The sequence below is a fragment of the Macrosteles quadrilineatus genome, unplaced genomic scaffold (genome assembly GCF_028750875.1).
Source record: "Macrosteles quadrilineatus isolate MER2022 unplaced genomic scaffold, UCM_ALF_1.0 Scaffold_2__2_contigs__length_208266976, whole genome shotgun sequence".
Lineage (NCBI taxonomy): Eukaryota > Metazoa > Arthropoda > Insecta > Hemiptera > Cicadellidae > Macrosteles > Macrosteles quadrilineatus.
The window spans coordinates 64,889,815-65,372,392 of NW_026542595.1; the positions used below are offsets into that span (position 1 = coordinate 64,889,815).

Here is a 482,578-nt window from a genome sequence, read left to right on the forward strand (position 1 = left end):
ACGCCATAGACAAGAGAGACAATCCCATCAAAAAAGTAAAAGGAATCAAAAAATCTGTTGTGAAAAATAAAATAAAATTTGAAGACTACGTCCAGTGTTTGTATTCTTGTGAGTCTACCTACACCATGAACAACATCATCTCATCGAAGAAGCATGTCGTTTCAACTGTTGCCATTAACAAGGTGACTTTGAGTGCTGACGATGACAAAAGATACATTCTACCAGATAAAATCAACACACTTCCATACGGCCATTATCGACTTCAGGAGGAACCACCATTGAAAAGAAGAAAACTAACTGTTTAGGTGTAAAACACATAATGTACAATATGTTTTTATGTATCGATGATTGTAAAGTAACAGCAGTGGATATAAACCACATTAAAAAAGTCGTGGCTAGGGCTGAAAGGCGATCCACGTAATACAGGGTGTTTTTTTTTCATTCAAGTAAGACACTTTGATCAACTGTTTATGTTTTCTTAACTTCAGCTTGTTTAATTGAGAATTGTGAATAATCATTAAAAAAACACCCTGTATAAGCTAACGCCCATATCGGATCTACCTCTTGGGTATGGGGAGGAAACGATCCCTAGGGCCGCTGTTACTTTTTTTAGTTGTGTGTTAAACTAAAACGCAGGTTAAACATCAAACCCAAACTCTCGACAACACATAAGAAATTAGAACTAAAATAGTTTACTCAACAAACACATAAGGATAGTTTTGACAACTTGTTTGAGCCTTAAAAATTTTTGTCAGACTAATTACGCCTACAATACCTTTTCTTAAAAATCACTACTCATAACTTCCAAAAGAGATTATTTTTTATCTCATAGCCACAAATTGTGATGCAACACTCATTGTCAATTGGTCAGAAGTTGACATTTGATGTATTCTCTAAATAAAGTAAAACAACAATACTGTTATGTAAGTAAACAATGCCGTGAAGTCAATAGAACTGAAATGGATAGATAAAGTCACCCATAGTTCTATAATTACAGGATCACAAGGATAAAAAAACAAACATCAACCAAAGCCATCAGGATAGTATCTTAACAAATGCATGTAGAATGCTCTTATTTACCATGGATAAAACATACTAAATTAGTAGATTCCTCGAACAACTGAAGCCATTTTTATGTTAGTTATGTCGCTCGCCAAGCAGATGTCATAGTTTTTACAATTCCTTCATTGTTATTTCAAACATTTTCAATCTTCAAACGATCTAATAAAAAAAAATTACTCATACCTGATTTATATAAGCAAACGGTAAAACATATAGTTAACCCTGATAGAAAAAATTGTCATCAATACTAGCAATCACCGGACATGGACTAAACACAAAAAACGAGCTTCAAAATTGACAATGAAGTCTACTTGTGTTGGTTAATATAAGGTGTTTTAAACCAAAAGTTCACAATTATCACATTTACTTGTTTATAATCTGAAATGAATTGTCTGAAGCAACAAAACTCCTTTATCAATAAGTTTGTTAGTCTGTTTGTTGTTATTATTAAGTTTATATGTATTTTATATTTAATTATTTTTATCTATGCAATAGCAAGTAAGGCGTCTGTTTCACTGGAAGTTATGTTATAATTTATATTCTGCATTATTTTTGGAAATAAAGAATGTTTTGATTTGAATAACACCAATTACATTGTTGTATGATCGAGTATTGGAAATATATTTCAAAAGCAAAACATTGTTGATATGATAGACTTTTTGCAAGTACTGGATACATATTAAATGCAAATGTTTTACACTCTGTTTTCATGTGATCACAAGTCTAGCCCAGCAACATCTCATCTCATAGTCACGACTGAGGGACCATAGTCTAAAACTGCGACAGTGACGAGATCGACTTTCGTTTGAGAGAGGGATTCTCAGGCATCTTAATTGATTGTTTAACTTTTGATCATTTTCCCTTAAATGATACAATGTCTATTTGTTATAAAGAAACTGTTGTTTAAAACTTGTTACGATTCAATAAATTGTTTTTTTTTCGAATAGCTGTTATTCTATTCCAAAATCTCAAACCCCCAGCTTTAACCTAGGATTTCCCATTACGCTAGGACAATGCTTGTTTAAACATTACCTTTAAAGTTACATGCGTTGATCATGTAAAGGAAAGGATACTTGATGGTGCTGTTTCAATTTTCCACCTCAAAGTCAATGTAACAATCTAAGAACTCATCTAGGCTTTAAACTTCGTCTATACAACTCCCTTTTGGGTTTATACACATCATACCTATCAGAACTGGTATTACAAGGAGTTCTTTCAATGAGACCAAAGGGCGTTTTACAACATATTGGATACGCACGAATCTGACATTAAAGAAACTTGGGCATTTGATACAATTAAGGTTGTGTACCACTGTAGAAACATTGGCTGTTTATTGACACTGCTATTCCAACACAATAAAAGTAGGTAAAAATGTAAGCTTGATTACATTGGGAACTAAAGATGTTCAGGTATACCAAATTGAACTCAGTTTGCATAAATATCCATAAACGTACATCAAAACACTAAGGTCTGGGTTGTCTTATTAGCATTGTCGTTGAAAAAGTAACTCACACCATTTGTTAAAATATTTTGAATGACATACAATTCTGCCTGGTTCTCCTTTTGACTCTGGCATGGCTACACATTATAACTCTACACTTGTTGGTTTCCTAGGTGGGTTATCAGAACTGGTAGTTCATTCAACACAGATGACTATTTCGATCATTCGCAATAGCTGATGTTGGTAATTTGAACACATCATTACAGCAGAACATCACCTCCACAAATCCGTTATGAATTTGATCACTTTTGAACACCATAGGAATAATGATGTAATTGATGTAAATAGGTTGTATCAAGAAGAACTTTGTATCACACATAGGAATATGATGAAAGCTTGATTATTTTTAGTCAATTAGAGTTGTGATGAAGATAAGGGCATCAGTGTTTGCTGAACCAGTTTGCTGCTCACCTCTTCTCCCCTGATACAGGCAGAGATGCAGTTTGAACCAGCAATAATGAAAATACTACCAACACAAGAAGATGGCCTTAAATTCAAATTTCGAAAAAACTCTGTATAAAACCTTTGATTGACATATGGTCTGTTAAGAACGTAACTACATCCGTTGACAAAATAACTCTTAACGTGGTGTTTTTTCACATATTCTAATAGAACTCCAGTTTATTATTTTAAGCAATTTGGAGCTCCTTGTTTGGATAACACGTTGAAATACGTGTGTAAACTCTCACGCTGGTACAAAAATTACTATAAGAGACTCGAGTGTTTGCCGTAAAACCAGTTTGCTGACCACTTCTGATCGCCTGATACAGGTAAAACATTCACAGACTCCGGAATCACTTAATATATCATAAGCATTAAAAACCTTAATGTTTAACTCAGAAATTTTGAAGAAAACCAGCTACAATAGCATTTATTTGATTATGTTCACTGAATATGAGCAACCTTTCAGCAATTAGGCTGTAACAAAAAAATCTACAGAAATATACACAAAGAGCTAGTTGGTCTTCACTTCAAGTAGTAAATGAACAACAGGTGTGTTTAAATCCAACACACATCAAAATTAATTTCCAAAGCAGTTGTCTAACCCTACACTCCTGATACTACGTTTACTTAAAACTTATAAAATAAATTTATAAAGTGTTTTTTAAAGTATTTACTAACAAATGTCCATTCATTATCAATGTATGAATTAGTTAAACAATTTTAATTATAAGACATCGTCAAAACTTCTATTTTTGTCCCTTTATATATTTTTAAATCCATGATAATTGATACCTTAATCGTTAATTATTTTTAAGCGATAGGGGGGGGGGGGAGGGAATGCAAACTCTCGAATAAACATCAGTATCCTAGCTTATGATCGTTAATACCTTGATCATTAATTACTAATTTTCGAGCGATGGGAGGGGGTTTAGGGATGCCCAAACTCCCGAATAAACATCAGTATCCTAGCTTATGATCGTTAATACCTTAATCGTTAATTATTTTTAAGCGATGGGGGGGGGGAATGCAAACCCCCGAATAAACATAAGTATCATATCCTCGCGATCTTTGATGATGGTGGGGGGATCTCAGATGGTAGAGTGGTGGGGGAGACGGATCCGGATTTTGACAGGGATATTCCCATAAGAAGCCTTATTGGATCCGGAAGTAGGACGCACATATATATACTACTAATAATGTTTAACACTTTTTACAAATGTTATTTTCATAAGGTATTTCATAGGGTATGGCATTCAGTCATGCTTGAATAAATTCCATTTTGCCGACTGCAGGAGGGGACTCTTTAAGCTGCCATCTGTTCATACAGCAGACAGTGATGAAGAGGCCGTCATGAGGAACAAGGAGTACCGGCATGACACACTCAGTCTAATATACCCTACAGACGAAACAACAGAGGTAGTGAAAATAGTGCTAAGCGTTTTGAACAACATTTTCAAGACCAAAATACACGTGGTTGGTTTTCAGAAAAATGTCCTTTTGAAAGCCAAACAACGTATTTTCAAGACCCACTCAGACTGGATAAGAGGTGGTACCGATTGTTACAAGCACAGGAAGTTCATAATGAATAAGATTGTCTCCGCCAAAATTAAAAGAACTCTGCAAGCCATGTCTTAAGAACTTCGCCAGCCCGGTGGGAAATATGGTGGCCATTGGGAAAAAGTTATGAAACTGCAAAATAAGTAGGCTATTTTTTTTCAATGCTATGATCATTGGTTTATGGTTAAAAAAAAAATATAAAATTAGGGCAAAGCTAGTTATTGTATAGTATTATTAACAAAGTACAAGTCCCTTTAAAAATCAGATACGATATCAATAAAATTCAATTATTTTAATTGTAAAGTAAATTAAGTTTCATTATAGTTGATGGTATCCCTTAAATTCAAACCTGTCAAATTTCTTAATGTTTCTAGTTTTTTTTGTCACAATTAACTTTAATTTTATTCCTACTCAATAAAGAGACTTTAAATAAAACGATTTTCCCATATACTATATACTCCTCCATTTTAACTCCTTTTACTCCATAGATCTTGGCCGGCACCCTGCAAGTGATCCAATTGCCAAAGGTGTCGAGTCGACGGCCAGGCCCGGAGTTTAAGGTTTACAAGCATTCTTACTCATGTTCGTGTCCTCACTTCTTTTTGGATTTCAACTCGATTTCCAAGCACATTCATTTCATTGCAAGGCAAACTCAAAGTTACCGACTTGAAGAATCTAAACAGAAGATAGGTGAACAGAAAGAAACAGTGAAAATAGATGTGACTCAAGACCACGTAAAACAACATGTGTCAACAAATGGAAGTGATAGTAATTTCAAGATGCAAGATGAATTGATCAAATTGACAAGTGAGCTTTGTGAAATCAGCGATAATTTCAGCTCTTTGCTAACATCTAACCAGAAAGAAATACTAAAATTTCTTCGAAAAACAAGTCTCCTTTCGATATAAGAAGAAAGTAAAGAAGACTTAAAAGAAAACCAGCAAGCACCCAAGACAATTAACGATAGAACAAAAATCAAAATAGGATGATTGTTTACAAAAGTTAACAATATCAGAGCTTCCAAAAAGAGAAAGGAGAAAAATAAACAAGAAAGAAGCTTCAGATGCAGTTTTGAAACAGAAAAAAACTCCATGAATATGGATTGACGGTCCAGTATATCATAAAGAAATAGTTGGCACCTCATTTTAAATTGTAAATTTTCTGTATATGGCCTTCTTCATTCAGAATGCAGCCTATATATTTTATATTATTCTTTTTATTGATAATATATTTAAAATTTAAAATATTGTAACTTAAGAAATTTTGTAAATTTTGTGTAAATGTCAAGCAAGTCAATATATCAATTCACAATCAAGATATCTATATACTATTATACTACTATTACTACGATTATACTACTAATACTTATATTGATTATGAGTTTTTATTATTTTATATTAATATGTTTATTGATGGTATAATTTACAATTCCTGCTACTGTGACTTTATTCAATTTGTAAATTTGGTGTAAATAGCCTTATATTGATTATATTTTTAAATTGTATACTATAATAATGTTTAATTGAGAAAATAATTTAAAGTTTCCAATATTATGCATTGCAAAATCTTGTGTTCTTTTTATCCTTATAACCTTCAGTGCCATTTATTCCTGTATATTTGATAAATTATTAAATAAGTAAATAGTTATAATTTTGAAAAGTATTTTTGACTGATAACATTTTCAAATGCTAATTTATATGTTTGTTTAGGTAGGTTAAAGGTGATACTTATGAATTAATGGATGTGATTTTTTTATAGGCTATTTGTTGTATACGACATTTACTCTCAATATAAGCTGCTGGTTTTAAAGAAAGCGATTAATTCTTTTCTTCCTAGAAAAGTGGGCAATCCTAGCTTACTCATGTGCCATCTATTGAAAACTGAAGAGTAATTGCACAGCTGAAATTCAATTGATAATTATTTTTCCATAGTAAAGAATTCCAAAAAGTAACAAAAATTAGCTTATCCTATATCTCTATTGCACGTATTAGATAACAAGCAACCATCTCTATTCATTCATCTACTGCATACCTAAACTTTACTTAACTAAATATCCTCCTAAAATAGTTCTAAGCAAATATCGCAAGACTATTTCTCATTAATCTTACTTCCTAGCCCAGATGAATCGTTAATCTAAATTTTAATTGCAGTGTGATATTGACAATTTTAGAGTAATTGACAATATTAGGAGATACATATTGCAGTACTTATAGGCCTACAATTCCTTATGTCATGCATTTTAGTCGTGAAAGAAGATAGTAGTGAGCGGTGGAAAATCGTTCCTTGATGATTTTCTTCTAGTCTACAGGACTACTAGGCTACGACAACTAGATCGGCTATCTTCGTCATCCCTTGCATATTCGAGAGTCAGCCATCTACCAACGGCGACTATGGTAGGCCTAGATCAGAAAGTTCCTAGCTTCAACAAACTAAGATAAGTGGTCACTAATTAGATATTTAGATATTGTTCAGCAAGATAAAAGACCTTAACATTAAATTTGTAAATATTTTCAGTTGCCTCTTTATTAAATAAAACAAATTTCTTTTGTTTGAATTATAGCTAACTTACTTGAGAACAACCACCATGCTTTAGATTAACTTAACTTATTAAGATGAATTAAATTCAAAAGGTGTTTTTGTATAAATTTTTAATTAGTTAAGGGCTATTGAGGACATAGTAGGCCTAGGCCTTGAGATAGCCATAGCTAGGCTACTTACTTATGTTCTGAATAGTAGGAAGGAATAGGATTAACCCTTTACTTCCCGGAATTATAACATTAAAAAACAAACAATTTCATTGTGAATTTTCTTTTAATTTTTTTTATTTTAAGGCAAAAAATTTGTTTTTTTTTCAAATTTCCCTCATAGAATTAAAAGTTAGAGATATGTATCCATATGGATTCCATGGAAACATAAAGTACATAAGTTAATAATTTAAATTTTACATTGACACTCCCATAGTATCCATGGATACAAGTTTCTTAAAAGTTGTATCAAATTGAAAAATAAGTTACTTGTTCATCAACTAAAACAAATTCATTTAGAATTAGTACAAATAGACATATTATGTAAAAAAACTTAATTACAATATCACTAGTCTCAGACCAGCTTGTCTTTTGCTGAGTGCGTGAAACTGTGCAAATTTGTCTAGTAGAATAGCAATTCATAATATAAGTTTAAATATTTAATATCTTTACGTATTTTGTTTGCTTTTTCACTGTTAGCAGGGTAGTCTTTATTATTTATTACAATTTCATAATAGTAGGGGAGTATTAAAAAAAATGGGTAACAGGAGAAATCGACCGAAGAAAAAAAACCCAGGACCGGATATATTTTGACCGAATAGCGAGTTTTAAAAAGATTCGGTCTTCACATACCTTTAGATTCGACAGTGAAGAACATCGTGTGCGACACGCATTGACGTAATTCAGGGTGAAGTGGGCAGTGTGCAAAGAACAATTGATGTTCTTCAGTGCGAAGTAGGGAACATTGCAGAGACCACGAATACTAGAAGCAGAGACGGCACCTTCATCTTTAACCCCAGAACTAGATGTTAGAACAATGCGGTAGGTGTAGAAACTAATACCACGGATTCGTTTTCCCAGCATATTATTCAAGAAAAGCTTTTGGTTGGTAGGCGAATCGTCGATATTAAGCAGTTTTTAGATGAAATCAAGAAAATGAGTGACCACGGCATAGAGTTCGGATGTTCGTTCACTAATATGTGTTATCAAAGCGAAATTTGCCGTGGGCTGTGAAGCGGGTTTATCTTTAGGTGTAATATGTGCAATTTTCGCTATACACTGTGGAGTGAACCGGGAGCTAAAGAGAGCAGCATGGACTTGAATACAGCGGCAGTGGCGGCTGTGATGGGTGCCGGTGGTGGATTCACTAGTCTACAGCAACTGACGGCGGCCATGAACATCAGGTATATGAGCGAAAAGACGTACGCGGCCCACCACGCCGCGGTCTCTGAGTGATAGGAGAGCGTACTCCCAAAACTAATAGATCCTAGTAAAAAGAGAAATATGCCACTTAGGGAGCCGGCCTACATTGTGGAGGTTCAAACGCGGAAAGAGGATATGGTTCTGGCAAACTAAATCTTTAAATCTTTAGTCAGGTTATAACACTCAATCCGTTATTAGCTTTGTACGTTTATAGTTATATTTTTATGTTTTATAATTTCGTTAAATATATCATCAGTTTCCAAGAATGTCATTGACATTATTTATTTTTACTATGAATTAATAGCTTTAGATTAATGTTACGTTTTTTTAATTATTTAAAATTCTAATTTTTTTTTAACTACTTAACATTAATTAATTATACTTATTAATTAGGTATGTAACAATAAATTCATATATCATACTCTATTGCACCTTTTTTACAAGTCAGCTCTTATATCGACGTATTTCATTGTTTGTTGTTGTGTGTTGATTAATTGTAGTTTTGGTACTTGTTAGTATGTAGTAATGAAAGTACATTTTAAAATAACGATTTTTGTTTTGATTTACATTCTATATTGTTATAAAATACTTTGAATTTACACAGTTAGATAAAAAATACTCTATTCCATCTTCTTTATAATTACCATACTTATATCACATTAATAATATTATTCTTCTTGATATTAAACACATCTTTTAACATGCATTAATTAAATATCAACTATTTGTACCTGTGGTGATTTTTATTAGCAATTTATAGAAGTAAATAAATAGTCAGACCAGTATTTTTTTTATATATCCAAACAATACCTATTTGATTGGCTGGGTTTTCTGTACTCAAATATATATTTTTAGTTCCTGGTTTCGAAACATAATATGTGGCAAAACACGTATTTATTATACATCTTGATTGGAAAATGATTTGTACACATTGGAGGACAATTTTTATCATAATTAAATAACAAAACTCCCCTGGGCCGTCCTGCCACGGCTACCCCCACCACTAGACCCTGACACTGCTACTGAATATCCCGCCACCACCTCAGTCTAGCGTTGTATCGCGCATTGCATCGCATCTTTTTTCTTGTATAAGGTCAATAGGAAGACACAATGAGAATCCTAATGTAAGACAATTCCAATGGGCATTAAGAAAATTAATTTTCAGGAACAGTGTACAAGCCAGCAGAAGCGCAAACCGCCTAAATTTCGATCCATGTACTCAAGACTCAGCCATTAGCTTTATTCAAACAACAAACTTATTTGTAGGAAAACATTACCCATAAATTAATGATGAAGCGGGTGAGGAAGATTTTACTAATCTACGTTATTTATGTTTAGACTGTAACCGGGCTAAATGTGTAGGGGGTAATATATTCGTAATTTTTATTACCACGAGAATTAAACAGTCGAAAATTGGCTGTTAGAGAAGTCTAGCCGCCATACTTAACTGACATCATACTTAACCTCTGAATCCAGGACCGCAGACGACGTTGGTGTCAGTTTGGTTGTTTGTTTGTTCGATTACGTTTGGACAGGCTACGGGAGAAAAAAGGTGGCTGAACCACCTTCTGAGTGGTTAAGGCTCGTCCAAACCGAAGCGGGAAAGTGGCGGGAGCGGTGCGGGAGCGGGAAGGGGGTGAGTGACCGGCGGGAACCGGCGGCAGCGATACGTGGCGGGAAAGAGGTAGCCCACACCGAAGCTGCAGACAGCGGGAAGCGGGACGACTCCTCAGTTCATTTTCATCTTAGCTACAGATTGATTGTGTTAAGTGAATGTTTGTGTTTTATGCGTTAATTTCATGAATCGTAATGTAAAAAGAAGAAGAAGCTTTGCTCTTGCTAGCAACAGCTGAGGATGAAGATGAAGCTGCAAGACGGCGATCTTATTGGGTTCATGACATTAATCTAAATAGACATTTATTTGGCGAAATACCACCATACCCTTATGCCGAATCTAAGGAAAGATGAAAGGCGGTTTCAAAGGGGGTTATCTACTATCCAAAACTACTTTAAATTTTAATAATTTTATACTGAGAGGGCTAAAAATAACAACTCTTAACATCCTGAGCCATGTACCCATGTGTTCCCGCAGCGGTACGAGCGGGAAAATCCAACATGTTTCAAACCGGCGGGACGATCGAACAACGCTGCGGGACGGCGGGAGCGGTACCGCTCTAGTGTGGGTGCTCACATTTAACACCATGTGTTTTAAAATCCCGCGCGGGAATTCGTCCCGCCACCTTCCCGCTCCCGCCGCTTTCCCGCTTCGGTTTGGACGGGCCTTTACACGGCAATAAAGCTTTTTGAAGCTGTCATGCGCCTGCCTTCGCCGGCACGGGTCTCAGCTTACTTAGAATAACCTACATGAATATTCACAAATTTGACTAATTGAAATATATATAGTTCATAATCTTGAATCGATTAATTGATATGTAGTAACGTTATTGTTAACTCAATATTTGTCATTTATTGTTAGTACAGAGTGTTGTACACACATGATTTATGCATGATTTATACATGACAATACACATGATTTATGTATAGTGTATTATGTAAGTTTCAGAGCATAATTTATTGCAATGAACAGATATAAACTTTAATTTGATTAGTTATAACAAAATACAATGACAAGAAAGTAAGACTCAGTTGTCTGCTAGGTGGTTGGTGAGATGCGCTGAGTTTCAACCTAGCCGAGCCACAACATGACAGCTGTGACGAGGTGTGTGTTACTCATTGACGCTATTAAAGTGGGAACGCTCTCAAAAGTGTGAACGCTCTTCGAAGTGCGGATGCTGTCAGAAGTGTTGTGGTAACTTGAGTGAATTCTTTAGTGATATTTAATGATTATTACAAGACAGACATTTAACAATGTGTTTTATCAAACAAACTTTTATATTCATACTTAAATATTAATTTCAAATAGATATCTATTGAATTTTCAATTAGTTGAATTGTATAATTTAGTTATAATAAGTCTATTTATTGACAATAGTAATTGATTTTTAGACATGATGTTAGCTATGTTGATTGTAGTGTTATATTGAATTTGTTTATTATTTAGGTTAGAGAATAAGAGCTGGTTTTTTTGTGTACAAATTGAAGCTAGGAACTGGGGCTAGACTTTTTTTCTTGAATTAAAAAAAATTAAGAAAAAAAGCCGAGGGGTCATCTGTAGTGGGGTCAAATGAATTTAAAGGGAATAATTAATTAAATAACGGCAAAAAAAATAATAAGAAATATTTCAGAATCATTTAAAGCAATGATTTACGCGGGAACTGAATATCGATTAGTGGAACAGTCTAAATTTCAAGTTCAAGGGGAGTCGCCTTAGAGAACGAAAGAAGAACTAGGCTATTCTATTACAGCCGGTGTCAGTCTCCAATCAGATACGAGAATCGCGTCACGTGACTTGTATCTGGCTCGGTATTGGTGGAGGTTTCGTGCACTGCATGTCGGGATTGATACAAACCTAGAAGGACGGCTTCCTCCTTCTTCCTTCTTCTTCGTCTACTTCGTTCGCCATTGTCCACGCCAGCGAAGATCTATGTAATCCCTTGATCCCTTATCTGATGATCGTCATCCCTTATCTGTGCGAGAGTCAGCCAACTACCAACTCAAGATTCTGTTCATGTAAACTTAGGTATTCAAAATTACTTATTGTTCAGCAAGTTAAAAGACGATCTTAACAGTAAATTATAAATATTTTCCGTTGCATCTTATAATAAATCAAGTTTCTTTTGTTGAATTATAGTAAACTTACTTGAGAACCACCATGCTTTAGATTAACATAATTTATCAAGATAAATTAGCCTAAATTTAAAAAGTTTTTTTTTATAAATAAATTTTTTATTAGTTATGAGCTAACTTATTTAGGACAGAGTTGGCCTAGGCCTTAAGGTGGTCATAGCTAGGCTTAGTATAGCAGGAAGGAATAGGATAAATAAAAAAGAAATTTAGCTTTATATGTGCCACAATTCCTTCTGTAGTGTGTGTTAACGCACGTTAAATTGCAATAAAAGATGGAATCAAATAATTTAATTTTGTTTAAAAAACAAAATTTTAAAACACACATTACAAACGTTGTCACGAATAAGATCAACTATCAAGGAATTGCTAACAGGCCCCTTTTTCGCTGTTGGTGAGTTGCGGCCCAAACCTCATTTTGCGTATGAGTTGCGGCCCATACTGAAAAAAGTTTTGTACGAGTTGCGGCCCGAGTATAAACAGGTTAATTGCGGCCAAGGATATGGTTGGTTTTTACATAAAATAATCGTACATAATTAAAGAAATCAGTTTATTGTGTTAGTTTGTTTTGCACTCCATTGTACTAAAGTTTACAAAAAATCAGGTTTTTGAGTTGTAATCAGAGGTTAGCCCTAATTTCTGATTTATTCTCCACCAACTCTGACCCAGATGGAAACGGCTACCTTTTAATGAATAACACTGATGGAAATTTTGAGAATGCTCTATCGCATGAATAGCCACAGGTTGTTGAATATCGGAATGGTTTACATAATATCTGTGGCCGTTCATACGAACTCTTAGAGCATTTGTAAGTCTTAAGGACAGTTTTTTGCAGGAAATTCGCTAAATGACATTTTGTGGCATGGATTACGGCCCGAAGGTTTTGCTGATGGGAAGTGGGAGGAAGATTTGGGTAAAAAAAAAAGTATTTCTAGTTGGAAGCTTTTTTGTATATTAGTATTGGGGGTTGGCAAAACCAATTTTGGGTTATAGGTGAATTTGAAAGAATATTATGTGCCACTTTTGATTAGATTATTTAGATGATTAGATTTGTAAAGACCAGAAAAGTATTGGGTAATGATTTTTTAATTTTTTAAAAATTATCTGTGTTAGGATTTTTGAACTTTTTATTGGACTGTCTATTCAATATTTACGGTCACCGCTATTAATACTTAAATAGTTAGGACTTTTTCTTTTGACTTCCACCTGATAGCGATGTAGGCTGAGTGAACGGATGAGTGTTAGGGTTGTACAATTATTTTGCCGGTTGATTAGTAATGTGGTTTTATTGTTGTTTAGCGGTACGCAACTACTGTAGTCTCGAAATAAGTGCAAGTGAAGATTAAGTGCTGAAAACTAACAGAATCGGTGTTGGTAGTAACATTAGTGCTGATGATTATTATGTGACCTAGCTTGTAGTACCTAGCTTGCATTGTCCCGCTTAGTGCTTGTTCTGTTGGGTAGGTGTGATGTCGTCCGACCCCCGCTCTTCGACGCCGAACCGAGACATCCACGACCCCGAGGACATGAAGCTGGACCGGGAGATCGGGGAGTTCCTGGTAGCCAACTGGGCTTGGCCTTTCCGGGTGGACCCTGGGGACGTCCTCGAGCTGGACTGCTCCGACCTCGAGGAGGGGGAGATCCCGTCCTGACCATCGCCACGGGCAGCAGAGCCGTTTCCCCGGGCCGAACAACCGCCATCTCCGTCGGTGGATCCCCAGCCGGCCGTCGTCTATCCACCAGCCACGTCACCTCGCCACCGACAAGTTTTACAATGTCTCTTATGGAGTCGAAAACCAGCATGTGTTTTGCCGGCACGAAAATATCGTACATTACCGTAACTTACCAGTGTCATGACAATTATTGTTGCAACAGGCGACCAGCCTGTGTCTTACCAGCACGAAAATAACGTGCAAATAATGCTAATAGCCGTAACCTGAATTTCATGTAGGTTAACCAAGTTATAAAACTCATACAACAAATCGGTTCCAGACACTTGATTTTTTCTAAAAATATATAAGAGCGAAAACTTACAATCAGTGCATTAGTTTTATGTAACTGTTAGATTAAATTTTTATTTTTACGATCAACATAACTTAACCTAATTACTTTTCACGCCTATGTTTGTGGTAGAAAACCAGGACCGTAAGATACAAGTTTATTTAGGCGTGATTCTTCGTTTTATCGAAGAAAAAGTGGCCATGAAAATATATCAATTGATTCAAACGTATTGAAAGTTGGAACGGATATAAAAACATTAACATATTTTTTTTCTCTATACGTTCAGTCTCAGTGTTGTAATATTTGCCCACTACCGCCATTTCGCTGGCCAGTGCGCAGCTGCGCGGTGCTGCCATTTACGTTTGCATTGGGATTTTTATCCCTAAAACAGGACTTTTTAGACCATGTGCGGGATGCGGAATAAAACGAGACTATCTGCTCTTACGATTAGGTAGTTTTTCTTTTCTTTTTATACTGCTTTACGGATAAACTAACACCATCTGAATGTTATAGTTGTTCTACCTACGTTTTGTGCTAGGCAAGTGCAGTTATTTTTTTGAAAAGTTAGAAGACATTGAAAGTTTGCGTTTGTTGAATGCCAAAAATTCCTTCAGAGCTTCAGAATAATGATTATATAATTCCAAAATGAATAGGCCTAGCACTTCATTTTTTTTTAGTTTTTAGGGATTGCCCGTTTTAACCAACCTTTTCAGTTATCCCTAGGTCCAGTCGGTTGAGAGGGAGTCTCCAATCCAAACACTTAAGTCATCCAATTACAGGAAATAAATTGATCTTATGTCTTATGTCTACCGGTAGACCTACTGTATTACTTAACCAAGATATTTTATTTTTCAAAATTTTCAATGATTAAGGCTAGGCGTTGTACAGTAGTTGAAGCGATATTCTGAAACGGCCCAAGTACAGCACTACAGTATTATTATCTTACTACATATTCCTTGAACGTGGCACGTGAAAAAAGTAAGGGGTATGAAATCACTTCTGACTTGAACAGTGATCATGAAAATTTCAAAAGAAATATAATACCTAACCCAAAATATATCTCAAGTTCCGAGGAAGAAGATGGTGCTGGCAGACCAAAAAACCAAAGACAGATTTATTTTAAACCGAGTGATAAATCAGATGACGAAGATTTTGGTGTAAATATCCTCCCTGACATTGATACATTTGAATCCCCAATAGAACCAGGCAATAACTCTAATTTCAATAACAGGACTCCCACCGCTCAAAAATCTCTACCGGTACATAGCCCTGTTACACCACAACCCCTTCAAAGGCCTACATCTCAGATCTTGGATGATCAAGGTAAGAACTAAGATTGTCATAGTAGGCCTAGTCAAATCGTTTTACATGCTCAAATCTAACTTATGCTTTCTGGGATTTTCTCTTGATATAAGTAATAGGCCTAGGCCAATAACTTGGTATTTTTAAACACCTGATATAGTGTTGCCGTACCTAAATTGTAAGTGGTTTTTAAGTCCACTAACATTCTTATGTATGTTAGTGAAGTAATGAAAATGTCAAATAACTCGTCACAAAACTCCTATTTCGGAGCTCGAGATGGTTCAGATGTAGTAGTCTGCACTCTACTTCACCTCTGTCGTAACCCATTTTGCACTGGAATGTGACACTTTTTGGACTTAAAAAAGTAGTGAAGAAATGTGTAGGCCTACAGTCAACATTGCAAGTCAACTTGCAAATATAAACAATTTTAGTTTGATTTTTTTTGCTGTCATTGGAGGGCAGTTATCATAAGCTTAAATTCATTTTTGGTTACCTTTATGGTTTTGAGTGACTAAACTAATAGACACGTAATAATTTTCAGCATGGAAGAAGTCGGTAACTAAAACGCTTGCTGTGTTGAAAGTCAACTAAAACATAATTAAAGAACTGATAGAGAGCCTGATAACCAAACAAAGTAGTAACCAAACAGTAACAGAAAATGATGAAGACATGGATTTATCAGTCATTTTGGGAAATTTTCCACTTGAAACTGCACAAGATCTAGAGGATGTTGAAGAGAAACTTAAGGAAAAAGTCATTTTTGACCTTATGGTATGTATTTAAAAATGCAGGATATTCCCTATATTAAAAGACACTTGTTTGTGATCCTCGATATTTTTCAGCTAATTTCATCCATCTGTTACTCTTATAGTTGTTGTTCTTATAGGTTGGATGTTAACTTTATTCTTTTAATTTGTGTTTTATTTTTGTGAATGCTTATTAGAAAGTAGGTACTAAAAATTTATAAAATATCGACTATTTACTCATGTAGGCGTTAGATTCGCTTCGCCGCCTCGGGGGCGGATCCAGTTTTCTCCGCCCCGACCTCGCATTCGCCCTGCCTCTCCATCCCGTCCACGTCTTCACACCTTTCCTCTATGCCCCGACCGCGTCCTCGCCCCACCTCTCCAACCCGTCAACGTCGCCGTCCCGCCTCGCGGCCCAATCGCCATCCTGGCCCCTCTGCACCGCCTCGTCGCCTGCCCGAGCGTCAGCGTCGAGACTCCCCTCCTCGCCGCCCACGACTGGGAGAAGCGCCGGCGGGAGTCGAAGCAGGCCGAGCACGCCGCAGACTGTCCCCCATCATCTGGGAACCGGCTCGACCAAGTGGCCTTGCCAGAGTCCCCGTTCGCCGGACGGGGACCGAAGAGACTGTCACTAGGAACGACCTCCCGCTGTCCCGGGCCGTCCTACTACGGCTGGTAGCCGCCTACAACCGGCCTACACCGGAGCAGAGACGGAATAAGCGCTGGAGGATCATGCTGGGGGGGCGACAGATATGTGCGGCTCCGACCGAGCCAGGTGCTACGAGTCGTCCAAGGCCGACTGCCGGAGCTGAGGCGACGCTTCCAGCAGCAAGGAGTCAACTTGTCAAGTAAGCGGGCAGCTGATTTTGCGGCCCTAGGGATGTTAAAACCTGCTCGGTCCCCAAATACTGATGACAGCTGGCATGGCCAGCAAAACGTAACTTTCAGCCACCAATTAACGTATGTAAAACAGCTAAAACATCATAGGCTAGTGTGGTGAAAAATAATTTATTGATCTAGGAAAATAACGTTGTTGAGGAGCAGAACACCTGATTCTTACTTTTTTACTAAGGGCCCGAGGTAAGGTTATATTTTTCTTTTCCCTACTTTTTTAGACTGTGGTATTATTAATTTAAGTCTGAAGAAACACGTTTGCCTGAAAAATATAAGTTTAAGAGAAGTATCCCAAGTAAGTTACCAAGTTCTGCTTGGCATAGCCTATCATATAAGTTAGGCTACTTGTGTTTTACAAGGAATAGTCAAACTTAGTTATTAATTTTAACATGTTTTTCAGGTACTTTTTTGTTTGTGTCGAATGAGCCGAAACCCCTCAACTGCAACCCGGTACTGTTTTACAGGTACTTCTCGAGAGCTACGGCAAAACATATGAACATATGGTGTGCAAAGCTGATGAGTTTTTAAATTATAACAATGAGGTTGAGCTCGCCACTTTGGAGACAGAAACAATCCGTCTTTGGATGAATATTTTCCATTGAATTACAACTTCAATGATAGTGAAGTAGAAAAACAAAAGAAACAAACGAAGTGAATGAAACAAGTGAAGTGGACTTGTCAAATAAAGTGAATGAACTTAAACAACCGGTTAAACGAAAAATACGTGAATAAAAGAAGGTTGATGGAGATGGGACAAGAAAAAATCCATACATGAGGGGAAAGCGTACAAAGAAATGCAGAGGTAAAACTGCTGAAGCAAAAAGTTGTAAACCCGCTTGAACATGTAGGCTCAAGTGCTTTGAGATGTTTTGTAAAGTCGAAAAACAGAGCATCTTTGCAGTTTGTTATATGATACCTAAATAAAAAAGCAAATAACCTGTTTATAGCAGGGTTGGTCAGCGTACAAATTAAAGCAGGACATAGAGAGAACGGTAAGAGATGGAAGCGTGGTGGAGAGTAGGCGAAGCGTTACTTGAATTGTCAAATGAAGTGAATGAACTTAAACAACTAACTGGTTAAACGAAAAAAAACGTGAATAAAAGAAGGTTGATGGAGATAGGACAATGAAAAAAGAGGAACCGACAACATGGGAAAAGACAAAAAAGAAAAAAAGCAATACTTGAGTGGAAAGCGTAGAAAGAATTGCAGAGGTAAAACTGTTGAAGCAAAAAGTTGTAAACCCGCTTGAACATGTAGGCTCAAGTGCTTTGAGATGTTTTGTAAAGTGGAAAGGCAGAGCATCTTTAAACATTGTTATATGATACCTAAATAAAAAAAAAACAAAAAAACCAAATTATAGCAGGGTTGATCAGCGTACAAATCAAAGCCTGGGCCTGGGTTCTGACATAGAGTAAGAGATGGAAGCGTGGTGTAGAGTAGGCGAAGCTTTACTTGTTTTTATTCTCAGAGCATATAAGAGTGTGTCAAAAATATTTTTAAATACAAAATTGATATATGTTTAACGTATAGGTTGATATAGGTCTACTATTGAAAAAGTTAGAGTTGTAGTTGAAAAAAAAGAAACTTCTGAATCGGGTGTTTGCCCAGATGATCAAAGAGAAAAGCATGGCAACCAACCAAAAATCCCTGCAGAGGCTAGAAAGATAATAATGGACCATAGAGGGTAAGGCAAAAGTCTGGAACCCTCCAGTTAAATTTTTAACGCGTTGCAGTAGGAAAACCAAACTCGGCTCATATCATAGACAAAAAGAATTTACAACATAAGAAATTGCACTTTTTCATCAAAGTTACAACTTTGTCCCCAGCCCCAAAAATTGAATTTTTTGGGGGCAGCCCCAAATTTTCGAATGTAAACACCTATCATGTGACCCCTCATTTTAAAGGGTTTCTCAAGACAAATTAAATGATGCAAACTAGAGGTCAATATCGCATTCCTACCCAAAATGGCAGTCATTTTAAAATATCCCCTATTTTCTTTTTAACAGGTTATAGCAAGAAAACAAAACTCAGCATACCTATAGAAAAAAAGAGAATTCACTTTTCGGTCAGTATTTGGTCAGTAAAATGGGGTATTTTGGGGGCAGCTTCCAAATTTTAATAGTAAAGCCCCATCGAAATACATATCATTTTAAAGGCCTTTATAAAATAAGAAGATTGGCTAAAAGTAGACCTCTCTATCTCAATCCAGGACAAAATGGTGGTAATATGAAATTGTCATAAGCACGAGAGAACGCTCTTTTATTGCAGACATCAGTAGCTCTGTTATAAAATTTAGAAAGTAGTAAGTAAAATTAAGTATGGCATATGGTGTGTAACGGGCCAAATCGGTAGGGGGGTAAAATAACGATTTAAACCACAAAGTTTAAACAGCTAAACATAAGCTGTTGAGTAGGCCTAGTCGTGGCACTAACATAACCGTTACAACCTAACCTCAACGTCTTTACCTAACCTCGAAACGGAACCGATGTGACCGATGCATCGGCAGACGACTGGGAGAGAGGAAGTACAAACTGATGCACTGTTTTTCGGAGAGCGTCGTCTGCTCCCGTTTTACTTCTCCATCCTACTTCTTCTTGTTTTAGTACTTCTTGCGCCTTCTCTCAAGCATCAAGCTTCGTTTTTTTGGGTTTTTTTTGTAACCTCCGATCAATCAGAGGTGAGCATGACGGGAGTGAGGGGATTTTCGAGGGGTTTCCGATCGGCTTCCCTTCGAGTTAAGGATTTAGTTTTCCATTTTTCGTGCAATAGTAACTTGTGCGCGAGTTTCCGCTTAAATTGATCAGTTCGCATCGTTTGGTTAGTGTTACAATAATACGCAACTGGCGTTATTGAGGTTAGTCCTCAAATTGGGATTAATTCGATATCCCTAGCCAACTTTTACAGGCTAGGCCTGACCATTCCGCCATAGTCATACGTCTTAACCAACTCTTTTAAAGTAAGTATCGGGAGCTGGTGAGTGCCTTCCGAGTTAACGTTCATCGCCCATATTGGGACTTCCTTTGCTAAGACATTTTTACCGTTTTCCTTAATGTTAAAGTTCCCTAACGTCCCGAAGTTTGTTCCAGCAGACAGGTTTCTGCTGAACAATTTTTTGTCGAAGTTGGTTCAAGTTGAACACGTGAGACAGTTTAAGTTTCAGTTTTTTTTTTATTCTCAAGGAGCAGTTTTACTTTTAGTTTCAGTTTATCCCGTTTCGTATCTCACCTGGACAACTTAAGCCAACTTGTGTTTTTTTTTTTTATATAAATTCGGACTCTGTGGGAATTAGGCTAGGCTAGGCCTATCTTAAAATAACCTTGTCTGTTGCAGGTTCACCCCTTAACTCCGTAGGTCAGCGGGGCAACTACTTAGCTTACTAGTTGTCTCGTCAAGTTAGCTAGTAGAGTGTTACATAGATATTTGCCCACAGAGTCAAATCAAAATTCCCAATTTCCCCACAAGCAGCTGACTAGAGTTGGTGATTTCAAGGGTGGTGTTTGGTAACCCGCAACGTTCGTCTCGAGCTCTGATAACCAGGGCTATCAAATTTAGGCTATCCAAATCACTATCGACTCCTGGGAAAATCCCCGCACCCGACATGTGTGATTCCTGGGATCTCGTTTATCATTTAGATAGCGTAATTTCCCACGTTTCGCCGTCAGGAAAATTACGTCACAGGTGGTTCATAATTTTTGAGGTCTTTATAAGAGAAGACAAATTGTGCAAATAAGACTTTGTCATCTACTCAGAGACATTTTATTAGTTCACTTACAATTATTGTACATTAAGGAAAACCAGCCACGTTACTGGGAAAACCCGCATTGGCAAACAATAACTCTTGAAGTAAACTTTCAAAGGCTTTGACATTCTAGGGCGACAACCTTATCAGTAACTATCAGACTGGCATTTGAGTGAGACTAGCCACTAGCCAATGTAGTGTGTTTTATAATTTTTAATGAACATGGAGCTAAGTGAACAAGAGCGGATTACTATACTAATTATGCGAGGATATGGTGACAGAATCAGAAGTTATGGACAGGTAAATCTGATCGTAACCCTATTTCAAAATCAGTAGTAATAAAAACTGTTCAACGTTTTGAAGGGACAGGCAGTGTCAAGGACCGTCCCAGATCAGGAAGACCGAAAACTGCTACAGACGAAGAAAAGTCATTGGATGTGTTGCAATATTTAATAGAAAATAACCATGTCTTAACAAATTTTGTTGCCCAACGTGTACAGATCTACCAAAGATCAGTAGGTAGAGTTTTAGACAACAGCGGGTTTAAAGCATACAAACTTCATTTAGTTCATGAAATGTCTGAGGATGACTTCGATCGTCGAGTAGAATTTGGCAAGATAATGATGGCAAATATTGATAACAATACTATAAGATTAAATAACATAGTTTTCTCGGATAAAGCAACTTTTATGATAAACGGAAATGTCAACAGGCATAATTGTCGCTACTGTTCTGACGTATACCCTCACTGGATGAGAGAACAACATACACAACATCCGAAAAAATTAAATGTATGGCTTGGTATCGTAGGAGATAGATTTATCGGACCGTTCTTCATTGAAGGAAAGCTTAACTCTGCAGTGTACCTGACAATGCTCCAAAAGCAGATTATTCCCGCTGTCCAGTTAGAAACTAATAACTACTTTGATCAGATTTGGTTCCAGCAAGATGGAGCACCTCCACACTATGGCCGGGATGTCCGCACGAATTTGAACAACACGTTTCAAAATCGCTGGATAGAGAGACGAGGTTCTGTCGAGTGGCCTGCAAGGTCAACTGATTTGTCACCACTCGATTACTTTGCGTGGAGCCACATAGAAGATAATGTGTATAAAACCAAACCACAGTGTATCAATGATCTGAGAAACAGAATAGTTGAGGAAATTCGAAATGTTCCACGAGAATCCATTCTACGTGCTGTTTCACATTTTTACAACAGGCTAGCACAAGTCCAGACAGTACAAGGGGAGCAATTCAAGCATCTTTTATAAGGAAATTAGGCAAGGAATACTGGCAAAAAAGAATTCTCTTTTTTTATGAAGGTATGTTAAGTCTAGTTTTCCTGTTTTAACATGCTAAAAAGTAAATAGGGGATATTTCAAAATGACTGCCATGTTGATTAGGGGTGCGATATTGACCTCTGGTTTGCACCATTCAATTTCTCTTGATAAACCCTTTAAAATGAGGGGTCACATGATGAGTGTTTACTTTTGAAAATTTGGGGCAAAGTTGTAACTTTGATGAAAAAGTGCAATTTCTTATGTTGTAAATATGTGCAGAGTTTTGTTTTCCTACTGCAACGCGTTAAAAAGTTAACTGGGGGGTTCCAGACTTTGGCCTAACCCTGTATATTAATATTTCCAGTTTTTGAATCATACTATTCTCGGTCACATACCAAGAAAAAGTATCTTTCCCCTGACCTGTCGATTTCAAAGATGTACAGATTTTATGTGGACATGGAAATATGGAAACCTGTAAAAAGAAACATTAAACCCCAGAATAATTTTTTTATAGGCAGATGTTTGTAGAAAATTTAAATTATCACTTCTAAACCCCTAAAAATGACATACGAGCCAAAATTGATCAATTTGAAATGATCATCAAATCCACAGGCAACAAGGAAGAGCGAGTAAGAACTATTTATATTAATCGGATAAAGAATATGTTGATGACGTTGCTCCTCTTGATTCCTCGTCCTCCTGAGCCTGAATCAAGTGACTGAGATGAGGTCAATTATGAAAACGAGCCAGGGCACCAGCATTCTTTCTCATTTCATGAATTCCCTGGTCTTAGACATTGCCGTCAAAAGAAACTCAAAGCCAATTGATTAGTTTTTTATATTTTTCACTCATAACTTGCTGACACTTTATGTAGTGGAAACCAATAGATATGCTGCAGGATGAATACTCTAAATTGGATGAATTTATCCATTGAAGAATTAAAAGGCCCCAATTGCATTTATATTAACATGGGAATAACCCGTAAGCCTTCAATTAGATGTTATTGGAGCCAATAATCTTCACTATCTACTCCTTGGTTTTAAAAAAATGCTTATCCGAACCAGATTTGAATTAATTTTTAAATTTTCCAATTAGTGGATGCAAGTTAACTCGCAAAACGTGGGGAACCAGGATATGACCCATGCGGGGGGGGGGGGGGGGTTCAACCCCTGATTTATGCAATATATTTTTGGCCACTCAATTCACATTGGGCGTATCTCAAGTTACGCCTGTTTGTCCTGCAATGAGAGAAAATAACACGCAGGTTTTTGAGGTATGCTTACAATGTAATTTTGTCAACTTTTTTTATTTTATTTTTGTTTTAGACTGATTGGAGATTGAATTTAAACCCAAAAAATAAAATGGACGTTCTGGTAGAGTGGGAAGATTATGAACGGAATGTGATCGCTACTTATGACCTTGAGTGCATATACAAAGACAGAAAACATAAAAAGGGAAGAAAAGTGTAAATTTTATTTGGTAAAAAATATTATTAAGGAAAAATGATAGCTATAGAAGATGACTCCTCGGGAGACAGCTTACCTTTATGTGATGGTGATGATCTTCCATTGATACAACTAGTGAAAAAATAGACAAAGAAAAGAATAATCATGCTGAAAATGTTGGAGTATACAATGCGGATGAACCTAAAGCTGAAGTTGAATGTGGCAAAAATATAAATATGATTTAAAACACAAATTATGAAGATGATTTACCTCTAATTGAAATTTTGATATTAAATTAAAATAGAGAGGAACTCGACCTATATGAAAGTGACAGTAACTTCGAAGACACTGACGACCAAGATGCCGGACCTACTTATAAGCCCCCATCTTGTGAAGCTAGACATTGCAAGGACGAAATATTTGCAGCTTGTTCCCATTGTGAAGGACTGTTGTGATATGAGCATTTCTTGAATACCGGGCCTTTTGCAAATAAACATATAAAAAAAACTAAAGGATCTAGTGGGAATTAAAGAGGATCTAGTGGGAATGAAAAAGGATCTAGTAGGAATGAAAAGGGTTGTAGTGGAAATGAAAAAAGAAACAAAAGACCAGAAGATTTTATAGTTGAAGGAAGTAATAGAGAGGAACCACAGATTAACCAAGATTAATCTTGTAGGCCTAGCTGAAGAAGATCAAGTGGATCCGCGGAACATAGCAACTGCATTTGACGGGACCTGGCAACGCAGAGGTCACCAATCATTGAATGGTGTTTTCACTTGCACCAGTATCGACAGCCGTAAGGTAATGGATGTAGAAGTGCTCTCAACATATTGTTTATATTTAGATAAAACTAAACATGAAGACCACTGTACAGCTAATCATGCGGGATCAAGCGGAAGTATGGAAGGAGCAGGTATACGCACCATTAGGTCAGTAGAAAAGTATAATGTAAAGTATGTAAAGTATTTAGGTGATGGGGATAGCAACAGATATGATAGTATTGTTGCCAGCAATCCCTATGGAAACGCAAAAATTGAGAAGTTAGAATGTGAGAATCACGTGATGAAGCGAATGGGAGCTAGGCTACGCAATCTAAAGGCCGGTTCCAAAAAGCAAAAACTTGCCGATGGTAAGACCCTAGGAGGGAAAACCGTCTGACTGATAAGAAAATAGATCAGATACAATCATATTGTGGTAAAGCCATGAAGGAAAACAGAAGCAATCTAGAAGGAATGCGGCGGGCTGTATGGGCTATTTACCGTCATGTATGGTCCTCGGACGAAAAACCCGTGGTGCAAGTATAATCGTGCTGTATCTGAAAAGAAACCATTAGTAGGCCTACATCAGAACACCATACCAGAAGCTATAATGGCAGCAATACAACCAACTTTCAAAGCATTTGCTGATAGAGAGCTATTGAAAAAATGTTTGCACGGAACTACTCAAAATGTAAATGAGAGTTTCAATAGTGTTATTTGGACCAAAGTACCAAAAAACAACTTTGTTAATATAAGAACTCTTGAACTTGGTGTCTTTGAGGCTGTTGCAACCTACAATGATGGACAGGTTACAAAATGCCAAGTATTGAGTCCTTTAGGGATGGAACCAGGTTAATTAGTGCGATTAAATCGATCGATCATGAACGTATTCGGAGGGCTGAAAAGTCCATCTCAGATTTTGTGCGTCAAGCAAAAAGGAAGGAGAGGCTCCAGAAGAGAAGACTTGGGGAGTGTGGGGAAGAAATACCCAGCATATGAGAGTGGAATGTACTGAAGTAAAGTAACTTGAGTTGCTCTCTTTAAGTTTTTTCTCGTTTTCCGCGAATTTTATTTTTTGTCACAAAAGGTACATTTACTCAAAAAGTATTAGAGATATTTGCCTTTTCACACAATTTGCAGGTCATATGTTCACACAACCTGAGTTTTTGTTTAAGCTCTAAGTATTGTTACAATTTAAAAAAATAATTTAAAAACTTAAAATTCTTTAGTGTTTTGGAAAAAAAATTTACCTATACTTATTTTATATGACTACAATAAAAACTCAGCATATTATGTAACTAGTAGTAATGGATATGTAGTAAAAATTTGAACACTTTATGGCTAAGTTTAGTAGTTTTTCAGAAAATGTACCATACGTCAACATTACGGAGATAGGCCTACCGCCTCCCCTTTACAGCTAAAATTATAATAAATTAATTTCGAAATATAGCCTAAGGTAAGAGTAAGGAAAGTAATGAACGTTTTATGTAATTTTGAAGCTTACTTAAGAACTTTTAAAGTGCATTTTTAATCGTAAAACTAAATTTATTTTAGCTGCGTTCCAATTATGGCCGTCATGTAGGCCTATGCCTTCTGTGGCAGGACATGTTCAGAGCTCTTTGTGGTTAGCTTGTTCATTTTATTCCGTTTAAGGTAACATTTGTTCTTCGGGACAGCTCATTGGGTCGTTCAGTAAACGCAAGTGACTGTTATTGTTCTTTGGAGTGGTCGATAAATGGGATTATGAAACAGAATTTAATTACTGTTGTCTTTGAATGATTAGCAGTGTTGTCCATGGAAATTATTAATTACAAAATTATTATTTTAAATTGTGTCAGCATTACTGGCCTACTTACGGGCTTGAAGGTTGGGAAATGCCTTGTCTGTTTTGACATAATTTTGTTCTCTAAAGACTTGCCTTTTCACCTCAAAGACTTCCGGGATGTTGCTTGCCTCTGTATTGATGCCTTTCCATTTCACTCGGGTATTGGAAATAAAGTAGGCCTAAGTAGGGAAATCTTTTTTCCGCGATGACTGTACACATTTATAAATAAATTACTTTTAAAATAAGGATATCTAGTAGATGGTTAATTGTGATATTTTAGGTAGCTAAATAATTTCAAACTTTTCTTTTACCAGACTTAACAAGTTTTGTGGAACGCAGCGAGAAATAAATGGAATTTCTATGATTTGTAACGTGGTTTGGCCACTAAAATTTATGTATATTATGAAAAGTGAACAACCAGTGAGTAACAAGTAGCCTAAAATAAAAGTAAAAACGAAAAAGAACAAAACAATTGGAAGCAACCCTTTGGGGCTTTGCTGGCAACTTGGGTTAGCGTGTAAAGGCCGCGGCGTGGGCCAACGAACCTAGCCGCGATTTGTTAGGATATTATCAGGTCGATAATGTGATGCGTGATTTAGCAGGTGCTCTGTTGGAACTGTTAGGGGTTCGCAGACCCTCTGATGAGACGTAGGTGTGTACAACCGCCAGGTGGAAAGACTAAAAACAGGAGTTTAAATTTTTTTGTGTATCTAGGAGAGGGATTAATTTTGTAGTTTTTTTTTAAGCATTGTAGGATGTTTTTAGGATCATTCGTTAAACGCTTGGTCCAGGTTTGAGTGAGTATACTAAGTAATTGGAGATGTTTGCGCTTAGTTGCCATTCCTTTTTGCATACTGAAATAATATATTAACCTTTTTTATTTACATTGGATTAATTGGAAATTAATTATCGGATTCATAAATAAAGACCAAAATTTGAAGAACTGTTGTTTATCTGCTATCATCAGCTAGCACTATTGAATGATTGAAGTCAGTTGAAAACCCTGAGTAGGACTAATGTCTTATGTGATGTTACAGGTAAATTATCAATTTGATAGTTTTACTCCTAAGTTTAAAATATAAATTTATAATTCATACCAAATTTATAAAAAAATAAATAAATTGTTTTCTTGAGATAGTTGCATTTATCCATTGAATAAATGTTAGTTTCCTATATGTTGAGTTTATAATGAGCCGAGCGAAATATGTCATTATTTTCTCACAATGCGTGTTCGGTATGGGGGATGATTTGGAGTGTATCTTCTTTTGCTCCTGCTTTGGACAGGACCTTAACCTAAATAAATACGGTAACATTTGTGATTAAGCCGTGGCTAGCCCCTCGCCAGAGGATTCTGTTTGGGGCGCATGGAGTCTCCTTGCTGTGGACCTGCTGCTGGAGTAGTAGCTCAACACTGCCCCTGCTGGTGGAACTGCCAATTTAATTTGATAGTTTTGACTCCTAAGTTTAAAATATAAATTTATAATTCATACCATATTTATAAATACCCCCCGCCGCAGCAAACCTGCAGACTAAGCGAATTTCCATTTCCCTGAATGGATTTACACTCAAATGTCTCCTTAAAAATATCACATTTATTCCCTATTTAAATAGAATCAGTTTAAAACATACTTAGGTTTGCTGCAACAGGGAGGGTAAAAGTGTTTTTTATGTAAAATGTTAATAGTTAGTAAGAAATAAAAACATTTTCCAAATTTGGGCAAAATATGTTTACAAACAATCAAACTACAACAGTTTACTTATTCTCCATAAGAATAACATGGGAATTTTAAATTTACAATTTTTTGGAATTTTCTCCGTAACCATTAGGCGCATTATAACGCTTCAATATACTAAATTATTTGTTTTTTAAAGCTCTACAAAATAGTTTCGAAAGAAATTGCAAAATTTTATGTTTTTTGGGTAAAAAATGGGAAAACCCATTTTTACCCCATAAAAGCCCCCATAAACCACCGTTCCCATGGTCCGATCATGCTGGTTCGCGAACTCGTTCGAATAAACGTAGGTTTACACGTTTGTACCAAATTTCATCAAAATCGGATCATTTTTGCTCGAGTTATCGCGCTAACGGACATATATATATATATATATATATATATATATATATATATATATATATTAGGAAAACTGTAGTGATTAGGGCTACTATTTTGATATGTAAATGCATTATTAAAACTAAGTACCCTTTTTTTTTAATTCATTTTATTTAACAACGACTAGTTTCGACGATTATGTCATAGTCATGTTGTTTTTATATCTAACAAATACAATAAACATTTTATCTAAATAATAAATACAATCATATGATTTCATAGGTTTTGATGACTGACTTTAGATTTCTTCTGTTTTAAATGGTCTTTATACTATATATAATAATTTTCTCTCTTAATTTAACTGCAGGATTTTTTCAAATATTGGATTGCATTTGTTGATGTTCATTGTGTTTAGTAAATTTTCTGGGTGTTGTTTATAGTTTTTGTAAATGTAAAAATCTTCTTTAACATGTAATTTTGATTTGTCTTTTTCATATTCAAGGATTTTTAAATTTTCGTGGATGCTTTTGTATTCATGGTCTGTTTGTATTAAATGTTCTGCAAAATTAGATTTCATTGTTGTGCGGTTTCCTGATCTTAATGCTTGAATATGTTCTTTGAACCGTTTTTCAAAAGTTCGACTTGTTTGCCCAATGTAGGATTCATGTAGGATCGAACCTATCATGAACAAAAAGAAGACCACACAAAAAAATAAACTTAATAAGCTACGCAAAAACCAGGTAAGCTACACATTAGAAATAGAAAATGAAATACAACATGAATTCAGTCCAAAATTTAAAAACCTGACAGATATTGTGTTCACAGAAAATGAAGAAGAATTTTTAGGTAATTCAATCAAATATAATTTAAACCTAGACCACCACAAACATAATCTGAAAGAAGATCTTCTTAACTTAGAAATGTCCATAAGAAAACAAAAAGATGACGTACAGGATCCAATAAGACACAACATTATACATGAAATGAACAAATTAAAGTTACCAAATACACATCCAAATACCACTAGAAAATCAAGAGAAGAACTATCCTTAATTGATAATATAACTGGAAAATTAAATGAATGTGACGCAATAATAACCAAAGCGGATAAAGGAAATTCAGTCGTTATCATGAAAAAGAATGATTATGAAGAAAAAGTCAATACATTTCTTGAAAAAGGAAAGTTTAAACTGTTAACAAAAGATCCAACGGAAGAATTTACAAAAATAGTCAACTCCACTATTACAAATTGCAAAAGTATTACACAAAAAGAAAAATCTTCATTGAAAGTACCAAATCCAAAGTCACCTACATTACGAGCACAACCGAAAACACACAAACAAGATATTCCGATTAGACCAATTGTAAATTTCCGTCAAGCACCTACATACAATCTATGTAAGTATTTACATAACAAAATAAAACAGAACATAAACATGAATAATGATATAAATGTAGCCAATACATATGAACTAATTGACAAAATCAAAGATATTCACATACCACAAAATTCTTTATTTCTTTCATTTGATGTAAATGACATGTACACGAACATACCGATAGATGACACAATGAAAATAATGAAACAACAATTAATAGAACATGGAACACTCACAACAACTCAAATTAATGATTTAGTTAGACTAACCAAAATTACATTAAACCAAAACTATTTTCAATATAATCAGTCATTTTACATTCAAGAAGACGGTTTACCTATGGGTTCTCCTCTATCTGGACTTCTAGCTGACATTTACATGAATAATTTAGAGAAAACCAAAGTTTTAATTGAAAGCAACCCTTACAAATCCAAAATTATATACTGGCACCGATATGTTGACGATATCCTTTGCCTTTTTGAAGGAACACAAACAGAAGCAAACAATTTACACGAACACATAAATTCAATCTCAACACAAATTAAATTCTCAAAAGAAATACAACATTCACACATTAACTTTCTAGATATAACCATTTCAAAAGAAAAACACATTCACAGATTTAAAATTTACCGAAAACCAACTACAACAAACAGTATCATACCTTCACATTCTAATCATCCATGGCAACATAAATTGGCAACATTTCATTCGTTAACACACAGACTTGTAAATATTCCTATGTCCACTGAAAACTTTAACAAAGAAAAAAATACTATTATATATTTGGCAGTGAAAAATGGATACAATCCATCTATAATTGAAAAAATGATTAAGAAGAAATTTAAGAGAAAACTTCAAACACAAGGAACTACTTCAGGAACAGAAAACAAAAAGAGAAAAGAATTTATTTGTATACCGTACAATACCAAAATTAATAAAGCCCTAAGAAAAACTTTCAACCGTTCAAATGTAATAATCAGTTATTAAACACAAATAATGCTTTTCAAATGATCAATAACAAAATTTCAAAAGAAAATATAGCTAACCAAAATCAAGACGATATAAGAAAATCAGGTATTTATGAAATCAAATGTTCTAATTGTGATAAATCCTACATTGGGCAAACAAGTCGAACTTTTGAAAAACGGTTCAAAGAACATATTCAAGCATTAAGATCAGGAAACCGCACAACAATGAAATCTAATTTTGCAGAACATTTAATACAAACAGACCATGAATACAAACGCATCCACGAAAATTTAAAAATCCTTGAATATGAAAAAGACAAATCAAAATTACATGTTAAAGAAGATTTTTACATTTACAAAAACTATAAACAACACCCAGAAAATTTACTAAACACAATGAACATCAACAAATGCAATCCAATATTTGAAAAAATCCTGCAGTTAAATTAAGAGAGAAAATTATTATATATAGTATAAAGACCATTTAAAACAGAAGAAATCTAAAGTCAGTCATCAAAACCTATGAAATCATATGATTGTATTTATTATTTAGATAAAATGTTTATTGTATTTGTTAGATATAAAAACAACATGACTATGACATAATCGTCGAAACTAGTCGTTGTTAAATAAAATGAATTAAAAAAAGGGTACTTAGTTTTAATAATGCATTTACATATATATAAATTTGAACGGATGGTGTTTTTGACCTCTAGGGACCTCAAAACGAAAAAAAATCGGTCCCGGGCCCAGGTCTTACCGTGAGTACTACGGTAATAGCTTATTCCCTATATGGGAAATTCGCTAAAAAAATAAATAAATTGTTTTCTTGAGATAGTTGCATTTATCCATAGAATAAATGTTCGTTTCCGATATGTTGAGTTTCTAATGAGCCGAGCGAAATATGTCATTATTTTCTCACAATGCGTGTTCGGTATGGGGGATGATTTGGAGTGTATCTTCTTTTGCTCCTGCTTTGGACAGGACCTTAACCTAAATAAATCCGGTAACATTTGTGATTAAGCCGTGGCTAGCCCCTCGCCAGAGGATTCTGTTTGGGGCGCATGGAGTCTCCTTGCTGTGGACCTGCTGCTGAAGTAGTAGCTCAACACTGCCCCTGCTGGTGGAACTGCCAATTGAGAAAATCTGTTTGTAACATATAGAACTGTTTCATAGACGTACAATCCATATACCGTCATTATTTTTAATGATCTAAAATGCTCTTTTGAAGTCAAGGTACAAAATAATTCTTATGGCTCTTTTTGGTAATTTTAGGATTGTTTCTAAGTTATTGATAGAGGTAGCGCCATACAGAGATATTCCAAAAGAAATAACATAATGTATGTACGAAAATTATATTGATTTTAATGTTACTTGATCAAGAAGATTTGTTAATCTAGTTAATGCAAATAGACCAGTACAGTTTTTTTTTAATAACTTTGTTCGCGTGAGAATCCCAAGTTAAATTGTTGTCAAATTCAAGTCCTAAGAATCTAATGTTTTAGAACAACGACTAGTTTCGACGATTATGTCATAGTCATGTTGTTTTTATATCTAACAAATACAATAAACATTTTATCTAAATAATAAATACAATCATATGATTTCATAGGTTTTGATGACTGACTTTAGATTTCTTCTGTTTTAAATGGTCTTTATACTATATATAATAATTTTCTCTCTTAATTTAACTGCAGGATTTTTTCAAATATTGGATTGCATTTGTTGATGTTCATTGTGTTTAGTAAATTTTCTGGGTGTTGTTTATAGTTTTTGTAAATGTAAAAATCTTCTTTAACATGTAATTTTGATTTGTCTTTTTCATATTCAAGGATTTTTAAATTTTCGTGGATGCTTTTGTATTCATGGTCTGTTTGTATTAAATGTTCTGCAAAATTAGATTTCATTGTTGTGCGGTTTCCTGATCTTAATGCTTGAATATGTTCTTTGAACCGTTTTTCAAAAGTTCGACTTGTTTGCCCAATGTAGGATTCATGTAGGATCGAACCTATCATGAACAAAAAGAAGACCACACAAAAAAATAAACTTAATAAGCTACGCAAAAACCAGGTAAGCTACACATTAGAAATAGAAAATGAAATACAACATGAATTCAGTCCAAAATTTAAAAACCTGACAGATATTGTGTTCACAGAAAATGAAGAAGAATTTTTAGGTAATTCAATCAAATATAATTTAAACCTAGACCACCACAAACATAATCTGAAAGAAGATCTTCTTAACTTAGAAATGTCCATAAGAAAACAAAAAGATGACGTACAGGATCCAATAAGACACAACATTATACATGAAATGAACAAATTAAAGTTACCAAATACACATCCAAATACCACTAGAAAATCAAGAGAAGAACTATCCTTAATTGATAATATAACTGGAAAATTAAATGAATGTGACGCAATAATAACCAAAGCGGATAAAGGAAATTCAGTCGTTATCATGAAAAAGAATGATTATGAAGAAAAAGTCAATACATTTCTTGAAAAAGGAAAGTTTAAACTGTTAACAAAAGATCCAACGGAAGAATTTACAAAAATAGTCAACTCCACTATTACAAATTGCAAAAGTATTACACAAAAAGAAAAATCTTCATTGAAAGTACCAAATCCAAAGTCACCTACATTACGAGCACAACCGAAAACACACAAACAAGATATTCCGATTAGACCAATTGTAAATTTCCGTCAAGCACCTACATACAATCTATGTAAGTATTTACATAACAAAATAAAACAGAACATAAACATGAATAATGATATAAATGTAGCCAATACATATGAACTAATTGACAAAATCAAAGATATTCACATACCACAAAATTCTTTATTTCTTTCATTTGATGTAAATGACATGTACACGAACATACCGATAGATGACACAATGAAAATAATGAAACAACAATTAATAGAACATGGAACACTCACAACAACTCAAATTAATGATTTAGTTAGACTAACCAAAATTACATTAAACCAAAACTATTTTCAATATAATCAGTCATTTTACATTCAAGAAGACGGTTTACCTATGGGTTCTCCTCTATCTGGACTTCTAGCTGACATTTACATGAATAATTTAGAGAAAACCAAAGTTTTAATTGAAAGCAACCCTTACAAATCCAAAATTATATACTGGCACCGATATGTTGACGATATCCTTTGCCTTTTTGAAGGAACACAAACAGAAGCAAACAATTTACACGAACACATAAATTCAATCTCAACACAAATTAAATTCTCAAAAGAAATACAACATTCACACATTAACTTTCTAGATATAACCATTTCAAAAGAAAAACACATTCACAGATTTAAAATTTACCGAAAACCAACTACAACAAACAGTATCATACCTTCACATTCTAATCATCCATGGCAACATAAATTGGCAACATTTCATTCGTTAACACACAGACTTGTAAATATTCCTATGTCCACTGAAAACTTTAACAAAGAAAAAAATACTATTATATATTTGGCAGTGAAAAATGGATACAATCCATCTATAATTGAAAAAATGATTAAGAAGAAATTTAAGAGAAAACTTCAAACACAAGGAACTACTTCAGGAACAGAAAACAAAAAGAGAAAAGAATTTATTTGTATACCGTACAATACCAAAATTAATAAAGCCCTAAGAAAAACTTTCAACCGTTCAAATGTAATAATCAGTTATTAAACACAAATAATGCTTTTCAAATGATCAATAACAAAATTTCAAAAGAAAATATAGCTAACCAAAATCAAGACGATATAAGAAAATCAGGTATTTATGAAATCAAATGTTCTAATTGTGATAAATCCTACATTGGGCAAACAAGTCGAACTTTTGAAAAACGGTTCAAAGAACATATTCAAGCATTAAGATCAGGAAACCGCACAACAATGAAATCTAATTTTGCAGAACATTTAATACAAACAGACCATGAATACAAACGCATCCACGAAAATTTAAAAATCCTTGAATATGAAAAAGACAAATCAAAATTACATGTTAAAGAAGATTTTTACATTTACAAAAACTATAAACAACACCCAGAAAATTTACTAAACACAATGAACATCAACAAATGCAATCCAATATTTGAAAAAATCCTGCAGTTAAATTAAGAGAGAAAATTATTATATATAGTATAAAGACCATTTAAAACAGAAGAAATCTAAAGTCAGTCATCAAAACCTATGAAATCATATGATTGTATTTATTATTTAGATAAAATGTTTATTGTATTTGTTAGATATAAAAACAACATGACTATGACATAATCGTCGAAACTAGTCGTTGTTAAATAAAATGAATTAAAAAAAGGGTACTTAGTTTTAATAATGCATTTACATATATATAAATTTGAACGGATGGTGTTTTTGACCTCTAGGGACCTCAAAACGAAAAAAAATCGGTCCCGGGCCCAGGTCTTACCGTGAGTACTACGGTAATAGCTTATTCCCTATATGGGAAATTCGCTAAAAAAATAAATAAATTGTTTTCTTGAGATAGTTGCATTTATCCATAGAATAAATGTTCGTTTCCGATATGTTGAGTTTCTAATGAGCCGAGCGAAATATGTCATTATTTTCTCACAATGCGTGTTCGGTATGGGGGATGATTTGGAGTGTATCTTCTTTTGCTCCTGCTTTGGACAGGACCTTAACCTAAATAAATCCGGTAACATTTGTGATTAAGCCGTGGCTAGCCCCTCGCCAGAGGATTCTGTTTGGGGCGCATGGAGTCTCCTTGCTGTGGACCTGCTGCTGAAGTAGTAGCTCAACACTGCCCCTGCTGGTGGAACTGCCAATTGAGAAAATCTGTTTGTAACATATAGAACTGTTTCATAGACGTACAATCCATATACCGTCATTATTTTTAATGATCTAAAATGCTCTTTTGAAGTCAAGGTACAAAATAATTCTTATGGCTCTTTTTGGTAATTTTAGGATTGTTTCTAAGTTATTGATAGAGGTAGCGCCATACAGAGATATTCCAAAAGAAATAACATAATGTATGTACGAAAATTATATTGATTTTAATGTTACTTGATCAAGAAGATTTGTTAATCTAGTTAATGCAAATAGACCAGTACAGTTTTTTTTTAATAACTTTGTTCGCGTGAGAATCCCAAGTTAAATTGTTGTCAAATTCAAGTCCTAAGAATCTAATGTTTTAGAATTCTTTAATAGGTTTCTGATTAATTTCTAGTGAAGGATTAATTGAAAGTCTTGTCTGACGGGTCTCAAAATTTATGAACTTTGTTTTATCTGGATTCAAAAGTAACTGATTGTTTTGGAAAAAAATGAAAGTATATCTAGATTAGCATTAGCTGTCTTTACAATTTCCTCTTCAGAATTAATGGTAACTGTAAGATTTACATCGTCTGCATAATGGTTAAGTTTGCTAGATTTAGTCAGCCCTGGTAGAATTGTAACATAGCAAATGAATAGATGGGAACCCAATATGGATCCCTGTGTTACACCATTTTTAATAGTCCTAATTTTTACTTATGAGTAATTTTCATTTGATTATTTAATTGGATAGTTTCTACAAATTGTTTTCTATTATTGGTTTGAGTAGTTGTATAAGTAGAATAATAAAAATTGATTACAAATCATTGGCCCTGAGCTAAGTTGGGTTTGTCAAAGTATACTCGCTTTAGACTTGTTTTTAATTTTTTTTTTATTAAATGGAAATTGATACTCCTCTGAAAAAACAAGTAAAAAATAATGAAAAGAATTAGGAAAATATAGTTAATTTATGCATTGGAGGCACACCCCATTTAGTTATGAGCTTCCTTTATTTGTACATGGTCAGCATGGTTGTGGTGTGGTCTGAGCCCTTAGGTGGCTGGCCCTTGATTGAGATTGCTTTGCTTGTCCGCACTGTATTACATTACACACGGTAACATGGCGAATCTCCTTCGAACTAGGTCCACATTTTGTCGAAGCGCTGTTTTTTTCTTCTCTTTTTGTAGTTAGAGATCTCTGATCAGAACCATTAGCGATTTGGTTGATGATAGTTACAGAATGCCTGCCTGATTAATCTGCAGCCTTCTGTTGTAAGCGCTAGCCGTGTTGTTTTTTTTCTTTTCGGTGGGGGACTGTTCGTGAAGTTGAAGTCAAATGATATGCCTGAGCTCCAGAAAGGACTCTGCATTATGTGAACTGAAGAGTTTTAGCCTGCCGTTCATTCGGCAGCAATAAGCTCGTGAAGGACCCTAATAGTCCTGGTAAATTTGTTTGTTGTTTTAAGAAATTTTTCTGCCATTAGTCCCTCCCGATTACATGTGAGAGATAGAGTGAATATTTTTGATCGTGCCTGCGTACGTCTGCCCGACGAAACCCGTTGGCAACTTCCAGCTGCACTTGAGCCGGGAAGGGGAGAGGGAAGGAAAGCCTCCCCTGGTGTCAATTTCAACTATCCTGCCTGAAATAACCTGTTAGTCGCTACTAGCTGCGCTTGAACTGTAGAGGGGGTGGAGCGAAGAGCCTCCCTTGTCATGGCCATGACATGTGTATTTGTGATGAAATGTTTAAAGGACGTCCTTGAGAAGTAACCAAAACAATTACCGCTTGGCACTTGAAGTTTTATACTTACAGCCCAACTGGTAGTGTAAAGAGAAGTGTCATAGTAATGTTGCTAATGATCGTCTCTCTTGTGTAAGGTTGGAAGGTGTTGAAGCTGCCGGGACCCAGAGTTAGAGGGGGATTACCTGTCCTGGATTTGGCGTCTGCGGTAGTGCCAACACCGTGGGAGGAGCTCAGCTTCAGCCAACTTTGCACAATGTGACTGAGATTGATAACAAGTGGCAACTGGACTCGAATGTATTAGCCCAGTCAATAAATGTTTTTATCGCAACTAAATGGTGGAAAGCTGGATTTTTTATATGTGATAGAACCACATGAGAGGTGTATTTTCCCAAAAGTCCCCACTTCTACCCCTTGAGCTTTCCCCCCCACCCCCCTCCAAACATAGAAATTGCAGTGTTTTACTTAATTGATCATAATTCGAATGCTATGTTAGCTATCGAGCTGCAATTTGTTTTGTTTTATTTCTGATTAGTTTCCCTACAACTTTTGTATTTATAATATTTTTCTAAAACCAATACTTATGGAGATATAAAATTTAAACTTTGTTAAAAACTTTGTTTCAGAGTGCAACATTTTGTTTTTCTCTATGTATACTTTTAAATTGAAATAATACGCAAATATGGTTCAAACAAAAGTTTTAGTACGTTTATCAAGGTTTACAAATATATACAGTAATTGGTTAGTCATCTAGGTGACCGGGTGAAGAGCTGGGCGTCGGCAAAGAGAGCGCGTGCGGGCTAGTTCAACACCTCTGCGATGCGTCATTGCATCTAGCCCAGCCAATAAACGCAATAACTGCCTTTTTTCGTAGCTAAATAGTGGAAAGCTGTGTTTGTTATATGTAATGGAACCACTTGAGATGTGTATTTTCAAAAAGTTTCCGATTCTCCCCCCTGAGCTTTCCCCCCCAACCCCTTCCAAACCTGGAAATTACAGTCGTTCACTTTACTGGATATAATTCAAATTCTATGCATGCCATCGTAGTAAAATTTGATTTGTATTATTTATAATAAGTTTATCTACAACTTTTGTACTAAAGATTTTCTTATACTATATTCAAAGAAATATAACATTTTAACTTTTTTATAATGTTTATGTTTTAGAGTAGACAATTTTGTTTTTCCCTCTCTATATTTGTCCCAAATAAAATACGCAAAATGTTATCAAACAAAAATGTAAGTATGTTTCTTAAGGTTTATAAATATTTGGTTAGTCATCTGAAAGAAACCAATGTAGTGTGGGCGTCGGCAAATGCAAAGACAGCGCGTACAGGCTTCTTAAAAAGCATCCGCGCAGCGCAGCCCGTCGATGCATAATAAGGACCGGCACCGCTAAGTTCTCAACTGTTTCATACAAATCCTAAGTCTTCCTAATTTGAAGCCTACTTTACTACCAAAACATTCTGTTTACAAGCTAAACCGTGACTAAATGAAGCACCTCGCGGTCAGTAAACAGTTTTCGTCGACCCACTAATCCTTGATACAAACTGCGTCCTATCATTGATATGTCCCTCTCTTCACGCTTCCCGCTAGCAAGGTTTAGCTTTCTGCTCTGCCATGAGTTGTAAGCCTGTGTTAAAATAATATCACGAACAACGTAGAAAACTGTCGGTAATATTTATAAGCCATTTTTAATCATTGTAAGGAATATAAATTAAAACCAATGAACGTCAACTATTTTTTTTTTATTAAGTCTATGTAGAGGAGATTTTAAAACACTTAATAAGCGCCTTCATCTTTGTTAGCGATGTTAAACGTTTGCATAATGTCTACCACAAACCAATAAAGAACTACAGCTGACTCATTTTTAAGATAACATGAAAACAATCAAATATTAGAGAACAGATAGTCACCAAGATTCACAGGATAGAGTCTCTAAAAATGATTGATCTCGACCTCGTAATTCATTGCTGCCAATTTTTACGAAAAAAAACATAATTTGATTGACACATCTAAACAATATGTTAAGAAAGGAAATTTAAATAATCTGCCTGTATGTATCCCGTAAATAGTCTTGACTGCATGTATAGAGACACAAATATAGTTTTTTACTTACTTATTTATACGTTTTAGATATATGCCTTATTACATTAATTAATTGGAAAGTAAATAAAAGAAAATACGTCTAATAGCCTAACACTTAAAACATAAATGCACACTTAAAATGTTACTCACAATACTGTAAACATACATAAAAGATGGTAAGTGGTGGTAGATTTTGATTCGACACTTCAATCATCCTCAGATCCATAGGCGAATTGGGTCATCTCATCATTGGGTTCAGTATGTTTCTAAAACAGCTTTGAGTAATTTAATATATGTATCCATGTATATTATTGTCAATAGGTGTAGCCGTTGACAGAAATAATTTAATAAGTTATTAAGGGGATACGCCACTATCTGTAGGCCATATTTTATATTTTTTTTACATTTTCCAAAAGTTGCATTTTTAGATAGGTCATTTAAATGTGAACATTTAGCTAAAATTGTTTGCCAATCTGACAACTCCTTCTAGTATAAAAAAAATAAAATATAAAACGCCGCAACCAGCAATTTAACAAAATTTTGAACTATTTTTTTTTGTTCCTGATATGTACACTTTTAATTGTGTATCATAATTATGTATTATGGAGTTATAAAGTAGGGTACATTTATTTAAAACAAAATAAGTACTTTGCTATTTTTATATATAATATAAAATAATAAGTTAGTGTAGTTATGGGAATTTTTCTCCTGTCAACCACCTGTTACATCACCTGCGATTATCTCAATACCGTGTTTTTTAGGTTATTATTGTACAAAAGTTTGAATAACTCCGTTAGTACTATACTTATAGTATTCAAATTTTCACCAGACCTTCTTTATATAGTAATAAAGGATTGTGTGTATAGTAAGCCCTATAGCATTACATTTACTAAAAATATTTATGTTTACGCAAAAATTTTAAATATTTTTTTCAGCTTTTTTATATTTTGAATAAAAGGTGTCCTAAAAATTTTGTTTTTTTAGTTACCATAACGATTATACACAGAAATACTCATTATTTCATCCTGAATCAGGAAATAAATAGAATATGTCATTCCGATCAGTAGTTGAAAAGTTATTCTCAATAACGACTTCTTAAAAATGTTGGTGAAAAAAACTAAAAACTCATATAAATTTAGTAAATAAGTTATAAATTCAATATTTTTGTACCTAAATCTTCTAACTAAGTCTAGTATAAACAAAATATACTAACTAGGTTGACAAAAATAAAATAATAAAAAAAAAGTTGGAGATAGTGGCGTATCCCCTTAATTCAAATGAGAAACGAGTTAAAACTGACAATAAATTTAGGAAATGTACAAATGATTAGGATTCATCTAATTAGTATTTTTTCAGTTTACTGTTTAGATCTTTACTGACCGTGAGGCGCAGTTAGTATAAATCTTGTGGAACAAAGCGAGTCCCATTGGTGGTAGATAATGGAAACCACATTGTAACGTAAGGAAGAGTAAAGAGTTTATAGTGATTTTTAATGTGTCTATTAGGCCTAGTGTTCTATTCCTCAATCTATCAATCTCCCGTTGGTCAAAGATGAAGAAATCAAGTATTACAAGTATTGCAAGTATTACGAAGTATTATGAAGTATTATGAAGGAAATGTTTGGGTCACGAGGTATCATCTTTCTAGAGATGGTAGACATCTGAACAGTAAAGGTAACTATCACTTGGGAAATCTGTTTTCTTCTGTCCTTTCTGCTATTTTGAGCACACAACAAGTCTGTAACCCTACGACCGTGAATCCTAACAGCGAAGGCAGCACTATTGGGGAAAACATTGTCTGAGTCTCCTAAAATTATTGCAGAACCACAGATGCATTTTTTAGATTGAACCAACTTCGTGGTGACACATTCAATATTCCACTTGTTCCTAGTCTCAAGATTGTTCACCACAACGTCCAGGGCCTTTCTAATAAGCTCGATAGTCTTCAAATATTCCTTGACTCGGAGGAACCTGACATCGTTTGTCTGTCTGAACATCATTTGAAGGATTCAGAATTTGAGGTCACCGCTTTGTATGGGTTTAAAGGTGTCACGGCTTATTGTAGATCGTCTTTCCAACGAGGAGGAGTGTGTATATTTTCAAAATATTCCTTAAACTGTGAGGCCATAGATGTCTCACGCTTTTGTGTTGAGGGTAGGTGTGAGATTGCTGCAGTTAAGCTAGACGTAAATAAAGAATCGTTTATAATAGTTGTCGTATACAAGCCACAACCATTTTCCTCTTCATTGCAAGAACATGAATATTTTAACAATTGCTTATCTAATTGTCTAGGAATGTTAGAACTGTTGTTGTAGGCGATTTCAATGTAGATCTGTCCGTTTCAGATATCAAAGCTGATAGGCTGGTAAACATGATGTCATCTCATGATTTGTGGAATAGAATCACAGCATACACAAGAGAATTCAAAAACTCTAAAACTCTTATAGATCATGTGTACACTGACCTTCCAGTCGATCGCTTGAGTTGTTATGTAATGGTCACTGCTTTGTCTTATCACCATGCCCAAGTAGCATGGTGATCAGACCATGCTAAGTTGTTAAGTCACGAGATGGTCGTGAGAAAAACCACCCTAGTTGCACTTTTAAACGCTCATTTTCTGAGGATAACATCAGAGTCTTCAAATACTTTCTCAGCAACGAGACCTGGCTTGATGTTTTTGAAGCAGATTCTGTTGATAAAAAGATGGACCTATTCCTATCTTCCATATCTTTTTATATTGAACGATCCTTTCCAGAAAAAAAGACAAAGATGCACAAGCTTCCTTCACACAGCAAAGTGCCCTTGAATGAACAAATACTAAAACTCCGTGATACTGTTGCTCATTGGTATTGCTTAACAAAGGATATGGATTCTTCTCACGTCATGAGACAACACTTTCTCTCGTTGAAAAGACAGTATAGGAATAGTATCAAAGCTGCCAAGTCATCTAAAGTGCTTGATATTATAAATAAGTCTGCTAATAAAACCAAGACTGTCTGGGAGATTGTAAAGAAAAATAGAGGCTTGAGGAAACCATCTTCTCATATTTTCAACATCAAGGATGAGAGTGGTACAAGTATTAGTGATCCAAAATTGATCTCTAATATGTTCAATAGATTTTTTGTGGAAGTGGGTAGTGGAAATGTAAATGCTTGCCGAAATTCTTCCTCTAATTTGGAGTCTGTTTCTTCTGAAACCTAGTTTTTCTTAACACCTGTAAGCAGGGAGGAGGTATTAGAATTAATCAAGTCCTTGAAAACAAAGCCATCATCAGGCTGTGATAGTGTGTCATCAAAGCTACTGAAGTCCTGTTGTGAATTTTTAGTAGATCCTTTAGTTCATATCATCAACCACTCCTTCCAAACGGGAAGTTTTCCAGACGCAATAAAATTATCCATTGTAAAGCCAGTCCACAAGAAAGGCAGTGTTCATGATCTAGATAATTTTAGACCTATTTCAATAACTTCAACATTTTCCAAAGTGATTGAAAAGGCATTTTTAAATAGGTTGTTGACTTTCCTGAATCACAACAAACTTTTGTGTCCAAATCAGTTTGGATTCGTCAAAGGTGGGTCTACTGTCAATGCAATGTTTTCAGTAATCGATAGGGTTGTGAATGCATTAGACAAAGGAGCATCGGCCTCTGGAGTCTTCTTTGATCTGCGGAAGGCTTTTGATATGGTATCTCATGATTTATTGCTAGAAAAGCTGTACAACATTGGAGTACGAGGAGTAACGAATTCATGGTTGTCTTCTTATCTCAGGGGACGAAGGCAAGTCGTTCAATTACCATACACAGAAAATAACATCCTGAAAAAGTGCAATTCTGATGTCTTGTTTGTCAAAGCTGGTGTGCCTCAAGGTTCCATTTTAGGGCCTGTTTTATTTATCCTGTACATAAATGACATCGGTAATTGCATTGCAGATGCCCATCTATGTCTATTTGCGGATGACACATCAATTGTTTTGGAGAAACCTACCCACAATGCTATGGAAGTAACTACTTTTTTGGAGTCCAATAAAATCGTCCAATGGTTTCAGGATAATGGTCTCGTCATAAACAATGACAAAACTGCCTTAATTGACTTCAGCATATCATCAAAGAGTAAATCTAATCTCTGTGTTTGGATTGACGATGTTGCGGTGTCATCTGTGAACAATTTGAAGTTTTTAGGGCTTAACATTGATAAGAATCTGAAGTACAAATGTCATATTGACATTGTTGCACAAAGGGTGAATTCCGGAATTTTTGTTTTACGTCGGCTGGCTCCATTTGCAGAAAAAACTATTCTTCTCTCAGCATACTATGCAGTGGTTTTCCCCTATCTCTCATATGCAGTCACGGTATGGGGATCTGAAACATGTGCAACAAAACATATTTTTACGCTCCAGAAAGAGGCAGTTCGGATCATTGCTGGCATTGGTCGAAGAGATTCATGTAAATCGGCTTTCATTCAATTAAGAATACTCACTTTTCCTTGCATCTATATCTACAACACTTTGATATTTTTAAAGCAAAACCATAGTTTTTTTGAACCTTTATTCCCTCACTCCAATTACAATACCAGGAAAAGAACCGATTTAAATATCCCACAACACAAAACTTCCTTTTTTAAACGCCATATGTTTTATAATGCTATAATGTTGTTCAACTCGCTGCCCAACAAGCTTAAGTCAATAAGTGACATCAGCTTATTCAAACGAAAAATTAAAATATTTCTAATCGAAAAAGTTTTTACTCTGTAGAAAATTATGTTAAAAATAGGTGGTAAAGAGGTTTGTTACTTATGTGAATGTTGTATTTATTTCTTGTATTGTATTTGAATAATGTGACTCAAGCCATGCATGTTACTGTGTTTTATACGGCAATAAAGAACTTTTGAGTTTGATTTTGATTTTACAAGTATGGCAAGTATAACAAGTAAGTAGGTAGAGATTAATTTACCTGAACCAAAACTGGATATAAAAAATGATATGATTGGGTTCCATCTAAATAATAATTGTTTTTGCAGTTAATGGTTAAGCTTGATACAGATTGTTTTGGAAGTAAAGTACAATGTACAAAGTCTTAGCATGTGTAAACAACCTTTGAGAACTTAGCGATGTCAGTTCCTACGACGCGACGCATCGACGAGCTGAGCTGCGCGGATGCTTTGAAGAAGCCTGCATGCGCTCTCTTTGCCAACGCCCCACACTACATCAGTTCGTTCAGTCGACTAACCAAATAATTTATAAACCTTAAGAAACATACTAAAAGTTTTGTTTGAAACATTTTGCGTATTTTATTTGGGAAAAATATATAGAGGGTAAAACAAAATTGTGTACTCTAAAAACATAAACATTATGGTATAAAAAAAGTTAAAATGTTATATTTCTTAGGATATAGTTTTATAAGAAAATCTTTAGTACAAAAGTTGTAGATAAACTTATTATAAATAATACAAATCAAATTTCACTACGATGGCATGCATAGAATTTGAATTATATCCAGTAAAGTGAACGACTGTAATTTCCAGGTTTGGAAGTGATTGGGGGGGGGGAAGCTCAGGGGGGAGAATCGAGAACTTTTTGAAAATACACGTCTCAAGTGGTTCCATTACATATAACAAACACAGCTTTCCACTATTTAGCTACGAAAAAAGGCAGTTATTGCGTTTATTGGCTGGGCTAGATGCAATGACTCATCGCAGAGGTGTTGAACTAGCCCGCACGCGCTCTCTTTGCCGACGCCCAGCTCTTCACCCGGTCACCTAGATGACTAACCAATTATATATTTGTAAACCTTGATAAACGTACTAAAACTTTTGTTTGAACCATATTTGCGTATTATTTCAATTTAAAAGTATACATAGAGAAAAACAAAATTTTAAACTCTGAAACAAAGTTTAAATTTTATATCTCCATAAGTATTGGTTTTAGAAAAATATTATAAATACAAAAGTTGTAGGGAAACTAATCAGAAATAAAACAAAACAAGTTGCAGCTCGATAGCTAACATAGCATTCGAATTATGATCAATTAAGTAAAACACTGCAATTTCTATGTTTGGAGGGGGGTGGGGGGGAAAGCTCAAGGGGTAGAAGTGGGGACTTTTGGGAAAATACACCTCTCATGTTGTTCTATCACATATAAAAAATCCAGCTTTCCACCATTTAGTTGCGAAAAAGGGTGTTTTATTGCATTCATTGACTGGGCTATATGAGTAGAAGAGGGGGGCCGCAGCCCCAGAGACATAAGCCGGTATAGAATATAATGAAGCGTTGGACGTAGGCTAGCCTATATATATTTTTGGACTCACAAGTGTAGGAGATGTTTTTATTGTAGGCAGTGAATCTGACGCCTCGTAACTCTGGCGTGAGTTGACTAGTGCAGTGCGCGCAGTGAGCAAGTGGTAGGACACTTTTAACTGGAGCTCCAGACACTGATAGACGTTTTCCCCCTTATTATATATAATTAATGTTCTTTCTGTATATCTTATAAGTATTTTATTAATGTACTGTTAAAAAGGACTATCGGTTTCCAAGTAGGCGCCATAGGACAATGCACACTCGTATATGATGTTTGGTAGTAGTCCGATGCCTGTGGTGCTACTATAAATTAATTAATTTCCCATTTTTATGGAAACCATTAAACACTGGTGTGTCGTGTTTCCTTTATTTGTTAGTAGATTGGGTTGGCTGTGCTTGTTAAAGTTTGATCCAATAATTTGCTTTACAGCTATTTATAGAAGAAATCTAAAATCTAAATTAGGAACATGTATTCCTCAGTGAGTATGTATGGCCCAAGAATCAAGGCAACACGGAAAAGTAAGCAGCTGCAATCCTACTAACTACCTAATTACCCTTATTCCTCCCTACTATCTAATAATGCTGGGCCGTACCCTTGGCCTTGGACTATAATATTTTTTTATTTGATAAAAATTATAATCAAATTCTATTTTAATTCAAGTATTTCTATTTTGGACATTGTCAAGCCCAATGTACCTTGTTTGAAGGTAGGCCGGCACCTTCAACCTCGGTAGCTAGACCCATGACACAATAAATGATCGTTCAGTGGATTTTACTATTCATTTATTATTATTATTTACCTATTATATTTATTTATTTCATTATTTATTTAGATAAGTGTCATATCTTTGTTTGGTTTGTTGATTTTAACATGGGACTCTTGGTTTTAAAATTAAGGACTCTTGAACCTGACCCCGCACTGACACCAAATGTGACAGGTTGCCGAATAAAACAATGAAAATGAGCTACGAATAAATAGACAACTTCCGACTTGCTGTATAATTTACAAACACAAATAATTTATAATCACAAAATACCAGCTGATGAGAAAGAGAAAATACAACTCCGAATTAAGTAAGTTGTTATAAATTTACAATGCTAACATACAGATTTTCATGATTAAATGCATTTTAGAAAAAGGGGAAACACCCTGGATAGTGCTGCTGCTTAACGATCACCAGGGCGTTAGGCAAACTGTAGTTGCGCATTTACTGATTTCATCGAGCGACTTGCTGAGCTGGCTCAACAAATTCCAGCCACGCGCGTTACACTTCTGAGAACGAGTAATGGTTAGCTGGTCCCGTAATCCGAGGGTCGAAAAAGGTTGGGGCAATGAAACGACTCCACTGGTCCCGAGAGGTCCAGGTAGTTTTGGGGCGGCTAATCCAGTGGGGCAATGAGGCATGAAGCGTGATGTAAACAAACAATAAATACTTGCAGTCCTGCCCTCGGCAATGAATGGTGCGAATTTTGGAATTCCCTCGCCAGGTCATCATCCCATCACGAAGCTCTAAACAATGCATCACTTCACTCTACACGTCAACAACAGCAAATACTTGCAGCGCTCTCGGTATCAAAGAATGTTGCGAATTTGGGGTTTTGTAGCACTCACCTACCATAAGGGGAAGTTGATAAATACATCTATGAGAGAAGTAAACAAAATTGAGTACAAGAGGTAGTACTGTAATAAGCAAAGTTAGTAGGGATATTTATGTTCAAAATCAAATGTTAAGGGGAGAGAAGGAACGTGGAGGAAAAAGAAGACTGTAGCAATGAAATACTTCATCGACAAAAAGCTAGAATCTCTTTCAACAGGGGAGATCAACCTGGTAACTTTTAACGAATTTCCCCTATGGGGAATAAGCTATTACCGTAGTACTCATGGTGAGACCTGGATCCGGGACCGATTTATTTTTTTCGTTTTGAGGTCCCTAGAGGCAAAAAACACCATCCGTTCAAATTCATATATAACACCACACCGTCCGTTAGCGCGATAACTCGAGCAAAAATGTTCCGATTTTGATGAAATTTGGTACAAACGTGTAAACTTATGTGTGTTCGAATGAGTTCGCGAACCAGCATGATCGGACTATGGGAACAGGGGTTTATGGGGGGTTTTATGGTGTTTTCCCATTTTTGACCATAAAAACTTAAAATTTAGCAATTTCTTTTCAAACCATTTTGTAGAGCTTAAAAAACAAATTATTTAGTATATTAAAGCGTTATTATGCGCCTAATTGTTACGGAGAAAATTCCAAAAATCTGTTATTTTAAAATTCCCATGTTATTCTTATGGAGAATAAGTTAACTGTTGTAGTATGCTTGTTTATGAACATATTTTGATCAAATTTGGAAAATGCATTAATCTTCTTCTTTATTCTAATTCCGTAAGGAATTTCTTGTGCACAGCAAAACTCTTTTATTTATTAACCGATTTTGATGATTGATGTGTCAAATTAAAGGGAATTATCTGCAGAAGTCATGGAATAATTTTTGTCACGCTCAGTTCAATGTGCTTCGCCCCACTGGACTTTAAAGTTTCCATGTATTTTTAAATATAAGTGAAAATTTAGTTAAGTTTATCAAACATATGATTCATTTACTTTTAAAAACACCTGTCCGCTTCATAAAAATAACCTCTTTCCCTTATGTCATTTTAATATTTACTTTTTCTGTTTATTTATCATTTTACTTTCAAATACAATGATGACTGATGAAATGGATAGATCACCCTTATGGCCAATGTTTAAAAAAATTTCACTTGCTAAAAACATAAGAGATAATCCAATCGAATCAATATTATTGCTAAATGAATAGGGAATGGTCATGAGAGCTATCATAATGATCTTGGTGATTCATTGATACGTCTTCCACCACAATGTATTGTGAATGAAAATATCATTGACAAAATCTTCTGTGAAGGATTCTCTGAAGATGCTTGAAAAAAGACCAAAAATCATGCAATACTTTCAACAAAAAATAAACATTGTGACAAAATAAATAATAAAATAGTTGAGCAACGAAATAATGACAGTCGAGTTTACTACTCAGTGGACACTTTGATTCAAGAAGAGGGGGACCAATTACATGCACCTGGTGAATTTCTTCACACTTTAGCACCAAGAGCTTAACCTCCTCACAAATCATGCCTTTAAAAATGTGTAATTGTAATTTTACTAAGAAATTTAAATCCACAAAAAGGACTGGTTAATGGAACCAGATTTCTGGTAAAGAGATGAATAACAAAGTCCTAAATCTTGAAATTATTACTGAAAGTTCGGCTATGGGAAGAGTTTCTCATTTAACATTTTAAATGTAAGATGACAATTTTAACTGGTCTATCAGTCAGTATTCTGTAAGCCTACTCTGTTAGAACCTTTATTAAAACAGTATCAAGCTTAACATTTTTATTTATTGTAATTAAAAGTTTAGCTCTTAAAAGTTTTTTTATTTTTTTCGTAGTGATAAGTTTAGAGTTAAAAGGTTATTTAAATTTGTTTAATATATTAAAATAAGTTAAGATTATTAACTGGAAACAACTAGTTTCATACTAAACTATTAACATAAAAAAAACACATTGTTACCCTCCCTGTTGCAGCAAACCTAAGTAGGCATACTCGTTAAACTAATGTTATTTAAATCCTATACTCTAATACGAGCAATGTTTGCTTGCTTGCTTGCTTGCTTGCACAAAGATCTCGAAAACGGCTCCGACGATTTTCTTCAAATGTTGTAAATAGTTCATTTCTGGCCTAAAAACGAGTTTCATGCCGTTAGAACTGCCAACAAAAATCTAATTACGTAGAAAAATGAAACTGAAAATCACATTTTTTTAACATTAGTCTTATGGGTTGCTAGGTATCCATGTTGGCTGAATTAAATAACAAGGAAAAAGTAAACAAAATACTTGAAGTTGTAGCATGTGTTCATAATAAGCCAACTACCCACAGTATACTAGCAAATTACAAATACAGTACAAAAGGAAAAACATCACTTGTTAATATTGAGCAAAGATTATACTTAAGATTACTCGATACATTGTAGTCAAGGGTAGCAGTGCGAAGTCTAGTATCTGTTTATGACAAATACATTAAGGTATCTGCAATCCTAAAATGCTATGGGAAGGGAAGGAAACAGGTCCGTGACATAGGAAGTAGTGAAGGAAGTAGTAAAGGCAATCATAAAATGCTATAGGGAATAAATGTGAAATTTTTAAGGATACATTTTAGTGTAAAACCAATCAGGCAAATGGAAAATCGATTAGTCTGCAGGTTTGCTGCGGCGGGGGTGTTAAAAATGTGTATCAAACGTTTCCTTACCCAGAGAGGTTTAGTCGAGGGGAATAGAGTCTGTAAATATAATTTTTAGTCATTTGTAATATGGTAGTTTGTTTGTAAAATCTTTGTAAGCATTCAGTTTGTCGTATTTTTCGTTTTTTCGTATATTTTATGAGTTTTTTGTTTTGTTATCAATTGTAAATATATCTTTTCCGCAATTTAATTTCATATATCATTGTATTTGATCTGGTTTTTGATCAATGTTAATGTCAATTTTTGTGAAATATGTTTTTAAATGTACTTAGTTATTATTAAATCGTAAATATTCATCTTTTAGCTGTGTGCCCGATCTACTCACGGGGATCTTATGGTAGTCAGTTGAAACCTTCCTATATAAAGAACAGCAGTTGGTTTGCATATTTTCAAATATGCTGGCCAAACTATTATATATAAACAAATACAGTATCCGACAGTTTCAAGTAAAAAAAAAAAATGCGTAATAGAACTATAAGGGGTACACTTCCATATCTGTTGGCACAAACAACCAAATGAGTAATATTGATTATTCGATTGTTTAATTCGATATATCGTTTGGTTAGTTAGGTTAGGTTAACCTTACCTAACTAACCAAACGATATTTAGTTAAAATACTATACCTCAACCTCGCTATTAAACATTCAGGTTGGAAATTTCACTATCAACGGTGTTCTTGTCCTGTCCGTAACTTACGGAATAATATTCCGTAAGTTACGGACAGGACAAGAACACCGTTGATAGTAGAATATGCGCTACCAACTTATGAATAATTGTTTAGGCCTACGATCCCAAGAGATAGGCAATTGGTCTATTGGCTGTATGGTCCAGCGAGCAGCACATAGCGTTGAGAAGACACATTGGAAAAGCGATTTGAGCATAATCCGTAAACCTCTGTTACAATCACCCACTGCAGTTGTCACTTTACACTTTACACAACCACCATTGAAGTGCCGTCAATGAGTTTAAACCTTTTATGTAAGCTATTGGTAATGCTTATGTAAAAAATGTAAGTTTCCCAGCCATATAAAACACTGATTCAAGGTCTTTTTCCCGGTTATCAAAACTCAAGAAAACTTTTATACACAAAGAATCTCTATTTTCATTTACGGTTACCCCACAAATTATTGAACTTAATTAAATCCGTTATGTAAGGAAAAACTGTTTTAATCCAACTTGGTTTGGATTTGCTTTTGAAACGTGATCGGAAATGATTGCGGTATTTGTAAATAACATTAAATGTAAACATATCAGTGACATCTAGAGAAAAATAATCTTGATCCGAACAGCTGTTCGCTATTTCATAGATGATTATGTGATAAAAATTGGGAGATAACTTGACAAAAATCGCACAAAATTGGGTTTTTAAACGTCCGTAAGTTTATTTGAAAAGTAGTGAGGCCATATTTTAATAGCTAAAGACACTCTCGCCAATCCAGTGAATACATTAAAATGATTCGGATCTTGATAGGTACTCTCGTTTTTCAGGAGAAGGCCGCGTAAATGGCTCTTGGGCCGTGACAGACGGAAGACAGGCAGACAGAAATTGAGATGAGACTTGTTTCGGCTTCTTTAATGTATAAAACGTAAAAATAACCTAAAAATTTATGATTCTGAGCAATGTACATACAAAACTCTAGTTTTATTTATATAGATTGTTTTAAACACATGTATTTGTATACGGTATTTTTTCAGTTCTTTTCTTAACGCATTTGTATTTCATAATAAATATTTTCAGCATGAAATAATAGAAAATTATTCACAACACTGTGTATTAGTATCCTTAGGAATTAAAACCCAATGAATTCTATAACATGCCATATTACTGATACTCATTCGCTGAATCACCTTTAAAACACTTGAAAGTATATAAACATTAATGCTGTACTTTTTAATGTTACTGGTAACACTATCTAAATCTATCAAACACTCTCCAAACATGTGTTTTTAGAGACAACGAAGCACCTCAGGCCCCTTCCTCCTACTGATGAATGGAGTTAGTATAGTTTATTATTTGCATAATAACTGTATAGCTATACAGACACTAGCCGTAATCCTGTTAGACAAATTACAAAGGGGCTGCCGACGGGACCAGTGGAAGTGCGGATTAAGAGACCTTACTTGAGACTGGGACCAGTAGAAGTAGGGTAGAAGTAGGGTCCTGGCTTACGGGACCAGTTGAGTCTGCCCCCTGAGAACATTGGTCTGGCCTAGGTACATCTTTGTTACATCTTTGAAATTCAAGATGGGACTTCCCTGATTATAAGAGAAACTCAAGCAACTACCCTAAAACTTTCATTTAAGATACAATTTGAGTATTATATAAAATTTAAAATAAATAAAAAGGCTTAACCTAAATTCACAGTTACATACTATTACTACCTTAGGCAGCTACTGTGAACCTCGCCAGAGATCAAATCTTACACGTAGAGTTACAAAATTATTGTACATGGGGGTACCAATGTCAAACCCCCCCCCCCCCCCCCCCCGCTCACGTGCGATTATGGGTTAAAAGCCTTTAAGTCCGCATAGGTGTGAAACACACAAAATTTCTAACGCTCTACAAAATTTAAGCACTTCCACTCTTATCAACGGTAAATTCCTTACCATTTCCTGCAATGGGTTGTTATGCGGAGGTTCGGTGTTGTGCAGTTTCACCACGTGCTCGTACTGCACAATGCTCGTACTGCACAATGCTCGTACTGCGCAATGCTCGTACTGCGCAATGCTCGTACTGCGGAGCTCTCTTGAGATCCCTGTTTCCAGGAAGAACCCAGCACTTGCTCGTCCAAATGCAACCCCTAGCCTGCGGTATTAACCTTCGGTAATTTGGAATTGCTTATTTGGAATCTCTTACAGTAGGCTACATATTTTGGATTTAGAATATCTCGACCCCGAATACCTGCAGAAGGGTGGCCATGGGGTCAGTGCACCTACAGTCATTTGGAATTACCAGCTTCTTCAAAAGGACGAAAGTCCAATTTATGGATTGCCAGTACAAAAAATCCGTTGTTCAGTTGTGTTTTGTGAATTAATAAGGGTCATTTACATAATATTCAAGCGGTCTCTACAACCCCAGCATACTTGGCAAATTTGACAACAAGACCCCTTAAAAGTGAGTTTTAATGCCACCAAATTTAAAAATGCAGAAGAATGTTGAACAATGCAACAAGTATTACTGGCTCTCACAACTGGATCCTTAAAACTACGATTTTGGAGCTGGGGTTATTTGGACTCATACGGCCATTCATTAAATAAGAGAAAGCCAAAGCCCAAAGCCCGTACTACTAGTTTATTGAAATACAGAGCAGGTAATTTGACAGACAGACGGACGGGCATTCTAAGTAGACTGCGCTGTACGAGCACGATATTCCGACATTTTCTGCTGCGCTAAACGAGCACGCGCTCTACGAGCACGTAATCGGAGGTTCGGGGATGGTATGCGAAGTACCGGGTAGTTAAAGAATGTTGTTTGGAATACTCACTTCCCTTAGTCATAGTGCATGAACGAGTCTTGTGCCTAGTTTCGTGAAGGCAACATCATGGAAAGGACAATAGGTCAAAGAGGGAATCCGCTGGTTGTGTATGGGGGTTTTTAATTTAGGTTGCTTCGGGAAACGTTAAATGTTGGGATTAAGTGGAGGTGTATTTATATAAAGTGTACGGCGACATTGAATAGCGACGACAGTGAGAGTGTGGTTTCAGGCACTACAGGTAACCAATCGCATCCACCGCCAGTCAACTTACGACGAGAAGTTATTCGGAACAGTGTTAAACAAAAAGCCATTCTGGGTCTTACAGAGTGGCCGACTAAAATAATACACCAAGAAATCGCGAGTTCCAGTGATTGTTACTCTAGTGCTGTGACAAAGAATGATATTCAGTATTTTAACAAAGCAATCGCGAATGCAAGACGGTCAAAACTTTCACCTCCTTCCAAAATCACGACAGGATGTACACGACGGACGCACTGAATTCAATCATGATCAAGTAAGTACCCACTTTAGATATATCAATTTATTTTGACTAATCATTTAGCCAGCCCTGAAACATGTGTAAAGTTGTGAGTATATAGGGTTGCCTGATTTTTCCCTGGCGAATTAAAGTGTCTGTGGTGTCGCGAATGAGTATACGAGTGTGGGCAGGGGACGATTTGCCCTCGAGCGAGCGACGACGACTTGTGCAGGTTAAACCTGTAGGTTAGTTTGAATAGACTGTAGACACTAAGCACTTTATATATAAGAAGTATATACGTATTAGTTAGCAGACAAGTAGAGGTTAAACCAGAGCTGTAATTACCAGCCCACTGTTGCGAGTATAAATGCGAGGTCAATGTCAGGGCTGGCTGTGCAAGTGATTGCAGTAGAAAGTGAATTCACTTTCAAATTGGCGCACTCTGTCTGACCTAGAGACTGTCACTAAGTTAAGTAACGCTTGCCTAAAATACACATGTTTACATCTACATATAGTATTTAAAACGAAAAAAAGGTCGAATAAACTAATACGTATTCAGTGAGCAAACATAAAGCATTTATTGTTTCCAAATTTTGATATTTTGAGAGTTTCCACTCATTCCCATATATTGTACACGGTAACACTTGTTCTCGGCAATTTTCTTGAGTACATCCGAGCTCAACACCTCGCTTAATCTCTTGGGTAAAAAAATGCAGAATTCGGCACTCCATTCCGGCACGTGGATATCCAGGACGATGGATGCTCCATACTTTGTGTTCACCGTCCTCCCTGCTACAATGGAGTAGCCCTCTGCGTTAGTGAGTGCTGAAATGCCTATCCTAGGGAGGTATAGTCCTCTCTCCAGGGTGTTCAACTTTGCTGCTAATGCCATTATGGTCTATATAAAAAAAAAATCTTGTTGTAAACTCGATTGTACTAATAGTTCGCTACATCATAGCTCGAGTACTGATACAATGAAAATTATTCGAATTTACTACATATATTATATAATAGCCTAGCATTAATAGCCAATGCATAGGCAACTGGAGCACTATAGCATACATGTTAAAAAAGTTGGCAGACTACCAAACTGCTACACCACCATTGAAAAAAAGATGCCGGCCATGAGTAATCCATGATGATAGATTCGACAATGAAGGACATTATCCGTCAAAGGATAAACCAGGACGGTGCCGTGTGAAGACATGTACAAGCCGCATTCGGTACAAATGTTGCAAGGACAATGTTCCAGTTTGTCCAGAATGTATGATGAACTATTTAATAATTTAAGAATTGTTTCTTAACTGTTTTAATAGGCCTACTTAAAACTTGTTTCTTAACTGTGATTTACTACTAATTTCTTTTCATAACAGTTTTATTACTTTAATTTGTTTCTCATGTACAATTCTGTATTTTTTACTTTTGTAAAATAAAATATTGTCTCCTATTTAATTTTTTTGTAATCCCTTTTTTAATTGTTTTAATATTTTGTGATATTACATACACATACTGCATAACTATGCATGCGACCTTAGGTCCGCCAATTGAGCGGGGTAAGCAAGCATCGATATAAACAAACAACCTTCTTTGAAAATACAATTTGTTATTTCCAAAATATATTATGGATTACAACATAAAAAACAAAAGTGAATTTTATTGATCAATACAAACCTCAATTATTCAAGCCTAAAGTTATAAGCAATTTTTTTGAGTCTTTTAATCTCTTTTTCTTTGCTTGCCATTTGCTGCTCTTATTTATGCTTTCGACTCTCTCTATAGAAAATGAATCGATCAACAAGCCCTCAATGGTTATAACTCCTAATGCTACATAAGTCAAGCCGAGGGAAAATTCTGACTTTCCTAGATCCACCACAGCCTTATATACAGTACCAATATGCAGCTTGGCTGCGATGTACCGAAAGCGCACAGGCAAGATTTAGTGGAAATTGCCTTCGAGAACATTTGACACCATTCCGTTTAAAAGAGGTAGTTGAGTTTTTGTGTTTATGTAAAACCTGTTGTGTTTATGTAAAACCTGTTGTGTTTATGTAAAACCTGTTGGGTTGTAGTAAATATCTAACCTGACATCAAAATGCCAACATGCTAGTTCTGTTGGCTGCAATGATTAATCTTGTTACGGGAAAAAGAAGGAATATCGATTATCATATGACGCTTATCTGTACTCCCGTACAGGCCAAGCAGTCTAGGCTAGTTAATTAATGGCCTACTTTTCTGATCGTAACTGTATTTCTTTGCAGACGACTATTTATTCAACAACTATTATTAACAAATCACATAATTTTTAGTATCTGTGGTATTTGAAATTGTTTTAAGTTGTAACTTGGTAGGGTGGTTTGTTACCATGACCACTTGAGCATAGTATACCTCTTAAAAGTGAACTACACTCTGAACCACCCCTAACATGAAAATTGTCATTTTCAACAGAAAATGTCTGAAACTTGAGATCTATGCGTTCTTAACATTAAATTACCAGCAAATAGACAAATTTTCACTCGGGGATGAAACTACCCTAGAAGTGTTTTTTTCTTGTTGCTCAGCTACTTTTGTAAGTTGAGCACTGAAACTTTGTACACAATTCAATACTAGTGTACTCAACATTATTTCAAAACCAATATATGAAATCATCCCTTAGATTTTCTTTTATCAACCCTTATACTTAAATCACGAATATCATTATTGCCAGAGGGTGAAAAATTATTATATTTACTACAACACATCCCAACACTGTCTAATATTTTTTACAATTGAAAATTTCAAAATTAACCCTACAGGTACCCCATAAACACTATTCATCCACCAAACTTAAGGAATTTTTTATTGAGCTTATTTGTTATCGTATCGATCTGAGATTTGGTGTAATGGTGCACTCTTATACTAGCTAAGCATAGTATACCTTTTAAGGGTGAACTACCCTCTGAACCACCCCTAACATGAAAATTGTTATTTTCAATAGAAAATGTCTTCGTTTTTCTGGGCTGTTAGGTACTTGTGTTTTCTGTCTGAATGGACCTAGAAAATTGCAATTGGGGTGATTTGGCTTTACTCCGTTTCGCCTGGGGCGTGTTTTGACGACCTCAGTTGTACCTCCTAGAGCTGTATTTCTAGGCCTCCTTGCCAATTTTTATGTCATTATAGAAAAAATAAACAAACAAAACTTAAAAGAGGAAACAACATATCAACATATTAAATTAATTTTATGCTAATATATTGTTTATTTTTTTTTTATTCAAACAAATGACCTTGAACTTTTTACTATAAATAACAGGTCTTACACACAGTTGCTCTCAGTCTTGTTTCAACAATTCATCGAGCATCATGTCACAGCGTAAATACAATTTACCTTTTGTTTACAAATCCAAATACGATTTGGATAACTGTTGTTGTAATTTAAAACGTTTTAGAAAGCCTGAAAATAAAGTAGATGGAAAAGCTTGTAAAAATGTGAGTCTGTTGGCTATTGCATATGTAGGTGTAAAACATAAGCATCAAAATTACATACACGATCTAACACAAATGGTTAACCTTTTCTGAAAAAATGTGGACTAAGATGTGGCAGATGCACGACAGCTGCAGGCTTTTACACTATAAATAGCAGCTCACAACACATTGCTTTTCATTCTTGTTTCAAAATTCAGTCGAGCAACATGTCACAGTGTAATTCCAATTCATCTTTTGATCACAAATCTGAATACGATTTAAAATACTATTGTTGTAATCTTAAGTGTTTCAAAACACCTGAATTTCAAGTAGATGGAATGGCTTGTAAAAAATGTGAATCGTTCTCCTATTGTCAATGTAATTTGTAAAACGTATAAAGAAAAACGGAAACATCCCTCACAAGACAAAGGACGTAGAATCAAACTACTTTTAAAACGTATGAAATGATGCCCTCATAATGCTCTCCCCCACCTCTACTTCTTTCCCCACCCCTACTGCTTTAGCTCCGCCCACTTCGTCAGGGACCTGCACTTATTTACACTTCGCATCCAGCTCTTCACCAATCAACTCAACCTTTCTCGTTTACTTTGCACAAGATGGCTTACCTACAACAACAACAACAACAACAACAACAACAGTGTACAAGCAATATTGAAGACTCTGACCTACACCAAGCATGGATCGAGGCAGAAGAGCAGGAGCGAAAACGTAAGGAAAAACTACTTCAACTGCTAGAGGAGGAGAAAGAGCTCCAACACAAATTTGATTGGTGTTCTCAGCCAGAGGAGTTGAAGAAGTAAACATATTTTTTTAATAATAAGAGTTATTATCATTACTTACACCTCTACTCGCTTTTCTTAAGTTTTCAACCCAATGTCAACTCTGTAATGTTTTCCATTATCTTACCACACACACTGTTATTCACCTTTCAATTATTAATTGTAATAGTATGTAAGTTATTGTCATTCCTCATGTTTATAGAAATAAACAATAAACAAAACAAGGAAGCTATCCTACACTACAACTGTAGGCTAGCTTCTTTTTTTTAAAACACAAACAAATGACCTTGAACATCATATGATCATCCTCATTATGACGTCAGCTCAAATCCGCTATAAAACACGTCATTTCCGCCCCTATCATCCCTAATGGTCAAATCAGCTGATGGCGCGTAATTCCTCCATGGCCACTTCTCACTGTCATGGCTATGATGTTCAATCGTGTAAGTATTAATTATAGTACAATGAAATGTTACAATTTTCATGTATATTTATAATGTAATTCAACTAAAAATATTCACGCTTACGTGAATTTAATTGCAATAAGCGTGGTATTATCCCAGACTTAATGGTAATAGGCCTAGCCCAAAATAAGTTCAAATTTATGTATTTCATTTAAGATTTTTGTTGGTTTAATAATAACTTGCATATTAAATTTCCTACGATAGGAAATAATAGATTCAATCTTATCCTAAATTATGCCGATATACAACACAAATACTATCAGGCTGGATTGTTTAACATCGACTCCTACCATGTAGGAATGTCTCTGGCCAAAAGTCCCCACCCCTACCCCTCTTACGTTTTCTTTACATCCCTTCAAAATTTTTGGGGTGAATAAATGCAGTACTTTGCAAAACCGCTTATATTTAAGTAATTAGTTGTGATAGTCTTTACATCTTGCTGTTTAACTTGTTTATCTTACTGTTTAAAACGGCAAATTCCCAATTTTTACATTGGCTGTAATCACACACCGGGAAAATGTACATGTTTGTACAAAAGTTGTTAAATTTATGTAAATATTAGGCCTACCGTAAAAAGTCGAACGCAGCGATGAAAATACGTTTATCAGCATGTTTGCAGCAAAATTACATCACTTACATTATGAACATATGTGTGTTTCATTTAACAGGCATATCCCGTGTTTTTTGTGCTGATGGAACTGAAAACCAAAGGAGCATACGACCAACTTTTACAGAAGCTGGTTGAATTGGCGCCGGAATTACACCCACAAGTTATTATTTCTGACTTCGAAACAGCATTGCAGACGGCCTTGAGAGAAAGGTTTCCCGATTTCTATATCCTCAGCTGTTTTTCCACTCGTCAACAGTAGTATGTAACACGTGGAAGTGCAAAATAAGAATAGTGGAGGGTACGTTGGGATATAAATGTACTTATTACGAAATGTATATCAATACAAATTAAGCAATAATTTAAATAAATTATAAATGACATGTTAAAGAGTCAAGGAAATTGTGTGCTGATATTGAATTATGTTTTGGTAATCAGTTTTCGTTTATGTATATTGTATAATTCCTTGCTTACAATAACCTGTAATTAAGGCTCGGTTCGGATCCACAATCAATGTTGGTCGCGCTACATATTTTCAATCCAGTACATAAGCAACCTGGTTATTCTCCAGTGCATGACCATACACAAAAACTATATGGATACAATGGTTTTATTCAGGCAATGTGGAGGAAGGCTCAATCTTTAGGCTTGACAAGAGCCTTGAACACCAATCCTGCTGTGAAACGTGCCGTAAAAATGACAATGCCATTGGCATTATTACCGGGAACCCAGATCGAAATAGGATTTCAGTACATAGTCAAGTATGTACAGGCCATCGGAATTGAACCGATCCTCAACCAGTACATGGCGTACGTGCGCCGAACATGGATTCAAGGTGACGTTGACTACTCAATAACAGTAAAATTATTATTATGATCACAAGCAGTATACTTTATACATCTGGTGGGTATAGTACTAACATAAACATATTTTAAATTTTGTACTTATAATTAAGAGACTAGCAAATCTATGTATACCAATTTATTTCTTTAAGCTTTAACAATTTACATTCTAAATAATGGTGTGTAAATGAACTCTATGCATTCCAATAAAACGACACACTTTCACCAGTCTTAGCTGATACCACAATAAATTTTCATTATTTGGCTCAACTATGCCAAAACATATCACCCTTTGGTGAATAAATTTCATTAAACAACAGTTGTAGAATAATTCTTGCCGACTTTTTTTAATGGTAGGCTATCTACCTTTGTTATTGGACTCTATTAATAGTGTAATTTTTTTTAGGTTTTGGTGGACAACCAACCAGGGAGGACCAATAACGACCAAGAAAGCTTTCACAATCAATTGCTTCAAAGGTTCAGCCATGCTCACCAGAACGTGTGGAGATTTCTTGGTATGAAATTCTAGCATGTTTGAGGATAATAGAGTTCCTATTTCACTAATAGTTTTATATGTTTTTTAATATATCGACAGATTATCTCTAATTACAGTTTAAGACAAGTAAGCGGCTTTGAAAGAAAAATGTATCATAATATTCTATATACCTAATCAAACATATTTAGTAAAATGGCGATTGCCATATGTACGAATAAATAAATAAATAAATAAAGACAGTATTGATAACACGTACTACTACAAAAATGTATTTTAAAACTTGTAATGTTTAACGACCAGTAAATATCAGTAAATAATCAGTATATATGTACAATCTTTAATGAGGTATGATCTGTCTCGCGCCCGTGAGTGTGTGGGTGCGTACGTTCGACGGTACTTGACCTAGCCTCTATCGACACTCCGGCTTTGCTATACTCTACCTTACATGCACCATGGTTCTAAAAATTGTTTAACGCTATCACAATGTATATTAATTAAATCTTACTCACTGCTTAGGTCAGTGTCTATAGAGTGTTAAGTAGTAGGCTAGCTAGACACCACCTCATACCTTTGAACTATATTTTCCAGGATGATCCCGTTGGCCGACAACTAGAATTGTTAGGCAGAATCCATATTGATATGGACGACACAGTGGCAGGAGACGGTGAACGGCCATGCATCGCCTGCAGCGTAAATGCAAGCACGTTTTCGATAGAGCCATGTTTCCACTTGGCTCTTTGCGGAACATGTGTCACCGTTCACAGGGTAACGGCGCCCGTGGTGGATGGTTATCGGCTGCCGGTACAATGCCCGTTATTCCGGACCTCCTTAGAATACTACCGGCGGATTTTTCAAAACTAATCAGTAATAGCCCAATACCAATTACCAATTTCATTTAAATTTGAAATAGGTTCACTTGTACAGTATTATGTAAATAGTTGTATGTAATAAATTTTATTTCTGTATTTACAGAATTTTTTTTTAATAAAATTTGTTTAATAATGAACATTTACCATAACTACTCCTAAATGTATAACACTTTTTAAGAAAACTAGTTGTTGACCTGTCCTACGTACGGAACCTAAGTTGTCGATCAAAACAGAAAATAATTCAGAACAGCTAGTTTACACGCATATAGACATTCTGGCAATTTCAATAGGGGAAATCGTCTCATAAACAAATCCTACACGACTACCTATTTTTTCACGTGAATTGGAACTATGGAAACCTCATTGGACGCCACAGCAAGAAAACTCGGAATTAGCGTAAATGTGTACGGTTTTGACAGTAAGAAGAAGAAGAAGACCCATGGTAGGATAGAAGATGAAAGATTTTTATATCCGCTCCGTGTTGTCGACCAAGACTTGGCTAATCACTTTGACTTACTATTCCTGACAGATCAAAGCACAACGAAATTTGGATTAATTAAGGATTTTGAGTGGTTGGGAAATAGTCAGTCGACTGGTCGTAAACATCGGCTCTTTATATGTATACGATGATTTGCATATTTTTACGACCGATAAGGGGCGGAGCGATTAGAAGAACATAAAGGCTACTGCTCAAAACACGCTTGCAGAAGACAAGGAAATTAAATTTAAAAATCATGAACGCACACAGTGTGTAGTCATTTTACGAGATACGCGAATTTTGAGCGCTCACTAGTACCACACGAAGCTGACCAACCTCCGATTCAAGGATCAAGAACAAGTGAAAAATGTATCTGCACAACTTATCCAACTATGATGCATACTTTATTGTCAGAGAGCTTGCAGTGGAAAAAGGAGATAATGATGTGGTCGCCAATACCGAGGGAAAAAATCAAACTGCAGATTATCGATTCATACCGACTGATGCCTACATTTTTAGCAATATATGCATCAATTCTTCCGGCTGATAAAATGAACATAACAGGAGCTCGCTACCCGGATCAAGAAGAGTTTGACATGCTACGTAGGAAAGGTATGTTTCATTATGAGCACATTACATCACAGGAGGTGCTAAACAAAGAGGTTCTACCACCAAAGCAGGTTTTTGGGAATAATGTGACAAACAGTGATTATTCACACGCTCAGCGTGTCTGGGACAAGTTCAACTGCACAACCGTCGGACAAAATTCTGACATCTACCAACAAACAGACGTACTACTGTTGGCAGATGTGTTTGAGGGGTTCAGGGAGATTTGTCTTACACACTACGGCTTGGACCCAGCACATTATTTAACAATATCTTCATACGCGTAGGACGTAATTTTGTTAAAAACCGGCGTGATACTTAATACCCTTCAGGATGTAGATAAGTTATTATTTTTTGAAAATGTTGTTCGAAGTGGGCTAACCCAATGCATCACTAGACACGTCACCGTAAACAATAAGTTTACCAGGATGGAAAATAAAATTGGTAATCGAATCGGTCAGCACGCATCAACAAGTGAAGTTGCTAATGAGGAGAATGATGATGATACATTTTTTATGTATTAAGATGCCAATAACTTGTATGTACAACCAATATCTGTGCCATTACATTACGCACAGTTTGAATGGTTATCAACTGCGGAATGTGACGACTTGAAAATTTGCAGAAATTCCATAGGACGGTGAGTATGGTCATGTGCTGGAAGTGGATCTGGAGTTCCCGAGGGATAATGCCATTCATAATAAACACCGTGACTTACCATCCTGTCCTAAGGTGCGAAAGTCACCTATTTACCAGCTACCATATTCATCGTATGACATCATCAAACTCCATTTTACATTCGCTCTTTAACTTTAAATAAATAAATTTAAATAAATCTGAAAGAACACAATAATGTTAAACATTACATGCTACTGTCAATGTTTAACAAAATACTTACTCCCGAGTATGACAATTTATTCGAACAACTATCCAAATGTACATGATGTGTGGGTGTAAATATTATAAATATTATTTTCATTTCATTGGTTTCAGGATGACAAGGTGTCAGAAGGTGGGAATGGCCTTCCTACAGTTGCCGGGACAAGTACCCTTCCATCGGCCACCGCAGTAAATGCAGCGGTGAAACGTCAAAGGGAGACAACTAGTACTCCCATACCTCCAGCGGGGAAAAAATCAAAAATTCTGAATTGAACATTGTACAAAACGTAGTTAAACAGCTGAAAGATATATCTGATGCTGTCAAACCAACAACAAACTCCAGCAGCATGCATCAAAACGATGCAGTAACAATATTTGGACAATATGTTACTGCCCAGTTGCGCAATTTAACACCAATTAGGTCGCAGATGGCGCAAGCTGCCATACTAAAGATTTTGTCTGAGGAAAACATTAGAGAATTGAGAGGGTTTCTGTACCCTCAAATATTATAAGCTAGGTATTGGAGAAACGGACACTTTTCACACGGACATTATGATGTACGAACGTTGGGAAGACAGGAGGGAAGTGCGGTACATTACAACGATGCACTCAAGTGAAATGGTGGAAACAGGAAAAACTAACTGGGAAACAAATCAACTGGTAACAAAACCTGCTGCTATTGTTGATTACAATGAGAATATGGGAGCAGTGGATGTGAGTGACAAGCAGCTATCGTTCAACGCAAGTGCCCGCAGATCAATAAAATGGTATAAGAAATTGTTTTTCCATTTTTTTGACACAACAGTAAGGAACGCATACATCATAAAGAACACACTTCAGGGCACAAAGACTCAACTTTCAGGTTTTAGAAGGGAACTGGTAAGGAAGCTATCCTACACTACAACTGTAGGCTAGCTTCTTTTTTTTAAAACACAAACAAATGACCTTGAACATCATATGATCATCCTCATTATGACGTCAGCTCAAATCCGCTATAAAACACGTCATTTCCGCCCCTATCATCCCTAATGGTCAAATCAGCTGATGGCGCGTAATCCCTCCATGGCCACTACTCACTGTCATGGCTATGATGTTCAATCAGGTAAGTATTAATTATAGTACAATGAAATGTAACAATTTGTATGTATATTTATAATGTAATTCAACTAGAAATATTCACGCTTACGTGAATGTAATTGCAATAAGCGTGGTATTATCCCAGACTTGATGGTAATAGGCCTAGCCTAAAATAAATTACAATTTATGTATTTCATTTAAGATTTTTGTTGGTTTTATAATAACTTACATATTAAATTTCCTACGATAGGAAATAGTAGATTCAATCTTATCCTAAATTATGCCGATATACAACCCAAATACTATCAGGCTGGATTGTTTATCATCGACTCCTACCATGTAGGCATGTCTCTAGCCAAAAGTCCCCACCCCTACCCCTCTTGCGTTTTCTCTACATCCCTTCAAAATCTTTTGGGGTGAATAAATGCAGTACTTTGCAAAACCGCTTATATTTAAGTAATTAGTTGTGATAGTCTTTACATCTTGCTGTTTAACTTGTTTATCTTACTGTTTAAAACGGCAAATTCCCAATTTTTTTATTGACTGTAATCACACACCGGGAAAATTTACATGTTTGTACATGTTACATGTTTAAATTTATGTAAATATTAGACCTACCGTAAAAATTCGAAAGCAGCGATGAAATTACGTTAATCAGCATGTTTGCAGCAAAATTACATCACTTACGTTATGAACATATGTGTATTTCATTTAACAGGCATATCCCGTATTTTTTGTGCTGATAGAACTGAAAACCAAAGGAGCATACGACCAACTTTTACAGAAGCTGGTTGAATTGGCGCCGGAATTACACCCACAAGTTATTATTTCATACTTTGAAACAGCATTGCAGACGGCCCTGAGAGAAAGGTTCACCGACGCCCATATCCTCGGCTGTTTTTTCCACTCGTCAACAGTAGTATGTAACACGTGGAAGTGCAAAATAAGAATAGTGGAGGGTACGTTGGGATATAAATGTACTTATTACGAAATGTATATCAATACAAATTAAGCAATAATATAAATAGTTATAAATGTCACGTTAAAGAGTCAAGGAAATTGTGTGCTGATATTGAATTATATCTTGGTAATCAGTTTTCATTTATGTATATTGTATAATTCCTTGCTTACAATAACCTGCTATTAGCTCGGTTCGGATCCACAATGTTGGTCATGCTACATATTTTCAATCCAGTACATAAGCAACCTGGTTATTCTCCAGTGCATGACCATACACAAAAACTATATGGTTACAATGGTTTTATTCAGGCAATGTGGAGGAAGGCTCAATCTTTAGGCTTGACAAGAGCCTTGAACACCAATCCTGCTGTGAAACGTGCAATAAAAATGAAAATGTCATTGGCATTATTACCGGAAACCCAGATCGAAGAAGGATTTCAGTACACTAGTGGCTTGTAGGGGCAATAGCCCATATATATATATATATATATATATATATATATATATATATATATATATATATATATATTCTAGTAATTATTTTGTACAAATTATAATTATTAGTCTCATGGGTTACCCTACCTTGAGTTATCATTTAACATTTTTGTATTTTACGATATGTAAAATAGTTATTACATACCTGCATAATGCATTTTGATGTCTGCTCTGTTTAAAATAAAAATTCCAAAGGACATGCGGTGTGTTTATAATATAAACTTTCTAATTATAATACAACTAAGGAACATTTTCCAATATCAATCTTCATGACTATTAATTAAATCTATCTAGATTTCTTTAAATATAGACAAATTAAAACACATAGGGATAATGTCATCATCCAAATTGTAAAATGCTAATTCTATAACAAAATCTCTCTGAAAACAACATTTTTGTTGTATAGTATCCATTTTGGTCGATTCCTTGGTCTTTATTTGGTTCCACACTGGGTTTTTAAATAAATGCCAACTTTTGTGAAGGTTCGACCTTGCGCCAAAATTTCACCAAATCAAATTGCGCAATGCAACACAATGAAAGTACCCAAACCCATCGTTCATTGGTCCTATGCTGTGCAATGGAATTTCATTTAAAAGTGGTAATCTATACAAAGGAATACATTTATGTTCATCCGATGCTCATTTATTCTTCTTCCATTAATATCGTGCCAAATCTGGCGCCTGTTGTTCTCATTTCGAGGAACAATACCTCTGCGTGGTGGTCTTCCGACATTATACATTATTACTGTGCAAATAAGAACAATCAATTGTAAAGTATTAAGTTTAAAAAGTTTATAATTGTTTGTTCAAAAGATTTTATCTAATTTTCACTTTTTGTTGCTTACTACTTCACTATCAATTTTACAATAACAAAATAATCCACATTCAGGTGTGGTTATATTTTTTTCAATTTATATAATCACAGCTGTGTTTACACTAAATAGAAAGACATAAAATTAGATTCCCATGTTATTTAAATGTGAATTATTTTATTCCGTAACAACCTTTTGGTGCATAATTAAGAAAAATGAATAATTTTCCCCAAAACTTCATAACCAGACCTTTAAAATGAGACCTCTCCCAGCTTTCTCCGCCCTCCCGTTCGCTCACAATTTCATTGTAAAATTTTGGGCTTACGGAATTAGATATATAGATAGTCACGTATGTACAGGCCATCGGAATTGAACCGATCCTCAACCAGTACATGGCGTACGTGCGCCGAACGTGGATTCAAGGTGACGTTGAATACTCAATAACAGTAAAATTATTATTATGATCACAAGCAGTATACTTTATACATCTGGTGGGTATAGTACTAACATAAACATATTTTAAATTTTGTACTTATAATTAAGATGACTAGCAAATCTATGTATACCAATTTGTTTCTTTAAGCTTTAACAATTTACATTCTAAATAATGGTGTGTAAATGAACTCTATGCATTCCAATAAAACGACACACTTTCACCAGTCTTAGCTGATACCACAATAAATTTTCATTATTTGGCTCAACTATGCCAAAACATATCACCCTTTGGTGAATAAATTTCATTAAACAACAGTTGTAGAATAATTCTTGCCGACTTTTTTTAATGGTAGGCTATCTACCTACGTTATTGGACTCTATTAATAGTGTATTTTTTTAGGTTTTAATGGACAACATCTATCTGTGTTTGGTCAACCACGGAGGACCAATAACGACCAAGAAAGCTTTCATAATCAATTGCTTCAAAGGTTCAGCCATGCTGACCAGAACGTGTGGAGATTTCTTGGCATGAAATTCTAGTATGTTTGAGGATAATAGAGTTCCTAATTCACTACTAGTTTTATATGTTTTTTAATGTATCGACAGATTATCTCTAATCACAGTTTAAGTCAGTATTGATAACACGTACTACTACACAAATGTATTTTAAAACTTGTAATGTTTAACGATCAGTAAATATCAGTAAATAATCAGTGTATATACAATCTGTAATGAGGTATGATCTGTTTTGCACCCGTGAGTGTGTGGGTGCTTATGTTCGACGGTACTTGACCAAGCCTCTATCGGCACCCGGCTTTGCTATACTCTACCGTACATGCACCATGGTTCTAAGAATAGTTTAACGCTATCACAATGTATATTAATTTAATCTTACTCACTGCTTAGGTCAGTGTCTATGGAGTATCAAGTAGTAGGCTATCTAGACACCACCTCATACCTTTGAACTATATTTTCCAGGATGATCCCGTTGGCCGACAACTAGAATTGTTGGGCAGAATCCAAATTGATATGGACGACACAGTGGCAGGAGATGGTGAACGGCCATGCATCGCCTGCAGCGTAAATGCACGCACGTATTCGATAGAGCCATGTTTCCACTTGGCTCTTTGCGGAACATGTGTCACCGTTCACAGGGTAACGGCGCCCGTGGTGGATGGTGATCGGCTGCCGGTACAATGCCCGTTTGCCGGACCACCGTAGAATACTACCGTCGGATTTTTCAAAACTAATCAGTAATAGCCCAATACCAATTACCAATTTAATTTAAATTTGAAATAGGTTCACTTGTACAGTATTGTGTAAATAGTTGTATGTAATAAATTTTATTTCTGTATTTACAGAATTTTTTTAATAAAATTTGTTTAATAATGAACATTTACCATAACTACTCCTAAACGTATAAAACTTTTTAAGAAAACTAGTTGTTGACCCGTCCTACGTACGGAACCTAAGTTGTCGATCAAAACAGAATATAATTCAGAACAGCTAGTTTACACGCATATAGACATTCTGGCAATTTCAATAGGGGAAATCGTCTCATAAACAAATCCTACACGACTACCTATTTTTTCATGTGAATTGGAACTATGGAAACTTCATTGGACGCCACAGCAAGAAAACTCGGAATTAGCGTAAATGTGTACGGTTTTGACAGTAAGAAGAAGAAGAAGACCCATGGTAGGATAGAAGATGAAAGATTTTTATATCCGCTCCGTGTTGTCGACCAAGACTTGGCTAATCACTTTGACTTACTATTCCTGACAGATCAAAGCACAACGAAATTTGGATTAATTAAGGATTTTGAGTGGTTGGGAAATAGTCAGTCGACTGGTCGTAAACATCGGCTCTTTATATGTATACGATGATTTGCATATTTTTACGACCGATAAGGGGCGGAGCGATTAGAAGAACATAAAGGCTACTGCTCAAAACACGCTTGCAGAAGACAAGGAAATTAAATTTAAAAATCATGAACGCACACAGTGTGTAGTCATTTTACGAGATACGCGAATTTTGAGCGCTCACTAGTACCACACGAAGCTGACCAACCTCCGATTCAAGGATCAAGAACAAGTGAAAGATGTATCTGCACAACTTATCCAACTATGATGCATACTTTATTGTCAGAGAGCTTGCAGTGGAAAAAGGAGATAATGATGTGGTCGCCAATACCGAGGGAAAAAATCAAACTGCAGATTATCGATTCATACCGACTGATGCCTACATTTTTAGCAATATATGCATCAATTCTTCCGGCTGATAAAATGAACATAACAAGAGCTCGCTACCCGGATCAAGAAGAGTTTGACATGCTACGTAGGAAAGGTATGTTTCATTTTTGAGCACATTACATCACAGGAGGTGCTAAACAAAGAGGTTCTACCACCAAAGCAGGTTTTTGGGAATAATGTGACAAACAGTGATTATTCACACGCTCAGCGTGTCTGGGACAAGTTCAACTGCACAACCGTCGGACATAATTCTGACATCTACCAACAAACAGACGTACTACTGTTGGCAGATGTGTTTGAGGGGTTCAGGGAGATTTGTCTTACACACTACGGCTTGGACCCAGCACATTATTTAACAATATCTTCATACGCGTAGGACGTAATTTTGTTAAAAACCGGCGTGATACTTAATACCCTTCAGGATGTAGATAAGTTATTATTTTTTGAAAATGTTGTTCGAAGTGGGCTAACCCAATGCATCACTAGACACGTCACCGCAAACAATAAGTTTACCAGGATGGAAAATAAAATTGGTAATCGAATCGGTCAGCACGCATCAACAAGTGAAGTTGCTAATGAGGAGAATTATGATGATACATTTTTTATGTATTAAGATGCCAATAACTTGTATGTACAACCAATGTCTGTGCCATTACATTACGCACAGTTTGAATGGTTATCAACTGCGGAATGTGACGACTTGAAAATTTGCAGAAATTCCATAGGACGGTGAGTATGGTCATGTGCTGGAAGTGGATCTGGAGTTCCCGAGGGATAATGCCATTCATAATAAACAAAGTGACTTACCATCCTGTCCTAAGGTGCGAAAGTCACCAATTTACCAGCTACCATATTCATCGTATGACATCATCAAACTCCATTTTACATTCGCTCTTTAACTTTAAATAAATAAATCTGAAAGAACACAGTAATGTTAAACATTACATGCTACTGTCAATGTTTAACAAAATACTTACTCCCGAGTATGACAATTTAGCCGAACAACTATCCAAATGTACATGATGTGTGGGTGTAAATATTATAAATATTATTTTCATTTCATTGGTTTCAGGATGACAAGGTGTCAGAAGGTGGGAATGGCCTTCCTACAGTTGCCGGGACAAGTACCCTTCCATCGGCCACCGCAGTAAATGCAGCGGTGAAACGTCAAAGGGAGACAACTAGTACTCCCATACCTCCAGCGGGGAAAAAATCAAAAATTCTGAATTGAACATTGTACAAAACGTAGTTAAACAGCTGAAAGATATATCTGATGCTGTCAAACCAACAACAAACTCCAGCAGCATGCATCAAAACGATGCAGTAACAATATTTGGACAATATGTTACTGCCCAGTTGCGCAATTTAACACCAATTAGGTCGCAGATGGCGCAAGCTGCCATACTAAAGATTTTGTCGGAGGAAAACATTAGACAATTGAGAGGGTTTCTGTACCCTCAAATATTATAAGCTAGGTATTGGAGAAACGGACACTTTTCACACGGACATTATGATGCACGAACGTTGGGAAGACAGGAGGGAAGTGCGGTACATTACAACGATGCACTCAAGTGAAATGGTGGAAACAGGAAAAACTAACTGGGAAACAAATTAACTGGTAACAAAACCTGCTCCTATTGTTGATTACAATAAGAATATGGGAGCAGTGGATGTGAGTGACAAGCAGCTATCGTTCAACGTAAGTGCCCGCAGATCAATAAAATGGTATAAGAAATTGTTTTTCCATTTTTTTGACACAGCAGTAAGGAACGCATACATCATAAAGAACACACTTCAGGGCACAAAGACTCAACTTTCAGGTTTTAGAAGGGAACTGGTAAGGGAGATCATAGAAAATCACTTTGCAGAAAGGCTAAAGCCTCAGGGAGGTCAACCTTCACCCCGAGCTCCGCTACTCAGACTCTCTCATCGGCACTTCCTAGAGCCCCTCCGATAGAAAAGAACGCCAAGCCTCGCAGGAAATGTGTTGTGTGTTCTCAAACAAAACTTAGGGAAAAAAAGAGACAGGACACTTACTACTGGTGCAGAGAGTGTGGTGTTGCCCTTTGTGCCCATCCGTGCATGAGAGACTATCATACACTTCGTCAGTTTTAGACTACATCCATCACTTGTAAGTAAATTCAAGACTTTTTGATATTTATTTGTAACAGTTTGTTGAAAATACAGTTTGGCAACATAACCTTTTTTATTCAGTATACTTACATTTTTCAGAAAATTGTTTTATTGTTGTTCGTTCATTGGTCTAGGCTATGTATACATACATATGTATACAACATATTTTACCAGCCTAAAACCAATCATTACTTTACAAACATCTTTCATCAGGATAATGCTAAATAAAACCAAAACTGAACCTTCATTCTCACTTTTCAAAATTATTGAAATATTACCTATCAGGAATCTATATGTTTACAAAGTTCTGAAAATATATTTCAATAGATGTGGTACTGATAGAACAAATCCAAGACATACTAGACTAAGAAGTAAAAACAACGTCTATGTACCCAAACCTAGACTAACAATATTTAAAAACTTCTTCTTATATTTGGCTCCCACATTTTGTAACCTTCTTCTCGAGCCCATCAAAGCAAGTGAAAACGTCAATGTATTCAGCAAATTAACACGAAACTACTTGCTCGAAATAGATAGTATAAACACATTTTTTTCCTCATTGGTCTAACAATACATCATAGTTATTTTTAATAATCTTGCACTTATTAAGTCAGGATACTCGATATGTTCAAATAAGCTGTAAGTTCAGGACACTCCAAAATAGTACTGTAATCACGAAGATTGACAGTAAAGGGTTAGTTTTCAAATAGATAGGTAGATAAGGTTTTGTTGTGATAGGTTGCTGTGTTAAAGCTATTGTTTGAAGCCTAGTTTTATATATTGTTTTAATTTTGTAATAAAAATACTGTGGTAATGGTGACGGGCTGGACTTTCCAACCACGAGTTGCTCCAACTACCAAAAATGTTTGTTTCCCGCACAGGTTCTGTAACCTCAGGGCTTTATTGTTCGTTATTTAATAAAATAATTAGTTAGATTTATGTTGTGAAGAGTATTGTGTTTTTAGTTTATATTCGAATAAATACAATAACATGTAATACTAATGTAATACTTATGTACAACCTTAGTGTATAAATATGTATTGTATTGTACCTGTTGTATTTGAAAAGAACAATAAAGAATTTTTCAATTTAATTCAAATATATATATATATATATATGTGTGTGTGTGTGTGTGTGTGTGTGTGTGTGTTTTACATACTTTGTGAGTTGAATTATAACATTAGATAGTATGCTGTATCTTTCTAACAGTATTTATTAATTTTTTGAATTAGTTACGGTATTCAAAATACAATAAATGGTGTGGAAAGTAACATTTTTGCGATTTACGCTTTTCTATATATATGAACATAGCTAATGTAAAATATAGTGTTCATTATATGTTATAAACATTTCTATGTAGGGAATTAAATTCTCTAAAATATGTATATAATGGATTTTTAATATAAAATAATTTGCACTTTTACAGAACCATTACTTTTGAAATTTAATTTCACAATTTTAGATGTTTCTGTTTTAATTTATACAAAAATACATATAAATTTGCAAAATTGTCTTTATTTAGCTATTTCTGAATTCCTTTCTTCATTACAAACAAAATGAATGTATATATTGATATACTTAGGTACTCAATTTACTGATTTTATACAATAATAAAAAAAAAAAACGGTCTACATTTTCACTAAAAATACCCGGATTGCAGTAAATACCTGACAATGCAAAAACCGGACTTCAAGAGGTTGGTATACATTGCAAGACATTTTCGTTTGTCACAAAGGTTTCATAGCCTTGCACGGTATCACAAACCGCCATGTGCAATCTGTTAAGAAACATTTGTCCGAATTTGGAAATTTTAAGACGATGGTCGAGGCAAACACCAAAATTGACCAAATCAATTAAGTGAGGGAACTAGATTTTTTGTCAGATTTAGTCATATCTCTGAAAGTAAGAAAATCTCTTTATTCATTAAAAGACACTTCTAAGGAGTATTTACCTGCATAACTAGATAAAGCAAACTACAGAGAATGTACAACGATTCTAATAAAGAGCACACTATTGGATTTATGTTAAAAAACGCCCTATACTTAAAAGACCAATACGAATTTTGAAAATTGAACAAAGTCAGAAAAGATTTGTACTTCACAAGGAAAACTACTTCGGGAGCTATCTAAAGGCGGCTTTCGTTCAAAATCGAGGTACAACATAAAAAAATCAAGAAAGTCTGCGAGTCAAAGTGAACAAAGGTACTGGGGAACCTTTACAACGGTAAACTACCAATCAAACTAGCAAAATTGTAGGATCTTCTTCATTTGAAACAATTTTTGACAAATGCTGCATCACAAGCATTCGACGAGTCACTGATTCCTGACCCTGAACCGGTTCAAGATGATGAAATAGACCTAGTTTTTATAACTATGGATAATGCTATACAATCACGAGAAGCTTATCAACGATTCAGCAAACAAGATCTTCCAAAAGACACTATTTGCTGCCGAGAATGGATACCTTTCAGGTAGTGTTATTCCTGACGCGCCTAACAGTATACAACGAGACATTTGCCCCTGAAGGAAAAAGCTATAAGTTAAAGCAGTTCCCCATTATATGGCACGAAGCTGTCACTGGTCGGAACAAAGAGGAATTGACTAGTTATTTTTATAAACTAAAAAGAACAGGGACTTTAAGAACATCAATCTGTGGCTTGATAACTGTTGCAGCCAAAACAAGAACTGGTGCTTGTATTTATTTTTAGTAAATGTTGTTAACAGCGATGAAATATCCGCTCAAAAGATAAAAAATTTGTGGTACTTCGAGAGTGGCCACAGATTTATGGCTGCAGATTCAACCCATCATCAAATTGAGATGGCCTTAAAAAAAAAAAAAAAAAAAAAAAAAAAAAACAAGGTAAAACCTAGGATTTCACTGACTCTGTCAGCACCTGTAAAACAGCACATAAAGGAAATGTTTGTGTAGATGAAATTTCACCAAATGTTTTTGTTGAAATACAACTCTTCAGCGAATAAATTGGAAGATCCTGACCGACCAAAACTTGCTCACATTGCACATGGGAAAGCTGAGGAAGTTTGGTTTTGAAGTACAAAAATACTTTTGAGCCTGGTGAAGAGTACGAAAAATTGGGCTTTTTACAACAGAAACTGATGAACACTGCTAGCAGTGTTATTCCTCAAGCAATAGGTGTTCCGTCATATGAAGAGGGATACACGTTTGAAAGAACTAGAGCATATTTTACCTGAAAATCGTAAAGTATTTTGGATAATAAACTTGCCAGTACCTCAGTGGTGGGCCTACCCTTAACTAAACTGGATGTGAAATGAATTTATTTAAGTATACAGTTAGTATTTTACTTATATTGGGGGATTGGGTCGGTCTGACCACCGTCCGCGCAGTCCTTACTTAGTGACGATCAAAAATAAGTAATTACTGAATTGAATAATCCAATTATTTGATATATTTATTAAAGCGATTTGAAGGTAAAATGTGCTCTAGTTCTTTCAAAAGTTGTGTTATGTATACAGAGTCTGTTCCCGCTCGTGTACCGGCAATGTTGTATTCTCGTGATAGGCATATCAAACTAAAAGTATTGATTTTTATGTCGTACGTGTCGTATGTAAATGTTTGCCGTGTAATGTGTTATGAGAACTAAGGTGTTCGAGCGATTTTATTTTATTTATTTATACATTCCTGTAATGAAGTGTTTGACAATGGCAGCTCGCCTAAACATGTAACACCTTGACGAAGGTTACTTTTGGAACTGATAAAAGGTAATGTTAAACCAAATATTTTATAGATTATTATTATTCTCAAATCACTCAGCAGATACTGCTGTTTTTCATAGTAACTATCACTAGATATATATTTGTGGTAAAGCAATATGCACATACTGCTCTCTTGATATGTCATACAACTAGTGATGTTTGCTAGGCAAAAGAGCAGTATGTACATACTACAACTTTATATCTAGCAATAGTTACTAAGTAAAATATAGTATCTGCTTTTTTGAATGGATTATTCAACTTGTATTTTTATGGGAAAAAATAATATAAACTACCTTCTCATCCTAAAAAACACAGTGGAACAGCTCCATTCATTCGGAAATCCGTATTACACTTTACATAATGTCAATTGTGGTCTACCACCTTGTCATTGCATACATAACTAGTTTATCTTTAATCCTTAGGTTCTTAAGCACGAAATTCATCAAACTATAAGCATCCGTCAAGTAGTACAGACAATACCTTTGTCAATTAATTCCTGCAATCAAAACAAATGACAGGGCCACAAACAGAACTCTATCCCATTTCTCCCAAGTCCTCTACCAAGACTACCATGACTACCGCAACAAGCGACTCTGGAAGCTTATCAGAGTTCGTACAGTTTGATAACGAGATTCTAGTGTATTAGTTTTAGAAGTATTGTACAGCATTTTGTAAGTTATGTATTTGCTTTTTTAATTTGGTTATAATATTAAGGAAGCAATTGTTGATGTTATCACTGGAATAATGCCAGATATGCTGCGTAGAGTTTTTGAAAACTTCATTGAACGGCTGAATATGTGCATCGCTCGTCAAGGTCTTGACCTGGACGATATCATTTTTAAAACTTAATGAAAAATAAATGGCATTGTATTTAAATTTCAGAAATAAAAAGCTTTTGTAATAATCCTGTATTATTTCTATACAGTTAACCGATCAAATCAGGGAGTCCACTCTGCCCCACCCTGTAGTAATAGTTTGGCATCTATCTATCTATATATATAATACGCTAAGCCGATTTTTGTAAACAGAACTCCTCCCTCATTTTTCGACCGATTTTGACGATTAAAGTGTCAAAAGAATGGCCCTGATCTGTAGTTTTGCAAAGTGTTTTTAGTTTTTTGAAATCTTTATTAGTTTGGGCAGGATCTTCCATCAAAGTTAGGTTTCCTCCCATAAGAATAACATGGGGGAATCTAAAAATTTAATTGGAAACTTTGTCTCCACTTATTTGAGAGAACGGCTGGACGTAGAAACTTGGTAGAGGTCTCCAAAGAAAGGCCTTGGTCTGTAGATGAGTTATCAAAAGAAACATGAAGTAAAGTCCCTTAGGGCTCTGTCCTAGAAGCCTTTAAAGATCCCTCTACACATTTGTTTACATTTTTGGCCATGTGGATAATACTTTTTAAAGAAACAGCTGTTAATTTTTAAATTGTGCTTTAAACAACACACATTTATTGGGAGTTTCTGAGTTCTCCAAAAGATATATTTGCAATGTTATTTTCTGATTTTAAAATTGATATAACGTTCTATTATGAAATCAGTGGAAATTCCTTTTATCACAGAACTGTTACAATAATTTCTTATTGAACTATCTAATATCAGTTGTACGGGTTGTTGTCTGCCTTTTTCACCACTTTTGCCTATATTTTATCATATTATTCTACAGATCATCATGAGATAATTGTCATATTATTATTATCATACATGTTTTCAATCATTGGAAAAATCTTCGATTGTGTAATACAATACAAATCAATACAAGTGCAGAAGGGCACGTTGCCAATTTGAGCCGTGTCCATATTTTGTTAAATTGATATTAGTTTACAGCAACTGGATAAAACATTTTACAATATTTATGTAGAAATATGTGCATGATTTAGAAAGTCATTAAGCTGTATAACTGCAATTTACTACAGACTTTTCAGAGAGGTTACTTCAATGTATTCATTCAGCATAGTTAACACATAATATAGATATGTATACAAATAAGAATTTGAAGAGAGCCTTTGAATGTGTCTAGAATAACAAAATGGGTTGTGCATTTTTACTAGCGCTACTCAGCAACAAAAACCATTTAATTTATCACTAAAAAATATATTCTTAAAGTGCACTGAGCAGCAGCCTATAAAATACTATATAACTTACCCATATAGTTACAAAATGCTCGAACTCGCATTGTAACATTTATAATTCGGCTTATATTTCTCCAGCAGATTATTTATTTGCAGAAGAAGTTTATTGTGCTCTTATAGTTTCTAATAACATCCAAAGACAGAAAGACAGAAACCTTGCCTAAAATGGTACCTATCTTGACAAATTATTTGCAGTGGCCTATATTACGGACCGTGGCCCACTGGGTTGTTAACATGATTGAAAATAACACGACAGTTTGGCTATAAAAGAGGCACAAAGAGTAAATACTATTTAACCAGCTACTGTCATGACAGAAATGTCATATTCCTTTTAAACTAGATCACATCATCCTTTATAAGATACGTTGTATAACAATGCATTTAAACGTCAATATTTATGTAACTGCCAGTTTACAGTATTTTTGCTTTTTGGAAATGCCGCATTGCTATGTCATTTGCATTATTTGTTGCCAACGAAGGCGCACTACCATATAAACGAGGAGGTCCCTAACAGTCCAAGAATAAAAGCCAACTTCACTTCAAGTATATTCCACTACACCTAACTTTCCGTAAATGAATTAGCTTAAGCATTGAAAGTAACCGTCGATTTCGACGGGTTTCACCTAGTTTCTTTTATCACTTGATGGCAGTTATGTTGGCTAACCTGATTTTTGCTGTTGTACTGGCTATATTACATCAGCTGCCATCTGCATATTCGTCTGTTCGTTGTTTGCATTGAACAATAATATTGTTTATTAGGTTATTAGTAAAAGTTATTCGAATTTACATGGTATTGTGCCACAAGTTGTTTTTCTTAGTTGTGTATAGTGAAGTTTAAAGATGCCTAGAAGTATACGTCTTGTAAAGAAGAGAAAGTTTTTAGGGAATAAGTACAAGAAAATTGAAACTACAGAAAATGTAAGTAGGGTTAGGCCTAGGCCAACACCAGATATTGGACAGGCTATTACAAATGACAGTGTTGAATCTAATGGTAGGCCTAGTTCCTCCTCATCTAAAACTAAAGTGACTCCGTCTCTGTCTGTTTATGGAGAGAATGAAGATTTTGAGTACAATATTGTAGACTTGAAAATGTTAGAATCAACCTTACAAAGTGTAGCAGTGTGCAATGTGTGTCACTGCAAGCTAAAAATCAACGTAAACAACATATTTCAGGACTAGCATGTAAGATCTCTATTCAATGTGAAAGTTGTGACAATAGTGAAACTATGAACAATTGTGAATCTGTAGAATCCACACAAGTTTTAGAAGGTAAAAATACAAGACTATTTGATCTAAATTTGAGATTAGTTTACGGCATGCGTGCCATAGGCAAAGGAAGAGCGGCAGCAGAAAAAGTTTGCGGAATCATGAATCTCAACCCTCCTGTCAACCTATATCATACTCATGAGAAGTTTTTAGGATCTATTTCAGAGAGTGTGTGTAAAAGATCAATGAGTGAGGCTATAAAAGAAGCTGTAGCTGCAAATGATGGCTGTAGTGATTTAGCGATTGCATTAGATGGGTCGTGGCAGAAGCGTGGGCACACTTCCCTCAACGGAATACTCTCTGCCACATCCTTGGACACTGGTAAAGTAGTAGACATTGAGATTTTTTCCAAATATTGTAATTGTAGTTGTAGGTTTTTGAGTGTAAGCCCACATGAGGAAAAGTGCTGGTCCAACTATCATGGAACGAGTGGTGCAATGGAGGTGTCCGGAGCAGTCCAAATTTTTCATCGCTCTCTCAGTACTCACAACGTAAGATATTTACAGTACCTTGGAGATGGAGACACAAAAGCCTTTATGGATGTAAGTGCAATGAAACCATATGGGGAAGACGTTGAAATTACAAAAATCGAATGTGTTGGACACGTCCAAAAGCGGATGGGGACCAGGCTTAGGACTCTGAAATCGAAAAACAAAAAACTTCCAGATGGAACTCGTCTTGGGGGTAAAAATCGCTTGACTGATGCTGCGATTCTGAAACTGCAGTCTTACTATGTACTTTCAATTAGAAGAAATTGCAAGAAGACAGTAAAAGATTTTATAAGGGCCGTTTGGTCTACATTTTATCATGTGACTGCGTCAAACGAACGACCGTACCGCCACTCGCTATGCCCCAAAGATATCAATACGTGGTGCAAGTTCAACCTCGCAAAACTACAGAAAAAGCCCTATGATCACAATAAACACTTCCACCTGCCAGAAAATATAATGAACCTTATAAAGCCAATTTTCATTGATCTCTCAAAACAAGAACTTTTGGAAAAGTGTGTCGCAGGAAAACCCCAAAATGTGAATGAATCACTGAACAATGTGATTTGGTCATATGTCCCAAAAAAGGTTTTTGTTCAGTTGAACACTCTAAAATTTGGTGTATATGAGGCTGTCAGTACTTTTAATGATGGCCACATTGGTAAGTGGAAGCTGTTCAAAGAAATAGGACTCCAGCCAGGCAAACACTTTGTAAACACCATGATGTCGATTGACCGAAGGCGGGTTGCGCAAGCCGAAAAAGATTTTCAAGAAATTGAAAAAAAAGATCAGAAAACATCAACACTTACTTAAAAGAAGATTAGAAGATCAGTTTGAAGAAGCAGAAGTAGATGATCCTTCGTATGGTGCTGGATTGTATTAAAAAGTAAGTTTTGACACTATTTTGTCTTTTATTGTTCGTTTTCCGAAAATCGATATTTTCAAACTTTATGTACCTTTTTCTCAAAAACCACTTATGCCATTTCCTTGAAATTTTTCCCCAGGTACATCTATATGAAATGTATAAATGTGAGTAAAATTAATGTCATAAGTCATATAATAATAAATTTAAAAATTAAAGAAATATAAAAAATGATTCTTTTTTTGGACGTTTCTATGGATACAAAAAAAATTACTTCTAATATTTAATGGGTAACTAGTTTACTTCTATTTGTGTAACAAAGTATAAGGTTTAAAGAGAAAAAAAAATCATAATGATATCTCATATAGTTTTTGAGAAAAAGGTACTTTTGTTAACATAATACGTCTCAGTAGTTAAGTAATTGTTTGATGGCTGTTGTTGGTGTCCCAAAAAAGGTTTTTGTTCAGTTGAACACTCTAAAATTTGGTGTATATGAGGCTGTCAGTACTTTTAATGATGGCCACATTGGTAAGTGGAAGCTGTTCAAAGAAATAGGACTCCAGCCAGGCAAACACTTTGTAAACACCATGATGTCGATTGACCGAAGGCGGGTTGCGCAAGCCGAAAAAGATTTTCAAGAAATTGAAAAAAAAGATCAGAAAACATCAACACTTACTTAAAAGAAGATTAGAAGATCAGTTTGAAGAAGCAGAAGTAGATGATCCTTCGTATGGTGCTGGATTGTATTAAAAAGTAAGTTTTGACACTATTTTGTCTTTTATTGTTCGTTTTCCGAAAATCGATATTTTCAAACTTTATGTACCTTTTTCTCAAAAACCACTTATGCCATTTCCTTGAAATTTTTCCCCAGGTACATCTATATGAAATGTATAAATGTGAGTAAAATTAATGTCATAAGTCATATAATAATAAATTTAAAAATTAAAGAAATATAAAAAATGATTCTTTTTTTGGACGTTTCTATGGATACAAAAAAAATTACTTCTAATATTTAATGGGTAACTAGTTTACTTCTATTTGTGTAACAAAGTATAAGGTTTAAAGAGAAAAAAAAATCATAATGATATCTCATATAGTTTTTGAGAAAAAGGTACTTTTGTTAACATAATACGTCTCAGTAGTTAAGTAATTGTTTGATGGCTGTTGTTGGTATTTTACATAAATGCTGAACACAACGTAACGCCTATAAGGGATGGTTAAAGAATTTGCAAGAACACTTTTTATGGTTATATTTTGTAGTGTTGGGTGTGGAGAGTGACACACTACAAGTTGGCTCAAGCCGGTCCACGTGAAATCCCTAGAATTACGATTAAAAATGGCAGATTTTCCCAATATTGGACAAATTTTGAAAAAAAAAAAAAAATACCACATCCATATTCTATGCACATCTTTCAAGAAAATTACCTAAGACCAACAGCGATAATTTTTGGTTGGTTAGTACTGCATTTTGATAGGCGTCTCAGTCTCTGCTCGACAGCCGACCAATATCGTTTCGAGTGAACCCTCTTGTTTTTTTTTATTTTTATAAATAGCCTGTGAGCTGTGGTCCACACATTGACGCTAGAAGGATAAGGAGAATAAAGGCCCTCTCTCCAGTCAGTATCGAAAGTGTCTCAAAGGACTGCGTCTATACTGATAATTAATAAGAACACGGTAGTGAAAATATGTGCCGAGAAGAAGAAAATCATCGCAAAAGGGGGGAATAGAAAGATTTGCAAGAAGAAATAAGAAGACTCCTCGTTAGAAAACTACTATCGGCCTGGACAACTTCTGAAAGAATACCATCCGATAACATTGTTACGGATACTACAGGAGGAGGGAACACCCAACACTTAAGAAACTGACTCGATCCTTCAGGGATGCTGATTAATTCTCAGGTAGCACTTATTCTCCAGCTTAAATTTTAAAAAATCGCCGGATTTAAATACAAGTCGATCGGAAAGAGTACAGGATCTAATGGAAAGAACAGACATTGTAGCGTGGAGTGCAGGTTTCTACGCCAGATGAAAAAAAAAACAAATATAGATGTTGTTGGCTGGACGGAACATGGGCGAATACCAAAACTTCTATCTTCTTCCAATAAACCACCATGAAGAAATGAACCATGACTCGTTTCTAAATTGGTTTAGAAAAGCCTTTTACCAAATTTGAAGGAAAGTTCCACCATTGTGATGGATAATGCAAAATATCACTCAAAGATTTTGGACAAACCCCCAACTATGGCTTCAAAAAACTTGAGACATGTTAAATGGTTAAGAAAATCCAACACACCCTTAGAGCCCGATTTAAAAAAGGCCCAACTTGATTTTTTTATAAATTTTATAAGGATTTTAATATAAACTAGTTGCTACTCACGGGCTTTACCCCATTTAACTTCATAATTATTAATAAACCTATTGATTGGTTAGTTTAAGCTAAAATAAACAAAACATAATATAATAATATTAACAAAATATAATCTCACCTGATTTTAATAAGGTAATAAATTGAAAGAAAAACATACAGGTGAATACAGCTGACGTATTTTTAATATTAGGTACATGGAAAGTTACCTTTAGAAAGCAATTGCGACCTTATGGTGTAGCGAGTTTAAACGATAAAATGCGGAGAACTGCTCGGTGGCTAACACGTCATCACGGTATCCGTTGGGATGATGGTTGTATACCATATAACGAAAGTTTGATTACCGCACTCTGTATCCCGTTTAAAGTTATTTATACCAAAGGGAGAGAAAAGGCAGAGTTTTTACGAGGATTCCATCCTAATGTACGTGAGATAGTAGGACCGTCTATTTCTGATTTGTATATAACCAGTGTAGATTGCATAATGGGTTACCATAAAAAGTGTGCTTTGCGTGCAGCCTGCACTCTACAGGGCTACTTAGACTCATCACTGCATGAAAATGGTCAGTATGAGTTGGAAGATGGAGAACGCTTGGTCGTTGTTGTCTGAGGAGAGCAAGGAGCCTGAAGGCGTTCTAACAGACAAGTTTGTCACAAAATTAAGTAAATTTTTTGACTGGAATATTTTATCATCACATTATGACTTTTCAATTGATATGCTCAGAATTTACTTTCACAGAGTGAATTGGGCTCCGATTTTAAAGCGTCAAAAATTCCCCGAATATTTTCTTCGGGAAATGGCTGATAGCTTTGAAGGATGTTGGGGTATCGTATGTAAATATCAAAAGTTGTCCGAATCCTTCATCCACGACTATGCAGGAAAGGTGGATTGGGACAATGTAATATTATATCAAGATGTAAGTAGTGATTTTGAAGATAGACATGTAATGTATTTGGACCATAATGTCCCTTATTAAAAAAAAACAGATTACGGCCTCGAGGTAGGATGTATATGTGTGTGTTTGTTGGGGTAAGTATGTGCTCGCCCAACAGGCTGGTTTAAAACCCATAAGTCCAGGGGTTGGCACGGAGGTTGACCTAAAAATCTTAAAACACTGCGTAATCCTCCCTGTGTGTGTGTGTACTTGAGGTGAAATGCTGCTCTCTGATTGGTGGGCTGAAGTACAGCTTTTCATACTCTTAGCAGGAGGTTGGCCTAAAAATCGTAAAACATTCCGTTGTCCTCCCAACTCCACCTCAGGGTCTTAATTTGACAAAAAAAATAAATAAATAAAATGTCGATCTTAGTAAATAAAATGTCGATCTTAGTAAATAAAATGTCGTAGGCTAAAATGAACGGTACACCTAGTAAATGGCCTGATGACTTTTACAATGAACAGATCGACACAAAAACAAAAAAAATGGGAGATAGCATATTTGTTATGGAATGGCTATCACCAAAGGCAGCGATGGTTTGGGGCTGTTTTTTCCAGAGACTATGACTCTTGGTGACACTCTGGGTTAACAAAAAAAACGCGCCGTGATCCTACGTCCTAGCCTAACGGCTTAACGTGGTGTGGAAACTGGATCAAATCAAAGGAGGCTAAAATAGCCTGAGGGTCGGACAAAGAGTACAGTACTGCAAAACACATGTGGACCACCGTCAAGATCCGTATTTAAGACGCGTACTGCGTGTGGGGTTCAACATAGTATCACAATCATCAGTTTGCCATGGCTTCAATCAGAGTGTGCAGTTTTGTGATTTTGCTCCTCGCACCCACCTTCGAGTGTACCCCACCTGAACAACCCCAGGTAAGTGTCAGTAGAATAATGACCTCCATCAAGAAGGTTTGCTTCACAAACCTACTACAAACTACATTTTACTTTTCAGATTTTGAAGATAGACTATCGCTGACATATATTGACTCATTACACTTCCGTAGGAGAATCATAAAAACAGAAGAAACCGTTAACTTAACAGTGCTTTACTTAACAAACAAAACCATATGCACAATTGTTCATCTTTGGATCACTCTCAATGTAATTATTTAAAAAAAAGTAACGTCAGCTCAATCCTTGTCGTCATTTATAGGTTGATCCAGAAATAAATGATGCCAGGTCAACTCCATCACCAAGTCTGCTTTGCGAGGAGGTTGTAAATTTCGAAGAAGTAGTCAATTTAACAACATTGACAACTGCAGATCCAGAGGTGTATGGGGTGCCGGACTATTCGGGGGTAACGCCTCTACCACCCTCCAGCGAATGGCTTTCGGCTCACCCCCAACCCTCAACATCATCTGGAGTAACGGTGAGAATTTCACTTCACAAGGGCAATTTTTCATGTATTCTGATCAGTAAAAAAGAAAAGGTTGATTCTTAAAAAAATTGAAAACGTTTGTATTTAAATAATTATATTCTTTTGTGTAAGAAAAACAATTCTCTGAAATCGTGTACAGGAGTGTTTTACAGAATCAAACATCTGCATCAAGATGTGCGGCTTGTCAGCTGGAGCAAAAAACACTCATTGGGAACGGTTGGAATTTGTTTTTTTGCAACTGTGTGTAACTTATTGAGTATGGGAGAAGATTTTAAATGATTGCATTTGTGAATTTTTAACATATATGGCGAAAATATTGTTTTTTCTGTTATTCGGGGTTCTAATACAGGGGTATTTTACAGAGGCAAACGTCTATATCACGGTGTGTCAATTGTCAGCTGGAGACTAATCGACAATGCATTCGTGAAGTAAGACTAGACGAGTTTTTACAGGTAATAATCGATTTTGATCTTATATTGTTAACCACTGTAGACTAGATTGTTTTAACACTCCTCAATATAGAGATTTCTACCAAACACTGTAGCTTCTATACCTAACAAAGTTTATAATTAACACAACCTTATTAATTTTTTCTGTCGATTTTCTTAATATTTTCAGGACAAAATATTTGTACAATTTCTGCCTCGTTAAAGTATTTATTTTTTTTTGCTAGCATTTGAGGGGTAACCAGGCCGGGTACGATCTGGTGGACACCTTAACAGTTGTCCAACAGGCAAGGACTGAGTTGCGGGACGTCTTGTGGTTGTCCAATTATTTATTGGAAGACGTCAGCGTGACCTCCAGTTCTGTTGACCTCGTACCTGCTGTCTAGGAAGATATAAGAGGGACTTTAGAGGCGATTTTGGTTGCAGCAGGGGAACGGATGGGCGTCCCACTGAATGGGGGTGGTGATGCCGAGCTGTCACCAGGAAGAATGGTTAACTGTCGCGTATGTTTGGAAAATTTGCCGACCGTATTATTATGCTGCGGTCATATTTTATGTGGCCATTGTTCGCAAAGAGTGGTTAGATGTCCTTTTTGCAGGAAAGTAATTTTAGAAAGAAAAAATATTTATTATTAAAATTTGCGTGTCAATGTATATATATATATATATATATATATATATATATATATATATGTGTGTGTGTGTGTGTGTGTGTGTGTTTGCGCGCGAAAACCGTCCCTTCCCCTCAGCTCCTCTGGCACGAGCCTCGACCCACAGCTGCGCCGCTACTTTTGGCGCGTGCTGGAGTGGGGAGAGCACCTTTGGAGCCGATCTACCCATCTACCTCACTCTTGTATCTAACCTCCACCAAGCAACACCACTTCTTCCTTCAAACCAAGGTACAGTCTGGCAGTTATTATACAGTAGTAAATTATCTTTACATTTGAGAAATTTTGCAAACACACACTTGCACACACACACACAGTGTTTATCTTATTGATGGTCAGCTTTAATAATCGTTTTTCACCTAGTATTTACCGATTTATTTAATTTATTTTTTATTCTTAACTAGACTTCTGCTTTTTAATCTAGTTTAAACTCAAGAAATACTGTTGGAATAGCATAACCTGTACCACAAAGTCAATAGTTTTTGCATTTTGTTTTTATCCGGTTAATGCTCAGATGATGTTCTACACTTAGTGTTTAGTGAAATTAATTTATTTTTCCCTTCACCCTGATTAAACAAGCATTTTTTTTTAACTACACCTACACTATCTTGTTAATCTAGTTTTAATCTCGTTATATAAACCCTGTTAGAATAGTGCCCATTCACAAACCTAATATTTTTCACACATGTGATCATGAGAATAAATGTTTAGTGGATATGCGGGGAATTGAACCCGTCTCTCGCGCACGAAAGTTGAAGACACTAACCACTAGGCTAACATGATTCCCAACACACATTGAAAAAAAAACTACATACCAATTACACACAAACGTTAACACCTAATGTCATTACATATATTACACAATACCCACAAACCCTATCCATGAATTATAGTTTCGCTGTATCTTACAGATGGATCTTCAAACCAAGCTTAACGCATGTGAGGTGGCAGTACAGATACCAAAAATTCCAAATGCCATTACATATATTACACAACACCCACAAACCCTCTCCATGAATTATAGTTTCGCTGTATCTTACAGATGGATCTTCAAACCAAGTTTAACGCCTGTGAGGTGGCAGTACAGATCCCAAAAATTGCCGTCAGAGAAATCCAAGATCCAGCTAAAATCACCGCTGCACGTAAAGTCCAAACAAAATTCAACCGGCCGGCTATTCTCCTAGAGATCACCACTGCGCAGGGAGAGAAGCGGGTGACATTTTTACCCTCACGATTCGTTGAAATTTTAAATACAAAAGACATAAGTGAGCTAAATACGTCTAAACTGTACAGCCTAAAATGTACGGGGTCTATAGGGTCATCCCCTAATGTGTTGATTTTCAAGCACTAATGATTGTAAATAGTTTTTATCGAAGCAAAAGTGTGTGTGTGTCATATTTTTGTGTTTTTATTTCAGCCTATATCAGAGATATTGATGTGGTCGCCAATACCGAGGGAAAAAACAAACTGCAGTTTGTCGATTCATACCGACTGATACCCACATATTTAGCGATATAGGCATCAATTCTTCCGGCTGATAAAATGAACATAACAAGAGCTCGCTACCCGGATCAAGAAGAGTTTGACATGCTACGTAGGAAAGGTATATTTCCTTATGAGCACATTACATCACAGGAGGTGCTAAACAAAGAGGTTCTACCACCAAAGCAGGTTTTTGGGAATAATGTGACAAACAATGATTATTCACACGCTCAATGTGTCTGGGACAAGTTCAACTGCACAACCGTCGGACAAAACAAACAGACGTACTACTGTTGGCAGATGTGTTTGAGGGGTTCAGGGAGATTTGTCTAACAAACTACGGCTTGGACCCAGCACATTATTTAACAATATCTTCATACGCGTAGGACGTAATTTTGTTCAAAACCGGCGTGATACTTAATACCTTTCAGGATGTAGATCAGTTTTTATTTTTTGGAAAGTTTGTTCGAAGTGGGCTCACCCAATGTATCACTAGACACGTCACCGCAAACAATAAGTTTACCAGGATGGAAAATAAAATTTGTAATCGAATCGGTCAGCACGCATCAAAAAGTGAAGTTGTCAATGAGGAGAATGATGATGATACATTTTTTATGTATTAATATGCCAATAACTTGTATGTACGGCCAATGTCTGAGCCATTACATTACGGACAGTTTGAATGGTTATCAACTGCGGAATGTGACGACTTGAACATTTGCAGAAATTCCATAGGACGGTGAGTATGGTCATGTGCTGGAAGTGGATCTGGAGTTCCCGAGGGATAATGCCATTCATAATAAACAAAGTGACTTACCATCCTGTCCTAAGGTGCGAAAGTCACCAATTTACCAGCTACCATATTCATCGGATGACGTCATCAAACTCCATTTTACATTTGCTCTTAAACTTGAAATTAATTTTCACAAGTTCCTCTGAAATGTAACACGAAGTAACGTTTGTGGAAATAATCCGTCATAAGTACAGCTAAATCCATGTTGTTGGAATTTCTTACATCTCCAAAGGAGACATAAAACAACTTTTGTACGCTGCAACATAATACTCTGACTATCTTAAAAATGGACCTTCCCTTTGCTTCAAAAGTAAATTCTAAAAGATTCTTAGAGCATGTTAAATAATATTGTTAAAAATATATATATATTTTTAACATTAAAAAATATATATTTATTATTGGATATGTTGGTTACAAAATAACAACATTATGTATACAATGCATAAGAATTATATAACTACGGCTTAAAAATAGCCAACAAAAATACTAATGAATATAATAACAGATTGAAGATAGATTAAAAAGAAAATTTGGAGTAATGGCATTAAGCAAAGACCCACGTTATAGTTCACAGAAGTCGGGACTGCATTCCGCGGGCGGTTCAAGATATACCGTCTGATCAACCTGTGGATAAAGCCATCACACTTCAGGAGTTCCTTCCCTATGAGCGCGATCAGGTAATCACACACATGCGCTATATGCTAGCCATCATTCATGCCTTTAAGGTAAATCTCTGGGTTGAAAATTAATTTGTAAATATTCACGGCCAAACCTGTAGGCGGGAATTCAAAACTTGCAACGTAGTCCTGTTACAAACATCAGATGTTGAAGAAATATGTAGGGAGTTGATTCTTAATCTTCTGATGGAAAAGGAGACATGCAAGATACGAGGATTGGGATGGAGCTCTGTTAGGGTTATGACTATGGAGTGAGAGTTAATGTTTAAAATCCTCTCAAAGATCGTTCCTACATCCCACTGCCACATGAAATAGCCACAAAACATGCCGTAGTTAATGCGCTGAACAATGCGCGGACGAAAGGTGTTTTGAATATACCATTTTATAAAGATTTATTGACAATCCTTCCCACGAACAATTCCGTACAAATAACCGTACAAATAAGTTCACTGCGAAGGTTCGTGGAATAGCAATAGCGTAAATGTGTACGGTTTTTGCATTAAGAAGAAGAAGATGACCCATGGTAGGATAGTAGATGAAACATTTGTATATCCGCTCCGTGTCGTCAACCAAGACTTAGCTAATCACTTTGACTTACTAATCCTGACACATCAAAGCACAACGATCTTTGGATTAAGATGGTAAATACAACATAAATAAAAAAAAATTTTGAAAGATAACAAACAATTGGAGGTAGGGGGCATTTGACTGAGGCCAATACCAATACTGTACAGATGATTGTATTATGGTCTATTATGGTATTCCGAAATGAGACATTGAAAATTTTAAGTAACCAAAACCATGTTTACATTTTCGGAAGTAGATTGAACAAAAAGAACTGTCAAGTGAATCAGCACTTATTTAGTACAGTAATCTCAAAACTGCAATGTTATTGAAGTAATTTTCTATACATTATTGTACATAAATTCTTAATTTTAACTTAAATGTTAATTTTGTTTCCAGAAAAAAGATCAGCTTTCGAGGGCTGAAACTACAAATATTTCGAAGACGGCTAGAAGTATTGTGAAGAGGATCATTTCCGAGGAGCTGTGCTCCAAATTTAGTTTAAAGGGGCAAAGTAGGGAGGACCAAGAGAATAAGAAGCTAGCATTTGTAAATACCAACACCGCTGTTTTGCTCAACAGTAAGTAGGCCCACTAGAAATGAAATTGGTTTAATTTTTCACTATCTATTATTGTGATTGCTTATCTGACTAATATTTTAACCCCCTCATCAATGCTGTTATAAGCCCCCTCAACTACTTGTTATAAAGTTCCAGCAGTTAATTAAGTCCTGCAGTCTTCCCACTGACCAAGCGACTATTAATAGTCACAGACGGTGGCTCATAAAATGTCAGTGACTATCTATATAATTAACTGTCTATAATTTTCTAAACTGTCATTGCCTCAAGGCATACACGAAACATCAAACATTTTTATTTAGAGACAGTATCAGTTGGCTGGTACACCATCCTGTTTGTTCGTACTCGGCTACTCTTTGTTCAAAGTAAATTCTGGCGTGTTAACAATTTAAGACATTCTGTGTGTGGTTTTTAATAGTGTTTTGAAAGAATTTCAGTTGTTGTGTGTTGTATCATTATTCCAAAAACATTTCTTTGGATGATTTTCACCATTTTATTACACATTTCCTTCAATGGTTCAATCTATGACCATTAAAAAATATATAAATGCTTGCAAAATATCACAGTAACTGACCTTACCACATATTATACAGTATATATATATATATATATATATATAGTCTAAGTTGTTTATATTTTGTTTGTTTATTTTCAGAATGTGTGGAAATGCTGTGCCCAAATGACACATTTATAAAAAAAAAAAGAATCGATTTCACAGTTTCTTCATGGTTAGCTCAAAAGGGCTCCTCTCTTTATGTTTAAAAGTAAGGTGTATTAGTTTTAGAAGCATTGTACAGCATTTTGTAAGTTATGTATTTGCTTTTTTAATTTGGTTATAATATTAATTCTTCTGTTTTGAAACATTTGCAGGTATTGAAGCAGAGGTTTTGAGAAAATTTATTAGAAAAGGTAAAAGTAGTAAAAAGGGTTGAATGCAAAATAGAAGACCGTAAGGCAAATCCTCAAGAAGATTATGGACTGTACCCATTAGAAAATACAGAATGAATACCGAGTGGGGAGCTCATTAATGTAATTAAGCAATTTGCTAAAGCAAATTTACGTATACCAATAATTAATCTATAAAAACCAATTAGTTTGTGATTAAAATAGACACAACGCAATGTCTTAAAAATCAGTAAGTTGATTAATGCAAACGTCTCAGTAGTTAAGTAATTGTTTGATGACTGTTGTTGGTATTTTACATAAATGCTGAACACAACGTAACGCCTATAAGGGATGGTTAAAGAATTTGCAAGAACACTATTTTATGGTTATATTTTGTAGTGTTGGGTGTGGAGAGTGACACACTACAAGTTGGCTCAAGTCGGTCCACGTGAAATCCCTAGAATTACGATTAAAATTACAGATTTTCCCGATATTGGACAGATTTTGAAAAAAAGATACCACATCCATATTCTATGCACATCTTTCAGCCTGTGAGCTGTGGTCCACGCATTGACGCTAGAAGGATAAGGAGAATAAACCATCCGATAACATTGTTACGGATACTACAGGAGGAGGGAACACCCAACACTTAAGAAACTGACTCGATCCTTCAGGGATGCTGATTAATTCTCAGGTAGCACTTATTCTCTAGCTTAAATTTTAAAAAATCGCCGGATTTAAATACAAGTCGATCGGAAAGAGTACAGGTTCTATTGGAAAGAACATACATTGTAGCGTGGAGTGCAGGTTTCTACTCCAGATGAAAAAAACAAACATAGATGTTGTTGACTAGACGGAACATGGGCGAATACCAAAACTTCTATCTTCTTCCAATAAACCACCATGAAGAAATGAACCATGACTCGTTTCTAAATTGGTTTAGAAAAGTCTTTTACCGAATTTGAAGGAAAGTTCCACCATTGTGATGAATAATGCAAAATATCACTCAAAGATTTTTGACAAACCCCCAACTATGGCTTCAAAAAACTTGAGACATGGTTAAATGGTTAAGAAAATCCAACACACCCTTAGAGCCCGATTTTAAAAAGGCCGAACTTGATTTTTTTCTCATTGTTGTACAGATAAAGCTCTTTGTTAATGCCCAAAAATATTAAAGTTTAATTTAAATATCTTGATATAGATGTAACTTAATTAGGTTAAATTTGTTTTATCTTGTTGTATATTTATAATTTCCTTATTTTGGTAAAATATTTTATCCGTGTAAAAAAAGTAAAATGAGATAAATATTTTTTGCTATACAACGTTCATGTTTTTAATTTGTTTGAGTTGTTTTTACAACTAAAAGCTATTGACCGAAAACACCGTCTCAGCTTGAGTTCCTGAATGACAATAGTGATAAGGTAATTACACTCATGCGGACTATTTTAATCACGCTCATGGAATTAAGTTTAACTTATTTGTAAGTTGTGAATTTGCACATGTTCATGGTTGATACGTGCTGGAAAGCTTTTAAAACTAAAAGTAGCTTCTTTCAATCGTATAACATTGACGAATTAGTTCAAGAGTTTATTCAAAACGTATTACAAGAAATGGAAACATGTAAAATGAAAGAATCTGGCTGGAGCTTTATCAGAGTCCTGGGAGATTTAGATCCTTGTAAATGGGTATAACCCACTCAAAGGCAGTTCGTTCATTCAACTGCCGCATGATGTAAGCGAATATACTGCTTAGAAAGCAAAGGAACCCCTTGCAGAAAAGGATATAATGGCCCTGCCTGAATCTCGAAGAGAACACCCAGTTGATAACCTGGACGGATGGGGAAAACGCCCAAAGTGGGTCATATTGCTATATTGCCCCTACTACTCTGTATTATTTTCATGCATGGTAAAACAATATAGTTGGGCACTAGGGTTTGAGTTTTATTTTTAATTTACGTACGGCCTTGACCTAGTCTTATTTCTTAATGAATCAAAACTCAATTTCAAACTGAATTACTTACTTTATTATTTGTTATGTTTAATAGTGGAAGGAGTTGGGACAGAACAGTTTTTGTTATATTTATTTTTAGTCTTTGAGGTTTAGTTTAATTAATTTAAAGATTATCTGTGTAATAGTTTTTACTTGCTTTATTAATACTTAATTTTGTATCCATAACCCTAGATTTTTTCCTATTCCCCACTATTTCCTCTGATTAATCCTTCCACTTCACCGTGGTATATAACCAGGAGGAGATTGGTAGTATACGCACATTAACTCTTTGTGTTTTTCGGCGCACAGTTCGAAGACAAGTGGTGATGATGAATGAATATCCGTGTATACGAACCGGTTTTTGCACCATCAAAAAGAAAAATTGAAACAAATAACATAATGGTGGAAAAAGCTATCAGTAGTAAAATAAACAAACCAATTAAAGAAAAAGCTATATGTGGAGGACAAAAAAACCTGAGGAAGAATCATCGAGGAGATTTCTTAGTAAGGAATACGTCTTATCGTCTGATGATGAAGATTTGGTGAAAACGATATCCAAGGTATCGGCAAAACAGAAATCAACGTCAACTAAATTAGAGAACAAAACAATCCTAATACAAGCACAAAATAGAAATCAATGTAAGTATATATTTGTAAAGAAGCCGAGAAGAGGTGAAAGATGCTCAAATTTGACAAATAGTGTGTACTGCATTTCTCTTTCGAAATATCGTGAAAAGAAGGAAAACCCAACCTCAAGTGGGAGTAATGAAAACGTTCGCCATCTACAGATAGCAAAAAATTGAAAAATTGAAACAAATAAAACTAGTGAAATGAAGAAGCTCAAAACCCTTTTGGAACAAGACTTCGAATTAAGTGACTCTGAAGCGAATAAAACACCTGTAAAGGAGACTGAACAATCTAAAATGGACTCTGAAAATAAAGTTGAAATATCTTTTAAAAACTTACTAAACATAATAGTGGAAGAAGCTATTAGTAGTGAAATAAACAAACCAATAAAAGAAGAAGCTATATGTGGAGGACAAAAAAACCTGAGGAAGCATCATCGAGGAAATTTCTTAGTAAGGAATACGTCTTATCGTCTGATGATGAAGATTTGGTAAAAACGATATCCAAACGGTATCGGCAAAACAGAAATAGACGTCAACTAAATTAGAGAACAAAACAATCCTAATAGAAGCACAAAAATAAATAAATAAATAAATATATATTTGTAAAGCACCGAGAAGAGGTGAAAGATGCACAAATTTGACAAATAGTGTTTACTGCATTTCTCTTTCGAAAAATCGTGAAAAGAAGGAAAACCCAACCTCAAGTGCCATCTACAGATAGCAACGCAGGAGTTGCACAGTAAAATCGACCATCTCTTATCTAACAAGAAAGATGAAAAACGCCCTTATGACAGTTTAAGAAAGAAGATTGCGGAAACAAAATTGTGTCTTTTGAAAAAGTGAAAAAATCTCAACCGAGAAAACCAAAGAAACTGCACAAGCTCAACAAAAATGTATTGTACAAGTTTCTTGGATAATACGAAGACAAAAATCTAAAATTGCAGTCAGGAGTCAATAACTCTTCAAATTTTTTTACAGGATCATTAAGTCAACGTTGCCGCCATTAGCAGTACAGCAGACCGGAGTGGTGCAACAAATCAACCCCGGAGGTTACAGATCCAACTGATGCTACAGAACCAAGAAACTTCTGGGGGTTTTGTGGGCACTACTGTGGAATGCTCCAATATTCTGGATCCCTAGATTTAAAATCCCTAATGGTGTTCATCCCTTCAGACGCAAAAGCGTTCTACAGAGGGTTTTCTTCTTCTAGTAATGTAGAAGATGACATTGAAGGTTTTAATGCCGAATTAGATTTCGAAGTGGAGTTTGAGTAGGATACCAGTTTGAACTTTTAACAATTAATTTTATTTTATGTTTCTATGGTAACTGTTATAATGTGTTATTCATCAGTTCTCAAAAATGTTGTCAAATAAAACCGTTTTAAGAGTGCTAGCATTTAATTTTTTTTTTAATCGTATAAATTATTATATGAGGTATAAAACACTAATTTTAGACCTAATATAAGTAAAATACATTAATAACGGTTCGAGGTTCTATTATGCATAGTATGAAAAGTTACCAAAGCAAAATAGCATAAAAGAACCAAGCGCCATTTTGGCCAATAAACAAAGTAAAGGGATCCATAACTCATAATATACACATTATTTAACCTCAAAAGTTATATGTCAATATAGTTTAGTCAAATTTTTACAGTTATACAGTGCTCAGAATTTGGTAGGCAAATAGGACTCTAAAATCTCAACTCAACAAACACGGCGCTTGGTTCCTTTATGAATAAAGTGGTCCAATTGCAAATTTGGTTGGATTGACACGTATTCGCAGTTGGAGTGATTTTTAGCAAGTTTATAAGTAAGTATTACATATTTTCAATTAATATATGGCTATGGAAAAATTGTTTTCATGTTGCTTACATACCCAAGAAAGAAAATATTTAGCTGCCATGGTTATATTTAATTTGTATTCATAGGAAACCAGCTGAATAAAACCTGCTCCATTTGGATACTATAGGCTGAAAATCATCATGTCGTGCAGTGTGCAATGGGACTATTTTATGCCTGTAGATGCCAAATGGATACACGTTTTCTTGTGTGAATTTTGGAAGTCTAACCTATGCCTGTAGATGCCAAATGGATTCAAGTAACTGAATGAATGTTACTGATTGCATTGTTGGTGGTTGTTATGATTGTTGTTGATTGTTTGATTTAATTGATAGCCTATTACATTAGTAATGAGATTCTTTAATTTAATCAGTTAATTGTGTAAATGATTTTAAATTTTTGTCAGTGCTATTGTATGTATAGTCTTATGGCAATAAAAGTTTTGATTTTAGCTCTATTTTTATATTATACTAGCTGTACCCGCGGGCTTCGCCCCGTTTAACTTCATAAGTATTCACATGGCTCATTCACGTCCTGGTTAAAGTTCGTTCGCTACGCTCACTCACCTTTAGGTTGGAGCTCGTTCGCTTCGCTCACTTGCCTTCAGGTTAGCTCGTTCGCTACGCTAACTCGCCTCCAGGTTGAAGTTCGTTCGCTACGCTCACTCACCTTTTGGTTGGAAATTAGCTGTTGTCATAAATTAAAAAAAAATAATAGTGCTGCACCCTGTTGGTAATCCTTGTAACTATTATGCTATTGCACATCATAGAACAGAACCAACTTGTTTAATTGAAACAGCTGTTAAGATTCATTAATTCCTTTTAAATATGAAAAATCATAAGATTAACATGGGGAACTACAGAGCCACTGGGGCGGAGCCCGAAAGGGTTTTTGAGATAAGAATATGCTTTGATGTTAATCGGGAATGTGAGCTATCATCATGCCAAATTTCAGCTTAATCCGTCCAGTAGTTTATGCGTGATTGAGCAACAAACACACACACAAACACACACACAAACATACACACAAACATACACACAAACTCACAAACTTTCAGATTTATAATATTAGTAAGATATTATTACATTTGCAGATGGATGATCAAGAGGGGGAAATTTCTGAGTGGCTTATGTTGCCATCCAGTGATATTTCAGAAGATGATTTAGATATGGAGGGAGATGATGAAGCTGAGTACCTCAACTTTGATCGAGTATTCGATATTTTGTATTGGGTTGTTTGCTAACTTATACTTTTCAGGTTGGATCGCAGATAAAGCATAATTAATTGTCTTGTTCCATTGTTTTTTTGTGTATATAAATATTTGTGATATTTTGATACTAGGATAGGTTTGTGTTTAGAGTTGTAAAGGTGTTAGTAAACGGCAAAATGATGAGTGAGAGGAAGCTGGTCTCAGCAGGGAGGGGAAACAGAGGGGACCGTCATCGCGGCATTGTTAGAACTGCAGAGGAATCCTGGGCGCACCGGGGGAAGAGGAAGAGGGGCCATCATCGGCAAGTTACTGCAGGCCATGCAGGAGACCCCAGAGCGGACCTTCCAGCCTTTACGCAAAGAACACTCAGACCCGACCAATCTTCGCATAGAAATCACCGAGAGGGAGATCAGGGTGCAGGAAGGACCACCGAGTCCAGGCACCGAGGCCCAGACGGCCTACACAGGAGCGACTCAAGAGGAAAAGGTGAGGCCGGCTGCAATGGGGGCGGCTACTATGTTGGTGGTGTTGGCAGCGATGGCAGCCGCAGTACTGACCTACTTTTGGCTCAATTAAGAGGACACTCAAGAATTGTATACCGCCGTGTCAGCGGCAGTTAATGTTACATATGTGTTGCTCGTAACAATAAATGTTTTTAGGAATCCACATTTGCTAGGATTAGGAATGATACATTTTGTTAGGGCAGAGACTGATTTATTATATGATTACGATGATAATGTGTTTTTATTTTACTTTCTCTATTGTTTTGTAATCATTGTTATTTTTGTTTTGGGTTGGCATTTGCTCGGTAAGATTAGAGCTCGGCGTGGCAAGGAGCGAATGGAAGGAGTGGAGCTCACGGGGAGACATATCGATGATAACTGTGGACTACCCCGGGACTTACCAGTTGCCTCAGTGGAGGGCAGAGAACTCCGCATCACTCTTGAGTGGTGGGATAAGGACGATAAAGGTGCCAAGTGAGGTGCATATTGAAATTATAAGTAGGACGGTATAGTATTACAGAGTTATTTAGGTTAAATATTGTATGGGGTACAAGTAACATATTGCGACGAGTTAGGAGGCAGATGATGACGGCGGGCTCATCAAGATAGGGGTTTATTAGCGCCTTGAGTTGTTGTGTTATGATTACATGTGTTAATGATAATTTGGTTGTTTATCGTTGTTTACAGTTGTCATTTCAATATTATGCCACTTGTAATAATTTCAAGTATTGTGTAGCATGTATAATTGTGATCTGATAAATAAATGCTAGGTAGCCCAGTGTATTTCAGCTATGGCCGGAGATGCACGGATATAACATTTGATCAGCCTGGTTTGGCTGAAATGTAAACCTCTGCGTATTTAACTGTCATCTGTTGTGTAAATTAATAGACAATGTCACACTGGAGCTGTTAGTGGCATAGAGCAGGAGCCTCGAGTTGACACAGATAGGACGATCAGCTGTTCCAGCTGTGGGTCAGGGTCACAGTGCCCAGCTGCCACACACCACTACGCCTGTGTTGTTTAACGATTACAGGAACTCGTCAGCGATGCTTGGAGGGGAGAATGATGAATGAAAGAGTGTAAATGTGGTGGCCACCAAGTGAATGAGAATGAATGAGCATGATTATTTGATTTATTTGTCTTGTTAACATAATTAATATAGGGCTGGAGGTACATAAATATAATGTAGTTGTTGTGAATAACTGAACCTTTTTAGAAAATAAGGCTTTAATAAACTTAAATTGTTACATAGTTGTCAAGGTAAACAAATCTCTAATACAAACAACAAGTAAATAAATACTTCAGCTGATTACTAAAAACAGTAATTCATAACATTCTCCCCCTCAAAATTTAAACGATGTAATCAGCTAGGTAACTTGGTGGTTTTCTTGATCTTTTTCGGCCTTTCTAGAGGTTGGTTTTCTTCAGAGTCTTGTTCAGGAATGAAGTTCGGTTGATAATCATTATTTGGTTGATACTCATGGTCTTGGATATCAAATGGAGTGACATTCTGTTCTGGATTGACATTTGGATCTGGATTAATGCTCGGCTCTGGAATGACATGTGGTTGTGATTCATCTGTCACCAGTTGAGGATTTTCTTTTAGCGTTGGAAGGACTTGGTCTTCTAGTAGACTTACATCCCCCCTTGGAGAAAGGTGCTTGAGGGATACAGTTGACTTTCTTCCATCATTGTGTTTAACCAAGGCATAATGAGGGTTAGCATCCATCAGCTCTACTTCCTCAAGTAAAGGATCAAATTTTGATGGCCGAACATTTCTTTTTAAGAATATCGGTCCTGACTATAATAATGGTACAATACCTCGTCAAGTAGTCCAAATGATGATTGAGGTTAGAAACCTACATGTTTCGCCGTAAATACGGCATCGTCAGGGTTACAAAAACGAAGACATCGATGTCACACGCACCCTGACGATGCCGTATTTACGGCGAAACATGTAGGTTTCTAACCTCAATCATCATTTGGACTACTTGACGAGGTATTGTACCATTATTATAGTCATATAAAGTAATCCAGGGGGCCATCAACATGGAATTTAATATCGGTCCTGGTTTCATGAGCCAAGCTGGCAGTGAGGTGCCATTGAGGGATCGCCGAGGATGAATGAAAAACCTTTCATGTGGCGTACTGTTAGTCGAAGTGCACAAAAGAGATCTTATGGAGTGCAATGCATCATTGAGCACAACTTCCCATTGTTCTACCTTTAGTGACCAGGACTTCAGAGCTAACAAGATTGCTTTCCACAATGTTCCATTGAACTTTTCAACTTGGCCATTCCCTGCCGGATTATATGGAGTCGTTTGACTGGTGGCTATCCCTCTTTCATGAAGGTAGTCTCTGAGTTATTTTGAAAGAAAAGACGTCCCTCTGTCTAAATGAATGTAGTTTGGCATTCCAAATATTGAAAATAGATTTTCTAAACAGCGAACTACTGTGCTTGAGGACATATCACTGCAGGGATATGCGAAAGGGAAGCGTGAATATTCATCGATTATAGTCAATAGATATCGATTACGTGTGGAAGATGGCAAAGGACCCTTAAAATCTACATTTAGTCGCTCAAAAGGTTTTTTGGCCTTGATAAGGTGAGCATTTGTAGTTTTGTAGAAATGAGGTTTAATCTCTGCACACATTGGGCATTTGTTTGTCATTGTTTTAACATCCTCAACTGAGTAAGGGAGGTTTTTACTTTTTACCCAGTGGTACATCCTAGTGATACCAGGGTGGCAGAGTGACTGGTGAAGTGCAAAAAGCTTGTCATCACAATTTATGTTTGTGACAGCTCCACAAACGCGTGAAAATGCATCTGCGTAGACGTTTTCTTTGCCTCGTCTGTACTGTATGTCAAAAGAATAAGGTGACAGCCCAAGACGCCATTTAGTGATTTTCTCATTCTTTATTTTACTAGTATGCCGACTGTTGAACACAAGTGACAAAGCCTGTTGATCGGTGATTAATAGAAAATGTCGCCCAATGAGGAAATGTCTCCACTTCTTTAGAGATTCGACTATGGCTAGGGCTTCCTTCTCAATAGAGGAATTACGTTTTTCACAATCGGTCAATGTTTTTGAAAAGAAAGCGACAGGTCTACCCTTTTGACTTAAGGTGGCAGCGATAGCAAAGTCAGATGCATCTGTTTCCACAACTAACTAATGGAGAAAGATCATCAATCACGGTAAGTATTGATTTTCATATGTCTTGTTTAATTTCCTGAAAAGCCAAAGCTGGCAAAGATGAGGGCAATATAGGAAAAGATTTGCAATCAATCAGAGGCCGAATCTTGTTTGAGAACTTGGGAACCCACTTTGAGTAGTGAGAAAATATTCCTAATGCACGTTTTAATTGGGATGCATTAACTGGCAATGGCAAATCTAACAAGGGTTTCAGACGCTCTGGATCTGCTTGCATAGACTGGTAGCGAATTTGATACCCTAGGATTGATATTATGTCTTGAGAAAATTTGCTCTTCTCATTGTTTAGAGTAATATTATATTTCTTAGCTAACTTTAAGAATTTATTCAGCCTTTCATCATGTTCTGACTCAGTTTTTCCGGCTACGGTTATGTCATCAATGAAAGCCCACACCCCTTCTAGTTCTTCAGTGGAAATAATCTTATCAAATTGTTTGAAATTCTGTTGTTTGAATTAAGTTGTTTGAAATTCAATTTCGGCTCTACTCGATTTAGCAGACTTCGGAGGGGGACTAATATTGAGGGATCCAGGATTTGTCCAGGATTTCTCGCTTTTTTCCATTGAAATAATTTCACCAACCCAAGTTTCGTCTACAGATGCAATACGCCAATCTCCAAGAAGTGGTAAAAAAAGGCAGAAACCAAGCCATACAATAGATATAAGTTAACTCCATAAGAAACAATTTAAATATTATCAGCTGTTTCATTAAAAATTAGTGTAGAATTATGCATATGGTAAACAAATTTGAAGAGGCAACTTTAAAGGCTTCTGGGGCAGAGCCCCAAGGGAATTTACCTCGTTTCTCTTTTGATGGCTGATCTATAGACCAAGACCTTTCTTAAAGACCCCTACCAAGTTTCTACGCCCAGCCGTTCTCTCAAATTAGCTGGGACAAAAATCCAGTTTTTTCTCCATAAGAATAACATGGGATGGGAATTCAAAGGCCACTGGGGCAGAGCCCCAAGGGAATTTACCACGTTTCTCTTTTGATGGCTCATCTACAGACCAAGACCTTTCTTTAGACACCTCTACCGAGTTTCTACGCCCAGCCGTTCTCTCAATTTAGCTATGACAAAGAAAAACAGTTTCAAATTAATATATAGACTAGTGGAACCCCGTCGAAATCGACGGTTAATCTTGAGGTTTTATGTAAATTCAGCTAACTGCGTTGGATAGAGTGAAGTCATTAAAATCTTAGTTATATGAAGGGAGGATAAGCAATTATAAGTATGACGATTGTGTTCCCTAAAAACCGTGATTGATGAATTCGTTTAACACAATATTTCCTACCTTTCTTTTTATCGGCTTTAGGTTGCCCAAAAGGTTTTTTAGGAGTCTTATAATTGTTTGTTCATGAGTTTGTTTCATACCAAGGCCACTTTCACTATATGGGAGAATAAATTCATATAATTAGTCTATCATGTTACGGAAAAAAATCAATATTTATTACTAACCACTAATTCCATCTGCTTTAGGAAAATCATTCAGATTGTATCCGGATTTATAAGTAAATCTTCATCTTTTTTTTATAAAAATATCTGATTCTCCAGAAAGCAGTAACATTCTTACTTCGATCTCAGCAATTTTAAATCCTTCTCTTCCTACATCGACCCATGTATTTAATCATCCTGTTCTTACTTGATAATTCATTAACTTATGGGAGAGTTTTGCCTTGGCCATATAGATCACATAAAACTGTGCATGTATTTCGTGGATTGGAATGAACCATAATTGTAGGAAATTTTATCACAAATCTTGAACATTTGCGGAACCAAATCCATAACCTAGTCCAGCATTGGTAACAAATTATGCAAATGCGATGAGATGTGATGACACTGTTGTGTTTCCGAATGTTTTGTATGTAGTGAGGTTTAAAAGCGTTGTTCAACCTAGCTACATGTGTACATCAAAGTAAAAACTGTCTATAAATTTTTTTTAAATACCTGAATTGACATTAGTTCACCTACTTTACCAAAACCATAGACTCCGTAGTTAGTCTATTCCAAAACTTGAACACAGCTCTCATCCTCAACGTACTCATCTATGACACAATTTTCAACCCAATTATCAAAAACTGTTATACAAATAAATGAATCTCAGGTGTTCTTTCTTGAATTTAAAAAGAAATGGCGATTGAAAGTAGGAAAAAAAGGCAAGTGCCAACCTTACAATATGTATAAGCTAACCCGATAAGGAATAGTTATATGTTCCTTTGAAATTGATAAGTCACACTAATTTCATAATTTAACATTTTCTAAGAGCAATAAAGCATATATTTTTGATCAAAACATTTCAAACTTATCATAAATTCATCATTTTGTTGAAACTATAAAAAACTTGCCATGCAGTGGAGAATCAATTTAAAATCATAAATAATAATGTAAACAATTAATTTTGAGAGTTTCAGTAGACCTTTGAATACAATTTTAATACTAACAGCTGGTTCATTAAAAGTAGTGTAAAATTATCCATGTGGTCAAAATGTAAACAACATTTCTGAGTGAACTTTAAAGGCCTTTGGGGCAGAGTCCCAAGGAAATTTACCTCGTTTCTCTTTTGAGGGCTCACCTACAGACCAATACCTTTCTTTAGACACCCCTACCAAGTTTCTACACCCAGCCGTTCTCTCAAATTAGCTGTGACAAAAACCCTGTTTTCCTCCATATGAATAACATGGGATGGGACTTTAAAGGCCACTGGGGCAGAGCCCCTAGGGAATTTACCACGTTTCTCTTTTGATGGCTCATCTACAGACCAAGACCTTTCTTTAGACACCCCTACCGAGTTTCTACGCCCAGCCGTTCTCTCAAAATAGCTATGACAAAGAAAAACAGTTTCAAATTAATATATAGATTCCTCAGTTATAAGGTATACTGTATAACGTTGAAGTGAATATTTTGTGTAATTTGACATATGTTTTATTTTGTTAATCCCACCTTCTACAATGTTCTGTTTTTTTGAATAATTAATGAGGTTTAGTTTTATCTTCCTTTTTTCAGAACAGAGTATATCAGTATGATGACCTGTAGCAGGTGACCCGTTTATCGTTGGCTGAGGAAACCAAAGAAGTTCTAATTTGGTTCTACTGTATATGTAAATATTTACTGTACTGTATTGTGATCTATTATTTTTAACATGCAAATTAACTTGGAAATCAATTTGTTAATGGATTTTGTTATATTTCGGTATTGTACAAATCTATGTATAAAATAAAGTTTTGCCTGAACGTTGCTTGGAATAATTTGAGACTTTTTCGTTTATTAATCAGTGTTAAACCATAACAAAAGCGACTGAAATACAATTTCTAACTGTATGTCACATTTCAGAACCGTTTAATTTGGATTTGAATTTTATATGTTTTTTTTTATGATATAGTATATAACAAATTACTCTATTTAATAAATAGAAAAGGTTAAAATGTATCACAAAAAAATTGTTTTATCTATTAAATCTAAATTAAAAGGTTTCACAAAGAGACAGCTCCATGATTTTGTAGCTCTAAATGGACATACCTACAATTAATTATATTCGAATACAGTAATTACTGTGAAAAATATTGTATTGACATTTACATTTATAGGTGCCTTAAAATAAGAAAATAAACAGCAAAACCTAGAAATAATTAGAACACAGATGAAACCATTGTTGTTCGATAGTGAAAAGTATTGTGAATAACATATCAAAAGTCTCCAAAAATATCTTTGGTGGAACACCACCATTTTTCCAAAATGGCGGCCAAATCCAGTAGTTTTTTGCTTTTTATTGAAATTCTGACTTTCCAGTCAATATTGGTGAAAAGTCTTCAATACATTTAATGTTCCTCCTGAAATTACCTTTAAAATGATACCAAATACATGTACCTACATTAAAAAATAAACCCCGTAGAAATAATAAAATATTTCAAATAAAAATATTTGTTATAAATTAATGTAATAGTCCATAAGCAAACTAAAAATAACGTACACAGGGATCGTATAAAAATTTGCAAGTAAACATTTTATGGTTTTATTTTTATTGTTGTGGTGTGCAGAGTGACATACCAAAAGTTGCAAAAAATCAGTCCACCGGAAACCCCTAAATTAAGGAAAAAATGGCGGCTTATCCCAATATTGGACAAATTTTGCAAAAAAAAGATATCACATGTTTTTTGCACATTTTTCGAGATATTGACTTGGAACCACGACCGATATTTTTTTGGATGGTCCGTTTCAATAGGGGACGCTTTTAGGGCCGCCATCTTAGATCAGCCATATTGGATCTGCCATATTAGATATAAATATTTTTAAATGTAATTATAGTGTGACACATCATTATGAACTAGATTTCCACGCTGATTTCAATGCTGAAATCAGTTTTTAAATGGCATTTTACGATTTTAAGATATATAAAAACAAAAACTCTCCCCCATACATTTCTTATGGACGTTTCGTACTTTGACAATTTAAAAACACATTGAAAACTACCACAGCCTAAGATTGTACCATCAGGTTCAAGTATGGCGTGGAAATAGTTCACCAGCAGATCCAACAGATTGGGAGTGGTGTTGACTGATGGTACCTATGACTAACTTACTTATAAATAACTGTACTTATAAATAACTGTAACTGTGTACCTTGGAAATTATATTTAGATAAACATAGGATATGGCCTTTAAAAAATTTCAACAAACGTTTTATGGTTTTATTTTGTAGTGTTGTGTGTTTGTGTTGAGTGAAAAGGGGAAAAACTCGCCATAGCTATTCGTTCAAGTATTGACTTTTATTTTAGCTATGGATTCCTTATTGGGAGTTATTTAGAATTGGGGATAAATGTCTTTAACTAAAGACAAATTTCAAAATAACAATAATTCATTCAAATAGTTCATTGAAGGTAGGCCTACATGATTCGTTTTAAATTTGTCATGTGTCATTTAATAATCAATAAAATTAAAGCCAAACATTTACTGAGTATACTTTGATACCAGAACGAACTTGTTAACATATTAACAACCCAAGATATAAATCTTTTAACAGAAACTGATAAAAAAAGTTAAATTTAATTTTGTTTTGGGGTTTGTGCCTCGTCTACAACTAGTCTGTTTTAACTATAAATAAAACAAAATGAAAGCTAACTAAAATGACAGCTCTTTTATCACTGAATATTTTAAGGCTAGAACTAACTGCAAGCATTAATAATACCTGGAGAAGAATAATCCAAACACATTTTCAAAGTACGATACGTCCATAAGTGATGTATAGGGGAGAGTTTTCGTTTTAATATATCTTAAGCAACGAAAAAACCTATTTAAAAACTGATTTCAGCATTGAAATCAGCGTGGAAATCTAGTTCATAATGTTGTGTCACAACACTATAATTACATTTAAAAATATTTATATCCAATATGGCAGATCCAATATGGCTGCTCCAAGATGGTGGCCCAAAAAGCGTCCCCTATTGAAATTAAGTACGGACCATCCAAAAAAATTTCGGTCGTGGTTCCAAGTCAATATCTCGAAAAATGTGGTATCTTTTGTTGCAAAATTTGTCCAATATTGGGAAAAGCCGCCATTTTTTCCCTTAATTTAGGGGTTTCACCTGGACTGATTTGTTGCAACTTTTGGTATGTCACTCTGCACACCACAACAATAAAAATAAAACCATAAAATGTTTACTTGCAAATTTTTATACGATCCCTGTGTCTGTTTTTTTTAGTTTGCTTACGGACCATAACATTAATTTATAACAAATATTTTTATTTGAAATATTTTATTATTTCTAAGGGGTTTATTTTTTGTTGTAGGTACGTGTATTTGGTATCATTTTAAAGGTAATTTCAGGAGGAACATTAAATGTATTGACGACTTTTCACCAATATTGACTGGAAAGTCAGAATTTCAATAAAAAGCAAAAAACTACTGGATTTGGCCGCCATTTTGGAAAAATGGTGGTGTACCACCAAAGATATTTTTGGAGACTTTCGATATGTTATTCACAATACTTTTCACTATCGAACAACAATGGTTTCATCTGTGTTCTCATTATTTCTAGGTCAAACCATATATTCAGGGGCCTATTATATTAACATGTGATATGTTGACAGTGCTGGTGAGTGACTTCAACAGAGCCATGTGATGCTTAATTGACAGTTTTGCAACGTAGCGTGTCCAACAGATGATGTGCGAAGTGGCGTGTGTTAGTGACGTCATGGTGACGTATTACGGTAGGGATGGGTCGATATTTTAAAGTTGTTGTTTGGGTCACTGCCAAAGTTCCTGTTAAAGGAACACTTGGTGAACTGACTAAAGAATTCCATAATGAAATGGCCATTTTCACAAAAATGCATTTAACATAAAAAAAGTAGAATATGGCCTACACAGATCTGAAAAAGAATTTAAATAGTTCCGAGGCTATCATACATGCCGTTTTCTCGCAGAATTATGCTTGTAAGCTTGCAGCAGAAGTCCAAAGTTTTCATTTTGGTGGCAGCAGAAACCAAGTTACTCTCCATACTGGTATCATGTACATCTCAGAAGAAAACCCACTTCCATTCGCTACGGTCTCTTCAAATAGAGAACATGGGCCACCAGCTATTTGGGCTCACCTCAAACCTATTCTTGAACGGTTGAAAAAAAGTACCCAGATGTGAAAACAGTACATTTTTTTTCTGATGACCCTTCTAGCCAATACAAGCAGAAGAAAAACTTCCACCTATTCTCAACTGTAATATACAAAATGGGGGTTAAAAATGCTACGTGGTCATTTTTTGAGTCGTCACATGGGAAAGGGGCACCAGATGGTGTTGGTGGGGTTTTGAAACGTTTGGCCAACCACTTTGTTGCGCACGGCCATGACATTACTGACGACGCTACAGTCTTCTTCAGATTGATGGAAGAAAAAAGCAACATAACACTTAAGGCATTACTTGTAACTGCTTCTTTCCAGCACAATCAGTAACATTTACCTGTAGTCCTAATGTGGCTAAAAAAGCTATGCAACAAAAGAAGAGTAAATACAGTGAAATATACTCTTCATAAGAGTCGGAACCAGGCTATACACTACCCAGTACCCCTGTATAGGCCAATCACCGGAGAGTAGGTAGGCAAGATTTGAATTAGAATTATTATTCTTCAACACCAAGCTAACAGCTAAGATGGTGTTTGCTGTGATAACCTATCATTTGGTGATTTCCCTCAGATGGTAGGATCCTGGACAAATTACTCCAATGCATGGTAATAACAAATTATAATTTTATTCTTCTAAATAAAGGAAATCCGTTATAATCTTCCTTATAAATGATAATATTACTATATCAGTAATTAAATAAGGCAACAGTCTTACTTGGTAAAATTCATGATCTGACTGGCTTAAATAGGCTGTGATTCCCAGTTCCTACGGACTATGATTGTTTTAAGTACAGTAGGCCTAACGCTTGAACTCGTCTGTAACAATTTCAAAAGAAATAATAACAGGTAAACTAAAGTAATACTAAATTTCACATTGTTGAGGCAAACAGAATTAATTTAAGGTGATTTTACAATTTACAAAATATTCTCAGAACATGTGCTTTTTCATTCAAATGTAACATGAAAATTGAATATTTAATATTTGACAATTATAAAGTTATTAACTAACAGACAATCAAAAGACTATACATAATCGTAAGTAAAAACATGGCAATCAAGATTATTTACAATACAAACAACATAAATCAATTTTCTTATTTTTAAAATGTTTTCTACTTACATTTTCACGAGTTTGTACAATTTTAAAGGGAATCAGCCAACTATGGAAGATTTGAAGAAACAGCTCATTACAAAAATGACTAGTTAATTAACAAAAATTAAAAAGAATCATTTCATGGACCCGGACAAACACATTGTCTACCCTCTTCGTGTCGCAGATCGTGAATTGGCCAATCACTTTGACCTACTCCTTCTAACAAACAACGTCACCACCCACTACGTTTGGTTCAAGAACTTTACAAGATTGGTTTCTTCCCAGCTGAGTCTAAGAGGACTTCGCCTTTACATATGTAAGCGCTGTTTTGCACACTTCGATAATCAGCCGACGAAGTTAGGTCTTAGAGGAGCGGAGCGTCTTTTGGAGCATCAGCGATATTGTTTTAACAATGCTCCGTTAAGAACTGATCTTGCGGAAGACAAAACAATACATTTTAAAAATTTCGATCGCACTCAACGCAGTAGATTCACCATCTACGCTGACTTTGAATGTGCACTCATACATCTTGAGACTGAGCAATCAATCAATCCTCCGCCAACTGTTCCACCGCCAGCATGGGATCCCGCAGTAGCAAGAGGAGCACGCCGAGACCGACCTGGTGAAATGCAAAATGCTAGAAATGTCCATGTGCCATATGCATACGCCTATTACATTCGCGATGATAATAGAAATGCAAGTGATGGTGACACTGATGACAATGACCACACAGCTTTGACTTTCTCCAAATTGCGTCTGTACAGAGGTGAAGATGCCGCCCAGCACTTTATCAAATCGATACGGGATGACGTACAGAAGATTGGCGGTATAGTGTATGGGCAACGTCTGCCGAATGACCCTCCACGGTTAACACAGGTGGAAGAGGAGTCTTCCCGCGAGTAAACAGTATGCTACATATGCAAGCGAGAATTCACAATACTCGACCCCAGTGTGAGAGATCACCAACACTCACCTCCCTATACATACAGAGGAGCAGCTCACCGTTCCTGTAATATCCGCCACAAGTAGCAGGACACTATCAACATTTATCTCCACAATTTGTCCAATTACGATGCTCACTTTATCATCAGAGAGCTATCCGTTGATAAAGGAAATATAAATGTACTCGCAAATACGGAGGAAAAGTATATCACCTTCTCCAAACGATTTAAATATCCGGGAGCAGGTCGGCAAGGTGGTCTCAAACTACAATTTGTTGATTCCTATGGATTAATGTCAAAAGCATTAGGGACATTAGCATCAATCCTACCGACCGATAAATTAAAAATTACAAAATCACGCTACCCCCATCAAGAACAGTTTGATCTGCTTAGGAGGAAAGGTGTATTTCCGTACGAGTACATTTCATCGATGGAGGTACTCGATAAGATGTCCTTCCACCAAAGTGTGTATTTGGAGAAGGAGTGAGTGATGCGGATTACGAGCATGCGCAGCGAGTATGGGATAAATTTGACTGTACGACCCTCGGACAGTATGCTGATATCTATTTGGCGACTGACGTATTGCTATTAGCGGATGTGTTCGAGGGATTCCGAGAGATGTGTCTAACACATCACGGATTGGACCCAGCGCGTTACTTGACACTACCATCATATGCTTGGGACGAAATGATGTTCAAGACCGACGTGATCCTTGATACCCTACAAGATGTTGATATGTATCTGTTTTTTGAGAAGGGTATTCGAGGTGGACTGACCCAATGCGTTACTAGACACGTTGTTGCCAACAATAAGTTTACAATTGGCAATGACCGAGACGGTCAGAACGCAGCAGCAGCAAGTGAATATTGCGATGAAATAGATTACGATACATTTATAATGTATTATGATGCAAACAACCTTTATGGTTGGGCAATGTCCGAACTGCTCCCTCACTCAGAGTTTGAGTGGTTATCACGTCAGGAATGCGACGACTTGGACATTGGAAGAATTCCAACAGATGGTGAATATGGATATGTGCTGGAAGTAGATCTAGAATACCCCAGAGATCCAGCACTGCACGATCGACACAGGGATTTACCATTCTGTCCCGAGAAATGCAAGCACCGATTAATCAACTCCCATGCTCGTTGGAGGAAATTACCAATAGTGGAGCAGGAAAATCGAAGAAACTAATGGCCACACTGATGGATAAGAGGGAATATGTAATTTACTATCGCTACCTACAACAAGCTATAGAGAATGGATTACGTGTAACTCGAATCCACAGAGTGATTCGTTTTAAACAGTCGGCATGGTTGAAACCGTACGTGACTATGAATACCGAACTTAGATAGCGTGCTGTAAATAAATTTGAGGTAGAAATCTTTAAACTTATGGTAAACGCTGTCTACGGTATGAGTCTTCAGAATGTGCGCAAACATCAAGATTTAAAGATTGCATCATCCCGCAAAACGTATACGAAGTATGTAGCAAAAGCTAATTTCAATGGCCGTATTTGGCTAAATGAGAACCTTGCCATACTGAATACCGTCAAAAGTGAGGGTAGTACTGAGCAAACCCGTCTACGCGGGGATGTGCATTCTGGACCACAGTAAGAGGTGGATGTACGGTTTCCACTATGACATGGTAGATAGGTACGGAATCGATAGAATATCGATGATTTACATGGACACAGATGGCTGTCATTATTCAATACGTACTAAGAACGTCTACCGTGACATGTTAGAACATTTGGACGACTTTGACACCAGTAACTATCCCCGGAACCACATTTGTTACGACAGAGGAAACGCTAGAGTTCTGGGGAAGTTTAAGGACGAAGCTGCCGGCGTGATCATTAAAATGTTCATCGGTCTGATGTCGAAGCTGTATTGTTTCACGTAAAGCATCTTAACGTGTGCACCTGAAGGAGACAACGGAGATGGTGCCAACTGTATACCACCGCCTGTGAAGAGAGCAAAAGGAGTGAATAGAGCAGTAGTGAAGCGTGATCTCACCATAGAAGATTATTTGAATTGTCTGTACGATAAAACTACTAAAAGTACAGACAATCAACGTTTTCAAAGCCGTCACCACATTTTATACACAGTTGTGGTGAAGAAACGCTCACTGGCACCGTTTGACGACAAACGATACGTAATGCCAGAAGATGGTATCAACACGCTACCTTGGGGACATTACGCAATACCACCATTAAGGGCACCACAGATACTTGAGGGACCTTAACTACTGCCACTGACCCTTTAGTGGATACGATACTCTCCAATTGCGCAACCACTGTTGCCACAATAATTCTTCAACACAACCTCTGTCCCCGTCATAACTGATATATTATTGATTAGTAGACCAAGGTCCGCATGAGTGTGATATTAGGTAGGGTTATTTATTGAACAGACTTCATTAGTATTAGTTTTTGAATACAATTCAAAGATGTTTTGATAAATAAATTCTTTAAATTTGTTTTCACTTCAAAGTCATGTGTAAGTATTTCTAGTCACTGACTCCTCAAAGGTATGCATATATTTGTAAATAGTATTTTAGTTAATAAACAAATATATTTATTTCACAAATTCTGATTGTAATTATTTTCCTATCATTCATAGTACAATATTAGACTTTGAACGGCATTCATAGACTCTGAACAGAAATATTTTAATAATAAAGGGAAAAAATCATTTTGTTTTCACATTTAAATAATCAGAGTCTATGCGCTTAAAACTAAAAATATGATAACAATAATGATGATGAACACAGGTAATAAAGTATAACAACTGAAAATATTGTTTGACAAAAGAAAAAAGTTTATTGGCAATTCAAAAATATATATAATTTACTACAGTACAGTGATTAGTTTGTCTTGTGATACATTTGAGTAAAGAGTCTACTGCGATCAGTAGTGTGTTCATCAAAGAGTTGAACAAAATCTATCATCTTCATACTGAAGTGTGTGCTGCAGTACAGGAATACCAAACAGTAGTGGGCGCAGACTGAAGACCTATCACCTTGAATTCGGTATGGGTTGTACAGGTAATGATGAGCGTTGTGTCGCAGGAATCCTTGATATAGCGGTAAGTATGGCGGTTGGCCGTAACTATCAAAATATTCAAGCATCCCTTCTCGATTCAAATAGAAAGCCACCCAGTGAGTCCCGTCTTCATTGTGTGGATCAGTGTTTACAATAATTGCAGTGTGTGGTGAGATGCGTCATGGGATTCTATCAGCAGCGTAGACTCCAACATTGCGCACAGGCAGTGTGGCTAGATATTTTTCAATCTGTAGCGTGTTCATTCTACAGTATCATAACCAATAGTAGCAGTAGGTGCTGTTTTTGTTGTACTAGTAGAGGTGCTAAAACAAGAACAGTAGTAGGATCTCGCATCTCCGCTGGTATCCAGACATTCGTCCAAATTTGTTGTCAAATGCAACCACCCACGTATTGCGACACAGTTGGTGAGAGCACATCGACTGTTTGTAGACTTGTGATTTCGACATCGTAAAACGTTTGTTGACATTAAATTATTGATTGAAGTGATTGATTCGCAACCAATTGCACCGATATCGATTAAATTGGTAGTAACAAAGTCCATCACATGATGACGCTTTAAATATTCTTTCTTTTAAAATCCCTTGACGTAAACCGTCGGTCTTTTTGATATACAATTAGTCAATTTGTTAAAAAGTTCATAGTACGCAATATCACCGAACTCCTATCGTAGTCCGTGGCAGTGTTTTGTGAGCCAGTAGCTTTCCCTCAGTTTTTCATCTGATAACTCTGATCGATCGTAAGGTGGTTTAGCAATATGATGCATAAGTAGTACGCCGGTGTCAGCTTCCAAGACGCAAACTTCCTTCAGTGTATATTCATTTTGATTGTTCTTGAAACATTGAATGTCCACAATGATGGGTGATGATATGTTCAATTTCTTGAATGCTCTGCGTAAACGGTCCATCTCAAACGAATGTTTATTGAAGACTGATCGATTAACCGCCAAAGTCCACAATTACATTACGCTGTCGATCAATCTCGATAACATTGTCAAACTCGGCATAAACCAAACAGTTGACAGTTTCGGTAAGCGCATCGTCGAATCCGAGTTCCATTCGAACACTACCGTTACGCACCAGATTCCAATGTGTAGTGTCACTTGCAGATAAATCTGGTGTTAGGTCGAATGCCATCAGACAGTATCCTTGACCAAAGTCTTCCCTACTGATAACAGTGCCATTATCGCTAAAATGTACACCAGAACCGGAGAACATCGAATGATATGCCATAACATATTTATCCTTTGATTTTTCAAAGTGGGGCTGTAACGGTTTTGATGGAACTTGTTCTCCGTCAACATATAGACAAAAGAAGTTTGTTTTAAAATGTTCGAAGTTGTAGGGATTCTTTTTAAAATCTCCATTGTATGCGGCATTCGTAACCATTCCCACTATGACGCGTTTCGGCTCTTGGCCAAAGTCTTGTTACGTATTCCACAGGGCAGTGTGAATGTTTTCAGCTCCACTCGTGTGATTGGATATTTTGCCGTACCAGTCTGGAGTGTTTTACTGTGCGCCAACAGTGCGGTGGGACTTATTTTGCATCTTCGAATCCAGAGACTAATATCGACAATATGTACCTTGAATTCACCAGCACTGGCCATAATGGAGAACGCATCTTTTGATCGAATAAATTTAAATCTCAACTCTACGCCATTTAGCATGAACTTATTCTGATTGCAAATATCCACATGCAAATGTCCGAGCATATCAATCTCACGGCTTTTATTAGTTAGTTCCCGTCTCGCTTTGAGTCCTTCATTTTCTTCCGCGCAATCGTTCATGTCAATAGCATCGTCAGTGTACCAAAGACTGCATGTTAGATGTGATTTTCTAGCATCGTATCCGTAGTTCATTAACGTTTCAACATACGCTCGATATGCATATGTGTTGTTTTGGGGAGTAACAAGTCTTGATGTTTTCTTGCTTTGCAATATTTACACAAATTCCAACGGAGTGAATGATGTGCCGGGCCTGGGTGAGTGTTTCACCAAGCGAAGGCGATCTCCGAAGCCATTGTTGTAGCGATCGATGTCGGTATTGCTCACCACATCATTGAAGCGTCTCGGCAGATAAACTCTCAGGTAGTAGTCATCTCCCGTCTGGCCCTCAAGGATGACGATGATTGTCTCGCCGAATGGTGTAACCGCTCTCTCCATCATCGTTATTAGGTATGGGACCTCATCAATCAAGTCGGTCAGTCTGGTGTACGTTGGTGAGTTGTTCTTGCAGCTGTTTAATGCAGTCTTCAGGTCCATCGGTGTAGCCGCCTCAGTGGTCATCACGTTATCCATCTCAGCAATGTTGCTCATAGTGTGTGTTTTACCCCGGAAAACATATGTTTAAATACTTTAGTTTACTAACTTGATTTAACAAACTAATATAGCCTAGATCGGAACAGATTATAACTCGTCTTGTCATACCTGGATCTCAGCTCGAACTGAAGCATCGTCTTGCTCTCGTAGGGGAGGGGGCTTATCTCCAAACCCAGGTTCCAAAGGTCACTAATTGTCCTTCTACTCTACATTGTTCAAATAATAACTTAGGCTAATTCTTCTTAATTACAACATCTCCTCCCAACCAAATAAAAAACTTAACTTACTTTTAAAACTTATGTACACAACATTTGGGGGAGATATATCTTCTTGCGTCTTCTTACATCTCCAATCTCCGAGGCGCTCTAATGGCCCTGTTAGAGCGACGGAGTGTGGCTGGGCTTCCTTGATTTGTGCCGTTGGGTGATACTATTGGTTTTGCCATAGGTGATGTGCGGGTTCCTTGATTTGGTGATTTTGGTTTCGCTGGTGACCCTTGCTGTTTGGCTGGCGATATTCGATGTTCCGCCGGGCTCTGGTAAAGTTCTCTCGGAGATTGTACCAAGATATCACTATCACTGTCACCATCTTCCCCCTCCGAAAGATTTACCCTCAGGTGGTCTGCATGAACAAATCTACTTCGGTTGTCGACTTTGACCAAATATGTTACTGGACTTATTACTTTGGTGATAACGCCAGGCTGCCAATTGATCTTCTCGTTACGTACTGTTTTTACATAAACCTTGTCTTGAAGTGTGAATGTTCGTTGCTTTCCACGATGAGCATTGGCACTCTTGACAATACTTTCTTGCTTGTTAAGCATTTGGTCTGCTAAATGAGGTTTCAGCAAGCTAAGTTGAGTTCTAGGCTTGAATTTAAACACAGCCTCTGAAGGGGTCACATTGGTTATGGTGTGTGGGGTATTCCTGTATGAGAACAAAAATGAGTCTATTCGATGCTGAAGCGACCGGGATTGGTTGTATTCCGCATCATGCAGCAATTGCCTGTGAAGAGCATGTTTCACTGTCTGGACTGCTCTCTCGGCGAGTCCATTTGAGGCTGGGTGATAAGGCGGAGACAAGACATGATGGATTCCATTATAACTTAAAAATTCATTAAATTCTTGGGATGTAAATTGGGGACCACCATCAGTTACAATAATAGTTGGTAAGCCAAACGTTGCAAAACAATGCCTCAGTTTTTCTATGGTTTGCCTAGCTGTTGTAGTTGGCATGTAAAAGACTTCAATCCATTTGGAGTGACCATCAACCAAGATTAGGAACTCCTTTCCTTCAAATGAGGCAAAGTCGAGATGTAGTCTCTGCGATTCTGAAGATTGTATCGAACTTAATATAATGGAAACTGGTAGACATGGTTTGACAGTAAACAATGAGATGAAGTGTAACCTTTGTTTACAATCTACTAAATTCTACAACTCGCCTTTCAATACACAAACTAACAAGTATGGCTTAAATTTAATGTTTGTTTATGCCATGAGATCCATTGGGCGTGGGCTTGGAGCGGCTAAAACATTTTGCCCGCTAATGAACTTACCTGCACCGCCACAAAAATTTGAATCTTACACAAAGATACTAAATGATGCAGTAGAAAGCTGAATTCAGTATTGATGATTCTGTCCCATTGAACTCCAATCCAGTTTAAGCTTTTCTAGCCAATTACGTCCCAGTAGCGATGGCTGGCGCGCTCCGGCGCTCTCGATGACGACAATCGGCAGATGCTGGCTGTCTCCTGTGTTGGTGCTAATATTAGCCTGAAACTTTCCAAGAACATTTATATCCTCTCCAGTGTAGGTTTTCAACTTTATATGACACTCTTCCAGTTTGGTTTCCTTTTTATAAAAATTTTCAAAATAAATATTATGAGGCATAACTGTAACTACAGCCCCAGTATCCACAACCATCTCAATCGGGACCTTATTAATCATAACAGTTGTCACAAAACTATTTACTTTAGATTGTGACTGGTTAGCGTAGGCTATTGTATGAAGGCCTAATTCATAATCCAAGTCTGGCTGGCCAGCGGGTGATTCATCTTCCTCGCTGCCAGATTCACATATATTTACACAGTAGTGGTTCCGAAAAATAATGGAGGAGTGTGCCTATGTGGCGACTTTAAATCTACTGTCAACCCCTGGTTAAGAACCGGCCACTACCCTCTTCCTAACCCTGAAGACATTTTTGCAAAAATATCAGGATCCAAGTGTTTCTCTAAGTTAGATCTGACGGCTGCTTATAGTCAACTAAAAGTTAGCCAAAGCTCACAGGAACTTCTAACTATTAATACTCATAAAATTCTTTATCGATATGCTCGACTTCCATATGGTATTACTAGCGCTGGGGCGCTATTCCAAGCTACAATGGACAAAATTTTGTTTGGGTTAGAGGGTACAGTATGTTACCTGGATGATATTTTGATTTACAGTATAAATACACAAGACATGTGTACTAAAGTAGATGCGGTGTTGAAACGCTTGAGTCAATATGACGTTCAAATTAACACGTCAAAGAGTGAATTCTTTCAGAAAAGTCTGAAATTTCTTGGGTATCGAATTGATGAAAAGGGAATTCATCAATCGGATGACCTTACGAAGGCTATTGCAAACGCTCCGAAGCCTGAAAATGTTACGCAGCTGCGATCTTTCCTAGGCTTAGTCAATTTCTATGGCAAATTTCTGCCAAACCTGTCAACTTTGCTCCATCATCAACTTGGACATTATTGTAACCTCTGACAGTTCCAGCTACGGAATTGGATGTGTGATTGCTCATAACCTACCTGACGGGGCAGAACGACCAATCGCATTCGCGTCAAGAGCCTTATCCAAGTGTGAGGTTAAGTATAGCCAAATTGAGAAGGAAGCACTGGCTATCATCTTTGCAGTGAAGAAAATCCACAACTTCTTGTATGGTAGAAAATTCACCCTTGTGACTGACCATAGGCCACTCACTTTCCTCTTAGGTCCAACAAAAGGGATACCGACTCTGGCTGCAGCACGGTTACAACGATGGGCTCTAACACTTGCGGCTTACGACTACAATATTCGCTACAAAAGAGGGGAAGAAATTTCGAATGCCGATGCACTGACGCGGCTACCATGTGAGACATCTGAGGAAGAAGGTGAAATTTCATTCTTTTCAGCTTCATACCGACTACCAATCACTTCCAAGGAAATTGCAACAGCAACTAAATTTGACCCAGTTTTGTCGAAAGTATTGGATTTTACTTCTAACGGTTGGCCTAATTTTGTAAATGATGAAACTGTAAAACCATATGCCAATAAAAGTTCTCAGCTGTCTGTGGAAAAAGGTTGCTTATTGTGGGGAAGCAGAGTGGTGATACCACCCACCCATCGTAAAGAAATCTTGATTTTACTTCACTCTGAGCACCCGGGAGAGTCTAGGATGAAATCTTTAGCCCGTAGCTTTGTTTTCTGGCCTGGAATGGACTCGGAGATCGAGAACATGGTCAAGAGTTGTTCAGTTTGTCAAAGCTTGCACTTTACAAATGTTCTTATGCTTTGATTTAGTAGGTCTATGTCAAATATGACATTGCCTTCACCTACTGCCTTATATTCGTCATAGCCATCGAGAGACAGTTTCTTTGAGGAAGAACTCTTAGAAGAAGTGTTTTCTGGGGTAGGCCTAGGACTAATTTGCAGATATAACAGAACAACGGCTGTCTGCTCAGAATCTGTAAGCTGTACTGCCAACATGACAGAATAATATATCATTGATGTTGTATTACAAGGGTACTATATGAATTGTATGTGAGTTGGAGGTTTCCGAGAGCCAAAATCTTGGTGTCTACGTTTCTTTATTATGCATTTTAACTCATGTAAATATTTTGTCGGCAAAACGACTTATATTTTCTTAAAGAGAACTTAACAAGAAACCAAAATATGCAAAAAAAAAAATAAAAAAAATGTTGCCATCCTGTCCCTCTTGGAAAAAAAAGGTTTGAATCATATTGGTCGACTGCATCCATTCTAGCTTTAAATCAGTCCCGGGCCTAGGTCTTACCATGAGACCTTCAGTAATAACCACTTCCCTATAGGGAAATTCGATAAAAAATGTTTTTGGCCCTAAATACTGTAAAATTATGCAATACATAAATTATCTAAACTATAGAATGTATTGGAGTAACAATGCGGCACTTCGAATGGATTTAATTGTTAATGCCATGCCTGTAAAGAAATTTCAAAAAGATCAAACGTTTTATACACTTTGAAGATAATACTATCCCTGCTGACAACAGATATATTTCTGTTAAGATTAGGCCCATCCTTGAACCGCTAATTATTGTTTTCAGTCATGCGCTACACCATTGTAACAGTTGACCTGAAATCAAAACCCTAAGAGTGGGGTTTCAAAACCTTGGTACTCGCTGGACATGATGGATACATCCACAAATTTAAACTTTACCAAGGAAAATTAAGCGAAACTGCTATAAATCTAGGTGTCATTGCAGACACAGTCTTGAGGTTCTGTGAAACTATTGAAGGGTTGAACCATAAGTTATTTTTAGATAATTTATTTCTAAGTATTCCTCTTCTACTTGCAAAACGTAGCATCCACGTAGTAGGGACTCTAAGAACAAACAGGCTTAGTGGAGTAGATAAAATACTTTAGAGTAATTAAGAACTAATGGAGAAGGAAAGGGGCTCAATTAGTGTACCATATCAGAGGAAAATATTAGTGTGGTAAGGTGTAGTTGCCCTCGTGTCAAATTATGCAGAGGTTGAACCGATTGACACATGTCAACGATGGGACAACAAAGAAAAAAAGTATGTGGAAGTCATGAGGCAATTTTTGTTTCCATCTACAATAAGTTTGTGGGAGGTGTTGACCTCGCCGACCGTATGGTAGCTCATTATCCACACAGTCTGTAAAACAAGAGATATTACCCGAGAATCTTCTTTCATTTCCTAAATGTTGCGCTATCCAAAAACCAACTTGTAGGGCATGTATCAGTTTATGAATAAAACTGGAAGTAAACTCTCCTTTGTTGAGTTTAAAGCCAATATTGCTGAGGGAATGATTACAATAGCTAGCAGACGGAAGAAAGCGGGACGTCAATTTTCAACTTGAGCCAGACCAGGAGTGGAGCAAGATATTAGGTTTCACGATGAAGGAAACTATCCTGAGAAGACTGAAACTCCTAATCGTTTCCAAGATAAGGGCTGTTCCAGGCGATCCAGATGGTGTAACACATGTAGTGTACAGTTACGTCCAGAATTTATGGAATACTTTCTACAGTAATGTAGAATAATACTATGTAAATGTAGATTTGTTTATTATTTTCATATTTGTAAGTCTTACACATTTGTTAATAAACGTAAACATTTATGTAAACACCCATGGTCCGATAATACTGGTTGGCGAACTCGTTCCAGTTTATCCCACCTTACACCTTCAAACCAAATTTTATAAAAATCGGACAAAAATGACTCAAGTTATCGTCTGGACGGACATACATATAAAATTGGAACGAATGGAGTTTTTGGCCTCTGGGGACATCAAAATGAAAAAGTAAATCGGTCCCAGCCAACCTAAAGGTGAGTGAGCGTAGCGAACAAACTTATACCAGGACGTGATTGAGCCATGCGAACGAGCTCACTTATGAAGTAAAACGGGGCAAAGCCCGCGGGTACAGCTAGTCAGATATATAATTTGTATGATAAGTAAAAGTGTACAATTTTATGTTTTTAAGCTGTTGCCTACCCCTTGCCTGACGTGACCCAATACGGTCGAAACAGTTTTTACCAATACATTTAACAATTTCAGTTGACTAATAATTATATTCTTATTTTTGTTCTATGTAGCGGTTCGCAAACTATGGATCGTGACTGAAATAAAATCAAGAACTAACTTAAACTCATTTAATCACAGAACAAAACATAACATTATTTGTTTACATTTTCATAATAAACATAAAACCAAATTATCAGGTGGTTCCAATATATTTTTCCCTCCCCATTGTCTACCGCACCTTCTCTTCTTCGCAGTTGATCTGAATGTTTTCTTTTTATCACTCCACCACACATGACTTCATAAGAGTATAAGCCATTGCGTTTGACTATTGTTCCTGCTATCCAACCAGGGTTATTCTCTTTTTTCATCCATACTTCTTCCCCTTCACTGAATGCTCTTAAGGTTTTCTTTTGAGTTGGGTTTTGTTGTTCCTTCCAAATTTTCAGATCTAATTGTTGTCTAAGGTTTGGTTTCATGTTGTCCAACATAGTTGGAATTCTTCGACCAAGAAACAACTCTGCAGGGGCTCGTCCTGTTGTTTTTTGTAGGGCATTTCTGTAACTGAACAACACATTTTGCAATGCCAATGAAGAATCATTAATTTCTTGTTTTGTTGTTCTGTAACGCCTTTTCAAAGTCCCTATTAGACGTTCAACTAAGCCATTACTTCTAGGATGATAAGGAGTAGTTTTTATATGACGAATTGAATGTCTCTTGAAAAATGCTTCCATTTCAGTAGAGACAAACTGTGGCCCGTTGTCAGTTACTACTTGTGATGGTATCCCATACCTGCTCATCCACGATCTTAATCTTTGAATTATGGCAGTTGAAGTCGTTGTTCTTAAACATTCAACTTCTTCCCACTTAGATAGCGCGTCAATCCCTACTAACCACATTACTCCATCAACTGGTCCAGCTAAATCCAAATGAACTCTTTCCCACACTTTTTCAGGAATGTTCCATGGATAGACCGGGACTTCTTCAATGTTTCCTCTGTTTTCTTGACATGCTTCACAAGTCTTTACATGCATTTCAACGTCTTTATCAATGTCAGGCCACCATACATAGTATCTGGTAATTGATCTCATAGCTGAAATTCCAGGGTGGCCACAGTGCAAAATTCTCAAGATATTTTTCTCATATTTGTTGGCACAACAACTCTACCAAACTACCATCTTCAACTGATAATTCTTCTTTCTTTTGTTTAAATGTTTTAATGTTATCTGGTACCTTCTCTGGCCATGCATTTAGCACATAACTTTGTACTAATTTGATCTCCTTGTCCAAACTGCTGTTATGTTTGAGTTCCTTATAGGACATCAATGTCTCAACTTTATCCATGTTTAAAAACTTTATGTCTCTTACATCGGTAGCTTCTTCTCTGATTCTGATGGGAAGACGGGATAGTGCATCAGCACAAACGTTTTCATCTCCTTTCCTGTACTTGATTTGAAAATTGTACTGATTCAGTTCTAGGGCCCATCTCACCAACCTATTGTTCATTACCTTTGGAAGATTCCGGTTTTCTCCAAATATTCTTTGAAGGGGTTTATGATCGGTGACAATGATCGGTGACAAGTGTGAAGCTTCGTCCATATACATATTGGTGAAACTTTCTTACAGCAAATAAAATTGCAAGTTGTGCCGTGTGTATGTGCTCAATGCTCAACGGCACTGTTTAATTTGTTGCGTGGTTGGTACTACTGGCCGCGTCTGCTGGACGTTCGTCGGATGACATTTTGTGGCTCCCGTTTCTCAGATTTTGGGTTTGAGATTTGTCCCTAATACGGGGCCCTCATCTGGAAAAGTTTTCTTTTTGTGAACCCTGTAGTTTGGACTTCATAGATCCGTTTAATTTCTCGTCAGCATGACGTACTTTGGCTAAGAGTTTTCATACCACGGGTAAGTTGAATTCGCCAGGCCTAGTCCTCGCTTATTTCATTTTGTTTCATTTTTCACTGTTTCACTATTGTTCAGAAATGTTTTATAGAGTCATTTTGATGTTTATTGTACTGTTTTCTGAGAGTTTCGAGTCCACTAGATAACACATGTGCATGCCTCGTTGAGTTAACTTTGTCAGTACAAGTGATATTAAAAGTTGAGCCAATTTTCATGTTTAAGGTTAAAAGACCAAGTTAAAGTGTTAACGTCATTTTTGTGTAATTTTTGAGTCATTTTGTGTAATTTCTGTGTTTAACTGTGAGCTGGTCTGGACCCAATCATGTCAAAAGTTTCTAGGCTAGTTCTAATTTTGTTTGTGCTAGTAACTTTTGCTAGCCTAAATTGTTGCTCTGGTCAATTACAGTAGCCTAGCCAAGATAATAACTTAAATATCCATTTTGTTTGTCCTAAACTTGTGAATAGTAAGCAAGCACATTCATGCACTTTTATTCATGTGAGATCATGTTACCTTTCTCTAGAGAACCATGTTGATTAGGCTAGACTACAGAACAACTTTGTAAAAATGTGGTCGCTGACTGCAGGTAAAGAGAATGTTTTACGCCCTTTGAATTATTCAGGCCTAGTGCAACCTAAATATATGGACTCCGAGACATGTTAGCTTAATTAGGCCAGGTCAGTGATCTATACTTTGTATCAGGGTCGGCGACTCCACTTGAAACCTGCCACCATTAGAATGCTAACAACTGCACCACGATGAGCCTTCTCCCGGGCGGATGGGACTGCGTCACACCACTGACTGTGCACCACCACCCACTGATGGTGACACCTACGCAGCTACTGTCGGGGAAATAAATATGTGCACTCGAGTTTGAGCCTAAATATCTCTGAGATGAATTATCAGATTTTGTTGAAACAAAAATTAAATGTAAGTTTGTTTAAATACATTTTACGTGGTAACAATTTAAAAATTTTCCGTTTACCAGAAAAATTTATATAGTTGAAAGATCCTAAAAAGTACCGGTTTTTAAGGAACTCTGCACTAACACTGAACTTTAAAAATTAATTGTAAACAAACCACTGAGCCAATCTTTCTGAAATTTTTATGGCTTATTGGTAGGTTTATTGTTAACATTTCCATGCATTTTAAAATTTTTACTCACAATAGTTTTTATGCTGCTGTTAATTTTTAAAACCTATGCTAACATCGTTAATAAGACGCTAAAAATTTCGTTCAAAATACCATCGTGTTTGTCGTGACACAAGAAATAACACCAATATGATAGATTTATAATGCGAACAAAGGTGTTTTTTAAACAGATTTATATTTGTAAACAAAAATTTCTCCCGCGACTGGCAGCGGGCCGCCTGGTGTGCGTACGATATTTCCCAGCCGGGCGGGAGCGCGGCGAATCTGCGACGTTGCCGATGTGTACCTGGCCACCACACTGACATTGCATGGGCAGCCTATTCACTCACGGCAAACAACTTTGAAAATCAATATTTAGCTTCTGCCTTAATTTTTCGATCGTTGGAAACATTTTTTGAACGTAAAAATCATATAAGTACCTTCGTATCGCTCCCACGGTAAATTGGTCCACATTTATCCTTGTTCCGATGTTAAAACAATTGGCCACATGATCATACACGGGATAACGTTTGTCACAGCACTTTTCTTTTTCCGCATGAAAGAAACAAATCGCACTAACTATCATCTGTATTTCACCATCGAAAAAATTCCGGCGAGGAGCCATTTTCGAATAGATGTTACCGACCGGTGTAAAAATCTAAGACGAACTGGTTAGCTTGGTTAGTCATCTCTCATAGCGACCATAGTTCAAGAAAGGTGGGAGCTAATGTTTACATTCCATTACTCATCGGATATTCCAGCTGAACGCAACACTTCCCGGAAAGGGTGATGACCGCTCCGATTTCTACTCTCAGTTGTATATTTAAAAGTGGCAAATTAAAGAAACCATAAAATAAATACTGGTGGAAAATATTTACTTGGCGTTTAGCTGTTATAATTTTTTAACTAGCTCAATCAACACAAAACAGTTGGCTTGTTGCTTGTAATACAAAATTAATTTTTCATACCACCATAGTTAACTTATTATAATGTATTTGTTTCATGACTAGTTAATTAGAATATATTGTTAGTAAATTTATGTAAATTTCAAACTAAATATTGATATACACAGTTGTTTGCCGTGAGTTAATACCGATGCAATGTCAGTGTGGTGGCCACTGGCCAGGTACACATCGGCAACGTCGCAGATTCGCCGCGCCCCCGCCCGGCTGGGAAATATCGTACGCACACCAGGCGGCCCGCTGCCAGTCGCGGGAGAAATTTTTGTTTACAAATATAAATCTGTTTAAAAAACGCCTTTGTTCGCATTATAAATCTATCATATTGGTGTTATTTCTTGTGTCACGACAAACACGATGGTATTTTGAACGAAATTTTTAGCGTCTTATTAACGATGTTAGCATAGGTTTTAAAAATTAACAGCAGCATAAAAACTTTTGTGAGTAAAAATTTTAAAATGCATGGAAATGTTAACAATAAACCTACCAATAAGCCATAAAAATTTCAGAAAGATTGGCTCAGTGGTTTGTTTACAATTAATTTTTAAACTTCAGTGTTAGTGCAGAGTTCCTTAAAAACCGGTACTTTTTAGGATCTTTCAACTATATAAATTTTTCTGGTAAACGGAAAATTTTTAAATTGTTACCACGTAAAATATATTTAAACAAGCTTACATTTAATTTTTGTTTCAACAAAATCGGATAATTAATCTCAGAGATATTTAGGCTCAAACTCGAGTGCACATATTTATTTCCCCGACAGTAGGCCTATGTCTACTCCGGCCTAATACCGTGCTGCAGTGTCTGGGAAGCGGCCACCATGTTCTCGGCCTACTTCTACTTCCTGCTAACTCACCTGGATGCCAGCAAGGTTTTACGGTCAGGTCAGTCCAGTCCATTTGGAGAGTCTCATCCATCATGAAGAAATCTCACTCAACATAGGCTTTTATTTAACTTATATAACAAAATCTGTAATCTTTTTACCTGCAATTTAACTAATTAGTCTTTCCTCTCTAAATTTACTTACTTAATATTTTTTTTCCTATTTTAAATTCTATTCCTTAATTCTGTTTCACACCCCTTGATTGAGGGTAAAACCCTTTTTTTTGCCCTTGACGGTTAATTTTAACCGCTTGGAATATATTTTTGCGAGGTGACCACATTTGTTGATATGTGTAAATGTTTTTTATGTTCGTTTAAATGTAAAAATTATTTATTTTAATGTAGGCCTAGGACTAAAGGCATTAAATTAATTGTTTTAAATGATTTTTATAAGGTGGCCACCTAAGCTAATTTGTTTTAACCCTTAATTTGGCAAACAAATCATTTTTTGAAAACTGATTTTTCCTTGCAATATTTCAATTAAAAGGGTCCAAAGGAACGTCAAAAAAATAATTTTAAAATTCTTATAAGTATTTTTCACAATTTTTTCATGTGTGCCATTTTTGGCGCTTTGCCAAAGATGCGGAGATTTCTCTAGGAGTCTTATGTTGAATTAAATACAACAAGTTTATCTGTATAGCACTTAAAAATAAACTTTAGGGTTTGAATAAGTCGACATTATCATATATTGGATATCAAAATTGTATAACTATAATTATATGTAAGATATAAAAAAATCAATTTCTCCACAATCCAATATAAAATGGTATAAACGTCATTATAAAAAATGAACTAAAATGTATACACATGTAAAACCTCCACAAAACTATGTGATTATAATAGAAAATACATTATTATATAATTTATTGATATTTCATTAGTCATGCCCATCAGGAAAATAGTTTGAAATTTCATTAGAGTATGTTCATCAAGAAACGTAATCTACTTTTGGTGAAACCCCACAAAACAATTGCTATTTTCTTTTAGTTACAGCCTCGCATTGCACTTTGAACACTCTATCGACGATTTATTTTTATTTTTGCAAAATCTGCATCGACCTCTTGATGTATACAAAGAAAAAGAAAGAGTAGTGTCCAACACCATCAAAGCGTACATCTTCAACATACACCAGAGCAGCTGTTGTGAGAATAAGTAAATCCTTGTCTTTTAGAACTTGTCTTTTACTCCTTTCTTTGGTTAGCGATTCAAAAATCCCATAACTAAAATTTTTTAGTGACATATTTTCTTGCAATGCGTTATTCCACGGTATGTCGATATGGTGAGCAAATATTTGTAAGTACCAAAGTCTTTATCGGAATGCACAATCAACTTTCATATAAGGAGATTCACTTTCAGCAGGAAATAAAACTCTTTTTGGTAGATATTTGTTGCCATGAATGGTCGGAATTTTTTGTAAAGCCAAAGTCTTTTCTAAAAAGCCTAGTGAAAAATCTTCCCTCACAAAAACATTTTTATTTTACAATTTGTGGAAATAAGAGACATAACTTACGTTTACAAATATAAATAAATACCTTTCACTGTTTTATAAACAGTGTGCTACTTTAGGCGCGCCCAATGAACTAAAAAAAAAATAACTGCATCTTCGGTAATGTGCCATTTTTGGCACGCCCAAAAATTTTCATTGTTCCCTGGTTCTTTGGCAATGTGCCATTTTTGTCACACTCAAATTGTTTAGTTTATAAAAAAATCAATATTCGTATTTAAGCTAATTACTGACCTGGGTTATGTTTTCTCATCTTTAATCCGTGCAAATCACTTAGATATATAAGTAAACAGCCTAAAATATTGAAATAAGAAGTAATTTACTAACCTTCTACACTAAGCCTCCATACTTCCTTTTCTATATTTTGGTCTAAAGTGATAGTAATTTCCAAAACATCCACTATAGTGCACTAAATCATAATAGCAATAGGCAAAGAACCTTTGGACGCCGTTTGTTGGAATTAAAAAGTTAACAGGCGATCGTGACATTTTTTTGAATCCTCATGTGCCAATAATGGCACGCTGTCAAATTAAGGGTTAAATTTGTTTGAGTTAGTATACTAAATGCTTTTGCAAAATGTCACTTACGCCTAGTGTCACTTAACTCGATTTTCATTTTTAAATTAAATTGTATTTTTATTAAAGAAATTTTTAAATGTTTTAAAAGCTTTAACTTAATTATTATCTTGGCTAGGGCAATGTGTTATTTATTATTGTTATTTAAGAATCATTGTTGCATTTATATATATATATTAGAATGAATAAATTTATATTTGTGTCCAGCCAGCTCTTGTGTTGTTATTGTTGGTCCTCCACCTCAGCAATATTGTGCCGGAATCCCACCATTGATTTTGCGCTTCCAAGGGCTTCACCCTTTTGATCAATGGAGTTGGGAATTCGGTTACAAATGGTAGCAGAGCGTGGTTGGTCCAATTTACTGTGCAGTAGGTTGATAAAAGTAGTAGGAAAAAAAAAAATCTTTTTTTGCACAGTAAATAAAGTTGGTAATTTTTTCAAATGAAATTTGTTGAGGTTAGGAGGACATGGCATTTGTGTTTAGTCATAGTGGTTCAATTGTTCTTTGTCTGTTAGTTATTTATTTGTTTTTGTGGTCGTCTCATGATTCTGATTTTGGCCTGTTGGTGGCGGGCTGATGTTGATTGTTGGCCCCGTGGTTGTGTTCTCATCTGTGAATTAGAGGTCTTAGGTAGGTAATTGTTATGTGTAAATTTGTTGTATTTGTGTTCATTGTCCTTTCAAATGTGTAGTCAACATGACTGGTCCACACCGAACTTCGAAATTTTCCCCGCAGACCCACATCTCCCAATTGAAGGCTTTTCAGGGACAACCAGATCTTAGGTTAGGTTGGGTTAGGTTCCTGCCCTGTAGGCCTGATCACCCTGCAGTGTAGGAATGTGAACTACTCTGTTGTGTCGAATTTGTTTCTTTGCCATTGCTGGGCCCAGCAAAATTTTCCCCTGGAAGTGAGTTTTCCTTCCAGAAGACAGAGTCGTTGACCTGGTTTTCTGTTGTTGCCCCGGGAGGTTGGGTTTTCGTGGGGGAGGTTGTGCCGTGTGTATGTGCTCAATGCTCAACGGCACTGTTTAATTTGTTGCGTGGTTGGTACTACTGGCCGCGTCTGCTGGACGTTCGTCGGATGACATTTTGTGGCTCCCGTTTCTCAGATTTTGGGTTTGAGATTTGTCCCTAATACGGGGCCCTCATCTGGAAAAGTTTTCTTTTTGTGAACCCTGTAGTTTGGACTTCATAGATCCGTTTAATTTCTCGTCAGCATGACGTACTTTGGCTAAGAGTTTTCATACCACGGGTAAGTTGAATTCGCCAGGCCTAGTCCTCGCTTATTTCATTTTGTTTCATTTTTCACTGTTTCACTATTGTTCAGAAATGTTTTATAGAGTCATTTTGATGTTTATTGTACTGTTTTCTGAGAGTTTCGAGTCCACTAGATAACACATGTGCATGCCTCGTTGAGTTAACTTTGTCAGTACAAGTGATATTAAAAGTTGAGCCAATTTTCATGTTTAAGGTTAAAAGACCAAGTTAAAGTGTTAACGTCATTTTTGTGTAATTTTTGAGTCATTTTGTGTAATTTCTGTGTTTAACTGTGAGCTGGTCTGGACCCAATCATGTCAAAAGTTTCTAGGCTAGTTCTAATTTTGTTTGTGCTAGTAACTTTTGCTAGCCTAAATTGTTGCTCTGGTCAATTACAGTAGCCTAGCCAAGATAATAACTTAAATATCCATTTTGTTTGTCCTAAACTTGTGAATAGTAAGCAAGCACATTCATGCACTTTTATTCATGTGAGATCATGTTACCTTTCTCTAGAGAACCATGTTGATTAGGCTAGACTACAGAACAACTTTGTAAAAATGTGGTCGCTGACTGCAGGTAAAGAGAATGTTTTACGCCCTTTGAATTATTCAGGCCTAGTGCAACCTAAATATATGGACTCCGAGACATGTTAGCTTAATTAGGCCAGGTCAGTGATCTATACTTTGTATCAGGGTCGGCGACTCCACTTGAAACCTGCCACCATTAGAATGCTAACAACTGCACCACGATGAGCCTTCTCCCGGGCGGATGGGACTGCGTCACACCACTGACTGTGCACCACCACCCACTGATGGTGACACCTACGCAGCTAGGCCTATGTCTACTCCGGCCTAATACCGTGCTGCAGTGTCTGGGAAGCGGCCACCATGTTCTCGGCCTACTTCTACTTCCTGCTAACTCACCTGGATGCCAGCAAGGTTTTACGGTCAGGTCAGTCCAGTCCATTTGGAGAGTCTCATCCATCATGAAGAAATCTCACTCAACATAGGCTTTTATTTAACTTATATAACAAAATCTGTAATCTTTTTACCTGCAATTTAACTAATTAGTCTTTCCTCTCTAAATTTACTTACTTAATATTTTTTTTCCTATTTTAAATTCTATTCCTTAATTCTGTTTCACACCCCTTGATTGAGGGTAAAACCCTTTTTTTTGCCCTTGACGGTTAATTTTAACCGCTTGGAATATATTTTTGCGAGGCGACCACATTTGTTGATATGTGTAAATGTTTTTTATGTTCGTTTAAATGTAAAAATTATTTATTTTAATGTAGGCCTAGGACTAAAGGCATTAAATTAATTGTTTTAAATGATTTTTATAAGGTGGCCACCTAAGCTAATTTGTTTTAAATTTGTTTGAGTTAGTATACTAAATGCTTTTGCAAAATGTCACTTACGCCTAGTGTCACTTAACTCGATTTTCATTTTTAAATTAAATTGTATTTTTATTAAAGAAATTTTTAAATGTTTTAAAAGCTTTAACTTAATTATTATCTTGGCTAGGGCAATGTGTTATTTATTATTGTTATTTAAGAATCATTGTTGCATTTATATATATATATTAGAATGAATAAATTTATATTTGTGTCCAGCCAGCTCTTGTGTTGTTATTGTTGGTCCTCCACCTCAGCAATATTGTGCCGGAATCCCACCATTGGTTTTGCGCTTCCAAGGGCTTCACCCTTTTGATCAATGGAGTTGGGAATTCGGTTACAAATGGTAGCAGAGCGTGGTTGGTCCAATTTACTGTGCAGTAGGTTGATAAAAAAGGTAGGGGGAAAAAAATAACCTTTTGACCTTTGTAAATACTTCATCTTCTTTCTCTGTCCAGATCCATTTCGATCTGTTGCTAGTAAGTCGATGTAACCTTAAGCACAGCGCATGCAACCTAGGGATAACCCTTTCATAATAGTTTATGGATCCTAAAAAAGACCTAAGCTGTTTGACATTTGTAGGTTTAGGTGCCTTTTGTGGCCATTCCATGTCAAATCAACCTGAAAAACAAAATTTTCAACCTGACCCTCTCAGATTTTGATGAAATTTGGTATGCTGCTAGTCCTAGTAATTATAAGCATAAAACGATTTTTTATAAATTTTTATCTCTGGCGGTTTTTTATTTATTCAATTTTCAAAATGGCCGAAAACGGCGGTTTTTGACTTGCGGACAAACTTTCAAATCACCATAACTTGAGTTATGTTGCACCTAGAGAAGTCAGAGTAGGCTCATTTTGTAGGTAGTTAAAAGGGCTTTAATTTGATATGCATAATGACCATATTTAAGGATTTTAAATTTTCCAAAAACTTTTTCAAAAAATTCAAAATGGCGGTTTTCAAAAAACTGTATTTTTAAAAATAGAAAAAATATATATTTAACCTCAGGTTATCTACACATGGTGCAAGTTTGAACATGGGATGGCAATGGGATCATAATTTAATTTAATTTTATCTAGTTAAGTGTCTTATAGAAAGCCCTTGTTTATATTGGGCAAGTGCATTAATTTAAACTAACTACTGTAGCCATAGAACTTTTCATTATTAAGCCATAAGTAATGCAAGTTAATAGACATTACTATTAGAAACAACCAGTGTCCTAGGTAAATAAAATTATACTACATATTATATCCAATACTTTTTTTAAATTTTCTTTTCTTCTTCTTCACTAATTTCCCTCCAATTTGTGGTAACATAACCTCAAACTGTTGTTGATCTGTGGAATCAGAGTGAAAAGTCTTATATTTCATTAGCTTTTCAAATACCTATTCCTTTTCATTAAATTTTAGTTTTAAAGTCAGTATCAGTTATTTAGTGTACGTGTTAAGTGTTAAGTATGTAAATAAATGTGTTAACGTTATGAATCAAAGAATCTTATTTAAAAACAATCAATATGCCAAACATATCAGCTGTATGCTGTAACCCCTTCAATGTAAATGGACATAATAACCATAAAAAGAACTTGCCAATGTTAGCCAATGCATGATACAAAAACTACCTTCTTTAATATTAGGCCAAAAGGTGTGTGACAGTTGTAGGAAGAAAATTGCTGAAAATGTAAACAAGCCTCATGTACCGGAAACCCTTGATTCAGACGAGACAGATTCACAGAGCTCCCACACCTCTCAAGAATCAATTGGGCCTAGTGTGTCATCTGATATTGCAGTTGAAACATTAAATAACTCATTACAAGCGTTGGGCGAAACACCTATTAAGAAAAAGCGCTTAGTTGAAAAAAACTATCCGAAAACCAAATTAAGAAAGGTAAATTCAACAATAAAAAGAACACTAAACCTTGAAATGTCGGATGAAGAACCGGCAAAAACTGATTCAACTTAAAATGAAATGATATCACAACTAAAAGAAAAATTCTTAAACGCAAAATCAAGAAGTGAGAAGATGACAATATTGACGGTACTTCCTAAAAGTTGGCCACCAAATAAAATCAAAGAAGAGTTTTCTTGCTCTAACTATATGGCTAGGAAAGTAAAAGAATTGGTTAAAGAAAAGGGGATTTTGTCAACCCCTAACCCAAAACCAGGCAAAGTTCTTTACAACACAACTGTTGACTTAGTAAAAAGCTTTTACTGTTCTGATTACATAAGCCGTCCAATGCCAGGGAAAAAGGACTTTGTTGTTACAAAAAATCGATGGTAAAAAGACCGAAATGCAAAAACGATTGGTGCTGTGTAATCTTAAAGAAATATATGCTAAGTTTAAAGACCAGCACCCTGAGATAAAGATAGGTTTCTCTAAATTTGCAGACCTCAGGCCTAAGAACTGTTTGTTGGCAGGTGGAAGTGGTACTCACAGTGTATGTGTCTGCACTACCCACCAAAACTTTAAATTGATGTTAGATGGCTGTAGGATTTCCAAACTATCTTCAGAAGATGTGACCTATAAGCATTGCATTGCCCAAGTTATGTGCAATCCACCTTTACCTCAGTGCTATTTTAATGAATGTGAACATTGCCCTGGACAAAAAACATTGAGAGATCATTTTGAAAACGTTCTGGATTCTAATAACATTGACCAAGTAACGTATAAAAAGTGGGTTACAGTCGATCGCACATCTCTAGAGACTTTAGTACAATCGACAGAAGAATTTCTTGACTCCTTGTTTGAAAAGTTGGACTCCCTAAAACGACACTCATTCATAGCATCACAGCAAGCAAATTTTCAGAGATCAAAAAAAAGTGAACTTAAAGAAGGCGAGTTCCTCGTGGTTTGCGACTTCTCAGAAAACTATACGTTCGTTATCCAAGATGAGGTCCAGGGCTACCACTGGACAAACTCTCAAGCGACTGTTCACCCCTTTGTAGCGTACTATAAAGAAGATGAGAAAGTCCAGCACATCAGCTATGTGATTATATCTGAGCATTTAACCCACAACACAGTCGCAGTCCACCTTTTCCAATCCTATTTGATTGAATTTTTGACAAGAACATTCAGAGAGAAACCTTCCAAAATTTACTACTTTTCTGATGGCTCAGCAGCACAATACAAAAATAGAAAAAACTTTATCAATTTATGCCATCATGAGGAGGACTTTGGGGTTAGTGCAGAATGGCATTTTTCTGCCACTTCCCATGGAAAAGGAACCAGTGATGGTATAGGTGGTACGGTGAAAAGATTGACAGCAAAAGCCAGCCTACAAAGACCTCTCTCTGAGCAAATTCTTAATCCGGTAGAATTTTATAATTTTGCAAAAGATAACATCCATGGAATACATTTTACATATCTCACAACAGAAGATCACATCAAACAAGAAATCAAACTAAAAAACAGATTTGACAAAAGCCGCACCATTGATGGAACACAAAAATTGCATGGTGTCATACCACTGACCAAAAACAAAATTAAGACTTTTTTGTACTCTACCTCAAACGACAGTCAAGTGGAGCTTGTTACGCAAAAGTTAAATACAAAAATGTATCAACTAAATCGCTCATGACGTCAAACCAGAAAAGGCCTTCACCTCTTTTTGAGAGCCTTAAAGGAAAATGTTACAGATGTGGTTCTCAAAACCATAGGGCAAATAACTGCGAGTTTGCTTCAAAGATATGTAACAAATGCAAGAAACAGGGGCACTTAGCCAGAGTATGTTTAGGATCTACAAGAACGAAAATTCACCAAGCCGAAGAAGAAGACTGTCAAGATGAACAACACGAGATTTTCAAAATAGATAGAAGAAATGGAGATAAAATTATGCTTGATTTATCAGTTGAAGGTAAACCAGTTCAAATGGAACTGGATACAGGTTCTGCTATAAGTACTCTGTCTTACTCTACATTCAAGAAACTTGAGATTAATAGGAAAATTTTTCATACACAAGTGCAGCTACGAACATACACTCGAGAAGTTTTCAAACCAAAAAGAGTTGTTTTTGTGCATTGCACATACAAAGATCAGGAATTTACAGGCAAACTTTACATCGTGGATGACAACCTTGATGCAATATTTGGTCGCGATTGGTTGCGAGAAGTACAGTTAGACTGGGCTGAACTAAAGGCAGTACAACATTACCCAAAAGTAGGTGGTCTCGACAACCTTTTAGAGAAGTTCAAGGATGTGTTTGAGCCAGGTATCGGTAAGATTCCAGATCAACTTGGACACTTACAACTTGTCGATGAGGCTCGTCCAGTATTTATGAAGGCTAGGCCTGTGCCGTACGCAATAAAACTGAAAGTCGAACAAGAACTTGACCGCTTGGAAGAGGCAGGAATAATTTCGAAAACTCAAGAATCTGAGTGGGGAACACCAATCGTTCCAGTAGTCAAGCCTAACGGAGATGTGAGAATATGCGCGGATTACAAAGTGACAGTAAACAAGCAGATCCAAGATGAACATCACCCTATTCCCAAAATTGAAGACATATTTGTCAACATGAATGGTGGAAAATTATTTTGTACACTAGATTTAAGAAACGCTTACCTTCATTTGGAAATGGACAGTGATAGTGCAAATATTCAAACCTTAAGCACACATAAGGGACAGTACAGGGTACATAGATTAATGTTTGGTATTAAAGTTGCTCCTGGCATTTGGCAGAAAACAATGGACAAGACATTGGCAGGCCTAGAGGGAATACAGTGCTTCTTTGACGATATAGTCATTCAGGGAAATTCAGAAGAGGAACTACTTCTACGTTTGGAAAGTGTCTTAGGAAAACTAAGAGAAAAAGGTTTAAGACTCAATCGTGACAAATGCAAGTTTCTCCAGAGAAGAATACATTATTTGGGCCACGTCATTGATGAAAAGGGTATACATAAATGTATGGACAAAGTGGCTGCCATAGCAAAGGCAAGAAAACCTGAGAATGTAAGCGAACTCCGGATATTTTTAGGTTTGGTAAACTATTACAACCGATTCATAAAAGACCTAGCAACTCTACTGAAACCATTACATAAACTTTTACAGAAAGGGAACAAATACGTTTGGAATGAACAATGTGAACAGAGTTTTCAACAAATCAAGAAAGTTATCTCCAGTGATACTGTTCTTTGCCACTACAGTCCAGAATTACCGCTAGTATTAGCGACAGACGCATCTCCTGTTGGGTTAGGCGCTGTTATATCACACCGTTTTCCTGATGGGACTGAGAAACCAATTGCTTTTGCCTCTCGAACGTTGACGAAGCCTGAAGAAAAATATAGTCAGATAGACAAGGAAGCAACTGGCATTATTTGGGGCCTTAAAAAGTTCTTTACTTATTGTTACGGTCGCAAATTCACCCTCGTAACCGACCACAAACCACTAGTCACAATCTTCAACCTAGAAAAAAATCTTCCATCCATGTCTGCAACTCGCTTGTTCAATTATTCTCATTATTTATCAGGCTTTGATTACAGCATTGAGTTCAGAAGATCAAATGAACATAGAAACGCTGATTTTCTCTCTAGATTTCCTACTGAGACACAAAATAGTACCTGCATTGACCAAATTGATGTTTTCCTAACAAGTCAGATCAATCAAATGAGTTTGGATCATAAGTTGGCAGCAAAAGAAACTTCCCATGACACGGAAATGAATAAGATAGTACACGCTTTACAAAATGGCCAGTCTGTTGAAAAACTTGGATTTCACGATGGTGAACTGAGTCTTCATGAAGGTTGTATCCTCAAGGGATGGAGGGTTGTGATTCCGAAGTCTCTTACTAAAATCGTTTTGAATGAATTACACTTTGGACACATGGGTGTATTGAAAACGAAAGCATTAGCCAGAAGTTTTTGTTATTGGAAAGGACAAGACAAAGATATCGAGGAGATGATTGCATCATGCAGAGCGTGTCGAGAAAAACAAAATGCACCACACAAAGAAGTGAACCATCCTTGGATACCAGCTACTAGACCTTGGGAAAGGATTCACATTGATTTTGCTGGCCCTACAAATGGACTTTACTTCCTGTTAGTCATTGACGCATTTACCAAATGGATAGAAGTATTGCCTACGAAATGTACTACAGCTACTTGGACAGTAAAGGAGTTGCGAAAAATGTTTTCTACTTTTGGATTACCAGATCTTGTGTCAGACAATGGACGACAGTTTACTTCCTTAGAGTTTACTAGCTTCCTTGAACAGTGTGGCATTACACATAAAACAACTGCACCATATCACCCTTCATCTAATGGGCAGGCTGAACGTTTTGTTCAAACTGTAAAGAAATCACTTAAATGTATGGAAAAGGAACCTGGGACCATCGATGAAAAAATACATAGATTTCTAATGCAGATCCGCCAAGCTCCTAATTCAACGGGAACCTCTTCATATTTCCTCATGTTTAATAGAAAGATTCGCACTTATCTAAGTCTACTAAAGCCTCGAGGAAAACATGAACCTACCAGTCCAAAAGGTATAATGCGAAGATTCAATCCTGGGGACCGCGTACAAGTAAGAAATTATTCAGGAAGAGACAAGTGGGCCTTGGGAACAGTTGAAATTAAAGATGGTAATCTTCATTATTACGTTAAAATGGATGATGGTCAAACTTGGAGACGACACGTGGACCAGATGCTACGCACAAAACTTTAAGGGGGGGACCACTGTTACATATGTTATTAAGATACACAGATGTTCAGAATTAAGTATTATTATGTTTGTTTAATTTAATGTTGTTGTTCCCCTAGTTCAATGCTAACATTATGAAATGATTAAATTGAGTTTCATACAGTTCTAGTTAATAATTGTATTTAATAAAACGATTTACTGAAAAAGTACAAAAGTACTTCAAGAGTCTGGTGCCGTACTCCCGGAAGAGGGAAACAAACAATAACTCCATGTCTTATGCTTATGAAAGAAAAGAAAAGAAGTCTCCAAGGCAGCAGTTTTCTGAGACCATATTTAGATTTTTTTGAAGACGACAGGGTCAGTCTTATGTGTCCCGGCAAAAAAGATGTCATCAGAAAGGGGGCAGTAAAGAAGCAGAGACGAGTGCTGCAGGACACGGTGTCAAATCTTCACAAGATGTTTCAAAATGAAACTAAAATCAAAATTTCACGCTTGACATTTTTTTAGATCTTGTCCGTTTTGGGTAACGTTCCCTAAGCTATCAGACAGGGAGACGGTTTTAAAGGACTACTCGATTCCCGTACGTAGGACGGGTCAACAGCTCGTATATATTAAAACGTGACAGGAATTTTTTTATTTCACGATTCTGAATCAACCACTGGACGGATTTTCATGATTTTTGTGTTGAAAGAAAGATAATTTTGATAACTAGGGAATGTCGAAGCCATAATTTCCGTATCTAGACAAGACCAGTCCAAACAAAGTGGACCCCTTTTTGACCCCTCTAAACCGTCAACTATAAATGGACCTATTTTTGATCCCTCTAAGCCGTCAACGTCAAGAGGACCTATTTTTTACTCCTCTTAGCAGTCAACGTCGCCAAATTTGTTTTTAGAATTTGCTCCGATTCCCAAAAAAAACCCAGACTTCCAAATGTCAGGAAGGTAGTTCCAAGAGAAAAGCAGGACTCAGAATTGCTTATGTTTAAAGTTATTTTGCTAATTTACTGTTTCTAACAGCTGTTCTCGTAATAACTATGCTATATCTTGTTAACTTTTGTTCAGTTGAAGAAATACAGTCCACAAAGAAACATATCTAGTTTTTCTCTCTTTATTTATCTATCTACATCTACAGTTTAATCTAATTTTATCCATATATCTGAATTCTTTAATCATTTACTTCAACACCAATGAAAATAAAGTTGGAAGTAGTTGCGAAAAAAATACGGAATAACTTGACAAAGAAAAAGACCAGAGAACTTAAGAAGGCTGCCAGAATGTTGAACTTGGAGGAAGTGAAAACTGAAAAAGGTTCAGACGACAACAGAATGAAGCCTAAAAACCGAAAGAAGAAGGCGAAGGACACATTGGATGAGTCAGACATGGAAGAAGCACCTCTCTGCCAAGATCAAGATGAGGACAGCATTGATCGTAGACCCCAACATTGTTGACAAAACAACATTGGAACATTGTCGACAAAACAGCATTGGACATACGTTCTGTGTGTGGGGATATAGGACAAGACAATGAGCTATGTAGGTACAGATGTGTAATGTGCTCGTCTTGGGAGCCATTCTGAATGTACGGGTTGGGATTCAGCCAAAGACTACATTTGTGACTTCTGCAAAGTCAAATTTTAGGAAAGACTTTTCTTATTATATTATATAATATATAAATTAATTCAAACAGATTGTGGTTTTGGGCTCTAGGGACCTCAAAACAAAAAAGTAAATCGGTCCCGGGTCCAGGTCTTACCATGAGTACTACAGTAATAGCTTATTCCCTATATGGGAAATTCGCTAAAAGCTGTATGAATTACCATGTAAACACGTCAACTTGGTTTGCATTAACGTGGTTCTGTTATTTTTGAAAAACCCACAAGATTCATATATACTAATTTACAAACCAATTCATCCCTAAAATATCTACTAAAAATATTTAAAAGAGCCTAAGCGTTTTCCGTAAGCCTAGAACATTTCAAGCACAACTTCAACTAATTAATTTAGTAGGATGGACCGAAAGCAAACTTGTTTGTTTTGTTATTCAAAATAGAACTGTCAATAAACGTCCAAACAAGATGATAAGGCTATTGGTACAAGATTCAAGCTAGTGTCGTCATTTGATTATACTAGTTGAACCCGTGCGAATTCGCACGAATAATAAATTAGGATATTATAGCAACAACGTTAGAAGTTGCGTCGTTGTATCGATGTTGGTCTTGAGCTTGATCGTTGTCTATACGCACGTAGGAATATTTTGCAGGACGGAGTTCATCATGCTGAAAACTTGCGCATATGGATTAATATCAACTAAATGTTGAGTCAAAATGTGTATAATTTCAGTGCTGCAAGAGCCATTAGCTTTATTTAGCATTCTTTCTTGAACAGCGGTTTCGACGTCATATAAATTTGGGCATATGTGGGATCCTCCCCTTCTGACGGTTTAAAGGTGCCAATTGAGTGCTAAACTGTGTCGTACACCTTATACATGAAAGGCCCTCCACCATTATGTTCTTCATTTTTAGCTCGAGTGCTGACCATTGCGAGCGCAGAGTTGTACCATTAACTCCAGATGGACTCTTAATGGAGTTTGCTCCATTAAGTAGGATCTGGATATAATAGCTTTCTTGGTATGGTGGTAGATTCACTTTTCCTTTATAGCAGCAGAATGAAAATCCTTCGTCTCGTCCTCTTTGTTTTTTTTGTTTTTTTTTTTTTTTTAATGTAGCGCATTTAAAAAGCCTTATTGTTCACAAAGTTTCATGTCGCGTATTAAATATATAGATTTATGATCCATACAGTTTCTGTTCTAGTATCTGTGGAATAATGCTATCAGGTTATTCTTGATCTACTGCATTCAAAAGCCAACAGCTGATCTAATGCCTTTGTTTATGTGTCAAATACTGCTTTTATAAAGGATTACATTGAAACTTTGAGACCCCGTGGAGCGGATTTCTGAGAGATTTTTTTAACACCATATACTGTAGATGTTGGCACTCACCGATATCATCTAAATCACCATGCAAAGTTTGAAAACGATTGCTTCAGCCGTCTAGGAGGAGTTTGATATTACGAAATGCACAAGAGTCTACGTATAAGAGCTTCGCTCGCTCCGCTCAACAACAGCTGTTTGGATTAAGATTCTCACTACTAGCCGTCACTGATATGTTTACATTAAATATTGTTTACAAATACTGCAACATTTCCAATCACATTTTGCGAGAAAATAAAAAACCATTCATTTTTACCAATTATATACCTTAAGAGACCTTTAGACATAAATAGCAGCTTTAATTGATTACAGGTACAATAATATGTGACTGTAAATTAAAATAATCATCATGCAGGTCAGGAACCTGGAGATTCTATGTCTATAAAATTCTACTTGAGTTTAGATAACCGGTAAAAATACCGTAAATCAGTATTGTAAAAGACTGGAAAACTTACATTTTTAAATCGTCACCAATAGCGTATATCAAGTTCCACTCATTAACGGCATTTCGATGGTTGTTGTATCAAGTAAATAATCACAAACAACGGCAGTGGGTTACTGCGATCTCAGAAGACCTTAACGATTTTGTTGTGATCGTTACAGTGTTTTTCTGTTAACTCTCTTATCCAATATGTCACTTTCGGCTTCGACTCACTGCTATTGCGCTGCCATCATTAGACCATACCACCAATAGGCCTATGAGCCATCTCCTATTGGTGCATAGGACCACATTTTAACGATGATTCTCGGTACTGGTACTTTTCCCAAAAACCAGTGTTAGCGGGGTCACTTTTACAATACAACACACTACTTTAAATCTTAGTTATCGCTGGTATAGCATCTTTTTTACAACCATTAAAATTGATTTCCTTTTAGGTAGACATGTTTTGATTTATCCCAGCTGTAGCTAAAATATTACAATCCAAACCAATCTAGGGTAATATATACCAATATTAAAGCAGAAATAGTATGGATCATAAACAAACACATTATGTCACTGGCCTGAAGGTAAAGATTTTTAAACTTCAAACAATCTATCTCTGTAAATAAATATACAGTTTTTTCTGTACATTGCGTAGAAACATGAAGTTTTTGGTTATTTCCATGTTTCATAGCCTAAGAAAGCCTAAACGAGTCTTTTCTCAATTTCTGTCCGTCTGTCTGTAATGCCAATTTACGCTGCCTACTCCGAGAAAACTAGAGTACCGATCAAGATTCAAATCAAATAGTAAACCTTCAAAAACCCAATTTTGTGCGATTTTTGTCAAGTTTTTTCCCAATGTTTACCACATACGTCATCTATAAAATAACAAACAGATGTTTAAATAAAGATTATTATTAATTCTAGCTGTCACTGATATGTTTACATTAAATAATGTTGTTCACAAATACAGCAACCATTTCCGATCACATTTTATAAGCAAATCCAAACATTGTACCTTACATAAAAGATTTAATTAATTGTTCAATTATGTGTTATAGTAAATGAAATTAAATAACTAGGCATCATTCAGGTCGGGAACCGGAGATTGGCAGGGGTCAGTGGAGCCCTGGGCAAACCCAAGAGCAGCGCCCCCCTTTTTTCCTAGTGCTGGCAGGCGGTGGTTTAGGGGCACTCAGCGGGCGCCCCCAAACCACCATACGCCCAGTCTGCCCGTTTATAAAACCGGGCCTGGAGATTGGGTGTTTTGATAACAGTGATCCGTATTCTATAGGGCTGGGAAACTTACACTTTTTAAATAATCGTCTTCAATAGCTTACAAACAAGGATTCCACTCATTGACGGCACTTCAATGACGGTTATTGTGCAAAGTAATGATCTCAAATGCAGTGGGAGATCATGGGTGTTGCTGCGATATCAGGAGATTTTTTTTGATTTTGTTGTGATCATAATAAAGGTTTTCGAATGCTGCTAAACTCGCTTTTCCATTGTATCACTTTCGGTTTCTACTCACTGCTACTGTGCTGCAATCGCTGGACCGTATTGCCAATAGGCCCATAGCAATAGGGTACGTAGGCCTACCTAATTATCCATATCCACATTTAGACGACAATTCTTTATACTGGTACTTTTCCCTAGACTACATGACCGACCTACTATAGAAATAAGATTACAAACGTCCAAAACTTCAATTTTATGCGATTTTGTCACATGTCCTCCAAATGTGATATACCAATCATTGTTTAGAGAATCCATCATCCATTAAATAACAAACCGTTGTTTGGATAAAGCTTGTTTCTTTAAATTGTCGCCGATATGTTTTACATTAAAAGTTGTTTGCAAATAATGCAATAATGGGAAATTGATTTATTTACGATAACGATTTGAGTGAAAGTCCAAAACCAAGGAAGGGAGGGATACCTTGTGACTTGATTAACATATTTAATTAGTCGGAAGTAGGTACTATCGTTCTTAACTGTAAATCGTCGTTAAAGAAACAATACCGCCTATCTGACAAATTTTACGAAATTGAGTTTTTGGTATCGTTGGTCACTTTATTCAGAATTTTATGAGGATTCCAAAAATATAACAATATAAGGAAGTAGGTTTGCAAATAAATAAGTTATGGGCAAAAAAACAGATTTCGGTACATAGCGTTTAGCTAAGAAAGCATAGCCTAACCATAGCTAGGAATCTGGCTGATAATTTACATCAATATCACTACCTACTTCTTCAGGATCATCAACCAGCCCTTCAAAATCACTTACATCTTCTTATGATGCACCACGTATATCACTACTTTTGATTTTTAACACTAAAACAATGATAAACGTAATAAAACACATCAGTCATCGGTGCGAGGTTAACCAAGCTGTTTACAAATACGCACGTCAGCTGTCTGCTACAATATTTTCGGAGCTAAAATGAAAAGCGTCTAGAAACAGACATCAGGAGAAAGCTCTGAATCTGCTGAAAAAACTATTCTTAACTCAATCCAGTTCAATCCGATTCAGTCAGTTCCAGAGCCGTTGCTGTAAACAGTGTTTGTGAGTCGCAAAAGCAACGCATAACACTACTGCAGGTGTGTTATGAGTCGCTTTTACGACGCTTAACATTCGGAGGGTTAATACTATTTACTCTGATTTTTAGGCCATAAAAATGGAGTCAGACTCTTCAGAATCAGATGCGGAGGGAAAAACCTTTTCAGAAATCGAAATATTTCAAGCAATCAAACGAAGCTCAAACAACGATGTAACATTCTCAGAAAAACGAGGGTTGTCAAAACGCAAGAAGATAGACGAGTCTGATAAGGAGAAAACCAGCAATAAAGAAGAAAACACTGATTCATCTGATTTGTGTCAATTAAATGCAGCATCAATTCAACATGATCATGATTATCTTGCATGTAAGAACCCATTTTTTCACGAGAATATTTATTTAGTTATAATTATTATTTACTCAATAACCTTTCAATAAATACTCATCTTCCCAACTTTCACAGTTTAAAAATCAAAGACGTTTATATTTACATTCAAACACGACAATAATTAACTTTTATTTGCAAAAAACTATTAGTCACATTTAAATGATTAGTTAACTTAGATAAAAAACTGAACAGGTTTAATGTTTTAATCAGCCTAAGTGGGAGTATTTAAATAGTGATTAATGTTGTTTTAAACCATCATTTAAGTGTCACTAATTTTTAATAATGTATTAAAGAGGGTAAAAATGCAATGTGCCTCAAATACAGGTGAATACAGTTGTTTTTTTTTTTTTTTAGGTGGGAGCCCTTTACTCCTTGATGAAAGCATGGAAATACCTGACGAGCTTATAGATATAATGAAATTGGATTTTGTTTTTGAAAATAATATGGAAGACTTCATGATAACACCAGGCATATCAACAATGCTTCAGAAAGACCTGACCACAATGAATGTAATATACAGGCAGATTTTCAAATTTATGAAGAAGAGATCGTCAACAATGACCCGGCTATCAACAATTCTTCAGAAAGACCTGACCACAATGAAGGTAATATACAGGCAGATTTTAATATTTATGAAGAAGAAATCGTGAACAATAACGACTCGGCTACCAACGATGCTTCAGAAAGACCTGACCACAGTGAAGATGAAGATAATATCCAGATAGACTTGCACAAAGAAACTGTTCAGATGCCGCGTCGTAAAAGGAAAAAGAACAATCAGCAAAATTGGAAAAAAAACAAAAATAAAGAACTTAGAATGTTTGGTAAGGAATATCTGGGGTACAGTAAATCGCATGACGGAAGGGTGTTTCATGACACCCCAAGAGATAGCAGAAAAATGGGACCATCTTGTAATTCGAATATTTGCATGAAGTCAAAAGTACGATTTTGTCACACAATTAGTGAAGAAAATAGAAACAAGATTTTCGTGAATTACTGGGGCAAGATGAATTGGGACCAGAGGAAAGTTTATATAATAAATATGGTTAACAAATGTCCAGTTAAGAGGCGGACCACTGTGCAGGAAGACGATGATATTTCTAAAAGGAGAACCACGTTGAAATGCCATTTAATGGTTAATGACGAAAAAAAACAGGTTTGCCAAAAAATGTTTTTGGAAACACTCGGTATAAAAAAAATGGACAGTGAGATATTGGGTCCGTGGGGAATCGGTTAGCAAGGATATTTGTTTAGAAGACACTACATCTACTGGAATGGTACCTCAAGAAACTAAATCAAGGCCCTCTACGAAATCACTGTCAAAAAATCCAAAGGCTTTAGAATTCGCTGAAAATTTTTTGATTTCTCTGCCAAAATTACCAAGTCATTACTGCAGGAAATCATCTAGTCGTCTGTACCTTGAGCAGATGTTCAAGAGTCAGCATCAGCTTTATAAATTCTACAAAAAAAAATGCACAGAAAATGAAAAGGACGAAGATGGAAAACCAAGACAATATGTCAGTAGACATACATTTAACAAAATGTTTTGATAAACTGCAGTTATCACTGTATCAACCTGATAAATGTGACCTATGTTGCAGTTTCGAGGTTGATAACCTATCGAAGGAAAATTATGAAGAACACATTATGTTGAAGGACTTGGCACACACTGAAAAACAGACTGACAAAGAACATGCAAAAGAGGACATGTGTCATGTATTCACATCAGATTTAGAATCTGTCAAGCTATGCCCCTATCTAAACGCAAGTGCGCTATATTATAAGACTAAGTTAAATGTACATAACTTTACTATGTATAACTTGAACACTAAAGAAGTCATGTGCTACTGGTTTGATGAAACCGCTGCAGACCTAGAGGCTTCAGTGTTTGCGTCTTGTTATCCACAAACTGAGAGAAGTCCTTCAGAAATCCCAGTAATACTATGGTCTGATGGCTGCAAATACCAAAACCGCAATGCAGTGTTTTCAAATGCTCTACTTCACCTTGCCAATGAACAAAATGTAACAATAGAACAAAAGTTTTTAACAAAAGGACACTCGCAAATGGAATGTGACTCCATCCACAGCAATATCGAGACTCAACTTCAATCTACGGAGATACACTTGCCAAGCCAGTATTGCACTATCACAAGAAGTGCAAGGAAAGTACAGTGGAACCTTGATAAGAAGACCCTCGATAACAAGTCGCCCTTGATAACAAGTGTCATTTTCAAATCCCCTTAAAATTATTTTAGCCCTAATCACATGTTATTACAAACCTCGATAAGAAGTCAACCTTGATAACAAGTCTTATTTTACAATTCCCATGAGAGTCTTGTTATGAAGGTTCTACTGTACCTTTCCCGTACAAGTCTTTGTAGGCCTACTTGGCACATTCATTTTTTAAAGACTTTTCAAAGGCTATGGTAGCCTATATGATTCCATTAGGCCAGGCCATAAAGTAGGTGATCTTACTGTATATGATTTGAAAGCCATACGGTACAACCCAAACGGCACAATACATACGAAGACTGATTTTAGTTCAAGTTATGAGGATCTACCTCGAAGGCCCAATAATTCTGTCAAGTTTGATTTTCAGTTTCCTACACTCTACCTACCAAGCGAAACGATCCATCACAAAGAAAAAATGGCAAGATCTTCAAGAGTTGAAATTTGTGACTCCATCCGACTGTCACGATTTTTACGACAATCTTTAAAGATCCTTTTAAAGACTGATTTAGAAAAGAATGTGTGATCTCATCTAAATAACTCAAAATTTTATCGGTACACAGAGTTGAGTTATTGTTGATTTTGTTGTGAAAGTGTTACGCCTTAACAGTAAGCAAAATTTTGAACGACATAGTCTAGTTTAGACAATCTGATTAATATTTATTTTAATGAAAATCTAGTTAAGACAATCTAAGACTAAATGAAAAGACTGATTAGTATTTAATTTCAATAAAAATAGGTTAGACATTCGATAAGTGGTGTAAAATAACGAGAACATTTCACCAGTTTTTTCCTTTCACCAATCATAATGAAAGCACATTTTTGTATACTTTATACCTTACACGTTTTATTTTACAATTATTTATACTTTTACGTTTAATAAAATAATTTTTGTTTCCTTTTTAGACAATAATTATTGTTCTTGCTATACCGCCTATCTACAGCAGTGTTCATTTGGTTAAAATACAAAATCGCTTATCTGCAAAAATCTATACCACCTATCTACGTCAATGACATTTTAAGAGATTAATACCGCCTATCTGAAGTAAAATAATTTTCAAACAATAATAATGTTATTAACAATGTTTTAGTACATTATAAACCTTTTATATATCAAATGAAAGTAAAAATATAGCGTTACTAAATAATCAGTTTTTAGTTTGCCCTGTAAACTTTATGAAATGTCAGATAGGCGGTATTGTTTCTTCAATGACGAAATGTTGGTTTTTGGTTCTGGTACTTTTCCTTGGAACAGGTGGTAGCAAGAATTATCTTTAGGTACCAACACAACACTATTTACAACTTAGTTACCGTTGGCATTGCACCTTATTCCTTACAGTTATAATAAATTTAATTGATGTATTACTGTATAAGCTTTGGGTTTTCTGCCTGGATTCCAAAATGTTAATATATACTATGAACATGTTTAACACATTTGAGTGAAACATTTATTTAGAAAACATCATGTTTACGCTTTACGTTGTTCACGGATCAACAGTTCGTGGCCTGTTTATTGTAAATTACCGATCTAAATTGTCTTTAGTACTTAATTTCATATATTATGCAGTAATTTTGACACCAATTCGGGTAATCTTCGGGCTAAGCATATTGTTATTACAGTCGGCATTATTACTGCACAATAAGTAAATACGATATTATAAAATTTTATGACACTAACATAGATTTCTAATACAAATTTTACATATACTTTGCTTTAGTTAGAGTGTAACAAGTGTCCTAATCCAATTCAGTACGGTATTTTTGTGTGTATCTGTTGGTAATGAATCACTGTCCTTATTTTTCAGTGTTTCACGGAAAAGACAAGACCACCTTTGTTAATGAAAAATGTCAACCGGAATTAAGTGTCCAATGGTGAGGTTGAGGTAGTATTTTAACTACTTTTAACCAGTGTGGAAAGTAGCTTTCAATTAATTATAGGCCTACCTTAAGGTCTCATAGATCTATAAAGCTGTTTTTAGTTCAATCATTGGATAGAAAATATAGACTAAACGATTTGTATCCAGCATTTGTTTTGGTTTGAAACTGTCAGATATTATTTGTGAATGTTTATGTGTAGGCTATTCCTATAATAGTTTTGCCTGCATAGGCCTATCTGGAAAAATGCACACTAAATATGCTTAAACCAACTGCTGTTCTGAATATAAGATTTAAATGCCTTATTAAATGGTATGATTTTACGTCGTAAGCTTCTTTCACATTACACGGTATCTGACCATAACTAACTACGAGCGATTTTCAGTCGAACAAATAAGTGACTGACATTATTATTAACTTATGTTATTGTTAAAACACATGAGTTAAACAAATTAATAAAACACTGTTCCATAAATATTTAGGCCTACTACGTTATTTGACACTGAAAACCCTAAGGTCATTAAGTTAGGCCTAATTTTGATTAAGTTAGGTAAGTTTACCAGTACACTCAAAGTTGAAACTCATACCGTAAGTTAACACTGGTTTGGTTCCAATAAAGTCACTACCTAATACTTAGGTATCTTTATATGTACAGTGCTCGATTTGCAAAAAATGAGGTGCCAGAACTGTAACCTATTTAACCCTCCGAGCGTCGATTTTTCGACACACGAACATCGTTTACGGCGAAGGCTCTATGACTGACTGAATCGGATTGAACTGGATCGAGTTAGGTATCGTTCTTTTTGTTAGATTCAGAGCTTTCTCCGGAGGTCTGTCTCTAAGCGCTATTCATTTTAGTTCCGAAAATATTGTAGCAGACAGCTGACGTGCGTATTTGTAAACAGCTTTGTTAACCTCGGACCGATGACTGATGTGTTTTATTACGTTTATCATTGTTTTACTTAGTGTTAAAAATCAAAAGTAGTGATATACGTGGTGCATTATAAGAAGATTTAAGTGATTTTGAAGGGCTGGTTGATGATCCTGAAGAAGTAGGTAGTGATATTGATGTAAATTATCAGCCAGATTCCTAGCTATGGTTAGGCTATGAATTCTTAGCTAAACGCTATGTACTGAAATCTGTTTTTTGCCCATAACTTATTTATTTGCAAAACTACTTCCTTATAACTTATTATTAACTTATATATTTGTAATCCTCATAAAATTTAGAACAAAGTGGCTATTTTCAAATATTTATAGGCCTATAATTTATACAATTTCATTGAGCGCGAACTTATTATTTTTTTTTTTTTAATTTTCCAAAATATTTTGTTTACCTAAAAAAATTTTTTGAAACAAATGTTCCTTATGTTTTATGTATAATATTGAAGCCCATGATTTTCCAAACAAAATGGTATATAGAACAGTAGAATTAACATTGTTTTAAGCTTCTCAGATCCGTTTTAATAAAACCTTGCAAATGCACCAAAAATAGGCGGACATTAAGGCCTAAACTATAGACACTCAGAGGGTTAATGTGATTTGTACCTATTTATGCCAATATTTTTATCTTTCCGAAAGAGAGGTAGGCCTACTAGAACGTTGTTTTGCTGCAAATCAAGAACTGTATGTACCTTATACATAAGGCATAAGTTATATATAAATAAAAATATATAAAAGTTAGGATAGGTACTTGGGCTTTTTTTCAGGGAGAGGCAGGTTCAAATCATTTACACTTATAGGTGGCTAGCCTATAGTGTGGGACTCCAACAAGTGTCCAATTGACAATCTGGGTTGGCAAGCACCCGTCAGACTGAAAGCATGCATGTCAACAACCATCTGGTTCGGTGGCAGTAAAAGCCATGCCAGAATCGTGTAATGTGAAAGCTCTCAAACTCTTATAAGTAAACTCTAGGCTAAATTACTAGGAAACCGATCGGCAAGAAGTTTTCACCAAAACAATATTAAACTTAAGTCTAAATAGCTTAAGTTATAGCTTTTAAAACACCAACCAAAACTCTGGGTCTGTTGGACCGTATTTGAAAATAATGGACCCGCTTAAAAAGTGTCAACTACACTGTTAGGATAAACAAAACTACATAGGCCTACTAAGTACTCATGTGTGTTAGCCTAGTTAGGGCCTAGTCTATGGCAACTTATGCCTATAAGACTTTAGACCAAACCAGTGCCTAGTAGAATTAGGCCTAAGCTAGGCAATATGATTACATATAAGGAATATGCCTAATTAATTAGTCCTATAATGACCAGAACCATTGAGTAACATAACTTAGAGAGTAAACGAGTAAAGCCGTGGAATCCTATGCACGGATGGAGACGAGACAATAGATTTAAGTACAAAACAAATTAAATGTCTTAATCTTAAAGTTTAAGTTTAAACTTGGGAACACATGCATTCCGATCGTCAAGTAGGCCTACCGGTGATTTAAAAAATAAAACAGATAATATTATACAGTGAAAACCATGCAAAAGTACGCTTTAAAGCAAATCACAATTACACGCTCTCTATCCATATCCACGCGAGGGACGCGACGAGAGGGGACGAGGACCGGAACGGAACACCGGACCGGAGGACGAGACACGACACGAGACGAGAGACGACGAAGAGACATTCCTGTTTTAGCGAATTTCCCATAAGAGCCTTATTATGCGCGGCCACTCGAGTGGCACGCGACCGCGACTGCTAAAAGGCCACTTTTAGCGGGCCATGTTATCATATGGAGCTTATTAAGCGACGCGACTGTGGTGGCGAGGAACGCGACAGTCGCCGCGACTGGCCACTCCAGTCACGCACCCTCACTACTAGTCGCGAGCCCACGCGACTGTCGCACCACCAGCGGGCCATGTTATCATATGCTGTTTATTACGCGAAGCCACAGTCGCGGGCTCCGATTTTTATAATTTTGGTCTAAAATTAAAGGTATTCACGAACAGATTTGCCACCAAGCATCGGAAGTACGTGAAGCACGCTACTGAATCACGAACCAACAATAATAATTATTATTTTAACACTTATCTGCAATTAATGATACGTAACTCCATTTTTAGTTATTCTACATGTCTTAGACTTAAAATGGGACTACCCCTCAAAATAAAGGCTTTCATTTGAGATGCCAACACCATTTGTTCAAGATACTGTCTGTATTACTCAATTATTACCACTATTGTGAATACTATGTTGACCCGGGCAACGCCGAGTTTTACTGCTATAATATTGTATTAGTATTATGATTAAATCAAGTCAAAACCATTATAATATTTAATTTAAGGTAAGTGCTTGCCTCTCCTTAGCTGAAATAAAATTATTCATTTTCTTATGCGATACGGATAAGTTGCCTTACGGAAAAGAACGTCTCCCGGAAACAACCAAAACACATCTTGTCGTCATATCTGAAATCATCATATAAACACTGAAAAATGCCCCTGATGTCTTACTTTTAGTAACGGATTGACTCCCAATACTTTAGTTTCGTCTTCGTTTACGACGCTTAAGTAAAAGTAAAATAAATAGTTCAGCTTATTTACTTATTCACTCTGAGAAACTACATGTATGTCTGTAAAAAATTCAGTCAGTCGCGTGGCCTCGCCACACCTGTGGCTACCCCAAGCCACACCTGTGGCTACCCCAAGCGACTGGCAGTCGCGGTCGCGCGCGACTCGAGTGGCCGCGCATAATAAGGCTCTAAGGAAAGGGGGTTTTTTTTTCTTAAATAGGGCTAAGCTATACCGCTATAAGCTATTACCATAGTACTCATGGTAAGACCTGGACGCGGTACCGATTTTTTTTCGTTTTGTGGTCCCTAGAGGCCAAAAACACCATCCGTTCTAATTAATATATATATATATATATATATATGTGTCCGTTAGCAGAATAACTCGAGCAAATATGATCCGATTTTGATGAAATTTGGTACAAACGTGTAAACCCACGTTTATTCGAACGAGTTCGCGATCGAGCGTGATCGGACCATGGGAACGGGGGTTTACGGGGGGTTTTATGGGGTAAAAATAGATTTTCCCATTTTTGACCCAAAAACATAAAATTTAGCAATTTCTTTCCAAACCATTTTGTAGAGCTTAAAAAAAACAAATAATTTAGTATATTGAAGCGCTATTCTGCGCCTAATGGTTATGGAGAAAATTCCAAAAAATTGTAAATTTAAAATTCCCATGTTATTCTTATGGAGAATAAGTAAACTGTTGTAGTTTGCTTGTTTATGAACATATTTTGATCAAATTTGGAAAATGTTTTTATTTCTTAGTAACTATTAACATTTTACAAAAAAAACAAACTGTTTTACCCTCCCTGATGCAGCAAACCTAAGTACTTGTTAAAACTAATTCTATTTAAATCGGGAATAAATGTTATATTTTTAAGTAGACATTTCAGTGTAAATCCAATCAGTCAAATGGAAATTCGCTTAGTCTGCAGGTTTGCTGCGGCGGGGGTATTTACTTTCTCCCCCTATACCATAGTATATGGAGAAAGTACTGTATTGTTTTCGTAAAAATATTCAAGTTTAAGTTTTGAGTGGATATATTCGTTTTGGGTCCCCTGGACCCAAAAAAGTGGTTTTTCGAAGTGATGTCTGTGTGTGTGTGTGTGTGTGTGTGTGTGTGTGTGTGTGTGTGTGTGTGTGTGTCTGGGTGTGTCTGGATGTGTACAGAGCTAGAGACTACACCTACACCTGTGGTCCGATTTCGATTAAATTTGGTATGTAGGTTCTAATCCATGGTATCTCCAGGAATTTTTTTCGTTTTTTCGAAATTTTTATTTTTAATGGGGATTTTCCCATAAAAAAAACGGAAAAATAGGATTTTCTCAAAAATGGCCCAAACGATTTTGATAAAAATTTAGTATGTTGTAGCCCTTTAAATTCTGAATAAAATGGTACAAATCCCATTTCTGTAAAAATTACGGTTCAAAAGTTATGGTGAAATATGTTATTTTCCCATAAAAAAAACCCCATAAAATAACGAAAAATAGGATTTTAGATAAAAATCCGGTTTTGATTTAACATAGTATGTTATGGTCCTTACAATTTTGACAGTTTTTTTTTATTTTTTTTTAATTTTTTTTAATGGGGATTTTCCCATAAAACCCCATAAAATAACGGAAAAATGGGATTTTCCCAAAAATGGCCAGAACGATTTTTATAAAAATGTAGTATGTTATATTCCTTTATATTCTGAACAACATGGTACAAATCCCATTTCTGTATAAATTACGGTTCAAAAGTTATTGTAAATTTTGTCATTTTTCCATAAAATAACAGAAAAATTGGATTTTCTCAAAAATGGCCCGAACGATTTTGATAAAAATTTAGTATGTTGTAGCCCTTTAAGTTCTGAATAAAATTGTACAAATCCCATTTCCGTACATTTACTCTCACTGCTTACACATGATAAAGGTTGTTGACAAACTTATGGGAGAAAGTATGTGTCAGAATGCTGATACCGTTTATTTATATACTAGCTGTACCCGCGGGCTTCGCCCCGTTTAACTTCATAAGTATTCGCATGGCTCATTCACGTCCTGGTTGAAGTTCGTTCGCTACGCTCACTCACCTTTAGGTTGGAGCTCGTTCGCTACGCTAACTCGCCTCCAGGTTGAAGTTCGTTCGCTACGCTCACTCACCTTTTGGTTGGAAATTAGCTGTTGTCATAAATAAAAAAAAAAATAGTGCTGCACCCTGTTGGTAATCCTTGTAACTTTTATGCTATTGAACATCATAGAACAGAACCAACAACTTGTTTAATTGAAACAGCTGTTAAGATTCATTAATTACTTTTAAATATGAAAAATCATAAGATTAATATGGGGAACTACAGAGCCACTGGGGCGGAGCCCGAAAGGGTTTTTGAGATAAGAATATGCTTTAATGTTAATCGGGAATGTGAGCTATCATCATGCCAAATTTCAGCCCAATCCGTCCAGTAGTGTGCGTGATTGAGCAACACACACACACACAAACATACACACAAACATACACACAAACTCACAAACTTTCAGAGATTTATAATATTAGTAAGATCTTATTTGCTCGAAAGCAGACTTATTTTATATGCAGCCTCGTCGTGCACTAATTTATTTTACGACTAGCTGTGTGTCCGTTCTACGTACGGGAATCTTGGAGCAAGTTGAAACCTTCTTATAATATAAGAATTCAGAACAGGAGTTGGTTTATAAAACTTAGTACCGTACCTATGAATTTCTCCAGATATGCTGGCAAAACTATTACTGTATAGAAATACAAGACCTTCGCAAATACAATATATCTGACAGTTTCAAGCAAAAACGAATGCTTCGCAATTAAATGTCACCCGATCGTGTTAGTCCATATTTTAAATCTAATGATAAAAGGATTTGCTTTATAGATCTATGAGGCATAGCCCTGAGGTAGGCCTGTTTTAATTGAGTTACGTTTCACACTGGTTAAAAGTAGTTAAAATACTACCTCCTCTACCTCACTACCGCACACTTTATTCGGGTTGAAAATTTCATTAACAAAGGTGCTCTGGTCTTTTCCACGAAACACTGAGAAATAAGGACATTAATGCGTTACCAACGGACATAACACACGAATACATAATTGAATTAGGGGATTTGCTACGCTTTGGCCAAAGCAAATTACAAAAAAATAATTATTTGAAAGTTTTGATAGTGTCATCAAATTTTATGATAACCGTATTTAGGCCTAATCAATCTGTAAACTTGGTGTCAATCCGTTGGCAAATGTATAAATATTGGCCTCTAGCTAATAAACTGAAAGGACTACCATACGACCATATGCAAATAGCATGGCAACAATATTCCACCAGTTCAAATTAATTAAGGTTAACAGACATTAAAAACAAAACAATAAGATGGAAATTAGAATCTCTTTTAAAGGGGTCGCTTTTAATGGGTTTCCCGTTGGAATAAATAAATAAAGCTGTGTTAATGTCCATAGTAGGTCTATCTAAATTATTAAAGTGAAATTTGCAATGAAAAAAGCTCATACGAGTATACAGTTAACTATATTGATAGTCATAGCCGTTGTGGTTATATTACAGTATTCATATTTTACCAAATTGAGGAATAATTTAGTTACATATTTATAGTATTTATTATTTATAACCTTTTTAACAGCGACGTGCGCTCAAGGTCAGGTAGCTTCAGTGCTGTCGACAGCATGGTTTCGCGCTAGATCCCACATGCCACCTTCAATTCGCCCATGCGGCAACCCCGATACACAGCTGTATTGGCTCGGAAAGCTCTACATCAATGAGATAATTAATATTTTAACTGGAGTCACTCTCTGGTTAAACTAAACATATAAGAAAAACGTGCCATATTTTCTAAAAAAAGGCCGACATATTCCTTAGACACAGCTGTTAATTAATAGCCCATACAGCTAATGGCAACTGAGGGACCGACAGTTTATAGTGGAATCCGAACCATATTTTTGCTTTGGTACATACGAATCGGTCTAATTTTCAGGATAGTACTGCGGATATAGTCGTAGTACTCACTCGTGCGGACATGAATCCACACCAGGGAGTATGGCATCAACAGTGTATGCCTATAAATATCCACAATTCGTAACCTCCTAGTAGCGTTAGTAATGTCAATGTACTGTGGGATTATACACTGAGACAGTTTCACCATAGATAAAACATACTCGGTTTCACAACCAACACAAGTAGACTTCTCATCCCATTGTAAATTTTGAAGCACGTTTTTCGTATCTAGTTCATGTACGTGACACAAAGGCGCTAGTGTCGATGAAACTTTGTTTCCATTATTTTAGGGTTAATTTCTTGATTTGTGCTTTACTGTTTGGTTAAATAACTAGGGGACAAGTTATTGTTTATGATTAGATCGTATTATTTGGTTAAACGAGGTTTTAAATGGCTGTAATAACGGGAAACAAATTGTAAACAAAACACGACCTCTACATAAACCGTACATGAACTAACAATAAAATTGTCTTCAGCTGTTCCATAAGGATGAGAAATCTACCATAGACTAACCAACACAACCAACACAACCAACACAAGTAGACTTCTTATCCCATTGTAAATTTTGAAGCACGTTTTTCGTGTCTAGTTCATGTACTTGACACAAAGGCGCTAGTGTCGATGAAACTTTGTTTCCATTATTTTAGGGTTAATTTCTTGATTTGTGCTTTACTGTTTGGTTATATAACTAGGGGACAAGTTATTGTTTATGATTAGATCGTATTATTTGGTTAAACGAGGTTTTAAATGGCTTTAATAACGGGAAACAAATTGTAAACAAATTACGACCTCTACATAAACCGTACATGAACTAACAATAAAATTGTCTTCAGCTGTTCCATAAGGATGAGAAATCTACTAAGGGAGTATGTTTTATCTTGAATCTACTAAGGGAGTATGTTTTATGGTTTCACTGTGACATTCCACCGAGTAATATTGCTTCTTGTACATAGTACCGCTTCATCTACCATCGTAAAATTAGTCTATGGTAAAATCTAAAGGCTGTGGCTTGTAAGAAAATTTTGACGTTTTGGTTTTGGGTTTCATAGAGGATACGCGTCCGGTAACCGGACGTGGATAAGGCGTACGGCAATGACGTCATGGGGTTGCGGGAGCCTGGAACGCCTTTACCACAACAATACAATGACCAGCCATCGGTGTTCGTGGTGTAGTGGATAAGATGCTCGGCTGATATGCAAGAGGTCCAGGGTTCGAATCCCATTGATGACTTTAACTTTTTGTCGAAGAGTTTGCATTGAATACCATTTATTCTTAACTGTACATCTTTTATTAGAATTTTTGGCATTTATAATTTTTTTTATAGAGAAAGAATTTCACCTTAATTTGATTTTTTCACTATCAGCAAGTTTGGTTGGTTAGGTTAGGTTATGACAGTAATTGCCGGACGTCTAATCCACGTCCGGTTACCGGACGCGTATCCTCTGCCTTTGGGTTTACTCTCTCTATGTAGCAGACGATGTTTTGGTCAGTTCAATTCACTTCAGTTTCAGTTAAAAAGTGAGGTTATGGTTATCAGGTGAGTTTTGCAGATAAAATTTAGTTACTTAATTAAAAAGTTTAAATTTGTTGATCAAATTGAAAAGTAACAATAACTCACTATATTACACCACAGAAAAAATGTTTAGATTGTCTAAGTAACTTAAGAAAAACACATTATTATTTCACAACATCGTCTCATTATTTGGCGGGAATCCGTTTTGACCGTTTTTTTTACCACACAGTCGGAGTCGCCACTCAATAACAAAACGGAATAAATTGTGATGATTTGATGAAGTTCTTATTAATGGACAAACCTCAGAGAACACACAGTACATGGAATGGATAATTCTCAGACCACCTTTTAGGCAATGAGGAAAAACAATGTTTTAGTGTTTGTTAAACCTTTATTATTTGTTTATAATATTAAAATTAAATGCTTATGTTTAACCTAGTTTGGTCAAGTCAAGATTGAATAAGATTATTGACCTATTATCGCTAAACTGTGAGTTTAGTTGCTTTTAGTAATGTTTTTACTGTTCCTTTTTTATTAACAGGCCTATTGATACATTTAATGAAGTCATGTATTAACTAACAACCGTTAAGTTTTTAGTCTTATTCCCTGGGCTTTGAGAGTTCCTGTCTACATTAAAGAATATAATATTAAAACCAAAAGATTATTTTTTATAGTTATGGCAGAAAGCAATCAAGTGGAAGACTATAATATTGACCCGAGAATTCCTTGTAAATATGGAAGTAGTTGTTATAGAAGAAATAAATCACATTTAGACAAGTTTAAGCATCCCCCTGGAATTTGTGAGGTAAGTTTTGCTTTTTGTGAAATTGGTAGGTGTATGGCTCTGGCTGGGGAGTGGGATTTTTTGGACACAGTACATGTAAAGGGCCAACCCCCAATAATCGGGGGTAGGCCTATACATGGGTTTGTACTGCCTTGCCGACAAAATAGGAGAAAATCTTTGTCAAAAAATCCCACTCCCCAAAGCCGTTCACAAAACTTGATGGGTTTGGACCGCTTTCTCTTAGGCCCCATCCTAGCTGGACGGCAAGAGCGACACGACCTACGGTTGCTGCTGTCGGCGACAACAGCGACATTGACTGAGGCAGCTGTGGTAGATGCTTTACAAGCGCGGCCCCGCTCTCGCTGCTCAGCTAGGACACTCCCATTACTTACCAAGTGTTTGTGTTTGTATCTGTCGGCCGCGTTGCTCTTACCGCCCAGCTAGGACGGGGCCTTAAAGACATTTAAATTGACTTAGTATAATTTCCACTGGTATAGACACACCCCCACTGCAGCAAACCTGCAGAGTACAGACCAAGCAAATTTATATTTGATTATATTTTCACTACAATATCTCCTTAAAAATGTCAGATTTATTCCCTATTTAAATCAATCAAATCAAATCATTTACTGTCCATATACAATGCAGCGGCAAAAGTCATCAGTGTCAAAATAAAAGTCATCAAAAGTCAGTTTTGAATGGCCTAGTAAAATAAAAAAGAATATAATTTCATATATATATATTTTTTGGCTGCACTTTACTTGACGTCCTACACTCATTCGAATGAAAATATCGATCGATAAATCGATTAATCGATTGCTTCATTCGATATATTGTTTGGTTAGTTAGGTAAGGTTAACCTAACCTAACTAACCAAACGATATATCGAATTAAACAATCGAATGAAAATATCGAATCGAAAAAAACAATCGAATGAGTGTAGGACGTCAAGTAAAGTGCAGCCTTTTTTTTATATAAAAAACAATAAGAATTACCTCTTAGTGCACATACCTGGGATCAACTTAGATCATTTAAAATGTAAATTTTTCCAAATTGTTATGCTGAATCGGGATTTAAATCTGAAATTTTTGAGGAATACAGTCTTTTTTTAACTAGCCAATTCTTCAAAGCAATTTTGAATTTACAGTAGAACCCCTCATATCCGGCCACCACGGGACCAAGCCCCTGGCCGGATAGCGATTTGGCCGGATAAACCAACCAACTATGAAAATGAAAATAATTCATACCTAATAATATTTAATCAATACATGCTGTCAAAAGTATCATTTAAGTCTATTCTAGGATTATTTTTAGAAGAATTAACATGTTTGTACAAATAAAAAAAAATATTTATTTGAAGGTTAAAGTTGTAAAGGAATGAACATACGAGTATTAAGATTTCAGGTAACAAAAACTATCAAATAATGGAAGTAAAAATTACAATAAATTGGCAATGAAGATTTTTAGGACCTAAATAGTAAATACATTTCTACTCAACTTTCTTATCTATTTTGTGAAATAAATACAAAAGATTAATTTCCCAATCCCCATTTGTAATTAATCAACCAACTGTTTAGAGGTTAGGCTTAGCTCAACTGAGTTTAGTGGCACAGTAAAATGTAGGCCTATCTAAACAAACAGATAAATAGTTCAGATAAATAGTTTAGCTCAGACAAGTCGCAAAGACTAGTGCTTGCATCTAAACGTCTGTAAGCTTTCAGAAAAACATTTTGATATTGGCTTCCTGGAAGTGGCCGGATAAACAGAGGACCGGTAAAACCAAGGGCGGATATCAGGGGTTCTACTGTAGTGCCTTCTAATTCCTTTATATTGTTTGGTAGGTGGTTGAAATAAATTGACCCCATCACAAAAGGACTTCGGCCAGTTCTGTTGAAATTCCTCCTCACACGGTGAAAATCATCCTTACGTCTTGTGTCGTACCTGTGGATTCGACAATTTTTACTTGTGTGCTTTACATCATTTTTCACAAGCATAATTAGTTGATAAATGTATAGTCCATACAAAGTGAGGAGATTTAAGTTAACAAAAATATCTTTACAAGACCTTTTGTACTATACTTTGGCTCAGTCTGATTGCTCTTTTCTGGAGAACAGTGGCGTTACAGATTTTTTCGGGCCCCCCTGCAAACTTATTTTTTGGGCCCCCTCTCATGAGTTATTTTTAGACCACCGATACAACATAATTAAACGCCCTACCCCCTTCCCCCAAGAGTTATTTTTTGATCAACAATACAATGGCCAAACAGATTCATCATAAATACGCTGTAGTAAATATATTATGGGTTATGTTCCATAAAAAGGCGTGTTAAGTATTTCAGTCATGGTTTGATGATAAAGTTACATCATTATCAATATCAGTATTTGTGAAAAGTTTTGAAATAAAATAAAAATTTACCCTATTTTTCATCTGTATCCGAATGTTTCGTATCAAGGAGGTGTTATATTTAATTTACATAGAGGATACGCGTCCGGTAACCGGGCGTGGATAAGGCGTACGGCAATGACGTCATGGGGTTGCGGGAGCCTGGAACGCCTTTACCACAACAATACAATGATCAGCCATCAGTGGTCGTGGTGTAGTGGATAAGGTGTTCGGCTGATATGCAAGAGGTCCAGGGTTCGAATCCCATTGGTTAACTTTATCTTTTTGTTGAAGATTTTGCACTGAATACCATTTATTCTTAACTGTACATCTTTTATTAGAATTTTTGGCATTTATAATTTTTTTATAGAGAAAGAATTTTATCCTAATTCGATTTTTTCATTATCAGCAAGTTTGGTTGGTTAGGTTAGGTTATGACAGTAATTGCCAGACGTCTAATCCACGTCTGGTTACCGGACGTGTATCCTCTGCCTTTAATTTATTACACATGTTATCAATTATTAGTTCGGGTAGTTTTTATCGGTGGTTATAATTAGGCTAACTCATACACTCAAAGTTGGTTAATTTAGAAGATTGACGTACTTTTATCAAAGGCTAAAACTTTGTCTTGTGTATGGATTTCTTGCGTTGACCTTGCAAACATAGGCTATGTCTTTAGTATTGATTAATTTTGAGGTAAAATAAGATATAGTCTAACAAACAAATCCAATAGAGTAGCAATAATTGTATTTTTCATCATACTATGATGTTTTTAGCTGTTTTACATACGTTAATAAATTGGTGGCTGAAAGTTACGTTTTGCTGGCCATGCCAGCTGCACCGTCATTTGGGGACCGAGCAGGTTTTTACATCCCTAGGGCTGCAAAATCAGCTGCCCTCCTACTTTCTTAAAACATGAATTCATATTAAATACACAATCAGTATCCATAGCATTGCAATAGAAATGTTTTATTGTCACCGATGCCTAGCAACTATTTATTATTATTTTTGCTGATTCCTCTAATTATTACTAATTACAAATTATATACTCAAATTATTACTACTCAAATTATGATATAGTGTGGTGAAAAAAAAACCGTACCACGGACCGAAATGGTTTTGCAGCTCTCGATCGTTTTAAGTTCTCGACTTCGTCTCGAACTTAAAAACTATCTTGCGCCCGCAAGACCTCATTTTTTTGGCCCTAGGTATGAAATATACTATTACCTAAATACAAATAATATTAGGGTAAAACTAAAATTGTTGGCAGACATAAGCAGTGTACAAAAGTAAAATCAAAGACCCATGTTATAAAACGTTAAAAATGTTTGTGATGAAACGAAGCAGTTTGTGATGATTCAGGCGGTGGATGACTTAGGATATCTGAATACCTACCGCTCACCCCATTGCGAGTCTGCTCGTGGCGTGCCTCAGGGGTCAGTCCTCGGTCCGGTGTTGTTCCTTGTCTTTGTGAATGATCTTCCATCAATTTTAAATTCTGGAAACATTTGTCTGTTTGCTGATGACACGTCGCTCTCGGTTTCTGATCAAAATTTCGATGAACTCGAAATAAAGGCCGTTTTGCAAGCGAGCACCATGATGCAGTGGTTTGAGGACAACTCATTGAGTCTAAATGCCAGAAAAACTGAATTTGTAGGCAGCTGGGAAAAACAAAAACAATTTCCTTTTGAATGATGTTGAGCTCGAGGCAACTGATCAGGTTAAGTTCTTGGGATTGGTGCTCGATAGAAACCTGCGCTTTCATTCCCATATTGACACTGTGTGTAGGAGGATTTCTTCGGGAATCTTTCTTCTCCGCCAACTTTCTAAGTTTGCAAAATGTGATGTTCTAATTACAGCATATTATGGAGTGATTTTCCCGCACCTGATATACGCAGTGCCGGTGTGAGTGTGGGAAAACGTCTTTCCTTTTCCGACTCCAGAAGAGGGCAGTTAGGGCAGTCTTTGGATTGAAAAGAAGAACATCTTGCAGGCAATACTTTATTTCATCACAAATTTTAACATTTCCCTCAATATACATTTTGGAAACTTTGATTCTCATTAAAAAAAAACTTACACCAATACCAATCTTCACTTACACATTCCTATTCACTACGTAACAATTCTCATCTTAAATTTCCATTTCATTCAACTACATTTTTCAAAAGACACTTTAATTACAATGGCATTAAACTTTTTAATCTCCTCCCTCCCTCCCTTCAGCTGGAGTCGAACTTGAACAGCTTTAAAAAGCAAATAAAAAAAATACTCTTGGTCAAGGGTTACTACAGTGTTCGAGATTGTGTCGCTGATGGGTTTAGTTAGTTAGTTTTTTGTTGTTGTAAGAAGTAATTGGTATTGTTTTATTGAAGCAACATTGTCTATTGTTTATTTTAATTTTAGTTCTATTAATTGACATGACAAATGCAAATTTTGTATTTGTTATTTTGGTTCAATAAATGAGTTATGAGTTATGTTACCTAAGTTCCTTTTCACTGAATAGGCCTAACAAAATTAAACGACGACAACATAATATTCATAACATTAATGTCATTACTGGTTTAATACAATTATTAAATGATTGATAATACATTTCAATAAGAATGAACTCCAATTTTTCGGCCCCACTCGTCTCACGGGCCTCTCTTCTCGCGGGTATCCGCTAGCCGTTTCGCGGGCCACTCGGTCCCTGGGCCTCCCCGCATTGCGGGCCCTGCGGGGCCGTTCAATTACGCCACTGCTGGAGAACAAAAATTGTATGCAAATTACAGTTGGGAGAACTTCCCCAGAAAATAAGGCCATAAGACAAGACAGGAAATATGACACCAAAATAAATGCTTTTTAACGTATCTGTATCTAAATAAAAAGTATTCTTTTGAGGAGGCTGATTCCACCCTAAAGTCTTGACCTTACATGAGATAGGCCTATATGATTCTTAAAAGTTAAGGTCTGATCTATATATATACTTACAGCACTCTTTACTTTCAAAGATCACATCATCCCTAACGAAATCTATCAGAGGAATGCCTGTACTACTCAATCCGAAAACTACAATTTCTGTCTTATCACGGTTGACTTTGAAATTAATATTTTCAAAATATGAGCTAGCTTTATGTACAAAATCGGCCATGCCCTGCTTGAGTTCATCAAAAGACTGAGCCCAGCATACACCTGACATTTTGTTAGCATACATACTAATTTCAACATTATTGATAGCAGGAAAACTACTAACTTAAATATTATACAGATGAGGGCCCAAAATGGACCCTTGTGGGACTCCTGAAACAATATGTTTGTGTTCTGACATGACATTGTCCATTTAGATAAACATACGTTTAACGAGTACTTTGGAAAGCTTATCATGAACATAACCTATATAAAAATCAAACTAGCCTACATTCAACGGTTGTGAGGTATTGAAGTTGTCACTATACTTGATTCAATTACTTTGATATCACGGAGGATTACTTAATATCAAACATTAGAAATGACAAAATAAATGTTAACAAAACCATCTTCTTTATTTCATTCATCAAAACAACACACTCAAACTATTATTTGTTTTCAACCAAAAACAATTGAAGAACATATGACTGTTTATTTATGTATATCAGGAAACAGTCTTTTGGCAAACAAATAAGAAAAATATATTGAGGCGTTTTCTTTATAAATGATTATTCATCGTACGTCAATCATCCCCCCCAAAACCCTCAATATATATTTCAAATCTTCCTCTTTCACAACCAAAACCCCCCTTAAACCCCCCTTTTTGGAATCTTCCTCTTAAGTTATACCCAGGTGAGGCATCGGTCTTCTGCTTCTTGCACATCATCTTCGGCTTGAGTTGCTTCACGGAGAGTTTGCGGGAGTATTTTTAACTCCGACATGTGTACCTTAATTGGTGGATCAGGCCTCAATAGTTACACTCCCTTCCCTAGCTTGTGTTCCACCTCAAAGTATTCACACGACGTAACATTGAACGCAGGTAGTATCTCGGTGTCCGTTGCGGTTGACGTGACCATAGGAGAATCGGTCTGATGCAGGATCCCATCCTCGTCTCCTGAGATGGCTGATGAGTCCTCGACCATCTCTGTCCCTCGTAGGATCTCTTCTGCACCTCCTGTGATGGCCAATGAGTCCTCGACCATCACTGTTAACCGCAGGATCTCTTGTCCATCTCCCGAGATGGCTGATGAGTCCTCAACCATCACTGTTCGTCGCAAGATCTCTTCTGCACCTCCTGGGATGACCGTTGAGTCCTCGACCCTCTCTGTTGGCCGCAGGATCTCTTGTCTATCTCCCGAGATGGCTGATGAGTCCTCGACTATCACTGTCCGTCGCAAGGTCTCTTCTGCACCTCCTGTGATGACCGTTGGGTCCTCGACCCTCTCTGTTGGCCGCAGGATCTCTTGTCTATCTCCCGAGATGGCTGATGAGTCCTCGACCATTTCTGTCCGTCGCAGGGTCTCTTCTGCACCTCCTGTGATGACCGTTGAGTCCTCGACCATCTCTGTTGGCCGCAGGATCTCTTGTCTAACTCCCGAGATGGCTGATGAGTCCTGGACCATCACTGTCCTATTCAGGATCTCTTTTGCATCTCCCGAGAAGGCCGACGAGTCCTCAAAAGTCTCTGTCTGACATAGGATCTCTATACCTCCCAGGATGGCTGATGAGTCCTCGGCTGACTCCAAGATATTTTCCCGGATGTTGAATTTTATATAATTGTAATTAATTTCGATGTCCGATTTGTCTGTTTCATAGGTGTTAGTAATAAGTTTAGTTTCTAATTTTGATTGGTTTTCCGAAATATTTTTGATTGAGGATGAAATTGCATTTTTCATGTCTGCAAAATGAATATCCAATTGTTTTGATCGAGTTTCTAACTGCACCGAAATCTTTGCTAGTAACATCCTCACCGGGTCCGCTGGTGGTCTTAGCTCTACCGACTGGGAATTTCGTCCTACCCGTGGACGACAGTCGTAGGCTCCGCCTCCCGTCCACATCTGCTCACCTTCATTCAGACGTTCCCCAGCATTACTATGGTCAAATTTCCAAACCCTAATTTTGTCATTTCTTCTTCAAGATTCAAAGAGTCTTTATTCACACAGTACAAATTTTCGTACATGAATAGTGTCTATTGTTACTTTCAAACAATAGACTACCTAAATTAGCAATCTTAAAGTCCTGTCACGGTCGCCAATTGAAGTCGTCACTATACACTATATATTTAATTACTTTGATATCACGGACGATTACTTAATATCAAACATTAGAAATGACAAAATAAATGTTAACAAAAACCATCTTCTTTATTTCATTCATCAAAACAACACACTCAAACTATTATTTGTTTTCAACCAAAAACAATTGAAGAACATATGACTGTTTATTTATGTATATCAGGAAACAGTCTTTTGGCAAACAAATAAGAAAAACATATTGGGGTGTTTTCTTTATAAATGATTATTCATCGTACGTCAAAAGCTTATCATGAACATAACCTATATGAAAATCAAACTAGCCTACATTCAACGGTTGTGAGGTGTGGTCTGTAATATAGTACTATGTAGTTAAATGAATGCACACTAGACCCAAAATGCAATGTAGACCCCCTCTGGGCCCCTGTAAGCTGCCACACCCCAACAAGTCACACAATCTATTTTTACTTTCTCCACCTAGAGGTACATAGTGTACGGAGCAGTATTGTTTTCATAAAAAATTTTGAGTTTGAGTTTTGTGTGGATATATTTGTTTTGGGTCCCCCTGAACCCAAAAAGTGATTTTAAAAGTGAGATCTATCCGTGTGTGTTGTTTTTTGTAACTTTGATTTTCAATGGTGATTTTTACATAAAAACCCATGAAATCCCCATGAAAAACCCACAGAGAAATCATATTTTCTCAAAAATGGCTTAAGCAATTTTGATAACAATTTAGTATGTTGTAGACCTTTTAATTCTGAAAAAACTCCCATTCCTGTAAAAATTACGGTTCAAAAGTTATTGTAACTTATGTAATTTTCCCATAAATATCCATAAATAAAAAAAATCTTATAAAACAACTTGTTTTGATGTAAATAATTCTAAACAAAATAGTGCAACCCCCCCCCCCCCCGCCCCGTTCCTGTAAACTTCACGGTTAAAAAGTCAATACGACTTTTTTGATTTTACCTATCTTACCCATGATAAAGGTTGTTGACAAGCTAATGGGAGAAAGTATGTGTCAGATTACTGATGCCGTTTAGGCCTATTTGTTTTAAATTTGCTCCTTACACATAAGTGTGCATGTGTGAGAACTCCTTTTCTTTAAATATGTAGTAAAATAATGCCTTTGAAAACTATTTTTATACTTTTACTTATTGTGTTGTTGATATTGTGCAGGATGATGCAAACAATTATGCTACACCTAGCAAGAAACCAAAGATGGATAGTGTCCCTTCTAGTAGTGACTCCTTTGAAAGCTTAGCAGGAGAAAGTAAAGGACAGCCAACATCCTCAATCAAAATAAATTCAGTTGAATTTCAACCACAAACCTCACCGAAAAATGAAAAGAAGGAATCTTGTAAGAGAATTGGAGAGGAAATTATTGATAATGTTGTTGCCACAACTACAGACAAAATCAGATGCCCCCAATCCAAAAAAATAGATCTTGGATGTAATGCCCAGGAAGTAATTAAAAAGCTGTTTCTCGTAGACATGCCTGAGGATTTTTTTAGCTTTTGGAATATGTGTGTGAAACTGAAAAGCACCGATCCTGCAAGTAAGTTTTTTTTTATTAACTCTGTTTTATTCTATTTGTTCATTACCTACTTTCTAGTTTAGTGCGATCATATTTCATGATTTTTTAGTAAGAAATTAAAACAACCCATTTTTAACCCTTCCTGCGTGGTGGCTGCAGGGTGTAGCCCTACTTACTAGGCGATCAATAATTTGTTTGGGGTTTAAAAATTTGATTTTTAAATTTTCAGTGTTGGGGAAGCTACTTTTAAAATTTACAACTACTGCTACATTTCCAAAAAAGTACCTTAGCTACAGCTACAGCTACAGTTCCGAAAAAGTAGTTAGCTACCACTACAGCTACACTGAAATGTAGCTATAGATACAATTTTAGCTACTTTTCCAAAGACGTTACTTTTATTCCATGCACATTAGGTACGTAAATGTAAAATTAATTGCAACAACATTGTTATTGGACAAACACTAAAACAACAAAATGTCGGTATTGTATCTAACATTACTTGTTGAACAACTTATTCCTAGATTGAATTTAATTTATTGGCATCATAAACCTAACATTACAACAACGAAACCAAAATAGCTGTGTCATATCATATTTAGTACTTTTTTTTTTTAATATTGCATAATTTTTAAGCATCTTATATTTAAATTTCATTAAGTTCAAAGGACATACAACCAAACTATATTTTAAAAGCTCATTTTATTTCTTTAATGCAAATTCATTTATAGATGTCTTATATCAACTATTAAAAAAAATAAAACTGTAAAACGATTATTTAAAAATACTCTTTTTTGTTACAGAGCCTAGCCTACTGAAATTGGAGTTAATTGCTTTTCTTTATTTTAATGTTGAAATCGACATTACTATAACTTTTAACCGTAGTGATAAGTTACTTGTTCTATGAAGAACACTATTCTTAGAGCTTTAAGAAATTCGGCTTTGAGTCTCACTGCTTCTGGGTCCATAGAGAATTTTAGTTTATGTTTTCTTTGTGTTTTTATCTTCTTTTGGGGGCAGGCTGTATCCATACCTACTCTCACTATGTTACTAAAAGTTTTAAAAGCTTCTTCGGCATTGTTTATTGAGGTAACACTAAGCCAGTTTTCTTGACTGAGAAGATACTTGAGGTCTTGCAGGTTTTTATTTTTTAGGCAGCGTCCAATTTGGGCTGGATAACTTGAGTTGATGTGTGAGTTGAAGTTTACAGTACAGAGTTGAGCAGTATGATCCGAAAGTCCTGCATTGATGACTTCTGGAGTGAGTTGGTTTGTATCCATATTTGTACATATCCAGTCAATGGAGGTTTGTGTTCGATTTGTTATTCTCGTAGGTGGAAGCTGTAGTCTCTGGATGTTGTGCATAGCAAGAGTTTCATTTAAGATAATGTGTTTCCTGTTTGGGTTACACAAATCAACGTTAATATCTCCCATGATGATAAGAGGGGAATTTTCAATTTTTGTTTCCTCAAATAGTTCTGTAAAGGTGTTTAATGGTTCCTCAAGGTCTCCGTTTGGCGGTCTGTAGGTTCTCAGTACAAAGAGATTTGGGTTCTTGAATTTTATTTTTATAAGAGCTGCTTCAAATAACAGTTCTTTACAGTACTTGGAAACATCTATGGCTACTATGCTGCTCTCAAGGCTTTCTTTGACAAGAATGCACACATCTCCCTTTCTGTGTTCTATTCTACTATAGTGAGCCTTGAGGCAGAATCCAGTAGCTATGACGGTGCTACTTATTGTGTCAGGTTTCAGTCCATGTTCTGTCAGAACTACTATGTCAGGTTTGGTTTCTTCTAAAAGGTGCTGTAGTCTATTTTTTTTATTTGAGACTACCTGTGTATTTTGGTGCAGCAGGATGAGTTTGGAGTTTACATCCTGAATCGATTGTCTAAAAAACAGTCAGGTTGCGTTTCTCTTGTCTCTGATGAAACATAAACAAACTCAGAATCAAATTATCTATGTGTCAAAGTCAAAGTCAAAACATTCTTTATTCATTGTTTTGTAGCGTAAGTACATTGAACATGCGTCATTTCTTAAAATTAATCCTTATAATACAATTTCTGTCAATAAATACAATAATGTTAAAAACACCATCATTTCCGTTGGCAAATATTAAATTTAAGGCCGCTAGTTATTTTAAAACTCATCTAGTGAGTATAATGCTCTCTCAACTAGGTGTTCTTTTAATTTTCTCTTAAATTTTGAAAACTCTTGATTTGTGTCTATTATGGTAGAAATTTTGTTTAAAAATTTAGATCCTATATAATTTGGCTTTTTCTCAAACATTTTTAATCGGTGACTTTGCAACCTTATTTTTTTATTGTTTCTTGTATTATAATGGTGGATCAACTGACCAGTCTCAAATTGTTCTTGATTTTGTTTTGAGTAAACAATAGTTTCATATACATAAAGACTAAATACCGTCATAATTCTTAATTCTTTAAAATTTTCTTTAACATGGTCAGTTTGTTCCATATTTAGCATTATTCTGATTGATTTCTTTTGTAGTTTTAATATCTCATTCAGATTATTAATATTGGTTGCTCCATAAACATGTATATTGTAGGCTAAATGAGAATGAATCATACCGTAATAGACCATTTTGAGAGTTGTCATATTCCCAAATATTTGCTAATGTCCTGAGAGCAGACACACCATTTCATTTTCATTTTTGCCAGTACTTTTTCAACGTGGGAGTTCCAACTGAGACTGCTGTCTATATTTAGGCCTAAAAAGGTTGTTTGTCGAACAGGTTCTAAAGATGTATTGTCAATTTTTGTGTTGGGGAAAGCAATTGTTTTGTTTTTGGTGGAAAAGTTAATATAATTAGTTTTAGAAATATTCAAAAATAAACTAAGCTCAATTAAAAACCTTTGGATATTAATGAGTTCTGAGTTTGCCACAGATTCTATATCCTCTAATTTTTTTCCTGATATCTTTAAGTTTGAATCATCTGCATAAAGAATTATTTTGCTCCCCCTTTGATTTACTAGTGTTTGGTTCAAACCGTTGATGTAGATTATGAACAATAAGGGACCCAAAATTGACCCTAGAGGTACACCTGTTTTTATTTTTCCAAGTTTTGATATTATTTTTGTTGTACTGTTTTTGTGAGAGTATGTTACTTCTACATATTGAGCTCTGTTTTCTATATATGACTGAAACCAATTATAAGAAATTTTGGTAATTCCCACATTCTTTAGAATTTCCAACAACTTACTGTGGCAAACACTATCAAATGCTTTTTTAAGGGCCATAAAGATGCCAATACATGTTTCACCTTTATCTATTGAATTTAGAATGGTTTCCACAAATTCTGCTGTTGCAGTCCCAGTTGATCTCCCTTAGCGGAAACCATGCTGAGATTCATCTAACAAACCCTCTGTCTCTAAATATTCCAATAGCCTTTAGTGCATGGCTCTCTCATAGATTTTTGAGAAAGTTGGGAGCAACAATAAGGTCCTATAATTTGAAATTTGTTTAGGATCACCTTTTTTTAGAGCTGGTATTACTTTGGCTATTTTTAGTTTGTGTGTAAAAATTCCAGGATAGAATTCAGGATAATTATATGAAGGATTCAGGAAATTCAGGATAGATATCCCAGTACAACATATCTTTTGTGTAAAAAACAGTTAGTTATTTGTGTATGTTTGCTTTTGTTGAAGTAATTTTCAATAAATAATTTAAATTATTCCTATAAAAAAAGTCTAATCAATTTTGCGATTGGTTAGGGTTCCATTACCCAGTTATCGAAACCAATCACAAAAATACTTTTCACAGCATATTCAACATGCATATTTTTGGATACTTTTATGAAACGGAAACTACCTCTAGGTTTTACTGTTAAATATGGATGCTCCCTTTACTCCATATTTACCTTGGTACATATCGGTACATGCAAGGCTATTTTATTTGAACCTTTTTTTGCTTGGAGCAGAAGGCAGTACTTGGTTAAAATCTCCTCCAAACAATATTGGTTTTTCGCCCATTGGAACTTGTCATAGTACTTAATTGATGAACAAATATATTGCCTGTACAAACCTATTTCATCTTTATTCCCAGGTTGATTTTTAAGAGTGGCAGTTGAGGTTATTCCATTTCATACAAAATTTTGATTGTATGATTAAATCTTATCCATCTTCACACCCAACCCAGCTACCATGTTCGGTACAACTACAGTATCAATAGGCCTACCTTTTAAGACCTATAAAGAGTTTTTGAAAGTGAAGGTATATCCTAAAAAAAATATTCCTTTTTTTTAGTACAGTAGTTAATGTAATGACAAATGTGTTACTTTCGCACCCTTCAACAGAGATCATGTTCTGTAGTTAAGCTGTAGTTTTGATGTTTCTTCAAATAGCAATAGCAACAATTTAATGTTTTTCTTATTCTGATATAGGCTACTGTAGGAATTTACCCCTATACAGTCAACAAATGTTCCTCCACCTCAGCCTATCTTGCTTAATCTTTTTCATTCCTTCCCACCTGGTTGTAGAAAATCTTGGATCGTAAACCAAAAATAGCACTTTAAGACCTATTAAATTTTGCAGATGCGTTGACAGATATTAAATTAAAACTTGTTGGACCCTTTGATGTAATGGCAGGAAAAGTAAAAGATGTTTTTGAAGAAGATTTACCAGGCTTTCTGAGACATTGGCGATTTTATTATGATCCTCCGGAATGTCAGGTAAGATGAATAGCTGTACTATTATGTTTTACACTTCAAAACAGTAGTAATGGAATACTAACATTTCCTTATTCAAAAGTACAATTTTAGAGGACTAAGTTAACTTAAAATCTTGCTTTCAAATCATTGCTTGGTAATAGGTTGTCCTACTAGTAGGCGAGTACTCAAATGTTGAGTTGTTGATTAGGAGCACACAAGTCTTATTAGATGTTTGTTTACACTTTCTTCAATCCCTATCATGTCTCTTTCTCACTTTCTCAACATTTTATCATGCCAATATTATTCATATGATGGCTATTAAATTGATATATGTTTAGGTTTCCACTTCTTACTCAAACAGCATTTTTGCCAATGGGAACTGGTATGTGAAGTGATTGGCTGACCCAAAACAGCCTACCCACAATTTCTCAATATAATCGTTAGTTCTTGATAGTTTTATAAAAAATATTGTTGGTTACAAAATAGTAATCAAAAGAATTACACATTTATTTGGGTAGTATAACTTCATGCTAGCCTATTCATATTTCAAACATAGTTAAAATGAGTGTAAATCGTGAGTTCTGTTAAAATTGTCGTTAATTAGACTAACTTTTCCAACAATGGATATGACAATGTTTTAGAAGTAAAACACAGCACTCGACTTAGAAATGAACACACAACCACGAACAACTACAAAAGGCTAACTGCAAAACCTAGACAAAATTTTGCCTAACTTTTGGATTGACTCTGTAGGACCGACGAGTGTTCTATCTTAACCAATTTGATAAAACTACTCGTATCAAACCTTAAACTGTTTGGCTAAAACGTTTGTAAATAATATAATATCGAATATATATAAGGTAAAAACACAATTCCTACAGAGTCACCGGGGCCTAATTAATATAACTGGACGGATAATTTTACAAGATACGTTAAAAATAGATTTAATGTTAATATTCGTAGCTGATTGATTGTCAAATTGGCCTACTACCAGACTTGGTTCTTTCACCCGCCAAAGATGGGGTTTAGAACTCAGAAGATAAATCTCGGGTTATCAAAACGTCGAATTAACTAGAATAATTTAAGTAACAACTAATCGTTAAACGAACAGGATAAACGTAATTTCGTAGCTAATGGATTTAAACGAGCCGAAAGATATCCACGGCTAGTCACTAACCGGCAGGAACTGGCGGGTCAAGACTTAAGTCTGCGAAAACTAAGTTATTAGAAATTTAGACAATTAAAATCAAACCTGAACGGGTAAAATAAGTGGCAGACGAGTATGCGTAGGTTATTATAACGAAAAGAAAATTAACGTTAGAAAGTCTAACAATGAACTTAGCTAACCTGAATGGATAATGTAGTGGTATGGCATGATCGTAATTCGTGTTAGAAGGGGCTTCTCGTGAGCGAGTCGACGGTCGAACAGCGAATGAAAATCTGTCCGGCTCAAATCACTATTTCCTCGCCAAGGCTTAAGCGCTCTGGTGGTGAGTTCAAGAACTAGCCAACAGCTGATCGGAAATTCACCTGTTGAGCCGGTCTAGTTGTCGTCTGTCATCAGTCAGCAAACATCATTTCGAGGTTATGTCATGTTGTCATCGGCGTTAAATATTCGTAAAATCGGCCAGTTTAACTTTATTTTGTGACATGGAGTGCTATTACTGATAAATATATTGTGTGAGTGTGTGTATGTACTTCACTGTTATTAAAAGTAGGCCTACGTTCTTTGGCCCATAGCCCAAGCTATGGCCAACACATAGGCCTAGGAATAGGCTATTGTGGATGAAAACTGGTAAGTTATGGTGTTTGTTGACTAGCAGTACGTTTTTACCCCCCTTAAAATTTGGTACCTTACACATAGAAACCTATAGCATGTTAAAAATGTAAAATTTTGGTTAGTTTTAAATTCTGTAGGCATTATCAAATTAGAATTTGTCTAAAAAAAAAAATTCTCACTGTTCGTCAAAATAATGTTGGTAAGTTTGGCTAAGATATGTTCAGCGGTTATTGCGTGATGCGATTACAACAGTTGGATAAGGCCCGATCTGAATGAGCTCCACTCAATTAATACAAAATGAATTTTTTCTTTGAGCATAAAAGTTAACATTAACACATATCAATTATCAGTTTATCATAGGCTCATCAGTAAATTTTCACTTTATATTTTGTACTTCATTGTGGATAGTAGCCTCCGGATTGCCAAATAATATTAATAGACTAGTAAAAATAGCTTAAAATTTACCTGTACCTAGAATTAATTGTAATATAATTTCTTTAAATGGATTCTTATGTAAAAATGGCTGAAAAAAACGATGGTGAAAAGTCTACCACTCTACGGAGGTGCGTTGGCCTTGTATGAAAGGTTTTTCAAAATGGCTACCGTAAATATTTATGTTTTTAGCCAATAAGTCCTAAACTATTACAGGTAGCTTAAATAAGTAAATGAGTAAATTTTAAAGAATTAAATTGCGCAACTTTTGGTATATAATAAGTTACAAGTCCTTACATTCTTAAAGAAAATAATGTAGTCAGTAAATTTTAATAGTTTATTGTTATTCAGAGAAATGTTGAGTTATGGATTTTAAGTTGGCAACAATGATTGTTTTGTACCAGCTTAGAGTTCTTATTGTTGTTGTTAATATTTCTACATGTTTCTAGTTTACTTTCATGTTCAGTAGTGATGTTTTTAATTCAATTTCAGTGCATTTTATGAAAAAAGCTAATTTGAACTAAGCAGCAAAAAAACCTGTGATACAAATGAGAACTGTAAAAGTAGCATTGTTTGCAGTTATGATTATGTTTTTAATTTCATGAATAATTTGTGATATTTTGCGAATTCTTAATAACTATTTTTCTCTATTGTGCTTGTGTAGGTGAAGTGGTAGAGCATTGTGACTATGGTAGATGTGTAATACTATTGCATACCGTAAATTTGAGGGAGCAAATTTTCTCAAACCGCGTCTTCTCACATTGCAAACGCAAAGATTGAGTATAACTGCAATAAGCATTTTATGTACTTATTTGCCAAACCACACGAAGGACGGGTACTCTGCTAGTAGTATAATACTTATACTATATATATCACAAACGAGATTTTGTGGCAATGATATATTTTTAGTAAGAACGCAAAACTCGAGAACCATTAAATTTGGGCTGAAACTTTTCATAAGAGTAGGTAGTAATTTGGACAACACAAAAATGACTAATCACGTTTCGAAAATCCGATGTCTTGGGGCTCCACCCCATTGGCCATAAAAGTTTAGTGTTAATTCTTATTCCAATTTATTTATTTTCATGATTACCATGGAAACTATTTATTTTTCATGACCAAGCACATATTTAGATACAAATACAAATACAAATATATTTATTTGTGATCATACAAAATCTTGGCCTCGCCAAGTTTGCAAAACTTGTCGGCGAGGTCCAATTGATTCACAAAAATTTAACAAACAAAATTTACATTTTTTTTCTTTTTTTCTTTTTAACAAATATAAATATTTCTAGCGCTACTAATTCCATGGCGGTTTGTGGCAGGCACCTATCTAAGTTGTACATAATAATGGCAGCAGAAATGTAAAATTCTAATACAGTATGGCTTGAAAAAAAAAATTGCTGATTTATAATCAATGCTTCATTCCGAAGTCTTTGTTCTCCTGGTTCATAGACCAGGGGTTTCAAAATATTGAAGAGGCAGTGTCTACCTGGAGAAAAAACGTATTCGTTTGTTTTGTTTCTTGTTTCCTGAAAATTTGATTATTGAGACATAACCTCTCCCTAAGAAAAGTTATGCCCATGCAGGCATTTATTTACACAAAGCGGAGAAAAAATAAAAAACTAATATGTTTGAGAAGCTTTCTTTGATATTTTCTTCCCTAATAGATGTATTTTGTACTGTGTTTCTGATGTGGTGGGTTTTGTGTGTGTTTGTAAAAATTGTATTTAACAGTGGCTGTAATTGTGTGCCCTAGCAAAGTTTTAACCTAATTTTGTGAAGTGTCTTTATTTATTTATGTGATGTGTGTGTTTTGTGTTCTATCCGATGTAGTTAGATACCAGTTTGGCCTAGTCGTTTTTATTTTGCCTGGAACATGGAACCATGGAACATGAGGAAGATCAATTACCTCATAGGCACATTAAACGATATGTATACTTTAACTTCAGAAACCGCATTCTACTAGCCTGAGAAGAATACACTGTAGCCTAATGGAAATCTTCCACGTCCTTAAGCTCTCTTCATAGGAAACATTACGTTTCTTGATAACCTCAGAAAATGCCCCTGCTGGAACTACGCTAGCTACCCATGCCATGGAAAGTTCCATTACCATCTAGTCTAATTATATTGTGGCCAATGTTGTCAGCAGAATATTGAATAAAACGCTCAGGAGATGTGGATTGTGATTAGGCATACTTGTACCTCTATGTGCAGCAGCAGAATGGGCGACCTGGCAGAGCTTATGTCACTAATTGTTGTGGTATAGATTTTCCATTTCGAAATTTTACTAAACATTGTTTGTGATAACATGCTTTCATAGCAGGAAAATCATACACATTTAGAAGCCGTATTTTGACTTTGACAGCCCATTCATCTTTACATTCGTTGCACTTTTCTAGCACTGATGTTCTTAAGTTTAGCGTCCGAGCTTCAAACCGTTCGTTTTATCCCTCTGTTTATATGTTAGGCTTAATTCAGCTGTGCACAACAAACAATTACTCTTGAAATCAAAATAGGTTTCACTAAAACGTGTCAAACGGGAACAATTGGTTTCATCCTCCCGCTTTCTGAATGAAGACTTTAAGTCAATAAACTGCGCTCTACATTTTTTATGAATTTTTTACCAAAAATTACATGGAATTCAGTTATTTTCCTTGCCTTACTGGTTCGGTGTATTGCTTCGATTGATTTTTGAGTGAGAGATAACACCTCACAACTGTCGTGTATAATTTGTTCACAAATAAAACATGTTTCGATATCTATTCTATTTTTCATTTTTCTATTTTCAGTTGTCATACTAAGGGGGATTAACATCCCCATCGCAACACTAATTTCACTAAAATTTAATTAAAAACATCACTAGGTCTACTGAACATGAAAGTAAACTAGAAACATGTAGAAATATTAACAACAACAATAAGAACTCTCAGCTGGTACAAAACAATCATTGTTGCCAACTTAAAATCCATAACTCAACATTTCTCTGAATAACAATAAACTATTAAAATTGTTTGATTACATTTTTTTTTTCTTATGTAAAAAAGTAAGAAAAGTCTTTATTCTTATGTAAAGACTTGTAACTTATTATATACCAAAAGTTGCGCAATTTAATTCTTTAAAATTTACTCATTTACTTATTTAAGCTACCTGTAATAGTTTAGGACTTATTGGCTAAAAACATAAATATTTACGGTAGCCATTTTGAAAAACCTTTCATACAAGGCCAACGCACCTCCGTAGAGTGGTAGACTTTTCACCATCGTTTTTTTCAGCCATTTTTACATAAGAATCCATTTATAGAAATTATATTACAATTACTTCTAGGTTAACCAACAATTTTACTAGTCTATAAAGAGGTTTAAATACCCGCTATCAAGCAATCCATTTAATTGCAGTTGCAACTAGTTTTGACTCCTATGTGGAGTCATCATCAAGGATCGTACAAGGACTTCTTTCTTCACATGAAGAGTGTCATATTTAACACGTAAAAATAAATAAACATTTACACACGATGCCAAACACGTTACGGACACGAAACATTTACTGATCAGTTATGACAACAGACGACGCTAACCCGGCGTAGTTTAAGTCCGGACTAAATTAAGAAATCTAAATTAGTGCCATTTTGTCACCAATACCACAGAAAACGTACTACTATAACCCAGAATGCCAACCGCATGGTAAAAAGCATTAAGTGTTTTGAGAGAGCTTTGCCTGTCAATCCGTAGGTTTCTGTGCCAATACTAAGTAAGTTTAACACATAAACATTTTTAACGCTAACCTCATTCCACCCTGTATACTATACAGTACTTAGTTGCCTATAGAATCGGAACCCCTTAACTGAATTTAAATATATTTGTATCTTGGAGGAGTTTGGCAAATCATGCATCGTAAGGTGAGACTCTTGCACATAATACCAACTACTTGATTTATAATTATTATTCTCAAATAAAAATAACTACAAATAATAACGAATGGGTTCTTTCGTATACTTGGACTCGTCAGGCAGACGTTCACATGTTTTGGACGTATTTTAATTCATCCAGAGATTGTCCTTACTATATAAATTTTTCAGGGGGGTGCAAGATTATTGTTTGCTTTTGCTAGAAAAATATCTAGAACCGGCCATGTGAGTACTTCCCCTGTGGTGAAGCACGGCTATAGCAACTCGTAACAATATATGAATAAAAAAAAAATACATTTCTAGGTTCTTGGTTAGATTTATGTTAAAGAACATTTTCAGACAGTTTTGGCGAGCACACTCCCATCCTGCTACCACATTGGATACTACAGAGATGATCCAAAAGAATTGCCAGTATTTGTTGTCAACAACTCACTTAACAGTAAAAACCCTGAGAAGAATGGTGAACTAAAAGTTATGGGACCAAACTTATTTGCAGCTTTCAAGTAAGTACTAGAGTAAAGATCAATAACTAACTGATCTATTAGAATTTTGTTATAAAAATAATAATGATAAAAAGCAAATCAGCCTAGGTCTTAACATGATACCTACAATAATTGTTTATTCCCTATAATATGCAAATTCGCTAAAATTGAAAAATGAAGTATCAGACTAAAGTTTTCTATTTCCGACAAAATAGGGTAGGTACCAATGTCAATGTGCAGCATTTTCAAGGTAACCCTTCTTTTCTCACGTAAACGTTGAGAGACTGTTGGAAAACTTTAGTCTGTTTTATTTATTTTTTTATTTTTATTTTTTATGTGCGTGAAATGGACTGTCGTGACAAGGATTGCGTTCTCCTTATTTCAAAAAGTTGTGTGATGCTCAAAAATATGTAGGCTACCTATCTAACTGAATAGAGAGTTGGTTGCAACAGGTTGGGCAGACAACAGTAGTTAGGGGAGCAAGTTGATCTAGTGGTAGAGTGTGGGCATTAGGTCATGGGTTTGAATCCTGTCAATCACTAATGGATTTTATCTATGTTTTGATGCCGCAACCCTCTAGGCTTAGACTGGAGGAATGTGTAAAATGGTTTAGGGTGGAGCTTACATCATAGAATATGAATGTGGGAATAAATGTACACAACTATATTTATATAATAATTTAAAAATGGTTTATTAATTTACAGTAGAGTCCTGCTTATCCGAGGTAATTGGGACCAAAGGCAACTCGGCTAAAAAAACTTGGTTAACAGGGAAAGTTTAACAGACATTGGTTTTGACAGTTTTTAGTTCGTCAATAGAGGAACGTTTTTCTGTTTTTCCCCAAAAAGCTTCCTATATGATTCCCTGACTGTTATCTGTCCAATTGTCCCATGCCTCGGTGACCCATGAAGAAACATTTTTGATAGTTATTGCTCTCTGAGTTACCGGAACAATGTTTCCTTTGTCCAACTGTTCAATCAAGAAGGTCAACAGTATTTTTCGATAGTTTCTCTTGAACGTTTCAAGAGCACCTTGATCATGCGGCTGAATTAGCGAAGTAACATTAGGTGGCAAGAATATTGCCTTAATGTCTCCACTTACCAGATTGTCAGAGTGAGGGTGTGAGCGGGCGTTGCCTAGAAGCAATACCGCCTTGTGTGGGAGATTCTTTTTCTTTAAAAATCCTTCTACAATAGGTATTCTTGATTCTTGGTATCAAATGGTTGAAAACCCACTGCTTAAAAATTTGACTATCAGTCCAAGCATTTTTTTGACTTTCGTACAACACTGGTATGCATTTAATGTTAAGGTTTTTGAAAGCTCCAGGGTTTTTTCTTTACCAATAACCATCGGTTTCAATTTCAAACTTCCGGATGCATTGTAACATCCCAGAATAGTAACCCTATCCATTATATATCCAGGTGCTGAGTGCTCATCTCTAGCTGCTAACAATTTAGATAGTAACATTCGGTAATTTAGGCCTGTTTCATCGCAATTAAATATATGTTCTGAGGTAAGACCATGTTTCAATATCAGGGTTTCCATTTTTTTTCTCAGCTAATATCTAACAGTCTTATCCCAAACCTCTTCTTCCATCGGTCTAGCCACCCTATACTAGCAGTAAAAAAGTTTCATCGCCATCTTTGAACTGTTTTTGAAATGCTGCTGCTTTGGCTGGGATGATTGGTCCATTTTATGGACGACCCAGTGACCTCATTTGAGAGAACATATAAACAAAGCCTCAGATATCTTTTCATATTCACATTTTTTCATAGTTTTCCTACTTGAAATGTTGTCAAAACTACTGCTATGAGAAACCCACCCTTCAATTTTAGATCTTTTACACCGCCAGTCTCCCACGGTTACTTACCGAACTCCTAGATGCTTAGGCCCCCTTTCTTAATAGACTTTACATTGTCAAGATGTTTAATTGCATTCAATTTAGTTTCAATTTAAACAACAGCACACCATTCCATTTATCACTCATCATGTGCTTAGAAATAGAAGGGACATCTCACAACGTACCAGTACCTTTCTTCAACGTCACTCACTACGGTGTTGACAACTAAGCAAAACCAACTATGGTGTGGCAGTAAAACTAACTACAAAATGGTGGGAAGCAAATCAAACTGTTCAAATCACGAACACTCTTGACTTTGGCCGAATACTCGATGTTTGATGCTCGCTTCCGACGGCTGCTGGTTGCTCCCGACTTCTTCCAACTGCTGCCGACTTTTACCAATATCTGTTAACCTCAGATTGGACCTAATTTTTAAATTTTTAAGAGGTGCCTCGGTTAACCCGGACTCTACTGTATTTATTTAATTTATTTACCAAGGGCAATACACCAATATAGTACAAAATATTACAAAACTGAAAGCAGCAGAAACAATGAAAAAATGAAAATGAAAAAATTCTTTATTTTACCAGGCAAAGTTAGGGCCACATGGCCCTCTCTTACACTTAACCTGACAAACTTAAATATAAATATGTTGAGGATTTTATATAGTATTGCTTTGCTTAATGCTATGTAATCAAATATCTTTTTAATGTGTCTTTTAATATCAGCTGCTTGATTATATTATTATGTTGTTCTAATATGTTCACAGTTTGAAGTGTTAATGTTTTAATATCTTTCCTTTTTACATCAATTATTAATAAAGTATTTTATGTATATTATTCCCTCATTTCATCAGGTTACGGGCCCAGAAGACGTTTTTGATATAATTCATTTTGAATATGTATAAAATTACATTAAAATGAAGAATTCTGGACTGATTGTGTTTGGTAAGATTTCTAGGCTTATGAACAATATTTTGTTACCTAATTTCTTGAACTGAATTTTTATGTTGTTTGACCTAAAATGGAAACTACACAAGAAAACACTAATACAACTCCTACTATTACACCTACCTCAAGTAATACAGGATTGTCTAGTATGACAAATATTATAATGGGAGGAAATAGTAATGTTGAACGTCTAGAGGGTGTTTCAAATTATAACAATTGGAAGTTTTCAATGAAAATGGCCTTAATAATTGATGGACTTTGGGATTGTGTATCTGATGATACTGAAATTAAAGATAAAAACAGAGATCAAAAGGCTCTTGCAAAAATTTGTTTAAATGTTTTGCCTACTTGTTATCCTTATGTTAGGAATGCTAACACTGCTAAAGAAGCTTGGGATAATCTCCAGAATGCTTTTGAAAACAAAAGTTTGGTTAGAAGACTAAGTCTTTTAAGACGTTTACTTAGAACTAAATTGGAAGATTTTAGCACAATGGCAGACTATGTAAATGGAACTTTGTCCTTAGTTCAACAGTTAGCTGACATAAATCACATTGTTGGTGATGAAGAAGTTGCAATGCTACTTCTTGGTGGTTTACCTTCAGAATATGAACCACTTATTATGGGTATTGAAGTTACTCAAACAACTGTCTCAAGTGACTTTGTTAAAACTCGTCTCTTACAAGAGGATTTTAGGAGGTCTGAAAATACTTCAACTGGCAGTGAATCAGCTTTGGCAATTAACCCTTTGAGTGCCAACGTCCGGGGAACCGGACGTTTTTAAAACGAGCCAAAAGTGCCGACGTCCGACCGACCGGACGTTTTTAGAACGAGCCAAAAGTGCCAATGTCCGGCTGACCGGACGTTTCGTAATGATCGAACAGTTGTCATAACAACTGAATGGATACTGGGATTCTTTTAACCCATATATTAACATTGAGTCGAAAGTTACTAGATGCGATACATCGATTTTCGTTGGTCGAAATATCGAAAATTCGATTTTTACGAAATTTTAACCTAAAAATCGCCAGATCGCGCTCGGCATTTTTAGCGCGACCTTCGGGAAGAATCATCCGCATTTTTTGAGCGTTACTTTTATTTCTCACCTGGCACTCTAAGGGTTAAACATTCTTATGCCAAGAAAATTGAGAAGTTGAAAGATTCAAAAGGTAAGTTTACACCAAAGAAAAAGAAAATTATTTGTCATCTTTGTAACCAACCTGGTCATATTAAGCATAACTGTCCTAATCTTGGCAATAATTCTCAGCACAGATCTAAGGCAAATTATGTTGGGAAACACAAAGAAAATGACAATGTGTTGCTTACAACTGTTTTCCATGCTGAAAATATAAAATCTTATGAATCCAAAGTTGATTATAATGATTGGGTAATTGATTCAGGTTGTACAACTCATATGAGTAATCAAATGGTGAAAAATGGTAAGTTTGAAAAGAAGGAAGTTTTGGTGGCCAATAATGCAAAACTTACAAGTAATTGTGTTGGTGATATTGAACTTTATATAGAAAATTCTAATAAAGTTACTGTTAAGGATGTTTTATACATACCAGAACTTGCTACTAATTTGTTGTCTGTAAATAAAATTACAGAAAAAGGTAAAATAGTAGTTTTTGATCAAGATTCGTGCAGAATTTATTCAGAAAATGACTGTCGAATAGAGGGAAATAGTGATATTTCTGCTGTGAATGACGGTGGTGTATATAAACTAAACTTAATTGAGCCAACAGAGTTGAATGGTCACTCTGAATTTGATTCATCAGCTGCTCTTACAGTTGCTACCAAAGGTACGTGGCACCGTAGATTAGGCCATCTAAGTCATAAAGGAATGGATTTACTAAGAAATGGTTTAGTTAATGGAGTAAATTATTCAAAATCAGAAAAGGAGAATACTTGTACCGCATGTATTGAAGGTAAGATAACGAGAAAATCTTTTCCTAAAGGTCAAAGTATCAGAGCTACTTCATTACTTGAGCTAATTCATTCAGACTTATGTGGACCTATGTCAGTTAAAAGTTGGGGTGGATCTCTTTATCTTTTAACATTCACCGATGATCTCTCAAGAAAAACTTTTGGTTATTTACTTAAACACAAAAATGAGGTTTTAAGTAAGTTCAAAGACTTCAAAATGGAAGTAGAAAATCAAACTGGCTTTAAAATTAAGCGCTTGAGAACTGATAATGGCAAGGGTGAGTATGTTAACAAACAATTTGCAGATTTTCTACGTTTAAATGGCATTGTTCATGAGACCACTATACCTCACACTCCAGAGCAAAATGGTGTAAGTGAACGTGTTAACCGAACACTAGTGGAAAAGACAAGATGTTTACTTCAAGATTCAGGTTTAGTAAAACGATATTGGGGAGAAGCTATAAACACAGCTATCTATTTGAAGAATCGTAGTCCTACAGCAGCTTTAAAGGATGCAACACCAGAGGAAGTTTGGACTGGTTCAAAGGTTGATCTAAGTCACTTACGGGTTTTTGGCTGTAAAGCTTATGTTTATATTCCCAAATGTTACAGAAAGAAACTTGACACAAAAGCAAAGCCTTGTATTATGGTTGGATATTGTGAACATTCCAAAGGCTACAGACTAATTGATCCTAAGAAACCTTATTCTATTATAAAAGCACGTGATGTTGTTTTTGTAGAAGACCAATGTCATACCTCTGATGTGAATGATGACCTGAAAAATGAAAGTCAACAAGTTGAGTACACTGTTATAAACAGTAGCACAACTGAACTTGTGGAAGAACCAAACAATGATATAACATGTGTTGACAACGAAGAAAATCTTGTTCATTCTAACAGTGAAAGTGAACAGGAAGTTTCAGTAAATGAAAATTCTTATCTAGAACAGCAAGTTTTGGAAGAAGGAAATTCTTTGATTGAAGATAAAAGACCTGAACGTGATCGCAGAAAACCATTATGGATGAACGACTTCGTTTCATATCAAGCTGTTGATGTTTTCGCAGAACCACAAACTTTCAATGAGGCAATTGAAAACAATTTCAAAGAAGAATGGATGAATGCCATGGATGAAGAGTATAATTCTCTGATTAAGAACAATGTTTGGGAGTTGGTTGATCGTCCTAAGACTGAAAATGTGGTTAAATGCAAGTGGGTTTATAAAGTTAAGAAAAATGCTGATGGTGATCTTGATAAGTTCAAAGCACGTCTTGTTGCCAAAGGTTTTAGCCAAGAATATGGTGTTGATTTTACAGAGACTTTCTCACCTGTTGTGCGGTATTCAACGATTAGATTATTGTTTTCTATTGGAAATGAACTTGACATGGATATTGATCATATTGATATAACTACAGCATTTTTGAATGGTTCTTTAGAAGAAACTATCTACATGGAACAACCTACTGGTTTTGAAAAGGGAGAAAATAAAGTTTGTCTCTTAAAAAAGAGTATTTATGGACTGAAACAGGCAAGTAGATCTTGGAATAAAACTGTTCATGAATTTTTGACGAAGTTAAACTACAAACAATCTAAATGTGAACAGTGTGTTTACATGAAGAAACAGAAAAGTGGGTTAACAATTCTAGCTTTGTATGTGGATGATTTTTTTATTTTCACTAATGATAAAGTTGAAAAACGAAATCTAATAACAGCTCTTCAAAAAACTTTTGAAACTAAAGTTCTAGGACCTGTTACCAACTGTCTAGGTATGAAAGTGACTCGAAACCGTAAAGAGAGAACCATATCACTCTCACAAAGTAGCTATGTGACAAATCTTTTGCAGCGTTTTAACATGACAGAAGCAAAACCTGCATCTACACCAATGGCAGTTAACTTAAAGCTTGAAAATGTTTCTAATGAAGAGAAATCCAATTATCCTTATCAACAGCTGATTGGTGGACTTCTATATCTTTCAGTGTGTACAAGGCCTGATAAATCGTATGCTACAAACTATTTAAGTCAGTTCAACACATGTCATGATAAAAGTCATTGGATTGCAGCAAAGCGTGTACTGAGATATCTAGTTGGGACTAGAAAATATGCACTTACATTCAAATCTACCAATAACTTCAATTTGGAAGCATATGTTGACGCAGATTGGGCTGGAAACACAATTGATAGAAGATCGACAACTGGTTTTGTCTTGAAAGCTGGAGGATGTGCAGTTTCTTGGGAATCAAGGAAACAACGTACTGTTGCTTTATCCAGTACGGAAGCGGAATATTTAGCAATGAGTGATGTAACTAAAGAGGTGTGTTTTATGAAAAACTTCTTAAGTGAGATAAGTGACAAGCTCTACACTGTTGTACTGTATAATGACAATCAAAGTGCTCAGAAGTTTATTCAAAACACTCAAGCTCATAATCGCACGAAGCATATTGATGTTAGACATCACTTCATAAGAGAAGCTGTACAAAAGAAGTTAATTGAAATTAAGTATTTGCCAACTGAAAATATGACGGCTGATGTTTTAACCAAATCATTGTCACGTGAAAAATTTAATAACTTTGTGACGGACTTGGGACTTAAAGACTCAGATTAAATAAGATGTTTGATTAAGGGGGAATGTTGAGGATTTTATATAGTATAGCTTTGCTTAATGCTATGTAATCAAATATCTTTTTAATGTGTCTTTTAATATCAGCTGCTTGATTATATTATTATGTTGTTCTAATATGTTCACAGTTTGAAGTGTTAATGTTTTAATATCTTTCCTTTTTACATCAATTATTAATAAAGTATTTTATGTATATTATTCCCTCATTTCATCAAAATAAATAAAAATACAATGACATATCTTAATCTAATATAAAAATACATATTTAACACATCAAGTACAAGTTAACATAAATTCAATTTATTTAACTAATTAACTAATTAAACAAAAAATAGTAATTATTATAAATTAATAGAATATACAAAAGAAAAAACTTTCACACTCTCACACGCATACGCACCAGTAATTGCGCAAAGACGCAGAAGCCCTAAGACACGCCAGCCGAGACCATTTGCTCAAAGTAGAGATTTTTTAGTGCCGCCACAAACTGGGAACGTTTATCAAGGGATCTAATGTGTAGGGGTAGGCTGTTCCAAAGACGGCAAGCGGTAAAAACAAAAGCCCTGTCATAAGCGGTGGTCACATGATGAGGTATACGCAATGTGATCGAAGAAGAACGAGAAATTCGTGAACTACCTTGAGACACAAATTTAAAATCTGATGTAAAATATTTCGGGGAGCCTGATTTCAAAATTAAAAAGACTAATGACAAAATTTTGATGGATCTTTGATAATTTAGTTTCAAGATGTTTGACTCAATGTAGTATGGCGTGATATGCTCCATACGTCGCAGACCATAGACAAATCTCAAAGCGTAATTCTGAGACCGCTGGAGCATATCCGCCTGAATCACAGTCATGTCATTGATCAATGAGTTGCAGTAACTGAAGTGGGGCAGTACAAGTGATTTGATCAAATGAAGTTTTGTGTGTTGTGGCAAAAAGTTCTGCAATCTTTTCAGTGAATGTATGGAGGCAAAAACCTTTTTTCGTGTGTCCGTAACTGCTGTGTCCCAAGTAAGTGAAGAGTTGAAAGATATACCAAGATTCTTTACATTGTCATAGTAGGGCAGTGCTTTGCCACTGACTGTGATTGGGTTTATTGAGTCTAAGTCAATTGAAGGGCGAAGTCGAGGGTGGCAGATTACAATCGGTTTTGTCTTTTCGTGATTTAGTCTCAGTCCATGATTCTCAGTCCAAGTAACTATTCGGTTGACGTCTTCATTGATCCTTCTGACACAGTCATTTTCGTTGTTTGCAGTAAAATAGTCATAGATTTGTAAGTCGTCAGCGTACATGTGGTGTTTACAGTTGGTCAAGGTCGAGTTTATGTCGTTGACGTACAGTACAAAGAGCAGTGGTCCAAGGATTGATCCTTGGGGCACACCGCATGTAACAGTCATCCAGTCTGATCTTGTGTCACCAACCTCCACACATTGCTGCCTATCTGACAGATAAGATCTCAGCCATTTAAGAGAATTCTGGGAAAACCCTATTGCCCTTAATTTCTGCACCAGCAAGTCATGATTAACACAGTCAAATGCTTTGGAAAAATCAAACAGAGTTAGAATCGTTCCCTGTCGACGCTCCATAGCAAGTCTAATGTCTTCAGTCACTCGAAGGAGTGCTGTTTCTGTACTGTGCGCTGATCTGAAACCAGATTGATAGTCAGATAGAATGTTATTTTCAGTGATGAATTCAGTGATTTGACAGTGAACGATCCTTTCTAGGCCTTTAGATAGAGCGGGCAAAATACTTATCGGCCTGAAATCCCCAACCAGAGTTGGTGCTGAGATCTTTTTTAGGGGACGGACAATGGCAGACTTCCAAAATGAAGGGAAAGAACAGTGCCTCAAAGATGCATTAAAAATGAACGTGATAGTAGGAAGGATTGCGTAGAGGATGTCTTTGATAAAGCGGATAGGTATCCCATCAGAACCGACAGCATTGCTTCGGATTCTGCGAATGGCCATCAAAACATCAGACTGAATAACTGGTTTGAAATTAAACTCGGGATATCCCAGGTGCGGGGTTGGAGAGTTGACTAATTCATTCAAGTAACTATTGACTTTGTGCTGATTGGTATTTTGACTGCTAGAAGAAAAGTAAACATTTAACTCATTTAGAGGGATGTGTACCGGTTGAGAATCAAATTGTTTCCCAAGCCCAAGACTTTTCACTTTACGCCATAAAACTCTCGATGGCTGTTTTTGATTTTCAAAAAGTGAATGAATGTATCTGAGTTTGGAATTTTGCAAAAGCTGTTTAACTCGATTACGAAGATTACAATATTGTTGTTTTATTTCGATATTGTTGGAGTGCCTAGCTCTTCTACCTAAGCTATCACGTTTAGCCATCAAACCTTTGATTTCAGGGGTCATCCATGGAACAGGCCTTCTTTTTGTCACGCGCTTTGTTAGGATGGGAGCATGTTTGTCAAAGAGATTTAATATGGAAGAATTTAGCTCATGAATCATTTCATCGACGGAATTTAAATTTTGAATGAAGTGCCACGGAGTTTGTTGAACGTCTAACATGAATTGTGCAACATTCATATTTTTAAGATCCCGATATTTAATTGAGCGGAGCGAGCGAAGCGAGCGAAGCTCTTATACGTCGACTTTTATGCATTTCGTAATACGCAAACTCCTCCTAGACGGCTGAATCAATCGTTTTCAAATTTTGCATGGTGATAAAGACCATATCGGTGAGTGCCAACATCTATATGGCGTTAAAAAAGTCTCTCAGGAATCCGTAGAAAAATGAAACTGAAAATCACATTTTCTTAACATTAGTCTTATGGGTTGCTAGGTAACCATGTTGGCTGAATTAAATAACAAGTAAAAAGTAAACAAAAGATTTGAAGTTTTAGCATGTGTTCATAATAAGCCAACTACCCACAGTATACTAGGAAATTACAAATACAGTACAAAAGGAAAAACATCACTTGTTAATATTGAGCAAAGATTATACTTAAGATTACTCGATACATTGTAGTCAAGGGTAGCAGTGCGAAGTCTAGGATCTGTTTATGACGAATACATTAAGGTATCTGCAATCCTAAAATGCTATGGGAAGGGAAGGAAACAGGTCCGTGACGTAGGAAGTAGTGAAGGAAGTAGTAAAGGCAATCATAAAATGCTATGGGAATAGAGGGAAACAGGTCCGTGACGTAGGAAGTGATATGAAGGAAGTAGTAAATGCGAGCAGTCCGGAGTGTGGGGACTGTTTATGACGATAAGATTAGGGTATCTGCAATCCTAAAATGCTATGGGAAGGGAGGAAAACAGGTCCGCGACGTAGGAAGTGGTGAAGGAAGTAGTCAAGGCGAGTAGTCCGGAGTGCGGGAACTGTTTATGACGATTAGATTAAGGTATCTGCAATCTTTAAGTGCAATGGGAAGGGAGGGAAACAGGTCCGCGACGTAGGAAGTGGTGAAGGAAGTAGTCAAGGCGAGCTGTCCGGAGTGTTGGAACTATTATGACGATTAGATAAGGGTATGGGCAATCAAAAATGCTACGGGAAAGGGAGGGAAACAGGCCCGTGACGTAGGAAGTGGTGAAGGAAGTAGTCAAAGCGAGCTGTCCGGAGTGTGGGAACTGTTTATGACGATAAGATAAGGGTATGGGCAATCCTAAAATGCTATGGGAAGGGAGGGAAAGAGGTCCGCGACGTAAGAAGTGGTGAAGGAAGTAGTCAAGGCGAGCTGTCAGGAGTGAGGGAACTGTTTATGGCGATTAGATAAGGGTATGGGCAATCCTAAAATGCTATGGGAAGGGAGGGAAACAGGTCCGTGACGTAAGAAGTGGTGAAGGAAGTAGTCAAGGCGAGCTGTCTGGAGCGTGGGAACTGTTTATGATGATTAGATTAAGGTATTTGCAATCCTAAAATGCTATGGAAAGGGAGGAAAATAGGTCCGCGACATAGGAAGGGGTGAAGGAAGTAGTCTAGGCGAGTTGTCCGGAGTGTTGGAAATGTTTATGACAATTAGATTAAGGTATCAGCAAACCTAAAATGCTACGGGAAGGGAGGAAAACAGGTCCGCGACGTAGGAGGTGATGAAGGAAGTAGTCAAGGTGAGCTGTCCGGAGTGTGGGAACTGTTTATGACGATTAGATTAAGGTATTTGCAATCCTAAAATGCTATGGGAAGGGAGGAAAACAGGTCCTCGACGTAGGAAGTGGTGAAGGAAGTAGTCAAGGCGAGTAGTCCGGAGTGCGGGAACTGTTTATGACGATTAGATTAAGGTATCTGCAATCTTTAAGTGCAATGGGAAGGGAGGGAAACAGGTCCGCGACGTAGGAAGTGGTGAAGGAAGTAGTCAAGGCGAGCTGTCCGGAGTGTTGGAACTATTATGACGATTAGATAAGGGTATGGGCAATCAAAAATGCTATGGGAAAGGGAGGGAAACAGGCCCGTGACGTAGGAAGTGGTGAAGGAAGTAGTCAAAGCGAGCTGTCCGGAGTGTGGGAACTGTTTATGACGATAAGATAAGGGTATCTGCAATCCTAAAATGCTATGGGAAGGGAGGAAAACAGGTCCGCGATGTGGGAAGTGGCGAAGGAAGTAGTAAAGGCGAGCTGTTCGGAGTGTGGGATCTGTTTATGACGATTAGATTCAGGTATCTGCAATCTTAAAATGCTATGGGAAGAGAGGGAAACAGGTCCGCGACGTAGGAAGAGGTGAAGGAAGTAGTAAGGTGAGCAGTGTGGAGTGTGGGAACTGGAAACCGTTTGTAGCAGTTTTAATGTATTTGCAATGCTGAAATGCTATGAGAAGGGATGGAAGCATGCCCAAGACATAGGAAATTGTGAAAGAAGTAGTAAAGTCTAGCAGTACGGACAGTGGGGATGTTTGTTGCAATTAGATTAACGTATCTAAAATACTAAAATGCTATGGAAAGCGATGAATACAGGTCCACGACGTAAGTGGTGAAGGAAGTAGTAAAGGCTGGCAGTGCAGAGTGGGGGAACCGTTTGAGCAGATGGATAAGTGAATTTGTAATACTTAAATGCTATGAGAAAGGAAGGAAACAGGCCAATGACGTAGTAAATGGTGAAGGAAGTAGTAAGGCTAACAGCGCAGAGTGTGGGAACTGTCTTTGGCAATTACATTAATGTATCTGCAATCCTAAAATGCTATGGGAAGAGAGGGAAACAGGTCCACGACGTAGGGTGTGGTGAAGGAAGTAGTAAATGTGAGCAGTGTTGAGTTTGGGAATGGATTAATGTATCTGCAATGCTAAAATGCTACGGGAAGAGACTGTAGACTGTAATATGTTAAAAATGATTACGAAGCACAAATCGATACATATTTTCGATACATGCAATCGTTTACAATCGAAATTTACAACAGAGTTGACAACAGCTGATTTTTACTCCATATAGGCTAAAAACGATTTTTACTCCCTAAATATTAAAAATGCTACTTTAGACCCGCAGCGCATGCATGAAAAAATACTGTTTTTACTGCAGTAAGACAAAAACAATATAATATGAACCCTTGATGACTCCGCTCAATTTTGTGGATGCCTCTGCGAACGCCACCTAGTAAGCTTTGCTTTGGGCTTAGGAGATTTGATTGAGTACACACAGAAAATAAGGTCATGTTTGGATATTGAAGGGACTGGAAGCTGCCCATGGTGAATGATATCTTGATGATTGGACACTACGATTAGATCCAAGAGGGTATCAGAATTGGCAACATGATGTGTGGGATCGAGTGGAAGTACAGTTAGGTTATATGATTCAAACAAAGTAGTCAGCTGTCTGTGTTCAAAGTTATGAGTCGACGATAGTAAGTCAGTGTTGAAATCACCCATGATCAAAACATGACTGTATCTGAACATTTCATTAAGCAAGGCATTTTCAAAATTGAGCAGATGCCCTGAATGGAATGGAAGCAGATGCCAATTGAACAATGTCCAATTACACTGTATGATTGATTCATACAAATTTGCCTAAATATTTGTACGCACCGCGATTTGTGCTGACGCACTGAATGTAATGAAATATGTAATAAATGTTATGTAATGAACTTGGTTTTATGGAGCTGAAATATAAGACTGCACATGGAGTAAAACACTGTTTATTGAAAAGTGATGATAATGCTACTGTATAAATGAAAATGAATAAATGACAACTTGAAACGTGTAATGTAAACTTGATTGTGATATGATAAATGAATGAAATTGAAATACTTGAAAATGACATCCAACACGACCGAATGTTGGTGCCTTATTGACCTGTGTCACTCACACCTCCGAAGCCTAGGGGCGGGGAAGACACTTGCCGTTTTGGCGCGAACAATATTAATTCAATAGGTAACGTAAAAATTACTATATCTAACAACACAATTGCCTTAACAATGGGACAGTTTGATTGAATCCTAATATCATTCTAAGTGACACGCAATAAAAGGAAAGGTCATTATTTCCATTTCGACAACTATCAATGACAGGTGAACAACAATAGACTTCAACAAAAATAAATAACAATAGGGTTTTATCTTTTCAACTATGTTTCAGTGCTTATTTAGAAGAGCTAAAAGCTGATCCATTTTCAAGAATGAAAATTCCAAAATACCAGAAGATTTTAAAGGAATGGACAAACAAGGAAGGGTTTTGTCTAGATAAAACTAATAAGCAGATGGAGGCAAGGGCTCGCAAGGTTGTTGCAAAAACATTTCATAATGCAGGAATTGTTGTCCCTGTTGACAAGAAAAATGATGTCGGTTACAGGGAACTGGCTGCTTCAAACGGTAGGCCATATTTCTTAAGTTTAATTTACAGCTTATCTAAGTATTCATAAAATTTTCAATGATACATGCTAATGACATTCATTATATTAATTAATTTTAGTCAGATATTTTCCCACTAGTACAGACATAGGTTAATAGTTTAGTAATTTGCTTTCTTTGAGTGTATGATAAAGAATACCATAAGCCTATCTAAATAATTTCTCAGAAAATTAATAAAAAATCACCTACTAACCACCCCCTCATAAAAAAACCATTATCACACTAAATAATAGCCTAAAAATACTTAGCAGCAAACCTATAGTAAATTAGTCCTTAGTTGCAATAACACATAAAAAATAACGATGTAGTATTAACATTATTTAAAAAGCCATCTTTATTCCAACAACTTTCTATATTGAAGCATTATGGTACAATTAAAGGTTACAGAGAAAATTACAAAAGAAACTATATATATTTAAAAATTTACATGTTATTCTTATGGAGAACAATAAAACTGTTGTAGTTTGCTTGTCTATAGATAGTATTTTACACTCAACGTCGCAATTGTACCTCAGGGATCCATTCTTGGCCCTTGTCTTTTTATGTGAATGATCTTTGCAAGGCCACAAACTCACCCATCTATCAATATGCTGAGGATATTACCATAATTTTAAAAGGAACCAAGAACGATAATAAGGCTTCTGCTGCCAAAGAGCTACAAAGCGTAAAGCAGCCCACACACTACGCGTGCATGGCTCTGACACGTTGTGTGTTGTTGTCCACACACTGAATCTCAGTGTAGTCTGCAACGTGTCAAATAACATAACAATTAGAATGAGAATATTTATTTTCTCCCAGTAATACAAATATTAGCGGTTTTGACCAATAACTAAGCTTATCTCAACACACCTGTTTTTGCTTTCTCATATTTGACGAAGATATGTTGTACTGGGATCCATCCTGACACATGGATAATTTGATTCTGAGTTTGTTTAAAGATCACAATAATTTGTTTTACATTTGAGCTTTTTAGGGACTTATGTCATTAGTATTACTAAAATTACAAGATAATGCACAATACAATACATGATAAAGAAATTGATATAATATTCTTTTAAACTAAATGTGCCACATGTCAGACTGACCAAGAGGAAAAAACACTGGCTTAGTCACAACAATATTAACATAATAAAGAAACCTAAAAATTATACCTAGATGATTTAAATTTTTTTTGTGCAAGTTATTGGGAGAAAAAGCCTGTTTGGGGATTCCTTCATTATAAAATAACCAAAAAAATAAAAGAAAGACAGCGATCAGACAAAATAACCAGGATTGTAAATTTAAAAATTGAGATCTCTATAGCGCATAGCATGCAATGCTTAGTCCCTGAGTGGCAGAGCTTGCACATATTGCACATCTGCTGTTTGTACAAATTGAATGCAGAACACACACATATGGCATATGTTCTAAGTACTTACTTCATTAATAATGAAAAAAAAAATAGACAGCAGTGAACCTTCTTAGGTTAGTCCAAACCTTGCACCTCTGCCGTACAGACTACAGATATATGCCAGCAGGGCACTTGGTTCACAGAATTGTTGTAAATTACGATAAATAATTAAAAATATACCAAGAACAATAATAGAATATTTTATTTTACTTTAATGCCAGTAGATACACAATGTTTTTGTTGGTTTTTTCATTAGGTGTATAAACATATAAGTTTTAGGTGTACCATAATGTGAGCACGCAATGTACAGCTGTCCGTGTGAAAAGCATGCACTTTCTAAATTTAAACCAGCGATAGTCAGGGATGCCCTTAACCCCCTCCTTTGTGTAGTGGATGCCTTTCCTCAGGGATGCCTTTGTGTAGTGTTTTGTGTCGCTGCAGTGACTCACAAACACTGTTTACGGCGACGGCTCTATGACTGACAAAATCGGATTGAACTGGATCGAGTTAGGTATCGTTCTTTTCGTTAGATTCTAAGCTTTCTCCAGAGGTCTGTCTCTAAGCGCTTTATGTTCTCCGAGCCGATCGTAATTGTAGCAGACAGCTGACGTGCGTATTTGTAAACAGCTAGGTTACCCTCGGACCGATGACTGATGTGTTTTATTACGTTTATCATTGTTTTAGTGTTAAAAATCAAAAGTAGTGATATACGTGGTGCATTATAAGAAGATTTAAGTGATTTTGAAGGGCTGGTTGATGATCCTGAAGAAGTAGATAGTGACATTGATGTAAATTATCAGCCAGATTCCTAGCTATGGTTAGGCTATGCATTCTTAGCTAAACGCTATGTACTGAAATCTGTTTTTTGCCCATAACTTATTTATTTGCAAATCTACTTCCTTATATTATTATATATTTGTAATCCTCATAAAATTTAGAACAAAGTGGCTATTTTCAAATATTTATAGGTCTACAATTTATACAATTTCATTGAGCGGGAACTTTTTACCTAAAAATTTGTTTTAAACAAATGTTCCTTATGTTCTATGTATAATATTGAAGCCCATGATTTTCCAAACAAAATGGTATATAGAACAGTATAATTAACATTGTTTTCAAGCTTCTCAGATCCGTTTTAATAAAACCTTGCAAATGAGCAAAAAATAGGCAGACATTAAGGCCAAAAACAAGGACACTCGGAGGGTTAAGCCTTATTAATGATGATTGTGAAAGCAAGACACAAAGGAAGTTGTAGTAGCTTGAATTCAAAGGGTAATTTGGAATTAGTATTCTGGTGATGAAGACTATTTTTCCTTTGAACTTACCACTGATGCTTCGATCAAGTTTTGTGTAATTTTTTTAATCGTCAGTCTGGTTCCGTTGCACAGCTTGTGTGTATTATTCAAAACTACAAAACAGATGGTGAAAGTAAACATCTGCTTTTTAAATTATATTTATTTGCAAACATTTTAGATCCAAATGTCTAACATCGGACCCCTCAAAAACCTCTGGGGCGGAGTCATTTTGACGGATCTGCACCAAACTTTACACAAACCATCCTTGAATAATGCTTAATAATACCTGAAATTTCATTACGATCTGTCGAGCGGTTTCAGAGTCTATAGGCAACATACATATATACATACATACATACTTCCTCTTTTATAGATTTAGATTTCAAAACAATGTTTCTTTATGATTGGCTATTCATTATTTGAAATAACTCCTATAATACTTTGCAATTGCTTGAACTTAATCCAAGACATTTAGATTTAAGTACATTTGACTATTCACCTTTCAAATTAATGTAATTTGATGTTATAAGTTAATAAATAATTAAACTGGCTATATAGTCACTAGTTGTTCTGCCTGTGTCTCGCCACGGGGAAAGAAAGAATAGAAGATTTGTTGATTCTTCACTGCCTCGTCCAGTGCAAACTGCTGAATGATTTAGCACTTGTTCTTGATGTGAATTACTTTGATCAATGTCCATGTCATAAGAAAAAATATTCTACAAATGTGTTTTTTTCCCAGTCAGAACACATAAGGCTCCCCCTAAACTCTATGGTTCTTGTACCACTTAATTAGATACATAACATTTGTCTGCAACATCAGTTGCTGTGTTTTTAAATGATATAAAACTGAAATAATAAGTGAACAATTGAAACAGAATTCAAAGGTTTGAACACTATCGCACATTCACATTGTAAGAAAAGCATACTGTAACTTCTCTTGATGCAATATAGTAATCTATGGTATAATCAAAAGGTTAACTCCAGAAAAAGTAAACAAACAAACTTAAACAAAAACAAATCTAATGGCTGATGCATCTTATTATTTTAAATGTTCATAAATAAGTTTTCCCCTTTAATTGAGGTTGCTGCCCTTAGGAGAGGGTTTATAGAAAAACCGATATTTTTCTAGGAAGTTTCACATCAAGACCTTTCATTTAAGCATGCGGTTGATTGATGTGGGGCAAGCTTACGGTTTTCTCAAAATTTCAAATATTTGATAGCTTTTATAGATTATTTAAATCTTCACATTAATTTTCTTAGCTAGGCTAAGAATTAACTCTTAATAATAGAATATATAACTATTGAACATTTTTGTGCATTTTCATAGTCACAATTAAGAAGATCTTGAAAGGTATTGTGGAGAGCAAAAGTGAAGAGGAGAGGACAAAATATTGGGAACAGCTCCAACCAGTAATGACTTTTGCCAACATTGCTAATGACGAGTGTGACTTCGGTACTTGCTTAGAACTGGGACTGGACCTCTTCAGCTACGGCAATGAACTGCTTCACCGCAGCATTCTGCAGCTGCTGCCCACTACGTACAACCTGCTGCAGAGGCCACAGTTTGCTGCTATCATACAGGTATGTTTCATATCTTTACAGTGCATGTAAGTTACTATAGAAATATGTCTGTAATCAGAAATGTAATTAAATAATCAATTTCAAACAAGATTGTGTTTATTCTAAAAAAATCATAACATAACATGATCAACAACTAGAGATCGGCTGGTTATAGCAATACCAACTTCTCCCTCTTTAACTTTTTAATGAACGAATAAATCTTCTATTGTAAAAGTACAGACTTGTAAAACTTGGGTATGCACCGATAGTGTAACGCATTTTGACTATTGATTATTGTTGGAGGCATCTTGGAGATGACAAAAACCCATGTTGTCACCCTCACATCAGGGGCACAACTTGAGGGGAGGGGGGAAAGTAGCGCGGAGGCGGGTTCTAAAACGTTGCTCATATCTCGTGAACTAGACACGATAGAAACGGGCTTTCAACAGCATTGTATTAACCTTCTAGAGGTCGCATCATGGAAGAAGAGGCTGGAAGTAGCTTCCGTGTGCTCTCTGTTTAAGTACATGTTACCTTTGCCTCATTTATACCTCCCGTAAGTCAGATAATAAAAAATATAACCCTCAGATTTATTTATAGGTTTTTTCTTTTTACACTTTTTCAAATATTGTAGTTGTTTGAAAGTTTTTCGTAAGACTGCAATAAAAATGGCTGTCTTCATCCTGCAATGGTGTACTTGAGTACTTGTGTTGCGCGGCTAAAGAAGTTTTTTCTCCCTTAGTAATAAATGAATCAGCTGAAGTAGGGGATATCAGCTGTACATTTTCTATAGCTATAAAGCCTGGTTTACACGGGTCGAGTACGGCGGGCGAGTCAGTGTGCGAGTTGCCACTCGCTCATTAACTCGCTTGGTGTAGACATGCAGCCGAGTCGAGTAACGGGCGAGTTGATAAAAAGAGGTCAGTTGAGAGCGAGTCGAGTGATTTAGTTGAAAACCGAGTTGCTCGGCCCAGTAGCTACCCCCACCACCACGATTTGCCCGCAAAACATCTGTTTACTGCTATCAAGTGAGTCCAGCGACCACAGAATAAAAATATTTTTTTAATTTTGTGGTCGCTGACAATGAATCGATCGCAACGATCAGTATTTTTGGGGTTAGTTCATTAGTGTATGCCTAATCACCCTCAATACTCAATGGTTCAGTTGAACAGTTGGCCCTGTGTTGCATTGTCTTGCTGTTCGTAATTCTACTCTCTCTTATAAAATTCAGTTTTCAAAATTGTTGAACAACTTAAGATCTACAGTTCTACTGGAACGATTTTATTAATCAGTGGGTTGTAAGAAAGCTTACTCCCTAAAAATGTTTTCTATCAGAAATACGTTGATAACGGTGTTTTCACATTTTTTTATTTGGAGGCAACTTTCGGTTGCCATTATATTTTATTTTAAAGAAATGCAGAACCGGTATAGTAATTTGTAACAAATCTTATTCTTTTAGAATATCACCTTCCACTTTGGTCTATCGTATTTGCAAAAACAAAACTTTTAATCAACCCCTGAATTTAATGGATGATTCAGTTTTAATTCTAATAATCTAATTCAGTGATTTAATTAATTTATAAATTCAGCATTAAACTCTTGAAACTCAAACAACATTTAACATGAAAGCTATGGTATACGGAATACCCTACACCACAGAGAAATTATAAAAATTACTTCTCTGTGCCTACACTGTCGCTGTTCGAAATAGGAATGCGTGTAGACAGTCTAGTCAAGTACTGGGCGAGTTGAACAAATCAACAACTGGGCCTAGTAACTGGGCCGAATAACTCGTCTGACATACTCGATCCGTGTAAACCAGGCTTAAGAGCCTTCCGCTGGTTTTGCTGAAAAAAAAGAAAAACCTCATTAACAAATATATCTTTTTATTATTATTATCTCCTTCTCCGTCTTGTTATATTTTGCTACACAATAAAATACAAATTACGTAATAATGCGATTATATACATTTTGGCATTCAATTTTCAGGCTGTTATCTCAGTTCCTTTAGAGTCGGTCAATATTTCCCCTCAAAATAATTTGACGAGATTATGTCATTTTGTCTGTCTGGATTTTAGTAAAGAATCGAGTAAGTAAATAGGTATCATGTACCGGTATGTAATTTGCTTCTTTATGTTATAGGCTCACCTTGAAGACAGGAGGAAAGGAAACAAATTGAGCATTCTCTAGTATCAGCAGTTTAAAATATTCTTATTTAAAGTGTTCCACAAATATGAATAATTTATCAGTATTTTCTTCTGCACAAGTAAATGTACGGATTATAATTTGGTCGTGTATTATTTAACTTATTTAAAAAAAAATTAGATCTAAGTTCTGTTTTCAATTTTGTAATAAAGAAATAAAAACTTGCACATTTTATGATCTACTACTACCTGAACCATATTCCACATCTGAGTAACAATTTGAATAAAGGCAGTAGATCTCAATATGTAATCCAAAAATTTACACAATGCTCTAAATTTTGCAAATTGAGTTTTTTTACATTTCCTTGTAAAAATGAACTAGGCCTATTACATTATAAAACGCTTACAACTTGGAAGTTATTTGGCAATTTAAAAAATTCTGATTTTAGAAATGGGAATGTTGCACAACGTCCAACATAAAATATATGACTGTTGCTCGAGCTTTGGACGTCATGGGATTGGTCATCGTGCAACAGTGCACTTTATACTTTTTTAAAACTTAGTAGTATCACGACCAAAGCCACTGTTAAGCCAGTTGTACAACGTCCAATTGCTCAGTGATGTTTACGACGTCTATAGCTGGTGCATACGGAGCAAGGTTCGATTATGTTAGTCTGCAATAAAGACAGTAAGAGATTTGTATGTCAAGCAACAGTCATTTATTTAATATGGGATATTGTGACACTGACTTAAAATTTGACGTAGTGCAATCCGTCCTTAAAAATTATGAATAGTTTATCCTCTTCTACATTATTTTATTTATGTGTTTGAGAAGTCTTGGAGATTAAGAGACCACTTAACTTTGTTCAAGGAATTTTAGGATCAAGTGTGAGTTTAGGTCGAGTTAAAAATTTTTAAATTCCAATACCATCAGGACACTCAAATATAACCACACATGAAACAGTTATTGGAAAACGATTTAGATTTTACAATAGGGCGAAGTGTAGACTACTCCCTATTAGTTCATAGTTGCAGTATTCAATGTAAGTTATAGATGAAAAGATAAGTAGCAGCTATCTCTGGGTAAACCAACAGGATGTGTGGTAGTATTCTAAAAGTGTGAAAAAAATGATAATAAAGCGAATGGGATGAACATAAATTATATTAAATATGTAAACATGTCCATTAAATTCTTTGTTTGAAAGAATAAAAATAAAGATTTTAATGCCTAATCCAAACATATATTACATAAGTAGTTTGAACTGCAAATAAAAAGCTATCAAAAGTAATTTTAATCATCTTGTAAGCATTCTAACTTTTGCACTGTTTAACCCTTTCAGTGCTATGAAACGATATATCGTTGTTTTAAAAAATCTCTAAGGGATATAGAGAGGAAGGTTATTTAAAAAAAAAATAGCAAAACGGCCATTGGTGACCTGCATGTTCACAGGATACACTAACAACCACTTAGCTAAAAGATTCGCCCAATCCGATGATTTCGAGGTGTATGTCTAAACCAAGGATTATGAACAACTCACTATGCCCCAGTGGTTGTAGTATATCGCTACAAACACACAGGTCACCAATTATTTGCCACACAGGACGGGATTCGAACCCGAGCAGACGAATGCCACTGGCCAAGTGACACACGCCCTAGCCTTCTCGGCTATCTGTGCTTGAAGACTGAGGAGTCAAAAACCGGTATTTAAGCTGTCGCCACCGATTGCGAACAGATAGCGCTACAGATGGTTGTTCAATGCGTTACTAGGTAGCAACACCAGTTAGTCACGGACTATTTAGATGAAATGTTTTAGTTTAAACACAACAGTGATCATAAATGTGTTCCTGAGACTTTGCTGCAAAACATTAGTTTCCCTAAAATGGCTATATTACGATAACCTCGTCCAACTAAATCAAGGTTAAATTCAATATTACATTGTAAACTATATGTCTTTTGATTTTATGAGATTTTGGTTTCAAATAATGCTATCAGTACATAAAAATTTCAGGGCTGTGCGAATCCAGAAATTTTGGTTCGAATCCGAATCATAGCTGTACAGATTTTATCGAATCCGGATCGAATCCGAATATTTTAATTAATCCCGAGTCGAATCTGGGTCGAATCCGAATCTCAAATTTACAGCCATTATCGAACCTGGATCGAATCCGAATCTGAAATTTAAAGCTGTTATCGAATCCGAATATTTAAACCTGTTCAGAGTCGAATCCAAATCCGAGCAAAGTCAGCAGTACCAATTTTCACATTTTTAGACCACATTTTCTGGAGCTGAAATAACTTAGGGAATTGCTTAAAAAAATTCTTGAAATGGGCCAAATAAAAAAGTTATAAAATTTAGGCCTACCTATTTGAAGTTTTGAAACTAAAAAATTGGGCATAAGTTAGGCATAGGCCTAAGTTACTCGCTATAAGTGATGGACTACCAATTTGTGTAGTCTAAAACATAGGCCCAGCCTTTTATACATCTCGGTGTTAATCCTCCACACAAGCCTATGTCTGCATTACTATTACAAGTAACAACTAACACTGTGAGGTTAAGTTTACTGATAGCCAAGATAGGGTTCAAATGCGACCTACACTAATGTGCCTAAAACCTAACACCAAGTTGGTCAGGTTCCTAACATGAACCAGTCAACAGCAAATCGGAGTGCACAAGTAGTTTTTTAGTGTCTAAAAAATTATATTGAAAATTATATTCAATCAGAATCTAGTAAATTTGAATATCGAATCCCAACTCGGATCTATTTCCAAGAAATTCGAATATCGAATCCGAACCCGGATCTCTTACCAGTAAATTCGAATATCGATTCCGAATCCGAATCCAGTTAGAAACAGTAGATTCGTTCTCGAATCCGAATCGAATCTCTAAAAAGATTCGGATTCGATTCGTTTTTCGAACTATTCGCACAGCCCTGAAAAATTTATAGAAAACCCAGGAAAATTACAACAAAAACTAAGTTTTATTTAATATTTAATACAAATACCGGGATTTATCTATCTTATATATTTTCTTATTTTGTTATTATTCAAAATTAGCCTAATTAATAAAATAGTGACAACATGACAGTTAAAATTCAACAACAGGTAATGGAATCAAAAGGCAAACAAAAAAGTCTTACAAAATATGAATTATTGGCCTAGCACTGAAAGGGTTAAATAATAAAATAGTTTACATAGGTTTAGTTTTTAAATGTTGGAGACATGTTGTAAATGTTGGCCTAGATTGATACAGGTACAGGTGGGGGGAGACCACTGAACGCCAGCTCGTGCCAGGGCGTGATCAGACTAACTACATCGATGTATGCGACAGAGCTTGGTGAGAGAGAGGTTCTTGTAAAATAAACGGTAAACAACTCAGGCGAAGTTTGGCAAGGTGGCTGAATTCTTTATGGGTCGAGCTTCAAATTTGGCATTTCACTACTTTTTGCTTATCCTAAAGTGTTTTTAATTGCCTAATACCACTGACCCTTATCAAGGTCACAAAAATATGAAAAACTGTAAATAAACCATCATGAATTTCACTTCAAATTTCTAACACTGTGGTACCAGTTAAAAGGTTGTAACTAGATAAGTTTGGTAATCAAGGTCTTGATAATAGAAAACACACTCTCAAAAGCTTAACCAGATAAGTATGTATTCTCAGTAAGTATAAAGGTTTATAACTATTTAACTATTATAACTCTGTCACAAAACTGAAAAAAATCACAACAGCACTCACACAACTAATAGAGTTTCACTGTGATTAATCAACTGAAGGACAGTACTTCACAAAAAAGGTTAGCAGCAGCTTAAGAGCGGACCAGAAGACAGTAGATGAGTAGGTAGTGATAACCGTCCAATAGGAAACAGTGTCGCTGACGTCAAGGGTAGTGAGGGTGTAGTAGGAGAGGGGAAGGTGATGAATGACCTTGCCTAAGTTGTGTGGCATGCAGTATAGTCCACTGTTGGTAATTCAAACACTCAATAACTTGAAACTTTCGATAATTCAAAAGAAAAACTCAGTCCGTAGAGAACCACTAAATATTTAAAAGTTTTACCATGCACTTAGATAAACTCGGTACGGTATTTCAAAGTCCAAGTAGAGGGCAGGCAGTAATTTGAAGTTTTGTTGGCAAAACACTTTATAATTCGAAATAAAGGAGCCCTATCCTGTTTTAACAGGAAACTATACATCCTGTTTCCAAAGTAGTTTTGGAGGTTTTGTTGTTTAGTTAGATCAGTAGTCATCGTCTGGTGATGTGTTTTGACTGATCTGGCAGTAAAGTGGCTCTCTGAAATAGAATCATTTAATGCTGAACAATCCTTTGACTATTTCTTTGATAAGTTTAGAAAAGTGTTTGACTATTAATTGTTTCCCTTAAGAAATAAAACCTGCAGGACTGTGCCTTCAGCCAAGGCAAATGCTGGCTGCAGTGTAAACAACTGGTACAATGTGTACCAGTTGTATTTTAGGAATTTAGCTGCTGGTTAAGTACAGGTGTGTACCGTACACGCCTGAACTCTGCCTTTAAGAATTTTATCCTAGGTATCAGTGACTTATGCAAGAATAACCTACAATTGTTGCCCTACCTCCGTGATCTCAGGAAGTATTATCGTTTGAAGGTAAGGGAGGCGAAGCAATTTGCTACTGCTACTGCCATTGCTACATCTTCAAATGCATGCAAGGCTGCCTGGAACTACATCAATAGGCATAACTTAAAACCCCTACTACTGTTCCTGCTAAAGACTTTTGCACTGCTGATGAGTTTAATTCATTTTTTCTTGATTCTGTTGATGAATTAATCCTCTCTAGTAAACCTGGTCCATCTGTTCCTTATGATTGCCTTAATTTTGTTCCATTTGTTCCCACTAATTTTTTATGGACACCTGTTACTGTTGATATGCTGCTTAGAGTAGCCAGTAGCTTTAAATCCACTTCTGTTGAGCTTTTAAAAATACTAGATAACCCGTTGCTCGAAATCGAGCAAAACTGAAACTTGTATTAAAAGAATAAACAAAAAACATAAACAGCAAAACCTTGATCAAAGAGTCACTCTAAAATAATTTATATGACAGATAATAGAATTTAAAAAATATTATGATGTAAAAAATATAAAAGTAATCTACAATACTGTATTTAAATTCACATTCATTCTCATGCTGCTTTGGTTATCTCTTATGTATAGTAGGCGGGTGCACTCTATGAGCACGTAGATTTAATGCAAACCCTAACGTAATTTTAATAGCAATAGCGGTTGTACACTTTTGTTTAGATTTAAAAGGACTATGACAAAAGTTGTACCATAGAGCTTTTTTCAATCAATGTTTATTTTATTTTATGGAAAAATCACAAAATTTGCAATAACTTTTCAACCGTAATTTGTATAGCAAGGGGAGTAGTACCATTTGCCTAAGATTGGAATTGAATGACTAATTATACATCTTAATGGCAGCTGTTTTTTTTCTTTTTTTTTTTTCTTATGTTGAGTTCATTTGTAAGCAGAAACTCGTTGAAAAGTAGGACAACGTAAAAACAACCATTTCCCACTTTGTTAGACCATATTCAAACTTGTTCATGGTTGCTTCTACTTTGTCTTGTAAATAGAATTTGTGGACATCTTTCCTTGCAGACTTAAAGATTGTTGAAGCTATACTAAATAAATACATAACTTAAATAAGCAAGCTGTTTTAGCCAGTTTTCATTGCATAACATTTCAGAAAATACGATAACCTTTGTACCGGGTTCTTTTTCCAGCAAAAACAATCCTACTTCATACCAAAGCTCAAATAGTTGTGTTAACACATTTCCTCTTGAATGCCAGCTTGCTTTACAATGAAGCAGAAGTGCTTTGTGTCCGCAAAAACAATTTCTGCCAAATCACAAGCTATATGTCCAACGTAGATCAAAAGTAATAAAACTAAATCATTTTGTTGACGTTGTAGATAAATTAGGACAAGTATTGTTGGCAAGAGTTATTCTAATTTTATTCACATTGCAGCTGAGAAAACACTACTAAATGTTCAGTGTTGGGGACCTGCTCTTGCAACCCTCCTGGATGGCACCTGCGACCCATAGTTTGGGAACCGCTGGTCTAAAGGAATGGCCCTTGGAAGGAAACATGTTTGTTGCGGTTTGAAAAAAAATCAAATTTAAAATAAATATTTATTTAAACTCACAACCAATATAAAAAACCCAAACTCTGCACCAACATATAATTAACAAATTGGAATGATGAATCAGTCGTCTTTTGTAACATTAGGCTCCAGAATGATTTACTTCTTCTGAATAAGGTCTTGCAGCAACTTCTCCAGTTTGCGAGAATCTTCAGCAAACTTTCGGATGCCGTCGGAGAGTTTGTCAGTTGCCATTTGGTCTTCATTCAGTTGCCAGCGGAATGCAGCCTCATTGAGCGTGATTTTTTCCTGGTCAGACTTCTTAGCTGAAAAAAATTAAGTGAATTATAATAAAAGATAGGTTGAAATAAACACCAATCTCATCTCTATAAACACATTTACTACCAACTACCCAAACTCACTTGTGTATAAGAGGGTGATGGCTCATAAGACATGTGTTCAACACATTCACTACATACTATCCACAGCATACATACAGAGGAGGGTGGTGGCTGGTAGGAAATGTGTTAATACATTCACTACATAGCCTACTATCCACAGCGTTTATATACAGAGGAGGGTGGTGACTGGTCGGAAATGTGTTAATACATTCACTACATAGCCTACTATCCACAGCGTTTATATACAGAGGAGGGTGGTGGCTGGTAGAAAATGTGTTAATACATTCACTACATAGCCTACTATCCACAGCGTTTATATACAGAGGAGGGTGGTGGCTGGTCGGAAATGTGTTAATACATTCACTACTTAGCCTACTATCCACAGCGTGTATATACAGAGGAGGGTGGTGGCTGGTAGGAAATGTGTTAATATATTCACTACATAGCCTACTATCCACAGCGTGTATATACAGAGGAGGGTGGTGGCTGGTCGGGAATGTGTTAATACATGCACTACATAGCCTACTATCCACAGCGTGTACAGAGGAGGGTGATGGCTAGTAGGAAATGTGTTAGTACATTCACTACATAGCCTACTATCCACAGCATGTATATACAGAGGAGGGTGGTGGCTGGTAGGAAATGTGTTAATATATTCACTACATAGCCTACTATCCACAGCGTGTATATACAGAGGAGGGTGGTGGCTGGTAGGAAATGTGTTAATACATGCACTACATAGCCTACTATCCACAGCGTGTACAGAGGAGGGTGATGGCTAGTAGGAAATGTGTTAGTACATTCACTACATAGCCTACTATCCACAGCATGTATATACAGAGGAGGGTGGTGGCTGGTAGGAAATGTGTTAATATATTCACTACATAGCCTACTATCCACAGCGTGTATATACAGAGGAGGGTGGTGGCTGGTCGGGAATGTGTTTATACATTCACTACATACCCTACTATCCACAGCGTTTATATACAGAGGAGGGTGGTGGCTGGTCGGAAATGTGTTAATACATTCACTACATACCCTACTATCCACAGCATGTATATACAGAGGAGGGTGGTGGCTGGTCGGAAATGTGTTAATACATTCACTACATAGCCTACTATCCACAGCGTGTACAGAGGAGGGTGGTGGCTAGTAGGAAATGTGTTAGTACATTCACTACATAGCCTACTATCCACAGCATGTATATACAGAGGAGGGTGGTGGCTGGTAGGAAATGTGTTAATATATTCACTACATAGCCTACTATCCACAGCGTGTATATACAGAGGAGGGTGGTGGCTGGTCGGAAATGTGTTTATACATTCACTACATACCCTACTATCCACAGCGTTTATATACAGAGGAGGGTGGTGGCTGGTCGGAAATGTGTTAATACATTCACTACATACCCTACTATCCACAGCATGTATATACAGAGGAGGGTGGTGGCTGGTAGGAAATGTGCTAATACATTCACTTCATAGCCTACTATCCACAGCGTGTATATACAGAGGAGGGTGGTGGCTGGTCGGAAATGTGTTTATACATTCACTACATAGCCTACTATCCACAGCGTGTATATACAGAGGAGGGTGGTGGCTGGTAGGAAATGTGTTAATACATTCACTACATAGCCTACTATCCACAGCGTTTATATACAGAGGAGGGTGGTGGCTGGTCGGAAATGTGTTAATACATTCACTACATAGCCTACTATCCACAGCGTGTATATACAGAGGAGGGTGGTGGCTGGTAGGAAATGTGTTAATACATTCACTACATAGCCTACTATCCACAGCGTGTATATACAGAGGAGGGTGGTGGCTGGTAGGAAATATGTTAATACATTCACTACATAGCCTACTATCCACCGCGCTTATATACAGAGGAGGGTGGTGGCTGGTCAGAAATGTGTTAATACATTCACTACATAGCCTACTGTCCACAGCATGTATATACAGAGGAGGGTGGTGGCTGGTAGGAAATGTGTTAAATACATTCACGTCATAGCCTACTATCCACAGCGTGTATATACAGAGGAGGGTGGTGGCTGGTAGGAAATGTGTTAATACATTCACTACATAGCCTACTATCCACAGCGTTTATATACAGAGGAGGGTGGTGGCTGGTAGGAAATGTGTTAATACATTCACTACATAGCCTACTATCCTCAGCGTTAATATACAGAGGAGGGTGGTGGCTGGTAGGAAACGTGTTAATACATGCACTACATAGCCTACTATCCACAGCGTGTACAGAGGAGGGTGGTGGCTGGTAGGAAATGTGTTAGTACATTCACTATATAGCCTACTATCCACAGCATGTATATACAGAGGAGGGTGGTGGCTGGTAGTAAAAGTGTTAATACATTCAATACATAGCCTACTATCCACAGCGTGTATATACAGAGGAGGGTGGTGGCTGTTAGTAAATGTGTTAATACATTCACTACATAGCCTACTATCCACAGCATACATACAGAGGAGGGTGGTAGCTGGTAGGAAATGTGTTAATACATTCACTACATAGCCTACTATCCACAGCGTTTATATACAGAGGAGGGTGGTGGCTGGTCGGAAATGTGTTAATACATTCACTACTTAGCCTACTATCCACAGCGTGTATATACAGAGGAGGGTGGTGGCTGGTAGGAAATGTGTTAGTACATTCACTACATAGCCTACTATCCACAGCGTGTACAGAGGAGGGTGGTGGCTGGTAGGAAATGTGTTAATACATTCACTACATAGCCTACTATCCACAGCATACATACAGAGGAGGGTGGTGGCTGGTAGGAAATGTGTTAATACATTCACTACATAGCCTACTATCCACAGCGTTTATATACAGAGGAGGGTGGTGGCTGGTCGGAAATGTGTTAATACATTCACTACTTAGCCTACTATCCACAGCGTGTATATACAGAGGAGGGTGGTGGCTGGTAGGAAATGTGTTAATACATTCACTACATAGCCTACTATCCACAGCGTGTATATACAGAGGAGGGTGGTGGCTGGTAGGAAATGTGTTAATACATTCACTAAATAGCCTACTATCCACAGCATTTATATACAGAGGAGGGTGGTGGCTGGTCGGAAATGTGTTAATACATTCACTACATAGCCTACTATCCACAGCATGTATATACAGAGGAGGGTGGTGGCTGGTAGGAAATGTGTTAATATATTCACTGCATACTATCCACAGTACACACATGCAGGGTGGAAAAAAGTCCCGGGATGAATGAATAATAAAAAGGTAATAAAGATGAAGAAACGAAACCTAAAATTAAGCTACTGGTCATAAAAACCTATTTAAAAAATTACTCTATGATGCTCTAGGCGTCAGGGGTACTTCAATGAGCCCGCCAGGAGTCAGAGGAAAATCTTTATGTGTCAAAATGTACATCAAATTTAAGATCTTAATCAGTAAAATAGAATGCCGCAAACCCGAACTCAAATGGACAACCGAGTAAAAAATTATGTGCATATCAACCAGAAGTGTACCTTACAGATTTTCTTCCTACTCCTAGCAGGCCGACCCTCATTGCAAATTCCGGAAATCTTTAAATGGCTGCCGTTTTTGTCTCGGTATTCTGGTTTTTTTTTTGCATTTAATCTCATTAATTTGATATAAATATCAACACATGCTTGCATTTAAGATTTTACTATGACTCTGACATTTTAGTGTAAATCCAATCAGGCAAACGAAAATTCGCTTAGTCTGCAGGTTTGCTGCGGCGGGGGTATTATTTTTTCCTCCGTGTACAGTAGAACTCCTATTATCCAAAAGAATAGAGACCGAGATACAATCGGATTTACAAAAATTCAGATGTTTGATTTTTACTGAACCACAGGGGTATTTTATAGAAAATGGGCCGAGTGAAGCTGAGCTTTTACTATCGCGATCGCAGAACACATATAAAGAGGGTATTTAATTGCAAAATTTGCATGCTTTTGCCGAGATTGCGAAGGCGATGATAATATTCTGTGGCTGCGAGTGACAACGATGATAACTACAAGTCTGCGAAGATGTTCTAAATTTTGCTGCGGTTGCGGAAAACTATGATGATGTTACCGTGACCGCGGGAGACAACGATAATGTCTACAAGGTTGCAGGATGTTTTCAGAATGTTTATATGATCATGGGTTATACCTTCTTTAAAGGAATCTGATTAATTAAAGATTATCTCCCGTGGCCATTAAAACATCATCATTGTCTCCAGTAGTCGAGGAAACATGATCGTCCTCTTACACGATCGTGGCAAAATCATGAACATTTCCCGCGGACGTACAAACAGTATCATCAGTTACGAAAATGTGGTTGTCATCTTCTGGGATTACAGCAAAATGATAAATATTTGATTGGATTTTACATGTTCCATAAAATTCCCGACTGTGACGACAAAATAAAAGACTAAATCCTTACTTTTCAAGACCATTTTGATATTCAATACTAATTCGCGACCACTAGCCACCCTGGACTAAAAACTTACCAGTCTTTTCAGAAAGTACAGAAATATCAATGTTGTCTTACTAGTTTTCTCAGCTTACCAATTTTCTCAGAGAGCATCTCTTTAACAGGTTCGTTGGAGTTGTCTAACTCCTCCAGCAGCTTTGGACTGATGGTGAGTAAGTCACAACCCGCCAATGCCTTGATCTCTCCTGCAACCGTCAATCTCAGCTGTAGGATTCAAAATATTGGATAAATGAACAAAGATTTTTTGGAATATCCTTGTACATTCAAAATCAAGGATGTGGACATTTCAGACATCTTTATTTCTGTTTTTTTTTTGCAATTTTAATAGTTTTGTACTTTAGACAGATTGGTATACATTAATAATTTTACTTGAATCTCGGGAGAATAAATTATTACATAAGCTTCCTGTAAAATTTACAAGGTCCAAAACTCACGATGGCCGTGTCAATACATCATGTCACATCAACTGTGGTATATGATCACAGTTTCACCACGAATCTAAAAGGCAAACATCAACTGCAATTGCACCACCATCTCCAAGCAGAAGACAGAAGCCAAGCTTAATAAGGCGATCAAATAAATGGTTTATTTAGGCTTTATTTAACTAACTTAAAATCATAATTTCCTTACCTTAGGTCGATTATTAATAACAGTCATAATAGTTGCAATAAGCTACAAGATTATTTAACTCCTACAGTTTTTTATTTGATTTAGTTTTGTAAGAACTATGGGAATAGCAACATAAATGGCGTGGAAAGTAAAACTTGGACTCTTTTTTCTTCTTTTTTTTTAAAGAGGTTGGCGGCCTCTTTTAACCTTGCATTTGCCCGTCCACATAGACTAAGCGCCCGTGCGTGGATCGTTTGCAGCAAAGCAAGGAGTGAGCCGGTACAGTACAAAGGTGAACCGTACTGATAAAATGTTATCGGCAGTGACCAGGATCCGAACCCACAACATCGCTGTCTTGGGCCCGAAGTCCGCGACGCTACCGACTGAGCCACCGACTCACTAAACTTTAGTCTAACTGACTCGGTCCAGTCAGTTTCCGGAGTTCATATTTTTTGTCCAATGGTAAAATGTTGTTGGAGTATTCATGATTTCCATCTTATGATATGGACATGTTGTATACACTACAAATTGTATTGTACATTTGAACTGTAACCATAGTGACAAATGGCAACACTGTGTAAGACTAGGATTTCATATTTCGACAGATGACATTTATTTATTGATGAGGCTACATGAGAAACAGTCAAGCCTGCATTCAGCAAACTAAAAAAGGGCTTTTATTTGTTTGCATGCTTTATTTGGGGGTTCGATTATGTTTTTCTTTCTCCTTGTCAATTTCTCGAGTAAAAGTTACAGTTTAGCGTTGTCTTTGTTATACAAATTGAAGAATGGACCTCTTTGCTTTATTTCAGAATGTCCTTACCATGAATACTTTTTTTACACCTACTTAATACTGAAACCTAAAATTAATTAAATGCACATCCTAGATACAAAATGACTACAAATAATTTCCTACTAAATATTAAGCTATAACTTATCGAGCAGTAGTTTTAAAAATTTATTGAGGCACTTTTCTTTCTAAGGTTAGCATGTAAAATTTATTATAATAGCAGTAAATTGATTCAACAAGGAATAAATATACTAATTTTTACTTATTTCTAAGCACAGTATATAAAATCGTTCTCAATTTAACTTTGTACATACCATACATGTAAATATTCTGTCATATTTTACACTTCTGGTACTATATATTTTGATGTGAATGTGTTTGGTTAAGAACAGATTCATCGAAAAGTAAGAGTGTTTTTCTTCAACAAATTCAAATTAGTTTTATTTTCTTTATCCCTAAGTGTGACCAACCGACACTAATGCAAAATAATCAGTTTAAAAGTTAATATACAGCAATTTTATTTTGAAAAATAAAGTAATTTCAAATGAGGTACTGATAATACCAGAACCGAGAATTGATTTTGGTTAGAACTTGGTCCCGGTACAGACTTTGGAAAAAGTTGTACTGAACCATCACTAGTGTTTATCTATCTAATGCTAGGATATTTAACTTTTTTATTGTAAAATGTCAACAAATTATAATAAATTTAACATAAATCTAAATGTAGACAAATGATTGATAAGAACTGTATTTAGTTTTATTAATGATGCTGAAGTTTACTAATCATAGACCAACTTCTGAGAACAATAAGGTAATCTAACAAAAAACCACTAAGTGGTAACACTTCCCCCGCCAAGTCAGCAACCCAAAAAAGACAATAAATCACCACTTTTCCGCCAAATAAAACAATGTAATGTATGTAAGTTTGGCAACTTGGCGGCAGACTTTTGCTTGTTTTTTTTTCATTAAAGTTACGTTGGTGGATAATTTCACAAATCAACTTCTCTAATTAATTAGTCCAACTAAGTATAATAATTTCGAGGTAATCAGTAAATATAAAACCATCACTATTATGATTTTATGAAATGTGACACAAATAAGGTCAAATTTTGTAAAATAAGCTCTCATCTAGCTATGTACTATTGGGAGAGATACTTGCTCAATGAAACTAATTTTATGGTATTTTTTAAAGTGATCAAGCAAAAGTCTGCCGCCAAGTGGCCAAACTTACATACATTACATTGTTTTACTTGGCGGAAAAGTGGTGATTTATTGTCTTTTTTGGGTTGCTGACTTGGCGGGGGAAGTGTTACCACTTAGTGGTTTTTTGTTAGATTGTATTTATTTTTGTAGAAAATTAACAGTTAAAATAAAAATCCTCTTTTCTCTTATATATAGACCAGGGCACAACTACACATAAAATGCATTGGTGTTACATAAGTGTTCCGATAATTAAACCCGTATATCTAAAGACTAGTGTAAATTGAGCCCTTATTAGAGAAGTAAAAATGTAATCAAACAGATTAGGTTTGTTAGAAATAGCATAAGGCAAAACAAATATTGAAAAACTCATTTTTATCCTAAATTTACATATCACTTTTTACATTCACTTTTTTGCTTGTTTAACATACGTAGACGGATTTTCCCGATTGTTTTATTTGTTTTAGTGTATCAAAACATAAAACTAACCTTATTTAGTTAAATACATTTTGGCAATATTATGAAGAAACAATGTTAAAACTAACCTTAGTACTAGTACTAAGTTTCAAGTTCCTAGGTTTCATATGTTTTGATAAGTAGTATTAAACTGTTAAAAATGACGAGCTGCTGTACCAGTCCACCACATGATGTGCTGTACCATCGGTACACTGCATTTTTCAATGGAAAGTATCGAGGAATATCACTGCTCTAAGTAATTTTATATAGTAAGTAGCTCAAATCATTCGGTATACCTGAAAAAAATACTTTATAAAAGTTTAAAATAATTTTTCAGCTGATCCTATGAATTTCTCTAACATTTTAAATTAATTGAGATTTAATCGCAGCTGATCCTTCTTTTGTTTTGATTTTAATCCCATGTTATTTAAATGGGCCAAAATCGTACTTTGAGGGCTTGCCAAGGGTTTATGGGTCAACGCACCGACTTGTGACCCTCAAAAGGCACATCTACACGCTAAGGGCTTTCAAACAACATAAAAAACATTAAAATTGAGCCAGTGGTTTGGGCTGTAGGTCCGTCAACATTTAAGGAGAAGAAGGAGAACACGGAAAATTTGTGAATTTTCAAACTAGTTTTTCTTGGCTCAAACACAACCTTTTTTTAAATTCTTTTTTTTATTTTGCCAAGAATGATTGCCCCTATCCAGTGGATGAACAATTATTTTAATAGCTTTTGTTTCTTTAGAGCTATAGACGAGTTAAAAAGGCACTTTGTCACGTCATGTATATATACACTGTAGCAGCTGTGTACCGCTGGGGGACTTGGCGGGGCGGAACGCTGCCGCGTTCCTTAATATATTTGGCATTCTACTGACCAATGTTACGGAAGGATGCACCCATTACAACAGTTTTGTAGTCGTACTTCTTGTAGTAGTTGTAGATCTTAGAGACTGACTGGACACCTGGGTCTTCCTGGGCAGCAAATACCTTCTTGTCTGTATTGGCCACATACCTGAAAATCACCCATGACATAGAGTGAGTAATCAATTGTTAGTAGGATCATGATTCAATAATCACAATTCCCACAGTGGGCAATGAGTGATAAATCATTTTGTTTTACTTATTGATAAATAATAGCATTGTAATTGCTTTATGTTCAACAATAGCCTCGGTTATCCTACTGAAACTGGACACAAAAATTGGGATAGGCAGACAGGGGCCAGCCATAAAAAATGTCAAATAAAACAATTGCAAAGATAATAAACACTTGTAAGTTTCTCCATTATGAACCTTTTCAAGGCTTAAAGTTTGTTTTCCATTGGAACAACTAACTTTTTCTGTTTGAAGCTAACATCCCAAGTAACATTTATTTAAAAATACAACACTACTGTACCGATGGTTGTAAAATATTAGCCACATTTAAAATTTAGAGGCAGAGGGCACAGTGAGCAATTCTCATGCCCTGAAAGTACTTCTACATGAGTCTCATAGGCGCAACTTGCAATTATTAAGTGGTTTGGTTACTTAAAAAAATGTTAGAGCCCATTGCATTATGTATTTGGGTTAGTCAACACGCCCACAATTTTTTCCCGGGAAGCAGATAAAACCCCTTACATACCTCTTAAGTCTTAACACATCTTTAGGATTTAGGCAGATGTGTTATTTATTGAACTAATGAACAATGAGAGTTAACATTGTATTTATTTTTACTTTCTTAGCAATTGAACAATTGCCTGCACTGTTAGGCCATATTACACTTTAATCTTATCTTTAAATCTTTATTGCCTGGGTCTTAAAAGTGGGAACAATGTACTCTTGATTATATTTAAGACTAAATGACGATCAAACTTGCAATGCAGTATTGTTCTGAACCATAAAATTGTTTTGAATCAATCAAACACATATATGACAACTTTTATATTACACATTATGGAATTGTTTTTACCCTGGTTCAGTTTCAAATTACAACTTCCTAAAAATACATACAGTAGAACCCCCTCTAACCAACCCTAACAGGAGCAGACCTAGATCGGATAAATCAAAATGTTGGCTTACAACGGTCATCCCTAAAAACTTTAAGTGTTTTATTTTGAATTATATAATCATCATTCTGAAGTCGAGCATGCAATAATTTACAAAATAAACTACACAGCCTATATTTATTTGTAAACATTGTTCAAAAAGTCTGACATTGGCCTACTTAAAACCCTCTGGGGCGGAGCCCTTTTAGCGGATCTGCACCAAACTTCACACAAACCATCCTTGAATAATGCTTAATAATGCCAGTTAAGTTTCATTGCAATCTGTCGAGCGGTTTTGGAGTCCACAAGGTACATGAATATATATATATATATTAGGGATGGTCAAGTCTCGAAATTTCGGGAAATTTTCGGGAAATTTTAAATCTCGTTACACGAGACGAGATTTCTTTTTGGCCGAGATTTTTATCGAGACGAGAATAAAAAAAATAAAAAAAATTAAAAACGCCTGCAGAAAGTCAATGCAATACCCGCAATACAGGAGCGTGTTGTAGTTGCGTTTCCTTTGCGAAGGCGTTCTTATTTAATTAATTCTTTAATTATTTTAATAATATTACTTTAATAACATTTGAGAAGTTTTGTTAAGTGTAAGCAGTGTGAGGAATGTTTTATTACTGTACTTTAAAAAGTCAAAACAAGTAACTATTTTATAAAAATTAATATTGCTTTTATTTTATGATTTATTTTATTTTAGGATAAGTTGAACTCTATCCTAACTGATATCACTATGTTTTCTAATCGTAGGCATTTTTAAAAAGTTAGGCGTGATTAATAAAAAAATGTTATGCTGATGTTTTTTAATAAAAGATTGTAAATATTCTTGCCTATTATCATTATTTTTGTATTTAAACAGTCATCTAACAATGTTACAAAATCAGGTAAAAATTTTGAACGTGCATTTCCCGTTGTGTATGAGAAGGGAAATCCCGTCTCGAAATTTTATGAGAAATAAAAAATCTCGTCTCGTCTCGTCTCGAACTAAAAATCCAATCTCGTCCATCCCTAATATATATATATATATATATATACATACATGATACATAGGTACATAGTTCCTCTTTTATAGAGAAGATTTAATCAAAATCGGTTCATTTTTGTTCAAGTTATCGTGCTAACAGATAGATATATATACAGATATGAAATTGAACGGATGGTGTTTGAGGCCTCCAGAGACATGAAAACAAAAAAGTAAATCGGTCCTGGGTCCAGTTCTTACCATGAGTACTATGGTAATAGCGTATTCCCTATATGGGGAATTTGCTAAAATGATCTTAAGCTGGCAAAACCTCATTTTCGCACCTAGGCACGAAATATACTAAGTCAATGCAATTCTTACAATGAAGCTCTAACTGTCCTCAGAAATATATTTGTTAAACCTGTAAACGAGGTTTTTGCTAGGCATAAACTTTTCACTCGCCGACAAGAACCAAATGAGACTGTTGACTGGTATTTACTCAGTCCCGACTGTCAATTTAAAGCAGTTACAGCAGAGAAAAATCATATTCATTCAACTGTATTCATGACTCATTTATTAGAGGTCTACTAAGTCCTGCAATACGACAACGCATACTTGAAAATGAAAAGTTGACTTTAGCGGATGCTCATGCTCAAGCTCATGCTTTGGAGTTGGCCCAACTACATTCCATCCAGTATGACACTCCTTGTGCAACAATAAATGCTGTTTCAAATTACTCATTGACTAAGGACCCTGTTACTGATAAAACCATGAATGTTAGTCACGACCCTACTGTAGGAGCTGTACGTTCAAAATGCTATTTTTGTGGTGGATTCAGACACCCTCGTGTAAACTGTCCAGCAAAAGATAAAATAATAATAAAGCAAAAATCATTAAATTAACCCCAGAATAAAATAAACAAAATTTCAAAAAACACTAGCGATAAGTGTCACCAGACATGAACTAGAGACCTAGCTAGAGTCACTGAGCTTTAACATTTACAATGGGATGATAAGTCTAATTGTGTTGGTTAGTTTATGTTATTATTTATTATTTTACCAAGTACAATTTGGAATTAGCAATTACAGTTGTCTAAAATCATCTAAAATTAAGTTTAGTGAAAGTGTAGTTTTTAAGAGTTCAAATAGGTAATTTTCAGCAAGAAACAAAATAGGCACAGAGCTTTGAAGAGTAAAAAGAGTTTTGTCATGCATTAGAAATTAGGGATGGACGAGATTGAATTTTTAGTTCGAGACGAGACGAGACGAGATTTTTTATTTCTCATAAAATTTCAAGACGAGATCGAGACGGGATTGTCCTTCTCATACACAACGGGAAATGCACGTTCAAAATTTTTACCTGATTTTGTAACATTGTTAGATGACTGTTTAAATACAAAAATAATGATAATATGCAAGAATATTTACAATCTTTTATTAAAAAACATCAGCATAACATTTTTTTATTAATCACGCCTAACTTATTAAAAATGCCTACGATTAGGAAACATAGTGATATCAGTTAGGATAGAGTTCAACTTATCCTAAAATAAAATAAATCATAAAATAAAAGCAATATTAATTTTTATAAAAAATAGTTACTTGTTTTGACTTTTTATAGTAATAAAACATTCCTCACACTGCTTACACTTAACAAAACTTCTCAAATGTTATTAAAGTAATATTATTAAAATAATTAGAGTAATATTTACATTTATAGAATTAATTAAATAAGAACGCCTTCGCAAAGGAAACGCAACTACAACACGCTCCTGTATTGCGGGTATTGCATTGACTTTCTGCAGGCGTTTTTAATTTTTTTTTTTTTTTTTTTTTTTTTTTTTTAAATTTTCGTCTCGATAAAAATCTCGGCCAAAAAGAAATCTCGTCTCGTGTAACGAGATTTAAAATTTCCCGAAATTTCGAGACTTGACCATCCCTATTAGAAATATTTTATCTATATATTACTTTTTAACAGAGCAACATGGCAACTACTGAGCCAGCACTCCATTAGTTGGTTTATATTGTTGGTTTTGATGGCTCTTTTAAATGCTCTTTTAGTCACTAAGACATTAAATATACTTATAACTAATAATATTGTAAGGTACCCATTAAGTTTACAAGTATTAAGTTAGAGATAAAGGGATAGCTACCAGTCTAAAATGCGCCCAACGAATGGAGAGATGAGGGTTACGCCAGCCTCAGCACAAGCCACAGCCTGTGCGAACGAGAACAGCAAAGTCAGGTTGCAGTGGATGCCACTGTCCTTCTCCAACGACCTGCAAAATTGGCACTACAGTCTGTTGGCTTAACAACAGCAGAGTCAGGTTGTAAATAAAAAAAAAAAGAATTTTACCTCACTAGGTGGTAATATTAAGTTGTTATTCTAATAATGAATAATAGATGTGCAAATATTTAATGCAGGAGATTTCAATAGCATCATTACTCTCTTCTGCGCTCTCTTCCCGTTGCGAAGCATGGGTAGCGTAGGGAGTGTTGCATGACGTCCAAGTGCCACAACATCCAATGATATTATTCAGTGCCACAACTTCCAAAACATAATTTTTGAGTTGTTGCACGATGTCCAGGAACTTTGGACGTTGTGCAAAAACGCTGAGCTATTGGACGTCGTGCAAAAGGCATAGCAGGGGCTTTGGACGTCATGCAACTGCTACTTTTTTTCAAAGAATATAAAGTGTGCTGTTACACGACGACCAATCCCATGACGTCCAATGCTTGTAGAAGGACTATATTTTTTGCAGTTACTGTACGTTTGGACGTTGTGGCACTTGGACATCGTGCAACAGTCAAATATTTTATATTGGACGTCGTGCAACAGCTCAAAAATTATATTTTGGACGTTGTGACACTGAATAATATTATTAGACGTCGTGGCACTTGGACGTCGTTCAATGCATCCGTAGGGTATAGAAGCTCGTTTATTTACACTTCAACAAGTTGTGGACACAACTTCAAACTGCCCATCCACAGATGTATTTAATTTGAAAATCTGCTGAATTATATAAGTGGGAAAATATAAGACACACTACCAAAAATTCACTTTTTTGTCCCAAACTCACCCAACTCTATGTTGTAAATGGTTTTTGTAAATAACTTAAGGTGGCTTCAGCTCAAGATCTTCACAATTCACCAGTTGGTAGTGATGATGAGGTTTATATTTATAGTGAAGAACAACAAACGCGATAGCACCATCCTTTCTAGTTTAGAGTTGATAGTTTTAGGCAATTAAATGTAAAACTAATTTCATTATTCATATATAGTAAATTATTTATAACTCAAGTATAACTTATTGATTTTACAATCAAATGACTTGTAGTAAGGTTAGTGGTATTCAAAGCTGCATTTATTCAGAATATTTTTAATTTGGATGAGGCTTAGGGCAGGGTTGGGCAGCTCAACAGGAAGAGAGCATTCACTTAAGATGATTTACTAGGACAATTTACTGGTAATCATGGAACAGTGAGGCTAATCTTCTCACACAGTAAACATCGCTCTGAGGTATGTGTATTCTTCACTTGTACCACTACTACCTGTACTTGCACCACCATAGCATTCTCTTTGGTTTTTTACTTCTATGAACCATGATTTTTATTTTATTTAAATTTACATTCAAATTCTACATATCTACAGTTCTACACAGTAGTAATTTAAGCCAGACACCCCAGCAGGAATTCTTCATGGGGAATTAAAAAATAGCTTGTTTGGGGAAAAAGCCATCTCCTTCAAAAAATATGATACAAATAATAACTGAATACTAGTCATTTATTAATTGTTGCTTTTTACATGTTAATTTAATATTAATGTTGTGTGAGTGTGTTTCTATCTACTGACAACAGGCACCAGCTGCTTTTTTACACCTTGTAACAGAATTTTTTTAACAGAACAAGTTTATTGTTATTACTAACAAATATTAGTCTTTTTTTATATAGCCTATTACGTTACATACAATAACGTATACACTATAAATAACATATATAGAACTATTTTTAAAGCATTGATCAGTTTCAAACCAGCTTAGCAAACCAGTCAGAGCATAGGTAGTTATTTTATAATTTATATTTTGTCAAGGGAGTTGCCTGGAGGCACTCATGTTTTAATTTTTTTTATTATACTACTTGAGTAGAGGAGAATAATTTAATCTGCATAGAGAAGTACGAAGTATCCAATACCTCGCCTTACCCCCACCTTTGATGGCAAGTTATGAGAGAATAAATCACTGTCTTGATCCTACATTGACAATTAAACTAGTTGTAATGTCACTTCCACACTGTAAGCTTGTATCAATACTTAAACATCTTGTTTATATTACTTGCTAATATCAAGCCTAGACCCAGTTACCTGGCTGCCTGAATGCCTTCCCACGTTGAGGCAAGTTTAATCAAAATTCGTTCTTTCTTGATTCCGTGTTCTTCATACATTTTTATGTATTTTTTAGCCTTTCCAATGCTTGCTTCCTTGTCAAAAGACAACCTGAAAAAATTAACTTAGTAGTATCATAGAAAAAAACATAGTCCCTTAGGACTATGTTTTATCTATGGTAGTATGATAAAAATATAAAATATGATTTTTACAACAAAAATGTTTGAGTACCAAAATGTAACAAATGGAATTATTGACCTTTAACTATCTACAACAGAATTTTCTTTTTACTATAACAAATATAATAAATGTAATAAGGACACTAAATTGATTACTACTTAGGCCTACTAATCTTAATTTCAAAAAAACAATAAATGAAAGTTAAGTGTAACAATTCAAAATAATAAGTTATAGTCTATAGATAGACACTGTTTGAGAATAATATACTCATAACTGGCAAAAATTATATTACAGCAAACAACAATTGACCGAAATAAAGGGGGCGGGGATATTTTGGATAACTTATTATTTCGGTTAATAAATTATTGAATGTTAAAGGCTGTTTTCTGTTCAAAGAGTCCTACAAAAGACTTTTATTTGTGTTATATAGTCATCTCAAAGCTAAGTTCACTCTAGCAAATTTTGTTGAAACATACATGGGTACTACAAGTGGTACTTAAAGTGATCCCTAAAACTCTGATAAGCGCCACCGGTAGAAACTTTTAAACAGCATTTCGGAGTTACTGTGAGTGGGTTTACTATGTATTTATGGGTTAAAAGGCACATAAACCATATCCACAAGTGGAATATGAACCAAATTCGGTTTTCAATACACAAATACAAAAATTACCAAGTTATCAAATAATGTGCTTTTAATTATTACGTTATAATTCTGTTTTATATCATCAGACAATATAATCTTAAACTAAACATAACTTTTAAACTTTTAGAACAATAAAAAAGACATGTGTCCATAGCCGTTATAACCTATAACGACTGTCTGAAGCCATGTCGTGTAGGCTCTAGCGGCACAACCCTTAACTACCTTAGACAGCTCAGCCATTGTTAGGCCAGGTAGCTAAGCTAGTTGTCTCCAGTGGTTGCTAATCAAGCAGACATCATTAGATCTTAATGATGAGCTGTTGTACTCAGTACTGGCTATAGCCAACAGTGGCGCACATCGACCATTGGTTAATCAATATGATAACAGTACGTTTTCAGTCATGTAGTGACTGTGGCGAGAAGGGCTGTGAGTGGAGGGGATTGCAGCGTTGCCATAGTGATGGGTGTGACTTTGTATTAGAAGAGACTATGATTCAGGGCCCAAAATGTAAACAAATCTGACCAAAAGTAAAACCTATTAGGTGAATGTACACGGTTCATAACTAAAGTGCTTAGAGAGCGATAGATACTTCGCAGAAGCACCTCAGTCTTTACAGAAAATAATTTCTAATTTAATCTATATAGGGAAGTAAAACAACGTTGTTGTTGAGTATTATTTAACTTTTTGTTGCTGTCCAAGTGTCTCTGGGGGAGGGAGAGAGAGAGGAATTAAGGAGGATGTAAATTTTTCTGGACATCAATTAACTGACTATACTTGTAACCATCATTAAAACTCTTGCACAGTAGTAGTACACAAATATTGCCAATGTTTAGAAACTTGGAACCTAGTTATTTTAATTATGTAAAATACATACCTAGCATCGACCTCAGTAGACACCCTACCAGGTATAATGTTAAGAATCTCCACTCCAAATAAGACAACCAGTTTGTCCATAGCAGATTCTACTTGCTCCTTCAAGGTCCTGCAAAATTATCATAATTAGCAAGACCATAATGTCATAACGTAACTCTTATTAAAATTCCCAAATAACAGGGTAGGTATTTAGTGTTACAATTTGTCAGTTTTTTTTTGTTATATACATATTTAATTTGAAACATATTCTAAATATTTTATACTTTTTGGAAATTTTGTTCTCTATGCTAATTAATGATTTTATTGTTCTTTGTAGTGGTTTGAGTTTAAATTTAATATTAAAGGATGTGTTGAAAAATAATAGCTCGCTGATTTAACGTTTTATAAACTTTTCTTAATTATATAGAATTTATTCCAACACACACTAACCTAATACCAGGGTATCTAATAGCATTAATTTATCCTAATACGTTAAATAATGGCTTCAACGTAAACAAACTTTGCTCCCCATGTAGGCCTATTTATTAAGGGGGTTAAATTTGGTTTTTATTTTTATATATATTTGAACGTTATGAGCTCGGACACCATTGGACCGATTGAAACCAAACTTGGTACATACGTGTAGAATTTCATAGAATAGATTTATACACCATCAATTTTGTGATCCATCCAATCTACTCCGCCCCAGTGGCTCTGGAGTTTTCTCATGTTAACCTCATGATTTTTTTTGTTTGATTCTTCGGTGGGTTTTCTTTGATAGCATCAAAAAGTTAATAGGTTAACCAACAGGGTGCAGCACTATCATGATCGCACCATGGGAACGGGGGATTTTATGGTATAAAAATGGTTTTTCTCATTTTCGACCCTCAAAACAGATAATTTCCCAATTTCTCTCTAGAGGTAAAGAGCTTAAAAAAAACAAATAATTTAGTATATATCAAAGTGTTTTTGTATGGCTATTGGTAACAGAGAAAATTCTAAAAATTGTAAATTTAAAATTCCCATGTTATTTTTATGGAGAGTATTGTAAAATGTTATAGTTTGCTTGTTTATGGATACATTTTGATAAAACTTGACAATTTTATTTATTTTATACTAAGCTATTAATATTTTACAAAAAAAGTACACTTTATTAGTTTCCTAAAAGGAAACCTAGGTACTCGCTAAATCTAATGTTATTTATATAGATTTAATTGAAGATCAATTCAGACAATTGGAAATTCGTCTAGTCGGCAGGTTTGCTGCGGCGAGGAGTGTTTCTATATGTTTTAGACTCAAAATAATCAGTAAAATATATGCTTTAATTTGAGCTATTGATCGTTTGATTCAGTTTAAGCTCAAGATACTGTATTACTCAATCAAAAATCATAAATTTGTTTATTTCTCGGATATTATATTTATTTTAACACTGTGGAGCAGCATGGGTCCTCTAGTTAATATTATTAAGTAAATGGGTCACTAAAAAAATCCAAGACAAAGAAGAGACACCAGAAAAGAGTTTTTGTAACACTGCTGTGGGCTAATGTATTCATATAGGCCTAAGTGAATTGCTGTAATTTAACAGTTAGACCTGATGTGTTTGTTGTCTTACCAATTAATTGCTAAAAAGTGGTTCTAGTTTAACTCAAAGTCATATTTCAATTGACCTCTCTTCACCATTTTTTAAAATTGAGGAAAATTTCAATATTGTCATCTTAGAGGAAAGAAAACATGTTGCTGACTTACTACTGGTTATTATTACATGTGGATTAGGACGTCAGGCTTGAATTTCAAATTTACAAGAATTGTGGTTTGAAAACATTTTTCAACTACAATAAAACCTAACTAGCTTGACACCCGGTAACTCAACAGTCGAGAGCTGACATGGCGCAATAAAGATGTTACAGTCATACTAATCAATTATAAATGTGAAAGTTTGTGTGTTTGTTTTTTTGTATGTTTGTTTGTTTGAAGTTCAATCACCCATTAAATACTGGTTGAATTGGGTTGAAATTTGGTATGATGATAGCTTACATTACCGATTAACATATAGACATATTTATGTGGTATTCTTAAGGTAAACCAACATAATAGACATAAATCTAAAAGTTCTTTCGAGCTCCGCCCCAGTGGCTCTGGAGTGACCCATGTTAACCTTATCAATTATCAATTATTTAAGATGGGGACGCCACTATGTGCGTATTTTAACCCAAATATGCGTGGAGGATGAGTGTAGGATGAGTGGCGCGATATAGATTTAACTCATTATTAATTTATTATGATTACTCATATTTAAAAGGAATTAAAGCATTTTTCCAGCTGTTTCAACTAGGTACACAAGTTGGTTCTATGATATTCAATGTCATTAAAAAGTTATATGGTTTACTAACATGGTGCAGCACTATTCATATTTTATGCATTTATGACAATAGTTAATTTGAACCAAGCAGCGACAAAAAGCTGTGATACACAATGATAACTGTTAAAGGAGGATTGTTTACAATTAAGTTTATGTTTTTAATTTATAAATAACTAGCTGAACCCGGCAGACGTTGTCTTGCCTTTGACTATTTATAATTTAAGTACCATAACGATTAATTGTCTTATTGTATATGAAGTGCTTATTACTAAATTAAAATACTTACGACAACTAATGAAACACATATAGTACAAAGGATAACCGATTCGTTATAATTGCTCTTATATTAATGCTAGGTTATGCTAGCTTAATTATTAATGGTTATTTTCATTCATGGTTATTAATGACAGTATTTTCAAGATGATCTCGTTCGCATGGCTCAATCACGTCCTGGTTGAAGTTCGTTCGCTACGCTCACTCACCTTTAGGTTGAAGTTCGTTCGCTACGCTCACTCACCTTTAGGTTGGAGCTTGTTCGCTACGCTCACTCACCTTTAGGTTGGAGCTCGTTCGCTGCGCTCACTTGCCTTCAGGTTAGCTCGTTCGCTACGCTCACTTGCCTTCAGGTTAGCTCGTTCACTACGCTAACTCGCCTCCAGGTTGAAGTTTGTTCGCTATGCTCACTCACCTTTTGGTTACAAATTAGCTGTTGTCATAAATGTAAAAGAAATAATAGTGCTGCACCCTGTTGGTAATCCTTGTAACTTTAATGCTATAGAACATCATAGAACAGAACCAACTTGTTTAATTGAAACAGCTGTTAAGATTCATTAATTCCATTTCTCATAAGGTTAACATGGGAAACTCCAGAGCCACTGGGGCGGAGCCGATTGGACGGATCACGAAATTGATGGTGTATAAACCTATTCCATGAAATTCTACACGTATGTACCAAGTTTCGTGGCAATCGGTTCAGCGGTGTCTGAGTTTATCACTGCCAAACATATATATATATATACAAACATCCTCTTTTATACTTATAGATCTTTTGGTATTGTGCAAATATTTGATAATTTAATTTTTTTGTTCAGGTGTAGTGGTAGAACATTATTATGGCTACGCCAACCCTGTACAAAGGATGGGTATTCTGCTAGTCTAGCCTATATTTATAATACCCCCGCCGCAGCAAACCTGCCGACTAAGCGAATTTCCATTTGTCTAAATTGATTTTCAGTTAAATATATTTTAATAACATTAGGTTTAACGAGTACCTAGGTTTGCTGCTACAAGGAAACTAATAAAGTGTGTTTTTGAGTAAAATATTGATAGCTTAGTACAAAATAAATAAATTTGCCAAGTTTGATCAAAATATATCCATAAACAAGCAAACTACAACATTTGACAATATTCTCCATAAGAATAACATAGGAATTTTAAATTTACAATTTTTTAAATTTTCTCCGTTACTAATAATTGAACAAAAATACTTTTATATACTAAATTATTTGTTTTTTTAAGCTCTTTAAAAAGGTCTAAAGAGAAATCGGGAAATTTTGTGTTTTGAGGGTCAAAAGTGAGAAAAACCTATTTTTACCCCATAAAACCCCCCGTAAAGCCCCGTTTCCATGGTCCGATCGTGCTGGTTCGCGAACTCATTCAAGTTTATCCCGCTTTACACCTTTAAACCAAATTTCATCAAAATCGGACAAAAATTACTCAAGTTATCGCGTTCACGGACGTATATATATATATATATATATATATATATATATATATATATATATAAGTCTATATAGGTATATATACATATATAAAAATTTGAACGAATGGTGTTTTTGGCCTCTGGGGACATCAAAATGAAAAAGTAAATCGGTCCCGGGTCTAGGTCTTACCGTGCCACCTACGGTAATAGCTACTTCCCTATAGGGAAATTCGCTAAAAGAGGAAATTTGTATATATATATTTGAACGTAATGAGCTCAGACACCATTGGACCGATTGCAATTAAATTACAGCCATAATTAAGAATTATTCAAGGATCGTTTGCGTGAAGTTTGGTGCAGATCCGTCAAAAGGGCTCCGCTCTAGTGGCTCTGGAGTTTCCCATGTTAACCTTATGAGTACTAATATTTAAATGGAATTAAAGAACCTTAACAGCTGTTTCAACTAAAAAATATGATTCTGTGATGATCAATAACATTAAAAGGTTACAAGATGTACCAACAGGGTGCAGCACTATTAATTGTCTAAATTTATGACAACGGTTGCCAATTTCAACCAAGCAGCTGTGATACAAAATTAGAACTGTCAAAGTAGGATTGTTTACAGTTATGTTTATAATTTAATAAATAATTTTAGATAGTGTGTGAATAGGGAGTTTTATTTTTTAAGTGCCTAATTCATTAACTTATTGACTTTATTTTTTCCAAAATCCATAAATCCCAAACTACCCATTAACTTTTGAGAAAACTACAAGTCATACCCCCATCAACGATATACTTAAAATGTTTAAACCTTTTGCAAAACTATCTATTATTTCATAAGTTGTTGTAATTCCTTTTTAAAGGGAACTTTCCATATACCTAATGTTAAAATACCTCAGATGTAGGCCTACTTATTTGTTTGTTATTCTGTCAATTAATACTTTATTAAAATCAGATGTGATTATTTGTTTCTATAACTGTATTCCGTTTTGGTTTATTTAAGCTTGACTTAAACAGTCAATAGTTTTACTAATACTCATGAAGTCAAACGGGGTGAAGCCCGTGGGTAACAGCTAGTATTTTATAAATGTTAAAGAACATTTAGTTTAAATCGTATGTTCAGGATAACTTGACAACCCCCAAACTCGACATACCGGTACTCTGGGTCCACAAATTATCAAGGTAGTGAAGTTTTACTGTACTTGGTTTTTTATTATTAGTTCAGAAAAATTAGTAAAAATTCTATGATGAGGATTAGAAAACCTCATAACATAAGCACAAGAATCGAACTACAGTAATGGTATCAGAAGCGGACACTTTCTCCCTCTTATCCTCAATCCAATACAACGTAACTATTTTTCCAGATAATTAGAATAGCCATAATAATAAGGATTACAGTAAAACAAAAAATTACACTGCAACAGTACTGGCAAGTGGTGATGAATCGAGGCACTAAACACAGAACTCATATAAGCACACTCGCCACCCACTCATAAAAGTTCATCGCTCCTAGACTGCAATTATTTTTTGTTATTATTTTACATAAAACAGCTATGCATCAAGTCATTCCTGTTAACTTTTTGCAGGAACTTTGGCTGCCTCAAATTAACTAATGGTTACTCAACTAATTTAAATGGTGTCTCGATGATCTGGCCTTTTCCTAAATTCGGCCTTCTAGCCGCTCATTTAAGCTGAGTTATAGAGGATCTACAGTACTTTGACTTGACGGTTTTCACAAATAATGCCCCAAGAGTTATGAAAATTGAAACTCTTTTCAAAACTTAGTTTTAACACGATTATTTAGAGCTTAGGATGTATAAATGCATATCTGATGATAACCCTCACTTCACAGGAATTGATAACGGTTTTATCAAATGGCAATGATCAAATGCTTAAGCTCTTTATTGTTATAGTTATTGTGTGATAGTTGTTGTATTAAATCAATATAATACACTACAGTTGACCTCACAACGTTCAGGCGACATAACTTCTTCACACTATTTCTAAGTGAGTATTCCAGTAAAATAAAATAATGAATTAGTTGTGGAGCATTACATTTGTTCATAAAATAACGGGTTTAAGGTGGTAAACACAACAAATTTGATTTAGGGTTTTGAGCTCCACTAGATCAGTCTGAAATTCTACATGTTTTTATAGTCAATACAGTGACGAGTTTCATATTTGCAGCCAACCAGTTACATATCAAGTCTCATTTCATTATAATTTACTGGTGTTTTAACCTGGAATTGCCATTTGAGACAACATAAAAATAAAAATTGATTAAAGGTGTGTATTAATTTTTCATAAAGCACTTAAAACCAAACAAAATTTAGTAGCAAAATAAAATTATTTTGAACTCCTTACCAGTGCCTCAAAAAAGCTCTAGAAAAAATAGATGTATAGAAACATCAATTTCAGCATATAACTTTGTTTTATGCAATTTGTGCCAGGTTTGGTTGTTTACACTTACAAAATCTGCAAAGTGATAAAACATATATATATAAAACTATTAAATTATATTATATCCACAAATTTGATATGACTGTTATTTTAAAACTTTCTAATTACAGTACATTTAAAAGATTCATTTTACTATTAAAAACACAATATTAACCCCCTAGTATAGTTTTTTTTACTGATGATAATTTTTGTCAGATTTAATAATTAAGAATGTACAAGAAAATTATGAAAATTATGTAGACATTATGATTATCGAAGTTTTCAAGAGTTCAAGGGAGATAAAGAGGAGCAAGGTACTATAGATAATGATAAACCAATGTTAAGGTCAAGTCATAAGTCTAATTTTAACTCGCATCACTTGAATGTTAAATCCTAACTAGGATTTTACTTGCATACAAAAAGAAAACGTTTTCTTAGTAATGAAACTCTAAAATAGGTTACAAAGTATAGGCTATGACTTTATTTTACCTGGCAAGATTTCCACTCAAATTATCCCTTCAAATTGTCAGATTTATTTCTTATATAAATAAAACTATTTTTATTGAGTAGGCTACTTAGGTTTGCTGCTAGATTATAGCTGTTTTTTAAAATGTTGATAGCTTCATACAATTGACAAATTAAATTAAAATATAGACAATATATATTTATTCCTTTAAGCAATACATGGATAATGCAATAAATAATATACAGTTTCTATATCCAGTTTAATAGAAACTGAGATAGTTTAATAGAAACAGTTTAATAGAAACTGTATTATAAATAAATAATACAGTTTCTATATCCATAAATAAACAGCATAGGAATATTTAATTTAAACTTTTTTTTATTGTTTTTAACTAAGCTTTAGGCATACAACCACGCCTCATTATACTAATTTTTTAGGGATACAATATAGTAAAAATATGGGAAACCCCATTAATGGTCCCCATTCCCATAGCCTAGTCAAATCATCACCATGAGACCTACAGTAATAGCTTATTCCATATATGGGTAATTCACCAAAATGCAACCATGCCTTGTATATTTATACAGGGTGAATTTTAAATGAGTTCCCCCCCTACTTTTTTCTACATTTCTTAAGATATCATCTCCGGACCACGTCAGATCATTGTTGAGTAGTAAGTACTTCATTTTGACTGGGTATACATTTTTGGCCGCCATCTTGGATCCGCCATATTGGATACAAAGTTTTTTTTTCAAATGTAAAGGTAGGGTTGTGACCCATTATTTCAAACTAAAATTTTACGCTGATTACAATGCCGCAATTAGTTTTTAAAAATCTTGATCAGTTCTAAAGTTATGAGGAATTTTTATAACTTTATTTTTAGCCCATTTTAACATTGTGCATTAACAAACTAAAACCATAATCTCAAAATAGTGCTAGATAAAGATAAGTATACACCACCATTCATTGTCGACATATTTTCACTTGGTTATGACGGATGAAGTTTTTTCAGCCGCCATCTTGGATCTGCCATTTTTAAATGTGATCAATTAATTTAAATATGAAGGTGGTGTTGTAACCCATCATTTTGAACTACTTTTTTATACTGGACTCAATGCCGCAATCCGTTTTTGGTTATCAAGCTTTCTTGATGAAATATTAAAATACTCTTATTTAAAATTTCAATATTTCAAAGTCCAAAGATGCAAATGAAAAACGGATTGCGGCATTGAGTTCAGCATAAAAAATTAGATCAAAATGATGGGTCACAACACCACCTTCATATTTAAATTAATTGATCACATTTCAAAATGGTGGATTCAAGATGGCGGCTCAAAAAACTACATCTGTCATAACCAAGTGAAAATAAGTCGACAATGAATGGTGGTGTATACTTATCTTTATCTAGCACTATTTTTAGATTATAGTCTTAGTTTGTAAATGCACAATGTTAAAATGCGCTAAAAATAAAGTTATAAAAATTCCTCATAACTTAAGAACGGATCAAGATTTTTAAAAACTAATTGCGGCATTGTAATCAGCGTACAATTCTAGTTGGAAATAATGGGTCACAACCCTACCTTTACATTTGAAAAAAAACTTTGTATCCAATATGGCGGATCCAAGATGGCGGCCAAAAATGTATACCCAGTCAAAATGAAGTACTTACTACTCAACAATGATCTGACGTGGTCCGGAGATGATATCTTAAGAAATGTAGAAAAAAGTAGGGGGGGAACTCATTTAAATTCACCCTGTATGTAAGTGCGTCTTTCTCTTGAAGTTCAAGTCAGTGTTAATTGTAACATCCGAACAAGTTCTAGATATTTTTGTAAATAGTTTGCACTAATACACACACTCACTCACTCACTCCCATGGCCATTTATGCCCAAGGCGGGATTTGGCCGCACCAACAACTGCTTTCCATCTCTCTCGATCTTCTGCCTCTTCCACTTCTGCCCCCACTTCTCTGACGTCCCTGGAAACACTATCCCACCATCTCTTCTTGGGCCTTCCTAATGGTCGTTTCCCTTCTGGCTTTCCTATACTTGCTTCTTTTAGTAGTGAACCTCGTTCTCTCCGTAGTGCGTGTCCTGCCCACCTTATTCTCCTTGCTTTCACGTGTGCTACTACATCATAATCATTGTACATATTCCTTATCTCCCTATTATGCCTTTTTCTCCATTCCCCATTTTCTTGTATTGGTCCATATACCATTCTTAAAATTTTGTTTTCAAAAACAATCATTTTGTTTTCTTCTTTTTTATTTAAAATCCAAGTTTCAGCTCCATATGTTAATACTGGTCGAATTATACTATGATATATTTTTATTTTCGTTTTATGTGAGAGAATCTTTGAAGTCAACAATTTCTTACAAGAATACATACATTTATTGGCCTGAGCAATCCTATAATTTATTTCCATTTCTTCACTATTGCTGCTTGATATAATTACCCCTAGATATTTAAATTGTTCAACAACTTCAAAAGTATGTCCATCTATACTAATTTCATTTGTCCTCACTTCATTTGGCTGTCTCGTGAAGTGTATATATTTTGTCTTCTCATCATTAATCTTTAGGCCCATTTTTTCTGATTTTTTTATGAACAGTCTGGTTAGCTCCTCTAGGTCATTTCTGTTTTTGGACAGAATTACTACATCGTCCGCAAAAGCTAGGATGTTTATTTTTGTTCCCATTTCTAAACCTATATTTGTTTGTCTTACTTGTTGGAGGGCCTCTTCTAATGCTATGTTAAATAGTATAGGTGACATTCCATCACCTTGCCTTACGCCTGTTCTTACTTCAAAGCTTTCTGATAACTCTCCATCTACTTTTACTTTGCATTTTGATTCATTCAAGGACATTTCTACTAGTTTTATTAGTTTTCTGGGGATCCCAAACTTTTCCATCTGCTGATATATTCTTCCCCTGTCAAGGCTATCATAGGCCTTCGAAAAATCAATGAAAAGCCCATGTACTTCTTTATTGTATTCCCAGTGCTTACTAATAACTTGTTTAAGTATGTGAATCTGGTCCATTGTAGATCTCCCTTTTACAAATCAAAAAATTTGCACTAATGTAAAAATATATTTTACAAACTAAAATAACCGAACAATTTTTTAAAATTGTTTTTCTTAGTGTGTTAAATGCAATGTATATTCCACGGTTTTGGTCCACTATTGAAATGCAGTAGACTACCACATATTATTTTTTATACATCACAGTTCATTTGGTGAAAATAGAATGGAAGCATAACAAAGAAATACTGTATCGATCAATAGCTCATAGATAAGACAACGCTTGGACTGACAATTGCTTCTTAGGGTAAAAACACAGTGGAGCAGGGCAGGTCGCATATTTGCTGGTTGCTTGTAGCATGACTGGTTACCTGGCGGGAAGCTGAACCCTATTTACACAGATGGTTAATTTTGAAATTAGACTCTTGGGTCAAGTAGAAAATTATGTCTTATTTTGGGATACAAAAATTACCTGTAAGTTACCTTAAATGGATACATTCACTCAATTGCAACGCAACACATCAGACAAGATTAAAAGAAAATATGAATAATGCGGAATAGCAGGAATTGTCAATAAAACATGAACAGAGTAGTGAATTTAGGACAATGACCTCAGAGAAAATTCTCATACACATCTTGATATTGTGAAATATGTAAGAGTGCAAGATAAGATAGAATATGCACTAAAAATAAAAGGGAAAACTAGATAAGACCCCGAAACTGTTGAATTCGGGAGTTACTTGTCACAAAGCAAATCATAAACCAAGCAAAAGAACCGAAGCAGCTGGCCAAAGGTCATAACTGAAGATAGGATAGAATTAAACTCTTCTCTTGCACGATTGATCGCGATGTTGGTTTCAAATTTACTGACCTTCTGGATTACAAGCGTACCGATTTTAAAACATGCAATGTGACATGAGGTTGCGATGTACTGCTCATTTTGGATGCAAATAAGCAATTTAAAGTCTCAACTTACTTTCCATTTTTCCTGCCAAATTCTACTGCCTTTTCCACTAGATGTTTGTATTGAGGTAGAGATGCTGCTGCTAAAATCAGCGAGGGATTTGTTGTAGCATCTGTTGGTTTGTATTTTTTCATAGCTGAAACATGAAAAATAATCACACTTAGTAGAAAAAATTAAAACTAGGAGAGAATTTCACATACTTTTGAAGAGGTATACCCACCTTTATTTTTGTCAGTGATGTCCAGGACTCGTCAAAACATATATAAGCACACACATACACACAACATGGCATCAAAAGTCTCACGTTTCGCGGAACTCAAAAAAACTGCCGGATCAGCAGAGCTTAGGCGGGGGCGGGGGTAGGTGCATTGTCCATTGTTGATAAGCCATTCACGCTCCTGGCCTTATCTCGTAGTTGCTTTAGTTTGTCTTTAACAACGTTATATAGCCTACACCATACTGACATCCACCGATGGTCGTGAAAGGGGCTCATCTTCTATCGCCATGAAAAGCGACTCTGCCGTATTTAGTTTGATTCTGCCGTATTTCATTTCCTCCAATCAGACTCCTTGCAGATGAACCCCAATCAACAATATGGTATATTATTACAGCTATGTAACAATGGACCATAACAATGGTCCATTCTACTTTTAAAGACTTTGGAATGGAATGAACGATGCTTGAGCTTGTTTAGGATTTTTTATTAGGCCTTCCGTCAGGAAATCTTCTTGGCACATAGGTTAGTTAACACTTAAGTAAGTACACTGTTGATTGTTAGTACTTCTTATGTCTGCATAGGCTTGTTTCTACTTTCCTTCTTACAGTAATCTGCATTTGCAAATCTTAAAAATTTATACTAGACCTACTGTTTTTCATTGAATAACAGCAATGAAACGCATGTTTGCACGCATGTTTTGCGTGTTGCATGACAAGATCTATTGCACTGTTTGTGTTATTGATCAATAAAGGATCTGAATCTGTTTAAAAAATATTAAGTGCTGCATATAGTAGTTAGGAGCTTAAAACACATAAGTTTGTATAGGCTATTAACAAAAATGTTAATCGTGATGAAAATCATTTGTATTAACAATCAATTGAACAATGTTAGCACTGATGGACTGTAGTGTAGGCTATAACGAAGAGAAAGAGAAAGACTACGGCACGGCACGGCTCTTGCTTGAGCTCTGAGAACTGACAAGTGATAACACCACACACAAGTGGAGGGCATACCAACACTCCAGCGGGACCGCGCCGAACTTGGACAACGACACACGCGGACAACGTTAAAGTTGGACAGATTAAGTTTCCAGGGTTGTCGTTTGCGTGCAACGTTACCCTTGGACACTTTTGAATGTGTCCAGATTCGTCGTGTCGTGCAACGCCACCCCTGGACAACTTAAAAACTTGTCCAGGTTCGTCGTTTGCATGCAACGTTAAACCTGGACACATTTGAATGTGTCCAAGGGTAACGTTGCACGCAAACGACAACCCTGGACAACTTAAAAACTTGTCCAGGTTCGTCGTTTGCATGCAACGTTAAACTTGGACACATTTGAATGTGTCCAAGGGTAACGTTGCACGCAAACGACAACCCTGGACAACTTATAAATGTGTCCAGGTTCGTCGTTTGCGTGCAACGTTAAGCTTGGACACATTTGAATGTGTCCAGTCTCGTCGTGTCGTGCAACGACGAATCTGGACATTTGTCTTAAGTCTCTTGTTTAGGGACCTGACTGTACATTCTACCTGTCAAAGTCCATTGTTTGGGATTTCGACCAAGGCCCCACTAGAAAAACACGCCATGCTGAAGGTTCATGACGTCACACTAGTGGATAGATTCACTGCAATATCCCATATGTTTTAGGTAATAAAGCTGGCTGTTTTCAGATTTTACGGTTACATTTTCGTACAACTATCCACCACTGTGACGTAGTGTTGCACATAATCGGTATTTTTGCATACATAAAAGTAAACGAATATTTTCTGTTCCCTACGGACGGAAAAACTAACACTTGCTCGGAAAACAACACATGTTTGTAGTATAAGTCTACTTTTTAATCGGTGAATAGCAAGACAACTAAATCACTGAACGTTAATATTTCGTGCTTGGTGACTGGCGCATGTCTGGAACCGCCTTTAGGATAAAGAAAATGCATCCCTCAGGCTTTTGTTTTGCGTTGTCCATGTTTGTCGCCAATCTTTCAGATTAGTTAAACTATACTTTTTCTGTTTTCATAGCTTAGTATTATTTTTAGTTTTCCGGAAATTATGGATTAAATGAATGAAATAATCATGACAGTATTAGTAAGATTACATATACGTCTAACGTTGCCAATCGTAATATAGTTTAGGGCGACTATTTAAAAATATCTGTTTGGTTTTCAAGCCTCTTCATTTCACATAAAATTATTTTTGATTGGAATGTGTGTATAAAGACCAGATTTTCTTATTATTAGCATGTAAATATTGTATATGTTGTCCATACATAACTAATATGAAACGTAGATTTCTATCTTCAAACGTGACTTAATAAAAAATAAATAGTAGTTCAGGTTTATTTAAAAAGTATCGGTGCTATTTGCACATTTTCACACATTTTGTGTGACTGCACAAAAACAAGTCGTTCGTATTTCGTTCATCTCAAGTAATTGAAAACCATTGTAGGCCTAAATAAATTCGCATTATTGACACAGTAAAAATTACCAATATAAAAATTCTGCATTTAAAAATTGTATCATTACAGTATTATCATTTTTAAAGCTGCACCATATTATAGGCCTAAGAGTTGACGTTGTAACGGTTAATCACATATTTTTTAGTTTATTGGCCTATATTTAACATCGGATTTCCTCTACAAATTAGACGCATCATACAGTTTTGTGTTAGGCCAAAAAAGGTTACGTTCATTCAAAACTAATGAATTCCACTGATAATAAATCTACTGTCAGAAATAAGTATTTTTGTATACATAAAACTGCAAATAAACACTCCGAAGACTCTAAGATGTGATTTTCAGCTGTATAATGTATTTTCTAATGCTGATTTTAAGGACTTGCAAAAAAAAAGTCATGGTCTTTACTTTATGCTCTTGAGTCTGGAGCATATTTATACAAGTGTTAAGAGGTTAGTTTTCTTACTGAATCTCATTAAAAATATGTCTAACGAAAATAAATCAATCATGTTTAAGGTAAACTAAACTATTAATCTGGAACTGTAGTTAACTTATAAAACATATACCTTGCTTTACGTGTAAATCATGTTTATTTAAAACTAGCTAAGTACCCGTTCTACGCACGGCGATAGTGTAGTCCTCACCATTGAACACTTTATCCAATTTGACATTTCCATTAACAAAAGTGCTCTTGACTTTTTCGTGAAACACTGAGTAATAAAGACATTAATGCGTCACAAACAGACATACACACGAAAATTCAGAATTTAATTAGTTAAGGAATTTGCTACAATTTAACCATAGCAAAGTACATATAAAATCAGTAAGCGCCGTCAATGAGTGGAAACCTAATTTGTGTAAGCTAGTGACGACGATGATTTAAAAAAAATGTAAGTTTCCCAGCCCTAAACAGCACTGATTCAAGGTTTTTCCCGGTTATCAAAAATCAGGAACAATTTGATACACAAAGAATCTCCGGTTCCTGACCTGGATGATGCCAAGTTATTTAATTTCATTTGCGGTTACACGTTATTGCACTTGCGATTAATTAAATCCTTTATGTAAGGACAATTTTTTTTTAATGTCACTTTGTTTGGCTTTTATTTTAAAACGTGATTGAAATTGTTGCGATATTTGTAAACAACATAATGTAAACATATCAGTGACAGCTATATTTACAAAGTAGTGAGGCCATTTTGTAATGGCTAAAGACACTCCCGCCAACCCCGTGAATATATAAAAATGATTTAAAGTAGTGAGGCTATATTTTATTGGCTAAATACACTCATGCTAACCCCGTGAATACATTAAAATGATTTGAATCTTGATTTTATGTACTCTCGTTTTTCCGGAGATGGCCGCGTAAAATGCCTTCTGGGCCGTGACAGACAGATAGAAATTGAGATAAGACTTGTTTCGGCTAGTTTAATGTATAACACGTAAAAGTAACCAAAAAAATATATAATTCAGAGAAAACTATAATTTTATTTATATCGATTTGTCAGTATTATTTGACCTGTGATCATCAGACGAATGTCTGTCCTCTCTACTATGTTTATTTAGTATATTGGCTCGATTGTAAAGGTATGGTATGATTAATAGTTTTATTTAGGTACTTTTACGTCATTTTGTAACCATCATAGCTACCCACAAGGTCAATGGTACAATTTAAAAAAATTTGAGTTACTTTTACATAATATAGGCATTATTAGAAATTGAGATTGTTTCGTTCAAAACTTTCCAAACATTTGTCGGAAAAGCTTGGTAAGTTTGGCAAAAATATGTTTAGCCGTTATTGAGTGTGATAGTGATACAAAGTTTTACATTGAAGCCGATCCCAAAGCGCTTTGCTTCGCTCAGCTCAGTTATTAGAATCGAACTAGTAAACCTCTGGTTTACATGAATCCTGTATACAAAAAAATAATTTCATCCTAATATTATCGGTTCACTTTATTTAGATTATCAGGTTATTGTTTATTGACCAGAATCGTCCAAATATATTACATTGTTAAGACTGACTGACTAATAATGTACTCTGATTCGGATTTTTTGACCCTTAACGAGTTATACCCGCGAGTCTATGACATGAGTTAGATATGTACCGATTGTACTGGTACCTTTAGATGAGACTACTAGCATAGATGAAGTACTAGTATGTTTCAGAAATCTGTACTAACTAATATGTAAAATTGTTCTAAATGGTAACTAAATGAATTGTTCTAAAAGTAATTTCAAAACACGTCACTGATTGTAAATAAATTATAACGTAAAGATAAAATTGAAAGTTGATATGAAGAACATTACTCTAAACAGGTCACCATTTGTTTTCAGATGACGTATTATCTCGTTACACCATGGTATTTGTTAAGTGACGTTTGCAGTAAAATTTGAAACGTGTCCAATATTATACAAACCAGTGATTTGGATTGTTTTGTATAACAATTTTCCAATAAATGATGAATAAATAAAATTAATTAATAAAAGAAAAATTGTTTTATCAACAATCCGGAAACTTAAGTTTTATATGGGTTGAAGTGGCTCTCTATTGTGATTACAACGTAAAGTTGAAAAACAATATTTAGGTTGGAAATTGAAGGTCAATCACACTCTCGCAACTACGGGAAAGTGAACTGACCTGAGTGACCCGACACCCCAATAGCTGGAATGGCCTGTTGTGAAAGAAAAATCTAAGAATTGCAAATTAAGCCCATTCGTAACTCTTAAAATTATTTCTTTTGGAGTTAACTTATATCTATTGTATGGGTTGGTTTCTGCCATTTTTACCACTTCTTGGAGATTGTACGTAGGTGATATTCGTTGGCATATTGCATCTGTAAACAAAACTTGGGTTGGTGTAATTATTACAATGGAAAAGAGCGAGAAATCCTGGACAATTTGATATAGGCTAAAAATAAAACTAAATTAACACTGTTCTAGATTTCTTGAGCAATCATTGAAATAATCAATTTGCAAACAATGGAAACAGAAAAAGTCATATAACACAACCAAGTAGAAGAAATAGAAATATTTTTTTTTTTTTTTCATTTATAATCGTTGTCATACCCAACCTAATGCGGCTATGAGAGGAAAATATTTGTAGAAATCACAAAAAAAAACAAGATAAGCTTTTTGAAAAAAGATAAGATATTTACAAAAGATTTTGATTAGGCCTATATCTAACTGTTGTATAGATCGTGAGTATTTCCATAATCTTCGTGAGTCGCCTGTAATGCTTCGCAATTGCTCGAATTCGAGCAACAGGTACACTAGTATGATCAAATTTGGAAAATGTATTTATTTATACTATACTGTCAACATTGAACTATAAAAACACCTTACAGCCTTCCCTGTAGCAGCATACACAAAAACTCGTTAAACTAATGTTATAGTAATAGGGAATAAATATTTCATTTTTAAGGAGATATTTTATTGACAACACAGTCAGACTAAAGTAAAGTAGCTTTTAGTCTGCAGGTTCGTTGTGGCGGGTGTAGTTATAGTTCCGTAACGGTTTTGCAAAGTATTACCCGTAGTGGATTCACTAACGATCTCAAATACACGCCTGATATGTTGTCATTGTGTGTCACCGCTATTTTGCTGCTTTGTTCAAATAATCCTCAAACGAATCAGTTTTATTATTTCAACCTATGTAGGTACGATATGTGATCGTAGGATACGATAGACTGCACATTGTGAAACAGGTTTAGTCGAGCAGGATCCATTTACACATACCGTAATTAAATAATCCATAACAATTTGACTGCTCTATTGCAGTTATCTCGCCACGAAAACGTTAAAATCTAAGGCATCTGTTTGCTTCATTTTGTTAGTTTATCCATGTTAGAGGTTGACGACTGATCAATCATTGAAAAACCAAGGACAAACCCCCAGACAAAAACACTCCACATATTTCGTTTCTATAAGCCATTAACAAATTTTGATTTCAGCCGCAGCTCCATATTGCAAATGTATGTTTTGAAGATTCAAATGTGCCAAAAACAATGGACAGCTAATTACTATTGAAGGGCACTAAAAATCACTTAAATATGGCAGTTTTAAAATGAGACTTAATTAACTTTTCTACGACACTTAGCAACACGTACATTGAACAAAAGCTGTAGATTTGAACCGTCCGTTTGGGACACGGTGTATCCAGGTCCCATAGGTTTTAATTTTTTATTAATATCCAGCAAACATTTACAACGACCAAATAAACATGCAATTAAATTTCCGAATTTATAATGTACAATGTGTTTCGCGGACTATGAGTCACTACAACACAGTGTATTAGTAACAGTGTGTTAGAAAGAAGCCTTGTAACAATAAGGCGTATTCACGGCATTTCTGTTTTAGGAAGCTCATTCAGAGTTTACCAACCGAGCGAGACTGAGAATTTGATGAGCCTGGTGTACAGTCTATTCAAAAACTAAAAGTGTCCAGGTTCGTCGTTTGTGTGCAACGTTACCCTTGGACACTTTTGAATGTGTCCAGTTTCGTCGTGTCGTGCAACGCCACCCCTGGACAACTTAAAAACTTGTCCAGGTTCGTCGTTTTCGTGCAACGTTAAACTTGGACACATTTGAATGTGTCCAAGGGTAACGTTGCACGCAAATGACAACCCTGGACAACTTGAAAACTTGTCCAGGTTCGTCGTTTGCATGCAACGTTAAACTTGGACACATTTGAATGTGTCCAAGGGTAACGTTGCACGCAAACGACAACCCTGGACAACTTATAAATGTGTCCAGGTTCGTCGTTTGCGTGCAACGTTAAGCTTGGACACATTTGAATGTGTCCATGTTCGTCGTTGTCTGCTTTTATCGTTGTCTGATGGAGGCGGTGTCTGCTTTTAACGTAGTCCACGTTTAACGTTGTCCAACTTCGACATCGTCCCCACTCCAGCTATAAAAATCAGTTGCTACCAACTTAGTTTCTTCCACGAATAGCCTACTAGAAAAATACCTGTATGGATCATAAACATAAACAAATGACGTTTTTGGCTTGGAAAGTAAACAAAACACCCATACTAATAGCATTAATTAACATATGGTTTGGTTTACTTTTGGGCCAAAAACTTAATTTGTTTATGTTTATGATCCATACCTGGTCTTTTCTAGTACTCATGGTTTCTTCTACCACAAAAAATATTTAACCAGCTAGTCCCATATTAGTGGGGATTTTATCTTGTACATAACTAAACTTGATGACAAGGTATGTCAATATCATTAAATCTTAACATAAAATTAGAAAACTCAATATCGAAAACCAATAGGCCTATATCGATAAAACTCTTCCGATGTCACGATAGTATCGAAACCCCAATAACTTATCGCTACAATATTTTATTTACTTATTTATTGAATTACATGTCAGTACATCATAGTAACAGGACATATTGTCAATGGTTAAATAAAGACTTAAAACTAATAGATAAAACTAATACATCTGTATTTACACAAAAACAACAGAATCTTCCCAAAATATAACATTGTTACATGACAAAAATTGAGCTAGAAGGAGTGGGAAGGTTTATTTATACCTAATTCCAGCAGTTCTCTAAATAATCTGCCAATGAAAAAAATTTAGTCTTGAGCCATTTTTTTAAAGAAATTCTAAACTTAGAAGGATTTTCTAGAGTAGCCTAATTAAACTTCTTGGTAAGTTTAAGACTTTTGACCATTGTATTGCGGTGATAACTGGAATATTTGTTAATTATGAGCTACAGGTTTGATAATATTCTTTTTTTCTGGTATTGTAATTATGTTTAATTTGGGTCGACTCAAAAGTGGAGAGGTTTCTATGGACCCAGCATGCTATTTCCAAAATATAGTGATTGTAGAAAGTTAGAACTTGAAAATTTTGTAGGCCTAACAGTTTTTCTCCAGGGGTTCTAGGGAGAACTTTGCCAATAATTCAAACTGTATTACTTTTTATGTAATTAAAAAATCTTTTAGCAAATTTCCCATATAGGGAATAAGCTATTACCGTAGTAGGCCTAACTTACTCATGGTAAGACCTGGACCCGGGACCGATTTAATTTTTTGTTTTTAGTCATGGCATTTGTTTAACATTGAGCATAAGGCGAAAAATTGCAGGTTGTCTGTACTATGGAACTTAGTTTAAACAATGTCTTTACCTTCTGTATCTATACTCATCCAGAATTAATAGTGCCTATGACTATGTCATATTGTTTAGCTCTTGAATTTAAAATATTATCTCAAAGTCAAAAGATTTGCAGTTTTAAAAGTTCTTATCAAACCATGCATTAATTTCTTTTGTTTTTAAATGAACTGAATAGTAGTAGTATGCCTTTGGTAATTTTTAATTTTTGAATTCAGAATTAGTATTCATACTTTGGAATTTTGAAAGTGGTGGCAGAGAGGAGGGCTAGTGGTAGGGAGGAGGGGGGGGCGCGAAAAAACGTCAGCCTACTGGCGACTAGAGCCTTAATCAGGCCCTGACCAAATCAATCACATATTTTATAAAATCAAGGGGATTTCATCCCATCCTACAGATTCGGTATTTTTCAACGTAAACTTACGCTATAGCCTTTCTCACATCTGATATTTTATTTATTTTTTACTTATAAGGCTCATCAATCTTTGCTTAGTTATGAACCATGAACATCAATGCTTTAAGTTATTCTTGGAGCTACTGCTGCTGAATTACCTTAGTTCAAAAAATGATGATTGATAATATCGCAATAGGATCCCTAGAGAAAGTCTGCTTGTGTTGGTTAATCATTGCTAGGACTTATAAGGCCCTAAGCATCATCGAGAATTTATTTCGGTTGCAACACTAACAAATATTACTCAACCTGTCATAAAACTAGGTTAACTTTCTACTAATTAGGGGTAGGCCTAATAAGGCTTTACTGTTAGCCTATTATTCCAACCACAGCCATAAGTTTTTGGTACCGGTAATTCAATTTCAATACAACATTGGAATATGAATTTGTCCATTTGATTTCTGCACACCGGATTTAAAATTTGAACAACTTAACTTATCATAACATAAAGTCACTAAGTAAAACACTAACCTTCAAAATCACCAGTATCAGCAACAACGGTGGTAAAGTTTTTTAGCTGCGTTAGGCTCGACATTTTCAGTTTCTTTGATTCTGGTTCACTCATAACACAATTTATTACGCTCAGTTTAAATTAGAAAGCGATAACAATCGGATCTTGATAACGATCAACCGGCCTTAACCTTTAACCTAGATAGAACGATAAAACGGAGCGAGCAAGGGACCGGACGTTCACTTCAACAAACAGCGAGAACGAAACGAAACGAGAACAACAAGAACAAGCAACGCCAACGTCGCCAACAAGCTGAACAGAACAAAAACAAGACAAGAGACAAGACTCTACGCGACGGTAAAACGGAGACGACCTTCCCCTCCCTCTCGTTGCCAGAGTCCCTTCAATTCAATTTCATTACAGAATGGGAAAATGCAGTCCTCCTGCGCATGCGCTAGTAACTGTCGTTGTAGCGGCTGCAGCCTGCAGCTGTTTCATAAAATCGCACTAGTAACTGCAACTAGTTTCTTTCACAATCTATTTGAAACAGGAACGGTTCGCCTGTAGTGCTTAACTCCAAATAACTAAACTAACTGAAGAATTTTGCAGATGATGTAGGTCTAATATTACTTTCTGCAACCTCTGGGACCTCCTTTATTTAAATAAATAAATAAATAAGTAACAAAAGGTGGGCTACCGTTATCATCTGTCGTTTCAAAATTGTACGAAATTTCCTACAGTCACCTGGCAAAGCGGCCTTCCTTGCACTGATTATAGTACAGAAAGTTGCTACACTGCTGCATTTACTTACTCGTAGGCAGCGTTTGTACTCGTGCGGAACAAAACTGATCCGTCTGAAACGGATAGCGCTGGGTTCACAACGATATGGTAGGCATTCGGTTAAATATCGAGCTTGTTTTCTACCGGATGACAGACATCGACTATTAGTATCGGCTCTGGCTCTGGCTCACCGGCTGTCTCATGGTGGAAGTAAACTATTGCCTTGGTGCGCTTTGTGCCTTCTGCTGCGCTGCAGCTGCTCCTAACTCCTATGTCTGTCGTCGAACGTCATAATGTGGCCTTGACGACGGAGGGCCATAATTTAATTCACGTACAATATTACAGTGAGAGTGAATGCAAATAAATAAGTACAACATAATATTATCTGAACCTGGCATAAAATTTTCCAATGAAAATGTTTATTATCCAATTACAGTAAGGCTGATAACCAGCATATGTATAAGAACTTAAATTACGGAGGAATCTATATATATAATACGTGAAGCCGTATTTTGTTAACGCAACTCCTCCCTTATTTGTGGACCAATTTCAACGTTTAAGGTGTCAAAAGATTCGTCTCAATATGAAGTTTTGCAATAAGGTTTTAGAATTTTAAAATTCCTACTCTGAAGGGCGTGAGACCCTCTCAAAGGTCGGGTTTTCCCCATAAGAAATACATAGGAGAAATTTAAAAACCAAAAACAGCTGTTTATAAAAAGAAACTCATTAGCTTTTTGGGAGTAAATATTAATGTTTGTAATATTCAGTAGGTTAAGACCAAGTTAAACCGGTAATCAGTTTTGTAGGAAGAACAGAAAATGCCTCAAGTTCAAAGAAGAAATATTGAAAACGTGAGTAGGAGACAATTAATAATAAGATATCTTATGCGTATGAGGAGAGTAGAAATAGAGAGGCCTGGTCTAATAGACACCCATCCAGATACACATTCACTTGGTGATATGTATACCTAATATTTGCCAGTTCTGCTATACATCGATGGTTCTGCTCAGCAACTCACTTTGGAAGTGAAAAAATGTACGAAGCACATAGTGTTGTCACGGTGGTAAAATAAACTTGCCTAATGTCAGATCAAATGAATGCATGCAAGAAATGTTTACTTCTGACAATGACAAAGCAAGATATTTCAAAACATTTAGTATAAACTATATTTAATGCCTTGACTATAGTTCAAGTAGTAAGATTATACCAAATCTTGGCGGACCTTATATTTTTATTGTAAACTTTTGTATTACTCGCTCTACTTCAATTGAGAAAAAACACAAATGGATTGTTAACTTCTAGGTTATGTTTCCAGTTCCTCGGGAAAACTTATACAAGGTCTACTAACTGAATTTACCAACACAACCCAGACATTTCAAGTCAAAAATAAGAAGTTTGCTACAACAACTCATTTGCTATTGAAAGTTTTAGAGGCAATATTAGACCAAACATAAGTGAAGGAATTAGTGTTTATGTATTCAACGATCAAGTTGTTACGGTCAAGTTTATTTTTATGATTTAGGAAAGGCAAATAATATATTACGCTGTTCAAAAAGAGAATTGCTATCCAAATCATATAGCTACAAGAGTTATCCAACCTATTTCGACAAATGAATCCATACTTTCAAAACGTTGGGAGTCCCAACGTTTTGAAAGTATGGATTCCCAACCAAGTATGGTGTCCCAACTTGGGACAGGTATTTAGAGAAACTCCACTGAAAAACGTGAGACTGACAAACAACACGTTGAAATATGTTAACCAACTTTCAATGGTGTTGCTGCTTTAGCTAATTCAAAGCCGATTATGACAGTTAAGTTGGCAAAAAATGGACCACATGAAATAGTTGATATCACCTAACTTTTCAGGGTTCTCCACGAAGAAAATTTGTTTGATTAGGGGGATGTCTCAAAAGAAATAAAATGACCCAAATTAAATTACTAAACACTGGTTATCAGTAGGCCTAAGGCAACAGTTTTCTTTAATTCTCAATGCTGGAAAAACTTTTTTGCAACATGTTAACTCGAATTGAAGCAGATTGTTTAGCATTCATTAGAAGTTATCAATTAAAACTGAGAGCAGAAATAATGTAGGTGAACCTTGACGACGCAAACAGAGATATTTAAAATTAGTTTCTAACAAGTGTTTAAACAACTCTAAGATGTAGCTACAATTACTCGAATTTAAGCATAAAGTTTTCCTCGGCGTTATGTTTCATACTATGCGGCTCATTGAGCCGCACGGGTTCTCTAGTTTTAAAATTAATATTCCAGTAACTTACGCAATTAACGCCAGATAAATTACCACCCCCTTACTTTTAAAAGCGTTTAGATGTCCTTTGCATATTTCCTCCATAATAATGCACCATGCACCATGAAACTGATCAAAAGGAACAAAGTTGGAATAAATTAAATAACATAATTAAATAAACTATTTAGCGCTATGGAATTTTGGTTGGGTGGCGCTTTGGAAGCCAATCGATTTACGATATTCGATAGTAGTTCTTTTCAGACTAAGTCGATCGATACTTAACCGTATGCCTACCATATCGTTGTGAACCCAGCGCTATCCGTCTGGAACCATCTTTCTTTTTGTAAAGGTGTTCTACAGCGCAGGTAGTCCTCGATGAGCCTCAACATATATGCTGGTACGCAAAAGCTGTTTAGTACTTTAATACTTTTTGATGAAATGGCGTTTCTCAAGGCATTCAACATATCGACCCATCTCGCCGAGTCGCCGAGTTAAAGGCATTCTTGGCATCTAGCGTAACAAGAAGCACGACCTGGCGAAAGAAATGATTGATGCTGTAGGCATGTTCGACTGATCCGTACCTCCCAGATATCGCGTCCTTGACCACTCTTGGGGAATAAAATCTCCAACAGCTTCCACCGCGAAGTCAAGTAAAAAGTAAAAAAAACCTCAATTTATGTACAATATAGTTTAACTTTTACTAACCCCTATTTTTTAACCCTAAGCAGTAAACACCTTAAATGTTTTCCCCACATGTCAATAGCATCATCAAAGTTCATTTTTAGGGCTAAATCACATTCTGTAGACATTATCATTATGCCTAAATGATTTTTAATCGCTGTAAGCTACCTATTTATATTACGAACTTTTTGTAACGCTTTTTTTACGGCGAAAAAGTTTTTTGTAGCCATCTTTCTAAACTCTAACTTAAGCCCGGAACAAAACTTAATTGAATATTACATGAATAATAAAATACACGGCATCAAAGCATTTCAATTTGCTTACGTAACAGAACTAGAGGAGAGGTCCAAAAAGCAATAAATGAAATAAGCTCAAAAGCAAAGGGAAATGATGTTATAAATATTTTCATGATTAAACCAATGAGTCCGTACTGTCTTTCAACACTATACAAATTAAAGATAATTAATTGTATATACCTAACCTGCAGCCTGATACGTAAAGCTATAGAGCTTACTTACTTGAATACTGATCGTTGACCGACAAAGTCGGAATAGATTGCGTCTCATATAATATAAATACTACTATTTACATAAAACCTAACTAAGATGGCGGCGGGTTGCCAAAAAGTGGCGTGTCGTCCAGCTCACTTAGTGAGTATAGAGGTCTGCCCACCAAATAGTCTCTCAGGGTGTCCTTGAAGGCCCTAATGTCCAGCTCGCGCACTTCAATTGGGAGCGTGTTATAGAGCTTACTTGTGTAGTAGGGGTAGCCCTTTTGAGTCCAGGCTAGTCGGCATCTAGGTAGGTCAAGGAGATAGCCATGTCGTGTTTGATAGGAATGCTGGTCCTCACGTCGAGCAAGTTTTGTCGAATTTTCTTTAAGTAGCACCATGCTATTTAATCGAGCACGACCAGCCTGAGTACCTGTGTGAGAAACTTCTCTCTCGCCGAGATGTCTCTGTCCGCATCTCTGACAACAATAACAGGAAAAGTTATTGCACTTTCCTAAGAGTCAGACATGAGAGGTGGGGAGGCGAGCCTTCTCGTACTTCGGCCATACCATGTACTTGTACAATGCTCTCCCCGATCAAGTAATAAGGGCCAACTCTTTGAACACATTTAAAAAAGTTAAAGGAATATTTGTTTGGTAAAAGTAGTTGTATCTAAAGTAAATGTATGTTTTTATTATTAATTGGTCTAGTCCTAGTATTGCAGATTCTGGTTATTTTAAGTAATATGATTTTTTTTTATTTTAAGATTGTTAAATATATTTTTGGTATGGATTGTTTTACATTGTTTTCATAGATTCTTTATATATTGTTTTATAGTTAGTTTTTAACGAATTTCCCATATAGGGAATAAGCTATTACCGTAGTACTCATAGTAAGACCTGGACCCATGACCGATTTACTTTTTCGTTTTGAGGTCCCTAGAGACCAAAAACACCTTCCGTTCAAATTCATATATATATAATTGCCATATTTGTTTCTTGTTATTTCAGTAATTTAAAACCTCGTTTAACCAAATAAAACTATCTAATCATAAACAATAACTCGTCCACTAGCCATATAACCAAACAGTGAGACACAAATAATGAGAAACTAACCCTAAAATAATAGAATATTGTAAACAAAACACGACATCTACAGAAAACCGGACAGAACTAACAATACAACTGGCTTCAGCTGTTAAGGATGGGAAATATTCTAAGGGACTAATGTTTTATCTATAGCCTGCCTAACCAACTGATAATGTACGTTTCTTTGTCGGCGATTTGACAAAAATAATTTACATTGGTGTGTATGGTAATTAAAAAATGACATAAAAAATTAAATTAATAGCCTACACAAATTAAAGATAAGGTGGAACAAGTAGCGACAAAATATCATTAACTATATGAGAGATCACCCAAGTAGCACACATCGTTGGCCCAACGTTGGGAAATGGTCGGCACGGTTGGGAAATGGTTGGCAGAAATTTTAACGATTTGCCAACGTTGGCCCAACGGAAACTGGTATTCATTGGCCCTACAAAGGAAAGAATCGTTGGGCCTTCGTTGGGCATTCGTTGGGTTTAAGTATAAGACATTCTAAAACGAATTTTAACTAATTGATTTATTTAAAAGTACATAAATGCTATGGCGGCAGAATATAAGAAAAAATATTGTAAAAATTTGGATCAATAATAAATGTAGTCAGATGATGTTGTGATACTAGATACAGTTGGGAACACCTGCTTAACATATAATAATTATTATAATTAATATTTTTAAATATTATTTATCTTATTTAAGCAAGTTTTTAATAGTTGTAGAGAAAAGATTAATTAATCATATAACAATCAATTATAACAGTAGCCTACTAATCTAATGGTAATTAAATAATCTATATTCAAATAATAGTATCCTCTCCAACTACCAGAAAAACAATTCAACTACTTGAGGCCTAAACAGATTAATAGAATCATATTATACTGTAGCATCAAAAATATTTAAGTATTATGTGACAATTGCACCTGTCGGCTACTCTTTCACCACTTGAAAACACTCCCAATCAACTAGCACAGTTAGCTCAGAGGTAAGGTGTGAGGCTCACGTGTCGAAGGTACCGGGTCCGAGACCCGTCCCGGCCAAAAAATTTTATTTCGTTTTATTTTCAAAATAAGTTTTTATGAACTATCTAATCAATTTACTCAACTCATAATTATGCTTTGCATACAAAATCTTTATTATTTTGTGTTTTTTATGTTTATGCCCAATGGGATGGTTGGCCCTTCCGCAAAAATTGGTTGGTTGGCCAACCGTAAGACTGAGTGCCAAAACATACCGTTGGCCAACGATCGACAGAAACGTTGGGCCAACGATTTGCCAACGATTTTTGCTACTTGGGCAATGCGATAAAATGCAAGTAGTGGCAGTGATTTGTAATGACTGGGAATCGAAGTGAGGAGAATTCTACCACAAACTAGGGAACAAAAGGAAACAACAATTTTGATCCCTAGTCTGTGATTCCACTGTCGCGCAATTTCAGAAATGTTCAAAATAGTGTCTGTTACTTGCGCCTGCAAAAAAACACTTGCGCCTCTGGGCCCGGGCCCATTTGTAACAGTAGTACTATCCAGCAGTCTAGCACTGCCAATACCCGGTCCGTATGTTTTAGTTCAATTATAGAAATGGGGACGCCACCTAGGTGCGTATTTTGGTACTTACGTATTAAACGGAGGCCACATTTTGTCAGCGCGCTGCGGCGGTTATGTTATAGGTTGGGTTATCGTAAATATTATGTGTGTAGGACTTTCCTAGCTTCGTTATGAATCGAACGATACCAGACGAGTTATACTTTCTATTATGATAACCCAACCTAACATAACCGCCGCAGCGCGCTGACAAAATGTGGCCTCCATTTAATACGTAAGTACCCGTATTTTACCCCAAATATGAGTGAAGGATGAGTGTAGAATGGTGTGTGTGTGTGTGTAGCTTTGTTACTGACTAAGGCTACGGCCACACGGGCGTTTTTTCACGCAGGAACGCAGCGTGAAAAAACGCGAGAAATATGAGCAGCATTAAATGTAATGAGGTATGCCACACGCAGTGTGTTTTCCCGCAGTAGCGGGCGCCCATTTGTTTCAATGCTACTTTAATTTTTCGCGTGTTTTCACGCTGCGTTTGTGCGTGAAAAAAAACGCCCGTGTGGCCGCAGCCTTAGATCAGCTGTTTCATTAGTCAGCGGCTAGTAGGGTACCGACCCGTCCACGCGTACACTGTACAGCAGTTTTGGCCGAGGTTGCAATCGCGACGGCGCGGCGCGGCGTCTCCTGCGTGGCATTGTCTGGTCACACACAAGGGTCACAAGCCGAGACAATGAGTCAAGATGATACTAGACCTAGAACTAAAATAGCCTCTGAGTGTGACTGTGACTTTCTGAAATAACTGCAGACTGCTGCTGCTCCAATGACAGTAACTAGCGCATGCGCAGTGCCAGTAGGACGGTATTTTCCTGCAATGAAAGGCTCGCATCTAGCCAGAAATTGAGAAACGAATTGGATTTTGGATTGCACTGCACAGAAAAATTGTCAACGTGAAGTGAAGCAGACGACAGATCAGACCGCCAGCTGTGGTGGTCGCCGGTATCGGTATCAGTGATCAGTGACAGTGATCAGTGTTGAATTGAATGAATGGTGTATGGTTTGTTTTCATGTTTTCATTATTATGGACTGACTATTGTACGTCAAGAGTACCCAAGAGGATTGTAGTTTGTTAATTTCTGACCTAATTACTTGAATGTTGAATGGCCCAATAAAATTTTATTTGATTTTGTTTAAGTTTTGTTGGCGTTGCTGTAACCGCAACGAGGTGTCGGTGCCTCTAGCTCTAGTTAAATAATTGAATACTAAACAAATAGATGTCCCTGTTCCTGTTGTAATAAACAAAAAATACATACTCTAATTGCTTGGGCCATCATATTTAGTTTAACATAACTTATACAAAATGCGAGAGATATCTAATGTGAAGTTTGATGAAGGTGAGATTGAATATTAATCTTGAGTTTTTAGCATTTAGTATCAAGGCCTAGTAGGGATGAGAATTGATAGCCCAAGATTACAATACATCATGTTCGATGGTTTTTACATTGATTGTAGGTTACCGATATTTCAAACAAACGATGTTTTGAGCCAACTATCAAAATATCGATGGCTTTTTTTCATAACTGAATTGTATTAGTTTTAATAAAATTGAAAGTTGGTCTTAAAAGGGAATTGAATTTTTGTATTTATTCCGATAAAAGTCTCCACAAATAAATTGCAAACTGGATAGTAGACTTAGACAAGAGGGGGGGGGGGTCGTGAGATAAGGCCTCCCAACGACAAAACCTTAAGAAATTTGATGTCACAACCTACCACCCCTCTCTCTGAGAGTGGAATGGGGAGAGGAGTCTCTTCAACTTAGGTACAACACGTAAGCTGGCACTTGGCCTAGCGTGGGCAGTGTAAGGCGGAAGGAGGGTGTAGGTAAGGAAAAGACCGGACTGCAAACATCTCCCCTGCCTCACGGGGTTGACTTCTCGTGTATCATGTACTTGACCGCCTTTACTTGAGTCGCGAGGACAGTTGATGCAACTGGGACGCATGACGGGACATAATGTTTTTGAACTAGTTGCAGTAGCGATCGGCTAAGTGCCAGGTCAGATGTCATGAGATGTAGCCTTGTCGCCCGCTGTTCATTCTCACTAAATTAGAAATAACCGTACTTACTCAAAAACTAATAATTTTATGAATAAATGCCAAGAACACTTTTATTTAGCATTTTCAATACCCTATCAAACGTTACCAAGTTCTACAAGATTGAATAAGAAATAGGTGAAATATTATGATTTTTAGTTGTAAAATGGGGTAGAATAAGGTAGAATTACAGCTATGTCAGGTTTGCCCCATTTTCCAACTAAAAATCATAATATTTTAGCTATTTCAATTTCTTATTTGATTTTTTTTTGCACTTGGTAATGTTTGATAGGGAATTTAAAATAACAAATAAAAGTTTTCTTGACATTTTTTATAAAATCAGCCATTTTTAATAATTTAAGTTTAAAAAAATTAAAATGGCCCCCATTTTTTATTTTAGAAGTTGAATCAAGATGCAATTTTTTCCAACATGGGTCTCTTCTATCTTAACATAATACATACCAAGTTTCATAAAGATCTAAAAGTAAAAAGTTTAAAAAAGTCTAAAAGTATAAAAATGTTTATGTTAAAAATACAAAATGGCAGATATCTGGTTAACAAAGCGATTTGGAACAAATTTTATTCATGATTTTCTCTTGGTTTTGACCCAAGGAATCACCATGTAAATCATCCTGTATATTGCAAAGGGGTGCTACTATTAGTTGTCCCTAGGACGCTAACAGGGTCAAAAATGGGCCTGTGCCTAAACCTTAAAATCTGAAGGTTTGATTCCAAGCAAGATCGTAACCATACTTCATGCCATTTTTCATTAGCCCAACATTGAATGTTGATATGTAACAATACGCTTTAAATCGAATAGGCTACTTGATTCCTCCCTTGATGGGCCCACAGATAGTACGGTTAATTAGATGCATGATAAGAATGTAGTATGAAGTATGACTCTTAAAAACATTTAAACGTTCAAACATTCTTTAAAGTGATCTCAATAACTTACATCCCAGCAAATAACTGTAAGTAATAAGTCAAATTAGTAGGTAACTATTAATTGGATGCTACATCGTGGCCATAGTTTTAGAACAAAGAATCTAAGTAATGTGTGTATTTCAGGGTTTCAGATGAATACTGCACATATTTTGAAGAAGAAACGAGATGGTGGGGAGTTTACCAAAGAAGAAATAGAATACTTTGTCAGCAGTTTAGTGAACGGAAGTATCTCTGAATCACAAATTGGTAAATCATTTATGATAATAATATATACTTTCACCCCCTATACATTGAACCACGCCCCGCTCTTACACCCAAGCGAACAAAATTGGAAGCGTGTTCCCATGTGCAGAGACGAGGAGCAGCTCACAGCCCTTCCTAACAAACCGTGGAGGAAAGGTTCAAGAACATCTCACCCTTTGAGAGGAACAAGCTGTAATTTAAACATTTCAAAACAATAGAAAATACAGCATGCAATACCAAAATCCTATAAATTTACTTTCAGTTCCAAACTGACTTCTCAATTTCATTCAAAATAAAGTTACTAAAAGGTTGGCAATAACAAACAGTCTTAATTTAAATACATTTTCAACTTTTTAAAATTGACCTTTTAGGGGCCCCATAAATTAATTAATAAACAAATAATTAAATGCTGTGCTTAAAATTATATAACTGTGAATAAACACAATGAAACAGCGCAAAGAGGGAGCCAGAATCCTCTGGTGGTTTGTTCTTGAACAAATGTGCATCAGACGGAACTACTTTATTAATAGCTCCCAAACAATATAAATCTCCATGAATGCCCACTTAGGGGCAAGCTACCATACTGAAGGTTCCCTAAGACACGCGTCGACCTTCATGATGCTGTTTGTAATGCACACAGCTGCCACCTGTGTATAGATGTTTTGTTACATTTAGTCAGGGGTGCCCACATAGGGGGACTGTGACGTAGACCGTGTCATTGAAATTCTTGGGGGGAGGGGGGGGGGGGTTGCAAAAAATTCAGGGTGGCTAAATTTGATTGCAACAGTGTTCAACGTGACGACAATCAAAAATATATTACAAAGTCACCAGATAGAAATATGATTAATTAATGATAATAGTTATATTATTGAATTCAATTAGTTAAAATAGCTATGTTAAGGATTTGTGTAGGAAGTTATTATTCAATATTAGCAAGACGTAAGTTCTAGGTAGGGCACGGAATGGCTCAACTGCTGAGATAGATAAAGATAATAACGCGTGGCACTGGCACAAGCTACACCGCAACTCAGCACAGAACGCTGTGTTAACATAAAGCTCGTTAAAATACAATCAAGTAGGATAGGCTATAATACTTTACACTATTGTGTAGATACTCGATTACCTGAGTTAATAGGGGGTAATGAAAAATACGGTTAATCCAATATAGTATAAAAACAGATGACAAACCCATTAAAACAGCAGATGACAGCCATTAACGTCACAATTTGCATTTTTTCAACGAAATTCAACATTGCACAATCATTATTATTTGTGTAATAATGACATTTAAAATCATTTATCTTGGTTGAGTTGTACAAACGGCAACTTTTAAAATTATAGCTCAAGCTCAACTAATAACTAGCCAAACACTGCATTGCTATAAATAACGTAAATATTAAACCTTAGAAAGTTTTGTAAGCTACTGCTCATGATAGACAGATAGGCTACAGGTAGGTGCTGTATCACAACATAGGAATTGATAGATAAGTCATACAAAAGTTTAAAGTTATGATTTATAGACAATAAAAACACTCTTAAAAAGAATGTAATGAGAAAAATCTTGTTATTATTTTTCATTGTCCTTCTGTTCTTTCTTAGGTTTCTCTTCAATTCATACACAAATTCAACAAGTCGCCATATTTACCATTGCCCAATCACTGTCTACTAAAGTTACCATGGTTACCACTCAATCACAGTTTACTAAGCATTATATTATATCCTCATCATTCCCCAGCTGTTGTATCTGAAATCGGTTGTAGCCCACAGCAGACAGAAGTGTAAAACGGAGCAGGCGATTGTTGGCGCAAGCGTTATGGTTGAAGTAATTTTTTTCCATTTAATTTTCACCAAAGGAGTTGTGATGTTTCCAAAACGATTATTTGGGAGAGGGGTCGTTATATCAAGAGAAAGACGCTGACAATTCGTTAAGCAGAGGTTACGAACGCTATATTCTGGCAATAATAAATTCCTTAAATTGAGGTGACTTATAAAACTCTAATTTTATTTATATAGAAAGATAAGTTTTCCAGTCCTGTACAACACTGATTCACGGTCTTTTGCCGGTAATAAAAATTCAAGTACAACTTGATACACACAGAATCTCTGTTTCCCGACCTAGATGTTGGTTAGTTATTTAATTTAATTTACAGTTACATATTAGTACCCGTGATAAATCAAACCCGTTATGTAAGCCACACGGTTATTAATCTCACTTGGTTTTGGATTTGCTTACAAACGTGATAGGAAATAGTTAGGGCCTACACAATATTCGTAAGCAACATTTATGTAAACATATCAGTGACAGATAGAAAGAGGAATCTTTATCCAAACAGCTGTTCATAATTTCGACGTATTCTCTTAACAGATTATTAGTATTTCATAAATCATGTATGTAGTAAACTGTTTATGGGTCATATTAATTAATTAAAACAAGTGTGTAATTAGTAACACAAGTTTATTAATAAAACCACATTGTAATCACAACAGATACACAGGGTCACATGTTGAGGAGTTGACGGAAGAGTGTGTAGTTGGAATGAAACTAGAGGGTGGAACTGAAGGGGAATGGAGATACATAGAGGAATGGAAACATAGAATATATAATTATACAATACTGTATCAACATCTCCCTTATCAACAAATAACAAATTTTTTACTTTTACTGTTAAGAATATGTGAAAGAACTAAACAAACATTTTCAGCCTACTCATATCTAGTTAGGTTACAATGAAGTACTAGTTAGCATCAAATGTAAGTCTCCTAGGATTTCTGATTGTTCTACCTCTTTTAGTCACATAACCCTCCATGTTTTGGATAACATTATTTTCGTCATGACCACTGGGAGTGGGAGGAATCAAAGGACTGGGCTGAATTAGACATTTTTGTTGGTTGGGAGTGGGACTCTGGTTTTTATGATTAGGATCCTTAGAATTGGTGCTAGGAAGAGATGGATTTACATTTTCATCGGGATTGTCAGTTGGAGATAAAATAAAAAACTTTCTGTTGCGATTATACAATCTACCATTATCATCCTTTACCACATAAGAACGGGGTGCATTTCCTAAAGCTGTTATCTTACCAGGGGACCAAGGACCATCTAGGTTCTTTTTAAAAAGAACTTTGTCATTTACATTCAACTCTGATAAAGGTTTAACATGTTTGTCATAATATTTTTGTACAGACTGTTTTCTTTTATTTACAAGATTGGGGTTTGGTTTTGTGACCTTTGGCTCTAGGAACTTTGCTGAACATGGTAATAATGAATTTAAGTTTCTCGAAAACAATAATTGTGCGGGTGAAGGTAAATTACCTTTAGGAGTGTTCCTGTAATTGAGTAAACCAATGTAGGGGTCTGTGTTTGAATGTTCACATTTTTTCAGTATACCTTTGGCTATTTTTACTCCTGACTCAATCTGTCCGTTGGACTGGGAGTGCTTTGGTGACGATAAGACATGACTAAATTCATAGCTATTTACAAATATTTTAAACTCATGACTAGTGAACTGAGTACCTGGATCAGTTACTAGTATTTGGGGAATTCCATGTCTTGCAAACATTGACTTTAATTTGTTAATAACACCTTTTGAGCTAATATCATTTAGAGACACTAATTCAATGTATTTAGAGTAATAATCCATTACAACTAAGTAGTGCACAGATTTTAATTCAAAGAGGTCTGCTGAAACTTTAGACCATGGCAGGGATGGTATTTCATGAAACATGATTGGTTCTTTACAGTTATTGGGGGAATGTAAAGCACATGTCATACAATTATTTACAAACTCCTGTATGTCTGACTTTATACTAGGCCAATACAAAATATTTTTTGCTCTCTTTTCACATGTACTTACACCAACATGACCTTCGTGCAGTTTTGTTAACATATCTTTTTGCAAACTGCGAGGAACTATTAATCTATCATTTTTAAACACAAGTTTGTCAATTACATGGAGACTATCCCTCAAGTTCCAAAACGGTTTTACAGAATTGTCAAGATTATTTTTGTTTTCAGGCCACCCAGATTTAACAAATTCTCTTACTTGAACTAAAGTACTGTCCTCATCTGTCTTAGAAACAAACAAGCTAAATTTTTCTCGAGAAATAGGTAAACTATTTTTGAACAAATTAACTTGGCATATTATATCATCATCTGTATGATCAATTTCCTCTTTAGTTTGAAAGGGTAAGGATGACCTTGATAAGGTGTCTGCAATATACAGAAGTTTACCAGGCTTATAGATCAAATCAAGATCATATCTTTGCACTTTTAACAACATAGTTTGCAGTCTCAAAGGGGCTTGTGACAAAGGCTTTTTGAATAAGCTAACTAGGGGCTTATGGTCTGTCTCTACAGTTATTTTCTTAGAAAATATGTACTGATGAAATCTAGTACAACCAAATGCTATGGCTAGCATTTCTTTCTCAATTTGACTATAATTTACCTGGCTCGGAGTCAATGACCTTGAAGCATAGGCCACTGGGTTACTATCACACAATAACACCGCTCCTAGACCTGTTGAGCTACTATCAACAGACAATGTCACCGCTTTTTTAGGATCAAAATAACACAAGACTGGGGGGTCTGACCAAAATCCCTTTTAATTTCCGGAACGCGATATCTTGTGGCTGATCCCAACGAAAAACAACATCCTTTCGTAACAACTCTCTTAAAGGTGTTGTTATTGTTGAATAGTTAGGGATGAATTTAGATAGATAATTAGTCACGCCAAGAAACCTTTCCAGCTCTTTGCGATCAGCTGGGACCTGCATATGCTGTATCGCAAGAACCTTCGAGGAGTCTGGAGAAACGCCACACTCTGAGTACTCAAACCCGACAAATTTAACTTTAGGCACACGGAACTTGCATTTGGACATGTTAAACTTGATGCCGTTAGCCTTTGCGATTTCTAAGACTTTACGAAGTCGCTCGTCGTGAGATTTTTGATCAGCCGCACTAATACAAATATCATCAAAATAGCACACTACGCCCTCAATATTACCAAATAACTCAACTGATTCACACAACTGATTCCATAGGGCATACGTAGAAATCTGTATCTTGCAAATGGTGTATTAAAGGTACATAACCTACTTGAATTTTCATCAAGCTTAAACATCCAAAAGGCAGAACTAGCGTCAAGAACAGAATATATTTTAGAATTTGTTAGCTTACTACTAATCTCTTCTGCATTGGGAATTTGACAATGGGGACGCTTTAAATACTTATTTAGATTTCTGGGGTCTAGTACAACTCTAAGACCAGAGCCTTTTTTATTAATTAAAACCATACCATGTACCCATTCAGTAGGTTCGTCTATTTTAACTATTATGCCCAATTTCTCCATTCTGTTTAGCTCATTTTTTAAAGGCTCCAACAAAGCAAAAGGGACTCTTCTTGGAGGCTCAACTTTAGCCTCATAGTTACTACACAATTCTAATTTAATCTCACCAGGGATTGTACCTAAGTTACCATCAAACATGGTTTGATAATCTTTGAAAACAAAGTCATCAGCGTTTTCAACTGATACAGAATTCACTGTTCTACTTATGAGACCTAAGCTACAGCAGGTTTCTAGGCCTAACAATGGTGTACATTTTATATCTACTATTACAAAAGAGATTAAGTGTGTTTTGTTCTTAACCTTGCAAATTATATCAACTTTACCAATGACATTTACTTGTTGACCCGTGAAAGATGAAACAGTAACGTTACATTTGTAGATTATGTTCTGATCTAGACCTAACTCTTTGAAAAGTGAAAACGAAATTAGGTTAGTTTGAGCTCCACTGTCAAGTTTAAATTTGACAACTTTACTGTTAATTCCTACGTTTTCAAACCAATCAGCAGAAGTTTGAGTATGATTCACACATTCAATAGTGAAATTCTCAAGGTGTAGGTTATTTTCATCTAGGTTTTCACTAGGTTGAGTCTCATTTAGTTCATCAAAATTTACTTCATTTACTTTTTTGAAGGACTTTGTAGGCCTATTTTGGCTTTTGATTTGATTATTAGTTGGTTTTGACTTAGATTGACAGTAATTTGCAAAATGGTTCTTATGCTTACAAGAAAAACATTCAATACCATACGCGGGACATTGATTCACTAAATGATTTCTACCACAATTTCTACAACTATTAATGAATTTCTTATGATTAGGCCTAAACTTAGACTGGCTATTTGACTGATGAGCGCTGGGTGTCACTTTAGGCTTGGCGAATTTGCTTGAGGCACTAACTTTGGCAATTTGGGCTCCTTCTATTTCTTTAATTTGAATTGACGACAGTTCAGCGGCTTTGCATATGGCAACAGCTTTGTTTAGGGTGAGGTCCGATTCCCGTAAAAGTCTTTCCTTCATATGCTGATTTTCGAGGCCACATATCATTACATCACGCACTAGGTCTTCGCGAAGTTCTTTGAATTCACAGTTTAAGCTTTTATTAACCAAATCTGTGAAGAACGAGTCAAAACTTTCACCGGGATTTTGCTTTCTGGTGAGGAATTTGTGTCTTTCTACAGTCAAGTTCTTCTTTGGGGAAAAGTAGGCCTGGAACTTATCTACCACAGTGTTGTAGTTGGTTAATGAATTAGAGTCTAGATTAAAGGAATTGAAAATTTCGAAACACTTTGCACCTAAATTATGCAAAAGGATTGCAATTTTCCGTTCATCTTCCTCTTTATCAAGGTTTGAGGCAGTTAGGAATATCTTGAAACGTTGATACCAAAACGTCCAATTCTGGGCTAGGTTTCCTTCTAAACTTATGGGGCCTATATTTGAATCGATACTGGCATTTGTATTTGGGCTAGATGATGAGGAAGCCATTTTACTACGGTAATTTGACAGTTCTTACTGAAATTTATTCTTCAATGAAGATTATCCACACTGAGTAATAGGTTATGCTAGGTACTTACGGCAATTCTCGCGTAACCTAACCTAAAACTAATCCACTTTAATCTGCTGACTAGCACTGAATTTACTGTTCACACAAGTGAAAACTAACAACATAACCTGACGCCATGTTTATGGGTCATATTAATTAATTAAAACAAGTGTGTAATTAGTAACACAAATTTTAATAAAACCACATTGTAATCACAACAGATACACAGGGTCACATGTTGAGGAGTTGACGGAAGAGTGTGTAGTTGGAATGAAACTAGAGGGTGGAACGGAAGGGGAATGGAGATACATAGAGGAATGGAAACATAGAATATATAATTATACAATACTGTATCAACATAAACATTGAGAAACAAACTTGAAAACAATCGCATATAATTGGGTTTTTGATCGTCCGTTATGTTATTTCCAAAATAGTGAGGCCATATTTTAACGGCTAAAGACACGCTCGCCAATCCTGTGAATACAATTAAACTATTAGAATCATAATCGGGACTCTAGTTTTCTTAAGAGAAGGCTGCGTAAAATGCCTTCTGGGTCTTGACAGACAGGCATAAATTATTGAGATAAGACATGTTTCAACTTCTTTAATGTATAAAACGTAAAAATAACCTAAAATATGTATAATTCTGAGCAATGTACAGACAAAACTCTAACTTTATTTATATAGATTACCTGGGTTTTAATTTTCAATATCTAAAAGAATTTATAAATCTACAAATTTTTTTTACAAATAATGCTGGGCGGGGGGGGGAATAATATGTTTCACATTTGTTGTTCACCTCATTTATAATTAAAATATGTTTTTTATGGGGTCCTGATGGTGGGGGGGGGGGGCTGGTGCTCAAATGGGGAGGGGGGTGCTTCATGAGTCTAGGGGGGGGATGGGCACCCCTGATTTAGTTAAGTTCAAATATTTTTTAAAGTTAAAAGATTTAGTTTTTTGTTAAGATCAAAACCGTTCCCTAAAAACAACAATGCTTCTGTTTCAAGACTGTAAATAAAACATATGTTTTATTTAGGATATTATATTATTATGATCAGATGAAAACAAATATTGTTATTAGTGTTAGAGACTTCTTACAAAAGACATGTTCAAATAAAATGTTATCAATTTAGTTCATTCCAATTATTATTTCACGAAAACTATAGACAGTCGTGATACATGGCGCAGTCTGATGTAAACCTACAGATCCAACAGGAAATTGAAGAGAACAGACTTCAAAGAAATCAAATCCATGTCAAGCCTCCAGACAATTTTTCCTTCAACCCCTATGATTGGAGTGCGTGGAAGAAACGCTTTGAAAGGTACAGGTCAGTCAGCGATCTACATAAAGCACCTGGGAAAAGGCAAGTTGACATTCTTTGCTACTGTATGGGGGATAAGGCTGAGGAAATATTTGATTCCTTTAATCTAAGCCCTGATGAGTTGGAAAATTATGAATTGATTATGGGAAAATTTGAAAACCATTTTGTTCCCAAAACAAATATAATTTATCAGCGTGCTAAATTTCTTAGACGAAAACAGGGATCCTCAGAGTCTGCTGAAAATTTCATCACAGACTTACATACTCTTGCAAAACCATGCAACTGGGGAGATTTAAGGGATGAAATGATTCTCATGCAACTTATCGTTGGAATGAATGATCAAAACCTTAGTGATCGCTTACAGTTACAAAGCTCACTAAAATTAGAAACTGCAGTTGATGCTCTTCGCAGTTCAGAGGCATTAGTTAGGCAAAAACTTGACCTAGCTGATCCCTCCGTTGATCGGGTAAAATTTACCACTCCTAAAAAGTCTTTTTGTAAGAAAACAGTTTCTAATAACCATGGAAAATACAATCCAGAAAACCTATGTAAATGGTGTGGGAATACTCCATCCCATCGCCGAGGCTTGTGTCCTGCCAAAAATGTTCGGTGTAACAACTGTAAAGCAAACGGTCACTTTGCTAAAGTTTGTTCTAAGAAAAGGTTAATGAAGTCAGTAGTGAACCACAGTTTGTTAATCAATATTGTACAAATTCATCAAATTCTGAAGAATTCATAGGTAAAATTACTGAAAACAGTGCTCTAAACCCTGAATCTTGGGAAATTGACCTCAGGTTTAATGATTCTGACATTATTAAGTTTAAAATCGATACTGGAGCAGACGTTTCAGTTTTGCCAGCTAATATAAAGCTAAACAAAAAAGTTCCATTACAACATACGTGTAAAAGACTTTCAGGACCGGATGGGACTCAGTTAGCTGTACGAGGGATGGTAAATGTAAAGTTAGACTATAAGAACAAATCTTGTTTTGAGCATTTTTATGTAGCAGAAAAATGTAAAACACCACTCCTAGGTAAACCAGCCATTGAAAAACTAAACCTTCTACAAGTTGTCCGAAGTGTGTCTTCAACTTCGACGAACTGGTACGAAAAATATCCATCTCTTTTCAGTGGTTTAGGTAAAATGAACGGAGCTTATGAAATTGAGCTAAAAATGGGAGCAAAGCCATTCTCAATTACAGTGCCTCGACGAATACCTCTACCATTATGGTCAAAAACCAAGGAAGAGATTCAAAGAATGGTAAATATGGAGGTCATAACTCCAGTAGACCATGCTACACCTTGGTGTTCTCCGATGGTCGTCGTACCAAAGAAAGACAGCGGTAACGTCCGGATATGTGTTGATCTTTCGAAACTAAACCAAAGTGTTCGGCGCCAGTTACATCCAATTCCAGGGATAGAATACACAATAGCACAGATCAAAGGAGCTACTGTGTTCTCTAAACTAGACGCCAATCACGGGTTTTGGCAAATACCTTTGGAAGAAAAATCACAAGATCTCACCACTTTTTTGACACCTTGGGGACGATTTAAGTTCAAGGTCCTCCCCTTTGGCATTACATCAGCTCCGGAGTATTTCCAGAAATGCATCCATGCTGCTCTTGGTGATCAAAGAAATGTAAAAGCTTACATTGATGATATCCTAATATGGGGAAGCACACAAGCCGAGCATGACAAGGTTTTGGTGGAGGTTCTGGAAAAGCTTCAAAAGGAAGGCATTACCTTGAATAAAGAGAAAACAGTCTTTTCAAAGCCAAAAATTAAGTTCCTTGGCTTTGAACTGAGTGCTGATGGCATTTCTCTTGATCAGGAGAGAGTTAAGGCTATTTCTGAGATGGAGCCTCCAACTGATGTGAAAGGTGTACAAAGATATCTTGGAATGATCAATTTTAGTGGAAGATATATTCCAAATAGGTCTGAGATTTTGAAGCCTTTTCACAAGCTACTCAACAAAAATAATGAATGGATATGGGACAAACCACAACAAAAAGCTTTTGATACTATCAAAAATCTTCTTACTACGGCTCCTCACTTAGCTTTCTATGACCCTAATCTTCAAACAATGATTTCATCTGATGCATCATCATTTGGTATCGGCGGAGTATTGTTGCAACGAGAAAAAAGTGGCACATTCAAACCAGTAAGCTACATATCACGTTCTCTCACTGATACAGAAAGAAGATATTCCAACATAGAACGAGAAGCTCTGGGAATCGCCTGGGCATGTGACAAGTTGAAAGACTACATAGTTGGTAAGGACATAATAATCGAGACAGATCATAAACCACTTTTGAAGATTTTGACGTCAAAAAACTTAGATGAATTAACTCCACGTCTACAGAGAATAAGACTAAGAATGATGCGTTACTCATACAATCTTGTGTATACTCCTGGAAAACACCTAATAACAGCTGACTGTCTTTCACGTAACCCTCTAAAGGACACTGAAAACTATGACTTAGAGGAGGAACTCACTTACTACGTGAGACAAGTCATTTCCAATGTTCCAACTACTGATGAAAACATACAGAAAATCCTACATTGTCAAAGACAAGATCCAATTTGTATGAAATTACGGAACTTAATCATTGATGGTTGGCCAGAAAAATCTGAAATTCCAGATCAATTAAAGACATTTTTCAACGTAAAGGAAGAACTTTCTGTTGCTGATGATCTTGTATTACGAGGAACAAGAATATATGTTCCAGAAGCATTGAGAGAAGAAATGCTAAAACGAATCCATGTAGGACACTTGGGAATAACAAAATGTAGACTCCGAGCCAGCAACAGTCTTTGGTGGCCAGGAATATCTCGTGAGATTGCAAAGATGGTTGAAAGTTGTCCACAATGTATTCAGCACAGGAAAAATAAAAACGAACCACTTATTCCAGCAGAGTTCCCTTCAAGACCTTGGCAGATTGCAGCAATGGATCTTTTCAAGTTAAGTGGTCAATGGTTCATCGTGTTAACAGATTGTTACTCACGATACTTTGAAATTGCAACCTTACGTTCTTTGACAAGTCATCAAGTCATTGAAAAATGTAAATCAGTATTTAGTCGTCATGGAATTCCAGAAGAAATCAGAACCGACAGCGGAACCCAATTCACCATGCGTCAAGGTTCGGAATTCCAGCAGTTTTCCAAAGACTACAATTTCAAGTTAAAGACAAGTAGCCCTCACTTCCATCAGAGTAATGGAGCTGCAGAGGCTGCAGTGAAGGTAGCAAAATGCATCCTAAACAAAAATAAAGAAGACCCTTACCTGGCACTCTTATCATACCGTAACACTCCAATATCGAACGGGTTTAGCCCTGCACAACTACTAATGGGACGACGTTTACGAGACAACCTACCAGTTTTGCCAGGACTTTTAACAGAAAAGCCAGATTTGAGTGACTTGAAACAAAGGGAGAGGAATTACAGAGAAAAGTACAAGAGAAATTATGACTCCAGGCATGGTGCCAAATCTCTTGGAAGTTTGAAATCTGGAGACAGCGTTTGGATATCTGACGTGGGAAAACCTGGAACGGTTGTAAAAACAGCAACTGAGCCACGATCATATATTGTCAGGACTGATACAAGAGACCTAAGAAGAAACCGTTTCCATCTTCTACCATTTCCCGATGACTTGAAAAGTACACCATCACGAGACAATGTGACAGAACAAAATTCAACAAGTGTCTGTACCAGAAGTCCAAAACCACAAGAGGACAACTCAAGTTACAAGACTAGACACGGACGTCAAGTACATCCTCCAAGGAGACTCGACCTTTAAGGAGGGGGATGTTTCAAGACTGTAAATAAAACATATGTTTTATTTAGGATATTATATTATTATGATAAGATGAAAACAAATATTGTTATTAGTGTTAGAGACTTCTTACAAAAGACTTGTTCAAATAAAATGTTATCAATTTAGTTCATTCCAATTATTATTTCACGAAAACTATAGACAATCGTGATACAGCTTCAGACATGGAAGCACATAATAAAAATATATTAAAGTAGTTATTACCTTGTTGGTTGTGTTCTTGATAGTCAAAGGTAGTAGTTATATTAGGTATGAAATGCATATTTTTCCAGCTTGGATGGCATTGCAAAAATAATACACGTCCCAAGTGTTGTGTGGCATTCCAACACCCCTAGTCCATGAAATGAAATTAATGGAACAAGAATGACGTCCCGCTAACATGACTCCGCCGCAAGTCCATTGTCATATAACTTGTACAACCCTATTGCGATAAACATGTGAGATGAGATGATGTATCTATATACTTGAGGGTTTTCTCTGTACTATCCCTTTTTCACCCATCTTACTTGACAATTTTTTATGATTGAGGTGTCATTTCAAAGTTTATGATTTAGCAGAGAGACGAATATGAGGAGGATGCAGTATGAATGCTTTACACGGCTTGGCTAGTAACTATTTTAAATGGTAATTGTAATTTAACAGCTGGTCCTTCAGTTGAATGTTTACACAATGTTTGCCACTATAAAATTTTAATCAATAGATGAAAGAGTTTGTAAAAATGGATTTTAAATTAACTACTTTTATTGGTAGTAGTAACAGGGGCGGCTCCAGAGGGTAGGCCATGTAGGCCCGGGCCTACCCAAAATTTTGGTAGGGTACGACAGGGATGCCTGGGACAAGGGTGAACCTGAATACATGAAAAGGGGGATCACTTGGTATACGGATGGCTCGAAAAAGCCAACGGGCACGGGGGCTGGAATATATGGAGTCAGACCCAAGGCGCAGTTCTGTGTAAGCCTGGGAAATATGGCCACTGTATTCCAGGCAGAAGTTGTTGCCCTGTCCGAGTGTGCAAGAGTGTGTTTGAAGCGTGGTCTTACAGGCCACACTGTATACATGAACTCGGACAGCAAAGCAGCACTAATGGCACTTGCAAGTTTTGACTATACCTCCAAGGCTGTATGGGACTGTTATCAGGCCATGAAAGCCCTGGGAAAGAACAACAGGATCACCCTTAGTTGGGTTCCAGGGCACAAAGGTATTGCTGGCAATGAGAGAGCTGACAAGTGGGCAAACAAAGGAGTTGAAAAGCCAGTTCAATGGGAGTTCATGGGTCCAGAGCCGACGTGTGGCATTGCTTACAGCACAGCACGGAGAGCTGTTCAGCAGTGGATTGTCATAGAACATCGAAGGAGCTGGGAAAGAACAGAAGGCAATGTACAGTCAAAGAGAATGCTGCAGACACCTACTGATGCGATAGCGGCAGATGCCCTTGGGCTGAGTAGGAAGACCCTGCGGAAGGTGGTTGGCTTTATTAGCGGCCATTGGGTATTCCGTGGACATCCATACAAGATGGGAATTCAAGTTGAAAGCCTCTTATGTAGGAAATGTGGAGAGGAGGAGGAGACAACATTCCACGTGATATTTATGTGCCCAGCCCTACAAGGTCTGCGCATGAGATCCCTTGGCCTATCGACTGGAGATCAAAGGGAAGAACGGGTCACCATAGTCAAAAGGATCTCATGGTTCACAAAGGACCTGGGATTTGAGGAAAATGAGGACCTGTGAATGAGGGTGCACAATAAACTGTTCCAGCTGCGCTAAAACCCATGGATACTTGTAAGCCTCTATAAAAAAAAAAATTACCAACATCTGAAATGAAAGCCTATGTTTTGAGGAGTAGGCCTATTTCAAGACCAAGACATGTTGAATAACTTAAATAAAAATGGAGTTATGTATCATTGATTGCAGATAAGTGTTAAAATAATAATAATTATTGTTTTTCCAGATGTAAGACATGTGAAATAATTATTGTTGATTTGTGATTCAGTAGCGTACACCCTTCACGTAGCGTACACCTTCACATACACCCGATCTTGATAATCAATAGCTCAAAATGAAAGCTGTTATTTCACTGAAGGTTCTTAGACCAAAACATATAGGATGATGTAATTAGAACTAGCGAAATACAGCTTTAATTGAAGTAAGAATTTGAAAAAAATCTGATTAATTTTTTTGGCCGAGTAGTACAGTAGATAAAAGAATGATGATGCTTGGTGGCAAATCTGTACGTGCATACCTTTAAATTAAGACCAAAATTATGAAAATCGGGCAGGTAAGAGCCAAACCAACTCGGAAAAGATAACCAATACCGGTATTTATTAATATACAGATAATATAATAAAATTTTGAAACAAAAATCTGGACTGAGACGAGGGCAGAGAGTAGGGTCCACTGTGGCAGTGTGTAATAAACAGCAAATGATAACATGGCCCGCTGGTGCTGCGACAGTCGTGTGGGCTCGCGACTAGTAGCGATGGTGGGCGACTGGGGTTGCCGGTCCTTCCAGTTAAGAAACTCGTCGATGGTGTAAAATGGACGGATTTGAAGCCAGCGGGTGAGTTCTGTCTTCAGCTGCTCCCCTGATGCACCTTATTTCTTCCGGTAGATAGTTGTGTAGTTTGTTTAATACATAAGATGGGCTTTTCTCATATAGGCAGCTGTAATGGGGTAGGTTGAACCTGGAGGCCTTTCTCGTGTAATGGGTGTGGAAGTCTGCTCTTCTTGGTGGTGATTTCTTTTCAGCATACAAGATTACATTCCCTAATATATAGGGCAGTTGCTGTTAGAACTTTCAAGGCTGTAAATGCTTCCTTACAGCGATCCCTGTATTGTAGTCCAGATATGATCCTAAACACTGCTCTAGTTTTGCAAGATAAGTATGTGTTTGATGTTGCCAGCTGTATTACCCCCCAGACTATCAGACCGTATCTTAGGTGGGATTCGAACAGAACATTATTAGGCAGTCATTATTGTGCCCTCGTCACTCATGTGCTTAATTTTTTTTAAGACTTAGAGGCAGGAGCTAAGTTTTTGACGTTGATATGTAGGACGTTGATGTGTGGTTCCCAGGAGGTGTTCTCGTCAATTTTTATTCCTAGGAATTAAGCCTGGTCTTCCATTATTAGATTCGGCAGCCCAGGTAGTAGTTTTTTTTTCACCTAAATGTCTAAACAAACATAAACTTTGAAAGGTAAAAGGGCATTGCATTATTTGTTTTCCCTCAGAAACAAGTTTTGAACTCTAACAAAACGTGCAATAATTAGCGCACAGGTCCCCTCAATAGTATTAGTGTGTTAGCGTAAGAAGACCCCCTGAATAAGCCACACATAAAACATAATAACTAGTATTTTAATTTAATTACCGGTAAAGCTCTTGAACCTGGGATAGCTAGAAAAGGTTGTATTTTATTATTTTAACTATAAATAGGTAAGTAGGATTTGGTGTTACTATGTAATGTTGCTCACAATAGTTGACCTCTTTATTAACATTCCTGGTTGATAGAAAACATTTCCTTGTTCCAGGGGCCATGTTAATGGCCATGTACATCCGTGGCTTGACATACAAAGAAACTGTAGACCTCACCCGTGCCATGGTGTTTTCGGGTATGTAGCCTTAGTTCCAGTATGTAATAATTTTTTACATTCATTAATATTTTTAGTCTTAGTCTTAGCCATTAATAGTCAAGTAGCACTCTTATCTAGTAGTTAGTCAAATCTGAAGCCAGATTTTTTTGCAAAAATTTCCCTGTAGAGATATTTAAACTATTACTGTAAGTGGCATGGTGCACAATGGCTGTTCTAAGGGCCCTTTCACACGAGGCCACTGGTGGCGGCTGTTGAGATAAATAATTTTAACATTATTCATTTAAAATTATTATATATATACTAGCTGACCCGGCGAACTTCGTATCGCCTAAGTTATAGGTTTCCCCTAAGACAGACCGATGGAAAGAAAGTACCGTTACGTTTAATTTTCAAGATGATCTCGTTCGCATCGCTCAATCACGTCCTGGTAATTTTTTTTATTTTTAAAGGTTTTGGGTTGGAGCTCGTTCGCTACGCTCACTCACCTTTAGGTTGGAGCTCGTTCGCTGCGCTCACTTGCCTTCAGGTTAGCTCGTTCGCCACGCTCACTCGCCTCCAGGTTGAAGTTCGTTCGCTACGCTCACTCACCTTTTGGTTGCAAATTAGCTGTTGTCATAAATGTAAAAGAAATAATAGTGCTGCACCCTGTTGGTAATCCTTGTAACTTTAATGCTATTGAACATCATAGAACAGAACCAACTTGTTTAATTGAAACAGCTGTTAAGATTCATTAATTCCATTTCTCATAAGGTTAATATGGGAAACTCCAGAGCCACTGGGGCGGAGCCCTTTTAAGAATTTTGAAACGGGAAATAGTTTACGTCCGATTCGCATACCTACAGAATTTACACACCAAATTTCATAACGATCGGTGAAGTCGTTCCGGAGGAGTTTGCAGACAAACACTGTGACACGAGAATTTTATATATTGGATATATATTTTGTTTGTATTATCAACTCTTTTGTTGCCTTTGAGTTTAGAAAAAAAGAAGTTTTTTTTTATATCAAGAAGGTCTTTGAGTTGTATAGAAAAAGAGAAGTAAAAATGGCCGTGGTAATGAGAGGTTGAGTAGTTGTTTTGCTGTGGAAATTGTAACATTAAAAAAGTGTGTTTTCAATAAATAAGATATTTGGGAAATGTATTGTGTTATTAAAAAGCCCAGCACAGACTAAAAATTCACAGCGGCCACCGGTGTCCGCCACCAGTTACCGGCCGGGAAACTGCAGTGGATGATACAGGCAACTTACAAGCCACTTTACTACAGCCACTGTACAATGGTAGTTGTGAAAATGCTGTCGAACAATGAACATCTCCTTTTTCTCGCGTTGATAATAAAGAAAATAAGGCAAAGACACAGGCGTGCTATACCAAATTGCCGGTTACTTTTCAATTTCGCAAATTAGATCTTCAGTATTAACTTTGTTTTCTATTATTTTGTTTATTCTCTTATTCTGTTGCTTTCCTTTGTCTTTTTCTTTTTCAGAAACGTCCTCTTTATTTTTCTTCTGATCACTCATTTTCACAAACAAACAATTCAACACGAAAACACTCAACAACTACCATAGTGCGTTTGTCTTTGCAGTCTGCACGTGAACTGATTCAAAATAGTAGCTGCGCGCTCATCCACGGTGGCGGACACTGGTTGCTTCGTGTGAAAGCTCCCATTAAATTCAATGCCCCGCGACGAGTTGCCGCCACTGCAGTTGCCGGCGGTTGCCGACTAGCAGTTGCGCGAGGAGACACTGCTCGGCCACTGTGTAGTGGCGGGCAACTACAGTGGCTGCGTGTGAAAGGTCCCATTTAAAACAATGTTAAAGCTGTGGCGGGCAACCAGTGGCGGCCACCGGTGGCGGCCACCAGTGGCCTCGTGTGAAAGGGCCCTAAGACCTTGTCAAGGGGGGAGGGCTACCAGTGATCCATCCACACCCCCAAATAAAGGAGTGGGATCCGGAAAATGCTGTGTTTTAAAAAGCAGCTTGGTGACTTTCTTAAGCCATTTTTAACGCCTAAAACTGTGTCCAATTGTCTAAAAACTCCCATTTCACAATTTCTTTGAAGTTTGTCATGAGCAAGTAGACATTTAAAAATTTAAACTATGACAATTGCATTCATGCATTTTAAAACATACCGTAGTAGACCTTATCTTCCTAAAAGCCGTTTGGTGCCTTTCTAAAGCCATTTTTAACACCTAGAACTGTACCAAAAAACCTCCTAATTCCCCTTTTATTATTTTTCATAAACAAGTAAACATTTAAAAAACTTAACAACGGTATGACGATTGCATTCGTGAATTTCAAAACATAATGTAGCCATATCCTTTTAAAAGCCGTTTGGTGACTTTATAAAACCATTTTTAATATCTAGAACTGTGTCCAATTGTCCAAAAACCTCCCATTTACCTATTATATGTCATGCAAGCAAGTAGACACATTTTTTATCCGTTTTTCTCCAATGCACAGATCTGTTGCAGTTTTCGGCACAACATAAAATATTTCAAGTACCGTAGCCAACAGCAGCAATAAAATGCTGTATACATAATTAACTAAAATCTCTTATTGTCATATTTTGGACAATTTTCATGGAATGAAGGCCTTTGTTATAATAATGGGATAATTAAATTTGTTCTAATAAATAATGCATACCTAAACAAATTCAACTCTGTACACAGATATTGAATTAGTCATGGGTTAATGGTTACAGAGACAATTCAAAGTTCTTGTGTTATTCTTATAGAGAACAAGTAAATTATTGTGGTTTGCTTGTTTATGGATATCATTTGATCAAGTTTAAGCAAGTAGCAAATCCCACGGCCAGTAAATCCCAGTTAACCGTGGGATTTATTGGATTATGTAGCAAATCCAACCTAAACCGTGGCTGGATTAGGCTGGGAAAGTAGGAGTCGTAAAAAGAAACAAATACAGTAGTAAACAAAACAAAACATAAAATGAGGCTACTAACCTGTCGTCAATCAGTCCTCTATTGTCTTGGATGACTATAGTTTTGGGGTTAAGACCCCATTTTCAAATCTTCTCTTCAGTCGTCAAATGTCAAACATATTCTCTTGCCAATGACAAGGCCACTAGTCTTGTCTAAGACTAGTCTGGTTTTGTCCTTGGCCGGCCTCACGCGCATGTACATGATTTGTAAATATAAATGTTTTTGTGTGTGTTTATGTGTATGTGTAAAGTAATTTTGACGACAGTTTATGCAAGAGAATATGTTTGACATTTGACGACTGAAGAGAAGATTTGAAAATGGGGTCTTAACCCTGAAACTATAGTCATCCAAGACAATAGAGGACTGATTGACGACAGGTTAGTAACCTCATTTTATGTCAATAGATCAATCCTGGAGGCAAATTATGTATAAAACAAAACACCCTCTAAACAAACTGGAGGAAACAAATGATTTAAAATAGTCTTCAGCTACCTTACTGTTTGAATGTTGAGCAGGGGAGCAGTTACAGTGGGATCTACAGTGGCAAGGTGTGCTGGCAGACAAACACAGCACTGGAGGCATTGGAGACAAAATATCAATAGTTCTGGCCCCAATACTAGCAGCATGTGGTCTAAAGGTAAGCATGATAAGCCAATAATATTCTTCTCTCCTCCTTCCCTTGAGACCAGCTTAGACTGGTGAAACCGAGTCACATTATTTAATGACATACATTTGATCTAACGACATAACTGTTCAAACATGGTAATTGTCTTTAAAAAACCTATTTAAAAACCTATATTACACTCATAGTCTCTATTTCTTAAAATAGTCTCTATAATCTTAAATAGTCTCTATTTCTGTCGCCAACTTGTGGCTTTCAATATGTTTGATTATGCCTGGAGGTTATTGTCGAATGTTGAGTTTTGGGGCCATAAGTGGAAAAGCGTCATTGTTCTTACCAAGCCTGCAGACTTTTAAAACTTCAACACAAACAGTTTCAAAATTACATTACATTAACTTCCTTTGCATCTATTGTTAGTCTACGAAACTGAAAGTAATTCTGGTTGCAATGTGATTTTTTGTAGGTGCCGATGATTTCAGGACGTAGTTTAGAACACACCGGTGGAACATTAGACAAATTGGAAAGCATCCCAGGTTTGTACTGCACTGCTGCACTTAGGATTATTTAAGGACTCCTAAGGAGTTATACTGTTGTTGCACTTTAATAAAACCAGTTAAATTTTTGGTACTGTAGTTATTGAGTTTACATGAGGAGCCACTTCAAACAGCAGTCAATTAAGACTATTTTGCCCCCATACTGCTTATGTGTGCGCTGTATTTATTCTCACCATTATGATATACTCAGTAAATCAGCTTCGAATGTAAAACCTCTTCCAACATCATTACTTGTCACTTCTTGATTCTAAATATCTGCCACTAAATTGGTTTATTTTGGATATCTGTTATGTTTTCATTCAACATAGATTCTCTAGACTGGCTTGATGTAGCATTACAAATGTTGGGTTACTTTTAGGGCCAGTATTTGCATTGAAGGCCTAATACATTGGCCATTGAGCAATTCTATGACTTTGCAAGCAGCAAACATCTCTAATTGTTTTCAAATTTTCCCAGTGGCGAGAAAAAGTGATGCTAAGATAGATAGTGTGATAGATGAAATCTATGTTATCAATTTTTATTTTTAGGGACACATTAGTTTTTTATTTGGGGAGTTTGGGGGTTAAGTACATTCTACAACTACCTTTTTTACTCAAATAAAGTATTCTCAGAGTTTATTGTTGTTGTTGTTCAGGGCTGATGGTAGACCTAGACGTTTGTCAGATGCAGAAGGCACTAGAGCACGCAGGTTGTTTCATCACCGCAGCCACACAGAGTCTGTGTCCAGCAGACAAGACCTTGTACAGAGTGAGAGACATCACTTGTACTGTGGACAACATTCACCTAATTGTCTGTAAGTCAATATGAGGAATCTCCAGTATTATTATTTCCAAAGGGATCAATTGTAACAGACTAGTAGTTTTTTAGCGAATTTACCATCAAGGGAATAAAGGGTTTTATGGGTTCAGATTTCATGTGTTAGTTTTCCCATTTTTACCCTAAAACATAAAAATGTTAGCAATTTATTTTTAAACAATTTGTTGATGTAAAAAATAATTTTGTATACTGAAGCAGTAATGTGCGCTTGATATTTACAACAAAAATTCCAAACAAAAAACTGTAAATAAAAAATTCTTTGTGGATGATAAGTTTTGGACTCAATCACACATTAAAATACAGGTGGGATTGGGCTGAAATATGACATGATGCTAGCTCATATTCCTATTGAAGAATGCGAGTTGATTGGATGCGACGACAGTAGTTGAAGTAGTTTTAGGTTGATGACACATTCATGTACACTTGTTGTATGTATTGAATAAAGATTTATTGATTGATTGATTGATTGATAGCTTTATACAGATTAAAATCAGCTGATTCTATAACCAGAGCTATTTATTAGGTCCAACTGCTAAGCGGTTAAGGCATTGATTTCTTGACCAGGAGACAACCCAGGGTTGAATGTTTAAATTGTGTCAGGACTAGTAAATTTTCCAGGTAGTCAAGAGGTTTTTGTCTTAAAATGTGAAGGTCGCTGGTTTGATTTCAAGCAAGATTGTTTCTGGACCCAGATGACATTTGTCATTGGGCTATCAAGAATTGGGCAGAAAGATCAGGACTTGAACTGTTTCCTTACAAAAAAAAAAAAAAAAAAAAAACATTAAAAAGTGTGAATACAAGTACAAACGTAAATCAGGGTGTCTACCAACCGGGAAATCCGGGAAAACCGGGAATTGTACTTAATTTTTTACTGGCCATGAAATGTACGGGAATTGTCCTTAAATGCCAGACTATGTCCTTAAATTTTTAATGGGTCATAATTTTATTGATCGCTAGTTGGTTAGGAGCACATAAAAGGTTTATCAGATGTTTGTTTACATTTTCATAATTTATTACTAGAGTAATTATGCAATAAAAATCCCATTAACAATCTCAAACCCATTAATATTTTATCACGACAATCAAGTGTCAAGTCAAGTACTTCCAAGAACTGTTGACTCAGTTAGCTAGCTCATAAAAGTTGTATCACTTTTATTCCTTTACAACTTCTGTTTTTATTACTAGGGCTTATTATGAGATTATATTATGAGGAATTATTATGAGATCCCAAACCTATTTTATCGTGAAAATAATAGCTTTATAATGGCTGTTAAATTTCACTTCTTACTTGTACTTGGCTTGAAGATTCATTTTGCCGCGGCCATTGCCTAGTGCCATAAAACTGTTTATGGTTTCATATTAAACATGTAAATAATCTACAGTCTTATTTTGTAAGTTAACCCCTTTTTTATGGATGTTTTATCTTTCAATTGACAAAACTACAAGCATTGTTATTTGCATTAATGTTTTATCACTATGTAGGCCTTCTTGGTTTCAAATTATGTCATTGCATTTTCTGTATCTTTGTCTTATATTGTTGGCTATTCAGGTTTAAATGTTTTTTGTTTCCCATATATTTATTTATTGAGTTGTATGCTTTAAGCAATCTAAATCTTAAGAACTAGAATGATGATAGTGACTTTGCTGCTATTATAACCTCATTGTTTGTTACCCAGTTTATTTAGGCCCTCCTAAATAATTAGGCCTAGGCCTGGGTATTTTGATTCTTGAAAGAGCTGTAAAATATACAGGGTGTCTATAAAAGAACTCCGGGGTTTTGAGGCAAAATATTACACTGAAGTAAAAAACTTATATACATGTTTAATACATGATTGGAAAGGTTACATTTTCAAGTTTTTTTAACAATTTAATAAAGTTCAATATGAGCGCCTTTAGTGGCACTGCACACATCGTAACGGTATTCCACCTCTTCCCATGTCCTGGCCAGCATGTCTGGGGGGACGGTTGCCACACAATTGATTATTAGTTGCCTGAGATGGTCAACATCATGAATTTTCTCAGCATACACAAGATTCTTGATGTGCCCCCAGAAGAAAAAGTCCAACGGAGTCATGTCAGGGCTCCTTGGAGGCCATTGAATCGATCCTTCCCTTCCAATCCATCTGTTGCCGAGTCGAACGTCAAGTGCCTCACGCACACGCAAACTGAAATGTGGCGGTGCCCCATCTTGTTGGAAGTAAACTAAACGCCAAAAGTTTCTTTGTACCGTAACAACAGATTTAGTTTCTATTAGCCAGATAATGCACTGAGCATTTTGTTGCGGCGTCGCCATAGCGCGGCAATCCAGACAGCACTGACAGCCACACTACGTTGTTTCAAGGTCAACGCTCCGTAGCGCTGCAAACTGTTGATGAAAACATTCCCAATCGGTATGAGTAAAACTTGATGAGCTACTCGTTTCAGAGAAATTAACTACATTATTTTGCTATCTTCTACAGTTATTAAGATATTAATTTTTAAAATCCCGGAGTTCTTTTATAGACACCCTGTATTAAGAAAATGTAATTGAGCCTAGATAAACAACTAATGATTGCTATGTGTCGATATTAACTTTGCAAATGAAAATACAATAATCTTACTCTGTGCTTATTGCTTATTGGTAGCCGCTTACCATACCTTGATTTTGTACTAAGAACTGAGCAACAATATGCATTAAAGATTTTTTTTTCAAAAGTAGTCGAGAGCCTAACGTTGTGCCAGGGCGAATCGTGCCAAATTAATCCGCCTGGATCGGATAAGCTATGTTATGAAGTTAATGTGACCGATGGAGATATTTGTCGCTATCGCAGGAGACAATGATTGCGTTTCTCTGTTACACTATAAAAGTTTTACCTAAAGTATAGGTAGGCCTATGCTTGTTTACTGTCAATAAATTTCTATTTTGAAATTTTTAACTCTTAGGCTATCTATTATTATTTACTCTTCTCTCTGGTACAACTACAGTTAATAACAAGATTAATACAGTTTGACCAATCAGGAAAATTATTCGGTAGGCCTAATAACACCGACAAAGGTTACGCCAAAGTGCCCTTAAATGTACGGGAATTGTCCATGAATTTTTTATCCAGAATGTAGTAGACACCCTGGTAAATATTGACTTGGCAGATTGCTCAGTGCCACTGTTTATTAGATTATGTTGTGTGAGAGTGTAAGTAAACTCGGAGTAAGTTAAAAACAAATCAAAAAGATTCTTTTAGCTAAATAATACTTGATAACAAAACAATGTTTTTAATTGATCATAAATATATTTTTATATACCATGAGAAATAACCGGAAAATTTATCTTGCCTGCAATATATATATTTTTATCAATAGTTATTGAGTGGTACTTTTTTATTTCTTTCTTTGCAAAGAACCCAAATCAAAGCTGTCCTCTTGCACCAAGTTATAAGATGTTAAATCTTTCACACGAAGAAATTGCAAACAATTAAAAATATTTATAACATTTCTTCTTAGTGATGTCATATTACAAGATCTATTAAGAAAACATGATTGGTCTACAAAAATTACTGTCTAACTTATTTAATTCTCACACATATTTATTTTGAATTGAAACTGACATATTTAACGTAAATTGTGCATCTTAAAGCACGTAAAACATAAATATTGTTTTTAGCTTCAATTATATCGAAAAAGGTCGCTTCAGGAACTAAGTTTCTGGTGGTGGATGTGAAGGTGGGGAGAGCAGCTTTTTGCAAGACTGAGGAAATGGGAAGAGCTTTGGCAAGGGATCTTGTAAGTAATTAAATGAAAACACGTCCATTTCTACACTTTATAAGCATGCTATTATAACACTGTTGCAGATGTTCTAGTATAAACTCTAGATTTACTTAAAAACATCACCTGTATTTAGAGGAACTTGGTTGTACTGTATGTATTACGTTTTCACTGTCAACTTGTTTGTTTCTATTACAAAAATCCTTGCAGCATCAAAGCCTTTAACAGCTTTATCCATGGGTGTAGACTGGCTTTGGAAGTTTCAGCATTACCTTTGTAGCCTAAATGTTATTCCTTGCATGGTTTGATGATTAAAATTATAACCATCTTTTTCCTTCTTTTTTTCACAACTTATCTAATTGGTAGTGATCGGACAGGACTTGAATGCAATATTCGGCAACCAATTGCTGGGAAAGTACCTTTGAAAACTGAGGTTAAAATGTCAATAACAGTGCTTCAGTATCTACTCGCTGCTGAATTGTGCAAATATGTGGTAAAGTACTGATGTATTTCCTTTATTATGTTTTCAAATGTTCACTCTCAGAGTGATCACAGACGGTGAGGCTACGTAGGGTCTCGGGAGGCAGACTTTCTTGTTGCCGCAACACCACACCTCTGCTTTGCCTTTCAATGTAAATATATTGCATTGGTCACAAACATTATCTATGGATCCTATCTCAAATCAAATCGGTCTCGTCTGAATCATAGTGTTTACCAGAATTAGTGTTAAGCCAAAGTCAGTTTTTAATGTTCACATTTTTATCTTATTGTAATATCTTTTATATTTATCTATTAGCAGCATCTCGAAGCTGTATTTTTTTGGTTGGAGAATCAACCCTTTTGTTTAACAATTTTCCCCTTAGAATCACTTAGCAGGTTGAGATTTAGGAGCTTCAACATTGGTCATGGTTATTTTATAAATATCATATTTCGCACATGTTTTTTGTAGGTTTTTTATGTTCTAACCTCTCCTAAATATATGTCTATAGGTGCTATGTTAACTGAGGTTTTGTTGACTGGCTTGTATACGTCAAAGTGGCCACTGCCGAGATTACCACTGAACATTATTTAGGTGGTATACTGCTGTCTCGGGATCACCGTTTTCATTTACCACAATTATAGATTTCTTACTTGCTGACGGTGTGTAAAAAGTCAAAAGAACTTTAATAATAAATTATTTTTTGGTCATTGACTATTATTGGCTCACATTTAAAATGCAATTTTCCAGTTGCATTCAATATTTGTGTACAATTCATGGGCTTTTGCCTGGTAATCAAAATTTACATACATTTATTTTGTTCCCAGTTACTCTATTGGCAGGAAGATTATCTAGTTTTAAATTAATAATACTTGATAACAACATAGTGTATTATTTATGTCACAAAGTTCTTTTGGTTTCGGACGTGCTTATCAAACAAAAATCTATAATTTGGGAACCAACCAAATTCCTAGGTAGTAAAATTACTCTACACAAAACAAATTTCCCACTGATATATCCTGCTCCCAATTCTTAAATTGCATACAGTATATTTATACACCCTTTAATCACAAAACAAGCTGCTATACCCGTGCTTTACAACGGGAAGAAAATGTGACCTAGAGAGCTATTCAAGTGGTGCTGATGTGTGTTTTAAAATACAGCAACTCTATGATTTAGTTTGAAAATATAATCTGATTTAAAAGTGTAATCCTACTTTCAAACCCCCTACTTTTGATGTTAATAGATCCAAAAGAATATACCTACCTCCATACGGACACATACCTTAGCATCAATTTCTTCATATTGCTGCTTCATGAATGACATGTTTTACTATAATTCTTCAATTTTAGTCAAGCCTCTTTCCATGTAGCTTACTATATAAATTACAAAATAAAAACTTTGAGCAATACCTAAACAAAACTTATACAACCTTTCTTTAAAACCAAACATAACCCTCCTCAATCTTCATTTTTCTAGTAAATAAACACCAATTCATTGCACTGACCAGCTGTTTCATGAACTAAATTGAATTATATCATTTGAACTTTGGAAATATGCCAGGGGTAGCCCTTTGGAAATTAGCCTGTGGGGCAGAGCCCTTAGGAAATTCGTCCATATCAATACTTTTCGGCAAATCTACACACTCTAAGCTTCATTTTGATGTGCCATATGCCTATATTTTTATTTGGTAAATGACCTTAACCGTTTACATAAAATTTGATTGTATCACTTTAATAATATAATAGATGATTAGCTCAGCTTTTTTATGTAACCAACATAATTTTGTAACCAACATAATTTTTATGTAACCAACACTGTTTAAAAACATAACCAATATAAATATATCATGTAAAAGTTTTAAACATCCACCATAGAGACACCATCATCGTCTCCTGAGATCGCGGAACCACAATGAACATCAATCCAGGTCTTTTTTCATAACATTAGTTATAAATAATCTATATAAATACTCTATATAGTTAGAAATAACCAATAAATACACTCTATTGATCCCTAGATAAGGGTGTCGGCGGAGCTAGGAGTGACTACTAAGGTGGTGCTGTCCCGCATGGATGAGCCACTGGGACGCTGCGCAGGCAACGCCTTGGAAGTGATAGAAGCAGTGCAGTGTCTGACTGGCGACATGTCTCCTCAGATCTCCCGTATCGTGCTAGTCCTGGGTCAGTTAAAGTCCTGCTATTTAGAAAATCCACCTTTTTACCATTAAAACTTGGATAAAAAGAAAAACTTTCATTTATAATATGTATATGATAATGTATATGATATTTGTATAACAATAATTTGTATACAAAAATATCAATGATATGAATACAGTTACCATATACAAAATAAGAACAAAATAGAAAGCCTTAGCTTAGTAAAAACGTCAAAGACAACAATTAACACAGACTACTAGGCGATGGTCTTGCACGCTTGCACGGTGCAGAAGTATCAGGGAGGAGTGCAGTGAAAGACAGGAAGGAGAGAGATGATGGGAGGGGTGATCTGCACAACCCTATCACTTTTACCGAAACTGTTATTATTATAAAATATTGGTAAAAAAATCAATGTATCGATAAAAAAAAATCTGAATGAAATCTAATTCTAGATTCCTTCTAATATGTGACTCTGATGTACAGATGTTTCTTTAATTTTGTTTCTGATTCTTAGTTGCAGAAAATTGAGATCGTATTGAGTTCCATTTTGGCACAAGAAACTAAATTTAAGATTTTTTTTTTAATGGATATTGGAAAAAAAACATTGCTTAAAGTTTTTGGCTTGTACTTTTTTGTAATTTTCAATAATTTTATTTACAGCATATAATTATAATGTTCACAGAAATCGTTATAAACAGGAAAATTTAACCTGAGTTCCATCCCATTTTTGTAATTGGAAGTAAATTTCAAGAAATTGAATTGACTTATACACTCCGAACAGAAAATCACCTCATCATGGATTATAAAAGGAGCTCATTTTTTTACAATAACATTTCAGAAAATGTTTTAACGAACAGGACACAAGTGAAACATTACCTTAATTGCTTTCTAAAATATATTTTGGAACATTGCAAATAAATACTGGTCGTCGAATACTGTAGCACAAAAAACATCTCTAACAGTATAGAGGGTATGCTACAAAAAAAAATACAAATCTGTAATAATGGAACTTTTAAATACCCCCGCCACAGCAAACCTGCAGACTAAGCGGATTTCCATTTACCTGGCTGGATTTCTACTAAAATATTCCCTAAAAATTTTCAGATTTATTTCCTGTTTAAGAAACATTAACTTTAGTGAGTACTTAGGTTTGCTGCTATAGGGAAGATATTGAGGTGTGTTTTTATTGCAATGTGGATAGCTTAGTGTGAAATAAACAAAATTTCCAAATTTGGTTGAAATATGTAACGTGCCTATTTTTAGGGGGGGTCAAACTGGCCTATTCCTATGTCTAGCCTAGCCCTAGGCATAGCCTACCAGCCCTAACTAAGGTTATAGGTTAGAAGGCTAACCTTAGTTATAACATCCATAGTAACTATAGGCATGATACACTGTTGTGTTTGGTAATAAATAAGTTTAGAACGAGAGTTATTAATTTTGTATGAGCGTGATATAAAGCTTATACAGAGTTTTATAGCTTATTGACTCACCAGCGATGTGTTTCGCAAGCTAGGGCTCAACCCGGCTTGGTACTTCGAAGACACTTTCTACACTTAGTAAACCCGCAGATCATGGCCTTAGGCCAATAATCCGTTTCAAAGACGTGAGGAAATGCGGAGTGATTAATATAAACCAACAACTTGATGTTAAAACTCATTGTCGTGTGAAACAAACACAACATAACCTACAGTCAACACAACAAAAACAAGCTCGAGTATCTGACTACTTGGCGGCTGCAGACGACGGTGGCCGGCTAGCTTTTTTCGGGTTGAGAAACAGCAGACAATCCGCATCAGCTGAGCCCCCTACTTTGCTAAAGAGGGGAGCGAGAGGGATGACCCGAGGAACCCTCAGACGGCAACTAGAAAAGTTAGTTCCTCACCAGCTACGATAGCGATAACCTCAAGAGCTCTTACCGAGAGTCGAGATCGTAAGAGTTCATTGGTGAATCAGTAGTTAGCTCGTGTGACACTTCAATACAAATTGTAAGTCTTATTCTATTAGATATAAGGTAAACCGAGTTAATTGTTGACAGGGTGTAAAATACTAGTTTTTAAAATCAGTTTTACTAGATTTTATATTTTTACTCTTGTTTAACCAATGGACTTAGGCAAAGTTGAGTTGATTACGAACGATGGTGTGTTAAACCCATAACGTAATGAATTACAATATTACGAGGTCAGTGTATTTTGAATCCATTTTAGTAAGCCCAAAACAATTTAATCTCATCATACAAATTTATTAGTAGTAGCCATCAGTGACTACTACGATTAGTTGTGCTAGATCAGCACGTCCCGACCGGCACGCATGGCGTGTTGGAGTAGTTTTACGATGCTTAGGCCTGTGTTTTACGATGCTTTATGGTTTTAACGACGAGTTTGCCATAAAGCTTTTAGAGATTAATGGAAACCAGAAGTGGATAGTTCGTTTCGGTCTTGGTTACTTGTTTTAATTTTTGTTTTAACTAACAAGGCAAAAATATATCCTTCTGTTTGGTAATTTAATCTCACGTTTATTTAACGATGTTTGGTTAGGGTCATGTCAGATAATCCGTGACTAACCGTTGAATGGTATTTCATGTTTAATGATTTATTAAGTATGTGTTCTAATATTTTGTGTAATGAGTTTACAACAGGTGATGAGATTGTTTTGGTGCGAATTGTATAGTGTTGGCCTATGGTGTGGAACCATTTGACGTCTGGGACTGGTGAGTCAGCGTGAATTCAGCGTGTCTTCGGCAGCTGTGGTAGCGTGTTGAACCTACCTTTGGTGACGACCATGGAACTCATCGACGCTTCAGCAGCTGCGGTAGCGTGTTAAACCTACCTGGAGTCACGACCAACTCACGACACTGGAACCAGCGACTCGTTAGCGGACTGAAGATTGACGTAGAGCGGTCAGCTAGCTAGCTATGATTCTCGAACGGCTAAGGGTTGTGTGATAAACCAACCGGAGGAACTCACATCACGCTGTTGGCCAGCTTTGGTGTTCTTCGATTGATTATCCAGCGGAGAATATTGCAACGGAGAACAACGGTCAGCGAGACAACCGGAACTTGGTCAACGTGTACCCAACGAGTGTTGAACCGTTGTGGTGGATCTTGGCGTGGTGTAAACCCAAGAAGTAGCTCACATTGGGGGTGGCACATAAAAACTACGAAGGGACGGCCACCATGCGACTCACTGCGGCGGACGGGGCAGTGACACGGGACCGTGTGATAAACCGCATCCCCGAGGACTACATGCGAAGGGCGCAAGTAGCTCACATCGGGGGTGGCAAACGAACTACGAAAGGACGGCCACCACTCGACTCACTACGGCGGACGGGGCAGTGACACGGGACCGTGTGATGAACCGGATCCCTGAGGACTACACGAGAAGGACGCAAGTAGCTTGCACCGGGGGTGGCACATACGAACTACAAACGGACGGCCACTACGCGGCTCACTGCGGCGGACGGGGCAATGACACATGTCCGTTTGAGAAACCGGACACCCAGGATGTCAGCAACAAAAGATGTACGAGTAGGCTCCCCGGCTGTAGTACTGATATAGGGCGCGCGGGCTGGAAAACCTAGGCCTCGGTGAAGACCAGGTGAGGATGGCTGAGCCCCAGCCTACGACGACGAGTGGGGGGAGGTGGAACACACCTCAGCCTGTAGCCGTGGTCGACGGGTGAGCTCGAACCCTATGCTACAGTGGCGGGTTGAGTCGGCTAAGTTCAAGGTACCGCGACATCACGAGTCTGTGTGCAGAACCAGACAGACACCCAGGACGGTGGCGGAGACCGACGGGGCCGAGGACTACCGGCTGTAGTCTCGATTGGGGCCACGATGGACGCCCAGCCTGCAGTGAAGGCGTAGTAGCGTGAGGTGGGTGATCCGAACCCCGACTACAGCGGCAGGCGGAGCTCCCCAGGTACCGCTACGACGCTGGGATCTGTGTGTTGAATCAGATTGTCCTGGGGCTACATGTGGACATGTAGACGATATGGGGATGACGACTAACGACAATGGAAGGTCATCACATCTCACTGCGGTTTAAGGGGTAGTGACAGGGGTCCGTGAGATGAGCCGGATTCCCATACAATAGTGTCGAAGAAACGAATAGGACACAAACGACGGCAACGAAGGTATCCCTGCAACGAGTAGGATACCTTTACGACAACGGGAGAGACAGGGGTCCGTGCGATGAGCCGGATTCCCATACGAAGAAGACGACGAAGTGTCCCTGCAACGAGCAAAGTCAATTGTCCCCTTCAGCAAACCTTCCTGATAACTGTACTAGTGCTAGTGTTACGATAAATAATGATTCCACATCCTCTGATTTTTTAGAAAAAATGCAACATCTATTACTTCCAGTTTAAAAAAAAACATATTGAAAAATAATCAACAGGGTGAAGTTTTCAACAAAAAATGTTACTCAAGGGGGAAAAACATTAACAAAAGATTACTGGTTCCTGCATTTGAATATACAGGGTTTCATAAATAACTATGAGGATTTGGAATTTTTTGTGAATAACTGTCGCAAAAACATTAAAATAATATCACTGAACGAGCATTGGCTTAATCAAAATAATATAGCTTTTCTAAATAAGATAGGCAAATTTAGAGTTTGTGACTTTTTTTGCAGGATTGATAAAGCTAGAGGAGGATCAGCACTTTTAGTTTCTGATGACATCCAATTTAAAGTTAGGAATGATTTAAAATTTCTTAATTTTTTTTTTTTTTTTTGTCCTAGGACGCTAGGCACAAGCCCGGGATTGTTTTTCACATTACTTCAGGCTAGACCTAGGGGTTGCGGCATTATCACTTAGATCAAATCCATTGGTGACTTGGCAGGGATCGAACCCGGGACCTCAGGGACTGAAGTCCCGCGCCCTAACCACTACACCAGCTCGCTCCCCAAAAATTTCTTAATGAAGCAAATAGTTTTGAAGGTAGTTTTGAGGAAGTGACTCAATGGAAAACATTGTTTATTTCTATATATCGTATTCCAAACTTAAAGATGGATAACATTTTTCTACATAAATTTGATCAGTTATTGAATAAAATCTTGAAATTAAATCTAAAAATATTTTGATTGCTATGGATCACAATATGGATTTTTTGAAAAACAGTAATAGATCACAAAAGTTAAAATCTCTGAGTGAACATTATGGTTTTAAGTTTCACTTTGATGCCCCAACGAGAATCACTCCAAAAACAAAATCTTGTATTGACAATATATTTTCAAATATGAAATTAATGACTAAAAAAGCAGAAACAACAGTAAGTAGTGCTGGGGTTTCCGATCACGAAGCCTTATTAATTTCTCTAGCGGAATTGAAGTCAGATTTTGTAAACCCTTCTAAATCTACAGTAATATTTCAAATAAACTTTTGTCCAGAAAATCTAGAATATATTAGAAAATGTTTAATTTTATCATCATGTTGCTTTAATCCTCTGGTTGATGTAAATACAAACTATAAAAGCTTCCTGTCTAATCTTTTGTTAAATTTTAATCAGGCCATACCACTAAAACCTAACAAATTGTCAAATAAACCATTAAACAAAAAATGGGTAACACTAGGTATTAAAATATCAGCAATTAGAAAACGAGAACTTCATTGGGAATCAAAGTGGAACAAGAATCCGTTTTTTATTGAGAATTTTAAAAATTACAAAAAAATATTTAAGTCAGTGACCAATCTTTCCAAAAGAAGGACAAACGAAGATTATATTAAAAACTCAAATTGTAAGACCAAAGCTTCTTGGGCAGTTGTAAAGAAGGAGTTGGGCCACAATAAACTAAATAATGAGATACCATATAATGTTCAGAGCGGCCTGAAAAATAACTGCCAATCTTTGAAAACTCTGGCAAACGATTTTAATCATAATTTTTTGAACTTAAGTAATTTAGCAGTAGTAGCTCCGAATAAGAACAAAGCATTGATGTTCATGGTTTGTAACTTAGCAAAGATGGATGAGCCTTTTAAGTTTAAAAAAATTAAAATATCTGATTTGAGAAAAATTGTTTATTTATTGAAAAATACTAAATCTGCAGGATGAGATGAAATCCCCCTATTTGTAGTAAAATATGTGATTGATTTGATTCAAGAATCCTTGTGCAAAATAATAAACCAGTCCCTAGAATGTGGAGTTTTCCCTGAGAAACTCAAATTTTCTGTAATCAAGCCTCTTTATAAAAAAAAGTTCTGTTAATGAATTGAAGAATTATCGTCCAGTAGCTTTACTTCCGTGCTTTTCTAAGATATTTGAGAAGGCAGTTGAACTACAATTAAAAAATTACATGGAAAACAATAATATATTTAATATATCACAATTTGGTTTTAGAAAAGGACTTAATACCCAAACATCAATAACACAAATGGTTAATCATATAGCTGGGGCGCTGGATGGGTCGCAGAAGGCTGCAGGTGTGCTGTGCGACCTATCCAGCGCTTTTGACTATTTTAACCATGACATTTTAATTGAAAAGCTAGGCAAAATTGGAGTTATAGGAAAAGAGCAACTGTGGTTTTCTTCCTATTTAACTAATAGATATCAGGGAACTAAAATCAGCAAAAATGGTCAACAAGTAAATTCATCTTGGGATAAAGTGCAATGTGGTGTGCCACAGGGGTCTAATAGATATCAGGGAACTAAAATCAGCAAAAATGGTCAACAAGTAAATTCACCTTGGGATAAAGTGCAATGTGGTGTGCCACAGGGGTCTAATAGATATCAGGGAACTAAAATCAGCAAAAATGGTCAACAAGTAAATTCATCTTGGGATAAAGTGCAATGTGGTGTGCCACAGGGGTCTAATAGATACCAGGGAACTAAAATCAGCAAAAATGGTCAACAAGTAAATTCATCTTGGGATAAAGTGCAATGTGGTGTGCCACAGGGGTCTAATAGATATCAGGGAACTAAAATCAGCAAAAATGGTCAACAAGTAAATTCATCTTGGGATAAAGTGCAATGTGGTGTGCCACAGGGGTCTAATAGATATCAGGGAACTAAAATCAGCAAAAATGGTCAACAAGTAAATTCACCTTGGGATAAAGTGCAATGTGGTGTGCCACAGGGGTCAATATTGGGTCCCTCTTTGTTTTTAATCTATGTAAATGATCTGCCAAATATAACAAAGATGAAACTTTTTCAATATGCAGATGACACAATGCTTTTGTGTAGAGGACCCACTATTGACGTCCTGCAGGCTAGCATAGACAAAGAATTCTCTGCTCTGGGTAACTGGTTCCTGGCAAATGGTCTGGCCCTAAACGTGGAAAAACACAAATTATAAAATTTTCAGCTAACTACAGGGAGGATGATTCAAATCACATTATCCTTCCAAATCATCAATTATCTCCACAACAAAATGTAAAATTCCTCGGATTAATTTTGAATAAAAATCTTAACTGGGCATCTCAAATTGAAAATTTAAGTAAAAAAATAGAACCTAGAATTTTTTTATTTTTTTTAAATCTTTATTGTTTTTTCATACAACAAACAACACAAAAATACATTTACACAAGCAAAAAGAAAAAAACAATTACCACCTTAGGTTAAAAACCTATGTCGGTGGATTTATACACTTTCTTAAATTCTAAAAATCGAAGAGGAGGTTTTGTCCGTCCACTTATATCACTTGGTTATAATATATACAGTGAGTGTGAGTTCTACACAGTGATCTTCTTCAGCACAGAGTAAAAGTCGATACACTTACAATCAAAAATAATACTACACAGTAAGTATTTATATTACTTATTATCTATATTAGTCACTTCTATACTACACATACTAAATTCCATAAAAGTACATTTCAGCATTTTCCAAACTTAATAAATAAGGCAACAGCTGCCTAGAAAAATCTGTTTCTGACATGGTTTTGAGATTTGATGGTAGAGCATTAAACATTTTAGGTGAAAGGTATAAATAAAATTTATTGAAAGCTGTTAAATTTGGTTCTCGGTAGGTTAAACTTTCTTAAAATACCTATCTTGTTTTGGGTCACGATCACCAGGATATGTATTGGAATGACGTGGGACCTGCAAACTACAGAAACTACTCTACAACTGAATTTGAAATTGAAGGACCCCATCTTTTCTTTGGAGAAAGTTTTTTTTACATTGGGAACATGGTAGACTATCTGCTTAGTGATGATTTCCTGAACATCTTGACCAGAATAACTGGAGCTACATACATGGTATTTGGACCATATGTTGCACCGTCCGGCTCACCGCACGGACCCCTGTCACTGCCCCTTCCACCACAGTGAGACGTGATGACCTTCCATTGTTGTTAGTCGTCATCCCCGAATCTAAGTGCGAATCTTTGCGTTCTTTTCACTATCAGTAAGTTTCGGGTATTTTCTTCCAATTATTGCAATACTTTGCTTTTTTGGTTAATTTTTACACATGAGATACTCTCATCTAATGGACTTGTTAAATGGTACCATCCATTTATGGATAGTCTTTCCTTGTCTACGTACACCTGTTCTACCTCATGAAACGAAAAGTCGGAGACGTTAAACACCAGAAGCGTGTTCTCGGGAGGTTTAACTTTCTTAAAATATCTATCTGGTTTTGGGTCACGATCACCAGGATATGAATTGGAATGAAGTGGGACCTGCAAACTACAGAAACTACTCTACAACTGAATTTGAAATTTAAGGACCCCATCTTTTCTTTGGAGGAAGTCTTTTTTACATTGGGAACATGGTAGACTATCTGCTTAGTGATGATTTCCTGAACATCTTGACCAGAATAACTGGAGCTACATACGCAGTATTTGGGCCATATGTTGCACCATCTGCAATGGTTGAGGTGCAAAGTTGGAAGCAAGGGAATTATACCCTTCTATGCGACAACGATATAGAAAGAGAACAAACTTCTATTGAAGTGCAATTTTTTTTTATCTGAAGAAGGACCTCATCAATTCCTATGAAGCTAACGAACTGGTAACACAAACAAGAAAATTCCCGAAACTTACAGATAGTGAAAAGAACGCAAAGATTCGCACTAAGATTCGGGGATGACGACTAACGACAATGGAAGGTCATCACGTCTCACTGCGGTGGAAGGGGCAGTGACAGGGGTCCGTGCGGTGAGCCGGATTCCCATTAGACGACGACAATGACAGGGGTCCAAGCGAAGAGCCGGATTCCCATACGATAATATCGACAAGTGTCCAAGAAACGAACGGGACAAAAACGACGGCCATGAAAGGTATTCCTGCATCAAGCAGGATACCTATATGGCGGCAGAGTTATTCTGGTCAAGATGTTCAGGAATTCATCACTAAGCAGATAGTTTACCATGTTCCCAATGCTCCAAAGAAAATATAGGGTCCTTCAATTTCAAACTCAGTTGTAGTTAATACATATCCTTGTGATCGTGACCCAAAACAAGATAGATATTTTAAGAAAGTTAAACCTACCGAGAACACGCTTCTGATGTTTAACGTCCCCGACTTTTCGTTTCATGGGGTAGAACAGGTGTACGTAGACAAGGAAAGACTATCTATAAATGGATGGTACCATTTAACAAGTCCATTAGATGAGAGTATCTCATGTGTAAAAATTAACCAAAAAAGCAAAGTATTGCAATTGGAAATGGCATTAACACCGATAATGAAGCAAGAGAAAATTATTTCAAGAATGCTCCTGTCAGAAATGTTTTTAAACTCAGTCGCTGCTGCTTTCCAAGAATGTGATGAGGCAGGGATAATAATTCCTAATGTTTTGGACATGGACTTTTACAGAAAATGCTTGAATGAATTTGAAAGCATTGGGAAATGTCTTGGAATGACATGGGACCTGCAAACTACAGAAACTACTCTACAACTGAATTTGAAATTAAGGGACCTCATCTTTTCTTTGGAGAAAGTCTTTTTTACATTGGGAACATGGTAGACTATCTGCTTAGTGATGATTTCCTGAACATCTTGACCAGAATAACTGGAGCTACATACGCAGTGTTTGGACCATATGTTGCATTATCTGCAATGGTTGAGGTGCAGAGTTGGAAGCAAGGGAATTATACCCTTCTATGCGACAACGATATAGAAAGATAACAAAGTTCTATTGAAGTGACAGTTTTCTTTCATCTGAAGAAGGACCTCATCAATTCCTATGAAGATAACGGACTGGTTACTCGAACTAGAAAATTCCCGAAACTTACAGATAGTGAAAAGAACGCAAAGATTCGCACTAAGATTCGGGGATGACGACTAACGACAATGGAAGGTCATCACGTCTCACTGCGGTGGAAGGGGCAGTGACAGGGGTCCGTGCGGTGAGGCGGATTCCCATACGACGATGACAGGGGTCTGTGCGAAGAGCCGGATTTCCATACGATAATATCGACAAGTGTCCATGAAACGAACGGGACAAAAACGAAGGCCACGAAATTTATTCTTGCAACGAGCAGGATGATATAAATATCCTAACAACGGGCCTCGGTGAAGTCAAACTACAATATGATGAAGTGAAAAGTAAAATAACAGCTACAGACATAAATGTAGAGAAACTACAGGAAGAAAATATAGAACTACAAACCAAAATACTAGATATGCAGACTGAAATCGAAGAGATGCAGCAATATTCTTGGCCTTATCATTGATAGAAATCTAAGTTGGGATCTGCACGTGGATAATGTCTTAAAGAAAATTAACTCAGGAATCTATGCCATCAGAAGACTGTATTATCTCTGCGATACGAATGTATTAAAAAGTGTTTATTTTGCCAATGTTCAATCCCATGTTTCTTATGGGATCTGTGTCTACGGTGGAACATCTGCTCAAAATTTGACAAAGATACTAATAGGACAGAAAAGAGCATTAAGGGCCATATTAAACTTTAAGAACAATGAATCTGTCAAAACTTTCTTTACTAAATTTGAAATTTTGATTGTTTACAGCTTATACATTTTAGAATGCATAATGTTTGTAAAAAATAATATAAACTAGTGGTCGTCCTGTGGTCGAAACTCGACCAAAAATAATTAATGTACAGACTTCTCTATTTTCTCCCCACACTGTAAATAAAACATGTGATTGGGATTTCTTCCATTTGTTTTGATTTTCTGTTTACATTTTGTTGTTATTTCGTCACCATCATGGCAACCCAGTTGGTCCATGTTAATTTTTTGAAGTTTTCAAATTCGTTTTTGTGCTTATTTTTTAGCCTATTTTAATTTATAAAGGGATTCTGCACATCTACAGGCAAATATCTTTCTAACAGTATGCGTAGATTTCCCCTGCGATGCACACGAGCTGAGAAAAAAGGTTTTAAAGAAACATGCTTGCCTATTAATATATAGATAGATAGTTTTATTACAAATAAAGATATTCACAGCTATAACACTAGGAATAAAAATAAAGTAGTATTACAAAATCATAAATTAGAATTTTTTAAAAGAAAAACTTCATACAACGGTATCAGATTCCTAAATCACATACCAGATCACATAAGAAGCATGCAGGATGATAGAGGTTTCAAAGTGAAATTGAAAGAATTTTTGATACAAAGGGCACTTTATTCATTTGATGACTTTTTTAAGTTTAGAACAGATAATAGATCTTAAAATTCAGACCAACCATTGCAACCTGGAGTAGTGTGATCAATACTGTCCTACTAATAATTTTGATTGTAGCCTACCTATTCATGTAATTATTTTTATGTTAATTTTTTGACACTATTCATGTAAACATGTATTTACAAATATGAATAAAGATCTTTTGATTTGATTTGATTTGATATTCCCGTATAGATAATATCGTTATCACAGGAGTGCCCATGCTTAAAGGCGAAAATGTTTCATGATCCTAGCCGACATTGCTAAAGTCCTCAATATTAACTTCCACCGGTATGACGTGTCGGCTGCCCATCGTCTTTCAAATAAAATGTTTAAAGGTCGTCCTCCCGTGATTGTCGTGAAATTCTCGTCCAGAGCTATTAAATCTGACTGGTTTTACGCTAGAAAAGAAAAGTGATCTTTAAAAGCCAACAAAATTTATCTGGTAAAATCATAGTAAGATAGTTGTTATACAAATCAATGCTTTTTGCTATTTAGATAAATATTACTTAAATAGCTATTTGTGTATTGAGAGGACAAAGTACTTAATTGCTGCCCGAGATCTACATCTCGCTCTCGTTGATACATTTTTAGAGCGGCAATTGCTGTTTGTTAGTACAATAAAAATATGTTTTGACCAAAAAAAAATTAGCACAAGCGGGAAATTTGGTACGGATGTTGGTTGTACCTCCCTTTTTAACATACTAAAAGTCCCCTAAAATTGAAGCTGTGCTACGGCCGCCATATTGGAAAATGGCGGCATATTTCTGTATTTTTCGCTTTAGTGACTTTATTATTAGAGATACAGGGAATATCTTAAAACACAAAATGTAGTCCATCTAAAAATACACATGTTTTGTATTTATAATTTTTCTCTAAGCCTAACGGTTTTTGAGTTATTTGTGATTAAGTATATTTAGCTTTTTATTTATAAAAAATAGGCGAAACCCATGGAAATCAACGGTTACTTTCAAGGTTTATGACCATTCATCTCGTTTAGTTAAATAGTGTGATACTATAAAATCTTAAAATTTTACTTTATTTAATGAGTAAAACAACTCCGCCATAGGCTAAACTGCAGACTCAGCTAATTTCCATTTGCCTGATTGGATGATTTATTAAATGTATATAAATAAAAATTAGGTTTAACAGGTACTTAGGTTTGCTGGTACAGGGTGGGTAATATAGTGTATTTTTTGTTAGCAAAATATCAATAACTGATTATAAAATAAACTAATTTTCCAAGGTTGATCATAATAAAAATCTATAAACAAGCAAACTACAACAGTTTACTTATTCATAAGAGTAGCTGGGAGTTTTAAATTTACAATTTACAAATTTAAATTTACACATTTTGGTTGTGTTTACTAAAAAGATGGCGATTCTTCGTCAAGATTCGAATACTAACCGAAGCGGTTTTCAAAAGAAGATGGAGCAAGTTATTTAAGTAATATTAACTCGTTCCAAGTACCGGAAATGTTGTATGCAGTGAGGTAATCAACCATATTTTGTAAAGTACGCAATAGTCATATTAATATTTTATCCTCATTTTTTACCCATTTAATAAATTAACACCTACTTTGTAATCTTTTGAAAACACCTTTGGATTATAAATCAAGTCTTGACAAAGAATCACCATCTTTTTAGTAAATACAACCATAATTTGAAAATTTAATTTTGTAAATTGTAATTTTAAAACTCCCGGCTATTCTTATCCATAAGTTAACTGTTTTAGTTTGCTTGTTTATGGATTTATCATGATCAAACTTGGAAAATTTGTTTATTTTATACTAAGTTATTGATATTTTACTAAGAAAACACACTATATTACCCTCCCTGTACCAGCAAACCTGGGTACCTGTTAAACCTAATTTTTATTTATACAGGGTGATTGATATAAGTGTGCCAGCCGTTTTATTCGAAAACTATAAGAGATATAAAAAAAAGTTAAATAGTAAGTACCTTGGATTTTTTATTTAAAAAATTGTAGTCAAGTCAAAAAAATTATTTTAGCCGCCATTTTTCCAATATGGCCGCCAACTTTGGTTTTTCTTATGGAACATCCTGTATTTTATGATGTATTCTGGTAGAAAATGTGATTTTAAGACGATTTTATTCTTGTGTTTTTTTTCATAAACCCAACCGTTTCAAAGATAATAATGGTTAAAGTTTTGAAATTTTTGCATGAGAAAGAGTTTCGATACAGGCCTAAGCAAGCATGCCAGCTTTTTTATTCGAAAACCATTCAAAATTTCACAACTTAAACCATTATTATCTTTGAAACGGTTAGGTTTATGAAAAAATCACAGGTATAAAATCGTCTTAAAATTACATTTTCTACCAGAATACATCATAAAATACAGGGTGTTCCATAAGAAAAATCAAAGTTGGCGGCCATATTGGAAAAATGGCGGCTAAAATAATTTTTTCGACTTTACTACAATTTTTTAAATAAAAAGTCCAAGGCACTTACCATTTAACTTTTTTTGATATCTCTTATGGTTTTCGAATAAAACGGCTGGCACACTTATATCAATCACCCTGTATAGGCCTACATTTAATAAAACATCCAATCAGGCAAATTGAAATTTGCTGAGTCTGCAGGTTAGCTGTGACGGAGTTGTTTCACTCATGAAATAAAGTTAAATTTGAAGATTTTATAGTATCACACTATTTAACTAAATGGGATGATTGGTTGTAAACATTAAAAGTAAACGTCGATTTCCATGGGTTTCGCCTTTTTTTATAAATAAAAAAAACTAAATATACTTAATCACAAATAACTCAATACCCGTTGGGCTTAGAGAAATATTACAAATACAAAAAATGTGTATTTTTAGATGGACCACATTTTGTATATTTAGATTTTTCCTTCATCTATAATAATAAAGTCACTATAGCCAAAAATACAGAAATATGCCGCCATTTTCCAATATTAGCCTTAGCACAGCTTCAATTTTATGTTCAAAAGAAAGGTACACCCAACATCTGTACCAAATTCCCTGCTTGTGCTAATTTTTTTAAAGTTTATGTAATTTTTGCTTATTTTTACTGCACTATGTGGTCATAATACACAAAAGAATTTTCTTAACTTATTATAACACACAAGTTAACTTTTTATTTGTATATAAAATGTCATTTAGATTATGTAAGTTATTTAGCCTACTTACCTCATGTTAGTGTTTTATAGAAACACTAACAATAAAAGCTGATCTTGCGTGCGGGAATTGTCATTCCCGCTAGCAATAGAGTACAGGAATGAATAAGCAGTGGCGTCATTTCACCAAATCCTTGGGGGGGGGCAAACACCAGAGGGTATGGGGGGTATGGAATACCCCCCAGCAAACAAGGGGGGTCCGGCCCCGGAAAATTTTGCAGTTTTGAAACAAAAAAAGAGGGGTTTAAGCTTATTTTAATTGTCAAAAGCACTTAAAATAAAAAAAAAAATTATGAGTAAAATTTATTTAAATTTAGGCAGAAAATTAATGAATCTTAGAATTATTGACAACAGACAGAAACACAATAATTTTATGTTGGTAAGTTAGTCATCTAAGAAACGTGATCAATAGTTCCATGATGTATTAATATTATGTTTGTTATTAGATTCATGACCAATTTCTCTTGTACAATATTTAGCAATGAATACGGTTGTTCATAGCCTATAGTTTATAACAGTTTATTTTGGTTTTTAAATAAAATACAGGTATTTAAGAACTTAAAAACAAATTAAATTTTATCACCAGTAAAATAATTTGACACAAAAGTACAAAAGGTTCTATTTAACTATATTAAATTAGTAGGTAGTCTACCTACAATGTTCAAAATAAATTACGTAAAATTTATACACATGTATAATTTTAATGCTTAAATAATTCATAAAAGTAAATGACAAAGCAATGCTTCTAAAAAATCTGAATTTTTATGTATAAACTAGAATTAAGTGGTTTATCGTACAGCACCAAACAGAAAAAGTAAATGAATAACAAAACTACTAATTTATTTAAACTCAAAATGTGCTATCTAAGACAATAAAACAATAATAATTTTTGTTTCAAATTACTGTACAAGAATACTGTATACAGATTTTTGTCTGCTGTGCTTTTTAGAATTTGACAGGAGAAAATATTTGTATATTGGCTAGTACAGCATATTTTTTTCTCTAGTCCAGGATCCAGGGGGGGGGGGGAAATGTCCCCCCCTGCCCACCCCAAATGACGCCCCTGGAATAAAGCGGAAATGAGTAATTTTGCGACCCGTTTACTTGGTAAAAAAACTTGGTACTGATTACGGGTGTGGCAATGTGATAATTTATTTCCATGTAGTGGTACGAAAAGATTGTTTCTAACCGTTATTTTACATGTACATAACCAAATAAATCAACCGGGTTCACATGATTTTTTATAAGATTTTACCATTCGATAGCTGCAAACGCCCAGTTAATGTTAATAGTTATTCAAACAATGTATAAAATCCCCACTAAAATAATGCTATTTATAAGCTAATACTAAACTGAATAGTATTGGTGTTAAGTTACTTAAATATTGCTTATAAAAATGAAGTTATGAAGACCAGAGGAGTGTTATAACATATCAACAAAAACTTGGTACAAATATGAATGAGTACAAGACAAATAAAAATTATAAAAACCTTTAGGCCCTAATAACATTTTTAACTTATAACTCCTGTGATAGTTTTAAAAATATTTTCATTTTCCAAATAGGTGTGAATCTGCTGGTGATGACAAACATTTGTAAGAATGAAGCGGAGGCAGAAAAGTTGATTCAGAAGGTTATTAAGGAGGGATCTGCTATGGATCGGTTCTGTCGGATGTTGTCAGTTCAAGGTGTCAATGAGGAGACCATTACAAGACTTGTAGCTGGGGAACAAGTGTTGCCGATGGCCAACTACACCACCGACATACCTGCTGTAGAGACTGGTATGAGATAATTATACATATGTAACTAAACCGAAAATACTCTGTTAAAACTGTATATTAAATTCAGAAAAATGCGGGGTAATCAGCCTGTAAATATGTTGTTGTGCAAAAGAAATATAATTTTGCTATATCTATACTGAATGTTTCCTGCGTGTTGCAGGTTGGGTCAGTGGAGTGGATGCCATGATAATAGGCCAGGTCTGCCAATGGCTAGGTGCTTGTCGGCGAACCACTTCATCTCAGATTGATCCAAGTGTTGGTGTACAGGTGGGTTAGGGTTAGTGTAGTAGAGGTAATTGTAATGTTAAGATAAAATAATGACAACATCATGTGACATGTGGAGATGTATGGTTGAAAGTACGTCACTGATTTCCTTCTCTCTACACAAATGTCAAACATATTTCTATTGTCACGTTCACCGTCAGGTAGGAGATCAGGTGAGATGTGGAGATGTATGGTTGAAAGTACGTCACTGATCTCCTTCTCTCTACACAAATGTCAAACATATTTCTGTTGACAGGTTCACCGACGGGTAGGAGATCATGTGAGATGTGAAGATGTATGGTTGAAAGCACGTCACTGATCTCCTTCTCTCTACACAAATGTCAAACATATTTCTATTGTCACGTTCACCGACGGGTAGGAGATCATGTGAGATGTGAAGATGTATGGTTGAAAGCACGTCACTGATCTCCTTCTCTCTACACAAATGTCAAACATATTTCTATTGTCACGTTCACCGACGGGTAGGAGATCATGTGAGATGTGAAGATGTATGGTTGAAAGTACGTCACTGATCTCCTTCTCTCTACACAAATGTCAAACATATTTCTATTGTCACGTTCACCGACGGGTAGGAGATCATGTGAGATGTGAAGATGTATGGTTGAAAGCACGTCACTGATCTCCTTCTCTCTACACAAATGTCAAACATATTTCTATTGTCACGTTCACCGTCAGGTAGGAGATCAGGTGAGATGTGGAGATGTATGGTTGAAAGTACGTCACTGATCTCCTTCTCTCTACACAAATGTCAAACATATTTCTGTTGACAGGTTCACCGACGGGTAGGAGATCATGTGAGATGTGAAGATGTATGGTTGAAAGCACGTCACTGATCTCCTTCTCTCTACACAAATGTCAAACATATTTCTATTGTCACGTTCACCGACGGGTAGGAGATCATGTGAGATGTGAAGATGTATGGTTGAAAGCACGTCACTGATCTCCTTCTCTCTACACAAATGTCAAACATATTTCTATTGTCACGTTCACCGACGGGTAGGAGATCATGTGAGATGTGAAGATGTATGGTTGAAAGTACGTCACTGATCTCCTTCTCTCTACACAAATGTCAAACATATTTCTATTGTCACGTTCACCGACGGGTAGGAGATCATGTGAGATGTGAAGATGTATGGTTGAAAGCACGTCACTGATCTCCTTCTCTCTACACAAATGTCAAACATATTTCTATTGTCACGTTCACCGTCAGGTAGGAGATCAGTTGAGATGTGGAGATGTATGGTTGAAAGTACGTCACTGATCTCCTTCTCTCTACACAAATGTCAAACATATTTCTGTTGACAGGTTCACCGACGGGTAGGAGATCATGTGAGATGTGAAGATGTATGGTTGAAAGTACGTCACTGATTTCCTTCTCTCTACACAAATGTCAAACATATTTCTATTGTCACGTTCACCGTCAGGTAGGAGATCAGGTGAGATGTGGAGATGTATGGTTGAAAGTACGTCACTGATCTCCTTCTCTCTACACAAATGTCAAACATATTTCTGTTGACAGGTTCACCGACGGGTAGGAGATCATGTGAGATGTGAAGATGTATGGTTGAAAGTACGTCACTGATTTCCTTCTCTCTACACAAATGTCAAACATATTTCTATTGTCACGTTCACCGTCAGGTAGGAGATCAGGTGAGATGTGGAGATGTATGGTTGAAAGTACGTCACTGATCTCCTTCTCTCTACACAAATGTCAAACATATTTCTGTTGACAGGTTCACCGACGGGTAGGAGATCATGTGAGATGTGAAGATGTATGGTTGAAAGCACGTCACTGATCTCCTTCTCTCTACACAAATGTCAAACATATTTCTATTGTCACGTTCACCGTCAGGTAGGAGATCAGTTGAGATGTGGAGATGTATGGTTGAAAGTACGTCACTGATCTCCTTCTCTCTACACAAATGTCAAACATATTTCTGTTGACAGGTTCACCGACGGGTAGGAGATCATGTGAGATGTGAAGATGTATGGTTGAAAGTACGTCACTGATCTCCTTCTCTCTACATAAATGTCAAACATATTTCTGTTGACAGGTTCACCGACAAGAAGAAAATCATGTGAGATGTGAAGATGTATGGTTGAAAGTACGTCACTGATCTCCTTCTCTCTACACAAATGTCAAACATATTTCTGTTGACAGGTTCACCGACGGGTAGGAGATCATGTGAGATGTGAAGATGTATGGTTGAAAGTACGTCACTGATCTCCTTCTCTCTACACAAATGTCAAACATATTTCTGTTGACAGGTTCACCGACAAGAAGAAAATCATGTGAGATGTGAAGATGTATGGTTGAAAGTACGTCACTGATCTCCTTCTCTCTACACAAATGTCAAACATATTTCTGTTGACAGGTTCACCGACAAGAAGAAAATCATGTGAGATGTGAAGATGTATGGTTGAAAGTACGTCACTGATCTCCTTCTCTCTACACAAATGTCAAACATATTTCTGTTGACAGGTTCACCGACGGGTAGGAGATCATGTGAGATGTGAAGATGTATGGTTGAAAGAACGTCACTGATCTCCTTCTCTCTACATAAATGTCAAACATATTTCTGTTGACAGGTTCACCGACGGGTAGGAGATCAGGTGAGATGCGGAGATGTATGGTTGAAAGTACGTCACTGATCTCCTTCTCTCTACACAAATGTCAAACATATTTATGTTGACAGGTTCACCGACGGGTAGGAGATCAGGTGAGATGTGAAGATGTATGGTTGAAAGCACGTCACTGATCTCCTTCTCTCTACACAAATGTCAAACATATTTCTATTGTCACGTTCACCGTCAGGTAGGAGATCAGTTGAGATGTGGAGATGTATGGTTGAAAGTACGTCACTGATCTCCTTCTCTCTACACAAATGTCAAACATATTTCTGTTGACAGGTTCACCGACGGGTAGGAGATCATGTGAGATGTGAAGATGTATGGTTGAAAGTACGTCACTGATCTCCTTCTCTCTACACAAATGTCAAACATATTTCTGTTGACAGGTTCACCGACGGGTAGGAGATCATGTGAGATGTGAAGATGTATGGTTGAAAGTACGTCACTGATCTCCTTCTCTCTACACAAATGTCAAACATATTTCTGTTGACAGGTTCACCGACGGGTAGGAGATCATGTGAGATGTGGAGATGTATGGTTGAAAGTACGTCACTGATCTCCTTCTCTCTACACAAATGTCAAACATATTTCTGTTGACAGGTTCACCGACGGGTAGGAGATCAGGTGAGATGGGGAGATGTATGGCTTACAGTACATCACAGTTCTCCATCTCTCTCTGCTCAAGTGTACGACAGTCTGACTAAAGCTATTACCATCTCTAACACGGAGGTCAAGGGGCAAGACATAATCATTGAGGTCATTCATCAGTGATTGTCAGCCAGTGATCAGTTTTATTATTTAAATTACCAAAAACTACGGTTCTACATTCACCCTATAGGCCTTAAGTAATTTTACCGATGTAATGATAAACCAATGTGTATATTTTTGCTATACAGTCCTAGAGTTTTACAACAATTGCAATGTACTGACATAATTTAAATGATATATAAATAAACGTACGTTTATTAATATTAATTTGAATGATATTATTTAATCCCAGTAGGGGAAAAGTAAATCGTTTGTACGCAAGAAGCTAATTATTTGCTTTGAATAGAAATCTAAATCAACAACAGTGTACGAGTACATAGCATATCAAATCAAATTATCTTTATTCACTTTATACATTTTATATATATAAATAACAGGAAGGGATCACATCATTTGTCCGAGTTTTCAACTGTCCGAGTTTGTTAAAAATTACAAAATATTAGAAAAATCAGATGTCTGAGTTTCATTTGTCCGAGTTTTGATAAATAACTAATAATATTTAGATAAATCAACTGTCCGAGTAGAGTCAACATCAATAATGTGACACCGCGCGCCTAGACTGGCGTCTCAGGCGCCTGGTCAGAAGCCGATGTAAACCTCTTCTGCGAAGAAGTCGGGCATTGTGCGAGAGATCCTTACGTCGACTTAAGAAAAATTATATTATATGTATCTTTTTTATATTCTCAACAAGTATGGTTGGTTAGGTTAGGTTGAGACAGTTTAATTTTATAATTAAACATTTACAAATTAATTTTATAATGAAAAATCTATATATAAAGACCAAAGTACCCATGAACTTTTTGAGAAAACTACAAGTCACACCCCCATAAACTTAAAATGTTCGTCATGACGAGAAACCTTGCTCAAAACTATCCATTATTTCGTAAATTGCCCTTTAAGGTCACGACAGGGCCTCAAAAGTTGGAATTTTAATTTCAAAAATTCCCTTATCATTTAAAGAACTATTCAATTCAATTCATTGCCTATGTTTTAATATTCTTCCCCCCTCCCCCTATGAACATAAAATCCCCTGCCGCAGCAAACCTCCAGTCTAATTGAATTTCAATTTGCCGTATTGGATTTTAACTCAAATATTTCCTTAGAAAATGCTAAATTTATTTCCTGTTGTAATAATATCATGTTTAATGAGTACTTAGTTTGCTGCTACAGATAAGGTAATAATATGTGATTTTTGGTAAAATGTAAATCGCTTAGTATGAAATAAATCAAATTCAGCCAAGATGTATTATTAAGGAAGCAAAACACAACAGGTTGCATATTTACCACAAGAATAATATTGGAATTTTAAATTTAAAATTTCAAAATTTTCATTGACCATTAAGCGTACAACAATGGTTTACTAAATTATCTCTTTTGTAAGCTCTATAAAATTGTTTAGAGTGAAATTAAAACTATGTTCTGAGGGTCAAAAATGGGGAAAATATATTTTTACAACAATAAACGCTGAATAAACAAAGACTGATCATGCTGGTTCGTGAATTCGTAGGGACTTAGGTTTACACATTTGTACCGAATTTCATTGAAATCGGATAATGTTTACTTGAGTTATCATGCTAACAGACACACAATTTATAAAATATGTATACATAAAGGCATTTGAAAGTATGGCGTTTTTGGCCTTAAAACAAAATTATTTTAAAACAAGTTTTCTGTGGACACACACATGGGACAGGGATAAGCAAAAAGTAGCAAAATATGTGATCTGACGTACAATTCACTATGAATTCACCTTTCTCTTCAACTTCCATCTGAGCTGTCCAAATGTTATAATTGATAACTTCTACCACCCAGCAGCTCTACCACAGGCAAATGAAGTCTTCATGAGTTGAAGAAGAGAGAGGATTGTAACCCTCAATCTACGGTGCCGTCTTCTGGTTCAAGAGGCATCTTTTGAACCGTTCGGCTATTTATCAGACTTATAAGACGTCTGTTGTCTGTTCTAGAAGTTTATTAGAAGAGGGTAAGGTCTGGTGACGTTGACGTTCCTTCAAGGGTTCAAGTTGTAGGAGGACGCTTAAACAATAGTTTTGGGAAGTTACTGATACCGGGGGAGGGTCTTGGTTAAAAGTAAAATAATAATTATTTAAACGTTGGTTTAGGCCACTTTTTTATATAAACTGTTTTATTTATGTCTTATGTCTATCATTGTCTCGTTTAATCATTTTACCTACTGACTCATATACCCACTGAGTGCCTGCGTACTACCTGTTGGTTGCGTCCATTATCACCCATCCTAAAAACATTGGCCCTGCTAACAATTATTTACAACGCAGGAATAAAAATCATTTTTATGTTAATTATTGTTATTTTTACTTTTGACTTGAAAATGGGAAGACTACGTCCCAGAGTCCTTATGAATCAGCCACCACTGAACGAAAATCTAAAGGAGTTTTAACATACGCTTAGACAGTGCAGCTTGTAGATCTACAGTATACTACTATCAAATTACAAAATACAGTACATTCAAATGAATAGCATCATCATACACATGAGCATATTATGCACTTGGGTGTATTACAGTTTTGTAGTTTTTGACGATGAGCTGCTGGCATGGGAGTACAATCCCAAAGTTGCGATTTCCCGCAATCCCAGTAACTAAGGCAGGTCAACAAATGATGAATTTCATGAGATTGTTAATAAGCTTTAATGTAGAAATTAATAATAAAAAAAATAGATTGCTCGTTAGTATAAAAAATTGTTGTTATTTAAATGAAGTATGAAGGGTTTTGTCCACCAAAAAGAAATTATTTTCCAACTTCAATTAATACAGCAAAACTGGAAATGAAGACAAAGATGATTTATTGATAAAACCAATTAAAAAAATAAAATTATATTTTTGTAATACAAGCTGAACTAGAATTCCAAATCTGTAATTATTTTTGTAAAATGTTTGTTTCATTTAGACTTATTCTAATTGTAGTACACTTTACACTCTTTTTAAATAGTCGGCTGGGTAGCCGAGTGGTTATAGTGCTCACCTAACAATCAAAAGTATGCCAGATTGATCCTGAGAAAAGTGAATGGCTTTTTGATGGTTCAATCCTAGAGCCAGCTGTCCCTGATCATTGGGCTTTAAATAAGACAAAGCTACATATACCATCTCACTTCGTCCTACAGTCATCCTTAACTCATATTTGGGTTAACACCTAGGTGGCCTCCCCATCTCAATTGATAATGATAATAAATAATAACACATAGCCTCTTCAGTATAAAATGTATGCTGAGGTCTTTTTGTCTCGCAAACGTTTACATTTCCCCTTTACTACTATTTGTACAACATGAAGTAGAGAGTATCATGAGTCAGTGCCCCTTTGGTCTTAGTGTTCTCCGTACATAGCCCTGGTGTGAGGTAGTTCAGATAAAGTACTACTGTTTGAACCTTTGTCAAGATGAAACAACATCAAGAACAAGCCATGTAGCAATTAAGCTGACATTGGTATAGAAGAAAAACAGTTTGGACAGAAGTATATAAAAAAAAAATGCATGGTCTCCAAGAGTATGGACACAAAAATAACTCAAAAAGTTCATTGAGACCTAGCAAAACAGCAACATGAAACCTAGGGGAAATTTTAAACAACAGTTTATACATAATATAGTTTATTACAAATTTTACACAGTTATCCATTTACTAAAATATATTTGGAGTGTGTATAATTTGGCACTTAACTCTTTAAAATTCAAAAACTGAAAATCAATAAATAACAATGATTGACTAGGCAATAAATAATAATTATGTAATAATAGTATCGAAAGCATAGAAAAACATTAAGTGTATCAACTGTGCATAATCTATTAGTTAATGATAATGAAGGAAAAGTGAATATACTCTGAACAACCAAAATGTGAAAACAACATTCACAGCAGAAATAGTAACAAAGGTGTGGAAGCAATGTAATAATAATAATGGAACAATAGTATGTACATATAATAAAACCGTATTATTATTGAAAAGAAAATTCATTAGATAAAATTTTAAAACAGCCATTCCTCGCTAGCTCAAACTTCAATAACTCAAGATCTTTGATCTCTCTGATTATTCTCAATTCTCTAGGAGGGAAATCGAAGAATTAAAAATTATCTGATGAATTTATCTTAATTTTTGACCTAGGTCAAAAAAACATTGTTAAAAATTTAGTTTAGTAGTGGTTGTAAGGAATAAAGAATACCATTCTTTATCTCTGTGATTAATATTTTAATTTTATTTACTCCTACATACTTCTGTGAAGCAAATTTTATCAAGTAGGCCTAGGTCTCTTTAGCTCAAACTAAGCGTAGATCGAAGTACAAGTAATTCTAAGAGACAGTTACATATTTCAAGTTAGCAAGAGATGACTGTGTTAACATTTTATCCTAAGACTTAACAAATCAATGACACATTTATATATTATAAATAAAAGAAACTAATATAAAATAAAACACTATTATGACACAATATTTCACTGTATAAGCGAAGGAAATAGTTTCTCCTTGTAAGCCAAGTAAGGAATATTTCCTGTATGTAGCTAAAATTTAAACCCATGAGTTTGCTTTCAATGAGTATAAGACCTTGTATCTTCAAAATGCAATGACTAATATAGTATATTTCATCACTAGGGCGAAAAGTGACTCTTTTCGACCTGAGCTTAAGTTTTACGATCGAGGCGAAACCGAGGTCGGAAAATGAGCAAGGGCTGAAAAGACACTTTTTGCCCATGTGATGAACTAAATTTTTCATCTTAATGCAACATTAATCAAACTAAGTTTAAAAACGAAAATACTATTCATGTAAAGATAACCTCTCAAAACAACTCCCAACTTGTTTTCAGTTTTGCTATTGCAAACAAGCAGCTGTTTGGTAAGTGATTCGATCATTGTGTTCTATTGTGTTCCTGCACATTATACCATCAATATGTTGAACCATTGACAAGAATACAACCATAAGCTACAACCGATTAAATTAGACTCTAATGGATAAATAATTTTGATACATGCGGTTGTTTACTACAATCAAAGTTTACAGCAGCTGACTTTTACTCCCTAGGGACTAAAAAGGCTTTTTACTCTTTGGGGAGTAAAAGAGCTACGGCTGTTTTTGCTGCTGTACACAGTAAAGTGTTTGTCCAAATTTTGTGTTTTAGCATGTAAAGAATTAAAAAAATGGTAACACCTCAACATTTCCAATCAATTGAACCTATAAGTTTTCAGTTGACATGCTGTTCCAAAGGCCTACACTTGATTTTTCACACAAGTTATTATATATATATATATATATATATATATATATATAATATATCAGTAATCATACAATGACAGCATGATTCAGTGGTTCCCAACTCACTGAGGTCGACAGACCACTTAATATGACAGTAGCAGTACCAGTATCATGGACCACCATTATCTAGATCCCATCACAATTTGTTAGGGTATTAACAGGTAATAAATAGAATACATTAATACAAACATAATGTTAATTTTTACAACATTTGATCAACATTATTTTATAATTAAATTCAAATTTAAAATATAGGTCTAACACTAAAAATTTCTCACACACTTTTTAAAAAGTTTCAATATAAATCAAGATTATATTTTTTGTTTTGTAACAATGATTTCAATGTGACTTAGAATTCAAAAAAATGTAATTGAACTAATCAATATGTTTATTGTGTTTTATTTGTGATATAAACTTATTTTTCTTTATTTTCAATTTAATTCCATTCAATAATTAATTAACTATCACTTATTTGTCACATCCAAGTCTCGTGCCGACCACCTGTTGGGAACCACTGGCCTAATTGCTGATATTTAGTTCAACCAGTTGCAGCTCTATTTAGAGGTTGTTGAAATGATTTAAACACGTTCTGTAAAATATTCTTCTTATTATTGCAAGTTTTATTAAACATTTTTAAATGTCTGGGTGTTGATTTTTTTCTATCAACTCAAAGCTGATGTGATATAATAATAGGTACATATAATATTATTTAAGTAAGATGCCTGTCTTGAAGACAATTAACTTGTATTTTTAATGTTGTTTCCCAACAAAACTTTATAGACCATTCCGTAGCATGGAAGCCTCACTTTATAAATTTTAAATTTTACATGATACCTTTCTTTAGATTGTTCAGATTGTTTACATATTCTAACAACAGATTAGGTATCTAAAGTTTAATGTACAACAAATTTAAATTACAATAATAAATGTTGTTTATCACAGAAGATCAAAAATTACTAGGCGTTGAGTAAAAGGCTAATTTAAAGGAAAGTTATAGTGTCTTTAATAAAAGAACTTTTGAAATTTTTCCAGAAGTTGAAACCTTAATAGTAGGTATTATGAAAATGTGAAAGAAAACAACAACCGACTTAATGTGTTCTACTGGGTGTTATGTTAGTGAGGATTTCCTATGCTGTATTATGTTTTTGTTTACAGCTAAGTGCTTCCTCTTGGCCTTCCTTGTGATTAAAGCTAGTTTATCTAAGTAATAGAAAATCTAAAAGTAGTGAAACTGTAACAAATACTTCCAGCTGTTTTAGGCTAAGGACAGTGTATAAAAATGGAAACAGTTTGGGTAGGAATCAGCCGCTGGTTACTCACACATCTGCAGTAGTGAGTTGACTGTTGCGTCTTTGTTGCCTCCATTGGCCTCAAATACAGACTTTACAACCTCTTTGTCCATGTTGGGGAACATTTCTTCCACCTACAAAATGTTACCATTATGTTACATAGATAAGTTGTGATCCCAACTCTTTGATATGTTTAATATACAGGGTGAGTTTTAAATGAGTTCCCCCCCTACTTTTTTCTACATTTCTTAAGATATCAACTCCGGACCACGTCAGATCATTGTAGAGTAGTAAGTACTTCATTTTGACTAGGTATAAATTTTTGGCCGCCATCTTGGATCCGCCATATTGGATACAAAGTTTTTTTTTCAAATGTAAAGGTAGGGTTGTGACCCATCTTTTTAAACTACTTTTTTATGCTGAATACGATGCTGCAATTCGTTTTTAAAAATCTTGATCCATTCTAAAGTTATGAGAACTTTTTATAACATTATTTTTAGCCCTATTTTAACATTGTGCATTTAGAAACTAAGAACATAATCGCAAAATAGTGCTAGATAAAGATAAGTATTCACCACATAATATACATAAATCTTTATCTAGCACTATTTTGCGATTATGTTCTTAGTTTCTAAATGCACAATGTTAAAATGGGCTAAAAATAATGTTATAAAAAGTTCTCATAACTTTAGAATGGATCAAGATTTTTAAAAACGAATTGCAGCATCGTATTCAGCATAAAAAAGTAGTTTAAAAAGATGGGTCACAACCCTACCTTTACATTTGAAAAAAAAACTTTGTATCCAATATGGCGGATCCAAGATGGCGGCCAAAAATTTATACGCAGTCAAGATGAAGTACTTACTACTCTACAATGATCTGACGTGGTCCGGAGTTGATATCTTAAGAAATGTAGAAAAAAGTAGGGGGGGAACTCATTTAAAACTCACCCTGTATGTGATAATGAATTTATAATGGAAGCAAAAAATCTAACTGCTTATCAAATAAGCTTTTGATTGACAAACACACTATAAGGATACACAAAAGTAACAAAATTACAGATTCCAAATGAAACTCTCTCAGTATTCACCCATGGGACACCTGACACCAAGCTCTGTCACAGTCAGACCAACTCCCCATACCTTGCAAATTCACAGTGTTCACTCCCGGCCGGACTGTCTACCACACTAAGGCACTGGTCCAAGTGTAGTACAGTAGCTTCAGGACATGTCAGTTACAGATTTATGTCAGTTTTAGCAAATTTCCTATCTAAGAAAGCTATTATTGTAGTCGTCAAAGAAAGACCTAGGTGGGAGACTACTTTAACCACTCTTTGATGTTCTTAGAAGCCAAAAACACTATCTGATGGAATTCACAAGGTTCATTTGAATCGCCTATAACAAATAGTAATTTTAGCTTCTAAAGACCTAAAAAAAAATCATTTAAGTCGTCTCACCCTCAGGTTTTACCATGACAACCAAGGTAATGGCTTCCTATAGCGTAGTTCGCTAAAGGGACTAAACATTATGAAGACGTTGATGAGAACATAGACATTACAAATTAGTTGTGAGAGGGGAAAAACAAAATGTACTAAATCTAAAAAAAAAATACAGTACTACTACATTACAATAATTTAAACTTACTGCAGTTCTAGCATCTAACTTTTAAACATTGTTGTAGTGTCTCACCTGTTTTAAGTCTGCCTCTTTCAACTCGACAGGAGGGGCGACTGGAGGAGGGTGCTGGGTGTACACTGGTACAGGAGCGTACGGCCTCAGTCCATAGACTGGGGAGGCCGTCGACGGCACCATCATGATAGGAGCTACACCTCCAGCAGTGTACATGCCGTAAGGGTTCATCGGCACTTTCTATAACAAAATCACCTTACAGCACTGAAGATTTATTATCTACAAAATATATCCCTGCTTATAAATTGAATTATATCTAGAAGCTGGTTGTACTTAAATAAGTTATATTCTATCAAACAAACAGTATAAAAGTAATTAATTAAGTAGCATTTCACACACAAAAGTTCCACAATTAATATTTCATACCGTATTTTAAATACAACAAGAGTGAATATGTAGTGTAATACATTACTTTTCAAGCCAATGTGTTGTTGTTATTTAAAAGTATATGTGACATGTTCCATCACGGTTAGTAAAAAAAGAAGTTTTTACAGCGATTCAGGATTGAAAATCTCATCCCATCCATACTAAGACATAACAAGATAAGTACACAAACTCAGCCAAAGTTGGCTTGAGCTACCATCTTGCGCAGACTGCAGAAGAGTTCATTCTGTTCTCTAATTTAGATTGTCATTACTGTACTGATTTTCCTAGAAGACTAGTTTTGAATCAAATCACCAGTCACTTGTCTTTATGTGTTGATGCCATGAATCTGTACTTTAGAGTCAAATTTACTTATTTGTAATGCAAAATCATCCCTAAAATAAACATATTAATTATGTAATAAAACTTATAATTACAAGCTAGCACAAGCACAGTATATTTCATCTATATGAAACTAATCAACCTTGTATATAAAGTGTGTGATGAGAGAGAAAATGATTTCTTATATAATCTAAAAAATGTCCTTTTTTAAATTACTGTAACTGACCTTAAAAATAGTAGGCCTTTCAAAACCCAACATCAATTTACCTTCACTTTACCTTGGCCTTTCAATTTATTTACTGAACATCATAGAGAAAAATTAAAATACCCTTCACTACTATTCACAACTTCCACTGTAAATTAACAAACACCAGTTTCCGTGAGAAATTTTTATAAATTTTGTAACAATGGAAGATTTGATTTGACTGGTTGTACTCACAGCATAGCTGAGTACTAGGTTGATCATCCCCTCTTGGCCGTCTCCTTGCTTGCCGTTGAGTGGATACCATTCCTCGTGAGTCTCCCCGGAAAACACCACCTTTGGAATAGGGATCTGCGCCCATGCGATAAGCTCATCCATTGTGAACGAACACTCATCGTAAATCTCCAAGTAAAGACTGTTCACACCCTGCGGCAACAGACTGAAATGGGAAGGTTGATGTTCAACACTCAAAATCATTAAGTCTTAAAGTAATCATTTATTGTAAACCCCCTCACAGATATATAGAAACCCCACATTTATGTTATGTCGTGTTAACTACTTAAAATGTTATAGATACTTAAGAAATGCTAAAAGTGCTATCTAGACCACTTCTAGATGTGCTACGGACTTGAAATTTGCCACGTTTCTTGGTCTTGGGCCAAAACCCTCGGGAAAATTCCTAAAGTAGCATTTTAAAATTTTCACCCACACCCATAACTTCAAATTAAAATATATTTATGGAAATTACAACAGCTAGGCCTCACCAAGTTTAAAAAACTTGTCCGTGAGGTCCAATTGATGCATAAGGCTAACAAACAAATAGTTAATAGTTTTCATTTTTTCTTTCTTTTTTTTTAGAACAAAGTTTTCTTAATATACTATATTTCTACGGCGGTTTGTGGCAGGCACTTTAACTTAAAACAAAGTAGTTGGCAGCACACTAAAAAATCCAAAATGTAATGACATCTAACCGATGTTATTCTAACAGGGAATGAACTTGAAAGTTAGCTTACTTTGGTATGCTGATCTGAACATTTTAGAAACGTGCTAGACCTGAAATTTGCCAAGGTTGTAGTGAATAATCTAATAAGGCACCGCCACCCCAAGGAGTCTCCAACGAGCCGAAGGCGATGTGTTACAACGATTTTATGTTATACAATTTAAGTTAAATTTTATATCTACCATCTTCTTTTGTTCTTTTGTTGTTGACTTATCATATTGTACCAAATGGAAACAAATATATTTGATTGTATTAAAAACCCTTCATCACATTTTCTCATAATTGCAGCCACGATGAAGATTATATCTTTCGATTGCAGTAAGATTTTTAAATCTCATTATCGAGGCAACAACTGTGATAATTTCCTGCAGCTGAGGTAACATCCGTGATGATTTATTCCGATGTCGGACATCCATGATCATATCTTTAAATCGCCACAAAACTTGGGATGATTTTCCGTGCATACTTTAATACTTTTTCTTTTAAATGGCAACCATAACAAGTCATCATTACAACCACCCAGTTTTGTGTTAGTGGATCATTACTTGCCATCACAAAAAAATCATCAGTAATTTCTCGCGATCACAGCAAAACACGTGATAATGTCTTTCGATTGTTTATAGGCGATGACATTAACTCTATCAACACTAGCTGCAAAAATCGAGCTATTTTTTGTGATCGCACCAATGCCTGGATATCATTACTTTAATACTTTTTAATGAAATGGCGACCATACAAAGTAGGTATTTTAAGCCAAGTATGAATGGAGATGAGTGTAGGATGAGTGGCGCGATCTTGTAGTCTTGTTAGTGACTAAGGCCGACATATTCCTTAGACACAGCTGTTAATTAATAGCCCATACAGCTAATGGCAACTAAAGGACCAACAGTTTATAGTGGAATCCGAACCACAATTTTTCCTTGGTATATACGAATTGGTCTAATTATCAAGATAGCACTGCGGATAGTTGTAGTACTCACTAGTGCAGACGTTAATTCACACCAGGGAGTATCGCATCCACAGTGCATGCCTATAAATATCCACAATTCGTGACCTCCTAGTAGCTGGATTACAGGACGACGCCACCCGTCCCAGTCATATTCATATTACTTCGGATCATCATTTTGAGATAGGGACACCACCTACGCACGTATTTTAACCCAAATATGAATAAAGGATGAGTGTATAGAATTAGAATAGAGTGTGATGCCTTGTGTGGCTTTGTTGATTGTAACTGACTAAGACCAGCTGTTTCATTAGTCAGGACCATTTAATGAAAACCCAAGGACAGCTGGGTTCAATTTTGAACCATCAAAAAGCTACACACTTTTTTAAGATCAAACCAGGGACCTTTTGATTCCAAGGCAAACTCTATAACCACTGAGCTACCCAGCTATCTCGAGGAATGCCAGAATTGCATTACGACTGTCATTTGTGATATAAGTTTCTAATATCACAATTTTCAATTTGGCAAAACAAGAAACATGATTTTGGGCGGATTTTAAAGCTATTATTCAAATAACTTATCCCTGTTCTTTACAAAATTCAAATACAATTCCCAGTTTCCAGGTTGGCTGGAAACCCTCCTGTTTCATTATCAACTAATAACATTCTTTTAATTCTAATTAATTAGTTCTTCAGATGATTTTTTTTTATCTATTAAGATAAAAATCAAATTAAGCAAAAATAGGCTTACTAGGCATGTTGTATCGACACCATTCTGTTCCATGTTATGTACGATAAAGAATTGTTGACTATAGATAGATTATTCTGACCACTAAAATATTCAATACTAGGCTATAGTTTTACAATTGATGATTTATTTACATTTAAAGGATCCAAAACAAAAGCAAAATTTATCAACAATAAATCAACAGTTTTCATAACACCATTAAATTTGAAATGGAAATTGAAACTCAGTGCAAACTCAGTGAAATTGCAGTGTTTTTAAATGGTTAATATTTTGATAATTGTATCTTTTTACGGCTAAACAAAAAGCTTATTATTGTTTAGCCACCACTCACCCCCAATTAAGTTGCTTTACTCTTTTAGGATTTTTAACTTTTTCTGTCCTACACAAACATTTCTTTTTAATATCAGTTAACAACTGTGATTGTGTATTTAGTCATTGTAACATATTTTATTACTGTAGGGCCTACCTACTTAAAAAGAAACAAAACGCATGATCTTTTAGGATTCCCTTAACTTATATTTATGCTGATGCAAAATTCCTGAACGATTCATTCAATTTACTCAACTATTGTGCATGGACGCCTTGAATATGATAATGAATAAGATTTGGTGAGCTAACCATTGTACAACTTTGTTCCAGGAAGGATTCTTTCCACCGTTGGGATCAGTATGAGTTTCGTAGACGCAATGACCCACTCGCAACCTCACATAAGGGTCCATGCGAGTCATACCATAGTTCTTCACCAGCTTTGCCTATGACAAAACAAACACATTTCTCAAAACCTAAATTAGTAGACAGATGTTCAAGAAGATTTTATCACATTAACTGCTTGGAACAAAACCACAAATAGCTTAACCAATCACATATATTAGATAGTCTATAGTTTGTGCAGTTATAGCCTACAAATTAACGCACGATAAGAAACTATTTATTTTCATCAATTTTACAGTATGGAATAGAGCTTTGGGGCGTCACCTCTGATTCGTATCAACTTTTTAAACTTCAAAAAAGAATACTTAGAATTATGACTTTTAAACCCGTAAAACATTCTTGCAAACAACTTCTTAAAGAACTAAAGATTCTAACCGTCCGTAATTTGTATATTCTCTTAAATGTTTATTGTATGTGAAATCAAATTTTGAAAAACTCCACAGTGAAAATAATCGGCACAATTATAACACTAGATTTCATACAGATTTTCAATATCCTATACACAGATTAAATCTTGTGGAAAGGACACCTTCCTATAGGGGTAAAATATTTTTTAACAATTTGCCTGGGTACTACAAATCAATAATAGGATTAGTATCTTTTAAAGAAAAAATTGTTGAATTTTTGTTGGAAAAGAATTAGTATAGATCAGTTTCTCGAAGACAAATCATTGTGAATTGTTTGTTTTGTTACTATGTATTTATTTTTACCAATAAGCTAGTTTATTTTAGTATAGTTTGACAATGTCACCTGTTTTGTCTGGCTGTGCCAGAGCATTTATGTGACAATAAAGATGACTTTGACTTTGAAAAAGATTTTACTAAATGAAATTTTACTTAACCTACCTAAATCCTGAAAATGAATGTAAAAAGCTGTGTAATACATCCTTGTGAGTAAGAATCTTTATCCAAGTTTTAATGGACTTGACTGGAAGTGAGAATGAGAATTGAGGTTATGGAATTAACAAAATCTTTTTATACTTTTAACTTAAATGGCGACCACTAAAGGTAGGTATTTTAAGCCAAGTATGAATGGTGATGAGTATAGGATGAGTGGCACGATCTTGTAGTCTTGTTACTGACTAAGGCTGACATGTTCCTTAGCCAGGACTATTATTTAGCCCATACAGCCAATAGCAAATAAGGGATCTAGGGATCTAGGTTGTAGTGGAAAACAAACCACATTTTTGCCTTGTAATTTACGAATTGGTCTAATTATCAGGATAATACTGCGGACGATAATAATACTCACTAGTGTAGACTTTAAATCCACACCATTGAGTATCGCATCCACAGATCATGCCCAAAAATATCCACAATTCGTGACCTCCAAGTAACAGGATTACAGGACAACGCCACAGTCCCAGTCGCCGTTAGTTATAAATACCCTTATAAGTTGAATGTTTTAATTTTAACCTTGATAAGTTGAATTTGACGATATCTGTAATACTTAACTTTTATTATTCAAGATTCAAGATTCAAGATTCAAATAGTCTTTATTCAATATATAACATATATGAAACATACATGTATCTGAATAGAGTCAAAATCTATATACAAATCATACACATTAAAACATAGATCTACGCAAATGTCCATTATGAAAAATAAATGGAAATTCAAATGAAATATTTTGTTTTATCTACAAATTCTTGTAATGAATAAAAAGGATTTTTTACTAAGAAATCTTTTAAAAGTTTTTTGAATTTTTTGAAATTTGTCTCCTGCCGGATGTTTATTGGTAAATATTGTAAAAATTTCAATCCTGCATAGGTGGTTTTCTTTGTATAATATTCTAATTTATGCTGAGGCAATCTAATTTTTAACCTAGTATTATAGTTATGCCCGGGATTGGAGGGTGTTGTTAGTTCCCTTTGTTTCAAAAAGATTATGGTTTCAAGAATATATAAATTATACACAGTTAAAATGTCCAATTTACAAAAAAGATTCTTCACTGAGATGGTTTTCCGTAATTTCATAATAGTGCGAATTGCTCTTTTTTGCTGTTTAAGTACTTTATCAAGATTTGATTTTGTTGTTCCACCATAGACTGTGATTCCGTATGAAATGTGGGATTGAACTAATGAATAATAAATAATTTTTAAAGTTTCCAAATCACAGACTCTGGACATCTGTCTCAGAGCATAGATACCAGAAGATAATTTGTTTACTAGGTGATTGATGTTATCATCCCATGAGAGATTTTCATCAATGATTAAACCAAGAAATTTAGTTAGGCCCACTTGATCTATTCTATCTGATTTTTACCATCATTTCAAAGCATCTCGTTCACAAGCCTCAATAGCTTGAACTGTACTGTACAGTACAGAACCAGCATCGGACTATGGAAACGGTGGTAATGAGGGATTTTATGGGGTAAAATAGGGTTTACCAATTTATTACCCTGAAAACACAAAATTTCACAATTTCTAACAAAACATTTTGTAGAGCTTAAAAAAAACAAATAATTTAGTAGAATGAAGTGTTATTATGCGCCTAATGGTTATGGAGAAAATTCCAAAAAATTGTAAATTTAAAATTCCCATATTATTCTTATGGAGAATAAGTCAACTGTTTGCTTGCTTATGAACATATTTTGATCAAATTAGGAAAATACATTCATTTTTTACTAAACTACAGTATTAAGATTTTACAACAAAAAACATTTTTTACCCTTCCTGGTTGCAGCAAACCTAAGTACTCGTTAAACTAATTCTATTTAAATAGGGAATAAATGAGATATTTTAAAGGAGACATTTGAGTGTAAATCCAATCAGGCATATGGAAATTCGCTAAGTCTGCAGGTTCACTGCGGTGGGGGTATATATATATGTATATATGTATGTGTGTGTGTGTGCCCGTTAGCGTGATAACTCCAGCAAAATTTATCCGATTTTGATTAAATTTGGTACAAACGTATAAACCTACAATTATTCGCAAACCAGCATAATCTAACTATGGAAACGGGGGTTTATGGGGGGTTTTATGAGGTAAAAATAGATATTTCCCATTTTTGACCCTAAAACACAAAATTTTATAATTCCTCTTCAAACCATTTTGTAGAGCTTAAAAAAAGAAATAACTTTGAATGTTGAACGGTTGTTATATGCCCAACGGTTACAGAGATAGTTAATAAAATTGTAAAATGTATGGATGTATAGATGGATGTATGGATGTATAGATGGATGGATGGATGGATTGATGTTTGTGACAAGTAAACGCGAAAAATACTAAACCGACAAGATTGAAATTTGGTATGATGATAGCTGACATTCCAGATTAACATATAGGCATATTCTTACCTCAAAAATCCTTTCAGGCTCCGCCCCAGTGGCTCTTGCTCTGGAGTTTCTCATGTTAACCTTATGAGTATTCATATTTAAAGAAATTAAAGAATTTTGTCAGCCGTTTCAACTGCACAAGTTGGTTCTATGATATTACATAACATTAAAAAGTTATAAGGCTTACCAACAAGGTGCAGCACTAACATGTTTTTTGTATTTATGACCACAGCTAATTTGAACCAACTAGCAACAAAAAGTTGTGGTACACAATGAGAACTTAACTTTTCCCCATGGTTTAGGTGCAGTGGTAGAACATTAGGGCTATGGTAGATGAGTGCTACACTATAGGCTACCTTATAAATTGAAAGACAAAAATTTCTTAAACCGTGCCCTCTCCTATAACTTCAATAAGCAATTTATACTTATATGCCAACCCCGTACGAAGGACGGGTACTCTGCTAGTATGAAATAAATCTGAAAATTTTTTGGGAATATTTTAGTAGAAATCCAGCCGGGTACTGTAAAAGGAAATTCGCTTAGTCTGCAGGTTTGCTGCAACGGGGGTATTTTATGAGTTACGGAGTCTAATGTTTTATTGACATTATTCTGTCCTAAATAGATCACAGCAGTAGCCTATGACTAGCAGTATAGCTTACTAGACTTTCTATTGTTCTGTTCTTTACATGACTTGTTGCTATACAGCGTACATTGCTGTACAGTGTTTGTTTTTTTGTTTGAGTAAAAGTTTGAGTTAGCTATGATTTTAAACGCTACAGTTTTTATTGGTACTGAACCAAGGTTAATGACAACTTATCATGATTGCGCAATTACTACTGTAAGTTAATTGTATTTTGATTATGTGCAAAGCAAATTAATCACCACAATAATGTTAATTTATACAGTATTAGGAGTTTTTATGGATTTTTTTATGGGCAAAATCCTCAACATTTTTTACGCTCACGGTAAAATCCTTTTGTCAAGAGGGGGGGGGGGGGGGGGGGGGTTTAATCATCTTGCTCTACATGCATAGAAATGGTTTAAGCTCACTTAAAGGTATAGCTTGTAAATAATGAGTTAAGAAAATTAACGTGTAAATTATTTGATGAAATATCATTCACTATTTAGCACCTTAGCAGCCATCATGAATTTTCGGTATCACACATTGATTGAACTCGAACTTCACTTACATTACTAGAAAAACTAGAGAAATTAGCCTATTTAAAATTTTAACCCTTACCATTTTAATTTTGAGATATCGAGGTCTTGTCTTACTGTATCCTACTAGGCCTAAATGTACCAAATATAAGTTAGGCTTAAATCTCCAGATTCTTGTTTAAATGAAAATTTGCACATATTAATTTCTGCTACAAAAGTGTGCAGATAACTTAATGGCTTCCTACCTGAGCAACGGTGATGTTTAATCTGCCAGTCAGATTTTGCATAAGGGGCGCATCAGCAAATTGCTGCTGCAAGGCTAAAGCTGTCTGCTGGTCGGCGGCCTCTTGCTGCTGCTGAGACGTGGCGGAAATGCGAAGAAAATCAGGTGGTAGAGAACCCAAAAAAACCTGGGTTTGCACAACATTAAAATAGTTGTAAGAGGGTGTGATTTATCATATTACTTTAATCCTGAAATTTCTGCCAAATAAAAAAGTGATTTTAAAAGATTTAATTAGTTTAATTGAGGTATTTTACTGACTTTCATTTACTGGGAGAAGTTCATGAATTTTCCTTGATCACAAGCTATGGTACCTAAATGTCGTACATAGATACCAGTTGTAATTTTTCTTCAGTACTATAATTGGTACATTCCTTTTAAAGGGAACATTCATTATCATCGATGATTTTTTTCGATATGTTGTTAACTTAAGTAATTTTTTTTTATAATTTCAGCTGACAACGACGATAAATAAATATTGCTCAGTATCAACAAATGATTTAAAAAATATTATATTGAAATGAAACCATTCTAAACTAACCTAACGTAACTACTTAACCAAACTTGCTGTAGCTTAACATTTCAAAATTCAGTTTGATATTCCCCACATGCTTTTTCTGTTATTAAACAGAATTTTGATATGTTTAAAGTTTGGTTAGTTAGATAAGGTTTAGTATAGAACAGTTTCATTTCTTAACATGTTGACTGTGGCCTACCGTACTGCTATAGGAGTAGCGCGGCACTGGCACTGCTCGCGGCCTACTGCTATATCAATAGTGTGCTCGCCTGCCAAAAATTGTGTCTGTCTGAACCCAGCACTCGGCCGGCGACAATGTGATTGTTGCCAGGCTGTAACTTAGAATACAATCTTTATTTTGGTGTAGGTTGGTACTAAACATTCCCGTAAAATCCCGTCTGGCAATGCTTTAGTCCCGTTTTCGGGGATTTTCTCCATTCGAGCTAAGACTCTGGTTATTGATCCAGGCAGTGCTGCTACCTTTGGGTGTTTCAGTGAACTACATCCACTTTCAGGGTAACGCAGAACAATCACCAGTGCTCTTTTCTGATTAGTCTTACTGAGATATTTCAATGCCGATAGCGACCGCTGATTCAGTAGCGCGCCGGGGCGGAGTTTAGGAGCGCCTGTGTAAAGGTTTTAGCAGTCAACGTGTTAACCCACACGTATAATTTTTGCCTAAACAGGCATCAGTTGTCAATTTGTAATTTAAATGTGTTTGAAGATATTAAAACAGAAGTTCCCTTTAACAGGAAAGTAAGTTACCCTAAGTTATTTTTTGTTTTAAAATATCACAACTGATAGTAATTAACTTAGGCCTGAGTATAATTTTCAAGGTTTAAGTACCGGTACCTAGCCTAACCCCAGACAGCACACTTTCTCCCCAGGACATCCCACGGATATTGCAACAGGATAGCTTATGCAAGATATCCCATAGTAAGAGATATCCCATAGAACTTAGAACCCAAGATAGGCTATCCCATAGAAGCAATTGGATTCAAATGTTTACTTCTTTATAGAAAATTTGAAATGTGTGAACGGGGTTTTTCACAAACTTTAGGTTCCTCGGAGTGTTTACCTTATTACCCCCTTCTTCTTCTTATAGACTAAACTTACCCAACAATAGGGATAAATTGCGACAAAAGAAAAAATACAGGCCTAGTTTCTTAAGTTGACCTTTTATTTTGACTTAAAAAAACTTTGATTAGCTTCTAACCCTTGGGAATGCCAAATCCACTGAACAACACGAACATTATGTAACATAACATCACTAACTTACAGCAGGTATGAAGGACTTCAAAAAATATCCTACAGAAAACATGGTAAATTAATTATTGAGAGCCTAATACGTTACCCGTTTTCTTCTTTCAGCGTTAATTTTTTCGGGTGATGAAGCTGTTGCCATTCTCCCGATTTTGTTGTTTTAATGCACAAGCCTAAATATCGAAATGAAAATACCAACACTAACGTTTGCGATTGACAACTGTCAACTAGAAGAACTGACGTTTCTCTTTCTCTTCTCCGCTTAGTTTCGTTTCATAATCACATGGTGTTTTTTTTCTCTCTTCCGACAACCGTCTGCTCTTGGTATATTGTGATCCAGTGATTGTGTTAACAAATTTATTTTGTACTTTAAACTCAAAGGGCATCGAGCAAATATTAAAAAGGTACAATCCTTTTAAAAGGGTTTATTAAAGAAATTGTTGGCAGTTGGTTTTATTCGTTACTTTCTTGCATAAATAAATAGAATAAATATAGACTCAGATTAAAAAGGGAAGGTTCCACGATGTGCCGCAAGAGCGTGCTAACTGATCGTCAATTCGCTGACGTCCTCGAACACGGCCACCTTTAACTACAGGCCGTGGCCTGGTAGAATTGGCAACGTCGCAAGTGTAGTTGTTTAGTGACAGACGTCCTATAAGATAACATGGCAGACAGGTGACATCAGCTCAATAATTCGCACTTTATTGATTAAATTTAAAATTTATGAACATAAATTTATTATAATATTGAAAATAAAACATACAGAATTGAAAACGGAAACAAAATGAATTAAAAATCTCTATCTGTACATTTTAAAGCGGATTCAATATTGTCATGGTCCAGTAACCAATCTTTCGTAAATACACAAATACCATTAGCTGCTTCCAAACAAAACAGCTCTTACAACACCACTTGTGACGTTGCCACTTCGAAGGCCTCGGCCTGTAGTTAAAGGTGGCCGTGCCTCGACTCACCGTCTGCTAACACATTACTGACCACCCTTACAAACGAAATGCTACTACAAAAAATCAGACCCACTTTTCAATATATGGGTCAATTAAAAAATTCTGAAATCCTGTAATTTTAACGGAAAAGCCCACTTTTTCAAAAAACCCCCGAAATAAAAAAAATGCAGAAAAATAACGGAACAAACTTAACTTAACAAACTACTCCCCGGAATCCAGTGAATTCTCCAGAAGGCCTGTTAAGGTTGATAACCTTATTATGAACCTTAGCACTGTCAGTTGGGACTTGGTTTTGACCCTATTATCTGCTCAAGATAGTTTAAACCTGTTGTGGGACTGTTCTGACTCAAATCTTAATGTTTATGTTTTCCTTTGGTGGAGATGAAGATGTTTAAAAATAGAACTCGCAATTTGAAAAATAAGGTTAACTGGTACACCCCAGAGCTGGAAAAATTGAAAAAATAATGATGTTTTATCAAGAAGTGAATAAAATGTACGGTAATGAGGACATTCTGGTTGTATCCAAAAATCTAAAGGGCAAGTACCGTGCTATCCGAGATGCAAGGAAGAGAAAAAAACGAAGAACTCATCGGGAGGTCTACCAATAAGTGCAAGACTGCTTGGTCGGTAATAAACTCAGCAGCTGGGAAGACTACGCAGAAAAGTATGTCAACGCTATCCCCTGATGACTTGACTACAGCGCTACAGCTCCTTCTTCTCTACGGTGGTGGACGAAATCTGGGAGAAAGGGAATGTATGTGTCAAAAAGCAATGCCATAGATTAAACATACTCCTCAAGGAGTATGTTTTATTTTATCTATGGCAATGCTCATCAAATGGTGGCGAAAATTGCTCAACCTGTATTTGATTTTAAATTCACAATGGTATCAGAATTAGATTTTTTAAATGTGATTCTGTCGTTAAAAAATTCTGATACCAGAGATGCGTATGGGTTAACAAGTAATTTATTGAAAAATGTTTGCTCTGTAATTTTAACTCCATTCACCTATTGTTTCAATCGCTGTCTAGAGGGTGTTATCCATCTTTGTTGATTTTAAGTTTTACCATTGAATTTAAACAGTCCAATCATCCTGTTGGAAACCTGTTGATGAGTGTAGAGTATGTGACGGTATCTTTAGTGCGTTGATGTTAACTAAAATGTTTCACTAGTTAATAGCGTATCAATAATTAACACCGATTTAACAATGTGCTCGATTAATTAAACGACTGATAGTTTAAATAAATGCATATAAACTCCCATTTACATATAAGAGCAATACTATTTTTGCTGAGAAAATATATGTACTATATTTTTTTTAGTCGACATCGCTACACTCAATCGTTTCTACATTAACCACGCATATCTACAAAGGGTTAAGATTTTGATTCTACAAGAGAAACAAGAAGTCTACTTGCACTGCACTGTCTAAAGTCAACACACATAACACCTCATGTTAATAGGTTGATAAACTGGCCAAGACCGCAGCTAATTGAAATCAACACATAGGCACCGATTTCCTTACACCCCTGTCAGACTTAAAATATTAATCATAAATACAAATACAAGCATCAAGAGAATTTGATATTAGTAACAAAGGACAATGGTACAAAATTATACAACCTAAAAGCACCACAAAAGCCATGGTTTTGTAACTACAGACTAAGCCGTACTGACACTTCACTAATATGTAAACTAAGATTTGGTCATCTATACAATGCTACAAGGCTATTTCAAATTAAGAAGAGGGAATCTCCCGAATATCCGTATTGCACCAAGTGTAAACTAGGACAACGTGAAACAATAGAGCATATAATTACAGAGTTCCCAGCCTACAATAGGATGTGACAATTCCTTTAGGCAAAAATAAAAACAGCAAATAGGAATTCAGAATTCACCACCAAACTGTCCAAACGATCCTAATGGAGGAGAATTGCAAGCTATGGCCACCTTTACTGAAATTTTTAAAAGAAACAGACATCCAACTTTAACATATAATGAAACCTGAACTTTAAAATTTCAACAAGACATTCAAATAAAAAAATGTCCTAACTAGCATCCTGCTAACATTAAAAATAACCGGGAAAATTGTACTGATGAAGTAGTGTGGCTACATGGTTAGTTATATCAAGCCAGCTTTAAAAGCAAACTAGAAAAGAAGAAGAAGAAGTTACATACTATAGAGAAAAGGAAAACAAAATTTTTCTAAGAAATTGTGTTGTTTCAGTTGTTTGTTTGTAGGTTATGTTAAAAAGTAATTCTCCTTATATTTATAATTACAGTAAGTCTTTAAACATTCTAGAAGTTATATAAGCAAATGCCTTCATTTAAAATAAGAAGAAGACAGTCAAAATACAAACAAGTTTTAAAAAATGACTTTGACATTGAATATAGTAATGAACCAACTAAGGTAGGGTAAAGTAGGTTATGCCTACTAACATAAGCTATAAGTTAGTTAATTAACCCTCCAAGTGTCTCTAGTTTTGGTCTTAATGTTCGCCCATTTATTGCGCAATCGCAGGGTTTTATTAAAATGTATCATAGAAACTTAAAAACAATGTAAAGTAGGCCTATACTGTTTTATATATAATTTTGTTTCGAAAATCATGGGCTTCAATAAAGGCCTAACATATAAAACATAACAAAAAAAATGTTCAACAATTTTTGTGGGGTTAACATTTCTCAAAAATTATAAAATAAATGAAAAAAATTTATGTTTGCGCTCAATAGGCCTACTTGTGTGAACCTGGCAATAACTCGGCAATAAGTAGTGCGCGCCCGCTAAAATCTATTGCTGGCCGTGTTGCGGCAAAATACGTCCGCGAACCATATTACCAATAATGCCACCAGATAGAGGACACTTTAACGGACACGACAGTATCAAAATTATGTACCTGGGGAGTAGAATAAGAGGGGTAAAACCAGCAATAAGTTATGCGCGCGCCCGCTAAAATCTATTGCTGGCCGTGTTGCGGCAAAATACGTCCGCGAACCATATTACCAATAATGCCACCAGATAGAGGACACTTTAACGGACACGACAGTATCAAAATTATGTACCTGGGGAGTAGAATAAGGGGGGTAAAACCAGCAATAAGTTATGCACGCGCCCGCTAAAATCTATTGCTGGCCGTGTTGCGGCAAAATACGTCCGCGAACCATATTACCAATAATGCCACCAGATAGAGGACACTTTAACGGACACGACAGTATCAAAATTATTGAAATTTTACTACACATATTTTAAATATTACAATTGAATAGGTGATCTTATTCTTAAGAAAAATTCGTGGGGTTGAAAATAATGGAAGTGATTAAACCGCATAACCAACAAAGTCCAACAGTACTTTGGTCAATTGATTGACAGGATCGTCTAGGGAAGAAGATAAAACCTAAGATGACAAACATTAAGTTTGTACAAAGAGGTAGAGGCATTTGTTCAGTGGCGGCAATAAGAGCCCGCAGGCCCCCCGCAAGTTTGTTCACCGGGCCCCCCTCTCCCAATAATCTTTAAAAATATTATCCACATGCATTTTTGCCTAAAATTGCTCTTTAGCTTGGAACGGCATCTCCCGAAGCACAGAGGCGTCATCATCGTCTTCCATGATCACGGCAAAATCGTGAATACTCCCTGTGGTCATGGAAGGAACATTTTCATTGTCTACCGTGATTGCAACCAAACCTCTATGACGTTATCAGATAACAACATCATCGTCTCCCGCATTCACGGTCTAATCCCTAAAATCTAAGCAAACCGATTTTGAACCGATCTGAATTGGCCCGAGGCCAACCGAGGTTGGTTTAGGGGTAAGTAACATTTTTTACCTGACTCGAAGTAAACAAATCTAAAGTGCGAAGTAAACAAGTGATAAGTGCAGCCACCTAATAGTAAGAAATTAAATGAAATGAAAATCCAACAATGAAAGAATGGAATTATTTATAAGCTAATGCCCAAGCCACCTAGGTTAATTGGTTGATTTGATCTTAAAAAAATTGTCAAGTTCATTGAGCTGAATAAGCACAGAGAACCCTCTCTGGTGGGACACGCCGGGGGCTAGGACAGGAGGATTAACACTAATGTTTTATCCTCCTAGGCCTGGGGCCACATTAGTTCTAAATACGGCCCTATTATAGCGCCATCCCACAGTCCACGAGGACGGTTGATGCAACCTGCATGACTGATGACAATTCTTTTACTTAGTTTGGTAGAGAATTTATATTGATCGGTCAAGTAATAGTGTCAGTTTAGCTGTTAGTTGTTAACTACTTTTCCTAGCGCTCTTACTGATTTTAAACAATTTTCGTCATAAAAAACGTATGGAAATTCTTATATAAATATTGTTATGATAGGGGGCCCGTGTGGCTGAGCCTGTCACATAATTGTGGGCCCGTGTCCAGGTAAAATTTCCCGAAAAATTCCGGTCAAGGCTCACGGGCCCCCAAGCTCGCGGCCCCCCCGCACCGCAGGCCCGCTATCGCCGCCACTGCATTTATAAATTCAACTGAGGGTTGATTATGATCTACTTAATCAGTTATTATTTTTTAGACATGTGAGGTAGGTAGGTTGGATGTTATGTGTGTAAAGCTCTCTAGCCTCTACTCCTCTGTAGAGGTAAAAGAAACTTACGAAAACTTTCACCAAACAAAAACTTACTTCAAAGGGGGAAAAATGTAGCTAGGGTAGAGTACTCACTAAATGGAGGACCTCTAGGATCGTGGAATAAGTGAACACCAGTGCAGTATAATACTATGATTTAATAAGTCTAACTAAAAGTGCACACATAAAATAAGTACATAAAATAAAGAGTTAATAAAGAGTAAATAATTGTTACACAGCGATATAATAATAATTGAGAATAGCAAAAACACAAATACAATTGAAATTATATGATTGAATATTTACACCCTATGTTTTGAGTTTATTATCTGTATAATGATATGAAATGAAATATTTCCCTCGACACTTAAATGTATTTAAAATATAAGTTGTAAACACTTGCAATGTCCTATCCTAAATCAAAACCGATATTTACATACAAGTTAGTGCATCCTTCTAATAATATATACAAACTAAACAGACATTTAAAATACGTGTTTAACACCCTGATTTTTTATTATTTATACATATTTGAAATTGTCTCTTTTATTATATACACGTCTATATGTAGTCCAACTAATAGGTTTATTTAATTTGGATTCGATTTGAATCCTGTTTATTCAAACTTCAAATGGCTCTAGTTTAGGCTGACCCCTTTTAGTTTAATTAAGGGTTAATATTTATATGAACTTTAACGTAATTCTACTTCATTTACTCTGTTTATATATATTTATTTTAATTAACTTTTCTTTCTAATAGTTTATTTATTTCATTTTATATATATATATATATATATATATCGTTATATTTTATGGAGTTTTTCCCTCACATTTACGTTGTGCACACTAGGACCAAATGAGTGAAGATATTTTGACATACCACAAGACGAGGCAGTTGGGCGACGATTGAAAGGTTCCCCGGGGCGTTCCTTTGGTGCGGGCGTAGACTCCGGGGTTGCTCGCCCGGGCACAAGGGTTGATCCAAGCGTAGTCCTTCCTCTCGTCGTCGGTCGCTCGTCCTGGGCCGTCCTCTTCGGGTCCTCGCTTTGGTCCTTGGTAGCGTGGTAGTGTCCTGGTGGCCTTGGGTCTTGAAGAACAGCCGTGGGGTTGTGGTGTCCTCGTGGTCTCGAGTCTGGTCGGGATCTTAACAGGCGCTTCAGACTAACCCGCTAAGTCACTGTCCCTACTCGATCCGGGACTCCCGACGGTTTCTTCTTTGAAGTGTTACTTCCTCAGACCTCTCCAAGACTGATTAACAATTTTCGTCTCCAAGACCTCCTTTCCCTCCTTCGATGTTTGGTTCTTCCCCCGATGTCTTCGGGAAACGCCTACCCTCCAATCATCGGTGGAATATCTCCGATCATCGTCCTCATTGGCTTCTCCCCTCATGTCCAGCCTCCAGAGGGCGTGGTGCTGACCGTAAGTAAAATAATTTCTCTATGCATGTATAATTTCTTGGAATCGATGGGAACAATATTGTTTCTCGTCGATTGTTCCCATCGGTTACAATTTCTTCTACGATGCATTCCAGATCGAAATTCAATCTATGCCTGGCTTGTTCTCAGCCAGGTCTTTGCCCATGAGAACGTGACTTGAACCTGAGATCTTGCGATCATCTTTACTTTTTATTTCTATGAGGGGTCGGCGAACGTTTTCTATTGTTCGTAAAGAGAAATAATTTAATAAATTAAATTTAAAATTTCCATATGTTTATACTCCCCCGCTGCCTTTTAACTTGGTCCCCAAGTTTCCTCTTCAAGTTTCGTTTTAAGTTATTAATTAATTTTTCTGTTAGTTTTGTTGTAGGAGGGTAGGTGGTTGTGTAGAACGCTGTGGCGCTGAGGTGGGACGGAGCTCTCCTTCCTCAACGCGCAGCTGTGGATTGTTGTGACGAGTCAGCTGTGCGCTATCGTAGTGTTTGTAAACAGACCTTGCTACTGTATGTCACTGTGTCGACTGTTATGTAGTTTCAAGTAGAGTAGAGATTATGGTTTTCTTTATGATTATAATTCTATTAATTAATATATATTTATTGTATTTTGTTAGCATATAAAATATTTACAGATATTTACAGATATATACATGTACTTTAGAACAATGTTTTTATCGTCCTTCTTTTGTGAATGATATTTTCTTAGTGGGTTTCTTGGCGCTGATTATAGTCTCTATTAGGTAATAGCATTTTTATTTGCATTGCTTGAAGGCTCAGACAATATATTAAAACGAGACATGTTATAGTTAGGACTGTGGACCATCCTAGCAAAATATAAAATAATAATTTAGTGTTTCCAAAAAGGTCAAAGTCGGTATTTGGTAAGACGAGGTGTTCCATTTTCTTTAATTTGGTGACTTCAAAGGTTGGATTATTGAAGGTCCAGTTTGAATCAAGTATCTCTGAAAGGTTGTCAAATTCATGTTTGATTCCTTTGCGTAGGGGAAATAGTTTGATTGTTTTTAATTTAGTCCAAGATGCTGGGATTAGGTTTATAATGTTTGTTGTGTTATCTTCTTTACCGCATGGTCTCACTGTAGTGATGAGGATTAAATTTTCCAATTTTAGTTGGCAGTCACATGGGATGTTGATTTGAATAGTTCCAATAGCTGTGGCTGGCAATAATTTCGAAGATGTGTCATCTGGGCAAACTAAATTTAGTTCTTGCTGTATGTTCGTAATAAGATATTTATTTGGTAATAGTTCTGTGATTATTGGATATTTTGGTTGATTTTCACATATAAAATGGCAATTTTGTTGTAGTTTGTCAAAAGAAGCTGAAGAAAGAATCATGTGAAGACATAATTGCATGTTGTTTGCAGTTATTGTTATACGTGGAATTTTGCATAAAGGGTATGAATGTTCATTGCAGTTCTTGTCTGAAGTGCTTATTACTTTGGTGTATGTTGAAGTTTTGAAAATTATGTTTTCTTCCATGTGTAGTGAACATATTTTGTTTTTCCAAATCAATGGGGTGTTTATAGTTCTGAAAACTTCTCCTTCGATATTGGAGTTAATTAAAGGAATGTGTACTTTAGCAACTAGTGTACTTCCAAATATAGTACAATGGGTAAGTTTAAGTTTGTAGTATAGATGTAATTTCGATAGGGGAATGGCGAGTTTAAGCTGTTTGAGTTTTGCGTCTTCTTGGAGCTGTTTCAACGTTGTAGTTAAATTTTGTGGGTTGACAAGATTTTGTGATAGTAAATTTTGATTGCATTTTTCTATTATCTCCCGCTGCTTATCTTGAATGTAGTTGTATAAAATGTGGCTCCACGACTGTTGTATTGTAGCATAGATGTGCTGTAAAATGTTTTTATTGTGCTGAGATTTCATTTCGTTTAGGTTATTTTTAACAATTGTAAATCCTTTATGTACCTTGACGGCTAGGTTTTCAACATTTTTTGTAAAGTTGTTTAGGTTAGTTGTTGTTCTAACTAAATCTTGATACTGAGTTCCTACAGAGTCGATAATTTTGTTAGTATGCTCTTCGATGCCTTTTTGGTTTTCGTAAATGTTTGAGATTTGTTGTTTATTTGCGAGGTCGCAACACCATTCAAAGAAATTTTGTAGAAATAATAGTCCCCTCTTGCTTCTAGTTTCCGAGAAAGATTGGTTGGAAAGTTCAGTATTTAGGTAATTTGAGTTTATCTGGTCTATGATTAGATTATGTAGTGTAGCAAGATTATTTTGAATTGTACACAAATCTTGAGTTTCGCTGCAGTCCGAAAAATTTGTTTCAGTAGTTGTCCAAGGGTCTACTTTAGGTTTAGTAAGGATAGTTGTAGTGAATATTGCCGGTATTATAGCTTCGTAAGGAATGTAGTCTGTTCTTTCTTGAAAGTGATGTCCTGAGAAAATTTGGAATTGTGTCGAGTTGTCTTGTGATTGAGCCGTCACCGTCTTGGCTGCACTTATTAACATCAATAACAGTAGTAGCTTTCGATACTTCATTTCTAGGCCGTAGGATATCTGGACCGCAAAATTGTATTAGTAATATTCAATATTTGGACATTGTGATACTAAATTAGATTAGCTCATGTTATATTTAAGAATATGATTTCCTGGTTATAAGGATATTATTGTTTCCATCTAAATCGTAAATTTAATGATAATTTATTGGTGGGTTATTTTATTTGTTCGTGATAACTATTACTGTGGGTTTATAGACATAACACGGGTGATCAGTCCGTAATATGGCTTTAAATGACAGTAAATGGTGGTTTTTATGTAAATGTTCTAGAAGTATTCTGAAGAGTTGAGATGAATATTCTAACTTTGTCCAGTTTCCGTGGAAGTACTGCAGACTAGCGCGTGGGATCTGATGAGTCCAGGCTGTAACGCTGCGTTTCTCGGTGCTGTTATCTTATAAAATGTACAGATGTTGGAGGAATGCACGTATGTTCTTAGTATTCGGCCATCTTGTATTATACACCCACTCTTGTTCTAGTTTCTAACTGCTCAGTTTGTGAGTTGTCGTGTTTCGGTCCGTTGTTTTTAGTTGCGGTAGTTTGGGGCAGTGACGAATTTAGTGTTGGTTCCTAAAATTCTTGGAATACATTGGAATAACATTGTGAAGGTATTTTGAATCGTGAGGTCCTTAAATTTATGGATATTTCCGTCACAAGGTTTACAATTTTCTTTATTTGCGTAGGCGTGTCAAATATAGCGTTCCATTTAATACAAGTTTATTTTTCTTAAGTATTTAACTTAAGAATAATAATTATTTAAGTTATAATGTGAATGAATGAATGAATGAATGAATGAATGAATGAATATAGTTTATTCCAAAAAAACATAGGCTACATACAAGCTGTGATTATAACTAAATAAAGTATAATAGACAGAGACTTTTGTCACTAAAATATTTTATACGAGTTTTAAAAAGCCAAAAATTATAACAATAAAATAAAGGAACTAGCAGACATAGGCAGTGCTACCTGTGCGTCTGCTAAGTTGCTGTCAAATAGAAAAAAGAAAATTGTTGAATTTTGGAATTTTGTGACGTGTGATGTGTGTGTTATAATGTGTGCGTTGTTTAATTATGTGAGTTAGGTATAATTATTTTTAAGTTAGGGATAAAAAGGTGGCTGCCCATCTTTTCCTCGCCAACCAACCCTAGTTAAGCTGCTTTTTACGACTTTGGTCGTAATTTAACCGCTGGCGCAGGTTTCTATAGTTATGAATACTATAAGTCAAGGAATTCTATTCCGGCGTATTTATACGCTATAATTTTAAGGTGTGAGAAAGTGATGTGTGTGCGTGAGATCTGGAGGAATATTTTTACACGTATAAGAATTTTTAAACTATCTACGGTGAAATGGTTTCATTCTTGTAATATGTACAGGTTGATTCACCATTTTGCCTCTCCTTTCAAGTAACACCATATAAGTTGTATCATTAATTTTATCCGTAATGAAGTATGGTCCTCTATAAATGTTGTTAAATTTGTTGTATTCGCCTTTAAAGTCTGGGGGATTTTGTACTAGTACTTCATCTCCGATTTGTAGTTGTAAATCTCGTTTAGTGGCGTCAAAATATTTTTTCTGGGTTCCTTGAGCCTTTTGAAGAATTTGTGGAATCTCCTTGCGTACCTTTTGAATATTTCTTATCTCTTTGACGATATCTGGGTCTTGATCTTTATGAATATACATGTAGTCTGATGGGAGATTTGCTTCACGGCCGTACATTAAATAAAACGGTGAATATCCAGTACTTTTGTTTACAGTAGTGTTGTAGCTAAATGTAGCGTAGCGCACATAGTCTGACCATTTATTTGGGTCATTTTCAATATAGTGACTAATTGTTTTTTTGAAAATTAAGTTCATTCTCTCCGTCAACCCTTGTATTCTGTACATATATGGTGGGCTGGCGCGTTGAGCTATGCCTAAACTTAATAACAGTTCCTTGAGTACATTTCCCATGAAATGGGTTCCTTGATCGTGCGTTATGACTTTAGGACAGCCGTATTGACAAAATAAATCGAGTAAAACGTTTGCAGTTGTTTTCGCATCGGCAGATCGGGTACATTTTGCAAAAACCATTCTCGTGGTTGGGCAAGTAATCATTAAAATATACTTGTAACCTCTACTTTGGGTGATTGGTCCCATATAATCAATTATTAGTCTTTCAAAAGGGGTGGTGGGGGGAACTTGTGGTGTTAGCTTGTCATATTGTTTATAAGTGGGTGTTCGTTTTAATTGGCACTGTACACATGTGTCTGTGTAATTTTGAATATCTTTTGTCATCTCCGGCCAGTGATAACGTTGCTTAATCTTTTTTGTTGTTTTGAAGCTTGAAAAATGTCCTCCTGAATAAACATTGTCATGGAAGATTTTTAAAATGTCATTCACCTTTTCACGTGGTATTGCAAGTAAATAGTCATTTGTCTTGCCGTTAAACTGTTTGTAGTATAATAAGCCATCTCTCTCTTCATATTTCCTACTTTGGCTTCTAATCTTTTTAGGAACTGCTTCAGGTGAAATTTTTGCTAATTTTACTTGTTTTAAATATGGGTCTTTAGATTGTAATTCTTCAAAGTTTTCTGTCTTGATTTCTTCTAAGTTTAGAATAATTTCAAAGGGATCTTCGTCAAGTATGTCTTGAGGTGGGTTTCTTGAGAGACTGTCGGCTAATGAGTTACTTGTGCCCGTTTTGTACTTTACATCAATGTCATAATCGACCAGTGATAACGCTAATCTGTTTAGTCGAGAAGACGTGTGTTTGAAATTTTTGTAGTGTACTAGAGCTTGACAGTCTGTGTAAATAGTAGTTTTCCGTCCTAATGTGAATTCTCTCCAATAATTTACTGCATAAACTAAACTCATCATTTCTCTTTCGGCGTTTGAATATCGTTGTTGTGTGTCCGTATATTTTTTTGATAAATAAGCGATCGGATGTTGCTTGCCCGTCTCCGGATTTGTTTGAGTAAGACAAGCACCAAGTGCGCTTAAACTTGAGTCTACATAGATTGATGCTTCCCAATCATCATTCCAATGTTTTAATAGGGGTGGGTTTGTTAGAATCTCCTTAATTTTTGTGAATGCTTTTTCACAGTCCTCTGTCCACGTGAATGCTATGTTTTTGTTCGAGTCTTTAATTAAGTTTGTAAGAGGTAAGGTTATGTCAGCATAATTTTTTATATGTTTTCGGAAAAATGATGATGAGCCTAAAAATTGCCTAACTTTTCTAATACAATTTGGCTTTTTAAAGTCTTGAATGGCTGTGACTGTAGATTTTTGAGGTAATATTCCCTGGTTTGTTACTGTGTATCCCAAGATGTCCACTTGTTCAAATAAAAATTTACATTTTTGTGTATTTAATTTCAAGTTAGCTTCGTGTAGAATCTTTAAGATTGTTTCCAAATTTTGTAGATCTTGTTCAAACGATTTCCCATAAACAATAACATCGTCAATGTAGCAAACGACTTTATTGTATAGGTGTTTGTTTAATAAAGCTAGGATCGCTTTACTAAATAATGCTGAAGATACTTTTAATCCCATGGTAAGCCTTTTGTATCTAAGTAGTCTGTCCTGAGTTTTAATGGTTAATAATTGTCTATCTTGTTCTCTTACCAATAATTGGTGGTATGCTCCCTTTAAATCTAATTTAGTGAACGTGTTGGCATTATTTAAGCTGTTTAGTACCAAGTTTACGGATGGAGTGGGATAAATACATGGTTTTAAAATTTGGTTTACTTTCCTCATGTCTCCAACAAGACGTGGAGATTTGTCCTTATTCCGTGTTATAAATACTGGGCTTGCGTATTCACAGAAATCCGGGCATTCTTCTAAAATATCGGCTTCTAACAGTTCATCTAATAATTTATTTAGTTCATCTCGCTCTTGTTTATTTTGTTTATACGGAGGTGAATTTACTGGTTGGGCGTTGGGAATTGTTTCTAGCGATACTGGTGGTAAATTTGCAGGGGTTAGATCCTTGATATTTGTAGTGAACATATCGGAATATTTTTTTAGCATTTTAACGACCTGATTGTGTTGATCTGTTGTTAAGTGGGGAGAGATGTTGAAATTTACGTTATCTTTATCCTTAAGAATTTGTTTGTTTGGATTTCTTGGATGAATTATCTCCTGGGTATGTTTATTTGTGTGATGCACGCTAACAGTAATTTCATCTGTGCAGTAACCTAATGTTGTGTTGGCATTTATATGTTTGTGGGTATTTGAAGCATTGTAGATATTTAAATATTTATTTCCCTCTATGAGATAAATATGGCATTTCTTCTTTTCTTTTAAAGATTTTTCTTGTTCAAAAACTGCTTCCTTACTAACATTTGCCTTTAATTCTACCCTTATGTGTTGATGTGGAGCAATAATCAGGTCCCTATCACATTTAATATCGATAATGTTTTGTTTGTCAGATTGAGTTGTGAAATGACAGTTTACATTTTCGATTTGAAATAACCACCTCTTGTTCATTTTAATTTTGTGTTTGTAGTCACCTAAATTGAAAATGATTTCTTTTGTGTTGTAATTTAGCTCAAGTTTGTTCTTGTTTAAGAATCGGTTGCCTAAAATTATGTCATTAATTATATCTGGTGACACGTAAAGTGTCTCTCTAATAATTATGTTATCTATTTCCAACATGATTTCTGTTGTCCCTAAAATGTTTATCGGTGTACTATTTGCTGATAACACATTAGGTGTTTGACTTTTAATAATGTTCCCTTCATTTACTAGTTTTGAATTTATTAAGCTAATGTTACATCCCGTATCTACTATGCACTGTATTACTTCGTTGTGATGGTTTGTTAACTTAGCATTTAACGTCAAAACTGGAACCGTGTTATTTTCCTGCCTTCCCATCTTGAATAGTGTTTCGTATATCTCCTTATCTTCTGATCTTCGATTCTTCCTTGCCTTGTGTATTCTGTCGGGAGCTATACGTTGCATCTCACAACCGTTAACAATGTGTTGTTCTTCCTGTTCTTCTAATTCTTTGCAGATTTTCTTCTTATCTTGTTCTCCTAAAATTTCATCTCGTTCTATATCAGTCTCCTTCACTTCCTCTTCATTCTTCTTCTTATCCTCTTCTGTCTTCTTCTTCTCTTCTGTCATCTTCTTCTCATTCCTCTTCTTATCCTCGTAACATCCTTTATCCGTTTCTCTCTTCCAATGTGTCGTCCTATCAAACAATGGTTCTAAGGTCGAACGAGTTCTCCAATTTCTTTGGTATATCTTCGATCCTCTACTTTCTCTAGAATTTTCTTCTGTTCTAGTGTAGTGTCTCGATCTATCCTCTTTCTTCCCATCCTCAATTTTTATCTGTCTTTTATGTTGTTTCATGTGTTTAGAAGTTTGTATGGTAGGGAATTCTTGTTCGTAATTCGTAATTTCAAAATATGTGTTTTGGGTATTTTGTGGCCTAATACTGAATGGTTGAGGAGACCTTCCTGTGTTGTTAGTATGGAAAGGCCCCCTTCTAATTAGTTTTTTTGTTGGGTTCGGTCATTTTTGTACATTTTAGGTTTTAGTCGGAAGCATTCTTCTCTCGAGTGGTTGGTCATCTTGCAGTGGTCGCAGTATTTCCTGGTGTTGGTGTGGACTGGTGCGTAGGACCTGAATCTGCATTGGTGGGTGTCATGGTTGTTTCTCTTGCAGATTTGGCAGAACATGTTCCTACCCCTGTAGTGTGTCTGCATGTTGGTGTTGTACCTACGACCTTGCCAGGGTGCCGTGCTGCCAGCTGGGCCGCGATGCGTGGGTGGAGGTGCTGAGTGTGTGTAGTTCCGCATTCCCCTGTCGTTGTTGACCCTCTGTTGTTGGTAGCTAGTTGATGGCTGCCTTTGTTGTTGAGGGTTGTTGTGGATGGCCATGTTGTTGATTTGCTCCTTTAAGCCTTTTATTTCTTCTTGAAGAAGATGTATTTCTTCCGTCCTGTTACCTGTGCTAATATTGCTTTGGCTTGGGGCATGGGCATCTAATCTACTGTGCTTTTCCCTATTTGCTGCCTTAATTTCTAGCTGTAACTCGACCTTCTTTAGGCTTTTCTCGAGGTCTTCGAGCGTGTCACAGGGTTCGGTAACAATCTTGTCACAAAATTCCGGCTTTAATCCTTGGATTATGTACTGCGCGATACGTTTGTCTGTGATTTCGGGGTCGTACCGCCTACACAAGGTTAAAATTTCGAAATAATAAGCTATAACGGGTTGATCTTTCCCTTGAATTTTTTTATCTAAAATGTTTTGTAGATTTGTTGCCTGCGCTGCCGGGGTGAATGTAGATACAAATGTTTCTTTGAGATTGTTCCAATTTACCGGTGCGTTGTTTCTGATCTGATGTTTGTACCACGAAAGGGCTGTGCCGGTTAAATGAGCCGGAAGTAGATTAAGTTTAGTTTCTTCCTGCCAATGATTGGACAGAGCCGCAAGTTCATATTGGTCTAAAAATTCGTTAGGATTTTCAGTTGGTAGCCCGTGATATGTTCCCGTGGATATTAGGGGAAGTTTTTCTTTCCTATCTGCCATTTTTGCTTGTTCCGGTCCTAATTGGAAGTGAATTTCCTCGTACTCTGCTTCTTCGGTTTGATCTTCAGCGGTGTCGTATAAATTGTCCCTATCCTCTATAAAATTTTGTACTCGGAGTAGACCTGGGTATTTGATTAATTCTACGTTCGTGAGATATTGTCTTCCTAATAGTTTTCTAAGTATGTGTTTTTTCTCTTCGGTTAGGTTGTGTTTTATGTAGGATTTTAAGTCGGCAATTATTGGTCTAAGATCAGCTACAGTGTCACTATCCCTATATTTTATGTTGAATTTAGTTAAAGTGTTTTGAAGTTCTTCTTTACTGAGTCGGTAAACATCCTTTTGTAATGTCAAGGTTATTGCCCTATCTTCACTCATGTCATTGTAATGGTAAAATATTTATTATTGGGTATAGACTTTGTGAAATTAATAATTTGGGGAAGTTAATTAATTAGTTAGTAAAAGAGCGTTTTATGTAAGTTGACCCTAATTTGGCCCTAACACTTTGTTGAAATATTTAAATAAACATACACATTTGATAATCTTAAATAACCATTTGTAGTAATAGATATCTTATATTAATATAGCATACAACCCTCTTAAGACTAACACATGCACTATCACTGAGTTCACTTATTCCTTGATAATTAAATCAAAACGGCGCAAACCACCATGTAAAGCTCTCTAGCCTCTACTCCTCTGTAGAGGTAAAAGAAACTTACGAAAACTTTCACCAAACAAAAACTTACTTCAAAGGGGGAAAAATGTAGCTAGGGTAGAGTACTCACTAAATGGAGGACCTCTAGGATCGTGGAATAAGTGAACACCAGTGCAGTATAATACTATGATTTAATAAGTCTAACTAAAAGTGCACACATAAAATAAGTACATAAAATAAAGAGTTAATAAAGAGTAAATAATTGTTACACAGCGATATAATAATAATTGAGAATAGCAAAAACACAAATACAATTGAAATTATATGATTGAATATTTACACCCTATGTTTTGAGTTTATTATCTGTATAATGATATGAAATGAAATATTTCCCTCGACACTTAAATGTATTTAAAATATAAGTTGTAAACACTTGCAATGTCCTATCCTAAATCAAAACCGATATTTACATACAAGTTAGTGCATCCTTCTAATAATATATACAAACTAAACAGACATTTAAAATACGTGTTTAACACCCTGATTTTTTATTATTTATACATATTTGAAATTGTCTCTTTTATTATATACACGTCTATATGTAGTCCAACTAATAGGTTTATTTAATTTGGATTCGATTTGAATCCTGTTTATTCAAACTTCAAATGGCTCTAGTTTAGGCTGACCCCTTTTAGTTTAATTAAGGGTTAATATTTATATGAACTTTAACGTAATTCTACTTCATTTACTCTGTTTATATATATTTATTTTAATTAACTTTTCTTTCTAATAGTTTATTTATTTCATTTTATATATATATATATATATATCGTTATATTTTATGGAGTTTTTCCCTCACATTTACGTTGTGCACACTAGGACCAAATGAGTGAAGATATTTTGACATACCACAAGACGAGGCAGTTGGGCGACGATTGAAAGGTTCCCCGGGGCGTTCCTTTGGTGCGGGCGTAGACTCCGGGGTTGCTCGCCCGGGCACAAGGGTTGATCCAAGCGTAGTCCTTCCTCTCGTCGTCGGTCGCTCGTCCTGGGCCGTCCTCTTCGGGTCCTCGCTTTGGTCCTTGGTAGCGTGGTAGTGTCCTGGTGGCCTTGGGTCTTGAAGAACAGCCGTGGGGTTGTGGTGTCCTCGTGGTCTCGAGTCTGGTCGGGATCTTAACAGGCGCTTCAGACTAACCCGCTAAGTCACTGTCCCTACTCGATCCGGGACTCCCGACGGTTTCTTCTTTGAAGTGTTACTTCCTCAGACCTCTCCAAGACTGATTAACAATTTTCGTCTCCAAGACCTCCTTTCCCTCCTTCGATGTTTGGTTCTTCCCCCAATGTCTTCGGGAAACGCCTACCCTCCAATCATCGGTGGAATATCTCCGATCATCGTCCTCATTGGCTTCTCCCCTCATGTCCAGCCTCCAGAGGGCGTGGTGCTGACCGTAAGTAAAATAATTTCTCTATGCATGTATAATTTCTTGGAATCGATGGGAACAATATTGTTTCTCGTCGATTGTTCCCATCGGTTACAATTTCTTCTACGATGCATTCCAGATCGAAATTCAATCTATGCCTGGCTTGTTCTCAGCCAGGTCTTTGCCCATGAGAACGTGACTTGAACCTGAGATCTTGCGATCATCTTTACTTTTTATTTCTATGAGGGGTCGGCGAACGTTTTCTATTGTTCGTAAAGAGAAATAATTTAATAAATTAAATTTAAAATTTCCATATGTTTATATGTGGATTTGTACTTGGCCCTTAAGTGTTTTGAAGTTAGGTTAGATTAGGTTAGGCCTATAATGAATTGAGTTGTTGATTTATGTTATCTATAGACTGGTTTTGCACTTTTAAATAGTGCTATAAACACGTTAAATAATCATATAAAAAAAGCAATTATGCATAATTAAATGCAAGTGTATTAAGTTATTGTTTTTTATTTACACTGTTTTTTTTTTTTTAGAATATTATGATAGGCAACGCTGGTCTTGTATCTGGAATTAAATATGAACAACTAGCTCAACTACTTACTGAGTATGGTAAAGTTGACAGCTTGGTTATGATCCCTGGGAAATCCTACTCATTTGTAGTTTATTCTACTGTAAATGAAGCCACTGAAGCTTTTGACTCTATAAATGGAATATTGAAACTAGATAACATGGACGGGCCACTATTCTTGGTTTACACATCATCAGGTAAGTTAAAATTTGGTACATAAGTTGACTAACATATTAAGCTAAAATTTAAACTTTCTTGTCTATGAATATTTTTTTTGTTTTAACAATTTAATCACAATCAGCCTATTTATTTGGGCATAAATTATCAGAAAAAAACCATTCTTTTCTGATTCAGTCTTAAAGACACCACACTTTTATTACTGGTAGGTGCTAAGTTTTTAACCCTTGACTAGGCACATAAATTGTGAAGAACTATCAGGTGCTTGGGGAGGTTTTACTTCCACCTTAGGAAATTATAGGAACCATTTTTTCTAATGTGATCTAACTTATTACAAGAAACAGTACATTTACAAATAAGAAATTTAATTAATCATTAACCACACAAAATAAGTATCTTGTAGAGTTTAAGTCAAAGGGAAGAAAATTCGCTTCTCATAGTCCATTTAAGAGTTGTGGAGGGGTTTATCATGTCGCAGACAGTTAAACTAACAGTTAGGTACTTGATCCTGTCATCATAATTAAATTGATTGTTAGTCAATTACAATGACTAACAATTATTTGGTCATAAACATAATCACATTTACAGTGAAACCTCGATAAGAAGACCCTCGATAACAAGTCACTCTTGACAACAAAAGTATTTTTCAAATCCCCTTGAATTTATTTTACCTCTAAACACATGTTATTGCAAACCTCAATAAGAAGTCAACCTTGATAACCAGACTTATTTTATAATCCCCATGAGAGTCTTTTTATCAAGGTTCTACCGTATATAAATGTAACACTATAGGCTGTGTATACTTGACTCTTTCTGAACGGGAGACAGATTTATCCGCCTAATGGTTGAATATGTTACAGACGGAAGGTACAAATATTTCCACCGATTCTGTAGACAAACTGGTTGGTGTTTTTGTACAGTAATTAGCTGGATTAATCCTCTACAGTAGACTCCCTCTTATCCAGGCACCTTTTAACCGGACATCGGTTTAACCGGACTACACTCGGTGGAAATTAAATCTCTTTAACCGGACAATTTTTATCAACACATTGGTTTAACCGGATTAGATCGGCAGGAAGTGGGCAGTACTGAAACGACTGTTCTTGTGGGAAAGATTTGAGACTATTGATCACGTGTCTAAATACAATGCTCTCCTAAACTTAAGTCGAATATCAGAGTAAATAGTCCGTTTTAACGAGTTTTTGGGGACGTCGGTTTAACCGGAAAACCCGTTATCCGGACTGGCCTCGGTCCCGAGGAGTCCGGATAAGAGGGAGTCTACTGTATAAGCGCTACGTTCCCGCGTTCTGCAGAAGTGCTGCTACTTCGTACATGGCATACCATGCTTCCTCAGCACTATACCCTTAATAAAAAAAAATAGGAACATCTTTGCAGAGCATGAGTAAACTTACCATATAATATTATTCAATTAAAATCTTATGTAATAAATGGTATAACCGTTTATTATCCTTTACCATAAAATTCTATCTTGTTGCTTTCTAGATCTTTATGAAATTCAAAAATTCTTGTAATTAATTTTGAGCCAAGGAATATAAAGAACACCTTTTCAAAATTAAGTAGCCTAGACTTACAGTACCGGTATTATTACTCCTATCTTTGTAGATAAGACTAGGGACTAAAATTGGGTCTAAAGGTAGATTGTTTTAAACTTTCCCCCAATCAATCAAAATACCTGCCTCTCAACAAAAACTGGCATTTTTCTTCCTTTTCTTCATCGACACAATTCTTTTTTCTATAGGCCAACTCAAATGAAAACTTCCCCAACACTTCTTGATAATTTAATCATGACATATCAATCAAGTGGTTAAATTTATATACAGTATATGTATCTTCATTGTCGTCTAATAAAAACTGGAGTTCTATTTAATATGCAAACACATTTCCAGTTCCTCCAAGTGGTGAATCCTCCCAGGATTCCCTGCCAAAAGGCTTAACTCTATTGAACGACTTTGTGACAGAAGAAGAGGAATCAATGCTATTAAACTGTGTTGACTGGAACACTTCAAATCACCAAACTGGTTAGTCTTCAAAGCTAAGATACTCTTGCTTCTGTTATTAGTTACATTAGGAATCACAGTACCGGGGTTTTCTTTTATTGGGATTTAGCATACGGTAATTGTTTTATACCAATTAAAACCCCCAGATGTAATTAGTTTATTTGGAATGCCTCATTTGGTCGACTTTAGGGATTAAGTTTGGTGGGAGAGGGCTAAGTAAAATAACACTAGGCTAGCAACATACCCAACACCTGATTATTTGCATGCAAATAATGGGATACACATAGAAGTTAGGTAAACTACTTATTATGTACCAAAACTTAAAATGATTTCCTAGACTTTGATTACTATTTCATAGCTTTAAGTGGAAAAATAAGGTTTTATTATTGTCTGGAGTTGTAAAGTTTGTTTTTAAACACATTGTATATATATATAGGCTATATATATATTTACACATAACTTATAACAATTCTAACAAATAGGGTTTTTGGCCTCTAGGGTCATCAAAATGAAAAAAACATATCAGTCCTGGCCGGGTCTAGGTCTTACCGTGCCACCTACTTCCCTATAGCTACTTCCCTATAGGGAAATTTGCTAAAAACAATTAACTGTATCTGTTTTACTTTCTCCCCCTATACCATAGTATATGGAGAAAGTATTGTTTTCGTCAAAATTTTTGAGTTTGAGTTTTGAGTGGATATATTCGTTTTGGGTCCCCCTGGACCCAAAAAAGTGGTTTTCGAAGTGATGTCTGTGTGTGTGTGTGTGTGTCTGTGTGTCTGTGTGTCTGGATGTGTACAGAGCTAGAGACTACACCTGTGGTCCGATTTCAATGAAATTTGGTATGTAGGTTCTAATCCATGGTATCTCCAGGCGTTTTTTTTCATTTTTTTGAAATTTTGATTTTTAATGGGGATTTTCCCATAAAAACCCATAAAAAACCGGAAAAATCGGATTTTCTCAAAAATGGCCCGAACGATTTTGATAAAAATTTAGTATGTAGTCCTTTAAATTCTGAACAAAATGGTACAAATCCCATTTCTGTAAAAATTACGGTTCAAAAGTTATGGTAAATTATGTTATTTTCCCATAAAAATCCCATAAAAAAACAAAATACCCCCGCCGCAGCAAACCTGCCGTCTAAGCGAATTTCCATTTGTCCGAATTGATTTTCAATTGATCTATTTAAATAACATTATTAGGTTTAACGAGTACCTAGGTTTGCTGCTACAAGGAAACTAATAAAGTAGTGTGTTTTTAGTAAAATATTGATAGCTTACTATAAAATAAATAAATTTGCCAACTTTGATCAAAATATATCCATAAACAAGCAAACTTCAACATTTTACAATATTCTCCATAAGAATAACATGGGAATTTTAAATTTACCATTTTTTTAGTTTTCTCCGTAACCAATAACCGTACAAAAACACTTTGATATACTGAATTGTTTGTTTTTTTAAGCTCTTTAAGAAGGTTTAGAGAAAAATTGGGAAATTTTGTGTTTTGAGGGTAAAAAGTGAGAAAAACCCATTTTTACCCCATAAAAACCCCTATAAAACCCTGTTCCCATGGTCCGATCATGCTGGATCGCGAACTCATTCAAGTTTATCCCGCCTTACACCTTCAAACCAAATTTCATCAAAATCGGATAAAAATTACTCAAGTTATCGTGTTCACGGACACATATATATATAAATCTATATATATACCTATATATATATATATGTTTGAATTCGCAGCAGTTTGAAGTCAACTTGCACTGACATCCAGCACTTCGGCGTCAAATCGTGACGCCGAAAGCATGACGCCGAAATGCTGCACTTTGAGTTATTTCACAGCACTTTGAAATCAGACTCCGAAAGTCTGTGACGCCAAAATGCTTTGTGTCTCGTGACTTCAAAATGCTATAGCACTTCGAAGTCAGGATATATAACTTTTTACTAAGCAAGTCAAATAAAATAGTGCTGCGTAAGGTTTCTTCTCAAACCCAATCTTACTAATATTATAAATGTGAAAGTTTGTGTTTGTTTGAAGTTCAATCACGCATTAACAACTAATGGACGGAATGGGCTGAAATTTGGCATGATGATAGCTCATATTCCCGATTAACATGTGGGCATATTCTAATCTCAAAAATCCTTTCAGGCTCCGCCCCAGTGGCTCCGTAGTTCCCCATGTTAACCTTTTGAGTATTCATATTTAAAGGGAATTGTCAGCTATTTCATCTTTTTTGTAGTGTTTTTTTACTTAGTGTTAGAAAATTATAGAAAGTTTTACAGTATATTAGAGTTATTATCACGCATAGGTCTAGTCACAGACTAGGTCATTGTGACCCATGTGATTTTATTATTTTGAGTATTTATTGCTGCAAAACAATTTGTAATAAATAAAAATTTTTTCTCTCTCACTCTCTCTCCCCCCCTCTATTATTGGCCTCATCCTCGTGGTCTCAGGCTTGTCACCGGAGGTCCAGTGGTTGACCCAGCCAGAAGACTAGCCATCAGTCTTAAATTGGGGAGGTCTGTGTGGTCGTTACCCACAGTGCCGAAAGCTGACCAGAGCTCTTCTGGTACCGAGGGTGAAGGTTGCCGATGGTCTCTCGGGGGCAGTGGTTAAAGCCGGTGAATGTCCGGTAGTTCTCGATTTCGGCCGGGGATGTGTGTCCGTCCACGTTAATGACGGATCGGGGGCAGGCCTGATAACCTGTCTGAGAGGACATGGGGGCGAACCCGGAGGCCCGTCTGAGAGGACGGGTTGCTAGATAGGTGTCCCACACACGGTGACCAACTTTTGGGATACCTCGGATGTGATTGTGACGTCACTTAACTATCGAATAGCCGTGGGACTATCGATTGATACAGCTAAACTCTTTGATTCGACCCTTGGCACTTGAGTCTTGATTCCTTGAGTAAACTACCCCATCCCACCCGAATGATGAAGTTACTTAGACCTTGACTTGGACTTGAAATTATTTTCATTCCCTCATTAGAGAGGCAGATAATGTGTCCTTTCTGTTTTTTTTTTACTGTTTAGTTCCTAAAAAACACCAAAGTGACGTTTACCAAACAAATATTAAATTTGTTAACTCCTATTTTCTAAGGAAATAACTTAAAGAATCATGAGATTCAATTAAATTGTAAGCTAGTCCTATTTGTATTGCAGTTTATAGCTATGGATTCTGACTGTGATAGGCTGAATTTGTTTGTAATTGTAACTAAATTAGCTAAATGTAATTAAAACGGGAGTTGCAAATTTATTCACCATAGGTCTAGGCCTAGGATATGACAGAGGTAGTGGCCAAAAGGTTGGATAAGCCCTTCTTAATTCAGTTACCGTAGTGTTTTTGTTTTAATACGATTCTCCACTGTATTTACAAATTTTATATTTGATAACTTGTGTCAGTAAACTTCTTCAACTTCAGGCAATTAGGAAAGAACTCAAACTTATAAAAAAATAGTCTATAGTATTTTTCACTGTAGGCCTATTTGGGAACCAAATAATTAGCCCAACTTACCCAAAAATGGGATTTCATTGCAGATTTAAACAACCAGGAGACAGTCAAATGTAAGCTAGGACTTTCTTAACTTAGTATTAAAACCCCCACCGCAGCAAACGTGCAGACTAAGCGAATTTTTATTTGCCTGATTTGATGTTTAATTAAATCCGTTTAGGTACTGTAGAACCTCTATAGTTCGACACTTTAGAGCAAATGGAGTTTAATATACAGGAAAGTAAAACACAAGTTTTAGGGCTATATATAAATCACCCAAATTTGTTAAATACTAAACAGCTTAACAATCCATTTCAATCCAAATCATTTGTTGACAGCAAAATTTACGACTACGATACGATTACGAACTAAAACCGCCCATCCGGTTGTTGGTCGATACTTGAACTATTCTATGACGTCACGATCACATTCCGATGTATCCCAAAAGTTGCTCACCCCCACACACGGGCTACGGTCCGGGGTCGTATGGAGGTGAGCTCTCCATCGGCCAGAAGCGGTGCACTCTTTCGGGAGTGCCATCTGGAATAGGCTTGTGGCATCTTAGATGTCAGTGCCGCATGCTGGCGTGAGCCGGGAATCGATGTTAGCTGCGTACAATATTAAAAATCTCAGAACTGTTGTGTTATAAGTTTTAATTTATAACATATACTTATTATTTAACTGCTAATCATACAATAAATCTAAAAATGTATGTCTATGGTGGATTTTCCATGATAAAACTAAATACAACCGATGACTTCGTTGTGCTTCGTAAAATTTAATAAACTTACAGGACTTTGGCGTCGTCATTGCACTCTGTTTTCAAAGTGCTGCGTAAATTTCAGAAATCTTACAGCATTTTGGCGTCATAATTGCACTCTGTATTTTATACACACTTATTTATCCATACACTAATTTCTTAGTGTTGACAGAACTAATAGAAATTGTACAGCATATTAGCGTTATTATTGCTACCTTCCACTATTTTTTTTTTTTTTTTAGGGTGAGGAGGGAAAATGCTTTTACGCCCACAGGTAGCCAGCCTGTTATGTGAGACTCCTGAGTTTATCACAGACTACTCACTAAAAAACCCCCTCTACTCTGTTGGACACAGACCTGGAATAGTTTGTCACATTACTTCAAGTCAGGCTAACATGTGACCTAAGCCCACAGGGCTCGCACCGTTTCTGGCATTTTTTTTTTTTAAACTACACCGCATCCCGGTCGAGGTCAAGCTTCTTGGCGCGAAGAACACCCTGGATGTAAAGTGACACACAGTTCCAATTGTCCTCACCCTCCATCATCATCGGTACGACCGTGTCAACCGACAGCAGTCCTACGAACTGTTTGGCCTCTAGGCGGGGCCTTTCCCAATGCTGGCAGTGGAAGAAAGTGTGTTCCACGTCATCGGGAATGCCTGGCCAGTATATGCAATCGGGTGACACGGCTTTGCCCATCCTGAACAAGAACGACCGGAAAAAGCCGTGACCCGTCAGAAATTGGGTGAGGTAGAAGTTTACCTCTCCGCACCGCCGATCAACCCAAGGCTGCACCTGTTGTATAAGTCGCCTGGTCCAGAGCCCCCTTGACTCCTGTTCCCAGCTCTCCTGCCACAGCTGGAAGGTCCGGGCGCGTTCCTCAATTCTTGCCTGGTCCTCCCCACGGCGCTGATAAATTGCCTTCCTCTCCGCCACCAAAAGTTTGACGGGGATGACTCCAGCAACCACCAGGACGGCGGGTTCGGACACTGTTCGATAGGCAGATGCTACCCTTAGTGCTGCCTGACGCTGCACTCGGGCGAGCCGCATCCTATATATCTCCTTATTGAGAGCGTCTGCCCAGACTTCCGCACCGTACAGGAGCACGGACTGGACCGCAGACATCAACAGCCTTCTGTGGCTGGACCGTGGACCTCCGACATTGGCCATCAACCGACTAAGGGAAGAAACCATTTTAGCGGCCTTGTCCGCCGTACGGGTGATCTGGTCTCGCCAGCTGAGCTTGCTGTCCACCATGACCCCAAGGTACTTTGCGGCACGAGTGGTTTGGACTTCAACGTTCCCCACCACGATGGTGTCAATCCTCTTTTTAGTCAGAATCACAATCTCAGTTTTGCTCAGAGCGAGCGAGAGACCATGTTCTGCCATCCATGCGTTAATGGTTCACATGACTCGATTTAGTTTCAGCTGGGCAAGCTCAATGCTACGTGCAGCTATTAAAGCCGCAACGTCATCTGCATACCCAACTAGGACAGTTTCCTCAGGCATCTCGGATCTCAAGAGGCTGTCGTAGGTGACGTTCCAGAGATCCGGGCCCAGTATGGATCCTTGAGCAGCACCAGAAGTTACATCCATCGTCCTGAAGCCTTCTGTAGTGTCGTAGATGATGAGGCGGTAACGGAGATAGTTCTCTATCATGCGCATGAGGTATGCCGGGACGTGGAAAGTGTTCTCCAGTGCGTCCAGCATATCGCACCACCTCGCGGAATTAAATGCGTTTCGCACATCAAGTGTTACAAACAGCACAAACCGACGAGAATAATTGTTAAACTCCTCAGCTCTCATTACGGCTCGCTTTACCTCCTCAATAGCGTCAACCGTTGACCATCCCTTCCTGAAGCCGTACTGACGAGGGGATAGATTTCCTGTAGCAACGACGGCTGAATTCAGTCGGGAACGGATCAACTTTTCCAAGACTTTCCCAGCAGTGTCCAACATACAGAGAGGTCTGTAAGAGGAGGGTAGGTCTGGGTTTCCTTTTCCCTTCCCCACGAGCACAAGCCTAGCTGTTTTCCAGCAGAAGGGAAACTTCCCCTCGGCCAGATAGGCATTGTACGTGCTCAAAAGGATTTGCGGATTTATTGAAAAGACTTTCTTCAGGGCCTCACCAGGTACCCCATCCGGTCCAGGAGCCTTGTTGTTCTTCAGGGATAGAACGGCCGCCTCCAACTCCTCGAGACTGAACAGCGGTACGTCGTCCACCCTTCCGAACTCCCGCAATGGGCGCAGTGTGTGAGTCGGGAAAAGGGACTTTACGATCCTCTCCATAGAGGCCCCGTCCATAACGGAAGGTGGAGAGCGGGTGCCAAGCTTCTTGGTTACAATCTTAACCCAGGCCCCACGGATCGGAATCGACATCGTCCCTTAATTTCTCCCAGCAACTGCGTTTGCTCCGGTTAATGGCTCGGCGAAGAGACTCCCTAGCCACCTTGTAAGCGTCTCACTTAAGACGTCTATCTTCAGGTTCTCTGGCCCTGGTAGCAAGACGTCTGGCTCTCAATGCTGCCCGTCGCAGTTCTGCGATCTCGGTTATCCACCAGTACACAGGTCGCTTAACGCACCGGGATCTCCTGCAAGGCATTGACTCTTCGCAGGCCGAGACTATCAGCCTCATCAATGATGTAACTGATGTCTCTGCGTGAGCCACGCCAGATGCAGCAGGTACCACTGGCTCTCCCCGTAGTATAACTTCGGTGAATTTGGCCACGTCCAGGTTTATGGTGTTCCACCGAACGGGCACCTGCCGAGACACGGTTGCTTGTCTCTGATGACTATCCAGGACATCAAAAATGATGTACTGGTGGTCACTGGCCGTATAATCCTCTAGGACTCTCCAGGCTCGTATCCTCGGCAAGAGGGACTCAGATGCAAGCGTGATGTCTGGGATCGTTCCCCTCATTCCGGGACGCTGGAAAGTTGGTGTGTTGCCCTCGTTTATGACAACAAGTTCAGCCCTGGCAGCAAAGTCCAGGATGTACTTCCCCCGGGAATTAGTGAGAGTCATTCCCCACTCGACGCATTGAAATCCCCCGCAACGACAACGTGCCCGGCGGTATCGCGCACGCTCTCTTCCAGGCGGTCTATCTTTCCACGAAAGTCACGGATAGCCTCGTTAAGGGTTGGGTATAAACTAAAGTAAGTGACATCCCCGCACCGGACCCAAACGAATCCTCGGCCCTTCGCTTGACTCCTCGCCTGCACTTTAGCTGTATTACGAACCCAGAACGTAGCAGTACCAAGTGTATCGGGAAACCAAAGAGATGGGTCCCTGTCCCGGTACTGGTACTGTTCGCTGACCAAGAGCGCGTCAACACCGTGTTCGAGGGCAAGCTAACTGAGAAGCGCGTCAGCCGTCCTGGATCGATCTACATTGCACTGGAGGATCCTTATCTTCGTGGTTGGGCTTTCGCTTGTTGTAGTGCGCCTTTAAATGCACTGCACCCAGACCCAGCTATATGTTTAGCGTTTTTATCATTGAGGCCTTTCTCCTTACAGAGGAAACAGGTCTCGACTTTACAGTCCCTACGAGTGTGACCCACCTCCCCGCATCGAAGGCAGTTCTTGCCTCGGTCGGGCCCTTCGCAGTTTCGGGAGGAATGGCCGTAATCAAGGCATTTAAAACACCTCGTTACTTCCACCCTCCGTCTCATCCTGCAATTAACCCATCCAACCCTCAAATGCTGGAGTGCCAAAACCTTATTGGCTTTTGCGTCTGCAATTTCGGCGACCGCCATCCGCTGTTGACTTCGGTTTGGTTTCGTGAGCCACATCCTCAGACTAGCCGTTTGTCCGGCAAGCTCGGGGACAGCTTTTTTTGGGGCATCAATGACGTCATCCTCCGTTGACACACAATCCATATCCCGAACCTCGACGGACGTCTTGGGTTCGAGAGCACGAACGGTGCCCTGACCTTCCACAGCTGCCTTTAGTTCGGCAGAAAAGGCGGCTTTATCTTTAGACTTACCCAGTTCGAGGAGGACGTCCCCGTCCCGGGTTTGTCTAATCGACCGTACAACCGTGTCGGTTTGCTCTGGCTTAGCCTTGGCCTTGATAACACCCAAGACTTCGGCGAATGATCTTCCCTCCAAAGGCTTGACCAAAATTGCCTCAGTCCTGGGCTTTTTGGGCCGCGGCTTTTTAGAAGCGAGTGCCGAGCCAGGCACAGCTTGGGCCACGCCGGTCGACTGCGCCCTCACTGCTACATATGTCTTGGAGCCGACTTCCCCGTGCCTCAATTTCCTCTTCTCCTTTTTCGTAAGGCGCTTTTCCCACACAGTCCCAGATGGTGTTTCTACGACTGACCCCTTTCGGGAGCTACCCTCAATGGGTGTCACAGGTTGCTGTGGCTGTTGAGGTTTCACTGGAGCGGCAACTACGTCAGAGAAGGACCTAGAAGTCTGGGTCACCTTGACCTTAACTTTAGGCTTTGCTGTCTGAACAAATTATTTTCTTTTTGGAGGGCTTTCTGATGTAGGCCTCCTGCGTTTCTTGGAAGGTCGCGCATTGTCGTCAGGTAGGGACACCGCCTTCTCGGCGATCCTTTCCATGGCCGCCTTGCTCACCAGCCGGCAGGCGAAGACAAAACCAAGGTCGTCCTCGAGCTTAGCCATACCATTTTTAACCACTTGGTTAACTCCTCAGTTGCGTCTTAAAGGTTTCAAGCATTGTCTTTATGGTCTGCTCCATGTTTCGAAGCCGGTTTTCAATGTCATTTTCTGCGTCAAGATATTGCTGACGCAGAAGTACCATTCCCGACACTTCCAAATCTAACGCTGCTGTTAGGGATTCCTCCGGCATCCCTTCACCAGACTTAGAGGGTGGTCCACCGTTTCCTTCTCCACTTGTCAAGGGAGATCCCAAAGTCAAGTCTTTTGTACACCTGAAAGATGCAGGTGGAGGGGACGTCTTCACGCCTTTCGATGTTGGCGATCTCTGGACCTTGGAGCTTCGCCCAAAAGGGTCTCGCTCTACTTCCAACTTCTTTTCTTGCTCATCCGAGCTACTTATCAAAGATGTGTTCACGGTATTTGTTTTAAAAGCCATCTTGTGTTTACCAGCGCTACCTTCCACTATTAGCTGTCTGCAATGTAAAAAAATCTCAGCATTTAAGTGTCATTGGTTTAAAATAATTACCTATACGTATTTATTTTTACTATACATCATTCAATAATTCTCTAAATGTATGTCAATGGTTGACATTCTGTTAAAAAAAATACATAACTGCTGACTTCATTGTGCTGCGTAAAATTAAATAAACTTACAGCACTTTGGCGTCGTCATTGCACTCTGTTTTCAAAGCGCTGCGAAGATTTCAGAAATCTTACAGCATTTTGGCGTCATAATTGCACTCAGTATTTTATATAGACTTTTTTATGCACACACTAATTGTTGATAGTTGCGAGAAATTATTGAAATATTACAGCATTTTAGCGTTATTATTGCTATCTTCCCCTATTAGCTGTCTGCAATGTAAAGAAATCTCAGCATTTTAGTTTTATTTGTTTTAAATCATAACCTATACTTATTTGTTTTTTACTGTAAACCATTCATAAAATCTAAAACTTTATAAAATTGGTTGATATTCTATGAAAAAACTAAATACAATTAATGACTTCAATAAGCTGCGTAAAATTCAATAAACTTACAGCACTTTGGCGTCGTCAATGCACTATGTTTTCGAAATGCTGCTTAAATTTTAGACATCTTACAGCATTTTGGCGTCATAATTAATCCCTGTACATTAGAAACTTTTTTACACCTGCGGGCTAAATTTATTTTGTAAAACATCTGAAAGCTGAAATCTTTGGGAACTAAAAAATCCCACAACATAAAATGCCTGGCCTCAAAGTGCTGCATAAAAGATGGAAGAATTGTAGTTTTTCGAGCGATCGATGTCTTTAATGTTTTCAATTGCTTTTCTTAATCTTCAGAGCTACGTGTCCTTTTAATTTATAAGTCATTCATGTTAATTTAAAATCTACCTATATAATCTTGCAAGATTAAAGTGAAAATGCAACACACTGACTGACTGACTTTATATTTATTCGTCAAATCTTACATCATTTAAAGCATTTTGGCGTAGCACTCGTTGTGTTATATAAGTATCGTTGCGTTCTGGCTTCAAAATAGTGCTAAGACGGTTGTCGTGTATTTATATGTTTACGTAATTTATGTGTCATCGAAGGATTTATTAGTGACTTTTATTCATCCCCTACTTACGTATACAACATTTAAGCTAGTTTTGATTATGAACAATTATTCGTATTAACGATTTAAAAGGAAAATTAAAATCGAAACTAAATGTAAACCTAATATTGTTCTAGATAGTTTTAGATGAGGTTTATAGTAATGAAATATCGTATGAAGGAATATCGTTTTAAAAAGGAAATAAAATTAGACAACACGTGATAAAGCTACTATTTAGCTTTAATTGTACAAAAATAGTAAGACGAAGAACTTTGAGTAGCTGGAGGAAATTTGAACGTGGCCGCTTGCATCAACCTCCCAATGGAACATTTTAAGGTTACAAGTGGCAGTACCACCGTGGTGATACATCCAACCTCGGAAAAATGAACGTTAAATGATAACATTGTGATGGCTTACATTTTAAGCAAAAAAAAAAAAAAAAAAAAAAAAACTGGCCGAGACAGTTCAATTGTTACTCTTTGTTGCCATAAATGAGAGAACCGTGTACCTTATCTGCGGTATTCACCACACTTTCAGGAACTTATTGGAAACTCCCAATCTGAAAACAGAGCTCTGAGGCTTAGATCTAGAAATTATTTGAAAAAAAAAATCGTCAATTCAATTCCGCCTTTGCCATGGTCAGCTCTGAAGCTCATTTATATGAGAGGATCACCCAGGGGATCTACAATTTCAAGATCCGTGACAGGTTTTACCTCCGAGTAGGTAATCTAATTCCTTAAGAAGGTCATCCTGAACACACACAGATGTATAATAAGGACGATGTTGGCTCTGGAACCCAACAGCGCATGAAACACAATTCAAAGAAAGAATGCAATGAAAAAAATATGCGGGAAATAGGGTCACATTGCCAACCCATTTGCCCAATCTTTTAAAAATGTGACAGAAAAATGTGTAGGGACGAGAGCTCCGAGGAGTCAAGTGAGATCCTTATGTAGGTACATAATAAGACACAAAAGAGGTGACTTTCCTCGCTACCAATGGTGCTACCTGTATAGATGATGCAGCTATTTAAAGCTGAAAACAGAGCACCACCTGGCCGAATAAATCTTAGTTTCTTTTTTCATAAACTAATGTTAAACGCGAATCTGTTCTAGATCCGTCGTTAGATCCACTTGCTAATCCTCTAATTTTCCCCGCCGGTTGTGGCACTTTGGTTGTGGCCCCTAATTTAAATAAGACAAAAACAGAACCTATCGTAGAAATAATTTAACAATGCTATTTAACGTGCCATACTGGTTGGCGCCAAGAGAGGAATTTAGCTTGCTACATTAGGTCTGAAAAACTCACTTTAAATTGTGTGGTTGACATTTACGTTCTCATATGGCTACGTCAGCTTATGGCTTATAATATGCATTTTGGGGGTTTTGTATGTGCAATGCATTTCTTGTGAAATAATTCATTTAGGACTATATTCAGAATATTTTTTTCGATTAAAAAAACATCTGAGCCCTCATAAACTTAAAGTCATGCAAAACTTACTGCTTACTTAAAGTAGGCGTGTGTGTTTCAATACTAGTTAGAAGAAAACAATAAATGACTATACATGATAAAGAAGTAAAAAAAAACAAGCCTAGCCTCAAAGTGCTGCGTAATGTTTTTCTCAAAACCCAATATGTCATAATTAAAGCAATGCTTATTTATTCTATTGTTATTAACGAGTGTAAAACTATCAGCATATGATTCAAAAATACACGGGAATTTCTAAGTATTTTTTAGAATATTAGAACAATAATATGATTTCAGCATTTTTATTTTACACCGAGATCAATTGGCTCTAAATAACTTAAGAAATTGAAAGTTTTTGGTGTTGTTGGTTGCAATATAAGCTATAATTGTCTATAATTTATTTTCCATGATCATGTTCTACGAAATAAATCAATGACGTCAATGTGATGGGTACAACTATAGGGAACTAACAGCATTTTGGCGTCATAATTGCACTGTGGTTGCAAAGTGCTGCGAACGTTTTTGAAAAAAAAATGCAGCTATTTGGCGTCATTGATCGATTTACTTAGGTGATTGGGATTTGATCGTAAGCAATGTGTCATCCATTCCTTTTCGTGTTATTTACCATTTTACAAATCCTATACTCTAAAATAAGCATGTTGACGGGCAAAGTTTTTTCGTTCTAGGATATTTGATTTTTTGTTTAAAATAGGGTATTTGGCCACGAAAAAACTATTGGTTGAAGTTGGTCACAAGGCTGGGAAAATCCAGATACCGTCCTACACTGCTCATGTTATCGTCAATGTCTTTTTGTAGCTGTAGTTAACCAAAGCAATTGTTTAAACAGGTAATATATTGACCGTGGATCATGCTCTGCCAAATAAATGATTGACTTATCTGTGATGCGTACAATTAAAGAAGACTTATAACATTTTGGCGTCATAAGCATTCACATATTTCCTAGTGTTGGAAAATTATTGAAATTTTACAGCATATTAGCGTTATTAATGCTACCCTCCTCTATTAGCTGTGCACAATATTAAAAATCTCAGAGATTTTGTGTTATTTGTTTAAATTTTTTACCTAAACTCATTTTTTTACTATAAATCATTCAATAAATCTATAAATGTATGTCTATGGTTGATTTGCCATGATAAAACTAAATACAACTGATGACTTTAATGTGCTGCGTAAAACTTAATAAACTTACAGCGATTTGACGTCGTCAATGCACTCTGTTTTCAAAGTGCTGCGTAAATTTCAGAAATCTTACAGCATTTTGGCGTCATAATTTCACTCTGTATATTATACACACTTTTTATGCATACACTAATTTCTAAATGTTGCAGGAAATTATAGAAATCTCACAGCATAGTAATGTGATTATTGCTAACTTCCTCTATTAGCTGCGTACAATATTAAAAATCTCAGCATTTTGGTGTCTTTAGTTTTAATTTACAGCTTACATTATGACCTATACTTATTTGTTTTTACTATAAAACATTCAATAAATCTATAAATTTATGTCAATAGTTTATATTCTATGAAAAAACTAAATACAACTGCTGACTTCAATGTGCTGCGTGAAATTCAATAAGCTTACAGTACTTTGGCGTCATCAATGCACTCTGTTTTCGAAGTGCTGCATAGTTTTTTTTAAATCTTACAGCATTTTGGCATCACTATGTCATGGCGTCTCCTTTTGGCATCACTCTGTATATTATACACACTTTTTTATGCATACATTAATTTTTAAGTGTTGCGGGAAATTATGGAAATTTCAGAGCATATTAGCGTTATTATTGGTACCTTCCATTATTAAAATATGCTGCGTACAATATTAAAATGTCAGCAATTTAGTGTCATTAGTTTTAAATTATAACCTATACTTATTTGTTTTTACTATAAATCATTCAATAAATCTATAAATGTATGTCAATGGTTGATATTCTATGAAAAAACGAAATACAACTACTGACTTCATTGTACTGTGTAAAATTCAATAAACTTACAGCACTTTGGCGTCGTCAATGCACTCTAAATATTATACACTTTGGATATGCAAATACGGTAATTTCTAAGTGTTGCGGAAAATTAAAGAAATCTTGCAGCATATCAGCGTCATTGTATTTTGCCAGCTTATGTGGCATTTTCAGTGTTCTTCTTAAGTTATCTTCTTATCACGAACACTGTGGTCTATAATTACAAAATATAGACGCCACATATCCAACTTTGAGTTGACCGATCAACCCAGCCACAATAGTCGTGAATGACTGCGCTTGTGTAAATATGATTATCCTCAATAAGACTCCTTAAGATGCTACACAAGCTGGCAAAATGCCTAGTGTGAAACAAAAATCTTACCTGCTCAAGAAGTACAGGCAACATAAACAATCTCATATAATCCAAGTTCTTGAAATTTTGATAGAAAAATGAGTATATAGTAAATAATTGTTCATTGAATTAAAATTGATAATCTACCGACTTTATGTATAAAAAATGTAATATAACTGTTTTTTGTCGGAGTGAAACTCAAATTTTCAAAACTCCTGAATAGTGTTATGTATTCTTTTCTAAGTCAATTTAACCAATACTTAAAGTGTCATGCAGTTTCAAACAAAATCTCAAACCAAAGAGGCAAAGCAAATATTTTGATTTTAACTGATTGATTAAGTCAAATAGATCAACACATGTTTCCATTATAAACAATCTAATTATAACCAACTCTTTACAAAGTTAATAATTAAATTAAAAAGTTGCAACTTGTTACAAAGTATACACCTGTTAAAATGTAAAAAAAAATTGTTCTCCGTAAGGATAGCTTACAATGGGGCAGAGCCCTGATAGATTTTTTTAAAGCTTTGAATTGCGTATCAATTGCTTTAAGTTGAACCTTAGTCAATTCATGAGCTCTTGCGGATTGTAGATTTTGAAATATAGCCATCAGTGACTGAATCAGTCATTCGTCCAGTAAGTAAGTACATGGCAATTACTTTCTTTATGTATAGATATATTCTCGTTAGTTTCAAAACATGTGTATGTGTTTGTAGTATATATAAAAAACACTTATCTCTATAAGTTTTCCATTAAATTATGGATAATTGGAGCATTTCATGTCGTAAATTTGAGGTTATATAAGCTTCCATTGCTTACATTATTTATTGTATACTTATAAATGTATGTCTTTGGATCATATTGCATGAAACAAACAAAACAAAAAATAATGACTTCAATGTGCTGCGTGATAATATAGAAAACAAACAGCATTTTGGCGTCATCATTGCATTATGAATCTGAAGCGCTGTGTAAATTTCAGAAATGTTGCAGAACTTCAGCGTCATGGATATAGAATTAGGAAAATATTACAACTTAAACAATGTTTTATGTTTTCCACTATAAATCACGCTCTTTAATTTCCAAACATACGTCTCTATATTGACAAAATATTTCTAAGTGTAGTGTAAAGTTATGAAAACTAATTTCTGAGTGATGCATATAATCATAGAAAAATTACAGTATGTCAGCTGATCATTGCATTCTGACCTATATTAGGTGCATAAAATACAGGGTCATCGAAAAAGGTGTCCGTGATTTCAAAGCTTAATAAAAAAGGCCCTATATATAGTAAAATATTCAGAGATGCATTAAAGCATGCAGAAACTCATAAACTTTTACCTTAATCTTACATATTTATAACGTAACCCCATTAAAACAATTGTTGTAAATTCATCAGATGGCTTAACAACGTACCGAAACCTAGATCGCATAGATCGACTTATTTTGAACTGGGGACTAAAGGTATTTAAACCATTACAATAGTTTTTATTTAATAAAATAGGATAGAAAATGGATGGACTACTTTCCTTCTCAGGCTTCATTCATTACTTTATTTTCGACTTAAGAGTCAATATATAACACGATGGATTTGTTGTCTAAATTCGTATGTTATTTTGCGGCAGGTTTAGCCGCTCGGGTTCACTAGTATTCAATAAACGTCTAAATGTATATTCACCATGTTTTATAAAACAAAATAAAAGCAAATACTGAATTCTATGTGCTGTGCAAAATAAAAAAACCTTCAGCATTTTGGTGTTATCATTGCACTCTCGTTTCAAAGTGCTGGGTACATTGTTCAAATGTTGCAGCATTTCGGCATCATGGAAAGATGCATTAGGAATCAAAGATTATTACTTAAGCTATGTTTTTATCTTTTCCATTATAAATGATGCTCCTTTATTTCTAAACGTATGTCTGTACAAGCTGCTATACCCGTGCTATGCAACGGGAAGAAAATATGACCTAGAGCACAGACAATGGAAATTATTATATGGTCTGTGCCTAGAGAGCTATTAAAGTAGTGCTCATGTGTGTTTTAAAATACAGCAACTCCATGATTTAGTTTGAAAATATAAACTGATTAAAAAGCGTAAACCTACTTATTTTCAGACCCCTACTTTTGATGTTAATAGATCCCTAAGAATATGACAACATACCTTAGTGTAGCAATAGCATAAATAATTGCTTCATATTGATGCTTTGTGAATTACATGTTTTACCATCTTCTTCAATTTTATTCAAGCCTCTTCACATGTGGCTTACTATATAAATTAAAAAACTAAACTTTGAGCAATACTTTACAAAACGTATACAACCTCACTTTAAAACCAAACATAACCCTCCTCAATCTACATAAAAAGTCACAAACATCTTATTCGAGTAAATAAACAAACACCAGTTCATTGTACTGACCAGCTGTTTCATTAACTAAATTAAATTAAATCATGTAAACATTGGAAGTATGCCAGGCGTAGCCCTTTGGAAATCAGCCTGTGGGGCAAAGCCCTTAGGAAATTCGTCAATATCAATATTTTTCGGCAAATCTACACACTCTAAGCTTCATTTTGATGTGACATATGCCTATATGTTCATTTGGTAAATGACCTTAACCGTTTACATAAAATTTGATTGTATCACTTTAATAATATAATAGATAAGGAAAAACTAATGTTTAAGTTTTGCCTGGAATTAGAAAAAGGTACAGCATATTGATATCATCAGTGCATTCTGATCTCAAATAGCTGCATAAAGCCTTAAAAGTGGCAGCATTTCGGTGTTATAGTTACATTCTATATGAGCTATTATTATCTGTTTAACTATAAACAACTCTACAAAAATGGTATCTATAAAGTATTCCCACAATTTTGATTCTTTTTAACTGTAAATAATTTTAACTGGATTACATTCCACGAAACAAAATAATATAAAAAAAAACCTAATTCATCTGATGAAGAATGTGATGAAACCTACAACATTTTAGCTTAATTTTTCAATGTGCTGAGTAAATTGTTGAGAATTGCAGCTTTTTGTTGTTAGGCCTATTTATAAGTTTTTAACATTTTTATTACCATTATTAACCACACAGGGACATTTACAAAAACCCTAATGTACAGTTACAACTCAAGACAAATGCTCTTTATTGTGCCTAAAACAACAAATAAATATTCTAAAAGAACAAGGGAATATTAAGTTCCATTCATGTTATAGTTTACCGATACAGCTGAGGAATATATGTTACTGTAGAGTTTTAAAGTTAAAGCTTTGACTATGTTAAGGTTAAAGAATTTATATCTAGATCTGATTTTAAACCAACTGTGTTTCGTTCCCTTTATATTTGTTGTTAACTGCTTCAAATGTTTATTATTGTTACTTACCATATAATAGTTTAATAATTTTTAAAATTCCTTTATCACTGTTACCTTATTCATTGCTTATCAATAATTGTTCATATCTGACTACTTTAAATTCTATGATTGGTTTGTTCTATAATTTGGTATATTATTGTATTCTGTTTAATGGTACTAAGTTAAGTGTTTAATGGTGTTTTACTTACAGAAGAACAAGGTAAGCAAAAGACTGATTGAAAAAGAAAAGACCGATTGAATAAAAAAGCACTGTGAAATAAAAATTTATAATAATTGCTACCAATAAGCCATTAAAAGCTTTTGTAGCTAAATTGTATAAGTTTTGTAATTTTGTATTTTCGGAAACAAATAAGTAAATAAATAATACTTTTACAGGAAGAAAACATCCACATCATTAGAAATATGGATTCGGAACGTGAAAGAGACTAATAAACTTAATTATAAAGATAATATATTGCAAACATTCTTTGGGAATAAGTAGATCTAAACTTAGTGTAGCATTGCAATGAAATGTAGTGGTTACAAACGAAAGTACAATCTCTCATAGAAGATATGGGTAGCGGTAGTGACTGTTTGAGTCAAATGTAACATAAAATAGATTTTGAAAATTGGTTTATTGTTAGGTAAGTTTAGGGTAGTAAAGGCTAAAAATAACGTACGTTACTCGTCAAAAATGTGTTTATCGTATTTGTATCACACCCTTGACTTCGACTTACGCAGGAACGACCACACTTGTCCTAGTAATCACTGACTTTCCGTACTAGTAACGTAATATACTATTCCACCATCTCATCAGTTATTACATTAACGAACAATAAAATAGTAATAAGGATTATCTTTCTGTTTAGAGCCTTTATGAGTCGTGCGGAAGTTATATCATTTTCTAATTTATTCTATACTTTGTAATCTCAAAACTAACATTCCTTATGCAAGGAAAGTCAATCTATTGGCATTACTCATGACAAAAAAAATTAAAAGGTAATATAAAGGTAGGTTAGCCAAAGGTCGCATCATGGGTAAAACACTTTTATCACGGAATGGATTGGAATGGTGGATACGTCCCATACAATGAAATAAAGAACGTTTTTAATAAGATTTTAGAAGACTATGACTCTATTTACGTCAAAGGGTCGGAAAAACTAACTGTTATTAAAGGTATTTTGACAGACAAGAATAAACATGTTTTTGATATAGACACAATCTTTTGCCCTCGAATAAACGAATTAAAAAAACGAACACGTTTTAGAAAATGCTTTTATCACATACAAAAAACAGATCAATGTGCTAGTGAACATGTCTGATTGCTTCTAAACTGGTTTACGGATAACGTTTTAAAAACGTCCACACTTTTGCAAACTGAAGAAGGTGTCATAAGAAAAATTGGTGAAATAATTGGTAAATTCAATAAACGTGATGAATATGGAAATCCATCATTATCGAATCTGCACATACCGGAAATATCATATCTCCCAAAGGAGTACATAGTCCATCACGTGTCACTGCCCGACCTACAGTATGTGTGGGACTTTCTTCCGAGCTGCACGAAGAATAAACTGAGGGATCTCATCTATTGTACCGGTCACAATAATAAGCCTAAAGACGTGGACCACATCGACGGACCACCACCGAAGAAGGAGCATTGCCAACTATGTATGCAGCAGAACTAGAACTTTTCATCTCCGGAGATTCCCATATCACTCAACATTTTAATGGGATATTTGACACAAGAGTAAATCTACATCGCTTCATCAAATATCCAAGTTCGTATATTTTTAATACTGGAAATCGTTGGGTTGCAGTATTTATTGACCAATTTCATCATGGGGAATATTTTGATAGCTACGGCCTACCTCCTCCTTACAAGATCTTTCTGTTTCTTGAACACTTTTGTACAAAATGGGATTATAACCATGTGAGAGAGCAAAGTGAATGTTCCATTATTTCTGGAAAATGTGTATTATTATACTTGAAACACCGTTCATCAAATCAAGAAACTGTTGACTTCATTTACAAACTCACCCACCATACCGAAGAGGATAAAGACATTCATATTGACAACTTGTTTTTAAATAGTTTTGGTAGTTCAATAATACATTCTGTAAAACTTGCTATAGAAAAAATGAAATTGTTATATTATCGAATGGAAAATAGGACAATGTGGAAATAACGTATTTTAATTTTATTTCTCTTTTATATTTTATACATCCTTATTCTTAAGTTAACATAAGTTAGTATTTTAATACATTATTATTATTTTTTAACAAGTCTTCAAACTAGAAGGTTCCCCTAACTTGCAAATTTGAAAAGGAAAATATTAAAACAAAAACAGGAAATTAATATTGAAAGTTTTGATTGGAAACATGCATCTTCCAGACGGAGGCATAGTAATCTCCTCCCTAACTCTATTAGGTGTATAATAGCAGGGCCATCATCCTGTGGTAAAACTGCAGTATTATTAAAGCTGGTTACTGACCCAAACGGGTTAAGGTTTTATAATATTTACATCTATTCAAAATCATTATATCAGCCAAAATATAAATTTTTAGAAAATGTTTTAAGTAAAGTTAAAGGCGTTGGTTATTACAAATATTCAGAAAACGAAGAAGTAATTAAACCATGTGATGCTAAGAAAAGCTCAATATTTGATGACATAATATGTTTTAAGCAAAACAACGAAAGCGCTTTTTTTAGTATGGGTCGACATAAAGATGTTGACTGTTTTTATCTTTGCCAATCATACACCCGAGTACCAAAACAGTTAATAAGAGATAATGCGAATATGTTAAATATTTTTAACCAGGATAGTAACCACCTCAAACATATCTTTAACAATCATGTTAACCCAGACATGACATTTGAAAATTTTCAAAAAATGTGTCAAAATTGTTGGAAAGAAAAATACGGCTTTCTTGTTATCGATAAGGAGAATGATTTGAATAATGGGAGGTATCGTAATGGTTTTGATAAATTCATTATAACTGAATAAAAGTGGGAATATTAAACAGTTTACATTCATCTCTAGATGAGTCTGGACATCAAGAAGGAGTTAAAACCAGCAATGCGGTTAGAAAAAAATATTTAACTTTAAAAAGAGGTACTATTGATGATGAGGAAATATTTAAAAAGAAATTCAAACCAATTGTTGAGCCAATTACAGAAATTGTGAAAAATATTAAAGAAAAAAATGAAGAAAGAAAAATGAGAAAAGCATTTTTAAAAACAAAATGTATGACAGTGAAACTGAACATTTGTTACTACTGGAAAACCAAGAAGATGGTGATAAGGAAAGTTTAGCTCACAAATATCAGAGGAATCGCAGTCTGAAAGTGAAAGTGGTGAATCCTTTAATAATTGTTTAGAAAAATCTATTAAGAATGTAAAAAACGAGATGGATCATACATATGGAGTCTATTTAGGAAAAGATGGTGAATGGATGATTGGTAAAAGTAAAATCGGATATTCACCATCGGATAATATTATAAAAACTAATAACTCAAGTTTTAAACCTACTAAAGGATTGTTAGAATTGATGTTTAAAAAGAAACCGAATAAATCAATTGTCACGAAAAATGATTTGGAGTCTTATAAAGTAATCCTACTGCTCACAAATGCTCACTTAGCCAAATACACCGATGGTGAGAGGATTCAAGCGACAAACACATTTAAATATAGAAATTATATAAAAAGCTTATTTAAAAGAGGAAGTGGTTTAAAAACACCATACATAAAACTTGATAGTTATCCATGCGCTCCAGACTATGTCCATTATAATGATGTCAATGAAATAGTAGAAAGATTGCGAATACTAAAAGCATCCGAGGCGGCTGGTAATAACAGTCATAACAACGAAATAGTCAATATTATTTCAGAACTTAAGGATTGTGGAGTTATATATTAAGTAAGATGGGTGTTAAGGAAGATATTACCAATGAGCTACACAAACCAGTGAGAAGAAACTTAATAAGACGTAAAGTAGTTGTAAAGGGATATGATAATCATTGGCAATATGATTTAATTGATATGACTAAATATGCTAAATTTAACAAAGGTTTAAAATACATCCTTACGATAATTGATGTATTTTCTAAATATGCCTGGTCAAAACCATTAAAAACCAAAACAGGAAAGGAAATTACTTTAGCTATGGAAGAGGTTTTTAAACAGGGTAGATTTCCAAAAAATATTCAGTCTGACTTGGGGACTGAATTTTATAATGATATTTTCAAAAAATTAATAATAAAATATAAGATAAATCATTATTCTAAATTTAGCTGTTTAAAAGCTAGTATGATTGAGAGGTTTAACCGCACTTTAAAGAATATCATGTGGAAAAAATTTACAATAAATGGTAATTACAACTGGATCAATATACTTCAAACATTGATGAGGTTCTACAATACAAAAAACACTCTACCATCAAAAAGAAACCTTGTGATGTTACTAAAAAGCATGAAAGTGAATTACTTCAAACAGTTTACTCGTACAATCGGTCAAAACTTAAAAGCAAACAAAAATTTGATATTGATGATTTTGTACGAATAAGCAAGTACAAAAGTTAATTTGAAAAGGGGTATACTCCAAACTATTCAACTGAAATATTCCGCATCATTCAAGTGCAACCAACAGATCCCATCACTTACAAACGTGTGGATGCTGAAAATCAGCCAATATCTGGAGGATTCTATCAAGAGGAGTTAACAAAGGTGAAACATAGTGATACATGCCTGGTTGAAAAAGTCATAAAGAAAAAAGACAATAAGGTTCTCCTAAAGTGGTTAGGCTTTCCATCAAGTAAAAACTCATGGATAAGTAAAGATGATGTTATTTAAAATTAAAAATTATAATACAATTTTAAATAAATAAATAGTACTTTTATACTTGTAAAAGTTTGTTTTTACTAGCACCCATATATTTTTTTATCATAAGCAATCTATTATATTATTAAAGTGATACAATCAAATTTTATGTAAACGGTTAAGGCCATTTACCAAATAAAAATATAGGCATATGGCACATCAAAATGAAGCTTAGAGTGTGAAGATTTGCCGAAAAGTATTTATATTGACGAATATCCTAAGGGCTCTGCCCCACAGGCTGATTTCCAAAGGGCTACCCCTGGCATATTTCCAAAGTTCAAGTGATATAATTCAATTTAGTTCATGAAACAGCTGGTCAGTGCAATGAATTGGTGTTTGTTTATTTACTAGAAAAATGAAGATTGAGGAGGGTTATGTTTGGTTTTAAAGAAAGGTTGTATAAGTTTTGTTTAAGTATTGCTCAAAGTTTTTATTTTGTAATTTATATAGTAAGCTACATGGAAAGAGGCTTGACTAAAATTGAAGAATTATGGTAAAACGTCATTCATGAAGCAGCAATATGAAGAAATTAATGCTAAGGTATGTGTCCGTATGGAGGTAGGTATATTCTTTTGGATCTATTAACATCAAAAGTGGGGGGTTTGAAAGTAGGATTACACTTTTAAATCATTTTATATTTTCAAACTAAATCATAGAGTTGCTGTATTTTAAAACACACATCAGCACAACTTTTTTTTAATTCTTCCCGTTGCAAAGCACGGGTATAGCAGCTTGTATACGCATCACTTCGAAACCAGAGAGTATATACGACGCCAAAGCGCTGTAAGTTTATTTAATTTTATGCAGCACATTGAAGTCAGCAGTTGTATTTAGTTTTTTCGTAGAATATGAACCATGGACATATGTTTATAGATTTATTGAACGATTTTATTAAAAACAAGTAGGTATAGGTAATAAATTAAGACTAATGACAGCAAAATGCTTAGATTTTTAATATGGCACGAAGCTAATAGAGTAAGGCAACAATAATAACGCTAATATGTTGTTGAATTTCTATAATTTCCCGCAAAACTTAGAAATTAATGTGTGCATAAGAAAAGTGTGTATAATATACAGAGAGCAATTATGGCTCCAAAATGCTGTGGGATTTGTAAAATTTACGCAGCACTTCGAAATCGGAGAGCATTGACGACGCCGAAGTGCCGTAAGTTTATTGAATTTTATGCAGCACATTGAAGTCAGCAGTTGTATTTAGTTTATTCGTAGAATATGAACCATAGACATACGTTTATAGATTTATTGAACAATTTTATTAAATACAAGTAGGTATAGGTAATAAATTAAGACTAATGACAGCAAAATGCTTAGAAATTGAATATGGCACGAAGCTAATAGAGTAAGACAGCAATAATAACGCTAATACGCTGTTAAATTTCTATAATTTCCCGCAACACTTAAAAAATTAGTGTGTGCATAAGAAAAGAATGTATATACAGAGAGCAATTATGACTCCAAAATGCTGTAAGATTTGTAAAATTTACGCAGCACATTGAAGTCAGCAGTTGTATTTAATTTTTTCGTAGAATATGTACCATAGACATACATTTATAGATTTATTGAATGATTTATATTAAAAACAAATAAGTATGGGCTATAAATAAAACTAATGACACCAAAATGCTGAGCGAGTACTCCGCTAATTGAGGTAGATAACAATATTGACGCTGATATGCGGTACAATTTCTATTATTTTCCGCAAAACTTAGAAATTTGTGTATGCTTATACAGATTGTATAATACACAGAGTGCAATTATATTGGTACAAAAAGGTGTTGACGATAACATGGGCACTTTTAAAGGGCTGTATGACGGTAAATTGATTTTCCCAGCCATGTGAACAACTCCAATAGGTTTTTCGTGGTCAAATACTCATTTTAAACAAAAAAAAATCAAATATCGTAGTACGAAAAAAATGTGTCCGTCAACTTGCTTGTTTTAGAGTATAGGATTTTGTATATGGTAAGTAACTCGAGAATGTTTTATGATGGATAACACATTGCTTACGATAAAATCCCAATTCCTTAATAGGGCATAAATCGATAAATGACGCCACAGTGCTGCAAATTTTCAAAACGTTTCACAGTTCTTTGAAACCAGAGTGCAATTATGACGCCAAAATGCTGTTAGTCTTCTATAATTGTATGCATCACAATGACGTCAGTTATTTATTTTGTTGAACATGATTCGCAGAAAAGTATATTTAATAGCAAAAGTGGAAAATGAGTCATTTCATATTTGAGACCTTGTTTGAAGTGCGAGATTTATCGGGTCGAGAATATGTATATACCAAATTTTACTCGTGTTTTGAACGTCACTTTTCGCTAAACTACAAAGAATAATTATTTTCTTAATTACAAAACTCATAGAGTTTTTTAGGTTATGCCTTCAATCAAAAGTTAATAAGTACTGGGTGGCCCATAAGTCAGTTGACGCTTGCAATTTTTTTTTAATTTTAGCAGTTGGTACCATACACAGCTGTAATACCACAGCTGTTAGGAGTTGTGTTTAGTAATTGTTGTTGTTTAGTTTGAGGTTATGTTTGATAGTTATTCATGATAGTGTGTTCATTGTAATTCGATAAACAATGAATAGAAAGTTAACAACAGAACAGCGTGTATTTGTTTTGCAAACATGGTGGAAACATGGCCATAGTTATAGTGATGTGTGCAATTTGTTTGTAGAACGTTTTCCGAAAGTTCAACCTCCATCTCGACAGTAAATGTTGTTTTTGAGTTATGAATTAATAATAGACATGTATTACATTTTGTTGTGTATCATTTCATTAAATGCAAATTTGTCAACTGACTTATGGGCCACCCAGTATAAATAATTTATAGACAATTATAGCTTATATTGCAACCAATGACACCGAAAAGTATCAATTTAAAGTTTCCTTACGATCAGTTGTAGCTTCTCTCTCTTGCAGATTATGTATGAATTTTCGCTTCAGAGGTCTTCCAAAGCTAAAAGCTAAAAACTGCAGCTATTGATTTGATTATGCTACACTTTAATTCCGGAGTGCAAAGATGTCATACACATACTGTAATTTATTTAAAAGGAGAACAATTTTATATAATGCATAAATCCAACGTTGATATAGCCTTTATTATGTATCATACTCATTGATTGTTCTGTTGGTAAGTAGTAACTGAAAAAAAAACTTTTTGCGGGAAAGCAAGTATTCGGAGCAGGTGACTAATTGACTAATTGATTATTAAAAGTCAAAGGGCGTTCCACGTTGTCATTCATTATTAGCAGCTACAAATCAGTTAGGTTAGGTTTGGTTTGGTTTAGTTAGGCTAGGTTAGGTTAGGTTTTTTAAGTTATGTTCGCTTATAGGCATATCTAGCACTATTTTAAACGCTAATGGTTTTGCCGGTAACATAAAATAACTGACTAAACTTACCTAACCTAACCTCCAAATACTATCTTTCCGGCAAAACATTCTCGCATTTTCCTTTTACTACTAGGTTAGGTTAGGCATATCTAGCAGTTTTTAACCCTATTTTTTTTTGCCGGAAACATAAAATAACTGACTAAAATAACCTAACCTAACCTATACTCCAAATAATTTCATTATGGCAAAACATTCCAGCATTGTCCTGTTACTACTAGGTTAGGTTAGTTTAGGCACATGTAGCAGTATTTATAATCCAAATATTTTTACTGGATACATAAAATAACTTACTAAACTAACCTAACCTAACTTAACTGATTTCTAGCGTTTGATAATAAATGACACGGAACGGCCTTTGACCTCCAAATAGTCGCCTGCTCTGAATGCTTGCTTCCCGGCAAAAAAGTTCTTGCATTTTCCAGTTACTACCAACCAACAGAACAATCAACGGTAATATGAAAAAAAAATTTTAAGTAGACCAATACTTGGCTAAAAAATTAACCCCAAACGGTAAAAATGTGTCGCAAAACATATACCTTCTTATACGACTTCACATATCAATTAATTTAGAAAATAAATAATCAATAATGATAATATTGGTAGACATAACCGTTCACCATAGCATTTTAAATCTAAAGACAATGGAGGTACGTTGACTATTATATGCTCGTACAAACAGTCTTCAAGACCAAATAATACAAATTGGCTTATAAAAAGGTTAACATAATAAATGTTTATATTTCTTGAAAATATAGGTGTTTAAAAAGTAGATTTAGTGATTATGTGCAATGTAAGCGAGGACTTAATAATCCCGTTAACAATTATGAGCAAATAGGTATGACTTCAAACTTCTGGATTTTCGCAACGAAATCATACCATTTTCGATCCAAACTTTTAGCATTTTGAAGTCATGGTATAATCGCCCGTGACGCCGAAGTTCTGTGAAAACGTCTATATATATATATATACATATATAAAAATTTGAACGAATGGTGTTTTTGGCCTCTGGGGACATTAAAATGAAAAAGTAAATCGGTCCCGGGCCTAAGTCTTACCATGAGACCTACGGTAATAGCTACTTCCCTATAGGGAAATTCGCTAAAATAGGATTTTAGACAAAAAAATCCGTTTTAGCGAATTTCCCTATAGGGAAGTAGCTATTACCGTAGGTCTCATGGTAAGACCTAAGCCCGGGACCGATTTACTTTTTCATTTTGATGTCCCCAGAGGCCAAAAACACCATTCGTTCAAATTTTTATATATCTATATATAGAGATATATATATATATATATATATATATATATATATATATATGTGTCCATCCGCACGATAACTTGAGTAATTTTTGTCCGATTTTGATAAAATTTGGTTTGAAGGTGTAAGGCAGGATAAACTTGAACGAGTTCGCGAACCAGCATGATCGGACTATGGGAACGGGGGTTTATGGGGGGTTTTATGGGGTAAAAATAGGTTTTTCCCATTTTTGACCCTAAAAACACAAAATTTCACAATTTCTTTTTAAACCATTTTGTAGAGCTTAAAAAAACAAATAATTTAGTATATTGAAGCGTTATTATGCGCCTAATTGTTACGGAGAAAATTCAAAAAAATTGTAATTTTAAAATTCCCATGTTATTCTTATGGAGAATAAGTCAGCTGTTGTAGTTTGCTTGTTTATGAACATATTTTGATTGATTTTGGAAAATACTTTTATTTCTTACTAAACTATTTATAAAAAAAATCTTTTTTACCCTCCCTGTTGCAGCAAACCTAAGTACTCGTTAAACTAATTCTATTTAAATAGGAAATAAATGTGCTATTTTTATGAAGGCATTTTAGTGTAAATCCAATCAGGTTAATGGAAATTCGCTTAGTCTGCAGGTTTGCTGCGGCGGGGGTATTTATTTAACATGTTATGATCCTTACAATTTTGATAGTTTTTCTCATTTCTTAGAAATTTTTATTTTTAATGGGTATTTTCCCATAAAACCCCATAAAATGACGGAAAAAAAAGATTTTCCCAAAAATGGCCTGAACGATTTCGATAAAAATTTAGTATGTTATAGTCCTTTATATTCTGAACAAAATGGTACGAATCCCATCTCTGTAAAAATTACGGTTCAAAAGTTATTGTAAATTATGTTATTTCCCCATAAAAACCCCATAAAATAACGGAAAATCATATTTTCCCAATATTGGCTCGAACGGTTTTGATAAAAATTTAGTATGTTATAGTCCTTTAAATTCTGAAGAAAATCTTACAAATAATCCCATTTCCGTATATTTACTCTCACCGCTTACACATGATAAAGGTTGTTGACAAACTTATGGGAGAAAGTATGTGTCAGAATGCTGATACCGTTTATTTTGTAGACCGGTAGTCTGCAAGTCTGCATTGAAACAATTTCCGCTCTATCAGGTTGTATCCCTCACCATACAGTATTATCTTACCATTGTTTGTCACCTAAAAAGTTCAGGGTTTTTTATGCCCGTGTGCGTGTCTCATTAATTAATGTGCTGTTGTGTTTTAATTATTAATGTTGACACCTTTCAAATGAATCAAGAAAATATCTTAGTACTGGCCTGATGATGACTCACATGTGCAACTAGTTGCCATTCAGCAAAGTTTTAGATCACATAAATGCATGTATTTGCACCAATTTATAGTAAAAACCTTTCTTTTTTATAGGAAAGAGCTTAAAAAATCGTAGGGTAAAGCATTATGGATACGAGTTCCGTTATGACAATAACAATGTAGACAAGGACTCTCCGCTTGATGAGGCAGTTCCGGACGAGTGTGGTTTTATTGTGGACAGACTTCAGAATTTGGGATATCCTTTAACATGGGTTCCTGACCAGCTAACTGTAAATCAATACCAAAAAGGCCAAGGTATGTTTGCGGACAAGTTATTGTTACTTACAAGTTACAATATGCTTTTGGATATTGACAATATATTTTTTATTAAATTAAACAATTGTTTAGCCCACATTTTTTGCTTAATCTTTACAAAATTTAATGTGATTTTAAGCCAACCAATCAGGCCTACCCTGATACTATATTATTTTGATATTTAGTTTACAATCTTATTATTTCTTCAATTTCTGTGATTTATTGTATCACAATTAGTTCTAGAAGCAAGACTTTTGGTTATAGATTACAATTACTGTCTTCAACTATTCACCACTTGTTCTGGTTCTTAAATATTTTAACTCCATGAATTATTCAGTGATTTAATTATACCTATATTATAGCGTTTCCCCTCATCTTATAAAAATAAAAATTCACACTACTTAAAAATAAGTTTTCAATAAATATACAGTAAGGATAAAAAATACCCCCGCCGCAGCAAACCTGCAGACTAAGCGAATTTCCATTTGACTGATTGGATTTGCACTGAAATGTCTACTTAAAAATATAACATTTATTCCCGATTTAAATAGAATTAGTTTAACAAGTACTTAGGTTTGCTGCATCAGGGAGGGTAAAACTGTTTTTTTTTGTAAAATGTTAATAGTTAGTAAGAAATAAAAACATTTTCCAAATTTGATCAAAATATGTTCATAAACAAGCAAACTGTAATTTACTCATTCTCCATAAGAATAACATGGGAATTTTAAATTTACAATTTTTTGGAATTTTCTCCGTAACCATTAGGCGCATAATAACGCTTCAATATACTAAATTATTTGTTTTTTGAAGCTCTACAAAATGGTTTGGAAATAAATTGCTAAATTTTATGTTTTTTGGGTCAAAAATGGGAAAAACCTATTTTTACCCCATAAAACCCCCCGTAAACACCCGTTCCCATGGTCCGATCATGCTGGATCGCGAACTCGTTCAAATAAACGTAGGTTTACACGTTTGTACCAAATTTCATCAAAATCGGATCATTTTTGCTCGAGTTATCGTGCTGACGGACACATATATATATAAATATATAAATATATATATATATATATATGAATTTGAACGGATGGTGTTTTTGGCCTCTAGGGACCTCAAAATGAAAAAAAAATCGGTCCCGCGTCCAGGTCTTAACATGAGTACTACGGTAATAGCTTATTCCCTATATGGGAAATTCGCTAAAATTTGGAAAATACCAGATTGTTAAATGAGGTGCGACGAAAAACAATTCTCCCATCCTGTCAATTTCCACCTGAGATGTCCATTGTTTATTTTAGGTACCGTAGTTCTCTCAACCAAGGTCTGCTACAAACAGGTGAATTTCTTGAGTTCCTCACTGAATGTTATTGGAATTGAATTCTTTAGACTGCTCGACCGTTGTTCAGACTTACAGTCAACGCACTAACAGTACCGGTCAAAGCAAACAGTAGGCCAAGCATAGCACTTGTTTGGTTACTCTCATTGATAGTTTTAAATAGAAGTTTATTCATTTTAACCGTACATCGCTCAATGAGATGTTTGTCCTGAAGGCATTCCCAGTCATATAGACACTCACAGTGCGTTTGAGTCTCCTCTTCTCTCCCTATCTCTGGGCTCTGATGTGGTGATGGAGTTTAGGCGAGGAAATCTTTATGTTCCAATAATGCTGCCCCGCAGGTCGATCCTCATAATGGATGGAGATGCAAGGTAATTTCATCAATGCTAACGTATACTATATTTTGCAAAAGAACTTTAAAAATAAATTAACCCAGTGACACAGGAATTATTTTCTAACTTCTTTATAAATTTATTTATGAGGGATTAATTTTATGTCTTTTATGGCATACTAGCTGTAACCATGTGTTTTTTGCCTGACATAGGCTAATGTTCGTTTTATTACTGCTATGAGCCCGCTATAACCGTGACTTTGCTATATCCTAAAATTACATTTTGTATTAAATGCCATCTAATAACAGGTATTAAGGAACTATCAATTCATATAATCACCTAGGTTAATTAAAGATATGTGACTACAGAAGTTAAACTACAAGGGAGAACTTCGTCATTTACAACATTAACTGTGTTTTAACCGGAACTTCATACTACTCTCTCACGAAAATAATCGTTGTAGGTCCATATTTACTCCTGAAACAGAAGCACAACTAAAAGAAAGTGCCTTCAACATCAATAGGAAAGGAAATTTACAAAAGTGTATTGAGGAATCATATAATTTTTGTTGTGATTCATTTCATATTTTGGAACAAAGATACACATTGGGTGAATTTTAGTGTAGGGTAAAGTCGTCGTAGTTTTCTCCTAGCTGAGCATGCGGCTCGATATGTAGTCTTTCGTTGAGCAAGACGACAGGTCAGCTTACAGTCCAGGACTTCCCGGCCACAACTGTAGCAGAACGTCTCCCCACACAGACACTCCACGATGTCACAACCTTCTGACTTTACAATTGGTGTCTCACAAGTTGGACAGTTACGAATCACAGCTTTAGTCATAGCTTCTTCTATGTAAAGTCTCGCCATTTTTTCAAGCCTTTCACTGTCTGATCTATTTGGAGAACATTTTCGTTTTAAACTTTGTTTTTCATTATTAGGGTCCATTTTATAGTTATAAAAAAGAACCTCGATTTTAATTTTGTTTCTAAATTTTATTGATGATATTCAATTTGACTTTGCAATGATTTGTTCCTATGGTGACCTGAATACCTGTGTAACAAATTTAACTTGGTTGAAAGTTTTATTATTATTTATTTAAAGTTCATTATCAACATCTAAACATGTTTATGTTTTGAATATATGTATTTTTTGTGTTAACATAATCTCTTGCTTAATGTGTTGAACCTTTGATCATGCATATTGAACTAGGCACCCTATCCGCACTGACCATTGGTAGCTGATATCTTAATAAACCACGATTCACAGTTTAGTTGGTTGTACCACAGACAGTGCTAAAGTGCTATACTGAATTTGTCTTCTTCGTTTGCGTTTGTCCAGTCTATATTGCTCATAGGGTGGTTTTGGTTGGATAATTTTACATAAGGTTTAGTTACTAATTAACATAGGTTATTTAGTAGAAGTATCAAATTCTCATACAGAATAATATATAAATGCAAAGTGAAGGAAGTTCTGTCTACTACAAACATTTAATGCGGTTTGTCGCTTAGAACTGTCAATTTCAAATCCAATAAATTCAAATTTTTGCCTAGTTTGAATTGATTTTTATGGGTCGGTGAATACTGGAGTATCAATAATTACTTTCTCAATCAATTAAGGTTAACAATGTTACTGCAAAACCTAAAATGTTTTACTATGGCAAAATAGTTTTATGATGGCTATTAAATGTCTTGCTCTGATGGGACCAATCAACTGAATCTGAATCTGAAACTCTTGCCCTACTGTTTTACAGCTATTTATGGTTTCATATCCTATCCTGTATTCTAATACGAGCTATGTCTGTTTGTAATATATATCTTGAAATCCAGCGGAAGGATTTTGACTATATTTTGGAATTAGGGACTTATTCCCTAAAAACGAGATTGGTGACAGCCACCGGCCACCTCAGGAAAATTTGTATTTCGCTACACAACTCGTTTGAACATTTAAAAATGTAACATTGGCCTTATGGGTTGCACTAGCGTTACACTAGCGTCTCGGGGTCCTGATCAAAAACCGATGAGAACCTCTTTTGCGAAGGAGTGGGGTGTGACGTCACTCTCTTCTCTTGAGGGAACACCATTACCGCAACGATACAAAGTGCAGCCATCGGTGTTCGTGGTGCAGTGGATAGAGCACTCGGCTGATGTCCATGAGGTAACCAGATCGAATCCCACCAGTGACACTAACTTTTTTCAAAGATTTTGCTTAGAATGGGATTACTTCTTAACCGTTCATCTTTTGTTAGAATTTGAGGCATTTATAATTTTATTTTATGAAAAGAACTATTTTTTAGATTAATAAACCTTTATTCGATTTCTATCTTATATCTATCTATATATATAATACGTGAAGCCGTTTTTTGTTAACGCAACTCCTCCCTTATTTGTGGACCAATTTCAACGTTTGAGGTGTCAAAAGATTCGTCTCAATATGTAGTTTTGCAATAAGGTTTTCGAATTCTAAAATTCCTGCCCTTAAGAGCGTGAGGCCCACTCAAAGGTCGGGTTTTCCCCATAAGAAATACATAGAACAAATTTAAAACCAAAAAACAGCTGTTTATAAGAAGCTGTAGCTTTTTGGGAGTAAATATTGATGTTTGTAATATTTAGTAGGTTAAGACCAAGTTAAACAGTTCAAATCAGTTTTGTTGGAAGAACAGAAAATGCCTCAAGTTCAAAGAAGAAATATTGAACACGGTAGTAGGACACAATTAATAATAAGATATTTTGTGCGTATGAGGAGAGTAGAAAAAGAGAGACCTGGTCTAACAGATACCCATCCAGATACACATTCACTTTGTGAGATGAATAATATTTGCCAGTTCTGCTATGCAACTTACTTTGGAAGTGAACAAATATACGAAGCTCATAGTGTTGTCACGGTGGGAATGTAAACTTGCCTAAATGTCAGATCAAATGAATGCATGCAAGAAATGTTTACTTCAGACATTGACAGATCGAGATATTTCAAAACATTTTGTTAAAATTACGTTAACCAACTTTCAATGGTGTTGCTGCTTTAGCCTATTCAAAGCAGGTTATGGCTGTCCAGTTGGTAACCCCGAGTTTGTGGGTAAAAAATGGAGCACATGAAATGGTTGACATCACCCCACTTTTCAGGTTACTCTACGGAGAAAATTTGTTTGATCGGGGGATGTCTCAAATCAAAGGAATAAAATGGCCCAACTTTAATTAGGAACTTAAGAAAGGTTATCAGTACGGTAACAGTGTTCTTTAATAATTCTCAATGCTGGAAAAACTTTGTTGCAACATATTAACTCGAATTAAGGCAGATCCTTTAGCATTCATTAGAAGTTATCAGTTAAAATCGAGAGCAGAAATGATGTAGGTGAACCTTGGTGACGCCATTAGAGATATTTAAAATTAGTTTCTAACAAGTTTTCAAATAACTCTAAGATGTAACTTAAGTTACTAGAATTTAAGCATAAGGTTTTCCTCGGCGTTATGTTTCATACTAGGCGGCTCATTGAGCCGCACGGGTTCCCTAGTCTTTTTTATATTATCAGCAGGTTATAGCAGTTTAATTTTATAATAAAAAAAAATAAAGAAATAAATTTTATAATTTTTCTTAAATCAATGTGAGGGGCTCTCCCACAATCCCCCACTCCTTCGCAGAAGAGGTTCTCATCGGTTTTTGACCAGCCCCCTGAGACGTTAGTGCCAAGTAACTATGTTGGTTGAACAAAATAACAAGTAAAAAGTAATCAAAATACTTGAAACATGTGTCTATAACAAGCCATCCACAGTAGTCTAGCAAATTATAAAATTTAGTACAAAGTGATAATCATCAGTTGATGTAACTATTAAACAAAGATTACATTGAAGGTTACTCAATGTAGCGGAAAATAAAGCAAGTCAGTGTTGATAAGTGATGAGTGTTTCGTGTTGGTGCCGTTTGAGTGCACTGGCATCAACTCAATGTTTTACTCTTATTAAAGGGTAGATTTTTACAATTTTTATGCGCTCTTTTTTATATTTTCCACAATTTGGACAGCTGTATTCTTAATAAATTGAAATTCCACTGGAACTTGAATTACTAAAAGCCAAAATTAGTTGTAGAAACATTTATATTGCTTTTACAATCGAAATAAACTATACCGAGCCATGGCTCGGTCCTCCGGTACTTTAACTTAACCAAGCAGTGTCATATTTATACCTTAAAATATGTTTTTAATGATATTTTATTTTTTAATTAATTGACACATTTGTATATAATATATTTTATTTTCTTCAAATCAAATCAAAAGATCTTTATTCACATCTGTAAAAGAATACATATTTACGCCTATATGGTGTCAAACAAGTAAATATATACAAGATATTACACAAGTGTGTAGCACATCAGCTCAAAGTAGACTACAATCATCATGATTAGTAGGCCTATCTTCATCTACAGTCTTGCTTGCCCACCAGGTATGCTTGGACACACGGTATAACTCCTCGCACAATGGACGTGGTGCGGGTGGAGGGGGGGCTCAGTGTGCGAGAGAGAGGTGTCCGCACGTCCTTTACACTGCGGAGAGTTAGACGAGGCCAGTGTAACTGTGACTTTCCTCTCACCTGCGACTCCCAACAGGTCACAATCTCTGACACACAAGCGAGTCAACTAGAAGCCGAGTACGTACATGAGGTATGTGGCTTAACTCTCCAACAAGCTCAAGTTGCTAAGAATGAATCACATTCTGTAATTAGGTTTCTGTGGGGTTTAACTATTTTAACTATTTTGACAGTTAATGGATGTGTATGCAGAAAATGGTTTAGATGTAAAAAAAATGTTCTAAACGAATCAGGTTCTCAATACGGTGTACATATTTGCACTAGGCCAGCAGCGAGTGATCAGTTTCTATTGAAACAGTGATTTGAGTTGAAGTAACTTTGCATGCTGTTCAGTATGTTTGAGACTACACCGCTTTGGATCACAGAAATCTAATAACCACAGAAATAGATTCATACTTGGCAGAGCCATAGATTTTCCTCCAAATTGTTATCGTCATCTATGACTTCCATAGGAGTGCGGACCCATCATCAGTGGGGGAAGTAAAGAGCTTGGTATAGATAGGTTTGTATCATCAGTGGGGGAAGTAAAGAGCTTGGTATAGATAGGTTTGAACTAGCTTGATTGTTTGCAACTGGAGCTTGTTGGAGACTTTTATTTGATTACTTTCATAGCAGTTGTTGGTATTGCTATAACCAGCTGATCTCTAGTTGTTGATTTTTATGTTATGTTATGAATTTGGAGAATAAACACTATCTTGTTTAGAAATGATTATTTAATTAAAATAGTTTAATTAATAGATAAAATAACATGGTGTCAGTAGTACCGAATCCACTGGACTTAAGTAACCCAACGCGAGTAAGAGAAAACTGGGAAGTGTTCAAGAAACAATGGAAGAACTATTTGATCTTAGCTGAAGCAGGAGCATTAGGTGGTACAAGGTTAAGTACACCTAAACTGAAGATGGCCATGTTTTCAACTGTAATTGGCCGCGATGGACTATGTTTGATTGAAAAAATACTTGGCTCCAATGAATCAACCCTGGATCAGGTAATTGAAGCTTTGGATAAGTATTTTTTAGGGACAAACAATCCTTTGTATGAGAGATTCATTTTTAATGGCATCGTTCAAAAGACTGATGAAGCAACTAAAGACTTTATAGGTCGTTTAAAAGAGCAAATACGATTGTGTGATATTGATTCTTTAGCAAATCTGGGCAAGATAGGCCTTGAAGATACTCTAATTTGTGACCAACTTGTTGTAGGCATAACCAATACTGAATTAAAAAGGACACTTTTGCGTAGAAAAGACCTAAAACTTGATGAAGCTATAGAAATATGTATGCATCATGAAACAACTGAAAGGTTTGTTACAAAAATGACAGTGAAATCAGAAGAGGCGGCATTTCAAGCAAAGAGTAGACACTTAAATAACAAATGGACCTGTCGTTTTTGTGGTAAAAACCATATCAAGGGAGCAAAAAACTGCCCTGCGTTTGGTAAAGTTTGCAGCAATTGTAGAAGGAAGAACCATTTCAGCAGCGTGTGCCGAAGTTCCGGTAAAGTTAATTTGGTCCAAGATAATGACAGTGAAGCTAATCAAGATAGCCAAAGTGAAGAGGAAGTAATGGAACTTAACGATATCCAGTACAAAAAACGACTTTTTGTAAAAATGATGGTCAACAAAAAGCTCAGAAAGTTCCAGCTTGACTCAGGTGCAACTTGTAACGTTATGGGGCTACGAGATCTAAAAACTATTCTGGACGATGAAAATCCTAAACTTAACAGTAGCTCCACTACTTTGTGTTTCTATGGCAGGTCATCCCAAAACTCGCAGGGCAGCATTGTGCTTAAAACAAAATTCAAAAAGAATATTTTTGATTTAAAATTTGAAATTACGAATTCTGAGAGAAATCCTCTTATAGGAGCAGCAGATTGTCTTCGACTAGGCTTGATTTCAACAGATGAAGAGGTTTTCCAGGCTCTCACAGCATCTAACCAAATGGCCACACATCAACATACGATATTTGATAAATTTCCTACCGTATTTGAAGGATTAGGTAGTTTTGAAGGTCTTTGCAGCATAAGAACTGACCCGTCGGTACCACCTTCAATAGCAACACCCAGGCGACATCCTCTAGCGTTGAAAAAAGAAATATGTGCTGAATTAGATAGACTTGAACAGCTCGGAGTCATCGTCAAGGTAACAGAGCCTACTGATTGGGTCAGTAGTTCAGTAGTAGTGAAGAAACCTAACAAGATACGGCTTTGTATAGATCCTTTTCACCTTAATAAAGCCATTAAAAGGTCTCATTATCAAGCACCAACTATCGAGGAAATAGCTCCACAGCTACATGGAGCAAAGTTCTTTAGTGTTCTGGACCTTAAGGATGGGTTTTGGCATGTAAAGCTAAATGAGGAATCTAGCAGGCTAACCACGTTTTGTACCCCCAAAGGCAGATTTCGTTGGACTAGACTACCTTTTGGTGTTGCTAATGCTCCTGAAGAGTTTCAACGAAGAGTTCACGAAAACCTTGAAGGTCTTGAAGGGGTTGTGGCAATAGCTGATGATGTTATGGTATTTGGAAAAGGAAACACAGTTCAAGAAGCTAAGATTGACCATGACAAGAAGCTGAATGCCCTTTTGCAACAAGCTCAGCTTAAAGGGTTAAAGTTCAACAAGAATAAGTGTAAAATAGGTGTAGAAAAAATTCCATACATGGGACATCTTATTACAGCAGATGGGTTGTGTCCTGATCCTAGCAAAGTAGAAGCTATAAGCAAACTTTCAGCTCCTACTTCAAAAGAAGAAGTGAAGAGATTCTTAGGATACGTTGTGTACCTATCAAAGTTTCTACCAAGACTATCAGAAGTAGCAACACCGATTAGAAATTTGCTGAAAGATGATAGTGAGTGGGTATGGGACAGCCCACAGAAAGATGCTTTTCAAAAGTTGCTCAAGATGGTTCAAGAAGCTCCAACATTAAAGTACTTTGACCAGACACAGAGTTGTGTTGTGCAATGTGACGCTAGTCAATATGGCCTAGGGGCTTGTCTCATGCAGCAAGGTAAGCCCGTTGCCTATGCTTCAAGAACATTAACTAAGACTGAAGTTGCCTACGCACAAATTGAAAAAGAGTGTCTAGCTATTGTGTTTGGACTTGAACGCTTTGAACAGTATTTGATAGGACATAGAGATATTATAGTTGAATCTGATCACAAGCCCTTGGAGACAATATTCAAGAAGCCCTTGATTTCAGCTCCTAAGAGACTGCAAAGGATGCTTTTACGACTTCAAAAATACAGCTTTTGTGTACAATACAAGCCAGGCACATCAATGCATGTCGCAGATTTTCTGTCCAGATCGCCTCTTAAAGTAACCGGCAGAGAAACAGTTGACGACCTAATCTTCCAAGCAGAGTTAGAGAACATTAATGATTTAGACAACATTAATATTACCGATGAGAGGATTAAGGAGATAAAAGAAGAGTCAAGCAAATGCCCTGTAATGAATAATCTTGTGGACACAATTAAAAAAGGGTGGCCTGATAAACGTACTCATGTTCCTCAAGACCTACAGGAATACTGGAGTGTTAGAGATGAACTATCAGCGATAGATGGAATCGTAATAAAAGGAGACCGTATAGTAGTTCCACGTTCTTTGAGACCTGCCATGCTTAAAATTTTACATTCTTCTCACCAAGGAGTTGAGTCTTGTTTAAGAAGAGCAAGAGAGGTGTTATTTTGGCCGGGAATGGCTGGAGATGTCCAAAGAACTGTTGAAACATGTTGGCCTTGCCAAAAGTATGCTCCAGCTCAGAAATCCGAACCCTTACAGCCTCATAATACTCCAACTAGAGCATGGCAAAGAGTTGGAATTGACTTCTTCCAGCTGGGCAGTGACCACTTTCTTATAATGACGGATTATTTTTCATCATTTTTTGAACTAAAGAAAGTGAATTCACTGAAAACAGAAGGCCTGATTCAGTTTTGTAAAGAACTATTTGCTCGCTACGGAATACCAGACGTTGTTGTTTCTGACAGTGGTACCCAACTAGTTAGCCAAGACTTTAAGCTTTTTGCCCAGACTTGGATGTTCAAAATTGTTGTTTCTTCACCGCATAATCACCAATCCAATGGTAAGGCAGAATCAGCGGTTAAAATTGCTAAGAGAATGTTAAAGAAAGTAAAAGAAAGTAAAGAAGACTTTCAAGCAGCTCTATTAGAGTGGAGAAATACACCACTGGCTGACTTGGGTGCAAGTCCTGTGCAGTTATTAATTTCAAGATCAACAAAGACTCGTTTGCCAGTAACAGAGATGAAACTAAATCCAAAGATACACATAGGAGTCACAGACAAGTTGAAGGAAAAACAAGAAAAATACAAGAAGCACTATGATAAAGGCACTCATACATTGGACCCACTTAAAGTTGGGCAAAAGGTATTAATACAGAAGAGACCAGACATGAAAGCAGAACCGTGGACGCCTGGCGTAATAGTAACTGTGGATGGGTTGAGAACTTACATTGTAGCAATTGAAGGAAGACTATTTAGACGCAATAGAAGATTCATTCGTCCATTTAAAAGTTAAAGAGGGAGATGTTGGTATTGCTATAACCAGCTGATCTCTAGTTGTTGATTTTTATGTTATGTTATGAATTTGGAGAATAAACACTATCTTGTTTAGAAATGATTATTTAATTAAAATAGTTTAATTAATAGATAAAATAACAGCAGTAAAGGCCAGTCTTTCTCGGTTCAAAACAGCATCTAGATCTTTTTCATTACTTGATCAATCATTTTTATTAGGTCTTGTTGAGGATTCATCTTGTGCATTTGAATAAGTATTTTTAATATTTAAATTAAATCTGTGAATGATTAAAACCTGTAACACACTGATTTAAATTAAACAACTTTTAATCTCGTTGCCAAAACACTATTGTGACAGTGTTAAGTAAAAGAATATTTTTTATGTAGTTGTCTTTTATTTACAACTAGTTGTACCCGCGGGCTTTGCCCTGTTTAACTTCATAAGTGAGCTCGTTCGCATGGCTCAATCACGTCCTGGTTGAAGTTCGTTCGCTACGTTCACTCACCTTTAGGTTGAAGTTCGTTCGCTACGCTCACTCACCTTTAGGATGAAGTTCGTTCGCTACGCTCACTCACCTTTAGGTTAGAGCTCGTTCGCTACGCTAACTCACCTCTAGCTTGAAGTTTGTTCGCTACGCTCACTCACCTTTTGGTTGCAAATTAGCTGTTGTCATAAATTTAAAAAAATAATAGTCTGCTAAACATAGATTTCCCAACTATTTTTTTTTTTTAGAAACCATTTTCTGTACTATTTTTAAAAATCTACAAATTATTATACTACACTGCAGTAACATTCAATTCAGTATTTATAAACTTGCATTAACATAATTTCTTTTTGTAAAAAAATACAACCGACTTCAAACGCTCTAAAAAGAATGAAATAATGTCAATAAAGTAAACTTTTGTATTAGGCAAGCTCACGTATTTCAAGTCGGCGCGGCTCTATGATGATTTTTGATACAAAATTGAAAGAGGGTGTCCATATTGCAGGTGACTATCTATAAATAAAGGTGTTAATCTGCATGCCTTTTTCATAGTTATGCGTTAAGTGTTACTTTATTACTGTAATCAGAGATCGGCATTATAGTGGTATTAACGAGTATCTTTAAAAAGATTATAACACATTTAAATGTTTCTAACTTGGAAAAGTAACGTTTTAATACTAAACTAGCTTCTTTTCCCTATCATAATATCAAACTAAATTATTTCCCTATTCATATAGAACATTTGTGTGTGTTATTTTCATAATGCATTAATTCTGAAGTAAACATAAAACACAAGAAAATATTTCCTTTAATATATAAACAAAACAGTTCAGTATGTTTTTTATATATTTATGTTATCCAGCTACAATTTATTGATTTTCAAAATACACACACAATATTTAATTTCAATCATATTTGCAGTTTGAGCCGCGCCGACTTGAAATACGTGAGCTTGCCTAATACAAAAGTTTACTTTATTGACATTATTTCATTCTTTTTAGAGCGTTTCAAGTCGGTTGTATTTTTTTACAAAAAGAAATTATTTCATGATTTTTAGTGACTGTATTCTGCAAAACAGGCGCTTCTATGTTACTCTCCAAAATAAAAACAGCCGCTGGAGAAACCAAAAGAATGGCCTTCCCCAAGGTAGCGTACTGGCCCCTTTGCTGTATAATATTTACACTAATGATCAGCCTATACAGCATAATACTAAGCAGTTCATCTATGCTGACGATACAGCGGTAGCAGCTCAAGAGCATACATTTGAGGAGGTTGAGAATACGTTGACAAAAACTCTGGAAAAACTAGGAAGCTACTATGATGAGAACCATCTTAAGCCTAACCCAACCAAAACCCAGGTATGCGCTTTCCACCTACGGAACAGAGAGGCAAAAAGAAAGTTAAGGGTACTGTGGAGAGGGCAAGAACTCGAACATAATGACTATCCTCAATATCTAGGTGTGAAGCTGGACAGAGCATTGACTTTTAAACAACACTGCCTTGCTACTAGGCAAAAAGTGTGCTCCCGCAATAATATCATTCGGAAACTTACCAACACATCCTGGGGAGCACAACCACAGGTGCTACGCACTTCTGCTCTTGCTCTTAGTTTCTCAACAGCAGAGTATGCAGCACCAGTGTGGAGAAACTCTGCCCATGCAAAGCAGGTAAACATAGCCATCAACGAAACTGCAAGGATCGTGTCAGGATGCTTAAAACCAACCCCAGTGGACAGTATATACCCTCTCATTGGGGTAGCTCCACCATATATAAGGAGAAACGTGGCAGCCGCAGTAGAACTACAGAAGCAAATGACCGACCACCGTCATCCACTATATGGGCATCAACAGCAGCCCTCTAGACTCAGGTCAAGAAAGAGTTTCCTCAAAACCACTGAGATACATTCAGTAACACCGGAAGTATTAAGGCTTCAGCTATGGAGGCAGGAGGCTCAACAGCCACCAGTAGAACTCAGAGAGGAACTCCCTGCAGGCTGTCACCTGCCTTATCCCACATGGAGGACCCTAAATAGATTGCGAAGTGGGGTCTCGAGGTGCAAAGTAAACCTCATGAGGTGGGGGTACTATGAAGGAGAACCAAACTGCACATGTGGGGCCCCTCAGGACCATGAACATCTTCTAGTTTGTCCAGATATGGATAGAACATGCACCTGGCTCGATCTTAAGGAGGCAAATGACGAAGCCATATATGTGGCAGATTATTGGAAAAATAATATCTAATTGAGCTGGTGTTTTTATCCGGACACGGAAAGTAAGTAAGTAAGTGACTGTATAATTTTTTATATATCAATTACTTGAGGTTTTTTGATAAGCAAAACTGTTTGAAACAATCAAAAGTTCCACAGAACAATAATTATTTTAAAACTGCTTGAGTCACCTGTTCAGGTTACATAATCATTGGTTATGAAAATAAACATTTTTAGATATTCCTTAAGAAAGAAAGAGTTTTCCATTACATTAGGCCTGATGAAAAACTAATTGTCTTTTCTAGATACATTGAAATGTCAGACATCATCGTTTCCTGCAATCGGTGTACTTCTACATTATAAAAAGAAATACAGTAACGTCTCAAGCCATGGTGGAAGGAAAAAACATAGGTGTGCTATTCCCACATATTTTGACGTCACTCGGATTGCAAACAAAAGATCACATGATTGTAACTGTCAAATTAGTATATGTATTTGTTTTGATTTGGTTGTTATTGTTTTTATTATTATAAAAACAATAACAATCAAATCAAAACAAATACATACTAATTTGACAGTTACAATCAGGTGATCTTTTGTTTGCAATCCGAGTGACGTCAGAATATGTGGGAATAGCACACCTATGTTTTTTCCTTCCACCATGGTCTCAAGCCTTTTGGAACAATATGAAAGTTATTCCTCAGCTACCAGCACTAAACAATCTCTCAAAAGTGGAAAATTGGTCGTTAACACATATAGTACCTTTGGAAAATATTATATGAAAGATTGGTTCAGCTAAAAGTGGTATAAGTCATGTAGGGGGTTTTGTTTGCTCAAGATATAGCCTAGTCGAAATTGCAAATCATCTTCCTCTAGGACTTTCCGAAGCAGGCATAATAGTATTGATATGTTATAGGTTATAGTAACTGGGTAGAGAATATTAATAAACATTCCACATCTGCAAATGAAATATGTATATGAAAGATTGGTTTAGCTAAAAGTGGTGCAAGCCATGTATGTGGTTTTGTTTGATCAAGATATAGCCTAGTCGAAATTGCAAATCATCTCCCTCTAGGACTTTCCAAAGCAGGCATAATAGTATTGATATGTTATAGTAACTGGGTAGAGAATATCAATAAACATTCCACATCTAAAAATGCATGTTTAGTAATTAAAATATTTAACACTTTTAAGACAATTGACGATTATGCACTGTCACACTTCTTAGGTCGTGTAAGGAATAATAGCATTTAATTTATATTTAGACCTGTTTTACGAATGCTTTGGTTTTCACAATACACCTTTATTTGTCAATATCATACAGCTATTCACTGAAATATATATGTTTTTGTAAGTCAGAATATTCAATACTAAAAACAGAATTACTGTATACACAAATCAGGTCAAACGTTAAAATACATTTTTTATAGTAACCAAAACAAAAAGCATTTTTCCCAATGTAATTAATTTAGGCTCCATGGCAAGAAATAGTTTATTGATCAATATGAAGCAACTGTTTCATGAAGAATTGTCTGTAGCTTCATTTAAATGGTTTCAACTAACAGCTGTAGGAATGTTATTATTATTTATTGCCTTCTCTGCACAAATGTAAACAATCTGCACAAATGTAAACAAAATAAATGTTGAATATTTAAGGTTTTCAGAATTTTTCACCGAAACTAATATTATACTTAAACATAATATATAAGGTACCAAATAGGAACTCTCCTGGTTATTTTGGTGGTGGAACCACACTGATCGGTAAAAGAATCACAGAGAAATTGGTGAACATACATAGAAAAAAAAAACATCGCCACAAACAAATTGAGAACCTCCTCCTTTTGTTGGTAGTGGGGAAGTCGGTTAAAAACATAGCTAGTTTTACATATATACAAAATTACTCAATTTCTAAAACTTCTACCAATTCATAATGCAATTTTATGACTTCAAAAAACTTGAACAAGTAATGTTTCAAATCCAAAAAACTTTACAAACCATTGTGGTAAGTTAGCAGACGTAGCAGTTAAAAATTTTAGGGATATAAAATAAGCCTCAGAGTACAAATTAGAATAGAAAAAATATTTTATTACAAAATAATGAAATTAAAATACTTTTAGAAGTTAAGATCAACATTTTAACTTTCATAAAACTTACAACTAGGGTAGGCCTAAACAAGTTTGTAATGATGAAATATTAATATAAGTTTTGTGAATAATATTATTCTAGTCTAGAAAAAATAAACCTAAAATAAGACTCGTATAAAATAAAAACGTTCAACTTGGTTGATAATAAACTTATACATACAATAAAAATGTTAACCTTCATCTTCATCAAACTAGAACTTAGACAAAAATCAAACTTGGGTGAAAGTCAAACATCAAATTTTAGATTATGTTTTGTCCACGTAGATCTGTTTCAGAGTGATTAGTTGATTAATTTTTGTAAATCCTTAATTAGGAATGATAAATAACTTGTGTAGATTTTTAAAATATATTCAGAGAATAAATATTCCATTTAGGTTATTAAAAAATAAGAGTTTTAAAGGTAATACTGATACACAAAACCTATCTTTAATGTTATTTTAATCTGCTTATTAGCAAGTACTCCGGTCAGTTAGCCTGCTCCAAATACCACAAACAACATAATTGAACAGAAGAGCTACATTGCTTGCACTTTCAAAATTCAAACTCGCAGACGAATCATCAACACAGGACAGGATCAAGGTAGCCAACATACGTCCAATAAGGAACAAAATTTCTAAACAAAATTCCAACAAGCTATACCACTAATTGATTATTGATTTCTTAAAATAAGGCGTGTTTAGCCTTGTTTAATCAAAGTTAAATTAAATCAAAGAAGCGTCAAGTTTATTTGTCCAAGTCAAAGAAATTTTTATCTTTGATGGATTTTTGCAAATATTTAAATTTTGTTTAGTTTAAAAATATATTTTTCTTTTATCTGACTTCCCAACTGGTGGCAAGAAAATTCCCAACTTTTCTCTTTCCCAGATTCTAGGGGGGTGAGGCTCCCCCCCTACCCCCCCCCCCAAGGCGACGCCCCTGACCCTGAACCCTGCTCGGTCACTTCACTTTCTTTTCCTTTGTCTAAGATGCATTTCAGTGCTCATCAATCTTAAGCTGTTTTAGTTGCGAAGTTTTACCATATTCATTTTTATATTTTTCTTTTAAAGGTGTACAACAACATTGCAGACCATTTCAGCGAGACCAGAACCAAGGTGTGGCCGAATGTTAAGCAATTTCTGATGTTGTTTGATGCTGGATCTGTTATAGTGGACGCTGGTTGTGGCAACGGCAAATACTTTGGTGTCAACCGTGCTGTTTACCAGGTTCGTGTCTTATCTAATTGAATATGAACAAATATAGGCATGTTAATTATTAATTTATAGCTTTATGAACAAATAAACATTTTAATTTTCAACTACACCCAAGGATTTGCACTATACGTTCTTCATCCTGAGATGAAATGTCAGATTTATACAAAAGGTTTTGGACTTTAAAATTTATGTTTAAAATTCTGCTCATTCTATGCGTTGGAATTTATCTTCATTCTACCTTGTTTTCACTACTTTTACTTTATTTGACAATCACTAGGGATGACATGGTTAGGCAATTTAGTGAGAATATTATCTGCAAAACTTCACATTTCTTTGACAAATAATGATAAGGCTTTATCATTACAGGTAGGGTTTGATCGGAGCGAGGGTTTGGCAGGAATCACACACAGTCGAGGTTTTGAAGTGTTTGTGTCGGACTGTCTCAGTCTTCCTCTCCGAGACAACGTGGCTGACGGGATCATTAGTGTGGCAGTCGTGCATCACCTGTCGACTGCTGCGCGACGTGAGCAGGCTTTGCGCGAGATGAGTCGTGTGTTGATGCCTGGTGGACGAGCTCTAGTCACTGTGTGGGCCAAAGATCAGACCAAACAAAGCAAGACTGCGTATCTCAAGCAGGACCGGAAAAACCGGAGAGGCTGTGACCGAAGTGAGAAAATTTCGCAAGCCCGTGAAGTGGCAGAGAATAGAATCCACCAATGTGAAAAGAGTGTGAAAGAGAGCACTTCAGAAAAACCATTAGAATTCTATACCAGTGTAGATAGTCCAAACATCACAAACAATGATTTTAAACTTCCAATTCACACAGCTAGAACAGAGTTTCAGCATCAAGATGTGTTTGTACCTTGGAAAGTCAAGAGCAAAAATGCTGAAGAGAAAAAGGAAGCAGTTTTCTTGAGATACTATCATGTGTTTGAGGAAAATGAACTTGTTAAATTGTGCAATAAAATTGAAGGAATTAATGTGTTGGATTCTTATTACACAGAGGGAAACTGGTGTGTGATATTTCAGAAGGATGAAAAATAACCAAGAGAATGAATGTAAATAAACATGTAATTATTAAGAAAAGTTTTAATTCTTTTTTGTACAATGCACATAATTCTCCAGGTAAATGATAGAATTAAGTTTAAATTGAAGTTATTTCTCCCTCCTCGAACATTTGCAGCAGTTGTTACAACATTATGAAAAAAGTAGATTTTTGTGGACTGTTTGAAGGGGAGGTGAAATGCCACTTTTAGGACTACTAATCCATTGGCAATTCATATCAAGTTTCTTTTCAACATAATAACCACGTTCAATAGGTTTCACCTACAACTAAAAGGTTTCACGCACAAATCAGTGGGGGTAACTATTGAGCTATATCTATCTGGAGGTGGTAACACTTGTTGAGAAATATTTGTGCTAATGCCAGCCATTTAGTGATGAGGATCTGTAATTATTATCCCCTGCTATTTTGTCCCCAGGCAAATTATTAATATAACTAAATCCATGGTAATAATGCTTTTCCTAATTTTATGAACACAAAAATCGATATTCATGTTCCAAGTTTTTGTGGGCATACACAAATGCAGGGTGTCTACAGCTACTCGGTTACATTAGCAAAAATTAAATTGAAAACAAGTTAGAAGTAGTTTTGAGAGGTTATCTTTACATTAAAACTATTTTTTCCTGCAGTTACCTAACAATGTACATGTTCTCTCACTGATTTGAGAAAGCAAAGTGGCCAATTCGCTCATCATTGAGACAATGTTAACATTGTCTCACTCTACTTTTTCTCACTCCAGATTTTCAACAAGAAGGCACATTTCTTTATCAATTTATTTGTTTTATGGTAACTGTAGGAAAAATATAATGTGCAACTTGAGTGCAAAAGTTGCACAAATAACTTTAGTTTTGTAACATAATTTGTTTAAACAATGGTCCAATATGACAACAAAATATAGTTCATCACACGGGTAAAATATGTTTTTCAACCCTCGTTCATTTTCAAACCTTGGCTTCACCTCGATTGTAAAACTTGAGCACGGGTTGAAAAGAGTCACTTTTGGCCCTAGTGATGAAATATACTATTTTAATGTAAAACAGTATCAGCAAACTGGTCACATAATGTTCTGACTTATCAACCATTTATTTTTCAATTGTTTCATCAACATTTTGATTTTTATTGCTACTCATAACTTAATTTATTTTATCCCATGTCCTCTTTCATTGTTTTTACTTTCTTCAAAAATATTCATTTAATATTTTATTTTGGCTATCAAAATATCTTTATTAATATTATTCCTTAAATGTACGGCTATTTATTGCTACATTCCCTTCCTCTTAATTTTTTTCAATGAAGGATCATGAAAATTTGTCCAAGTGGTTAGCTTTAGATAAATAAAACCCTCTCAGGTTTTAGTTAATGAGATAGATATAGAACAGTCTTGTATTATGATCTAACACAAAAACAATGACAATTTGGTTGGAAGGTGGCAGCTGTGCTGTGTGCGTTTCGCAGGACATCAAGCCCATGTTAGGCAATTTACCTTCTGTAGACTTTGGCAATCCTCACCCCGCTATGTCACTCACAAGGGAGTTAAACACCATACCTGATACAAGATTTGATTTATTTGAACCCTAAACCTCCCAGTTAGTTCTTCATTGCCTTAGAAAATTCAGCTATTGATTATACCTGGTCCACCACAATAACAACACCGGTAAAACTAACGCTTGACTACCAATTGCATTACTATAAAATAGATACACTTACACACACTAAAGATAATTTTTAATTATAAAAAAATAATCTAGGTGGTATTACAATAAAACCAAAATATTGCTATACACGATAACATTTTACATTGGTTTATTTAAAAAATTGAATTATACATTTCTTAACACAAACTAAAAAAATTGTAGCTTCTATCCAGAATAGATCCAAATCACCTTCTCTTTGCATCACCGGAACGTCTGGTACTCTAGGTTAAGGAAGCAATTAGAAATGTTACACAAACTTATTATAGATATTATATAAGCAAATAGTGAAAACAAAATACTCTACCTACAGTAAAACCTCGATAATCCAGCTTAGATGGACGACTATAGGCTAGGTAGACTGGACCATCGAGAGACCTTTTTGAATTAGCGTTACCAATAGTGAATTTGACAGGCCAATGATCTTGCAAAAAGTTAAGAGTAAAAGCTTTAATGGTCTCTGCCCGAGGGAAGAGCAACGGCTGACACTGTTGTGACAAAAATATTGAAAATAAATAACTATAGGAGCAATGACCTTTTTTATGAGCGTGTGGTGAGTGGTATTCAAGAGTTGCGTGTTTCGTACTCCTATTTGATATCATACATATTTAAGTATTACATGTTTAAGTACAGTACAAATATAATTGTTTGAAATTGTACTGCACTTTAATATCCCCACAGCAGCTAACCTGCTGACTATATGGATTACCGTTTGACTGATCGGATTTCCACTAAAATATTCCCTTTATAAAAACACTTTATATTTATTCCCCATTTAAGAGGCATTAGGTTTTAGTATGTACTTAGATTTGTTGCTACCTACAAGGAACATAGTGTGTATTTTTTTTTCCTAAATGTTATTAGCTCGGTACAAAATTAATAAATCTACCAAATTTAATAAAAATGTATCCACAAACAAGTAATCTACAACAATTTACTTATTCTCCATGTAATATTTTAACACAATATTAATATTAGCATAACAATTTTAAATTTATAGCTTTTTTTTATTTCCTTTGCAATTTGATAATAGACATAATAGGCCTAACACTTCAAAATATTAGCATAGGCTATATTTTTAGAATAAAAAAGCACATAAGACCATTTTTACCACGTTAACACGTTCAGTGCTGACTACATCAATTGATGTAGTCAACGAGCGCTCCTATCGGCCTACATGTAGTTGCGCAACCCCTAGTACATTAGTTCAGTATGAGCTCAGCCATTGCCAGTGAACGCTAAAATCGTTGCTACCAATGTAGCTTAGAATGTGAGCTTTATTTTGGTGTAGGTTGGTACTAAAATTTCCAGTAAAATCCCGTCTGACAATGCTTTTGTTTCGGTTTCGGGGATTTTCTCTCTTCAAGCCACATTACAAAAGCACTGACTACTGATCAAGGCAGTGCTGCTACCTTTGGGTGTTTTAGAGAACTACGTCTAATCTTGGGGTAACGTAGTACAATCACTACTGCTCTTTTGTTATTCGCCAGATTGAAATATTTGAATGCCAATTGTGTTCGCTGTTACGGTGCCGCGCCGGGGCTTCGCCCGGGCCTTGCCGCCATTGGCGAGCGCCTGTTGGAATGCCTGCCGCACTGAACGTGTTAAACCCTGTTCCCATAGTCTGATAATGACGGTTCACAAGCTCGATCAAATATCCGTAAATGAACCAGTTTTAACCATATTTAGTAAAATCAATCAAATTTTTGCTAGAGTTATTGTTCTAATGGACACACGTCTATAATATACCTATTTAAATATATAAATTTGAGCAGGGCGTGTTTTTGGCTTCTGGGGACCGAAAAACCAAAACGTAAATCAATCTCAGGTCTACGTCTTATCATTTGACCTGTGATAATAGCTTATTCCCTATATAGGAAATTGACTGAAGAGAAAGAAGCTAAGTAACAAGAACAAGGCTATGTGGCAAATTATATTAGTTATTGATTTAGTATTAGTCGAGATGGTGATTCTCTATTTGTAACACTTATACCAAGTAATCGTCTTATAATCCTTAAATATTCTGGAATAGATTTGTTAACAACGTTAAAGTTAACCGTAAACACTGCTGCTGGTCGGTCAACTGAATTAAACACTCAGGAACTCTGTGTACATTGATACATCTCTTCCAGGCAGAATTGAATATTTAGCCTTCTTCGAAGCATTTTAGTTTTATTTGTTTAAGTTTGCTAGTTCATGTGAAGTAGAATATTTTGTTAGTTTGGCAAGACTAAGGACTTAAAACATATAAATTTAGTGTTGGCACAGAAAGGATATTGTTTATCTCTGCCTTCTCTGTCATGAGATCGTTCTCTCTCTCTAACGTAAGGTGACTTCTCCTGCAACAAAAACAATGCTGTATGTAAACAATGAAGTAATAGCTATTTACCTTACGAGTGTAGTAAGAGCGTTTTTACATCTGAAGTGATGTAAACGTGCAACGTACAAGATTTTACCTGACCCGACAATATACAGGAGGTTACGTACAATATTTTTCATTATCCATTTCACTCATCTTCTAACAGTAACGTTCTTTTACAAACAAAAGCTAGGTTAGGATAATTATTTAAAGCATTACAATAAAATTCAAGCGCACAGCTGATTTCTAGCATTAAACGCCGTTGGCTCCATAGAGGTATAATTTTTTAAGTTGAGCACTCAATGTTATATAAATGGGTTTCATTACATCACCGAGTGTGTTTTTGAGTGAAGTAAAGAAGTTGTATACATCACGCTTGGGATAGGGAAGTTTAACATGGCGGGTTAGGTAAATAAATAAACACTATTAGTACGGTGCAAATAGCCGAAAAGAACAAGCTAACCTCAACATCCAAAGTGAAAGCTAACTTTTCACTTCAAATTGTTCATTATAGTTCCTGTAATGTACAATAATAAGTTACAAAAGAAATTATTTGTTGTATTCAGGATAATGTTTTTGTATTTTATAAGAGCAAATTGTGACTCTAGTGGCCTGAGAATGTTAGTGATAAGCCCTTGAAGACCTCGCTAGACCTTACTGAGAAGAAGTTTACTTTTTAATGGAAAAGAAGCTTCTAAAGGCATAAACCAAGTCTTTTAGCGAATTTCCCTATAGGGAAGTAGCTATTACCATAGGTGGCATGGTAAGACCTAGGCCCAGGACTGATTTACTTTTTCATTTTGATGTCCCCAGAGGCAAAAACACCATTCGTACAAATTTTTATAGATAACCAAATTTCATCAAAATTGGACAAAAATTACTCAGTTATCATATTCACGGACACACACACACACATATATATTTTTTTTCTTGATGGTTTCTTGATAGAATGATGAAAAATGAAACATGAAACAGTGTGAATTTTTGTTTGATAAAAATAATTTCAAGCAGAGAGAAATATGAAACATGTAAAAATGAACAAAACAAATAAATATGAACAGTATACAAATAGATGCATTTTGAGAACATATGATTGAGTACAGATCAAAGAAAAATCAAATCTGCCTTAAAAGAAAATTAAAATTCAGCTGAGTTTAACCACTTTTTTAATATCATAAATTTCAACCAGAGGGGAACTTTGTTTTAAGTGCCAACTAACTGGTGAGCCAATTCAGAATTTCTTAAGACCAGTTGGTTGCATTTAGGGTTTTGATGAGGGTTTATTTTGTGAAGGGCTTTAAGGGTATAGGAGCCTTCAAATTTTGGTTGTGGTGAGTGGACGGTGTAACTTTTGACTGCACATAGGAACTATACAGAACAATACAGTGTCAAAAGTTGGCTTTCACTTTAAATGTCGAGGTTTGGGTCTAATTGCCACGTACTAGATGTATAATTTCTGAACGGAGAGGAGTTTTCCCAATCTCAAGTCTGGGTTGATAGACTACAGCAGGGTTATCCAATCTTTATTACTCAACAACCAAATAAAAAAGTTTGAGGAATGGCAGACCGAACTGTCAACATTGAGTGTAGTAAGGTAGCCCCCTCCAAATAACCCACATATAAAGTTAGTGGTAGTTATTAAGTTATAAAGGCAGTTTCCAAGTAAGAGCTCGGATATTTTTGACTAACTAAAGTTCTGTACATTTTTGTGTGAATTACACTGTGACCAAACAAAATAATTGACTTAACTCACATAATTATTTATGGGTAGCCTTTATAAACTGTGTTTGTCATATTTATACTTTGTCATATAATAAGTATTCTTATGATTATTCAAATTCATAAGAAAGTTAATAAAAATTAGTTTTATAGTATGTTAACCATGAAACTAATATTTGATCTATAATGGAAGTTTTAAAGTAAGACTGATGAAAACACAGGATGAAAATGAGTTTACAAGGAGTGTAAAGATCAAATTAACAGCAATTTTTCGGGAGAATTTTGTATTTGCTAAGGTCAGCCAAATCAGGATTAAAGTTTGTTGTCCTGATTCTTAGGATTGTTGAAAGGTACACTTAGCTTGAAAGATCTGTATTAATATAGCTTAATCACTAAGCACATGCTTACAGCAAACTTTCTCTTATAAAAAACCTGGAAAGTGTGAGAGAGGTGTACTACAGTAGAAACCCTCATATCAGACCTCGGAATAACCGACCTAGTGTCGTCTGGAGCGATGACGCCGAGCCCGAGCAGTAACCCAAACGGCCAATTGCGGATGTTGCTGTAATCGCAGCAGACAATCCAAACTGTCACCGATTACGGGTGTTGCGGCGTTCGCAGGAGACGATTACTGAAGTCGGGGAGGCTGCAGGTTATGCTCACGGGTGTTGTCAAGGCCGTGAGAGTCAATTACCGATGTCGCGGAGATTCCGTGCATCATGGTCGGATATGAAGGGTTCTACTGTATGCACATAAACAGGGTATCCAGCAATCAAGGGCACCGAGAATTGTACTTTAATTTGATATGGACCAAGGACTACAATTATCACCAATAGCCAACAAGTCTCAATTCATTGACGGCGTTCCAATGGTTCTTTTTTAGTATCATAAGTAAATCATCATAGGAGATCATCACAGACATTTGACTGATTACGCAAGAGATGTTCTCAGTGCAGTCGCGATCGCAGGAGATGATACTGGTATCGCCGATACCGCAACATTTACCTACGGGTATTGCCACGACCATGAGCGACGATCACGGTATCGGCGATACTGCTACATTTACTTATGATTTTTGCTGTGACCTTGAGTGACGACCACGCTATCACCGAGACCGCAACATTTACACTTCGGTATTGCCGCGACCAAGATTGACAACCACATTATTGCTAAGATGCTGCGGGTTCTTGAATGACTATCACGATATCATGGAGTGATAAACGTAAGTAAAACATTTACTTACGGGTGTTGTCGCAACATTGACGATCATCGATTTATACCAATTATATACAAATAATTATTTCCCAGTAGGCCTTCCCTGGGCCGTAGGTTGGAGACCCTGGACTAGTGTAAGCCCTGAGTAGCTCAAAACAAGTACTGTTTGGGTACAAATGGCCCTGGCAGTACGTAAAAAAAAGGATCGAGTAATATTGTGCTGGTTCTGTTATATTAATTAAATGTAGGCAAGATTTAATATTTATTTTTTTACAGAGATTGGGACATCAACATTATACATACCTTTTGAAATTGACGTTTGTCTCTATGAGAATCTCCATGATCCCCGTTTTGGTGGCTGGACGTTACTTTGGATGAACCTGAAACGTATCAAAACACAATCATGCATCACGGCTTGAATCCTATTATCATACCTTACACTGAATATGTTTTACACTCACATTGGTTTAATATGACCAAGTATACTACTACCTACACAAAGACTTGTAGACTGCTTGACTAGAGAAATTCAAATTGGGTAAAGTAAAAAAAAAAAAAAAAAAAAAAACCAATGTTTATGGAATACAAACCGTATTACATATTTGATTTAGCTGATTAATATTCTCATACAGCTGATTCCATTGTAATTATCATTAAACTATAGTAAATTCAATAAGGCCTACCTGTACAAAAAAGGTTTAGATGCTTAAAAATTCAGGTACAGTTCAATTCACAAATAATCATGCAAAGTAAACAATGTATTCATGCAACAAAATAATCACACCTTTTTCTTCGCTCTTTCTTCTTTTCTGTTCCGCAGCAGCTAGAGCCATTTCTTCAGCTCTGTCCTGAAATGCAAGAAAGATTTAGGTCAATCTGAATAATCTGAGAAAAATATACCATATATTATTTTTCATTTTGTATAAGGCTGAAAAGAGGTAACATAAAAAAAGGATTTAAATGAGGACTTGAAATTTACAAATGATAGGATTGCCATATAAATGCCTTTCTAAGAGCTACGATAATTATTACAGTATAACACATTTAGCCCCTTGGACAATGTACTTTAAAGACCCCTGAAATATATTGATTTATCCTTATTGTACAATATTTGACTTCAACCAATTTGGCAAGAGAACACAACTATTAGGCCTACAACGGGATAAAACTGGATTTCTCAACCCTGTAAGCTGGATTTCTTTTTAACAGTGCTGTGTGTTTTTTCAAATAATATATTTTTTGACATGAGGTAGGTCTTTTATTTTTATTTGCCATTTTTTTGTGAATGGAAAAACCAATAATTTGATGTTGTAAGGGCATGAGTATTCTGTTCTTTATTTTACTATATTGCACACTTCAGTTATCTTTTTAGTTTTTGATCTATAAAAATGCTGTTATACACACACTAACACTTTTCACAAGGTAAATATAACGGATTCAATAATGATACACTGTTAATAAAACGCGGAAGTTACACTCGCCCTCGACAAAGGTGCTATATTTTACGAATACACTGATGGGCAGTAGGCATGTAATCATGCCAAAAGTCACTACCAGATGTCAGCTGTGACAACCAAAAACCAAAATAATCTACTTGTTGTGCTTTTCAAAATGACATGCAACTTTATTGCAAAAGATTTAATAATCTCCTAATATGCATTTTAGAACCAATAGAATCATTTCCCAATTTTGACAAAAAGGTTACTTTTAAAATATCCTACAGGATTTACGTTCAATATTTTAATTGCATTATTATTATATTCTTGTTCAGCCTTTATTTCTGCGTACATTGATACCAACCTCAACACACTAAAATGAAATTTACACAACATTACTCTTATTTTCAAAAAAACTTTTGTTTTGACGTTCTGAGATTGTCAGCAGTTGGATCGATTTTCAGCTTAATCATATTGTTTATTCTAACCGTCATAACATTTTTGTGCTTGTGCTACTGGGGTTGTTAGTGTTATAAAGATTAAACTTTATAACATGTCTTTTGTTTCATATTGGTTTTAGTCACGTTTAGTATATGTCATTTAATATATGTTTAATCAGTGTTACAAAATGTTTTGGCCACTCCCTACTCACACACTATCTGACTGATACGGTCGGTTGGCCACTCAGAGGGTTACACGCCCTTATATTGACAAAGTAACAAAAAAAAAAAAACCTAACAGAAAAATAGGTACCTACAATCCAGTGTTTAAAAAATTTTGAACAAAAATAGATCAGGAAGTGACTTAAATTAACAAACATACAGTACTGTTTAATATTAAAGGTAAAAGAACACAATTTTCTGGTTTATACTACGGAAAAATATCTGTTTCACCACATTTCTTGTTTACCCTTAATTACAATTAAATAAGACTAGAGTAGGCCTGTTGCTCGAACTCGAGCAATTGCGAAGTATTATAGGCGTTATTTTAAAACGAAATAACAGTCATGATTTTCAATGTCTTAAAAAAAAGAGTCGACTCAAAGATTATGGAACTACTCTTGATGTACATAACAGTTCGAAATAATCAACATTTCTTGTAAATATCTTATCACTTTTCAAAAGCTGATCTTATTTTTTAGTATTTTCTACAAATGTTTCACACTCATAGCCACATTAGGTTGTACAATAACGATTATAAATCAAAAATAAAAATAAAACATTAGTTCTATTTCTTCTACTTGGTGGTGTTCTATGACTTTCCTATGTTTCCATAGTTTGCAAATCGGCTCTTTCAATGATTGCTCAAGAAAAGCAGCACAGTGTTAATTCAGTTTTCTTTTTAGTATGTATGTCAAATGTATTGTCCAGGGTTTCTCTTTTTTCCATTGTAATATTTACGCCAACCCAATTTCAAATCAAATAGTAAATATTTAATTTCAACCAAGTCAGTAAATGTTTGTACCACATGTTTCCTTCAATTGCAACTAAAATATTAACAGCAATTAAATTATCCAGCTTCTCATAATGTAAACAAATATGTTCTTCATAAGGATAACATGGCAACTTTATAAGCCACTGGGGCAGAGCCTAAAGGACTTGTTCAAAAATGTAAGGTCAGTTTGCAAATCTACACACCTAGACGAACATTTTGGTATATAGTATGTGGGGTTAAATCTTAAAACAAAAAAGCCTTATTGGTCACAAAGTTCCATGTAGCGTATTTTAGATAGATAGATAGATGGATAATAGGATAATATACCTTTTTAAACAGCTTAGCACTTTTTTGATTTGTTTTCTACTAACTCTTTCACTATCTTTTTTATAACTTTGTCATTTTTCAAGATTTTTTTTTTAACAAACATTTCCCTCAGCCTAAAACCATGTTTCCTAACTTTCCAGGCCCTGTTAAATACATACCCTGTAAAATGGACTAAACTGTCATACTAGTAAGAGCTTACCATTTATTTTACATCTTATGGTGACACTCTCAGCTAGATCATAGTCTCAGTTGTCTTAAGCTTAGAATTCCCAGATTACATTTCACAATTTTTAAACTTCAGTGCTGCCCCCTTGGTGCAGGTTTTTCAAACCTATGAATAATACACAACTTACCCTTTTCCTGTTCAGCTTTCTTTCTTTTTTTAATTCTTTTTCTTCATCTAAAGGGGTTCTCAAACTTTTCTTTAACTTTTCCCTGCGCTCCTTTTTCTCCACCCTTTCCGAAGTATTTGATGGCACTTCACCGCTTGACACTTTCCGTTCTTCGTGCTTCTGTCGTCAACAAAACATTGTTGAAATGCTCAAAGGTGAGTGGTCCCACTACAACCACTTCTATAACAGACTCAATGCTAAAGAACATTTTTACATTACAGTTCAGAGAAAACATTCAATTGGAATGGCAAGAACAAGACGTGGAAAAAACAATTAAAAATCAATAAATCAGAATAGTTACACTAAGAGGCGGTTTGGGAGCTCGAGGCCATCTAGTACGCGCCTAGTGTTAGACGCGCCTAACTTTAGTCCCCGGACAAGAAACCAGGCTTAGGAGCTCGCGCCTAAGTTGAAATGGTCGTAGATCAAGTATAGTCGCGCCTAAGTTGCAGCGCAGCTAGATGGACATGGAATCGCGGGGATTTCAGGTTTTGACGTTGGCAACGGCCACTGCAGAGCACGTTACCGTTGACCACAACAAACGATGAACAATTGAAGATGGATACAATTTTATCTTGGTATATCAACGGTGGCTAATTAGTAGACTATGGTGTAAGTTTCTGCATTGTACCATTGCAAAAATTTAGTTTTGTAAGATCGTTGATTTACATCTCAATGACGGCTATGTTTTATCTCTGGTACTACACCTTATAAATACGTACAGAGCAACATAGGCTTCTGAAAATCAATATGATTTCTTTCAGAGATCAAAAACATTAGGTAGCCTAATCATTTAACAACGATTACCCTGTGTGTGGAACGGTAACATCTGAAACTCGGTTTCATGCAATAAAAAGCTTCAAAATTAAACAGCAATTGCCCTGTATTTTAAGTAATTAAGTAGTATTTTAAGTAATTGCGGAGGTTATGATAGTGAGAAGCAAATGTATATCTATTAATACTTACAAAGAATTGTTGTCAATTAAAAAAATTTTAAACATGACACTCTTTTATCTAACTTTCCTATAGGGAAGTAGCTATTACCGTAGGTAGCACTTAGTTCCGGGACCGATATAATTTTCCATTTTGATGTCCCTAGAGGCTAAAAACATCCCCTATTCGTTCGTCCCTATTCGTTCAAATGTTTATATATGTATAGCCCATACATAATATACACGTCCATGAACGTGACAACTTGAGTAATATTTGTCTGATTTTTATAAAATTTGGCATGAAAGTGTAAGGCGCGATAAACCTTAATGAGTTCGCGAACCAGCATGAGCAGACCATGGGAACCCCGGGTTTTATGGGATAAAAATAGTTTTTTTCTCAATTTTAACCCCTAAAACATAAATCTTTATCTTTAAAATATTTTAAGGATTATAAAAAACAAATTAGTATCTTAAAATGTTTTGTACGGTTATTGGCTACAGAGACTATTCAAAAAATTGTAAATTTAAAACTCCCATGTGATTGATTCTCATGGAGAATAAGTTAACTGTTGTAGTTTTGTAGTTTATGGATATATTTTGATTAAACTTGGCAAATTTATTTATTTTATATAAAGCTGTTAATATTTTGGTAAAAAACACACTTTATTGCCCTCCCTGTAGTAGCATAACTAAACGTAGGTAGTTTTAGTTACTTGTTAAACCTAAAGCTATTTAAATAAATTTAATTGAAAGTCCTATTAGGTTATTGGATATTCGCTTAGTCTGTAGGTTTTCTGTGGCGGGATTATTGATATACTGTATATATTTTCTTATACTCCAAATAATCTAGGTACTACATTTTGATGTAACTAGCACTTGTCAATGACACTGAACTGAGCTCAATCACAACGCAATAAAAAGAAAACGATTATGACTGTGAGCTATTTGCAGTTTTTTATGTTTTGTTTATTATCTCTTCACTTTTTCGTAGGGGGTTGAGTGGGGGGGGGGTATGTATGCGGTTGCTAATTTTTTCCTAGCTAATAAAATATTTATAATTAAGGTACGGGTGCTTATAACCAAACTCTCAGTTGAAATAAATTCTATTTAGGCTCCATATATTTTTTTAAAGTTAACAGTAAAAACAAAAACAAAATAATATTTCGTTAAATTACTTCCCGCAAGATTTTTTTTATTTTGAACAACAGAAACCTAAAAAAAAACTTTTATCAAATATACTTTGAGGGCAATGAAATTGTTCGGAATTTAATAACTAATTCCAATATAACATTCTTTTACTTAATATGTAAACAATTAACTTGCTAATGGGGTAATACCGGCATGATGTCGACTTAGACCTGCCCCCTGGCAGAACTAAAGTTGGGGACTAAACTCACTAATTTTTATGGCGAAAATATATATCTTAGTCCCGAAATTGGTCTCCCAAACCCACCGAGACTATCTCTTAGGCTGGCGCCTAAGTCTACTTGACTCCCAAACCAACAATATTTAGGCGCGAGATTATCCCTGCACAAGTTAGGCGCGCGCCTAACTGAATCCGAGCTCCCAAACCCGTTTTCTAGGCGGCAGCCTAAATACCGGAAATATCCGGTTCTTAGTCGCGAACTAGCGCTAATACCAAGCTCCCAAACCGCCTATAAATTTAAAACCAAAAAAATATTTTGAAACTGCAATGGATGGAACTAAGGGTGTGTTTATGTCGAAGCTGCGACTAGCGATAAGAGCAGCGATGCGAGCAGCGATGCAAGCTGTGATTATTTCTCTGCTCTCATACTGTGTTTATGTTGGAGCTGAGATAGTAGCGTTGTGTCAAGTGGTTGAAGATGAGTGACTGAAGAAGAAAATTTAGTTTTTTCTTCTTTTTCCATATAGGCCCTACTTTGTATAGAGGGAGAAAGTAATAGACCTTAGATGTTATTGGCTTTTACAATTCAAGGATTAACCAATCATTTTTTTAATAATTTTTCAAAAACCACATTTTTATAATGGGTTTTGAATATTGATATGGTCTTATTTGTTAAGTTCTTTCATCTAATATTTTTTCTTTAGCCTTTTTAGAATTAATTGGAACAGCTGATGATTTTAAAATGATTCATATTGTACAAATAAAACATTCCTTTCTGTTCTTCCTGTAAACATGGTTTAATATTTTTTTCTCTCTAGGTGAAAAAAACGAACCTCTATCACAACAAACCTGTTGTGATGGTTTTTGTCCGATTTCGTAATTATTTCCGCCACTAAACTTTCAATATCCATCTTTGCACGACCAACGACACTAGCTGAGAAAAAGGACTGAAGCATTGTCACAGCTACTATCGCTGGTCGGGACCCAAGAGAGATTTAAAGCGCAGCTCCAAAGTAAACAGACCCATTGAAATACACGCACTAATTGTCTAGGCTCTAATGGCATCGCTGGCTGTAATCATGATGGGTAACCTGATTAAATTTAACATGATTTATAAATAAATAAAGTTAAGTTTCAAAAACTGTAAAACTGCAGTCTAACTGACTACCATAAAAACGGTAACTAGAAATACGGTATGTAAATAATTTTTCAAAACAAATTTATGATCTTAACATAACGTCTTCTAGTATCAATAAATACTAGTTTATGCTCAAAAAGTTAACAGAGAAAATTTGAATCAGCTTACTAAACTAATTTAAATAATGTCTGCAAGTGTTTTGTATCATCAAAACATATCAAGAATCACATTTTTATAATTTTGCAATAGTTTGCAATAGTTGTAACACACAAGAATTTGTTGTTAAACTACTTAATTTGTGATACAGCACTGTTTTCTACTGAAATAAGTTCAAAAAAGTATTATTCACAGTTAGGAAAAACCTTAACTTTTCAGTTATTTTTATTCCAGTTTTACCCCATGAACAGATTTGAATAAATTAGTGCAAACTTAATTTAATATTTTCTAATACTTTAGAGTATTGTCTCTTATTGCACTAATCTTGTAGGTATTGAACTGGATGTTTTAACTGCTAAAACTAAGGTAAGGATCAGCTTAATTTAAATCAACCAAAGTTGAATATTTTTAAAATATTTTAAAGAGACAATCGTGCACACACTGCATAAAATCAAGTTTACATATGGTTTTATTATTCATTTATGTCTTCAGATGACCAAAACCAGAATTTTTTTTGAGCATGAGATTTTTAAACTAGAATTTGTTTAACGGTTTTAACTGTTATCATTTGACAACTGCTATTTTAGTATATATAGCATAAAAATATGATCATGTTTACCATAGGGATGATAAAATGCTGCTTCCTTAAAACATTGGTGTACTCACCATCTGTCTAGAGGTTTGGGAGGCTTGGGCATGGATGGAGGTGGCAAGGGCTCGACATGAGGAGATCCAAACAACCTTCAGTCTTCTTGGGATGAAAGCCCCTGCGGTCTTGAGAAAGATTTTATCTTCAAAATGGAGAACTGACTCCAGAAATCTTCTTCTGTAGATTTGTTTGATCTTTATGCACTCAACTATTGAAGAAGTTTGGGTAATTTTCATTCATGTGATCTGCAGTTTCATTTGGCTTTCGCAATTAAGGTTTATTGTTGAACTTTGAAGCAAAATCTTTCATCGCTATATTTTGTTTTTAAAATACTGTGAATATCTTACTTATAGAGTGACAAAATGAATGGATCCTCAGACATCATCACATATGTTTAAACCATACAAATATTAATAACTCTTCTTTGTGCATTTTTCTTGTTATGTTTTTAAACATTTTCCATTAAAATCAGTTTTTATAAAATTTTGATGGTTTTTCTTGTGTCATTCCACCATCAATATTCATTTAATATACTTTTTTTAAGTACACAACTCTATATCCAAATGTTATAACTTCTCCTTGAACCATCTTTTTACATTCTTTCAGACAAGGTTGATAATTTGTTGATAAAGGGCTCATATTAGTTAATTGACTTGTTTATAAGATATATTTTGCTTGGTATTCCTTAACAAAATATATTTGCTTTCTTATCTGTATAAAGTGTTTAGCTCTAAATATTTCATTTGACTCAAAATCATACGTTTATTTCTGTAAACCTCTTATGGGTTTTTTTACAAATATTTCGTTGTAGCTGTTGAAGTCATTTGTCCATTTGATAATATGTCATAGTTTTTCTTTTGGTTCTCTCTAAACATTGTTTTTTTTGTAGTTCAAAAGTATATCTCTGATTTTATCAAGTTCCAAGCTTACATCCTTTTACCTAATTCTTATTCAGTGACAGCTGCGCTGACGATGGATAAACATCTAAAACTTGTCTTCAATCTTGAAATGAATTTATTAATCGTTAGGGTTTTTTAACGAATATTATTAGGTATGTAAAATTGCCCGGAGAAGAATTTTAGGTTCTCAAAGAACAGAATATATAAAAAACATTCATTCATTAACACGTGAAAAACTACTCCGACTAATCAGGACTTTTTATCTCACTAGGGACCAGCGCATTTAAGGTAGATTTAATTTAATACACACGAATTTAAAGTTTTTTTTTAAATACACAGAGAGTTCCGAGCCACCAAAACACCACAACACCTCCCGCAGACAGGTAAGATAAGACGATGAATCCGATCTTGTTAGAAGACATCGATGCTTACCTTCGAGGAACTGCTGGCTTCAACCTTCTTTCTCTTTGAATCTGAAAAAAATACATATACCTAATATTTTTGAAGGTCAAAGAAGCAAAACAAAACATTGTTTTAAGTCAGGGGTCTCTAACCTTTTTTACTCAAGGGTCACATTGTCAATTTTTGTAGGAAAGGCAGCAATATTTCAAACAAGGCATTGTTTCAAATCAGGGGTCTACAACCTTTTTTACTCAAAAGTCATATTGTCAATTTTTGTAGGAAAGGCAGGGCAGCAATATTTCAGTGCAGATAGTTTGCCATAACCCACAATAACCCACAACTAAGTCATATTATTCTAATCAGTGGTTTTGAAATTTTCTTGCTAATTACTATTTCCTTACATCTAACCGACTGGCTAAATTAAAATTGTTTTTATGTTTGGGGCGAATAGTACTTTAACCTCTTCACTTATATTATTTACGGCTACATAAACTGTAGATATGATATTTATAATTTGTAATAATAAAAGTTGACTTATACTAAAAACATTATAGTGTGGTGAAAACAATATTTGTTCAATAAAGGTAGTGTTAAGTAGGGCTGATGTTTAAAATTTGGCCAAGACCAAGGAATATGTTCTTGATTATGCTGTGACTGCGAAATTAATCACAATTTTGCTGAGAAAACGGAAGACATTCACGATTTCACAGTGACTGTGGAAGATGTTAACAATTTTGCTGCGATCAAGGGGCGCGATGATAATGTCACGAAAAAACAGTAGAAGATGTTCCAGAGTTAGCCATGACTATGGAGGATATTCTTAATTTCGCTGCAACTGCGAAAGACGTTACACTGCTGAAGATGTTCTTGGTATTGTCAAGACTGTGGCAGTTGTTTGCTATTTCGCTGTGACCCCAGAAGACATTCTCAATTTTTAATATGTTTATGATTTTGCTGTGACCACCGAAGATGTTCTTGATTTTGCCGTGACCGCGGACACAATTTCACTTAGGCTATAGAGGACGTTACAATTTTTCCCTGACTGCCAAAGATGTTAATGATTTTTCCTTGATCGCAGAAAACAGTTATGATTTCATTAAAACTGCAGAAAATAATTCAAGAGGTTGGGAAAATCCAGTTTCCGCCCTACAGCCCTTAAGTGCCCATGTTATCGTCAATACCTTTTTGTAGCTGCAGTTAATAAAAACAGCTGATATAGGTAATTTGTATTGCAATCTATGAATTTACTAGCTGTTGTACCCGTGCTTTGCAACGGGAAGAGGACACAAAATAGAAACATTTTTATCTTTACATCTGTTGCATATAATATAGTTACACATCCACCAACGCTTTTAGAAACAAAATTCAACTTTTATGGCCTTAATAGAAACGTTTAAGTTATGACTTTTAAATCTGGTAAGTAGTGGATACCACCATTTTGGGTTTGATTAATTTTAAATCTTGTGTAGGCTGATATGAGAAAAACTGACCAAATCTTAAAACTTTCACATACATGATTTACCTTCATCTCCCTTGGTAACAAATTTTTTTCTTTATTTTTGACATTTTAAATTTCAATTTTGAAGTTACAAAAATGCTAATTTTTAAATATAAATGAACATTTTTTAAATTTTCCTCTTCTTTATATTAAATTACAAATCCTTCCATATTCAGTTTCTTCACTCACAATAAATCATTAGCAACACTAAGTCAGCTGTTATAATCTTTAGAAATATTGTTGTGCCTTATCAATAGTCTTTTGAAATATTAAAGAGACTATATCTGTACTATAAAAAATGTTAAACAGATAATTTAGCATTAACGACAGCAGACAAAACTAATATCATTATCAAAGCAATCAAGGACCAAGGCCAAAACATATGTAATAGCAAATACAGTATAAAATGCTTCATTGCATCTCTGATTCTACTCTACAAAAATATCCACAAACAACTTAATATCATTCCAGTTCTTTTAATCAGTTCCATCGTCTATTGCCTTTACATTTTCACACTTTAAGTAAACATAGTAACAGATATTTCATTGATTTTAGAAACAAAAGAAAACTGCGTACTGCTTAGTTTTATTATATTTTCCTTAGTTTAATTTAATCAGTGATGTGACAAAACACATATAATAAATTTATCAAATAAAGTAAATGTGAACTGAAAGCTATGTTAAGATAAAATAAGAGTAGGGCCTATTTAAATCAACAATATACAATTCAGTTATTGATGATATTATTTGGTTTAATTTAAGCATAGGTTTAGAAAAACACAATAACTAAATTTACCTAAATATACATATAAAAAAACAATGTAATGTGAAAGTTATGTTAAGTTAATCTAACACATGTCAATCAGTTCGAATTTATTTAAAGTAGACTCCAAACTCATATAAAAAATCTATACATTGTAATTTTCTTATTGTTTCCATGAAATTATATCAATAACATTATTTTCATAACACTTAAGACACCTTAAAATCTAAAGTAGAGCCTGAGTTGATGCAGCAATGCTTTTAGAATATTTTTTTTATTTCTATAATCATTGACATAGTTTTTGAATAAATGATCTTTGATAAATCTTTAGATTAAATAAACCAACCACATAATATTGTATGAAATATTATATTAAATTTCATTGGATCAGCTGTCTTAAAATGTGAAATATGCAATTTGGCAGTTCTTCTTGTTTACATTGAAATGTCAAAGCAAATGTAAACATTGCGAGTATTCTCATTGCAGCCATGGAGACCAATCAATATTTACTTTTAAAATCTTCACCCCACAACTTTTAAAGCCAAAGGGGCAAAGCCCATGGTCAGTATCGAAGTGTGAATAGTCCTATAATGGTCCTTGGTATGGTAACTATATTTTTGTAAAATTTAAGCCCAGTTGGTTCAGTAGTTTTTGCACCTATTAGTAATACACATACAGACAGACACCATTAGATTTTTATATAATAGTATAGATAAAAGTGTATTAAAATGTTTTTTATCTAATTAAATCATCTAAAACTTTTTCACATTGATTACCGTACATATCCTTAATTTAGCTAAATAACTTATCTAATAAAATTAATGTTTACTCAAATCCGAGCAAAGCTCCGTCTCCGTGGTACTCATTTATAGAAGAGAGTAAAAAACGCAAAGGTCGTAAGATAAACCCTTGAGGAACACCCATGTTAATATTCCCTGGAGGAGACTTTGATATTAAATAATTTTTCAAAAATACAGTTCTTTGAAACTGGATTTTTAAGTATGATTTAATCTATGCAATTATTACTTTGAAATTTGGTACACATCAAGCTTTTTTTCTAATTCATATTATTTAAAACCAATACTTTTCAAAGCAACCCGATTATGGCCCAAATCAATTTAGGACTCAGACCAAAGTAAAAAAGCCTGGCCAGCACAACCCAAATTTCAAGGGGTTCTGATAGTAAATGGTTATGGGTGTACTAACCTCTGTCTTGGTCGGGTGGGGGATGGTGCAGGGACCCTGAACTGCTATTGGACACTGAGCTGAGCTGACTGTCTTGTGACGGGTAGTAGTTGGAGTAGGAACCTCTAGTCGTCAACTCTCCATCTTTACTGAGTGGCATCTCTGTGAATCTGTCCTCCTGTACACAACACAACTACTTGCATAACTTAACAGTTCATAAGTGATTGGATAGGTTAATGCAAAATTAAATCAGGCCCGCCAATCTCTAAAAAAAAATCAGAACTAATGCCCCAATGGTCTTTACTGTTGAACTGTGCATAACTGTTTTATGGTGTACCTGGGAAAATATCACACATGCAATATAGATAATATGTTGTTGGAATAGGACTGGTCTAATTTTAATTGTAACGCCATACACTGTTTGCACATTTACAGCTCTGAAAACTATGTAGTTATTAAAATTATGTGGTTACATAGAATGGTCAAAACAACTCTACACCTTATTCTACAATTAAACGGCAGCAAATTTATATATTTTCAAAAACTTCTAAAAAGAACTATCCGAGACAAGAGTGCTTAAAATTGAAAAAATTGTGGCCATTAGTTCTATTTGTGTTATAAGAGTTATGCATTTAGCTTTACAAATAAATCTTTTTCAGTTGCTTTTCTTGGTCCAGGGTGTCCACAAGGCCAACCCAGGGTGTCTACTACATTCTGGATAACAAATTCATGGAAAATTCCCGTACATTTAAGGACACTTTGCTGTAACCTTTGTCGGTGTCATTACCGAATAATTTTCCTGATTTGTCAAACTGTATTAATCTTCTTATTCACTGTAGTTGTACCAGAGAGAAAAGTAAATAATAATAGATAAGAGTTAAATTTCAAAATAGAAATTTATTGAAAGTAAACAAACATAGGCCTACCTATACTTTAGGTAAAGCTTTTTAGTGTGGTGGCTTAGCAAAATGATCGTGACCTGATGGATTAAAGCTGCAGCTTTTGCACATTTCTTCCATACCCTAAATACAAACAATTTATGGGGGGGTGCCCGATTTTTAGGTCCGCCATCTTGAAATACGACGCCATCTTTGTTTTCTTTAGAGGAATTGAACTATTCATAGAAAATGGCCTAAAATCACCCAAAAGGACACATTTACGCCATTTTGTATACAACATGTTTTGTTCACAATTAAATTTGCTATAAAATGAGATAAAAACCTTTTCGATAACTTAAATAGTCTTGAAGATATAAACTGTTAAAGTTGAAAATTTGATATATTCCTCTAAGCTACATATAGTTTTTGCTATATATCACCCAAACGGTCAACGGTACGTATCTGTTATTATCATATATTTTATTTGTAATTAAATTTGCTACAAAATGAGATGAAAATCTCTAAATTAACTTAAATAGTTCGGAAGATATAAACCGTTAAAGTTATAAGCTTCTTTAATTTCTGTATGCAATAGGTCGGTGTTTCTTAAAAGTCCCCGCGCTTTGTTTTTTCTGCACGTATTGCGTCAGAAGACTGCAGATTCACACATCAATACTGGACCTAAAATAGTACTTTTTAAAGTACTTCTTGACTTTTTTCACCCAAGGGGGGTCGGCCCACAAGGAGTAAGTTGAAAATCTTAAATAAAAGCATAGGCCATGATAGATATCACATTAAAGAGATTTTCCTGTAGAACGCGTTACCACAAACTGCACTTTAAAAGGACAAGTGGGTCAAAAGTTATACAATTTTATAGTTTTGCTTATTTATTTATTAATTAACGGTCTACACCATTTCATCTCATTGCATAACATATAACATACGTAACGGAACTTAACAACAAGGATCATACATATTAAACAATAGTGTTAACAAGCAAAACAATGATCAACAAGAATAAATGTATAACAAACTTATCAAGAATTGAATAAAAAAGATGTCAATAAACCTGGAATTCCATAAATTGATCGGTTTAAAGTGATGATATTAAAAAATTCTATCAACATGCATCAACATTTTAATAAATATGAAAGCAAACAAGAAATGCAATAACAAACTGGATCATAGGACCACTCTACTGTATTATGGACCACCAAGGATTATGAGAAACAAGCAAGCAGCCTTTCCTAAAAGTAATAAAACTTGAGGAGAAAAATTCGAGAATTTTAGGAATACTGTTTCCCAAACGATGTAGTCCTGGTAGCGTGCTGTTGTAGGCATATGCTGTAGAATGATATCCCCTTTCAAATAGGTCCTGAGATCAGGATGGTCTGGAGCAGCGATAATTTACCCTGCTCAGCAGATCAGGAGAGTCAAGTTCTGCAATGAGATTCTTCCTCAGGAAAACCAGGTCAGTAATACGCCTTCGAGAACTCAAGTGGTTTAGCCGAAGATGCTGTCGAAGATCCTCAAATGGGTAAAACCCTGAATGGGTATCCCAGACGAAGTCCTACGATTCTAAAACAAGAGCTGCACTCTTTCGATGTCCTGTGAACGACCAACTGTATAAATTGGGACCATACAGGAGAACTATATTCCAACAAGGAGAGCACAACCCACACAGAGAACCCATTTCTGGATAATCTCAGAATGAAACCAAGGTCTGAGTTTGCTTTCCTTGTTAACCTGTTATCTTGATCATCAGGGTTGAGATATGATGTAATTGATACTCCAAGGTCGTTGACCGAGGTGGATCTAACAAGTGCATTCCCATTTATTGAATAGTTTAAAAGAGAGGTTGTTGAGGTCCTGTTGAATGGAACTATCATCCACTTTAATTCATTCAAAAGCATTCCATTTTGCATAAACCACATTGAAATTCCATTGATGTCCTGCTGGAGGCATTTCGATTCTGAGAAAACTTTTTACATGATTTTCGTTTGGGCAGAGATAAAATTGTTCGCACAGCCCACTTTTGGAATTTAAATAGAAATTTATTTTTTTAAATTTCATAGTCTCATATAGGTATAGCATACGCTATAGGAATAGGCTATATCATACGCTAAATGAGGATATATTAGTCCGTAATATACGGATATTAGAATTTCGAAGGTAGATGTGTTCTTTAAACTACGTAGAACAAAAATTCCAGAACTGACTTTTGTTGAAACCTGCTTAATGTGATCTGAGAAATCAAAATGTTTATACAGTGTCAGTCCCAGAAACCTAACACTGTTAGTTGGATGAACTGTGTCATCCAGAATTAGGCTGAATCTATTAGAGAGTCTCTTTGAAATATAAAAGTGCAAAAGTTGGGTTTTTTCGGCGTTGACGGAGAGAAAGTTGGAATCAAACCACTCGATTAAGCTACTTGTTTCCCAAAAGGTAGTGAGCTCCAAGCTTTCGATGGTGAGGCTGGAAATGGAGAGTGAGGTGTCATCAGAAAATAGTGTTGGTTTGGCGGTTGATATGCAAGATGGAAGGGTGTTAATGAAGAGCAGGAATAGGATAGGTCCTAAAACAGAGCCCTGAGGCACCTCTCTCAAAATGGTGGTCTTATCAGAGGAATAGGAGCGAATGAACCCGGTTGTCAAGAATCTTTGACAACGTCAGCCATATATTAATGAATATTGAATATAAAATTGGTCCCAGTAGAGATAGATCCTTGAGGTACACCAAAAAAAGCTTCAATCTTACAAGACTTCGCTCCAGCAAATTTCATTGTTAAAAAGTGATTCCACAAATAGTCCTCAAATCATACAAGTATGATTCAGTGATCCCAATCCACCAAGCTTTGCCACGAGATAAGTGTGACTTACACGGTCGAAAGCCTTGGATAGGTCCAAATTGACAGAATCGACCTTATGGTTACGAGAAAAGGCTTGCATTATGTCATCCTGGTACGGAACCAAATTGGTCAAGGTAGTTCGCCCTTTATTGAAGCCATGTTGATAGGACACGATGACATTGTTCAAAGAAAAAGAGAGTCCATGAAGTAGAATTGCTGGAAATATATTAGCCAATGTAGGTTGTACCACCACTGGACGATAACTTTTGACAAATGGGTCACCTTCCTTGAAAATTGGTAGCACATTACCATTTTTAAGACCCCTAGGGAACTTTCCAAGCTTCATCAAGATGAGATGAAATGGTGTTGACCATTAATAAATAAATAAGCAAAACTATAAAATTGTATAACTTTTGACCCACTTGTCCTTTTAAAGTGCAGTTTGTGGTAACGCGTTCTACAGGTAAATCTCTTTAATTTAATATGCATCATGGCCTATGCTTTTATTTAAGATTTTCAACTTACTCCTTGTGGCCCGACCCCCCTTGGGCGAAAAAAGTCAAGAAGTACTTTAAAAAGTACTATTTTAGGTCCAGTATTGATGTGTGAATCTGCAGTCTTCTGACGCAATACGTGCAGAAAAAACAAAGCGCGGGGACTTTTAAGAAACACCGACCTATTGCATACAGAAATTAAACAAGCTTATAACTTTAACGCTTTATACCTTCCGAACTACTTAAGGTTATTTAGAGATTTTCATCTCATTTTGTAGCAAATTTAATTACGAATAAAATATATAATAATAACAGATACGTACCGCTGACCGTTTGGGTGATATATAGCAAAAACTACATGTAGCTTAGAGGAATATATCAAATTTTCAACTTTAACAGTTTATATCTTCAAGACTATTTAAGTTATCGAAAAGGTTTTTATCTCATTTTATAGCAAATTTAATTGTGAACAAAACATGTTATATACAAAATGGCGTAAATGTGTCCTTTTGGGTGATTTTAGGCCATTTTCTATGAATAGTTCAATTCCTCTAAAGAAAACAAAGATGGCGTCGTATTTCAAGATGGCGGACCTAAAAATCGGGCACCCCCCCATAAATTGTTTGTATTTAGGGTATGGAAGAATGTGCAAAAGCTGCAGCTTTAATCCATCAGGTCACGATCCTTGCCGATATTGTCTCTAAGCCACCACACTATTTATAGTGTAACAGAGAAACGCAATCATTGTCTCCTGCGATAGCGACAAATATCTCCATCGGTCACGGAAACATCATAACATAGCTTATCCGATCCAGGCGGATTAATTTGGCATGATTCGCCCTGGCACAACGTTAGGTTCTCGACTACTTTTGAAAAAAAAATCTTTAATGCATATTGTTACTCAGTTCTTAGTACAAAATCAAGGTATGGTAAGCGGCTACCAATAAGCACAGAGTAAGATTATTGTATTTTCATTTGCAAAGTTAATATCGACACATTGCAATCATTAGTTGTTTATCTTAGGCTCAATTACATTTTCTTAATATATTTTACAGGTCTTTCAAGAATCAAAATACCCAGGCCTAGACCTAATTATTTAGGAGGGCCTATATTTTTAAACTGAGTAACAATGAGGTTATAATAGCAGCAAAGTCACTATCATCATTCTACATCATAAGATTTAGATTGCTTAAAGCATACAACTCAATAAATAAATATGGGAAACAAAAAACATTGAAACCTGAATAGCCAACAATATAAGACAGAGATACAGAAAATGCAATGACATAATTTGAAACCAAGTAGGCCTACATAGCGATAAAACATTAATGCAAACAACAATGCTTGTGGTTTAGTCAATTGAAAGATAAAATATCTATAAAAAAGGGTTTAACTTACAAAATAAGACTGTAGATTATTTACATGTTTAATATGAAACCATAAACAGTTTTATGATGGCACTAGGTAATGGCCGCGGCAAAATTGAATCTTCAAGACGAAAGTACAAGTAAGAAGTAAAATTTAACAGCCATTATAAAACTATTATTTTCATGATAAAATAGGTTTGGGGTCTAATAATAATTACCCTAGTAATAAATAAAGAAGTTGTAAAGGAATAAAAGTGATACAACTTTTATGAGCTAGCTGCTGAGTCAACAGTTCTTGGAAGTACTTGACTTGACACTTGATTGTAGTGATAAAATATTAATGGGTTTGAGATTGCTAATGGGATTTTTATTGCATAATTACTCTAGTAATAAATTATGAAAATGTAAACAAACATCTGATAAACCTTTTATGTGCTTCTAACCAACTAGTGACCAATAAAATTATGACCCATTAAAAATTTAAGGACATAGTCTGGCATTAAGGACAATTCCAGTACATTTCATGCCCAGTAAAAAATTTAGTACAATTCCCGGTTTTCCCGGATTTCCCGGTTGGTAGACACCCTGCCAACCAGAAAAAATCATGAGTAATTCATGAGTAAAAAAAATCCAGGTAGTTCAGGTTGTACTTTTCATACTAAACTTTCCAGCGTGTTTTGCACCAACTCCCACAATGCTGTTTTAGCGCTAACACAGCTCGCTATTTTATTTAGTTTATCGGAAAAAGCATTCTCAGTTAAAGAAACAAAATTTATGATCACTGTAATATTGCCTGACACAATTCCATTCAATTTTTATATATTACTGATTAAAAAATCCAAAAATTAAATCTAATCCTTAAACCTGTAATTTATCAATAACTTCTTGAAAATAGTGATATGTCGATATCAAAATTTATTGAATTTCCGTACGGACACCTAAAGAATAGATTTTTAATATAATGATAACTTCAATTTTACCAAATTTTCTGTAAGGTACTACACCAACCCCTGTCTTTATGTACTTTCATATAGTATGTAATTTTAAGCGGCCTACACACTACACGTGCATTGCACGCCGTGCAAGCACGTCGTGCCAAAAACTGACAAAACGTGCAAGTGTGTGGTGAACACCGTGCAAGCACGGCGTGCATTGGCATGGCACGGTGGAAATCAAAACGAGTTTGATTTTCGGCGTGCCGTGCCAAAGCACGCCGTTCCAACGTGCTAGTGTGTAGGCGATCCCCGTGCCACGTGCTGGTAGTTCAACCACTTTTGACAGGATTTGGCCCTATAATAGTACTTTCTTATTAGTGAATCAACGGCATTTTGTCTTCGCCATTTGCAACACAGATTAAATACGCACATAGTGGCGTCCCCATTTTAAATAATTGATAATTATTGATAATTGATAATTTATAATTATTGATAACTGATAATTGATAATTTGCACGACCATCGAGATTATAACATAATGGATCGCGCGCTGTATGTGATGCGTGACCCGAGACGCAGTCATAGATCTCTATATAATAATATCATATGTATATATAATATACTATCATATGTATATATAATATACATCCTCCACCACAGTATTGTGAACCAAGTGCCCTGCCGGCGTATATCTGTACGGCAGCGAGGTGCAAGGTCTGGACTAACCTAGGCACTTAAGGCGGCTTAGTGCTGCTGCCTTGTGTCTATTTTTAATGATTAATCAATAATGTCTTTGAAAAACACGTGTGTGTTCTGCATTTCATTTGTACGAACAGACGATGTAATTTAGCACATTGCAGGCTACACTGGAGATCAAGTGTGTGGGCAAAATGTGCCGTGCAAAGCACGTCGTGCCAATATAAAAAATGGCACGGCGTGCAATGCACGTGTAGTGTGTAGGCCGCTTTAGAGTTGGTTTGTTTTTCATGTGGCCTATTCACTGTTTCTGAAAGAAAAAAAAAACTGTTCCACAGCAAAAACGTGGTGCTCAACCGTCCACTGTGCCATCTCATGACAAATTTGATACTATGGTCGACTTACAGAGGGCTAGCAGTGGACCCGACCCTCTCCCCCTACTAGTACTACACAGTTCAAATCCAATCATCCTTTTTCCGCCACCCTGTATGAAATTAATTAAAAATGACAGAGGAACTTACATAAAACCATTGACTACTGTGCTGGTGTCAATGCCCTTACCCTGTATCTGTCGGAAGATCTTTCTCTTGAAGTTCTCTCCTCGGCTGACTTTTCCTCTGCTCTCTTTTTTGCTTCCTCTCGTCTAGCTTCTTCTCTCCTTTCTTCCTTTCTTATTTGTTTTTCTCTTTCTAGCAGTTCTTTTTCCCTGGCCTTCTCTGACTTATCCTTTGTAGATTTCCTAGTTATGAAATTTCCAGGTACTAAATTTACAGTAGTTAAACAATAAATACATTTCACAGCTAATTATAGAAACTGTAACATTCTTATCTAACTAATAAGCTACACGTGTCTTCTTAACAACCACATCTTTTTTGACTTAAAAGTTGTTTTATTTATTTTTTATTACTTTAAAAAATTATGTTTTATAAAACATTATCTTATAAGCAAGTTTTCCCATAGGGAAGTACCTATTACCATAGGTGATAGTTATAACAACTCCTCCAGTAAACAACCATTTTCAAAACTACTAACTTAATATACTACTATTCAGTAGGAGAGTTCAAAACTTGATGCTGAGCATTAGGATGAAAAGATAATACTCTTAAAACTTGGCTCCACGGTAAGGGTATAGATGAATATGTAACTATTCCATCAATTTATAAATGAATAAAGTTTTCCTAGAGAGTATCCACATTTATTAACACTTGTAATAATATTATAAGAATAAAAAAACACTAAAAAAAAGGTGATAAGGGTGATTATTACAAAAACTTAATTTACTCCTTAATCAAACAATATTGTAAACGGCATCCATTATTAACATGGATGAGAGTTGATAACTATACACTTTTTGTAACTTATTTGTTTTAATTTTATCTAAAAATAAACCATACCATAATTTTATTAAACCCAATACAGAAAACACCATATCAATTGGTTTTGTAAGAAGTGTTTAAAGTTCTTACTGTGCAGAGCCAGAAGTCTCAGTCTTCACTGGGGACAGAGAGCCTACAGAAGACCTGTTCATCTTCTTCTCCCTGCTACTCTCCTTCACAGTGGACGACACAACCGCAACAGGTGTTTTATCTATCAAATAAAACAATACGTTATATGATTAAATTTTTTTGTAGGCAAAACTACAAAAGATATAAAAATGTATTCACTTTGGTTAATAGTTCTAATTGCCTAACTTAAACAGGAACTTCAGGTTTGTATAAAGAATTAAATTAAAAATTGTATTCCTATAATAGTTTTCCACTTTCAGCATGATTCTGAAAATATGAAACACCAAATATATTTTATGGTAAAAAAATAATATTGGCAAAAACTAAGAGTAACTAAAATACCCTGCCACAGCAAACCTGCAGACTAAGCGGAATTTCAGAATAATTAAAAACATCTTGATATAAAATAAAATAACAAAAACCTTTTTTGTTTGAAAAAGTTTTTTTTTTCACTTAAGAATTCAGTAAATTTCTACAAAGTTGTTTTACAGTTACCTGACTTGAGATCTCCATTGAGGTTTCTAGTAAAGGACCCTCCTCCTCCTCCCACCAAAGACGTCTGGTTCTGAGGCGTTGACTCAGCTTTGGGCTCTGCGGCCTTGGGTGGTGCCTGCAAGCAACAGGTTCCTAACATTTAATTCCAGTAATTAAAATATATTAAATTGTAGCTTTTGAGACCTTTTGTTATATAAAATTTCCAATATGAACTTCCAAATATGATAGAAACCGACAGAGCTCTTTGCCCATAATGCACAAATCATGGAGTTAACTGTGACGCTTAGCGCCACTATTTTATATAGTGCAACAGAACTAAATCGCTGGCCTTGCGATCGGTGCGCCTCCTTCGGTCTGCCGCTTGCCTTTTTTTGAGAAACGTCAAGGAGCTACGGAATCGAGATTTCCTCCGTCTTGTCTCTTGCCGCCTACCGTTGGAAAACCTGCCGAACGCCCTTTCTCATCTCTCCATGCCCTTCTTAAATCAGGATAAGTCGTTAATTATTAAGTAGTGTTAGGATTAAGATGACAGGCTAGTTTAATTATTTAAGGGGGAGCCGGCAGGCTTTCGCCCCATTCACAGAAATGTAAATTCCAAAATTATGATTACCTCGCTTAACGAGGTAATCATTCCTAGACATGCAATAGTCACCACGTTGAAGGTTTAAGTATTAAATCACCTTTTGAGTCCAAATTGGTTCAATAAGGAGTTAGGGAACGCAATTGACCTATTTTATCGTCATCTCAATTTTACAGTATTTAGCAGTTTAGTTTGGAATGTTAGCTATAGTTCCTTTTCTAGTTAAATTATAAGTAATCAAAGCTGGCTTGGCCTGCTTCTGGTCTGGGTAAAGATTTCCGCCCTCTGGTTCCCCCAACAACGTTTCCTATTAAATTGTCATTTTAAGATGGTAGTAGAGGATAGCACGTTCTTAATTGCACCATGCTAGGGTCCTCCAGGCCTTAGCACCCAAAACAGCCAATTACCTACACATTTCACTTAATTACAATGAATACATCACATCACCACAGAATTCATAACCTAGTTTCCGCCCCGGTTCCACCAGAAGGCTACATCTATTATTATATTATTAAAGTGATACAATCAAATTTTATGTAAATGGTTAAGGCCATTTACCAAATAAAAATATAGGCACATGGCATATCAAAATGAAGCTCAGAGTGTGTAGATTTGCCGAAAAGTATTGATATGGAATTACTCCCTAAGGGCTCTGCCCCACAGGCTGATTTCCAAAGGGCTACGCCTTGCATGTTTTGGAAGTTAACGTTATTCGATTAATTTAGTGAACAACAGCTGGTCAATGTAATTGACAATATAGTTTGTTTACATTTTTGTTTACTTATTTTATTATTTACTTTTATGTTCTTTAAAGAGGTGCGGTGAATGGAAAGTGAAACTATTTGTAGCTGTTTGATACACGTGAGTGATTAAAGGTGATCGAAACACGATGAATATGAGATTAACAAACCATGTATATTGTTCGTTCCAAGAGGTTGTCACCGATATTTAACAGGTTGCCATTTCATTGAAAAGTATTAAAGTATTCAAGACGTCGTGGAAGAGAGCGGCGAGTTCAGGTACAACCGTACCCACCTCGGCCACCTCAGGACGTAAGGTATGAAGGTTCTACTGCTTTTAACATCCTTTGAGATGACAATTTCTCGAACTTGGGCCCTTTGAATGAAATATAAAGTCAAAGTTGATTAAATTAACTTAATGGTGGCTTCTGTACACCCGTGAATTCGCGGGTAGAACCTCTAATAACTAACCTCTAGTAACTAATAATTTAACATGACAAACACTGTCAAATGCTTTAATCCAAAAGCGAACTTATAACATAATTGGTCTTATGGATGTTTTTAAACACATTTTCAATAAATGACATAGAGCTGTAACTGTAGATACATTCCTCATAGTACCCTTTTTAAAGATTTAGAGAGTGAGCTCATCATCATCGTCATTTGCTGTTACGGAAACGTCATCGTCGTCGTCCGAAATTGCGGCAAAATCATGAACTTTTCCTGTAGACACCATCGTGTTCTCCCGTGGTCACGGAAATGTCACCTTCGTCTTCCACTGACCGTAAATGTCATCGTCAGTGGCAGAAACATGAACGATTCGCGCGACTGTGTAGGCGTCATCATCGTCTCCCGCGGTCACGGAAACGTTGTTGTCGTCTCCCGGGTTCGCAGCAATAGCGGTAATTTTGCGATCGCGGGGGCAAGACGGGTATCGGTATTGACTTTTGACAATCAATTCTCGATAATGATACCAACGGCCAAGTATCGGTGGCATCAAGAATTGAAATATCCCTATTCAATACTATAATTTACCTAATAAAGTGATTAAAATTACTTAAATTACAGTATGTTTTTTTTGCAATGGCAAGTCTCCATTAATTAAGGAACTTTTGCAATCAAGACATAAGATTAAGATTAAGACATAACCTCAAACTCTACAAACGGAGCTGGCAGTTTACCATAGTTTCTAGAAATATCGCAGATTAGCTGAGAAAAGGATACGTAATGTAGAGTAAGAGGTTAGTTCATTAGCTGCACTCTGCACTGTGATTGGTTCAAAATGACATCATCTGTATTTCATGCAGTGTTGCTGCTTTCATTTCCAAACGAGTCACTCAATATTAACGTAACTACCAACTTACTTTTCAACTGTTGAATTTCAAAAATACCAAATCCTGTTGTTGGTTGAGTTGAGTGTTGACGATTACCTAAACTCTCAACCATTTTAAAAATAGGGCCCCTGACCCCAACACATAAAAAAGGCGACCAACAAACAACTACAAATTACTTATCAGTGGCTTTTGAGACCAGGTAGAAAAATCAGTGATTGCAATGAACAGTGGACTCATGAACGTCAGCTGGAGCTCACCTTGGGGTCGCTGACCTGATGGAAGTCTGCCTCTCGCATGATGTAGGGCGCACGGGCCTTCAACATGCCCCCGTAGCTCTGAGCCAAGGTGAACAGGTCCTGTCTATTAACCTTCTCATCCTCCTTGATCTTATCAATCTTCTTCTCGATGCATATTGAGAGCTTGGAAAGTACGGGGAAGTGCGGCAGGATATTTGTCAAGATTATCAAAGAGTTTCGAATCTGTACATAATCTTTCGACTCCAGACATACAACTATGGCCTGCAGACAAATTTCAAAACACAAAAGCTTGATTAGCAAAGAAGTATCATTTAAAATTTGTTGTTCGGATATGAAGGAGCTAAAGTATATTAGGCCTACATAATTACAGAGTATAAACTATTGATAGCATAAATAGCCTATTATATGATTAGTAACAGGGGTCCAAGCATTGCTCGTGGTGTTAACTTTTTAGGAGACATTAACAAAATAAACATAGGCCTACAAAACATTTACAATTGCCGTAATTTTATCAAGTACAGTGCAAAATATGTAAAAATATATATATATATATAAAATCAAATTTTTTTTCATGCTCTTGTATTGGTGTTATTTGTACAACATTTTGTGCACGACCCTGTCCTCTCAAGTAAATGAAAACTATTGATGTGTCGATTCCAAAAATATTCGATTCCGATTCCATTATGTTAAAAACATTGTCGTGTAGACATCGTCATTGTCTCTCATGGTCACAGCAAAACCCTGAAAAACCCATGTGGTAACAAAAAAGCATTGTCTCCTGCAATCGCGGGAAAACTCACATCATATTGCCGCAACCATTTAGACATTGTCATTGTCTCCTGCGCTCACTACAAAACCCCGAATAACCCGCGTGGTAACGGAACATCATTGTCTTCCTTTATCACAACAAAATTCTGTGTAACCAGAACTTTTAAAATGATTCCACCTCTTTCAGTGATAAAGGAAGCTTATTAATATAATTTGAGACCCATATAAAAGTACTTTTTTAAGCAGCAGATTAATTTATGGGGTACTGTAACACAGAGCTCATGGGCTGTATTGGTAGTTATAGTTCGGCCGCTTAGAAAGCGACCTCCTCCAGCATTGGTTTAGCATTAGCGCACAGGTTGTTTCTAAGCGGCCGAACTATAGTTACTTTTTCTTAAAAAATAGCCATTTTTTTTACAAAGATTGAAGCTTGTTGAATATACAGAATGAATAAAAAGTCAAGACCCCCACACCTAATATTTTTTTAAGTATGTATACGGAGATATACTTTTGGTGGTTGTGCAATCTTAGCAGGAAGTTTCATTTTATGACTTTGAAAATTTTGTGTCCCCCAAAAATAAATTTATTTTTGGGGAAAACTCAAAATTTTTAAATGTAAACCCCCCTTCAAGTGACTCCTCATTTAGAAGTGTTCACTTAACTTAAAACAAGAGTTTGCAATCTCTTCTCTATCCAAAATGGTACCCCCTCAAAAGTTTAATGACGTCTACTCTGACATTAATTTTCTTGTGTAAAAAAAGTAATTTTCCCTTCCATCTAATTTGTTCCTAAGTAAATATTACTTATGATTTATTGTGATTTATCTCTAAGGTGGTCATGTAGCCTTGGCAGGAAGTATCATGTTATGTACTGGTATTTCCAATATCTATCATATTACAATTTTCAACAACGTTATGACCTAATATTATTATAATTATTTGTGAGTATAGACTTTATTAGTAACCTTAAATTTTAAAATAAGACAATTTGTGATTTGTACCTATAGATACCATAACGTATTGAAGGTACAGTATGTTGTCGAATCAAATCTTGCTTCAAAATATAACAGTCCTCACATGAAGTAAGTTACAGTTTTAAAATTAAAAAGTTTTTTAAATGTGTACAACTGTTGAATGAGTAGAGAGAAAAATTGTGTTTAGATAAGTGTTTTAAGGGGGAAAACCAAAAAACCAAAAACCGACAACCAATAAAAAAACAACAACAACAACAAACTGATAAAATCTGCAACCGACCCTTTATGGTTTTGAAAATTTAGAACTAATTAACTTTCACATATTATTTATTAACCCTCATTCATAGACATACCTTAGTGATCTTGTAGTGCCACTTGTGACAGACGTGGCGATAGTTCTCATAGCCAACATGGTCGTTGTTCTCAGAACACTGGTTACTTACACGGAACTTGGTGACAAAGCCTGGGTAGCTGGCACATTCCTGCACAACACAAACACACGACGATTAGAAGAGAGGATCAGATATTGGACATAATGTGTCATATAGAGACTGATTGTTCTTTATGCAATTTGGTGACAGAGCCTGGGGAGCTGCCACATTCTTGAACAACACAAATACATTTATATCTACTTTGTTTATATATTGATAAAGGTTTTGCATTTTGTTTACACAACTGACTGAATTGAACCAAAGAGAATATTGTAAAACTTACTCGTAGAGTTGTGTTTTGTTTCTATAATCAATGATGGTAGCTGTTTTCTTTCTACAGTATAGATTTAATGTCTATGCCCTCTTTTCTAAGCTCAAGTAAAGCTAGTTAAGGATAAATAAGTACATAACAGATTGAGTGAAACAGTATTCTGATACAAACCTCTTCAAAGATTTCTTTTTTCGAATGCCACCTCATAACAGTTTCAAGCATTGCACACAAGAAACGTCCGTAGCGGTTAGCCTCATTCTCTGTACATGAGGTCACTGAGTAGGTGATATCGCAAAACAACTGCAAAAAATAATATGAAACATAAAATGATTTGTTGTAAAATGAATTGTAAAACATACTTTACATTTGAAATGTCAGTTTACTGCTGATTCTAATATCTGTTTGTACAGGGAACTGCTGTTCACAGTTGTTGGACTAGAGCAAGAGATTGTACTACGTGTTTAAGTTTCCCTTCCCAATAAGACACTGGACTTCTCAACAACTCATCTTGTGCTTATTACTTTTATGTTTTAGTAGGGACGTGTCGATTCTAGATACAACCAATACTTGTCCGTTCGTATCGATCGTAAAAAGTCAATTCTGACACCAATACCATAGATGTCTGCGAGTAATTTTATCTAATTAGCCAGGGTAGTATACTGGTCGGACCCAGAGAGCCATTTTCAAAGTAAGGCAAAATAAAAATAAATATCACCATTTACACATATAACTTAAATGTTTTGATTCCACTCAACACAATACTTACTCTATCATAGCAGAGGAGTGTGGAGAAGTTAGCTGTTTGTAAGTTGTGCAAAATGTGCACAAACTTCGCACAATACAGTGAATCTACAGTGGTGAAGATACATCGAGGAAACAAGCACAACTGCAGCAGCTGTGTGATGGTCTCATTCTTGGCAGATTTGGCACTACGGGACAGGAACCAACTGTCCTTCTCCTGTACAACATGTGTTCCATATCAATGAGGGAAACAGTAGAAAAAGTAACATAACATTTGACCACAACTGCAGCAGCTGTGTGATGGTCTCATTCTTGGCAGATTTGGCACTACGGGACAGGAACCAGCTGTCCTTCTCCTGTACAACATGTGTTCCATATCAATGAGGGAAACAGTAGTAAAAGTAACATAACATTTGAGCACAACTGCAGCAGCTGTGTGATGGTCTCATTCTTGGCAGATTTGGCACTACGGAACAGGAACCAACTGTCCTCCTCCTGTACAACATGTGTTCCATATCAATGAGGGAAACAGTAGTAAAAGTAACATAACATTTGACCACAATTGCATCAGCTAGGTAATGGTCTCCAAAGGTCTAACCTTGAGCCTGGTTCAAAATCAACAGAAAACATCTACAAGAACAGAAACAATGCATCAATTAAAATCACGAGAGAGGGATTTATCTTATACAATGCATGATGGTGACAAATTTGATCAAACATAATATGTTGTAGGGATGGACGGGTCCCGAAATTTCGGGAATTTTTCAGGAAAAAAATATTCCCGATTATCGGGACGGGATTTCATTTGACTCAGGAATTTTTCGGGACGGGATTTGGTCCGATCGTCGGCGATTTTTCCGCTTCGCGAGTGCCGATAACGCCGTTATTGCGAGCGATAGGTCCGCGAACGCAGGAGACGAAGTCATACCGACGATCGCGCCGTGACCGCGAGTCATACCGACAATCGCGCTGTGACCGCGAGTCATGACGACGATCGCGCCGTGACCGCGGAGTCATGCTGACCATCGCGCCGTGACCGCGAGTCATACCGACGATCGCGCCGTGACCGCGAGTTATGACGACGATCGCGCCGTGACCGCGAGTTATGATGACGATCGCGCCGTGACCGCGGAGTCATGCTGACCATCGAGCCGTGACCGCGGAGTCATGCTGACCATCGAGCCGTGATCGCGAGTCATACCGACGATAACCCCGTGACCGCGGAGTCATACTGACGATAACCCCGTAACCGAGGAGTCATACCGACGATAACCCCGTGACCGCGGAGTCATACTGACGATAACCCCGTGACCGAGGAGTCATACCGACGATAACCCCGTGACCGCAGAGTCATACCGACGATCGCGCCGTGACCGCGAGTCATGACAACGATCGCGCTGTGACTGTGAGTCATGACGACGATCGCGCCGTGACCTTGAGTCATACAGACGATCACCCCGTGACCCGCGAGTCACAAGTTACTATAGGTACCTGTAAATTGTTACCAATTTTTTGGCTTTTATAGATCAGTGCCACAAATGGTAAAAATTGATTTTGTATGTCTTTTTTGGTAACTACAATACAGTACTTTCTTTTTATGCACAGAAAAAAATCCCGTCCCGTCCCGTCCCAAAAATTGGGAAGGAAATAAAAATCTCGTCCCGAACTAAAAATTCAATCCCGTCCATCCCTAATATGTTGGGCACACCAAAATAAGATGCATCATTCTCTAAAGCCCCCACACACTACCAGACCAGACCGTCTGGTCGGGCATCTAGCACTTGTCTTATTGTGTGTGGGGCTGTCTGCAGACTGGTTTTCTCGGACCAGACTGTCTGCGTGTCTGATGGTTCAACCCTCAGACCACAGACGGTCTGAGGTTCCCCCACCACTATTTTTGTCTGGTTTGTGAGTGTGTAGCAGACGGCCGACCGTCGCAACAGTCTTCATCCATTTGTTGGAGTTCTCACCACGGTGTCTCAATTACGAATGTTGGAATGTCTGGTCTGGTAGTGTGTGGGGGGCTTAAGAGATTCAACGAACATAATGCCACAAAAAATAACCCAAGGTTAATTCACGTACAGATCTTCAGAGTAAATTGGATCACAAAATTGATTTTGAAAAAAAAATCACTTAAAATTAAGTTAAGTAAAAAAGCTTATTGTCGGGGCCACGTAAGTTTGAAGTTGGTGGCAGCCAATCACAAGACAAGACTAGTGCTTCGTTGCCACATCGCCCGTTGACAACACTTATTAAAACCACTAAGCAATATTTTCAAATCAGCTGGTATTTTTAGATTTGGCAACACCACATGGTTCTCATTGGTTCATTCAAAACCATATGGTAAATAGGCTCCTCCCTCAACTGCAAACTTATGTGGTCCCGACAATAGGTATGGGAGGAATAATTATTTATGTAAAAACAAATAAAAGGTAAAGGCAATATAACCATGTAAATCAAAGAAAGGAATTTTCTGGCAAAATCACCTCTCAGCTGTTAATTGATTTAGATAATGACATTGTGACGTCACTCTCCTGTGTTCCTCAGTAGGCCTATAAATGTTCTCTAGTCAAGATATATGTTGGGGATTAATTGTAATTCTTGAAAAAATGTGTGTTGTGTAGATGTTTAGTTATAGTCAACCAAAAAAATACAAACTTACACATTTTAAGTATAAAGAAGCAATTTAGTTTTAAAAAATCCTCAAACAATGTATAACTGAAATATAAAATCAAATTGAGTGTAAAAAATCAAACCTTCGATGTTAGCTCACCTGTTTCAGTCGAGCCATCACTCTGTCAACATGTTCTTGTTGTTTCTTTTTTTCGTCTTGCAGCTTTTCTATCAGAGCGCTATACCTCTCAATTTCTTTCTTCTGTTTGTTGGGGGGCTAAAGATTACAAAAGTCATTAAGTTATTGTTTGGCCTATGTAATATACTAGTGATGGGTTGGTTGTTAAAGTCAGTTGTCACATTGTCAGATTTACCAGTTTTAACAAAAAAGTTTAACCGAGGATTGATATAAAAACTCAGTTTCGGTTAATTGTAGTGCAATAAATTTGCCGTGATCATGGTAGTTGGTTGGTGGCACATGAAAGGTTTATCAGATGTTTCTTTACGACTTTCATTAATTTATTACTATGGATGCAACATCAAACCAATTAATATTTTATCATGACAATAATCATTTTGTCGTGCAGTCAAGTACCCAAGTAGAACACATGATCATCCTAACTATCCTGCTTAGAGTAAATTGTAGGTAAATAGACAAACTCACCAGATCCTTGGAGGTCATGACGCCGGTTTGTGTTGCCTTGATCTTGGTTATCTCACGGTCATAGGCTTGCACTGGCACGAACAGGTCGTACATGGTGAGGGACCAGAAAGTGACCAGGAACTGAGGGCTGATGTCCTCCCATACCTACAACATCATCAATGACAAGATAATTCCACACAGCTGGTACATTATTTCCAAGTAACACAATAACTGGGTGGTTTTTTATCTTATTATAGGCTGTACCGAACCAAATTTGCACCGATTAGAACCGCTAATTAGGCCAAGTATTATGGCTGTAATTAGGCCAGACCGTACCGTATCTTTTCAGACTGTTTTGCTACACCACAGACCATATACAAAAAGTTTTGATACATAAGTTAAGTTTGCAATTACTCTGTGACTGCTGTTGTTAATTTCCAGGAACCACAATCATAAACGAGGACAGACTCAATATTTGAGCTATAGATTCTGAGCTTTGTTTCTCTTCTTTTATTCATGGACCTAAGCTGAGCGAATGTTCCTTTTCCTTCACTTAGCGACATGTTCCTAACATGCCAGCCACTGAACAGTGCAAGTAATAATGTACGACCATGACAAACAAGTGCAGAAATCATAGTTCCCTAACCAATACCATAGAGATTGTTGATGTTGAGGTACATAAAATACTTCATAAACTAAGAATTCTGCAACCATGACAAGAAATTAATACATTTTATAGTCTGTGCTTTAATCCTACAGTAAAATAGCCTACTACAGTGGAGTCCCAATAGTCTGAACTTTGGTAATGAATAATCTGCTTAATCCGATACAAAAAATTTTGTTTGTTATTTTTTATTAATTTTTTTTACCCAGTTTGTGACTTATTGGGGAAAGTCGAAACTACTAGCACCGTCGCGTGAGAAAATTAATGCAGCTTATTGTAGACACAAACAGTGATGTCCCAGTACGTGCTGTCACCCATTTGGAAAAGCCAAAACTGCTACCACTGTCGTGTAACGACAGTTAGTTGTACCTCGTTGAAGTATTCTGTAGCGGCCGGGCGTGATAGACTTGTTGTACATTAAATTTTAGTAACATATTTAATTTTTGTCCTAGGTTCTGATCCCGTCAAATCATCAATGGATTTGATCGAAGTGATAATGCCGCAACCCCTAGTTTTAGCCTAAAGTAATGTGAAAAACAATAAAAAAAATTTTATCAAAAATATTTGGTAATCTGAAATGGGTCCGGTCCCAACCATTTGGGACCATTGAGACTCAACTGTTTAATGTATTAGCCTACCATTAATATATTTAAAATAATAAAGAAAATCAAGGAAAAATAGAAGACATCAACACAGCGTTGCCAGATGTAATCTTCACAACAATTTTAATTTAAGGTTGTCCTCAGCTCTTTTAAAGAGATAGTATACATCTTTAAAGGATTTTTTTGTTAATCTGTAATGCAATTAATTGGGATTAATTAATTAATTCTACTGCTGTTGTCCATAATATTAAATATAAATATTATAAATATAAATATTAAATATAAATTTAGTCAAAGTTAACATTCGGTTTAGATTGTGTCTTCATTCATCAGTCATAATTGATAATAAATTCAATAACAGTAGTTTAGTCAACGAGGAATGGATTTCAATACCTTTGGAGGGTGTAGAGGCCTCACACTATCTGCTACAGGACCCATAACTTCTGCGACCGCCTCACAATACTTAGCTGTCTTTGTTGCCGTGGACTTCTTACTGTTGGGGTCTGCCTTGCGTAACTGCTCAAACTTTTGCTGTTAACCAAGTCAAATAGTATATTTAATATGTTGTCCAATTAATATTTGATGCTGTACATTACCAATTTATGTAAAGTTAACCAATAAGGAAAAATCACAATGAAGAAGACATATAATAGGCCAAAAGAAACTCGTGATACAGAGAGCAGAAGTAGGGAATGCACAGGAAAGTGATTGAAGCAAAAATATAGGTTAGCTGGAGAAATGAAGGGTTTTAATTATTATTATTATTTTATGGCCAACATTGGACCACAATGGTTAGATTCTTTTTAAATTCTGTCCCTTCTACTTGTCCGCCCAATACTTCTTCATTCTTTCCGACCGTTGTTTTCTTTCTTCTTCCGAAACCACTCTTCCTTGTCTCTGATTGTTTGGCAGGATGATATTTTTGTCTTTGAGTACTGCAAGCGCCTCTGACTTATTTTCCAAATCTTCTATTGATATTTTCAACCTTCTCATGTCCTCCTTAATTTCTGTAATCCACCTAAAGTCACTCTTGCTATTCCACAACTTGTCAATTATTTTCTTGCTTATTCTATTTTCCGGTGTCCTTAAAAGATGTCCAATGAATGAAATTCTTTTCTTTTTAATTATACTTGTCAATGGCTCTATTTCCTTATATACAGTTTTATTTGAGGCCAGTCTCCAAACTCCATCTTTTGATATTTTTTGTTTATACATGTTCTGATGATTCTTCTTTCTATTTTTAGTATTTTATCTATTGCTACAGTGTTTTAAATATAGTTTCACTTGCATATGTTATTTGTGGAAGTATAACTGCTTTGTAGTGTTTCAATTTTGTTGATATTGATAGGCATTTTTTGTTGTATGTGTTTTTAGTAATATGTTGCATTCTGATCAACTTATTAATTATATTTTTCCATGATGGATTTTCTTTAAGATTGTATGTTATAACTTCACCTAAGTACGGTATTTGAAAATTTCCACAATTTTGATGCAATGTTCTCCAATTTTGATTTTGTTAGCCAATGGTGGTTTTGTTATCATTATTTCAGTTTTCCCAAAAGAAATTTTTAGACCTATGCTCTGGGCTATTTCCTGAAGTGATTTTATTTGTTGCTTGGTTTCTTGGATGTTATTAGCTAGAAGAGCCAGATCGTCAGCAAATCCTAAACAGTTTAACTTTATGTCATCTTTCTTTGTTCCAACAGTAATATTTTTTGGGTTTGTTTTAAGCCATTCCCTCATAATGTATTCAAGTGCAGAGTTAAAAAGAAGTGGTGAAAGGCCATCTCCCTGTCTCAAACCAGTTTTGACCAGGAAAGGTTATGATATTTCTCCTCTAAATTTAATTTTGTTGAAGGTATTTGTCAAGGTAAGTTCTATAAGTTATATTAATTTTGGGTGGAGTCCGAAATGTCTGAGAATCTTTAACAATGATGGTCTATGGATGGAATCCAAAGCTTTCTTAAAATCTACAAATGTTATTGAAATAAGTTTGTTTCGTTTTCTGTAGTAATCCATAATCAATTTCAGCGTAATTATTTGTTCTGCACAGCTCCTCCAAGGTCTGAAGCCTCCTTGGTATTCTCCTAGTTCATTATCAAGTTGTTCCTTAATCCTATTGTATAAAATTTTTGAAAAAATCTTATATGTGCAATCCAAAAGTGAAATTCCTCTATAGTTATCCGGGTTGCTCTGATCTCCTTTCTTGTGAAGTGGATTGATTACGGCTGTGGTCCAATGCTCTGGGAATTTCTCGGTTATCCAGATTTTTTGTAATATCATGTAGAGATGTTTTTGTTGATTTGCCCGTATACTTCCACATTTCCGCATAAATTTGATCTTTACCAGATGCTTTATACTTTTTCATATCTTTTGATCTTCACCAGTTGCTTTATAATTTTTCATATCTTTAATGGAAGGGTTTTAATATAAGAGTAAAACAACTTTTCCCTAGGGGGTATGAGTGGAAGATCTCAATAAGAAGAGCAGTAAAGGCCTCTTGTGAGGGAGAGAAGCGAGATTATGATGGATTTGACATGTGTAAAGAATGTGATGAGAGAATTTCTAGGAAAATGGAGTCGACAATGATAATGAAAAGATGTCATAGTGGGAAAAGATGGATTGAAGTGAAGGTGAAAGTGTAGAAGAAGAGGAGTGAGACAGACAATGATGAGTGAAGAGGAGTTGTGAACCAAAGCAGAAGAGGGCATTTTTTATGTTATTAAAATGTATTAGTCAATGAGCCGAAAATTCTGCTGATCATAGTAAAATACCCCCGCCACAGCAAACCTGCAGACTAAGCAAATTTCCATATAGGTACCTGGCTGTATTTATATTCTCTTCAAACTGTCAGATTTATTTCCTATCTAAATAACCTTAATATTAATGAGTTCTTAGGTTTGCTGCTACAGAGAAGGTAATGGGATGTGATTTTTTGTATTGAAATATTGATAGCTTAGTATGAAATAAACCAAATTGCCAAATTTAATTGAAATATATCCATAAAAAAATCAAACTACAACAGTTTATTTACCCTCCATAGAAATAACACTGGTATTTTAAATTTACATTTTTTTAATTATTTCTTTAACCGTCAATCATACAACAATACTTAAACATACAAAATTATTTTTTCAACCCTGGAAACCATTTGTAATTTCCTTTGCAAACAATTCTTGGATTTTAAGAATATTCCATTAGTTTGATACTCACATTGATCGAATGGGTGAACATGGGTCTGGCCAAAAAGAAGGCGACGTCCATGCGGATATGATAGTCTTGCAACATGGAGTGTATGGAGGGCAACTTGGTAACATACTCCTCCATGGATAGCATGGTACCCAGGAATGTTCCAAACTGCACAAGGGTGTCTTGACACTGTAACAACATTCATGATATTCAATGCCTTATGAGAGAAGAATGGTCTGCAAGGGGATAGGAATGGGACGTTCATGAGTTATTCATGTTTAACCATAAAAAATAAATAAATGTAATATTTTTAACTTGTCCAGAATCTTCTGTCAATAATAATTTATGTCTTCGAGACTACAGTTTTGGATTCATAGAGCATTAACGGCCAATGAAAATTCCCTTATTAAATACCTAACATTTATACAGACTATTTAATTGCCTTAACAATAATTTACTGCTGCAAATCTGTTACTAATGATTTTTTTGTAAATTATCTAAATGAACAAGCACATATCTTAGAAATACATGTGAAAGAACAGAAAGATCTCAAGAAAAGAGTTCAAGATTGTTGATGACACACATACTTCCTTGAAATTTCTCTCAAGGCCAAAGCTATAGTTTTTAAGATCAAGTAGAACTGACAAGAGATTATAGAACATTAAACATTATAACTTAAGAAACATCGTGGCCTCCGTCCCCTTAAGAGTGCAGCATTCTTGTTATTTCTATCTTTAAAAATATCCTTTCATGTCCATTAGTATCTAAGCAATTGAAGAAGTGCCTAACCAGGGAGACCTTTTTTTCATCTCTGACTTTTTACCTGATCGTAAAGTTTTCCAACAAATTTGAGATGGCTCTTGTCTGTCTCCCGGTAGATGATGGAGTACCTCTGCTGACCCATGAGCAGACACAGAGCCACTGCCAGGTTGTCCTCTACCAGTGCCTCCTTGAGTCTTAGTGAGGACCTCTTGGTGTTGCGCACTTGGGAGAAGTATCCTGCCTGCAATAACACATCAGTGAGCTCAACTGTTATTTTCATGAACTTTTGTGAAAAAAGTAAACAAAGTGTCTAGCGTTCCCTAAAAATAAAATTCAAGGACAATTCTAGGTTTTCTAGGTCCAAAATTAAAAATTTTATGAACTTAGTTCTTTACACCAGCTAGTACATCAAACCTCTTCATATCAGCAAATCACATGATAGTCTATCACTATCGCAGCCACATCGATAATCATATCTTTTGATAATGGCAAAATTTGTAATTTCCTGCAAGTGTGTAAACATCCGCGATGATATCCTGCATCGTTATTCCCGTGACCTCCGCAAAATCTGCGTACTATCAGCCCCTGAAGTTTGTGACAACCCCTTGTGAACACCATGTAGAAGTACACTTATTATTATTGTCAGTTATTTTAGACAGTGAATATATTCAAAATGATGGTAGTATGGAGTATATTTTTATGACACTTTACCTCGCCTTTGAGTAGGTCTCCTCCAAAAAATGCCTCCAGCTGATCACTGCTCATCTCCTCAGCAGCCTCAATGCCAGCCATCTTCAGCACCACCTCATTAAGAATCAGCATGTCCAGGCTAGGTAACAACAAACAATACTCAGCAGAAGGTAATAATGTAACTAATTGTTAAATATATACAATATAAATATACTAACATAATGTAACATAATGAAGATATTCTAACATAATAAAAATGTAAAAATAGAAAAAAAATTGATTAATGAACAAGTAAATATTGACTTTAGTTGTACTTATGGAAATGAATAGTTGAGGTTCATACCTTAATTAATCCGTCAAAGTGATCATGTCACCGATGAAAGGCAACCGGTTTCTACCCATCAAAGGGGTCATCATCAGGCGAGGAATTACTCGAGGTTGTCAAAAAGTCAATAAAGTGAAAATGAAGAACAGTAACACTTGAGTCCTTGGAGCTTAGACGTTTAACATCGTCGAACAATTCAAAAAATACAAAGAATATTCACGTATTTTATATATATAGATTTCTAATCTCACATTAAACTAGTGATATTTAAGTTACAATCACTATGGTGTTAAAAAAATATAATTTGAGAAGGTATATAACTCTTCAGCGGCTGTTTGAAACTAACGATATTAACATTGCTCTTATGGCGGCAAATCCTAGATGGCCGATAGCTTCCATGGACTCCCTTGGAGAACAATTCAAAACTACAAAAAACATTTCTAATGTCACAGTCAGTGGCGTATCCAGGGAGGGGGCCCAAGGGGGCCGGGCCCCCCCCGAAATTTTTTTTTTTTTTTTTAGTTACCCTGTACACACGGCACACGGGAGCGTTGCAACGCGCGTTCTAGAAACAGTCAAATGAGTGCGTACACACTACACAATACGTGTTGTTATTATATAAAATGCCGGATTACTGGAATGTTATCAATAAAAATACTTAAAAATGCAATTAAAACACGTCTCCGAAGATCGCGCGATCGGAAACCGCTATTGCCGCGATCGGGCATGACGACGATGATGTTTCCGTAATCGAGGGGAAACGATGATAACGTGTACGGCCACGAAAGATGATCATGATTTTGCCACGATCGTTCATGACGACGATGACGTGTGACCGCAGGAGACGATGATAACGTGTACACGTCCGCGGGAGATGTTCGTGATTTTGACGCGATCGCGCATGACGACGATGACGTTTCCGTGACCGCGGGAGTAGACAATGATGTTTACACGGCCGCGGGAGATGATACAATATTTTGCCACGACCGCGGAAGACAACGATAATGTCTACATGACCGCGAGAGATGTTCATGATTTTGCCACGATCACGCAAGACGACGATGACGTTTCCGTAACCGCGGGAGGCGATGATAACGTCTATACGTCCGCGGGAGATGTTCATGATATTGCCGCGATCACGCAAGACGACGATGACGTTTTCATGACCGCGGGAGAGAATGATGATATCTACACGGCCGCGGGAGATAATCAGAATTTTGCCACGACCGCGGAAGACCTCCCATCAAAAGACGCCGGATTACTGGAGTGCCGGAGTGGTACAGTGCCGATTATATTGGGTCTTCTGTACAATGTTTTATAATTTAAAAAATGACGGCAGCTGGTACATATAGTGTCTACTTCAGTATCCAAGAGTCATTGCGTGTACATTACATATTTTTGGTCGAGTTTTCGATCACTGGAAGACCACTAGTATGCTTTATTCTATAAGTTTAGTGTAGTTTTATTAGCTTGGTTTATTTTATTAAAATTACGTCACGCAGATTAATAGTAGTTTAGGCAACTTGTTAAGATTTCAGAACAGTAAAAAACTAATTTTTAGTAGTAATACACCAATATTATTCTCTACTTTAGAGCCTCCAGAGGTGTTGTAAACTGTAATTTAGCACCATAAAATACCAAAATTTTTCCCGGGGGGGGACCCCCGGACCCCACTTCAGTCCTGGGGGGGATTCCATGCCCCCCAGACCCCCCGGATTGGGCCCCCCCCAAAGCAAAATCCTGGCTACGCCACTGGTCACAGTATACTAGATATTTAAATTAGAATCACTTTGGTGTTTGAAAAATATTTTTTTACAGTAAATAACTCTTCAGCAACAGTTTGAAATTATCGAAAATGGCCGCTAGCCTCCAAGGACTCTTAAACACATTTTTACAAAAAACATGTGTGGCCAAAAATCTACTGTGCAGCGGACAGTATGCATACATTGAGTTACAAGTCCAGATTGTCGTCACCGCCATCTTGTCCACCTGTCATCTAGTAATGTGCGTATCGATAAAGATATCGATACAAGGACCACAAAATATCGATATTTTGTATCGATAGCCAATATCGTATCGAATATCGTATTGTTTATTTATTAATATAGCCTAAATCTTATTTTTATGGTAAGAAATTTGTCTTCCCATCTTCCTCCCCTCAAAAGTAGTAGTGAAAATTTGATATTTTACCCAAGCATCTTCAAAAACACTGGTAAAACATGTATTTTGATTTTCAGCTATGTTTTGCAAATAACCTCAAAACTAGGGCCACCATGGAAGTGGGGACCCTCATTATCCATATTATACTATTTAATGTGTAAGTGGCATACCCACCATCATTATTAGTACTTTTTGGTTCAATTAATTATCCCTGTGTAAAAACTGTACTGTTCTTAGTTTTGTATTTATTGACTTTTTGACAACCTTTTTGGAGTAATTTTACGTCCATTCTTCGCCTGATGATGACCCCTTTGATGGGTTGAAACCGGTTGCCTTTCATCGGTGACATGATCACATTGACGGATTAAGGTATTTTAAACTCTAGTATTAATTTATATTGTGATCATTAGACAAAAACATAAAAAATGAAGTTATAGAAATGTATTGGCTGGTACTTCCAATGTATATAAGTTAGATATAACATTTGAATTACATTTTTACCCCATAAAACCCTGTTTCCATAGACTGATCAAGCTGGTTTGCAAACTCGTACAAATAAATTTAGGTTTACTTTTTGTAAGTACCAAATTTGGTCAAAATCGGATAATACATGCTCAAGTTACCGTGCTAAAGGACACACACAAATTCATTACATAAATATATATATTTGAATGGATGGTGTTTTTGGCCTCTGGGGGCATCAAAACGAAAAAGTAAATCTGTCCCGAGTTCAGGGCTTACCATGAGACCGACGGCAATAGCTTATTTATGGGAAATTCACAATTTATTTTTTTTTGTTCAGGGAAACCCAAGACGGATGTTTTCACCCAAAACTCAGACTAAAACAATACTTTCTACATATAGGTAGTATGTATAGGGGAAAAAGTAGAAAAAACTACAATATTACCAACCTTCTCTCCATTTTGAGCTGGTTCGCCAGGTACTGCATAAGTCCAGTCAATTCTATGTTATACTTCTTGAAGATGTAGCCACAAAACTGGGCTAAACTCTGTAGCCAAAGTGAGATGGAAGTTCCATCGTGTTTGATCCTGTAAAAACCCCAATTTAAATATCAGTTGCTTTAGAATTTAAAATTAATCAAAAACTTAATAATGGTTGGCAAGAAAGAACTGATTCTAAACTTCCAAGACATTGAGGAAACAAAAATAATATGCTATGGAAAAAGAAGCTCTTGATAAGACCCCACAAGGTAAAAGAAGAGGAAAATCAAGGAAAGTTGGAAGAGGCTAGATGGATAAAAAGAAGTTGGGAAGTGAGGAGAATTGCTGCTGAAATGAAAGTTTTGAAGCCCTATTGTTCAATGGAGTTTGCTATCCAACATTAGAAAATTGCTTAACTTAGTTTAACATGCAGATTTATGAAAACAATTTATTATTGATTTTCAGTATTAAAAATTTATAAACTCTAAATCTAAATGCGTGAAGTGTTTCTTAACTCTGAAAATTTAGGTAAGAGAGTATTATTGCACACTGCCTAACCCTTATCTTAAAGGTGAACATTAGAACAGAATTAATTTGTATTGTGGGTCTATTAAAATAGTTGGGTACGGTACCAGTTATGTTTACAATTAGAAAACCACTCAATGGTTTTTGAGGTACATTTTATCTGAAGAATAGAACAATTTCCTGAACTCAGGTTTATTGATAGTTGTTTCCTCATGTTTAATTTTACTTCAAATATGATTGAACTGCAATACTGTTCCAATCTATCAAATTTATTTAGCTAATCAGATTCAGATGTTTTCATAAATTTGATAATTTTGAATTGTAACCCTTTGTTGGTGTTTTTGATTTCAAAACATGATTGGTGACACAGAGGGTTTTTTCCTGGGTGTTAAAACATTAGACAAACACGGTTTTTTATACATATAATAATACACAAATGTATTACTTCATGCAATAAAAACTCCATTTTACATACTTATAAAATACATAGCAAACATAAACAACAAGATCAGTGACACACAGAGTTTTTTTCCGGGCGTTGAAACATAGACAAACAATGTTTTTATATGTATATTAATACAGAAAGTTATTAAAATCATATATAATCAATAAAATTGTGCATGGAATCAATAAAAACTCTTACTTCATATATTTATAAAAATGCAATCAAAAACAACACCATCGGTGACTCATGGAGCTGGGCTCCAAGCTATGCGACACATCAACTGATTAATAGGGGTTTTGTGGTGGAGGTGTGAGATCATAATAATGTTCAATAGGTTCCTAGAAAGATGCACGTGAGTACTGTCAGTCCTAAAGTTACCGGCTGGCGATATCAAATATTTTTCTATAAAAAGAAATGCGCCAGGAGGAAAACTATGTGGTGTCACCGACAAAGGGTTAATAAATCCATATATAAATCCAAGAGTACCCATGAACTTTTGAGAAAACTAAAAGTCACACCTCCATAAACCATACACTTAAAATGTTCGTCATGGTGAGAAACCTTGCGCAAAACTATCCATTATTTCATAAATTGCCCTTTAAGGTCGTAATTCCTTTCTAAAGGGAACTTTCCATATACCTAATTTTTTTTGTCCTAGGACGCTAGGCACGAGCCTGGGATTGTTTTTCACATTACTTCAGGCTAGACCTAGGGGTTGCGGCATTATCACTTAGATAAAATCCATTGGTGACTTGGCGGGGATCGAGCCCGGGACCTCAGGGTCTGAAGTCCCGTGCTTTAACCACTACGCCAGCTCGCTCCCCCAAGTCATTAGGTAGGCCTATACAGGGTGATTGATATAAGTGTGCCAGCTATTTTATTCGAAAGTTATAAGAGATACAACAAAATGATAAATTGTAACTGCCTTGGATTTTTTATTTAAACAATTTTGGTCAAATTCAAAAAATAGTTTTAGCCGCCATTTTTCCAATATGGCCGCCAACTTTGATTTTTCTTGTGGAAGACCCTATATTTTATTATTTTTTTTAGAAAGTAAATGCAATTTAAAAACGTTTTTATTCTTGAAATTTTTTCTCTAAAGCTACTCGTTTATGAGTTACGGCGTGTTAAAACTAAGAAAAAATTACTTGCGGTGTACATTTTGCATCATGTAGCTCCAAAACAAGTACGTTTAGAGTGAAAATGCAAAGAGGAAAAAGTCTTAAAATTGCATCTGAATTCTAAAAAGACCATAACAGACACGGGTTTCCTATTTTCAAATTTCCCTGCCATTTTGGAAAATGGAGGCCATTTTTGAAACAATGGAATCAATATTGTTATGTGTGTTATGGACTTTTTAGAATGTAGATGCAGTTTTAAGACTTTTTTACTCTTAGCACTTTTTTTCCTTCACAAATTTTTCTTAGTTAACTCCTAAACGAGTAGCTTTAGAGAAAAAATTCCAAGAGTAACATGGTTTTTAAATTGCATTTACTTTCTAAGAGAATCATAAAATATAGGGTCTTCCATAAGAAAAATAAAAGTTGGCGGACATATTGGAAAAATGGCGGCTAAAATTGTTTTTTTTTATTTGACCAAAATTTAAAAAAAATCTAAGGCAGTTACAATTTAACATCTAGTTATATCTCTTATAACTTTCGAATGAAATAGCTGGCACACTTATATCAATCACCCTGTATACCTAATGTTAAAAATACCTCAGCTGTACTTATTTGTATGTTATTCTTTTAATTTATTACCTTATTAAAATCAGGTGTGATTATTTGTTTGTATTACTGTACTCTGTTCTGTTTATTTCAGCTTAACTTAACCAATCAATAGTTTTATTAATACTTATGAAGTCAGACGGGGTGAAGCCTGTGGGTAACAGCTAGTTCAATTAAATGTTGTTTAGCAGTAGTAACGAAAAAATAAAATAACTAAAACTAGAAATGTGCCACTGACTAGACCTACCTGTCTCTTTCCCTAATGGTTAGAGCCTCGATAATACAATATCCAAGTACATCGTATGACATGGTGGTCAAGTACTTGAGGGCATCTACCATCGGGACTATCAAGTTGTCATACTGCTGGATCTGAATCAGCATCTGTAACAGAGTAACAGGTACACTAAACAACAAATCACTTTACTGTGCTCAAATTTGGAACTGTTTCTTATTGACACTTTAATTCTTTTGGCAATTTTCTGAAATAACTTGCTTGGGGTGCTTTGTAAGAGGGCTTCTTTGAGTAAAATTCAAGTCTATGGTGAGTAGATAGAATAGAGCAGATATTATGTTTTTAAGTAATATTTTCCATTATTTTTATTAAAGAGTTTTGATTTATATGAGCTTTAATGGTTAACCAAGTCTGTCCTCTTTTAAAATTTGAAATTGTAAATTTTTCAATTGTGGGGAGACATAAAGGGTACGGAGAAAAATTAGATGAATAATAAATACCACTGCTGCAGCAAACCTGCAGACTCAGCAAATTTCCATTTACCTGGCTAGATTTCCACTATAATATTCCATTAAAATTATCAGATTTACTTTTTATTTAAATAAAAGTACCGAGAGACCGAGCCTTGCTAGGTTGTGGTTAATTGGGTTGAATCGTTAAACCAATATTGTAAACAGACACATTATTGGTCTTGATAAAATTAACACGCACCTTATGGGTTGCCATGCTGGTGACGAAATAACAACGAAATATAAACAGAAAATCAAAACAAATGGGATAAATTCCAATCACGTGATTTATTTACAGCGTTTGAAAATAGAACAGTTTGCACAATCTTACTAATATTATAAATGTGAAAGTTTGTGTGTTTGTTTGTTTGTTTGTTTGTTTGTTTGAAGTTCAATCACGCATAAACCACTGGACGGATTGGGCTGAAATTTGGCATCATGATAGCTCACATTCCCGATTAACATATAAGCATATTCTTATCTCAAAATTCCTTTCGGGCTCCGCCCCAGTGGCTCTATAGTTCCCCATGTTAACCTTATGAGTATTCATATTTAAAGGGAAATAAATAATTTAGTCAGCTGTTTCAACTAAAAAATTTGGTTCTGTGATATTCAAAAGCATTAAAGTTATAAGATTTACCAACAGGGTGCAGTAATATATTTTTTTGCATTTATGTAATGGGAACTGTTAGTGAGTAGGATTGTTTACAGTTATCTTTATGTTTTTAATGTCATGAATAATTTGTGATTTTTTGAGAATTTTTAATAATTTATTTTTATTCCTTTTAGGTGAAGTGGTAGAACATTATGGCTATAGGAGATGTGTAATACCATAGTATACCGTCAATTTAAAGAAGCAAATTTTATCAAACTTTCTCCTCCCCCATTACAAACGCATAACTGCAATAGGCATTTTAAACTTATATGCCAACCCCGTACGAAGGACGGGTACTCTGCTAGTAATACATATTTTTGGTTGAGTTTTCAACCATGGGGCGACCTCTAGTATAAATTTGAATGCATGGTGTTTTTGGCCTCTGGGGACCTCAAAACTTTAAGTGAATCGGTCCCAGGGCTAGGTCTTACTATGAGACCTACAGTAATAGCTTACTCCCTATATGGGAAATTCGCTAAAAACATTGCTAGTTGTATGTAAGAATATGCTTCATGAAAAATTTATGCTGAAACCTTTCTCTTAATTTCTGCATAGTTTACTTTTATAGGTACTTCATAAAATGAGGAAAACATAAGGCCAGTACTTTGGTTCTTTTGAGACTAGTAAAATTATATGGCTAAGCTTTTGATAATATTAGTGGCACAAGCTCTAAATAAGAGAAAAGTAGAACTAAATGCTCTATATCAGAGGGGTGTTTCCATCCAAAAGATAGACAGCCAGACTGAGATACGACTTTGCTGTGTTTTATGTTTATTAACACCAAATACATTTGGCAAAATATTTATGTAGAAAAAGTCACAGTATATCTCATGTGGAACAATACTTACGTAGTCAAAGAACATCCCAGGAGCAGAGTGGGTCAATTTCCCTATGTGTCGTCCCATAGGCTTAATGGTTTCTTTGGTCACTCTCTTCATGATGTTTTTGATCTTTTTTTGTGTTTCAGTTTTTCTTCTTAATAACTTGGCATGATGTAAAGGTGTCTCGTTCTTCCAGCGGCTGTATAGAGAATACCTGTAAAGGGTATATTGACAATAAAGATGTAAAAAAACATACTCCAGTCAATCATGTAAGAATGAAACAGTCCATACAGGAGAGGCTGGGCAGTATCATCAGGCCCAACAGAGAGATTGTATCCCAGTACATCTACATCACAATACACTTACCTGGTCTGGTAGGGGAAGAGTTTGACCACATTCCAGATGTGATCTGCCACACAACAGTTGGCGTCCATACAGGAGAGGCTGGGCAGTATCACCAGGTCCAACAGAGAGATAGTATCCCAGTACATCTACATCACTTTACACTTACCTGGTCTGGTAGGGGAAGAGTTTGACCACATTCCAGATGTGATCTGCCACACAACAGTTGGCGTCCATACAGGAGAGGCTGGGCAGTATCACCAGGTCCAACAGAGAGATAGTATCCCAGTACAAAGAATCTTCTGATGGATATCTCACACCATCTGAGATAGCCTGTAAATGGTGACCACAATTTAACTAGTTGTCTCTTTGTAATGCCTTGATAAGTGACATCTGGATTTATAGAATTTGCCTAATGTAAACTTATATGGCCCTACCATAATGAATTATTAAAAATTTACTTACTACACAATATGTTTTATGACCTCGACTAAAGAACTTGTACTGATTTAACTGTCCACAAACTCAAGAGAATGTGCCTAGAAGACACAAAAAAAGGAAAGGTGTAAAAAAGGAAAAAAACTCCTATTTTTTTGGAGCTCTACAGTTTTAAAACAAAAACCCCAACTATTACTGGATGTGTCTTGTTACCCTTTTATAGTATTTTAAGTGGTTCTAATTATTTTCTTTACATTCCCAGAAATGTATTCTTTTCTCATATATAATGATTTACGTAAAGTAATTAGGCTATATATATATAAATTGAATGTCTGCTTAACATTCAGACAGAACCGAGCAACTGAAGACAACACACCTGTTCCACAGCAGAGCGCAAGATTCTGACTATTTTATACACGAGTACCGGATCTTGGTGTAGGGCAGGGCCCAGAGCATATAACATGGGCATCACGTCGTTGCGTAGGTCTAGCAGTGTGAAAGCCTGCGGCGGGGCGAGGCGACTCTTGGGTGGAGGCACAGGGCGACCTGGGATTTTGGGACCCAGACCACTATGCCTATATCACAAAAATGTCTCATTTAATGCAACCCTAATAGTGTGTAAATTTTATAATTTGTGCACCTCACCTTGACGTCCAAGTGTAGCGACGTCCAATATAAAATATTTGACCGTTGCCTGACGTCCAAATCTCGTCATGTCCTAAAGTACAGTAACTGCAGTAAACATAGTCTTTTTACAACTTCTGGATGTCATGAAATTAGTCGTTGTGAAGCAGAGCAAATTAAAAAAAAAGAAACAATGTCACAACATCCGATAGCTCAGCGCTGTCCTATGACGTCCAGAGCACCTGCAGCACACTGTGAAAACTGTTTTACCGACTGTAGTGCATATTAACCTACCCTAGTATGCAGGAGCTCTGGACGTCCTGTGACAGCACTGAGCTATTGGACGTCATGCAACTGGCAGCGCCTTTGGACGTGGTGCTACTGCCAAGTTCTAAGGGTATAAAGTGTGCTGTTGAACGCGTGCATATTAACCTAACCTAGTATGCAGGAGCTCTGGACGTCATGCAACTGGCAGCGCCTTTGGACGTGGTGCTACTGCCAAGTTCTAAGGGTATAAAGTGTGCTGTTGCACGCGTGCATATTAACCTAACCTAGTATGCAGGAGCTCTGGACGTCATGCAACTGGCAGCGCCTTTGGATGTGGTGCTACTGCCAAGTTTCTAAAGGTATAAAGTGTGCTGTTGCACGCCGACCAATCCCATGACGTCTAAAGCTTGTACAACAAAGACTATGTTCCTTGAAGTTACTTGACTTTTGGACAGGATGAGATTTGGACGTCGTGCAACAGTCGAATCGTTTATATTGGACGCTGTGACCTGGACTTGTATCATTGGACGTCGTGAGATTTGGAGGAGTTGCAACACTCCCACATTTTTTCTATAAGAATAATCTTACAAGTAACAAATAAGGAAACACTGCTAATAATATATCATGTGTATTTCTCGTCATTAATAAGTTAATAACACATGGTATCTAGATCTAGGGTTAGACATTTTCTTTGTAATTTTGTAATTGTTTTATAAATTTGCCCAGCTAGGCTCAAAGGACTCTTAAACAGATATAACAATAACAATAACTTAAACAAAATATATAATTAATTTTAATAAACAAATTTTGGATTAAGTAAGCAAGGCTTTTTTTAAGATACAACACCCAAAATGAGGAGTTTTTCAATAATGCTTAAAATCAAACTCCACCAACACAAACTAAAACTTGGAAAGGAGGTAGCACAACAGAGCCACTTTATATATACCCAGTAATGATCAGCTCTTAACTCTTAAACTCTGATTGGTTGATTTTTGCTGTGACTTTCAAGTATTTACTCTCTAAGCCAAACAAAAACAATGTATTGAAAATTTTTGAAACTTGTCATAGCATAAAACTTGTAAAGATTGTTGAATCTTGTCTTTTATTGACGGCCGTATTGAATTGGCAAAAAAACTGGTTAACATTTTGAATGGGTTGCAAACAATTTATCTACTGAAAGCTTGCACTGAAGATAGTTTGTTGCAAATGCAGCCAAGATTCAACAGTCTACTGTGAATGACTCACTTTCTGTAGACAGGCTCTATGAGTGAGTTGATCAGCTGACACAGTGCCTTTGCTATCGGAGGCTGATCCATGACACAGAAGTCTGGTAGCCGCTTACTCAATACTTGACAGTTGGCCCAGTCACCCACCTCCAATAGAGCCTCACACAGTCCAAACTTCTGGTTCCTCGCATGCTGGAACTAGTACAGCAAGTTACAAGAGCAAAATCACCAGTGTTGCTGAGGACGCAAATATACTCAGATGATGCTACAGTCGCGGGAGACAGTAAGAACAAGTAAATATTACAAGTTAACATGTCAAAAATAAAATTGTTTACAGTTACAATAAAAATATTGTACCTCTTTTTCCTGGGCAATCATGAAAAGCATTATCCAAAAACGGATTTTGGATAAGTAACTGTACTCTCATTAAAACTTGAGTTGATCTTTACCTCTACTACTACTTTTTACCTTTAACCTCTTCTAAATGGCCTAAATTCTAATTAATCTAATATTCACGATTTTTTGTGAGGATAGCAGGCTTACCTGAATGGGAAAGAGTTCAATCTGGACCAGTTTTGATTCTTTCCCAAGTAAGCACACTACATATCTTAAAAAAATTCTTAAAACCTATGCCTGTGTGCTCTATGTTACATCGTTAATCTAATATTATTGTTTATCAGAAGATTTATTTTAGTGTTTTTTGTTCGTCCAAAATTGTGTTTTTTGGGGGTTTGAAGTTAATCAGTTAGGTACATATCAATAGAAGTGTGCGGATATCTGAAAAATTGGGATGGATTCGGATTAGTTCAATCAAATATTGGTAACTGAACCGAGCAAAAATTTCATATTTACATCTGTTAAATATCGGATAGACTAGCCGTATCTATTTTGACGGTTTGGACAGAAAACAAAATCTTCATAACTATAATTAATTTTCCTGGATAAAATTACAGCATTACACTTCTAACAACCTAACAATGATCAACTATACGAGTCACCTACGGCTACGAAAAGTATCAAAACATTCATATGCCTCCACAGTTTAAAATAATCAAATCAACAAACAAAAACACTTTAATAACAATCGATATACTACTTAAGGTGTCGTACAGCAAAACGATAAAAAAATACAAAACGGTTATATTAATACATCATTGACACATTAGACATATGAGATAAGTGCAGTTGAGTTAAATATTACCAATCAATGTAAGACTATTTATATTTAACTAATCCCCTTGAGATATTTCTTATCAGGGTTTTACTGTAATTGTTATAAACATGACCAGTGTAGCTTTTACCTTGTCCGACTCGTCTTCCTTCTCTTCAGACTGTTCACTATCCTTTTCATGTTTAGCAGAAAGTATATTCAGCTTCCTACTGTGTTCCTTGGCTTTCTTTATTTCTTTCTCCCAGTCCCGTGTGATGATTTTGTCATCTGGACTCAGCTGTAACATCGTTTGGTTATGTATTAGTTGTTTTCAGTTGGATCGTATCAACAAAAACTAACAAGGAAATGCTACTTAGTAATTAGTAGTGCGAAGTAAAAAAAGGCTATGAGAAAATATTATATCGGGCCTGGCATTGTTGGAATTCCAGTTAATGTATTAGATTTTCTGTTGTGAAGATGTGGACTGTGTGGTATCCTTTGATTTTGTATTCTGATTATGAATATTAATGGAAAAGTGGTGGTTGGTTTATAAATATTGCAGGTCTTACATCTGTTGCTGTCACATGGATATGAGACTTGAGGGAGTGGTTCTGGTAGGTTGGTGGAAGGATGAGGTTGTTTGGGATGGACAAGCATATTCTTTAGGTTTGGAGGTTGCCTAGACGGGGAGGTTTCTTAAAGAGATCTTTTGTTCGGCTGGAGTGTTGTACAATTTTGAAGCCAGAGCATAAGAGATTGTTTACTTTTGTTTTGATAGGTTGGGGTGGTAAGTTATGACTAGGTCAACACATTCTATGTTCTTCTGCAGTTTAGGTTTCTGGTGTTTAAAAATGGTTGGTGGCTGTATTTATTTGGAATTTTACAAGATCAGGAGGATATCCTCTATTCTCAAAGGAAATCTGGAGCTTTGGTTGCAAATATGAGCCTACTCCTCCGTACTATTGGCCAAAATGAATTTAATACGCTCTTTATACACTTTATACTCTTTAATACACATTTTTTATGTCAAAATTGATTATATTAAAGTGTTTTGCTTTGTTTCTAAAGTAAAAAAAAAAAAAATTAATACACTCTTAAACAAACCAATAAATACATTTTACTAAGATTGTACAACCAAAAGTACAAACACATGATAATATAAGTTACATTTGGTTGTTCAATCTTAGTCTAATGTATTTATTGGTTTGTTTTTAGGTCGAGTAGGCCTATACAGAAAGAAATTCATTCCTTTCTTTAAATGAAGAATTAAATGAATTTGTGTAGATTTAACAGTTATTGATATCCACAAAACATACCCAGGGGTAAATATCATCCAGTGAGATCACACCATGTTGAAGCATCAGTGCTGTGACAATGTAGAGGGAATGTGGTATCGTAGAGTTCGGATAGAAGGAAAACTTAAATGCAATCACTTCTGCCAGTGTCTTGGAGTCAGACATGTAATTTTGAATAAGAGGTATAAAGAAGTCCACTTGTTCTGGTCTATCTTCAAACGAATCCAGCATCACGTCCAGTACCCTGTTTGGATCCAGGTTGAAATAACCTATAAAATACAAATTTATGAGGATAAAAAATTAAGAAATGTTTAGAGGTGTGCGGATATCCGAAAAAATCGGGTCGGATTCGGTTCGGTTCGGATATCCGTATCCGAACCGAGCCCAAATTTGATATCCGACACTATCCGTTATATATCCGACTTTTTCGGATAGACAATATATTTTGACGTTTTGGACAGAAAACTAAATCTCCTTAACCACCATTAGTTTTCCAGGACAAAATTACAGCAATACATTTCCAACGACCTAACAGCAAACGGCAAAGAAGACGTATGATGCAATACCGATAACTAGTTTAGTCGTTGTCGGCTGTTTTGCTTTACGATTAGATTCGTCTGGAACGAACAGACATAAAGCAGAAAAGAACTACCATGGTCAAATGAAAGTCAACTCGTGCTTGTCTCGCTTCTGATACTAGGGGCGCTGCCAAACTTTTCAAAACTGATACAATTTTTAACCCGAACCTCAAGACTCCTGACATAAAGAACCAGCCAAACTTTTCAAAACTGTTATAATTTTTAACCTAAACCTCAAGATTCCTGACATAAAGAACCAGCCAAACTGTTCAAAACTGATACAATTTTACACCTGAACTTCAAGACCCCTGACATAAAGAACCAGCCAAACTTTTCAAAACTGATATAATTTTTAACCTGAACCTCAAGATTCCTGACATACAGAACCAGCCAAACTTTTCAAAACTGATACAATTTTACACCTGAACTATGTCGAAGAACAAAAAAGTTTCAAAATATCCCTGTGGTGAATGCAACATCGGTGTAAAATACTCCAGTATAAAATGTACTGGTCCCTGCAACTCCTGGTTTCATGGTGGATGTGTCAATATCACAGAAAAACAATTAAAAAACCTTTCTAAAGAAGACATTTTCCTATGGAGGTGTAACAATTGTAGTGATCTTTCCCTCACCTCTGGAAAGCCAGCGTTACAACTAAAAGAAGACCAAACTCCCACACCCCTAAATCAAATATCCTCTGAAAGTCAGGGTAACAAAATGGGCGAGGTAGAAAACAAAATTCTAGAACTAGAAAACTCAGAAGATCCCGATTTAGAAACTTCTCTAACACTTGCAGCAGAAGTTGGAAACGCACTTCTAGCACAAAATAGCAAACTAAGAGAAGAAGTACTCAACCTGACTCAACAAAACTCGAGTCTGGCCCAGAAACTAACAAACATACAAACCATCGACATCATGAACTACCATGCTCAAATTGAACAACTAGAAGATGAGAAAAATACTATTCTAATTAGAAACAACGACCTAATCGAAACAATAACTGAACTAGAACACCAATTGGAAAAGGAAGTAAGCCTGAGAAACACTCTCACAAAAACATTTGAAGATTATGACAAAGACAGGGAAGAAACTTTTAATAGCTTCAACACAAAAATAAAGGACATGGAGAATGAAATTAAATGCCTTAGGCAAAAAAATACATGCAGCAGAATAAACACCGGAGAAGAATCTACAAAATCATTCAGAGAGACAAGCACACAGACAACCACTACAGAGGCGAAGGACCTCACAAACAAAACCACAGTTTCAGACAACAAAAATCCAGAAGCATCAAACACAGAAACACTAATTCTACTTGAACTAAAGGCCCTAAAAGAAAAACAGAATAATATGGAGTCAAAAATGAAGAAATTAGAAGATAAAATAACAGTAGAAGATTCCCAGCAACTAATAACTGAGAAAAAGGAGACTCCTTGCAAGCCAATTAACACACCAAGACGAGTTTCATATAATAAAAACAAATTGGCAACTACTAAGAAAACCCATTTCAGTGTTTCCTTGCAAATAGCAAAAAGCAAGTTGAGGAAAGAAGCACCAGAACACCAAAGTCAACCACAACAAACACAAAATCAAAATATTAAAAAACCCAAGGCCATCAAAATTCCAAAAGGAGTTTGCTCTACTTTCAAGGGCACTATATCTCCCCCAAACAAATCAACTAAACCAAAGAACACAGGGAAACCCCCGATCACCGCCAAGCTTCTTAAGCCGGGAGAGACCATTGAAGACTTCTTTTGGAAAAATATAGACCTATATAAAAAGAATATTCTGTCACACACCAAGCGACTAAACATGACCGAGATGGACTGCCTCTCTTCTCAAGGAGAACAGAAACATGAGCAGCTGCAAGAACCCAATTCAAGTCAACAATCTAATTAATAACTCTACAGTGCCCCATACTATAACCCCTTTTTTAGAAACAAACAGCCTGAAAAAAGCAAAAGAAAAATCTGCAAATCTCCAAATAATTCTTGTGTAGCAATAATGCACCAAAATATTAGAGGACTTGCTACAAAGACGAACAGACTACACCATATTCTCAATGACACAAAACCAAGCATTCTAGTCTTGACTGAACACGGACTGAAAAAAACAGAGCTAGAAGCTACAAAAATTCCCGGCTACTCTTTAATTACCCACTTTAGTAGAGAAGAACATAAACTTGGAGGTGTTGCAATATATTCCAAGGAATCCCTTGCTGATACAGTATCAGCTATTAACATATCAAACACATGCCAGGAGTTAATTTTCGATGCAGCAATGATTCGCATGCAGACAACAAAGAAAAAGGATATCTACATTCTGGGAATCTATAGACCACCAATCGAAAATGCAAGAATTGCCCTTGACCTCCTATCAGACACGCTAGAACTACAAGAAGTACACAAGAAAAACCTAATACTTATCGGTGACATAAATATCGACAGGCTCACCCAAGATTCCAAAAACACCATGCTGGAAGAAGAGTTAACCACACAAAACATCTGGAGATTTCCTCTAGAGGCCACCAGAATAACCCATGACACAGCCACTTCAATAGACTGTATATGCTCAAACATACCATGTGCGTATATTACTGGACAAGTTGTGCATACTGGTCTATCTGACCACACTGCGCAGCTGTGCCTGCTGAAAACACACCAAGAAGACACTTCCCAAAGATTTTTAATGAAAAGAAGCCTAAACAACACAAACCTAAACAATCTGAAGGCCCACCTCCATCTACAAAATTGGGAACATGTTTACTCTTCACCCAATCTTGAAACCTCCTACAACAAATTTCATAATATTCTTCAAACAGCACTGGATTATACATGCCCATTAAAGAAAACTAAAATTATTAAAAACAAAAAACATATGAAGTACTACGATCCTGAAGCAAAATACCTTAAAGAGAACTTTTTGAAAGCTCTGCAAAAGTTTGAGTTAACGAACAGAAATGAAGACAAATTAGAAATGATTAATAGAAAAAGGATATACGACATGAAACTAAGAAACCTAAAAATGTCCTCAACAGCTAGCTTCATAGAACAAGCTGACAACAAACCAAAAGCACTATGGCAAGTTATAAACAAGGAAAGGAAAGGAAAATGTGAAGAGAAAACCCTTGCAGAATTAGAAATAAATGGCAAACTCACAAACAACACAAAAGAAATGGCCGAACACTTCAACACATTCTTCTCAAATATAGCAGAAAATACCCTTGAACAAAACAGAGCAATCGTTATAGACCCTGAAACAGTGCTGAGTGGAGAGGAACCAGTCTGCCCAATACACCTTACCCTAACTTCAACATCCTATAAAGAAGTTAAAACGATAATAAACTCCCTAAAAGCCAAAACATCAAGTGGAATAGATGAGTTTTCCTCTAAGATGATAAAGCACTGCTCTCAAGAACTCATCTCTCCTCTGGTTTATCTTATAAATAAATCATTTAAAGAAGGCAAATTCCCATCCGCCATAAAAGTCAGTAAAATATACCCCAAACATAAAAAAGGACCAACTGAAAATGCTCAAAACTACAGGCCCATTTCTCTCATCTCCAGTTTCTTTAAAATCATAGAAAAAATTGCTCTGGCTAGATTAATGGCACATCTTAATCATAACAAACTCTTAACTGACAACCAACATGGCTTTCGGAAGAATAAATCTACATCCTCAGCTATAACAGCACTAATTGAGTACGTCCTAGACCAGATAGAAAACGAACAATACATTTCCGCCATCTTCCTTGATTACAGTAAGGCTTTTGACTGCCTGGGCCACGACCTGATATGCAAGAAACTTGAAAGACTCGGTATAAGAAACTCTGCGCTAGAATGGTTCAAAAGCTACCTAACGGGACGTTCACAAGTCGTGGAACTGAAAAACTCATCAAATGAAGTCACAGAAAGTTTCAAATCTTAAAAAAGCAAGCTGACGAGAGGAGTTCCACAAGGCTCTGTATTAGGCCCGATTCTATTCATCTTATTGACTAATGACTTCCCCAAACAAATTGAGAGTGAAAATGCTGTTGCAATCATGTATGCAGATGACACAACCATTTTGATCAAGGACAACACAGCCCAAAGCCTTTACCTTAATTCAAAATCGATCTTAAATAAAGCTATCCTCTACTCAAAGAACAATGACTTAGCAATAAACCCCACAAAAACTACAACTCTGAATTTCAGTAAGAAAAAAGACATAGTCCCTCAATTAGAGGATGTAACAATAGAAAACTACACAAAATTTCTCGGTGTTATCCTTGATAACAAACTAACATGGAAAGAGCACATCAACCACCTAAGCAAAAAAATCAGTACTGGAATATATGTCGTCAGAAGGATAAACTACATAGGCGGGACTCTCTGTGGCCAAAACAGCTTACTTCGCACTGGTAGAGTCGCATCTTAGATATGGCTTGACAGTGTGGGGAGGAACTTCAACAAAAAATATGAATCGAATTCTTGTCCTTCAAAAGAAAGCCATAAGAGCCCTCGCCAACCTTGTACCACCACAGACTTGCAGACTAGCATTCGTAAACCTAGGAATCCTCACAGTGGTGTCTCTCTACATACTTGACACCATTAAGTATGTGAATGAAATAAACCCCCCAAGAAACCAAGACCTGCACCACTACAACACCCGTCATGGCTCCAAATTTGCACTACCAGTTCACCGAACAACTCTTTGGGAGAAAAAACCTTCCTACACCGGCTGCAAGCTGAGGAACCATCTACCTGACTACCTGAGAGACCTGACTGGCAACAAGCTACACCAGGAGCTGAAGAAGTGGCTAATCGCAAGACCCTTCTACTCAATAAAGGAATTTTATGAAAATTAACATGTACAATTCACTATTGTATTGACACTATTGTAATTCTTGACGAATTAACAATAAAGAATATTGTATTGTAATAGTTTTTTTTAAAGACCTTGAAGCTATAGACTTGCACTACTTCCCTAAACCTAAAGGACTGGCTGGCGAGTGGTATTCCAATCACAGGACAAGATACGTTGTTTTTTGGGTATTCATTGCCCGGTTTGACTTTGGATTGTCTTACAGTGTAGAAACTTTGAATAATAAAAAATAAAGTTAGAACTAACCACGATTATTTAGCATTGATTGTGTACATATTAAATGATTAAACGATAGGGACCATGGATATATACAAACTTTTGTCGTGATTTTAATTTCAACATCAAAATACAATATTGCACAATCGTGATATTTTAGGTCATTGACCTTCATTATGCATCTGGTATTGCTGTTTCAGAAGAGAAGCACGTTGATAAATTATAAATTGATATTTCCTTAGTTAAAGAGATTTTTTTTATAAACCTATAAAACAAAATCGTAAAATCTTACATAAAGGCAACACACAGAAACAATAACAGAAACAGCAGAATAACAGAAATTGTAAAAAGGGTATAAAGATAACAACGTCGTTATTCAGGGTGGCTAGTGACCTGGAAAACCTGGAAATGTCAGGGAATATTAAATATCTGGAAAATATATGTGTGCAGTGTGGGTGAAAACTAAGAAATAGCTCTCTCCAAATAAATTTTGTGGTTTTGTACAATTTAAATTTTATTATAAACCGTGTGTCATCTTAACTCAGTTTAATTTTATTAAGGTAAGTTGCAAATCTCATAAGGTTAACATGGGAAACTCCAGAGCCACTGGGGCGGAGCCCTTTTAAGAATTTCGAAACGGGAAATAGTTTACGTCCGATTCGCATACCTACAGAATTTACACACCAAATTTCATAACGATCGGTGAAGTCGTTCCGGAGGAGTTTGCAGACAAACACTGTGACACGAGAATTTTATATATTAGATATAAGCTAGCCTGTATCTTTAGATTTTATGTATGTTTTTCATGTAAATAAAAATAAGATATTTTTCAGATAAAGATTAGTCCTTTTGAAGAATTAGTTAGGTAGTATTAAGATTTTAATTTTGAATTTGTCGATCAGGGAAAGTTTAAAAAAATCATGGAATTATCAGGGAAAAGTCAGGGAATTTTTCAATGTGATTTCACTAGCCACCCTGTATTCTTTCTCTTTGTTCTTCTATTTCTTGGGTTTCCCTTCATCACGCATTCAACAAGTTGCCGTGGTTACTAATCACCCATGTCGTTATCAGCTTTTGTGACATAGCGTACAGCAGGGGGTAAAGCTTGACGAAAATCGGTCAATTTTTACCTATTATTTAATTACCAATGAATGTACTACTTTATTGGTATTTGGTACTGTATTAATATTCGGTCAAAATGGCCGATTTTTGTCAAATTCTACACAAAATTTATTGAAATTTCAAGGTGAATATTAATAAAACAATTATTACCAAATATTTTTATTCATTTAAAAGATTCATTTGTGGTATTGGGTTCCCCACTGAGTGCAGCCGAGCGGTACTAATGAGGGTCGGACCTTCTTGGGGGTGAACAATAGACGGCTTATCAGACCCTCCCCTCCCCCGTGGTCTGGAGAAAGCTTGTAAACAAACTATTGCAGAAGCGTGACTTGACATTGGGCTGCTTCAACTATAAATTTTGTCAAATGAACCGTGATGTTTCAAAATTAAAAAACAATAATTTGGGACCATACTGCTTAACAATAATGGACTGCAATTATTGTTGAACATACAATCCATTTTTAACAAACTAAGATTATACGATTCAAATACAATTATAAAAATTATCTTGGTATTTTACTTGGGGTAATGAAGTTATGTAGGCTAGTGTAATTCTGGGTTCATCAAGGTTCTACTGAATTATGTTTGGCAGTGAATAAGTGTAGAATGCAATTTATAAATTCAGGGATACACACCTTTTACAGAGTTATAAAGCCTAATTACCTACCATCAAATCGTGAGCTAAAACCCATCTTAGTGCATTAGTGATGTTTTCTAAACTTGGCAAACCCGCAAAATGCCACTTAAGGCCAATAATCCGTTCCAAAAACGTAAGGAAAAAAAATGTGAAAATAAACTTGAGATAGAAATCCTTGTCTTGTGAGAACCAGGAAACAAGATAAAACATAACCTCAAGTAAACAATCCCAAACGTTTGACATCAGTCCTGCTGAGCTAAGGTGTTGTGTGAAGATTTCGGCTGCTAGTGTATATATTCAAGCAACCAACTTTTGAAAATAAATGTTGTGAATAATTGTGATTTTCAAGAGAGAGAAAACTGTGGACTTGGCTAATTTGAAATTCTATAGTTCAAAATCGTCATTTAAGTTTATTTACTTAGCTTTACATTGTTTTATAGGTTAAAAATACATATGCAGCTTATTATCAACCGCGCCGAACTATCCGAATCCGAAAATATCCGAATCCGAACCTTCCAATATCCGATCCGATCCGAACCGAGCCTCAACTATCCGATCCGAATCCGATCCGAAATGAAATTTCACTATCCGCACACCTCTAGAAATGTTTAATACATCCTGAGTCAACAAAATAACCATAACATTTTTCCTTCATTCATAATTTATAGTTGTAGAAGCTATGGATTGAAAACTAGTGTAGGCCTAAGGTAACATATGCAAATCCAGCATCAGTCTAAAGGTTATTGACTAAGCCGTCCAGACACATTTGGTAGATTTTGGGCTAGTTCAGCAAAGTTCAAGGGCAATGAGGTGAGGTTCAAGGTTCTAAGATGGCCTTAGATGACTCTTAGTCCAGGACCTGACTAGGGTTCTGTGTGCATGTCGTGTATAGAGAATTTTGCTTTTGCATTTCAATATAGGTGTCTTAGGAAGTGTTTTCCACTCGGGTGTCAAGTTCGCACCTGGTACGTTTTCGAGCTATGACGTCATAAAGATGGCGGCTCGGCAATTTTTAAATGCGTATATTTCGCAAACCGTTTAACGGATCGGTATGATTCTTTTTTTGTTTGAAAGATATTTTTACAAACTATCTTTTTTGTATTTACACATTTGTTGTAAACTTAATATTCACCGCACAATATTGAAAAACGTCGTTTTTATTGTTATTATATTTATTGTTTTGCTTATAATTTCTTAACCGCTGATAAAATCAAATACCACCCGTGGCAAAAGTTTCAGATAATTCTATACCCTTTCCAATGATACCAAACAATATGTGATTGGACCTAAAAATAAAGCAAAGAGATTGAATAAACCGTAAAAAAACACTGAAAGTGGTGTACGGTCCGGGAAAGATTTAGTCCTGGACATGACTAGGGTTCTGTGTGCATGTCGTGTATAGAGAATTTTGCTTTTGCATTTCAATATAGGTGTCTTAGGAAGTGTTTTCCACTCGGGTGTCAAGTCCGCGCCTGTTTCGTTTTCGAGCTATGACGTCATCAAAATGGCGGCTTGGGCAATTTTTAAATGCGTATATTTCGCATACCGTTTAACGGATCGGGGTGATTCTTTTTTTGTTTGAAAGATAATTTTACAGGAAATGTTTTTTGTATTTACACTTTTGTTGTCAACTTAATATTTATCTCACAATATTAAAAAACGTGGTTTTTAATGTCATTGTTTTTTAAATTTACCTCATAACTTGTTAAACGCTTATAGAATGAAATAACTACCCATTACAAAAGTTGTAGATAATTTTATGCCCTTTCCAACGATACCAAACAATTAATGTTTAAAACTAAAATTAAAGCCAAGAGATTAAATAAACCATTAACTAACACGTAACATGGTAGAAAGTCCGGAAAATATTGCGGCTTGAACAATTCTTTAAATGCGTATATTTCGCATACTGGTTAACGAACCGGGATGATTCTTTTTTTGTTTGTAAGATATTTTTTAAGCCTATCTTTTTTGTCTTCACACTTTTGTTGTTAACCTACTATTTATCCCACAATATTAATAAATGTACATTTAATTGTTATTTTTATTTTACTTTTGCTAATAACTTTTTGACAAATAGTAGGTTAACAACAAAGGTGTAAATACAAAAATGATAGGCTTAAAAAACATCTTACAAACAAAAAAAGAATCATCCCGGTTCTTTAACCAGTATGCGAAATATACGCATTTAAAGAATTGTTCCAGCCGCAATATTTTCCGGACTTTCTGACATGTTAAGTGTTTGTTAACGGTTTATTTAATCTCTTGGCTTTAATTTTAGTTTCAAACATTAATTGTTTGGTATCGTTGGAAAGGGCATAAAATTATCTACAACTTTTGTAATGGGTAGTTATTTCATTCTATAAGCGTTTAACAAGTTATGAGGTAAATTTCAAAAACAATGACATTAAAAACCATGTTTTTTAATATTGTGAGATAAATATTAAGTTGACAACAAAAGTGTAAATACAAAAAACATTTCCTGTAAAATTATCTTTCAAACAAAAAAAGAATCACCCCGATCCGTTAAACGGTATGCGAAATATACGCATTTAAAAATTGCCCAAGCCGCCATTTTGATGACGTCATAGCTCGAAAACGAAACAGGCGCGGACTTGACACCCGAGTGGAAAACACTTCTTAAGACACCTATATTGAAATGCAAAAGCAAAATTCTCTATACACGACATGCACACAGAACCCTAGTCATGTCCAGGACTAAATCTTTCCCGGACCGTACACCACTTTCAGTGTTTTTTTACGGTTTATTCAATCTCTTTGCTTTATTTTTAGGTCCAATCACATATTGTTTGGTATCATTGGAAAGGGTATAGAATTATCTGAAACTTTTGCCACGGGTGGTATTTGATTTTATCAGCGGTTAAGAAATTATAAGCAAAACAATAAATATAATAACAATAAAAACGACGTTTTTCAATATTGTGCGGTGAATATTAAGTTTACAACAAATGTGTAAATACAAAAAAGATAGTTTGTAAAAATATCTTTCAAACAAAAAAAGAATCATACCGATCCGTTAAACGGTTTGCGAAATATACGCATTTAAAAATTGCCGAGCCGCCATCTTTATGACGTCATAGCTCGAAAACGTACCAGGTGCGAACTTGACACCCGAGTGGAAAACACTTCCTAAGACACCTATATTGAAATGCAAAAGCAAAATTCTCTATACACGACATGCACACAGAACCCTAGTCAGGTCCTGGACTATCTCAAGAATAGCAATATTTTTGCTATCCTTGCAATTACAGTTATGTTTAGTGCTCAGTAATCCAACATTTTTGACCTAGCAAAGTTTAAATATATTGAATTCAGCAGTACTAAGAATAAGCATGTAATCACTTCATTATGAGGGATGAGTATGCATTTTAAGCTAAGGCCTTTTTCACAAGCAGATCGCCTTTGACCAGGGAGAACCTTTCACACAAAGTCGGTTTCGTCTGGCACATATCGAGCAATGCTTCCACAGTAGATGCTCAGCTGTTGACATTAAAACCTCCCAAAAGAAAAAAGTGCTGGCAACATACCCAACTTTTTCTTTATTGATGCAGATTTTTCATCAAATGCAGGGAATAGCGCCTGATAGATTTCATTCCAAGCTTCTCTGTTCTTATTCATGTCCTTGTATTCCTCTTACCACTTGTCCCAAAGCAATTGCCGTTTTTCCACTTACATCATTATTGCTCCATATCAAAGTCTTCTTCACATTCAACTACCTCTACCTCTTGTGACTCACTAATTTTTGCTCACAAACTTAAATCCAAAAAAAGTAACACCAGTATATTTCACCCTCCAGTGGCAGATTGATTGATTGATTTTGTTTATGCGGACCTTGTGATGCACATCATCCGCTGATGGGTTTTTGTGCTCCCCGCTTGGTATGCCAGAGTCCTTCAAACCTGAGTTGCTTGATGAACCGCAGCATCCTATCCAGTGGCAGATGCGGGACTAGAGGTTGGGCCGTGCAGCGCGCGCTGGGACATGTGAAACTACTGATAAGAAGCAGTTGGTGCAGCGTGGTGCCACATGTCCGGCAGTCATTCGGGCTTCACACAGCTTTTTTTTCCGTGCGGCACACAGCTTTTTTTGCCGTGTGGCACACGCCAGATGGCATCTGAAAAGACCCATCTACTCCCATAGCCTATTGCCGCATCAGGAGGGCACTGCACAGCGCCTACCAGATCATGTGAAAGAATGATGGGTCCTACTATGAATGATGGGTAAATTTGTAATGGATTTAGATACATTCACGTTTTGATAAACTGAATAAGATCAGCTGTTTTTGTAGAATGTCTTGAACAAGTTCTTACACAAGTGACTTGAAAAGTCCTGAATGAATTCTTACCTATAAGTGACTTGATATGTTCCAAGACATTATTGTCTGAACTGATCTGGTTGAGTTCAGTGCACAGCTTGGCATAACCTTCACTCTCCTCTCTGAACAAGTTGAACTTCCTCTGTTTATAGCTGGAACAATAACCAGATTAATTACTACAACTGTAGAGAAGTGTTTCACTCTTCTATTCTACCAATCTAGAAAAGAAACCCTATGCTAAGGTTGACAGATTACAAGGCAGTCTGCTGCAAGAGAGCCAATTTTTTGGGGCAGTTGTACCAGGTGGCAATATCCTCTTGTTAGAACAATCTCAGATACTAGGTTTGGTCAAGTATTTAGGGCTGGGGAATGTGCCCTAGGCAGGACTGAACACTATTGATCTTTTAGGTCACAGTGTATCCTTCCCTCATTAACATCAGTTATCAGTAAGTCAGTAAGTACACTCAAATGCACAATCGGGTTGTCATGCAGGAGCCTTGAGTTCACTACAATTACTAGTACCTAATAATTAGGGATGGTCAAGTCTCGAAATTTCGGGAAATTTTAATTCTCGTTACACGAGACGAGATTTCTTTTTGGCCGAGATTTTTATCGAGACGAGAATAAAAAAAAAAAAAATAAAAAAAATTAATAACGCCTGCAGAAAGTCAATGCAATACCCGCAATACAGGAGTGTGTTGTAGTTGCGTTTCCTTTGCGAAGGCGTCTTAATTTTATAAATTCTTTCAATGTAAATATTCATTTAATTATTTTAATAATATTACTTTAATAACATTTGAGAAGTTTTGTCAAGTGTAAGCAGTGTGAGGAATTTTTTATTACTATAAAAAGTCAAAACAAGTAACTATTTTATAAAAATTAATATTGCTTTTATTTTATGATTTATTTTATTTTAGGATAAGTTGAACTCTATCCTAACTGATATCACTATGTTTCCTAATCGTAGGCATTTTTAATAAGTTAGGCGTGATTAATAAAAAAATGTTATGCTGATGTTTTTTAATAAAATATTGTAAATATTCTTGCCTATTATCATTATTTTTGTATTTAAACAGTCATCTAACAATGTTACAAAATCAGGTAAAAATTTTGAACGCGCATTTCCCGTTGTGTATGAGAAGGGAAATCCCGTCTCGATCTCGTCTCGTCTCGTCTCGAACTAAAAATCCAATCTCGTCCATCCCTACTAATAATATAACTTATGTACCAGTAAAATTATAAATGAAAAGACATTTACATTTCAATACTTACTACAACTTTGTTTTCACTTTGATGAACTTAGTGTAGAAATTACGATTATTGAGAACCTTGAATTCTTGCAAAGAGTCAATTTCTAGTCGCTCCTTTAGAAGCTTGTCAGTAAAAATCTGGAACAAATTTAAATGCCAATCGCTCAAAACGAAACACACTTATTACCAGGAAGGGAAAGACATATTTCTTAGTAATTTTTAAAAGGAAAGAAATTATTAAATAACTACCATAATTTTAGAGCAGAATCTTGCTAGGACTTTATAAATAAGTAATCAAAATTCATGTTTCTGGCCCCTGGACTATATTGTTACGACTCACATATTGTGACACTTAGTGAGTGATAATAGTAGAGGAGACGACGTGGCGTAGACCTCCAGTCTGCTACCAACCCCGCGCTGCGCCGGACCAAATCTGTATCACGATAGCGCTATCTAAATGTTTATTGTGTATTCGTACCATTTTAATGTTATTTGTATTCGTGTTGTCCGTGTTTTAAATGTGTTTTTGACAAGTTGCAAGCTTTGAAAATGTTGTCTTCGCAACAAAACATGTAAGCTGATGAGTAATTAATCTTTGGACTATTTGGCGGAGTATGTAAAAAACCTATTATTGTCATAAATAAGTAGACCTTTGTATAGAACATCAGACACTATATAAATTGTCTTTGCAGCCAATTTATATAGAATGGGTGGATCTATTGCTCTTCACATTGGCATTATGTCATTGGGCTACAAATTAACTATGCTGTCTAACAGGTTGATGAACTTTAGTAACAAGCTGGTCATAGTAGGTGACAAAACTACACAGATTATCTAATTCCATTCTACAAATCTTTCATCCATATTCAGTTTAAAATACACACCTAAGACCTAAGTGTGTGTTGCTGTCACAAAGGATGAATTGATTGATAATAAATCAAAACAAAGGTTTAACAATTCTAAAAAAAAAAGTTCAAATAGAGTTAAAAATACACAAACAAAATTAATCAATTATACCTTAAGAAGCTACATCCAAAAGTACAGTTTTCAACCTCATACAAAGCTTTGTCAAAAATCAATGCAGTAGGCTTCCATTTATCTATGAGTGGATTATCCAAACTGCAGAGTAACCATGATCACAAAAACCAAATTAAAAAAATATTCTATGCAAATCAAAAGTACATTATACAGTGACTAGGATGTTTTGTGTAAGGCCCAGCATCAAATGAGCAGACTATAGAGTTGCCATTGTTTACTTTATCGACCACCAATGAATCAATTCTTACAATAGTTGTTAACAAGTTACACTTTGTGTGTATTTGAATTTTGTTTTTACTAACTAGGCATACATACTCTCTCCAATATAGACAATTTTGTTAATAGATCTGTGTGGAACAAAGTTTAAAGGTAACTACACAGCATTTATAATGTTTTATCATGATCTAAACTTGGTTTAAAGCTTAATAATTCAACGTCAACATTCAAAGCTTAACATTCAAAGTCAATGTTAGTTATTTTCTCAAAGCATTTTACGTATAGTTTACCTTATCCACAATCACTCAGCCACTCGTTAACGTAGATAATTGTGAGTTACAGTTTTACAAGGTAACAACCTCTTTTAGTTAACTAAGCCAAATTAATCAATCAATGTTGATCGATAAAATTGTACCTTTTCAGACACCTTGATGATGTATCCGAGAACAGCTCTCTCGTCCCCAGATGTCTCCATGGCGCTGGTCTCAGCGTCCACAACATTGATCACATCTAGGATTACAGATGCCACGTCCTTGTGTAAAGGCTGAAATTCACATAGGCCTTACAACTTTTGGTTTCACTACGTATATATTTAAATACAAGTATTATATTGTAAAAAAAAAAATACTTATTTAAATGTAAACCACAGTCTGTCTTTAAATTAATTAAAGCCTTTTCCTTTCTAAACTAATTAAACTAAAATTATTTAATTAAGTTAAGTTCTTAACTCAATTGGGGCTGCAATCTATATTTCTGTCTAAACTAAAAATTACACCCTTACAAAAAAATTACCCTTACACAATTTATTTTTATTTTTTTTATTTATTCACTACATGTCATTACATCATTTGACAGGACATAAAGTCATATACAGGATAATACTAAAACTAAGAAATAACAAAAATGTCTTACTAAATTATTAATCTAACTTAACGTCCCTATTTAAATAACATTCGATAGGAAAAAAATTTTTTGTTTTTAACCAGGTCTTCAGGGTGGATCTGAACTGTGTTTTACTATCAATATTTTTTATGCGGAGTGGTAACTTATTGTAAACTTGTGGGCCTATATATTGGGGAGATAAATGAAATTTCTCTAATCTATGGGTTTCAGGCTTAATATAACTCTTAACACGTTCGCTAAGTACTGCAATAGTACAAAATTTTCCATTCACATGGACCAGCGACGCACATATGCGACGGCCGGTTTCTACCCATAGACTGCCGTCGCATATATGCGACGGCTAGTCACATTAAAATAGACTGCCAACGCATTTTTGCGTCGGGGTTCTAATGTTATTAAAATGCTGCCACCATTAGTTTCCCAGGACAAAATTACAGCAATACGTTTCCAACGACCTAACAGCAAACGGCAAAGAAGCCGTATGATGCGATACCGATAACTAGTTTAGTCGTTATCGGCTGTTTTGCTTTACGATTAGATTCGTCTGGAACGAACAGACATAAAGCAGAAAAGAACTACCATGGTCAAATGAAAGTCAACTCATGCTTGGCTTGTCTCGCTCCTGATACTTACTAGGGGCGCTGCGTAATAGTTTTTTTTACAGTACTGTTTCAAAGTAGAAAAATCTAGCCTACTACTGTGATGTTACGTAAACAATAGATTTAATGTTTCCCGGAAAAAAGTCAGAATAGAAACAACAGAAAGGCAACACAATAGAAGGGTGGGAGGGGTTGGGCAATGACCTCGAAAGGAGCGCGGGTAGTGAGTCAAGTAGGACCGGAGTGGGAATGGGTGGGTAAGACCTTGAAGCTATATATAGACTTGCACTAACTTCCCTAAACCTAAAGGACTGGCCGGCGAGTGGTATTCCAATCACAGGACAAGATACGTTGTTTTTTGGGTATTCATTGCCCAGTTTAACTTTGGATTGTCTTACTGTGTAGAAACTTTGAATAATAAAAAATAAAGTTAGAACTAACCACGATTATTTAGCATTGATTGTGTACATATTAAATGATTAAACAATAGGGACCATGGATATATACAAACTTTTGTCGTGATTTTAATTTCAACATCAAAATACAATATTGCACAATCGTGACATTTTAGGTCATTGGCCTTTATTATGCATCAGGTATTGCTGTTTCAGAAGAGAAGCACGTTGATAAATTATAAATTGATATTCCCGTAGTTAAAAAGAATTATTTTATAAACCTATAAAACAAAATCATAAAATCTTACATAAAGATAACAATAACAGAAATTGTAAAAACTGTATAAAGATAACAACGTCGTTGTTCTTTCTCTTTGTTCTTCTATTTCTTGGGTTTCCCTTCATCACGCATTCAACAAGTTGCCATGGTTACTAATCACCCATGTCGTTATCAGCTTTTGTGACATAGCGCACAGCAGGGGGTAAAACTTGACGAAAATAGGTTAATGTTTACCTATTATTTAATTACCAATGAATGTACTACTTTACTGGTATTTGGTACTGTATTAATAATCGGTCAAAATGGCCGATTTTTGTCAAATTTTACACCAAATTTATTGAAATTTCAAGGTGAATATTAATAAAACAATTATTACCAAATATTTTTATTCATTTAAAAGATTCATTTGTGGTATTGGGTTCCCCACTGAGTGCAGCCGAGCGGTACTAATGAGGGTCGGACCTTCTTGGGGGTGAACAATAGACGGCTTATCAGACCCTCCCCTCCCCCGTGGTCTGGAGAAAGCTTGTAAACAAACTATTGCACAAGCGTGACTTGACATTGGGCTGCTTCAACTATAATTTTGTCAAATGAACTGTGATGTTTCAAAATCAAAAACAATAATTTGGGACCATACTGCTTAACAATATAATGGACTGCAATTATTGTTGAACAAACAATCCATTTTTTACAAACTAAGATTATACGATTCAAATACAATTATAAAAATTATCTTGGTATTTTACTTGGGGTAATGAAGTTATGTAGGTAGGCTAGTGTAATTCTCGATTCATCAAGGTTCTACTGAATTATGTTTGGCAGTGAATAAGTGTAGAATGCAATTTATAAATTCAGGGATACACACCTTTTACAGAGTTATAAAGCCTAATTGCCCAACATCAAATCTTGAGCTAGAGCCCATCTTAGTGCATTAGTGATGTTTTCTAAACTTGGCAAACCCGCAAAATGCCACTTAGGCCAATAATCCGTTCCAAAAACGTAAGGAAATACAATGTGAAAATAAACTTGAGATCGAACTCCTTGTCTTGTGTCTAGAACCATGAAACAAGATAAAACATAACCTCAAGTAAACAATCCCAAACGTTTGACATCAGTCCTGCTGAGCTAAGGTGTTGTGTGAAGATTTCGGCTGCTAGTGTATATATTCAAGCAACCAACTTTTGAAAATAAATGTTGTGAATTGTGATTTTCAAGAGAGAGAAAACTGTGGACTTGGCTAATTTGAAATTCTATAGTTCAAAATCGTCATTTAAGTTTATTTACACAGCTTTACATTGTTTTATAGGGTAAAAATTCATATGCAGCTTATTATTAACCACGCCGAACTATCCGAATCCGAACCTCCCAATATCCGATCCAATCCGAACCGAGCCTCAACTATCCGATCCAAATCCGATCCGAAATGAAATTTCACTATCCGCACACCTCTAAATATTACATTTAGAATACTCATTTGCCAGTCAATTCTTCAATGTACTTTATACTACATAAAACCAGGGATAACGTTACCTATAATAATTAAGACTTTGTAGTTACGTCTTAGAAAGATGAAATCAATTCTTTTACGGTGCAATTTGCAAACTTTGTGTATAGGAGATGGCTCAAATTAAAGGAATGGAACTTAGAATGGATAATTTTAAGGTTAATTTTGTGTTGAATCAATGTTTAACATGAAATAGCCACATTGACTATAATAAACGATTCATGATTAAAACATCTGCTCTGTTTTGATTTTAAAACATAGGTATGTTAAAGATTTATTCTACACTTTTATTTATTTCAACATTTATATTTGAGATTTATTGTAGTGTTTAATCAATATTTTGTATGACGTGGAATAATCTGAACGGTCACTCTTAGTAAAACAAGATGGGAATAAAGATAAAATAGGTTCGTAAAGGTATTTGTTCATTAAGTAAGTACTATGACAAGTTCCAATCAGTGGAAAAAACAATATTGTTTGGAGGATATTTTTAACCAGGTACAAGAAGAAAATACCCCCGCCGCAGCAAACCTGCAGACTAAGCGAATTTCAACTTGTCTGATTACATTTTTACTAAAATATTTCCATAAATAAGACATATTTATTCCCAATTTAAATTACATTAGATTTAACAAGTGCTTAGGTTTGCTGCTACGGGGAAGGTAAAAAGTGTTTTTTGACCATATGTCAATAGTATAGGATGAAATAAATAAATTTGCCAAATTTTGTCAATATATATCCATAAACAAGTAAACTACAACAGTTTTCATTTTCTCCATAAGAATAACATGGGAATTTTAAATTACACTTTTTTTTATTTTCTCCGTGACCGTTAGGCATACAACAGCGCTTCAATATACTAAATTATTTCTTTTTTTAAGCTCTACAAAATGGTTGAGAAAGAAATTGCAAAATTTTTTGTTTTTAGGGTAAAAAATGGGACAAACCCATTTTTACCCCATAAAACCCTTCATAAACCCCTGTTCCCATGGTCCGATTATGCTGGTTCGCGAAAAAACGTAGGTTTACACGTTTGAACCAAATTTCATCAAAATCGGATCATTTTTGCTCGAGTTATCGCGCTAACGGACACATATATAAATATATATATATAAATATATATATATATATATATATGAATTTGAACGGATGGTGTTTTTGGTCTCTGGGGACCTCAAAACGAAAAAGTAAATCGGTCCCGGGTCTAGGTCTTACCATGAGACCTACGGTAATAGCTTATTCCCTATATGGGAAATTCGCTAAAAGGGTCCATTTCTTAAAACTAACCAAAAATATGCATTTCGAAGATGCTGATGAAAAGTAATTTTGTGATTGGCTTCGATAACTAGGTAATGGAACCCTAACCAGTCTCAAAATAGTTAGGAATCAGCCGTTGATTGGGCCCTTTTTTTATAGAAATGTAAAGTCAATTGCACCTTTAGGAGGAATACCACATCATAAACTTACACTAGGCTTATAGTAGTTTGTTTGAATGTTGATCAGAAAGAAATATAGGGTTAAGTTTGGTCAATGGAATGCCTTTACTTTACACTAATTTTGTTCAACCTTTACAAAAAGGGGCACGAACTTGGAAATAATAACTGGGTCGGGGTTCTAATTTCGCGGTTTTGAACAAGAACTAAGCTTATTGCCCAACTTTATTTGCCTTTTCATATTTGACGAAGACAATTTCCAATATTTTAATCAGGGAAGTCTTTTTAACATCATTAACCAAAAGACCAACGCTACCTTAGTAAACCAATATTTATTCACAATTTACATGTTTGCTGCCTTTAGCAGAGTTAAACCTCTGGAGTCATTCAAATTATTTATTGGAAATAACATCATCAAAAGCAAACCAAGACAAACAACAAACTGTTTTTACACAAAAAAGATAAGTTGTAGGCCTACTGGGATATCTATCCTGGCACAATAGATAACTTGATTCTGAGTTTGTTTAAATATTACAATAATTTGTTTTACATTTGAGCTTTTTAGGGACTTATGTCCCTACAAGCCACTAGTTCTATTTAAATAGGAAATAAATTTCATATTTTTAAGGAGACATTTTAGTGTAAACCCAATCAGTTAAATGGAAATTTGCTTAGTCTGCAGGTTTGCTGCGGAGGGAGTATTTTAATATTGTGCTTGGTTTTGTTAAAACAGTGTTGAACGGTGCATAATTTATATTGTAGGCTATCTGAGCATCAATGGGACTTGATTCAAAGCATATAATTTTACATAATACTAGTACAACTCTAGCCAAATAGCTAGAGATATCTCAACAAAAAGTATAGCCTTTGACTGTTGAGTGTTGATTCAAAGAGACTTTCAATCATCATGTTAAATTTGTAGCCAGATTTTTAATCAAAATCGTTGTAAATGATGTGAGCTACCGACACAGATTGTGCTGATAAAAATTACAAATTTCTGTCAATGTTAACATTTTTTAACAAGCCACACTAATGAAATGACTTATTTTGAGCTATAGGCCTAGCAAGTGTTATGGCCCATTAACTTGGTCATAAACAAAAAAAGTAGAAAATAGATTTTAGACACTAGCACATTTTATGATTGGCCAACACAACTACATTCTTTTAAGCTATAATAAAAAATTGGCAACAGCTGGTCCATGTACATGGGATGTTTACTTAATTATCCAAAATTCAAGGGTATAGCCTAGATTATGTTTAGTTTTGAGCATAACAAGTAGGCCTATAACTTATACAGTATTAAACTTATTAGGTCATTAACAAAAGTTTTACTTACAACCAGTTCTGATATCATAGAAACGACAGCATCCTTCTTTAACACTCCTTTGACACCACTCCATATCAGATTGTGAACTGCCCTGCTGAATTCTGCAAAAATATGGCTTTTAGAAGGTTGGTAACTTTAAATTAGTCTATTACAGTTACCAATAGGATGGTTAGCAGGAAGTAACCAACGGCCAAATTAAAAATACCCCCGCCGCAGCAAACCTGCAGACTAAGCGAATTTCTATTTGCCTGATTGGATTTGCACTAAAATGTCTCCTTAAAAATATCACATTTATTCCCTATTTAAATAACATTAGTTTAACGAGTACTTAGGTTGCTGCAACAGGGAGGGTAAAAAGATGTTTTTTGTAAAATGGTAATAGTTTAGTATGAAATGAATGCATTTTCCAAATTTTATCAAAATATGTTCATAAACAAGCAAAGTACAACAGTTTTCTTATTCTCCATAAGAATAACATGGGAATTTTAAATTTACAGTTTTTTTGAATTTTCTGCGTAACCATTAGGCGCATAATAACGCTTCAATATACTAAATTATTTGTTTTTTTAAGCTCTACAAAATGGTTTGGAAAGAAAATGCTAAATTTTAAGTTTTTAGGGTAAAAAAATGGGAAAACCCAATTTTTACCCCTTAAAACCCGAACCCCTGTTCCCATAGTCCGATCATGCTGGTTGGCGAACTCGTTCGAATAAACGTATGTTTACACGTTTGTACCAAATTTCATCAAAATCGTATGATTTTTGCTCGAGTTATCGCGCTAACGGACACATATATAAATATATATATACATATGAATTTGAACAGATGGTGTTTTTGGCCTCTAGGGACCTCCAAACGAAAAAGTAAATCGGTCCCGGGTCCAGGTCTTATTATGAGTACTACGGTAATAGCTTCCCTATAGGGGAAATTCGCTAAAAAAGTATAAATTCTCTAAATATTGTGTAGCCTATAGTTTTATTTATTTTATTATTTTTTATTTATGATGCAATCTATCAGACTAAATCTGGCAAACATGCAGAATTCAAGTTTGAAGTATGATAATTGAGTCATTTCAAATTTATTTAAATTGTTATAAAAATCATGAACTTATTAGGGATTATTATTGTTGTTATTGCCATATGAGATGGGGACGCCTCCTATGTGCGTATTTTAACACAAATATGAGTGAAGGATGAGTGAAGGATGAGTGAAGGATGAGTGAAGGGAGTGTTCTGCCTTGTGTAACTTTGTTACTGACTACCAGCTATTTCATTAGTTAGGACCACTTATTGAAGCCCAATGATCCAGGACTGCTGGATCCAGTTTCGAACCATCAAAAAGCTACACACTTTTCTCAGGATCGAACCGGCAACCTTTTGATTACAAGGCAAGCACTATAATTCAGATTAATAGATATAAGTTAGATCTAAGCCTATTAAAGAGATGATACCATTTTTATCCTTTTAACCATGATGAATTAAGTTACCAATGCAAAACAGGATGGATACAATTTGAACATGCATGGAACATTTAACAAGCATAAAGTGTTCAAAACAGAAACTCATAAAGCAGTATTAATTAACTAATAATACCTGATACGTATCCAGTCTTTGCAAACGCAGGGCTTGTGTCAGGGACATTGCACAGCTTTGTGCAAAGCTTTAAGCTGAAACAAGACGTATTCTAATTATCTAAATAGAATATATTTCTAATTTTTACTTATTTATTTACAAACAGCCATACACCATTAACAAAAATTTTGTACTTGGTATTATCCGGAGGCCACATACCTATTTTACAGGTATTTTTTTACCAGAGACCAGAAATAACTAGATAATTGAAAAGTCTGTACTTTAATTGACTTACTGTCCAAATTTGACATGATTACGATTAGCGGCCTATGATCTCTGCCTCCCAGAAGGCAGCGATGTCGGTGAGGAAAGAGTTGAATGCGTCACCGGGCTCCTAGCTGCCACATGTACTTTGCAAAGTAGGTATACAGCGTGCTGCGACGGTTATGTTAGGTTGGGTTGTCATAAATATGTTTGTAAGACTTTACTCGTTTTGAAATGAATCAAACGATATCAGATGAGTCATCACTCAGGACACTGACCCAGATACAGGCGCGGTGACATGTGACGCGCATGGTCCGGTCAACGACCTGACCTTCGCCTACTTGGAAGGGATTTGGCGGACTAAAGTATGACTTGTGTATCGTTCGATTCATAATGAAGTGAGGAAAGTCCTTCAAACATATTTTATGATAACCCAACCTAACATAACCGCCGCAGGACGCTGTATAAGGGTGGCCTCTGGATAATACCAAAGTACCAAAATTTTTACAAAAATGACGACAGCAGAAACAATGTTCAGTTTTACAGTAAAAATTAATACAAAAATTTACAATAAAGGAAATATGGATACAGTAGTTAGAATTGTCATATATTGTCAAGGAAATTAGGCAAATTCATACAAAAGTTTTTTCAAGGAAATTTGGAAAATTTTTTTTATTTGCCTAATTTTCTTGACAATAAGTTAACAACAATAAGTTAGTGTGACAATTCTAACTACTGTAGGCTATCCATATTTCCTTTATTGTCCATATTCAAGATGAATTTTAACTACCTATCTTAACTAGGCCTACAGGATTTTTAATAGAGATGCTAGTTCTATCCCTTCAAGTAGCCTAAGTATAACATATTATAAATACTAGCTGTTGTACCCGTGCTTTGCAACGGGAAGAGGACACAAAATAGAAACATTTTAATCTTTACATCTGTTGCATATAATAGTTACACAACCGCCAACGCTTTTAGAAACAAAATTGATCTTTTATAGCCTTAATAGAAACGTTTAAGTTATGACTTTTAAATCTGGTAAATAGTGGATACCACCATTTTGGTTTTGATTATTTTTAAATCTTGTGTAGGCTGATATGAGGAAAACTGACCAAATCTTCAAATAAAACTTTGACTGCTGTGCCTTATTAATACAGTCTTTTGAAATATTAAAGAAACTATATCTATAGGTACTATAAAAAACTTTAAACAAATAATTTAGCATTAAAGACAGCAGACAAAACTAATATGATTATCAAAGCATCAAGGACTAAAAAATGTAATAGCAAATGCAGTATTACAGTCCAACCTCAGTATAACGAATCTGAAGGGACCGAACTGAATATTCGTTATATCAAGGATTTCGTTAAAACGAGGTTCGTTATATAGAGGTTAGGTTTGCAGGAATTTCGCTAAGTCGAGGCTCAGAACCAGCGTCGGTCAATATAGGCCAGGATTTGACCTCATTAAAACACAATTTAAGTAGCATAGGCTACAATACTTTACAGTACAGTGTTCATTGTACAGTAGAACCTTCTGTATCCAATAGTCAATGGTAGAACCTAAACTATCCGGCATAATAAAGGTGAGGGATCTTGAATATTGCACAATCATGACAATGGCATTGACCTTGGTACAGGTTAAAAACTGTAAGTTTAAAATCACAGCTTGTTCTAACCCTCCTAAAACCTAGCCAAACACTACATTGCGTAGTCATAAACCATGTAAAAAACAAAACAAAACAGTAGGCCTAGAAAGTTTTGTAAGCTACTGACTGCTCCGTGATAGGCCGGTAGGCTACTTACAGTACAGTAGGCCTACTGATTTATCACAACAGAGGAATGTCAATAATAATTAATCATTAACTATAGCATTGGTGTTGCTAGTTGAAACAAATCGTATTGAAAACAATAAATTATTAGATAAGTCATTATAAAAGTGCATATTCATAGCCAAGTTAAAGATAATAAAAAAACACTCGTAAATTAAGGAATGTTAAAATAACAATGTTGCTATTCTTTCTCTTTGCTTTTGTTTTAGCGAATTTCCCTATAGGAAAGTAGCTATTACCGTAGGTCTCATGGTAAGACCTGGGCGCGGGACCAATTTACTTTTTCATTTTGATGTCCCCAGAGGCCAAAAACACTAATCGTTCAAATTCATATATATATATTTATATATATATATATTTATATATATATATATATATATATTTATATATGTGTCCGTTAGCGCGATAACTCAAGCAAAAATGATCCGATTTTGATGAAATTTGGTACGAACATGTACACCTACGTTTATTCGAACGAGTTCGAAGGTGCATGATCGGACTATGGGAACGGGGGTTTATGGGGGGTTTTATGGGGTAAAAATGGGGTTTTCCCATTTTTGACCCTAAAAACAAAATATTTTGCAATTTCTTTTTAAACCGTTTTGTAGAGCATAAAAAAATTAAATAATTTAGTATATTGAAGCGCTGTTGTATGCCTAACAGTCACAGAGAAAATTCAAAAATAGTGTAATTTAAAATTCCCATGTTATTCTTATGGAGAAAATGAAAATTGTTGTAGTTTACTTGTTTATGGATATATATTGATAAAATTTGGCAAATTTATTTATTTCATCCTATACTATTGACATATGGTCAAAAAACACTTTTTACCTTCCCCGTAGCAGCAAACCTAAGCACTCGTTAAATCTAATGTTATTTAAATCTTACTAATATTATAAATGTGAAAGTTTGTGTGTTTGTTTGTTTGTTTGTTTGAAGTTCAATCACGCATTAATTACTGGACGGATTGGGCTGAAATTTGGCATGATGATAGCTTACATTCCCGATTAACATATAGGCATATTCTTATCTTAAAACTCCTTTCGGGCTCTGCCCCAGTGGCTCTAGAGTTTCCCATGTTAACCTTATGAGTACTCATATTTAAATGGAATTAAAGAATTTAGGCCTAGTCAACTGTTGCAACTAAAATTGTTAGTTCTATGGTATGCAAAAGCATTAAAAGTTATAAGATTTACCAACAGGGCGCAGCCCAATTTTTTTAAATTTATGAAACAGCTAAATTGAATTAAGCAGCAACAAAAAACTGTGATACCCAATGAGAACCTTCTGTTTACAGTTTTGTTTATATTTTTAATTTCACGAATAATTTGTGATATTTTGTGAATCTTTAATAATTAATGTTTTTCTATTGTTTGGGTGAAGTGGTAAAACATTATAGCTATGGTAGGCCTAGATGTGTAATACTGTGTGTCCTCCCCCATTGCAAACGCAAATGTTGAGTATAACTGTACTAAGCATTTTATACTTATATGCCGATTCCGTACGAAGGACGGGTGCTCTGCTAGTAGGGAATAAAAATATATCTTATTTATGGAAATATTTGAGCAAAAATGTAATAAGACAAGTTGAAATTCGCTTAGTCTGCAGGTTTGCTGCGGCGGGGGTATTTATATTCTTTCTTAGATTTCTCTTTATCCAAAAATTTTACAATTCACCATATTTACTTATCACCCAATTACAGCTTACTACAGATTACGTCGTCATCAGTCCTCAGTGAATGAAATCAGTTCTCAGTTGCAACATTGTGTGCGCAGCGACAGCAGACAGAGAGATGTGTAAAACGGAGCAGACAAATGTTAGCGCAAGGGATGACGTCACCTTTCCATTTCATTTGATAAAGAAACAGATTTTCCAAAAACAATACTGGGGTGGGGGATTTGTTATATCAAGGGAAAGACGTAGACAATTCGTTATGCAGAGGTTAAATTCGCAATGTAGAGGTTCTGACAATGATAAATTCGTTATATTGAGGTGTCTTATTTTAGCCGAAATCACGAGAAATTCGTTAAATCAAGGTCGTTGTTATGGTTTGTTCGTTACGTCACAGAAAACGTACTACTATAACCCAGAATGCCAACCGCATGGTAAAAAGCATTAAGTGTTTTTAGCATGGCAACGCTGGTGGCGCTGCCTACGGTTTGACAGGCAAAGCTCTCTCAAAACGCTTAATGCTTTTTACCATGCGGTTGGCATTCTGGGTTATAGTAGTACGTTTTCTGTGGTTACGTAGAGGTAAAATATACATAGTCTCTTATGGAGAGTTATAGGGGATTAAAAAAAATTCGTTATATCAAGGAATTTGTTATATTGAGGGGATTGAGGTTCGTTATATCAAGGTTAGACTGTACATGTTTCATTGCACCTCTATCTGATTCTACTCTACAAAAATATCAACAAACAATTTAATATACGTAAACCAGTTCTTTTAATCAGTTCCGTCGCCATTGCCTTTACATTTTCACACTTACCATTAAGTAAACATAGTAAGAGATAGGCCTATATCATTGATTTTAGAAACAAAAGAACACTACGTACTGCTTAGTTTTATGATATTTTCCTTAGTTTAACTTTATCAGTGGTGTGGCAAAACACAAATAATAAATGTAGCCTATCAAATAAAGTAAATGGGAACTGAATGCTATGTTAAGATAAAATAAGAGTATTGTGTATTACCATTTGATAATTAAATATAGTTACACATATACAACAGATTTTAGAAAAAAAATCAACAATTCAGTTATTGATGAGTTTTTTGTTGTTTAAGTAGCCTATCAACTTACTTTAAATTGTAAATAGCCTACAGTAATGTCTGTGTAAATAAATGTTTTACAACTTAGGCTTATATTTATATGTAGCGTTTGCAGATTTTAGTAAGCGTAAGAAAGGGCTAACTGGGACGGGTGGCGTCGTCCTGTAATCCAGCTACTAGGAGGTCACAAATTGTGGATATTTATAGGCATGCACTGTGGATGCGATACTTCCTGATGTGGATTAACGTCCGCACGAGTGAGAAGGCGTACTACGACTATCTGCAGTACTATCCTGATAATTAGACCAATCCATATATACCAAGGCAAAAATGTGGTTCGGATTCCACTATAAACTGCAGGTCCCTTGCCATTATAGTCCTCGCCACCCTAACTTGAGGCAGCCCAAGGCCGCACGCCGTACATCTAGATCGGCCTTGGGCTGCCTCAAGTTAGGGTGGCGAGGACTATAGCTGTATGGGCTATTAATTAACAGCTGGGGTACAGTTTCTTAACTGGGCTACGCTAATATTGATTGAAACTATCAATTCGATTAGTAGGCCTAAACCTTCATGCGATTTTTCACCATTCAGCAAGTTTGGTTGGTTAGGTTAAACTTAGGTTATGATAGTTTAATTTTATAATAGATAGCCTACATTTTAAAATATCAATTAGGCTATTAATCAATATTTTCAATTCGATACTTTCAATCAATATTAGCGTAGCCCAGTTAAGGAACTGTACCTACCCAACAGTTAAGGAATGTCGGCCTTAGTCACTAACAAGACTACAAGATCGTGCCACTCATCCTACACTCATCTCCATTCATACTTCCGGCTTAAAATACCTAACTTACTTTGTATGGTTGCCATTTAATAAGAAAAGTAGGAAGTTTAAGTATTAACTTTACTTTTTGAAGTACCGGTAAAGAATTTTTATTTCAAAACAAAAAAGTTAATCGGCCTCAGGTCCAGTTTTAAAGAGGACTAGGTACTCGTTAGGCCTAATTTTAGTCAAAATGGCAATCATGCAAAGGTAGGCTAGGTATGTTAAGCCAAGTACTTTACTTAATAATTTACTTTGAAATTTAAATATCCTATTCGAATGGGGATGAGTGTAGGACGAGTGGCGCAATCCTGTAGTCACTAGGCATAGACCAGAGACCTATTAGGGGAAATTGGTAAAACACAATCCAAAAGAATAGGGATAGGGTCTATAAATCACCAAATTTAATCTTCAGATTTGGCCTATAATATTTTCCTAAAAGTTATTTTTTAAGTGACCCGTGTAAAGATGGGAAACCGCAATCCAACCTTCTTCCCACCATAACTTAACACTAAACATAAATAGGTAATATAAACTTACAAATCGTGTTTTCCTTGTTTATCCCAACTCTTGAACATTTCGCGATCAGAAGCCATCAACAGTTAACACATTGATACTTGATGGTTTTGTTTAAATATTAAAACAAACTGGTGTCGACAATCATAAAGCTAAGAAAATAGCAGTATGACTATGTATTAGCTCTGCAAAGCAAAGCAAGCGATTTGACGATCCGTCAGAGTCAGCTCAACAAGCAGCAAGCAGCAAGAGCTAGACCCCAACCGGTATTTACTCAGGGGAGGTATAGAAGAGCCTACGATGACAGCTGTGGGCTTCTTATTAGCTGAGGGAACGCCATTACCGTAACAAAACGATCAGTAGTAATCGGCCTCGGTGGTCTAATGGTTAGCGTGCCGGGATGATATGCTGAAGGTCCCGGGTTCAAATCTCGCTCGTGGCATTAACTTTTTGTCCAAGATTTTTTTATTATCAGCAAGTTTGGTTGGTTTGGTTCGGTTATGACAGTTTAATTTTATTATTAAGTCATTATACAATTTTAGTAGAGCAATTTCTAGTTTTATTTAATAAACAGAATTATTTTTTCTATTAATAAACTTTTGTTATATTATTTCATTATCAGCAAGTTTGGTTAGTTCGGTTAGGTTATGATAGTTTAATTTTATAATTAAAAAATAATAGAATTGAATTTGAGGCATTTATAATTTTAGTACCTGGGGACCGAGCTTTGCTCGGGGAAAATCATTAGTTTACTCTGAAAGCAGTCTTTAGTATTGCAGATACATAAATCCATTCCCAAACTCCGCAGTGCTCGCCTTTACTACTTCCATCACCACTCCCAACGTCGTGGACCTGTTTCCCCCTTCCCATTGCATCTTATAATTGCAGATACATAATTGTAATTTAGGCAGACAGTACCCATACTCTGCACTGCTAGCCTTACTACTTCCTTCACCACTTCTTACGTAGTGGACCTGTTTTCGAAGAACTATTTTTGCGATTAGTAAACCTTCTTTGCCAAAGTACTCTCTACTACAGCGCTGTTTACGGAGGAATTTTGAAATAATGCCTCATTCGTACCTCCCCTAAGTCAGACCCGTCCCCAACCCCAAGTGAAGTTCAGTCCAACTCAGTCCAAGTCCAAGTACACACACACACGCGCACACACACACAAACGTGTAAACGTAAAAGTAAGAGAAGAGAAGAAGGAGCAAGTAGGACTGAGCTAACTAGATTACTACCATTGACTATATACTATAAGACAGAAGACATTTATTGGTCTTTAGGCAAAATTACATGCAATCGATCTTGTCATGGACGCTTGAAATGCACAAGTCGGTTATAAGTACAATAGTATAAAACATGCTACACTAAAGCAAAAAAATAAGTGTTCATTCTAAAAAATTAAATGAGTGACTATTTTAGACAAAAAAACATCATGCAAAATTTATGGCGCTAAAGTCTGCTTCAAAATATTCTTTAAGGCTGTAGAAGGGCCTTACTATCAACCATGCATAGATCACATTTTTAAGACTACCTAAGCTAACATGCTGAGCTGATAAAGGCAAGCTACATCTAATGTATTTTCAATTATTGAAAATACATTAGATGTAGCTAAGGGACAACAACTCTGCTGGAAAAAAAATCGACACGCTAAATCATAAATCGTTTAACACAATGTTTAAACGAAGCCTTCTTCAAACGGTTATTAAGTTACATATTTGCTTTCATGAAACCAAAGAACACACTTTATTTTCTTGCACTCTAGTCATTTTGATTTTAAACTTAGGTCAGTTTAAATGTTTGATTCGTTAAACGTCATACGTGATTTTTAAGATCTTTGTTTTACTGAATAGCTTAAGGTACGTTTTGCCTGAAGCGACAGGTGCGACGGTCGCGCAGCGACCGTCGCTGAGCGGCAGTCGCGGGACACTGATCAAAGGGGTTTTGCATAGTCCTGTTTTGCTTGGAGCTACTGTCGCTAGAGCCGCGAGCTGCAGTCGCTGGGTACTGCTCCAAGACCAGTCAGGAGCGACAGTCGCTTAGCGACAGTTACATTTCTGATTGTTTTTATAGTCTACACCATTATGGCAAGTTCGGGAACGTTTTATTTTCGCTATATGGCGTCGGCCAACGGCTGTGATTAAGTTAAATTTTTAGTAGATTATTTAGATTGTCGACTTAAAAGACTCTAATTAAATTTTCGTTTAGGTGATTCAAACAAATATTGCTCTGTATAAATCTTTATTGATCAAATTGGTTTAAAAGTCAGGCGTGTCATATTTAAATATATAGAATGCCAATTATTAAAGTGATGTGGTTATTCAAATATTAATTGAGTATATCATGTAATTGGTATTTTATTCATTTACAATACAATCAATAAAATATAATTTTCACTCTGTGAGGAGGTTGTTTATAACACTGATTTCCAATTCAAGTTATGCTTGTGTACTGCAATTTACGGAGAAATTGAGTAATTTTATTACATTTTGGCTTGTGACATGGCAGTTTTGGAATGTTTCTTATAACAAATAACTAGGCCTACAAGGAATACTTAATTTGTTAAGTTTTACCTGTTTTACTAAGTGAATTTATCGATTTTATTTAGTGACTTTATACTTAGTGCGCACTTTTGAGGTTAGGTGCACTGACGGTACCACGTCTCGTGACGCCAAAGAAGTTGTCGCTCCAAGCAAAACAGTCTACCACCCCGCGACTGCCGCTCGGCGACAGTCGCTTAGCGACCGTCGCACCTGTCGCTTCAGGCAAAACGTACCTTTAAGGTACGTTTTGCTTGGTGCGACAGGTGCGACGGTCGCGCAGCGACTGTCGCCGAGCGGCTGTCGCGGGACACTGATCTTAGGGGTTTTGCATAGTCCTGTTTTGCTTGGAGCTACTGTCGCTAGAGCCGCGAGCTGCAGTCGCTGGGTACTGCTCCAAGACCAGTCAGGAGCGACAGTCGCTTAGCGGCAGTTACATTATTTCTGATTGTTTTATAGTGTACAACATTTTGACAAGTTCGATGACCTTTTATTTTTGCTGTAAGGCGTCGGACAACGTCTGGGATTAAGTAAAATTTTAGTGGTGAGAAAGACGAAAGAATAAAGGACAACGTCATGTTAGTTTAATATTATGTTATTATATTACAAGTTATATTAATATATTAGTAGAATATTTAGATTGGCGACTTTAAAGACTTCTAATGACATTTTCGTTTAGGTGATTCAAAAGTGTAGGTACTGCAAACTGCAATTTACGGAGAAATTGAGTAATTGTATTAAATTTTGGCTTGTGACATGGCAGTTTTGGAATGTTTCTCATAACAAATAACTAGGCCTATAAAGAATAATTTATTGTTAAGTTTTACCTGTTTTACTAAGTGAATTTATCGAATTTATTTAGTGACTTTATACTTAGTGCGCACTTTTGAGGTTAGGTGCACTGACGGCACCACGTCTCGTGACGCCAAGAAGAAGAAGTTGTCGCTCCAAGCAAAACAGTCTACCACCCCGCGACTGCCGCTCGGCGACAGTCGCACCTGTCGCTCCAAGCAAAACGTACCTATAACAGGATATTATTAATTAATGAGTGGAGGATATCAATATCGAAGGAAAAATTTTAGTAAACTTATTGTGTAATACTTCACTTCGTCAAACTATGAAAGCGACATTACATTCTAGCCATGTGTTTAATTTTACAAAACCGTGTTTAGGGTCTGTGTTATTGGGATTTAAAAGAGTTTCTACGCCTGGTGTTCAGTTTTAATCTACAAATAAAATAAACATTAATAATGTAAACGTGATTAGAGTAAAATGTAATATTGCAATATGGGTCTTATTTAAAAGGTAACAAATCACACACCATACACAGCTTTTATTCAGAAGCTCCACCTGGCTTTTAAAATAAATTCTTGAAGTTCTTGAAGACATATTATATATTTTTCTGTAAATAAGGGAAGTTTAGATGTTGTCAGTATTACCATAGATAAAACCACGAATACTAGAAAAATACCGGTATGGATCATAAACATAAACAAATGACGTTGTTGGCCCGAATCCTGTAATAGGATTGAACATATGTTTGGCAGTTCCATTTAAGCAATGTTAAATAATGTTTATTTTAGACCAAAAACGTCATTTGTTTATGTTTATGATTCATGGATAAAACATAGTCCTTACATTTGCGGATAAACATGACAAGCCAATTGACTTTTAATGGAAAGAAACTACAAAATACTTGTCATATAAAAATATATGACAAGTTATAAGAATGGGCTAAGTGTGCAAAAAACTAAGTTCCTACGATCAATAGGCCTAAAGCTAAAATTTTCTATTAATAAAAATGGAAGATTTTCTAGACGTTACATAGAAATCCCATTTTAACGATAATGAGGCTAAAATTACAAATCACTCCTATATGTACCCCAAATCATTTTGGCAATAAATAATTCTGATGAAATTCGAATATGTATTAATAATCAAGATTTGCTAACTCTCTCCTCATGTAGAAGTTACATTTACAAGTACATAAAAAAAATTGAGAATCATGATAAAGGCCATTTTATTATAAATAATGCATTTGCATTCTTATTTGACGAAGTTAGATACTAAGTTGCAGGTAAAGAAATTGAAATTGTATGAAGCCCAGGAATTTCTAGTCGTATTAAAATATTGAGCTCTTACAATAAAAATACTAAATTGTCAAATGTGGCATTTGATTCTGACACGAATTTAAAAGAGTTCTATAAAGGTGGCAACTTTAGTACTTGTGTCCCATTAGAGCTGTTAATGGGTGTGTTTATGAGCATTTTAATAAGGTTTCAGTAAATGTCAAAGAATTGGTGTTAAAAAGATCAAAAAATGATTTAATTGTATATAATTAACAACCACTAGTGCTCCAACCAGTGGCACTGCTGATACGATTCCAAAAATTACACTTTAAAAACTCAATTCAATGAGTGACTAGTGTACCTGTTGCTCGAATTCGAGCAATTGCGAAGCATTACAGGCGTTATTTTAAAACGAATAACGGTCATAATTTCCGATGACTTTATTAAAGTCGACTCAAAGATTATGGAAATACTCACGATGTACACAACAGTTAGATATAATACAATTTTTTTGTAAATATCTTATCTTTTCAAAAGCTGATCTTGTTTTTTTGGAGTTTTCTACAAATTTTTCCCACTCATAGCCAGCCGCATTAGGTTCTCTATAATAATGATTATAAATCAAGAAAAAAACATTATTTCTATTTCTTCTACTTGGTTGTGTTCTATGACTTTCTTATGTTTCCATTGTTTGCAAATCGGTTCTTTCAATGATTGCTCAAGAAATGTAGCACAGTGTTAATTCAGTTTTATTTTTAGTAGGCCTATATCAAATTGCCCAGGATTTCTCGCTTTTTTCCATTGTAATAATTACACCAACCCAAGTATTGTCTATAGATGCAATACGCCAAAGAATATCATCTACAACGTGCAACACGCCTACTTATACAATCTCCAAGAAGTGGTAAAAAAGGCAGAAACCAACCCATACAATAGACATAAGTTAACTCCATAAGAAATAATTTTAAGATTTACTGTGATATTAGGATTTTCCACTGATTTGGTAATAGAACATTATATTGCAAAACATGACACGATGCAGAAGAAAATCGATTTTAAAATCAGAAAAAAAACCATTGCAAATACTCAATTTTGACAAATTCAGTAAATCACAATTTAAATATTAACAGCTGTTTCATTAAAAAGTAGTGTAAAATTATACTTATGGTCATAATGTAAACAAATCTGCTCAGGGGACTTTAAAGGCCTCTGAGGCAGAGCCCCAAGGGAATTTACCTCATTTCTCTTTAAATGGCTCATCTACAGACCAAGACCTTTCTTTAGAGACCCCTACCAAGTTTTTACGCCCAGCCGTTCTCTGAAATTAGCTGTGACAAAAACCCGTTTTCCCCATAAGAATAACATGGGATGGGAATTTAAAGGCCACTGGGGCAGAGCCCCAAGGGAATTTACCACGTTTCTCTTTTGATGGCTCATCTACAGACCAAGCCCTTTCTTTAGACACCTCTACCGAGTTTCTACGCCCAGCCGTTCTCTCAAATTAGCTGTCACAAAAAAAAAACAGTTTCAAATTAAAGAATCTCTATTTTCATTTACTGTTACCCTACATATTATTGCACTTGCGATTAATTAAATCCGTTATGTAAGGAAAAACGTTTTTAATCTTAATTGGTTTGGATTTGATTTCAATACGTGATCGGAAATGGTTGCGGTATTTGTAAACAACATTCAATGTAAACATATCAGTGACAGCTAGAAGAAATAATCTTGATTTGAACAGCTGTTCGTTATTTCATAGAAGAATATGTGCTAAATATTGGGAGAAAACTTTACAAAAAATCGCACAAAATTGGGTTTTTAACCGTCCGTCATTTTATTTACAAAGTGGTGACGCCATATTTTAATGGCTAAAGACAATCTCGCCAATCCAGTGAATACATTAAAATGATTTGGAACTTGATAGGTACTCTCGTTTTTCAGGAGTAGGCCGCGTAAAATGGCTCTTGGGTCGTAACAGACAAGAAGACAGACAGAAATTTAGATGAGACTTGTTTCGGTTTCTCTAATGTATAAAACGTAAAAATAACCTAAAAGTTCATGATTCTGAGCAATGTACAGACAAAACTCTAATTTTATTTATATAGATAGACGAGGTGTTAGCCCGTCCTACGTACGGGAATTCAGTAGTCAGTTAAAACCATGTACAAATCAGATCAGCTAGTTTACACATATAAAGACAAAGTTTCTTGCAGTGTTAATGTGAAAAATCATCTTGTAAAGTAATGTTGTATGGCCAAATATGTTTTTATTCCATCATAGGCCTATACAATATGCATTTTAAATCCGATAATTTTACAATAAAACAGCAATTCTGCAATTTTTACGATGTGAAAAGCGTTGAAGTGAGATTTGCAGCCGATTCGCACAGACGCACACTGATTATAAGTAGCCTACAGTAGAGAGAGTAATAGTCAATAACTGAGAAGTGTATAGACCTAGTCAACGATACCACCTTCCATAGCATACCTACCTCTTCCATAATTATTATTACAAAAATACAACTACTATACGCAATTTCCAGTAGGTCTGAATAGAAACGACCTAAAATAAAACGATAATATCCAATAAAATTCACAGTACACATCACATAATTTAGCTTTGGTGTCCTAACATCAAAACTAATCGTAACACCTATCCTTTATATAAATTTCACTGCATTAATTGCTAAATAAATAAGTGTAAACAAAGAAAAGTAAAAACAATAACAGTTTGTTTTGAAACAGCTGTTTGGATCAAATAATATTCATTTGAAAAAAATAACTGGTCACATGTAGCAGGAATATAAAAAGTAAACACGCTAGTAAAGCTAAAGACGTAATTGTCAATGTTTATTATCCATACCGTTATCAGTTCTATCCTTGATAATTACCCACCCTCATTGAATAAATGTACATCGTAATTTCCCATATTAGTTAATTTAAACAACAATATATTCATCGTTGAAATAAAAGTGATATTTTCACGTTTGGGGGCGCTGATATAGGCGCCCCCAAACGTAACCACAACTGAACACGATTTCATAAAAGCATGGTTTGTCTAATTGCAGTATCCTAGGTCAATGTTGACGTTGTGTTCAATCTATGTCATCCATCTGTTTATCTTTGTATAAAACCCGGCTGAGGGTGTGGTGGTAATTTAAAATCGCGATTCCTGATTATTCTTGATCTTCTTTTTATGACATCAATATTTTCGGGCCTAATCCAAACAAAGTTAAAGCAGACAAACATTAAATGTAAACAAAAAGCTACCATTAAGAATTAAAACATGTAAACATTGTTATTTTTATAATCTTTCCTTGAAAAGTGGAGCAGTAAAATAATTTGCATTTATCCTTTTTTATTAAGACTCGTGTACAGAGCCTCAATTGGTACTGTGGTTTAATTAATTTTGGTTAAAACTGTGGTCTAATCATCTCTACTAATCTTACTTATTTCCTATAATCAATGACAAAATAAGAGTTAATAAAATAACCCCATAGTTCCATAGTTTATATTTAACCAGCTGTTAGTTAAACAAATTATATTCAAATTATATTGATCTAAAAAAATTGAAGATTACAAAGATTGCTTTAAAAAATAATTTGAAAATCCTAGTATTTTACTACGTATATTAATTAATCTGTCATCCTCTTACAGAAGAATTGAACGTACCAATGATTAGCATTACACATAGTATAAATAAGTCAACCCTAAGTATGTCTTTTCATTTTTATCCAAATGCTGAATTTGTTATACAAAAGCTGAATGTTTACAGCTGTTATGTTAAGCAAATTATTTTATGCCAAAAGCTAGTTTAGAATCTTAGCGTCGGCTGCTAGACTTTTTAAAAATTAAAACATAATTTCTAAAAAACTGGGACCCTAAACTAAAATTATGGCTTCGACATTCCCTAGTTCTCAAAATTATCTTTCTTTATCAAAATTCATGTTTTCGGCCCCTGGACTATATTGTTAGGACAATAATAGGTTTTTTACATACCTCAGTCAAATAGTCCAAAAATGGTATTGCTCAACAGCTCTTGAGCAATACCATTTTTGGACTATTTGACTGAGGTATGTAAAAAACCTATTATTGTCTATCTTTCTTTAAATACAAAAATCATGAAAATCCGTCGAGTGGTTGATTCAGAATCGTGAAATAAAAAAACACAGTTTCGTTTTAATATTATAGATAGATGCCACATGTGATACCATCAGATGGGGAGAAGTTACAATTACAAAATATGTTATTGCAAAATAAAAATTTGCATATTGCATTTAGAAGTTTAGAGCCGCACGAACTCCCATCATATCCCAATATCACAAGACACACATGGTCAGTAAACACGTCTTTAAGTTTGGAGAAGCTTATACTATATTTGGTTTCCAAACAGCTAGGTACAATAGTGAACGAAAAAGAACTGATGAATTTGATCACTGTAAATTTAAAAATCTCAATGTGCTTCTAAACTCTGAAAATTATCCCTATAGCGATTTAAATCTCGACTGAAAATGGAGATGTCTCTAAAGCTTATGTGATGTTTGAGGTTTAGAGAGACTTCCTACAATACTATTGCAGATCCTATGATTAGTAGGGCTGAGTTTATGAAGAAATATCCACTAATTGTAATAGATTGTTCTAGACAGAACGAAACAATGAAGGAAGGCATTTTTGATATTAAATTAGAGATTCAAACTGCAGACAATGTACCGGCAACCACATCTGCATATCGTTTAATAATACACGATAAGATGTTTGAGTACAATCCTTTGACAAAAATGAGATAAATGAAATGTAAATAAAAGATGAAAAACATTCACCAAGAATTGGTCGACTCTTAAAGTCAAATACTAGAAAAATATAGAGCTTTAAAACCTGGCAAGTTTCTAGAGGCTGAAGAGGGGTTCAAAACATTCCAAGATTTAATAGAGCCATTACAATAATTTTAAAAAGTGGCAACCAAAACAGAGAGGCCAGCTCTCCCGATGATTTTAGAAAAGACCCCATCTAGATTACCAAGATTACAAATAACAACTCAAATAACCCCACACAAATTAGATTTTGGTCTTTTAGCATCAGACTATTTAGGAAATTACCTCAGTAGAAGTAGTATGGCAGACATTACATATGTTATTAGACGAGAAGTATTTTTTTTTTTTTTTTGCTATAAGGAAGTTGAAATTGCCAATGATGATGTTGCAGTTGCAAATAAAACCTACAAGGGAACAAAAGGTTTCTGGTAATTATTGAGTTTAAAAGAACCTGATGATTATACTCAGGCTGATTTGCAACATTATAAAGAGATTTTGGAAGCTACAAATGGACATTTAAGGAGTTACAATGTCCAGTAATAAACATAATAAATATCTTAAAATAATTAAACCCTTGTTTAAGTCTGTTGGTATGTTTATTTATTATGTTTGAGGCAAGTGACTGGCAATACAATAGACTATATTTATTGGGATGACCCTAATGAGCTTGTAGATAGGTCAAGAAACCCATTAAGTCGGGAGTGGATAATGAAATAGATTCCATTGTCGAAGAACTGAGAGAAATTGGAATTATTTATTAAATAAAAATATGTTTGTAGATACATTTTATCTGTATATAATCCATATAGTAAGCCAGAACCTTGGGCAGCTATAACGAATCTACTTTAAATTTAAAAGACGATAGTTGGAATGGTTTAAACTGTAAAATTTGTAGTGTTAATGATGGAGAGTTTGTAGATGATGTGTCAACTTTGGGGCAGACTTTGACTAGAAAAGGGGATGTCTTTGTACAAGGTAATACTAAATATGAACTTTTAGAATCTAAGAATAAAAATTGGAATGCTAAAAAAAAACAAAATACCCCCGCCGCAGCAAACCTGCAGACTAAGCGAATTTCCATTTGACTGATTGGATTTACACTGAAATGTCTACTTAAAAATATAACATTTATTCTTGATTTAAATAGAATTAGTTTAACAAGTACTTAGGTTTGCTGCATCAGGGAGGGTAAAACTGTTTTTTTTTCTTTTTTTTTTGTAAAATGTGAATAGTTAGTAAGAAATGAAAACATTTTCCAAATTTGATCAAAATATGTTCACAAACAAGAAAACTACAACAGTTTACTTATTCTCCATAAGAATAACATGGGAATTTAAAATTTACAATTTTTTTGAATTTTCTCCGTAACCATTAGGCGCATAATAACGCTTCAATATACTAAATTATTTGTTTTTTTAAGCTCTACAAAATGGTTTGGAAAGAAATTGCTAAATTTTATGTTTTTTTGGTCAAAAATGGGAAAAACCTATTTTTACCCCATAAAACCCCCCGTAAACCACCGTTCCCATGGTCCGATCATGCTGGATCGCGAACTCGTTCGAATAAACGTACGTTTACACGTTTGTACCAAATTTCATCAAAATCGGATCATTTTTGCTCGAGTTATCGTGCTGACGGACACATATATATATATATATACTAGCTGACCCGGCGAACTTCGTATCGCCTAAGTTATAGGTTTCCCCTAAGACAGACCGATGGAAAGAAAGTACCGTTACGTTTAATTTTCAAGATGATCTCGTTCGCATCGCTCAATCACTTCCTGGTTGAAGTTCGTTCGCTATGCTCACTCACCTTTGGGTTGGAGCTCGTTCGCTACGCTCACTCACCTTTAGGTTGGAGCTCGTTCGCTGCGCTCACTTGCCTTCAGGTTAGCTCGTTCGCTACGCTAACTCGCCTCCAGGTTGAAGTTCGTTCGCTACGCTCACTCACCTTTGGGTTGGAGCTCGTTCGCTACGCTCACTCACCTTTAGGTTGGAGCTCGTTCGCTGCGCTCACTTGCCTTCAGGTTAGCTCGTTCGCTACGCTAACCCGCCTCCAGGTTGAAGTTCGTTCGCTACGCTCACTCACCTTTTGGTTGCAAATTAGCTGTTGTCATAAATGT

At 35.6% G+C, this 482,578-nt stretch overlaps 7 protein-coding genes across 15 annotated transcripts; 4 read left to right on the forward strand and 3 right to left on the reverse strand.

Moving 5' to 3' along the window:
• Positions 1 to 133,048: 133,048 nt before the first annotated feature.
• On the forward strand, positions 133,049 to 136,129 carry LOC128984346 (uncharacterized protein K02A2.6-like). Its single transcript, XM_054403655.1, has one exon. The coding sequence runs from the start codon at positions 133,049 to 133,051 to the stop codon at positions 136,127 to 136,129; it is 3,081 nt and encodes a 1,026-aa protein (XP_054259630.1).
• Positions 136,130 to 155,595: 19,466 nt separating this feature from the next.
• Positions 155,596 to 197,505, forward strand: LOC128987605 (histone PARylation factor 1-like). 3 transcript variants are annotated; one of them, XM_054408549.1, is made up of 8 exons: positions 155,735 to 155,979; positions 156,276 to 156,406; positions 165,145 to 165,523; positions 170,052 to 170,188; positions 176,629 to 176,792; positions 190,624 to 190,856; positions 194,908 to 195,161; positions 197,283 to 197,505. In XM_054408549.1, the coding sequence occupies exons 2-8, from the start codon at positions 156,278 to 156,280 to the stop codon at positions 197,328 to 197,330; spliced, it is 1,344 nt and encodes a 447-aa protein (XP_054264524.1). In that variant the 5' UTR covers positions 155,735 to 155,979; positions 156,276 to 156,277; the 3' UTR covers positions 197,331 to 197,505. The 3 variants fall into 3 exon arrangements, with proteins under 3 accessions (XP_054264525.1, XP_054264524.1, XP_054264522.1); XM_054408550.1 differs by lacking the exons at positions 155,735 to 155,979; positions 156,276 to 156,406 and adding an exon at positions 155,596 to 155,625; XM_054408547.1 differs by having other exon boundaries at positions 155,735 to 156,406.
• A 5,926-nt stretch (positions 197,506 to 203,431) lies between these two features.
• LOC128988114 (transaldolase-like) lies at positions 203,432 to 241,388 on the reverse strand. The gene is made up of 8 exons (XM_054409327.1): positions 241,041 to 241,388; positions 231,343 to 231,466; positions 220,405 to 220,512; positions 218,687 to 218,818; positions 216,481 to 216,606; positions 212,210 to 212,346; positions 208,351 to 208,461; positions 203,432 to 203,722 (listed from the first exon to the last, which is right to left on the reverse strand). Exons 1-8 carry the CDS (start codon positions 241,132 to 241,134, stop codon positions 203,556 to 203,558), a joined length of 999 nt encoding a protein of 332 aa, XP_054265302.1. The 5' UTR covers positions 241,135 to 241,388; the 3' UTR covers positions 203,432 to 203,555.
• On the forward strand, positions 217,826 to 300,292 carry LOC128988111 (thymidine phosphorylase-like). 6 transcript variants are annotated; one of them, XM_054409323.1, is made up of 11 exons: positions 217,826 to 217,846; positions 251,017 to 251,139; positions 266,699 to 266,779; positions 270,215 to 270,336; positions 270,785 to 270,854; positions 271,510 to 271,668; positions 275,329 to 275,447; positions 277,928 to 278,090; positions 294,348 to 294,563; positions 294,724 to 294,830; positions 298,080 to 298,674. In XM_054409323.1, exons 2-11 carry the CDS (start codon positions 251,025 to 251,027, stop codon positions 298,248 to 298,250), a joined length of 1,323 nt encoding a protein of 440 aa, XP_054265298.1. In that variant the 5' UTR covers positions 217,826 to 217,846; positions 251,017 to 251,024; the 3' UTR covers positions 298,251 to 298,674. The 6 variants fall into 6 exon arrangements, with proteins under 6 accessions (XP_054265298.1, XP_054265297.1, XP_054265299.1 ...); XM_054409322.1 differs by lacking the exon at positions 217,826 to 217,846 and adding an exon at positions 226,339 to 226,450; XM_054409324.1 differs by lacking the exon at positions 217,826 to 217,846 and adding an exon at positions 226,711 to 226,729.
• Positions 300,293 to 303,959: 3,667 nt separating this feature from the next.
• On the reverse strand, positions 303,960 to 317,550 carry LOC128986307 (toll-interacting protein B-like). Its single transcript, XM_054406603.1, has 6 exons — positions 317,397 to 317,550; positions 315,491 to 315,655; positions 310,715 to 310,848; positions 307,641 to 307,842; positions 306,497 to 306,676; positions 303,960 to 304,942 (listed from the first exon to the last, which is right to left on the reverse strand). The coding sequence occupies exons 1-6, from the start codon at positions 317,445 to 317,447 to the stop codon at positions 304,832 to 304,834; spliced, it is 843 nt and encodes a 280-aa protein (XP_054262578.1). The 5' UTR covers positions 317,448 to 317,550; the 3' UTR covers positions 303,960 to 304,831.
• A 2,941-nt stretch (positions 317,551 to 320,491) lies between these two features.
• On the forward strand, positions 320,492 to 384,878 carry LOC128986303 (alkylated DNA repair protein alkB homolog 8). Of its 2 annotated transcripts, XM_054406598.1 has the most exons (8): positions 320,492 to 320,678; positions 335,964 to 336,195; positions 338,083 to 338,214; positions 366,785 to 366,985; positions 368,530 to 368,686; positions 373,080 to 373,296; positions 383,632 to 383,787; positions 384,142 to 384,877. In XM_054406598.1, exons 1-8 carry the CDS (start codon positions 320,586 to 320,588, stop codon positions 384,817 to 384,819), a joined length of 1,866 nt encoding a protein of 621 aa, XP_054262573.1. In that variant the 5' UTR covers positions 320,492 to 320,585; the 3' UTR covers positions 384,820 to 384,877. The 2 variants fall into 2 exon arrangements, with proteins under 2 accessions (XP_054262573.1, XP_054262574.1); XM_054406599.1 differs by lacking the exon at positions 338,083 to 338,214 and having other exon boundaries at positions 384,142 to 384,878.
• Positions 384,879 to 386,580: 1,702 nt separating this feature from the next.
• Positions 386,581 to 471,215, reverse strand: LOC128983889 (THO complex subunit 2). The gene is made up of 34 exons (XM_054403143.1): positions 471,056 to 471,215; positions 464,846 to 464,919; positions 463,263 to 463,354; positions 457,228 to 457,356; positions 455,581 to 455,696; positions 454,339 to 454,460; positions 442,578 to 442,825; positions 441,413 to 441,559; positions 440,131 to 440,309; positions 438,371 to 438,569; positions 437,726 to 437,889; positions 437,242 to 437,428; positions 435,245 to 435,378; positions 432,271 to 432,408; positions 428,896 to 429,013; positions 428,246 to 428,425; positions 427,447 to 427,611; positions 424,627 to 424,764; positions 422,989 to 423,132; positions 422,485 to 422,601; positions 419,737 to 419,928; positions 419,142 to 419,270; positions 418,622 to 418,750; positions 416,528 to 416,788; positions 413,617 to 413,731; positions 413,083 to 413,203; positions 412,178 to 412,355; positions 404,420 to 404,576; positions 400,984 to 401,024; positions 395,373 to 395,531; positions 392,607 to 392,670; positions 392,126 to 392,202; positions 388,807 to 388,868; positions 386,581 to 386,748 (listed from the first exon to the last, which is right to left on the reverse strand). The coding sequence occupies exons 1-34, from the start codon at positions 471,109 to 471,111 to the stop codon at positions 386,718 to 386,720; spliced, it is 4,563 nt and encodes a 1,520-aa protein (XP_054259118.1). The 5' UTR covers positions 471,112 to 471,215; the 3' UTR covers positions 386,581 to 386,717.
• Positions 471,216 to 482,578: the final 11,363 nt, after the last annotated feature.

What these genes read in the sequence shown, in the direction of transcription:
- LOC128984346 (XM_054403655.1), top strand. Translation starts at nt 133,049, where the DNA reads ATGACGTCAAACCAGAAAAGGCCTTCACCTCTTTTTGAGAGCCTTAAA.
- LOC128987605 (XM_054408547.1), top strand. Translation starts at nt 156,278, where the DNA reads ATGGCAGAAAGCAATCAAGTGGAAGACTATAATATTGACCCGAGAATT. An exon ending in ATGATCCTCCGGAATGTCAG is followed by an intron (nt 170,189 to 176,628) that starts GTAAGATGAATA and finishes GAACATTTTCAG; the next exon opens with ACAGTTTTGGCGAGCACACT. An exon ending in AACTTATTTGCAGCTTTCAA is followed by an intron (nt 176,793 to 190,623) that starts GTAAGTACTAGA and finishes ACTATGTTTCAG; the next exon opens with TGCTTATTTAGAAGAGCTAA.
- LOC128988114 (XM_054409327.1), bottom strand. Translation starts at nt 241,134, where the DNA reads ATGAGTGAACCAGAATCAAAGAAACTGAAAATGTCGAGCCTAACGCAG. An exon ending in TCTACTGAGGTCGATGCTAG is followed by an intron (nt 218,819 to 220,404) that starts GTATGTATTTTA and finishes TAATTTTTTCAG; the next exon opens with GTTGTCTTTTGACAAGGAAG. An exon ending in TGCATCCTTCCGTAACATTG is followed by an intron (nt 208,462 to 212,209) that starts GTCAGTAGAATG and finishes TGACGGTTGCAG; the next exon opens with GAGAGATCAAGGCATTGGCG.
- LOC128988111 (XM_054409321.1), top strand. Translation starts at nt 249,218, where the DNA reads ATGCGAGAGATATCTAATGTGAAGTTTGATGAAG. An exon ending in TATCTCTGAATCACAAATTG is followed by an intron (nt 251,140 to 266,698) that starts GTAAATCATTTA and finishes TCCTTGTTCCAG; the next exon opens with GGGCCATGTTAATGGCCATG. An exon ending in ATCCAAGTGTTGGTGTACAG is followed by an intron (nt 294,831 to 298,079) that starts GTGGGTTAGGGT and finishes TTCTGTTGACAG; the next exon opens with GTTCACCGACGGGTAGGAGA.
- LOC128986307 (XM_054406603.1), bottom strand. Translation starts at nt 317,447, where the DNA reads ATGGCAACAGCTTCATCACCCGAAAAAATTAACGCTGAAAGAAGAAAA. An exon ending in TAAACATCACCGTTGCTCAG is followed by an intron (nt 310,849 to 315,490) that starts GTAGGAAGCCAT and finishes GTTTTGTCATAG; the next exon opens with GCAAAGCTGGTGAAGAACTA. An exon ending in ACCTAGTACTCAGCTATGCT is followed by an intron (nt 306,677 to 307,640) that starts GTGAGTACAACC and finishes ATTTTGTTATAG; the next exon opens with AAAGTGCCGATGAACCCTTA.
- LOC128986303 (XM_054406598.1), top strand. Translation starts at nt 320,586, where the DNA reads ATGCCTTCATTTAAAATAAGAAGAAGACAGTCAAAATACAAACAAGTT. An exon ending in ATAGTAATGAACCAACTAAG is followed by an intron (nt 320,679 to 335,963) that starts GTAGGGTAAAGT and finishes TTTTTTTTTTAG; the next exon opens with AATATTATGATAGGCAACGC. An exon ending in CTTGGTTTACACATCATCAG is followed by an intron (nt 336,196 to 338,082) that starts GTAAGTTAAAAT and finishes ACACATTTCCAG; the next exon opens with TTCCTCCAAGTGGTGAATCC.
- LOC128983889 (XM_054403143.1), bottom strand. Translation starts at nt 471,111, where the DNA reads ATGGCTTCTGATCGCGAAATGTTCAAGAGTTGGGATAAACAAGGAAAA. An exon ending in CTCTTCCCCTACCAGACCAG is followed by an intron (nt 437,429 to 437,725) that starts GTAAGTGTAAAG and finishes TACCCTTTACAG; the next exon opens with GTATTCTCTATACAGCCGCT. An exon ending in GAGACTTCTGGCTCTGCACA is followed by an intron (nt 412,356 to 413,082) that starts GTAAGAACTTTA and finishes TTTCATAACTAG; the next exon opens with GAAATCTACAAAGGATAAGT.